The 549,659-nt window shown below is 39.7% G+C and overlaps 6 protein-coding genes, 4 long non-coding RNA genes and 1 pseudogene across 27 annotated transcripts; 6 read left to right on the top strand and 5 right to left on the bottom strand.

Annotated features, from left to right (window-relative positions):
* The first annotated feature begins 32,516 nt into the window (after positions 1 to 32,516).
* LOC101671074 lies at positions 32,517 to 32,803 on the top strand (annotated as a pseudogene).
* Positions 32,804 to 67,327: 34,524 nt separating this feature from the next.
* Positions 67,328 to 150,838, bottom strand: LOC101670773. 3 transcript variants are annotated; one of them, XR_001177890.2, is made up of 6 exons: positions 150,255 to 150,838; positions 97,917 to 97,965; positions 97,230 to 97,486; positions 78,901 to 78,968; positions 78,483 to 78,583; positions 67,328 to 69,253 (listed from the first exon to the last, which is right to left on the bottom strand). XR_001177890.2 is itself a non-coding variant. In XM_004742719.3 (3 exons), exons 1-3 carry the CDS (start codon positions 97,260 to 97,262, stop codon positions 68,734 to 68,736), a joined length of 621 nt encoding a protein of 206 aa, XP_004742776.1. In that variant the 5' UTR covers positions 97,263 to 97,417; the 3' UTR covers positions 67,328 to 68,733. The 3 variants fall into 3 exon arrangements, 1 of the variants encoding a protein (XP_004742776.1); XM_004742719.3 differs by lacking the exons at positions 78,483 to 78,583; positions 97,917 to 97,965; positions 150,255 to 150,838 and having other exon boundaries at positions 97,230 to 97,417; XR_006602048.1 differs by lacking the exons at positions 67,328 to 69,253; positions 78,483 to 78,583; positions 78,901 to 78,968; positions 97,230 to 97,486; positions 97,917 to 97,965 and adding an exon at positions 145,765 to 150,037.
* Positions 150,839 to 174,906: 24,068 nt separating this feature from the next.
* LOC123387619 lies at positions 174,907 to 178,227 on the bottom strand. The gene is made up of 2 exons (XM_045065380.1): positions 176,810 to 178,227; positions 174,907 to 176,430 (listed from the first exon to the last, which is right to left on the bottom strand). Exons 1-2 carry the CDS (start codon positions 176,915 to 176,917, stop codon positions 175,891 to 175,893), a joined length of 648 nt encoding a protein of 215 aa, XP_044921315.1. The 5' UTR covers positions 176,918 to 178,227; the 3' UTR covers positions 174,907 to 175,890.
* On the top strand, positions 175,773 to 210,838 carry NDUFV2 (NADH:ubiquinone oxidoreductase core subunit V2). 2 transcript variants are annotated; one of them, XM_004742714.3, is made up of 8 exons: positions 175,773 to 175,904; positions 193,846 to 193,911; positions 195,500 to 195,562; positions 195,650 to 195,766; positions 199,747 to 199,915; positions 201,226 to 201,335; positions 205,194 to 205,270; positions 210,683 to 210,838. In XM_004742714.3, exons 1-8 carry the CDS (start codon positions 175,851 to 175,853, stop codon positions 210,774 to 210,776), a joined length of 750 nt encoding a protein of 249 aa, XP_004742771.1. In that variant the 5' UTR covers positions 175,773 to 175,850; the 3' UTR covers positions 210,777 to 210,838. The 2 variants fall into 2 exon arrangements, with proteins under 2 accessions (XP_004742771.1, XP_044921314.1); XM_045065379.1 differs by lacking the exon at positions 193,846 to 193,911 and having other exon boundaries at positions 175,812 to 175,904.
* A 4,713-nt stretch (positions 210,839 to 215,551) lies between these two features.
* ANKRD12 (ankyrin repeat domain 12) lies at positions 215,552 to 337,989 on the top strand. 9 transcript variants are annotated; one of them, XM_013051384.2, is made up of 14 exons: positions 216,277 to 216,294; positions 236,180 to 236,268; positions 244,483 to 244,620; positions 256,489 to 256,636; positions 264,639 to 264,707; positions 268,786 to 268,932; positions 272,955 to 273,155; positions 276,463 to 276,605; positions 289,115 to 289,262; positions 315,119 to 319,839; positions 326,044 to 326,142; positions 329,961 to 330,104; positions 332,818 to 332,913; positions 333,527 to 337,989. In XM_013051384.2, the coding sequence occupies exons 3-14, from the start codon at positions 244,534 to 244,536 to the stop codon at positions 333,710 to 333,712; spliced, it is 6,189 nt and encodes a 2,062-aa protein (XP_012906838.1). In that variant the 5' UTR covers positions 216,277 to 216,294; positions 236,180 to 236,268; positions 244,483 to 244,533; the 3' UTR covers positions 333,713 to 337,989. The 9 variants fall into 9 exon arrangements, with proteins under 9 accessions (XP_004742773.1, XP_012906837.1, XP_004742772.1 ...); XM_004742716.3 differs by lacking the exons at positions 216,277 to 216,294; positions 236,180 to 236,268 and adding an exon at positions 215,552 to 215,681; XM_013051383.2 differs by lacking the exons at positions 216,277 to 216,294; positions 236,180 to 236,268 and adding an exon at positions 215,679 to 215,812.
* Positions 337,990 to 348,224: 10,235 nt separating this feature from the next.
* TWSG1 (twisted gastrulation BMP signaling modulator 1) lies at positions 348,225 to 414,399 on the top strand. 4 transcript variants are annotated; one of them, XM_045065374.1, is made up of 6 exons: positions 348,225 to 348,352; positions 350,893 to 351,046; positions 368,094 to 368,144; positions 383,040 to 383,139; positions 407,697 to 407,963; positions 411,300 to 414,399. In XM_045065374.1, the coding sequence occupies exons 2-6, from the start codon at positions 350,924 to 350,926 to the stop codon at positions 411,479 to 411,481; spliced, it is 723 nt and encodes a 240-aa protein (XP_044921309.1). In that variant the 5' UTR covers positions 348,225 to 348,352; positions 350,893 to 350,923; the 3' UTR covers positions 411,482 to 414,399. The 4 variants fall into 4 exon arrangements, with proteins under 4 accessions (XP_044921309.1, XP_044921307.1, XP_004742767.1 ...); XM_045065372.1 differs by lacking the exon at positions 348,225 to 348,352 and adding an exon at positions 348,794 to 348,932; XM_045065373.1 differs by lacking the exon at positions 348,225 to 348,352 and adding an exon at positions 349,042 to 349,180.
* Positions 414,400 to 428,743: 14,344 nt separating this feature from the next.
* Positions 428,744 to 436,502, bottom strand: LOC106004842. The gene is made up of 2 exons (XR_001177889.2): positions 436,111 to 436,502; positions 428,744 to 430,508 (listed from the first exon to the last, which is right to left on the bottom strand). It is a non-coding gene; the product is annotated as an uncharacterized LOC106004842 (long non-coding RNA).
* Positions 436,503 to 451,689: 15,187 nt separating this feature from the next.
* Positions 451,690 to 454,079, bottom strand: LOC123387618. Its single transcript, XR_006602047.1, has 3 exons — positions 453,765 to 454,079; positions 452,526 to 452,888; positions 451,690 to 452,268 (listed from the first exon to the last, which is right to left on the bottom strand). It is a non-coding gene; the product is annotated as an uncharacterized LOC123387618 (long non-coding RNA).
* Positions 454,080 to 461,931: 7,852 nt separating this feature from the next.
* On the bottom strand, positions 461,932 to 465,847 carry LOC123387617. The gene is made up of 2 exons (XR_006602046.1): positions 465,807 to 465,847; positions 461,932 to 461,982 (listed from the first exon to the last, which is right to left on the bottom strand). It is a non-coding gene; the product is annotated as an uncharacterized LOC123387617 (long non-coding RNA).
* A 3,203-nt stretch (positions 465,848 to 469,050) lies between these two features.
* LOC106004841 lies at positions 469,051 to 488,028 on the top strand. Its single transcript, XR_001177888.2, has 3 exons — positions 469,051 to 469,891; positions 486,676 to 486,756; positions 487,983 to 488,028. It is a non-coding gene; the product is annotated as an uncharacterized LOC106004841 (long non-coding RNA).
* A 2,468-nt stretch (positions 488,029 to 490,496) lies between these two features.
* On the top strand, positions 490,497 to 548,658 carry RALBP1 (ralA binding protein 1). 4 transcript variants are annotated; one of them, XM_004742706.3, is made up of 10 exons: positions 490,497 to 490,668; positions 522,119 to 522,417; positions 524,485 to 524,943; positions 528,822 to 529,171; positions 530,629 to 530,790; positions 531,786 to 531,917; positions 538,212 to 538,319; positions 544,120 to 544,241; positions 544,902 to 545,025; positions 546,752 to 548,658. In XM_004742706.3, exons 2-10 carry the CDS (start codon positions 522,174 to 522,176, stop codon positions 547,016 to 547,018), a joined length of 1,968 nt encoding a protein of 655 aa, XP_004742763.1. In that variant the 5' UTR covers positions 490,497 to 490,668; positions 522,119 to 522,173; the 3' UTR covers positions 547,019 to 548,658. The 4 variants fall into 4 exon arrangements, with proteins under 4 accessions (XP_004742763.1, XP_004742762.1, XP_004742766.1 ...); XM_004742705.3 differs by lacking the exon at positions 490,497 to 490,668 and adding an exon at positions 491,055 to 491,185; XM_004742709.3 differs by lacking the exon at positions 490,497 to 490,668 and adding an exon at positions 499,429 to 499,527.
* The last annotated feature ends 1,001 nt before the right edge of the window (positions 548,659 to 549,659 follow it).

Genomic DNA, 549,659 nt, shown 5'->3' with positions numbered 1-549,659 from the left:
CCCTCAGGACCCTGGTCTCAAGAGTCGGCTACAGTGGCCCCCAGCAACTCCTCTTTGTTGCTCAACTCCTAGAGAAAAAAGATCTCTTATGGGTGGCACCAGCCAAAGCCCCAGGAGTCCTAAATCTCATGGGTTTCCTGTAACTCACACATCGCTCCCTGAGCCAACTGCTGACACATTTGCCCAGCAGAGGACAACTAGGGGGCTGGCAGAATAGAGGCGAAGGTGTATGGCAGGCAGTGAAGGCGGTGTGCGACGGCAGGGCACCCCAGAGTTAACAAGGAAAGGTCTGGTCATCAGAGAGAGAAGGTACAGTCTGGTTGGAGGAGATAAGATTCCCAAGCACTAAAGCAAAATGTAGAAATGCTGTGGTATAAATCCTAAGGACACTAGGGCTTGAGTTGGACCTTGAGGAAGAATGGATTTCAGTGTGGAGACAGGGAGGGGTCGTGGGGTTGGGAGACCAGGAGGAGCAGAGTGTGAGGTGGTGGCAGTAAGTACATCAGACAGGAGCAGTGACAGGCTCACGGGGCTGGAAGCAGACCCTGGGGTGAGCAGAACCACCTGACACAGTGCCAGTACCTTGAAAGCAGGTTTGGAACGTCTCCAACCATCCAATTTTCTTTCTTTATTTTCTTTTTAAGATTTTATTTATTTGACACAAAGAGGTTGCAAGTAGACAGAGAGGTAGGCGGTGGGGTGGGGGAAAGCAGGATCCCCACCAAGCAGAGAGCCCAATGAGGGACCCGATCCCAGGACTCTGGGATCATGACCTGAGCCACCCAGGTGCCCCTCCATCCAATTTTCTAATAGTTGGGCATAGATATTCTTGAGTCTCTTTGTTGTGGAACTACTCCAACACCTGCAAAAGCAAGACTGTAAGTCAGATGGAATCATGTTCTAGACTCCTGCCCAAATGAACGACTTAGGCAGCTAAGTGGATTATTCTGGGCTCTGAAGGGGAGCAGGTGCACCAGGGCCTGGCCTGCAGGGAGTGTGTGTTAATGTCTTCAGGAGCTGTCCTCAATGTGCCACTTGCTTTTATGTTCTGAAGAAAGAGGCAGAAGAAAATTTCTGGAGCCCAGCTAGCACCCCTCACACACGGGGCGTGCCCTGCCCACTGGGTCAGGACCAGCACCAGCAGCCCAGAGACAGATCTCATCAAACTATACTCAACCTGGGCTTTTTTCTTTTTCATTATCTGTACACTCCATGATTCTAATTTTTATTTAGTACATTTGTGTTTCATTCTCTCTCTTTTTATTTTAAAGATTTTATTCATTTATTTGAGGGAGAGAGCACAAGTAGGGGGAGAGGGAGAAGAAAACTTCCTACTGAGCAGGGAGCCTCAGGCAGGGTCCCCATCCCAGGACCCCGGGATCATGACCTGAGCTGAAGGCAGACACTTAACTGACTGAGCCACCCAGGTGCTCCTCATCCTCTTTTAAAATTAAACTTGCCAGAATTAAGCATATTTCTTTCGTTCAAAAAGTAACTGAGAAGTACAATTATTATTTTCTATTTTCTAACTCACTGGTCTTTTTAAATTATAAAATACACATAACATAAAATTTACCATTTTAACCACTTTAGAGTGTACAATTCAGTGGCCTTTAGAGCATTCACAATGTTGTGCAGCAATCCACATTGCCTAAACCCAGAATGTTGTTCTGGCCTACCCCTCTTCCCCAGCGCCCCTCCCCCCCCTACCCTACCCCACCACTCCCAGGGTCGCAAGTAGGCATTTGGCAGTCGGTCACCCCAGTCCTTGGCACCCATGAATCTGTTTTCAGTCTCTGTGGATTTGCCTATTCAGGATATTTCACATAAATGGAATCACACAATATGCGGCCCTTTTTGTCTGGCTTCTTTCACTTAGCATAGCCTTTTCGAGGCTCAGCCATACTATAGCACGCATGCGTCAGAGCTTCGGGTTTTTTTATTATTTTTTTAAAGATTTATTTATTTGATGGAGAGAATAAATAAAATCTTATTTATTTGATGGAGAGAAAGATCACAAGGAGACAGGCAGGCAGAGAGAGAGGGGAAAGCAGGCTCCCCGCTGAGCAGAAAGCCGGATTCAGGGCTCCATCCCAGGACCCTGAGACCGTGACCTGAGCTGAAGGCAGAGGCTTAACCCACTGAGCCACCCAGGTGCCCCACATTCCTTTTAGAGTTGGACGCTATTACATTGTATGGATGCCCTTACATGTTGTTTGTTTATTCATCAGTTGATGGTAATGTGTCTATTTTTAAACCAAAAGGACATGCTTTGGTTATTTTAATCAACCTTCTGCATTCCCCAGTTGCCAAAAAGGAGGCAATTCATGAATAATTAAGACATTTATCAGTGAACTTAAAGCACTGAGGCACTTCAGAGTCTTTAACTTTTAGGCATAGTTGTTTTCATGAGGCCCCCAGTATGTCTTCTGCTCAGGTTGCTTGTCTTTGGTTTGCATTTAGTCCTTTGCACATCTTTCTTTGAATGCAGTGTGCCCTGGAAACCGGTATAGCAAGAAATCAGGCTGAGTCATGAGCGAGCTGGCTGTTTGAATGGATCTGATGACACCCGGTCTTTAATACACCCTGGGTCACTAGAATCAGTGTGGCACCTCGAGTGGAAAAATCTGGATTTGAATTTTGGTTTGAACACTTCCAGGAGTGTGACCTTGGACCATCTCTTGAAGATTCATTTGAAAAACAGCAACAATAATGTCTACTTCCCAAGCGTGTTAAGGATCCAGGTTTATTGTGTGCAAGATACTCTGCTAGGGGGGTGCGAACACCAAACATGAACAGAAAACTCGAGCTCCTGCTTTTGCAGAGCTTCCGTTGTAGTGGTGAGAACCCCAGGCACACAGGTGGGAGTGCGGTGGAGAGGTCCTGAAAGGCTTTCCTGGGGAGCTACCGTTTGAGCAGAGGCCTGAGCAAGGAGCAGCCGTGGAGCTGTGGGCCGGCAGAGAGACTCGCAGGTGTAAGGCTGGGAGGAGGAGTGCGCATGCACCTGGGATGTTCCAGGTAGCGGAAGGCGGCCGTAGTGGCCTGGGCGAGAGGGAGACACCGGGGGGCTTGGGAGAGGCCACATGGCCCCCAGGAAAGGGTTCGGATTTTCAGCTAGGTGGGCGGAGAAATCCGTTGGAAGATGTTAAAGCAGGGGGATTACTTTTTAGAAGATTTCTATGATATAAGGATAAGAACGGGGCAAGGCTGGAAGGCATCCTGGTCCAAGACATTTGTGTTGACGCGTAGAAGCCACGATGGCGACTCGGACCGCTTTTCCGCTCCTGTTATTATTAGCCGCGTCGCCAGCAGGATCGCCACGTGCTGCTCGTCAAGAACCAGCCATTAGCAGCCGCTGCTGAGGATTCCGCAGGCCCCGACTCCAAACTCCAGAATCTGCCGCCGTGGTTCGGATAAAAAGTGAAGGAAGCCCTTATTTATTCTGCGGCCTCTGAGGCCCCGGGCCCGGGCCGGCTGTCCTGCCCACGGCCGCGCGCCCTGAAGAACCGGTCTTCCCTCTTCGCTCCCATCCTTTCAGGGCCAGAAAAAGCACACAGCATGGTTTGTATTCCTTTCCCGTCTGGTTGCATTTTGTTTTGTTTTTAAGGTCTGATCCTTCCCAAGGAAGTTGGCACTTGTGCGCTATTCATCCTTCCGTGGGTAACTTAATAGAAGTGGCTTGTCTCTGTAGGGGGCGACTAAGACTCCAGGCACCGGGGTGGTTGGGGAGGCTGGGGAGGTACTGATAGGGCCTGAGCAACCTAATCTCAAAGAACGGGATGGGAACACAAAGCAAGCCAGCCGTTGTTTTTCGTAAGCCAAATTCCATCCGTTAGATTGAACAAACCCACTCCATTCCAATGGAGCTTCTGTAACTTCCCAGTGAGCTAATAAACTTCGGCAGGTCTCCAGGACTCCAAAGTTCATCATTCCCATGGTGATCCTGGAGCAATTCATCATTCGTCAACCCACGGCCTGCATTGCGGCCCCCCCTAAATTCACTTCTAACCGATTAAAATAAAAACAAAGTCCTGAAGATACTCTGATGAAATAGGCACACCTAAAAACAGCTTGTGGAATTGTAAATTCTAAATCCCAAATTTCTGGGGCATGATTAAGCAATTATCTGTAAAACTGTTTATACTTTCTGAATCATTTCACCTAGGGGAATTTACCCCCAAATAACCCCAATGACATCAAGGTAATTTGTATAACAGGTTTTATGACAGCACAAATTATACAGAGAAATTTGAAAATAGGCTAATAAGTTAGAGCCCATCAACAGATTTGAATACTGTGCTCATTCGTTTAAAAATCAGTCTTAGCGACAGAGACTGGGCTAGCCTGTGGAAATGTAAACATAAATGTTACCTCTCTGCCCCCAAGAGGCTCATGACCAGGGCAAGGGCGTCCAATTTCTTTGGTTCAAATTCTGCTGCATTGCTCTCTAACCAGACACCCTTGGGAAAGTTACCTATGCCCTCTGAGCCTATTTCCTCCTATGAAAAATAAGAATAGTAGTAATCACATAATAGGTAAGCTATGCTGATAATGCTTCTTAAGCACCTAGAATAGTGGCTGGTGCTATGTTTTGTTAAATGAAATAATTCTATAAATGCCACATTATCATACAATATAACAAGTCATAATACTATATGTAAATGTAGAATGAGCACATAAAAGGGATTAGTTCTGCCTGGGGTGATGGTCTAGGAGGACAGCAGGCTGACTGTTTGGTAAGAGTCTTCAAGAATGTGGGAGGTTTCACCAGGTGGAAATAGTGATGGAAGAAAGAGCATGAGAAAAAATTTAAGAGGTACTATCAAAGTTATGCATGTAATGCTCCTTTCAGATTTTCCAAGATAGTTTCACAATTATTTTCAAAGAGTATTGTATATTGAACTGGTAGGTTTATCTAAGCCCTTTCCCCCAACTGCATCTATGTGACGCCATGCTAAATGGAAAGAAAACCAGATGGAGAAAAGCTGTTCATCCATCTCGACCTTCAGGATGCTGCCATCCATCCCGACATAGTCTTCCCAGAATAAGGACTGCCCTAGCAGGAATGCCAGTTACTCCTTCCTGAGTATACCATCCTCTATGGCATTTTGGAGAAGGAGTCACTTTTACTCTTGTCCACTAGAAGACTCTCAGTCGTGGCATTCCTCATGAAGCCAGCAACCTCATCTACTCTTTTTATCATGGGTTCATGCCTGTGGACATGCGAGTTAGACTCTGGGCAGTACTAGTGTTCTCAAGGTAGTGCTAATAAAAAGGGAGCTTGTGTTAGTCGTGAGAGTTCTTCATGAATATTCCATGTACTCCTGAGCACATAATAAAATGGCTCCTCCCACCCCCTTGGAAGTTGGGTGTGGCTGTCGGCCAATGAATTGTGAATAAAAAGCAACAGGTGTCACTTCCTGCTTAAAATTTTAAGAGCCAGTAAGCACACCACCTACCTTGTGCCTTGACAGTTATGGTAGCAGGTGTCCATCCAGCTGGGCCCCCAAAGGACTGTCATACACAAGCCCACTTTAAATATGTAGCATGAGGGGCAAAGAAGTCTTTGTTGTGTTAAGCCACTGAGATTTGGGAATTGCTTATTAAAACAGCATGTCTTCGCCCATCCTGACTCCAGTAATAGTCCCCCAAAATTGTAAATGTGTGTATGAATAATACAAAGAAATCCAAGCAGGAGATCAAATTTTCACAGCATAAGGAAATGCTAACAAAGACATAAGAGAATTTAAAGTTAAGCAAATGGTTATTATTTTTCTTAATTCATTTTCTTAATTCATTGAATTCAGAATAAAAGAAATAAAAAGAATAAAAGAAATTTCCAGTTCTTTTAGCCAAGAGGGTAGATGAAGGCAGAACTGTGCTTAATACAGAACTAATTGACCACCTGTATGCAACAGAACCAGATGCGCCAAATATCCCAGCCATGCTCCTTCCTGCTCCTTTGCTTCTTCCTACCTTCACTTGCTGTTGGAGAAGTATAGTTTGAGCTCTGCTCTTGAGCTAGCCAGCTGAGACGAAGTTGAGTAATGATTGTCCAGGGAATTACAAGTACAGGTTAGAAGAGACCTTAAGAGCATCTTGGCCAAGCCCTAACCTTATCTGATGTGTTAAGTAACTGAGATCGCAACCATTTTCTGGGGCGGCTTTCTCTGTAACTTAGCACAACCATCTCTACTGAGCTGTGTTTGAGAATCACCCAGAGTAACTTAAGCCCCTTCCCCCAACTGCGTAAGTCAGACTTCTGTGGGTGTGGCCATCCATATATTTTAGATGTCTCCCTGGTTGTTCTGTGCAGCTGGAATTCGAGAACCATCAGAAGAGAATTTCTTAACCTCGTGGTTCCCAAATGTCATTGCACACTGGCATCACCCGGGGCTTAAAAATAAATAAATAAAATAAAGCCTGTCTCTCCCAGTCTTACTGATAGACTTGCTCTCGTGAGACCTGGGTGTCAGAAATTTTTAAAGACAAAAAAAAATAAAAATAAATAAAAATTTAAAAAGAAAATTTCAAAGAATGAATCCCCATCAGAATTAATTCTGTTTTACAGCACACAGTTGGGCTGCCATAGTCTTAACCAAATTTAAGAGCTTCGGGTCTATTCAGTCTGACGTGGGCACAAATCCTGACTCTCCCACAGTGTGTGCTGCGGGCATGGTCCTTACTTTCCATGGAGTTCAGATTTCCTGTTCTGTAAAATGGAAATAACCACAGCTGCTGCCTAAGGTGGTCGTGAGGACTGAAACAGTGGGTCAGCACTGTGTCCGGCAAAAACTGCTCAAGAAACACAAGTGAGTATCATCTCATTTCATTCTCTCGCCTATTCTGTAAATGATGTCCTAACCTCATAGCTAAAGGAACTGAGGATCAGAAAAGTCGTTGGTTGCCTCAAGGTAACATGGTGATGATTATCAAAGCCTGGGTCATCCCAGGGCTTTACTGTACAGATACTTGCAGCTGCCTCAAGCACACCCCATTCCCCAGCCCGCCCGGGCTAACCACATGGGGCCAGGCCGCCATGTTGAAAGGACCCCACTATGGAGCACATTTAGGTGGTCCAGTGGACCTTGGCCCAACTCAGCTCACCTGCTTCTGCCCTGGAGCTTGAGACTAAGTCATGTCTTAAATCTCGTTGACGTCATCTCTTTTCAAGATTGTAACATAGCCTCAGTTGACTTATTTACCAGAATCCTTTTCTCGGTGTGATCACAAAACGTAATGGTTACTCACAACTGTTTCTTATATTAATATGGTACACTTTCCAAAGGTATCATGGCCTGTTAAACCCTCACATCACTCCTTGCACAGAAGGATGAACTCGGGCACTCGGGACACATTATTTATATTTGCTTCATAGATTCCGGAGAAGGCAGGGAAATTGCCCAAGGCATTTACTCCTATATCACAGAATGTGATCTTTTGAAGGAAAAGTATAGAACCACAGAATTAGATGGGGCCCCCAGCACCCTTGGAGATGACCCACAGGTTTACTTTGTTTACTTAAAATATGTGTTTATCATGGGGAGGGGAGGGGCCAGGGCCCTGCTGCAGATGCCCTCCAACCTCACACCTGCTGTGTGAGCAAAACTGTGACATTGGTGGGGGCAGCACCAGGGCTGGCTGGGGCAGACGTGGGAGGGGGAGACAGAGCTGTTTAGCCCACCTCCTCTCAACTCTATTATCCCCTCGCTGCTTTACTTAGATAGGAACAATTGACTTCTCACTGCTATTGGGCAGTTTCAAGAATTTTCCCAGTCCCCATTCAACCAGAATGAAGCCCAATTCTTCATTTTGGGCTCTCCAGGAATTCTGGAGCAGCTGCAGCTTGGCTAAGATGGGATTTATCCCTATGGATTCTCAGGCTGCAGGGTGTAGGGTCACTTGTGCTGGCGATTTTGATGCCCTGAGAAAGCAGAGAGGATTTCTGGGTATGAAAAGCCACCCTTCTCTCAGCCGCAAGGGGATCTCTCCAATCACTTGTTGCCTTGTTGGCTACACCTCAGTGAAGGAGGTCATTTCCAGGCCAAACTGGTTAAAGCAAAACCCCAAAATAACAAAGCAGGAACATCTTCCCCCTGAGAACACTGTGTCCTCAAAGGTCAAGTTCAAATTGAATTGAATTCTCAGAGACACTCAAGATCTTGTCTAAATTTACCCTGACCCACTTAGGGAAGGAGCCAGAACCAAGCGGACTTTTTTTTTTTTTTCTTTTTTTTTTAATGAAATTTGGGACACCATACTCAAGGCACTGATGCCCCATAAAGCAGCCAGTGGCCGCTTTGGAGGTTGGATCCAACATCAACTCGCCGCCTGGGAGACCAGATGGGCAGCAAACTGCTTCTGGTGGTGGTCAAGGCGAGGGCTGGGGCCACACCTGTGCGCAGTGGCGCCAGCAGGGCTGCTGGCAGGATGGTGACGCGCTTGCGAGAGCGGCTGGGGGATGCGCGGGGCGCCGCCTGGTTGCCTAGTGACACCTCGCAGACGTCACTCATGAGCATCAGTAGCGACATCTGGTGAGCAGAGGACTCTGGCATTTCGACAAAATGGGTTGAAATGGTAAAATGGATTTTAAGTCACTGCTGCAGGTGGGAGATAGAGTGGATGGGGCTTTGGAGGCCAGAAACCTGCCTCCTCTTCTCATTTAGAATGACCTGTTTTGCTTCCCCCTGGTCAGGAGCACACCCCATGTGTGCCCAGGCAGGTGGCGCAGCCTAGCAGGTGGCTGTGCGCTTGCCAAGGAAGGCTGGTTTATACTTCCAGCTTCCTGCAGACTAATTTTGCTCTGCCACTTGCAATGAGATGAAAGCCAAAGGGACCTATTCCTGACCTCCTTGGAACCTGAATTAAGGCAGTGTGGCTTCTCAGGCGCACCGGGCTGTGAGCCACATGAAGGCAGGGATTCTCTTCCTTGTAACTTCACAGTGCCCTCAAGAAATTTGCAGACCCTCAAGAAATGCTTGTTGGATCCAGCACTCTCATTTCCACTTTGGGCGGGGGGAGACAATTAAGGAATAATAAATATTAAATAAATATAAATAAAAGCATTAACATTTAAGGAATAGAGCCTAACCCAGGTAACCTGAAAGACCTACTGCCTAGCATAAACACACACACACACACACACACACACACACACACACGGCACGGTAATAAGCACATTGTAATTCTAATAGCTATGGTTTATGGACAGATCCGTGGTTTCACAAAGTGCTCTGATACACATCATTCCTTTAATACATTTATGATCTGGGGGCCTGAATATAGTGCCTGTTTCCCATTAGTCATTCTTTCTCAGTCCTTTCTCAAACTTTCCCTCATGCAAGTCTTCCAGTCACTTGGCCATTACCTGCTCCAGGGGCACCTCTCAGAGAACCCTGCCCACTATGGGCCAAGCAGATCCTGAGCTGTTTCAAGAGAAGACCACCATGGGTAACTGGAACAAGGAGGTATCAGAAGCCTCACATCTCCCTTTGCCTCCAATAACCTGGCCAGTTTGTGTTCGTCCTCTGCCTGAGCCCCACAATTATTGGCTGGGCCTAATACATCCAGAAATTATAACTAATCACTAACACAGTAGTGGTCATTTATTGAGCACTCGACTGTGTACTAGGTATTATCACATTTAATAAACAATTTTATAGATGCATCTTAAAGATGAGGAAACCGAGTCTCAGAGGGGTTAGGCCATTTATGGCCAATAAATGTGGAAGCAGCAGCTCAGATCCTGGTTCAGCTGACCCAAAGCCTGTGCTCACAGCCAGCAGCCGGCAGGTGTTCCTTCTGCACCATTTACCCTGTCCCAGCTCAGCGCAGAAACCTTCCAGTAGCATTTCTAAATGTGTGCGAGACACATCATTAGTAATCTGTTTCCTACCCATGCACCATTTGGGGTGATGAGAAGCTCCACCCTCCGTGGTCACCTTCAAGTAAGACTGATTAAGCCCCACAGGTGGCATATGAGGAGTCAGGACCTGAAAAGACATGTCCCACCCCAGTCTCCTCATGGTGGTGCCTTTGTTCAGTAGTTCAGCAAACACCTGACCTCTACCAAGTTCTGGGCGCTCTGCTGGACCTGGGCACGTGGTGGAAGCTGGAATTGACTGGGTTCCTGCCTGCAAGTTGCCGACAGCTTTGCCACCAGACCTATCACGGAGAAAAACTGTCCAGCCCAGCATTTGCTACAGTATCAACACATATTGAGATTTATTGTGGTTCCATTTGAAAATGTTGGCAAACATGCAGTGGCAAACAAAGCTGGTTTCCATCCAAGCCCTTGCACCAGACACCAGGGGCAATTGAGGACAGAGGCACACCGGTATCTGGGGTGGCCTGAGGCCAGGAGCATTCGTGAGCTGACGTTTGTCAAGTACTGTGCTTCTGTAAGATGATATTTTGTCAAAAATAGGTGACTCCCATGAATAAGCCATTTTTCAAAATCTTCTAGGAAATATACACGCATTTCTTTCCTCCCCCAATCACCGCTCTTCCAGTGTCCATTGTTGTCTTAATTGTGCAGGTTATGCCATCATGAAGCATTTACAAGCACCAGGTAGCAAATGAGAAGGGCTTAGATGAGAGCGTGCTTCAAATCCCGGTTCTGTTTGAGGCTACTGTTGGACTTCAATAACTAGGTCCCTATCCGCCAGGAAACGAGATGACACAAAGGTGTTCTATGCCTCTGCCTTAATTCCTGGTTTAACCTCTTATTATCATCAATTTCTTCCTGTTTGTTCAGTTGTCTCCCTGTCCACCTGCCCATCCAGCCACCCATCTGTCCCTTCTCCATTCGCTTCATGCTCTTGTTCATGCTGAGACACTGGCTATTCAGAGATCCCCAGGACAGTCTCCCAGATCAGAAGAAGGGATGGTTTTATAGGAAAATAAAGGAGAAAATGGTAGTGGGGAAGCTGTATGAGTAATAAGAGACCTTTGGTGGAGTTTGTGAGATGATGTTTTCTGGAAAGTCCTAATTGTAAACAGATCCATGGCTCCCACAAGGAAGAGCCACTTGGTAACCTCCATCTGGGCATTAACAGCCATCCCCTACCTAAGATGTCCCCCAAGGGTTGTGTCACCCCAAAACCACAATTCCCCCTGAGTGGGCCAGCCCGTCTCTCAAGGAACCATAGCTCTAGGCTAACTGGCTACCCTACACTAAGCAGCTAGGACACACCTTCCTCCTCCTTCCAGAGCATCTCCTATTATGGGCTATATGCCAGGATCTCCTGGGATAAGGAACCACACTGTTTTGTACCACTTGTTCTTTCTCATACACATGAGTGCAAGAGATGATTGTGAACATAGATCCTCTGGGCCTACTGTGCCATTCTATTCATCATAACATAATTCTACATGGACCACAAGGGCAACCATAATACAACTTTCCTTCCGACTTCTGATCACGTGCCATCACTAAATCACCCCAGGGATTATATTTATCTTACAGACCTTAAGATGAGTGGAAGTGCATTCATCTTACAGGGCCTGTGGATAATCTTTCCTTTCAATAAATCCATTCATCTGAGTTATTATGTGATTATGTGTTCAAGATAAGGTCTAATTACATATCCCTACCACCCAGATTCTTTCACTTGGACAATCAACAAATAATCATTAACCATCTCCTACATTGCAGCCTTGGTTGCAGGGATATGGAGATGAGTCAGTAGAAACCTGTGTCAAGGGACTCCGGAGTCCAGTGGAAGAGAAAGGCATAATTGCACTTCACTGCCATGCAGGGTACCCCAGCATTAATCATGTAGGAGGCTGGGCCTCATTCTGGGAGTGCCAGGCGAACAGAGGTGAACCCCACGAAGACGTCATTATCTCAGTTTATCCGATGTGGGGATGAGATTCTTGACTCAGATGGAGCCCTTCTAATCCTACTTTCCATATAAAATATATCTAACTAGGTTTTTAAATTCAGAGCTCACGAGGATAACAAAATGGTTTACTGCAACTGACTGAGCTCACATCTACGTTAAGAAAGATTCCAACATAGCATCCATATCAGAGTCATAAACACTGACTGCAGATCACACTCTCTTTCTCATTAAGGAGGTGGCGGTGCCTCCTAACCCATGTGACGGGGGCAGGGTCCAGTCCCCCCTCATTCTCTGCAGTGCTTCGCTGTCTGGGCTGCAGCTCTCAGACCCCTGAGTCTTCTGCTGAGGCAACAGCCAAAAGAACCTTTGATATCTACTGGTCTCCTTAAATGAGCATGCATCCTTTTTCAGGCTCAGCCCAACGCCATCTATAAAGCACCACAGAGCCCAGAGCTGTGTTTGGTGCCTTTGCTTTCTTTGCGGGATCAGTGGTCTTAATAAAATTGTCATCCCCTGGGCTGTAGCTACAGCCACGAGAGAAGCAGGCTTTCCTTCAGAAGCTGATCTACGAACACACCCCACTGCATGGCCACGAGGATGGCGGATCAATTTCTTTAGGCCCTGAGGACTAATAGGTCGCCATAGGACTCTGAGGCATAGTATGAGGTATTTTGCATGGGCTGGAAAGAGAGTATGGATAGTGAAGGAAATAATATCAAGAGAGAATCTGGAATAAAGAGGATGGAGGTCTTGATCAGGTTGCGATGCAAACATAATGGTGAAAAAGAGAGCTATAAATAAACAAGGATCGAGGTTGGCTGTGAGGGACACAAGACCAAAAGAGCAGTACTAGAAACAAAACAGGCTTGTTTCCCTGTCATGAAAACATAGGCAAAGCAGGGCTGGTGTCCACAATCATAAGGAGGCAAACTGCTTCTATAAGGTAGCTCTGTCACCCTCAACCTCAATGATAGCTCCTATCTCAGGGTCCAAAATGGCTGCTCATGCCCCAATCATCACAGCCTTATTCCATTCAGTGCAAAGAAAGAAGGAGTAAAAAACGAATTGCCCCCTTTTTATGAGGACACTTTTCAGGAACTGCATACACAGCTTCTTCTTACATCCCATCAAACGAGTGCTACTGAGTCACATCGCCACACCTAGTTGGAAGGGAGACTAGAAAATGCAGGCTTCGTTCTGAACAGTGACCACTGAAGGCTTTGTTGCAGTCTCTGCAAATGGCCTGAGCAAAATACTGAAGGTTAAGGGTCTCGAAGATGGAACCCTTCCGGGTGATAGCAGAAGTTGAGTGGACAAACCCCAAACACTCACCAGATCCCAGTAGATGCCCGAATCCATCCTCTCCCCCCAGAGCCCTTGCTGACTCAGCATTAGGAAAACGACAAACAGTCTTTCAGCTTTGGAGCAGCATTTTGGTAAACTGCCCAGCTTAACGGACAACTCCTTTATTCTCTGAAGATTGAGAATAGTTTAGGAAAAAATATCTAATAGAAAAAAGAATAAGGGCAGTTTTGTGTCCATTGTGTTGCTACGATCGCCCGAGAATAGGCCCGAGAGTTACAGCGCTGTGTCTGCTGCTGACATAGCCTCGGTTCCTCTAGTCTTTACTAAATGACAGCAAGATCTGCTGATTTGGAAAGAGAAAGAGCCACTTTCTCCTTCCCGTGAAGACGAAAAGCAACCTCCTGGCCTCCAGAGGAACCAGGTACTTAAAAGGCAACCTTCTGAGCAGCTGGGAGGTACGCAGGGACCGGGCTCTGTTCCTAGCTGCCTCGTGGGCTCCAAAGGCCTCGCCTTGGCTGGTGCTCCCGGCAGGGGCCCGGTTCTGGCCGGCTTCTGTCTTCCTCCAGCCCCTTTGTCCCCTCTCACCGTGCAGCTTCTGTCAGCTCTGGTCTTTGGTTTAGAAAAGACCAACAGGTGAGGTGTGGCCAACCATGGTGGATCAGAATGCCTTGGAGGCCTCATGGAAATCAGAACACAGATCCTACAGCGAGTGAAGCGTGCATGGGTCCCATCGGAGACCGATGCAAAGGTTGAGAACAAGCCTGGATGTTTGTGTGGCGCTAAAGATGACTTCACTGGGCTTCTCCCTTGAAATCCTTGATTAAGAAGCCCTGGACCTCTCATTACATTATTTAATGTAAGAATTGTATGTGTATGTATCAAGCTAGTATCAGTTAACAGGAAAGAAAAATTTTTTAATTATCCCGTGTTTATACTCCAAATCGTTTTTCTTTTTGAACAAAATACAAATAATAACAAAGAATGATAGAACAGTACTTGTGGATCCAGTATTCAAAACAAGTAGCTGGGGGCACCTGGGTGGCTCAGTGGGTTAAGCCTCTGCCTTCGGCTCGGGTCATGATCTCGGGGTTCTGGGATCGAGCCCCGCGTCAGGCTCTCTGCTCACCGGGGAGCCTGCTTCCTCCTCTCTCTCTGCCTGCCTCTCTGCCTACTTGTGATCTCTATCTGTCAAATAAATAAATAAAATCTTTTTAAAAAAAAAAAACGAGTAGCTGACATTTGCTGATGTTTATGTATTACTTAAATTACACTGATTCTCATTACCGATGGTCGTTACATTCTACAGCGTTGCCATGAGCGCTTAATTAGCCAATTATTCTCAGGGGAAATGTGGTGAGGTTCTCATTGAGAGCCTCTGGTGTGTGCATCCATAAACAGGACACAGTGTGGTTCTGTAGGATTTATACAATTTTTACATAAATGATATTATTCTGTTCCAATGTTCCACAACTTGCTTTATCCACTTCATTGTATGTTTCCAGGATCTCTTTATTTGGAAATATATTCATTCATTGAAACCTCAGTATAGTAATTGTGGACTCCGTAAGTAGACAGTATCAGTCATCAACGGTTTTAGGTACTTCCAATAACAAGCTATTATTCGTCTTGCTCTGGAACAGTTGTCTGAAAAAACATATCTGCCCATATGATACTTCTGTGTAAAACTCTCTTAGCATATGATATAGGGTATCATCAAAACCCCTGAGACATGAAGGTCATCCTCAATTTGACCCCAGGATTCTTTCTCCAGTGTCATCCCCCATCACTCATCCCAATCAATCAGTGCCATCATACACCTCATTTTCACATCTTTGGCCTTTACAAATGCTAATAACTTCGCGAGGTGGGTTATTGCCTTCTTTCCTTATCTGGCAAACTCCTACACAGCCTTCAAAACCCACCTCAGGGAGGTCTGGGTGGCTCAGTCACTAAGCGTGTGCCTTTGACTCAGGTCATGATCCCGGGGTCCTGGGATGGAGCCCACATGAGGCTCTCTGCTCTGCGGGAAGCCTGCTTCTCCCTCTCCCATTTCCCTTGCTTGTGTTCCCTTTCTTGCTGTCTCTCTCTCTCTGCATCAAGTAAATAAACAAATAAAATCTTAAAAAAAAAAAAAAAATTCAAACATCATCTCCAGTGACAGATTTACTATGAAGCCAGTGAAATGTAAGCTTCAGGACTTGCATTCACATGGGCCTCTACTACCACAACATGGGAGGGTGGAGCCATGTGTTTACATGGATATTTCGTGTTTGTATAAAAGAATAGAAGATATTTTTGGTTAAAAGTCCATCCAAACTGAATGAGCTTCAGAGCCCTCCAAGCCTGAGCCCCCTCCCCATCTGCCCCAGATCACCACTCTTGTTATGCTTTCCACGAGCTCCCAGAAGGGCAGCCCTCTGGGGTCACACAGCGCTTTCACCTTGTGTCTAATACATCATATCACCTATGATTTGACAAGACATATGAGGATTTCTGTTCCTGTGCCTGTCTCCATAGTAGGTATTCACCAAACATTTGCTAAGGGGATATTCGTGAGGAAAATATAAACAGAGCTTGGTGCAAATATTTGCTGATCTCTCCAGACTCGGTCATGTTCATCTTCAGAAGGAGATGGCCAACTGCCGCCTCGTTGCACGCCAGCAGACAGAAGGGAACAGGGGAGGTCGCGGGACCCAAGAGGGGGAAAGAGGACCTCAGGAGTGCTGTGGGAAGGGTGTGAAGCCAAATCACAAAAGCAAGGAGAGTCAAACAGAAATGGGATGGAGAGATTAAATAAGGCAGGGACAGCAAGGTGAACAGATCATCCAGAAAGAGCTCATGTTAATTTAGGTAGTGGGATGGTTTCACTGAAAAACAAAGGTAAAAATAAACCATATGTAAAACGGGGGAGATGAGGAAAATAAGTATTTCGTTCCTATTGCATAGATTGACTCTGAGACCACAGCTAACGCATTGCCTGCCACCTGCTGTCTCTCATCTGGGAGATCATCCCCGAGGAGCACTGACCCAGCCTTCAAGAACCAGCCTCGCCCTGACTTCCTGGAGCCATGGCTCCACTTTCCCTTCCTACTGCCGGGATTTCATTCCTGCCTCGGCTCGGTCCCCAAAGCTGTGACTATGAGGACAACTGCAGTGGCCCGCTGCTTTACTTATTTTAAACATCTGCGTAATTACTGAACAGCGCATGTAGAGAAACTATCCTTTACATTGCCTCCCGTGACCCCGAGTCTTCCAAAATTCACTGCTAGTTAGACAATTTTTCATGTTTTATATTTCAAGACATCATTTCATCCCACGTACCCAACCAAGAATGAGCTGTGTTCTGGAAAAAAAAATATGACATTGTTCTGTTAGGAAGAGGCAAAGAGGCAAAAGCAAAAGACAGGAGTGAAACACCCGGGCAAGCATTTCCCATGGGAAAGAATGTCACAGCTGCAAACAGATGCCTTGTGTCCCCGGACCAAGTGTCACTTACTCTGTAGAAGTACAGTTGGGACAAGTGTTTGCAGAGCAAGCAATTCCTTCCCCTCCTCTTGCCGTTAATCGCTATGCCGAGACCGGTGCAAGGAGAATCTGAGATCATTCAAAATTTAAACAGTGAATGCAGCAATCAAAATGTCACTGGGTTAGAGGAATGAATGAATAATTTAGCTCATGAAAAGTTAACATTTAGAAAAGACCAGACTTGCAAATTCCAAGAGGAAGATACAGCCTGAAATAAGATGGTCCCCTCTCTTCAATTAGAAATAAATAAACTGACTCCAGAATCTATATGTTCATCTCCCAGAGGAGGATTTTGGCAGGAGTACCATTCAGACCTGAGAGCCAGAGAGTGGGCTGGCCCCTGACAGGGTGGATTGGACCATTAGTTGATTTTAGCTCATACAGCACTCTCAGAGCTCGGACCAAGCCAGCTACAACCGGATGCCCGGCAGGGAGAGATGCAAAGACCACCGCTGCCCTTGAGGTCTGGTGGAGTCCGTGAGAAAGGCACAGGGATTGCATAGCACGAGAGTGTGTAACAGAGCTCAGACAGAACAGTGGGAGACTATTTGCCCAGGCTTGTAATCGTGTTGGTTGATGTCTGATAGAAAATCAAGGTGACAGGTGGTATCAAAGAGATGCCTGGGCTTGGAGACATGACTGTCAGGGAGCTCCAGCAGCCGGCAGCAAATTTGGAAATCAAGGTTGGAACCCTGCTGGGGACAACCATGCTCTTATGTCTTACATGACTATAGGTATGGTGATTCTCTGCCCACAATGTCCTCATCTCCTCTGTCCAACCGAAAGTCATTGCTCTTCCATGTAATAGGACATCAGCACCAGCTGAACTCTCCAGGGCAGCCCCAACAGGCCTGGGTGCTGGCTGCTCTCCATTTCCAGCACTTTCCAAGCATACCAGCAGTGAACACATCCTTTTGTGATGTTGCTAGCCTAGTGCATGAGCTGTTCAACCAGCAGCCAGCAAAGACCGTGTCTTATCTCCTCTGCATGCACAGAGCCCAGCGAGCAAGGCATTCAACAAATGTGTGTTAAAGTGAATGAGGCAGAGCTCCACTTCCCTTGGTGGGAGCTCCTGGCTTCCACCCTAACAAGAAAAAACTGAACACTCTAAAAACATCATTACTTTTCTTGAGCCCATCAAAGAGACAAAGCCACTAGACAATGAAGCAAATGTAATTTGAAGAGTGATGAGCTAAGAAAAGGTGGTACACATCACTGATTTGCCTTTAAGAGAGATGGAGGAACACATGGCTGCCATGAGAAGCGAGTAGGAAGGAAATAGCTTGAAAATAAACAAATTCTGAAATGTGGCCCAAGTATCACAGTTCAGGGTGATAAGGAGCTCTGGATACAAGGGGCAGTGGTCTGCACTTGCATGCAAGCTCTTTTCATTGTGTTGCCCTGGACCCTTGGTTAAACATTAGATGAACTTTTGCTACTGGCCAAGATGGTGTGCCAGGGACAAGATTAGCCACTGAGCCATAAAACACTAGAAACCTGTGACAGAATGATTTTGACATTGGACAACCAGCAGCCCAGGAAAGTCATGGCCTCTATCAGGCATTGTGAGAAAATTTAGGGCCAGGCAGGAGACTGTGCCTAACACTGAAGAAGGACCCAAAAAACTGAGAGCCCTCATCCCCCTACACAAGCCTGACACAGAGGAACAAGCCACACAAGTCTTCTGGAGGAGGGCACAAACAGGCAGAGAGGCCCCCTCCATGGTGGACATGCAGGAACCAACGAAGGAGGTGAGAGAAAGCCTCTGACCCCACAGGCCCTGCGTGAGCGTGACAGCTGCCCACTGAGGCAGAGACTGAAAAGGCACGGTGGTGCCCTGAAGGTAACCAGAGCAACAATGGCCCCCAACCCAACCTGACCACACCTACTTGCCTCCACCCCTCACGCACAGCCTGACAGAACTGGGGTGCCCCCTTCCCCTCTCTGGCATTCTGCCTTGGAAATTCTAGCTGCCTTCTTTTCCCCGATCCCCTCCTCTGACTCCTCCACTGAGGGAGACCACCAGGCCCGATTTGGGTCCCCCTCACCGTGCTGCATCTTGGAGACTCACCAGGTGGGTCAGCCACGACCACAGTAAGATGGCCTCGTTTGTCTCCCCTCTCTCAAGAATGACCTTCCTGCGCCAACTGTTGTCCAATGTCAAAACTGTTATCTCATGGATTTTTGTCCAGGTTTCTAGTGTTTTATGACTCAGTGGTAAATCTGGTCCACATTACACCGTTTTGGCCAAAAGCAAAAGTTTGTTTGATTTTCTACAAAGGTTCCAAGGCAATTCAAAAGAGAAAGGAGAGCCCTTTCAACAAATGGTGTAAAAATAAGTGGATGTCCCAGTGGAAAAAATAAACATCAGTATCTGCTCCACCACCCCCCCAACACTGCACAGAAAATGTTACCGGAGATGGGCCATAAACCTAAACGCAAATGTTAATGACAATGTAATAAAGCTTTTAAGGGAAAACCTACATCTTTATGACTCTGAGAGTAGGAAAACATTGTTGAGGCAGGAAACAGAAAATAGTGACCATAAAAGAAAAAAAAAAAAAGAAGAAATTCGATTTCACCAAAATTAAGATCTTTTGGTCATCGAGTGACCATTAAGAAAATGAATAGGTCACCCATAGGCTTAGATAAAATAGTCAAAAAACTAAATGCTAGTATCTGGGACAAATCAAGAACTCTTACAACTCAGTAGTAAAAAGACAACCCGATTTTAGAAAGGTCAAAGGATGTGAATAGATACTTTGCAAAGAAGGTTCACAAATGCCCAGTAAACACAAGAAAAATTGCTGGATCCCATTAGTCCACAGGGAGATAGAGATGATTAAAACCACAAGACAGCACTACTCAGCCACTGGAACAGATGAAATTAAAAACACAAGCCCCTGGGGTGCCTGGGTGGCTCAGTGGGTTAAAGCCTCTGCCTTCAGCTCAGGTCATGATCTCAGGGTCCTGGGATTGAACCCCGCATCGGGCTCTCTGCTCAGTGGAGAGCCTGTTTCCCCCTCTTTCTCTGCCTGCCTCTCTGCCTACTTGTGATCTCTGTCTGTTAAATAAATAAACTCTTTAAAAAAATACATTTTAAAAACACCAGCCCCAACAGTGAAGCAGCCGGAACTCGTATATTGTTGGCGGCTGTATTGTGGTATCTGGCAGTTTTGTAGACTAAAACATACACCTGCCCTTTGGTTCAGCAGTTCCATTCTAGGCGTTTCTCCAAGTGAAATGAAACATATACCCACAAGGCTTATAAAAGAATGGATATTAATAATATCCCAAACTGGGGACTCGCGAGTGTCCACCCATACAGAGACGGACGTACAAACTGAGGTATATTCACACAGCGTGACACTTCTCAGCAAGAAAAAGGAACAAATGACCAATATACAACACAATGCAGCTGAATCTCAAAAACATCACACTTGGGAAAGAAGCCAGACAGAAAAGAGCAGGTACCTGTACCTACCATAGGATTCCATTTCTTTGACATTCTAAAATAGACAAAATGAACATATGCAAAAAAGGAAAGTATCTACTAAAAAAAAAAGATACCTTATGATAGAAAAAAGCTCAGCTCAGGGGTGTGTCTGGTGAGGGAGGAGCTGCAAACCAGTGGGGAAAGGGCATGAAGGTAGAGGAATGTGCTGTCACTTGGGAGGTGGGCACTTATGCTACACAGATTTAGGCAATGACCAAAACTCAAGAAGTGAAAACCTTCAAGCTGTGAGCCTTGCTTTGATCGTAAATTTTACCTCAAAAGAAAAAAAAATCGAAATGCATCTGAAAACGTAAACATATTGATGGTTGGAGAGAGGGATAGATGAATAAATACGGAATAAAACAAGGATAGTAGGTATTAATAGCAAAGTCTAGGTGGTTGGGTAGATGAGTGAGTACTATAAAATTCCTTCAACTTTTCTTTGTGTCTGAACATTTCATGATATACATTGATGGGGAAATTTTTGTTCCATGAGCCAGGCAAGTTGCTAGCCTCACCTAGGCCAGGGGGCAAGGACAGGGACCAAAGCACCTGGGTTATAGGACAGGACAAGTGAGATAAACACTGGGGATCCCGGCAACCGTAGCCTTCACTGACCAGACACCCACGGTGCTCAGTACCAAACAGAGCCCTGCTCAAAAGTCAGTTCTTTTAAACAGGAAAATTCACTGTGGACAAAATAGTTTTAAAAAAAAGTCCTAGAATTATCTTGACACAGTCTGGCAGCTGGAGCTGGCCTGAAAGGACAGACAAAAAAAGATAAAAAGGGACCATGACCTTTTCAAGAACTCAGTGGTTGGCAAGTCTTCAATTCCTTATGTTGGGGGATGATAAATAATTCAAATGAAGTACACTCCTGGCTTCCACTCTCTGTAGTTGAGAGTATTGATTCTACCATTACTCACCCATGGAGGACTTTGCTGGAGGATGCCAATGAGAAATGGAGGAGTGACAGCAGTCCTGCCTTGGATATTTTGCCCCAGCCTTATACTGAGTTTCATTTGCTCTTCTGCAGGCACCGAAAATGAACCATTCTTGAAGCCCCGCCAAGATCCAGCATCTACATACCTTCCTCCATTGGGCTCGGGACTTCAGGCAACAAAGGATGGATTCAGAATCCCCCATCCGTTCTCACACAAGACCATCATTCCATGATCTGATCTGCGGACAGTACTTTTTAAACTTTGATGTGCACAAGGACACCCTGGGGATCTTGCCAAAATGCAGATTCTGATTCCCTTGGGGGACTCGACCGGGCAGTTCGCCTTTCCAAGAAGCTCCCAGGTGATGCTGGTGCTGCTGGTGATGGGTCGCTCTTTGGGTAGCAGACACTGCATGACTATAAACCAAGCTTCACCCTGAAGCCTCCTTCTTCCAAGTCTAACCTGTACATCACACCAGTATCACATCCCCTCCTGAAGATCCTCCACCGCCTGCTAGTCAAACCAGAATTTTCCATCTGACATTCAAGACCCTTGTGCAGATGGATCCCACCTGCTTTCTAACCTTTTCTTCCACTGCTCTCGTCTCGTGATCTGCACCTCCACCAAATGGAACCTTGTGCTGTTTCCTAGACTTCCTCTCACTCTGCCTTCATTCAGCTATTTCTTCTGCCTGGGAGGTTCTTGCCCAACTCCTTGAGGGTCCCAGCACAAATGCCACCTCCACTATGAAGCCCAACACCTTTCTTGCAACTAGAAATCATCCTCCTTCCTCTAGCCTCTGGTGTCCTTTTGTACCTTCCTGTCTAAGGACATTATCACCAGGTTTCTTTTTCTATGACTTTTGACCATGTCTTTTGTCTAATCTATACAACTGTCTGCTCCACGCTTCCTTAGGGCAGATTCTCATCGGATTAATGCCCACAGACATCTAGCACAAAACTTTGTATACTTGGACTGTCAGGGTCACGCTCCCCAAGATGGCGCCGGTCGCGCCCCTAAGATGGCGCCGGAGCAGTATGGACAGCCTAAAAAATATCCACCCTGGCCACACGTGACTTCGTACTCATCACATGAGCACCATGTGCCGCCACTGCCTGCGAGCCCCAGATACCTCCACGTGAACAGCCCTGTGATTGGCTGTATACTCCCTGTTCACGTGAACACCCCTGTGATTGGCTGTTATGCCCTATATAAGGCAAGGGAACTTCCCAGCAGGGGAAGGAGAAAGAAGGGGAGAAGAAAGATCGTCCAGGGAATAAACAAGAGCTTGTGCATCGACCTGTGTGTGTGTTGCGTCATCTCTGAGGGCAAGGAGAGTGCCACATTGGACATAATCGTGTGTGTTTATTATTAATTTTATTGGGGTGTAATATAAGTCAGTAAACTGCATAGTAAAGTAAGTTGAGTAAACTCAACTCTTCATTGAGTTTTATACCTGGTATCAACTACCCAGTGGAGATAGAGAGCCATCACCCCAGAATAGTCCCTACTTCCCTTTCCCCATCCACAGTGCCATCCCTAGCCAGAATATAACTGCTCACATATCCACCGCTCTAGATTTGTTTGTGCCTTTGAATTTCATGTAAATGGAATCATACTACATGCACTCTTCTGTCTAGCTTCTTCAGTCCAACATCACATTTTGTAGCCTCCTCTGTGTTGTTGAATGTTGGAAACAGCATCTCAAAGATGCCACCACTGGTGGGAATGGAAGCCCCAATTCCCTTCACTCACCTGTGTGTTTTGGACATTCGGGGCTTGTCTCCTACCTGCTTTCAGGTTGTTCACAAAGTCACTGAGCATCCCTGAAGCCCTGTCACTCTTTCTTGCTGGCCCTTCTGCCTCCTCCCATTCTATCCCATGCCTTCCGGCTGCCTTCAACAAAGAGTTCCGGACTGCTTTCCCACCACCTTCTGAGACCCCGCTGTCCAGCTCGATGGTTCTCTGCTCCAAGGGACAGTCTTATTCTGTCAGGAGATGATGTCATCTCCATTCGTTCTTTGCAAATACATTTTCCTTCCTTGGGGCTGGGGGTGGCTCATCTGTTGAGACTCAGTCAGGTCCTTGTGCCCATGTCCTGCTTTGCCAGGAAGCAAGTGTGACTGGTAAGGAAGAGGCCACTGACCCTGTTGGGCTCTCAGCCCAGCTGCCATCTGCTCACCCCCATGACCCAGCAATGACATTGATGGCCTGACAGATTCTCTCAGTCTGGGTCTTGGTGTACATTGGGTAAGAATGAGGTCCAAACTAAGCAAGTCCCACATTAGGCATGTTACCCCCCAACACAGTGACATTTGGCTAAAACATAAGTCAGGTGTCATCCCCAGTGAATTATCTTAATCTAGAAAGAACAGGAAAGGGAACCAGAGGATGAGTGCTGTGTCATTTTGCACTCTGTAAAAATTATGGTAAAAATATACTGTCTCAGTCAGCTCTGGCTGCTATAACAAATACACCATAGACTGGGTGGCTTATACAAAAAACATTTATTTCTCACCATTCTGGAGGCTGGGAAGTCTCGGGCCAAGGTCCAGGAGATCCATTACCTAGGGAGGCTCTCTTCCTGATTCCTGCAGAGGGTTCCTGACTACGGTTGTCCTCTTGCTGTGTGCTCACGTGGTGAAGAGCAGAAAGAGGGCAGTCTGTCTCCTATGTCTTCCTACTGGGCCACTAATCTCATCAAGGGGTCAACACCCTCATGACCTAATCACCTCCCAAAGGCCCCACCTCCAAACACCTTCACTTTGGGGATAGGGTTTCAACATGAGAATTTGGGGCTCTCAACTATTCAGTCCAAAATGTATACATATCAGAAAATTCATTAAAATGGTAACCACTTTAAATGTACAGTTCAACGGTGTTTTGTACTTCTTGCGATGTACAAGACATGAGAGCTCTTTCAAGACATGCATAGACGATCGTATGAAGCACTCCCTTAATCCTCACAGGCCTGAGAATAGTGCTGTTATCCCTGTTTTAAGAGACTAAGGCCCAGAGTGGGTGATGGTTGCATTGGGCAAATGGAGGATCCTGGGTGTAAACCCCATCTGTCTGCTCCAGCCTGGTCCCCTATTGCTTTATTGCCTGCCTTTCTGTCTGGCTCCTTGAAGGTGATTTCAATGTCTCTGATCTCATAGATCCCATCAAAGTGTTTACAGTGCAGACCGCAAAGTCCTTCCGTGTCCTCACAGCACTTACAGAAAGGGAGGCAGGAAGGAGATGGTGTCTCTCCCCTCCCTGCCAAGGGGCATTCAGCCTTGTGCCGTACCCTCCACCATCTGCTTTGGCCTCTGTGGTGTGACTCTTGAGATTTGCAAGATACCGACAAAGCCTATCCAAAAATGTTTTCCATTCTGGGGTTGTTATGTACCTCAAATTCCTACCAACAGTCCTCTGAGCTAGCATTTCATTAAAGTGCAAACATATAATAAAAAGGAAGACAGAGGAAGCCACTATCTCATATTAATATTGTGGCCATTTTGCATAATGTATTACCCAGCCCAGAGCTGAGCCTACTGGGATGGCCCCGGGGCCAATTATTTCAGAGTGAGGAGAAAAATTAAGAAATAAATTGTAGCTCAGGATTCCATCTGAGAGCCCAGGACGATGTGAGGTACTGTCGTGAATTATGGCCTCTCGGATGGAGCACACAGGGAGGAGGAAAAGCTGAAAGCAACAAAGATGAGATTTAGCTACTTCAGAATTTTGATGGGCCCCTTGTGTGGTGATGTGTTAAAATAAGATGTTTGGAATCAAGCAGTACAGAGTTTGCCAGTCACCAGCTGTGTGGCCCTGGGCAAGCTGCTTGAACCATCTGGATCTCCATTTCCACTGACCACAAATCAAAGATTTTTTTTTAAAGATTTTATTTCTTTATTTGACAGAGAGAGAGAGAGAGATCACAAGTAGGTAGAGAAGCCAGCAGAAGGAAGGGGGAAAGCAGGCTCCCCACCGAGCAGACAGCCCAAGGCCGGACTCTATCCCAGGACCCTGAGATCATGACCTGAGCCGAAGGCAGAGGCTTTAACCAATTGAGGGACCCAGGTGCCCCAATCAAAGGTTTTAATACCCTCCCTCCAAGGGTTGTGAAGATGAGCCATTGTCTGGACAAGTATAGTATCGTATATAGAGAAAGTATTTGGCACAGAGATGGTGCATGGAGGTGTTCAAGAAATGGCACCTCTCAGGGCACCTGGGTGGCTCAGTGGGTTAAAGCCTCTGCCTTTGGCTCAGGTCATGATCTCAGGTCCTGGGATGGAGCCCCGCCTCAGGCTCTCTGCTCGGTGGGGAAGCAGCTTCCTCCTCTCTCCCTGCCTGCCTCTCTGCCTACTTGTGATCTCTCTCTGTCAAATAAATAAATAAAATCTTTAAAAGAAAGAAAGAAAGAAAGAAATAGCACCTCTCATGCTGCTCAAAAACTCTATCAGAAAGTCTGTGAATGCTGGAGATGGGCAAGGACCACCGGTGTCCCAGTTGTGCTTGTGCAGCAGTAAGTGGGAGCCTCTCTTTCAGTTAGCTGTGTCTCTGGCCTCCACCAGCTCTGGAGGTGGACCTGTGTGGGATGGTCCCACTTCTTAGCATCGATGGAAATAGCCATGACTTCTCAGTGTGGAAAATACTGTTATGATTTGGATCGTTCAGTTTGTTTTCCTACCATAAACCAGTGGTGAGAGCACCATGGAAAATCTCCACCCCTCCCCCCACAAATTTAGCTGAGGAATAAGCCAGTTAACCCAGAGAACCTCAAGATAGTGATCAGCACTGGGAAAGGCTAATCACACTCTCAGTGTAGGAGCAAATAGCTTCCTTAAAAAGCCAGCAGTGACCTTTAACTAGGACACATCGAATTAAACACATTGAAGAAAGTCAAGAGTAAAGGGAAATTAGAATTGACAAGACATTTTTCTGAAAATCTGAGTGATGGAGGGAGGGTCCAGAGAAGAGTGACCCTGTGGCTTCAGGGTCCACAGTGACCATCTAGATTCCAGGTGGTATTTTAAGAATATGAAAGGTTTCTTTCCTTCCTCAGGAAGGTCCAGGATGTCTCAGGAAAAGAGGAGCCCAGCCCCAGGCTGGAGATTCCTAGCTGCATCTAGGGTCAGTCTGAGAAGCAGATTCCAGATTCCCTCCCTCTCTCTTTCTCTCTCTCTCTCTCTCTACTGGAGAGGGTGGGGATAAATAGGAAAAACTTTCTGTGGGCAATAGCCTGGCACACAGAGGGACAAAGGAAGGGCAGGCCCTTCAATTGTGACCCTGAGGCCCACAGTCTAGCAGTCCAAGTTGAGAAGTTAATTCAAAAGCCAACCAAGCCTCTACAAACAACAATCCAAGAACCAAAGAGTTCCGGCCATCCTAAAGCCAAATTACAGGGAGCAGTTAATCCAGGAGAGACGCCAAAGCCATCCTCAAGTCAGAAGGCCACGGTACTTCTAACCAATGGGGCCCAAAGAGGAGCAAGATGAAGGTAGACAAGGAATGCTTTTGGAACCCACAAACAAGCCAACTGCCCAGCTGCCTATGGCCTACAGTGGAGCCATGCAATAAGCCTTTTAACTTATAGGAATTAAACCTTTTGCCATCTGCAGAGAGTGAGAGAAAACACAATGCACTAGGGCCCGCAGCACACCTCACCCTGTGGACAAGTTCCTTGGAATGAGTGGTGCCATTCCCAAGGATGATCCCGGTGCCCAGGACAGTGCACCTTGTGAGCATCTAGATATCCTGGAAGTGATGTTATAGATTCATACTTTTCATTTAAAAATGGTCCCTAAATGCAGACCAATCTCTGCATCTGATGCTCAAACCCAATTCCGTCTCCACCCCCGCTGTCAAAAAGCAGTCAGGTCTAACACAGAAGAGGAAACTAGCTGTAATTGACTTACTGAGGTGCGTCACTCAATGTAATTTTAGGTTGATACAAAGATTTTCAAGGCTAATTTTGACTGTGTGCAAATTTTACCATATGTGCTAACCAGACAACCTAAATCCTAGTTAAATCTAGTCTACATTTGATTCCTGTGAATGCAGGAAGCGGATGGCAGACTCCAAAGGCGAAAAGCGTAGTCAGGCTTGTGACAGAGACACTTAAACCTACCTAGACCTACATGGAATCTGAAAAGTGTAGGGGAACAGAATCTACCAAAGTCAAAAGGGAATGGCCACTACCTTTCAACAGGGAAAAGACAGTCTTTTCAACAAATGGTGTTGGGAAAACTGGATATTTACATGCAAAAGAATGAAATTGGACCCTTGCTTTATAATATATATATATATATATATATATATATATATATAAACTCAAAATGGACCAAAGGCTTAAACAGAAGAATTAAAAGTATTAAACTTTTAGAGGAAAACATAGGGAGAAATCTTCATGACATTGGATTTGGCAATGATTTCTTAGATATGACACCAAAAGTATAAGCAAAAATAGAACTAATAGATAAATTAGACCTCATCAAAATTCTAAAACTTTGTGCATCAAAAGACATTATCAACAGAGTGAAAGGCAGCCCACAGAATGGGGGAAGATATTTTCAAATCACGTATCTGTTAAAGGATTAATATCCAGAATACGTAAAGAACTCTTACAGCTCAAAGATAAAAACAAACAAAAACCAATTTAAAAACGGGCAAAGGACTTAAATAGACACTTCTCCAAAGAAGACATACAGATGTCCAAAAGCATGTGAAAAGATGCTCAATATGATGGGTCATTAGAGAAATGCAAATCCAAACCACAATGAGATATCACTTCATACCCATTAGGATGGCTATCATTAGGGGAAAAAATGAAGAAAAAGAAAATAACAAATGCAGACAAGAATGTGAAGAAATTAGCACCCTGGTGCATTGCTACTGTGGAAAACGGTATGACCAACTCTGAAAATATTAAACATAGGATTACCATGTGATTCAGTAGTTCCACCTTTGAGTTATTGTTCCATGGGTATAAAGTTTCTGTTGGGAAGATGAAAAATTTGTAGGGATGGATGTACAGTAATGTGTATCTACTTAGTACCATTAAACTGCACACTTATAAATGGTTCAAACGGTAAATTTTAGGTTAGGTGTCATACCTAACACAAGGATTAAAAGATTTTAAAAAATCAGCACTTATGTAACCAGTAGCCACCTGCTGCCAGTACCCCAAGGAAATCTCTGGTCTCTAAATTCCCTTTAGGTGGGGTGAGGATGCTGCTGGAAGGCTCTCTGTCCAGGGAGTACTGGAGCAGAAAATGTACAGGGTTGAATGGAGGTGACAGTCAAACAGTTATCTGGAAGAAATGGGGACGGCAGAGGCCACAGAGAGGAGGAGAGATTCAGGGGGACTTTAAAACTTTACTCCTGACCTTGACTACCCCAGAGATGAGCCACTCAACCAAAACTCTGTTCTTCCAATGGTTCCCATTCCACCAGTCTAGTTCTCTTAAACTCCTCAGCTGTTTTTCCCAGTATGCATCAGACGGGCACTGATGACAAACTGTTAGCCTCAAATTTCTCCCGGGCTTTTATAATTCTTTAGCCTCTGGGGTCTTTGCTGTTGATTAAAGGCTTGCATTGAAAGAATGCTAGCGCCGCCTGGACCACATCTTGAGAAGACAGTCCATCGGTGCCCCCTGTCTCAGCACCAAGATCATAAATCATCCAGAGAGGAACTGGGGCTGTATCCTGGCCAGCGATCGATGGTGCTAATGGCTTCTGGTCCATTAGGGACGGAAGGGGTTTAGCCTGGGCAAGGCAGCAGCAAATTGCTTATCAGCCCTGCCAGGCAAAGATGCTGGGAATGTTGTTGGTAGTTCCCTGAGCACTCAGGGCAGGACACAGCAAAAAGAAAAAAACTTCTCTCTGGGTCATTTGACCTCTCTGTCCTATGCCAGATTCCTTGCCCTTCCTAGTCCTAAGGAGACAACTACTCATAGAAAATCAGCCCGTGAAGCAGCTTTCTTACCTGTTCCTTTAGCAGAACTGTTTAAACCATTGTCCTACCAAGACTGCAGGCCACTCCTGTGAATTATCTTTACAGAGCCCTTTCCATGGACCCCTTTGAGCCTCAGACCTCAGAAGCAGTATAGTGCAAGATACAGCCTATGCTGAGCCACACATGAAGTTGTCCCAGTGTGGTCCAGGAAAGTAGCTCTTAGGAATCCCAGTAAGGATGTCTTACTCTGGAAAGCAAGCTTAATGGTTAGTAAAAATGACTATTTTCTCCTTGTTACTGAGCACCACGAGAAAATAAGGCATCTCTGGACATCCTCAGTGCATTGTTTCGTTAATGATGCTCCAACACCGTACAGTTACGTCAGTTTCTCTCCTGAGCACCTCATGTTATCTACGGCACCAAGATCCTATTTACCAAGTCATAGTCACTTAGCCGGTCTTCTAGCAGCTGGGGTTTATGCAAATCTTTATCTGTAGTGCTATCAAAACCCAAAATCTCCAAAGCAAATGAGGGCAATGGCTGGAATTTCTCTATCCTCTGGGGAAAACCTTTGGAGAACAATAACAGAATAAAATAAGAAAGGGGCTGGATTCTATTTGCATCGTAAAGTCAACAGTTGAACAAAGCCCCGATTTCCCATTTTGATGTGTTCCTGGGTCTGAATCATGCTGGCACATGCCCCATCTGTCAGGTATAATGATGGCATTTTGAATGGCCTGATTGTAGCCCCAGGATTAAAGCCCAGCTGAGTAATGTGGTGTTGAGTTAAGACATGCCCACTATAAAGAGACTGTTCTTCTCCTTCACAACCAAAGCGTAGACAGAGCTCTTTCTGTTCATGACGTGACCTGTCTTCAGATCTGCTGCTAAAAGGGAAACAAGCCCTTCTTCTGTTTGTTCTTTAATAGCCTCATCTCCGACCTTCCCATCTTCAGATACTCAGCATTAAAGTGACTTCACTGAAATTTGCCATAAATATTGCAAATAGTTTGTTCTGTTCTCTCTCTTTTTTTTTCCCTCAAAATGGTCATGATTATGAGTAGGTTAATAGAACAACAACACCCCTCCTAAAACCAACTGAAAATATTTCAAACAGCTTTCTCAGTCTTCCGTCCCAGGAAGACTATCTGAAATGGAAAGCAGAATTTTTAAGACTTTGAACTCCATGATTCAGACATACCTGGAGTCATACCCCGGCTCTAGAAATTACCATAGGGTGTAGCAATCATAAAACATGTCATCAAAATTTTAACACACTTCCCATCAAGAGTTGAGGTCAATATCTCCAACTCTTGAATCTAGGCTCTGTGAATGCTCAACTGATAAAATGGAACAGAAGTAATGGTGACAGTTTCTAGACCCAGGCCCCAGGAAACCAGCAGATTCTGCTTCCTGCCTCTTGGGATGCCCCTTCTTCTTCATGGAACTCGGTCACCGTGACATGAAGAAGGAGAACAGCCCATGGAGGAGCTCATGAAGCGAGGACCCAAGTTCTCAGGACCCCAGACTCAGTTGAGCTGTCAGCCTGTAGCCTGTCCTGTGACAAAGCCATCTTGGAAGTGGTCACCTAGCCCCAAGCTACCACATTCATGTACAGGTTGTTGTGTAGACCTTTGTTTTCATTTCTCTTGGGTATAGACCAAGTACTAGAATTGGGATGTTATATGGGAACTCTATATTTGACCATTTGAGAAATTGCCAACCTATTTTTTACATCAGCTGCATTATTTCACGTTCCCACTAGCAAGGCTGGAGGGTTCTAATACTCCATATCTTTGCCAATACTTTTTATTATCGGTCTTGGTGATTATAGCTATCTTAGTGTGTGTGAAGTGTATCTCATGTAATTTTGAGCTGCACTTCCCTGATGTCTAATGGTGTTGAACATCTTTCCATGTGTTTCTTGGTCATCTGCAGATCTTATTTGGAGAATGTCTACTCTGATTCTCCACCTGTTTTTTTTCGTTTTTTGGTTTTTTAAAAGATTTTTATTTATCTATTTGACAGAGAGAGATCACAAGTAGGCAGAGAGGCAGGCAGAGAGAGGAAGGGAAGCAGGCTCCCTGCTGAGCAGAGAGCCCAATGTAGGGCTCGAACCCAGGACCCTGAGATCATGACATGAGCTGAAGGCAGAGGCTTTAACCCACTGAGCCACCCAAGCGCCCCCTCTCCACCTGTTTTTAAATTGGGTTATATGTTGTTGTTGGTTTGTTTGTTTGTTTGTTTCACTTCTCTTGATGGTGTCTTTGAGCCACTAAAGTTTTTATTTTGATGAAGTTCAATTTGTCAGTGTTTTCTTTGGTTACTTACACTTTTAGGTGTTCTATCTAAGAAACCAATACCTAATCCAAATCACAAAGATTTACACCTATTTTTTTTCTCTTTAAGGGTGTTATAGTTTTAGATTAGGTTTTTTTTTTGTTTTTTGTTTGTTTGTTTGTTTGTTTTTACACATTTGGGGTTAATTTCTGTATATGGTGTTTGGTAGATCATCTAATTTCATTCTTTTACAAGTGGCTATTCGGTTTTCCAAGAATAACATATTGAAAAAGCTCTTCTTTTCCTCATGGCCTTGGACCCATTGAAAATCAATTAACTGCAAATGTATCTATTCCCATTGACCTATATGTCTGTCTGCATGCTAGTAACACACTGTCTTGATTCCTGTAGATTTAAAACCAGTTTTTGTTTCCAGAAATGAGTTCTCTAATTTTGTTCTTCTTTTTCAAGAATGTTTGGCTCTTCTAAGTCTCCTGTGTTTCCCTGTGAATTTTAGGATCCTCTTGTGAATGTCTGCGAAGAACCCAGCTAGAATTTTGATGGGGATGTCAGTGAATGACTTTGCCATGAATCACTACAGGGAACACTGACATCTTGACAACATCTTGAGTCTTCTGATCCTCCAACACAAGATATCTTCTCATTTAGAGAGATCTAAATGATCTCTCATTTAGAGAGATCTAAATTAAGGAGATCTTCTCAGATCTTCCTTAATTTCTTTCAACAATGTTTTATAGTTTTCTGAGTAGACATTTTGTTTTGTTAAATTCATTCCCAAGTCTTTTATTCTTTTTTGACATAAAAAGAGCAGTTCTTGCTCTTTGGCTGTATTGGGAAGCCTTTCCCTGCTAAGAGTTTTATCTTACATAAGTATTTCAGTTACCTGGGAGTTTCAGACTTCTCTGGCTAAGTGTCAGCTCTTTTGCAATTAATTCAATTAGAAATAAACCCCATGATAAAGATCTTCTCCTGCCCTGGTCTGGTAGGTTTTAAATAAATTCTAGTAAGTTCTAAAGACTTATCTTTTATTTCAGAAAATGCTTTTTGAGCACTGCCACCCTCCATCTGCTCCTCTTGGGGGGCTGCTTTGTGCTTGTTCAGTGCCAACCTGATCCTTTCTTTGTGAAGCTGCAGCCGAAGAGACCTCAGGACTTACCATGGCCAATGAAGAGCCCAAGGAATAAGTCAGAACTGAGAACTACAATCATAATAACTTGAAGGTAGGGGGCAGGATGGTTCTGTAGTGCTGTTTAGGATTAAGAGGCATATGCCACTTAGTAAATGATGACAACCTATTGTGCATGGCAAGGGTTGTCAATGAGGCAGATCAGATTCTGATTTGACGGGCAACCAATCCATGAAACAGACAGACCTGCACAGTTGGAAGTGGATGAGGAAGATAACAATTGATGTGTTCCAGGAGGGGGTGGGAGGTGTCTACTAAAAAGGGAATCTGCTACTTCTTTCCAGAACTCTGTTCCTCCAGACTAAGAAGAAAGTAGAACTGCAATTAGGTTCTACCATATCCTCACTAGGATCATATTGTGTAATACAGTTTTCTCTATTCTTTCATTTCCCCCCTCCTGATTTTTTTGTTGTATGTAAAGTATTTGGAGCATGTGCATAAGCATACTGGCTTTTGTTGTTGTTGTTTAATAAATGGCCAATGATGTGTTTTGATCAACATCAGATGGAGACAGAATGGAGAAAAATACTGCTTCTGTGGGAATAGCCCCTTTCTCCATTCGTGGTACACTCATTCAGCTCTTATCTTTGTATTCCAGTAAGTTATTTTGCTTTCAGTCTTTAATACACACAAAAAAGAACAACATAAAAAATTATTCTACATTGTTTAATTGGAGAATTTTAATGTTTTTTACTTATCATTGTAAAACTAAGATAATTTTTACAACTTTTTTATATGTAGCTGTTATATGTAGGGCAAACTGACTTTTAGTAGAGATAAATTATTCTAAAAGAAACGGTAGCCTCAGGTATCACTTCCCTTCAAGCCATGCATCTTATTGTTTGAATAAACTTCTTGTTAAAAAAAAAGGAAAATGCTTTCTTATTTCTGTATCTCAGCTCAAATGTAATTAACAAGAAAATGGAATGCGGTTCCCTATGTGTCTTCTGAGACTGGTGCTAAATAACCTTGTGTTAAAGAAAACTAAGGCAGAAATCTTTCCCCAGATGCTTTCCTTGCCAGAGATTCTGCTCTTTGGGCTATTTCCGTATGCCCTTTCAGCAACAAGATGTTCGGCAGAAGCATATGTGAATTTCAAGTTGCTCTTTGTTGGGAATAATTAGGGAAAGCATGAAATGGAGTTCAGAAATAGAAAAGAGAGATGATACAAAAGAAGAGAAGTAGGAATTCTGCCAAGAAGCCTTGAGAGGAATGAAGGGAGCTAGAGAAAGGCTGTACCTGGAATAGCTCCTGCTCAGCCAAGGTAGCACTCCCCCCCGCCCAGGACCCCTGCACCCAGGAGGGCGTGGACTATCTGTGACGTCGGTCATCAAAACCAGAATGGGACCAAAGTGGGCTTCATACTCTCTTTAATGAAAAGTTTCAAATACACAGAATAAAAAAGAGTATGTATTTTGTCATAATGAACATATATAATGAACATCCATATGCCTGTCATCCCAAATTCAACACGTCAACTCATGACCAAATGTGTCTCTGCTCTGAACTTAGTCCCCAGCCACACACTTGAATATTTGGAAGCAAATCCCAGACATTATATTATTTCATCCATAAATCTTTCATTATGAGTGGTTATATTCTTGCATGTATATATCCATTATCACACCTTTGAAAATGAACAATAGTTTTTCTTAACATTATACACTATTCAACCAGGGTTCAAATTTCCCCATTATCTCATAAGTTTTTCTTTAAAGTTTATTTGAATCAGGATCCATATAAAGTCCCTATGTTGCCGTTGGTAGGTGTTTCTCTAAAAGTCTTTGAAGATTCTAGCACAGGGAGGAATGTTTCTTAGCATGTGAATAGCCTGCAACAGTGTAAGAAAAATGTATCATTGTCCTGTGGAACTGACAGGGTAAGCAAAATCTTAACCACTTTTAACAACCAAACACAAATCACAGTAAGTATAAATTTCACCTATCATAGACTCAGAAGGGTAAAGATGGAACTTCATTTTACTAATTATTATTATTTTATTTATTATTGAAATATAGTATAGTTGACAATGTTTTATTAGTTTGAGGTGTGCAACACAGTGATCTGGTAATTCTGCACGTTTCTTAGTGCTCACTCTTTAAATGCAGTCACCACCTGTCACCCTATAGTTAATTACAATTTTATTGGCTATATTCACTAGGCTGTACTTTTCATCTCCATGACTTATTTATTTCGTAACTGGAAGTTTGTGCCTCTTACTCCCCTTAGTCTATTTGACCCACTCCCCACTCCCTCACCAGAGCAACCACCAGTTTGTTCTCTGTATAAAGAGTCTGTTTGGTTTTTTGTTTGTTTCTTCATTTGTTTTGGTTTTTTGTTGTTGTTGTTGTTTTGTTTTGTTTTACATGTAAATAAAATCATATGGTATTTGTCTTTCTCTCTCTGACTTATTTCACTCAGCCTAAGACCCGCTAGGCTGATTTGAATGTTGCCCATCAACAACATTCATGTTGTTGCAAATGGCAAGAACTTGTGCTTTTTTATGGGTGAATAATATTCAATTATGTATATACCACACCTTCTTTATCCCTTTATCAGTGGACACTTGCGTGGTTACCATATCTTGGTTGTTGTAAATAATGTTGCAATAAACATAGGGGTGCATATAGCTTTCAAGTTAGTTTTCTCCTTTTCTTCGGATAGATAGCCAGTAGTGATATTATTAGATCATATCCTATTTCTAATTTCTTGAATAACCTCCATGCTGTTTTCCACAATGGCTGCCCCAACTTATATTCCTACCAGTAAGGCACAAGGACTCCCTTTCTCCGCATCCTCACCAACAGTTATTATCTATTGCCTTTTTGATACTAGCCTTTCTGAGAGGGGTAAGGTGATATCCTGGTTTTGATTTGCATTTCCCTAATGATGAGTGATGCTGAACATCTTTTCATGTGTCTGTTGGCCATCTGGATGTCTTCTTGGGAAAATGTCTATTCAGGTCCTTTGCCCATTTTTAAATCAGATTGTTTGTTCTTTTGGCCTTTAATTGCATAAATTCTTTATATAATTTGGTTATTAACTCCTTATCAGATATATCATTTGCAAACGATCAACCCATTCTGTAGGTTGCCTTTGTGTTTTGTTGGTGATTTCCTTTGCTGTGCTAAATCTTTTTATTTTGGTGTAGTTCCACTAGTTTAATTTTACTTTTGTTCTGTTTGCTTGAGAAGGGAGATCCATAAATACACGTTGCTAAGGCTAATGTCCAAGAGACTACCGCCTATGTTTTCTTTTAGTTTTCTGGTTTTAGATCTCACACTAATTTTTAACTTGAGTCCTTACTCTGTCTCTTTTTGCAAACTTGATCTAGTCTCAGATAAATTTAATCAGACCCAGTGAGGTTTTGTTTTCTTTGTTTTGTTTTTCCAAAGTTCATTAAGACCTCCTGGTCCCTTTTTTCTTGGATGCAGGTCTAGTCACATTCAGAGGACCTACCCCCTTTTTCCCAGAAGATGATGTTATCAAATTGGACCGACTTAAGTGCAGTTTGCTGTAATGGGTAGGAGCTTATCCTGAGACCCTCCCATTGTATTGTCCCCCCGTATTAGCTTTCTACTGCTGCATAAATAACAAAGTGCCACAAACTTAGTGGTTTAAGGCAATGCTCACTTGTTAGCTCACAGTTCTACATGTTAGAAGTCTGTCCTTTCCAGAGATGTTTCTCCATCTTCAAGCCAGCAAGAGCACACCAGTCCTTCATAGGCTTTGAATTTCTGACTTCCTCTTCTGTAACCAGATGGAAAAAACTCTCTGCTTTTAAAGGGCTCATGTGATTAGATACCATGTTTGCCTTCAGAGACTCTCTCTATCTTGATGCCAGCTGATCCAGAAACTTAATTTTATCTGAAAAACATCCATACAGCAGTTCTGAGACCAGTGTTTGAAGACATGTGTCCACCAGGGCTAGGAATGGAGAGCAGCAATTTCAGAACTCTGCCTACCACACCTTCCAAGGTAAATTTCCATGAACCACAGCTGGGTCAACAACTGTGCATATCATACTTTCTGATATTGGATCTCCCGGTCCTGCAGTGAGCCCTGGGCAGTTCCTTGGCATAGGCTCTTTCTCCCTGTTCTAATTTCCAAAAGTGAGGAAGGCAAGAGTAGGGGCTAGAAAAGAAGCTGACCCCCAGTGCATTGGAAACTGCAGCTTGAGCCCGTCTCAAAGGGAGCTGGGACAGTCCTTCAGAGCCCAGACCAAAACAAGAAGATGGGCTTGTATATGCCCCACATCAGCCTATCACTGACCAGGAGCCACCTTCTGGGGACGGGAATGAGGCATAAGCTCAGGGTAGACAGTCTGTGGCAGAGGGCAGTCTCCAGGGAGGGACCCATTGGTGGATGAGGCAGTTGTTTCCAGGTGCTAGAAGACCAGTCCTGGTTCCAAAAGTGAGACCCCAAGCTACCCTACGAGAACATCCACTCCATCCAACTTTTCTTCTTTCCACTTGTTCTACATCAGACCTTTTGAATTTATAAGTCAAAAACTTGGGTACATTTGTTATCTGTCTTTGCTGTGCCTGAGCTAATAAAATGGTTTCATATTTTATGAATCATTCTGCCAAGGGAAAGTTTTTTGCTTTACAAAAATCACATTATGGGTGCCTGGGTGGCTCAGTCCGTTAAGCATCGGCCGTTAGCTCAGGTCGTGATACCAGGGTTCTGGGATCGAGTCCTGCATTGGGCTCCCTGCTCAGTGGGGTACCTGCTTCTCCCTTCCCTGCTCCCCCTGCTTGTGTGTGCTCTCTCTCTCACTCGCTCTATCAAATAAGTAAATAAAATCTTTTTAAAAATTTCACATTATGCCACTTGGCTTTAAAAAAGGGTGTACAGTAGTACCTGTTTCGCTAACTAAAAAAAACCCAAAGAGATTTTTTTGCTCTTACCCAAAAAGCAAAAATAGCATTCAGCATTTGTTTTGCAATGAGCCCAGCAGGTACAGACGCAGCACAAATGCCAAGCAGCAAGACTGGCCCTGCCCAGCTCCTTCCCCAGGAGCTACACTCAGCATCTCAGCATCCCACATCATAGCTCTGAACAGTCCATGAGCATGTGCTTTACCTACATTTATCTGCTTCACTCCTTAGCAAGATGTGTGCTAAGGAATCAGAAAAGCCCAACAGAGGTCTAGAAACATTCAAATTTTTCTCTGTATAAATTAATGGTAATTGCTTCTTTGCTGTGTACCATTTTGGCTTTGGAAATGTTTCATAGGAATGTTTTACTTTCAGACCGCAGGGTGAAATCTGTGTTCAAATGTATAATATCCTTTATTGCTAATTTTATGAATAATAACATTTTATTAATTTTTATATTTGTGAATATAGTATTCTACTGTTTTTTTTTTCCTTATGTTAATAAAAACTTAAACCAGCACCAATCCTTTCTGGACAGAATGAGAAAGAAAATATGAAGTGTTTGTCTATGGGTTCTCATGGGTTCACTTTACAACCTAGGTTCTGAGTTCTAACTCAGTTTTTCCCATGAAAACTGTAGGCTAAATGCTTCGCTCCCATGTGCCTACCCTCATCAATCACAGGCTTTTTGAAGCCTGTCTCCCCCTCTATCTCCAGCACACAGTGCTCCACGGATGATGGATCTCACCCTCTGATATAAATAAATACATAAATAAGACTCTCATAGTTTTCTATTGAAGAATACATCCCATGCCTTTAAACCCTGATGGATACAAAAATTAAATTAGATGGAAAAATGGGATAGGCCAGGCATTTGGACACATTTATTGGGAACTCTGGAAGCTCCTGCTGTTAACTCGGGCTACAGATACAGGCTATGAAATTCATGCACTGTTCATAGACAAACTCACAAACCTGCATTTTTACCTATAGGAGCCACGAGCATGTTGGGTTGCTTGGTGTCCAGTGTGCATGTCCTTTCGGGCATCCAGGAACAAAGGCCAGTATTCAGGTAACCTCCAGAAGTCACTCTTTGGGACGCCTGGGTGGCTCAGTTGGTTGGAAGACTGCTTTCGGCTCAGGTCATGATCCCAGAGTCCCAGGATCGAGTCCCGCATTGGGCTCCCAGCTCCACGGGGAGTTTGCTTCTCTCTCTGACCTTCTCCTCGCTCATGCTCTCTCTCACGGTCTCTCTCTCAAATAAATAAATAAAATCTTAAAAAAAAGAAGTCACTCATGCCCTGGAGCCAGGGGTCTTGCTGAGTCAGGGGTCTTGGAAAATACTCATGATGACCCCACCCAGTCGCTCCTCAGCTGTTATCTCCTGGGCTGAAACACTCCAAACAAATCAGGAACTCCTTGACCTTTACAAGGAGGCCATTCATTATCTGTTCTGTAAGGTGTATGTAAGGGAGGAGCTGTAGGTCCTAGCCAGAAAAGCAGTCTTTCATGGAGTCCTTTCAGGTTTTTTTTTTTTTAATCTCAGTACCACTTCTAGAAATCGATTGTATGGATACACTTGTCCATGTATGAAAATATTTATGTACAAAATTATCTATCCATCTATAGTGCTTTTTTTTTTTCTTTTTGACATAGAGATAGAGATCACAAGTAGGCAGAGCAGCAGGCAGAGAGAGAGGGAGAAGCAGGCTCCCTAATGAGCAGGGAGCCTGATGTGGGGCCCGATCCCAGGACTCTGGGACCATGACCTGAGCCGAAGGCAGTTACTTAACCAACTGAGCCACCCAGGCAAAATATTAGAAATAACCTAAGTGTTCATCAGTGGGAAAGTGGCCAGATAAATTATGCTAAATCTGTCCAATAAAAAGAATCCATATTCTTACACTGTAAAATGAAACAGGAAGCTTTAAGGTACTTCTTTACCATAAAGTAAGTGAAGAGGAAGACACAGCAAAGTGGGCATTGTGTGCTAACAGGTTTGTAAAAGGAGGGGGAGCGTGGGTTTGCAACCTCTGTAAGGAACACCACACCTGGGTGATTAAAACAGGAACTTTTTTCACAGTTCTGGAGGCTAGAAATTTGAGATCAAAGTATTGGCAGGACTGTTTTTTTTTTCTGAACCTGTTTCCTTGGCTTGTAGCTCTCCCTCAGTCTTCATATGGTCTTCCCTCTCTGTGTGTCTGGGTCCTATTTCCTCCTCCTATAAGGACAAACTTCGTTGAGAATTAGGGATCACCCACAGGACCTTGTTTTAGCCTAATCACCTCTTTAAAGGGCTTATCTACAAATAGAGTCTCATTCTGAGGTACAAATAAAATGCGGGTGGGGGTGGGGAGACAATTCAGGGGAGAAAAGAAAGAGAGAGATACATGCTAGTGTATGCATAAAATACCTATGGAGTACACACAAGAAAGGAAATCAATATTATTTGTCTTCAAGGAAGGGCCTGGGATGGCTATGGGGTTGGGAAGCAGGGGGATGTTTCATGTTATTCCCTCTAGAACCTTCTGAATTTTGTATTATTGCTTTTGCTATATATCAAAAGAATATACAAATTTTAAAAAGTTTAAATCAAGAAGCTGAGTTGGCATTTAGGACTTCAGACTATATCTGGCATGTAACAGGATGACTGTTTCTGTGCTGATGAAGTAACCAGTCCTTACATTCTTCAAGGACAATAATTGCCTGTCTGGCACTTCCATAATGGAAATAAAGCTACTGTAAACCAATGTTGTCACAAGATAAATGCTTCCTATTTCAAAAGGAAGCATCTGAACATTTATCTATTTTCAGAGTCCAATTTTCTGTGACAACAGCATTTTCCCATGGCTAACTTCAATGTACAGGCTAATGCGTTTGTAACTGATGACTCTTTTACAAATTGTGTGTGTATAACATAATGATGTATGTTCACTTAGGCTAAGATATGTGTAATTGAACAACATTTTTATGTTAGCCGTAGTTGAAATAATATGTCCTGTAGTGTTGTAAGATGGGGAAATAAAGCTCTGTCTTAATAAATCTCAGTGTTGAGAATAAATTTCCTGACACTGAGAAGTTGAAAAGATCTAGAGTATAGACAATAGGACTGGTAATACTACACCCCAGGATATTTTGAGGGATAATCATAGTAAGTAGTACAGTGGTGCAATTGTTCAATGTTACATATTTGCCAAGTGTTTTTGTGCATTGTTCACTTAATGTTAATGCCTTCCTACTACTCTTTGAAGCCTAGATTTTCAGTCCAATCTTATAGATGAAAAATGTGAAGCAGTGTAGCAAGAAAATGGTCAGCATCAATCCTGAGTCTTTGAGCAATTCAAAGGCTGTTTGTTATATGTATTTAGAAATATTGTCAATTTTTTACAGAAATTGGTACAACCTCAATTTGGCCAATGGATCTCCCCAAGTGCCGAGAAAATGTCATTCAGAGACCAAAACACGGTGTAGAAAGCACACAAGTAAAAACAAAATCTATACAGTGTGTGGTCACTTATTTATTGAGTGATTATTAGTGATAATTATGGCATGCAAAGTATTTTCACATACCTTGTCTCATTTTATTACCATGGAAAATGTGTAGGACAGTTCTTATCACAAATCCGCGAAGAAACATTATATTAATATTAAAAGGTCTTTAATAATATGAAGCCTGTCTTATTTTCTGTGTATGCTCCTGAATGCTCCAATACATACCCACAGATGACTCTAAATCCCTACAGACCACAAAACCCAAGTATGTGATAGAACTTTAATGACAGAGCAGTAACTGAACATGAAACACTTTTCTTATCCCAAGGAATTTTAAATATTAAACAATCGGGGCGCCTGGGTGGCTCAGTGGGTTAAGCCACTGCCTTCGGCTCAGGTCATGATCTCAGGGTCCTGGGATTGAGTCCCATATCGGGCTCTCTGCTCAGCAGGGAGCCTGCTTCCCTCTATCTCTCTCTCAGTCTGCCTCTCCGTCTACTTGTGATCTCTCTCTGTCAAATAAATAAATAAAATCTTAAAAAAAAAACATATTAAACAATCAACACTATAATGCGTTGCAAGGCAGGTCTAGCCTCTCTCCAAGGTCCTGAGGAGGGTCCCTGCCCACAGTCACTGCGTGTCATAATGGACTGATTTGCATTTGAGAATACGCATCCCTTAGCCTCTGTTAGCAGTTTAAAGATCTGACTTGCAATTGTGACAGCAGGAATTCGCTTGAGTTGCCTATGGACTAACCAGCTCAGTCATGGCTCTGGTTGACTACAGACCCAGCTGACATGGTTAGGAGCAGAAGGACCACCCAACTAAGCAGGCAGGATCGAGAAAGATAATAAAACAATTGTTTTAAGCCACTGAGTTGGAGTGGCAGTGGTGGGGAGCATTGTTGGCCAGCAAAACATAACTGAGACACTGACCCAGACAAATTCCATCAGAAGACACTGCCTATGTCCATTTATTTAGTAAATTCTGATTATCTACTCAGAGGTAACCGTCTCCCCTACCACCTCCAGTCTCCTGTGCTCTTCCTAGCAAACACTGCACCACCGTCTATGGGGTGCCCAACCCAGCAGCCCCACGGCTGGGGAGAGGAAAGTAGTGCCCGCTCAGAAACCACTTACAGAATGAGTGAATAAATGAATCTATGCAGTTCCACAGACTGCTGTGTGCTCCCACATTCCATTCCCCCAGCTGCCTCGTTTATCCCTAACACTATGCACCACTCATAACTGATGAGCCGAACCCTTGATCTTCAAGACTTAAGCTGGAAGTCACCTTTTCTAAAGCATGCTTCGGCTACCCGCACCCCCATCCCAGTATTAAGGCCCTTTCTTAAGCCCATCCTTAGAGAAGGATGAAGAAAAGAGCCCAGATAAAAGGAGTTGAACTTCAAATTATTGTTTTAAACGGAGAGGGCTGGGAGAGGGGGAGAGACATTCTTAAGTGTGTGTTACAACCAGCGGGAATCTCATCCAGTACTGGAAGAGCTCAGTCACAGATGAGAGGGTAGCATTGGTTTTGTGCATCTGATATAGTGGGTAAATTTTGATTCCAACTACATAGAGCCAGCCCGGGTGACCTTGGCCAGGTGGTTAACCTCTCCATTAACGTGAGGATAACGCACCCACGCTGTAGCCACGTGGTGAGGACGAAAGAACCTAAGACCTTTTAGGAATGGTGCTAGAACAGGAGTCAGCCCTGCAAATGGGACAGGTGCCACCTTGCCCTCTGGGATAACACCACTACATTCCCACACCTGATTGTCTGCCCTGTGCTGCTATCTAGGCATCTAGCTCACTAGTCCCTGGGCAACTCAAAGACAAGAACTCTCTTACTCACTTACGTGTGCTTGGCACTGAGCACAGCGCTGGGCATGTTTGTTGAATGAAGTTATCCCGAAAGATAACGATAAGCAGGCTTAAACCTGGGGCCTCCAGAAGGACTGGCAAGCAGCTGAGAGGGTAAGGCACCAGGGACCCGTGCTGGCTCCCTGCCTTCTGGAGCCTGCCTCCGTCCCTGGGGAGCGAGGCTGGACCGCCCCTATGGGGCTGGGGACTGCCGATGGAAACTAGGAGTCTGGTACTGAGGGTCACGCCGGTCAAGCCACTTCTGTTCACAAAGACTGTCAGATGTTAATGGCATGAGGACGCTGGCCATCTGCCCTTGGAACCCGAACAGCTGCCAGGCAGAGAGAGATGTACCGTCTATTTACCGAGAGCCTGAAGGGGAAGCTTAAGGTCTAAGAAATGAGTGAGTAAAGAGCCGGGCAGGAAGGGGCAGTGGGGATGAGCTTGACTAATGAGAATAACTAATGAAACTGTGCGTTTACTCTAGCTGGGCAGTACGCCCAGACCGGCTCTGCGGTATCTCCTCCAATCTCGACAGCAACCCTCCAAAGAAGGTATTCTTAATCCTAATTTACAATTGCACAAACGAAAGTCACAGAGTTCAGATAATTTTCCCAGGGACACAGCGAGGGGTGGGCAGTCTGAGCCCCCAGGGGGGAACATCCCACAATCTCACACTCGTCTCCCACAGCCCTGGGACATCCCCAGCTGGGGCCTAATCGCGCATCTCATCTTTCTAACTAGACCAGAAATTGCAACATCTCTTTGTAACTTCCCTTCCACCGTACCGGTGCAAACAACTCTCATGCAATTAGGCTACAGAGGGAGAGGGGTGCCGGACCCCAGGCCCAGCTCCATAGCTCTCTGACCTGAGTGTGCCTTTCTGCCAAGTGTGATTAGTTGACTCCTAAGAGACTCCAGCTCCAACAGTCTACAATTCAGAACTGCTGGTCAAATGATCGCCTTCACAGGACCGTACCTAGCCTATGCAGAGCTTATCTGTTTAAAAAGGTCACACTAGGGGTGCCTGACTGGCTCAGTGGGTTAAGCCTCTGCCTTTGGCTCAGGTCATGATCTCAGGGTCCTGGGATTGAGGCCCACATCATCGGGCTCTCTGCTCAGCGGGGAGCCTGCTTCCCCCTCTCTCTCTGCCTGCCTCTATGCCTACTTGTGATCTCTCTCTCTGTGTCAAATAAATAAATAAAATATTTAAAAAATTTTTTTAAATAAATAAAAAGTTCAAGCTAGAAATGTGTCCTTAGAACTAAGTATGCAGGATGAATGGCAGAGTCTGTCGCTGGCAGAAAAATATGAAAATAAACATGGATGCATCAAGTTCAGTAACCTTGAAGCTGGCTATGACCATCACAAAAACTCAGCAAGGAGGGAACCAGCGGTCTAACTGACAGAGCCCGAGGCTGAGATTCACATGGAGGACAGGTGCACCGTGAAAGTGTGTCCCTTGTTAGCAGTCTCTCCTTCTGATGGCTCAGCCTCCACGCTGAATTCTCGGGAAATCTCTTCACTAAGCAGCCCTCATCAATGGCATCAGCTCTCTCTGTTTCATGCACACTCTAGTCCATGGGGCAACATAATATGGGGGAGATTTATTAAGGGAATAAAACATCCAAAACCTACAGATCTAATGACCAGGAAACCATAGCCTCGGCCAAGTTTAACACACATCTCTCCTGAGCGTGTCACGTATCCTCTGAGATTCAAGTGCCTGGTAGAGAAGTGATCTCCGAAGCAGCTGGCTTTCTTTGCAGCGCCTGGGGCCCCTGTGGACATCAGCACACAATATTGGTGCTCAAATCAATGTCTTTAACACCCTGCTCCAAAATGAACGAGACCCTAAGGAAAATAAGCAGCCCAATTTCTACTTGACAATCTACTTTACACTCTGGAGCGAATCAGACTTCCTGGCCAAATTCTTTGATTTTTAGCAGAGCAACAAAAGTTTGGGAGACTTCGCAGTTTCTCAAGAACCTGTGGAGGGGTGCCTGGGTGGCTCAGTGGGTTAAAGCCTCTGCCTTCAACTCAGGTCATGATCCCAGGGTCCTGGGATCGAGCCCCACATCGGACTCTCTGCTCAGCAGGGAGCCTGCTTCCTCATCTCTCTCTGCCTGCCTCTCTGTCTACTTGTGATCTCTGTCAAATAAATAAATAAAATCTTAAAAAAAAAAAAAAAAGAACCCCTTGAAATGACACGGCCACCTAGAAGTAGAAGGTGAGTATGAAGGATGTCTCGGTAACTCAAAGATCTGGGTGCCAGGCCTCCTCCTCTCCTCTTGACAGGTTAACAACCTGCTTGAACCAAGGCCAGTTCTCCTGTATCAGCGCCCAGGCACTGCGGGCTGTCAGTGAGTTCTGAGCCCCTGGCAGCACCTGTCTGGTGAGCTGGGCTGGTGTGCCAGCTGCTCTCTTGTCCCTCCTGCTGAGCACAGGGGACAGGCTTCCCCACCCCCATGTCTTCCAATCCACATCCTCCTTCCCACAACACACACACACACACACACACACACACGCTACTGTGGGGTGACAAATGAGCAATCAACTTAATTTCACTGCACTCAACAAGGACACGCACCAGATGGAAGGCCACAGAAAGTGCTGAGCGCCCTGAAAGGGGAGGGGTGGGCTGTTTGGGGGGGCTGTCACCATAACAACAGGAAAAGCACTGCTGAAGTTTCTATTCTGGGGCAGCCACTAATTACTATGAATGTTTCATTCGGCCCTGTGATCCGCTGTCCCCAAAGCAGCCTGTTACACCAGATGGCTTGTTTTCTTCTCTCTAGAAAGTTAGCCAAAGACCACAATTATGTTTGGTTGTTTTATTCTTTTTTAAAACACTGATGGGCTTAAGAAAGCTTTGTTTTTACATTGTATTCTTAGAGTTCAGATGCTTCAAGATTCTCTGCAAACAAACAGCGATCTGTGGGAAAGGAAGGCAGACCCAGGAGCGTTAAACTAATTCGGTGTTAGAACTTGTTTGAGGCGGGGAGCAGAGTCCACTTCGGCACCTAAACGACTAGAAATACTTACTATACTTAATAAGTCTCTCTTTTGACCCCTCTGACAAGTAGACCAATTATGAGATTATTTTTCAAAGTTAGGCTTTCCCCATTTATACATTAAAAATTTTGCTAAGATTCATCCCACAAAGGCTTAGCGTTGACATGAGGCCACCCTTCAAACCAATACAGGACTGGATGCGTTGGGTCCCACTCTGGGGGCAAGCATGAGGCCAAGTTCATTGAAGGTTCATTGAACCAAGTTTATTGAAGGCCAACTTCAATCTATTTTTGAAGACTTATTGACATGAACTGTGTTCCATAAAGGTTTGAGGCTGCTGACCAAAAAAAAAAAAAAAAAAAGGAAAAAAAAAGAAAAAAAAAACTTATGACATTTAGAGATTAGTAAATATTTAAGGGAACAGAGCTCAGAAAAACAGTGGGCATGAAAATAGTAAAACCAGAAGGGGAGTAACACAAAGAAACACACGCCATCTTGCTCTGCATGCCTGGTACAGGGAAAAAATGCTATTGCAAGATAGTGATTTCTTCCAGAAGTTAAAGCAAACCAGACATTCATAAGAAGCAAACGTCTCCTGATACCGAGACCAGAGGGAGATGCGTCCCTCATCTCCTCATGAAGAGGCACTATTGAAGAAGAAATTATTCCAGGCGCTTGTTAGAGAATGGCCGGGCAGACTTTGTTCAGGGAACTCTAGTGACAGATGTAAGGACACTGTAGTGGGGGGTTGTAGTTCAGGGAGAGGTTGGGCTCAACTCCAAGTACAAGGGAAAGGGAGGATTGATAGGCAAGGAGCAGGGCGGGGACAGGGGAGCAGAGTTGGTGGATGGAAGTTATGAGAGGAAACCTCAGGGATATGGGGGGGTTCTGGCTGAACAGGCCAGGCCGATCAGCCATCACTAGGGAGACGTTGTGCGAGAGGAACCTGTCAGATAGGAAGGGTGATCAAATATCAAAGGGAGGGGATTCTTCCTAAACGTATCAGGACTCATGTGGATTTGTCAGACTTACCGGGATTCTTGCTAAAACTGGTTGTTATGGAGACAAACACAGAAGCCCAAAAAGTTGAGGTCTGGCTGAGAAAGAGCTCAGAGGAGTCTGATCAGTTTGTCAAGGAGGGAATGTCTGTGGAAGCTCATGATGGCCCTTCTCTCGGAGTGGTCTCTCTGCAGGTTACACATGTCTCAGAAAGTACCTCAGAGCTAGCTCTTATCTGAGGCAGCCAGACTCTCCGAATCAAGAGCCCAGCCCTTAGATCTTCTGAAAGGAACCATTATCCACACCGGGGTCTGTCTCGTCCCCACAGGTCAGTAGTTCTGAACGGGGGAGGGGCAGAGAATCATTGCCTCAAGAGTCAGGACCAAGGGAGTGTCTTTTTAAAAGCATATTCATTATCATCATATAATGTTCTAGTTAAAGTCAGCAAAAAATATTGTTAAGATAAGAATAAAAGAAATGAGTGGACAATAATCTTCTAGGCTCCGGAAATACCCAGAAGACAGTAATTCTCAGTCAGGGGGACATGATAGCATCTTCAGGATATGTGAAAGTTCTCTGTTAATCACAAGGATGGGAAGTCAAAAGCAATGAGATTGACTGTTGATTAGATAATTTAGTAGAGGAAGTACAGCACATCGAACAGAAGCTACACTTTTCAATGCTAGACAGTGCTCTGGCAAGTGTGCCGTTGAATCTTGCAGGGCCGTGTGCTCTAAAATTCATAGGGAATTGCAAGGGAGCTTGAATGGCCGAGATAGTCTTGAAAAAGAAGAACAAAGTTGGAGGACTCACACCTCCTGATTTGAAAACTTACTGCAAAGCTATAGTCATCTAAAATAGGTGTGGCACCAGGCTTAAGGACAGCCATATAGACCAAAGGGATAGAACAGAGAGCCCAGAAATAAACCTTGGCATTTAGGGCCAAATGATTTTGACAAGGGTGCTATCATAACTCATTCCTACCTCCAAGGGTTATTATGAACGCTGTATAAAAGGAAGTCCACAATGAGAACACAGCCTTCTATATAGAGAAGTTACCCTCGAGGGTATGAGACCACATCGTCGTTCTGCCTGTGAACTGAATGCTCCCAAGACAGAGAGAAAGAATCTGGGCATCCCTACCTCTCTCCTCTCAGTCAGGATGCACAGCTGCGGGCCGTGATGGAGGCCAGTGAATGAGTGAATGAGCAAGTGAGTGAACATAGGACTGTTAAAATGACCTATTGTCCAAGGGGTCATCCTCAGGTAAGAACAGCTCTGCAGCAATCTATACTTTCAAAGCCATCCCGATCAAAATACCAATGGCATTTTCCAAAGTGCTGGAACAATCCTAAAATTTGTATGGAAGCAGAAAAGACCCCAAATCACCAAGGAAATATTGAAAAGAAAAACAAAGCTGGGGACATCACGTTGCCTGACTTCAAGCTATACTACAAAGCTGTGATCACCAAGACAGCATGGTACTGGCTCAAAAACAGACATGTAGACCAGTGGAACAGAACAAAGAGTCCAGATATGGACTCTCAACTCTATGGTCAAACAATCTTCAACAAATAATATCCAATGGAAAAAAAAAACCAGTCTCTTCAATAAGAAGGTAATAGTCTCCAATAAGAATGGTGATGGGAGAATTGGGCAGCTACATACAGAAGAATGAAACTCTGGATCATTCTCTACACTATACACAAAGATAAACTCAAAATGGATGAAAGACAGGAATCCATCAAAATCCTAGAGGAAAACATAGGCAGTAACCACTTCGACATCAGCCACAGCAATTTCTTTCAAGACATGTCTCCAAAGGCAAGGGAAAAAAAGCAAAAATGAACTTTTGGGACTTCATCAAGATAAAACTTCAGCATAACAAAGGAAACAGTCAACAAAACAAAGTGGCAACCCACGGAATGGGAGAAGATATTCGCAAATGACACTACAGACAAAGGGCTGATAACCAAGATCTGTAAAGAACTTCTCAAACTCAATACCCAAAAAACAAATAAGTCAAAAAACAGGCAGAAGACATGAATAGACACTTCTCAAAAGAAGACAAACAAATGGCTAACAGACACATGAAAAAATGTTCATCATCATTAGCCATCAGGGAAATTCTAATCAAAACCAGTTAGAAGGGGAAAAAATTGACAACGCAAGAAACAACAAATGTTGGAGGGGTTGTGGAGAAAAGGGAACCCTCTTTACACTATTAGTGGGAATACAAACTGGTGCAGCCACTTTGGAAAGCAGTGTGGAGTTTCCTCAAAAAGTTAAAAATAGAGGGGCATCTGGGTGGCTCAGTGGGTTAAAACCTCTGCCTTCGGCTCAGGTCGTGATCCAGGGTGCTGGGATCGAGCCCCACATCGGGGTCTCTGCTCAGTGGGGAGCCTGCTTCTTCCTCTCTCTCTGCCTGCCTCTCTGCCTACCTGTGCTATCTGTCAACTAAATAAATAAAATATTTTTTAAAAAATTTTTTTAAAGTTAAAAATAGAGCTACCCTATGACCCAGCATTTGCGCTACCGGGTGTTTACCCCAAAGTTACAGATGTAGTGAAAAGAAGGGCCATCCATACCCCCATGTTCATTGCAGCAATGGCCACAATTGCCAAACTGTGGAAAGAGCTAAGATGTCCTTCAACAGACTAATGGATAAAGAAGATGTGGTCCATATATACAGTAGAATATTACTCAACCCTCAGAAAGGCTGAATACCCAACTTTTGCATCAACATGGACAGGACTGGAGGAGGTTATGCTGAGTGAAATAAGTCAAGCAGAGAAAGTCAATTATCATATGGTTTCACTTATTTGTGCAACATAAAGAATAGCATGGAGGACATTAGAAGAAGGAAGGGAAAAATGAAGATGGGGAAATCAGAGGGGGAGACAAACCATGAGAGACTACAGACTCTCATAGAGAAACAAACTGAGGGTTTTAGAGGGGAGGAGAGTGGGGGGATGGGTGAGCCCGGTGGTAGGTATTAAGGAGGGCACCTTTTCATGGAGCACTGGGTGTTATACGTACACAATGGATCATGGAACACTGCATCAAAAATTAATGATGTACTATATGATGACTAACATTACAAACAAAACAGCTCCGTAACCCATCACCAACCTCAGGCATGGGGTCTCTAACTCCACAGAATCCCAAAGCAAACTTACCCCTCTCTTGGCAGCTGGTGGGCTCCCCCAGCCAGCTCTTCAGGATCTCAGGGCACTGAAACCAAGTCTCTTATGAGAGGAAAAAAAAAAAACCTCTTGGCCTCTTGACTTCCGTTTTGAATTTCAGCATTGTTTGTTTTTCCCAAAGCTCTCATGACCTTTCATAATTTCTGAAATATGATATTCCCAGCAGATTTCCTCGTCTCTCTTACAGTTTAGGAAAACGTCGAGAGAATATCTGTCAGTTTAATAGTTGTAAGATTCATAGTCTTGTTTATTCACTGTAAACCAGTGGTTCACAGTTTGGGGGAGGGGGAGCAAATAGGGGAGGGTTGCCCCATCAGGGACATTTAACAATGTCAGGAGATAGTTTCAGCTGCCCTGACTCGGGGTGGGGGCGTGCATTGCATGTCTGGTGGGTAGAGGCCAAGGGCTCTGCTAAACATCCTATGAACGGTGTAGAATAGCCCCTTGGCAAGGAATGACCCAGCTCAAAATGTCAATACTGCCAAGGTTGAGAACCCCTACCGTAAATTAGAACGAGAGAAGAAAAGTAGTTGCCGTTAAAAGATTATTTTCAAAAAGGAGAAAATCATGACTCTCATTCAGATTTTTAAAAAAGATTTTATTTAACTCATGAGGGAAGCAAATCATATAGCTGGTTCAAAAGAGTATCTGAAGAACAGATTTATAGATCAGGTATATGGATAGTAATATGCAAACTGAAGGACACTTTGATGGCTGAGTCGGTTAGGCCTCTGCCTTCGCTCAGGTCATGATCCCAGGGTCATAGGATCAAAAATAAAAAAATAAAAATCTTCAAGAAATATGCAAGTTGAGGCAACCAGTTTTCCCACAGTGGGTGGGGTAAATTAAGCCTTCTAGGCAGGGCATCCGTCACTGTCACTGCACAGAATATTGCAGAATAGCTGTCTGGGAACCAGGATCACCTGAAAGGTGTACTGTGGACAAAGTGAGGGCCAGACACGGGTGCTTGTCCGAATTAAATGTTTGCTACGTCAAGGTCAGTTTTAGAGTCATTTGGGGATTACGAACCAATCTAAAAAAAAGTTTCAGCATGAGAGCCCTGAAGTCTGTTCTCATCCATCTGACAAACCCACACCCCCAAAACTGGGCCTGGGTCCCTAAGACCCTAAAGTCCACAGCTGCACTATTTCACTTGCCGAAGGGCTGTTCCAAGTCAGTGATGCGGGGGAAAGACAGTTTCTTTAAAAGCTGCAGGTGTGGGAGTTCTGTCTGCTCCATCATCAAGACAGGGCCATCCCTGGTTATTCAGAGTGGAGGTCCTCGAGCTTCAGGGTACTTACGAATCACCAAAAACACCAGGTGCTCTGCTGAGGTAGTTCTGGGCTGGAGTTTGACACTGGGCATTTCCAACAAGCTCCAACGTTAGCCAGAACTGCTCCTTTGTGGACACACTTGGAGGAGCAGGGGTTAGAGGGAAGAAACTTCTTTATGACATGCTGAGAAAACCAAACACACAATCTCCACGAATAGGTGTGGTTACAGATCTCACCAGCCTCCTGAGCTGAGAAACACACCTGTAAGATTCTGCAGAATTTGCAAGAATTAAAGAATTTACAAGACGAAGGACCTGTCCAGGCTTCTGGGATTTCCTCGCAGGGAGGGGGAAGACTCAGACGCACAGGGAAGGGGGTGCGAGTACTGGTAAAGCAAAGGAGTGAGAGGGGGAGCATGCAGCCTGGGAAGCCTTGCTCCTTGGCAGAGTGAAGGAAGGAGGGTGGGAGATGGGACCAGGGAAGGGAGCCACCTGCCGCAGGCACAGCTGTGGGACAACCATCTGACTTTTCGAGAAGGAAGCGTCCGGACTTTGGGGAACAACATACATAGGAAGTGAGCCAGCTATGCTCAGACCCAGTGGGAGGAAGGGAGGAATTTCACTCTGAGCCATTTGGAAGCTTTGTTTGTAGCCAAGTAGGTGTGCAAAAGGGAGGTGCGGGAGGTTCAAATGACAAGCACTCAGCCAGAGAAAGAGGCGGCGGATTCTGCATCAACCTTTCTCCTTGCAACTCTCTTCATCCTGGAAGTTTGAGGTACAGCAGAGAGACTCCCTTACTGGGATTGCAGCTCGGGCCAGGGATGGGAGCCTGAGGCTCCCTGAGGAGCTCTCCGAGCCGGTGGCTGGGGCTGCGCTCTCGGTCAGATACTCCGGAAATCAAACGCCAAGCTGCAAACTACACAATGTTAGATTCATCAAACAAGGAGGCCATGAGACTGAGGTGGCTGGAACGCCATGGTGGTGGCCTTATGGGAAGCAAATGAAAATCAAAGCCTGTAAATGCCTCAAGGTTACAAAATCAAAATGCTAAAGACAACCAAACACAAAGAGCCAGGGAGGCTTTAAGCTTTTAGCCGGTCCATAATTCCCTTACTTTGCTTGTGCACTTTCTCTCTGTGTAAAGAAGTCTTTCCAGGGTTTGCTAACCACTTCCGGTTTGGCTCTGCCCTATGCCAATACATTTCTGTTCAAATAAATTCTAAAAATGTCTAGTATGCCTCTGTTGATTTTTAATAACACAAACCAGAGAATCCACGCTTCTTCCGGCGTGTTTTACTTGGAGACATAGTATGCGGTCTGTGTTCGCTCTATCCTTTTTCTTTCTTTCTTTCTCTCTTCAAAGAAATGCAGGCTTATCATTTTCGAGTACGAACAGGAACTTGCACTTGGCTAACGAAATGCCGCTTAAGTTTCTACATGAAGCGATTTATAGTTAGCACACTCGTGGGTAAGAGAGGGTTTCCGTGATGCATGAAAATAGCTTCTCTTACAGAGACATCGTGTTCCACAATCATCCCCTTTCCCCAAAGGGAATTCAAATACAAACTTTACCTCATTCCCCCTGGATCACAATATACATCAGACTAGAGAAATACGAAGTAAGGGTTTTCACCACATTTCTATATATGTGGGATTGGCAACAGCCTTTTGCAAGCTGAGCATTTCCAGCAAGGTGCTGGATCTTAATTAGTGAAATACGTCTGTTCACAATGTGAATATAAGGGTACCAAAAAACTGAGTTTATATGACTTCAATTAATAACTTGCTGGGTTTAAATATGCAAAAAGACACCTTTGTTTGCCTGCATTCAGGAACGGTACAAGTAGCTGGGTTCTCCAGGCTGCAGTAAGTAAGTGGATTTATGCTGGTCAGAATGTAACAATAACATTGGGCAGCCGACTGTTCTTGCAAGGGCTGAGAAAGACTGGAAACACATTGAATCTCGACAGGAAAACACCATTTTCTGCTGAGCCTGATCATTCAGCATGATTAGGCTGATGGCAGCGACTCAAAGACAGTCCAGTAACCCATTTGGGGATTTACTTTGGAAAAACTCACTTTCCTGGAGCAGGCACAGGGAAACTCTGACCAGAAACACTGCTGAAAGATGACAAGTGTGCATGTCTATATTGTTTTCCATTTTCACCAGCTGCCAGCATTTTCACTCAGAAGCTCTCCCTTAAATATCTGAATTTCTAGCTTCTCTAGAAGACCAGGAAGAGGGGGCCACTCAGAGCCAGCCATAGTGATGGCGTTGGCCATGCCGTGAATACAGCTGCCCCCTTAGTTGCTCTCCTCTCTGTCACACAGATGGTCCAAACATCCAGGGTCTCCCCAGACAGGCAAAAACCAATTATCAGTTATCTTACGGTCATAGTGGAGATTTAATTATTCATAGAGCTACCAGGAAAATGAGCTAATTGTTGTGCCCACATCTCTATCAAAAGCAAAAATAGGGGCACCTGGATGGCTCAGTGGGTTAAGCCGCTGCCTTCGGCTCAGGTCATGGTCTCGGGGTCCTGGGATCGAGTCCCACATCCGGCTCTCTGCTCAGCAGGGAGCCTGCTTCCTCCTCTCTCTCTCTGCCTGCCTCTCTGCCTACTTGTAATCTCTCTGTGTCAAATAAATAAATAAAATCTTTAAAAAAAAAAAAAAAAAAAAGCAAAAATAGACCCATGTAGGGGAGGGAAAAGAAAAGTTTTCTCAGCCATCTTACGGTCCCTGGGCTGGTTCTGATAATCAAACTGACAAAGATAGATTAGCAAGAAAAAAGCATATAAGTATATTTAATATAAATTTTACCTGACTAGAGAACTTTTTTTTTTTTTGCAGACTAGTTTTTTTTTTTTTTTGAAGATTTTATTTATTTATTTGACAGACAGAGATCACAAGTAGGCAGAGAGGCAGGCAGAGAGAGAGAGAGAGAGAGCCCAATGCGATGCAGGGCTCTATCCCAGGACCCTGAGATCATGACCTGAGCTGAAGGCAGAGGCTTTAACGCACCGAGCCACCCAGGCATCCCTGACTAGAGAGCTTTTTTAAGGCTATGAATACCAAGGGCGCAGTCCTTACAACCTGCAACTCTCAATCTCAGGGATGTGAGTTTGAGCCCCACATTCGGTGTAGGGATTATTTAAAAATAAATTAAAAAAAAAAAAAGAAAGAAAGGAAAGAAGGACCAGAAGAAATAATTAGATGTGTGTGTTTTTCTGCTGGAATTGATTAAGGACAGGCAGTTGTGCAGAAATAGGATAGGTTATAGAGGATGAGAATGTAGGGAACTGTTGGAAACTTACAAGACTTGTTGGTTAGGATTCAAGTGCCTCTGTCTTCAGAGATAAGATGCTCCTTTCCTCTGGGTATGGGGAGGGCACCCCTCACATGAGGGCTGGCCTATTTCCGAGGAGAAGCACTAGGGGAAGGTCAGAATGACGTTGTTTCTGCTGTTTACTCAAACTCCTTCCCCTTCAAACACTCACAGTGCCAGTGTGCCATATTTGGGAGTAGAACTCCTGAACCCCATCACCAAGCAGGGTGGGGAGGTGAAAGGGGGGGGGTTTGTATGTCTTTGGAAGTGAAGTTCATTCCTAGATGTTTAATATTCAAAGAGTATCTGTAATGAAATGTAATGAATGTATGTGTGTGTGTGTGTGTGTGTGTGTGTGTGTGTGTGTGTGTTTTAAATCCATTTCACCCATTTAGAGTGACCTGCCTGACTCATAGGAATTTGGTTTTCCTTCCCTGGCGTCAACCAACCGTAAGAAAATGTGTTCCTTCATTCAAAAGCGCCTGCTGGCTTGTCAACTAAAGGCAATATTTAGATCTTGTTGAGTTCATGATTTAAACAAACCAACCTTAATAATGACAGTTTTGAGACAATCTAAGGTTTAAACATAGACTGAGGTTTAGATGGTATTAAGGAATTGTTGATTTTTTCAGTGTACTCGTGGTCCTTTTTTGTTGTCAAAGTTTTCATCTGGTAAAGAGGCACGATGAATTATTTACAAGTGAGAAGACACAATTTCTGAGATTTGGCATAAAATATTGCAAAGAATGTACTCTTTTGAACATTTTCCAAAATAAATGGTTTTTCAAAACAGGCCCCCACCTGTTTAGGAGTCCCGTGAGCCTGTTATCATGCAAAGTAGCACTGGATTCTTTTTATCCTTTGTTCTCTTTGTTACCCTGCAAAATGGCTTCAGATTAACCCTTCTGCAGTATTATTAAGTTCTTCCTTTGAGCTGGAAAACTCCTTTTTAACTAGCATAGTTCCTTTAGATATATGAGCAGCTGATTTGACAGTAATTTTATTTTTATTTATTATCACTATTATAACTATTACAACTTTATATTTATAATTGTGTATTTATAGTATTTGTACATAGCAAACTAAATTATAATTTAAAATACAATTGTAAAGGATATTTATTTCTTAAATGAAGATATTTCGAGTTTGGAAAGAGTTTTTTTTTTCCATTTGGCCTGAGTACAAGCCACACCAGGCTAAAGTCAGCAGTGGCCTGACCATTGTCTCTGACAGGCTCTTGAAGAGAGAGCTCCATGGGTCCTGTGGTGGGCCTCTTCCCAGCATGCCTTTCTGCTGCGCAGTGAGCTCAACAACCAGATGCAGATAAATCCAGCAATCCGGCTCCCACAGGGCCCTGCTCCACAGGGCTACTGAGCAGCCGCTTGTATTCTGATGATAATCACAGGGACTGAGATTTTTGATAAACTCATCTTTCAGTCAACCTAATTCCAGACAAGAGCTTCCTTGAGAAATTCCCTGAAGCTAAAAGCGATCCTTTCCTAGGTCCACAAATTATGGTTCTGTCTTCCCATGCCTGACACAATTATCTTCCTCAGAGGCGTACTTGCCCAGTGCTGCCCTGTGTGTCAGTCAACTCAAGTCTTAAATGCTTAAAGAGGACTGCACTTAAATGAATCAGTCTGCATTCTCCTTACCACACCGGGGGGAAATGGAAGCTAACTCACCTTTCAAGGGAAGATGTGCAGATTTTTATAACAGTAGGACTAAATGCCATTTCATCACCCTCAGCTTAACATTTCTTATTTTATCGTCTCTCCTCAATCTCCTTAACAATATTGTAAAGGACTCTTCCTTTGAGTCATACATTACAGGACATTACATACAAGACATATTTGCATCACAGGCATAGACAGCCTTCTGCATGAGTGGGATGAGGTGGCAGAGTTAGGTATACATTACTAGTTAGAACATTACTTGTTCTTTACAAGCTGGGTGAACTTGGACAAGTCTCTTAACACCCCTAGGTCCCCTTTTTCGGATATATGAGTGAGAGACAGAGTATACAAATGGACAATGGCCAGACCATATACAAAAATAGAGTTCTGACCCACATCTGGAAAAAGAACCCATTATCTATAATAACCAGTCTACAAAACCAACATATTATCTATAAGTCAGATTTATAGGAAATCAGACCACTATCTCCAGCAAACAGTCTAGGAAGCTAATAATTGAGATAATTGGCCAAAATTGTCAGGACTGTTTAGAGGTCTTCATTCATTTCAGCATTAGGAAAGGGTAAACCAGATGATTGATCATCAGCCATGAGGTTTTTGGATTCTGTAAAAATTTATATTTAATCAACCAATATTTACAGAGCATCTAGTTCATGCCGTGTGCTGTGCTAGATGCTAGAGCTATTTGGTGAACTTCCAGTATAGTGAGGAAGAATGTCATAAATCAAATAATGACACAAAATAAAAAATTGCAACTGTGACTAGAAGCTGGGCACCATACTGTGAGTACATAAGGAGAAGGGGGATTTCTGTGAGGAAGTGGCACTTACATGGAGATCTGAAGAAGATGAGAACTTACCAGATGGAGAGGAAAGAGAAGTAAAATCCAAAGTTCTCAGGGTGAGAGGAAAAACAGAGGAATACAAAGATCGAGAAAAGGTGAGCCTGGATGGAGCGTGGAGAGCAATAGGGACCACTGTCAGATAACGTTTGGGAGACAGGGAGGGTCCCAACTACATAGGGTCTCACAGGCATTGTTAAGGGATTTTGTCTCTATCCAGAACCAACAACAGCAGCAATAGAGTAGCTAACCCTTATTGAATGCTGTGTGTCTTATACACTTTTCAGTGTTTTAGAGATGTGTTACTCTTATAGACACATCTATTACTTGTTAAAAGTCAAAAACACTAGCTAAAAGTAGATAAGATTGGTGGAATTGGAGAAAGTGGACAGATAATAAATATGTGTGAAATTTGGAAAGGAAAAATCAGAAAACTTGGCATAGGACATATGCCAGAGAGTAGGGCATGACAAAGTCAGAAAGGGGAAGATTTCAATAATGACTTTGAACTCTGGCTTTTGAGATGGATAGATGGTATAATTCACCAGGATAATGAACACTAGAAGAGGCTATATTGTGGACATGTTGAATCAGAAGGGCTTGAAAAACCTAGAAACAGTTGTCAAGGCACTGGCTGTTATCGGCAGAATGATCCTCCAAAGATGTCCTTATCCTGATCCCGGGATTCTGTGAATATGTTATCTTATGTGGCAAAAGGGACTTTGCAGATGTGATTAAGGTTAGGAGGCTTAAAGGATATTCCTGGATTATCTATGTGAGTCCAATATAATTACGTTAGCCCTAAAAGCAAAGAAATTTTCTTAAATATGGCACCCAAAACACAAGCAATCAAAGAAAAAAATCAGATGTAGTGGATTTAATCTAAGTGAAAAACCTCTGTGCACCATAGGTTCTATCAATCAAGTGAAAAGAGGGGGAGAAAATATTTGCACGTCATAAATCTGACAAGGGTCTAGTATACTGAATATATAAAGAACTCTTACAATTCAATAATAAAAGGCCAAAATCCAATTAAAAATGTGGCAAAGGTCTTGAATAGATATCTCTCCGAAGAAGATAGACAAATATTCAATAAGCTCCTGAAAACATGGTCAATAGTATTAGTCTTCAGGGAAATGCAAGTTAACTGTACAATAAGATACCACTAGAATGACTGTAATAAGGTAGGAAGAAAAGGAAAATAGCAGATGTTGACAAGGATGTGGAAAAGCTGGAATTTCTGCTCAATGATGCTAAGAGCATAAGATGGTACAACTTCTGTGGAAAACATTTTGGCTGTTCCTCAAAGGTTAAACATGGAGTTACCTACCATCTGACCCAGGATTCCACTCCTTGGCACATACTCAACAGAAATGAAAACCTATGTTTATACCAGAACTTGTACATGAGTGTTCACAGCAGCGTTAGTCACAACAGCGAAGGGTATAAGCAACTGAAAAACCTAGCAATTCTCAATGGATGAACAAAATGTGGTACACCCATGCAATGGGATATTATTTTTCCATAAAAAAAGGAATAAAGCATTGATATGTGATACAATATTGGGTGAATTTTAAAGACATTCTGAGTGAATGAAGCCAGGCACAAAAAACTCACGTATTATGTGATTCTGTTTATATGAAATGCCCAAATAGGCAAATTCATAGAGACCGAAAATATTAGTGGGTGTCAGGGAACAGGGAGGAGAAAGTGGGGTGACCTCTAAGAGGCACCTGGTTCCCTTTTAGGGTGATGGAAATTAGATAATGGTGATGGTTACATAAGATTGGGACTATACTAAAAACCACTGAATTAGATACTTTAAATGGTGAATTTCATGTTATATGGATTGTACCTCAATAAAAAAATTGTTTAAAAAAAGGAAAAGTTTGGGGTGCCTGGTGGCTCAGTGGGTTAAGCCTCTGCTTTCAGCTCGGGTTATGATCTCGGGGTCCTGGGATGGAGCTCCACATTGGGCTCTCTGCTCAGCAAGGAGCCTGCTTCCTCCTCTCTTTCTGCCTGCCTCTCTGCCTACTTGTGATCTCTCTCTCTGTCAAATAAATAAATAAAATCTTTAAAAAAAAAAAAAAGGAAAATTTTAAAAGCCAAGAATTTTCTTCAAGAGCAATCAGAAAAAATGAGGCTACAGGAGAAGCCAGAGGGATTCAAGGCATGAGGATTCAATATGTCCTCCCTGGTTTGAAGAGGGAGGGGCAGCATGGTGAATGCAGGTGGCCTTGAACTGAGAGAGGCTCCCAGGAAGGGAACAGGGGCCTCAGCCCTCTCAGCACAAGGAACTGAATCCTGTCAACACCTGAATAAGACTGGAGGTGGATTCGCCCCTAGATCTTCCAAAGGGGACACTATCCCACTGCTACCATGATTCTGACCTTGTGGGACCCTAAGCAGAAGATACCCCTGAGCCTCACTGCACCAGCACTTTTAGCCCATGGAACTGTGAGATAATAAACGGATATTGTCTTAAGCCACTAGGTTGATGCTCATTTGTTATGGTAGCAATATAAAAACTAACAATACCTGACAACTTTTATGGAAACAGATGGTAGCTAGATTTATCTCAGTGATCACCTCATAATATATGTCAATGTTGCATCACTATGTCATACACCTGAAACTACTATACTATTGCATACTAACCACACATCAATTAAAAAAAAAAAAAAAAAGAAACCATCTCTCTGGTTATGTATAGAAAAGGGTTTACCTATACATACCACCCATGCATCATTTTATATAGGGACCGACTACAGCCATGAACATGGACCAGAGAGTCCATGGGGGCAGAAGGGTGAGACGATGTAGGGACCTAGGACCCAACCCTGTGGGGGTGTGACAGAAACAGAAGGAGGAAGAGCCTCGAGACACAGGGAAGATTAGGACAGTGATTAGCCCTCTTCACTGGCAGGGGACATCCCAACATGGAAGTGAAGAGTGGCAGTACCCCAAAAAGGGATAGACCTTCTGTCCCTATCAAATTTCCAAGAGAACCCTGTTAGTGCTGGTGAAGCAGTTGCTTTTAAAGTTTAAGGACAAAGCGCACCTGGGTGGTTCATTCGGTTAATCAGTTAATCGTCTGCCTTCGGCTCAGGTCAAGAACTCACGGTCCTAGGATCAAGCCCCCCGGTGGACTCCCTACACAGAGTGGAATCTGATTCTCCCTCTTCCTCTGCTCCCCGAGCAGCACTCGTGCTCTTTCTCTCTCCCCACCAATTAATTAATTAATTAATCAAGGATGAGCCATTCCAGTAGTTCATAGAGCAATCAGAATTCATGCAAAAGATAAACATCAAAATTTTGTCTAAAGGAGATAATAACACAGTTGGCCACATAGAGGCTTGTACAAAGAAGACCAGAACTGACTCAAAAAGCAGGACATGGTGAGCAAGAGGACTTTTTTTTTTTTTTAAACTATAGTTTGGGATGGTCACGGTAATAATGAATGACTACCCCAGTTTCAAATATGCTCTTGTGGATGTAACTGGTGCATATGTGTTACTAAAATATGAATCCTAAAATGAGAAGCAGTTCCTGGGACCAGATGGAAATGAATTCTGTTGAAAAAGAGAAAAAAACACCTAATATATTTGAAATGTCCCAGTTTCTATATAAAAAGAAATAAGGTAGACACATTTTTGTTTTGTCCAAATAAATGATTCATCAGTTAAAAAAAAAAAAGTCACTGTTTCAGTCAATGTTCTTAGTCTCAGACAACAGAATCCATGCTAGCTCATTTAAATAAAAGAGATTTATTAAAACTCATAGGCAACTTAGAGAATTGTTGGGAAAGGCAAGAAAACAGACTCTGGGCTGAGGTTCCAGGAATAAATCCGCAAACTGCACTGCGGAGACAGTCATTTAAAAGGAGCTCCAGCCTGCGTCGTCAGGGAGATACTGGTCTGGAAACTTCCTCCCGCTGGCCATCCTGCCCCTGTGAGGACCTGTCTGAGGCACACCTGCGCAATGGACACCTCAAGCCCCACCTCCCTACAATGTCACTGTGTCTAATGGCAGTCCTCTGAGAGGGTGTCTCATTGCTGGAGACTGACTCATCAGCACCGTCACAGCTCGCCTGGAGCGGGTGCCATGACGAGGGAAACCCAGGGACCATGGGTTAGCTAAGTAAGATGGAGCCAGTGCAGTCACAGAATTGAAGCGGTGGGCAAGGGAAGGAATTGCAGCCAGTAAGTATAATCAAGAATTTTGAGAGACTGAGCTGCAGAGAGGTGGGCAGAGAAAGGGTAGCAGTAGGTTCGGGGCAGGGGGAAAGGGAGGGTTTCCTTTCTTTTCTTCTGACTTGGATTGGCTTGGTTTGCAGATTTAAAAACAGATGAGGAAGAGCCCTTGGGAGGGAGGAGTTGAATATAAAGGAGAAAAGGGATAATGCAAAGAAAAAAGAAGAATGGCCCAGAATGTGAGCTTTCCGAGAAGTCAGGAGGCATGATACAGGCGGCATCCTGAGCTCAGGAGGGAATGGCACCTCGACTCAGAGGAAGGTCCGTTTCTCTCTGGACCAAGATTGGAATGGCAAAGGTGGAAGGAAGTTTGCAGAGATGGTCACAGAGAGGCAGGGCATCTCCATCTGGTGGCTTCTATCTTCTCTGAGTGGTGGGATGCTCAGTCATCTGCTGAAGGGGAGGAGGAGGCGTGGGTGTCCAGGAGAGAGGAGAGGTGATACTTGAATGATCATCTGGAAAGAGAGAGAGCCAGTGGCCAGGGAGACCTAAAGCAGCATGAGGCAGCAGGGTAGAACATGGTGTTCCTGAGGTACGGTGGGGATAGGAGAGTAGGGGAACCAAGGGCTCGTGCATAATTCCTGCAGCCCAGAGAGAAAGTGTATATGTACTTTCTGTCTTATCTAAGATTAGGGCTTCTGCCAGGTGGGTTCCACAGGGCTCCCCCTAAGGCCCTGGGAGATGCCCAGGTTTGTTAGTTTGCAACTCTTCATAAGTTTCAGAGCTCAATAAACTTTGACTACCCCCACCCCCACCCCAGACCCCAGGTCCCTCCCAAAGCATAGAAGAAGCTGTGCAAATGAGGAAAATCAAAGTAACTACATCCCTTCATATCACCCAAATATAATGAAATAAATGAATACAGTCTAGTGTCAAGAAGATGGCTGTTAGGTTCAATTAGCTAGAACATGGTTAGAAGTCTGGCATCTACTTTGGAAAACAGTATGGAGATTCCTTAAGAAATTAAAACTGGAGGGGTGCCTGAGTGCCTCTGGTAACTTCTGCCTTCGGCTCGGTTCATGATCTCAGGGTCCTGGGGTCCAGCCCCGAGAGCCTGCTTCCCCCTCTCTCTCTGCCTGCCTCTCTGCCTACTTGTGATTTCTCTCTCTGCCAAGTAAATAAATAAAATCTTAAAAAAAAAAAAAAGAAATTAAAGCTGGAGCTACCCTATGACTCTGCAATTGCACTACTGGGTATTTACCCCAAAGACAGATGTAGTAAAAAGAAGGGCCATCTGTACCCCAATGTTCAAAGCAGCAATGGCCACGGTCACCAAACTGTGGAAAGAGCCAAGATGCCCTTCAACAGATGAATGGATAAAGAAAATGTGGTCCATATATACAATGCAGTATTATGCCTCCATCAGAAAGGATGAAAACCCAACTTTTGTATCGACATGGATGGGACTGGAAGAGATAATGCGGAGTGAAATAAGTCAAGGAGAGAGAGTCAATTATCATATGGTTTCACTTATTTGTGGAGCATACGGAATAACACAGAGGACATTGGGAGATGGAGAGAAGTGAATTGGGGGAAATTGGAAGGGGAGACAAACCATGAGAGACTGTGGGATCTGAGAAAAAAACTGAGGGTTTTGGAAGGGAGGGGGTGGGGGTTAGGTGAGCCTGGTGGTGAGTATTATGGAGGGCATGTATTGCATGGAGCACTGGGTGAGGTGCATAAACAATGAATCTTGGAACACTGAAAAAATAAAAAATTTAAAAATAAAAAAAACAAAAAGAAGTCTGGCATCTGCCTCTTGCTAGTTAGCATATTACCTGATCTGGTTGAGTTTGAGTTTCCACACGTGTGTGCAGATAGAACTTAAGGGCAGTCACCATGACCCCAATGAGTTACCCCAGCCCACAGAATAGGACAAAGGTGGTGGGATGCCACCCCCAGGTTCTGTTACGTGAGACTCCATCTTGTTAGATATGTTCTAGAGTCTTGCTCTCCCTGAAAGTTATGAAGAAGCAAGCTACCATAACTTCTATGTCCACCAGGAAAAGAATCCTTCCAATACCGTGCATGAGCTTGGAAGCAGACCCTTCTCCTTTCGAGCCTCCAGATGAGAACCCAGCCCTGACAAGACCCCAAAAGCAGTTTTGCTAAAGTCCCAATGAAGTTTTGCCAGGTGGGACTTCTGCCCCACAGACACTGAGAGGATGAACGCATGTTGTCTTAAGCCATTAAATCTATGCCAGTTTGTTACATAGCATAAAAGACTAATACAATGTATAGACATAAGGATAATAGCATTTGCTTTGCTGGGTTGACTAAAGAGAACCTGAATAGTTAGCAAGATGTTGCTTTGTGAAGAATGAAAGGAAAAGGAGCACTAGATAAGACGGGATGCAAAGCCAAAGTAGACTCATACAGGCGAACGACGTGGGCAGTGACGCCAAGGAAGATCACGTGGCCTGAGTCCAGATTTGCGTCAAAGAGCTGGAGACTCGGTCATGGGATCCTTGAAATGTTAAGCTCAGGAAATGCTCACATTTTAAATGAATCACATGCATTTTATTTTTTTTCCAAATTGAAATTGAAACCAAGAGATTGAGTCAGATGTCAATTCTAATCTAGCAATTATAGAGTACATTACCATCAAAACTTAACTCTTCTGCTTTTTACTCAGTTAAAATTGATATTTGGATGACTGCAAGAAGGCAAAAGGAGCGCTTTCTTCCACATCTATCCATCGTGCGTCTGTGTGCGTGTGGCAGCTGTGTCTCTCCTCTGCCTGGAGGGTGACAAGGGACCCAGGTGCCCAACTCTGAAACTCACTACTGATCTTACACCAAGATCTGCTGCCTGGCCATGACCCTGCGCAGCAGGACAGTAAGGCAGGCCCTTCCTGAGGGTCTGAGGGGAACCTCCCTGAGAACGTCAAAGCCGTTTGGAAGCTTCCATCTAGACTTCCCTCCCCTCCTCCTACTGTCACTGTGCCCAGCCTTGTTTGGTGGTCTGGCCACTCCTCTATTGTCCCCAAATGCTCTCCCCATTTTCTCTTCCCCCTAACCAATTTCTTGCACAATTAATCCTGTCATGGCATCTGCTGTTGAAGGATCCAGAATAACACAAGGAGGGGGGGACAGGAATGCTCTGAGGAAATGGGCAATTTGATGGGGATGCAGAACTGGGCCGCCCACCTCTCAGCAGGTGAAGAGTCTGCCCTTCTGGTCAGCAGATGGGGCATTGAGAGTCCCCAGTGTAAGGTATTGGCTCAGTTGCTCAAGATTTCACCAATGGTGACCTGGAGAATGTTTTGGTGGAGGAGAATGCTGTGACAGGTGCAAGCAGGCATTTAAAAACATGGGTGACATATGTCTGCAGAAACAGCACCAGGGGCTGGATGCCGCTAGGCTGGGTCGGTGGCCGGCAGAAGAAGAATGAGCTACTGAGGCCTGCTGACATAGGGTCTCTGTGAGAGCTTTCAAAGGGGCCTTTATCTCCTGCGGAGGAATAACAGGCACAGCCGACGTGCAGGCTGAAGAGCTCATTGTGAGGGTCCTGGAGCTCCAAGGAGGTGGCAGTGCTCGCCAAGGCAGCTCTATTATCCAAAGGCCTGGGCCCTGGTGGGGAAAACCTGGCATCTTGAAGTGTGGGACAGAAACATCTCAAATGATGGCCTGAAGATGTGGATTCAACAGAGGCCCCTGGACCCTCTGGGCCCAAGAGCTGGCCCACCCTTCCCTAGTGAGGTCCAGTCCTTTTGTTGTGCTGGCAAATTCTGCAGAGGCCCCTCCCCATACGACAACAGGAACCCCTTGAGGGGCTATTGCACCTCTCCTCCCAGCTTCGGCTTTGGGATGCATATATATATGAAAGAAGCCATATATATATGCATCCCAAAGCCGAAGCTGTATATATATATATGTGTATGTGTACATATGTGTATACACACACACACACACACACACACACGTGTGTGTGTGTGTATATATATATATATTTTTTTTTAAGATTTTATTTATTTATTTGACAGAGAGAGAGAGAGAGATCACAAGTAGGCAGAGAGGCAAGCAGGCACAGAGAGAGGGGGAAACAGGTTCCCTGCCGAGCAGAGAGCCAATGTGGGGCTCGATCCCAGGACCCTGAGATCATGACCTGAGCTGAAGGCAGAGTCTTAACCCACTGAGCCACCAAGCCACCCTTCGGGATGTTTATTAACTGGTGGGAAAGAAGCTGGAGAAGTGGGCAGTGATGGTGAGAACTGCCTCTGCATCAAACAGCACCATTGGCAGATAAAAGATTTTGTATTTGCTCTGTGCGATGCTTGCTCCTGGGGCTAAAACTGTGACCCAGTTAAAGTAACTGACTTATCAAACTAACGGCTTGCTCCTCGAGGTTGACTTCAAGATCCCTGCCTCCTAGGTTCACCAAATTCAAAACTATGCTGTCTCAAACTAACCAATCTATCCCATTCATTGCCTCGCAAGACACCCCTTAAAGTCACTCAATCCAAGCCCAAACAACCTCCCTATGCCTTACCCTAATTTCTCCATGTCTCTGAAGTTTCAGCACTCTGAAACTAACAGTGTTGTGGCTTCCTGGGTGGCTCAGTCAGTGAAGTGTCTGCCTTCGTCTCTGGTCATAATCCCATAATCCCAGGGTCTTGACGCATTGGGTTTTCTGCTCAGTGGGGAGACTGCTTCACCCTCTTCTCTTTCCCCCGACTCATTCTCTCAATCTCTGTCTCTCTCTCAAATAAATAAATAAAATCTTTAAAAAAAAAAAAAAGAAAAGAAAAGAAAGGGGCACCTGGATGGCTCAGTGGGTTAAGCCTGTGCCTTCAGCTCAGGTCATGATCTCGGGGTCCTGGGATCAAGCCCCACATTGGGCTCTCTGCTCAGCAGGGAACCTGTTCCCCCCCACCTCTCTGCCTGCCTCTCTGCCTACTTGTGATCTCTGTCTGTCAAATAAATAAATAAAATCTTTTTAAAAAATTGTTTTAATTAAAAAAATGAAAGAAAGAAAGAAAACTAACAATGCCATGTTCTCCTATCCTGCTATAGATCTAACACGATCTGCTTTGCTTGATCAACAAGGGCTTCTGGTGGTTTCTTTGGGAAGACCACCACCAACACAAAACAGAGATGGCTAATAGTAATCCAGAATAAATTCAACACATCCAACCTTTCTCACTTTGGTGCTCGCCTGTTTTCTTTTCTTTTTTTAACTTTATTCAATGTGTCAACTGAATGAGTTTTAACCCACCCCTTCTCTCAACAGAGCAAACGTAGCGAACATTTAAGAAACAAATCAGGAAATGTATCAATGAACACACTTCATATTTGACAATCAAGGAAATAATTGTTGCCTCACCTGAGAGAGGAAATAACAACTGTTATCAATGACTTTCTTACTCCTATAAGAGCTCCTTGATGACCCTCCCTTCTTTATTTTACTTAGAAAATTATTTACTTTGTCTGTATCTATTCAGTTGAATAAGAATTCTCTTGGTGAGTTAATGGCTAACTTTTGGCTGGCCTTTCCACATTCTGAAGTAATTGCCAAGTTTGTAAGGCATGCACTGAAGAAGATATGAAGAACAATATTTAGTACACCTGGGCTGTTTAGAGGAAAAACCAAATTTGGATAGGAATGTCCCTTTTAATGAATTTAGACATTGGCCTCTTAAAAAGGGCCAATGTACTGTCCACATTTGTCATTTGAGAACCACTGTGATCCCTCCAGCAAATGGAGGAGGTAAACCCACCAGGAGAAGTAGGAATTTGTTGTTGTTACTCATGAACATATTTTTAAATCTATTTTTATGGATTTAAAAATATATTCATAGGGGCGCCTGGGTGGCTCAGTGGGTTAAGCCGCTGCCTTCGGCTCAGGTCATGATCTCGGGGTCCTGGGATCGAGTCCCGCATCGGGCTCTCTGCTCAGCGGGGAGCCTGCTTCCTCCTCTCTCTCTCTCTGCCTGCCTCTCTGCCTACTTGTGATCTCTCTCTGTCAAATAAATAAATAAATAAATCTTTAAAAAATATATATATATTCATAATGTCATGGGTGTTAAAAGAAGCCAACATAACTCTTCACATAGACTTCTTATGTCTCAAATACAAATTCTATTCCCTGAGCAACAGATCCTCCCCTAAAGTCAAGTGCAAATCAAGGGTTCACAAATTTTGTTCTTTTCCCACTGGTTTCCAGTATAACTTCCTGTCTTGTCATCATTTCTAATAAGAAACATGTCGTGAGCTATTACTATGCATTATTCCCTGACTCTTCCAGTGGATTCGTGATCTAGTTACCCGGTCATAGCTCAGCACACAGGAATGGTAATTGTAGTTCCAGAGAGTAGGGGATAAGGCCAAATGAGAGGGCGGTCAGTAAGGGTCATGGCAATGGTTGCTAACTTAGTTTTGAATTTCTGCTTCATCCCTACGGAATCAAGATTTTCTGCCTGGTAGTTTCTCTGTAAATAAATTCTCAAATACAGGCAGGGTGTTCCTATTATTAAAGCATTATTTTGATCCTATTACTCCCCTGATCAAAACATTCCACTGACTACTGATAAAAGTCCAAAGTCCTCAGGCTGAAATTTCAGGTTTTCTAAAATCAGATCCCTTCCTATTCTTCTTGGTTTATTTTCTATTATTCGCTTCCACAAACCAGAGTCCTCCACCCAGCTGACCTAGTCAACATTCCCAGCACAGCACTGGCATTTTTTGGCCCTGCCCTCCCCTCTCAGGACTCTGCTTATCTCTTTCATCATTTCAGGACCGCAGAGGTTCAGCCAGGTGTACCATAAGGGAGGAACCCACCAGAAGTAAGGCAACCATAGAGAGAGGGGTGGACCCTGCACTTCATGAGGGTGTGGGATAGTTAACATAAACATGCATCACCCTTGAGACCTCCTTGTCTGCTTGTCTCATCCTTCTGCCTTCTTACCCCTTCCCGTTAACATCTGTGTATCGTGATTTTAATAGAGGTCATTTAAGCATGCCTTACAAACTGTGTAAACATGTTCTTGGAGAGTTGATTGTCCATCTTGTTTCCCAATCCCGGACACCATATAGTTGTGTTCAGTCTGCTCTATATTTGCCCATTGATAGCTCCCTTCAACCAGCCCCAGCGCTTTCCCTTTCCCCTACCAACACCCCCCCCACACCCCACAACTGGATTCCCCTGGGCTTTCTTTCTTTGAGGGCTGGAATTCTGCCTCCTAGACATCTTTGTGCCCACACCTCCTAATAGAGGACTTTGCGTATAGCACATTGCATTGACTTGATCGCAGAAAAGTGACAAAAGAGCAAAATACTTTTGCAATCCAAAGAATACATTTGTAACGAGAACCCTCAACCACAGTTGTCTGCAGTGGGTGTCAGAGTCTGCTGAAGCAGAGCTCCATGTGTGCACCACCAGCCTGCGTTCCTGTCTGCTCACACCCTCTTAATTCTTGCCTACAGTTGGAAGAAGGCAAGCGTCCCCTTTGGGCCCATCTCATCGAGGGAAAGGTAGAAGTGGTCTGTAATTCATGAGACAGGTTGTTTTGTCTTCGTGGTGCCAAACAATTGCTTGGACTTGGTTTTTCAGTCAGTTTGGGTTTCTCAATACAGCCTGAAATGACCAAAGAGAAAGTGTCATAGAAAAGCAAGGAAATGTCACGTAACATGTGGGGTTTTCTCTTTGAACGGGAAGGTGTCCAAGGTTTCAAGGGAAAAACACTAATTTGTAGGTATAGAAAAACCCTTATCTTTATTTTAATCCTGAAGTTCTTAGACCTTCGTGAAAGTTCTTTGTTGAGCTGCTTCTCTTCCAAGGAAGTTGCTAGCAGGTCACCTTCTTGTGACTCCTTTAACCTCAAAAGGATGCTTTGGTAGGCCACATAATGATGATCAAATCTATCCAAAGAAAAGGTCATGACAACATTAAATGGTTTATTTGTTTCCTGCACCTGTTTTTGTTAGTTTCCAAGCCCCTGGAGAACCAAAGGCAGCCTTTCTGCTGCTCTGAGAAATTATTCTGTCTAGAATATTTGATCCCACACCGGAACAGCTGCCAAATGGAAAATAATATGCCCACCCAGACAGCAGGAAGTTGGCCAGAATGTGGCATCTCCTAATTTAAATGACACAAAACCTCACATTCATCCAGAACTGGTCTTCTCAGAGATCCCAGCTGTTTGTAGATCCTAGAATCCCAGAGGGCTGAGCCCACTTAGAAATCCTATAGTTCATCACATTCATTTCTCAGGCTGAGATTCAGACTGTCTGAGACTCAGACAGGTTGAATGATATCCCCTTAATTAATCACTAACTAGAGGCAGATCCAGCTCTAGAAGGAACCCAGGTGAACCCAGGTGTCCTACCTCCAAATTAACAAGGAAAACTGACCCCTATCCATTTCTTTTTTATTTTTTAAGTAAGCTCTACACTTAACATGGGACTTGAACTCACAGCCTTGAGACCAAGATTTGCATGCTCTACCAACTGATCCAGCCAGGCCCTCCGGTCCCTATTCATCTTAATACTCTGATTATTTCAGAACCTAGGATGAAGACATTTCATTCCAAAAACCATGACCGACTCCCAGACAATTTCAACAGATAACATGGAGAAGACTTAGACTAGTTAAATCAATCATAGAGAAGTATAAGTGCACAAAAGGTGAGGGTTGGGATCCTCATTAAGTCAGACTCTGAATTTTTCACACCAAGAAGTTAGTTAAGGATAATCACACTTTTGACAGTCATCCATCCATCCCAGAACTATTAAAATAACATTTAAACCCTACTTGGCGATTTTTAAGGGAGTTAATTATTTAAGCAGTCTCCATAATCTGTGTATTTCCCCCCCTCCTAATGCATTTGTAAGCAAGCAACTTGGAGCTCGGTGTGCCTTTTGCTGTAAGAAAAGTATCAGCTAAAAAAGGAGTCTCTGAGCTGGCCCATGGAGGTCTATTTGACTACCATATCAGAGGACTCTGGTCCTTCCAGGCCTGACCTGAGTCCTGTCCGGACACCAGGAGATCAGTACTGTAAGAGTGAGGAAGAGGTCAGTGACAGGAAGGAAAATGGCATCAGGGAAATGGCCTGGATCTTTCAATTCCTTCTCTGGCCTTTGCCAGCCCTTTGAACAAATCCCTTACTGTCTTTGAACCTTGGTTGTTCTCCTATAAAGTGGAGCCAACAGCTAACCCACAGAGCTCTTGGGAGGAGACAATGAGATGAATGTATGTGAAGGTCCCAGCTCTGTGCTGACACTGAACAGGTGTCAGCAAGTTACTCTCCCTAACCTCCCACTGTCCAAGGTGCAGTCACCCCCAAAGGTCTGAACACCACCTCCTTCCCTAGATTAGCATGTTTCTTTCTCCAAGCCCCCATTTTACTAGTGGTGCCCAAGCCCTTCACCCCTACTAGCCCTGTTATCCCTGGCTCTCAATCAAATCCCTCTCCCCAAGTTCAACTAGGTCTTCGAAAGGAAAAGTATCTGATTGAAGAGGGTCACACTTGAAAGCCATCAGCTTCAAAATCCTCTGGGCAGTAGGTATATTTTTGAACAAAGCTGTTCAATAACCAAAGTGAATCTCAAATCCATTTGTCAGGCATGATGACAAAATGAAAAGAAATTTTGAGACAGTGTTAAGAGAAGCAGTCATGACTGGGAGATCCAGCCCTGCCTCAAAGCCCACTCTAAATCATCAGCCAGGGTATTCTTGCTTTTAACATCTAGCATTCCTATGAACACTACCTCTTCCACTCAATTTTGGTTACCAGGGCCCAGAAGTGTAGTTCCAGCAGAGATGGTGAGAGGCTGGTTGGTTGCTATGTCCTTGATGGTAAGGGTCATTTGTAATTCCTGCATTTTCTTGTCAGGGGCTGCCTGATCTCCCTTTTTTTGGGCAATCCTTCTCCATATTTTGGGAAAGAGAGATTCCAAATGACATAATCATTTAAGTGTGGGTGGTCAAAGTCTCCAACCACCCCTCTGCCAGCCTGAAACATGGTGTCTCCTGATTTTGAGGGCAAGTGTACTTTATATGTGCCTTTATCATCCATGAGGCCTAGAATTGCATTTAGCACAGGCTCATTTGATGGATGAATGAATGAGTGAACAAATGAATGAAATTCTAAAATCTAATTTACATTATTAGTGCTCATTTCCAAGTCTCATCTCCCCCAAGCACATGAAAAACTACAGGTCAAAATTCCCTGCCATCAAATGGGGCCATGTGACTGCAAGTAGAAATGACAGGTGTCACTTCTGATCTAAACTGAAGATAGGAGATAGAGCAGGATTTCCCTCGTAGGCCACCAGCCACATTAGAGACAACAAAGCCTCTGTTAGCCTGAGTTCCTGAGTCACAACAGATCACTCCTCTACACCTGCTGACCTGTGTTGGACATATGACATGAACAAGAAATATATCTTTGTTGAAGGATTTTTGTTCTGTGGCATACCCAGCCTATCCTGACCAATACAGCCAATGACCACTTAAAGGTAAAGGCAAAGAGGCTGTATATTTTGTCAAATTCATAAGGGCTCCTGAGAATATTTTCTTGCCTGGATTTTGATTGTTGTATGGTATCAATCTTATTAGGCATCACCTAAAAGTTAAGAGCCACTGGAGGATGTCTACTCAGTCTGCAGTTTCACTGGCATCAGAGCAGAAAGCCAGGATGCCTTTCAGTTATAGTGAGTCGGTTCCCCTGGCACCCTGCAGGTCAGAACAAGGCAGATTATCAGGGGAATATGCAAGGCACAGTATGAAAACAGCTTCATACATCAAACTCACATCCATGGAAACATATTCTCGATTGATCTGTGCATAAATGTTTAAAATGCACTTTATTTCATTTTTAGGTTTTGAAATGAGGGGTTGACATTTGCAGGAATGAGCACCATATGTGCCTTGTCAAGTCTGCGGCATACTCAGTGGGGCAAACCCAGCTCCCCCACATGGCGTCATCCACTTAGCAACCTCCTGGGATACCTTGTTTTTCATCTATGGGCAACATTTGGCCAGAGGCTACAGGCAGCAGGGACAGGGACAGGAAGAGCCCACTTTTTGGCAGCATCTCCCAATTCACCTCACCCAAAACTCCTATTGTTGTTGATTCCTGTGTTGGCAGTGAATTTCACTAGGATGGGTACCATATGTTCTAGCATTTCTAAAACCAGCTCAGTTTTGAATATATTCTTTGTCTTCATAATCCATCAAAATGCCCCAGAAATTCCAACATTTTAGAATACAAACTACATCTATCGGACAACCTCTCGCACAAAGATGCAATACAAAAATTAATTTTGACAGCCTGTGCCTAGTTTCTGGTTGAAATTCATTCACTTCACCCTCATATACCTGCAAACCATATGAGGATAAGTTTTATGCTGACCCCCAGGAGTTCCGGCCAAAAAAGCTTCATATCAAATTGCCTTAGTCTCAAGTGTTTGTTTCAGAATGGGATCTCACTGAGTCACTTAGTCGTATGGGTCTGCTTTGCTGACTGTTAATTACCATATCTCAGGGGTTTTGTGAGTTGAACATTTCAATCATGGAAATGTCACTTTGCCTCTGAGAAGTTTGGTCAGAAATGTGTGCTACCTCCCTTTTTCCGACCAATATGGTTCAGTTTTTCGGTCTAATTATTCCGTCTACCCCAACACTGTTTTAGGCCAGGGAGAGCACACAGTGTGGTCTTCAGTAGGATCTAAGCTACGTAGTAGAGGTTGACCGTCCCATCACTACCTTTTACGTTTCCATCCCAAGTGTCTGAAATATTGTTAGGACACATCCTTTGGTTGCAAGATCAAACTCTGTTAAAAACAAACAAACAAACAAACAAAAACAAAAAACAGGTGCCCCAGAGAGGACATGCTTTAAATTATGGACTACTAAGCCCTTGGCAGGAGCATGTTAACAACTCCTTTCCAAATGGGATCTGCAGAGAGGGAGGCTTGGAAAGAATGGAGATGGGCCAACAAAGACAAGTGTTCTAAGCAGAGTAGAGCAGAAGAACAGACTTTGTGGGGCACAGAGGGTGGACTCAAGTGGAGAAGGTGTGGCCATGAAATGCAAAGGATGAAGGGGGTTGATCTTCAATTGAGCCTTTACTCTATGCCGGGCATTACACAAAATGTTTCCTGTGTGTTTACTCCCCTTCATGACCTTGGGGAATAAAGCATATGCTCACTTCACAGATGTGGAAACCACCAGTCAAGGTGGTAGATGATTTCCCCAGAATCACACAGCTGGGATGGGATGCCACCCCCCGAACCTATCTCCTTCTAAAGAATTAACTGTCTCACTTTCTAAATTGGCCTGGACCTCAACACCAATTATTTTTAAAAAATGGACAGTCACTTTTTTAGTTCCAGAGGCTGAGAAGTCCAGGATTAAAATGCCGGCAGAGTCTGGCGAGGGCCCTCTTCCTGGTTGGCAGACAGAAGCCAGTTCTAATAGCAACCTAATAACCCCATGACCAAATCTTGTTGCTGCAAACTCTGAGGTGACAGACTTTAAAAATTAGGAGCTAGGAAGACAGTTTGGCAGCTTTCCCCAAATTAAACATAGGCTATCATATGCTCCAGCAAGTCTACCCCTAGGTATACACCTAAAAGAATTGAAAGCAGAGACTCGAACAGATGTTTGAGTGTACCATTGTTCATAGCAGGAGTAATCACCACAGCCAAAAGTAGAAACAACCCAAGGACCCATTAAAGGATGAATGGATAAACAAAATTGTTACATCCATACTACCATGGAATATTATTCAGCCTTAAAAAAAAAAAAAAGAAATCTTGACACATGCTATAACAAGGGTGAAACTTGCGGCTCTTACACTAAGTGAAAAAGCCAGTCAAAAAAGGACAAATATTCTATGATTTCACTTATCTGAGGTATTTTGAATAGTTAAATGCATAGAGGCAGAAAGTAAAATGGCAGTTGCCAGGGGCCACAGGAAAGAGAGAATGCCAAGTGATTTAATGGGGACCAAGTTTCTGTTTAGGATGATGAAAAAGTGCTGTGGATGGATGGTGGGGTTGGTTGCATAGCACTATTGCATACATTTAAAGATGCTTAAAATGGAAAGTTCCTTGGTGTATAGATTTTACCACAATTTAAAAAAAAACTGACAAGGACAGGAATTCAGAATTTGACCTTAAATATCATCTTTTATGCATGAGCACAGAGCATTTTCCTCACATTATGTTATTCTGCTATATGGTCATGAGATGGTAGAAGCTGGTAGAAGCAGACAGCCCGACGTGATAAAGATAAAGCTTCTGATGGTGTATCAGCTGGTCCTACCAACTAATTTTGCAGAAGGGGAAACTGAGAGCTGAGATGACTTGCCTGAGACCACACAACAAGGGAAGTCAGCCTTCAGTGGCCCACAGGCACCTAAAGCCTTGGGTTGCCTGCCAGGCTTTCTCCTCTAGAGTCAACTTAAAAAATCCAGAGAACAAAGCAGATGGATCAGTGTGCTCACGTGCATGCTTGCTTGCCCAAAGGTGAAGGCACGGAAATGATGTGAACATGAGATTCTAGTACAATTAAATTATTTAAGCCACTTTGCCAAAAGTTTCCCAAACCCAATGCTTAGTTCTTCCCTCAATTACTGTACCTTGATTTTTTTCATCCCTGTGTATGTGCAAGGAATGAGTCCAAGTCCTAGCTATGAACTGTCAAACAAATTCCTGATGAACAGGTGGGGAAAAGATTCAGTGGAAATAAAACTCATTCCATTTTTCATGCATCAAGTATTTCCTGAGCACCTATTTTATGCTGGAGACTATGTTATCTCAGGGAGTGTAGCCAAGAACAAGCAATGCTTCTTCTTTGCTCTCATGAAGTACTGGCCTCAGGGAAGGGCATGGGATGCCACAGTAAGGGAAGCCTGAATAGCTTGGTGATACTTGGAACCCAGTGTTGTAAAGGCTATGATGTGAAGTCTGGGTATTGAAGGAGAGGTTGGCATGGTCTATCAGGGTTCAGATGGGGGGAATGCACATGTTTCCAAGCAGAAACGTAGCTTCCCAGATCTCAGGTCTTGCTCCCAGTCATGAGGTAGCAAATCCTTGGTTCCCCAGTAGATCAGGGGTCCCCAAGACCACACTCAGATTCTGGGATTCACAGAAATCGGAAAAGCTGATCTACCCATGTTTATGGCTTATGACAGTGAAAGGATATAGATTAAAATCTGCCTGGGTGACTCAGTCAGTTAAGTGTCTCCCTTAGGCTCAGGTCACCATCCCAGGGTTCTGGGATCAAGCCCCACACTGGGCTCCTTGTTCAGCAGAGAGTCTGCTTCTCCTCCCTCTGCCCCTTCCCCAGCTGATTCTCTCCCCTTCTCTCTCTCTCTCAAATAAATAAAATCTTTAAAAAATAAATAAGTACATAAAATAAAATCAGCCAAGGGAAAAGTCTCAGAGGCCCAGGAGAGTTCCAGGAGTAAGTTTCTGGTCTTCTGTCCCCACCAGAGCCCTGTGGACAGCACCTCCTTCTCCCAGGAACAAAGTGTGAGAATATGAGCCAAATATTGCCAATTGGCGACACTTACATGAGCCTTGGTGCCCAGGGATTTTACTAGGGTCAGTCACATAGGCGTGGGGTACCCTCATGATTGACCTTAGCTATTTAGAATCTAGCATCTCCAAACTGGGGCAGAATGGCCAAAGCCCCCATCATAAATCGCAGTACGATCACAGATTACCTGGCATGGCCTAGTGCCCCAGGTAAATAAAGACCCTCTTGTCAGGCAAGATATTCCAAGGACTTAAATTTCTCTCTCAGGAGCCAATCAAGAACTAGAGCTTTCAGAATGTGCTGAGTTTGGACAACCAAGCCTACTGGGTCAACCAAGTACTGTTCATCCACACATTTTGTTCACATTTTGTTCTGAGAGGGAGGTACCGTGGTCCTGCGTGACCAACACTAGTCAGAAGGCTTCCTGCCACTAACCCACTGGTAACCTCAGGTTAAGACCCATAGAATCTCCTTGCCTTTGTTTACTCGTCTATGAGGTGATAGTAGTAACATCCACTCCAAATTTCCTGAAAGGTGCCATGAGAGTCAAATGACACAGTGGACGAAATAAGTACTAAGCCTCCTGTACTCACTAACGTCAGGGTTAACAAGGTGTCCAAGTCAAATGGCACTCTAGGGATTTCCGTCTATTTTGCAGCCATTTTGTTTTTCCCCCTACCAGTTATAAAGTGCTTACTATGTGCCAGGTACTAGGCTTATGGGGATTATCTTATTTAATCCTCAAATAATTCTCTGAGGATAGTTCTATTTTTATCCTCATCTGAGAGGACCGAGTTTCGGTAAGGTTACCCAAGGGCACTTCTCTTCTTAAATAGCAGAAACAGCTTTGAAACTGAACAAAGATAACCAGAGACAGAAAAACCAAGCTAAGTTGGTTGCTAGCCAGACAAGGGAGAGCAGCTTTGCTCATCCAAAGGTGGGTCCAGTGGCACTCTCTCCATTAAAAGGGAAGAGACTGGATCAGGATACAAAGAAAAGGCTTTGGCTCTCAGAAGGTGGAATTCTGAAGGGTGTCATTTGATGGCTAGAGGAGAAAACTGTGAAATATTTGGAACTGTTCCTCGCTCTGGTCCAAATGGGTTGTGCAATTAAGACTGAGCGGGCTCAGGTCACAGCCACTGAGTTTGTGGGCACCTAAGAATTGGGGACATCCTTCTCCTCACAACTGAGGCTATCTGTCTCCAGGGCTGGAGATCGGACATCCCCGTATCTGGCCACCCTTGCTCTGTGTCAGCGGTCTCCCCACCAGCTCCCAGCTGCCCCAGCCAAATGTGTCAGGGACCTCGGACCACCTGGAGAGAGCTCATTTTGTCAGTTTTTAACAGGATCATTGTTTTTAAGGAAAACCTCATTTTTATTAGAGAACTGCTGAAGTAAATACTCCCGATTTCTTCTTCTACCATAGGCTCATCTGCTGTTCCTTGTCCTCCAAGATAAATCTAGAAGAGAAGACAGCTGTTCAGTTGCTACAAATCATAGGAACACTCTGGTGCAGAAATCTCCATAAAAGACTTCAGAGAAGATTTATGTCTTAAGGCAGAATTTAGAAGAAAGGCAAAAAAATCTTGGCAAGAAGCAGCAGAAGGCTTTTACACAGAGGCACATCTGAAACTCTGAAGAAAAAGAGAGAGAGAAAAGGATACCTACCATGGGGAGAAGGGTGAGCGTCCAGTGTCGCCCTGTGCTGACCTGGACCGAGGCCTGTGAACAGGGAGAGCTGGGGCAAGGCCTCTAAATGGAGCCTGGACCAGGAAATCCATACAAACGAGGAATATTTGGAAGGCATCCAGGATGTGGAGACTGCCATTAAGAGAATTTGCTTTGGAGATGAGAGAGCTTAGAAGGGCCCCAAATGTCCAGGAAAAGGAAGGGTGGTTCAAAACAGCCAGTTTTCAATAAGCCACTTTGGAAGCTACCTGGAATGTTTAGTAGTAGTAGTAGCAGTAGTAGTTGTAGTAGTAGTAGTAGTAGTAATAGTAATAGTAGCGGCACTATTTTAATTCCAGAAATAATTAATGTGTCCTCAGAATAAGTAAGCATTACTTACGAACAAATTGGGATAGGATTCTAACTCTGTTACTCCAGAGGCCCCCCGCCCCGCAAACCTCTGCTCCACACTCCCACCTCCCTTCCTGGAAATCCACAAAGACACACTCTTTCATAGCCCAGAGAAGACCTAAATGCTAAGAAACTTGAGTTTCTGACTGAACATGGTCTATTTTCCTGCCCCCATGACCTAGAACCTGGCCTTCTGGGAGGTGTTTCCTTTTCTGGGACAGGAGATGCCTGATCCAATGAGAACAGTGTGCAACATGGTGGTCACGTCTGCCTCTCACCCCTCTGGGTTAGCACAGACTCCACAGGTGAAGGGCACGTGCTCCATCCATGTTGCCTCACTTCAGACACCAGCTGCTAGTTTGGGGGTCCCCAGGCCACCTCTACATCTGACAAACTGGCTATGAATTTGGGGTTCCCGTGACCCCCTCAAGTTCAATGATTCACTAGAATGATTCCTAGAACTCAGAAAGTGCTATCTTTATGATTATAGCTTTATTATAAAAGATACAAATCAGGGGGTACCTGGTGGCTCAGTCAGTTAAGCATCCGACTCTTGATCTCAGCTCAGGTATTGGTCTGAGGGTCTCAGAGTTCAAGTCCTACTCTGGGTTTCATACCAAGAGCTTTAGAAAAAAAAAAAAGTTAAGTAACAAATCAGGAATCACCACATGAAGAGATACATAGGGCAAAGTTTGGAACAGTCCTGAGCGAGCTGCTTCCACTCCCTGTCCCTGTGGAATCAAGACATGTCACCCTCCCAATACAGCAGTATGCTCACTAACCTTGGGGCAGCTTTGGGTATCCAGGGTTTCACTGGAATTTTATTACAGAGGCATGATTGACCGAATCATTGGCCCTGTGATTGAACTCGAACTCCGTCTTCCCTCCCCAGAGGTGGGGAGGTCAGGCTGACACCACAACTGGCCCCATCCCGAGTTACCTTGTTAGCTTTAACTCAGGTGTGGTCCATGGGCTCCTAGCGCTCAGGAAATTCCAGGAGTCTAGAACCTGAGACAAAGAACAGACAAATGTTTTATTATACAGCATGATGACAACAACTAATATTTAATGAGGGTTTTCCTGGTGCTGGGCTCTGTGTTGAGTACTTGACATACATCTCCCTTGATTTTTAAAACAATTCTATGCGCCAGATTTATTATTATCTCCATTTTACAGATCACAAACTGAGGCACAGAGACGGGAAGAAACTTGCTTAAATTCACACAGCTGGTGAATGATAGAGCTGGGTTTGAACTCGTATTTGTCATGTGGGCCACTGGGTGCCTCTAGGGCTCTTTATAAAAAGGGAGAAGCCAAGAGGGCAGCCATTGTCACTAGAGAAGAACTTAGATATAATGCAAGAAACCAGACGGACTTCAGAATCTTGGAGGAAAAATAATCTAGGTTTCACACTTTAAAAAATTCAGTCTTTAGAGTCAGAAAAGCTGCTTAAAATTCCAGCTCTCCCAACTGAGAAAAAAGCAGTAAACTCTCTGGTCTGCAATCCCTTCCTCAATTAAATGGAAATTTTAATAACATCTCCCTATGAGTTTAGTCTGAGGAATAAAGGAGATCATTTATTTGAAAGTGAAGAACACAAGACCCATGGAAGGCTTTCTTTTTCCTTTTCCCTCAGTCTGTCCCTGGTCTTTCACCCACAGACTGTATCTTCTGTCCCTCCAAGCTATTTACTTCTTGTGCCTCACATGATAACCCGTCAGCCTCTCTCATTCCCTTGGATCACATTTTGGTTCCCTTAGCTCAATTATTTATACACTGTTCACATGGACTATTACTTTAGCTGCAGAGAACACCAGCCTTAAAAATATGTTTTAATCCCATAATTATACACGGCACAACACTTGAAATGAGGCCAACAGGGGTCCAGGCCCAGTAGCACAGTGGGAAAGGCCAGGGCATGTCCTCCGAAGTCCTCTGGTCCCACTTCTGCTTCCTCCTACCTTGTTGCCTTGAAAAAGACACTTAGCCTCTCTGAGCATCAAACTACTCATTTATAAAATATCACCAATAATTATGCCTGTCTTGCTAACCTCACAGGCCAGGCACAGGGAGGGTTGGATGAGAAATGTATGTGAAGTCTTTGGAAACGAACAAACCTTTATATGAATAGAGAGAATAATTATGTAAGACAGCAACTAAAGCAGACATTGAAGCCCACATAAAAAGATCTACGAAAATCCTAGAACATTCCCATATAAGGAGCATATGGGGAAAAATGGCACAAGACAGACATACACATAAACATGTGTTCAAGTCAGAGTTGGGTTCATTTTTGGAAGGCAGTTGGCAGGGAGAGCTGGGGAAGAGGTTGAGAGATGTCAGTGTTTACAAATGCTACTGTCTGGGAGTAGAAACACATGCGAAGCTGGAAGCCATATGGAAAAATCTAATGAGGAAAAACATGAATACCCGTTAAGTGAGTCTTGAACATGACACTGATGTGAGTCCCGAGGTAGCTCTAATGCGTTCCACACTGGTGTTCAAAGAGCTCAGCTCTTACAATGGATATGGATTTCTGGGGCGACCAGCGACTAAATACACCTCCTGGTCAGGTGTCAATAAAAAGACACCCAAAGCTGCCCCAGGACGTGGTTCAGATGAAAGACACAGAGCTTGCTTCATCTACATGAATTTTCCAAACACTATTTCTTCACAGGATACAAAAGAGATGAATGGTCTATATTAAAAAAAAAAAAAAAAAAAAAGACACTTTGGGTGACACCTAAGTTGGGTGCTAAAGTTGGGGTAAAACTCGTCATTAGAAATCTTGCTTTAGCTACTTTTATCCATTCATTTTTTAAAAATGTTTATTTAGGGTGCCTAAGTAGCTCAGTCAGTGAAGCATCTGATCCTAGGTCATGATCTCAGGGTCCTGAGATCTGAGACCTGCCTCAGGCTCCACGCTCAGCGGGGAGAATGCTGGGATTCTCTCTCCCTCTCCCTCTGCCAGGACCTCATCCCACCCCACCCCATGTAAGCACTCTCGCTCTCTCTCTCTCTCAAATAAATTAATTAATTAAATCTTCTTAAAAAGTTATTTATTCATTGTCATTGGGAAGCAGGCCCCCTTCTAAGCCACCAGGATCTCCTAGCAAATATAACTGACAAAAGCCCCAGCCTTCATAGGGCAGGTGGCCTCCCACTGGGGCCTGGGGAAGAGGCAGGGAGATAGATCACATGCAATAGACCCAATGAACAAGGAAGCTACAGAAGAAATGAGGAATTGGTCCCCACCACAGAGAAAAGGAAAGAAGAACCTGAAGGGGATTAGAAGGGCCGGATGGGGCAGTTGCCATTTCCAGTCCTGGGGCCATCTTGAGCATGTGACTTAACCTCCCCGGGCCTCCCTGCCTTTCCCAGGAAGTGGGACTACTACAGACCCCCGCCCCCCCAGCCATGGTCAATGCTCACATACTTGGGACACAGGAGCCCCCACAAAGACATCATGGGCAATATTACTCACTTGAGTTTTGCACACGGTAAGGAGAAACTGGTACACACCGGAAGAGGAAGTTCATGACCAGGGCGTGTATGGAGCTTATGTTCTCTGTCCCCCCCTGGTACCACTGAGCCTAGATCTACTTCGAGTAGAAGCAAGGGCATTTTGATCCACGGTAATAGAAAAGGTTTTGAAAGGAGATGCACTTGAGATGGAGAACCCTAGAGACCGAACTCCATTCTTTGACTCCTGTGCCTTGGAGAAGGGGAAATGAGGAGCGAAGAGAGCACAGGAGCCCGAGGGCAAGAGCAGAGGAGAATACTGAGAGCAGATGAAGGGTGGGAGGCACCAGGCCCGAGTGTCAGCAGGCTTCTGGACTTTATTTCCAAGTGTTCTGCCCAAAGAGATGCTTGGCAACAGTTTGTTTCATGAAATGCCAAGTCTCCCCCACAAACCGAGACTCTGTTCCTGCATGTTCAGATCCATAAACCCAGGGTCTGCAGGCAATGCCCATGGAGATGGACCCTGTAGCAGAAGGGAGAGGTTTATAAACCTCGGGGTTTCAGGGGCACCAGGGTGGCTCAGTCGGTTAAGCATCTGCCTTTAGCTCAGGTCACGATCCCGGGGTCCTGGGACCAAGTCCTGCATCGGGCTCCTTACTCAGTGGGAATCCTGCTTCTCCCTTTCCTGCTCCCACTATTTGTGCACGCGCTCTCTCTGTCAAATAAATAAACTCTTTTTAAAAAAATTAAAAATAGGAAGGAGTCAAGATGGCGGAGAAGTAGCAAGCTGAGACTGCTTCAGCTAGCCGGAGATCAGCTAGATAGCTTATCTAAAGATTGCAAACACCTGAAAATCCATCGGCAGATCGAAGAGAAGAAGAACAGCAATTCTGGAAACAGAAAAACAACCACTTTCTGAAAGGTAGGACTGGCGGAGAAGTGAATCCAAAGCGACGGGAAGATAGACCCCGGGGGGAGGGGCCGGCTCCCGGCAAGCAGCGGAGCAACCGCGCACAAAATCAGGACTTTTAAAAGTCTGTTCCGCTGAGGGACATCGCTCCAGAGGCTAAACCGGGGCGAAGCCCACGCGGGGTCAGCGTGGCCTCAGGTCCCGCAGGGTCACAGAAGGATCGGGGGTGTCTGAGTGTCGCAGAGCTTGCGGGTATTGGAACGGGAAAGCCGGCTACAGAGACAGAGCTGACAGTAAGCTCGCAGCTCGGGGTTACCTTGAACCGGTCGCAGGCTCGGTGAGCTCGGAGCGCGGCCGGAGGTCAGGCAGACGGGAGTAACTGGGCGCGGTTCTCTGAGCGCGCACTGAGGAGTGCGGCCCTGGGCTCTCGGCTCCTCCAGGCCGGAGACCAGGAGGCCGCCATTTGTATTCCCGTCCTCCGGAACTCTACGGAAAGCGCTCAGGGAACAAAAGCTCCTGAAAGCAAACCCGAGCGGATTACTCACCCCGGCCCGGGTAAGGGCGGTGTAATTCCGCCTGGGGCAAAGACACTTGAGAATCACTACAACAGGCCCCTCCCCCAGAAGATCAACAAGAAATCCAGCCGAGACCAAGTTCACCTACCAAGGAGTGCGGTTTCAATACCAAGGAGAGCAGCAGAATTCCAGAGGAGGAGAAAGCCAAGCACGGAACTCATGGCTTTTTTCCTGTGATTTTTTTTAGTCTTGCAGTTAATTTAATTTTTTCTTTTTAATTTTTTTTTTTTTTCTCGCCTTCGGGTAAAATTTTTTTTAACTGTGTTACCTTTTTTCTTTTTTAACGATTTTTTACTAGTTTATCTAATATATATATATATATTTACATTTTTCTTAGGTGTTTTCTTTTTTTAAAAAATTCTTTTTTCTTTTCTTTTCTTTTTTTTTCTTTTTTTTTTTTTTTTTTTTTTTTTTTTTTTTTTTTTTTTTTTTTTTTTCTTCCTTTTTGAACCTCTTTTTATCCCCTTTCTCCCCCCACTCACGATTTTGGATCTCTTCTAATTTGGTTAAAGCATATTTTCCTGGGGTTGTTGCCACCCTTTTAGTATTTTACTTGCCACTTCATTTACTCTTATCTGGACAAAATGACAAGACGGAAAAATTCAACACAAAAAAAAAGAACAAGAGGCAGTACCGAAGGCTAGGGACCTAATCAATACAGACATCGGTAATATGTCAGATCTAGAGTTCAGAATGACAATTCTCAAGGTTCTAGCTGGGCTCGAAAAAGGCATGGAAGATATTAGAGAAACCCTCTCGAGAGATATAAAAGCCCTTTCTGGAGAAATAAAAGAACTAAAATCTAACCAAGGTGAAATCAAAAAAGCTATTAATGAGGTGCAATCAAAAATGGAGGCTCTCACTGCTAGGATAAATGAGGCAGAAGAAAGAATTAGTGATATAGAAGACCAAATGACAGAGAATAAAGAAGCTGAGCAAAAGAGGGACAAACAGCTACTGGACCATGAGGGGAGAATTCGAGAGATAAGTGACACCATAAGACGAAACAACATTAGAATAATTGGGATTCCAGAAGAAGAAGAAAGTGAGAGGGGAGCAGAAGGTATACTGGAGAGAATTATTGGGGAGAATTTCCCCAATATGGCAAAGGGAACGAGCATAAAAATTCAGGAAGTTCAGAGAATGCCCCTCAAAATCAATAAGAATAGGCCCACACCCCCCCACCACCTAATAGTAAAATTTACAAGTCTCAATGACAAAGAGAAAATCCTGAAAGCAGCCCGGGAAAAGAAGTCTGTAACATACAATGGTAAAAATATTAGATTGGCAGCTGACTTATCCACAGAGACCTGGCAGGCCAGAAAGAGCTGGCATGATATTTTCAGAGCACTAAACGAGAAAACATGCAGCCAAGAATACTATATCCAGCTAGGCTATCATTGAAAATAGAAGGAGAGATTAAAAGCTTCCAGGACAAACAACAACTGAAAGAATTTGCAAATACCAAACCAGCTCTACAGGAAATCTTGAAAGGGGTCCTCTAAGCAAAGAGAGAGCCTACAAGTGGTAGATCAGAAAGGAACAGAGACCATATACAGTAACAGTCACCTTACAGGCAATACAATGGCACTAAATTCATATCTCTCAATAGTTACCCTGAATGTGAATGGGCTAAATGCCCCTGTCAAAAGACACAGGGTATCAGAATGGATAAAAAAACAAAACCCATCTATATGTTGCCTCCAAGAAACACATTTTAAGCCCGAAGACACCTCCAGATTTAAAGTGAGGGGGTGGAAAAGAATTTACCATGCTAATGGACATCAGAAGAAAGCAGGAGTGGCAATCCTTATATCAGATCAATTAGATTTTAAGCCAAAGACTATAATAAGAGATGAGGAAGGACACTATATCATACTCAAAGGGTCTGTCCAACAAGAAGATTTAACAATTTTAAATATCTATGCCCCCAATATGGGAGCAGCCAACTATATAAACCAATTAATAACAAAATCAAAGAAACACATCAACAATAATACAATGATAGTAGGGGACTTTAATACTCCCCTCACTGAAATGGACAGGTCATCCAAGCAAAAGATCAGCAAGGAAATAAAGGCCTTAAATGACACACTGGACCAGATGGACATCACAGATATATTCAGAATATTTCATCCCAAAGTAACAGAATACACATTCTTCTCTAGTGCACATGGAACATTCTCCAGAATAGATCACATCCTCGGTCCTAAATCAGGACTCAACCGGTATCAAAAGATTGGGATCATTCCCTGCATATTTTCAGACCACAATGCTCTAAAGCTAGAACTCAACCACAAAAGGAAGTTTGGAAAGAACCCAAATACATGGAGACTAAACAGCATCCTTCTAAAGAATGAATGGGTCAACCGGGAAATTAAAGAAGAATTGAAAAAAATCATGGAAACAAATGATAATGAAAATACAACGGTTCAAAATCTGTGGGACACAACAAAGGCAGTCCTGAGAGGAAAATATATAGCGGTACAAGCCTTTCTCAAGAAACAAGAAAGGTCTCAGGTACACAACCTAACCCTACACCTAAAGGAGCTGGAGAAAGAACAAGAAAGAAACCCTAAGCCCAGCAGGAGAAGAGAAATCATAAAGATCAGAGCAGAAATCAATGAAATAGAAACCAAAAAAACAAATAGAACAAATCAACGAAACTAGGAGCTGGTTCTTTGAAAGAATTAATAAAATTGATAAACCCCTGGCCCGACTTATCAAAAAGAAAAGAGAAAGGACCCAAATAAATAAAATCATGAATGAAAGAGGAGAGATCACAACTAACACCAAAGAAATACAAACTATTATAAGAACATACTATGAGCAACTCTACGGCAATAAATTTGACAATCTGGAAGAAATGGATGCATTCCTAGAAACATATAAACTACCACAACTGAACCAGGAAGAAATAGAAAGCCTGAACAGACCCATAACCAGTAAGGAGATTTAAACAGTCATTAAAAATCTCCAAACAAACAAAAGCCCAGGGCCAGACGGCTTCCCGGGGGAATTCTACCAAACATTTAAAGAAGAACTAATTCCTATTCTCCTGAAACTGTTCCAAAAAATAGAAATGGAAGGAAAACTTCCAAACTCATTTTATGAGGCCAGCATCACCTTGATCCCAAAACCAGACAAGGATCCCACCAAAAAAGAGAGCTATAGACCGATATCTTTGATGAACACAGATGCGAAAATACTCAACAAAATACTAGCCAATAGGATTCAACAGTACATTAAAAAGATTATTCACCACGACCAAGTGGGATTTATTCCAGGGCTGCAAGGTTGGTTCAACATCCGCAAATCAGTCAATGTGATACAACACATCAATAAAAGAAAGAACAAGAACCATATGATACTCTCAATAGATGCTGAAAAAGCATTTGACAAAGTACAGCATCCCTTCCTGATCAAAACTCTTCAAAGTGTAGGGATAGAGGGCACATACCTCAATATCATCAAAGCCATCTATGAAAAACCCACCGCAAATATCATTCTCAATGGAGAAAAACTGAAAGCTTTTCCGCTAAGGTCAGGAACACGGCAGGGATGTCCATTATCACCACTGCTATTCAACATAGTACTAGAGGTCCTAGCCTCAGCAATCAGACAACAAAAGGAAATTAAAGGCATCCAAATCGGCAAAGAAGAAGTCAAATTATCACTCTTTGCAGATGATATGATACTATATGTGGAAAACCCAAAAGACTCCACTCCAAAACTGCTAGAACTTATACAGGAATTCAGTAAAGTGTCAGGATATAAAATCAATGCACAGAAATCAGTTGCATTTCTCTACACCAACAGCAAGACAGAAGAAAGAGATATTAAGGAGTCAATCCCATTTACAATTGCATCCAAAACCATAAGATACCTAGGAATAAACCTAACCAAAGAGACACAGAATCTATACTCAGAAAACTATAAAGTACTCATGAAAGAAATTGAGGAAGACACAAAGAAATGGAAAAATGTTCCATGCTCCTGGATTGGAAGAATAAATATTGTGAAAATGTCTATGCTACCTAAAGCAATCTACACATTTAATGCAATTCCTATCAAAGTACCATCCATCTTTTTCAAAGAAATGGAACAAATAATTCTAAAATTTATATGGAACCAGAAAAGACCTCGAATAGCCAAAGGGATATTGAAAACGAAAGCCAACGTTGGTGGCATCACAATTCCGGACTTCAAGCTCTATTACAAAGCTGTCATCATCAAGACAGCATGGTACTGGCACAAAAACAGACACATAGATCAATGGAACAGAATAGAGAGCCCAGAAATAGACCCTCAAATCTATGGTCAACTAATCTTCGACAAAGCAGGAAAGAATGTCCAATGGAAAAAAGACAGCCTTTTCAATAAATGGTGCTGGGAAAATTGGGCAGCCACATGCAGAAAAATGAAATTGGACCATTTCCTTACACCACACACAAAAATAGACTCAAAATGGATGAAGGACCTCAATGTACGAAAGGAATCCATCAAAATCCTTGAGGAGAACACGGGCAGCAACCTCTTCGACCTCTGCCGCAGCAACATCTTCCTAGGAACAACGCAAAAGGCAAGGGAAGCAAGGGAAAAAATGAACTACTGGGATTTCATCAAGATCAAAAGCTTTTGCACAGCAAAGGAAACAGTTAACAAAATCAAAAGACAACTGACAGAATGGGAGAAGATATTTGCAAACGACATATCAGATAAAGGACTAGTGTCCAGAATCTATAAAGAACTTAGCAAACTCAACACCCAAAGAACAAATAATCCAATCAAGAAATGGGCAGAAGACATGAACCTACATTTCTGCAAAGAAGACATCCAGATGGCGAACAGACACATGAAAAAGTGCTCCATATCACTCGGCATCAGGGAAATACAAATCAAAACCACAATGAGATATCACCTCACACCAGTCAGAATGGCTAAAATCAACAAGTCAGGAAATGACAGATGCTGGCGAGGATGCGGAGAAAGGGGAACCCTCCTACACTGTTGGTGGGAATGCAAGCTGGTGCAGCCACTCTGGAAAACAGCATGGAGGTTCCTCAAAATGTTGAAAATAGAACTGCCCTATGACCCAGCAATTGCACTATTGGGTATTTACCCTAAAGATACAAATGTAGTGGTCCAAAGGGACACATGCACCCGAATGTTTATAGCAGCAATGTCCACAGTAGCCAAACTATGGAAAGAACCTAGATGTCCATCAACAGATGAATGGATCAAGAAGATGTGGTATATATACACAATGGAATACTATGCAGCCATCAAAAGAAATGAAATCTTGCCATTTGCAACAACATGGATGGAACTAGAGCGTATCATGCTTAGCGAAATAAGTCAAGCAGAGAAAGACAACTATCATATGATCTCCCTGATATGAGGAAGTGGTGATGCAACATGGAGGCTTAAGTGGGTAGAAGAAGAATAAATGAAACAAGATGGGATTGGGAGGGAGACAAACCATAAGTGACTCTTGATCTCACAAAACAAACTGAGGTCGCCGGGGGGAGGGGGTTTGGGAGAAGGGGGTGGGATTATGGACATTGGGGAGGGTATGTGCTTTTGTGAGTGCTGTGAAGTGTGTAAGCCTGGTGATTCACAGACCTGTACCCCAGGGGATAAAAATATATGTTTATAAAAAATAAAAAATTATAAAAAAAAAAAAAGAAGATTTTAAATTTAAACCTTAAAAAAAAAAAAAAAAAAAAAATTAAAAATAAATAAATATACGGCAGGGCTTTAGACTTCGTGCTGTCCAGAAGATTCCCCTCCATCTTCGATGGTCTTCCCCATGGGGTTCGTTTCCGGGTCTCACTACAAATACAGGAGGCATGAAGAAACACCTGTCGCTGCTCATGAGCTTACCCCAGCCACGGAGCCAGAGCCTGGTCACCTCCTGCAGGCTGCCCTCCTTACAGGTGTGTGGCAGGCTCAGCCCTGGATAGACAGGGTCATTAGTGAGAAATGCGGGGTTCCACCCCCAGGATCTAGGCTCCTGTCGGTATCTGACCAAGTTTCTGAAATGTCTGCTGAGGAAAAAGAAGAATTCTGCTGAGAAGGGACTAAAAAACCAGGAGAGCCATTTCAACATTTCCTCCTCCCTCATTGTCCGTGCTGGGAGCTTTTGTGCTGTCAGTCCTGGGGACCCGAGCCTGAACACCACCCCAGATCCAGCAGAGCCCCAGTGACAGGGCTGAAGGCAGAAGGGGGTTGGTTCTCTACTTGTCCGATTCATTATTACTATTTGGCCAAAATCTCAAATCCTTCTTACCAGTTGTTTGGCCTTGCAAACCCCTGAACCTCTTTTTTCTTTTCTCACTAGTTTGAGACACAGTGTTTTATTATCTATTTTTGTATTGAAGTATAATTAAAATACAATATTACATTTGTTTCAAGCATATAATATATTAATGCGTCAATTCTATTCGTTACTTCGGTTAAGTGTCGTCACCATCCGTCAGCAGACAATGACATGACAATATTATTGACTATGTTCCCTGTGCTGTACTTTTCATCTCTGTGACTTAGTCATCATTTACCTGGAAGCCTGTGCCTCTCTGTCCATTTCACCCAGCCCCTTAGCCCCCTCCTCTCTGGCAACCACCCCTTGAACCTCTTTATTTCTCAATGTCTTCACCTATAAAACGGTCATCACAGGGACGCCTGGGTGCCTCAGTGGGTTAAAGCCTCTGCCTTCGGCTTAGGTCATGATCCCAGGGTCCTAGGATCAAGCCCCACATCGGGCTCTCTGCTCAGCAGGGAGCCTGCTTCCACCTTTCTCTCTCTTCCCCTGCCTCTCTGCCTACTTGTGATCTCTGCCTATCAAATAAATAAATAAATAATCTTAAAAAAAATTAATTAAAATAAATGGTCGTCTCCGCAGCTACTTAGAGGGTCATTATGGCAAATAATCTAACAAGGAACTTGGGGTATAATTTTAGTGTGACTTGGGACTCCAGGTTAACAAACTTGATTCCAAATATAGCACACAGCAGGCTCTCAATAAGGATTAATTCAATGAATTAAGATCAATAACAAATCTTTGGGAGTGGTAGCTGGAAATGAACGTTCACAACTGACATGCAAGGTGACTTTTGCAAGGGAATGCTGACAATTTTTGAGTTGAAATGTGAGTTGCTCTGTGTCTTAAATAGAAGGACATTTTCAGAAAAGAAATAAATATGTGATTCTGTAGGAATGACCTTGGTGTCAACATAACTGAATTCTATTCCTGATTCCTTTATTAATTTGCTTTGTGACATTAAAAACACCTGCTTCATATTCAAGGTGTTTTGGTAAACTGAAGAAGTCGGACCAGATTATGTCTAAGGTTCATGGCTATCTGTGGACAGTAACGGTAATGGTAATAGTCTCTGGTACTTTTGCCAGAAGAGCTAATTAGCTGAAGTGGTTTTAAGGGGGAAGAAGAGATCTGTGTTTTATTGAGAAATAGACCTAATTCTCACCAGGATGAAAGCCACCATGACTGTGAGTCAGGATGGTCATTATCGCCATCATCAGTGCCATCCCGTACTGTTTACTGAGGCCGCCGTCTGCAGACACTACACTAGGAGTGTGGTACACACAACATTTCCCTTGGTCCTCTCAATATTTCTTAGCACCTCGCCAGATCCATTCCAAAAGTGGAGATTTATGTTCCCTAAAAAACAGTGGGATATTACCCATTACCGGTCTAAAAGCTATCATTAATTAGTGGTCTCCTACATGCCGGGTGCCTTGCACACCTCTTTCCTAATCCCCACAACAGCCCTGTAAAGTAGGTAATATGAGTTCTAAGTTCATTTTTTTTTTTTTTTTTTTTTTTTTTTTTGCTGAGGAACAAATCACCATAAATTTCGAAGCTTAAATGGACACTTTTGCATAATGAAGAGTTCAGTGTGGCTTCATGGGTCCTCTGCTCAGGGTCTCACAAAGCTGTAGTCAAGACGTCAGCTGGGCTGTGATCTCATCTCATCAAACCCACTGCTTGTGGTCTTCCAAGACAGACTTTCCTGAAATGAGAGCCAAAGTTCCCTACAGAGGCTGCACATGGTCCTTACATTTTTGTTGACCTTCCATTGGAGTCATCCTCTGACATGTGGTCTTGTTCACAACCTGGCAGTCTGCTTCTTCAAAGCCATCAGAAAATCCTCCTGACTTCTGTCTCTGACCTCTGGACCCTCTTTTCAAGAGCATGCCTGATTAGGTCAGGCCCACCCTAATCTCCCTTTTAGTAACTCAACATTAACAGACATGGTACCTCGATTACTTCAGCAAAATCTCCTCACCTTTGTCATACCATGTAAGAAAATCATGGGCATGATATTCCACCATACTCAAAAGTCTCACCACATTTGGGGGAGGGAATTATCTAGGATGTGAGTCCCAGAGACAGGAATTGGAGGGACCACCCTGGAACTTGGCAACAAGCTCTGTCTTAGAAGTCATCAGGTGCATGTCTAACAACCCATGAATAATAAGGAGCAAAATTAGAGTCGCAGTCAAGTGTGAGAGTCCTGAACCCAAGACCCTTCTCACAAGCCCCATTCTAACAGCAAACTTCCTATCCTCAAAAATAAACATTTTCTGAGGTCATCCAGGACACCTGCATATGAACCTGCAGTTCATAAAATACTTTATGACATGTAAAATTCATTGTGACTAAATCAAGTTCAAGATTTCCCCCCACAGCCCCTCTCAGCACACATGTCAATCAAATCCAGGCTGAGCTATCAAACCCAATTACCCAGAAACCAGCTGACATAAGCTATTAATAAAGCCACATGAAGCCGGGGAGCAGACGTCCTCACTCTGGCTCACACTCTCTGCCCAGGTGTCACACCATTGCTCCCGAAGCTTCTGCACTTGGCCAGATTCCCACCTCATCTTGTCTCGGTCTTCCCATCCCTGACCCCTGCCGCGCATCATTGGAGCCCTCAAGACATGTCTGTTGGGCTAAACACTTCTCCTCGCCTTGTAATAAGCATATTTCAGACTATCTGGATTCCCTCCCCTCTGATTTCAAGTGTTTTGGAGCATTTGAACTAACTGATGTTCCCTGTGTATGCCTATGGAGACAATGCCTTTTGGGCAGTGGCTGTGTCCCCAGCCAAGCACATGGAGTACGTGGCTCCTCACTTGCCTCCTTTCTCTTCCTCCTAGAGAGCAGAATCTCGGGAATGAACACCTGCTGATCACCTCCTGAATGCCGCACACTGCATGCATACAACCATGCATGAGAGCTGCAGCACTGCAGCTCAGAGACATTAAATAGCTCATCTGAGCTCAGGCCACAGCTGAACCGAGACTCTAGGATGGCAAAGCCAGTCTCTATCCAGACTTCACTGCTCAGTTGGGCCTCTTTTCCTCAAACTGAGTGCAGACCCCAAAACTTTGAATGGTATTTAGACAGGTACAAGTTTTAAAAGAGCCTTGAAGTGTGCAAATGACACCTCATCTTAACACGTGCATTTTTCAGATGTGACAACCTAACAGATCAATGCCACATTTAAGACTTAGTACTCAAGGGGTGCCCGGGTGGCTCAGTGGGTGGTTAAAGCCTCTGCCTTCAACTCAGGTCATGATCTCAGGGTCCTGGGACTGAGCCCCATATCAGGCTCTCTGCTCAGCAGGGATCCTGCTTCCCCCCATCCCCCTCTCTCTGCCTGCCTCTCTGCCTATTTGTGATCTCTGTCTGTTAAATAAAGAAATAAAAATCTTAAAAAAAAAAAGAAAGAAAGAAAGAAAAAAAAAGAAAAATCTTTAAAAAAAAACAAAAAAGACTCAGTATTCAACATCTATAGAGTTTTCCATACATTTCTGCTCCTTGGTACCTATGCAAGCCTGAGACATACTAGTCTTTCAGGAAATATTTGGAGAGTGAAGGATGAAAGGGTGGGCATGTGGGGTGTTTGGTGTGGGAGTGGGGGTGGATGCTCTTTTCAGGTAAGCAAAGTAGGGCCCAGGGCCGACCTGCCGGTTGCACAGTTAACACTGTGTGCGAACATCTCCCTGTTTTGTGGGCTTCCATCGCCCCCTAGCCACCATGGGGAGAAATACCCAACTCAGGCAAAATCCTTTGAGCCCTTTGACAGTCTTAGCTACTACAGTGTACACCTTCGTGCTTTGTCTTTTCTATAGCAGCTTTCTTTAGTCGCTATTATTAAACACCGGTGTCTGTAAGGGTTGGCATCACTTATCTTACCAGCGCAAAAGAATGGGATTTGTCAGTTCTTTAGAAGCCCTTTCCTAGTAAGAACCGTGCCTTGCTTGTCTCTGAGTCCCCGGCTCTACCATGAAAACTCCTGGGCATCTGTCCGCGTGTGTCCTGGCTTTAGCACCAGGCCAGGTCCTATCTCCTCCATGAAGCTCACACAGCGACAGCTTCTACTAATTCCTCACTGGCCACGAGCAAGGGGCCTGATGAGCACCATCTCACGTAATTCTCCTGATGACCCTATCTCACAAGCAGGGAAACTGAGGTATGGTGGTCGCACACACCTTGGCAAAGCCACGATTCAAACCCAGCTGCCTCCTCCTCAGGTCTAGGACCCTCCTCTCAACATGGGCCGTGGGAGTCCCCCCAACCAGAGTGGTATCTCATCTTCTGCCGCCATTCCTTTCTGACTCCTTCCTGTCATTTTTCATTCCATCTCCCTGTAAGTTGTATTTCTTCTTTCTCTCAACCAGAAACTCAAGCCCCAAGAAGGACGTTGTCCTTCAACATGTCATCTTTGTGCACAGCAAATCTCACACGTGGTGGGTACTCAGGAAAGGCGTGTGGCCATCCACGTAATTTGTGAAACTGCGGCTTCTTCAATGACTACGAGGTTGTTAGTTCTGAGTTCAGGTTTCCCTGAACCTGGAGAACCTGAGGAGAACCAGAAGAGACATGGGGATGCTTGGCATCAGAATGACTCAGAGACCTTTAGCTGGTTGTCTGCTTACAACAATGCTCTCATGGGAAGGAGGAGAGTGAGTGGGGGTATTGCCTGGGACAAATGCAAAGTAGGGTTTATAACTGAGAGACCACAGAGGGGAAGAGGGAGCTGCAGACTGTCTGAAAGCAGGCTCTTCTGGGAACAGTGAGGCTTGGTTTACATTTTTTCCATAAACTGATTAGCAGACAGGAAGCAAAGAGGTCAGCCTGGAGGCTCTACCTTGAGCTGGCTGAATAGAGGCATTCAAGAAGATGATTCCCAAAAACCTAGGGAGTCTGGCTGTGGTGTAAGTGACAGGCTGCCTGTGTGATGTGTCCAGAGCCCTCCCCCTTCCCTGATCAGATTCCTCTGGGGGAGGTGATCACTGTCCAACCATCGCTTGCCAGGACCAAAGCAGAGGAAAGTGAGCCATTCTTCATCATGGGAAAGGAGAACCAGCCCACTGTTCTGGAAGGAAGAGGACTGGCCTGTAGGTTTGAGGGAGCACAGAATAGGGGGTGGGCAAAAGCAGAATTTGGGATTCTAGGTAGGAAATTAAGGGTCGGAGGAGAAAGAAAAAGAAAGAACAGGTGCACGCACGGGTTCAGTTCACAACACTGAACAACCATGCCAGATGGATGCAGGCCAATCCACAGACATTGTTGGACTCCTGAAGGACAACCTATGCTGGGCATGAGCCCTTCACCCCTCAGAATCTGGGAAGGGTCAAGGGGAACCTGGAGAAGTCCCCAGGGGTAAGTGTGGGGCTATGGTACTGGCTGCTGACCACTACAAAGAAATACATACAGCATTTTATCCACCACTGCTCTCATCAGAGATGTGCTGATTGAGTATCTTGCACTGAAACAAGAGAAGAGGGAGGAGAATGTGGCTCTCCAGGATCATTAACAGACATGGAAGCCAGTAAAAGGGAAACTGGCAGGGGCATGGCGGAGCTGCCCTTCCAGTCAGATCAGGTTCCCTGTTGTCCAGCATGGCGGGTCCCGAGGCCCCTGTGGTCATAGCTGTTGACCCGCCCCACCCGGGGAGGCAGCCCTGGCAGCAGCACCCATCCAGCTGGCTGAGCGGCAGCCCCAATTTCCAAGGCAGGGAAACCGGCTGGTCAGTTGGGCCAAAGCCCAGAGTGATGCTGATCTTGGCAGGCTCTCGTGCCCTCTTGTCGCTGCCCATGGCCCACAGGTGGCTCTTCTCCACACGCCCGAGTCAAAAACAAAATCCCTCCCCCGAGAAACAGCAATAGAGCCGTTTGCCTCTGGGCTTCAAGAAATGTGCAATTCAGACCACACTCCCCTCCATAGAATCTGTGTTAGAAGATCTGGAATTTCTGACTTTCCAAGAAGGAGCCCAGCCCCCATGCGTTTGTGAAAAAAAATAACAGGAATAAATATTTTCAGTCAGTTCCTCAATGTCCACAGGCTCCAAGAGGTTGCAAGGCCATAATCACCTCCCTCAGCATTCGCTAACTATTCCCACAGCGTCCTGAGTACATTTTCGGGGCTGTTTCTAATTACCCCCTGCCCTTGGGGAGTTCATTTTGCATCACAGTTTTGCTCTGGGCCATCGAAAACTATTTCCATCTTCCCATATGTGTTTGGCTACCACTAATTGGGGAAAGTTATTTTTAGCATTTCCTCATCCTTCTGTCTTTGCAGATCTGCCCTATTTAGGGAAAAAAATCTAGAAAAGAGTAATTTTCCCCCCTAAGGAATACCAGAGATGCTTTTAAAGTTCTACAAGCAATTTTTTTCATGTTCACTGTAGAAATCAGTAAAGAGGAGCAAAAAATCCCAAATCCTGGATTTTCTTCTCTACCATGTGTGCTGGCATAGAAAGAAAAGGAAGGATTCTTTTCCTCCTTCAAAACTCAGGTCGGTGTCACAACCTCTAACAGATCCTACAGCTCCCCCATCCCACTCCAGCTTTGGGCAGACCCACCATCACCGGAATTCAACAATCGCACTAGAACTATACCTTGCTATACTTTTTATATGTCAGATACCACTTGCACCCTCAAAGAATTCTGTCAAATTTAAGGTATCTTTTAAAAACTAAATATGAAGGGTTTTAAACTACTTTCACCTAATCTGTACTTTCTTTTTATCAATTAGCAATTTGACAAGCAGCTTTAGAATTATTTTAGTACTTGAATTTAAAAGAATGGCAGCATACAAATATTTGTGTATTGCTGCCAAAATTAAGAAATGGTATTTTCTTATCATTTGGTTTAGTATTTTGTTTTTAATTATCACTTATCAAACATAACAAAAAAGCAGTATTTCAACCACAAAGAAACATGAACCTTTGACTAATTTTGGTCAAAGATAGACCTATCACTGTTACTCAGAAATGGGTTCTACTGAAGGGCGCCTGGGTGGCTCAGTGGGTTAAGCCTCTGCCTTCGGCTCAGGTCATGATCTCAGGGTCTTGGGATCAAGCCCCGCATCGGGGCTCCCTACCCAGCAGAGAGCCTGCTTCCCCACTTTCTCTCTCTGCCTACCTCTCTGGCTACTTGTGATCTCTGTCTGTCAATAAATAAATAAATAAATAAATAAATAAAATTTTTTTTTTAAAAAAGGGTTCTGTTGAAACAGTTTCATTTCTTCTGTTCTTCATTACTCAAAGACTCATAATTAGGATTTCGTTCAAATATGTGAACTGAGGGCACCTGGGTGGCTCAGTTGGTTGTGCGACTGCCTTGGGCTCAGGTCATGATCCCGGACGTGCAGGATCGAGTCCCGCATTAGGCTCCCAGCTCGTTGGGGAGTGTGCTTCTCCCTCTGACCTCCTCTCTCATGCTCTCTCACTCATTCTCTCTCAAGTAAAAAAATAAAATCTTTTTTTTAAAAATGTGAACTGAGTGCTTCATAAAAAATTAATTTGAAATTAGCTAACCTATCACACATGTATTAGAATAGCTCAGATCTTGGCCACTGACAAGGGCAAATGTTGGTGAGGATATGGAACAACCGGAATTCTCCTTCAAGGCTGGTGGGAAACCAAAATGACACAGGGACCTTGGAAAACAGTTTGGGATTTCTTACAAAACTAAACAGACTCTTTCCCTATGATTCAGCAAAAGTGATCCTTGATGTCTACTCAAGGAGTTAAAAACTTATGTCTACACAAAAACCTGTACATGGATGTTTATAGCGACTTAATTCATAATTATCCAGACTTGGTAACTTTTTGCCTGTTACTATGTTATGAATCTCTCTCCCATTTGGCCCACAAGTCTATACACTTCTTTCTGTGGTGGACATGGAGAGGCAGTGCCTGCAACCCTTTCAAGGAAAGACTTGTGCCAGCTGTTGGAGGACAAGCTCCAGCTGCTTCTTGCCTCAGTAGCAGAGAGCTGACTCACCCAAGAACTTGGGTCTTCCTGGGGGACCCACATCCATTGACTGGTTGTTGTAGGAGACAAAGGCCCAGCCGTTTCAGCCCAACAAGGGATCACTCTGATAGGCTGCTTCTGCTCCAGAGCTGTCCAAAGGGTTCCTATTGTTGGCCCGTTTTGTACTAGGATCTTTCCCACGAAGAAATCCCACTTCCTTCACCTTCTTTCCACAGATGATCTCTAATAAATACCATACACATCAAACTCCATCTTGGTGTCTATTTCTGGAAAAAAAAAAAAAACCTGTGACAATTTGGAAGTTAATTGCTTAATTAATAACTAACATAACATATACCTTTACATATAAATACGCTATCCTAGAAAATAGTGTGTGTTTTTTTAATTATAGAAGAAACTGATTCTTTCATTGAATGATTATTGGAATGAAAGATTCAAAAGTTGAGCACCACACCTAAAACTAATATGACACTGTATGTTAATCTTACTGGATTTTTTTTTTTTTAATCTTAGTTAGCTTACATGAGAAAAACTAGTGTGATATAGTTGAGACAGTCATTATATTGCTTTTCAAACCTTGGTCCTAGACATGAAATCAGAATATCATTTCATTGTTGAGTTTTAATGATCTCAAATAGGATAATAATACATTATAATTTGATTTGTAAGCCTACTTTGGAAGGATATACAAATTACCTTTGTGGAATTGTGTAGAACCAAAATGTAATAAATGATGTAAGTCAATCTAAAACAAAACAAAATGAAATGAAACACTTTAGTATCAAAAAAACACAGTATTTTTCTAACAAATGCAAATCTTTTATTTACATTATTTTCCTCTAAATAAAAATCACCCCTTTAGTTGGGGTGAGAGTCCCTGTTATTTGCTGCCCCCTTTACCTTGCTTTATTTTTCTTTCTACCATTTTTTTTTTTAGTATCTTTTATATCAATATCTGTCTCCCTAGCACCTAGAATGGAGCATGACATACAGTAAGTGTTCCATAAATATTGGATGGAGAAGTAATGAATATATGAATAAATGGTAACGAATAAATGAATAAATGACTTAGGACCAAAGGAGATAAAACATATCCAGACCAATAATACATTTGGCCTCCCTCTTCAGGAAAAAGAAGCACAGTATTAACTTGCTTCATATAAAATTGCCCAAAGTACTCATTGTATATGCACAGATGTATCTAAGCCTTTTTCTTTGCTCCCTGCTTCCTCCCAGCCCCACCCCTTTGATGCAGGCTGCCTGATTGCATAGCTTTGGGGGAGCTCATGAGAAGGTTGTATTCAGAGGATCAAGAATGGTAACAGATGGCTGGATGCCCTCATTCTGCAGATGCCTCTGTATCTGTGCTGCTTAAAAGCATTTTAACTAGTATAGGGTGAGACGGGTATTATCTGGTTGCAGCCCAAGTTTCGAATCCCAGATTAGTGCCCAGTCCCCTCAGCCTCATAGCTGCTAATCCTCTGTGACAGTTCTTGTGCACCTGTGGATGCTGAATGCTTTCAGACTTCAGGGAATTCTGTTTCATTATAACTTGTTTGGGGTTGGATTTTGCCCTACATGAGCTCTTTGGCTAATGTCGCTGGCTCATATTTTTGTTAGACTATTTAAAGACAAGTGAATAAATTTGGAGAGAGTAATGAAAGGTGTTACAGGAGACTTGAGATTGAGCTAGAACTTTGGCCATCCATCCTAGTCATCAAAAGCAGTCCTTAACCTTATTGTTGTTCTGACAAGATGGCGGAGAAGCACAGGTCGATTTAGAGATTCAGTCCAAGGGGAACAGCGACTCTCACATTCTTTCATGGAGAGACCTGACCGAAGAATGTAACAGAAGACACAGAACCTCATAAAAAAGCACAGTCTGTATTCATAGTTAAGCAGTTAAGTTCGTAGTTAAGTTTACCTACAGCGTTTTTGTCGCTTCTGTCTACAATCAGAAAGACTCTAGGGGCTCCTGGGTGGCTCAGTGGGTTAAAGCCTCTGCTTTAGGCTCAGGTCATGATTTCAGGGTCCTGGAATCAAGCCCAGCAATGGGCTCTCTCCTCAGCAGGGAGCCTGCTTCCTCCTCTCTCTCTGCCTGTCTTTCTGCCTACTTGTGATCTCTGTCTGTCAAATGAATAAATAAAACCTTTATATATATATATTTTAAAAATTAAAAAAGAAAAAAAGACTAACACCATAATCTTCCAATAGCTTTTCATGTGACTGCAATGGATGTTTGTTATGCTAAGTCTGTAGTAGACTCTTAGTTTCTAAATGAACCTTTTCCAGTTTAAGTAATTTGCACAGAGGAAAATGTCAACTTTTCCTCTTTTCTCCCTAAGAGAGAGCTGATTAGAAAAATACAGGAGACGCCAAATGTTGAAATCAGCAGACCTTTAAATTGCATGGAAACAGATTTCTTAAAATGTAATTCTACCTGGGTTGCTGAAAATGGAGTTAAGAAATCCATTAGCTCTTGGCCCTTTTCCCATTTTTGTAATTATTGTCATATCTTCCTCTGTTGTGAAGTGTCTATTATGTAAATTCCATGAGGAGTGGCTTTTCCATCGTGATCGGCTCATTGCTGCTGTCAGTACAGAACCTCCTGGGGACTTCACTGAGAGTCTACCCAGAAAGGAAAGGAAATATGAGTTTGAGGAGTTTTGTTAGCATGAGATGGGGCAGTCTCCATTGTAGCCATGCTTTGCCAAAACATTTCAGGATGCTTTTGGCCTGTGAAATCACCTCAGAGAAAATATACAAGGTTTGGTATATTGTTCCCTCCTTTTTTAGGAAAACATGACCAGACACATTTTTATTGTCACAGAGGGAATAAACTCCTTTCCTCTGGTGGCAATTATTTTTATTGGGTTTGTAATTTTAAGGTCACTGATGGGAGGAGGGGGAGGTGTCCATTTCCCATAGGAGGCAAGTAGAGTGAAGAAGCTGATAGATCTTCTCAAAGAGGGTTAAAATGTAAAATTATAATCATGAAGAATGTGGCCATCCATCCATCAATAGTCTTTTATAAGCTTCAATTTAAAGATGTCTCTCAATTAGGAAAATAAGGTAGTACGGTATAATACAGTGAACATAAACTTTGAAATTTAAGAATGGTTACTGGCCATTAAAGGGAACTAGTGAAGATAGGCCTTCCAGAATTATGATTTGGGGTCAATATCACAGACTAGGTGGGCATGGAAGAAATTCTCTGCCCTCTTCCACCAACTTTTTCTAAACATCTGTAACTCCTATAGATATGAACAGACTTAAATGGGTAGGTGGCCCAGTTCACAAGATTTAGAAAACTGGTCCAATATCTAAAGGACACCAAAGCCAGAATGAAGAGAAGAAGCAGCATGGCCTGAGGTTATCACACCCAAATAGAGGTCTTATCAGCTGGGAGTTGAGGTTTTCTTTAAGATTTTGTTTATTTATTTGAGAGAGAGACAGTGAGAGAGAGCATGAGAGGAAAGAAGGTCAGAGGGAGAAACAGACTCCCCGTGGAGCTGGGAGCCCGAGGCAGGACTTGATCCTTGGACTCCAGGATCATGACCTGAGCCAAAGGCAGCCGGTCAACCTACTGAGCCACCCAGATGCCTGGGAGCTGAAGTTTTAACACACTTAGAGTTAGTTCCCCAACCTCGGGGAAAGGATGGTTATGAGTAATGTCAGTATTTTCTTTCATGAACTTAATGAGTAGAAAATCTCTTCCTATGTTCCTGGAGAAGAAACAAGAAGATAACCACCTACTTTGATCCTTGGACCAAAAGAGCCACCCACAATATATCAAAATAAACGTGTGAGGTTCTGCATTTACAATTTGGATATGGTGAGAAAACCCTCATGCAAAGAAATTAATATAAAAATTCTGAAATGGGTGAAACCACTAGAAACATGGAGGAGGCCCTGTAAATCTGTTCTTGGAGACATTTTTTTACCCCCGTGATGAACGGAATTATACCCCCCACAATTCATATGTTGACGCTCGAGCCCCTATGGTGATTGTAATTAAAGACAAGGTCTTTAAAGAGGTAGTTAGGGGTCAATGAGGTCATAAAGATGGAGCCCCAATCCAGTAGGACTAGCATCTCTCTGAGAGGAGGAAGAGACACAAGAAAGACCATGTGAGGTTGGGATGAAAAGGGCCAGCTTCAGGCCAAGAACAGAGACCTCAGGAGACACTAAACCTGCTGGCAGCTCCTTGACCTTGGACCTCTAACCTCCACAACTGTGAGAAAATAATTTCTATGTGCAAGCTACCCAGGCTGACTATGACACTCCTGATTACATGGCCATCTGGATACACTCACTGAAGATAAATTCACAAGAAAAATGTATAGACTGCACAGAGAGGAAGTCACAAGGAACATCAAACAGGAGAATTTGCACCCCCCAAAACTAAAGGTAATAGGTTAAGCTAAACGAGATTATAAAATAAGCTTGTTTTTGTTTAAAATATTTAGAGAGTCAAGAAGGTATACAAACTGTAAGTCAAGTGCAGAGTAATATGGGAAGAACCTGTTTTTTGAGAGGAAACTATATAGGCATTGTAGAAATAAAAGTTATAACTATTGAGAGGGGCCTGGGTGGCTCAGTCAGTTGAGCATCAGACTCTTGATCTCAGTTCAGGTCTTGATCTCAGGGTCATGAGTTTGGGCCCCACGTTAGGCTCCATGCTGGGCGTAGAGCCTACTTAAATTAGGCGGGGAGGAGTGCCTGGGTGGCTCAGTGGGTTAAAGCCTCTGCCTTCAGCTCAGGTCATGATCTCAGGGTCCTGGGATCGAGCCCCAGGTCAGGTTCTCTGATCAGCAGGGAACCTGCTTCCCCCTCTCTCTCTGCCTGCCTCTCTGACTACTTGTGATCTCTGTCTGTCAAATAAATAAATAAAATCTTAAAAAAAAAAAAGACGGGGTATAATTATTGAAATTAAAAGTATACTACGGGGTGCCTGGTTGGCTCAGTCAATAAAATATCCCACTCTTGATCTTCTAGTCATGAGTTAGAGACCCAGGCTGGGTGTAGGGATCACTTTTTTTTTTTAAAGTGTTGTAGGTGGAAAAACAGCATATTAGACCCAGGCAAATAGAAAATTAGTGAATTGAAATATAAATCTTAAAACAACAACAACAAAAAAAAAACCTTGTGGCATAGGATGAAAATAGAAAGGAGAGGTGAGATGCCTCGGTGGCTCACTCGGTTAAGCGTCTGCCTTCAGCTCAGGTCATGATCCCAGAGTCCTGGGATGGAGTTCCACATCTGGCTCCCTGCTCAGTGGGGAGCTGGCTTCTCCCTCTGCCTGCTGCTCCTTCTGCTTGTGCACGCTCTCTCTCTCTCTCTCTGACAAATAAATAAATAAATAAAATCTTCAAAAGAAAAGAGAGGCAAAGACACACAAAGGACAGAATGAGAAATCCCAAAATATGTCTGGTAAAAATTACCCAAAAAAATCAACAGGGGAAAAAAAAAAAAAAAAGCGGAGGAGGTGGTGGTATTTAAAAAGCTAAAGGCTGAAAATTCCCTGAATTATAAAAGGAATCTCTCTCTGGTGGAAAGGAAAGTATCAGTGATGTGGAAAATAAAGGCACAATGTAGCTTAAATTAAAATCTCTTTATAGCTCACAGCCCACTGATAGATACCTGAAACATGCAGGGCATGACCTTCCTTGAGGAACTCGTGGCTGCCTTAGGCCTTAACCTTTAAAAAGGAACCTTATCTTGGCAGTAGCTGGTCCCTCAAGGTCCTGAAAACCTTGCTTCTAGATTCCTTGGAGACTCGTGCTATGCCTAACCCCCACTAGTTCAAAAGTACACAGTCAGTCACTCCTCACAATCCCAGTATAGCTCTTTCTGCCCACGGGTCCTGTCCTGTGAGAGAGAAGGGGTTGAGGTAGAGGCAAGAGAGATAGGAGGCCCTTAACTCCCCTGACTGGGTTTGGAAACTGCCCCTGGCAGGTGGAGAGGCTAAGACAGAGAAGAACAAGACATAAGGGAACAAAACATAAGGGAAAAAACCAAGAAGACACAAGAATCTCAAAGCCACAGGCTTCCCAGTCAGTTGTCTGTAAAGACTTCCACTGTAAGTCCTCAGCAGCAACGCATTCGGGACCCCTCTCTCTCTGGAGCGCTTTTTTCTTCCCTTTCTGCTCTCACCTTCACTTAATAAACTTTCACTTCACCTTTCCATGTCCACAAGAGTCATTCCTCGACTCTGTGAGACAAGAACCTTGCAAGCCTGCAACATCAGGACCTAAGCAGATAAAAGAAAAGCATAATTCCAACTCAACATATCGTAATGAAACAGCACATATCCAAAACAAAGGGGGAAAAAAGCCTTAAGAGCCACCAGATTGGGGCAACTGGGTGGCTCCGTCGGTTAAGTGTCTGCCTTTGTTCAGCTCAGGTCAGCTCAGGTGATTTCAGGGTCCTGGAATGGAGCCCCGCATCAGGTTCCCTGCTTCTCCCTCTCTCTGCTTTTCCCCTTGCTTGTACTCTCTCTGTGTCAAATAAATACATAATATCTTTAAAAAAAAAAAGCCATCAGATTATGTATCAAAGAATGGCAATCATACTGGAGAAGACTTAACAGAAGTCAAATGACAATGGAGTGATATTTCAAAGTTCTAATGAGGAAAAAGACTGTCTCCCCAGAATTCTATCCTAGTGATACCGTCACTCAAGACTGAGAGCAAAATAAAGATGCTTTCAGACAAGCAAATGTACTACTTACAGACTTGCCTGAAGTAACTGGCTAAAATGTACCAGAGAAAGACTTGGATCTGAGTGGTATGCAAGCAGCAGTGCTAAGTACACTGGTTGTCTTCATCAGCATTTACTGTAAGTCATAATGATAGCACTAAGACGGGCGAAGGAGGTGGAGGTCAGGGAGAGGGGAGAGACCACAGTAAATGGAAAACACAGAATACGATAATAGGAAAAAAAAAAACAATGTATCGGTACACAACATAAATGTAAATGGATCACATTCGTCTATTAGATTCTGACTCCATTTACAAAATCCAGCTGGAGGTTGCTCTCGTCTTTGTGGCTTGCTTTCTTACTGATGGGAAGTGAGTCTGCTGTCATTCTTATGTTTGTTACTCTGTAGTGCATCTTTCTCTCTGGCTGCTTATGAGATTTGTTTTTTTAATTGTTGGTTTTAAGTAATTTGCTCATGAAATTACAGTGACACTTATCCCCAGTAGATCTATAGAGTTAACAAAATCACAACAAACTTTTTATAAGAATTTTTTGTCTAGAGATTGATAAGTGTATTGCAAAATTTACAAGAATATGAAAACGATCTAAAATGGCCAAAACAACTTTTTAAAAAAGGCTGGAGGCCTTATAGTACCTGATTTATGCTACTTGATCTCAAATCTTATTATAAATATTATTGTAAATTATTATTATAAAGCAATAATAAATAAGACAGTTTAATCAAGACAAATATATCAATGGAACAGAACAGAGTCTAGAAAAAAAATCCACGTAATATGATAGATTGATATTTTGACAAAAGTATAAAGGCAATTCAGTAGACCAAAAACTAGTCCTTTCAGCAAAGGGTGTTGCAACAGCTGGATATGGATTCATGGTAAAAAAAAAAAATTAAAAAAGAACTCCAATCTATATCTTACACCGTAGGCATAAGTTAAATGGATCAGAGACCCAAATGAAAGACCCTAAAATGACAAAACTTGTAGGAGAAAACACAGGAGAAAATTTTAGTGGGTTTGTTTTGGGAAAGAGTTCTCAAATAAGTCACTGCAGCATGAACTATAAAAGCAATTCTACATTCTGCCCTCCACATCCCTCTACCTGCTTCAGAGAACCACTGATCTGCTTTCTGTCTATGCAAGAGTTTTTTGTTTTGTTTTGTTTTTTAGAAATTTCATATACATGGAAACAAATCGATAGGCTCTTGTGTCTGGGTTCTTTTGCTTAGGATCTTTTGTTTTGCTTAAAGATGTATGTGTTTGAAAGAGAAAGAGCATGAGGACATACACGCAGGAGTAGAGTGAGGGGCAGAGGCAGAGAATCTTCAAGCAGACTCCCTGTGGAGCACAGAGCCTGTTGCAGGGCTCGGCCTCACAATGAGACCATGACCTGACCCAAAACCAATAGCCAGACGCTTCACCAACTGAGCCACACAGGTGCCCCTGTGGAATGATTCTGAGCTTCATTCTTGTTGCATGAATCAGTAGCTCTGTTTGTTTGTTTAATCCCAAGTGCTATTCCATTGTAGGGATATTTTCCACTTTCTGTTTATTCATTCCCCAGCTAACGGACTTCTGGGTTCTTTCCACTTTGGGGCCAGTATGAATAATGCTGCTATGATTAGTCACAAGTGAGGGACTACAACTCTTTCTGTGCACGTTAGGTTTTCAGGATTCTTGGAGTTTTTCACTTCCTGAGGAGTAGATTTGCAAGATTGTGTGGTAAGTGTATCTTCATTTAAGCAACTTAAAAAATGATTTACAAGGAGGTTGCTTTTCTTTACATTCCACCAGAAATGTAATAGTATTTCAGTTTCTCCAAATCCTCCTTAACACCTGCTATTGTCTGTTTTATCAAGTAGAGCCAGGATAGTGGGTGTAGAGTAGCACCCTATTTTGATTTTAATTGCATTTCCCTAATGATGTTGAATACCTTTTTATGTACTTATAATCATTCAGATATCATTATTCAAATATTTTGTCTTTTTAAAAAATTGGGTTTCTTTTTTTTTCTTCTAAATATTTTATTTATGCATTTGACTGATAGAGATCACAAGTAGGCAGAGAAGCAGGCAGAGAGAGAGGGGGAAGCAGGCTCCCTGCTGAACAGAGAGTCCAATGCGGGGCTCGATCCCAGGATCCGGGGATCATGGCCTGAGCCAAAGGCAGAGGTTTAACCCACTGAACCACCCAGGTGCCCCCAAAATTGGGTTTCTTGTATTAGTACTAATATAAGAGTTCTTTCTATATTCTGCATATGAGTCCTTTGTCTGATCTATAATTTGCAAATATTAACTCCTAGTCTATGCTTTGTGGTCTTTTTTTTTTTTTTTCACTTTTAAAGTGTCTTTTGAAGAATAAAAGTTTTTTTTTATTTTGATAATTTTTGTGTACCAAATTTTTCTTTAACATATCTTACTTTTGGTCTCATATATAATGAATCTTTATCTTTTCTAAGAAGACTATACATAATGTCTCCTATACTTATTTTTAGAAGTTTTATAGCTTTAGTTCTTACATTTAGATCTATGATTCATTTTGAATTCTTTTTTGTGTGTGTATTGACTGAGGTTTTTTTCTTTTATTTGTTTTTGAGCACATGTATAGTCAATTGTTTCTAGATGTTGGACAATAAATACAAGAAAGAAGAAGACCGAACAGAGAAGGAAAGGGGGAGAAGAGATGATCTTTATGTATAAAACAGATTGAACAGTCTTATATAAACATAATTATAGTCTGGAAGACTTTATACTGTCTCAGGACCTTTAGTAAGAAAGGGGAAGCATTTTTTGCCCTCTCATGTTGGTAAAAGGTTTGCCCTTTGGGCACTAAACCCTCATACTTTCAGGTTGCATATATGTGGACACTGAACATTTCTGAGTTCTCATGGGGTCCACAGGGAGGTCTCAGGACAAGAAGCAAGAGACTACAGCCTGTGCCTGAAGCAAGATGTTTGCAGGCTTCTCCCCCATTAAACTAATTAAAGCCAGGAGAAGTGGTCACAGTGGCTGGAACGGAGGTCAGCTAAACCAAGGGTTCTTGCAGTGACACATAAGAAATGTCCAATACCATGTCTTTTCTCTCCAAAAAAGAGCATCTGTAGTTGCAGGAATATTTTTCTGGACCACAAAGTGACAGAATGCAAAGATGACATGGCTGTAATCTGATTACACAGCAACGATCTTGTGAAGCAAATTCTCTGTGTCATTGCAGGCTGTGTCATTGCAAGGGAGACAGTTGCATTAGCTCGAGGAAGTAGAGATTAACCTCAGCAAGGGAGGCTAAGGGGAGATTAAGGGCAAGACCGAAGGGCGGTATCAGCAGCAGTGATGCCTCTGAGTCCCCTGGCACAAATCAGTGTCTGCCCAAGGCTCCCTGGCAAGTGCCGTGGGAACCAGCAACAGTTGGGTCAAGTACAAAGCATGGGCAACTAATATGGCAAAATCTCCACTTTCAAAATCACTGTGGATTAAGGGGCATTGGGGAATTTCATTACTTAAACACATCAGGCAGGCAGTATCTCTCATTTTAGGTGTTGCGGGAATGAGAATGACCCCCACTTGCGGAAAAGTGCCTTGGGGAGGAGGTTACAGTGCAAGCAGGAAAAGGGCTTCCTGGCACTGGGAAGGCTAGATGGTTCCTCCTCAATCAGACCCCGGGGGGAATCAGAGAAACCCGGATCCCCCAAGGGAAGAGTGAAACAGAGGTTGGGGGATGAGAATGTGTGACAATGATTGTCTGATCCCAGGGCTATACTCAAAATACTTAACCTCAGGCATGGCATGGGCACTAATTAGTGAGAACAGATGCTAGCCGTAAACAATCAGTAGGTCATAAAGCTGATGAACACTGGCCCTGACCCAGGCTTTGTCTTGCGTCAGCTAATACAGCTTACAGAAAGGGTAACATTAGATGACAGATTTCCTCCTGTGTGCCAATCTTGAACTATTCATAGCTACTGCACAGAGTGCTGTGTTGAGACAAATTCTAATGGTTATGTCCCAGCTTAGTGGAAAAGATCATTGTGATCAGTGACCAACTAGTGATGTCTGCTGTGGTCACAGGGCTAGGAATGTCAGCAGTGGGCTGTGTGGTAGACTAACTGCCCCTGGGTTAAATGTTTACATTCAGTTCATCTCACAAATATTTATTGGTCATACACTGTGACCAATATACTGTATTTTTTAAATACAAAGTTGATACAAACATGAAAAAGGCTCAATTCCTATGCTAAGGACGATCTCAATCTAGTTAGGAAGGTAGATGTGTAGACAGAGAATTTTCACAAAAATGATCATTACATCACCAGAGATATACACAAGGTTTCATTATAAAAACATAAAGGAACACAATGTTAATAGAATTGTCCAGGTATATTAATTGAGATAGGGGTCATAAATGATTAAAATCATAGAGTTCATATTTTTAAAAAAGAGAGAAGAATTAAGGCATAAAATACCCAATTTCTAAACTTCCCTGCAGGGAGCCTGGGTGGCTCAGTCAGTTAGGCATCTTCGTTCAGCTCAGGTCATGGTCCCAGGGTCCTAGGATCAAATCCAGCATCAGGCTCTCTGCTCAGCAGGAAGCCAGTTTCTCTCTCTCCCCTGCCACTCCCCCTGCTTGTGCTTTCTCTCATGCCCTCTCTCTCTCTCAAATAAATCAAATCTTTAAAGTAATTAAATCAAATCCAATAAGATTTCTTCAAATGAATTAAATAAAGAAACTTCCTGGCATAAAGTACAGAAGGCAGGGAACCCTTGGAGCTCTCCCCATATTCATTATCCAAGCCTGTCTACATTCTGGGGTATCGATAGCTTAGGTCTAAGGCAAGGTGGTAGCCAACTAGTAAGCTTTCTGTTCTCACACAAGTACATTTTCTGCAAATTGGTCCACGCATACCCAAGGTTTTGTGGATTCTGGGGCAGACGGCACCACCATCACACTGGTGTGCACACCTCCGGGGGAGCTGTCTATCCCTGGAGGAGAGAGTTGGACAGCAGAGGAACAGGCTTATTAAAACTTCTTTAATTCTCAACTCCCTTAAAAAGAGAAATACAGAGATGGAAAGATATCACTAAATCTACTTACTCTTTCACTGAAGGCCTTGGAAAGCAGTATTTTTTTAAAAGCACATGAGATGAGAACTAAAGACAGTAAATTCCACCAAATGGAGAGAGGGGGAAAAAATGCATGTTCTCTTCAGTAAAGCCAAATGTGACTACATTCAGTTATCCCTTTTTTTCCACTCTGGGTATGGAGAGAAGCCAATGTTCTGACTCTGCTTTTACTGGCACATCCCAGCTGAACAACAGGCTCCATGAACCATCTGTGCCAAACTTCACCTTGAGCTGAAGGCAGAAGCGTGAAGGAACTGAAGCCTGGAGACATCAAATGACTTGCCCCCAAATCATTCATTCATTCATTCATTCATTTCACAGATACTTGTGAGCATTCCTCTAGGCTGGGTTCATACCATCCCTGCGAGACCCCATGACAGAGGCAGATTCCAGAGTAGAATCTATAAATACCTAGATCAGAGGTTTTTCCTAGCTCCTCGATCTGCCCTGATAGTCCTATTTGTGGGTATTGAAGGCAAAGGAGAATTTGATTCCAAGAGACCTGGGCTCTCAGGGCTGTGGGGTAGAAATAAGCAATAGAGTCTCCGTCTCAGGTGAGGGAGAGGCTCTGACATTGCTTGGATACTGAAGGGAATAGAAGTGAGCAAAGCTTTGAACATTCTCATAGTTTTGGAAGAGAGTGAAGAGTGTGCCCAAAAGGAGAGGGAACTCCTGTATTTCAGAGCCCCACCGCGGGGCAGAACCTTAGGGGCTTGGGCTGGATGGTAGCTCAGTAGGGGTTGTGCCTGGAGTCCTCGGGTCCTGGCCTCAGCAAGCCTTTTCTGGGCTGACTTGTCATGGCAGTCCTGGCCTCACCCAGGCTTTAAGGGCTGTAAGAGCTCAGACCCAAGACCCAAAGGCCCTCCCCCAACACTGGCCTGCATAAGACTGGACGACTTTGCAAGACCCTGAGAGTGTCAAGCGAAAGAACCACAATCACAACCAAGACTAAATTTTTAACAATCTCTTGAGAATGAGAGCTTAAGAATTTGCTTTTTAAAAAAATGAAATAATCTGTTGTCTCTTGGTCTGAGGCACGACTCATATTTATAGAACCGGACTATTTATTTAGACTAGGGTTTTCAAGTTTTATGGTGAGGCCCACTAATAGGTCATGAAATCAATGTAGTGACTCTTGACCAGCCATTTTTCATTAACTGGAAGAAAAGGAAAAGAAAATATCCCAGTGCTGGTTCAGGATTTTTTTTTTTCCCTAGTTACAGGTCAGTATGAGTATATAGGGTAGTAAGGTAAATGCTTTTTATATTCTGAGTCACAGTCAAAAAGTTTGAGAGACATTAAAGTAGACCAAACCACTATGAGTGGATCACTCCCAGCCACCCACTCACACTCTCTCTCTTGTTTCTACAATAAGGAATAGGTTGACCCTTCCCAATCTTGGATCTTTAAGTATCAGGGATATTAAAAGCTGTTTTCAGTGATCATAACCAGCCCTTATGAAATATGTCCTGGACAAGGGACACCCATAATACTTCATCTCCATTTTCTAGTTAAGGTCATTCATGCTTACATATTCAGTTAAAGAACTGGACATTAAATCCGGGTTCTTCTGACTCCAACACAATGCCTTTCCCAATATACCACACTGCATTCCCCACCCTTCAAACATTCATAAAGCTTATTGAAATATAGAAGAACCTACAATAAGGCTGCTCAGCCCAAACAAAACAGGCTTGAGAATATTTTTTCAAGTTGGCAGATTCATGTAAAAAGTCAAGTAGCAGAGGATGTGTGTGAAGAATTCTATAAATTGCATGGCAAAATTAAAAGAGCAAGTGGTATCAAGGTCAGACAAGACTGTTCTGGTGTCTTTTCCTTGGAGTCTCAGATGCAGGAAGTCATTCACTACCATAACAGGCCACTTTGGACTGGCCCAAGCATGCCAACTGGTGGCTTCTTTCTGGAAATTTCCAGGGGCACAGGGGCCTATGTTTTGCCGTCTCCAGCTTTTTCCTGTCCTGCTGAGGCTCTCTCCACTAGCTCGCCCCTAGTGCCCCATCTCTTCACATCAGAAGTCCTTCCTTTTCCCCCTGAGCATCTGTCCCTCTCACTCTGGACCCAGGTTTATCAACTTATCACGTTTCTCTCTTCTGGCAGAAAAAGAAGAGCTAAGAGTCAAATTTATGGCTCGTCAGAGTGCATTTTTGTATTAACCTCAGGCTTCGTTTCCTACATTATCCTTGTTTTTATTTTTATTTTTGCTCTCCTGCTTCAGGGCTCTGTCTTCTTGCTATAGTCTTTGTGTCTCTGGAAGCCACCCTAAAGCTTTTTGGAACAAGATAAGGACAGAAATAAATTTTTAAAACCTACAAATAGAGACAGTTTCATGCCCTAGTTTTTCTGAGTCAGTAATGCCTTTCTTCCTGTGTTTCATGTGGGTTTGGTGGAACAGGTCTCCGGCATGGAAAATTACTGAGTCACCTCGTCTTATCTACAGTCTTGGATCCATTAGGAATCTGTTTTATTTTGACAACTTGGCACATCTTTTTTCTCTGGACCCAGAACAGTTATGTCCAGGGTCGCCCAAGAATTGAATAGACATTCCCAGCCCAAGAGCTAATGCTCACCTGCTTGATTCTAAAACAGCTTCATCCTCAGGTTTTGTCCTTGTTGTTATTTTAATAAAGTACCTTCAAAAGGACACTGATGAGACTCGTCATAGTACTTTTGTCCTTAGCTTTGAGCCAGAGGATGTTTATTAAAGGAAGAAGGATATCCACGACATGATTAAAAAGAAGTCACCAGAGAGCAGTTCCTCAGAGTCTGTCGACTCACTGTACACTCAGCGGGGGGAATCTAGCCTCCTGCGCATGTGCCTTCCGCATGATCACCTCAGAGCCACCCCGGTGTGGTGCTGGTTTGCTCACACAGCCCTGAGCCATGTAGTAAGCAACCAGTGTTTACCGAGTTCCTGCTGTGTGCTAGAAAAAACAATGCTTAAGTTCATATTTCAAAGCGGGGGAATCTTTTTAAAAAATTGAAACATTACAGCTAATTTCAATAAATAAAGGGGAGCTTGTTGGAGTGAAGTGAGGAAAATGATGGGGGTGGAGAGTGGGAAGGAGAAAGCCTTTCTGTGACTGGACTATTCCATTCATTCATTCATTCACTTACTCATTCCTATGGCATTTATTCCCACTTAGAGAGTCTCCCTCCAGAATCTTTCAGCGAACTTGTGTTCAGTGTCAACAAATCAACATTCCCATGTAATGTGTGAAAGGACTTTATAAAGGCCTTCCTGTGCCAGCCTGCTCTTCATCATGAGACTAGTTCAAGGCCATGGACAATTACACATGTTGTATACTGCACAAGCACCTTTCATGAACTTATTTATCCTGACACTCTTCAGGCAGATGGAAGTACAGAACTTTTACCAAAAAAATTAAATGTAACATCCCAATTTTCCCAACAAATAGAAATACAATTGCTTGAGGCAGATGTACCTTTTCTTATTAGCATAAAGGCGCTGTGCCCCTCCCAGCTGGTGTGCCTCCCCAGATTTGCTTATCTTGACCCCAGTTCCCCAAGTCCTTGCTCCAGGAACAACCACAGTTCCTCACCACCACCCAGCATTGCCTCCTGCCTTGCCTCTCTTGGCCAGCGGAGGCCACTGTAACATCTGCCATGGTTAAGGGCCACAGCCCAGCACCCCAGTGTGACCCAAACAGACTCCAGAGGCTCTCACTGTCTTGGTGGCTGCCCACAGGGGCTGAGTAACACACACACAAACACGGGAAGTTAATGCCCCATAGACTGAGCATTGGCAATGAGAGCAGATAGAAGGAGCTGACAGATACACTGCTTCCTCTTGTTCCCACTCCAGTGGCGGTCCACGGTCCCCAGAGCAATGATTTCATGCAGTCTCTACAGAATGTCCTATGTGCAACTGCTCTCTTCCTTGTGAGACCGGGGCTGACTCTGAATTACACACCCTTTCATTTGTTTTCCCTCCTTTCCTGACCCCAGCCCCATTCTTGCTCTGCATCCCCAAACCCTCGGATTCCCCACCTGCCCCCCCACCCCACCACCACCACCCCATACAGAATGGCGGCCCTGTTGTCTCGGGAACCTGAGTGGAGGCTGGCACTCCAGGTCTAGTAGCCTCCCTGGACCAGTCTGCACTTAAAAATACACATAGAAACACATATCGGATTCCAACACACTGAAAAGCAGTTTGGGTCTCCACAGAAGCATTTTTCTTTACGGCTTTATTTATTTATCTTTTAGAGAGAGACAGATAGTGACAGAGATAGCAAGAGAGAGCACAAGCAGGGAGGAAAGGGAGAAACGGGGTCCCACCAAGCAGGGAGCCCGACGTGCGGCTTGATCCCAGGACCTTGGGATCATGACCTGAGCCGAAAGCAGACATTTAACCAAATGAGCCACCCAGGTGCCCCTCCCCAGAAGTATTTTTAAAGATACTTAATGAGAAGGGAACTTGCACCATATTCCACGTGGAAACTCTCCCCAAGGTCCCATTTCAACATCACTTCTTCCCCTAAAGTCCCATTCCCAGTCCAGCTGCTCAAATTTCCCTGCAGTACCTCCAGTCCCTTAAAACCCTGTTAGCCTCTCTCCCACTGAGTTAGAAATCTTCTCTTAACTTTCTTCTCCCTTGTCTCACCAAACCTGTATTATACCAATTTCTCATTTGAATTATCCCCTTCCCCACTGGCCGCCACGGAACATCCGATATATAACTTTATGCAGGAAGGCTTCTCCATAGGAGGGTAACAGAGGGCTATAATTGATAAGAGTTATAATCCAGGTATAAATCACTTAACGCTATTATTATTTTTATTGTTACTCTCTGTCCACATTTGACCTTGAGACCAGAGGCGTGTGTTGAGAAGACGGCTGGCAAGGTCGAAGGGAGCAGTGTGTGGTGGTGACAGTGTACACCCAACTGGCACACACAAGGGGTAAATCAAGGCAGACCCAGTTCTCCAGGCAGCCCAGCCTCTGAGCCCAAGGGGTCCTGCTCCCAATCCAGAGCTCCTCACCTGCACGCAAGGATGTCTGGTCCCCTCCACCACCCTCTGGGTCACCTTCAGCCCAGAAAGGAAGGAAGTGACAGGAGGAACCCGTGGACAGGAGGCAGTGTCCCCACCCAGATGACGGACACAGCCAGGAAGCAGCCAGCCCCCGTCACACTGAGCTGGCCGTGACTCAGCCAGAGGAAGCAGGTCCCTTGCAGAAACCCTTTAAGTCTCTCCCTGGGCTGATTTGTTACTCAGCAGAGAATTGCCCTGCTTGTTATCTGCGGAAGACAGGGCCATCTCCTGTTAGACTGCCCCTTTTGAACAATAAGCAATCTTCTCCCTCAAAGTGCAGTTTCCTTCTGATGCAACCAGAGATAAAAGCAAAGAGGCGCTTCAGCCCCCAGGCGCGGGGGGTGGGGGTGGTGGTTCAGAGGCTCTGGGGCGCCCAGCATGTCTGCTTCTCCTCTCTGTCTGTGGGGATGAACCAGCCAGGAAGGTAGAAAAACCTTCCAGATCAACCCAGCACAGCACAATGATTCTGGCACTCCGGATTTCCCCCCACCACCACCTGCCTTCTCTCGCGGGTGGAACTGAAATGTGAGCCCCTGAGTGGGACACGTCTGGAGTCTGGGGCACATTGCCTTGGCGGGTGGTCCCAGGCGGAAGTTTTCTCTTCTTGGTTTGGTGAGTCAGGGCTGGCTCATGCACAAACACCAAGCAGCAGCCCCAGGGACAGGACGAACCATCCGGCCCCGCTTTTTCCCGCCTCCGTGGGGCCCACAGTCCCTGCAGCCTGCGTCAGTGCATTTGGTTTCAGGGTGAGACAGGAGGCTTTAAAGGCAAACTGTCTACCGCAGGTGAGCGCTCAAGCAAACACCGAGAACTGGCTGACACTTGTCATAAAATCCGTGAGACTAGAAACCACGGTGCCCACGGAGAATGAGGCCCCAGGCTGGACCAGAGCTAGTCCTTGCACCACGGTGCTTCTCGCCATTTCACTAGAAAGAATTAGCCAGAGACGGATTTCACAGCGTGCTGCGTAAGCAGTGTACGTGAACTCATCCTATTCTGACTTTATCGAGTCAGTTCATCCACTTCAGAAGGATTATGCTGTTATCTCCATAAGTCCAGAATTTGCAAATGTCTAGGTACCTCACAGGGGATACCTGATAATCAGCAAGCCCTACTTTTTAAACAGTTATTATTATTTTGAGTAGATAATACATTCGTGTATTCAGATACCAAATTCATATACAATAATACACATTAAAAATTCTTCCACCCTGGGGAGGGGGGTCGGGAGAGGGGTGTGGGGTTATGGACATTGGGGAGTGTATGGGCTATGGTGAGTGCTGTGAAGTGTGTAAACCTGGCGATTCACAGACCTGTACCCCTGGGGATAAAAATACATTATATGTTTAAAAATAAATAAATAAATAAATATTTAAAAAATATATTTCTTCCACCCTGGAGCACCTGAGTGACTCAGTCTGTTAAGCATGGATTCTGGATTTCAGCTCAGGTCATGATCTCAGGGTCCTGGGATGGAAGCCTGTATCTGGCTCTGCTCAGCCAGGAGTCTGCTCCAGATTCTGTCTCTCCCTCTCCCTCTGCCCCACCCCCGTCTCTTTCTCTCTCTCAAAGAAATAAATAAAATCTTTAAAAAAAAATTCTTCCCCCGTCCACACTCCTCACTGTCCCCATAAGTCACTATTTTTATTACTTTCTTTCTTACCTATCCATTCAATGTTTCTTTATGCAAATACAAACAAAAATAAAGATAAGAACATGATAGTCAGAGTAAATGGCCACCCAAAGATGTCTTGGAGCTTCTGGAACCTGTGACTCTGCTACTTTATGTGGCAAAGGAGCTTTGAAGCTGTGATTAAGTGAAGGATCTTTAGATGTGGAATGATCCAGGCGGACCCAGTATCATCCTTACACGAGGAAGGCAGGAGGCCAGAAATGAGAAAAGACAACAGAGTCACTGGAAAGTACCACACTGCTGGCCATGAAGATGGAGGAAGGCAGCCCCTACAAGCTGGAAAAGGCGAGGACACAGATTCTCTCCTGGAACCTCCAGAAGGAATGCAGTCCTGCAGATCCATTTTATTTTATTTTTTGCTTAAAGATTTTATTTATGTATTTGTCAGAGAGAGAGCGAGCATGAGCACAAGCAGGGGAAGCTACAGGCACAGAGAGAAGCAGGCTTACCACTAGCAAGGAGCCTGGTGCGGGCCTCAATCTCAGCACTCTGGGATCATGACCTGAGCTTAACGCAGCCCCTTAACCGACTAAGCCACCCAAGCATCCCCTGCAGAACCATTTTAGACCTCTGACCTCCAAAACTAGCAGAAAATAAGTTTGTGGTAATCTGCTACAGAAACAACAGGAAACGGACATGACTTATCTTCACCCCTTGCTTAAAAAAAAATTAGCACTCACTAGGTTGGGCATTCCCAAGTCTTAGGGCAGTTTTAGGCATTAGTAACTTCAGAAGTACAAATGCAATAAACCTGCAAACAACATCATTTGTAAGTTTATTATTTGAATCTCTTATACTCTTGTTCAGTTATGTGAATTTTATATAATATATATATATTTTTTAATTTTTTATTTTTATAAACATATATTTTTATCCCCAGGGGTACAGGTCTGTGAATCACCAGGTTTACACACTTCACAGCACTCACCAAAGCACATACCCTCCCCAATGTCCATAATCCCACCCCCTTCTCCCAACCCCCCTCCCCCCAACAACCCTCAGTTTGTTTTGTGAGATTGAGAGTCACTTATGGTTTGTCTCCCTCCCAATTCCATCTTGTTTCATTGATTCTTCTTCTACCCACTTAAGCCCCCATGTTGCATCACCATTTCCTCATATCAGGGAGATCATATGATAGTTGTCTTTCTCCACTTGACTTATTTCGCTAAGCATGATACGCTCTAGTTCCATCCATGTTGTCGCAAATGGCAAGATTTCATTTCTTTTGATGGCTGCATAGTATTCCATTGTGTATATATACCACATCTTCTTGATCCATTCATCTGTTGATGGACATCTAGGTTCTTTCCATAGTTTGGCTATTGTGGACATTGCTGCTATAAACATTCGGGTGCACGTACCCCTTTGGATCACTACGTTTGTATCTTTAGGGTAAATACCCAATAGTGCAATTGCTGGGTCATATGGCAGTTCTATTTTCAACATTTTGAGGAACCTCCATGCTCTTTCCAGAGTGGCTGCACCAGCTTGCATTCCCACCAACAGTGTAGGAGAGTTCCCCTTTCTCCGCATCCTTGCCTATAATATATATTTTTATATTTTGTTTGATTTGTCTGATTGAAGATAACAAACACTGACTGAAACAAAAGCATTAATATTAAAATTTATTATTCTAAATTCACAGGACTAAATAAGTGAATAAGAAATGTGTATAACTAAGGGATGCCTGGGTGGCTCAATGGGTTAAGCATCTACCTTGGGCTCAGGTCATGATCACAGGGTCATGGGATCCAGTCCCGCATCGGGCTCCTTGCTCAGATGAGAATCCGTTTCTCCCTCTGCCCCTCTCCCTCTTGCTCATACTCTCTCTCTCTCTCTCTCCCTCTCTCTCAAATAATGGTTTAATGGTCACAGAGTTTCATTTAGGGGTAATGGAAAATGTCTAGAGATGGATGGTGGTAATGGGTACACAATAGCGTGAATGCAGTTAATGCCACAGAACTGTATACTTAAAAATTGCTAAAATGGTAAATTGTCTATTATGCCTATTTTACTATAATAAAATATAACTACAATAAAATGAAACAGAACAGAATAAAACATAGGTTACTTAGATGTGTTCACTGTGAAAATTCATCAAATTCTTCTCTTACCATCATGTATGTTTCCATGTATTTGCTATGCTTCAATAAAAGAATTATTAAAAACTGGAATAAAGGGGCGCCTGGGTGGCTCATTCGGTTAAGTCTCTGCCTTTGGCTCAGGTCATGATCTCAGGGTCCTGGGACTGAGCCCCGCATAGGGCTCTCTGCATGGCAGGGAGCCTGGTTCTCTCTCTCTGCCTGTCTCTCTGCCTGCTTGTGATCTCTCTCTTTAACAAATAAATAAAATCTTTTAAAAAAATGTAACAAAATAGAAAATGTCTGAGTGCATTGCTCTTAATGAGGATAAGTGTTGTTTTGCGAAATTTTGTTATAGTTAGGGGTATGTGCGTGTAGTGACTCACGATGTAAAATGTATTTCTGATTGTGGTTTTAAAAAATTCTGAAAAAAAAATTGTGCTCTGGGCCAGTCTCCATTTCTTCTTGTGGCTCCTTCCTTTTTGGATTTGATGTGCTTTTCCCAGTGGAAGTGATTTAATTTTATTTATTCAAGCAGAAAAATCCCTTCCCTGGGGTCTTCTCTTCATCATGATCATTTTTCTCCATCTGACTGCTCATGGTAACTAGATCTCATATGGTAGATTAGGCAGTGAAGTCAAGTACAGACATTCTATCATCTTGCTCCCTGGGCTGTTCACAGAAGCATTAGCATCCATTGTGATGAGAGATGATGATGCGGGCTTTATGCTTCAACTCAGAAAAACTAGAGTGTCCTTAAGTCACAGTGTGTTTGAATTTAAAAAACCCTTGGTGGTTATGGCTTCTAATCCCTTTTCCACTCACAGGAATGCTTTCTGTAACATCCAAAACAGTGGGTTGTTCATTTATGTCTAAACACGGCCAATGACCGTAGGGCACCTCAATTCATTATGGGGTAGCTTCCATGGCAGAAAGTGTGTAAGAGCAGTTTCCTGGCAGAATTGGGTAGCAAACCTCTCTGGAGCCTATAGACACATCTGCAGTCATCTAACAAGCAAGTTCCTGGACATGATTAGTACACGCATTTCAAAGGCATCCTTCAGGGAAAGTATGTAGTGGTTTCAGAGTGTACTTTATTATTTTCTTTGCCCATACAGTTATTCTAAAAGCATTTATTGAAGAAACTGTCTTTTTCCCCTTATATGTTCTTGCATCCCTTGTTATAAATCAATTGATCATATGTGCATGGGTTTATTTCTGGGCTCTCTATTCTGTTTTGTTGATCTGAATGTCTGGCATTCTGTCCACTTGTTTGTGTGGGTGTTTGTTTCAAGTGGGCTCCATGCCCAGGTTGGAGCCCAACACGGGACTTGAACTCACAATCCTGAGATCAAGACCTGAGTTGAGATCAAGAGTTAGAAGCATAACTGACTAAGTCAGTCAGGAGCCCCTTTTTTAAAAATTTTTTAATTACTCTCCACACCCAATGAGGGGCTCAAACTCACAACCTTGAGATCCAGATTTGCATGCTCCTCTAATTGAGCCAACCAGGCACTCCCACTTATCGGTCTGTTTTTATGCTGGTTTCATATTGTTTTGATTACTATAGTTTTGTAATACAGTTTGAAATCAGGAAGTGTAATGCCTCCAGCTTTGCTCTTCTCTCTCAAGATTCTACCTCATAGTATTGCCCTAAAATTATACAAACTGCCCTAAAATTATATAAACAGCACCAATAGTACCCCAACTCTCAAATTTACTAATCATGGTTCGGACATATAGTATTTGCCCAAATTTCTTCTCCTTGAACATTTTAAATCTCTCGATAAGGACCATGTTTTAAGTATATTTCCATATCATTCCCTGGGTTGGAGCTTACCACGGTGAATGCATAATTCATGTCCAGCTTTGGATATCTGGGTTAAAACTCAGAATCTAAGTAAAGAAACGATAACCACCAACCCAGTAACAGATTGCTGTTTTTATGAAGTTGACACACAAGCACAAACTTGGGGAATTTGGGGAACTTTTAAAGTTTGTTGTTTTTTGTTTTGTTTCTAATTCTTCAAGACCAAGTACTGTTCCTTGAGTACTTAGAACTCTGCTAAAGGATAACTGTGCTAGATCTTGGCCATTTCCCATTTTATAAAAATCAGTACTTCCTGTTTCTTGGTAACATATTAATTTTCAAGGAGTGATTAAAAATCTTAATGAAATTATTTCTCATGTGGGGAATATAGTAGTGATAGGTATATTAGATATAATTGAAGGACTCACTTGCCTTGCATAAATGAAAATCTCTTAAAATCCCTCTAATGGACACTAGATTTTAAAACACATGTCTACCAATAAGTTAACTGTGTCAAGTCCTATGTGCTCTAAGTACACTGAAATAGTTTGGAAAAGTGGAGACTTTGGAGCAGTGGACCTATTGTCTTTTCCCTCAAATTCAGGCTAACAAGAGAGAGGGTCAGCCTATGAATCAGGACACAAAGCAAGAGTAGGTATGGACCAGGTTAGGCAGCGTGAAAAGACAGTAGTAGAAGTTTCCCATTGGCCGTCACAAGGGACCATAAAAATGAGAACTGGAAAGAAGCAAGTCAGGCCAGGAGTAGCAATCAGGAGTGTTGGGAGCTACTTGGCCCTTTGATAGTTGATTCTAAAGTACAGACTGAGGCTGATGACCGGGCTGGACCTGAGGAGTGGATGGAAACAGAAGATGAAGTGTCGTGCTATACTCCCCATCATAACACATCACTAGAAGAGTTTGGACAGACACTGAATCACCCAGTGTGAGTCCACAGGTGGCTCGACATTATTTTCATGCTTCTCACCCCTATTTCAGTAGTAGACAATTTTTCAGGAGACAAAATATTGACCTCCAACATACCAAAGATAAAATTGATTTTCCAGTGATTCCTGTAATACACTTTAAAAAAAAAAAAAAGATTTTATTTATTTATTTGACAGACACAGATAACAAGTAGGCAGAGAGGCAGGCAGAGAGAGGAGGAAGCAGCCTCCCCTCCCATCAGAGAGACCAACGCGGGGCTCAATCCCAGGACCCTGGAATAATTACCTGAGCCAAAGGCAAAGGCTTTAACCCACTGAGCCACCCAGGCGCCCCGTCCCTGTAATATACTTAAACAAGATTTGTGAGGAGACGATACACACCACTCTAGATACTGCTGTTGACCAGTATTTGCTGGAGTTTTAGGTTTACCAAGAATCCAAGAAATTGAAACACTTAAATGTAGGATGAGAAAGAAGTTCAAGACAAGTATGAGACAGAAGTTAGTCACATTGGGGATTATTCACCTATCCCTGGGAATGTAAAATGTAGACAGGAAGAAAACACGATCTGTTTCATACATTTCATCTGCTTCATACATTTCAAATGTTCACCTCCATCCGTGAATCCATGGGACTGCTACCACCCGATACTCCTCTGTTAGGGAGACAATGTTAGACTTACATTACTCTTGCCCACCCTCCCCCCCAATTTCAGTGTGTTGCTCCTGCAATTTATGCAGATAACACACATTTGTTATAAATCCAAGTTGATGTGTTTTGCAGGTGACCTATGGCAATACTAGTGGCAGGGATAACCTGCCTAACCTATTACCTACCAGAAAGAGGGCAGCTTCTGCCGCAGTACTATGTGGGGAAGCTTTAATTCCATCCTTGTTCTCTACTTCATCATTTCATAAAGCAATGAACATTGAATTGGGGAAACCTGACTATAAGAAAGGTATCTGGCCAGGAACATTCTATAGATACAAAGAATTTTCCCTCTTCTAACTTATCTCTCCAACCTAGGCACCTCAGAGACTTGGGTTTAGGAAGTAGAGCAAGTATTAAAAGTAGAAAAGACAGGTGAGGGGCGCTGGGGTGGCTCCGTTGGTTAAGAGTCCAACTTTTGATTTTGACTCAAGTCATGATCGCAGGGTTGTGAGACGAGCCGTGCATGAGTCTCTGCACTCCACGGAGAGTCTGCTTGAGATTCTCTCCCTCTGCCCTTCCCCCCATTCTCTCTCACTCTCTCTCTCAAATAAATAAATAAATCTTTAAAAAAATGTTTTATTTTGGGGGCACCTGGGTGGCTCAGTCATCTTCCATACTGTATGTACTGCCTTTGGCTCAGGTCATGATCCAGGGTGCTGGGACGGAGCCCCATATCAGGCTCCCCACTCAGCAGGGGGAGTCTGCTTCTCCCTCTCCCTCTGCCCCTCCTCCCTGCTCTCTCTCTCTCACTTTTTTGTCTATAAGATCTTTAGTTCTTTTTTTTTTTTTAATCTTATTAGGAAGATAGCCTTTGGAATTCAGAGGCAGCTATGATTGTGTTTTAAAGCATAAGCTGTTCTGCTTTGAAAATGTGAGGAAATAATGGTGAAAAATTGGAAAGTTTTCCTTCCTAAGATGAGGAACAAGATAGGGATACCTGCTTTTGCTACTTCTACTCAGTATTGTATTGGAAATGATAGTGTAGTGAGGCAAGAAAGAGAAATAATAGGCATCCAGATTGGTAAGGAAGAAGGGAGCCAATTGTACAACCAAGCCTCTTTGCTGTACACAAATGTTTGCTGCCATTGGTCACAACACATCCTATCATATTCCACTTTAGGTTATGCTGACTTAGAACTTTCTCAACTTTAAAAACATTATTATCTATAGATGTGTCATGCAGACTAGTCAAGAGCTAATTCTTCAGGCACTTTACTGTTACTTTATTTTATTTTTTTTTTAGTGTTTTTATTTTTTTTTAATTTTTTAAATGAAATTTTTAAAAAAGATTTTATTTATTTATTTGACAGAGAGAGATCACAAGCAGGCAGAGAAGCAGGTAGAAGCAGGCTCCCTGCTGAGCAGAAAGACTGATGTGGGGCTCAATCCCAGGACCCTGAGATCATGACCCAAAGGCAGAGGCCCAACCCACTGAGTCACCCAGGAGCCCCTAAATTTTTTTTTTATTAACATATAATGTATTATTTGCCCCAGTAGTACAGGTCTGTAGAATCTATGCCCAATGTGGAGCTGGAACACACAACCCCAAGATCAAAAGTTGCTTGCTCAGGGTTCTTGGATGGCTCCATTGGTAAAGCGTCAGACTCTTGATTTCAGCTCAGGCCATGATCTCAGTCTCCTGGGATGGAGTCCCACATGGGGCTCCTTGCTCAGTGGGGAGCCTGCTTGAGGATTCTCTCTCCCTCTCTTCCTGTGCACCCGCCCGCCCTACCTGCTACCCTGTCTAATAAATAAATAAATATATCTTAAAAAAAAAAAAAAAGTTGTGTGCTGTACTGATTGAGCCAGCTGAGCACCCCTCTTTAGTCACTTTAAATTTGCCATTAACTCCTCAAACAAACAAAAACAACATTTTCAATCCTATCTGTTGTCAAGGAAAACCACTTGGAATCATTTTCCTTTTGTAAAAAATTGATGTTTTTCCCAGTATCCTCTGTTCCTTAAGCAAGTGTTCACACCAAAAGGATTATAATCCTAAATGGGTTTATTTTCTCTGTACTCATTTTGGCTAGTACTACAATCAATAGTGATTTCATTAACCTGCCACCAGGCAATGGCTTTCCTTGCTTGGTTAACAAATGAATCACTCTGGGGCACCTGGGTAGCTCAGTGGGTTAAGGCCCTCTGCCTTCAGCTCAGGTCATGATCCCAGGGTCCTGGAATTGAGCCCCACATCGGGCTCTCTACTTGGCAAGGAGCCTGCTTCCTCCCCTCTCTCTCTCTGCCTGCCTCTCTGCCTACTTGTGATCTCTCTGTCAAATAAATAAATAAAATCTTTAAAAAACAAAACAAAAAAAACAAATGAATCACTCAGAAACTTACTTGACTTTGGCCTTGTTTCCATTTTAATTTTTTTGAAGAAATTCATCTGTGATGAGATATCCCACTTAAAGTTTTCTGGTATTTCTGACTGTTGTTTTCCTGTGAATTGAGACTATCATGATGAGTGTTTATTTTGGTGCTGTTGATGTATACTGTATTTTTTTAAAGATTGTATTTATTTATTTGACAGACAGAGATCACAAGTAGGCAGAGAGGCAGGCAGAGAGAGAGGAAGAGAAGCAGGCTCCCTGCTGAGCAGAGAGCCCGATGTGGGGCTTGATCCCAGGACCCTGGGATCATGACCTGAGCTGAAGGCAGAGGGCCTTAACCCACTGAGCCACCCAGGCGCCCCTACATTGTATTTTTTAAGCAGAGACTACAGTGTCGTATAATAAACATGAACCTATCATCAGTTCCATAACATTTTTTCAGAAATAGATTAATATCTTGATTTGCATTACTCTACAGCAGTTTGATGACTTAGAGGTGGTAAGATTTTATTGCAATTTTTGAGTTTAGGATGTAGACAGAAATTTTTCTGAATCAGGAGAACCACATTCAACCACTATTATCAAGCTCTGAATGGTTTTAGAGATTAGCTTTGCTGCAGATTTTTCCACATTATGGAAATGTGTTCTCTGTCTTCTTACGTAAGTATTATATAACATCCTCAGTTTTTCCTCTTGGTCTGCAAAGCCTAAAATACTGACTATCCAGCCCTTCACAGAAAATTTCTTGATACCTGATTAAAGACATTGGAATAAAAGAATTCTGTGTATTTTTACCAAGCAGTATTTCACACTTAACTACAAATGTTTTAAAATTTTTTTAAGAGTGCTTCATCTTAAATAGGAAGTCAGTGGATTTAGTTTATAATCTTGAATTTGAAATTTTGGGGGCCAAAGCATTTATTTACTGCAGTGATTTTTTAAAAATAAATAAATCAGCTGAAAACCTTAAAGAAGGCATGTGGGGGGCGCCTGGGTGGCTCAGTGGGTTAAGCCGCTGCCTTCAGCTCAGGTCATGATCTCAGGGCCCTGGGATCGAGTCCCGCATCGGGCTCTCTGCTCAGCAGGGAGCCTGCTTCCTCCTTCTCTCTGCCTGCCTCTCTGCCTACTTGTGATCTCTCTCTGTCAAATAAATAAATAAAATCTTTAAAAAAAAAAAAAAAGGCATGTGGGCAGCTGAGATATGCACAGTAAAAGTGGTAACAAATAAGTACTTAAAAATGTTTAGTATATCACTTTATAGTGTTTTATTTACCCTATTAGAATTCCAGGAATTTTTCATATTTCTTTTTAATAACTTAGCAGCATTTTGCTATGACTACTCAAAGTAAATGAGCAGATACAGTTGTTATCAAATTGTAATTACAGACAGTATAATTATCCCTTTTTGATATTAGAAAGTAACAAAAGAAAGTGCATTCAATTTATCATTTTTGTGATGTTTTGGAGGATTAGCAAATAACTTGATAAATATATTACTGCTTTAAAAACTAGTGTCCCTGAAAACCTATATAAAAATAGAATTTTGTACCTCCCCAAATTTTCATTTTAGGTCTTGCTCTTATGCTTCGAGTTAATGTATAAAACTGCACTCCTTTTAGCTTCTTTATCTTATAGAATGGCCCATTATTTTGTCCTTTAGAGGCCAAAGGGCCAAAGTACCATTTCTCACAGATTCTTAAAACTGCAATAGAAAGACTTAATTTTCTTTAACTTAACTCTTTGGGTAAGAGTCTCTAGCAGTCCTGATCTTTATTTGTAAAAGCAGTAAGATCTGTTTAATAACCTTAAAATATTGAAAGAGGCATTAGAGATTGTGTAGTTCAAGTCTATCATTTCACAAGTGAAAACATTTCTTTATCCCAAAAGTATCACTTTAAAATATTCTTATAATTTAAAAAAAAATCCCACCTTTTAACTTTAAGATTGAAGTCTACTTTCCAGACCAAGAACCAACGTAGAAAATTCCAGTACATAGAATATAGTCTAATATATATTGCCATGTTCATGAAACAGATTATCAGTATTATTAGGATGCCAATTCCCCCCCAAACTGGTCTATGTATTCAACATAATTCCAACCAAAATACCAGTATTTATTTTTAAGAAATTCACAAGCAATCTTAGGGAAATCCATAATATCTCCAATAACCAGAATATTTTTTAAATATAATACAGAGGTAGAAGACTTACCTTACCTGATTTCAAGACTTGAAACTATAGTAATTAAGACAGTGTGGTATTATTACCATTGGATGGAAATAGGGATCAAAGGACAGACATAGAGATCAATGGAAGAGACTATACAGTCCAGAAATAGATGCATATATATATGGTAAATCATTTTTTTTTTAAATATATCAAGGGGGAGCCTGGGTGGCCCAGTGTGTTGAGCCTCTGTCTTTGGCTCAGGTCATGGTCTCAGGGTCCTGGGATCAAGCCCCGCATCAGGCTCTCTGCTCAGCAGGGAGCCTGCTTCCCCTGCTCTTTCTGCCTACCTAGGATCTCTCTCTCTCCGTCAAAAAAATAAATAAAATCTTTAAAAAAAAAAAAAAAAAAAAAAGAAGGGCGCCTGGGTGGCTCAGTGGGTTGAGCCACTGCCTTCAGCTCAGGTCATGATCCCAGGGTCCTGGGATCGAGTCCCGCATCGGGCTCTCTGCTCAGCAGGGAGCCTGCTTCCTCCTCTCTCTCTTTGCCTGCCTCTCTGCCTACTTGTGATCTCTCTCTCTGTCAAATAAATAAATAAATTCTTAAAAAAAAAAAGAGAGAGAGAGAGAGATCAAGGTAATCCAAAGGGAAAAGGATAAATTTTTCAACAAATGTGGCTGGCTATCCATTCAGATAAAAATTAACCTTGACCCTTACCTCATACCATTCGTTAAAGTGAACTCAAAATGAATGATAGACCTAAATCTAAAATTCAAACCTATAATACTTCCAGAAAAAAAAATATATACCTTGGGCAGGCAGAGATTTCTTAACACACCAAACACATAGGTCACGAAAGAAAAAGTGATAAATTAGACTTCAAAATTAAAATTTTCTGTTCTTCAAAAAACACAAATAAGAAAATGCAAAGACAAGCCACAGACTGGGAAGAAATATTTACAGGATCTGACAAGGGACTTGTACTCAGAATATGTAAATAATTTTTACAACTCAGTAATAAGACAAATAATCCAATTTAAACCAGGTAAGGGATTTAAATGAAGCTACACCAAAGAAGGTACGCAGATGTAAAGTGAGCACAGGAGGTGGTCCTCAAGGTCATCAGTCCTTAGGGAATACAGATTAAAACCACAGGAACACCTCTACACACCCACAGGTATGTCTTAATTAGAAGCTTAAAAATACCAAGTGTTGAGGAGGTCATGAGGCAACTGAAACTCTCCTCCATTGCTGGTGAATATGTAAATTAGTATAACCTTTGTAAAACAGCTTGGCAATTGTTTTATAAAGTCAAACATACCATTACCATAGGACCTAGCTACTCGACTTCTGAGCATTCTCTCCAAGAGAAATGAAAACCTATGTCCAAAAACCTTTGGACATAGTCATAGCAGTAATAGTAATAGTATTACATTAGTAATATCAGTATTACAATAGTAATACTATATACAACAGTAATATTAGTATTACAATAGTAATAGCATTACATCACAGTAATAGTCATAGCAGCTTTACCTGTAATAGCCCTAAAAAGAATACCATTCAAATGTTCACCAACAGCTAAATAAACATATTGTGTACATCCATGCACTAGAACATAACTCAATAATAAAAAGAACCAAATTCCTGATACATAGATGAATCTCAAAATATGTGCTATGCAAAAAAATCCACACAAGAAAATACATATTGATTAATTCTATTAACGTAAAACTCTAGAAGAGACAAGCCTAATCTTCAGTGACAGAAAGCAGCTAGGGCAGAAGATTTTCGGGAGCGATGGCCATGTTGTATTAAACGTGGTCACACTGGTAGTTATGGGGCCACACATGATTGCGAAGACGGATTAAACAAGACACTTACTATGGATGCATTGTAGTGTATTTAAAAATTACTTCAATGAAGTTTATTTAAAGATACACTCTTTTCTCTGGGTTTCCCTTCTTCCCAAATCAGCTGACTTAAGTTTTCTCCCTTACTCCTGTCTCCTCTTATACACAATTCCTTTTTGAGGAATATTATATCTGTTTCCTTCCAATATAAATTGATATTGATGGCTTTCAGCAACATCAGCTTTTCAAAGCTCCACCCTTTTGCTGGGTGTGGAGAATAAAGGACCCTTCCTCCTTGCAAGGTAAGGCCTGAAAACTATAGATATTTATAAGTTGACATGTTCTTCTCATCTATATTTACATAAGATGCCCAATGGCAGTGATAGAGTCATAACTACAACCCAAATTGCCCTATTTACCCAGCTTAGGGTCCTTCCACTGCACATGTAAGCTGCCTCAGTCAAGACAAATCGCATGGCTGCCGGACAAGGATTATTATGGAACAGAGAATTTGCAAGGGTAAAATAGAAGAGCATTTTCTGTCAAAATGAACATGCTTCTGGTGCCAGCTACAGCTTAGCATGCAAAAATCCGTGTTTTGTCTTCTAGTTTAACACACGGTATTTCAGTACACATCAGAAAAATCCTGTATTTTCTCCAGCCAAAGAAGATGGGGAGGTTGGGGGATGTTGTTTGCAATCGTGGCAGATGTCATGTCACCCAGGCATACTGCTTTACAGAGAAACCTAGGTAGTTATCACGAGCAAAGAGCACACACAAATCAAAGGTCATTTGAACTGAAGTTATCTGATTTAGGAATTTGATGATGTTCTTTTTGTTGCTGTTGCTTTTTTGTTTTACTTAAAAAAAAAAAAAAAGCAACCAAATGAACAAATTTAAGATATTTTAAGTGTGCCTGGCTGGTTCAATCGGTTAAAAGTCCAACTCTCGATTTTGGTTCAAGTCATGATCTCAGAGTCCTGGGATCAAGCCCCGTAAGAGGCTCCTCCTCCCCATAAGAGTTCTCCTCCAGAACACAGATTCTGCTTGCCTCCCTCTCCCTCCACCCCTCCCCCTGCTTGTACTCTCTCTCTCTCAAAATAAATAAATAAATAAATAAGTCTTAAAAAAAAAAAAAAGATATTTGGGGCCCCCTGGGTGGCTCAGTTGGTTAAGCATCTGCCTTCAGCTCGGGTCATGATCCCAAAGTCCTGGGATCGAGTCCTACATCGGGCTCTCAAATCAGCAGGGAGACTACTTCTTTCTCTCTCCTTCTGCGTGCTGCTTCCCCTGTTTATGTTATCTCTCTGTCAAATAAGGAAACAAAATCTTTAAAAAAAAAAAAAAAAGAAATTTTAATCACAAGTTTTCTGAAGAGCAATCCATTTACTGTCTTCCTAGTTTTGCAAGCTACATTCATTTCTCTCTTACATCTTGTCCCCATGTCAACAGTACTCAGCTGCCATTTTTACAGGTTTTACTTAGTAAATTTCAGCATCAATATAATTTTTGCATTTTTGCTGTTGTGGTTTATACCAAATTAGAAAGGTTAGTAACAAAATATTACAAACAGGGGCGCCTGGGTGGCTCAGTGGGTTAAGCCTCTGCTTTCGGCTCAGGTCATGATCCCAGGATTCTGGGATCGAGCCCCGCATCGGGCTCTTTGTTCAGCAGGAGCCTGCTTTCCTTCCTCTCTCTCTGCCTGCCTCTCTGCCTACTTGTGATCTCTGTCTGTCAAGTAAATTAAAAAAAAAAAAAAAAACAAAAAACAAAATATTACAAACAGAAAATAGGAGCAAAATTTACATACATCCAAGTGTTCTTGGCTTTTTGTTCCAAATTACATAGGAAAGAATCTCAGTACTAAATTTTGAGTAGGAAAACACTCAGAATAAAATATGTATATTAATTAATTAACTGATTAATTAATTCTATTCAGGCACTAAATCTGATAGGACAGCTACTGGTAATAGTAATAAAATTGGATAGTGCATGGTCATAAATATTTTTCCAACAGGTATTTTTTTCCTCGTAATCATTGGAAGGGTTGAGGACACACCATCCCCAAAAATGGTATCTTGGCATATATAAAATCTCAAGCTGAAGGGATTTGAGAAATAACAGGTACAGGAAAGACTTTCTGACCTTTCCCTGAAGCAGGTCAAAGACCTTTATGTGGAAAGTTCCTTCCCTGGGACACCTGGGTGGTTCAGTAGGTTAAGTAAGCATTTGCTTTTGGCCCAGGTCATGATCCTAAGTCCCAGGTCAGGCTCCTTGCTCAGTGGGGAGGCTGCTTCTCCCTCTGCCTGTCACTCCCCCTAATTGTGCACTCTCATTCTCTCTCTCCCTTTCTGATAAATAAATAAATAAATAAATAAAATCTTAAATAAAAAAAGGAAAAAGGTGCTTTCCCTATTCTCAGAGAAGAGGGACATTCTTATTTCCAAAACAGAGGGGCTTTGAGAGAAATCTGAAAGAATGCCCTACTAAGTTCCCCCTCCCACCCACTGCCCCGTTCACTACCCTTAGCTCAGATCCTTCATATTTTCCCTTGATGTCCCCCTCTTCATCAAACCTAGCATAAAAATACTCAAGTACAACAGGTTCTTTGAGGTCTTCATTTCTTTCTGAAGATTTCTAGGTCTCATAAACTTATATTAAATAAATCTGTAAGCTTTTCTCTTACTAATCTGTCTTTTGTTACAGAGACCCAACTGAAAACGTAAGCTGGGAAGAGGAATGATATTTTTCCTTCCCTCTGTTACCAACTAAGATAGATTTTAGACTCCCACAGTTTGGATGTTTAATAATCGTTTCACAGTCTGGAGGTTTTGTGTTCAAATATTCTATTCAATTTAAAAATTATTCTAAGGATCAAGATTAATGAACAGATCCTAGCAATCTCTCCCCAATCTTTCTGAGTTCTCTCAGCTACAGGATTAAAGAAGAAAACAACTCAGACCTAATCGTTTCTGAAAATGGGACTGGATAAATTTTTTTTTTTTAATCAAAAACATTAAATCCAGGGACACCTGGGTGGCTCAGTTGGTTAAGAGACTGCCTTTGACTCAGGTCATGATCCCAGAGTCCCAGAATCAAGTCCCACATCTGGCTCCCAGCTCCATGGGGAGTCCATTTCTCTCTCTGACCTTCTCCCCTTTCAATGCTCTTTCTCACTCTCTCTCTCAAGTAAATAAATAAAATCTTAAAAAAAAAAAAAAAAAGACGGGAGCCTGGGTGGCTCAGTGGGTTAAAGCCACTGCCTTCGGCTCAGGTCATGATCCTGGGGTCCTGGGATCAAGCCTGCTTCCTCCCCTCTTTCTCTGCCTGCCTCTCTGCCTACTTGTGATCTCTCGCTCTCTCTGTCAAATAAATTTTAAAAATCTTAAAAAAAAAAAAAAAAAGAACTATTAAATCCCAAGAAAAAAAAATCAGCTATAGGTCACCTCCTTTTGCTTTTCTGCTTTTTAAAAAGTAATTTTATTTTTAAGAGAAAGATATAAAATCTCCTGCTTATCTGCTTTGTATATGACTAAGAAGAGCTATAAACCTTGTATATGAGTTAAATTATATTTTGTTTTTCTACTAAGCCAGTTACAGCAGAAAAATAAGAGCAGGGCAGGAAAGTAAGATGAGAAGAGAGAGAGGCAAAGATTCACAAGGACCACACAGAGAGAAAACATGACCCAGAACACAGCAGGGAGTTTAGATTTTCATGGAGCAATAGTCCTTTTACCCCCACGACTGCTCCCAATCTGATATTTCTCTCAAGACTTCCAAAATCCTTGTTGCAGTACAGACCTCAGCATAAATAACAATATCACCAGGGTCCAAAAACACTTGGGTGTGAATGTGGGTCTGCTCACTGGCGCTATGAAATTTCCATCCGGGAAACTGTTCACTCCAACTCCCCAAAGGCCTTTATTAAATTATCTTTAAACCTCGTCTTTCAGGATTCAGTAAATGAGGAAGTCCAAAAGCAGCCAAGACTTCAGACCAACTCCTAGACAGCACTGTAAGGGGGACAAGGAAAGTCTTGGGTCTTTTGATGCATGGCTAGGAGGAATGGAGGGCCCAGCACCTTCCACTGCTCGTTAGACAGCCAAGAAAAATAAGAATGAGAACTTGTGTGTGAGTGTTTAGAACAGCTTTCTTCATTATATCCAAAAGATGCAAACAACCCAAATGTCCAACCATGGAAGAATGGATGAAACAAAGGTTGAATATGCATATTATTGGCATAAAAAGGAGAGAGATCCTGACACACACTACACAATGGACGAAACTTGAAGACGTCATGCAAAGTGAAGGAAACCAGTCAGAAAAGACCACTTATTATACAATTCCATTTATGTGAAATGGTCAGATCAGGCAAATCTATAGAGACAGAAAGTGTATTTATGGTTGCTTCCAGCCAGAGGTAGATGGGTTGATAGAAGGGTGATAGCTAAAGGGTATAAGATTTCTTTTTGAGGTGATAAAAGTGTTCAAAATTGACTGTGGTGATGGTTGCCACATCTCTGAATATGCTAAAAAAAATCAATTACACACTTCAGATGGATGAATTGTATGGTATGTGAGTTTATAGTTCAATAAAGCTGTGAAGAAGAAGGAGGAGGAGGAGGAATGGGGGATGACAAGGGGAGGAGGGGAGGGGGAGACGAGGAAGATCTCTCTTACTCGCTCTCTCTCAAATAAACACAATCTTATATTTAAAAAAAGATTTATTTATTTGTTTGACAGAGAGAGAGAGCACAAGCAGAAGGAACAGCAGGCAGAGTGAGAGGGAGAAGCAGGCCCCTCACTGAGCAAGGATCCCCATGCAGGACTCTGATCCCAGGACTCTGAGATCATGACTTGAGCCAAAGGCAGATGCTTAACTGACGGAGCCACCCAGGCACCCAATAAATAAAACCCTTCAAAAAAATTACTTTCTCTGGATTGTGCAAAAAGAAATCCAATTCTACAATTTATCTAGACAGCTAAGGAGCTATTGAGGATCTGTGGCATCTTCATGTTCACCTCATTGTGTGGCCACAGCTACATGAAAACCTCCTTTGAAAATTCTATGAAAGGGTGCCTGACTGGCTCAGTGGGAAGAACACGTAGTTCTTGATCTCAGGGTTGTGAGTTCAAGCCCCACGTTGGGTGTAGAGATTAAATAAATAAACTTTAAAATCCATATATACATACATACATACATGCATGCATTTCTACACAAATTGCAAGTATTAAAGTATTGGTTTTATATACACAGAAAGGATACAAGAAGGAAAGGGCTTTGCCTTACTGCATACCAAAGGAAGGCCATCAGCCCTGAATATTTTACTTCAAAAGCATATTTCAAAATGTTAAAAAAAAAAAAAAGAATGAAAGAGAAGTATTTTTTATGTGGAGCCTGCAGCAGAGTATTACTATTGCTACTATAGCAACCAGATCACTAGATGGTTTTGCAAAAGAAGTGTCTCCCCAGAGCAGCTGCCAATGTGAAGGATAGGGACTGCATTGCTACTCTGTTCCCTTTGCACCTCCCCCACTTTACTTTTCCCAAAAGGTTTCCAGAACATTGATTGCAATTTCTTGGACCCTCAGTTAGGACCCTGACCCCATTGGGATTTTATTTTTGCAAAAACCGGTAGAATTTTCCCTAAATACAGGTATGTTATAAAAAGGGAAGTTGTTTGCGTGCTGACTCAAACTGTTCTGTATACAAATATGGTTAAAAAATACAGCAGAGTTATCCTAGTGCCTGGTTTGTTAGGGTTTTTTTTAAGTGTTAAGCCAAATCCTTTACAAAGATCATAACAGTAAAAAGTAGTGCACTTCTTAAAAAATGCTGCATATAAAGTGTTTGAGAAATTTAATTTTATTTCACATGTGCAGATACAAAATTTGTATCTGAATATAGCAATCAGAACTAATTGTTATACAACTTCTTTACTCTGTTTTAATGATGCCGTTGTGCATTCTACAGAAGAAAATGGTTTCATAAGTTAGTTAGCTTAAAAGTAAGTGCCAACGTTTTTATTTTAAAAATTAATTTTATATCATGAAATATTTCTTAAAAAAAATGTTGCTTCTAATGTGGCAAGTTGGCCTGGGCCTCCTTGAAGGATGTTAATTTTCGGGTTCTTTTTCCATTGCCATAGAACAAATTACCACACCTAGTTGCTTAAAACAACACCCATTTATTAGCTCCCTGATCCGTAGATCAGCAGGTTGGGTGAGCTTGGCTAAGTCCTTTGCGTAGGGTTTCCCATGGCTGAATTCAAGACAACAGTCAGACTGGACTCTTATCTCATGTTTGTTCAGTTGTAGGACAAAAGTCTTCATTTGCTTGCAGGCTGTTGGCCAGAGGTCGCTCTCTGTCCTGAAGCCAATCTCCAACCCTTGTACCTCTTCCATGTTCAAGGCCAGCAAATGGCCTTCTCCTGCTTCTTTTCTTTCTGACTTCCTCTTCTTCTACCAACTGATGAAAACTGAGGGCTTTTAAGGGCTTACGTGAGGTGAGGTGTACCCAGATCATCTCCCAGAGTTAAATGAAAGTGACTGTTAACCTTAATTACATGCAAAATCTTTGCCATATAACGTAACATAATGGCAGGAGTAAAACCTGGAGAAAGTCATGGGCCATCTTAAAACTCTGCCTGCCACAGCCAAAGGACCAAACAGACGGCCAGAGTACTGACATGTACTGTCTCCAACACACTGGCCTCCTTTTTGGTGCCCGGAGGCTGATGGATAGCAATGTTTCCTTGATCACTGGAAGGATGGATCATTGTACATCTACTCACATAGTCCTAAGAAAGCTTTGTGGAGGAAGCAGAATATTGTTGGGTTTTATCAGACACTCCCGCAGAGAGAGGTGTGATAATGCGGAAGTCTGGGTCACTAAGACAGACTGCTGACTTGTCACAAGAGGATATCATCTCTTTAGTGAACATCAGAGGATAGAGGCACTAAGTAAATCCTGACTCACTCACTAGTGCCAAACAGAAGGGAATTTTGCCTCGCCAGCACTTCTACCCCAATGGCTCGTCCAGATCAGGAGGGTCCCCTATGGCACTTACGGGATAGGGAAGTACAAGTCTCTAACACCCTAGTTCCTCCTATACATTCAAAGGTCCATGTAACAACCGTGTGCTGACTTGCCCCAAAGTCCCCACCCACAAGTTCATGTTAGCTTCCTTTTCCCAGTGAGATGCTTCCTTAAATCCCATCGGTCAAATCCGAGTGCCCTTCTCCCTGAAGATATGGTGATCACTTGGGTGTCTATATTCAAGATAGCCCTAGGAGTTTGAGGCCCTCTCCAATCCATCACCAAAGTTCCCCCAGAATACTGTTCTGAACTTAGCCCTGCCTGTGATCATTTTTTTTTTTCCTTAAAGCAGCTGAAAGCCAGGGTGAAGATGAAGGAATCAGAGTACAGGAGAGAGCTGCCCTAGCCATTAAGCAAGGCACACTTCTTTTAATTTTTTTTAAGATTTTATTTATTTATTTATTTATTTGAGAGAAAGAGTATGAGAAGGGAAAGGATCAGAGGGAAAAGCAGACTCCCCCGCTAAGCAGGGAGTCCCATGTGGAACTCAATCCTGGGACTCCAGGATCATGACCTGAGCCAAAGGCAATCACTTAACCACCTGAGCCACCCAGACGCCCCGTCTTTTCATTTGCGATGGCTACCTGCTCAGGCTCAGCTGAACAACTCTCATGGGGGGCCCACCCAAAATTCTATGTCCTCGTTGTTGACACTACTTATTTTAGTGCTAGGGACCCTTTGACTCAGCAGCCAGCCACATTGCCGTTGGGCTGGGATTACAGAGTATGAAAATATCCCTGCTGCCGCATTACATCTGTCAGGGCGGGTACTACCAAAAGACAGACAATAAATTTTGGTGAAGATGTGGAAAAACTGAGAGCCTCGTATGCTGCTGGGGGTGAAGCAAAATGGTGTAGCCACTACGGAAAACAATAGGGAGGTTCCTCAAAAAAACTAATGTAGAAAGACCATCTGATCTAGTCATCCTATTTCTGGATCTTTCTTTAAAGGAATAAAATCAGGAGCTTGAACAGACATTAGCACTCTTGTGTTTATTGAAGCACTCTTCACAACAGTCAAGGTGTGTAAACAACTTAAATATCCATCCATGGATGAACAAAGAGAATATAGTATAGTCATACAATGGAATAGTATTCAGCCTTGAAAAATAAATTCTGCAGTGTGTGACAATACGATGAACCCTGAGGACATAAAGCTAAGTGAAATAAGCCAGTCACAGAAAAACAGATATTACATGATTCCACTTACATAGGGATCTAGAATTGTCAAATTCATTGTCTCATTAGAGTAAAATGGTGGTTTCCAGGGCTGGAGGAAAGGAAAAATGGGGAGTTATTCATCAACGGGCACAAAGTTTTGACTGAGTGAGATGAGAAAGTTCTAGAGATCTGCTATACAACATTGTACCTGGAGATAACAATACTGTATCATACAATTAAACATTTGTTAAGCGGGTAGATCTCATCTCAAGTGTTCTCGCCACAGTGAAATCATTTTTTTTTTAAAGAACAGAAGAAGAGAAGGAGGAGGAGAAAAAGAAGAAGACTCCCTTTCAAACCAGGGTAAATAGAGATGTGGAATAGCATAATGGTTAGGAACCTAGATTCTAGAGACACACTTCCTGGGTTTGCATGCTGGGGTTTCCATCTTATTAGCTGTGGGGCCTTGGACAAGTTACTTAACAGCTCTTAACTCCATTTCTCCAGCTATGAAATGCAGATGATGGTATCTTGTCACAGGAGCAATGAGAATTAAAGGAGTCAATCCATACAACCCTTAGGAAGACCCTGCACTCAGTAAATGATATTTACAACCAAAGGAATTACTGAATGAGTGATTTAAACAATAATTCCTATGGAATGTGAAAATCAATTAAGCATTTCTTCTCAAAGGGATAGAACCTTTGTACAAGTATAGTCCTCTTCTTTATTTTCCCTTACTGGCCATCTAACAATAATGATGGATGTAAGTGTGTGTTTACTTAATAGGAAAGAAGGCTTAGGTTGACTGACCCCTGTTTCCCAGGCACAAGGTAGCTAGTTCCACGTATACTGATTATTTCACCTTATTCTCACAACAGGCACGCAAATTGGGTATTTCATCACCATTTTTCCATAGGATCAAACTTGCCCAAAGTTGAGTAACTTGTTTCCAATCACAGTGCCTAGCAAGGTCTGTGAGTTCAGGCCTGTCTACAACGCACAGTCTATCAACACAGATATCCACAAATTTGCCCTGCATGTAGCCACCCAATTCATCAATAAATAGGATGAGTTGAAATCATTATTTTTGGAGGAATTCAGTGCCAGTAGAATTAAATTTTTTGTTGGCTCTGCCAGACTGTATGGTTTCCTATTTAAATGCACTTTGTCAGGCGCCTGGGTGGCTCAGTGGGTTAAGCCACTGCCTTCGGCTCAGGTCATGATCTTAGGGTCCTGGGATCGAGTCCCGCATTGGGCTCTCTGCTCAGCAGGGAGCCTGCTTCCTCCTCTCTCTCTGCCTGCCTCTCTGCCTACTTGTGATCTCTCTCTGTCAAGTAAATAAATAAAATATTTTAAAAATAAATAAATAAATGCACCTTGTCTAGGTATAATACTCTAAATGACCCAATCTTTGGTCTAATTGTTAAGAGACACATCTTACAAGGAAGTAATGTTAGAAAAGAAAAAAAATTGCTGGGATTTGAAGGATAAATTGATGCCTAAGAAAAGATAGGATGGGGTTAATGCGGCAATAATTTGGAAAAATGTAACAACCAAGAAATGCACTATCACTATTACCGAATTTTATTTTAGTCAATATTCCCTTGGCACATATAGACACGAACTACCAGCTACCAGTGAAATCTACCTTTTCTCTGTCTTTTGGAAGGTAGCTTGGAGGTTCGCTGGAGACAGTGCTTTAAATATTTAGAAATAGAAGCAACGATCCAGTATCAGAAAAGTAAATCAAGTAAATAAAAGAAAATGTCTTATATTCTTGTTGCCATGGAATTATCCTTCGCAGATTATTAGTGTTGTACTAAAGAGGCTCGGGATAGATTTCACTTATTTGCTTATGTAACTTTTACTCACGATTTTCCCTTTGTGTTGAGTAAAGGAAAAATGGAAGTAAGAACACGATGACCTTTCCATTTTGTCCTAACACAGAAAACAGGAAGAGTGAGCACTGCCATCTTTTGGTTACACAATATAATAATTGAAATCATTGCTTTTAACAGCCAGAAGAATGCTGTTAGTCATCACCAAGTGAACTGAGATACACTTACTTACCCTGCATGAGTCAATTCCTTGCATGATTTCCTCATAACATCTTTCCTCTGGAAAGTAATCACAAAGGTTCCAAAATCTTAATTTTCTTTGAATAGCAGATACAGAGAGAAAGGACTGGTGGGTTGTGTCAATTTTCTTAAAGACTACCGACAGTTCTAGTTATATTTGATAACTCTAAAGCATTCTGAGTGGATGAAGAGAAGTGGAGAACTCTCTCGTGTAATCACTGAGGCCAGTTCCACTGAGGCCAATTCCCTGGGGAATTCCATAATTCCCCAGGGGCCAAGAACTTCAATGAAAGGCTAGACTTTCTCTGATGAGGAAATGCCACGGCAGAGGCTTCCCGAGAGATACCACTCCAGTGTCATGAACACCCAGGGAGGGGAAAGGTATAGGAAGTCTGGACGGGTCACAGGCATATTCCGGGGGTGTTTTATGTTGGAGGGAAACACTGTGCTACTACGGAAGGAAGCTCTGAGAAGTTTATCAGAGAGTACTGTCTGGGGCCAGCCTCTCAGTTAGCTGCCTTAGCATCAGAGAAACCATAAGACATGGTTGATACATGGAGTTTGTTTTTACTGACAGTAATCTTAAAGACAAGACATGGAGCAGGTAAAGGGTATATATATACATTTACATATATATATATATTTCTTAAGATTTTATTTATTTATTTGACAGACAGAGATCACAAGTAGGCCGAGAGGCAGGTGGGGGGGGGTGGGGAAGGAGACTCCCTGCTGAGCAGAGAGCCCGATGCCGGGCTCCATCCCAGGACTCTGAGATCATGACCTGAGCCGAAGGCAGAGGCTTAACTCACTGAGCCACCCAGATGCCCCCAGGGTATATATTTTGAAGAGGAAACTTCTGAGTTTGAAGAAGAGAGGAATCTGCAAAGGAAATATAATCTCCTCAGATCATGTGTGGATCCAGAGAGAAAGATATCAAAATAAGTTTTTTAAAAGCCTCATCGGGGTGCCAGAAAATAGAATATAAAATCCAAATGAGGATTTTAGGAATACTGGGGATAGAAAAGGGAGATGGAAATAGAGCAGCTGAGTGAAAGGAAGTGACCTGAATTTGACCTTTTTTTAGATACCCTCAAGTCTATCCTGACATACTCTCCTTTTGCTATAGAGACATATCTCACTTTTCCATGTATACTGACATATTGTTGGAGATAAAAGAGTGGAATTTACTGCTTGTTAAAAAACAAACATTCCTATAGGGTACCAGAGAGTAGACTGGGCAGGGGGAGCTGGTTTCCAATATTGGGTCTTCACTGCCCTGAAGTCACCTAGTCTCCCTGAACCTTGGTTTCCTAAATCTACAAAATAGGTTTCCTGATTCTATCATTGCTTCTCAAGGGGGGTCTGCAGACTCCTCTGCAATTATAGATTACATTCAAAGATACCTAAGATCTCAAATTTGAGAAATACCAGATTCGATCATTTCTAATGGCCTTAGCTCTAAAATTCTTAGAAAGAAAAAAAAAAACTTTTTCCTTCACTAAATTCCTCAAGACCTAGAGGAAGACGGAAAGCCAAAACATTTTTCTTTTTCCCTCTGTGTTCCTTCTCCTTTTCAGACATGCAGTTAATCTATTGTTCTAAATTTCTAGAGCAGTGCTTTCCCAAGGAAACACATCTAACTTAAAATTTTAGAGTGATTGGGGAGCCTGAGTGGCTCAGCTGGTTAAAGCCTCTGCCTTCGGCTCAGGTCGTGATCCTAGGGTCCTGGGATGGAGCCCCACATGGGGCTCTCTGCTCAGCAGGGAGCCTGCTTCCCCACCCCACCCCCACTCTTTCTCTGCCTGCCTTTCTGCCTACTTGTGATCTCTGTCTGTCAAATAAATAAATAAAATCTTTAAAAAAATTTTTTTAGAGTGATCACATTTTTAAGTGAAAAAAAAAGAGACAGATGGAGCCAATTATAATATTCTATTTTATTAAGTCCAATGTATCCAAAATATTATCACTTTGAGTGTCAGCATTGTAAAAATTAATGCGATGGTTCAGTCTGTTTTTGTCATACTAAGTCTTCAGGATCTGATGTGTCTTTCATATTTACAACACAGCCCAATTCATGCTGGCCCCACTGAGAGTTTACAATAATCACATGTGGCTGGTGTTGGAGGATCCTATGTTCCAAGAGTGGACAACAGATGAATAGAGGCCTCCAAGTGGAAAGCTAATGTTCTGCTGTCCATGATATCATATTTTTTTTAAAAAATAGCCCTTTCAGTCTACCCAACTCCAGAATCTGGAGGAGGTTTAGAACCCATTAAAAAAGGGCTCAGAATCTGAAAGAACACGTCTCTACTCAAAACTCCCTAACACAAATGCTTCCGTCCTCAGACATCAGTCCATCCTTTCCAGAACACTTGAAAAGTGCTGTTTTTTTCCTTTCTAACCCTAATGTTACTTCCCCACAACAAAACTGAAAGTATTTTTCTCAACAGACCATTCCCCAGGGAAGCAAGTAATTACCTCTCTATCTCTGGATTCCAGTAGCTAGTGATTGCCCACAAAATCCCTGCCATAGACACAGTAAGCATTTGTGTTCGTGTTCTTCATTCTTTAAATGATGCAGAAACTTCCATTAATTCACCAACTATATTGCAGGAGAACTAATTCTGAGACTGTTCACAATTAATGTGTTTTTTGTTGGATGACATGATGGCAAAAGAGGGCGGAAATGACTAGAATCTAATTTGGGTATCAGTGATCTGGATTTCAGGTTGAGACATGATGTCTGTCATTTTATATAAAGACCTGGAATACTGAGTAAAAGAGGTAAACAAGAAATTTTGCAAATTGAGAGGAGGTAGACTATATTGCATGAGAAAAGACAATGGGATGTTTTTTGCATTCGGCCAACATACCACATAAAACAAAATGACCACACGTGGATAGGAGTCAGAGGTCCCTACTTCTTACCAAAATGGTTTCTAGCCTCTCTAAATTCCATCATCTTCCTGCATCCTCGTCTATTTGGGATGGCAGCGTAGTTCAGAAGGGCAAAAGCAAGCAATGGATTCAAGGATTTCTTACTGTCTTGGGGCAAAAACATGAGCTAAATTAAGTAAGTAGATTGGGATGAACTTATCTGTGTATCTTTTGTCACAGTGCGCCTTTCTAATCCTCTCCTTCAACCCTCTAAGAACAGCCTGTGGCCAGCCAGAAGGACTGGGGTAGCCAGAGGGGAACACCAAGGAAATCACTGGAGGGAATATGAAATTTCACTGTACCTCACTCAAACCTATTGCTACAATGATCGATTCATCTATTGCTACAATGATCGATTCATCTATGTGCTCTTTGTGTTGATGGTTCCAGATGGTCTGGTTCCAGACCATCTTAATTTCCCTCCCTTTTTCATCACTGATGTTAACTCTCAAAAGATGAGTCTCCATAGAAGGAAGAGGGATTGCACGGCACATAGTATAAAGATGAGATTTGTCATACTGCGTAAAGTTGGGACATTACTAAATTAGTACTATACATTTCTGAAAAGCTGACACTTAAGGAAATGGTGTCCCCTTCCTACTGTTCCTTTAGACAATCAGGGACTCTTCTAGGTCTTTGTACCTGCTCCCCCACCCCAGCACAACATTTGCTATGGGTATCTGCTGGCTGGTTCAATTCCATAAGGGAGGGAGGTGGTCTCAAGGGCATTGAGCGTGAATGGAGAGGGTTCAGCATCCCAGGGGCCTAGTCAGTCTCTGAGTTTCTTAAAAATATATCCAAATGGATTCTCTTTGTAAAAATAAAGGTGCTGAATTTTTTTGTGGCCTGACTCCCCGCCCATCCTTAGGCACAAGTGGACCAGGATTTCCTTTATTTTCAGCAGCCATGATCTGCTGTCTTTACCCTAAAAATGACATTTCTACCCGCCCCCATCCTGTATCGAATCCTAAGGAATTGCAGAAATGACTCCCTTTTACTATATGGTGAGTGAAGGAGTATAAACACACTGAAAACTAGCCTAAGGTCTTCAGCTCAGTGTTCTTCATTCTTGTCCCATCAAGTACTTCATCCAGAAGCATAGTCAACAGGAGGAAATAGAGTCCGTCCCTGGGTCTGGGCCAACTGCCCTGACCTTTTGTGTGTTTCACTCAAGCTACCTTTCTATCCCAGCATGGGCTTCGGACAACTCCTTTGAGGGAGATGTGGCCCATCAAGGGATGTGAAGGATCTGAAATTTTTTTTTTTTTAAAGATTTTATTTATTTATTTGACAGAGAGAAATCACAAGTAGACGGAGAGGCAGGCAAAGAGAGAGACAGGGAAGCAGGCTCCCTGCTGAGCAGAGAGCCCGATGCGGGACTCGATCCCAGGACCCTGAGATCATGACCTGAGCCGAAGGCAGCGGCTTAACCCACTGAGCCACCCAGGCGCCCAGGATCTGAAATTTTACACAACTTATACTCTAACCGTTACTCTGTTCCTGTTTCCTGGGTGCTGGCAGACATGAGATTCCTGGGTCAGAGACAAAGGACTTCGTTACTAACAACAGAGCAAGCAACACTTGCACCTTTGTTTTAGTTCCCTTGCCCAGATATAACACAGGGATTACAACATGAGCCCACAGTGACATCTGAACATGCAGCGGGTTGCCTTGAAGGAGAAGGACACGGGGTCAAGGCCCCAGCCCTTAAGCTGGCAACAGACAAGCCATTCCTCCTCTGCCACGACCTACTTTAACTAACTAGGGAAACTGCTCTGTATCAGGACAAGCATGAACCTAACCGTCAGGCGCACTGAGCAGGAGAACTTGGGGATGTTCAGGGCCCAAGGCAACGTGCCTCTCCAGAGCCCCACATGCATTTTCGAATTCCAAACTTTCCCTCAGAACTACCTTAATCCAAAAACCCACAACACGGAGCACTAATAGCCCTGCGCCAGCTGTTGAAGACTGCCTCAAATGTTGTGTTCATCACTAAAGAACAATGGGATTGTGATTGCAAATCTGTCTCTCTCTCTCTCTCTTTTTTTTTTTAATTTTAAGTATACATAGGGCTCGAACTCATGACCTCAAGATCAAGAGTCACTATGCTCTTCCAACCGAGCCAGGCAGGTGCCCCTGTCTCCTCCTATTTAAACAAAAACACTCAAACCCTCCCCTCTCCTCCCCTCCACCATGGTTTCAGTTCCTGCCAGACTGTTATGAAAACTTTCAGTTCCTGATAGACTGTCATACTGAAAAAGAAACACCACCAGCTCTCCAATCTGGATGCAGAATTCAACATAAAAAAGAAAGACGTGCCTAATAAGGAACTCAAACTTAGTACACCCATGACCAAACTCCTGGGCTTCCCACACAGTGCACCTGCTCCCCATGTGCCCCTTAGAACACTGTGACTCCATCTTCCAGCCACACAGACCAATGGCCTTGGGGTCGTGCTCATCTCCCTCGCTCTCCCAGTTCACAGCCTGCTCAGTGAATCCAGAAGCTGACGTGAACACTCTCTCTATGGGGGAAGCTGCCACGGTTTCTTGTCTGGATGGCTACAATAGCCTGACCACTGTCTTTGCTACTTTAGTCTTTGCTTTCTCCTGCTGATTCTCAGTCGAGCAGCCAGAAGGAGCCTTTTAACTTGAAAATCCAGATCATATTACCGTCTGCTCGAAACCCTCCATGGACTCCCAGCTCATTCAGAATAAAAGGCCAGTTTCTTACAGTGACCTTCCGGGTCCTACCCAATCTGCAAGCCCCATTTTAACCTCTCTAACCAAGATCCTTCTCTGCTCTAACCGCCTCCCTCTAATCACTCTAATCACTCCACACTACCCACCCATACCTGCTCCTGAAACATGCCCAGCCTTTTCGGTCGTGGGCACCTGCTCTGCTATTCCCTCTGCTGGTGCGCCTCCCCAAAGGGCTTGCCCCCTCTCCTCCTACAGATCTTTGCTCTAAGTCAACAACTATTCACCATCTGCCCTTTCAGTTTGGAGTCCGAGGGGGAGAGAAACAAATCAACAGGTGCTTAAAATACACGTGGGTTTCAGGCCACATCTGGAGAAGTGCAGGGCAGGGCATTCAAAAACAAGGACTAGACTGGATGGAAATTCTTTTAAAAATAAGGACCCTGTGGCACATGTCCCGGTAGTGTGACATACCCAGCATCCTATCCTACCTAAGGAGTTTTTTGTGGGTTTTTTTGAGATTTATTTACTTATTTCAAAGGGAGAATACAGGGCAAGGGTAGAGGGAGAGTGAAAAAATCTCCAACACACTCCCCGCTGAGTGTGGAGCCTGATGCAGGGCTCGATCTCACGACCCTGAGATCACGACATGAGCCAAAATCAAGAGTTGGACCCCTAAATGAATGAGTCACCCAAGCACCCCACCACCCAAGGAGTTCCTGTGTTTTTGCTTTAATTGTGATTATATATAAATGTGTCAGTCACTGCCTTGGAGGTACCAGCAAAATGAGGGAGGATTTACTTATCAAAAGCAATAGCCCAGGAATCAACTAAAACAACGATAAAACAATTAAAACAATTTTTAAATAATTGTATTTTGTAATGTTTTGTATACTTGTCAAACTGAATTTAAGTATCTTCGGAACTTGACCAAACAATATGTTGACATTATGCCAGTTGTCTTCTATTTATTGTCAAGGTGAGTATAAAGTTTGATGAAATTATAACTGGGTACATCTACATACTTTTAAAAATCTATCCTTTTTCAGGCACTACCCCTTTATTTGCACATACCCCTCCATGCCACGGGCTGTGCGGCTTCCCCGCTCGCCTTCGTTCTTCCTATTTTTCTGTTTTTGCCTGCGGAGTTTTCTTCCTTCAAACAGCCTTGGTTCAAGTAGGCCGTCACGTGGAAACCTTCCCCGTAGGCCCCGGGTCACAAAATCAGATTCTCTCACTAGTTTCCCTCAGTCTCTTCCTCCTCCTCCTCCTTCTTCCTTTTGCCTTCAGTTCCTAGAGGTTTGCTGTTTCTGCTGATTTTTTTTGTTGTTCTTATTGTTTCTTTTTTGTTCCCTTTCCTATTTTTCTTTTTAAACGGGGAATATAGACGACATAAGCCAACTAACCGTTTATTTTCCCGAAGACAGTGGAGCTTTGCCCGTGTGCCCTCTCCCTGGCCCCCCTCTTCTCCAGACCACCTTCCTCTCCCGCCAGGCCCACGGGAAGCAGGAATCCCCATACAAAACCCCTCTTCAGATTCATAAAAAACAATAGCTACCAGCTAATATGTATTAAGTCTTGATAATGTCCCAAGCCTTCTGCATATACTCTGTCACTTGGTCTTCATTAACACCACCAGGACACGGCACAAACATGAAAACACCAGGCTCTGGGTGGGTATCGACTTGTGTATGGTGACTGGTACTGAGGGGCCGAACAATTTCTTTTCTTTCAAGGGTAATAATTTTCTTTTTGCTCAAGCATCTTTATAAGTGTCCTCTTGTGGATGCTGTTCCACAAGCATCATTGGTTACCCGTCTGCCCTGGGCTCAGGTCATGATCCCAGGGTCCTGAGATGGAGCCCTGTTTCAGGCCTCCTGCTCAGCAGAGTGTCTGATTCTCCCTCTCCCTCCATCCCTCTCACCTGCTCATGCTCTCTTTTGTGTTCTCTCTCTCTCTTTCTCTCTCTCTCAAATAAATAAATAAAATCTTCAAAAAAAGTTTTTTTAATTTCTTTTGAAGGAATATGATACTGCATTTTTCAAAGAAAGTCACATAAAAAAACAATAATGGTATCATCCTTCATCCTAAAAATAAATAAGAAGGGCATGAAATTTCCTTTTAAATTTTGACACTTGGAAGTTTAGCACCAATATCAAAAACGAACAGAAAAGAGGGAGGAAACTTTTATTATATGTTTTAGATTTCTTGGGTTGCGATTCTCCCCACGTATTAACTGATATTCTTTCTTCCAGCTCATGTTACCCAAACAGGAAAAAAACAGGCAAAAATATAAGCCTAGGGGCTCTCTCTTGTCTTCCACACAGAGACATTCCCGGGATCTCGACTGGCTGGAAAAATCTGCGGACATTTTCCTTCTCTAGTTGTTTTCTCTTAAGGAATAATAGTAAATATTCAAATGTCCACATTTTGGTGAGTCTTCCACTTCTTAGATTCCCCCCCCCCTTTTTTTTTTTTTTTTTTTTTTTTTTTTTTTTTTTGTGTGCTGGTAAGGCCAGGGTCTGCTTTTTGCTTTATTTTTGAGTTGTTGTTAATCTTTTAGGTTACTTGTTACTGGTGAAGTTTCCTAGGGAGTCTGGTGTTACTAAAACCATACTCCAGCCACGACGCAACACTGGTCAGGGGAGCTGATGGGGTAACAAAGCAGTGAGTAAAACTACAGCCACCACACAAATTCATTAGGAATTTCTGATTTCCAGAATACTGGCAGTATTTGGCCCATGTCTTGGAGAAAAGGTAATACGGTTGCTTTCAGGATGGTTCCTTTCCCAGTCGTCTTGTACGGTAAGCCCCATCCACTTTGGTTTGAGAAGAATGTTCTGCGAAGCTCTCAGATTTAAGTCTCAGGATGATTCAAGTCGTGTCACTGATGAACCCAGGGATGAGATTCTCAGCAACATAAAGGAGCTGCTTCCTTGTGCCAGCTCCTTTCCCACCCCCATCACTCCCCTGACCCAGGACCACACTTTGTCTTATCTGAGCAGCCACCTGAGGACAGCAGACCCTCCAGGATTCTTCCCTCGTCTTTGGGCTTTCTACCTAAAAAAGGCCCTTCTCTATCTGGTCCCCAAATTTCCTCTCCTTAAATTCACACTGACTTTGGCCTGAATTGCGTGGGATTTGCCCTCTTTCCCCTTCACCAGCCCCACCACAGAAGTTGTTATGGCTCTGGCTTCTAGAAGACCAGGAGCTGCCCTTGCCTCTTCCTCGATCCTTTTCAGTTCGTCAAAAATATCCAGCCAGGGCATTCTGGTTGGTTTGTCCTTCCCTGAGTCTCAGCACCTTTTTGCTACACCAGGCAGTCGGCATCTGGGTGGCCACAATGGCAGGTGCTACTGTTGGGGACTACATCTGTCTTACGTAGGCTCTTCCAACAGCAGCTGCTACTTCCTGTTTGAAAGCTCAAGCCCCAAGTAGACCCACCAGTAAGTCAGAGTTTCCAGATGGGGGGACTTTTCTATTTCTCAGTTCATTTGCACAACAGAGAAGACACCAAAGCCCTGGTGCACGGGGCCCCTCCCAGGCCACACAATTGACTCTGCCAATCTCCTGATTCCTCCCATGGTTCTCTCTGATGATTCAACTATGAGTTCCAACCTTCCCCATAATAGATTGTCCTCCAGTCTAGCAGGACAATCTCTCCACCAGGACAGTCTCCCAGTACTGAACAGTGTTTCTCACACCTCAGTCTTTCATATACTATACTGTTTTTGTCAGGGTTGAGTATTACCTACACCATTGTCTTTCTTTAATCAACTCAGCTTTTTATCTTTAAACTTAATTTACTTCTGTGTTGTCCTAAATAATATCATTTTCAAGATCAATGGTTTGAGGCACAGTTATATAATATAACATCAAATACACATTAACTAAACACAGAATGATGAGAACCGAGTCCATCTGTGTTAACATAAAATAGCCATTTGTTCCAGGAAATCCTTGTCTAGGAAAATAAGATCGTACACCAATAAATAACTTCACTGTTTGCTTCAGGAAATTTCTGCAAATGACTTTATTCAGGAAAAAGGTGTGCCTACCTGAGAAAACATTAGATAGCAGTTTACTGCTGCATACCTTCACCTTGCTGTGTCCTGCCACCCTGAGCCTAGCCCTGGTGCTTTCTCTGCCTCAACAGACCCATCTTCCACCGCTTGAGCCCTTGCTTCCCCCGTCCATTTTCCCCACAACTCATAGGTGTTCTAAAATTTTAACTTTAAGGATGAATTTTCTGTGTCCTTCGAGATCACAAAATCTGGGAAGACAGAACAATAACAAGCGCCAATATTTACTGATCACTGTCTTTGTTCTAGCTCTATAATGAAGGTAGCACAGTCTGGGGGGCTTAAACAACAGCCACTGGCCCTTGAAGTCTGAGACCAAGGTGCTGCAGAATTGTCTGGTGAGGACTCTCTCCCTGGTTTTCTGACGGCCACCTTCTCCCGGTTTGCTGGGGAGAGAGAAAGAGCGCAATCTCCCTTCTCTGCTCATAAAGGCACTAACCCTATTCACGAGTGTTCCACCATTGTGATTTCATCACCTCCCCAAAGCTCCACCTCCAAAGGTCATCACAGTAGGGATTAGGTTTCAATGTATGAACTTTTGGGAATATAAACATTCAGTCTGAGGCAATCATTTACTATGGCCAAGACCTATTTCGGGGGTCTCTGTGCACTACCTGTTCTAAAAGAGTCCTGTGAATGGGCAGGGGTAGGCACTATTCTCTATGATTTAGAGATGAGGAAACTGAGGCTTAACAGGCTGGACAACTTGCCCAAGGTCACACAGACCCAGAGACCTTTATCACGTTACGGCTTCACCGACATTACCATGAATGGATTCACAGTACCTGAACACAACACTTGACGTTGGTGTGCCCGCCATTGTTCTCACAGCTTGCACATTCATTTTCTTATTTCCTCACCGGGACCCCCTCTTGAGGAAGCACGATAGGTGTTATTTTGAGCAGGAGTTTGTCAGGTCAGTTTCTTCTGAGATAAGGTTCTGCAGGTTGCAGAAGGAAGGAGGAAGAAGCAGAAAGGGACTGAGGAGACACCGGGCTGAAGGGAAGGACCACAAAATAGAGCCGACCCCATAGACAGAACGGATTGGTGGTTGCTAGAGGCGGGAAGTGGGGGTGGGCAAAATGGGGGCAGGCAGTCAAAAGGTCCAAACTCCCAGTTATAAAATAAATAGATTCTGGGGATGTAATGTACAGCACGGTAGCTCTGGTTAACAATTCTGTACTGTTCATGAGATAGTTGCTAAGAGAATACATCTTCAAAGTTCTCATCACAAGAAAAAAAAGTAACTATGTGCGGTGATGGTTGTTAACTAGAATTATTGTGGTAACCGTGTTGTAATATATACAAATATTGAATCATTACGTGATACTCCTGAAACTAGAATAATGTTCTATGTTGACGATATCTCTGTAAAGGGAATGGAACTGGGTCCTCGCTCTCCTCCCAGGACCTGCTCTGCTCACACAAAACACCATTGTTATGTTTGGGTAGTAAGGCCTTCAGGATGGCATGCGCCACTTGGAGAAGGAAAAACCAAGCGAGATCCATGTTCTCTGTAAAATAGAGAAGGCACTACAGAAGCCAGGAACACGCTTCCACTGAGAGTTCTAATAAATTAAACTGGGTGGCTCAGTTGTTAAGCATCTGCCTTCAGCTCAGGTCATGATTCCAGGGTCCTAGGATGGAGCCCCGCATCAGGCTCCCTGCTCGACAGGAATCCTGCTTCTCCCTCTCCCACTCCCCCTGCTTGTGTTTCCCTGTCCCTCTGTCTCTCTCTCTCTGTCAAATAAATAAATCTATAATTAACTAATTAATTAATTGAACATATTCATAAGCTGAATAAGAGATGAGAGTATTAAGCTTTCACCGGACTTCCCTGAAGAAGAAAAAAATCCTTAGTGGGGTTCCAGTTTGAGAGTAGATTTTAAATTGACTTAGGGATATTTACAATGCTAAGATATAGACCTTTAGGGCAATAAAGAAAGTATTTAACAGTGAGTTGGTGATTCATTGCTACATTACCATTAGACTCTCACCAGAGCTTCATGTGGTCAGAATCATTGGCTTCATCTTCAGGTTAGGACGCTGACACTCACAAAGGCTAAAATGCATCTAGAAGTTTCTGGAGCAGAATTCAAAACCAGCTTTGTCCTGCTTCAAAGGCTGTGCTCAGCAGGATGAAGCTCCCAGATCGGTCCTACCTTATCTTTCCATGGAAGAGAAAGCGCAGATCAGCAATTTATGTGCCTCTAAGTTATGCCATGTGCTGCCTCCAGGAATTTCAAACTGCCTTGTATAGGGATAGAGAAGCATGTTTACATACAAGGAAACCTAATTCACTTGACATACAACATGGATTTTAGCTTAGTTTAATTTTTTTTTTTTGAGAACAATAGAGCAGAGGCTTTTGAACTTGACCCACAGAATGAAAAGCCCTTTACATCCCACCGCCCTAGTACACACAAACACCCATGTGTGTCACAGAAGTTTCACAGAATAATACTCACTTATACATGTGAGAAGCACTCTGACATTTCGGATTCTAGTTTAGTCCTTCTTTTCTCTCTTATTTCTTTCTTTTGTTCACCATCTTCCTTAATGATTCCTTTTTTTTTTTTTCAAATTCTGGTAGAAAAGTTTAACATGAGATCTACTCTCTAAACAAATTGATTGTACAATACAGTGTTGTTAACTCTAGACACAATGTTGCTCAACCGGTTACCAGAATGTATCCGTCTTGTGTAACTGAGGCTTTATACTCCTTAACTTCCTCCCCACTTCTCCTTCCACTCACAGCCCCTGCAACTACCATTCTACTCCTGCTTCTCTGAGTTTAACTATTTTAGATACTCAGACAAATGGAGTCCTGCAATGGAAAACAGTACAGAGATGGCTCAAAAAATGACAAATAGATCTTTTCTTTTTTTTTGGTGCTGGTCATGACCCATTATATTGATGTCAGGATCCACTAATGTGTTGCTTACCCATTGGTAATACAATGCAAGAACACTTGAATTATTTTTTTGTTTTATATTACACAGAAGACTTGTGAAGTTGTTAGGAAGAGGTTGGGGGAGAAGAGTAAAAGAATATTTTTAAAAATTAATTATTGAGGGACGCCTGGGTGGTTCAGTTGGTTAACCGACGGCCTTTAACTCAGGTCATGATCCCGGCGTCCTGGGATCGAGTCCCACATAGGGCTCCTTACTCGGCAGGGAGCCTGCTTCTCCCTCTGCCTCTGCCTACCACTCTGTCTGCCTGTTCTTGCTCTCTCTCTCTCTCTAACAAATAAATAAATAAAATCTTTAAAAAAATTAATTATTGATAGCAACTTAATGGAAATATTAACACATACATTTTTAATTCTTGAAAAAAGGAAGACATGGTGTTTATAAATGCTGATCATTGTTCCTCCAAGTTGGCCAAAGATGATGAAATACTAGATTTATTTCACTAGACAGACATTTTAAAGTCTAAAGGAAACCAAAACCCAAAGGCTAGTTCATCTTCAGTGTATCCAATAATATTCATCAGCTAGCTTGCTAACTAGGGCGAGTCTCCCTCCCAGCAGATACACCTCAGAGCATGGACATCACTATCCGCTAGATGGCGATATAGAACAGCCGTAGCCCCTTCCTTAACCTTGTTGACACTGACCAGGTTCACCTATGCTGCAAAAGAACTTAGAAACCCATGGTTACCCAGTAATTCACACGAATTTAGCCTGAAAGTTTACTCAACGCTCCTGGCGTATTTCTGCCTTTTCTTGGAACATCCCAGGAGGTGAGCCTCATTCTTGATGACAGGCTAGCATTTAAAATTTGCAATATCCTTGGCTGTTCCCTTGTGCAAATACAGATGAACTGCTGCTATATAAAGTCAAAGCCAGTATAATGTCTGTATTTATTAATAATCTGCAATGGCATTTGCCATGAAGCTTGCATTTCTTGCCTCTTCTATGTGACATTTAAGAAATACCATAGATCCTCACATTATTTGCCTTGCTAACAATTTCTATATCTCTTAGTTATGCTATCTATAGCAAAGTCACTGGGAATAGTTAATGGACATTTTGGTTCTTATTGTTCAACTGAAAAGGATGGGCTTCTCAAGTACACATTTACCTTGAAAAAAACTAATAGCCAATAGGTTGAAAATGTATCATAAACAAAAATGCAAGGTAGAAGCAGTCTTTTGAAATAATCCCATGTATGAGAGGTTTTTAAAATTATCATCAAATGACGCCTGTTTATAAGACTTGTTTATATTTACTTGGAGGTCTTACTTATTATTAGAATATTTGGTGTAAGACAAGATATTTATGAGTGATTTTCTTTTGCTACTTAATCTATTTATACATCATTTAGATTTTTATGAATACATATTACTTTTACAAATGGGAAAGTAAAGAATATATTATTATATGTAACTGTGCAGGAAACAGAGATTTTAGTATGGTATTGCACAGAAAGCTACTACCAGTAGATCAACTGAAGGCTCAAATAAGTTAAGTGCTGTGTAGGTGAATCCTGACAATGGACTGCTGATTTAGAAAATGGTATTTCTGAATTTAGGTCACATCTACTATGCTCCTGTCTAGTATTAAGTATCCTTGTTAAAGTGGAAAGAATATCAAGTTGTTCATTATTCTAAATATAAAACAATTAGTAAGGAACTGGTAGTAGTGTGGTCAGTTGTTAAAATCAGCAAAATCATTGTATCTAGTATTTTACTGTCCTTCAAGCTCTGCAGTAAGCCACATGGATGCTGTGGTCCAAGCTTTAGAGCAGGAGAAGCACTTCCATTTACATTAGCCCATTTTGTGCTCCTTGCAGGACAAAGATAGGGCATATCAAGGCTCTAAGCTAGGGCGCCTGGGTGGCTCAGTGGGTTGAGCCGCTGCCTTCGGCTCGGGTCATGATCTCAGGGTCCTGGGATCGATCGGGCTCTCTGCTCAGCGGGGAGCCTGCTTCCCTCTCTCTCTCTGCCTGCCTCTCCATCTACTTGTGATTTCTCTCTGTCAAATAAATAAAATCTTTAAAAAAAAAAAAAAAAGGCTCTAAGATATAAAACTCTGCACGAAGTTCCTATGTCTAATAACTTACTGAGCCAGGAACGGCCGACCATGTGATTCGGAGTTGAAAAGCACTTGTTTTTCATTTTTGTGGGCTTGAAGGCCATGCCTGCAAATCCTCCCCGCATGAGGAAAAGGAAGTCATTTTTATTCATTTATTTTAGGATTTTACTTATTTGTCAGAGAGAGAGTGAGCACAAGCAGGGGGAGCAGCAGGCAGAGGGAGAAACAGGCTCCCCACCCAGCAAGGAGCCTAATGTGAGACTCCATCCCAGGACCCTGGGTCCATGACCTGAGCTGAAGGCAGATGCACAACGGACTGAGCCACCCAGGTGTCCCAGGAAGTTGTTTTTAGCAGGCATTTAAAGCATTGCTCTTTCTGGCTTTTCCTTTATCTGCATGTAGGGAGTGAGCCAGGAGGCAGGACTGGAATGATTCAGAAGAGGCTGCACATGCAGCCCAACACCCCTCACACCCAGTGTGGAATGGGTTCTTGGTGACACCTGGGGCAGACTGCACAGGTTCTAATGATGCTGAATCCTGATGCCACACTGATAATTGTGACATTACACACCACCTTTCAAACTGCTTCCTCCCTAAGGCACAGCGATGTATTTATTCATGGAACTAATAAGTGTGTGCTGATCACTTCCCGAGTGCCCACGACTCATGGTCGGGTCAGGAACACAGAACTGGGCGTGCCAGGCAGGCTCCCTGCCCACAGGGAGCTTGAAGTCTAGCAGGGGAGAGAGACATTAACAAATAAGCACACGGACAGATAACCAAATCACTAATTCTACTGTGAGACAAAAAGTGAAAGCTTTATGATGGACAACAACAGAATACGGCGTGATTAGCTGGGATGAGGGGTGTGTCCGGAAGTTTCTCTCAAGGGGCATTATTTCAGCTGAGACCTAAACAATGAGTAGGGATTTATCAGGAAAGATTGTAGGAAGCGTTCCAAGAAGAAAGACTGCCCTATTCAAAGGCCCCGAGGCAGGAAAATGCTCTGCTTGTTGGAGGACCCTAAGCTCATGGGGCCCCAGTCCAGTGAGCGAAGGGAAGATGACGGGAGATAGGACAGAGAGGCAGGCAGGGGCTCCAGCATTGGAAACTTGCTATCCATATGAGGAACGGTGTACTTTATCCTAACAACAGTGGCAAGCCATTAATGAGTTTTAAGTAGAGAGGAGACATAATCAGATTTGTTTTTATGTTTTTATTTTATTTTTTTAAGGATTTCTTTACTTGAGAGAGAGAGAGCATGGGGGAAGGGGCAGAGGGAGGAGAGAGAGTCTTAAGCAGACACCAAGCTGAGATCAGAGCCTGACATGGGGCTTGATTCCACAACCCTGAGATCATGACCTGAGCCGAGATCAAGAGTTGGATGCTTGACTGACTACACCATCCAGGCGACTCCAGAATTATGTTTCCATAAGATGTCACTGGTGGCTCTGATTCAATGAGGGGAAAGAAAAGAGAAACACCCCAGCAGGGGATCAAATAGTGTGGAAGGGATGTATACTTGTTAGGGAAGAGCTCATGGGGGACGTTCAAGCGGAGATGTCAAGGAGACATGTGGCTTTAAGAGTCCCTTGTCAAAAGAAGATTAGACCAGAGTTATGGCTTTGAGAGATGTCATCCCTGAGATGGGACCCAAACCCAATGAGACCCTCGGTAAGGGAAAGAGCTCAAGTAAAATAAAGGAAGGCCCTGAACTCAGCCCAAAGAGACATGTACGTTAAAAAGTAGTTAAAAGAGCTTGAGAAGGGGCCAGTAGGGAAGTGGGAGACAAACCAGGAGAGCGTTGTGAGGAGGAAGTGGCCAATGTTGCCAAATGCTGTGGAAAAGCCACCAAAGCGAGGACTGTGACCTATGTCTTAGAAATGCAAGCAACAGTAGTTCAGAGAGGAGAGCAATATGTTCTAGAATGTAATTTCAGCTAGAACGAGCTGCTATCTTTCTTTACTTTCAAGGAGGTCCTTTTACCCACATAGCCAAAAACTAGCCTGATGGGAATATTTTATTTCCAGGCACTCAGATTTCTGCGCTTTCTGTAGGAGCCAGACTGAGATGAGCTGTGGGTACCATCTTTTTGTGCCCCCCCTAACATTTAATTATGAAAAATGTCAGGCATACAGAGAAATTGAAAGAATGATACAATGAACTCTCATGTATCTCTCAGCTAGATTCTACAATGACTGTTTTGCTCTACCCCCTTTATCACACATCAAATCATCCCTCCATCCACCTTCCAATCTGTCTTATTTTTTGAATATACTTCAAGGCAAGTTTTAGGCATCAGCACATTTCAAAACCAAACACTCTAGCCTCTATATCATGAATAAGGGTTCAATATCTGTTTATGGCTCAATTTCCTTACAACTTTTAAAAGAAACTTTAAATCATATTTGTTTATTTGAGAGAGAGAGGGTGCACATGCATGCACGTGTGCCCAAGTTGGGGGGAAGGGCAGAGGGACAAGGAAACAACTTGCTGAGCAGAGAGCCAGGCACTGGGCTTGATCCCAGGACCCTGAGATCGTGACCTGAGAGGAAGGCGAATGCTTAACTGACTGAGCCACCCAGGCACCCTTGAAACTTTAAAATCTTAAGTGTCCCAGTGGAGGCCTTTTGACAAATACATAATCTTGTCTGTCCAAGCAATTAAGTTAGAGAATACCACATCATCTCAGAACACTTGTCCCTACGACTTCATCTTTCAGAAAGTGCAGGTGACGTAGGTAAGGAATCCCAATGCTGGGCTCATAGTAAGAACACATCAAGCGCTTGAACTCCCTTCTCCCTTCTGCCAAGGGACTCTGCCATCGCTTATATACATTCAGCCACATTTTCACCAAGATAGGAATACACACTGACCTCTTCCTAAAAGTGCTTTTGTAAACATTTCACAATAAACCCTTTGTAGGGAAGGACAATGGTGTCCAGTGAACCAAGCCCAACCCAGGAAATCATAATTCCTCACTCCGAAGCCTGCTCTGTTGGTGCTGAGCAAGCTCGTGTCATAGGCCCCCTATTTGTAAAACAGGCACAATAGCCATCTATATCATACATGTGTGAAAATTACCTCGATATTTTAGTATAAGAACTAACCTAGCCCTGGGAGAACAGGAATGAAGGCTCCAATGCCAGTTTGTAAGCATTATGACTCATCCGCCATATTTTCACAGTTGGTTCCATCGGCGCCTTGTGCTCACCTCATTGCTAGAGTGAGAAGCGGCTGAATCAGGGTCATTCTGGGGACGGGGTCGCACCTGCTTGGCAAACTGTCTTACCTACCCATTCAAATATCCATCGTTAACAAACCCTGAAAGAGACCATGGGGTGACTTTAATTGTTTATTTTATTGATAACTCCAGGTTTCAGGGAGGTCGTACATGAGACTGATCTCTTGGAATGAGTAGAGGATTTCCCAGTTGCTAGTTCGAAGGACTACAGAGACGTAAGTTGAGGTGACAACAGTTTTTAAGATTTAATTGAAATTTGCTTGAATCTTGTTCCCAAGCTCTGTGCAAAGTCAAACGATCTCCCCAGATTTACCCATTAGTTAGTGAGAATATACAGGTTTGTGTTTACTTCTAGTTCCCAAGTCCCGCTCCTCTTGAATTCACCCCTCTCTTGGGGTCCACTTCCACTTCCGCCATCTTTTTTCCTTTTCTGGGCCAACCCAGATGTGGAATTCAGCCTCTTTTCTTTAATTTCCCCCATGAAGACTTTCCAAAGCAAAGCCCTGTGGAATCCCATTCTCTTTCTTTAATCTCTCCCTTCTACTCTCTCAACTCCCAAATTCCTCTGGATGGTTAGGTCCAGATTGGTTTAGCTGTGACTTGACTTCCACATATTCTTCCATTCATAGCCCTAGGGCATTACTTTCCACCCATAAGTGGGCAACCACAACATCTTTCCAAACAAAGGGAGTTCTCTAAGCAGATCTCTGGTGCAAATTCTTTAATGTACGTACAGCTGACCCTTGAACAACACAGGGGTTAGGGGTGCTGACCCCTGGCTCAGTCAAAAAATCCGCATAACTTTTGACTCCCCCAGAACTTAACTACTAGCAGTCTCCTGCTGAATGGAAGGCTTACCAACAACATAAACAGTTGATTAACACAGATTTTGTATGTTGTATGTACTATGTACCGTATCCATACAATAAAGAAAGCTAGAGAAAAGGAAGTGTTATAAGAAAAATCATAAAGAGGGGTGCCTGGGTGGCTCAGTGGATTGAGCCTCTGTCTTCGGCTTGGGTCATGATCTCAGGGTCCTGGGATCGAGCCCTGCATTGGGCTTCCTGCTCAGCAGGGAGCCTGCTTCCCCCTCTCTCCCTCTGCCTGCCTCTCTGCCTACTTGTGATCTCTATAAAATAAATAAATAAAATCTTTTCTTAAAAAAGGGAAAAAAAGAAAAAGCTGATTGTTTAAAAAAAAGAAAAATCATAAAGGCAGTGCTTTACTGTCTTTATCAAAAGATAAAGTGTGAATGTGTGTACAAAAGGAATCATGCAGTTGAAACTGGTGTTGTTCAAGGGCCAACTGTATACACACACACATGCATAATACACATGTGTTTATATGTAAGTCGCACAGATGTACAGAACTTACAACACAGAGAAATACATAGATCATTACTTGAATGGGCATAACTAAATATATGATACATATCACATGTACACACACATGAACACCTGATTATAGCCCATGACTTCCATCCACAGAGTTCTAAATCACGTTCACCACAGAGCTGGCGAACTCTTCAGCTCCTGCCCGTGCTCTTGGACTCTCATCTTTTTTTTTTTTTTTTTTAAGATTCCACCTATTTATTTGACAGAGATAGAGGTTACAAGCAGGGAGAGAAGCAGGCAGAGAGAGGGAGGAGGAAGCAGCCTTCCTGCTGAGCAGAGAGCCCAATGCAGGGTTCCATCCCAGGACCCCAAGACCATGCCCTGAGCCAAAGGCAGAGGCTTTAACCCATTGAGCCACCCAGGGGCCCCTTGGACTCTCATCTTAATTCTTCCTTGCCACCAATCCTCCTCTGGGACTGAAATGGATCCCATCCAGTTTGCATGGCTTAGTTTAGAAAATGAGAGACTGGAAACATCTGTTTGGTTACTCATTTGTTCAATCCCACATTCTCTCCACCTCTGATAGCCAAGCACCTACAATGGAGTCCCCTATTGGGTCCTATAGAGGAGAGGAGCTGAGCAAAGAAAGGAGGGGTCCGTGTCCGCAAAACTTAGAATCCAGCTGGGTGTGCAACACTTAGCACACACGAAACAAAAACATCCTCAAACGCACAATTCTCATCAGAAGAACAGCAAATTAGAGCAGAATGCTGAAGCCTGGCAGGGTAGCCCAACGCTGCTGTTTCAGCAGAACAAGCAGGAGGGAAAAACCACTGTGGTCAAAAGAAACTGCTGGCTTATGGATTTTTTTAAAATTACAATTTGCATGCTCTCCTAACAGTGTTAGTTCTGCTTAGATGGCAGAGTGGCTTTCATGAAAGTATGAGCTCAGCCTTGTCTTACGCTGGTTAAAAAAAAAAAAAAAAAAAAGAGGTCAGGTAAAATGACTGTAGTAACAGCACCAAGCTAGTTGAAAACCACAGTGTCTTTCAGATGAGACAAAAAACCACACACTGGAAATTTTTTTTTTTTGCTCGCTAAAAACCCCTTGAAGTTGTCTGAGAAGCACGCACATACGCGATTTCCTCTTTTCTTCTTAGGAGGGTCCTCAAGGAAAACAGCTTTCGAAATCTGAAGCATCAGAGCAGTAGAATGGTGGAGAAGCCTGGGTTAACTCTGATTAAGCGGCAAGGGCCCCCTGAGTTTTAAGGAAGCACGTTGTCAGGAAGAAGCTGGAGCTGGTCATTGTTGGCATAAATCACATGTGCTTGAGGAGAAGTCAGTCTGATTCACCCAGGTCTGTGCAAACTCAGAAATCACCAGTACTGGCAATCCAGTTCCGCTAACACACTGGCTGTACTTTGGGCTATTGTTTTCTTTATTGCCAATTTGGTTTTAGATTGAGGCCAAAGGAGAGGCTGGAGAACTGACCCAGGGTAAAATAAGAGCAGATATATCTCCCTGGCTTATCTAGGGAGAGGCACTTCATGTAGCTCTTCCAAATCTCTTCCTATAGCATGGCATTTTATAACTGAACTCTATGCTGAATATTATCATTGAAAACATTTTAAACCATTTTGGAACAGGAATGAGTAATGTCTGAATACGTTTTTGAAAACCCATGCCATATACACTGGAGGATATCTACATACAAGCTAAATAACGTCATCAGCATTCATGAGACATCAAAGCAGACCCAAGGTCAGAAAACAGAAGGGCTCTCATCCTACATGCGGATAAACATGGCCTATATGTGGTTTTGATTATTTTTTAAATTCAAAAACCAAGTGTACTTCTAATGTGTGCATGGAGGAATTTGCATATGAATTTCATGAAGAATAGGAAATATTAAGATAGTGAAGGGTGATATTTGTGTATGCAGAGGAAAGAGATCATCACCTATTTCTCGGTAGTAGTGAAACATGATAAATAACTCTTCCTTGTCAACTAACAAAAGAGGCAGAGCTAAAATAAAACAAAAGCACATCTTTGGGGGCCCAGAATTGCAACTTGGGGAACACAGACTTGGGCAGCAACCCAAATAGTGTCCTTCCAGGGAACAAACGTCAAGGGTTTTGAAAGAGGAAAAAGAATGTTTACATAAGTTGTTTACAAAGAATTTTGATTGGTGTTGGTCATAGAAAACAAATCTTCCCTAAATATCATTGGTCCCTAAAGCTACCACTAAGGGAAAGTCTGTTACTGTACATAGTTGCGAGTGTTTGTGCTGAGTTCTTGGAATTTTTTTGGTTCGATCCAGTGCAAAAGTTCAAAAGTTCCACCAGTGAGGACATGGGTAAGGCCCACCACATTTATGGCCAACTGGCTCCGTCTGAAAACCCCTGAACACAAGAGACCCCACTTCTGTTCACCTTCCATTATCATAGAGTCTCGAAAATGGACTAATCGATACAAGTTTTCACCTTCTACCCAAGTTAGGCGGTGCTTTTCTAGGAACTGGCTCTGTTTTTCCTTGTATACCTCTGTGACAAAATTTAAGATTATTTATTAGAGGAAACACAAATGGTCCAAACTCGAAGACATTCAGCAAGATGAACCTACCATGCTGGGCATGATACTAAGAGAAACTGTATCCTTGTTTCATAATCTGTAGTCTTTGTTCTCTCGCTTCCTCAAACCAAGGAAGAACCGGCTGTTCCTGGGCAATCCTTACTTCTCACATGATGCTCCTACTTATTCTTTTTACTTATTTATACACTTAATGAAATCAGGCAATCACATGATGTACTTGAACTTGAAAACCCTTTATGTTGATACTTCAAATTCTATAAATTATATCCAGTTCTAGAGTTAATTCTCTAAGTTTGCCTGAGTTCTAGAAAGTCCTCTTCCACAGAGGTGGTTCCATAAACAAGTGGGAAAAGGACAGGCGGTCAGCCAATGATGTTGAAAATATCAATGGTGACTATCTTAGGGCAACAAGCTCTTAGGTATCTTTTAATGTATTTCTTCATATGTTAAATAATTATTTGAATTTTAACAGTGATTACGAGTTGTTTATATCATCAGAAAGCTATTTCCATTGTAAAAAATTACAGAATTGGAAAAATTCGCTTCGAGATATGTATAAGTAAAATTAGAATTTTAGTACCTAACACCCTATGCACAGATAAGTTACAGAAAGAATCAAAATACACGAAGCACAACTTTTATAATATTAGAATGAAATACATAGTTCATGTCTTCATGAACTTGAGTTAGGTAGAATTTCTTAAAACAGGACAGAAAGAGCATGAATCATACAGAAAAACAATTTATAAATTTGCTTGTAATTTTTAAATGACGCCAAAATTACAGCTTAGCTTAAAAATCTGGTTTAAAAACAAGCACAAGCCATATGAGGTGCCTGGGTGGCTCAGCTGAGCAACTGACTTGATTTCCGCTCAGGTCATGATCTCGGGATCATGAGATCAGCTGTGCTGAGCTCTACGCTGGATGTGAAGCCTGCTTGGAATTCTCTCTCTCCTTCTGCCCTCCCCCAACCCATGCACGTGAGTATACATTGTCCAATTAAAAAAAAAGAAAAAGGGACACCTGAGTGGCTCAGGCAGTTAAGTGTCTGTCTTCCTCTCAGGTCATGATCCCAGGGTCCTGGAATCGAGCCCCACGCCGGGCTCATTGCTCAGCAGGGAGCCTGCTTCTCCCTCTGCCTGCCTCTCCTCCTGTTTGTGCTTGCTCTCTCTTTCTGACAAATAAATAAATAAAATCTTTAAAAAGCAAACAAACAAACAAAAAAAACCTCTTAAAAAAAAAGAAAAAAAAAACAGGCCATAGACTAGGAGAATATATTTATAACAGCTATTACAAAGTATCTAAGATATACAAGGGCATAAGACCAATATGCAATAAAACAAAACCCCCAATTTTTGAAAATGGGCAAAAAATATGCACAAGAAACAGAAAAAGAAAACAAAGTGACCAAAATATACAAAAATATGCTCCTCCTTGCTATACTGAGAGAAATACAAATTAAATTAGATCCTTTTTATATATATATCTGATTGTCTACAAAATGTTTAATTGTACAATATGAAACATTGGAAATATGAAAATAGAAACTTGCAAAAGTGGGAGTGAAAATAAATAAAGCTATTTTTTTAAAGATTTTATTTATGTGAGAGTGAGAAAGGGAGAGAGAGCATGAGTGGGAGGTGGGGAGCAGGAGGAGAGGGATAAGCATACTCCACATTGAATGTGGAGCCCAACTTGGGCTTGATTACATGAGCCTGAGATCACGAACTGAGCCAAAACCAAAACACAACTATTTTTTTTTTTAAGATTTTATCTACTTATTTGACAGAGAGAGAGATAACAAGCAGGCAGAGAGGCAGGCAGAGACAGAAAGAGGTGGAAGCAGACTCCCCGCTGAGCAGAGAGCCCGATTCGGGGCTCGATCCTGGGACCCTGGGACCATGACCCGAGCCGAAGGCAGAGGCTCTAACCCTCTGAGCCACTCAGGCACCCCCAAAATACAAATATTTTGACATCAAATTAACAATATCCAGTAAAAGGGCACCTGGCTGGCTCAGTCATTGGAGTTTGTGACTTTTGAGGTGCAGCTCTCACGGTTGTGGGTTCAAGCCCCAAGTTGAGCACAGCATTAACTTAAAAAATAAAAAATAAATAAAAAGTTAACTCCAAAAAATTAAATAAATAAATAAACGAAACCCTCAATATCCAGGAAAGCTAAAAATTTACATTTCTTATGACCTAAAAGGTCCTCCTGCAGAGAAACTTGCAAGTATGTGCATAGGAGACAGCTATAAGAAACTGGGGACATCTGAAACCCATCAGATGGGAAATGAAAAATCAAGTTTCTATTCCCAAGAACATTCAAATAGCAATTTAAAAAAATGAACTAAGTCTCTATATATTAATGTTGTAACTAGATCACAAAAACATACCATTAAGAGGGAATAAACCAGGTTGCAGAAATAGACAATATGATATAAACTAATTTAAAATAAAAAACATTGTATATATTGATGATGGATGCACACATACATGATAACTAGAGTCATGGACTGGAGTTACTCCCAGGGATATTCCCTGGGAGCACTTGAGAAGGAAAGTAAAGAAAGGTAATTGCGGAATTTTATCTGAATATTATATTACTTTTGTTAAAATATTTATAAAGCGTATTACAAGACATAAAAGTAATGACTTAGACTCTCATTCCCACTTGACCCTGACCTGATGAGCAGAATCGCAGTGTCTAGGCTATAGGAAGAGAACCTACAGGGTGCCTGTGTGGAGCCACACTTTAGTATTAAGGGCACTGAGCAGTGGTCAACCACAATTGCTATTTACAATCATGGCATGGATAGAACACTACTGAATGTGCAGCATGAATCTAGATGATGCCCTTCGAAGAGTGCCCACTGTGAAGAGCCATCTCACTCACAGATACCACAAGGTACTAATAGTTTCTGAAATACACACACAAAGCACTGCGGGATGAAAACAGCTCTCAGCCGGAAGAAGATTACACTGGAAGAAGAAATCAAAGCATTTTTGAAGAAAGCTCAGATCGGACATGGAGTTGGTCAAATCAGTCTGAAAACTCCCTCCAAAAAATTGTCTTTTTCTTTTTTTTAAGATTTCTATTTACTTATTTGAAAGAGATTGCTCACATGAGTGGGGGGGTCAGAGGGAGAGGGAGAGAGAGAGTCCCAAGCAGACTCCCTGCTAAGCCTAGAGCCCAACACAAGGCTTGATCCCATGATCCTGGGATTCTGATGTGAGTCGAAATCAAGAGTGGGTTGCTTGACTGACTGAGCCACTCAGGTGCCCCCAAAAGTCTTCCTTTAAACATGGAAAGCACACGGCCTCTCTTGACATGAGGAAGGAACACATATTTTATGAAGATAAAGGGCATTTTCTCAGTGAAATTTCCGAAGTTTTTCTTCTATCTCATCTGCTCTCACATCTGCTGGGCATAGGATGGGGATCTCTGTCAGAATATCTGACAACTTCTATCAGCCCCGTTGGATAAACACTTAGGATGTGACCGTGTTGTCTACTAAAGACTGCACTGAACCATGCTCTTTATTCTTGGAGAAGTACGAACTAGAAAGCCAAGTAGCAAATGCAAGCTCCACAGCAGAGTTCATACACTAAAATGCTTGTGCTTTCACTTATAAGGACCGAAGCTTCCAACTGTGACTTAGTTAAGTAACTGTTAAGTGTCAGTATTCTGTCGGAGGCACCTACCCAGTCCGGTTTCAGACTCTTCCTCAGTGTATGTAGTTGGTGTATTTAACTGTATCCTTTGTGCTGGATTGATGGGGGTGGCAGCTCTTAGAATCAGTGTTAATCTGTGTGTACATTTAAAAACTGGAAATAGAAAGGCAAATAATCTTTGCCAAATTCTTCAGAGATGAGTATATTTGCATATGGTTTAAAACCAAACTTTATGAAAGCTTTTGATTAAACCAGAGGAAAAGTAATTTATTTAAAAATAAACATTCGTAATTCCTCAGTGCTACTAGGGACCTTCCAGGCTTGTTTTGGGTGATTATAACTAGAGCCAGGCACAGCAATGGAAATGACCTTATTTTGGGCCTTTGCCATTCAACAGCTGGGAGGGCTTAGGATGTCAAAAGACCAAAGTAGGAACATAACCACCTCTAGGACCTTCTGGACCTTGCTTGGAGCAGAGGTTGGGCTTGATGAGTTGACTTAAACCTTCTCCCAGCTTTGCTGAAGGAAACCAAGGTCTGGGTTGATTGATAGCTATTAGCGACTATTTTATTTGTCAATATTCTAAAAATTCTAGGAAGTCTGTATCATGAAAAAAATCCTCTCTCAACCCAGGCCCTGGTGTTCACCTCACCCCAGTGAGAAAGTCAGCTTCTAAGTCATGCCCTCCCCACCCATGCTTCCCATTGGGTCACACTTCACCAAGTTAGGGCTCTTTCTTTCCTGAGATGCTTGAGCAAAACAGCTTCGACAGGACCAGCTCAACAAGATTCAGACTTAAACCTCCTATTTAAGTTATTTCATTCACCAGTTTTCTCCAGAAACCAACTCTGAGACAAAGATTTGAGTCCAAGTAGTTTATTTTGGGGTGAAGCAAGAACGTGTTATTGAGTAGGTTACCCCTGTCAATATGTGGGGTGGGAGGGTGGTCAGTACCGCTGGGGAACTATGGATAATAGCAGAGAACACAACTCAGAGTCATCCCACCAAAGGGGGGCAAGGAAGTTCAGGGAGTTTTCCTCCCATTCACATGTCAGTAGCTGAGAGCTGCACCGGCACTCCTGGCTGAAACCCCCAAATGGAAACTTGTGGGTGCTTGCAGAAGGTTGCCCTGGTGTACTTGGTGATGGCCAGTACCTACAGGTTACAGGCAGACCACAGGCAGTATCTGCTATCATCAGTACAAATAACATGTAGGGCTCTTGTTTTAGTGATGCTGGAAAGCTTCTGGGGGAAGTATTCAGTGTCACAGGGAATATTCCCTGTAGAAGTCTTCCAAGGTTTCTTATGCTTGGCTTATGAACTAACTGTGCATCAGAGCCCTGTAGAAGACTGAGTTGGCAGTCCCCCACCCCGCCCTATTTCTAGTACATGCACTGGAATTCTCAGGTCTTTCAGGAAATTCAGAGGTCTTTCATGTGTTTTTTCCTCTTTTATTAACTGTAAGGATATAGCTCATTATTCATATTTAGTGAGCCCTCCCTTCAGTGTGAAAAAGCACACAGTATAAATTGTAATACTCTTCCTACCCTCAAGGACCATGTAGTCTAGTTGGTCAATTACAATGTGTATCATTCCTCTTTTCAGGTGAAATACGGAGTAAGGACTAAAGGCTCAAAAGCCTTTCCAGCTGGAAAACCTATAAAAACAGAAATCAAGTTAGCTTGGGATTAGCACTGAAATACCAGAATTGCAGAATTCTGTCCCTGATTGAAACGACCTCGGCAGAGTTACTGAAGATGATTCCACTTTTAACATTGTGTTATAGTTAGTGTTTTGTCTCACTGTAGCTATACTGTCAACTCCTTAAGAACAAGGATAATTTCCATATTAGTTCTCTCTTGCTGCAAAACAAATAATCCCCAAATTTAGCAGTTTAAAACAAGACAGATTTATTATCCCACAGGTTCTATGAATCAGGAATATGGGCAGAGTTTATCTGGATCCTCATTCTCAGGGGCTTCCAAGCTGACATGATTGTTGACAGAATTAAGCTCTTCATGGACTGATAAACCGTGGGGGCCTGCATCAGGCTCTCTGCTAAGCGGGGAGCCTGCTTCCTTCTCTCTCTCTCTCTCTGCCTGCCTCTCTGCCTACTTGTGATCTCTGTCTGTCAAATAAATAAAATGAAATAAAATATTTTTTTTAAAAAAAGCACCAAAAACCCTGTGGGGCCTGGTTCCTAGATTGTAGTTGCCTGGAGGCTACCCCCAGCCTCCTTGCCAGGGGGGCCTCTCCAATATTGGTTTCACCAGAGCATGCCAACCATGAAAGCAATAGAAACAGAAGTCATAGTCTTTTCTAACCTAATTATAGAAGTGACAGCCCATCACCTTTGCCATATTCTATTGGTGAGAAGAAAGTCACTCAGCCCAGCCATACTTAAGAGAAGGAGATTACGTTAAGAACAAGAATACAAGGAAGCAGGAATCACCGGGGGTCATCTTATGGGTCAGCCTGCCTTACTACCCAGTATAGTAGGTGCTCAATAGTGTTTATTATTTTGAACATTTACTGTTCCTAAAACAACAGAACAAGTTGCAAAACCGCATCACAGCAAAAGAACGCCCAATTTCAGAGGGAGCAGATCACCTAATAGGACAGTTTGCTGTCGTACATTCTCCTTAGTGGACAAATCCACTTAAGACCTTGATCGCGTACTAATAGCAACACTTTGAGCTCCTTGGGGTGCGTGAGACTGTGTCCTTTATCTCAACATCTTCAACAATTCCTGCCCTTTCCCTAACACATGAAAGGAACTTGGCAAACATTGAATGGATTGAAGAATGATTTGGTGAATGACAATGTCTGTCTCTCTTAGGATTTCCCCCCCCCCAGGCTACACATTTAATAAAATGTTATGCCAATTTAGAAAGGAGTCATGGGGCCATGGGGAAGTTTATTATTGCAAAGCCCCTAAACAAATATTTGATTAGATGAATGTCAACAAGGTATTCCCTCTGATGGTTCTAGTACTTTTATATTATAATACCTTTCAAAATACGAATCAGAGAAAACCTATAATGTGGAAAAATAGAAACCATGTGCAGTAAAATCTGCACTTGCTTATACAGTCAGATTGAGTCTTTGTAGCATAGGCATTAGAAAGATAGAACTGACAATCGAGTTTTATCTAGAGGTTGACTAGCAAGGATTTGGATGCTAGATGTACTCTGGGGAGTAGCGTCTCACAGATTTTTAAGTTAGAGTTCAGCAGAAGTGTGAATCCACGCGAAAATTAGTGCAAACCCTTTTCTACAGAAGGTCAGCTGTAAATTTTTGCAAGGCCTTAGAAGATTAAGATTCAGTGGGTTTTAAGAATGTATCACATGAAATGCTGGTTAGAAAAGGAAGTGCTTTTTTTTTTTTAAGATTTTATTTATTTATTTGACAGAGAGAAATCACAAGTAGATGGAGAGGCAGGCAGAGAGAGAGAGAGAGGGAAGCAGGCTCCCTGCCGAGCAGAGAGCCCGATGCGGAACTCGATCCCAGGACCCTGAGATCATGACCTGAGCCGAAGGCAGCAGCTTAACCCAGAAGTGCTTTTATTCAGAGCAATTAATCCTTAGTCTTGGAGCTGATAGACATTCTCTCATCCCTTTCTCTCTCTCTCTTTCCTTCACTGCCCCCCCATCTCTATAGCTCTATCTCTATCATTTCCTCTATTCAAGGAAGAGTCATTTCCCGATTCTATACACATAAGATATTTATAGAAAGTCACGAACATCACTGGCCAATTCAGCCTTCTTATTCTGTTTTGGATGACTCAAACCATGCATATTAATACCAACATTCCTTGGATGTTGATAGATGAGTAAGAATCAGATTGTGTACTTCGTAAGAATGACAAGGGGGTTCCCAAGAGCTACAAATTCTGCAAAACAAATCCCTTAAGTAAATAATGGAAAATGGGAGTTTATTTTAAGCCCTTTGAAAAGTTGAAAAATGATGCAAAAGGAAAGGACTCTTCTGTTCTTAGTCAGCTTTTGACCTTTGACTATGTAAACACAAGACACACAAGAGCTAGAGCTAGGAAACAGAACATTATTTCCCTACTATGTGGATGGACAAAATGAAACCTCCCATTAACTTTTACAGAGATATACTACAGCACTATTACACAGAACATTACATTTAATCATTTATTTTCAAAGAAGGCAGTAGGTGATATTTTTAGCAATCTCAGTAAATTTTTTTTTAATCTGTACGGTGAGGAGATTGCACCAGATCTTTTCCAGTCTTTTCTGCTCTAAACTGTTAATACCAGGACTCACTGAGTCAGGCTATCTCAGAATCCATACATTAGTTTCTTTCTTTCTTTTTTGTTTTTTAAGATTTTATTTATTTATTTGACAGACAGAGATCACAAGTAGGCAGAAAGACAGGCAGAGAGAGAGGAGAAAGCAGGCTCCCTGCTGAGCTCATGACCTGAGCCGAAGGCAGAAGCTTTAACCCACTGAGCCACCCAGGCACCCCTCTTTTTTTTTTTTAAGAATTTATTTGTTTGGGTACCTGGGTGGCTCAGTGGGTTAATCCACAGCCTTCAGCTCAGGTTGTGATCCCAGGGTCCTGGGATCAAGTCCCGCATCGGGCTCTCTGCTTTGGCGGGGAGCCTGCCTCCCCCCCGCCTTTCTACCTGCCTCTCTGCCTACTTAAAATCTCTGTCTGTCAAATAAATAAATAAATTGTTTAAAAAAATTTAAAAAAAGAATTTATTTGTTTGTCAGAGAGAGAGAAAGAGCACAAGCGGGGGGAACAGCAGGCAGAGGGAAAAGCAGGCTCCCTGGTGAGCAGGGTGCCCCATGTGGGACTCAATCCCAGGACCCTGGGATCATGACCTGAGCCAAAGGCAGACACTTAACTGACTGAGCCACCCAGGCATCCCCTCATACAATAATTCTTGTCTTTCCACCACCCTAATACTGCAGCCCCTTCTAATTCTAATTCTATCACATGCCCATCTTGACATTAACACATAACTATTAACACACAGTAGCACACCAGCCCCTGCCAGAAGCATCTGGCTTCCAGAAAGGACAACGAAGACCCCAGCATCAACATCAAGTACCCTTGTTACCATGCATTGAAATTACCTGGTGGTTAAGTGGGCTGCAGAAGAAGCAGGGAAATGTCTCCTCTAAGCATTTTTTGTTTTGTTTTGTTTTTTGTTTTTTGTTTTTTTTTTACCAGCAGGAAGGATCAGTTTAGAAGATTAGTTATTTGCCACCTTGAACTTTCAGCTGCTTTCTAACAAAACATCTCTTTCACTTCCTTCAAGTAGAAAACTCATTCCCAGGAAACCCTATTTATGCAATTCCTATGGAGACTTCCAGTCTTAACCCCAAATGAACTCCCCCAAGAAGGCTTTGGCACTCCTACTTCTAAGTTCTCATTTCGTCTTGCACATATACTCTGTATTACAATCATTTCCTTGCAGTGTGCGAGGTCTTCCCAAGAAGGGCTATGGTCTTCCATCTTTGTATCTTCAGTGCCCTAGTGCCTAGTGTATAATTAGGGCTGAAAATATATTTGTATAGCCCATGAATCAATGAAAAGACTTTTCTGACCAATTTTACCCTGCTCTGATTATTCTTTCATTACAGAGCTTAGGCTGCTTACACCATGCCACCCAACTACTTAGCAGCAGTATAATATTTCTTAGTCAAGGAATATTTTATATGAACTAGGACTATTTAAACAAATTTTATATAAATCTTTTTGTAACTGGTCAAGGAAGACATGATTTCAGATTTGCACAGGAATTTTTAAGGAGCAGCCTTGTGGGAGACAGTCCGGAGCTGTTTCTTCTGCCTAAAATTAAAACTGTCCAAGGAGCCTAAGAACTGGCTCATTTTCCTTTTCCCAGCCCACACTCACTGATGCCCTAAATTAAAACTTGAATTAATAGCAGAAAAAGGAAATATACTCTGAAGAGGTTTTCATCCCCTGAAAGGAAGTGAGTATGAAAGAAAGTTATCAACTTTTTCACTTTTATATTTCCTATATTACACTGTTTCTCAACATGAACACGGTTTTATTTTCTTGTGATTAAAAATAATACATGTTTATTGAAATAAATTCAGACAATACAAAAAGCGTAAAAAAAAATAAAGATTATTGGGGTGCCTGGGTGGCTTAGTCGGTTAAACGGCTGCCTTCAGCTCAGGTCATGATCCTGGAGATCCTGGAATCCCAGGATGGAGTCCCGCATTGGGATCCCTGCTCAGCAGGGAACCTGCTTCTCCCCCTTACCTTTCCCCTCTCATACTCTCTCTCTCAAATAAAAAAAGTGCAAAAAAAGTTGTCTTATATCCAATCACCCAGAGAGAACACTTACTAACATTCTGATGTGTACCTTTCCTTATGTTATTCTCTGCACATACAAAGTGTGGTCATGTTACACACGACGTTTTATAAAATATTATTTTATTTATTAAAAAGATTTTATTTATTTATTTGACAGAGATCACAAGTAGGCAGAGAGGCCGGCAGAGAGAGAGGAGGAGTAAGCAGGCTCCCCACTGAGCAGAGAGCCCAATGCTCCCCAGGAGCTTGGGATCACGACCTGAATCAAAGGCAGAGGCTTTAACCCACTGAGCCACCCAGGCGCCCCTGTTTTATAAAATTTTAAAAGTTCAACTTAACACCTCATGGGCATCTTTCCTTTAAAAATAAATACTGATTTTTGTTACTGTTTTTAAACCTGCAGAGCAACATCCCATTGTATGGTTGTACTGTGATTTGTTTAATCAACTCTCTGTTGATGATAATCATTTACATGGCTTCCAGGATTTCAGTATTATGAATAGCACTGTGATGAACATACCTATTAGTACAACTTTGTAGATTTTTCCAGTTATTTCCTTAGGATAAATTCACAGACATAAAACTGCTGGATAAAAGGGTTTGCATATAAAGAAACTCAATGTATATTGCCAAATCGCCCTCTGGAGAGGCCGATTTTATCTGCATTGCTATCACTGCATGAGATCCTGCAGCTGCACACATTACCAACACCAGTAGTTAGCAATCTTAAACTTTTACCTATCTATGGAGCAAAAATTATATCATTGTTTCATTACGTTGATTACTTGATAGGGAAACATTGATCAAATTCTTTTTTTATTTTAATTTTTTATTTTTTATAAACATATATTTTTATCCCCAGGGGTACAGGTCTGTGAATCACCAGGTTTACACACTTCACAGCACTCACCAAAGCACATACCCTCCCCAATGTCCATAATCCCACCCCCTTCTCCCAAACCCCCTCCCCCCAGCAACCCTCAGTTTGTTTTGTGAGATTAAGAGTCACTTATGGTTTGTCTCCCTCCCAATCCCATCTTGTTTCATTTTTTAAAAGATGTATTTATTTTAGAGAGAGAGACTGAGAGAGCGACACGAGCATGCAAGTGGGGGAGGGGGAGAGGGAGAGAATCTCAAACAGACTTCCTACTGGGTGGAGAGCACAACACTGATTTAGATCCCAGGACCCCAAGATCATGATGCCAGCCAAAACCAAGAGTCCGATCCTTAACCAACTGAGCCACCCAGGCATCCCTCATTGATTAAATTCTTAGAGGAAATTTCACTTAAGTCTTAGAGGCTACTAATATTCAGTCCCACATTAGGGAAGTAACAAGCGACCTGAATCTGCTAATGGTTCAGGTGACATTCTGCCTATTACTTTTTTAGACAGTCTGTTCTTGAGGTCTGTAATTACTGACTGTTTTGACTTTCAGTTTCCCTTTTGGTCCCACATATCCAAGATTACCTTGAGAAGAGTTTGGAAAGATCACGAAGTTATTTATTACCCTTCTACCTCCCCTCACTTCAGAGTGAAACAGCATGAAACAGGTCTAACTCCTCGGTGTACCACTGTGACCACATCATGCTTCTTTGTATCCTCAAATTTCCTACTTGAAAGACCTTTATTCCCTTCTCTCTCTAACATTCTTACTCATCCAGCAATAACTTTGTCTCCTTTGACCCCTTCCTTTGAAATTGACTCAGTTCCTCTTCTTCCCTCAAAGCCAGACTTAATCTGCATTTCATGTTATTCATTAGGAAACCTGATGAGGTTGGTCAGTATTGTTAAAGCTGGCACGTGAGAGGCAGAGCACATTATGCCATGCCTGAGACTGCTTTAATAAGTATGATGTGATCTAGGAGGATGATTTAATGTTCTAATTATACTTGCAGAAATTGAGGATCAAAGCTTCACAGAATCTAGTAAGAGATGAGGTCAGAATTGCAATCCAAGTCCCTCTGATTAGAAAGCTCATGGTTTTCATTATACCATGTCCTCACTAGTGCCTGTTTGTGATGGTTTGAATGGAGAAGACATCATAGAAATGGCAGAACCCAAGTTCCTCCATTTTTCACTCCCCTCGACTTTTTTACAGTTCTCCTAACTCCTACTCCCCCATTCCTCCCTGCCCCCACAAACCCCACACACATTCTTTAATTAAAGGGTTGACCACTATAGTTAGGGTCAACTTCCCTGGGCTTATGGTAGTAGCTCTAACTTCGAATCATGGGATGTCTAACCAGGCAGCCATGATATTCATTACAGTGTATAATCAAGCCACTTTAATCAAGACTATATGGTTAGGGCGCCTGGGTGGCTCAGTAGGTTAAGCCGCTGCCTTCGGCTCAGGTCATGATCTCAGGGTCCTGGGATCGAGTCCCGCATCGGGCTCTCTGCTCAGCAGGGAGCCTGCTTCCCCCTCTCTCTCTCTGCCTGCCTCTATGCCTACTTGTGATCTCTCTCTGTCAAATAAATAAATAAAATCTTTAAAAAAAAAAAAGACTATATGGTTAGATCACTGACATTGAACTCACTGGCATGTGTTGGTTTGTGACTAGAAACAATGGCTTTGAGAGTGGAGGGAAGAACAGGGATTTTTCACACATCCCCCACAATTCCTTCACCTAGATTCTGCAAAGAATAATTGATCATGTTTTAGGTTACTTTATATGTGGAGTGGCTCTAGAAATGAACTCATGTTATCAGGTGTGAGGAAGATTAATCCTAATGTTTTCACTTGAGAATTATGGTCAGTTAAGGATAAGCCAAAATCATGCTGGACATGAACAGATGTTTTGAACTGGGAAATGAAGTGGTATGTTACACTTACTGGCATTGAATGACTACTGAAAGCATTTACTTTCTGTAACTTCTTCAAGGGAGGGTTAACAGGCTAGACACTCCTTTAGATCTGATTCTTACTTTTTGAACATTACTCTTTGCACTCTTTGGTTTTGCTCCTAGGTAACAGAAATTAGGGACACCTGCTAAGTCCTGGCTTGGATGTCAGAAACCAATGAGATAAATACGTTCTTCATGGACTGTGAATCCACAAGACACTATCCTACTATAGAAGACTCCCAAGCTAACATTTACCAAGCACTTACTCTATGCTCAGCACTTTTTTTGGGGAAGATTTTATTTATTCATTTGAGAGAGAGAGAGAGTGATAGCAAGAGAGAGAGAGAACAAGCACAAGCAGGGGGAGTGGGAGAGGGGGAAGCAGGCTTCCCACTGAGCAGGGAGCCCGATGTGGGGCTCGATCCCAAGACTCTGAGATCATGACCTGAGAGGAAGGTAGATGCTTACCTGACTGAGCCACCCAGGCATGCCTATGTTCAGTACTTTTTAAAGAACTTTACAGGCATTAACTCATTTTATTCCCATAATAAAGCAATGAGGAGGGCACTTGGGTGGCTCAGTGGGTTAAAGCCTCTGCCTTTGGCTCAGGTCATGATCCCAGAGTCCTGGGATCCAGGCCTGCATTGGGCTCTCTGCTCAGCGGGGAGCCTGCTTCCCCCTCTCTCTCTGCCTGCCTCTTTGTCTACTTGTGATCTCTCTCTGTCAAATAAATAAATAAAATCTTAAAAAAAAAAAAAAAAGCAATGAGGAGGGTACTATTACTAGATAGAAGTCTTGAGAGACCAAGTTGCCTAAAGTCACACAGCTACAAAGCAATAGATACAGGATCTGAACCAGCAATCTCCTTCTAGAGCCTGTTCTGTTAGCCACCATGACAGGTATGCCACTGAGATAGAGAAGTCTGCTGGAGGAATAGCTGAGACCCCTGAAAGGTAAGAGTTCTTTGTCTTCCCAGGGAATGTGGTAATCCACATATGATACTTGGAATTGCTGCAGCATCCTGTGACCATAACAGGATTACAGCTCTAGTTCGGTGGAGCAGAAAGATGGAAGGTTCTCAAGTTTTTAAGGACATCCTTGAGTAACTGAATTATCTAATCTTGGAACTGCTTTACCTTTGGAACTCTTTTCATGTGATATAATGAACTCAAAACTGTTGAATTTCCTTCCATCTGGTTTTCTGTTACTTGTATGGAAAAGCACTCTCACTGATACTCATGTACATATGCATAATCCAACCAGAGACGTACAACTCTTTGAGAGAGTCCACCATGTGCAAGATTTTCATTCAGTTAGATGTCTTCCATATACCAGGCACAGTACAAAATGTTGAATCAAACAAGTTGGGAAGGGTAGGTTCCTACACCTATAAAGAATAATAATGTGGTGGTAAATATGGTACTGAATGTGGAGGCCGACTTGTATAAGGAAGGCGTCAAGAGAACTAACCTAGACCAAGAGGTCAGAAGACCAAGGTAGAACCAGGTGACGGCATGTGTATCAGATTCAAAGAATCCATGCCATATTGGTATCATCTACTTGTAAGTTTGTTATATATTTAATTTGCTACATACTTTAGTTTTAGTTGTATAAGACACAGTGATATGTGTATAATAGTGTTGGGTGTATATATATTTAGGTGAATTTATAATACAATAATTATTTATTTTTAAACAATTTTTTTGATTTTTAAAAATTTATTTTCTAGTAATCTCTACACCCAACATGGGGCTTGAACTCATGTTCCTGAGATCAAGAGTCACATGCTCCTATGACTGAGCCAGTCAGCTACCCTTATAATACAATAATTTAAATCGGCATGGAGACCCAGAATATTTTACCCTTTTAAATGTAAATAGTGAAACCAATTTAGGAGAAGCAGACTAATATAAGGGATAAGCAAAGAAATGGGAATGGAGGCATTTGGTGTCTATTTGTAGCTCACTGGCTGGGAGCCTTCTTGTAACTTGAATCTCATACTTCGTAAAATATGATTCATATGTGGTTGCAATGGAATACTTCAGAGTTTTTAAATTAATGAAGAATAAAATTTTTAAATCCCTATACTGCTGTGAAAGTTCCAGAAATCTTTCATAAGTTCAGCAAAGAAAATGGGCAAAAGGAAGGGGTGGTACAGGACATGACACACAAGAAAGGAAGGCAGAGAAGGGAAAAATCAAAAGGCAGTAAAGTGCTTGGTAAACTCTACACAGCAGGAAACAGCACTGTGCATATTACAGCTGTTACTGAGTAAATACTTGTTGGAATTTCCAGAGGTGATCAAACAAACATCAAGAAGGTGTTTTTTTTTCTTGCTTTATTATGGAAAATTTCTAACATGTACAAAAGTACTGAAAATAGTCATGAGAACTACCGCATCTTCGACAGTCATTAATCATGGCCAATCTTGTTTCATTTCCATTATTCTGAAGCAAATTCCAGATATATTATATCGCCCCTAAATATGTCAGCACACATCTCTAAAGCAAAAGGCATTTAGTGTCTACCTCACTCGGTGACAGTCTTCTACATCTTCATATAACTTCATATAACTTCATATAACTTGTAATACATGATTTACAAGAGGTTACAACGGAATTTTTTTTTAAGTAACCACGATTAAAAAAAAAAAAAAAAAGTAGGTGGTTAAATCCCCAAAAGGCTCTCCAGGGGGGGAAGCTCACCTCATAAATCCAGATCGGCGTTACATTCCCTAAAAGCCCAAAGAACAGCTCACTGTCTCTTCCTTTCAAGGTTGAGACCCCAGCCACAGTCTGTGCAACCCAGCCTTTTACGGACCTCGCGGGCCTTCGCCCTGCCCCGGCCGAGGAAGTCCCCGCCCATTGGGCCCCAGCAGCCCTCGCGAGCCTCCGCGCGTCCCCGCCGCCCCAGACTCCCTAGGCCTGGGGTCGGGAGCGCGCACGCCGTGCGTCCCAAGGCTCGCTCAGGATTCTCGCCTGGTGCCGCAGGGAAAGGCCAACGGTTTGGTCCGCCATGTTCTTCTCCGCGGCGCTCCGGGCCAAGGCGGCTGGTCTCACGGCCCAGTGGGTAAGGAGGTTCGGAATGAGCCCCGGCACTGCCGCCGCCCTTTCATCTTTCTCGGTGTCTCTTTTTGTGGTGGGCAACGAGAGCGCTGGGCCCTGGACGGCTTGCAGGCGGTGGCAAGGACACTGCGGCCTTCGCCCTTTCCCAGGGAGGCCGCCACAGCTTCACGGCGAGCCAGGAGCTCCGAGGGAGGGTCGCAGACGTAGCTGCGGCGGGTGCGTGGCCTCCCCCACAGGTTTGGGAAGTTAACGCCTAATGTGGTCAAGGAGAGGAAGAAGGAGGGGCCGCCCGGTGGTCTGTTTGTTGCCGTTTCGCCGCAGCGCAGAACAGAGGCCTGGCCTGCGTGGGCCAGATAGGTTTCTAAGACCACCCCCCCCTCCGCCGCCCCCTGCCGCCCCCCGCCCACCGAGGAGGCACCTTGAGGATCAAGCCTGGCGACCTTGTTGCTGTCAGGTTGCAGCGCACTGGAGAGGACTCTGAAATTGTTGGCTCCGGCTTGCGTGTTGAAAGCTTGGAGAGCGAGCGTTTCCTTAGGCGAAAGGGGTTTGATTTAGTGAAGATCGTATTCTGCGTATTTATTAACTCTGAAAGGACACCCCCACAAATCCTTCTGCATCCAGAAGGATTTTAAGAGCTTGAATGGGCTTCCGAGGTCCAAGTACATGTCCTTATTTTAGGTAAGGAGATTGAATCTCAGGTCGAAACACTCATTCAAGTTAACTTAGAAATGGTGACTCCATTAATGACGATTATAGCAACATTTACTGGAAAGAAGCCCCCTTTTCCCCCCTAGCAGTAAAATAGAAAGGTTGAGTCAGTTCTTAGAAGACAAGGAGAGAATGCATAGTAGTGTATATAGTTCAGGGCTTTATAGAGTTAGACCTGAATTTGGCTGGTGGTTTCGCTACCTTTTCTTGATTTGTGACGTTGGGCTGTGATAATCTCTCACTTAGTTTTCTTGGTCGTAAAATGGGAGGAATATTCCAATTTGCAGAGTTTAGTCTTTCAATAAACATTTGAGGTCCTAATGCGCGGCTGGGCTACCTAGTAATGATAGGTAACATTTGGTGAATACTTTCCATGTGCCAAGCACAGTGTTACGTGTTTACATTCTAAATCTCATTTATGAGGTCGGTACTGTTATTTCTCCATATTACAGATAAACAGATTTAGACAATCCCTTTTCTTGTGGATTTGATAGTCTCATGTAAAAGAAACTTTGAGGTAAATATACAGTGTAAGAGTACAGTGTTAAAGAGTTAGGAATAACGTCAGTTTGGTTTGAAAGTGCAAGATTTTTCCTGGAGGCTATACTAATTGGTGATAACGTTACATATATGGGAGAGAATATAATAGGTGGAAAGGACAACAGAAGAAAAGGCTGTTGATAGTTGACAGGGAAAAGCGTGGTGCATATAAGAAGCCTCAAGCAGTGTTGGTGGACTCCACTGTTGGTAGTAAGATAAATCCAGAGATGAATTAAGAGAGGTGGACAGGGCCCAGATGTTGGAGCAAGGTCCTTCCTTGCACGCCTTGCGGAAGAATTTGGCATTATCTTAGAGGCAGTGCTGAGCCAGTGAGGGATTTTTAAAGGAGCAGAAGGTCAGTATTCTCTGTATTGAATAGATGGCTGGGTGGGAGTGAGGGAATAACATTTCATCAGAGCCAGAGGCTGGGAGACTAAATAGATGAGACTCTTGGAAACCCAGGTGAGAGGTGATGAGAATAAGATCTTATCTACTAGTAGAAAGGATAAAAATCAGAGTACAGATAGATTTTAACTTCTTCAGTTTCTGAGGCAGAGGCTTATTAGAGGTATATATCGAAAAGCAGTTTAAATAATAGAAAAGAATATTTTCAGGTAGTGGAAGAAAATTTCAGTAAGTCTTTATGTTGGTTTCTGCAGCTGTACAGATATTACCTGATATGTAGTATGTACCCAGTAAATATGCAGAATTGATGAATAAGTCTAAGTTTTTGTTCTTTTTTTTTCTTACTGAACAATAAGGCAGATCTCTGTAGTTTAAGGTGTACAGCATGATGGTTTGATTTAGAAGTTTGATTTTATTACACAAGTAATGGATTATAGGAAAAACACAATATTAGGAACAGCAAACAGAATAAGCTGAAGAAAAATTACCAAAATGTTAACATTTTTGTGTTTCCAATTAACAGGACTTACGGAGTTGTTTTTTTTTGTTTGTTTGTTTTGTTTTTTGTAAAATTGGATGGTATTGTTCACATTGTTTTGTAGCCTCTTTCTCACAAAACTTTTTTTTAAAGAATTTTATTTATTTATTTGACACAGAGAGAGGTAAGCAGAGTGGCAGGCAGAGGGAGAGGGAGGAAGCAGACTCCCTGCTGAGCAGAGAGCCTGATGCGGGGCTCAATCCCAGGACCCTGGGATCATGACCTGAGCCGAAGGCAGACGTTTAACTGACTGAGTCACCCAGGCTCCCCTCACAAAACATTTTTGGTCTTTTTTCCTCAACAGTGAACATTTCTGTAATGGCATTTTTAATGCTATGTGGCATGCCATTGTGAGGATGTTCTATAACTTATATAACCAGGCCCTTCTGCCCTTTTTCAAATAGAATATCAGAATGACCTAGCGAAAATCAGGAAAAGTGTAAGAGGTCCCACTAATAAAGTTCCTTTCCTCATAGAGAAACCATTAAGGAAACAATTTTCATTTTTAGAGAAATCGCTTATTTTGTTATAATTTCTGTTGTATTAACTGCCAAGTTCTTTAGCTACAGACTTCAGTTTATCATTGCTTTAAAAATACCCATAACGTAGTACTGTTTAAAAGTCCCTACAAGACAATAGTTGCATGACCTGGAACCATATTTCTTAATCTCTTGGAGTCTCATTTTTCTTTTCTGTAAAGTACAGTAATACCTTATTTAGTGATTATCAAGAATTGCCTAAAAAGTAAATTATCGAGCATTTAGATACTCAGAATAGGCTTTTTCTCTTCCTCAGTAATTTTCCATGGCTTTCTGTAATGTTGACATCACTTTGCAGCTCATCACTGCCTCATTCCCAAGCCACTGCTTAGTTCAATAGGAGTGAAGGAGTTGTGGCATTTTCAAACATTGTATTTTCAGCTTCAGAATTTGGGTTCTTCTTTGTAGTTGCGGTTTCATTTTTTTGTTTTTTGGAGATACATTTTTTTAAACGCCCTTAAGCATGGGTTTAGCAGTTTTGAAATTGTTCTTTAGTAATCTCCATTGATTGTCTTTTTTCCTTGAAAATGGGCTGTTTTGTTGTTGTTTTATGTTGAGTAATTTTGATTGTATCCTGGACATTGTGAATGGTATGTCATAGAAACTCTAGATTTTGTTAATTCCTCTGTTAGTGTTTTTTTTTGTTGTTGTTGTGGCGGGCTCTTAACTCAATTGAACTCAAACTATAACCTAGCTCCCTTCTGAGCAGAATCTCAAATATTGGTTCACTTCTTTTAGCTGGGCTGCTTGGAGTTGGCCACATGTGTATGCATGGTTTGGGGTCAGCCACAGAATTTGGGGCTACTCTCTGGCTCTTCTTATTTTTGGATTTCCCACTTTCCCATGCTTGTGGTTGTCCCAAATGTCCTGTGGTTTTTCAAGCCATTAAGGCTACAGGTTTTCTCTTGAGGTTTTAGCTGCAAAGTGCAGGACTGACAGGGGTCTGCATTCAAGCTAAGAGATGTAAAGTATAAAAAAAAAAAAACAAAACCTTCATTGGCTTTATCTAAGTATAGACTCCCCTTCTGTGTCTGTCAGCATTTGGTTGACCTCCAGTGCCTTCAGAAAGTGTTTTGGGTTTTTGATTTTGTAAAAAATAGTTTGTCCAGAGTTCATAGTTGCTGGCGGTTTGGCCTGGTAATATCTACTCCCCTGCTCTACAAGTGGAACTTCCTGTGGTGGCATTTTTCTTTCTAAATGTTAAGTTTTGTAGAATGAAGTGTTTTCTCATTCCATTAGGCGTTCTTAAACCCGATTTTGCAGTGTCCCAGGGTATCTCCATTTTGGCTCAAGGACTCTAAAGGAGTTTTGTTTTTTGTTTTTTTTTTTTAAAGCATTTATTTTATTTTATTTTATTATTATTATTTTTTAAAGATTTTATTTATTTATTTGACAGAGAGAGATCACAAGTAGGCAGAGAGGCAGGCAGAGACAGAGGAGGAAGCAGGCTCCCTGCTGAGCAGAGAGCCCGATGCGGGGCTCTATCCCAGGACCCTGAGATTGTGACCTGAGCCGAAGGCAGCGGCTTAACCCACTGAGCCACCCAGGCGCCCCTTAAAGCATTTATTTTAGTTTTCTATTGTTACTCTTACAAATTACCACAAACTGGTGACATAACAGATACTTGTCTTATTCTGTAGGTTAAAATTTTGACATGGTTCCCCCTGGGCTAAAATCAAGGTGTTGGTGGTTCTACTGGAATACTGTAGGGGACAATCTGTTTTCTTGGCTTTTCCAGCTTCTAGAAAAAGCTGCCCTTATTTGTTGGCTCAGGGCTCCTTTCTTCCATCTTCAAAGCCAGCAAGGGCAGGTTAAGCTCTCACTGCACTGACTTTGCTTTCTTCATTTGTGACCTATCCTTTCTTTTGCTCCCTCTTCACCATTTAAAAGGCGCTCTGATTGCCTTGAACCCACCCTGAAAATACGGAATAGAAATCTCCCTATTTTAAGGTCAGCTGATTAGCAGTCTTAATTTCATCTGCAACCTTAGTTCTCTTTTGCTATGCATATTAATATGTTTACAGTTCCCCAGGATTAGGAAGTGGGTATTTTTGAGCATCATTACTCTACCTGCCATGGCCTTAAATACTTAAGGGGAAAGAGAAAATGAGCAAATTTTTAATTTATTTAGTGAGGTTCAGCAGGCCATTGCTACACATAACAAATCAGATCTTTATATTGGACATACGAACTTAGTCTCCATTTCAAACATATAAAAAGCTGAATTTCCCTTCTCTTTGGATATTGTTTAATATCAGCCCAGTACTTTGGGTGATAAATTATAGGTTCATTGACCATGTCAATATGGTTTTCCATTGAGAAACCTTGACCTACTCACCTCTGAGTCAAGGTCAGGAAGCATAGCTAGCTGTAGGGAATTTTATTTTTTTTTTTCATTCAACAAGCACTAAAGACTTAACATATTTAAACACTTTTACTTTGCCTTGTTGTTAGGGAAAGTGCCTTATATATCGGATACTTTCCTGGATGTTACCCATTTTTGTAGGTGAAACAGCTTAAGATTCCCAGACAAATATGCCCCAAATTACACAGTAGTAGGAACCTGAACTGGGTTGGTTGGTTTGTTTGTTTTCCATTTAACCACTTCCTAAGTCGCTCAAGTTTACTGAAGAAAATTGATTTTGTATGGTGAAGATTTAAATTTAATAGGTGCTATAATAGTATAAGGGTTTGTCACTGTGAGCAGAGACTAGGGAAGTGATTTCACTGTACTTAAGGAAGAGAGCACAGGGGATAAGAGGAGTAGGTTAACTCATAATGGGTACAATTTTGTTCCTAAGGGAATATCATGATAGTACCATGAAAAAAACTACACAGTTTGGAAAAGATAATTTCAGATAGCTACATTTATAGCAATATGTAGTACATATCCTTGCTATTTTGAAATATGGAGAAGGAAGTTCTTCATTATCACTCACTAAATACTCCTGTACTTCCAAAGATTCTGGATTGGAAAAGATCTCCTAGCATTTCTTGTTCTTGGCATCTTTAGGTTTTGAAGACCAAAATCTGTCACCTGCATGCTATGATAATAGATACCATATACCCTAAAGCAGTAATTCCCAAACTTGATCAAAAGAATCTCCAATGATACTTTAAACATACACATACTGAGCTCCTCCTGGTCATAGGTTTATTAAATTTTAAATAATACATGTTTATTTGAGTATTAGGCCTTAGGACTAGAAAACAAAACTGTTTACATTTATACAGCATTTGTTTGTATTTATTTGATTTTCAAGTTAAAAAAAACTGTGCTTAATCTTTACCAGTTAATTCTTTAAGTTAAAAGGTTTATTTGTCTGTTTTGTTTTTAAGATTTAATTCACTCATTTCACAGAGTGAGAGGGAGGGAGGGAACACAAGCACCAGGCATTGGGAGTGGGAGAAGTAGGCTTCTCACTGAGCAGGGAGCTTGATGCAGGGCTTGTTGCAGGGCTTGATCCCTGATGCAGAGCTTGATCCCAGGTGACCTGAGCCAAAGGCAGACACTTAACTACTGAGCAACCCAGGTACTCCTAAGTTAAAAGCTTTAAAATCACTTGAACTTGAAAATGAATGTTCACTCTTAAAATCAACTTGTAGGGGCGCCTGGGTGGCTCAGTGGGTTAAGCCGCTGCCTTCGGCTCAGATCATAATCTCAGGGTCCTTGGATCGAGTCCCGCATCGGGCTCTCTGCTCAGCAGGGAGCCTGCTTCCCTCTCTCTCTCTGCCTGCCTCTCCATCTACTTGTGATTTCTCTCTGTCAAATAAATAAATAAAATCTTTAAAAAAAAATCAACTTGTAATTATTTAGGGTCTCATCTGTTTTTGTGAGTGTTGAAGCCTACTGCCTTCATTTTAGGAGTACAAGAAGAAAAGATAATGGGCGACTGGAGTTAGCGTTCAGTTAAAGTTCCAATAATAATAATAATAATAGTGATAGTGACCAGGACAGAAGTACTTTTGCTGATACTACGCTAAATACTTTATCTCATTTAATCTCTAACAGTTTAAAATAGATACTGCTTTGATTTTATAGGTGAGCAAACCTAGGTACAAAGAGATAGAATAACTTGCCCAAGGTTACAGTACTGTAATTGGTGAAGATGAGAATGAACCTAGGTCTACTGACTGAAATGGATGTTTCATTTCTATGAAGTATTCCTATCCTTAGAACATCTGAGTATTGTTTTAATCTACATTGGATTTTACATATATAAAGAGTGCTTTGTTTAATTTGTGGTCAGGATAGACAATATTGTTGCAATTGATAACAGTCATCTTAATCTGTAATGCTCCTGTAAAACCTGGGCTTTTTACGTAACTTTTCTGTTAATGATTTGGCCAAATTTTGCTTGTTAATTCTCTTACAGTGCTAGAAAAATCAGTTAGATTTTTTAAATCTGAATTAACATTTTTAGTTAAATTATTGATGGAACTTTATTTGGAAGACATTGTAAGAGTCCGCCTAACGTATATTTGAAAATGTAACAAAACAATTTTAGTGGTTAAGGCAAAGTTAAGGTTCAAGTAAGGCAAATCGATGTTTGGCTTTTCATTTATTTAGCATTGTGATCTAGGAAATTTTTTTCCTTTGTTCTTTGAGCCTTAGTTGCCACATCTCTAAAGTGAGTTGATGATTATACCTATATGGTACAATTGCTGGGAGGAGTAAATGAGTTACAGTATTTATGAAGTTCATAGCATAGTATTTGATGTAGAGTAAGCACTTGTATCACTATCCTTGAAATAGGTATCACAGTTACTATTAGCCCAGCCATCATCTACTTCATTAAACTAAAATGCACTGAAAACTTATTTAAAATGTAGAAGTACCTACTCTGAGTGTATACAGAAAGACTCTTGGGGGAGCTTTTTGTTTTCTCTGCTTGTCTTTAGACAGCTGAAGGAAATGGGTTTTGCTTGAGTTGGCAGTGGGGGAGGCTGTAGGTAATAGGCAAGTAGGTAATTGGTGAACAATGGCAAGAAAGTAGAGAGGGAGCCAGTATCACTTTCCCTTTACCTCATGTTTCACAAGTGAGTTGTGACCCCTCTGCAGGTGCACACATGTATTACGGATTTAATCTGTAAGTGTTTGGGGGCAGTGTGGAAGGTATATTCCTTGCCTGAAACGGTTGCTATTAAAGAAAACACCAACTTTCAATTGCTTGACCTTAGTCCTGTCTTTCTGACTAATTAGGTTACTGACTCTGTCAGTTTTGTTTTTGCAGCTTCCTTATCCTTTATGAAGTTTGTCTGGCTGAATGTGGCCATTTATAGTGCAAATAACTGATAGAACTGAAAGGTGAGCAGAGTGGATACTGGTCAATGTTTGAGCAACAGAAGAAACTAAGAAAACAAACATAGGGCCTTTGAAAGATTCTGTTCTAGGGGGTGGGTGGAAGAATGAAAAATTAATTTTTGTCATTTTGATCTAGTAGTATTGGTAATGCAGATGATGATTGAAAAGAGCAGGACTGATAGAGCAGATGACTTACATACGAAAGGCCTGGGCTCAGACGTCATCTCTGTCACTAAATGTGTGGTATAGGTCAGGTTACTGTTTCTAAGCCCAAGTTTATTTAAAAGTAAAATGGAAATAACAGCAGCTAACTGTAGATTTATGAGGAGTCTGGGAAAAAAAAGGTATCTTGAAGTACATCACACAGAGCCATTCAAGTTGAATTCAAAGAAAACTGCCATTATTTGCCTGTTGTAAATTTCCTTTCTTTCTGAAACACTCTCAAAAAAGAGTAAGATGGAATTGAAGTCCACTATTAATTCTGTGCTGTATGTTAAATTATTCTTCTCTGCTTAAAATAAATTACTTGAATTTTCATTGAAGTTCACTGAATTCAAATGGAATTTGTTGATGTATGGATACTTTAGAGTCTAGTGAGAAACTAGATTCTAGTTTGGTGAAAAGAGTAGAGTTTAAGGGGGGAAAACTCCGCTTACTCTTCAAATCAGTCCAGCCCAGCCAAATTGTTTCTTTCCAGTTCAGCACCACTAATTGGTCCTGGAATGCCTCTTCAATTCCAAGGTGAAACTAAATTCAAATGGCTTATTAAGTAGTGTAAAAATGTTAATTCAGATTTTTCATATCTTACTTATTCCTTTATTGCAAGTGTCTGATGTGGATGTTATGAGGAGTGTAAAATAGGTGAAGCTCTTAAAGATGTGAAAAAACAGGGCAGCTTTGAAAATGGCCATGTGCTAACTTGATATGAATAACATGCCAGTTGAGAAACAATGAGGGCCAGTATTTATCAGTTTACCCTATTTACCTTGTTCATTGTTTTATAAACAAATTATCCGAGCCTTTTTCCTCCTATTTCTTACTATTTTGAAGTAGTTCTGGCTTCAGACATTGAAATTAAGTTGCTCAAATGCTATGCTAATGTATATATTAGGTTTTCTGTAGGAACAGAAGCATGGCAATTACTGTTTTTTTGAAAAAGTTTTAAAAAAACACAGTAAATAACTTTTGTCTTTTTCCTTTTTTTTTTTTTAAATTAAAGATTTTATTTATTTGACAGAGACACAGCGAGAGAGGGAACACAAGCAGGGGGAGTGGGAGAGGGAGAAGCAGGCTTCCTGTGGAGAAGGGAGCCCAGTGGAGGGCTCCATCCCAGAACCCTGGCATCATGACCTCAGCTGAAAGTAGACGTTTAACGACTGAGCCACCTAGGTGCCCCAGTAAATAGCTTGTTTTAAATATAGGCCATATGTACATACTCTGTAAATGGGAACATGGTGAGCCAGTGGAGGAGGCAGATCTTTTCATTTCTAATCTGTCTCACTATATATAGATGCATTCCAGGGTTTTCTTCGTTAAACTGCTTGATTTCCTAGATCTACTCTATACTTCTGGAGCTCTGATATCATCAAATAGTTCCTTTCAAATAGCTAATAATAAGGCCATAACCTTGTAAGCATTAGCCTTAAGATCTAATGTGACCTCTACCAATAATTAGTTACGTGATCTTGAGAAGTTTTCATAACTCATTTAAATCTGGAAATAATACCTATCTTTCATGAAAGTTGTGAGAACTAAATAATGTGTAAAAAGCTTAGTGACTGACAGATAGTACTTCTATAATAATAGATAATGATAGGTAACACTAATATAGTACTTACTACATGCCAGGCAGCATATTAAGCACTTTACATAGATTATCTCTTTTAATCTTTACAACAATCCTATGAAGTATGTACTGTTAGTACAGTTTTATAGATGAGGAAAGTGGCTCTGGAGCTGGGCTTTTTTAACAACCTGGCTATATTGTCTTTCTGCAAATAGTATGTTTATGGAATATTAAGTACCAGTGATAGATCTCAATTTCCCAGGTGTTAAACTGTGGAAAATGTGGCTTTTAGAAATGATGAAATTGACCTATTTGGTATTGGTCCTTTTTCACTGTCAGAAAGACAGTATTTCAACATTTAGTTTGGTGACATTAGGCAAGATGATTTGGACCAGGGAAGAGTCAGCTAGAAAGCTGTAGAGTAATGCACAAACCTGGAATAATGTCTCAAATGGAGTAGTGATGGAGAGGGAAAGGACTAAAGGGAAAGGACTAAATTTTTTAAAATTGAAATGTTGGGGCACCTGGGTGGCTCAGTCAGTTAACCGTCTGCCTTAGCTCAGGTCATGATCCCAGAGTCCTGGGATCAAGCCCCACGTCTTGCTCCCTGCTCAGCGGGGAGCCTATTTCTCCCTCTCCCACTTCCCCTGCTGATGCTCTCTTTTCTGTCAAATAAATAAATTAAATCTTTAAAAAAATTGAAATGTAATACACATGACAAAAAATTCCAACAGTATAAAAGGATATATATATATATCATAGTAAGTGTAAAATATACATTAAAGAACAGGGGTACAGAGATATATATTATGGTGACTATATTAAATATATTGCATATATTAAAGAGTAAATTTCCTTCCCACTGCACATCCCTGATCCCCTTCAGAGACATCACTGTTACTGGTTTCTTTTGTAATAACCTCTATACTCATTCTCCATTTTATAACATTTTCCTAAATGTCTATATTCATTCTCCATTTTAGAACATTTTCTGTATTTTGAAAAATAGTGGGACATGCAGACTGATATATTTGTAGATTTTTATCTTCTTGTCAAGAACTGTGAAGGCTCTGGGATTTTACCCCTTCTTGCCAGCCAACAATTTAACCTGCTTTGGTATCATGGATGCTGACTGAGACTTGCGTCGGGCTTTATTACTCAGGCCATGCAGGGTAGCACATGCTTCTTGTTTGAGTTGGTTCTCCTTTATCCTCACATCCCATGGGAGTGACATGGAACAACCTGGGTGAATTCTTGGCATCACAACTGAAGAATCCAACCCCAGCTACGAGACAACTTGTGCAACATTTGCCCAAGAGGGAGATACCCTCTACAAAAATCCTTAAAAAGACAGTCTGGAACAAAAGCTGTCAGTGACTAGTCCTCCTCTCAGGTGCAGAAACCCACACCTATGGAAAATTGTCTGCCAGCACTACTATTTTTTCCTCCCCCCCCCTTTAAGTGAAAAAAGATTTGTAGATTAATTTCAGTGATGAGAAAGGAGATAGTATTTTTCAACCATCTATAATATACTTTCACCACAAAATTTGGTGGTCTTATGTGTATATAGATAATAAAAATAATTATGTGGAAATTCAGGAAGCTGTCACTGATCTGTTCTTTGAGACAGTGTGACAGTGACTGTTAGAGTCAGCTAACAAAGTGCAGTTTTTTTTTTTAAGATTTTATTTATTTATTTGACAGACAGAGATCACAAGTAGGCAAAGAGGCAGGCAGAGAGAGAGAGAGAGGGAAGCAGGCTTCCTGCGGAGCAGGGAGCCCGATGCGGGGCTCGATCCCAGGACCCTGAGATCATGACCCGAGCCGAAGGCAGCAGCCCAAACCACTGAGCCACCCAGGCGCCCCACAAAGTGCAATTTAAAAATCTGTTCTTAAAATGCAGTTGTTCAAATCTTCCATTTTTCAGTTATTAAATGTTTTATCCTCGTATCAGCTAAGCAAATGTGATAATGCTTTAATAGGTTTTATAATACTTTCAGAGAAACTTTATTATTTGAACCTTAAAGCACTCCAGTAAGTAAACATCCCTGTTTTACAGGTACAGAAACTGAGGCTTAAAAAAATCCAAGTGGCTTTTGTAAAGTCACATGTTAAACAATTTTTTTTTTAAATCTTGAAACTCCAGCATTTTTTCTTGTGGCTTAGCTGTTGTTTTTTTTTTTTTTTTTTTTTCTGTTTTCAATCAGTAGTCTGTTTTCAGTGATTTGGACTTTAAAACACATAATTTGGGTAGAAGTGTTTGTGTGTATTAAAACTCATGTGCATATCCAGAATTATAGGTCAGCCAGAGGGTGCCTCGAAATAGATTTTCCAATACATAGCCATCTAGCCCCAGAGACCCGTTTTCAAGATTATCTCTGTATTTTTCTTTTTTTTTTTCCCTCTGTATTTTTCATTTTAAGTAGTTACGTGACAGATACTGAGCTAATGAGGAAGGGGTCAAATGTTGACCCAAAACTAAAGCTATTTTAACTTAAGAGATTAGTGGTGTTTAATTTGAATAATACGTAGGGAAGTTGGAAGGATTAATAGTAGAGGTGGCAAGTTTCATTTTCTATTTGATGAATGTTTCATTTTACTGTTTTTAAAGATTTTATTTATTTGAAAGAGAGATTGTATGTGTGCCTGCGTGGAAGGGCAGAGGAGAAGAATCCTAAAGCAGGAGTGTGGAATAACAGCTGGGGCTCTATCGCAGGACCCTGAGGCATGACTTGAGCTCAAGTTGAGTTGTGTGCTTAACTGACTGAGCCACCCAGGCACCCTAATGAATGTTTTGTTTTAAATAAGGTTTTTGTCAGTTAATCCATGCTGCATAAGAAGCATGAGAAATAGAGAAAAATATAAGAAACAGTATGGAAATAAGAATCCCTTATAATTTTGTTAACATTGTAATAACAGAGATAAGCGCTTTAAATTGTTATGGCCTTCCAGTCTTTTCATTAGTGTCTCTATTGAATATAATCAGGATGGTAGTTTATGCTTTTTTGTTTGTTTTATTTAACCCTGATATTTTCCAGTTAGGATTGTGGCATAAATACATCTTTCAGTGTCATTATTTTTAGAAAATACAGTTTTGGCAACTACATAATATGATTTTTGTTGGAACTATTATTTATGACTTTTCAATGTTGGGGGGGCTCCTGGGTGCTCAGTCAGTTAAGCCTTCAGCTCAGGTTGTTATCCCAGGATCCTGGGATCCAGCCCTGTACCAGGCATCTGCTCAGCAGGGAGCCTATTCCTCCCTCTGCTCCTCCTGCCTGCTTGTGATCTCACACACTCTCTCTCAAATACAACAAAAACCTTTCTGTGTTGGGCTTTTTTGTTGCTTGTGTTTTGCTGTAACAATACGGAGAATATATTTCTGTATAAACCTTTATCATTTTATACTGTTACTTAGGATAAAAGTCTAGAAGTAGAATTAATAAGTTAAAAGATGGAAACTTTCTTTAGTCTGTCCATAACCCTGTCAGTTTGCTCTCCTAAAAGGCAGTTTTTAACCTAATGTATAACAGTTTTTACCTAATGTATAAGCATCCCTACTTCATACATACACCAGAACTGTTATCGTTTAAAAAAAAAAAACAGCGCTAGTTTGATAACTGGAAATGTTATCTCATTTAAACATGCATGTTTTATTTTTATTTTTTTAATTTAAATTCAATTAGCCAGCATATGGTACATCATTAGTTTTTGATGTCATGTTCAGTGACTCATTATTTGCGTATTACCACCCAGTACTCATCACATCACATACCCTTCTTAATGCCCATCACCCAGTTACTCCATCCCCCCACCCACCTCACTTTCCACAACCGCCCATTTGTTTCCCAGAGTCAAGAGTCTCTCATGGTTTGTCTACCTCTCTGATTTCTTCCCATTCAGTTTTCCTTCCCTTCTCCCAATGTCCTCTGTACTATTCCTTATATTCCACATAATGATAATTCTTTTTCTGATTGACCTGTTTCACTTAGCATAATACTCTCCAGTTCCATCCATGTCAATATAAATGGTAGGGATTCATCCTTTCTGATATTTCATTGTATATATAAACCACATCATGTTTATCCATTCATCTGCTGAAGGGCATCTCAGCTCCTTCCACAGTTTGGCTGTTGTGGACATTGCTACTTTGAACATTGGGGTGCATGTGCCCCTTCTCCACACTACAGCTGTATCTTTGGGGTAGATACCCAGTAGTGCAATTACTGGATTGTAGGATAGCTCTATTTTTAACGTCTTGAGGAACCTTCATACTGTTTTCAACAGTGGCTGTACTGCCAACAGTGTAAGAGGGTTCCCCTTTCTCCACATCCTTGGCCACCATTTGTTGTTCCTTGTATTGTTAATTTTAGCCATTCTGACTGGTGTGAGGTGGTACCTCATTGTGGTTTTAATTTGTATTTCCCTGATGCTGAGTGATGTGGAGCATTTTTCCATGTGTTTTTTGGCCATTTATATGTCTTTGGAGAAGTGTCTGTTTATGTCTTCTGCCCATTTCTTGACTGAGTTATTTTTTTTATGGGTGTTGAGTTTGGTAAGTTCTTTATAGATCTTGGATACCAGCCCTTTATCTCTTATGTCATTTGCAAATATCTTCTCCCATTCTGTAGGTTGCCTTTTAGTTTTGTTGACTATCTTTTGCCATGCAGAAGCTTTTTATCTTGATGAAGTCCCAGTAGTTCATTTTTGCTTTTGATTCCCTTGCGTTCAGAGACCTTTCTTGCAGGAAGTTGTTGTGGCCAAGGTTGAAGAGGTTACTGCCTGTGTTCGCCTCTAGGATTTTGATGGATTCCTGTTTCACATTTAGGTCTTTCATCCATTTTGAGTTTATCCTTGTGTATGGTGTAAGAGAATGATCCAGTTTCATTCTTCTGCATGTGGTTGTCCAATTTTCCCAGCCTATTTATTGAAGAAACTGTTCTTTTTTCCATTGGATATTCTTCCCTGATTTCTTGAAGATTAGTTGACCTAGAATTGAGGGGCTGTTTCTAGGTTCTCTCTTCTGTTCCATTGATCTGTGTGTCTGTTTTTGTGCCAGTACCATGCTTTCTTGATGATCACATGCATGTTTTAAATTACTAGTTAGTTCATTAGCAGTTATATTGTGACTTTTTGTTCATATTAATTCATTTTTCTCATTGATTTCTATGTGTTTATGATCTCTTCAAGCTGTTAATTTTTTGTCATCAAATATGTAAAAGATCCAGGAGTCACCAGCATGTAGTTAAACATATGAGAATGAATAAGCTCTAAGGGGCAAAAAAATTCTGTGAAGAAAAGAACCTAGGACATGGCTGAGCCCTAAGGACAACCTACCCTGAAGGGTTTGGGTAAAGAGCCAGTAAAGTAAACACAATATTTGGGTTAAGAAGTTAGGAAAAGAGGACACTGAATGCATTCTGTTCTCTTAAGTTAATTTTTTATTATGAAATCTTTTGTTTCTTCTCAGAATTAGTTAAGTAATTCACTAGTGTTATTCAGTAAAAATTGTTCTTTGATTTAAAAAAATCTCAGCTAAAGTGATGGCAGGGACTATCTTCTAAATTTTAGTTTCAGTTAATTTTTCAAAGCTTTATGCTGGTGGTGGTTTTTTGTTTTTTTTTTTTTTGTTTTTTTTTTTACATTATTTGGGAACTCTGGCCTTCGTTTTATCTTTATCTCAGTTTATGTTCTGGACAGGCATATCAGGGGTATAAGTTTAATCTTGTATTTAATTCGTAGATTGACCCTGAAGCAGTTTGGGAGAATTTGAATAAAAGTATAAGGACATATGGGGCGCCTGGGTGGCTCAGTGGGTTAAGCCGCTGCCTTCGGCTCAGGTCATGATCTCAGGGTCCTGGGATCGAGTCCCGCATCGGGCTCTCTGCTCAGCAGGGAGCCTGCTTCCTCCTCTCTCTCTCTGCCTGCCTCTCTGCCTACTTGTGATCTCTCTGTCAAATAAATAAATAAAATCTTTAAAAAAAAAAAAGTATAAGGACATAAACAATCTCCTTGATGTGTTTTTTTTTCTTCTAAGTTTTTATGTGTTTTAAGATGCAAAAAAGCAAAAAATAGAATCACTGTGTTCTTTTGCTGCCCAAGAAAGAAAACCAAAACAACCAGAGTTGCAGCCCCCTGTGTACTGATCAGATTCTCCCCTCCCTGCCCCCGTTATCCTAAAACTGATGTTTACCCTGTATTTTTTTAACCTATGTCCCACATTCTTTTTTTTTTTAAGTGTTTTAAATTTAAAGTCAATTAATTAACAAATAGTGTATTTTTAGTTCCAGAGGTAGAGTTCAGTTATTCATCAGTCTTAAATAAAACCCAGTACTCATTATATCAAGTGGCCTCCTTAATGTCCATCATCTGGTTACTGTATTTCTCCAAAACCCTCCCCTCCAGCAGACCTCAGTTTATTTCCTATGATTAAGAGTCTCGTATGGTTTGTCTCTCTCTCTCTCTCTCTCTCTGTGATTTTGTCTTTTTTTTTTCATTTACTTATTTGACAGAGAGATCACAATTAGGCAAAGAGGCAGGCAGAGGGGGGGGGGGGAAGCAGGCTCCTCACTGAGCAGAGCACCCGATGTGGGGCTCGATCCCAGGACCCTGAGATCATAACCTGAGCCAAAGGCAGAGACTTAACCCACTGAGCCACCCAGGTGTCCCTGTGACTTTGTCTTGTTTTATTTTTCCCTTCCTTCCCTTATGATCTCTGTTTTGTTTCTTAAATTCCACATATGGATGAGATTATATGGTAATTGTCTTTCTCTGATTGACTTTCACTTAGTGTAGTATCTTCTGTAGAGTTCCATCCTCGTCCTTGCCAGTGTCAAGATTTCATTTTTGTTTAAGGCTGAGTAGTATTCCATTTTGTGTGTGTGTGTGTGTATGTGTGTATATATATATACACACGCACTACATCATCTTTATGCATTCATCTGTTGATGGGCATCTAAGTTCTTTCCATAGTTTGGCTACTGTGGACATTGCTGCTATAAACATTGTGGTGCAAGTACCCCTTTGGATCACTACATTTGTATTTTGGGGGTAAATACCCAGTAGTGTGATTGCTGGGTCATAGGGTAGCTTTATTTTCAACTTTTTGAGGAACCTCCATACGGTTTTCCAGAGTGGCAGCGCAAGCTTGCATTCCCACCAACAGTGTAAGTGGGCTCCTCTTTCTCTGCATCCTCGCCAACATCTATCATTTCCTGATTTGTTAATTTTAGCCATTCTGTGTGTGCCACATTCTGTATTTCGATCCTTTCTTGTTAATTAAACAAGTGTTTACATAAACTTCTTCAACTGAAATTTGGATCTAGGGAAAAGTTAAATACATGATTGTATCACTGCTTTTACTTCTCTGTTATATTTGCTTTCTCTGAAATATCCAGCTTTCGCTAGTTCCATGCTTGGTTTAATCCAGTGTTCTACCATTGTGTGATTAGTAGAACTCAGAAATCAGAGGATTTCTGAATAGTGGCTGAATTGCTTTTAGTCGTGGTAGGGAGGATGGTAAGAGTGTTGGAGGTGGGGAGCAATAGGGCAAAGAGAAATAAAATGCAACAGAAGTAATCAAATGGATTCCCTCTAAAACAACTGATGCATAGCATCATAAGCAGCTTTCTGAAACTTTATGACTGGAGTTTTTAAACTAATTCAGTAAAGAATTGAAAAGGGGGCAATCCTTGACTCATTTGTGCAGAGTATATGACTCATTTGTACAGAATGAAAACATGTTTATGAAAGCCCACATTAAATGAATGCTGGCATCCAGCTTGATTCAGAAAAAAGTGAAAGGCCACAAATTAATGGAATATCAGCTCTCCTAATGGCATGCTGACAAGAGTGTAGTAGAAAAGGGTACATGAATTGGGAGATACGGGTTGTGGACCTGGTTCTTCCATGGACTTGTGTGTTACCTTAAAACCCAGTATTACAATAAACCTTGGATTTCCATTTCCTTATACTTCTCCTGAAATAAGATGGGCAGGGTATATAGCACAGTGAGCCATATCTCCTAAGATCTTTTACTTATATAAGTTGACACAGATCTTAAGGTATTTACTCATGAAAAATTTCTTAAGGCTTACGATTTGCTAAATTTTCTTAAAATTTTAGGGGAGACATATAAGGAATTTACATAAGACAGCTGTACAAAATGGAGCTGGAGGAGCCTTATTTGTGGTAAGTAATTATTCCTATTTCTTCAGAATGGAAAGACTTGGAAATTTGGGTAAAACTGTTTTAACAATCCAAGTATCTTAAACACCAGTGTCTCATTGTGGTGATTTAAATATAGCTAATTGAACTCATTAAATTTCAAAAGATGTGTGACTCCAGTTGAACCTCTTGAGTTTAAATTGACACCAGGGTAGCCCTGAATTTAGAATATTTTTTGGTGAAATTACTATGAGCCCTAAACTGATTTCTAGTCTCACTTTGGGTTGATTTTTTTTTTTAAATTTATTTATTGACAGAGAGAAATCACAAGTAGATGGAGAGGCAGGCAGAGAGAGAGAGAGAGAGGGAAGCAGGCTCCCCGCCGAGCAGAGAGCCCGATGCGGGACTCGATCCGAAGGCAGTGGCTTAACCCACTGAGCCACCCAGGTGCCCCTCACTTTGGGTTCTTAAAAATGCTGTAATTTGGGGAATCCCAAAATGGTACTAGTTTAAAACTCCTGGATCTTAGTAATACAGTGAATACATTAGTAGTTCCTTTATATTTTCGGTTTTTAGGGTTTAACTACAGGTGGAGGTCCATGAACTCCCTAGCTTAACTGTACAATTCAAAGATAAGATAATGTATCTCCTTTCTGTGATAAGATGCAGTTACCAGGGATTCATCTGGTGTTGTTTAAAGGCAATTTAGTTGACTTGGAGGATGATTTAGAGTTAGTAATTCAGTTTTGTTAGCTGAGTTATTTCCAGGCTGAATCTTAAAAAATGAGTTAACCATACTATTGTGTAGATTCCTGCTTGATAGTTTTTCATGTTTGTCTAAAAGTGTTGAATTTGCCACATACTTGAGATCATTGTCCAAAGTTTCAATTTTCTTTTCTTCCTTTATATCTTTGAAATAGTAGAACTTTAAGAGTTAACATATTGAAGTATTCAGCTCTGTGTTCACCGAACATACTAAACATTAATTGATGTAAGTGTTAATCTCAGTGTGACTCATTTGATTTCCTGTTTACATACCATTTCTTGTCAGTTTTTGAAGAGGGCCTGTTCTTTTTGGAGAAGAAATAAAGCTTCTTGCCATTGGCTGGTTTTTGTTATGTGGTGAAGAAATGGTGTTTTTGTACCTTCCTAAAGTAGTGGGTCCTTTTGATAATTTGATACACACTCTTCTGGAACAATGCCTGTTACATGTATACTCAAAATTTTGTGTCTTAATTTTCTAAGTCTTCCAGCAATGGTTTTTTTGTTTTGTTTTGTTTGTTTGTTTTTTTTTTTTTTTTTTTTTAGTAATTACACTAGAAAATCCTGTTCTCTAATCAAGTTTTTGGATTTGGTCCTAAAGCTACTTCTCTTAGTTATTAAAGAGTGATTTCTAAAACTTTTATGAAATTTTGAATTCTGTTAACAATACTTCGTTAATCCTATTCATTAAATGTGTATTTAATAATTAGTCCTTTTTGATGCATGGATAGATTATATAATTTGGGAATTAAAGTGAAGAGATTAAGTGATCAGTAGTAGTATAGTAATATACAAAGCTGTCCTGAGGGAGTTTTGATAATTCTGGAAAACATTTTTTCCCTTCATATAGCACAGAGATACTCCTGAGAATAACCCAGATACTCCATTTGATTTCACGCCAGAAAACTATAAGGTATGACTAAATTAATGGTATAATTAATTTATGAACTGTTTAATATTTTCCAGATGTACTAAAACATGTGCTTTTTCTTTGATACAGAGGATAGAGGCAATTGTAAAAAACTATCCAGAAGGACATAAAGCAGCAGCTATACTCCCAGTCCTGGATTTAGCCCAAAGACAGAATGGATGGCTGCCCATCTCAGCTATGAACAAGGTACTAAATTCATTTTTACCTTAGTTTGAAAAGATGAGAGACTGTGTATGAATTTCTTCTTATGTAGAAATTCCTCTGATGGTTTTTAATGTCAGAATCAAGGAATTTGAGGCTTTTAATCATTTATGTTTCCTCAAATTTGTGTTTTTGTTGGTTCTCTTAATGATGTGGAGTACTGAAAAGGTAGAGCTTTTTATCCTTGCAGGAAATAGTAAAGGCATTATCGTGAAAGTCGTTTTCTCTTTTTTTTTTTCCTTTTTTTAAGATTTTCATTCATTTATTTGACAGACAGAGATCATAAGTAGGCAGAAAAGCAGGCAGAGCCTGGGAGGGGAGGGGGGAGCAGGCTCCCCGCTGAGCAGAGCCCGACCCAGTGGGCCTGATCCCAGGACCCTGAGATTGTGACCTGAGCCGAAGGCAGAGGCTTAACCCACTGAGCCATCCAGGCACTCCTCTTTTTTCCCTTTTTGAAAGAAAAGGCCATAATAAAGATAAAAGATCTTGCATGTGTATTGTTTGCTGTCAAGGTATTCTGAAAATAAATGCGCTGTTTAAACACAAATGATGGAGAAAAGGATCTGCTCACAGTTAATAGGAATCTTCATATTATTTTGCATCTTTGGCTACAGACTTTAATAAAATTTATATAATACATAGTATTTGATGGTACCCTAGACTTAATAATCAGCAACATACAGAAATGGTATGGGTGACCCATTTAAAGGTTAGTCTATTCATACATTTAAAAAAAAAACATTTATTTATTTATTTGACAGAGATTACAAGTAGGCAGAGAGGCAGACAGAGAGAGGAGGAAGCAGGCTCCCTGCTGAGCAGAGAGCCTGATGCGGGGCTCCATCCCAGGACCCTGGGATCATGACCTGAGCCGAAGGCAGAGGCTTTAACCCACTGAGCCACCCAGGCACCCTATACGTATTTTTAAGACTCATTTTTTTTCTAATTGTGGTTTTAGCAGTAATCCACATTTCACATTTATTCATGTTATATTAATATAACTATATTTTTGTGGTGTTATGTTGCAGGGTATAGTTTATGAAGTGCCATACAAAATCATGTCTTTTTTTTTTTTTTTTTACGATTTTATTTATTTGACACAGAGAGAGATCATAAGTAGGCAGAGAGGCAGGTGGGGGTGGGGGAAGCAGGTTCCCTGCTGAGCAGAGAGCCCGATGCAGGGCTCCATCCAAGGACCCTGAGATCATGTCCTGGGCCGAAGGTAGAGGCTTAACCCACTGGGCCACCCAGGTGCCCCCCAAAATCATGTGTTTCTTATGAGAATCACACAGATAATAAGCTAGTATGATATAATGGGAAATACATTTGTCTTTGAGTGAAGAGATGTGTTTTTTTCTGTGGACTTCCTCATCTGCAGTGAAGATTTTGAACTAGGATAGATCTCTTGAAATTACTATGTTATGATTCCTAAGTGATAGAGTTGGGACTGGACCATTTTCAATTCAGTGCATTTCCCACTTGGCTGACTCTTGCAGAGATTCTTCTATACTTCATTTCTCTTTTATACTTTTAAAATTTTATTTGGTCTATTAGGCTAGACCATTATCATCTTTATCTTAAAGAACAGGAATGTCTGGGTGCCTGGGTGGCTCAGCAGGTTGGGCCTCTGCCTTCAGCTCGGGTGATGGTCTCAGGGTCCTGGGATGGAGCCTGGCATCGGGCTCTCTGCTCAGGAGGCAGGGAGCCTGCTTCGCCCTCTTGCTCTCTGCCTGCCTCTATGCCTACTTGTGATCTCTGTCAAATAAATAAGTAAAATCTTTAAAAAATAAGTAAATAAATAAATAGGAATGTCTTCAGTTGATCTAATGAAATGCCATAGGAAGATTTTAAATTTTGTTCATATCTCTTAATTTGCTTTTAACATGGTTATGGACCATTATTATTATTATTATTATTATTATTTTTGGACTGAAAATGATACAAAGCAAGTTTGATTGGTACTATACTTAGTAAAACATAGTCAGCTGGGTTTTTTCCCAATAAATCACACTACCCTTTGGGTACTTTCTAAATTACTGAACATTGTTTTTTGTATTATAATAGCAAACTTTTAAAATAACAGTTTAGGTATGTTTCTATTTATAAATACTTTTTTCCTTGCAAAAATTTATGTTTTTAAATTTTTTTTTTTTAAATAATCTCTATACCCAACATGGGGCTTGAACTTACAACTCCAAAATCAAGAGTTGCACACTCTACTGAATGAGCAAGATGTGTCCCCCAAATTCATATCCTTAATAATGGCAAATGTGTTAGAAGTCTTGCTGAATGGTAAGCTAACATAATGACATAAAATAAATGACAACCAATGTGAAAATGTTTCACAAATATTGTCCTGTTCTCTTTAGAATTGAATGTATATGTGTCAGAGACAGGGAATAGTGTATAGAGAATAGAATCAAGATTCCATTTTTATATTTGAGACTTCTTATGTAACTGTTTCTGTGACTCCCCCCTCCCCAAAGGAGAACCCAACCTTAAAATCAGAACAATATCCAGAAGCTCACATATTAGTTCCTTAACCATTACTAAGGTGTAGAGAGGATACAGTAGCATCCCCAGGGGAGCTTTTTCAACTTAGCCATCAGTGGTAGAGCTCCAGCATGTGTATTTTCTGGCTCCAGCATGTGTGTTTTGAGAGGGCTCCCAGATTCAGAGGTACATGCCTGGTTTAGTATCACCAAATTAAATTTTGCACAGCCACTTACCTTTCACAAGTGAGCCATGGTTAGATGTTTTTTGAGAGTATATATCCTTTAGAATCTATTCTAATATGAGAAAGTTCAACATATTTGTCATCTGAAATGCCATTTAACAAACTCCTCTTTCATGTCAAAACATGGAAATGTGGATAATTGTTTAAGAATGCCAGACATCAGATCTTATAACCTGATAGATTAATGATGTTAGGTCACCTGGAAAGTTGTAACCAGGTTGATAGTCATGATAGACTCTATGTGGACTGTACCTAGGATACAGCTAAAAAAACCTTGTTTTCCTTAATAGACTTGGCCTGATCAAAAGAGTTGTACTCAGATGATGATTCCCTTGGTCCTGAACTCCACTCTGTCAAAAGAAATATTTACTATAAATACCTTGATGTGATGCGTAGGGAAGTACTAATCCATAAGATTTTTTTTTTTTAAGATTTTATTTATTTATTTGACAGAGAGAGATTACAAGTAGGCAGAGAGGCAGGCAGAGAGAGAGAGGAGGAAGCAGGCTCCCTGCTGAGCAGAGAGCCCGATGCGGGACTCGATCCTAGGACCCCGAGATCATGACCTGAGCCGAAGGCAGCGGCTTAACCCACTGAGCCACCCAGGCGCCCCAATCCATAAGATTTTTGTAGAGTGTTGCGATTTGAAGTAGAAGTGTTTTGGATTGTGCTGGAGAGTTACGTACATGTTGTGTATGTGATTTGTTTGCATATAAAGTGTGTAGATATGTAAATCAGTATAGGCTAATAGGTGAGCTTTGATTCTCGTCCCTTTTTTTGTGTTGCCATACCCCTTGCATGCAGCGTACATCCCAGTAACATCAAAGCTTTTTGAAAAATTGATGAAAGATTGAAAAAATACAAGTATTTAATTTATTGGGGCTTTGTCATCAAATTTTGTCATTTAGAAATTTCAGATTATAAAATATGAGAGTTGAAATGATCAAAGTAGAAATTCTTAACAGTGGAAGACTTAAAGATTTAGAGAAAAAGAAGATTGTTTTGCAGAGACCAGGCATGGGGTAAAGTAAAGGAGGTGCTGTAACCGTTAGCTTGTGGGCTCTGTGCAATTGAAGTGTAGACGGACTTAACCCTCCAAATACCAAATACAGGTATATTTCCGCCTTATGAAGTTTTACTTTTACCAAGTTGAAATTACGCTCTTTAAAACATACCTAAATCTCAATTAGTAAACATTGTAATTATTTAAAATTTCCTATTATTTTAGGTTGCAGAAGTTTTACAAGTACCTCCAATGAGAGTATATGAAGTAGCAACTTTTTATACAATGTATAATCGAAAGCCAGTTGGAAAGTATCACATTCAGGTCTGCACTACTACACCTTGCATGCTTCGAAACTCTGACAGCATACTGGAGGCCATTCAGAAAAAACTTGGTATGGGACACATTGTATTTATACCTTTTATGAAAAATAGGATTGTCTTTCTAGATTTGACCCATTTCTATCTGAGTTTTCCAATGTTTGCCATCTTACTGGATCTGATCTGTACTTCACCAGTAAATTTTTGTCTTACTATAGTTGCCCGCCTTTATTTGTTCTTATTTTGTATTTTTCCTTAGTTCTCAGCCTCAAAGCTGAATTTTCACCTTTTTTCCCCATAATCATTAGGTATGTCTGAAAAGTTTCTAGGGAGGGGTTTTAAAGTTTTCATTATTTAGAAATTAAGTTTCACTCATTGTATAATGGTAGCATGTGGTACATTAAAAAGTGAGTTTACTTACTGTCCTTGTATTCTTCCAAATGAGTCTTGAAACAAATAAGATACGAGAACAGTAGGAATGCTTCAGAAACGGAAATTTGAAATAAGATGTTATTTCAGTGCCATTTATAAAATTATAAGGGCATTTTTCCATACAAAATAGCCATTGCTTCATTTATAACTCTATAAACCAAATGAAGTAAAAGGGAGGTACACTCTAATCATGTTGCTACCGAATATAAAGTAGTTGCATGTTGTAAAAATAGTTGGGCTGTATTAAAGTATATAAAACAGAAAGCTTACTTAAGTCTGCACAAAAATTTCACCCTCACAAATTCTGATTAATAGTTGACTATAATTAGTTTTAGATTTTATGTTGTTTTGCTTATTTTCATCATAAAAACAAATATGGCTTTTTGCTTTTTGCACTTTATTTTTGCTCTAGCATATGTATGTCTGCCTTGTTTTTCTGTTTTAAGTTATTCTGCAGTTACTTTCATGCATACATATCTTATGCAAAGATATTGTCCTATTGTATTACCGAGTATTTTACAAGAACAGAATTGCTGAATCAGATTTTACTATATTTTGCCAAAATGTCTTTGCTGAAGATATGAGAGTATCTGTTTTCCTTGTAGTCTTAATGATCTTTGACATTAGCACTTTTCTGTTTTTGCCAGTCTGACGGTGTGACTGATTTTAGTAGGTTATCTATCACAATCGAAATGAAAATACTATATTCTGATACACTGCTGTTTAACAGCAAATGCTGAAGATATGAGTCCCCTGAAATCTTGTTTTTAAAGGAATAAGTCCACTTAAGAAATCCTTGAATGTTCTGGTATAATTATACAGAATTGTTTTAAGAAAGTTAATGTTCTTAAATAGTTTTTGTATACCTCTGTAATTTGTTGTTGTTGTTTTCTTAAGCTACATTGCTATTAAAATATAATCTGATCCTTACAGTGATTATTTATATTTTCAGGAATAAAAGTTGGGGAGACTACACCTGATAAACTTTTTACTCTTATAGAGGTGGAATGTTTAGGGGCCTGTGTAAATGCACCAATGGTTCAAATAAATGACAACTACTATGTGAGTATTCCATTTAATTTAAAGTTGCATGATCTCGTATTTAAAATATTTAAATATATGGTTTTCTGTCCTGTAGATACTGGTTTCTGAATACTTGTTTAAAAGAAACTGTTGGCATAAATATCCAGAAGGTTTTTTTTCCCTGTTTTCCAAAGTTTATTAAAAAACAAAGAATTGAAAAGCTTTGCATAAAAATGTCAAGTTTAGCTTCCACACTGTTGGCCACCAGGTTTTTAAAAATTATCTTTAAACATTTTTGCATTTAACTGTAGGAGATAATGAGATATTTTAAAGACTTTTAAATTGTAAAACATAGAAAGAGAAAATACCCACCGAGATTTAAAAGATACTTCACCATACATACTGTTACTAGGTATTATTTTTAATCATCATTGTTACTATTTATAGAAATAAGCCAGTGATAGAGGTAAACCACCGCTATGCCCCCGAAATCCTATTCCTTTCACTTCCAGAGATAACCACTATCATAAATTTAGTGTGTATTCTTCCTATAGGTGTTTTTAAACTGAGTATATGTATCAAGCCATACTAATATATTATATTGCTTGTTCTAAAAATTTTAGAGATGTATCATTCCTCTAAGTACCACTTTAGCTGGACTGCACAAGTTTTGATAAGTAATATTTTATGATTTCTAAAATTTTTAAATATGTATTTTTAAAAATATTTGAGAGGAAGAGAGCAAAATAGAGTGAGCATGCATGGGGTGAGGGGGAGGTGCAAAGGGAAAGGGAGAAGGGCTCAGGAGAAGGCTCGGATGCAGGGCTCAATCCCAGCACCCTGGGATCGTGACCTGAGGCGAAGGCAGACACTTAGCCGCCTGAGTCACCCAGGCACTTCTAAAATAAGCTTTTTGATTTTCCCTTTGGCTGGTGTTTTTTAGAAGTATTAGTCTCCCAAGTGTGTGGAATTTTCTAGTTCTCTTTTTAAAAGATTTCTTGCTGCCCTAATTATGTATAATGGTTGTCATCCATAATATTGTTAGTTCATACTTTTTAGAAACTTACTAGTGAAAATTAAGCCCTGCACTGAGTGTGGATTCTTCAGGAAGGTATTTGCTTTGCTTCTCTCTTGTTCCTGTAAATACTAAAGTTCCGAAAGAAAGCTCCTTTCCTTATACCCTCCCCTGTTGTTCCAGTGTATAAGGTTCTAGACTAGCAGTTCTTTTCAAGGGACAGTTTAATTTCTAGTTTATCCCTGAGGGAATAGCCTTTTAGGGTGTTTGGGATGTCTCTTGTAGCATGCAGCTTTGTCCCTTAACCCTTTAAGCTATGAAACTCTAAAACCAGATCTGCTTGGTGTTCCACTTGTTTTCCTTTTTTTTTTTTTAAGCTTTATTTATTTGACAGAGCGAGATCACAAGTAGGCAGAGAGATAGGCAAGCAGAGAGAGGGGGAAGCAGTCTCCCTGCTGAGCAGAGAGCTGGATGCCGGCCTCTATCCCAGGACCCTGAGATCATGACCTGAGCCGAAGGTTGGGTCTTAATCCACTGAGCCACCCAGGCGCTCCGTTCTTGGGTTTTCATTGAGTTTTTGGCCTCTAGGTATTTCTTTCTTGTCAGCATATTTATAAAATTTAAAGTTTTTTGTTTCTTTAAAATTTTATCCAACATTTTTAGTTTTTTATAATGGTGGGGTGTTCAGTCAGGATAGCTAGTCTGCCCTAATACCTGAAATGGAAATCTCCTTTTTTTTTTTTTTAAAATGAAGATGAAATTTGATTTCTCTGACTGTTTAGATTTCTAGGGTGGTCTCATTCCCTATAGTGACTTTCTTCATTTTACTGATCAGAGATTGAAATTTCTTATCTTCTGTATTACCCATACTTAAAAAAGAAAGTCCTTTAAAAATATGGCAAATTTTGCCTTCTCCCACATTTCTGCAGTTTACTTATAATATAGAGGTCTTGATTTAATCAGGAATTAGACAGTCAAGACTTTGTGTGAAGCATTGTAAGTTTAGGGGTGCCTGGGTGGCTCAGTGGGTTAAGCCTCTGCTTTCAGCTCACGTCATGATCTCAGGGTTCTGGGATCAAGGCCCGCATCAGGCTCTTTGCTCAATAGGGAGCTTGCTACCCCCTCTCTCTGTGCCTGCCTGCCTACTTCTGATCTCTCTCTCAAATAAATAAAATCTTAAAAAAAAAAAGCATTTTAAGTTTAAATATAATAGCTTATGGATTTATATAAGAGATAAAGATTAGTAGTGTTACGGTCTTTTTAGCAAGGCAGTTTTTGTTTTTGTCTTTTAATCCATATCCAACATGGGGCTTGAACATAGGACCCTGAGATCAAGAGCCACTGCTATACTGACTCAGCCAGCCAGGCATTCCCAAGGCAGTTAACTTTTATGGATCTCAGTTGTCTGGTGGATAAAATGAAATAGTCATGTAAACTTTGACTGCATAGGAAAAAACCTGCATAGGAAAAAAACCAGCTATGAAAAATACATTTTGAGCGTAGTTGGTAGATTTTAAATATGGACTTGACATTTGATAAAGGAATTATTTTTAGTTAATTGGGTGTGGTGGCATTATGTTATCTAAGAAAATGTTCTTATTCTTCGATGTCTGCTGAAGTATCAGGAGTGAAGTGTTATGATGTCTGCAACTTACTTTCAAAATGGTACAACCAAAAGTTGGGGTGCTTATGTGCTATATATAATGCAAATACAGAAAATCAAAAATTGTTGAATACAGGTGGTAGGAATATGAGTAAAACTATACATGTATAGTTTTAAAATTTTTATAATAGTTGGGGGAAGGTAAACTCATTAGATGACTTAAAGATTCCTTTTAGCTATGAGGTTCTGAACATTTGTTGAACCCTAAGCAGTTTGAAAGCAGTGTTTTATTTTTACATATGCTTAATCATTGAACAAATATTAAATAACTTCTGTGTGGTGAGGCACTGGAGATGCAGTGCTGAATCATGATTTCTCTGGCATAGTATCAGAGTCCTATAAAACATTTTTTTAAGTACTTAACAGTTTTAGAGAGGGAGTAGGAGTATGGTTTGGGCATTTCTCTTTTAGTTTAATCTTATCCATTCTGTTCTGACTCTTGATTAAACCTAGGGTGCAGCTAGGCACATGGGCATGTGTATCTGTGTGTTTCAATTGTATTTGTTATTTTAAATACCAGAACCCTTTCCTGAGGTAAAAATTTTATATAGGTACATAGTATATAAAATGTAGAGCTGTTGTCATTGAAATGGGGAGTGGAGGGAGGACCAGGGTCATTGAGATACTTTCCAAAAATAATTTCTTTTACCTTTTGTTCAAAAATTAAGTGAATTTGGAAACAGTGAATTTTACCTGGGAAAGAAAGACTGTATCATGAGAGTATTACATCTTTAGGTTAGAGATGGATGTTAGGCATCTACTTTTATGTTACTATGACTGCCGGTGCTAATTACTATTTGCACCTCACTGTTTCTTTAAGGACATAGCATTTGTTAAGCATGTGCCATGGCACTGTTCTTTTTTATGTATTTTCTCATTGAATCCTCAAAAACTTTCTTGAAGTAGGTTTTCTAGTAAAGAAACAAACTTGGAGGCTGAATAACTTCCTGAAGATTATTAGTTATTCAGTGGTGGAGCCAGGATTCAAATGCAGAACTCTTTCACTTTAAAGTATACCTCTGTATTGCCTCATTAGCTGCAGCTCTTCTTATATACTGCATTTAACAGTATATACTGTATATAGGAGTTAATCAGTTTCTCCTACCTTGGTGACTAACTTGGGAGCCGAGACAAATAATGAACTAACTGATACCAGGGATTTACACAGATTTCAGTAGTAGGAAGTAATTTTAATATGACTTTTAATTTTTTATCCTAGGAGGATCTGACACCTAAGGATATCGAAGAAATTATTGATGAGCTCAAAGCCGGCAAAGTTCCAAAACCTGGGCCAAGGTATGCATTTATTTCTATACAATAAATTTTAATGGCTTAACCTAATGTATAATTAATTTAAAAAATTTTATCCCTAGGGGCACCTTGGGTGGCTCAGTCAGTTAAGCATCTGCCTTCAGCTCAGGTCATGATCCCAGGGTTCTGGGTTCTGATTCTGGTTCCTCGCCCCCAATCAGACTCCTTGCTCAGTGGGGAACCTGCTTTTCCCTCTCCCTCTGACTGTAGCTCCCCCTGCTTGTGCTGTCAGATAAATAAATAAAATCTTAATTTTTTTTAAATAAAAAATTTTATCCTTTAAGGGGTACCTGGATGGCTCAGTAAATTAAGCATTGATTTCAGCTCAGGTCATGATCTCAGGATTGTGAGATTGAGCCCTCCATCCCAGTGCGGAGTTAGAATTCTCTCTTTCCCTCACTCAGGCCCTACCCATTACCCTCTCTCTCCCCTAAAAAAAAAAAAAAAGATCATTTCCTAAGTTCTTAGGAGGTGTCAGGAGCTTTGGATAGTATTGAAACCAACCTGTCATCTAAAACAACTAATTTTTTTCCCCTCTAAAATCCTATCATATAATCATCTGGCATCTAATTGAATATTTATAGAAAAGGGAATTTACTACAAATAAAATCTGTTCCATTGTTTAAACGTTCATACTTTGATTGACTCCATTGTTTAAACGTTCATACTTTGATTATTCATACTTTGTTTCACTCTAATTTCCACTTACATGTCCAGTTCTGCCCTTTGAACTGACACAAGATAACCTCTATACCTCTTCTAAATGATAGCTCTTCAGTTACTTAAAATAGGTGTCTTCTTTTCCCCAAATCATTTTCTCAGAATTAATGTCTACTCTTGTGTTGTTTTTTCTGACCTGGTTTTGGTTTTCCTCTTGGATAGCTTTTCTGGTTGGCTAGTGACTTTAACATGGTACTAACATTAATCAGGGTATTTGAGATATGTACTGAGTAGTGCAGAGCATTGTGGGACTCTCTTCTTTGTCGTAGACATTTTGCTTATAATAATGCAGCCAAATTACATCAACTTTACTTCAGGTACATTTCACCAGTAATTGCACTTACAGTCAGTTAGAATGTCTAGATCTTTTTTAGCTTCCTGCACTGTTCACCCCGGTTGTTCCCATTCTGCAGTTGTGTTATAATTACTTTGCTTTCAATTATGAACCTGAACTTTTGCTGCTAACCCCTGTTCTATATCTAAGTGCTTATATTGCTCAGAATTTTTTTCTAATACTAGCAAGTGTTTATGTAATTGTAAGCCCTGTTTTTTTTCCTGCTTATGCCATACAGTTTTCCTTATCTCAATATAATTGTAGTTTTAATGGCCATATAGTATTTTAATGTATTAAAAGAACTATGGTGTGCCCTTTATTCCTGTTTTAAATATGTTTTCCTGCTCTTTGTAATAAATAGCAGTTTTGTGTACTCTTTCAAGAGGTAGTTAGGGGCCCAGATATGTAAGTTGAGTTGAATGCTTAAATATAATACAAGTTGTTTGTTGTAGGAGTGTTTTCAGGAGGAAATGATGTGTAATCTTGTTAAAATTATTGTGCTAGTTACTGTGTAGAGAACAGTTCAAAATTTAGTGATGTTGTGGGGTAGTGGAATTATGAGTGATTTTTAGCTTTTTGGTCTGAGCACCTCAGTGGTTCCTTTAACTAAAAAGGAGATTTGGTTTGGGAAAGGAAAGTCACTTTGTTTGGGACAGGTTAAAGTTGAGATACCTCCTAGACATCCATAGTGGAATACTGAAAGATATATTTGAACCTGGAATTTAGGAACTAGATTAGGACTGGAAATAGGAATTGGGGATTCATTGATTGTTCCAGATGGTATTTAAAGCCATAAGGCTGGATGAGATTACTGGGGATGAAATTAGTTTGTTGTTGTTCTTAACATAGGATACTATAACATTATTGTATTTTAACATTAATTAAACAGTTAACTAAGTGCTACAGTTAAGCATTTTTCATATCTAATAATAGAGATGTTGCTTATCAGTAATTATACATAGTTCTTCACTGGGATTTTTTTGAGTGTTCTAGATTTGAGCCAAAAACTTCAGAATTACTGATTTCTGAACCTATTTTTTATTTCCTATGTATCACCTCTTATTTAAAAAAGAGATGGGGGATCTGGGTGGCTCAGTCAGTTGAGGGGCCTACACTTGGTTTCAGCTCAAGTCATCATCTCAGGGTCATGGGATGGAGCCCCAAGTCAGGCTTTATGCTTAGTGGAGTCTGCTTAAGGATTCTCTCTCCCCCTTGCCCACACACATGATCTCCCTCTAAAATCAAAAACTTTTGCTCTTCTTCCTCAAGCTTTTTGGTTATATAGTATAATGAAAGAGATTGCAATGATAGTAACCAAAATATAATTATAGTTAGACTTCAAATGAACCAAAGTTGGGCAATTTTTTTATTAGTGTTTTTATAATAAAGTGGGCAATCTGCCCACATATGTAAAAGTCACTCATTGTCTTTGAGTAACCAGAGATATTAAACTGGTTCAGCAGTACCTGATTTCTGAGTACCATTATCAGGTCTGTCCTGACCAAAATCAGTAAGAGAGACATGTTTCTATGTGGTTCCGAACTGCTTTTTTATGTTTTTGGTAAATGACAGGTAGAAAGGAAATACTAAACTGATGGTAAGGCATTGCTTTATTTTGATATTAAATATTTGTGCTGAGATTGTTTATTTTCTTTTTTTTTTAGTACCAAAAATAACTTCTTTTAGCCTGCTTTGAAATTGCTAATTAGGAGGTAGAAGTTGTTTTTTAGTATGGTTAACAAAAACTAATTTTAAATCCAATTCGAATTCTTCATATTTAGTTTTATAAAGATACCTTTTTGCAGAATTCTGTGATGTACAGATAATATGAGATGTAAAGAAAATAGAGGTCGTTGCTGATGGATAAGTCTAGACTATAAAGTCACTTTTTTTTATACTAAAAGTAGAGGGCAGTGGTGTGTATATATCTCAGCAATATTAAAAGAGTAAGCACTGAACTTTCATGACTAGCTTTTCTTTAAAAAGTATTTCTAAGCCATAAACAGTGTACAGAAGGCCAAGTTTTCTAGAATGCAAATGAGTTAAAATGAATGTACAAATAGTGTTGGAATGGCTAAAAAAAAACAGATTTACCTTCTGAGTTGTAACAAAAACAAGGTAATTAATAGATGGCATTTTAAACATAACACTTGAGGCGAATCATTTTTTTTTTTTTTTTTATGAAGTGAAAACCCTAATGTAAATTGTGAATGGAAGGGCTAGATCCCTGCCTCTGGTGTCTGATGCGTATTTACAGATAAAATGAGGGGAAGGCTATATGATTAATAGATGAAACACAGTCTGTGGCCTTCACACCCTTGGTAGCATTTTAATGTGCATTTTGTATAGGGTGGGAAGCAGACACAAGAGGCCATTAACACCCCCCCACCCCGGGCAAAGTAGGTCATGGGACTATAATTACATGTAACAAACTTTACAAAAATGGACCAGATCACTCTTGAAATTACTTTTTTTTTTTTTTTTTTTTTTTAAAGATTTTATTTATTTGTCAGAGAGAGAGCAAGCGAGAGCGAGCACAGGCAGACAGAGTGGAAGGCAGAGTCAGAGGGAGAAACAGGCTCCCTGCGGAGCAAGGAGCCCGATGTGGGACTCGATCCCAGGACGCTGGGATCATGACCTGAGCCGAAGGCAGCTGCTTAACCAACTGAGCCACCCAGGCGTCCCTTGAAATTACTTTTATACAAAAATCCACAATTCCTTGAAGAGTTCAGGCAGCGTGCATGATTAATTCTCCCACTTATTGTTCTCAGAACCCGTTTTTATAATCTTCCTAAAAGTAAGTTCTTCGTGTTGGTAAAGAAGGTAGGTGAGCTTAAACCATAGAGGAAACCTAGGAAAGGGAAAGAAAGATCCTCCAAAATAATTTCATTAGCAAAGAGCAGTAGGTATTACATGTATTATTAGTTAACATAAAACAATTAACAAAGCCAAATACTGGTTATTTTTTATTTATTTATTTATTTTTACTAAACTTCGATACCATTTTGCCACTTACCTACATTAATTTTAGATTCAGACAGATAGCTCATAGTTGTTTTTTGATCTGGTTTTCAATACAAATATATTAATTTCTGACTTGGTAGGCACTCTTCATTACAATACACACTTAGTTACTTCCATTGTGGAATGTAATAGCTTGAAAGATCTTAAAGAATTATCTTGTTTCCTGAATAAAAAATGATTTCCTGGAGCTCTAAAAAAAACTTTCAAGATTGATGACAGAATGTGAAGGACAAAGCAAGGAGTAAAAAGATGTAAATTGAACAATTCTTCAGCTGAAATCTGTGACAGGAGCAGGTAAATTAACAAAGCCAGGAAATTAGGAGGGGTGAAATAGTAGTAGGTGCTGAGCTGGGCTCTAGCAACAGAGGTCAGACAGAGGAAGAGGTGAGTGATTCCCTGGGAAAGTATGTGTGGGGGTGAACAAAAGACAGGTTGTTCTACCTCTGTGCTTGCCTCTCTTCATAGATTCCTACCTAAGGACCTGTTCCTGTTTTCTTTGTGGCTGTGGGTAGCCATTCTGATCTGGAACCTGTTTTGGAAACGTTAATACTACTAATATTGCTTTTAAAAATATGAATATCAGTATATACTTTGTTTCCAGTGCCTCTAAGGAAACACCCTTCTAAATCTCCAAATTCCCATTTCCTGCAATACCTCTTTTATTTCCAAATCTAATGTTTGTATTCTCTTCTGTTCACTATGATAATGGATCTCAATCTGAGTAAAATTCAAATATAAAAAGAATAAATGTAATGCTTTTATTAAAACATTATTTTTTATAAAAGATCTTAGAGGGAGGAAAGAATCTCAAGCAGACTTTGCGCTGAGCCCAATGTAGGGCTCCATCCCACAGCCCTGAGATCATGACCTGAGCCGAAAAGAAGAGTCACATGCTTAGCCAGCTGAGCCACCCAGGCACAGGATTTTTAAAAATGCCCTCTGGGTCTGCGTTAGTTTCTTATAGTTCTTAGCTCTGACCCTTGGACAGGTGGTGAAACCCCTAAGCCTTCATTTCTGATCTGTAAAGTAAGGCCAGTATTACTTGTCTCATGGCATTATTTAAATGAGCTAATACATGTACTCTGCTCAGTAAATGGGAAGTAGTAGTGTTACTTTTTTATTTTTCATATTTATGGTGAGTTTTGGTATGTCCATTTTCATATTTAACTTCTGAAAATCTTGCAGCAGTTGAAATGCTTGAATTAAATAATCCATGCAACTTTTGGATGAAAAATAGTTACTGGGCTGTGGTGAAGTAACATTTTAAATAAAGGTTTATAAAGATTCATTCATAGTTTAATGTTACTTGCTCTTTTCAGGAGTGGACGCTTCTCTTGTGAGCCAGCTGGAGGTCTTACCTCTTTGACTGAACCACCCAAAGGACCTGGCTTTGGTGTACAAGCAGGACTTTAATTTATATTCAGCTGTAAATATTGTCACTGGAGAAATAAAAAGGAATCTCCTATCTACATAAACTTTTTATATTGTTCATTTCGTTGTATATACTTATGCTATAAGTGTCATGTTGAAACTTCAGAGTACCATTTTAGTTTTTTGCTATCTCTGGCTAACTGTGAAGACACTATTTCATAATGTAGTTAACAATCACTCAGTATCATCATTTTCAACTGCCAGGTCACTTTAATCAGTAACATTAGATTATTATTGTGAAGTAAAAACTATGTCAAATTTCACATATATTTTGCTTTAACTAAACCCAAGTCTTAACATGATCCTTCTACACACCTTGTTTACATTAGTACTCCCCTCCCTTTAAACATTTTCAGATTTACAGCACGTAATTGTTACTCTATTTCCAACTAGTAAGTCATACCTCAGGTAGAGGTCTAAGGATAAAGCAGTTACCTCTAGAAGTAGTGTTCTATCATTTTTATGAAAGAGAGGCACTTTGTTTTTGTATATAGCAAGTATATAGAAACTGGGTGGAGAGACTAGAAGTACAATCTGAGTCAGAAAGAGCAGTCAGTGAACAAAATACTCTTCAGCTGAATACGTATTTCAACTCAGAACAATGGATAAAACCTGTGTATCATATACATTCAAGAAACTAGCTATGGTGCATTAGTATTGCAAGTTAGAAAAAAATTAATAGCTTTAATTCAGGGATAAATCTAAATCCAGTTATTTCAGGATTTCTCAAAAATAATTGTTTGGCCTTGTTCTTCTGGCAGACTGACCAGTCACGTAGTAATTGTGATGCTTAAAAACATGATTATTTTTAAGAGTCTCTTTAAAAATTAGTGGTTTTGTTTTTTACCTGGGAGGGTAAATAACAACAGTTAATTTCTTAAGTGGCATAGAAAGGTAACACAATGAAAATGCCTTTCTTCTATGCTAGGGCCCTCCTAACCTGTTGACTTTTATTTAAAAAAGTAAGCTTTTTATACTTTTACTAAAAAAGTAAGCTTTGATGTAATTTTTTTTTTTTTTAAACAAGAAGAAAAATTAGAGGTGGGAAGCTTCAAATACTGGGTGAAAAAACCAAAGACATGTATTAAGGATGTGCACTGATTATCAATTTTTATGTAATATTTTAGAAACAAAGTTAATTTTAGATTATTATAACTGTAGGCATACTGTTATACCATTATCAAAATATATTCTTTAGTTTTTAGATGATCACTTATATTGTATTACAGCAGTGTATATTAGAATTGAGTCTTAATTTTTTTGCCTAATTTTCTTAAAAATGCTGTCAATAATGATAGTTATCTAATTAGCTATAGAAACACCTGGCAGGTAATCCAGAATGGTTTTAAAATGTATATGAACACACGGATTAATATTTCTTTGCCCATTTTCGGAGATGGCAGCTATATCCTTGCCTATTTCTCAAAACATGTAGGAAGAGGTAGACATCATTTGTGTGTACCTCATTTCCTCTTCTCAGTTCCTAATTCTGTGCTGTTTTTTAAAAAGGGGGTATTCAAGGAGGAAATCTTACTGCTGTTTAATAATAACAAATAATTTATTCTCTCTACTGGCAATCTAATTCCAGGTTTGTTTTGTTTTGTTTTGTTTTTTTGGTAGCAACTACTAAAAACTACTGATTGCTCAGTTACTTGCTGTAATTGGATGGGGCCACTGCTCCAGAAAATCCTACAGCACATAGTAATAGTTATAACCGTATTTGCTGCAGAGGCATTACATATGTATAGACTAAGTCATATAACAAGCTATGATCTGAGATTGTATTTTTCATTTATTACAGTCACCTTCCTGAAATATAGCAGGATTTTTTAAATGACCTGACTTAACTGGACTTAATGTAGCAGTTGATTATAAAGGCTAAAGAACTAAGTAAGCTGGTAAGAAAGTAACTTTTGCAGAATGCTTTCTAATTCAGGTATCAAATATAGTTGACTCAAAGAATGCCCAGCGTTGGGGGGCGATGCAGTTAGGGACATCAACTCAGCTCTGAATTGAAAATCCTCCTGTTAACTCCCTTCAAAACGTAATAGCCTACTGTTAACTGGTAACATAAAGTTGATTAGCATGTTTTCTATGTTACATGTATTATTTATATACTGTATTCTTACAATAAAGTTACAGAAAAGAAAATGTACATCTACATTCCCGCACTTAAAAAAAGTTCATGTATGAGTAGACTCACGCAGTTCAAAGCCCATGTTCAAGAGTCAGCTGTATACAAGTTTTAAGTGTCTGCTTAACTTTGTCTAAGACTGAGGTTTAATGCTTGGGGACCTTGATCTTTTAGTACTATTATGAAAACTGGTACTTTACCCACTTGGTTAAGACTTGAGCCAACAAGAGACAGGGATATACAATTAAAAAGTCTTGGCAGCTTACTAACCAGCTAGCTTGTGGATACAAACTTTTTTTCAGACTGAGACATCTATCTGTAATAGCTATAATAATTATTTGATTTATATTTCTAGTTTCACATTGAAAAGGAAAATTAGATCCTCTTGCCTTCCTAAGTATCATGCAGACCTTTTGAATAATAAATGGTGGCTGACTTATGATTTACCCATATAATCTTAATACAAACTTCATTAATTTTTTTTTTTTTTGCAACTAGTTGTCCCATTGAGTGAAGTCAGTACAGTGCCCTGTAGCACAGCTGCCTTAAGAATCTCACATAGGGGCACCTGGGTGGCTCAGTGGGTTAAAGCCTCCGCCTTCGGTTCTGGTCATGATCCCAGCGTTCTGGAATCGAGCCCCACATCCGGCTCTCTGCTCAACGGGGAGCCTGCTTTCTCCCCACCCCCCCAGCCTCTGGCTGCCTCTCTGCCTACTTGTGATCTCTGCCTGTCAAATAAATCTTAAAAAAAAAAACCTCTCACATATTAAGTGATTTTAAGTAATAAGGTTGTACATATAGTCGTTGCCATTAATTATGGCTAATTTACTTAAGCAAATTCAAGATTACCTACATTTTAAATTTGAAGTGAGGCAGTCCTATAATTGCCATTGCCATTGATACTAATGATCATGAGTTAAATGAGAACTCAGTGATTTGAAGGGAGTTGGTTAAATTTTAGTGGGTTTCTTTGTGTTTCATGCCATAAATATCCGTACTAAATGTAACTGTAGGGGCACCTGGGTGGCTCAGTGGGTTAAGCATCTGGCTCAGGTCCTGGTTGGGACTTCCTGCTCAGCGGGAAGCCTGCTTCTTCCTTTCCCATTACCTCTCCCCCTACTCGTGCTCTGGCTCTTGCTCACGAGCAGATAAAATCGTAAAAATAAATGTAACATTATTTCACCTTTAGCGTAGTGGGTTCTCTTACTCTTCATAGTGAACCTAATGATTTACCGGTGGAAGAAACCAGGAAACTAGGAAGGGAAAAATTAGTGATCTTTAATGCAAGTTTATGTTTCATGTAATTTGTTGGGATTTAACTTAGTGTCAAGACTAAAGTGTCACATCACCGTAGACAAATCTGTTACTCCATTAAGTCATAAATAGGTGCTATAGTTGGGAGACCATCAATGATGAGGGAAGTGGTTTCCGTCCAATTATGTATCCCCTTTGGTGGTTAGATAAAGGCATGAAGAAACTGGCAGATTAACTCGATGTAAACAAAAAGCGTTCAGAAGTCAAGCCAGAATAAGATGGTTTCCCTCAGATTACGTAATCCCTTCGGTGGTTAAGTAAAGGAACGTACAAACTGTCGCCAGCTAACCCCGATGTAAATAAAAAGCGTCCAGAAATAAGAGTACCCGCTGCTGGCACGCCGAGACCATAAAATTTCCTCACGTGCTCTTCTCCAATACTTGAGTAGTTCCTCTGAAATACTATCTAGGGTGTAGAGAAACTTATTTCTCTCAAAAGGTCACTCGAAGGTGTGAATGGGAGAGCGTATTGGGGGGCTCGCGACGATGTCCCCGCGCCAGGTGCACGTTAATGTACTTTCGAACTCACACTGGGGCCCCACCTGGCACGGGTGAGGGCCAGCGCGTCGGGGCGCCGCCGAGCTCCCGGCAGGTCCGGGTCCCCGGGAATCCAGTGCAGGCACTGTACCGCCAGGGCGCAAGCGCACTACCGCGCGGACCTGGAGGCCGCGACGCGCCCCGCGTCTCGGTACAGGCCGGGCCAGCGGTTCGCAGCTGCGAATTCAGGGGACAGATACCCTGCCTCTGTCTTTAGACCTATTTTCCCGGGCTCGTCCCCACAAATTCGCCCACCCGCCCTACGAAAATAATATGTAGAATACCCTGTGTTCAGCCTCTTCGCCGCCGTCGCCGCCATTTCCAGAAGTTTCCAGTCACATCCACGGCCATGGTCGCCACAAATAGAGACTGCAGAGCCCTCTGGCCCCGCAGCGTCAGCCGAGCCAGAGCTGCTTTCTTGAGCATCTCAATTCCCCTTCTGTTTTCGGGCCGGTGACGGCTGAGGGAGACGGCGACACCTGGGTGGAGGGGAGAGAGCAAGCAACGAAAGAGGAGTTCCGGCCTGCACCCCCGCCGCCTCTCACTTGGTACCTTCCGACTCCTCCGCCCCGCGGCTCGGGAAGCTTCTCCACAGAACTGAAAGAGCGGCTCGGTAGCGGGGAGGGGCCGGCGGAAGGGGCGGGCGGGCGCTGGGGGCGGGGCGGTCACGCCGCCCGTCCCGTGCCCGCTGAGTCACGTGCTTGCGTCGCAGCCAATCGCTGGGCGGCGCTGTCCTGGGAGCGAGGAGGCTGTGGTGAGAGACGGACGGAGACCGGAGATGTTTTCAAGCCCGGCCTCCGCGGCGTTCGTGGCGGTTGCAGCGGCGACGAAGACAACGACAGCGACGGCAACACCGAGGCACTCATTCAGGGGGTAAACCCTCCTGCGCCGATCGTGCCTCGGGTCCGTGAGGGTGAGGGGGGCGTGGCGACAGGCGAGGAGGAAGGAGGGGCGCGGTTTCGAGCCCCGTCCCCGGTGCTTGGGAGGAGACCCCTCAGTTCTGCGCTGCTCCCGTCCCCCCTCCCCAGAGCAAGGTAGGGGACGCGCCCTGCCCACCCTGTCTCGTGCCGACCGGCCTGGCCAGGCGCGGCCCGCGGTGCCGCTGGCCTGACAGTGACAGGCCGTTAGTGGCCCCGGCGCGGGTCCGCCCTGCCCGCCGCCGCCCCTCCAGGAGTCCCGAGGAGCCGCGGCGCGGCCGGGAGCTGCCAGCAGGGCGGGGGTGGTGTGGGGGGACTCGGCGGGGCACCCCCCGCCGCCGCTCCCGGGGCTGGGCTGCCGCCGCCTCCCGGAACATGGCGGGGCCGGGAGGAGCGTGTGCGTGCGAGTGTGCGAGGCCCGAGAGGGCGCCGCCGGCGTGCCGCGGCTGGACCCGGCGGGGCGGAGCGGGGCGGGGCAGGGCAGGGGGGGGTGGTGGAGGCGCGCCCAGCTTGCCGCGCGCGCCCGCCTGCCCGCCGGGAGCTGGAGTGCGGGCGCGCCCGCGGGAGACGGCGGTGGCCAGCCGGAGGGAGCATCGGAGGTACCGGGGTCAGGGGGAGAGGAGGTTGAAAGGGAGAAGGGAAGTCGCCGCTTTAATAGTCTCGGGGGAAAGGAGAGCGGCACGCTGCAGCTCTGTCTTAAATGTCAGTGTAATCTGTCTTTGCCGCATTGGGTAATCGGTTCTCTTCATGGTTTCTGCAAGTGCTCACTCGAATGGTGTTCGTAGACCCTTGAAGCACGTCAGGTTCTTAGATCTCATTTTGAGGGGTAGTATGGTGTGACGCATCCTCGAGGATCCCAAAGCGTTGAATAAACGGTTGTACAAAGAGGTTACCGAAGCCCAGCTGACAGCTGTTTTTATAATAACAGAAACAGTTTGGGATGGGAAGTTAACACTGTTGCACCAGTTGAAACCGTAGGCAACATTTGAAGCAGTGTAGTCGTTGATATTGTAATTTCCACCGGACACCCGCGGCTAAACTGCGAACACGGTTGAAAGGGGTAGCAGATTCAGTGATGTGTAAAGCCTTGGAATTGTCTGTAATCCTGAAGTTGAAATGAATCTATGTTCTAAGTCATGCACTCCTTTTTTCATTTTAAAACGGTTTGCGTAAATTATGAAGGAGGGCGAACTGGTAAAATAGCTTTTTAAAAATAAATTGACTTTATTAAAAACATATGCTCAAGTAGGCTGTTAAAAATCTCGGGCACTGATGTGTTTTAGTTTCTTCAGTCATTATACAAAGGCTTTCCTGGAGATTAGCTCAGAACTGGCAGAACATATGCTCTATTGGTGCCAAGTGGCTTAAAAACAAAATGAGATAGTGTTGACTGTATAAGATCAAGTCATTATATTAACTAATCTTGTTGGGAAAAGTCTTTAATTTGGTCTAAACGCAAAAAATATTTAAGGACTCAAAATGTTTCCTCAAGAGAGGCAAGTGGAGAAAGGTTTTACTACTTAAAGATTTTTTATAGTTGACATCAAGTGCTAACTAAATTTCTTTTAAAGGAAGGTCTGCAGTCGGTTTGACTAACGTCAAGCTTAACTATCAGGGCATGTGTTCTATTTTAGAGGCAGGCAAGGTGTTAAAATGAACTAAAATCTGAATGTTAAGTGGTATTCATGGAAGGAAGAAAGTAATAAAAAAACAGGATTCCTTTAATTTTCTTCATCTCATACTTGTTAGTACGGTTTTATGAGCAAGCAGACCTGCGAAAGTGAAAATCTAGGGTTGAGTATTCCATGAGGAATATTTGAGGAAGAATAGAGAGAACTAAAGTTATTCTGATGAGGGAAGAACTTAGTAGGTGAAAAATATATTGTTCAGTCTCTGGTTTTAGTTCTTGGATATAATATCAGGAAGAAAAGAAAAATAAAGACTGAATTTTGTTTGGAGACAAGTGCCTGCTCAATGGAATGAATTTAAAATGAAGATGTTTCTGTCAAGGTGCTTATATATTCCTTTTTCTTCCTATGGAAGTTGTTGGAAAATGCTATAGTCTTCTGAGGTAGATTGTAGAAAATGGTCGTCAGTGAATATTAAAAAACTTTGTTGGAAAGAGGTCTTAATTCTAAGGAGTAGAATAAAATATTCAGTTTGTTGGCATTAGTTGACTGGTAGTTAAATTTTCTTCCTTCTCCTGTTTTAAAAGCATTAATACAGCTAGAAAAGAGAATGATCTATGAGATTATTTCCATCATAGTCCATAAGAGGTTTAGGCAGCTTTCTTTATAAAACCTTGATAAAACCTTGTATTTATAAGAAAGGCATGAAAAAATTGATAATCAGAATAGCTTTCTTAAGAGTTCACATTACTTTGTGATTTGGAACTTGTTGCTAGAATTGACATTAACATGTATTTCTAAAATGCCTGTGCTGTATAAAAGGTACAGTCATGGTGATTTTTCCTGAGAACTGGAAGGGTCCTCAAATTTTCTAGTCCGTTTCCCCCACGAGAAAATTAAGTCCTAGTAAGGTGACATGACTTACTCAAGTTAGTACAGCCTATTTAAGAAGTCTGTGGTTTGGGCCTAGAAATTTCCTTTCTGTGAAAATGCTAATGCCTCTTTCTATAAGAAGTAGCTTTATGGAATAGTGAAAAAAAAAACTGAAATGTAAGTGAGAAGACTCAGTTTAAATTGAATAAAAAAAATCTTGATTTATTATTTCCTGTGGTTCTTGACAAATCACATTAACTTTCAGAATTCTTTTAATCTACAAAAAATAATTTTCCTAAATAGTTTACAGAGGTGTTGGATGGAACAAGTGCGATTACATATGGAAAGCACCAGGTATACCGTAAGCTTTTATACATATAAAAAGTGGCAATATTTAAAAAATAAATACAGTTTTACTGTGTTACAAGGTGTCTAGATCCCTAGGTTTTTGCTTAGCCTTAGCTTTATTGTTTCCAACACCTGCTGTTTTACAGATTATAACTCCCTGTAGATACATTTCTGATCCCCACTTAGTTCTAATCTTAGTAAAGCCTCTTATGAACATTTTAAATATTGCAGTTGTTAGAGCCTGACTTCCTCTGAAGAATATGAAGTTTCTCCATATAGCATTTAGAAACATTCTCATTTACACTCATGCATGCATAATCTGTTTCTTTAACAGTGGATTTTAAAAAGTAATAGTGAAAGTATCTTAGTTGCAATGTTAATTTGTCTGTTGCTAGTTTCCACATATGGCAATAACAGGAGATAATTTCCTTTATAAACTCAGCTTTGAATAGTTTGTGTTAAGGTTATCTTGTACATCTAAATATATAGAAATGTTCAGTTTTTGTTTGTTGGCTTTCACTGTTATGTTTAAAGACCTTTTCTTCTGGTGCTTTAAATTGATACTGGAAACAAATACGTAAATTGTTTATTGTAGTTTTATGTAGAGTATTTGTAATCTTGAAGCTAAAAATTATGATTAGGGGCACCTGGGTGGCTCAGTGGGTTAAGCCTCTACCTTCTGCTCGGGTCATGATCTCAGGGTCCTGGGATCCAGCCCCACATCCGGCTCTCTGCTCAGTAGGGAGCCCCCCCCCCCCCCCGCCTACTTGTGATTTCTCTTTCTGTCAAATAAATAAATAAAATCTTTAAAAAAATAAAAATTATGATTAACATTCATTGAGCACTTGGAATATGAATGTATCTGTGTTCAAAGTTTAAAGTAAAATATTTAAGATAATTTTCAGAATAACCCTGTTAAATAGATACTATTATTCTAACATATGGCTGAGGAAAATGAGGCTTTGAACTGTTATACCATGTGTAGATATTCACAGACCTAAAAAAAAGTGACAAGACTGTATTATTCCCATTATTGTTCTTAACCATTTGTCTGTGCTCTGCCTCTAATTAAGTGTTTAGCTGATTTTGAAAAGTTTTAAGGCAGTGTTTCTTTAATTTCAGACTTTGTGAAAATGTCTAGGGGCCAGCTCTGCCTTCTACTGTGTTGGTCAAAAAACCAAAAAGAAAAGTAAACACCTTATAAAAATCTTGGAAGGTAGGCAGTAAGCCTTTTCTGAGATGTTGAGATAACTGTGGGTTTTTTTTTTTTTTTAATGTTAGTTGTCAGAAGCAACTTAATCTCATCAGCTACAGAAGGACTACGGTTGTTAACATTACAAGAAGTGATTTTAACAAACTCCATTTTGATGTTGGTGACTGGAGAAAAAAAGATCACTTAACCAAACTCATTTAGGAATTTTATAAGTAATTTACTTTTTTTTTAAGATTTTATTTATTTATTTGACAGACAGAGATCACAAGTAGGCAGAGAGGTAGGCAGAGAGAGAGAGATGGGGGGAAGCAGACTCACTTCTGAGCAGAGAGCCTGATGCGGGGCTCGATCCCACGACCCTGGGATCATGACGTGAGCTGAAGGCAGAGGCTTTAACTCACCGAGGTTCCCCTATAAGTAATTTACTTTTATAGTAAATTTGTCCAGTTTAGATAAATAGCATCCAGGACTTAGATTTTCTAATTAATGAGACCCTCCAAAATTCTAAGAAATTCAAACTCTGAGATTCTTAGAAAATTAAGTTTAAATACAGAAATGCTTCCAGATTGAGATAAGTAGAAGAGGTAAACATGAAGCTGCAAGTAATAAGGTGGAGTAACTTCTTTGGCATCTTAAGTATTGTCTCCTCTTTGGCTGATCCCTTAATATTTGCTTATTGCACTAAAATTGTTTCAAAATATGTAGTAGTTTACTTTTATGGCTTTTGGTTTGTATTTAGGCCATAACTGGAGGAAGTATCTCTAATATTAGTTATAAATACCATATTTTCTCTACTTTTTGAAAGATTTTTAAAAATTTTTCTGAATTAAATACTGTCTGTACCCAATATGGAGCTTGAATTTACAACCCCAAGATTGAGTCACATGAGTTACTTATGGAACCAGCCAGGCACTTCCACATACCATATTTTTACAACTACTTTGTTACTTGAAAGAGATGTGAGAGAATCTTATAGCTTCTCGGATTATTCTTCCTCCTACATAAGAGTTTTGTCTGACTCCTGTTTGTAATAGAGAATGAAAACCATGCATGTGTGGTTCTCACTTCCTAGAAATAGCTGTATTGACTCAGGATATAAGGTAATAAATACTATATAAGAATTATGGTGCTGTGTAGTTCATGAAGAATTTTTTTAAAAATTTATTTATTTGAGACAGTATACGCAAGCATGAAAGAGGGGAGATGGAGAGCGGGAAAGGAAATCCTCAAGCAGACTCCCTGCTGAGTGGGGAGCCCAGTGTGGGGCTGGATCCCAGGACCCTGAGATCATGATCTGAGCTGAAATCAAGATGCTTAACTGACTGAGCTACTGAGGAGCCCCAGTTCATGACGGCCCCAGTTCATGAAGTACTTTTTACATCAGATCCCTTGAATTTCACAGCTACTCTGAGATCAGCAAAACATCAGCTAACCTGATGGTGTTGAACCATGGGTAGGATCCAGGTTAAAATTCCTTGGCAAAATGGTGAACTCTTGAAATTCACTCGAGAAAGAGAAGTGTTTGCAAATCTAAAGGAAGAGAAAAACACACGCATATTTTTATCCTTTTCTACCAAAGGCACGTTGTACACAGTTTTCTTTCTGTTTTGTTATACGTCTTCTGAAACTTAAACAGAGTAGACGTAAATACTAAAAACACTCTTTATACCACTGTACTAATTAGTGGTGATTGATAATGATGTTAAAGACAGGAGAAAATTAAAATTTTACAGAATGTTTCATACGTTAATTTGCACAAAAATATTATAAGGTGGAAGAAAACCTTGTTACATTCTGTTGTTCTGGAGTCTAAAGTCTTGCAACCTCTAAGTTAAAATAAGTCCTTTTTACCAGAGTTTAATTTTAAGTATATGAAAGCTAATTGGTGATCAAGTTTAATTTTATTGAGCTTCTGTACTTAAGGTACTGTTAGATGCTTTCATTTATGTTATTTTAATCCACGATGAGAGTAGATACCTTACATATCTAATTATGAAAATACTTCAAAAAGGCATCAGTGAAATATCTCCAGCTTTAGATACTAGTATTCATGAACTAACTTGAAGTTTATAAGTGCTGTATAAATGTAAATTTGTTACTTTAAGAGATATTTTTCTTCATAGATTTATGTTGAGGTGGATCATCCAGTGGTAGTTATGTGACCTTCAGAAATTATTCCTGTCTTCCAGTGTTCATCCCAAGAATAAAGGTGAATGTTCTCTTTAAGTTGCATTGAACAGGACAAAAAAGTACCTCTTGGAGTAAGTTTCTGTTTGTCCTCGTATCATTGAAAGTAAACAGGAATGTTTGACAGCAAATTGGCTTACTCATTCTTCCTTTCTTTTGTCCTTTTTCCTCCTTGCTGGCTCCTCCTTCCCCTTCAGACATTAGTGTTCCTTTGCTTTTGCAAACACGCAGTGGAAAAAATCTATACCTATCTGTTGTTGGTTGACAGCTTAAAATCGTTTTACTAGATTTAAGTAATACTGCTTTTATTTTCTATGTCAAGGCTTTTGTCTTTAATTACAGTTTGAGTATTGATTTTAGCTACAGAAATTTGGATTATTAGCTAATATATCAGGAAATTGTCATTTGCATTTTCTATGAATTGACACTTCATATCCTTTGGTGATTTTTCCTCTCCTTAGTTCCTTATTGGAAACTTCTGGGAGTGGCAATCAAAAATTTAAACAATTTCAAAAACACTTTTATTGTGTTTTTAAATTACAGAAGTAATGTATGCTTATTATTAAAATAAAAAACTATGTAATAAAAGGGTTAACAATTCTCCAACCCCCCCAATAGTCTTCGTACATTAGAGATTGTTAATCTCCTATATATTACAATAATTTTTTCTAATTTATCGTTTGAATCAGAACTTGTATTTTACAGCTTTTTGGCAAACCCAGAAGAAACTGACTCTCTCTAAAGTTACCTTCTTGAGATGCTAACTCTTTAGGTCCTTTTATTATGTCTCCACATCCCAGTCCAAGAATTTCTCCTGCCTATAATTTTTGTGAACTCAGATGTTAGAGAAGTAGTAGCAGAAAACAGTGAGAATCCTTTGAGCATAGGGGAAAACTGGAATCTCATATTTAAGTTATGTTCATTATGAAGTGCCTGTTGACTGGTACAGGTATAATGACAAGTGTTCTATGATTGGTTATAGGCTCTCTACATAACTTTTCATTCACTTCTTTTACAGTGATCTTGTGAAGTTTACTTTATTCCCATATATATTTTTTAAAATTTTTAATCTCTCTGTTCAACATGGGGCTTGAACTCAAGATCCCGAGATCAAGAGTCACATGCTCTACCTACTGAGATAGCCAGGCACCTTTATCTTATTCCCATTTTAGACATGAGATTTCATTGAAATCTATGGCTGTATTTTTTCCTCACAAAACTACACCTTCATAGAAGTTGGAAAAAAGGATAAAATGATAGATACATGTTTACCCTTTTAGGGAAAAGTAGTTATTTTGTGTTATGGATTATGGAGTGAAAGGGCTTGAATGATCCAGTCTGATAGTGTGATAGTTTATTGAATTTGAAAGTAACTAGAATTTTTATCTTTTTACTTCTGAATCATCAAATTGAACAAATATTATGAATATAATAAAGAAGGTCTTAAATATTTCATCATTAACAAATTTTAAATAAATGTTTCTATGAAAGCATTGATCTTATTGTTGAGGCAGGTGTTTGGGAAAATATATGCAAAGACAGTATTATAGTCTGTTTTAGGTGTTTATACTCAATGAACAAAAAATAGACATGTGAAATAGGAGGACAGTGTTCTTTTTAAAAACATCTTATTTATTTGAGGGGGTTGGGCAGCACGAGAGGGGGAAGAGCAGAGAAAGAAGGACAAGCAGAAACTGCACTAAGCATAGAGTCAGATGTGGGACTTGATCCTACAACCCTGAGATCATAACCCGAGCTGAAATCAAGAGTTGGACACCTAATCGACTGAGCCACCTAGGCACTCCAGGGCAGTATTATTCTCAAACACCTAAATTACTTTCTGGTTGTTGCAGAAAGGAACGTGTAAACCCTGCAAGGACATTAGATCATATCTATCTTGTTCAGTGTTGTATACCTGAATTTCATCACATCCCATGGGGATTGGAGTTTTCACAATACTACCCTTTTCTTGTTACTTTCTTACAGTTATTTTAATATATTGAATTTACTTGTTCGGGTTCCCCCATTACCATATTTCTCCTTAACACTCTCTTCAGTATACTTTGGTAAGGAACCAGTTTATAATTCTAAATTGCTGTGGCCAAAAAAAGCTACCAGTAATATGTACATATACCTTCCTAAGCCTATTTAGAGCATGTTTTGTTTTAAATGCCCTGAAATATGCACTTACTGTGAATTCTTGTGTATACTAGAGTAAGTAGGTTATTGGTCAGTATGCAGGTTACAGAAAAAGTGGGTTAGCATATAAGTATTGAAATAAAGCCCAAACAATTCAACCCTGGTGTGGAGTCATATGAAAGCTATAAATTTTGGCTCTAGTGTGAAGCAGTGTTACAACCAATGCTATAATTGGATCTGGGTAAGAATAGTGTAGTAGATTAGAAATAATACTTCCACTGGTATTGCTCTCCCATCAGGTACTAATTTCAGCAGTTTCTCAACTGCATAAAGAGTTTACGTATAGATAAAGACGAGTTTCAGGATCATAAATTTATAATTATAGAGGCAGTGATTCTGGGAACCTTTTTTTTTTTAATGCCATGACCTTTATCCTAAATCTCTGATGACATTTTTGTGTACCAGTGTTCAAAGTATACCAGATTATCTAAACAATTAAAAATCCTTCCATTTGAAGGTAAAGTATATGCCCTGTCATTTTAAAAGAAAGCTGTTAAAGTGAGTTAGGGCATTACTTGGGATTAAACTATAAGGAGTATTTAGAATGGCACCGGATTCAGCTGCTTGTCTTTGGAGGGGCAGGAGAAGGGGGCAAAGTTAAAATACCAAAACCTTGGGCGCCTGGGTGGCTCAGTGGGTTAAAGCCTCTTCCTTTGGCTCGGGTCATGATCCCAGAGTCTTGGGATCGAGCCCAACATTGGGATCTCTGCCCGGCAGGGATCCTGCTTCCTCCCCCATCTCTCTGCTCACTTCTCTGCCTACTTGTGATCTCTGTCTGTCAAATAAATAAGTAAGATCTTTAAAAAAAAAAAATACAAAAGCCTTTTTATTTTGAAGTATTTCAAATAATATAAAAGGTACAGGAAGCAGCATAATGAACTTCCTGGGTACCTATCACCAACAAATTCAGTGGAAGCCCCTGGTGTACTTTTCCTAGATCCATTTCCTTACTCCCTGGGGGGGAATTCCTATCTCCCTTTGTACAAACTTCCCAGCTGTGGCATTTCCCTTTCTCTAGACCTATGTAATTTTGTTTCTTTTTTCAAAGTTCACTTCAGTGACCTCTTTTTATCCTAACTTTATTGCATATTGTATAATAGTAGGAGTGGTCTGAAAGGGAGTTGAAAATAATGTATACGTGAGGTAAAAATCTACCTTAAAATCTAGGCAAGGGGAAGTTAGATTTCAACACTGTACTATATGCAGAACAGAATTGGTAGAGTAGGTATAAGAATAACCTAACAATGTAACTGTTTCTAGGAAGGTTACTCTGATAGGAGCTGTGTGGAGTTGTGGGTCTAAAAGGAAGTGATGATTTGCTAATCATTTTGATTGGCTTTTTTCCTCCTAGTTACTGTATAGTGGTAAGATTTTACTTGGCCTCCAGACACTTTACCATTTTGACAGAAGAGAAAGGAGCTGGTGGCAAAAAGCTTAATAATGAGTATTTCTAGTTTTCAGGATTTGGGAAATTACTCCTGACCCCTTTTAGAATCTGTTGACAGTGAAGCGAATACATAGATTCTATTAGATTTCTACTTTAGTCATTGGTAATTTTTTCAGCTCTCAGTGCCAGCGGTGCAAGGAAAACTACGCCTAACCATTTTCTCTGAGCTGTTGCAGCCCTCTGCTGGTCTATAGAAGTCGCACAATTTAGAACCCTGTCAGGCTAGAAAGAGGTCAGTAAATCAGCAGCTTGTTTTTAGAATCTTCAAACTTTAGAAGTCATTTATGCCACCTCTCTCAGTTGCAGATAAGTATTTTATATAATACATCTTCACAATTGTGGAAATAAATGTGCATATAGATTTATTAGATACCCAGGACAAATAGATCATTGTAGACACAACTGCCTGTATTTCTTTAAAAGCCTAAATACATCGTTAGAATGTGGTCCTGTATGGTCCAGTGTTCAACAGTGTCAAGAAACATCTTTTTACCACTAATCTCTTTTGTAAATATTGTCTAATAAAGTAATGAGAATTTTGTTTTTTAAAAATTTTAGATGTTATTTAGTTGCTACTGTTTGGAGATAAATACAACAGACAAATGCTAATTGCTTCTTTTAGATTATTTTCTTTAAGGTGCCTCCTTAGCGCAGTAGGCAGCACGTCAGTCTCATAAATTATTTTCTTTTTTTAAAGATTTATTTATTTGAAGGGTGCCTGGGTGGCTCAGGGTCCTGGGATTGAGCCCTGCCCTGCATTGGGCTCCCTGCTCAGTGGGAAACTTGTTTCTCTCTCTCCCACTCCCCCTGCTTGTGTTCTCTCACTTGCTGTCTCTCTTTCTGTCAAATAAATAAATAAAATCGTTTAAAAAAAAAGATTTATTTGAAAGAGAACATACACACATGTATCGGGAGGGGGAGAGGGAGAGAATCTCAGATAGACTCCTCATTGAGCATGTTGCCCACTGCCCCAATGCGGGATGTTAGATTCCTGAAAGATAAAGTATTTTGCAGCACCAGCCCAAAAGGCTATATTTACTGGACTGAGCTTCTGTCCTGAGTCTTTTATTTCCTGTCCTATTCTGGTGGCTGGGTTAGAAAACATAAAACACATGAAAGTGCCTATACTTTCCCTCTTCCTTTGTCTGAGGCACTCGCTCACCTGTCATCTCATTATACTTTCCCCTAGAACAGTATAGTTCTCCAGAGCAAACAAAGTAGAAGTTGACCTATTTTTTTAAATTTTTATTATTTTAGATTTTATAATTAGTAAAGTTAATATAAAAGTTATTATAAAACTATAAAATAGACCATAAACTTTCCTTAAGGGCTTTTAAGAACATTGTTTTAAGGACGCTGTTGGGGAGAGTTTATTTAAAAGGTTGTGGATGTTTGTCTTCATCTTTTGCATGCTGTTGGTTAAATTTGTCATGTTTTTGATACTTATTTCTTGGCGTGGAATTCAACCGTCATATTCTTGTGGGAAAATGTTACGGAATAGCTGCCAGAAAATATTATAGTGAAAGTCAGTCATTGGTATGATAAAGAGTTCACAATCTCCTTTCATAGACTGCATTCTGTCTTGAATGGTTTAAGTAGTCAAGTGGGGGAAAGTCCAGTTAATATCTCAGAAACATGCCATTTATTGTGAGGCCTTTTCCACTTCTTTTAGAATCACTTTTCTTTTTTCTTTTATTTTTTTTTGGGTGGGGTCAGATTGAGCGCACAACAGGGAGAGCAGCAGGCAGAGGGAGAAGTGGGCTCCCCTTTGAGAAAGGAACCTGATGAGGACTCCATCTGATCCTAGGACCCTGGGATCCTGACTTGAGCTGAAGGCAGACCTTCAACTGACTGAACCACTCAGGCGTCCCTTAGAACCACTTTTGAAATGTGAGGGAATTAAGTCGTATGGTCTTTAAGTAGGAAATAACCTAGTATTTATGTGTAATGGTTTACACTTTTTTGCAAAGGGGAAAGGCAGAAATAAGGATGTCATATTTTTTTAATAATTTAAACTATCATTTTTGCATTCATAGAAAAGTAGAATTTGGAGTGCAATTATTCTAAATCTCTTATTCTGGAATCAGAAGTTTTAAACAATTTTTTTTTTAAGATTTTATTTATTTATTTGACAGAGAGAAATCACAAGTAGACGGAGAGGCAGGCAGAGAGAGAGGAAGGGAAGCAGGCTCCCTGCTGAGCAGAGAGCCTGATGTGGGACTCCATCCCAGGACTCTGGGATCATGACCTGAGCCGAAGGCAGCGGCTTAACCCACTGAGCCACCCAGGCGCCCCTGGAATCAGAAGTTTTGAAAGGATAGGAGATCTGCATTGTCATCTAGCCTAACATTACTTTCAAAAAGAAACAGAAATACTGTGAGACATGATGAAGGTCAACCAAAAAGTCAGTGATAGGTCTCAGAATAGAGTCTTGGATTTCAAGTTCCAAGATGAAATCATGGATAACGGAATTGTAAGTTTCCTAACTGAATGACTCTTAAGGATCATTTAATTCTGTTGCCATAATTTAATCCTTTACTAGATGCCTTTTTTTTTTTTTAAACAATTTTGAAGGGAACGTTTTCACCCCCAGAACAGCTGCAACTCAGGGAAAGCTGAAACAAGAAAAATGGAATTCTTATTCCATGATTATGGTCCTATCTTTTCTTTGAATGTAAAATTAGTGGTGGACTTAGAGGGCAGTATTTGAATATTTTATATGTATCAGTGACTGCTACGATATCATTTAATTACTTTCCATATCTTTATCAGTTTAGCTTTATTATTTTATAATATAGGTGAAAAATTTATGTAACTTTAATTTTGTTTTTCAGTTGTATTTAGTCTAAAGTGAATGTTTTAGGGACTTCTAGACAAAAACGTAGACTGGGGAAGCTGCCTTTTTCAAATATGTGGAAATGCTAGATAAAAATAAAACAATAAAAAGTGCACAGTGGAGTTTAAAAGCTAGAAATAGGAATCTGCAGGTGCCTGAAGTAGAAACAAGACTCATCATCATAATAGAAGACAGAAAGTGAAGCCCTTTTCTATAAAGGAAACAGATATTCCTCAACCGGTGAGCTTTAATGCAGTGGTGGAATTCAAAGGCCCAGGATTTCTGAATTCATGAGTGGGGTAAACAAACAAAGAAACAAAGTCTAACTACCTGCCTGGGTTTATTTTTCCTGTCTTTTTATTTTCAACCTTTTTAGTATCCTTTCGTGGTTTCTCTTAGAAAGTATATTGCTGAATCTATTATCTAGCTGCAGAGATTTTTATCTTTTTGATTATGGAGTTTAATCCACTTTCATTTATTATAATTACACATTGGAAAGTATGTACATTCTGTTTACTAAACTTCTAGTTATTTTGTACAGTTTTTTAATCCTGAATGTGTGTGTGTGTGTGTGTGTGTGATGTATCTTCCCTCCAAACAAGACAAGTACTTTTTTTTTAAATTTTAAGACAAGTACTTTAATTGCTTTCTCACTGTCCTCTGGTCTTCATCCCTCCTCCACCACCAGTTTCCCAGTAGCCATGTGGATGTTGTGTTGAATTTTAGTTCGGTTGCTGGGGGTTTTCTTCAAGCATCCATCCATCCTTTTTCTTACTTTTTATATAAAATATGCTTTATTAATTATTTACTCACTCTTACTCACGTATATCATGTAGTGTCCTCACAGATTTATTTCACTTCCTATTTGAGTGCCTATATGAAAGCAGTTTCAACAGGGTGTTTGTATGTAAACATTCTAAGGCTTTTTATGCCTGAAAATATCTTTAGGCAACCCTCACTTTTAAATAATAGATTAGTTTAATTATAGATATTACCGCATTATCTTTTTGCTGCTAGTGCTGCTTTTTGTAAGTTCTGATATCTCTATCCATTTGATTTCTTTTCCTTTTAACATGACCTGTACTTCCTCCCTAGAAGATTTTGAGATTTTTGTCTTTTCCAATTTATAATGTGTCTGAGTGTAATTACTTTTCTGTCTTATTTCCTTCATTCATTCAGCCAATACTTATTCAGAAATCTGTGTGCCAGGATGTATTCCAGAAACTTTAATCTGAGGTCTTTCATCTTCTCAATTCTGAAAAATTATTGGTCATTTTTTCAAATATTTTGTTTTCTCCATTTTTTCTTTCTGTGAATTTTATTATATGTATTCTGCTGCTTCTAATTTATCTCTTAATTTTAATATTTCCCCTATTTTATTTGCTTGTTTTTTAAAAATCCCCTCTTTATGCCTTCTGCAGCTATCTTCTTTCTACCTGATCTTCTGGCTCATTCTTTGGCTTATCCATTCTATTATTTGTCAAATTTGTGAAGCTCTTTATTTCAGCCATTATACTTTTCTACTCTCTATTTCTTCCTTTTTTTTTTTTTTAAGGTTTTATTTATTTATTTGACAGAGAGATCACAAGTAGGCAGAGAGGCACGCAGAGAAAGAAGGGGAAGCAGGCTCCCTGCTGAGCAGAGAGCCGGATGTGGGGCTAGATCCCAGGACCCTGAGATTGTGACCTGAGCTGAAGGCAAAGGCTTAACCCACAGAGCCACCCAGGTGCCCCTCTGTATTTCTTCTTGCTTCTATTTAATCTTACTTCATATTATCAATCTTGTCTTATCTCTGAGGATTTTGAATGCCTAAAAAATTGTTCCATAATTTTTCATACAGCGTACATAGTTTAGTTTGAGTTTAGATTTTATTCAAGTTCAGTGGAAAGTCAGTAAAAAAAAATTTAAGCAGGGCAGTGGTTTCATCCAATTTGTAGTTTTAAAGGATCCTCTGCTGCCTGTAGAAGGTATACATAGGGGTGAGAGAGCAAGAAAGAAAGAGAGGAGGAAGGAAGAAGTGGGGTAAGAGTAAAAGCAATGGAAGTTATTTGTGAAGCTTTTGCAGTTAGCCTGTTCAAATGATAATAGTAACTTGGGATGGGTAGCAATCAAGATAAAAGGACATGGATTTAATTTGGGATATGTAGTAGAGATGGAGTCAACCTTTCTGGATTTTTGACTTAAGTGATGGGTAGATGGTGATGCCATTTCTTGAAATGGAGAAGATGGATGGGAGCGTGGAGGAGAAAATTTGACAGGAAAAATCAAGAATTCTCTGTAGTCCTATTTGGTTTCATATGCCTGTTAGACATTCATATGAAGATGTCAAACAGACAGTTGGATATACAAATATAGAGTTTTAGATAAGGATTAAAGGTACAGAGTTAGACGTCCTTGGCATTTAATGATACTTAAAGCCATGAATCTAGATTAGGTCATTTAGGGAGTGTGTTAAAAGAATAGAAAAGGGTCTAGGTGCTGTGAATTGTGTAAACCTGGCGATTCACAGACCTGTACCCCTAGGGCTAATACATTATACGTTAATTAAAATTTTTAAAAAAATTTTTAAAAGAAAGAAAAAAAAAGGGTCTAGGATCTAGTCCTGAAGCATTCCCAACATTTACAAGTTCTACAGAAGAGGAAATGTCAAGAAAAAAAAGTACCCTTTTTTTAAAAAGAGCTTGTTCTATTGTTTGCACAATTTTCAGCATAAAACATATACTATACTTTGTTTAACCATATTTTTGTAAATGGCCATTTAGGACTCCCCCCACCCACCGTGTTAGGACATACAAGTAATATTTCAGTGGACGTCTTTTTTTTTTCTTTATTTAAGATTTTGTTTATTTACTTGAGAGAGGGAGAGAGCACTTGAGTGGCAGGAGAAGAGCAGAGGAAGAGGGACAAGCAGACTCTGAGCCCACTGTGGGGCTTGATCTCACTACCCTGAGATCATGATCTGAGCCTTAATCAAGAGTCAGACACTTAACTGATTGAGCCACCCAGGAGTCCCAGATGTCTTTTTTTTTTAATAACCTTTGCATATTTGTGTAGCACACATGTAGGATAAATTACTAAAAGTTGAATTATTAAGACAGAAGACTGCATTTGTATTTTAATGACTCAACCAAATTCCTTTCCGAAGAGGTTATCCCAGTTTCATCATCATCAGCAGTGTATGAGCATTCAGGTTTCCCTGAACCCTTGCCAGCACAGCTTTAGTCTTTATCAAGTCTTTTTAGTGAAAAGGGTCTCATTATTTTATAGTTTTAAAATTATGAAATGGATTTGAATACTTCTTTGTGTTTTCTTGTTCTTTAAACTGCCTCTTTGTATCTTGTTTGTTTTTTGTTTTGTTTTTTTAGGGTAAGCTGTCTGTTTTCAAGTGATTTGTTTAGAATTCTTTGATTATTAGTCCTTTTCCATTTGTGTTGGAAATGTTTTCATTTGTTGTCTGATTTTTGCATTTCTAGTTTACAGGTTTTATTTAGGATAAATGACTTTCAAAGTCAAAATGACTTTCATCTTTTATATCACATTTTAGAAAAGCTTACCTATCTTAAAGAATTTTTTCGAGTTTTTGTTTTTTTTTTTAAGATTTATTTATTTATTAGCGGAAGAGAGAGCATGAGCACAAGCAGGAGGGACAGAAGGAGAGGAAGAGATAATCTCAAGCAGACTCCACACTGAGTCTGGAACCATGTAGGTCTCCATCTTGTGACTCTCAAAACCAGGAGTCAGAGGCTTAACTGACTGTACCACCCAAGCACCCCTCTAGTATTTCTTGGCTTAATTTTTATGTTTATTTCTTTGACCCAGAAATCAACATTTTTAACTTGCCAAATTATTCTAAAATTTATTTGGTGAGAATTGGAAAGGTAATTTGACAAAAGATGATGGACCAAAATTTATTATAAAGCTATACAAAAAAGCATAAAAAATAAAATACTCAAATGCAAAAAAAAACCAAACTATAGAATATTGGTACAAGAATGGAAAGACCAAGTACTGAAAAAGACTAAAAACCCAGACTAGAAGACAGGTTTGGGTACACAAGGGAATAAGAATGCTATTAAAAATTGGCATTACAGGTAGATGGGAAGAGTTAAATGTCAAAAGAAGTTAAAGGAAATAGCACTGAGTATATTTTCTGATCTTGAAGCAGAGATAGGTTAAGCCTAAAAGAAAAGGAATGATTCATAAGGAAAATGCAAGCATAAATATGTATTTTTGGTAGTATGTTGTACAGTCTGGGCACCTGTGTTCATAGCATTATTCACAGTAGTCAAGAGGTGGAGACCACTTCAGTGTCCGTCAGTGGATAAATGGATAAACTAATTGTGGTATATACATGCAGTGGATAGAGTATTAGTTCAGCCTTTGAAAGGAAGGAAATTCTGACACATGCTGTAAGATGGGTGAACTTTGAAGACATGCTGAGTGAAATAAGCTGGTCATAAAAAAACAAATACTATAAAATTTCACTTACACATGGTATGTAGGCAGTTAAATGTATGGAGACAGTAAAGTGGTGGTTACCAGTGGCTGGGAAAAGTGGAAATGAGTTATTGTTCAGTAGGTATAGAGCTTCAGTTGAAGCATGAAAAAGTTCTGAAGATGAATGGTGGTGATGCTTGCACAACAGTGTGAATATACTTAATGCCACGGAACCATACACTTAGAAGAAATAACAAGTGATTGAGGATGTAGAGAAAAGAGAATCCTTGTGCAGTGTTGGTGGGGATGTAAACTGGTGCAGTCACTATGGGAAACACCCTAGAGAGTCCTCAAAAAATTAAAAAGAGAGCTACTGTATGATTCAGCCATTCCAGTTCTAGGTATCTTTCCAAAGAAAGTGAAAACACTAACTCAAAAAGATTTATGCACTTCCATGTTTATTGCAGCATTATTTGCAATAGCCAAGAAACAGAAACAACCTAAGTGTCCATTGAGAACTGAACTAATTGAAGATGTATGTGTGTACGATGAAATATTATTCAGCCCTTAAAAGAATGAAGTCTTGCCATTTGCGGCAACATGGTGGGCCTTGAGGGCATTGCACTGAGTGAAATAAGTCAGATAGAGAAAGACAAATATCTCATATGATCTCACATGTGAAATTTAAAACAGAACAAAAACACAGAGCTCATAGATGCATAGAAAATATTGCTGGTTGCCAGAGGTGGGAAGTGGGGTGTAGGCAAAATAGGTGGAAGGTAAGTCAGCTTGTAAACAGATGGCTTCGCTAGTGAATTTTACCAAACATCCAAATAAGTTAATATCAATTCTTCTCAAACTCTTCCACAAAATAGAACAGGAGGGAATCCATTTTTTTTTTTTTTAAGATCTTATTTATTTGTTTGACAGAGATCACAAGTAGGCAGAGAGAGAGGGGGAAGCAGGTTCCCCGCTGAGCAAAGAGCCCAGTTACAGGGCTCGATTTCAGGACCCTGGGATCACGACCTGGGCCAAAGGCAGAGACTTTAACCCACTGAGCCACCCAGGTGCCCCCAGGAGGGAATTCTTTCAAAATAATTTTATGGGGTCACCATTATCATGATTCCAAAGCCAGATAAGATAACATAAGAAAAGAAAAATTGCCACCGCTATCCCTGATGTGAATGTACATACAAAACTTCTCAATTATTAGCAAACCAAATTCAGCAGTATGCTAAAAGGATCATACATGATGATCAGATGGAGTTATTCCAGGTATATGGGGATGGATCAACATTCTCAAGTCAGCTAGTGTGTTATATAGCACATTGAAAAATGAAGGGTAAAAGTCATATCTCAATATATGCAGAAAAAGCATTTGACAAATTTCAACATCCAGTTACGAAAAAAAAAAAAACACTCAACAAAGTAGGTAGAGATGGAATGTGCCTCAACATAATAAAGGTCATCTGTGACAGGCTCAGAGCTAACATCAGAGTCAATTGTGGGAGGTTGAAACCATTTCATCTGCAATCAGGAGCAAGGCAGGGATGTCCATTCTTGCTGTTTTTTTCAACACGGTATAGGTAGTCCTAGCCAGAGCAGTTAGTCAAGGAAAAGAAATAAAAGACCTCTAAATTGGAAAGGAGAAAGTGAAACTGTCATTGCAGATGACATGATAATGTATATCGAAAACTCTACCAAAAAACTGTTAGATCTAGTAAACGAGTTCAGTAAAGTTTGGAGATATAAAATCATAAAAAATATGTTGCATTTCTATATATTAATGAACTATAAGAAAGAGAAATCAGGAAACAGTCCTATTTTACAATTGCCTCAAAAAGAAAAAATTACCTAAGGATAAATTTAACCAAAGAGGTGAGGCCCTGTATATTGAAAACTAGAAGTTGTTAATGAAAGCAGTTGAAGATGACACAAATGGAGACATATCCTGTACTGATGGATTGGAGGAATCAGTATTATTAAAATGTCCATACTAGCCAAAGCATGCTGTAGATGCATGCCCCGAGAAATTCTTCTTTTACACTTCAAGGCTTTACAGTTGGACTAAGAATTAAATTTATGTGAGACAGATTAACAGGAGAAAAAGCCCAAAACTTTGTTATGTGCTGATGGAGGCCCAATAATGAAATGAAATCCAAGAAATGGGCAAGGCAGACAGTTTTTATACTTTTTAGACAAATACAGTAAATTTGTGAGGAATTGAGAGGATAAAGAAAACATGTTTGGGAACTTTATGTAGTAGGAATTTTAAGTGAAATTTGGGCTGAGTTAGTAGATTTGTTTCTACAGCTTTTTCATTTTTGAAGTCCCTATCGCTGATGATAAGGATGCCTTTTCACTTAGTACAGGGAGGGTGCCTTTTATATGGTAGATTTTTTCCTGCTTTCAGACACACAAAAGAGTGTAAGTATCCGTCCGTGCACTTTCCCAAGTAGCTGCAATTCAAAATAATATGCTGTTGTGGTAGATTTTGGGTGGCCTTACCTTGGCCCCTACAACACATACGCGCGTGCGCGCGCACACACGAATATCATTCAGCAATAAAAAAAGAATGAATTTGTCACAACATGGGAGCTCCATAAGGACAGTTGTATAAAGTAAAATAAGTCCGACAAAAAGGCAAACACTGTATGCTCTATCTTAAATTTGGGATCTGGAAAAAAAAAACAGCAACAACAACTGACAAAAAAGTTCATGGATAAAGACAATAGTAGTTGCTAGAGGTGGGGGTAAATGGTGTAGGGGGTCACATTTAAAATAAAATTAAAAAATAAAAACAAATAAGTCATAAAGATGTAACGTACAGCATGGTGACAGCATAATTGTACAGCATGGATAATACTGTATTGCCAATTTGAAGTTCCTAAGAGTAAATCTTAAAATTTCTCATTATTAGAAAAATAATTTGCAACTGTGTATGGTGATAGGTGTTAACTAGACTTATTGTGATCATGTCACGATATATACAAATACTGAATTGTTACGTTTTATGTTTGAAACTAATGTAATGTTACATGTCATTATACCTCTATAAAAAAAAGTGGTAAATTCTATATTATGTATATATTTCACCACAGTTTAAATTTTATATATATATATTTTAAATTTAAGTTATATATAATTACATATGCATAGTTATAATGACTATAATTTAACCACAATTTAAATTATTATAATTTAAATTTAAATTACATGTAATTATGTATATAAACAGGCATACTTCATTCTCTTGTACTTTGCTTTATTGAACTTTGCAGACATTGCCTTTTTTTTTTTTTTTTAAACAAATTAGATATTATGGCAACCTTGTGTGGAGCAGGTCTGTCAGTGCCATTTTTCCAACAGCCATTTGCTCTCTCTGTGTCTTTGTATCACATTCTGGTAAGTCTTGTAGTATCTCACACTTTTCCATTATTTGTCATGGTGTTCTGTGATCAGTGATTGCAACTCCAAACTCAGATAATGGTTAACTGTTTTTAGCAAGAAAGTATATTTTTAATTAAGGTATATCCATTTTTTCAACTTAATAGACTACAGTACAGTGTAAAACAACTTTCATGTGCACTGGAAAACCACCTGGAACTTTTTAAAATTGAAATAAAAGTCACGGGTTCCTGAGTGGCTCAGTGGGTTAAAGCCTCTGCCTTCTGCTGGGGTCGTGATCTCGGGGTTCTGGGATCGAGTCCCACGTTGGGCTCTGTGCTCGGCGGGGAGCCTGCTTCCTCCTCTCTCTCTGCCTGCCTCTCTGCCTACTTGTGATCTTTCTCTGTGTGTCAAATAAATAAAATCTTAAAAAAAGAAATAAAATCACATATGATTCCTATTTTAACCATTTTAAAGTGTACCATTTCGTGGTTTTAGGTATATTCACAATGTTTTGCAACCATCACCATTACCTAATTGTAGACCATTTTTAATTACCCAAAAGGAAACCTGTTTTCCCTCTACTCCCAGCCCCTGGCAGCCACTAAAGACAGCTTTTTAAAAAGTGGTGTTTATCTCCCTTCCCAGATATTCTGATTCAGTAGTTCTAAAGATAAAGCTAGACATCTGTATCTTAAAAACAACAACAACAACAAACCATTCTGCTTTGCTTCTGGTAGTCAGGTAAGTTTGAATTACCGGGTGGCATAAGCCCAAAAGAAGAGCATATTTTGAGTAAATTGAAATGTTCTAGAAGCAGTAATGTGAATTAAAGAGGATCTCATCAAAGCTAAAAACAAATGCCAACACAGTTTGATTGTCTTTAACTTACACTTGATCTTAGCCAAAAGGCCGAGAAGCGATTGATTGTCTTTAACTTAAAAGTCAGTTTTAGGCAGGGTTGAAGTGAGGGAAATAAACCATTTTATAAAATGTCAGTTTGTTGGGCGCCTGGGTGGCTCAGTGGGTTAAGCCGCTGCCTTCGGCTCATGTCATGATCTCGGGGTCCTGGGATCGAGTCCCGCATCGGGCTCTCTGCTCAGCAGGGAGCCTGCTTCCTTCTCTCTCTCTGCCTGCCTCTCTGCCTACTTGTAATCTCTCTCTGTCAAATAAATAAATAAAATCTAAAAAAAAAAAAAAATGTCAGTTTGTTGCATCTGTGTAGTAGATTTCAGTTAACTTTTACTCCATGTGGTCTGTATTCATCCATTGCTAAGTTTTGGTTTCAGTACTTTGTTCTGCTTATTTTCTCTTGGGTGTCCCCCCCCCCTTTTTTTTAAGAACTTCTGCTTATCTTAGCACATTTAGAGGAAAGCTTCCTCTCTTCCTGCCACCATCATCATAGTAAAAATGCTTTTAAAGGATGAGTACTAATTGCCAACTAGGTATGGAGCTGTATGTACTAGTAAAGCTAAGCATATTTGATAATTGGGAAAGATTTGCTGACAGACTGAGTTTGATACCTTTTCGTTTTATAGCTAGAAGCCAAAGACAAATTCTAGTATTTTGTGATATCCCTGTGAAGAATTTTGGAGTCAAACTTATAATTTGGAAAATAGAGTGACTAGACTTATAATTGGAAGATAAAGTAACTAGAGCTAACAAAAAATAATGTTTAAAGCATTGATTCTGAGGGTCCACTGCTCACTGAATGCTATAAAACTATAAAGTGATCTCAAAATACAGAATTTTCTTTAGTTTCTTTAAAGGAATACTTCTGTGGATTTTCACTTTTACTTTATGTAATATTTTATGTCCATAGCATATAGCTTCACAGATTCCATCATCTACTTCTCTTCTCCCAAGTTCTCTTCCAGCCATACTACCAACTATGGGTGTTTTTTTTTGTTTGTTTTTTTGTCCCCCCCCCCCCTTCTTGCCAGTAGTCTACCAGTAGTATTTTTTTCTTCCTGGATTTTTTTCCTTTAACCCTCACTTGTTTTATCATATTGAGTAGCTTTTCCCTACAGACTGCTCCTAGGCTTATTTCCTTCTTGATTAGTTTTTCAAAGCATTTCCTCAATAAAGTTTGGCTTTTTTCTATGGGCGATTTTGTACTCTCTGCTAGGAAGATTTCTCCACATTGTTAGCCTTAGGATAAAGAGTAAGTCATAAATAAAAAAAAAAAGAGCAACTTACTACAGTTTCCTGAAGAATCAGTTTTGTTATTATACCAAGAAGTCTGTCAAGCAAAACTTGACATTGCAGGTACCTCAGCCTTGAAGAAGGATGCTTATCTTTATCATTATTCATGTTGAGTTAGCTGTGTTGTTTGAATCTGCCCTTCATGTTATTAAATTAAAACTTAACATTAGTTTGGTCTAGACATTGCTTCTGGCTAAATTAGTTGTACTTGCTTGGTTAAACTTTACATTGTGGGTAGTGATAAGCATTTTTATCAATAGTTCTTGGCAAATTTCCAGGAACTGGATTTTTTAGGTACGTGTGCATTGTGTCTCAAAAATGGATCAGTTGGACTCCTTTTGCTAAAGCAAATGCATATGTAATCCAAAAAAGTGTGCTTATAGAATATTTTTCTACTAGAAAGAAGGATTGAGTAAGGTAGGTGGCTACCACCTTACATAGGTCAAGAGATTAAAGATACAGTAGTTTTCTTACAGTTACATGATTCTCTTCCTCATCCCTCCCCCTACCTCCCCACCCCACATCAGAAGCAATTTCTAGAGATTCCAATGAAGAAGGCTTTGAAAAATCAGTTTGGAAAATACTGTTTAAAGTTCTACTAAAAGGTAAAGAATTGTGTAAAACTACAGTCGTTTTTTGCTTACAATCTAAAAGAAATATAATCCGTGGTTTCCAGCCTTCTTTTAAGACTATTTTAAACATAAAAATCTAGGGGCGCCTGGGTGGCTCAGTGGAGCCTCTGTCTTCAGCTCTTGTCATGTGATGGAGCCCCACATGGGGCTCTCCGCTCAGCAGGGAGCCTGCTTCCCTTCTCTCTCTGCCTGACTCTGCCTGCTTGTGACCTGTGTCTGACAATAAATAAATAAAATCTTTAAAAAAAAATAAACTTAAAAATCTACAGAAGGCAATAATTGAGGAAGCAATAAATTTTCTACCTAGAGTGGAGGGAAAAATAAACTTCCAGAGAAGCCAGTGTTAAAGGTGATAATTAAGAGGCAGTGACCAGAAACTAAGAGTTGCTGCATATACTTTTCACAAAAATGGAAACAGATTAATCAAAGAGAAGAAAGCTGTGGAGCATTTATGGCATAGTAACAATCAGTAAAATAAAATAAATATGATACTGGTGTTTGAGTGCTTTTTAGGATCAATTTTGTAAGTTAAAGTACTCTCATAAAGAGTTATCTTGTGGAGAAAGGAAATAACAGTTAAAAAAAATTTAATGATACTCTCAGGCTGCTTACTGTAGGTATTTTTTAAATTAACATGATATCTCACACACCCACATGCATGCATTTAATGTAAACATATGTATGGCTTAATATCATAGAGAAATACCTGGTCTTAGATTATGAAATGAGTCCTTATGAGAACTTTTATAATACCAGTAAAAATACTCACTAATTTGTTTTGAAATTTTCCTAATGATAAGAACCACTAGGATACTTAGTACAAAGTACAAATTCTTGGTTCTATTTCAACCTATTAAATGTGTATTTTAACAAGCGTGCCAGGAAATTTTTATTAAGTAGGGCTACATTAAACTGAAAACCTTTTGCACAGCAGAGCAAACAGTGGAAAAGGCATGCCTTTGGAATGAGAGAAAATATTTGCCATACATTAAGGGATTAATGTCCAAAATATGTACAGCTCAGTGGCAAACAAACTCTATTTGAAAATGGACAAAGGACCTGAACATTTCTCCAAAGAAGACACACAAATGGCCAAGTAAATGAAAAGGTGCTCAACATTACTAATCACAAGAGAAATGGAAATCAAAACCATGATGAGATCTCACCTTATACCTATTAGGATGGCTGTTACCAAAAAGACAAGAGATAGCAAGAGTTGGTGACCATATGGTGAGAAAGGTCCCTTATACGCTCTTGTTGGAATGTAAGTTGGTGCAGCCTCTATGGAAAAGAAATGGGGGTTCCTCAAAAAAAAAAAATGTAACTGCTATTGGATCCAGCAATCCCATTTTTAAGTATATACCTAAAGGAAATGAAATCAGTACCTCTAAGTGATATTTCTGCTCATGTGTTGCAGCATTAGTCATGATAGCCAAGTGTAGAATCGGCCTTAATGTCTGTTGATGAATGAATGGGTAAAGAAAATATGGTCTTTGTATTTACAATGGAATATTGTTCAGCCATTGAAAAAAGGAAGTCCTTCCATATGAGCCAACATGGATGAACTTGGAGGACATTACATTAAGTGAGATAAGCCAGAGACAGAAAAATAAATACTGCATGATCTCACTTACGTGTGGAATCTAAAAATGAACTCACAGAAGCAAAGAGTAGAATGGTCGTTGCTGGGGATTGGAGGCAATCGGGAGATGTACAGCATGCTGACTATAGTTAATAATGTATTATATTTGAAATTTTCTAAGAGTATAGACTTCTGTGCTCTTACTATACACACATAGATAAACGTTAATTATGTGATGTGAATGTTTTAATTAGCTTGATTGTGGTAATGGTTTTATATATATATATGTATATACACACACATATATATGTATGTATGTATGTATAGATATAGAAAGTTACACATTTTACACCTTAGATATATATGGTGTTTATCAGTTATACCTCAGTAAAGCCAGGGGGGAAAAGATGATGAGGTGTGATGAGAGTGTACATTCTTGCCTCATTGTTGATCTTAGGAGACAAAGCATTCAAGTTCTACTCTTTTCCTCCCCCCCCCCAAGATTTTATTTATTTATTTGACAGAGATCACAAGCAGGCGGAGAGCAGGCGGGTGGTAGGAGGGGTGGGGGGGCACGGGGGGGAGAGCAGGCTCCCCGCTGAGCAGAGAGCCAGATGTGGGGCTCTATCCCAGGACCCTGGGATCATGACCTGAGCCAAAGGCAGAGGCTTTAACCCACTGAGCCACCCAGGCGCCCCTCAAGTTCTACTCTTTTACTGGGAGTTGTTTGCCATTGATAAGTATTAACTTTTATCAGATGCTTTTTCTGTATCTGTTGAGACTATCTTTTTTTGTTTTTTGGGTTTTTTTTTTTTTTCCGCTTTTAGTCTGTTAACAGAGTGAATTGCATAGATTGATTTTCACACAATAAGCTGACCTTCAGTTACTGGGATAAATCCCACTTGTCATGGTGGATTGTCCTTTTTATACATTAAAGATTTTTTGGTAAATGATCATGAGCTTTTATATTGATCTGTAGTTTGTTTGTGTCTAAGTAGGCTCTGGACACATCATGGAGCCCAACATAAAGCTTGAACTCTCAACCCTAAGATTAAGACCTGAGCTGAGATCAAGAGTCCGGCAGTTAACTGACTGAGCCACCCATGCGCCCCAATTATTTTAAATTTATTAATGTTTGTTTTTGACCCATGACATGGCCTATCTTATGTGTGCCCTTGAGAATGAACATTTTCCTGTTACTGGGCATATTTTTGTACAAAGGTCAGTTAGATCCAATTGACTTGAATTGATGGCATTTTTCAGTTCTTTTTTATGCATTTTGATTTTCTGTCTTATTGAGAGTAGTTGAAGCTTTCAACTACAATTATGAATTTGTCTATTTCTCCTGTCAGTTTGGTCAGTTTTTGCTTCCTGTATTTTGAAGCTCTGTTGCTAGTTGCATACACATTTAGTGAACTGATCTTTTATCAGGGTGTAATATGTAAAATTACCCTTTGTTCTGAGATCTGTTTTGTCTAATATTAATGTAGTTACTCTAGCTTTCCTTTGATTAGTGCTTGCATGGCATATAATTTTTCCATTCTTTTACTTTTAACCCACCTGTATTATACATGTGAAGTAAGTCTCTTGTAAATAGCTTATAGTATGGCCATTTCCCCCTTTCCTTCTGATAGTCTCCTTTTTTTTTCTTTTCAATTTTCTGTCTGTCTATTTATTTAATTCTAGCTCAGTTAACATACAGTGTTACAGTAGTTTCAGGTATACAGTCTGACATTCTTTTTAAATTTGTGTGTTTAGTTCATTTGCATTTCATATCATTTTTGGTTTGTTTGGATTAGGTCTACCATTGTTTTGTTTGTTCCTTCTGTTTTTCATTCCTCAGTTTTATTTTCCTGCCTTCTTTTTGGTTATTTGTATATTTTAAGGTATTCGGTTTTTGTTTCCCTGATGTGATTTTGATTATCATTTGTGTATCATTTGTATATTCGTTGCTCCAGCAGTTACATTATATAGCATGGGCTCAGAACCTAAATGTATATTAAATGTTTAATATTTATGGATCAAAGTAATATTTTTAGAATCTAATTTTGATTTTGATTGTTCTGAGATTTTCCAAATAAAGTTATTGAAAGACAATATAAGCTTTTTCTGACATACAGTCCATTAATAGAATATTATTGCTATGTATAATTTTCTTAAAAATACTCAAGACAGTACTAAATTCACCAGTAACTTGCTTTGCTTGATCTACAAAGGAGATAATGCTTTATCTTTATAGTTTCACCTAGACTAATGCCTGTTGATACTATGCATATCCATTCTATTTTTGAGTCAGAATTTTTCTGTTTATGTATGACTCATAACCGTAACTCTGTAAGCTTTACACAAGGCTAGATTTGAGGGTGGTGCTATGTTTAAATGATTCTGTTTAAATGGTTATAGTTGAAACAGTTGAATGATCCCAAGGTAAACTGTGCATCATGTGTGTAGTATCAAAAAGATTTCTTTATTCAAGTTTATTTCTTCCTCTATAAATGAAAGATTTTAACTATTTGAATTCTGGCAGGTTTTTTTTTGTTGGAATGTATTCTAATTTGGCTGTTTTCAGATTAATTTAATCTGAAATAGTTTTGATAATTTAATAGTTGTGATAATTTACAAATAGTTTTGATAATCTAATAGTTTTGATAATTTACAAGTTAAGTCATTCATTTAAGGGATTTTGGGGTTTGTTTCGCCTATTGAAATCAAACATTTTAAAGCACTGTAGAACAATTTGAAGAATACAGAAGATGTTATTAATCCTCTGTTCAAGGTGTCTGGGTTTTAATAATTCACATAGATGCTAGAACTTAGCTTACTTAGACCTGTAATATCCATCTATAGGAAATTTATTGCATGAAATAATTAAAAATTAGACTTAACATTCTGCTTAATGTTGTGGTCTAAGTAATGCTCCTGTTGGCCAGCAACTTCAGTCTGTCCCAGTGCTGTGCAGTAGAGCTCTCTGCCATAGTAGAAATAAATATATGTCTGTATTGGACAGCAGTTACTTTAATTTTAGTTAATTTAACTTTCAGCGGCCACATGTAGCTGATGGGTCATTAGCAACACTGGTCTAGTCTCATAGCTTCCTTTTTTGTATGTAAAACTCCCTTCTTGGAATTTTTTTGCATTTCTAATGTAAGCTTGTATGTAAGCATAAACTTCTAAGAAGGCTCTTGACCTGCTGCAGAACAGGAAACAGAAGATTGATCAAATTAGAAAGAAAATGGTATATGACAAGATAATTACAGTATGATAAACATTAAGCAAATGAATAGGTTGATAAAATGACTAACTGCCTAGGAATGTCTGGGAGTTGAGTGAAGAATAAACACTCCAGGAATTTTAAGTAGGAATGGTTTCAAAATTTAAGTTAATTTAAAAAGAAATTAGATATTATAAAATTGCAATCAAACCTATCAGATTCTTCGTTGGGTCTTTAGAACTAAATTCCAGAGCAATGCAGAACTACCAGAGAATCTGCTACAACCTTCTACCTCTAGAAACAGGCTGAAATTATTAACCCTTTGTTACTGCTTTCATTTCTACTAATTGTTGTTCCTTGGAAAACTGCATATTAGATATTAGTTTAGAGAAGGTGGGAAAAAATCTAAAAGTATTTCTCTTCTTTTCAGAGACAAGCTGAGTGGACTTTAATTTGATGCTCAAATTCTTAAGTGACAACTTAATTTAGGCCAGGACTTACAGATACACAGAGTAACAAATTGCATTAATCGTGGTATATACCTTTAAGTAGGTTTCATTGTGTATATATACAAATAACTCTTATATATCCATTCTTTACAGATCCAGGATGAGAAGACTGATAAAAGAAGAAGCTAGCTGAACAGCTATAAGATGCCCAAATCTGGGTTCACAAAACCAGTTCAGAGTGAAAATTCTGACAGTGACAGCAATATGGTAGAAAAACCATACGGAAGAAAGGTATATGATTATACTAAAGATGTGTTGACTCTTTTGAAATTGGGAAAAACTCCCCATTTAGTATTTTTAGTAATTACCCATAAAATAAAAAGCAGTTGGATGCCAGATAAATCCAAACCATTTATCTAAAACCTTGAGAATTAAATTGGATTCCTAAGAAAAAGGTTGTCTTTCATTTGCTGAGATAACACAGTTACTAATGTGGCATATTTACTTAAATAATCATTGAAATAGTGTGGGAAAAAAAAAAAAATCCAAGACCTCACAATCATTTGGCATTTCTTTCTCCACCTCCTGACCCCCAGTAGCAAAAAACACATATACAGTTGCAATTCCAATTTCCATGTGTTAACCTTGGATAAATTTACGTAACTTTTCCAGCCTCGGTGTCTCTCTGTATTGGAGGACACATACTTCAGAGAACTGTTGTGACAGTGAAATGGCATTAAGTATGGTGCCTAATGTAATACTTGTTACATACTATATGCTTAGTAAATGTTAATAGTTTTTGTTGTTTATTATTAGTCATTGCCGATGACCGTGATTCTTTCTATGTCTATCCTTCTTCATTCCTATTTAATTTAGGCCCTCAAAACCTTCATTTAGATTTTGCAGTTGTCTCCTAACTGGTATTACTCTCCTTTATCTAGTTAATTTTATACATTATCTTTGGATTTTCCTTTTTGGTTTTTTGTTTTTTCTTTTAAGTCTTTTTCCCCCTAAGTCATTTTCTTATTGAAGGACGTCTGAAATGTTTCCGGTTTTTGGCAAGTATGAATACAGCTGTGATGAACATTTGTACACAAATCTTTTTTTTAATCACTTTTTTGAGGTATAATTTATATACCCTTGAAATTCAATCATTTAGTGTATAATCCAGTGATTTTTAGTAAATTTATAAAGCTGTACAGCCATCATCACAGTCCAGTTTGCTAAATGATCCTCATGCCCATTTGCGTTCAGTCCCTATTTCCACACCAACTCCCAGACAATCCCATATCTACTTTCAAAGTCAGGAATTTTAAGTATACAGACTTTGTTGTTTTCAAAAACTGTTTTGGCTATTCAGGGTCCTTTACATTTCCAGGCAAATTTTAGGATTAGCTTGTCAGTTTCTACAAAAAACCTACTGGGATTTTTATAGGGATTTTATTGAATAGATCAGTTTGGATAGTATTGACATCTTAACAGTATGCCTTCCAGTGCATCACCCCAGAATATCTCTGTTTATTAAGATCTTCAGTTTCCCTGAGCAATACTTTATAGTTTTTAGTGTATAAATCTTTCTTGTACTTCTTTTGTTAAATTATTAGTGTTTTACTCTTTTGGATGCTGTTTTAGTTAATTTCTTCATGGATTTTTCATTGCTAGTGTAAGAAATACAGTTGATTTTTATATAGTGATTTTTGTATTCTGTGACCTTATTGAATTCATTTATTGGTTCTAAAAGTTTGTGGATTCCTTAGGATTTTCTACAGATGGGATCATGTCTTCTCCATATAAAGATAATTTTATTTCTTTTCCAGTATAGATACTTTTTTTTTCTTGCCTGATTGTACTGGTAATCTCTGCCTTTGATTAAAATGATCCATTTACATTTAATATAATTATTTATAGGGTTGGTTTTATATCTGCCATTTTTCTCTGTGTTCTTTTGTTTCGTATTCTTTTCTTGTTTCTCTCTGATCTATGCTGCCTTTTTTTTATTCTAAATATTTTTCAGTGTACTATGTAAATTTCTGACTTCTTAAACTTATTAAATTTCTGATCTCTTGAATTGTAATCTTAAGAGGTTGCTCTCTGGATTATACTATGCATCTAACTGAATTAATATTGACTGACTTCTAGTAAAATATAGCAGCTTTGTTCCTGTACAGTTCCATTTCCTCCCCCTTTTTGGTGTATTTATCTGTAGATTCAACAACATTTGTTATCAACCCCAAAATAGATTGGTACAGTTTTATTCAGTCTTTTAAAGAAGTAAGATGTATGTATTCATACAGTTCTCTTTGCCTACCAATTTACCAGTTTGGTCACTCTTAATTTCTTCTTCTTTTAGATTCAAGTTACTGTCTGGTTGTTAATTCCTTCCAGTCTCTTAGAATTTCAGTATTTACTATAAGACAGATCTTTAGCCATGATTAGATTTCTCAGTCTTCATTGCTCTAGGAATATCTTGGTTTTGCTGTATTTTAAAAACAGCTTTATTGAGATAAAATTCACATAGCATATGATTTACTTATTTAAAGTGTACAATTTATAGTCTTTAGTATATTTACAGAGTTGTGCATTTATCTCTACTATTGATTTTAACACATTTTCACCCAAAAAAGAAACCCCCATCTATCCACCAGCGGTCACTCCTCATTCATCTCCCAACTAGCACAGGCCAAGGCAGTCACTAATCTACTTTCTGTCTTTGTGGAATTGCCTATTCTGGATGTTTCATACAAATTGACTTACAGAATTGTGGTCTTTGGTGACTTCTCAAAGGGCAGTTTTTTTGGATATAGATTTCTTAGTTGACTTTTTTTTTTAAAAAAAGATTTTATTTATTTATTTGGCAGACAGAGATCACAAGTAGGCAGAGAGGCAGGCAGAGAGAGAGAGGAGGAAGCAGGCTCCCTGCTGAGCAGAGAGCCCGATGTTGGGCTCCATCCCAGGACCCTGGGATCATGACCTGAGCCAAAGGCAGAGGCTTTAACCCACTGAGCCACCCAGGCACCCCATTAGTTGACTTTTTTAAAGAAAATGAATATCTCCCTACTTTCTTGCTTTAACTGTTTGTACTAAGTCAGCTATTTTGAAGATACCCTTGTGAAGATGATTTTTTTTTTTCATTGTGTCTCTCTCTTTGACTGTCACATGCTTCGGATTCCCCTGTATTTATTCTGTTTGGGGTTTCTTGAGCTACTTAGATCTGTAAATTAGTTTTCATGAAATTTGGAGTATTTAATTTACTGATTTTTTTAATTTTCAATCTCACATCTGCTTTTAAACATTTCTTTCTTTCTTTTTTTTTTTTTAAAAGATTTTATTTATTTATTTGACAGAGATCACGAGAGGCAGGCGGGGGGGGTGAGCAGGTTCCCTGAGAGCCTGATGTGGGGCTTGATCCCAGGACCCTGAGATTATGACCTGAGCCAAAGGCAGAGGCTTAATCCACTGAGCCACCCAGGCCCCCCTGCTTTTGAACATTTCTAATACATTTTCATTCACTGCTTTTCAAATCCAGTATTTCCATTTGGCCCTTCTTGTAATTTTTTTTTCATTAGCATTTTTTATTTGATAAGTCATTTTTGTCATAAATTGTTTTATTTCTTTATAGTAACTGTCAAATCTAGTATTTGGGCTTAGAGAATTTCTACTGAATACTTTCATCCTTGGTTTTTTGTATGTCTTAATTTTTATTGAAAACTGGACAATTTAGGTCATATACTGTAGCACTTCTGCAATTCTGGTTCTCATTATTTCCCACCTGAAAGTTGTAACTGTTGCTGAGTTTTTTAATTTATTTATAACAAAGTGTTAGGAATTTATCTGCAGTATTTGTCTCAACCACTGGCATCCATTTTTTTTCTTTTTCTTTTCCAGTCTTGTTTGTGTCTACACAGACACAGGGTTACCCTGTGTCTGTGTAGCTTAGTCAGCAGCAATTGATTTGTCAGAGGTTGTACTCAAATACCAGGAGCCAGTAAGACTTCCACCTTCTACTGGCAGACTTGCCTGTGTGCTAGGGAGTGCATTTATTATTCAGGCATTTTTGTTTTGTTTTGTTTTAAGATTTTATTTATTTATTTGATGGAGCACAAAGAGGCAGAGCAGCAGGCAGAAGGCAAGGGAGAAGCAGGTTCCCAACTGAGCAATGAACCCAGTGCAGGGCTCGATCCCAGGACCCTGGGATCATGACCTGAGCCAAAGGCAAACACTTAACTGATTGAGCCACATCGGTGCCCGTGTTCAGGCATCTTTGAAATCTGCCCTGGCATTTACTTCCTGTTGGGCTCATCCAGGTCTTCCCTTTGCTTGCGTGCAGTCAAGGATATGTAGAGAACTTGGGCCCTCCCATATTGCCTCTGCTTGTACACACAATCTCCCAGTCAGTGAGGGATATATAGATTACAACTTTAGGCTAATAGGATTACGTGTTGTGCCCCTTCCAGTTGTTACCTACCCTGTTTGCTATTTTTATAAACAGTGCAGCTGGGTGTGGGCTTTTGGCTTTCTATACCAATTCAAGTTACAGTCTCTTGCAGCATAGATGCTGGTTTTCATTGCCAACCCCACCCTAGTAGCACTTCATGCAAGCTAAGCATCAGCCAGGGAATGAAAGCATTCCCCAGGCAAGAATACCAGACACTCACTGTTCTTATCCATAGTTAAGCTGTTATTCTTGAGGGGAAAAATGCTTCTCAATTTGTTGCTTTTTTTTAATTTCTAGAGACTTGAAGTGGTTGTTTTTGACAATTGTCTAGATTTATAGTTGTTTCTTGGGGAGGTAAGTTGCCAGGATCTTCACTCCACCATAGATAGGTTTCCCCAAATGTATTTTAATGCACCAGATGTGACAAATCTTAAGCAGAATGATTTCATTATTAGTGTTATCTAACAAACCTTACATGGGATTCCTAGTGTGTTATGTACTCTTTTATGACCATAAGAATAAAACAAAAGGTGGTTAAGGCATGATTTAAATCTTTATGAAGACTCTTAACTGTACTCTTTCTGTTTGTCTGAAATGTTTTGCCCTCAGGACCCCTTCAGCATAATCAAAGATCCCAAAATGGGGTGCCTGGGTGGCTCAGATGATAAGCCTCTGCCTTTTGCTCAGGTCATGATCTCCAGCTCCTGTGATTGAGTCCCACATTGGGTTCCCAGCTCATGGGGGAGCCTGTTTCTCCGTCTCTCTCTGCCTCACCCCCTGCTTGTGCTCTCTCTGTCTCTTTCTCTCAAATAAATAAAATTTGGGAGGAAATAATTCCAAAAAGCTTTTTTATATGTGGGTATATCTGTTGATATTTGTAATATGAGGGGCGCCTGGGTGGCTCAGTGGGTTAAGCCTCTTGCCTTCGGCTCAGGTTATAGTTCTCAGGGTCCTGGGATCGAACCCCACATCGGGCTCTCTGTTTGGCAGGGAGCCTGCTTCCCCTTCCCTCTCTGCCTACCTTTTTGCCCACTTGTGATCTCTCTCTGTGTGTCAAATAAATAAATAAAATCTTTGAAAAAATTTTAAAAAAAGATATTTACAATATCAGAAATTTGAACTGAGAAAAAATTAAATGTATATTAACTGGTTTTAAAAAGCAGTAAAACTATTATATTTACACACATTTATTTTTATGGAAAACAACAATATATTTCAAAACAAGAAATATTAGAAGTGTCCTTTGTTTTGCACATGGCTATTAATGTCTGATTTAACAGAAGCCTACCAAATTCTCATCTGCTTCTGCATGCAATGTATTTAGATATCACTTGTCATGTAGGCTCTAGAAAACTCTAGTATGTATTCTTGAGAGAATGACCAAGGTGCAGCAACAGCTTAGAATTATTGTGAGCATATTTCTGACCTTGAAGATCCTCTGAAATGGTCTCAGGTACCATACTTTGAGAATTGGTCTACCATTATGAAGCACATTAATGGAAGTACTGAGTATACAATGATGGGACAAAATGGAAGTATTGAGTGTACAATGATGGGACAAAAAGGAGAGAAGCAGTCAGCTGTAGAGAGTTCAGGGATCGTTTCACAATAGAAAAGATAATATGCTTTCTCAAGGATGGATGAATATGTGGCCAGCAGGAACGTAGAAGCAGAGGGACAGTCCAAGATGTAAAAAAAACATGAATCTTAACATTACAGTAGTATATATAAAATTAGGATGTAGCCTGTGGATGATGGATTGTAGGAAATGAACATTAGACAGGGGCTGGTTCATTATGGCCTTATGTGTCTTGCCAAGGAACTTGAAATTTGTTCTGTAGCCATTGAGTCAAAAGGGAAGGGCCATGGTAGAGAGCAGTTAGTGTTACTTTAAAAATCCAAGCAAAGGCAGTGTGGACAGTGGCTATGGGGGTAGAAGTTGGCAGATCTAAAAGATGCTGAATAAATTAAACTTGAGTATGTAGAAGGAGTAATCTGTGTCCACCCTGAGGTTGATTGAATTATCATTCCCTGAGAAAGAATCCAAGAAAGGAAATGGCTTGTTTTGAAAATAATGTTTGGTTTGTACTTGTTGGGTTGGCCACTGGCACATCCAACTGGAAGTATTAATAGGCAGTTCGATATAAATCCAGACTCAAAACAGCTCATTGGAGATAAATATATGAGGATTGGTAGAAAAGTAACCGTATCATTATGGAGATGTCATCCAAAGAGAGTGGAGTGAAAATGGAGGAGATATACCCGGAGGAATTCAAATCCTTTAAGAGTCATCAAGAGACAGGAGATGAGGACAGAGAGAATCAGGAGAGGCTAAGCAGAGAAGAATAGCTAAGGGAGTCTGTATGCCACATTGCACAAAGGTTAACAGGAAGGGTGAGGACATTGGATTTTCAGTTGAGATACCTAAAAATGACTTTGCTTGGTAAAAGTAATTTCAGTAGAGTTGTAGGGACAGAATGCAGTGCTAGATTTGAGGAGACAGTTAGAACTTTTAATTCTATATGTTTGAATATAGTAAAGGTTGCATTTGTGAAATTGCATCCTGACTGCTTGATATCATTTTGGGGGTTGAATTTATATGGCTGAACTTGTTAAAACTTTTATTCTTCCTAGGTACTCTGTATGTATCTTTTGAAAGCTGCCACTAAATCTACAGTAATGGCTAAGCATTGTTTTCATAAAAGTGTAGAAACAGCTAGCAAAAAACACTTTTCACTAACATACTTCTATTAAAAGCATTGCTTTGGTAAGTTAAGAATTCTTATTAATCATTAGATTTATACAGTAAATGGGAAGAATAATACAGACTATTAGGTTTTTCATTTATTAATTTTTGGCTTACTCAAAGTGATATATGTAACTTCTCAATCTCTCTGTTCAGTCACTCAGTACTTTTTCAAGATCACATACTTGTTTATTTGGGGTAAGGGTCAGAAACTCTTCTGAAGCAATGTGCATGGTATTGCTCATTGCCATGTTTTAGGATTTCTGAGCAGCTTGACTTGAATTTCTGAGCAGCTTGACTTGGCAGCTTGACTTGGAAATTGAAAGTGATTTTTTTCAGTTTTAAATAGATACTTAACTTAGTGAGTGAGTGGCCTTGAAGCCAGCCTCAAGCTTCTGAATTTTTTCTTCCATACAGTTTTGGATATGAATATACAGTTGTTCTGATAGAAACCTTATTTACAGTTTAATATGACACAGACTATTGCTGTTATGAGATCCTAACTTAATAAAATAACCTGATCCAAGATTTAATTTCTTTTTTTTTTTAAAGATTTCATTTATTTATTAACAGAGGTCACAAGTAGGCAGAGAGGCAGGCAGAGAGAGAGAGAGAGAGAGGGAAGCAGGCTCCCTGCTGAGCAGAGAGCCCGATGTGGGATTTGATCCCAGGACCTGAGATCTCGACCTGAGCCGAAGGAAGTGGCTTAACCCACTGAGCCACCTAGGTGCCCCAAGATTTAATTTCTTAAATGCACTTAAGTAGAGCATAATTTAAAGTAAAATCACATTGTATAGCAATATACATTTAATTTAAGATGTTTTCATTACCTCATTAAATATCACAATAGGAGTTCTTCAGAAATGTCTGCTCATAGTTCTTCAAGTATTGTATCCATTCAGTGCTAATCTGTGGCATTTTTCCCATTGATTTAGTTTAGAAATTATTTTGTACTGTTTTCAGCTCTAAGTTAGTATTTATAATTTGTTAAAAAAATCTTTGATAAAACCTTCTATGAAAATCTAAAATTTAGGTTAAATTCATGAAGTGTGGATATTAATCATTTAATCTGCTAAATAGCTGTCTTATCTTTTTCATCAACGTAATTCAGACCTTCATTATTTTATATCTAAGTGATAATAGAGAAATTTTTATTTTACTATCAAGTAATATAATACACGTAGAAAAACTAGAAAATACGTAGAAGAATAATGAAAATAGAAATTGCCTTGTAAAAAACCATCAAGAATCTGAGATTGTATTGTACCCTATCCTAATCAGTTTCATGGATGCTGGGCTATTAAAGAAAGTTAATTTCTCATAACAATAGCAGTAGCTATCTATCAGCAGTTGTGCCTGTAACCAGAGCCCTATTTCCCACAAGGGGATGCAGAGTCAGGTGACAACTACAGATATGGGGCAGGGTGGGGGCGCAGATTGCAGATGTTTGCAGCACAGGAGAGGAGAACCTCAAATCTTTTTATAAGGGATGGTAAGTCTATCTGACTTACTCCCCCTAAAGGGAGAAATTATTTGTTATACAAAAGAGTAAACAGATCTGCCCTTTGCTGCAAGGGGAGAGACTACCTTCCAAGGCTGTTCTCCACATAGATGTTCTGAAAAGGATAATCCAGAACAAAGGGAGTTAGTGCCTCTTTGTAAGATATGCAAGAGAGCCATGGAGAATTCTAACACACAAGTAATGCCATTACCTACAGATGGCTCTTCATATTTTGGGTTGTGTCCTTCAAGAGTTTTCTGTTTTCTATTTTTTTCTTAAGCGGTAAATTTTTACCTCTTCTTTTGTCCATCTTACTGAGTTGGTAAAAGCTACCAGTATATTGTCTAACAGTGACAAAAGGTCATTCTCATGATTTTTAACCATTGATTTTTGTTGTCAGTGTTCTTTTATTAACGTATATTGGGCCCCAGATGTTTACATTGATTTCATTACTGTGTATGGTAGCTGTTGTATGTTACTGAAAGAATAGCATTAACATAAATGAAAAAGACTTAAAATATTTTAAAACAATCTAAGGCTCCTAGACTTTTCTGTGTCATGGATATGGAAGAAAAATGTGCCAGTGATTTGGTCCTGGACTGATAGAGTATTAATACCATTTGGTAATATAAAAATTTTAAGACAATTGGACATAATTATTTATTTTCGAAGTTTCTTTCCCCAGATCAGAAAACTAATTTTTAAAGTGTTGAAGAGTCTCATGAAAACCTTTGTTCAAGTAATAATTCTGAGGATTAATTTTTATTTTACATAGAACAGAACTGGTTGGTAGCAGTTACAAATATTCACACTAATCACCATATTGCAGAGGAGAGTGTGATCAGTATGTTCATGTGAACATTTTTCACTTAACATGTTATCAAATTGGTTTCTTTTAGCCTGTTCTATGGCTCGGAACAGTATCTTTACTTACATAGGTGCAAGGGAAAAGGGATATCTTCATGTTTTTCTTAGATTGTTTTATTAATAACAAAGACTCCTATTTCTAAGGCAAGTCTCTAGAATTTTTTTGGTTAATCTTTGTATTAATCATGCCTCTTTATTTCTGATGCTTTGACATCTGGGGCCTCCTGACTCAGGGGAGACTGCTACTTCCAGGGCTAGCCAATTCCCAAAGATAGTGAACAACTCTCTTATGATAAGCATTTCATATGCAAACCAACCAGAGCCCAAACCCAGCTACCATCTGTGTCCAGCTCTCCCACTCTGGGCCACTGTCCCCCTGCCCTAACAAAATAAATCTCACTGGAGCTGGGTACCAGATAGGTAAGAGAAATAGCGCCCATAGCCCAGAAATTGCTGCCATTACTCAGAATAGCCAGTCCTGAGCCACTTACTCTGCCTTGCCTTTTCTTTCCTGAGGAAACCACAATAAAAGCTTTTCCCCATGTTTCTCTTCTCTCCTCCTGCCTCCCAACCCACCTTGGTGCTACACTTTGTGGCCCTGTGTAGTGTGGCATGTCCCTTCTTCTTGAGAACTGTGATTAACAAACTGTCTTTTCAGTAGTAGTGTTCACCTTATCTGTTGGCTTCACTGTACCTGAGTGATAATAAAACCTGCATTTTAAAACAACTGTATAAACTTTCACATGCATGTGAAACTCGATATCATTGGCTGAAGTGGAAAAATAGCGCAAGAGGTTTAACTTTATAACTGAGAAATAAATAATACGAGTCTGTTATTCTTCAATAATCTTTACCAGTTAAGATATAAGGAAGTCACGTTCTCTTCGTGATTTTGCTAATAGATTTATCAAAAATGAATGTAGACTCTGTCAAAATGCTATTTTTGTCACCTGTTAAGATCATTGTATAGTTAAAATCTTCTGATACAGTAAATTGTCTTAAGTGATTCTCTAATAATGAACTATTCTTATATTCTTTGGGTGAACCCTGCTTAATTATAATCTGTTATCTTTCTAAATTCTAAGACATTAATCTGATTTGACAGTTTATTTGGGATATTTTGTGTTTGTGTTTATTTTATAATTTCTGCCTTATATTCCCTTTGGTATCAGTTTTATTTCAGACTTATAAGATGGATTGTTGCTTCTTATCATACCTTCATACTGTAGTATTATCTACATGACATGTGAAATATCTGTCCCTTGAATTTTTTAAAATCTCTCTTAAAATCTTCTGGGTTAGGTACCTTTTTTAAACTTAGAATTTTTAGCTATGGAGTTACGGTCTTCTGTGATGATTGGTCTGTTGAGGTTTTCTGTTTCTTTCATGAGCCAATATTTAGTAATGTATGTTTTCCAAGAGAATAGTCTATTTTCCAGACCTCTTGAATTTTTGGTGGTATAAAATTGAATACAGTATTTTTTTTTAAAGATTTTATTTATTTATTTGACAGAGAGAGATCACAAGTAGGCAGAGAGGCTGGCAGAGAGAGGAGGAAGCGGGCTCTCTGCTGGGGCTCGATGCGGGGCTCGATCCCAGGACCCTGAGATCATGACCTGAGCTGAAGGCAGAGGCTTTTACCCACTGAGCCACCCAGGTGCCCCAAATACAGTATTTTTTGATAACTTTTTAGTAACTCCCCTGGGGGTTTGATTTTATTGATTAAATTTGACTTTTAAAAAGAGCACTGTTAAAATTTTTATGCCTTGTCTTCCCCTTCCTCCTTCATTTTCTGTCTTGGGTTGAGAGCTGGTATCTTCTGCAATCTGAGTCTACTTGCAATTGGCTTCTGAGAGTCTCTGTTATTACTATATCATTTATTATCATATCACTAAAAAAATATTTTATTATTTGAAAGATAGAGAACAAGCAGAGGGGAGGGGTAGAGGAAGAGCTGACTCTCTGCCCGCCAAGCAGAACTTGATCCTAGGACCCCAGGATCATGACCTGAGCCGAAGGCAGATGCTTAACTGACTGAGCCACCCATATCACTATTCTTTTAAGCTCTCCTGCTAAGGTGATATGGCTTAGTTCTTAGTATCTAGCAGGTTTTTCACAAAGGAGTCATTATAGCCCAGTTTATATGTGCAGTGCCATGTCAGATATTTGGATTATAAATGTGAACTTGATAATGGTTGTAGACTGTGAAGGTAGGATACTCACCTGAATGGGTAGGCACAGGATATTAACAAAGCACAATATGTTTAATTATATCCAGAATTGCTTTTTCATATTTATGTATTTGTTCATTGATGATAACATCTATATTACACTTAGAGTTTTATTATATTCAAGGTATTTTATTATATTCAAGATATTTAGTGTTTTTTTGTTATTTTAAAATTCTGTCTTTAAGTAAAAGCAGGGGAAGTGTGAGACAAGTTAATTAATGTTGAATTTGTTGCTACTGGGTCTTGAATACCTTGAAGACAGTGGTTTATAATACATCTCTACTTTTGTATATATTTGAAAATTTTCTTCATAAATGTTTTAATACTGTATTGCTTAGCTGATATTGTTACAACATTATTCATATTTGATTTTTAATAGAGTAAAGACAAGATTGCATCATATAGTAAAACTCCAAAAATTGACCGAAGTGATGTGGGCAAGGAGATGAAAGAGAAATCATCCATGAAACGTAAACTTCCTTTTACCATTAGCCCATCAAGAAATGAAGAACGAGATTCAGACACAGGTAGAATAATTTGTTGTTCTCTGGCAAAATCTTAATCATTCTTTTCCTATGATTTTCTTCATAACATTCTTTTTGCACCCATTTTATAGAGAAATACTGATATTTCAGTATGTCAGATACACCATTTTGGGGCAGAAATTGATAAATTTCTCACCCAAACATGATTACTAATCAGATAACAACAGTTTGCTTCTTTACTTACTCTCAGCTTTGTTACAGATCTCTTACCACTTTCAGAACTTAATTTCCTGGGGAGCATTTCAGTGATGAAGATTTACTGTGATAGCATAGGATATGTTAGAGTTGCAAAAATGTTGTTGAATTTTTGTGGACACACTATTGAACCCACCAGAGAAAGCAGTGTAAGCATTTTAGCTTCAGAAGTGAATCCAAAATGTGCCTTCCCCCACCTTAAAAAAAAATCACTAAGATTTACCTCCTGAGCCCAATTCACGGTACTTTTTTTCCTCAAAACTCTCATATGTCAGGAATGATCCTTGACATTAGTCAGTCCCAGTTGTTCACAATAGATTAAAATGTCATTATCGCTATTTACTAAATTGTGTTGTACCCTGAACTAATCATTTCTTGAAACTAATATAAACTTCAGTGTTTGTTATGTATTTATCATTATTGTTTTATCCTTTGCATGAAGTACTTACAGTGAACTGTTTTTAAGAATGTTTTAGCTTCACTCACAAAAAGCGTCCTAATCTGAGTTTATGTACAAAGATTTTATTCTACTTATACTTTCCTAGCCATCTTAATCATCAGTATGGAAATGATCTTGACTCTGGAATCTGAAAATACTGTAAAGACGTTTGAAGTGCCCTATGCTAATATAGCTTTAGAAAGTCCTTAATTTTTATCATAAGCTTTTAATTAGGTAGGCCTCCTCTTGTGTATTTTGTTGTCTCTCTTAGCTTGAATTAGAAATTTTTCTTAAACATGGCATTTTTAATCCTTAAAATTGTTCTTTTTTGCAGTGATTAAGATATTTTGTGCTTTGCTCATTTTAAGTTACACTGATGTCTAGAGATTCATTCTTTTTTCCTGAAGAGTGACTCTTTATCCTTAAGCAGTATTCTCAAACAATTAGTTGATCACTTAGTTGAGAAGATGTATAATGTGCCTTTAGATAGATAGGATTTAACTTTTCTCGCATTTTCTCCCTGGGAGTCCTTTTGTCTGTCATTTTTAAAGTACTTGCATTAACCAGGTTTTGTTTTCCAGGGACAGTGATATTTCTACTAGTAATTGAAGAAGGGATTTAGATAAATTCAAAGAATGTTAATACATTTTTAGAAGTAGATAAGATTTCAAAATAATAAACTTCCCATAAGAACCTTGTTATCAGATCAGCTAGATAATTTGTCTTTTGTTTATTGGAAAATAAAGGAGAAAATGTTATTTAGGAAGGCACAAAGTTTAAGCACTGAATAAACCTAATCTAATACATCTTTTATTAACTAGATTATATACTTTTTCCCTGCTACAATTTTTCCACTACTTGAATGTAGCAAAATGTTGCAGCTCTCTCTCATTAAGGTTGTTTCGTAACAAACTCTTACATATCTTTTGGAAAAGTTGTATGCTAACACTAAACAAGATTTTAGTAGATTTAAACATATTTTTGGTAGGCTAAATTTATAACTTTTCATAAAAAGTAGATGTAGGCTTTAGATTTGCTTGCGCGCGCGCACACGCGCGCGCACACACACACACACACACACCCCTCTACCTCAGAGCATTAATAAGGATTTCCCCAGGCCCAAAGCAAAATGTCTTATTTACAATCCATCTTTCTTATTTTCATAATTAAAAAAATAATGTAGAATCCAAAGTAACCATCAAGTGGTATTTTCCATATGAAAGATAATTATAGCACTAAGCCCAGCATTTGACATTGATCTTTTTTATAAAATGTACTATATTTTTTTATTTTAAAGCTTTTTATTTTTATAGATTTTATTTATTTATTTGACAGAGAGAGAAATCACAAGTAGGCGGAGAGTCAGGCAGAGAGAGAGAGAGAAGCAGGCTCCCGCTGAGCAAAGAGCCCGATGCGGGGCTCGATCCCAGGACACTGAGATCATGACCTGAGCCGAAGGCAGTGGCTTAATCCACTGAGCCACCCAGGCGCCCCTAAAATGTACTATATTTTAAATGATTATTTTAAATTATAAAGATATAAAGGGGGAAATATTTACAACATATATGAGAATCCTTGTTTCTGAATATATATAGTATTTAAAGGTCTCTGAAATGTGAAGAGAAAACAATGAGAGAATGAAAAAAAGATAAAAGCAAGTAGTTGAAAACAACATCTTGGCAAAGAAATATGTCTCAAAAATTTATCCATAGTAAAGAAATACAATATATAACAACTGACAAAATTGTTGGCCTAAATAGTACCAGATGGTCACTGGCCAGAAATAGGAACTTACTTTAGTTGGTCTAAATAATGGGAATATTTTGTTGGAGGTAAATATGAAAACATTTATCCAAAACTAAAGTTTGCTAACATTTGACTTTTTCTCTGTTTTGGGATTTAACCTATATAAGTAATTGATGACAGTGGAAATTATCTTTGTGTGCATTTATTTCTATTTCATTTATAATGCCAAAAATAAACCCAGGAAAATAGTATTAGTAATAGTTTGTTCAATTATGGTAAATCCAGTGAAGAAATACAATTTTTACTCTTAAGAATAACCTTATACAACAATACATGAAATGGAAAGATGTTCATAGCATACAGAATTTAAAAATAAGTTATGAAATAATATGTACTGTTTGATTGCATTGAGTCATATTTTGTATATTTCTATTTGTATTTATGTATACCAGGGCATATATTAACATACATCTTGAAAGATAAGATTGTTTAAAAGACTGTGTCACTGTAGAACTAAGCCTAAATCTAGTGGGTGTATTATGAGCCCAGAACAAAAATGTAAATATTGAATATAAACCCTGACTTAGGTTAAATAAAAGAGGTAGGGAATTGGGAATAAGGAGAAAATGTTAGCAATGCTACTCATATTATCTCTTATAGCCAGAGAATAACTGATGTTGTCTAAAACTGAAATAAAATAATTACTTAAAAATTTTAATCTTTATTTAAAATTCTTTCATAAATTTATGTGTTTGTATTTTAGTATATGATATCTCTTTTAGCGGAGAAGCAGTTTCTTTAATTTCTTCCTTCCTTCCTTCCTTTTTTCTTTGTTTCCTTTTTTTAAGTGAATTCTGTGCCCAGTGTGGGGCTTGAATTCATACTCTGAGATCAAGAGCAGCCAGCTAGGTGCCCTAGTTTCTCTTGTGTTGGATTAAGATAAATCTTTCAGCTTTTTATTTTTAAATAGTACACATGTATTTTTCTGTTTGTGTGTAAATTGATCACTCCCCCCCAACCCCTGCCAGTTCCTTTTTTTTATATATATTAGAGAGATGCTTGGAATAATGCTCACTAGATGTTAATATTTTATTTCCAGGATTTGGGAGCATTTTTACTTTCTCTGTTTTTTTGTATGGCTTGAATTTTTAAAATAATTAGCATAATTATTTCTGTAAAACACATTCTTTTTAAAAGATACTCATACTATTCAAAGAAGGCTCAGTCGTTACCAAAATCAGCGATAATGCCATCAAATGGATAAGTAATTCATAGTCTTTATTTTGAGATACCCCTAGTGTTTCTTAAACTTCCTAATTCTTAATTGTTTAATATTTACTAATTTTTAAAAAGATAACTGCTGGGGCACCTGGGTAGCTCATTTGGTTAAGCCTCCAACTCTTGATTTCAGCTCAGGTCATGGTCTCAGGATCATGAGATCAAGCCCCAATTGGACTGTGCACTCAGCATGGAGTCTGCTTGTGATCCTTTCCCTCTCCCTGTCCTCCTCCCCGCTCAAGTAAATCTTATTTTTTAAAAAGTTAACACTGCAAGGGGATGGGATTATGGACATTGGGGAGGGTATGTGCTTTGGTGAGTGCTGTGAAGTGTGTAAACCTGGTGATTCACAGACCTGTACCCCTGGGGATAAAAATATATGTTTATAAAAAATAAAAAATTAAAAAAAAAATAGTAAAAAAAAAAGTTAACACTGTAAAAAAAAAAGTAATTGCTTGACTAGACAAAATTTGGGGGAAAATTAGAGCATAATTTGATGTCATGGATCCTTACAGCTGTATCATACTACTGTCATACTACTACTACTACTATTTATTTCAGCAAATCTCTAATATATCTGCTTATTGTCATTTCAGTATCTATCCCATGTTGTCCTATCTTATCAGAGAATTCCCATAAATTTTGTCCCATGAAATGTTAAGGGGCCAATATATAAAGTGACTTATTGCACCTGTGGAAGCAGCTATTTATCTAGAAGACAAAATATTCTTTATACCTACAGCTTTTTTATTACTTTTAGCTTTTGTAAGTTAATTATAGGTAAAATAGAGGTAAATTATAGCATAGTGTTTAATATCAGAGGCTTTGGAGTCTGACAGACTAGTGTTGAGTCCCTGTTCAGTTCCCTGTTAGCCCTGGCCAAAAAATTTGAGCCCTTTATAACTCTGATTTTCTCATCTATAAAGTGCATGACACACCATCTTAAGAGAACTGTGATCTTTAAGTGACATAACATATAAAATCAGTTTGTGATATGTTAATTAAAACAGAAAACTGACTAACACTGGCTTAAACAGATTGGATTTTTAAAATCTAATGTAATTAGATTACATTACCAAGCATAAGCAGTCCAGAGTTGGTATAAGTAGTTCAATAATGCCATCAGGGACTGAGATGTTTTTGTTGTTCTACTCTCTCAGCCTGAACTTGTACGTGGGCTTTTTTCTTAATATTTTGCTTTATAGTCACACAAATATTTTACTTCTTCCTGGGCAGAAAGTAGGAGAGGAAGGACCAATGAAAAAAGTATCTTTCTTCCAATGAGACTTGGCCTTTTTATTGATGAAACAACATCCCTAGGAACTCTTCTGCCTGTGTCTCATTGGTTAGGCTATCCGAGTTGCAGGGGAGTGTGGAAGGTTAACTACTTTCAGCTGGGCATATTGTCACCCTAATCAAAATTGAAGTATTTCTGTTAAGAAGGAGAGAATGAATATTGGGTAGGCATCTCATAATACTGACACTGTATGTAGTTTTTAGTATGGTAGTTAATAACTGAAAACTGTTAATCTATAATAGTTATGTTTCTACCTGAGTTACCTTTATTTCTGCATTGTCAATCAAAAAAATCATACTTCTTTTCTTTTTTAGTCTAATGGCATTCAAGGGGAAGCCACAGTCCCTTGATATGAAAATACTAAACAGTTTTCTTGAGAGTACCTGTGAGAGTCAATTTTGGCCTTCAAACTAAATTTGTGATTATTTTGTTACAAAAAGTGCCATCATGAGTGTGAGCATCTTTGCAGATTATATTTTTATTATACCCTGAATTCTTTCTTATTCATTCTCAGGAGTGGGGTTACAGGATTAAGAGTTAAATATTTCTATGATTTTTTCCAAAATAATGTATAGTGGTACAAAGCCGCCAGTGCTATATGAATATTCCTTAACCTCAAATACCATTGGGGGCACATGCTTTTCTTTAGGTTTGATAGATCCAGTGTTCTACAGAGGTAAATCAGTGGTACTTCATCATTTTAGTTTGTATGTTTAAATAAGTAGAAAGATAAAATGTCCTTCACTTTTTTATAAAAATACTTGTTCTCTCTTTGTAAGCATTACTTAATTACTTACTAATTTTTTTTCTTTCGGCATGTATAGAGAATGCAGCATGAGAAAATCCAAAGAGGCACAGAATGATCTGTTTCCAAAGTCCGTGATGGCAGTTCTGGAGCTTGTTTACATGTTGTAAACTAAATCTTCTCTGCCATCCAGTCTTAGAAGTTCTGTTTTCCTGAAGCCATTGAAGGATTTACCCTGTTTAATAGAACTCAGACAATTTTTGGAGAGAGGAACTTTTTAAAAAAGGAAACAAATATAATTTTTCTGGTAACTACGTTAAAGTAGCAAATAAAATCAGTGCTTTGCTTAATAAGGATGATCACCTTTTGATGATTTGCATGGAGATTACTTATTACAGATTTTCTCTTGTTCCTCCCCCATCTTTAAAACTTTTACTTTAAAATTTTTCAGATACACAGTGCAAACCTTTTTAATCATTCTTGATTTTTTTCTCTTACTCTCTTGCAACCTAAAACAGAATATTAAAAATACGGCTTTTAAAATACAAGTATTATTTGTCTTGCCTTGCTGCAGAGAACGTAGCAGGGAGAGAGAATTGCTCTGCTTAGCACTCAGTATTTTACAAAAACCTCATAGGGTGTACTGGTCTCAGTATAATGCAGAGGGAAAAGTGGGACAAGATACACAGAAGCTTTTACTTCAGCTCCTGAATTAAATCTTAGTAGAATAGTCATTCAGATGCACCGAATATAAGCATACTTATTTGAGTAAAAGCCAAAATATGTATGGAGTCAGAGTGGATTAATTCATTACCAAAGGAAGATTTGAATAAACTATTATACCACTATATTATGAATATAATTTAAAGTTCAGTTTAACCATTGCTTTCTTTTTTTTTTTTTTTTAAGATTTTATTTATTTATTAGAGAGAAAACAAGCAGGCAGAGTGGCAGGTAGAGGCAGAGAGAGAAGCAGGCTCCCACTGAGCAAGGAGCCTTTTGCGGGACTTGATCTGAGGATCCTAGGATCACAACCTGAGCCGAGCAGCGGCCCAACCCACTGACCCACCCAGAAGTGCCTTAACCATTGTGCTTTAATCTGTCACAGTAATATATCTGCTTTCAGTAACCCCTTTAATTTGATTTGTTGGCACAACTTACTGGTTGCTGCTTTTTCTTTTCTTTGCGGTACATGGGGGCCATTTTTGCTTGTCTTTAAAATGAAATATCAAATATTCATCATGGAATTTTTCTAGTTGCTAACTTAATGTGTTCAGTTTTGAAATAGAAGCATTTATTGAAAGGCTTGTCATTGAATCCATTTACCCACTTGGCTTAGAATTGGCCTAAATATTATTTTATCAGTCATTTCTTTCAGTTGAGTGAGCCTTCTCATTACTAAACTTGCAGGTTTATTTTTAAAAGTTTCAAATACTATGTTTTATTTCCTAAATGGTTTCTTTTTTTTTTTTTCCAACACTTGTTTCTTTATTCTTAACTGAACTCATGAATAAGATCTATAATAATGATTTCAGAAAGAAAAGTATATGTCAATAAGTTGAGTATATGAGGAGCAAAATAATATTGTGTTAAAATGGCATATTGTTTTACAAGTAAATGTATCTGCTCTGGCCATACTGCCAGAAGTCAATTGGAAATATTTTTACTTGTCATAAATTGTTAGGCAGAATTCCATATTCTTATCTTAGCTGATAAACTTTGTTCTGATATTAGGCTGCTTTCTCTCTAAGAGGTCTTATGTAGTGCTCCGTGCAGTAATTCATACCACTCAAAATGTATATAATTTATAGAAAGGTCTGTGGTCTAGAGTGATACTGCTGTCCAAAGTGTTCATTGTCTTCTGAGTAGTTTGGCATTCATAGAACAAAAAGGGTTTATTCATGTCCTTTATTCAGGTTTTCTAAAGACAAATTCTAAGCAGAAAAACAGTAATAGAATATTGCCTCTTTTATCATATTCAAAGTATGAAAAAATACATAGCCTCAAAGCAGCATCATTAATAACCTATTATTGCAAACTGCATGGTTGACTTTCTCAACTTTAATATGCCAGTTGAAAAAACTGAAATCTTAGCCAAACTGAAATCTTCAGCCAAACCTGTGTTTTAAATGTGCTTTTGGCTTTTCTTTAAAAGTTATCTTTTGGACAAACAATGATAGATCATTGATTAACTAATGATCTTTTGAAAAATGTTGGTTTGTTGAATTCTGCATTTCCCTTCGTGTGCTTTTTTTCTTTTCTCCTGTCTCTTCTCATTCTGTAGATTCAGATCCAGGACATACAAGTGAAAATTGGGGGGAGAGACTTATATCTTCTTACAGGACATACTCAGGTAATTAGATTATCAGGGGCACCTGTTTAGACAGTGTTTTTTTTTTTTTTTTCACATTTACAAGTAATTATTGTACTATAAATAACTTCTTTTCAAACCAGTATATAGATATGTTTGGTTAAATAAGTGAACTTATATGAGTGGCACTGAATTTTCCAGTTTTTGTTTGAGGTATCTAGTGCATCATATCCAACACATGCTGTGTGTGAACATTATAAGCAGGAGTACTTTGTATCACCACTCAGTAGTTGTATAGCACAACTTATGGGCCACCATTCACCTAGAAAAGAATATAAAAGTTAGCCCATTGGCAGTGTAGCAATCCCTATGGGAAGACACCCAAGGTCCTTCTTGATCTCTTTTGCTCTCAACTCTTCATAAGATATACGAAGTCTTCATAAGATATACCAAGTGTATTGGTCTTGATAAACAGTGCCATCTTAGGCTTTAATCATGCAGTAGTTTTTTGTTTTTTGTTTTTTGTTTTTTAATTTTTTGAATTTTTGGTTGAACTATCTTTAGTCTGTTGACTTCACTGCCCATGTTGAATTTAACAGTGGATTAAAACAGCAGCTTTCCTGGAGACATGCCATTACCATTAACTGTGTTGGAATAGCTTTATTTGTGGCACCAAGTATTATGCTTCATAATTGCTCCAGATAGAAGAATACAGGAGAATATATATAAATACTATCTAGTATGTGAAACTAATTAATTATTTTGATTATCCTTTTTTTTAATGGGCTTACATTTTTATCTCTTAACTTTTTTATGATGGAAAATATTATTTAGTCCCTGGGTGTCCCAAGTGTCCAGCTTTCAGCTTATGACATTTAGATATAAAAAATTGAAAGAAACCTTCTGTTTGGGTATAGTTTTTTATTATTTTATAAATTTGTGGGGTTTGGGTAAAGGTGGTATAAAACTAAATATTTATTGTTAAAATTATCCTGAAAGCTATTAATTGAGCTGATGAGTCTGTAGTATTTGATTATCAAAATTTTTAAAAAGCCTGCACTTACTGTGGAGTTAGGTATACTTTTCTAACACCAGAACTCCCCAAGGCCTGGGTGTACCTGAAAGAGCTATTTGGGATGAAACCATTCATGATTTGAGTATCAGTGCTGGAAATCAAAAGATACACACACCTCTAACTTTTAGAGATATGTGTAGTTGCTTTAGAACTGGGGAGCAAGGACAGCATTTTTTCTCAGAATTGAAATATATACATCCCTGTTGAGTTATAGCTCCATTGCCCCATTCCTTCCACAGTGACTGCTTTGTGGGGAAGTATCATATTCTTCCGTTTCTGAGACACTGGATTATGAGCCAGTTCCCCAAGAAAGAAATTGTGTCTCTTCTACTTAATGTACTCTACACTTGAGATGTGACAGTGTTGACCTTTCTGTTTATTTTGACAAGTCCTGAAAAGAAAGCATTAATTTTCACAATTATAAGACAGAGACATATCTGTATTTCTTAAGTTTCTCTGAACCCTGAAATGAAATAAAGAATTTTGGATTGTTGAAAATCCATTTCTCTGTTTTGCTTTAGTCTTAAGTAAAGCACTTGGATTTTTCTTTAAAAATCTCTTGAATGGCTCAGTGGAATCTCAAGTCTGTAGGAGACTGTGCTAAATGAGCACCTGTCAGTATTCCTGCATTTAAATTTTAAAATTCTGATCCATTATTTGGACAAATAAATACATATTTCAGTTATATTTGAGAAACACCAAACTTTGTCAGATTTATAGATTTTTATTTATGACAGATCAGAAAACAACTTCTTCACAGAATACATCCTAGATAGAGTTTCATTGAATCTTAAAACTTGAAAAACATACTTTGGGACATACTAATATAATAAAATTTTGAAGAATGGTACATAGTTATCTCTAGTGTAGCTACCAGCATCTGTTTTCTTACCTTCTTTTCCTGTCTCATGTAAAACATGAACTCAGACAAATGACTAAGAAAACTCAATTAAAGAAAGAGTTCAGATTGGATGCTAGTATCTAATTTGAATTTTTTGCTTGACTATTTGGAACATGTACAATTATATTCGTTTCCAAAATGTAATCATTATGTCTCCGATCGTTTGGCAGCTAGAATGCTAAAATGAATTTATAAGTATCTCACTTTTTCCTGTCAGCTGGCTGCGTATCACTTCAGAGCATATTCTTTTTAAAACATTGCATGAAAATGCCATAAGAAAAGTGGAAAGTCCATTATTTTGCAAATACAATATTCTCCCCCAAATTTTAGAAAATATTTTAAGGATAGATTCTATGTACATTTTCTTCATTTTGTTTCCTCCAGTTATTAAACTTTACTTCTTTCTAAAAAATTCTACTTCTTATAAAATTTTTATGTTTAAATATTTTAATTTTAGCTAAGTACATTCCTTATATTTAAGGATTTGTTATTTAGATGGAAAATCATTAAAACAGTAATTATGATTCCTCGTTAAATATGAGAGAACCAAAGCATACAGAACATTATTAGAAGAAAGTAAATGTTTCAGAAAAAAAATCAGCTTCTTTGAAATACCTGTTAGGGACTTTTAATGAACAAATTTAGTAAGTTAGGTGAAACACTGTGCTGAAACTGGATTTATACTAAGTCAGGCCATTAATGATAATGAAAAGAGGAATTGGAAAAATAAAAGAATGTATTAGAACTATTAAAGGCTGACTTAAGTAAATCAGGTTTTTTGTTTTTGTTATGTAAAATATCAATAAGTAGACATTTTGGAGCTATTGAAGTTTGACTATGATTTGTGGGCAACAGAATATTCTGATCTCTTAATTTTTCTAGACCATTAGAATACCAGCCATTGTATTCGAATTAACTAGACCATTAGCATACCAGCCATTGTATTCGAATTAACTGCAAGAATTACTATTTTAAGTTCTTATGCCCTAAATAATAATAATATTTAAATAATATCAAGCTCTTACTGGTTTCTTGAAACTTGCTAGATTAATAAATGCTTATGATCTCCTGGAGTAGTCTATTTGCTGGCCACATCTGCCTTAAAAAAATGCAATATTGACTATTGAACCTATACCCTTCTACCATTTCTGCTGTGTTTTATACTTATTTAAAAATTTTACTTATTTATTTCTGCAGCCCATCTTTGCAGGGACCTTCAAACCTAGATCAGTAAATCTCAATTATTTATATAGGATTTCCCAAGAAATAGATACCTAGACAGTTAACCAGCAGACCCTCTGCATTAACTCTCACCTGAGTTGTCTCCCAGAGAAGTCCTACAAGAGATACTTGTATCTCTTTGACTTATAGAATCCAGTTTATCTGAAATTCCTGGGACTTGATGCTGACTGTATTGGCAAAAGATTTCCCAAATAACTCAGCCTAAAAGCTGGCTTTTTTTTTTGATGGGTCAAATCTTTTTGAAAAAAGTCCTTAGACATTTTGGATCTTTGCAGAATCTCTGTTAAACACCCCCACATACCTACATACACACAGAAATCTTTAATATAATGCTCAGTTTTAGCTTTGATTAATATCATTCCATGTTCAGCTATCCTGTGTCTGGAATAAAGTGATCCTTTGCTTTTTTACAATAATTACTTCGTGTGATGAGTCTTGTCTTAAATACTCACTTTGTTAGAAGACTGTACAAATCATTAGTGGAATTCGGGAAGTAATTTGAAGGAACATTGCTGTAAGGGCTTAGCAGTAATTAAGAGTAAAATTATAATGAATGAAAGAAGTTTCAAAAATGAAATACTAAGGAATGTTTGAAATATTATTGAAAAAGTTAAATTTTAAAAGAACAGATCATTAAAATACAGATTTGACAAGGAATGAATTTCCAAATGCTCTTAATTTTCAGAAAATAGTAGAATTAATGTATTAATTTCAAGACATTCAGAAAGAAATTGTTCATATGATAAAAGTCTAGTGCTCTTTTGTCAGCATACTACTAGTCTGTATATTGCACATGTTTCTCATATACATGTATAGCATCTGGTTTTTTTTAAGTTTTTTATGTTTTGCTTTTCAAAGCTTACGTTTATTTCAAATCCTTACATGTTTATTAATAATTCCAGAGAAAGAAGGTCCAGAAAAGAAGAAAACAAAAAAGGAAGCTGGAAATAAGAAGTCCACACCAGTTAGTATTCTTTTTGGTTATCCACTCTCTGAGCGGAAGCAGATGGCACTTCTTATGCAGATGACAGCAAGAGACAACAGTCCAGGTGACACCATCTTTGAGTACATATGTATTCTTAGTTTTACTCAGACTTTCTATCCTTATTTTAACAGTTAACTACTTTAAACTTTTAATTTTAAAATCTTTTTCTTGGATTTAATAAAAATTTCTTATTAACATGTTTGTAATTTTACATTTATTTGCATGATAATTGTCTGTCATGTCCAAATAAGGATCTATACAAGAGCAGGGATCATTGCATTTAGAGAACATTCAGTAAATACTTTTCAACTAAAATGGGTCATTTAGAAATGGTCTGTCAACTTGAGAAATCCATTGTAGCACTGTGTGCTTTCACCGTACTAAAGAGTCTTAACCACAGTTTCTGTAAAGCTGCTTCTAGGTTTATAGTTTACTTTTAAGTTTGGTAGCACCCTCCTGATAAACAGATAATCTTATCACATGAGTACTATTATGCAGTAGTGTAATCCATGTTTTTTTGTTCGGGATCTGAATTATTTTAAAAGGAAAATGTCAGGGTGCCAGGTGGCTCAGTTGTTAAGTGTCTGCCTTCATCTCAGGCTATGGGTGCTGGGATCAAGCCCGGCAATGGGCTCCCTGGTGGACAGGACGCTTGCTTCTCCCTTTCCCACTCTCCTTGTGTTCCCTCTCTCACTGTCTCTCTCTGTGTCAAACAAATAAAATCTTAAAAAAAAAAGTCTGCAGCATACTGTGTAAATTTATATTGTATTGCGTTGCAGACTTCCAGTTAAGGTGATATACTACATGTATGTGTGTGTGTGTGTGTGGGGGGGTATTCCAATACTATGTCCTCCAAAAATAATTAGATGGGTTACAGCAGAACCAAAACAATAAGGGAGCAAACCACCCAACCTGCTAATTAATTAAAAGGAGCTACAAAAAGGTAGATGAAATCCAGGTCGCTGGACTGAAATGGTAATTACTATTGAGCATTGAATGCATTCTGGCAACAATACAAAAAAATTTTAAGTTGTGCAGTTCTTATTGACTGATAAAGTAAATCCATTTTGTCTAGAGAAAAAAAATTCTTTTGGCTCTGAATTCAGGAAATCTTTATATAAGATTTTGGGTCATGTGACAAGACCCTGATAAAATGCATTGAAAAGGACAGTTTCTCTAATGAAGTTTTCTCATATTGGCTCTTTAAAAAAAAAAAAAACCTGGGATAACACAGTAAAATTCTTAGTTTCTGTGTATTGTAGTTTCCATCAAATCGTGGTATATCTGATATCTTTTACTGATAAACAAGTTTTAGGGCTTCCCGCTTTTTTAAGTAAAAGAATGTTGTTTAAGGTTATTCTCCTACCTTTCCACCCCCAATTTCTGAAAGACTATAGCCAAATTAAAGATAGTATACATTGTTAAAACTTTAAATGTTTCTATAAAATGTTAACTTCGTGTCAGATTTAATAGTTAGAAGACTTATATTTTTTAAATTTTTCTGAGAGAGCAAGTATGTATGAGCCAGGGTTGGAGGTTAATGAGCAGGGCAGACAGGGAGAGTCTTTTTTTTTTTTTTTTTTTTAAGATTTTATTTATTTATTTATTTGACAGAGAGAAATCACAAGTAGATGGAGAGGCAGGCAGAGAGAGAGAGAGAGAGGGAAGCAGGCTCCCTGCTGAGCAGAGAGCTCACTGTGGGACTAGATCCCAGGACCCTGAGATCATGACCTGAGCCGAAGGCAGTGGCTTAACCCACTGAGCCACCCAGGCACCCAGGGAGAGAGAGTCTTAAGCAGGCTCCATGCCCGGTGATGGGCTCAATCTCCTTACCCTGAGATCATTACCCGAGCCAAAATCAGGAGTCAGACACTTAACCAGCTGAGCCACTTAGGTACCCCGAGAAGACTTTTATTTTTTATTTATATTTTTTAATCCTTTATTTATTTTTTAAATTTTATTTATTTATTTGTCAGAGAGAGCAGAAGCGTGGAGAGCTTCAGGGAGAACAGGCAGGGGAAGAAGCAGGCTCCCTGATGAGGCCAGGAGCCCGATGATGTGGGACTTGATGTGAGACTCGATTGCAGGACCCCAGGATCATGATCTGAGCCAAAGGCAGACGCTTAACCAACTGAGCCACCCAGGCATTGGAGATTTTTACTTTTAAAAACTGATTTTCTTAATACCAGGAACCTTTATTCTTAGGATAAATTAAAAGGCAAAAAAGTTAATCTTACCTCATCTCCAGTATTTCTTCTAGAAATTTTCTAGGCATGAACATGCAAATGCATACCTTTTGTTGTAGTTTGTATTTTTTTGTTTTGTGATTTTGTTGTTGTTGTTGTTGTTGTTGTTTTAAGTAAACTCAACCCCCAACATGGGGCTTGAACTCACAACTTGAGCCACTGATTGAGCCAGTCAGGCGCCCTGTGCTGTTTGTGTTTTAAAATATAAGTAAGATCACACTATAATGCAGTTGATTCTTTTCATTTAAGGATTTTTAGCCAACTGTATTATATGTAGAACTAGAGTGGAAAGCTTTTGAAATACAGAGCTGTTTGCCAAAATATAAACATTCTTGCAGTTTTTAGGGTTTATTATTTTATCCATTACATAATTAATTTTCCATGTTTATGTTATGTTTAACCTGATTGCCATTATGGATGATACCGTTATTTTATGTATGGGAATATTACTTTGAAATGGCTAATAAGATTTTATATGAATTAATTCCTTGCAAGTTGTATGAAATAACAAGTACATTTCATTTTTAAGAAGTTGAACAGCTAATTTTCTTAATAAATAATTTGACTGTAAAGATCATAATAAAATTCATGAGGCACCTGGGTGGCTCAGTTGGTTAAGCATCTGACTTTAGCTGAGGTCATGATCTTGAGGTCCTAGGATCAATCCCCGTGTCAGGCTCCACACTCAGCAGGGAGCCTGCTTCTCCCTCTGCCCCTCCCACTATTCATGTTCTCTCAAATAAGTAAATAACATCTTTAAAAAAAAATTATAAGAAAATTCATTTATTGTTCATTTCATATGTGCCAAGAAGTCATCTAAACAGTTGACAAACGGTAATGAATAAGATAGACAGCTATCCTTGCTCTTATGGAGTAGTACAGAGAGGAAACTGTTACTGATGCAGTATACTTTAAAATCCAAAATGTAAATTTTAAACTTTTTTCTTATTGAGGAAAGAATGATAGTACTTTAGTGCTCTAATAATGTCTGTTTGCAAGAAAATCATATATGCTGGAAATTTATTTTCCATAGAGTTTTTTTCTCTTAGAATAGTTGTTTCTTTTAAATTGTTGTAAATTTTCAGAATTAATTATTAACATGATACATATGTCTGGAATCCTTAACTGATTAAAAAACCTATTTTGTGTTTGTTTTTTTTTTTCCCAGTAGTTCTGAAATTGGGACAAGAGGGAAAACTTTGGGCATCATCTTGTTTAATATTTTGTTTTTGGTATGAACACTGGAACAGAAAATCAAAGGAAGAGAATCAAACCACAGAAATATTTTTTTCTCTTTTATCAGCCCCCTTTTTAAAGCCCTTCCCAGACTGTCCTTATTTCTTACACATCTTAAGCTTCATTTTTATGCTAAAATCATCCATGACCTCAGTTGGCATTTAATATCAGAATGGAATTCTAATACTTTGAGTTAGAAGTGTGAACTCTATCCTTCAGTGTCATTTCATCTAGGTGTTGGAATAATAGAATAACATGCCATGAAAAATACATTGTTGTTGTTTTTTTCCTGGTTTATCAAGTTAATCATTGAACAAACATTTTTAGGGCACATACTTGATACTTTATCACTTCAAGCCAATTTTATGAATTGACAGAATAAAACGTTTTTTCTAAATTTACTCATGCAATATTTGATGACCCTAAAGGAAGACCTACTCCATGTATTTGGATAAATTATTAATATATCATGTAAACCACATTTTGGAGTGTGAGAGTGAGAAGATACTCCCCCCATTCCAGGAAATTGCACATTACAAAACTTTCAATGAACATGCAAAATATTTAGCCTTAGAACTTTCATTAGTTTCCTTTTTTCTTACAGATTCCACACCAAATCATCCATCACAAACAACACCAGCCCAGAAGAAAAATCCCAGTTCCTCATCTCGACAAAAAGATAAAGTTAATAAAAGAAATGAACGTGGTGAAACTCCTTTACACATGGCAGCTATTCGAGGAGATGTGAAACAAGTCAAAGAATTAATAAGTTTAGGGGCAAATGTGAACGTGAAAGATTTTGCAGGTAAGATTAGTAATTAAGGACTAATGCTCAGGAACTAAAATTTATCAGTTAGACAGAGTCTTGTTATAATCTGTATTCCAATATTCTTGCTGAAACAAGTTTTCTAAAAGTGTACTTCATTGCAAAATTCTTTTGGACTATGTACTTAAAACCCTGATCCTCTGCTGCAATTCCAAGTCAAGAACTATTCAGATTTTTAAATATTAAACTTCTATTTTAGTTGACATACTGCCATAAAATTCTTTACCCAGTTTAGGTTCTATTCTAGATGAATTAGAGCTATATGATGTTTTCAAAGTGTTAATTCATTCGTAAGTCTTAAAAGAACATTTATTCACTTGAGCATGAGGACTTGAAGAGAGCATAGTGGTGTTTCATTTTAATTACTCAAATACCATACCAGTACATTCTTACTGTGAAGAATTCAAACAGTAAAAGCATTCAGGGACCAATATAGAGATTCCCTTGAGTTTCACATACTACAGTACAGTTTTCTTTTTTTGCCACAGAACTATTGTTAACAATTCGGAGGTTATCCTTTCTGTGCATTTTTATTATGTATACATAAAATGAACATTTATTTGTATATAGACTTTTTTAAAAAAATCAAATCATTCCATCTATATTATCAGTCTGTAGTTCTACAACCTGCCTTTTTTACTTAATCTCTTGCAGATATTTCTCTCAGTACATATAGGTAGTTCTGTTTTGTTCATTTCAACAGCTGCATACTATTCTATAATATAGATTCCGTGGACAATACTTGAGTGAACCCTCCTGTAGAAATAAGTGTATAAGGGCACCTGGTGGCTTAGATGGTTAAGTACTTGCCTTTGGCTAAGGTCATGATCTCCAGGTCCAGGGATCAAGCCCCATGTCATTGGGCTCCTGGCTCAGTGGGGAGGCTGCTTGCTTCTCCCTTTGCTTCTCCCCCCTCCCCCATTCATGTTTTCTGTCTCTCTTTCAAATGAATAAATAAAATATTTTTAAAAAGAAAGAAAGAGGGTGGGAGGTCGGGGTACCAGGTGGTAGGTATTATAGAGGGCACGGATTGCATGGAGCATGGGGTGTGGTGAAAAAATAATGAATACTGTTATGCTGAAAATAAATTAATTAATTTAAAAAAAAGAAAGAAAGAAGTGTATAGTTATAGTTATAGTTACAGAATGGAAACTGTTAAGGGGATGCATATTTAAAATTTTTGTAAATACAGTAAGGTGGTATCCCCCCAAAATCTTTTTTTTATCAATTTACACTATCATCAAGAGTATACAAAAGAACCCTTTTCATCACATCTTCACTAAAACTGGATATTATCAATTTATTAACAATCTGACAAATGAAAAAAGACTATTTGTATTTTCTTAATCTATAGTGACTGTGAATTTTTTTCTAGTGCATACCTTTAGTTTATGTGTGTGTTGTGACTTGACAGGTGGAGTCTTCTGCCCATTTGTCTTATGACAGTATTATTAATATGTAAGAGCCCTTTGTTTAGTGTAGGTTTTAATTCTCTATCAAATATGTAAAGGTTTTCACTGTCCGTGGCTATGTTTGAATTTTCACTTCAATGTTGTTTATTGTACTGAAGTTTCAATTTTTTATGTAATATCAGTTAAGTCCATCTCTGTTCCTTTATTATAAAATTATACCCCCTATTTCCTCATTTCTGAACTTTGTTTTTGTTTTGCTTTTACATAGAGCCCTATTAGAATACACCTGGAATTTATTTCTGTATTTGATGTGAGTGGACAGAAGTGCAGTGAACAAGGTCTACTTTAAAGAATGAAACTTAAAATGCATAGCATCCATTCAAGAAGAAAATTTGGTATTATATATCAGAAACCAAAAAGTACTTTGATCTAACAATTCCACTTCTGGAGACTTACCTTAAATATTTAGTAATGGCTATGCATGAATATTTAGTTGTAAGGATATTTGTTGCAGCGTTGTTTTTAATATTTTAAAAATTAGAAATAATCTGGAGTACCTAGGTGGCTCAGTTAGTTAAGCATCTGCCTATAGGTCATAATCCCATGCACGGTCCTGGAATCAGTCCCCATATCAGGCTGCCAGCTTTGTGGGGAACCTGCTTCTCCCACCCCACTAACGCCCTGCCATTACCCCCTGCTTGTGCATGCTCCGTCTCTCAAATACATAAATAAAAGCTTTTAAAAAAAAATTAGAAATAATCTAAATGCCCAGTAATAGGATCTTGCTTAAATAAATTATGGCATATCAATCAGTGTTATACTGTGTTGTAGAAAAGTATAATGACATGAGAGATTATTTTCACTGCAGTGAAAGTGTTAAACAACTTTCCCATTTTTATTTTGAAATTACAAATTTATGGGCACCTGGGTGGCTTCATTAGTTGACTGTCCAGCTTCTGATCTCTGCTTAGGTCTTGATCCTCAGGATCATGACTTCAAGCCCCGTGTTGAGCTCCACACCAGGCATGGAGCCTACCTTTCAAAAATTAATTAATTTATTACTTTTATATATTTATATATAAATTTATTTTATATGTATTTATTTTATTTATTTTTATTTATTATATGTTTATTTTTATTTATTATATATAAATATATATTTATATATAAATATATATGAGGGAGAGAATTTTATTTTATATATAATTTTTTTATTTTATGTATTTCATTTATTATATATTATATATACATATGTTTACATATATATGAGGGAGAGAAGTCAGTTTTATTTTATATATATATATATAAATATATATATGAGGGCGAGAAGGTAGGAGTTAGACAAGAGTCTTGAAATTATTGTAGCTGGGTGGTGGAATTATGGGTGATGCTTCTTTACTGCTTTGTATTTTTTGTTTTCTAGTTTTTCTTTCATGAACATGTAACTTCTTTTAAATCATCACAGTTACTGCAATGGTAAATTTATTTTAGTTAAAGTAGGTATTAAGTCTGGAAAAGATGAGAACCCTTAAACATAGGGGCTTTTGTTTGTTGAAATCCCCTAACAAGCTTATTAATATTTTTATTTTCTTATTTTTCCATAGTTCAGATGATTGTTATAAATTACAGCAAGTTTGTGGTGGGATAAACTTAAACGTTTACTATATTGGTAAAATAATTTAGCCCCAGTGGAAATATTAACATAAATGAACTTTCTGTAGAATAGGCGGTGTTCCAATAGCTTGTTCATCATTCGTTTTTCCTTCTTTACTGTGTACATTGGAATCAATATATCTCACATAGTTATGTGTATAAAACACATATTTTGAATTAGTACAAATTAACCATATGTTAAATTAATATTCTCACTTTAGGCTGGACACCATTGCATGAAGCTTGCAACGTTGGATATTATGATGTTGCTAAGATACTTATAGCAGCTGGAGCAGATGTTAACACACAAGGATTAGATGATGACACTCCACTCCATGATTCTGCTAGCAGTGGGCACAGAGATGTAAGTATGATAGAAAAATCAATACACATTTGCAAAATAGTAATTCAACCCAGAGTCACTTAGTTCATTCAGTTTTTAGTCATACTGTTTCATTTCCTATTTCCCTGAATGCCTGGTCAGCTCATCTATGTTTTATTTTCCCTTTTTTCTGCCTTCTAATTGCTAATTCCTATCATAGTCAGATATAGCATTATCTTTTCATAAAATCTGTATAACTTGACAGTTAATTAAACAGGTTGGCAAAATTTTTATTGCAGGGCTATAAGTAGAAAATTTTCTACTGTCAGATAACTAGATATAAAAAGCAGAATTTACTTAAAATAAAAACTTCACTGAGTCCCCCTGCCTGTATATATTTTTTAGGCTTATTAATATTATGGTCTTTTGCTATACAACCTTCATTCCTGAATTTTAGCAGACATTATTTATTTAATAGATTCAGATGACTTATGTGTATAGTGATAAAACATAGACATGATTATATATTTAAGCATATATATGTATATGTATATTATATATGTAAGCATATATCTGATTATATATGCTTACAAATTAATGGCATCTTTGAACACCATGTTTAATTTGTTTTGATGTAGTTTTATTAATCATGGTAGGTTTTAAGATCCATTTGCATTTTCAGTCTTTGACATCTTGTTATCAAAGCTAAACCCATCTTTGTTGTAATGAAACTCATCTTTTAAGTGTGTTTAATACTTAATTGCATTGCAGTAATCTGCTTGCAATGAGAACAAATCAACCTGGAGCACTATTAGCAGTGATTCTAAAGCAGGATTTCGTGTTTCAGATAAGTAGGTTTTCTCTTTACGTAATTTTTACTTTTGTCAAAGAATATTTGGACATAGTTTAGAAAGTTGAAGAGTACTGTTCAGCTTTTAAAGATAACCATAAAATAAATAAATAAATAAATTAGGTCCCTCCCGTTCTTTCCCATTTCCCAGTATCTTTCACCAAAAGCCACTGTTGTAGGTGTTTCTTCTAGTGGTTAACTCTATTTCTAACAAGATGAAGCTGTCTTGTTTTTTAATTTTTAGTTATTATTTATTGATCTCCTGTAAAGGATTTTATTGTTGACCAGAGATTCAATAGACTCTATACTGTCTAGTCTACACTGTACTATCTATAATTGTGTTTTATTTTTTGGATTTTTTATTACCTGGGTTAACACATTGCCTTGTTCTTTTTTTTTCTTTTTCTTTTTTTTTTTTTGTTACTTAGTTTTCCATGCATCTATTTTTGTTCTTCTTTACTCTCTCTGACATAACTCTAAAATGCTTCTAAATAAGGTAAAGCACATTGATCAACTTAACTGTTGTTTATTTTTTTCCTGGATCATGTGGTCATTTATTTTTTATTTTTGAGGAACCCCCACACCATATCTCATAGTGTCTGCACCAATTTACATTCCCACCAACAGTGCAGCAGGTTTTCCTTTCTCCACATCCTCACCAGCATGTTATTTCTTGTCTTTTTGATACTAGTCATTCTGACAGGTGTGAGAGGACACCTCATTATAGTTTTGGTAACTTAACTGTTTTTCAGAACTACCTGTAGGATTTCTCTTATCACTGTATATAAGATATCTTGTATCCTGATCTAATTGGAACTAGTTGCTTTCTAGATCTGTAGCATAGATGCTATCCTGAAATACTGCTTTACCGTTAATCCCATCTGGGATTCTCAGTCTCTCCATGAAATTTCCAGTTCTAGGTGTCCATCTTAACTCTCTGAAGATACTAATTAAATGGTTTGCTCTAATTCCAGCATAGTCACAGATTTCCCCCAAACCCTTCACATTGTTGCTCTGATTTGGTGTATTTCTCACATTAAAGATCTGGGGGCACCTGGGTGGCTCAATGGGTTAAAGCCTCTGCCTTTGGCTCAGGTCATGATCCCAGAGTCCTGGGATTGAGTCCCACATCGAGCTCCCTGCTTGGCAGGAAGCCTGCTTCCTCCTCTCTCTCTGCCTACTTGTGTCTGTCAAATAAATAAATAAAATCTTAAAAAAAAAAAAAATCTTCTGTTAACTTCTCTTCACTCATATTTGAATGAAGCTTTAAAATGCCTGCTTGACAAGACATGTAATATACAGAGCTTATTGGCTGGTGGGCTTCTCTGTAGTCTATCTGGTGAACAAGATGGCTGTTTTGTCAGAAGTCTCCTAAATGTCTGTATTTGTAGGTCCTTCTCTTGAGACAGGTAGTTCCTCCAGAAAACATATTCTACCTTCCTGTCTGGATGACATAAGAATGTTCTCTAGCATTTCAGAAAGCGAAACATAGGAGGGGTTTTTGTTCAGCTGTAGTGAGGGGAGACTGTAAACTTACTCTGTCTTAGAGAAACTTTTATTCAGTCTTCCTGACTTACAGTAAAATACCATTAAATTGTTCTCCACCGTGCTATCTAAACCCAGAAACTTACTCTTATTTTGAGAAAAACCTCTTCTTCAGGGTTGGAGAAGGTGCTTTTTCCTGGTTGTGAGAAGAGAAGAGAAGCAGTCATTACAATTAGTACTTCCCTGGGACCTCTTAAAGGCCTGAAAGCTTGAACAGTTACATGACTGCCATATGCCAGGACTGTCAGTACTCCATCTCATGGCAGCCAGCGTGCAATCCAGTTCAGAAATCCTGGTTTAGAGTTTTTAGAGTCTGCACCTAGGACCACTCTCACATATACTATAGGTTGGGTGCCCTGGGAACCTGAAACAGAAATCTGCAGGTGATTACAGAGGATGGGAGAAAAGAGGGATGTGATCTCAGGAACAACACCTGGAAGGATGTGACAGGAACAGCATAGAACAAAGGGAGAAGCTGAGCTGCAATGCAGGTGTGCCTAAGCTTTAGCTAGTTTCACAGGGAGTCCTTGATACTAGGATGCACTTCTGAGATGCTCTGATTTGAGGTAAGGGTTAGGTCTGTATGCCCACACATGGGGGGATGCAAGCTGCTGATGGCAAGGAGACACATCCCTTTAGTGCTGCCACTCCCTTTGGCCATGGCAGTTCCTGGTGAAGAACTTAGCAGTTGTTAGTGAACAGTACTCCGAGCATCTGCAGGTAGGAGTATTTCATTCTAGAAGAGGGTATCTGAGCAGTGCACAACATCCACTATAAACTTCAGATGGAAGCTTCTGCCTGGTACTGTTAACATTGCCTGGCCCTGTTGATCCATATGCAGTTGTCCCTCCACTCTAACCCAACAGTACAGGCACAACCCAGAGAAACACACACCATTTCCTACCAGTAGTGAGCACGCAGATCTGTTTCTCGGACTGCCCTCCTTCCTTGCTTATCAGAGCAAATCCAATCAACTATTCCTTCTCAGGTTTCTCTAGGCAAGAGTCAAACACTGGTCTATGTAAACCCAAACTCCTGACATTCAGGTAAAACTTTATTTTCATGGTGACCTAATCCCAAGTGAACTGCATCCAGTATAAGGTCAAGAAATGCCCTTTAAAAAAATGTCCTCATACAATGTTTTCCTACTGACTAGAGCAGGGATAGTGATAAAAGAAGAGGAGAGGATTTGGTATCTTTTTAGCAAGTCTGGCATTATATGCAGCGTTTCTTTTTTTAGCTGGATGAATACTTAGTCTTCACCACCATCATATTTAATATCTTACTGTATTCTGAATTCCATGGAGTCAGCAAATTACTCTGCTTGAAGCTGTGCCATAAATAACATTTTCTTTAAGGAATATTTGAACAGTCTACATGTAAGTGGCACCGTTTCATTACAAATGAAGATATAATCGCTTATTGATCTGAAAAATATTTGGAACTGCTGAAATTTTTCATATTAAGGAAGACTTGGTAATGGAGTGTTCACATAAATTATTTAGCTGAGGTTCCTGTAACTTTGCATTTTCAGGTGGTTGCATTTGTTTGTCTTATTTGACTCAATAGGCTTCAGTGAATATTTCCCGAAGTCAAATAATAGGAAAAACCAACTGGGTAACAAAAATGAAAATTAAATTTTATAGTAAGAAAAATCCTCAGTATTCATGTGATAAAATGACTGGGCTAAATATGAGTAACTTGCCCTCTGTGATTATTTTGTGTTACTTATGAACTCTACATTACATTAACTTCTCATGGCGGTATTTGTGTTTTTACTGTGGTACGAGAAGTGTTTTAAGTGTTTTATATGTACCGATTCTTTTAATCATCACAATAAGCAAATAAGCTTCTGGTGTGTCTTGTTAATAAGACTGTGAGGCCTGGGGCGCCTGGGTGGCTCAGTGGGTTAAACGGCTGCCTTCGGCTAGGGTCATGATCTCTGGGTCCTAGGATCGAGTCCCGCTTCAGGCTCTCTGCTCAGCGGGGAACCTGCTTCTCTCTCTCTCTCTCTCTCCCTCTCCCTGCCTCTCTCTCCCTCTCCCTGCCTCTCCATCTACTTGTGATCTCACTCTGTCAAATAAATAAATAAAATCTTTAAAAAAAAAAAAAAAGACTGTGTGGCCTATTACATTTCAATACCCTCAGCCTCTCTGTGAGCGTGGAGGAGCATTGACATAAGTCCCTCTCTTCCAAGACATTTCCAGGTTTATCAAATTAATATGACTCCAAATTAAGGGAACAAAAGGACAAATCTCAGTGTCTTTTTTTTTTTTTTTAAAGATTATTTATTTATGTGTGAGAGAAAGCACGAGTTGGAAGGAAGAGAGAATCTCAGGAAGACTCGGCACTGAGTGCATAGTCTGGTGCGGGGCTGGATCTCAGGATCATGGGATCACTACCTGAGCCAAAAGCAAGAGTCAGAAGCTTAACCAACTGTGCCACTCATGTGCCCCTTAATCTCAGTGTCTTTTTAAGACTAAGAATGAGATGATGATTCAGTAATCTGGGAGAGTTATTATTTAATACAGTCTCCACTTTCTAGTGAGAAAGATAGAACATGCTGCTTTGTAATGTCCTAGTTTGGATTTTGATATCATCTCATACTTTCTGCTGGAAAATCATTTTTTTCCTCTCTCTTTAGCAGCAAACATCCCTGTCTTACTTTCTTTTTTAACAGGCAGTAAAAATTTCAGTGTCAAGCGGCCTGTCTGAAATTTTACTCTGGTTGAGAAAAAAATGGAATTCTTTGAAGTGAAAGTAGAAATGAATTCATTTGTGGCCTGGCCAGTTTACCAGCTATGTGATTTTGAACAAGTTACTTTCCTCCTCTGAATCTCCATTTCCTCGTTTTAAAATTATGTAATAAATAATAACTATCTAAAGTGGGTATTTTGTTTTTGTTTTTGTTTTTTTTTAATTTATTTGACAGACAAAGATCACAAGTAGGCAGAGAGGCAGACAGAGAGAGAGGAAGGAAAGCAGGCTCCTCTGTGGAGCAGGGAGCTCGATGCGGGGCTCGATCCCAGGACCCTGGGATCATGACCTGAGCCGAAAGCAGAGGCTTTAACCCACTGAGCCACCCAGGCGCCCCTAAAGTGGGTATTTTGAAGGAAAAAAGACACTGTGCTTGTAAACAACTCCTTGAAATCTAAAATGGTATAGAAACATCAGAGGTGGGGCGCCTGGGTGGCTCAGTGGGTTAAGCCGCTGCCTTCGGCTCAGGTCATGATCTCAGAGTCCTGGGATCGAGTCCCGCATCGGGCTCTCTGCTCGGCAGAGAGCCTGCTTCCCTCTCTCTCTCTCTCTGGCTGCCTCTCTGTCTACTTGTGATTTCTCTCTGTCAAATTAATAAATAAAATCTTAAAAAAAAAAAAAAAAAAAAAAAAAAAAAAAAAAGAAACATCAGAGGTAAAAGATTGTTGTATTATACTACTGTTTTTCAAATATACCCAAATATTTTAGATACTAAAATTTGGAAACAGAAAATGCTGTTTTTCTTTTTTACTTTTTTCTCTAAGATACTTTTCATGATTCTCAAAGTTCTAATTTTGAAGAAAAATGCAGCCTATAAATGTTATTTTTCCTAAACTGGTTTTTGCTTAACCGTTGGACGAGTCTCTTCTCCCTTGGCAATTTGTATATGCCTACATGATAGCACTTACTACAACTTTTTTTTTTTTTTTTTTAACTGATAGACTTGTATGTGTTCTGCACTGCACTGTAAGTACCATGCATACAGGCTTTTTGTATTGATTTGTGTTAGTGACCTCTGGAACTTTTTATCACTTAAGACTTAATAAACACATAATAATAAGTCTCTTTGGGTGCACGTGTAGGTAGATGGATGAATACCTAAGGATCAAAGATAAACAGGATACCAAGGACTTAATTTTTAAGGCCTGACAATATATAGGGTACATTTCCTTTCTCACTGCATTTATTAGAAAATGACTTATTTTCTATGTGGTTTTTTTTGTTTGTTTTTTGTTTTTTAAGAGAGAGCGAGAACACTCGTGTGTGAGCAGGGGGAGGGGCAAAGAGGGAGAGGATCTCAGGCCGACTCCATCCTGAGCATGGAGCCTGATGCAGGGCTTGATCTCAAGACCCTGCGGTTATGACCTGAGCCAAAACCAAGAGTAGGACATTTAAAATCATCAGAGCCACCCAGGCACGCCAGCTGTGATATTTTAAATATTGTACTTTTTGCTCTTTTTATTGAGCAAAAAGAGCTCAATTATTGATATTGATAGTTTTATCAAAGATGAATTTTTTCTCTTTAATCAGCATTTCCTAATTTCTAAATATAATGTTAAAGAGTTATGCCTTGTTGGACATGTTCCTATGAATACAAGTTTCTAAATGTGCACAGAACTGCAAATATTTTCAGAGGCTGACCTTTGAGCTCCTATACTTACAGAAACTCAAACACTATATCCAGTCTTTTTTCAGAGGGAGACTGGCATACTGTTTTCAAGAGACCTTTGCTTTTCCTCCTACCAACATGCCTAGGATAGTAGGAGTCACAATTCAGAGCTATTGAGAGCTGTTTTCTCCTTGTTCTTTTAGTTATGCCTAAGGAGGAGGAGGGAAATGAGAGCCAACAAACTGTAATGTATATGTATCTGTACCATTATGAATTTCTAATAATTGGATTTCTTTCACTCAGTAATACTTTTGACAGCTTCATCCATCCATAAAACATTTCTAAGGCAGAAAGATAGCTGTTTTGTGTCCTTTTCTAAATTATTTAGAGTAAGAGGACTAACATAGCTTACTAATCTTTAGTGTACCATTCACAAGTGTATATAGTACTTAATGATATATATTTTCGTAATCCTTTCTTCCTAGTTCTGTTTTAGATACGTGTCTCTAAGTTCATCGTTTTTACCTATTTCAAATTTGTTGTCTCTTGTGTGTTAAGCAACTTTGAGTTACTTTATGAATCATTTTTAGAAAAATAATTAGTTGCATATAGGGATAATCTGTAAAGGATTGTCTAGGTTGGAGTTTTTGTAACATGTTTGAAATAACCAGCTGTCCCTGACTCATCACAGACATGTAATAAATATTTGCTGATTATTTCCTCACGGGTATTGAAAGTTTTCAGTAATATCAAATCCTGCATTCTATTTTCATATCCTAGGGCTTTAACCTAAGGAAATAAGCCTAAAAATGTAATATTTTCTACTTATAAAGATGTATGCTACAGCCTTATTTATAATAATGAAAAGTTGGGGCACCTTGGGTAGCTCAGTTGGTTAAGCAACTGCTTTCAGCTCAGGTCATGATCCTGGAGTCCCGGGATCGAGTCCCACATTGGCTCCCTCTCAGCAGGGAGTCTTTTTCTCCCACTGACCTCTCTCCTCTCATGCTCTCTCTCTCTCCTATTTTCTCTTCTTCTCTCTCAAATAAATAAATAAAATCTTTAAAAAGTTTTTATTTCAGTTACCTTCTCAGACTCCTAAAATGACAGTAAGAGGAGATGCTAAGTGACAGATGCAAAGGACAAAACAGAAGAAACAAGAAAACCAGTATTTTGGGTGATGGAAACTAGACGAATGAGTGGTTACTGATCTAGAACAGGGTTTGGCAAAATTTTTCTGTAAAGGGCCAGGTAGTAAATATTTTGGATTTTGCTGGCCACCTGTAGCCTCCAGCATTCCTTCCTTTCTCCTTCCTCTTTTCTTCCCTTCTCTTCCTCTGAACTAATTCTTCTTTTTGAATCCTTTTAAAGTAGTAGAGAGAGAGGGAGAGAAAGAGAATCTAGCAAGCTCCAAGCTCTGCGTGGATCCCAACTCGGGACTTGATCTCACAACCTGAGATCATGACCTGAGCCAGAAACAAGAGTCGGAAGCTTAACTGACTGAGCCACCAGGTGCCCCTAAGGTATTTTATTTTATTTTTTTTTTAATATTTTTTAAATAAGCAACCCCTAAAGTATTTTAAAAGAATGTAAAAAACTGTTCTTCATTGGCAGGCCAGACTTGGTCTATGGACCAAATTTTGCCAACTCCTGGTTTAGAAAATCAGAGAAAATTGAAACCAAAGCCATTCCAGCACAGAATCCTAGAAAGACTCAGGAATTGGTGGTACCTGGAAGTGTACCACTTTCTATTGATATTTCCAGAAATGCCTGTTAAGATAGAACTGAAAACAAGAGAAATGAATATGTCTTTTTGACCCTTAAATCCCCTTCCTAACCTTACATAGCCAGATGACTGCACCTCTCTGACCCTGGCAGGTGAATGGAGGTTGATTTCCTGGCAAGTATGAACCACATATTCTGAACTGACCTACCACAAGCATAGATGAGAGTAAGGATTAAGCGTAAGTTAATTAAGTGAGACATACTGAATGTTAAGACCCCAGGCTCCTTTTAGCAACCAGAATGCTGACAGTAAGGCTTAGAGTTTGAGGCATGAGTTGGAAGGTTTCTGCGTAGGAAATTAAACTAGGCAAGAGAGGAGTCTGATGAAATGGTCCTGTCATATCACACTGGCATGAAGTTCGTCTGTCAGCAAGTCCTGGCCATGCCAACAAAACTTTGAGTAAGTCTTTTAGTACCTTGCTCTTACATGTGGACAGCCAGTGATCCTCCTGCATTTGAAAAAATTCTCTAACATAGATGTCCTGATTGGAGGACAGGAAAATGCCATGAGGAACTTCCTCAAAATTCATCAATTTCAAAAAAAAAATCATCAATTTCCCCAAAGAGATAAGAAGCTGTTGTAGCTCTGAAATAAGACCTGAATGCATTAAACAAGGAACAATCAATGAAGGAAAAAACTTCTTGGAAATTAATAATATGGTTGTAAAATGAAAGATGGATTACAGTTGACCCTTGAACAATACAGATTTCAACTGCATGGGGCCACTTACATGCGGACTTTTTTTTTTTTTTTAAATAAATGCAGTACAGTACTGTATATGTATTTTCTCTTTCTTGTCTTTTTTTTTTTAAATTTTATTTATTTATTTGACAGACCACAAGTAGGCAGAGAAGCAGGTAGGGAGTGGGGGGAGTGGGGAGCAGGCTTCCTGCTGAGGAGAGAGCCCGACGCGGGGCTCAATCCCAGAACCCTGAGATCATGACCTGAGTCGAAGGCAGGGCTTCACCCGCTGAGCCACGCAGGCACCCCTTTCTTGTCATTTTCTTAACATTTTCTTTCCTCTAGCTTACTTTATTGTAAGCATATAGCATATGATACATAATAACATGTAAAATATGTGTTAACTATTGATGTAATTGCTAAGACGTCCAGTTAGTAATAGTAGTACTAATAAGTAATTAAGCTTTTGGGGAGTCGTTATACATGGATTTTTCAACTACACAGGTGTAGTGTTCCTAATGCCCATATTGTTAAGGGTGATTTGTGTTGAGGAGTAAAGATAAAGTTGAGGAGGTCTCCCAGAAACCAGGAAGCAAAGAGATAAAGGTGAAGGAACAGAAATGAGAAAAAAGATGATTACTTTAGGAGATCTAGTATCTTAGTAAGAGTTCTTTGAAGACAGAACAGTGAAAACTTAGATTATCAAGTAAAACTAGAAACTTTCCTAGAACTGAAGGAACATAGCTCTTCAGACTGAGAGATTGAAAAGGCACTTGAATGCTCAGCACACAATGCTCAGTAACTTCTTCATCCAAGATCAAGATGCATTTATCTGGGATGGGGGGCACCTTGGGGGCTCAGTTGGTTGAGGGTCCTACTCTTGGTTTCCTTTCAGGGTCCTGGGATTGAGCCCTGTGTCAGGCTCCCCACTCAGCAGGAAGCCTGCTTCCTCTATCCCTCTGTCCTTTTCCTACGCGCGTTCTCTCTCTCTCTCTCTCCCTCTCTCCCTCTCTCTCCCTCTCTCTCTCTCTCACACACACATACACACACACACACACACACACACACACACACTTTCTCTCAAATAAATAAATAAATCTTCAAAAAACAGATACATTATCCTGGAATTTCAAAACCATAGGGGCAAAGAATGTCACGTTTACAGAGAGAAAAGGCAAATCAATTATATTAGGAAAAAAATCAGAATGGCATCAGACTTTGCATTAACAGCACTAGAAGCTAGAAGATAATGTAATGATGCCTTCAAAATTGGAGGGGAAATTGTTCTTTATCTAGACTAAGTGTTAATCAAGTGAAGATAGAATAAAGGTATTACCAGACATGTAAAAAATCTTAGGAATTTTCTGAAATTGGTGATTCATCAAAATGAGGGAGTAAATCAGAAAAGAAGAGAAGCTTTAAAATATCTAACACAAAATTGAGGGAAGGATGGGTGCCCAGATATCTCAGTCGGTTAAGCATCTGCCTTTGGTTCAGGTCATGATCCCAGCGTCCTGGGATCAAGCCCCTCATGGGGCTCCCTGCTCAGCAGGAAGCCTACTTCTCTCTCTCCCACTCGCCCTGCTTGTAGTCCCTCTCTCACTGTCTTTCTTTCTCTTTCTGTCAAATAAATAAATTCTTTTTAAAAATGAGGAAAGGTTATTTGTGGGATGATAGGATTGAAGGGCGGTAATGGCTGGGAAGCAAATCTAGAGGGCATCCAGTCTACTTTAGAGCCCATTAGAAGGTTTGGAGAAAGGAGTCTCTAACAAAAACAACAACAAAAAGTGATAGAGTGTTGAATCAAAGAGATCTGTACTTACAGTAGAGTGGGGGATGAATAAAAAATGATTATGTAGAAAACTGAACAAGTGAAAAATCAAGGCATTTAACTCCATGGGGAAAAATAGAGTTGTGTAACAATGGAGGTTTAGTCATGGTATACTACTTGTCTCAACATTTTTATTATTCCTGATAATGTACAAGAAATACATAACTATATTTGGTGCCAGTGACTGAGAATGGAAATAGATAAAAGGTAAGGTGCAAGTTTAATGAACTGTGTTTGGAACCTATTGGTTTCAGCTGTTGCATTAAAATGCAAATATACTCATCTAGATTTATCCAGGATGTTGTGTTTGGAGCTCAAGAGGGCTGAGAAAGAGCAAACAGAAGAATGAAAATAAATGAATGGATTGCATAATTGTCAATTACATTAAAACAGAGTGGGTGAGAGCTCCAAATAGATGATGTAGACTAGAGCATGAGAAGTGAATCAAAGGCAGAACCCTAGGGAAAACAGTCATTGTCTTAGATGTTTACAGATCTTAGGATACCCGTTTGGGCGTAATTGTAGGTATAGAAGAGTGAAGAGCCAATAAAGTCAGGGCTGCAAGGGTGAATATCTTTTCATAAACTTGACTATAAAGGAAAGAAAACAGACTTAGCTAGAGGAGGGGAATATAGGTTTCTTGTTTTATCTGTTTCATTTTTTTATTGCCATTTTTTTTTTTTAAGATGGAAGAGACATGAGCTGGAAAGACTGGTTTCTAGAAAGGAGCCAGTCAGAAAAACGTTTAAAAACATAGAAGAAAGAGGATAAAAACAACAAATGAAAGAAATGAAATGATGACTAACCAGGCACACGCCTGTTTTGTGGAGCCCAGAGTTTACTTGATGTGGTAGGGGAGGTGAGGGCTTAAGGAAAATGTCAAAGTAATGAGTACAAAATTAGATCCAGTTGGTTAAGCGGAAAGGGGGACCATGAAAGTTACAGCCTTAAAGTTTAAGATTCATTAGTTCTGAGTAAGTCCATGTCAGTTCCTGATAGTTTAAATTTCCAGAAGATAGGAAATACAAATAAGAGCACTGGTAGTTTAAAAAAAAAAAAAAAAAAAAGCACTGGTAGTGATACTAGCCTTGCAGAGAAGCATACTTCTTTTGAGACTCCCTCTGGAATACACATAAGAGGCCAAGCTTCTTGGCCTCTTATCTTGTTATCTTGTCTGTTGATTTATATGCAAAACTTGGAACAGTGCTTATTAATTAGGTCCTTAGTAAATATTTGTTGAACATATGTTGGAACAAGAAGAAAAAGGATGAGATTTAATGCCATCTTAAATTTTAAGGAGGAAATGTTTTTGTAGTAGATAAGATTGTCAAATGAAGGGTGGATGGCAATGAAAATGGAACTTGAAGAGAGCAGTCATGATTTAGAAGAGACACTGAGGAAAGGAGGCAGAAGGATATTGTGTAATCAAGAGAATGGTTGAAATGATACAATCTCCAAAGAGACTAAATCTTCCTACTGTTTAACATTGCAGATAGTGAAACTGTTACTTCGTCATGGTGGAAATCCATTTCAAGCTAATAAGCACGGGGAGCGTCCAGTGGATGTAGCAGAGACAGAGGAGTTGGAATTGCTGCTAAAAAGAGAGGTGCCTTTATCTGATGATGATGAAAGTTACACAGGTTCGTTTCAAATAATCTTTATTCGACTGTTTGACATGGTATTTAGTAGAACATTCTGATTCTGCTGTGCAATATATAAAATGTTTGTGTTCTTAGGGTAAAACTAGTCAGCTATTAAGAATGATGAATTTAGTAACTTAGGTATTTGCTGCATGTCCCCTGTGTAAGTGAAAACATAATGTCATTGCCCTGTTTTTGTGACCACCCCACGCCTCCCCCACCCAACAAACTGCTATCATATTCAAGTCTCCTGCAGGACCTTTTCCCATTAATAGCTATCAGAACTGCTATTCTAACTTCTTTCATTCTTTTATAAATTAGGTACTAACCAAACCCTTCCTGTTTTTCCCAGCATTAATGAGTCATCTTTGCATTTTTATTTCTTTGATTTAGGTGGTTGAACTCTGGTCATTGTTGCAACATAGGGGCACAGTTTTTCAAAAACAGTTTTAAAAAGGAAAGATCTAAAAGAATAGTTCAGAAAACTTTTGGCATACTCCATTTTCTTGTAAACATAAATAGTTAAAAATGTAACAAAGTTTCCTGCATTGAGGAAAGTCTTTTGCATACGGGTTTAAAGGGTTCATGCTTTCAGGCAAAAATGAATGAACAAGAATTGATTCAGAAACACAACTGACCAGGTGCCTGGATGGATTTGATTCTTGATCTCAGCTCAGGTCTTGATCTCAGGGTTGTGAGTTCAAGCTCCACATTGGGTTCCACGCTGGGTGTGGATCCCACTTAAAAAAAATAAAAATAAAAAGAATCATAACTGACCATATTCTCACAAAATTTTAAAGAATTTCTGAGAAATTAGGTAATACTACTTCTTAAATACAAGGGAATAAAAATCAAACTATACTCATTTAATCTCAGCCATCGCCAGAAGGCAGTAAAATGACACCTATAATAGTTTTGAGGCAGAAAGGTCTACCCTTTACTTTTTTTTTTTGAGGTATAATGTCATATAACATATTAGTTTATATATATATAAACTAATATTAGTTTATATATATAAACTAATATACATATATAAATATATGTATATTTTATATATATAACACATATAACATATTAGTTTCAAGTTTTAGCACTTGATTTGATATTTGTATCCATTGCAAAATGATTACTACAATGAGGCTAGTTAACATCCATCATCCTACGTAGTTAATATTTTTTCTTTTCTTTTCCTTGTGATAAGGAGTTTTAAGATCTACTGAATTAACAACTTTCAAGTATGCAGTACAGTATTATTAACTATAGATATCAGGCTGTATATTACATCCCCATGACTTAATTTATTTTATTACTGAAAGTTCATTCCTTTGACCCATTCTGCCCAGTGTTTCTCTGTTATCAATGAACTTGGCTTTTTGTTTTGTTTTGTATTGTTTTTAGATTCCACATGTAAGTGAGATCATAATGGTATTTGTCTTTCTCTTTCTGACTTAATTTCACTTAGCATAATGACTTCATGGTCCATCCATGTTATCTCAGATGACAAGATTTCATTCTTTTTTATGGCTGAGTAATATTTTGTTACATACATATACCACATTTATAGCCATTCATCCATAGATGGACACTTAGGTTGCTTCCATATCTTGGCTACTGTAAATAATGCTGTAGTGAATATAAGGATGCATATATCTTTTTGAGTTAGTAATTTTGTTCTTCAGATAAATACCCAGAAATGGAATTGCTGGATCTTGTGGTATTTCCTTTTATTTTATTTTTTTATTTATTTGTTTGTTTGTTTGTTTATTTATTTATTGAGGAGCTTTCATACTGTTTTCCATAGTGGTCACACTAAGTTACATTCCCACCAACAGTACATGAGGGTTCTGTTTTCTCTACATCTCTTTTACATCTTTGCTAATAGTTTTTATTTCTTTTTGATAATAGCCATTCTCACAGGTATGAGGGGATAGCTCCTTGTGGTTTCCATTTCCCTGATAATTAGTGATGTTGAGCATCTTTTTGTATACTGTGTGCCCAGGTATGTCATCTTTAAAAAAATGCCTGTTCATATCCTCTGCCCATTTTTTAATTGGATTGTTAGCTTTTGAGTTGTATGAGTTCTCTATATGTGTTATAATTTCTGAATATTTTCTACCATTCACTAGGTTACCTTTTCATTTTGTTGATGATTTCCTTTGTGTGCAAAAGTTAGAATCCCAGTATTTTATTATGAAAATGTTCAAATATACAGCAAAACTCAGAAATACACACTGAATACCCTTTACCCACCAACTACATTTTATAGTTATTAACTTTTTACTATATTTCCTTTATTACAGTATCACATACTATCCATGTACATACAGTCCATCTTATTTTTTTGATGCATTTCATTAACTAGCGTTCAATTTTTGCATATTATTAAACTTACAAAGTATTTATTATTTATGCTTGTGAAATTAATAATTCTTTCTTTAATGAAATATACTGAGTTTTGAGAGATGTGTAGACCTGTGTAATCCAATCTTACCAAGATATATACTGTCTCCATCACTTCAGAAAGTTCTAAAGCCCTTTCCTAGTCCATTCTCATATCTACCTGATCATTTACACCCTTTATGGTAAAAATTATTGGGCAGGAATCATTAATGGCTGATAATCTAGAGGGGATTTTTTTGATGAAGAGCAGAATCTTTACATGGCCTTTTCACATTTATAAGAGAGGAAAACAGTGATGATAGGGAAGAGAAATTTAGCATCATCTGAACTGTGTGATTAAAATTAATGTCATCAAAGGAGGGACAGATGCACATTATGTGCCTTCAGATGTGATGGTGTGAGAAGGCTATAACATTACTTTTGTAACATTCTGGCTGTGATGCATAACCATGAAGAATGTTCTGGTTTTTTTCTTTTCAAAAGCCAGTGCCATAGAAGATTAAGAAATGTCAATGTCATAAAATGATTAAAATGTTGCAGACTATGTAAAGAGATAATAATTAAAGGCAATACCTGTTCTTTGGCTGTATCCTCTACTGGAGAGGGGAAGTGACTATTGAGGACATTATTAGATCATTTAACAAGGGAAATGGATGGTAGATTAGTGTTGTATCCATGTAAATTTATGAAGTAGACAACTATATTGTGGTGACAAAGAATATGTTTATGTCTTAGGAAATACTTATTTCTTAGGAAATATTCATTGGAGTATATAGGGGTAAAGAGCCATCATATATATAGTTTGCCTTCATATAGTTCAAAGGAGGAAAATTTATATATACATACATGTATAGAGAGAATGCAAATTATACAGCAAGAGAGTGTAACAATAATAAATTTGGGTGAAGTATATATAGTATTTAGTATTTTATTCTTTCTAGCTTTTTGTGAGTTAGAAATTAATTCCAAGTGAAATCGAAAATATATATTAATACATAAAGTTTCCTTGCTTTGTCCATTGAAAGGATATAAAAGTGATGACATTAAGACAGTAAGCAATAATCATTCCTGATGTCCAGACTTTGATCTTGAAATATTTTCTACTAAAAGAAAACTAGGGATTCTTGAAAAAAAATGGATGATGCTATGTCTGGGACAGGAAATAATATAAGCTTGAAACATCTTGTCATTACAGATTCCAAGGAAACAGTCAAAACCTTGTCAAAGAACCTTAGGAGACAACTTGGAGAGCAGTTCACACTGGCCATAGATGGGATAGTTTGAGTTTCAAAAGGGTATTATAGATAATGTAAACCCATCATTTATGTTTAAATCTATGAATCTATAGAGATAAATTTTTTAATTCAGCATCATCAGAGGACTAATTTGTTATCTTAAAAATTAGGCAGAACTGGGAAAAAATTATTTATTTTGCCTTTCCTATATGAACTTTGTCATTGGGTAACCTCATTATAGGTGAGAAGTATTTTCGTTTAAGATTAATCCAGCCAAAAGAATGAGGAAAAAAGATTAACTGTTTGCAATCCCCAATTAGTTAATATATCTAAGCATTGAGGATTGATCAGTAGTTGTTAACATTAAATTTTTTAAAAAAGAAAATATTGCATGCCCCCTGATGAAGGAATACCAATTCTCAGTGCTCAGGATTCAACTGCAACATGTAGGAAATACCAGGGTAAGAGGGATATGCTGACCTGCATCCAGCAAAATCTAGACTGTGGGAACCCCAAACAGCTCCAGTTCTTCAACTGCAATCTATCTAGATTGCATAAAAATGATAAAGGATAACTCATCGGAAAAAATTAAAATGTTTAAAAGGAGTTAAGACTAAAAAATTAAACATGTATTTAATAGGTGATTTATACTTTTCGGGGGAGGGTGTGCAAAACTAGTCACAATAGATGTCACATAGAAGATCCAGGATATTAGGGTTTTTTTAATAATAAGAAATTCTTAAGATGATACGTTAGGAAAAGCCTGGTAAGTTTTCAGTAGTTTTGAGAGAGACCAGCAATAGTGATAGTTCCTTTACCTTCCACTACTCAGAGGAAAGCTGCTGCTTTGACCACTCTAACTTTGGGTTGTACTTTGCTAACAAAGGAAAGCAGCCCTTCAGAGTTGCCTGCAAATTCAAGAGAAGGATTGTTCTGAACCGAAAGAATAAATAGAACTAAATAAAACTACTAGAGGAAACAGATGACTTGAACAATAAAAATGAACACTGAAGGAAATACAGGTATAGCTAATAAAAATCACGACTACGCAAGCAGAACTCCAGTGAGAAGTGATCATTGTTGGGACTTACTAGACTAGAAAATCAAGTAAAATAAATCCTCACAACACAGCAAAAAGACAAAGGGGAAGAATCCTGAAAGAAAAGATAATAGACTTTGGGAATAGATCTAGGAGACCTAACAGATCTAACATGTGAGTAACATATGTATGGGGATTTAATAGGGAAAAAGGAAACAGGTGAAGAATAGTCCTCAGTTAAACAAATAGAAGAAAATTTTCCTGAGCTATAGATAGCCTGAATTCATCAATAATAAAGGTCAGTGAGTTCCGGATAGTTTAATGAAAATGCACACACACACACACACACCCTAGACATATATTGATCAATTTCCTTCATTCTGAATGTAACAAGTTAATCTGCAAGGAAATACTGTCACATTGGCATTGGACTTCTAACTGGTAACTGTGGAAGATAGAACCTTAAGAGAAAAGAACTGTACCATAAAAATTGTATACCTGATCAAGGTATTATTCCCCTGACAGGGTAAAAGAAAGATATTAGCAGACATGTAAGCATTTAGAAAATGCATCAATGTGTAAATTTTCTTACATTTAAAAAAAAGAAATACTGGAAAAATAAACTAACAACTTAAAAAACTGGTTGCCTAATAGGAGAAAGGATAAAAAGAGAGGTATATGAATGGTCAGTTTTTTTTGAAAAACAGTCTGACAATAGCTAACAAAATACAACAGCCTTCATCTTTTAGAGATATGTCCTGAAATATTTGTAGATGAAATGATAGGTTGAATAGGATATGCTTCAAAATGACACAGGGATTGGATTAATAGAGGTATGGATTGGCCACATTGAAGGCTATTGGAGCTGAGTGATGGGTACCTGACATGGTGGTTCAGTATAATATTGTCTACTTTTTTGTAAGTTCAAAGTTGGCCTTGATAAAAATGTTTTTTTTAAATATGTATGCTCCTTGATCTAGCAGACACACTTCTGGGAATATCTCATGTTTATTACAGCCCTGTTTTTAGTGGCAAAAGAAAAAATAAATAGTGATATAAAGGATTGATTGCATAAACTGAGGTAGATGGCCACACAGGGGACTATTTATTGTACAACCATGTGAAATAGCATGTCTTACTGCTCTTAGTTGGAGAAATTTTCATAAGATACTTTGAGTTAGAAAAATCAAGATAAATCCTCTTACTATCTCTTTTTTTGTAAAAATGAATAATGTTTTTTAAAATCTCTATGTATTGGGCGCCTGGGTGGCTCAGTGGGTTAAGCCACTGCCTTCAGCTCAGGTCATGATCTCAGGGTCCTGGGAGTCCCACATTGGGCTCTCTGCTGAGCAGGGAGCCTGCTTCCTCCTCTCTCTCTGCCTGCCTCTCTACCTGCTTGTGATCTCTCTGTCAAATAAATAAATAAAATCTTTAATAAAATAAGATAAAATAAAATTTCTATGTATGTTTGTATATGTACATATATTTGTGTAAAATCTTACAAGCATGGAGCAGAATCTGAAAGGATATAGACCTAGCTAAAAGTGTTCTGTTGAGTCTGTTTACTAACATCACACGTATTCTTCTAACGGCCAGATTCCTTAGCTGCCTTTTCAGTCTTTCTCTAGATTTTGACAGTGTTGAACCATGTTCTTTCTAAAATTCTCCTATGTTGTTTTTTGGGATGTAATTCTCTCCAGGCTTTGATCTAGCTTCCTGGAAAGTTTCTTCTTAATTTCCTTCTAGAATCTCATCTTCATTTCTTCCTCATTTCCATATACTCCTGTGTTAGTTTTTCTAAAGATTTTACTCTGGACCCTTCATGACACATATTCTCACAGGTAAATTTCATCCTCACTCACAGTTTTAATTACCATCAATGTAGCGAGGCCTTCAAATATCACTCTATCTTTCTCTTAAGCCTCAACTTGTATATTTAGCTGCCCTTTGGATATTACCACTTAGAATTACACAGAAGTCAGTAGCCCTGACTAGAACTTCTTTTTCTTCCATTTACACTCCTTTTTTCGTGCTTTTCCTGTCTGAATTGGTGATAGCATCATTCAGCTATACATATGTCACTTGTTAGATGTCCTAAGCTCTTTTTCCTTCAGTTCAGTTATCCAACAACTATTTTGAAGCATTCATTATGTGTTAGACATTGTTTAAGTACTAGGGATACAGCTCATTAAGAAAATGAAGATACTCACATAATCATCCACCTACCCCTGTCAGTTTCTACTTTTAAAATACAGTATATCCATCTACCAGTTACAAGCTCTAAGTTATTTGAACATCTTTGTGCTATATGAAATTGTCTTGATTTCATAATTTAAAAATTTCGTATTTCCATAATAGTTGAATTTACATTGGCTTTCATAAGAAAGTAAGAAAATAAGATTTGAAAATCAGAAGATTTTTTTATATGATATGTTAATTTTCCCATTTATTATGGCTACCAACTCTATAATTCTGGTCTCTTCAGAAAACAGTAGCTGTGAAAGCATATTATAAAATTTTCCATTAGAAAGAGGTATTACAGCAAATTTTTCCCATGGAAGAGGGAAGGTGTCTTATTTGAACTTAAATGTTGAACTAGAGTGAAACACATCATCTAGAACCTTTTTGATTTTTCACTGATTTTGACTATTTCATGTGTTCATCAACTATGTATTGATTTTTCAGAATATTTCTTTTCCACATGATGAATGTGCCTGAATTATTGCTTGATCAAAGTCCCTCAAGGAATGATGCAAAAACTGTCAGTAAGTATCATACAAAGATTTTGGAGTTGCTGAAAAAGACTGATGAAAATACCCAATTTATTGCTTAATTTACATGAGGTCCTTGTTAGACTTAACTTTATCAAACTTCATCCGATCTAAATTTAGAATGTATTACTATGTAATCGAGAGTTAATGTAACTGCCCATAGCTGTTTGTATGTGTAAGGCCTGATAGCATCATTATCCATCTGGTATAGCTCATGATCCATGTGACAGATACACTTTAAGTATTGCAAAGTTAGGGAATGTAACCAAGGCATTGAATTTTAGAAATTAATGAATTTGGAGGAAATAAAGGGTGTTAAATATGTAACATTTTAAATATGGTTTATTCCATTAGGCGTTGTGCTTTATGACAGTGCTACTCAGGTCAGGGTAGCTGTTCCACAAACTATTACTGGTCCTCGAGATAAGGAGCTTGTGCCAGAATGTAAATCAATGCATTCCCTCCTCTCTCAAAAAGGGGAAAAGGCTGTGAGTAAACATCAGCTGAACTAAGCAGTGTGCTAGTTGACATAATTGCTTTCCATTTTTGGTGCAGGCTCCTTATTTCTTCACAGATAAATAGTAAACAATTTACAGACTGGCCTCAGTTGAAGGACTACACTGAATAGCTTGTCATACATATCAAACATTTACGATATTGTTGCAGGAATACATGTCCTGGTTAGTACAGCTTATTTGTATACAAATGTGCGGCACTTTTAAATTTGCATAATTCTTTAGTCTTTCCCCCCTCCCTCCCTGCCACCTTCTGCCCTTTTCCCAGTCTTATTCCACATTATCTTCCTGCATAGAAATTCTTTCTAATAATGGTGTTTGCTACAAATATTTGCTTCTTGCTACCCTGCTGAGGACTCAGTCGTATTCAGAGAGTTGTATCATGCTCATGAGACATAATTATGGTCATAGAGAAGTGGGTAACTGTGTCACACAGCGCGCCCACCCAGTACTTTCTGACTTTCATTAATTGCCAAAGTGGAGATTCTGTTGCAAATATGCAGACATTGATTTTATTACTTAAAGTGGCCAGTGAACAAAGTTGAAAATACCAATCATTGTCAGAAAAGTCATGCATCTTTTTCTTGTACTTTGACCACCAGAAATCTGACCTTGTTTATTAAGCAAGCTGCTGCAAACTTTACTCACTTGCATACTTCAACTTAAGCAGGAGATGCTCCATCATAATAAATAGATGAGGTACATTTTAGCATCTGCTGTAAAACAGATTAAGAAACTTCTAAAAAGTGGTATATTGTTACCCGCTGGTGTTTACTGAGTACATTTCTGTGTCATAAAATACACAAAATGACCAGTATTTTGAAGCCTTATTTTCTTAATATTAAAATAATAAATTGTTAACTATTCTAATATATTGTCATAATTTGTGAAATTCATTTCCTCAGTTTTATATTTCAGGAGCCATGAAAATATGACTGGTTGATAGATGCATATATGGAATTATAACAGTTAATAAATCAAGAGATCAAAAAACCTAATTATTTAAGTCAAAATATACCAGAATTTTTTTTTAGTGGATTATGTGATGTTAATTGTTTAACATAGGAAGAAGCATCACCTTAGGAAGTTTTAAAGCAAGTCTTTTAATCTTAGAAGTATGAAGATATCTACAGGAAGAAATTACCCAAGATGATTTTAGAGTGTTAAAAATATTTACCAATATACTTGATCATTAGGAATTTAGAATTGATAGAGCATTTTATAGGGTAAAGGAGTTTGCATGTTAGTCTACTTAAAATTAGGATTCTTCTGTTTAAGATGTAAAGAAGATTTTATCTTCTTGCTTTCTGAATGGCATTTTTAAGTCACTTCCAATATAAATGTTAGGAAGTGGGTTAGGTCAAGTTTGGAAAATTTTAATCCATTTATAACCCAAGAATGTTATTTTAATTAGGACTGTTAGCTACCTTTGGTTAAATCTTTTTCTGACATTGTTGAGTGGTAGCAAGCACAGTGTGGGTGTTCAGCACCCTTTATTTTTCACATATCCCTATAGTACCAGTGTTCAGAGGAAGTGAAAGACACTTAGGTAACCATTATGTATGGAGGGCTGAGCATACAGCATGATAGGCAATGAAATATTCTTTGATTTAATGACCAGAAGAAATTCCCTAGTGATTTGCATAGTTTTTTGCATGCTTTGCTTTTTCTCCTCTGCTTTGTGACATATATGGTACACTTTACACACAGAGTTCTGAATTTTAATTTTTCAAACTTTCTTCTGAATATCACCAGCTGCTTCTTCCTGAATCCTAAACAAACAAAAAGCCTCTACACTTCTCTTATTTGAAACTCAGTACTTTCAAATCAATACAGATTTTACCATGTCTTAATTTTAATTATAGCAACCTAGTTCCAGAGCTTAAGAATTTTTAATTCTACACGGAGTGTTTTTTAAAGAAAAATATATATGTCAAAGTTTGTTAAGTGGAGAAAAAGGAAACAAAATGAACTAAATTACCGTTTACTATAGATACTCACTTTTTTAGCAATGTCTATAAAAATTACACAGCTCTACATTTTTACTTACTCCTGTATTAGGAAAAATAAGTGGAGAATTGTTGCAGCTGAGATTTTTTTGGATGTCTGCAAATGAATACTTTACAAGCCTTTAAATTGTATGTTACATAAAATAATAATCTGCTAAATATCCTTCTTTGAAGTTCATGTGCATATAATAGTAAAGATATTTCAAGAGTATTTGCCCAAAATATGTAAAATTATTTATCATAAATGTGAAACGAATAGGTTTTTTGTTAATATGTTAACTTGATGGTTTTTATTACAAACTGGATTTCTACCAGTGTCTAGCAACTTAAAGTGAGTCTGTCACATAATTATGGTAGTTGAGATATTACTGAATATTTAAGACAAACTCTGTAAAAGATACATTTGGGCAGAACCCTTAAAGAACTTTGACTTAAAAAAAAAAATGCTTACATTTGAATGAGTTCAGCGTTAGCTATATCATCCTGTCTGCAGAAAAATGTTTTATCTAGTCATGGTTAAAAGGACCTCCATGTAATAAACATACATCTATCTATCTATCTGTATATATATATATATATATGTATACACACAGACATACACATATAGTGTAATTGTATATTATATATATATATATATATATATATATATTCGTTATGGAATTAGCTGAGACTGGGTGATTTTGTCAGTTTCCTTTAGTGACATCAAAATTTTTGTAGTGATACTAGTCTTATTTTTAGGAGATAAATCTTGATCAATTTATACTTTATAGAAGTAGTTTCTATGTTACTGACATTTTAGTAGGAAGGCAATGTGTATAATTATAATTAAGTGAGGGAGTATACAGAGTGTTTTGGTACTTGATTTTATTTCCTATGTAGATTTTGCTTTTAGACTTAGTATTTTCAACTGTTGATTATATTCTCTTCCTTCCCCAGCTCGCCCCTAAACTCTTGACTATAATTCTCTTACCTATATCTATTACTATAGAAATACAGTGAAAATATGTCCTCATATGGCATACTTATTTCTAGATAGATGTATGACTGCTCATCTATAAAGCAGAATTAAAATACCCAAACTTTGGGGTGCCCAGCTGGCCCAAAGCATGCAACTCTTGATCTCGGGGTTGTAAGTTCAAGCCCCCACCGTTGGGTGTAGAGATGACTTAAAAATAAAATCTTTAAAATACCTAAACTTTACTTAGGAATATTGTGGCTTAGAAGTTGAGATTTACAAGAGACTATGTAAAATTACCTAATGTTTTATTTCCCGGTCTCTGAGTTACAGTTCTCAATTAGTTTAGGGATATGAAAACTGTAATGATTTGTTTACTAAAATGCAGCTGTATTTTTTTTTAGTGTTACTTCTTAAACTATATAATATAAATAACTTATATAATTAGTCCTTAAATATATTAGATGTGGTTAGTGAACTATTATAGAGCAAAGGAGCAACCCAAAATATGTATGAGAGGCATGCAGCAGTTGTGAAGTACTCCTTTATTGAAGTCCCAGAGAATCTCTGAAACTTAGAATCAGATTTTCAGGAAACAGTCTCAGCAAAAGACTGAGATTATATAGAGAGCACAGATTGTTGCAAAGTCCTCTCAGAGGAGGAGAGGCCTGTTGTAGAGATCCACCAGAAAACTGCTGAAGAAATGTTTTCCCCATTATCAGTACAAAAAGAAAAACGGATTTAAAGAAAGTCAGGTGAATGAAAGACAAGAAGGACCAAGATGCACAAACAGAACAATTGGTCTTCGAAAATATAAATAATATAGAAAGCAGGAGGATAAATTCTTCTTGGTATTCTTGGCGATCCTTGGAGGGCAATCAATCTGCTAACCATAACAACAAAAGGCTGTGGTGAAAAAGTAGACCTGGAAAGTCCTTGGAATTCAAAATACTTATCATTACTCAAAATAAATATTCTATACAAGACTGAAAAACAGACTGGGTATTGCCGAAGATCTTGAGATCAAAGAGAACAGTATATAAAACATTTTTAAAAAGACACTGAAAATACGAGGAAAAAGATAAAGACAAACAAACAAAACACATGCCCAGGATAATATAGTGTTCATCTTTAAAAAGAGCAAATGCTAAGAAGAAAATAAATTTTTTAGTTGAAGAAAATGTCCTTTAAAGAAAGATTTATATTTGTGGATCAAAGGGAAAATTTAAAGAATAGAAAGAAGGGGAAAAACAAAACCAAAAGCCCACATCCAGATACATCACAACTTCAAGGATAAAGATTTTTTTTAAATCCTATAGGCTCCCGGAATCACAGGGAAACATGTTACGTACAAAGGAAAGAGAGTGTCATCTGGTTTCTCATTCTTAAATGTTTTAGAAGACAGGTGGAGGGGCACCTGGGTGGCTCAGTCAGTTAGGCATGTGCCTTCAACTCAGGTCATGATCTCAGGGTCCTCAGATCAATCCCCGAATCGGACTCCTAACTCAGCAGGGAGACTACTTCTCCCTCTGCCTGCTGCTGTCCCTGCTTGCGCTCTCTCTCTTGTTCTCTGACAAATAAATAGGTGAAATCTTAAAGAAAAAAAAGACAGGTGTAGCTATAGTTACAGCATTCTGTGAAATACTGTTTTGAACTTAGAATTCCATTCCCACCCAATTATCATTCAAGTGTAAAGAAAAACCTTGGATATGCTTTCTTTTCTTTTTCTGAAAAAAACTACTTACATTTTTACTCTTCACAAATACAAAATACAAGTCTAAAAGGAGGATACAAAGGCTAACTCGGGATTTTGGTGAAAAATTCCAGAGTGACAGCAATGAGCAATTGGTATATTTCTAAACAAAAGGTCAGCTTTATGAGGAATGTTATCAAGAAAATAGTAGATAACAATACACATATTGTGTGAATTAGATTCTGAGAGTTCACTGTGTCTGGTATTATTGATATGAAGGCATATTGTCTTGAGCTGATGAACAAGAGAAAAGATGAAAACTTCAGGGAAAATAAAACATGAACAATTCAAGGCCTAATTATAAAGCGGGCTAAAATGTGACATGATTTTGGGGTGCTCATGGAACATGAGCATGATTTCTGAAATGGCAGTAAGAGCCATTTCAGGTAATTTAGAAGAGTCTGTTGGTCAGGTAATTTAGAAGAATCAAGGGAACAGATCTGAAGTTCAGAAATTATGTTCCCTTTATTATTTCTAAGTTAAAATCAAATGTAGTACTTTAAATAGGTTATGAAGAATAATTTTCTTGGGTGGTAGGATTTTTTATGGATTTTTTTTTTCTTTACCCATCTCAGTTTTCTATCATGAACTGTTTTCATCTTTATAATAAAAGAACGGTAAATGCCACTTGAAAATAATTGAAATGAAAACAAACTTTATAATAAATAAGATTACCAAAGAAGTATAGCTTAGAAATTTTTATGCACTAGCGCATCACTGAATAAAAATGACATGCAAGCAAACACCATTCCAAATATAAAGTTTGGTTGTTATTTTTTTAAGTAATATTCCTTGTGTTAAAAGAATACTTAGTTCTGTTTGAGTTTTGTTGAGTACATTACACACACACACACCCCATTGTAGATATTTTGGTAATGGAAATCAAGTCATAAAGCATTTTTTTCTATTCTTTTTGAAATGGCTGTTTAAATAATAAAGTTCAGATTTTAGTATTCCATACTACCTAGATTTGATCTCTCTGATTGGGGCAAATTAGTTAACCTTTATGTGCTAAGTTCCACATCTGTAAAATAGAGATTACAGTACAGACCTCATAGAGGTGTGGTAAACAAAGATTAAATGAATTAAAATATGAATACAAGTAGAGTATCAACCGGTACAGAGTACACTTGATAAATATTAGTTTTAAAAATAGTGAAATTCTGGAGTGCCTAGGTAATTCAGTCATTAACTGTCTGCCTTCGGCTCAGGTCATGATCCCAGGCCTGGGATCGAGCCCAGTATTGGGCTCCCTGCCTGGCAGGAAGCCTGCTTCTCCCTCTCCCACTCCCCCTACTTGTGTTCCCTCTCTCACTATGTCTCTCTGTCTCAAATAAATAAATAAAATCTTTAAAAAAAAAAAAAAAAGTGAAAATCTGAAACAAGGTTACCACATTAGACATATCCAGTTACTTAAAATGATATATTGAGAACCATACTTATGTAATATTGTAGTTTTCTCATCTTTAAAAATGTCATTTGTATTTACCATTATAAAGATGAAAATCTAATCAAGTTCATAGGTTTATAGTCATTTAAGGTAGGCACAGCATGGCTGTATTTCCTGTATTTTTTTATTTCTTGCTTTTTGAGATACAATAGACATAGAACATTGTGTAAGTGTACAGTGTAATGATTTGATACATGTATGTGTATACTGAAGAATTACCAAAGTAAGGTTAGAGGACACATCCGTCCCTCACACAGTTACAACTTTTTGCGTGTGTGGTGGGAACTTTTAAAATCTACTTTTAGCAACTTTCGAATGTACAATACAGTGTTAACTGTAGTCCTCATACTGTACATCATATCCTCAGAACTTGGTCGTAACTGGAAACTTGTACCCTTCAACTATCTTCACCCATCTTCTCCATCCCCTGACTTCTTTTCCTTTATAAATTGTGTTAATAGTTGTGAGTGAGGTGTGTTTAATCTCTTATTTCATGTATTTTTGGAGTATATAAATGAAGATATTGCATATCTAAGATGTGAATATCTCAAAATCACGCAGAAAATAGATAGTTCCTATTTGAAATTCAGCTTTAATCTCAGGTGGGTATGTTTAACACCACTAATTGTTACTTTATCAATTCAGATATTTTACATGTTAGATTAACAGTAAATCCCATTTAATATAGTGCTTTATTGTAGAGCCTAGGTTTTTGTGATAGTTATTTTCTTGATATACTCCATCATGAAATAAACATATAAAAGTAGAAGGTATTCATACACATGTTTATGAATTATGGCATGGATTTACTGGGTGTTCACCTGGTTGTATAGTTCATCTTGAGTGTATTTAGAGTTTTTATGTACTCAGAAGTAACAGCATGATGATTATGAGTACCAATATTAGAGTCAGAGAAATGTGTTTGAAGACCTAGCTCTGCCACTTACTAACTATATGGTCATGGACAGATTTATTCTTAACATTATTAGTATCTAGATAGATACTAGTAGTATCTACTAGTTAGATACTAGTAGTATCCTAGATATACAGGGTGGGTACAAAAGTGAATGAGGTAACTTATATACTTTCATAAATATGGTATTTTAAACTTCACCCATGGATTATTTTCAACAAAAATTCTCATCTACTTATTAAGTTGTAGAAGAAACACTTGCTTTAAATCATTCTATAATGACTTACCATTGTAGAATATCATCTTATAATGGCATTAAATAGCAATTAACAAATGAAACAATTATATAATTGTGTCTCCCCGTCTCTAGTCCCTTTCCCATTTCCCTTCCCTTCCTTGAGGAATACTAAAAAAATCTTTTACATAAGTAGTTGTCTTTTTATGACTAGTACTTTTATGTTTAAAAATATAAATTTTCACCAGACACTAATATAAGAAAATTGTTCCTAAGAAAATTGCTCCTTGGTTCACTCTGTTTCTTCTTCCCCTCACTGCCTCCATCTGTGCCTCCTCCTTACCCCAGGAAAAGTCTTGGTCTGCATATGTCCATTTTTTACTTGAAATACTGGTGGTTTCTGTTGCCTTCATTCTGAAGGACCACATACCTCCATTGTAGCCCTGTAGTAAGTGAAGTAAGTTCCTGACGTCAAGTTGAATCTTTTTGCCTTAAATTTTCTGATACTAAATTAAATACGAAAAGTTACGGGATTCAGTTTTGGCTTTTTACGTTAAAATGTGCTTTATTGAATTTGGTTTTATTTAAGTGCTTTTAACTTAATGATACATTTTTCTCTTCTTACACTAAGCGGTGAGTTAATATGTAATTACATGCATGGTATGTACCAGGATATGCTAGGCATATTATGTAAATTCATCTAATACCCAAAATAGCCCTGTGAGTTAATCCCTAATATTAGATTACTGACTGTTAAGTGGCAGAGCAAAGATTTGAACCTAGGACAGAACCCTTGTACTTTTCCATTGTACCATGCTGATTGTCACTGTGTATGAAAATTTCCGAGTCTAATGATCCTGATATCAGCATAAAGCCAAAATATGCGTTTAGTGTATGTTTGACTTAATGATAACTGTTACAAAGTGTGCTGTGATCAGTGTCATTTTATTGTGCTTGAATGTGACTACAAATGTGGCTACAAAGAGGGTTCTGAAAGTAAAATATAATTGCTGGTGTTTTTGTTTTTTGCCGTAGAGTCTGCCATTCATTAATTTAAAATCTTTAATGAAAGTTTACATTTTCATACATACAACATTCCTAAAAATGTGCTTACATTTTACCTGATTTTGTACTAAGAAAATTATTTATTAAAAAAAAAATAAAAATAAAAAACCCCCTGGGCACCTGGGGGGCTCAGTCAGTTAAGCATCTGCCTTTGACTCAAGTCATGATACAGGATCCTGGGATCGAGTCCCACATGAGGCCCTTTGCTCAGCAGGGAGTCTGCTTCTCCCTCTACCCTTCCCTGCTGCTCATGATCTCTCTCTGTCTCATGCTCATACTCTCTCTCTCAAATAAATAAATAAAATCTTAAAAAAAAAAAACAACCCTGGGGCACCTGGGTGGCTCAGTGGGTTAAGCCTCTGCTTTCAGCTCAGGTCATGATCTCGGGGTCCTGGGATTGAGCCCTGCATCAGACTCTCTGCTCAGCGGGGAGCCTGCTTCCCACTCTCTCTCTCTCTCTCCCTACTCCTCTGTCTACTTTTGATCTCTCTCTCTCAGTCCAATAAATAAATAGAAATCTTTAAAAAAAAATTCAACTACAGTATATATGTTTAGGGCTTTTTATTTTATTCTGTATATTGTATGATGTATTCATTTTTAAAAAACATTTTTAAATAGATTATAGTGTAATTGTAAACAAATTAATGGTTTTACCTTTATTATCAAATTTTTCAAATATATGCAGAAGTAGAAAGAACAGTATTATGAAACCATATGTATTTATGACCCAGTTTTACTAATTACCACCTTCTGACCAACTTGTTTTGCCTCTCTCCATTCTTTCATACCCCGTCATTTTGAAGTCATTTCACTAGAAAATGTTTCAGTAAGTATCTGTAAAAGAAAGAATCTTTTACTTTAAACATAATCACAATACCATTACCATACCTAAACTAAATGTTACTACTATTAAATATTCAGGTATTATTAAATTTTAATATTAAGTATCCAGTTCTGATTGCCTCATAAAATCAAAAGGTTTTTTTCTTTGACTTTTTTAAAGTCAGAACCCAAATAAAGTCCATGTATTGAAAATTGGGTTATATATCTCAAGTATCTTCTAATCTGTAGATAGCTTCCTTGCATTCTTACATTCTTGCAATTTTGTGTTGAAATACCCTGATCACTTGTGAGTAAATTTTCTCAAAGTCCGAATTTTGTTCATTGCATCTCCATGATTTCATTTAAGGAACATTATTTTCCCACGTATTATCTTGCCTGATTCCAAATTTTCATAGTTTATCTACAGTGAGTTTAATGGTAAACTGGCTTTAACATTGAGAAGGAAAAGTTGCTTGCAGTTATTACAAAGAAATTTTGCTGGAGGTTGAGCAGATGATTTTAATGGTTCTGATCAATTTTCTTAATTTTTGTCAAGACTGGGGTGAACATTGGACTTCTTTTGAAACTAATTTCTAGTGGTACTGGCATAAACTCCTCACATAAATTATCAAAATATTTTACATGCTAGGTGTCTGGGTGGCTCAGCTGGTTAAGTCACTACCTTTGGCTCAGGTCGTGATCACAGGTTCCTGGGATCAAGTCCCACATTGGGCTCCCCCCTCCTGTGCAGGAGAGCTTGCTTTTCCCTCTTCCTCTGCTTGCCATTCCCCCTGCATGTGCATGCTCTCTCTCTCTCTCTCTGTCAAATAAATAAATTATATATATATATAATATAAATTATAATATATATCATATATAATTTATTTGTATATATTTATATATAAATATATACAAATAAATTATATATGATATATATTATAATTTATATATAAAAATTATATATAAATATAATATATAAAATATATTTATATATAGATTATATATATATGTATACATATATATATGATGATTTTGTCCTTAGTCTTTTTTTTTTTTAAGATTTTATTTATTTATTTGACAGAGATCAGAAGTAGGCAGAGAGAGAGAGAGAAGGAAGCAGGCTCTCCACGGAGTGGACAGCCCGATGCGGGGCTCGATCCCAGGACCCTGGGATCATGACCTGAGCCGAAGGCAGAGGCTTTAACCCACTGAGCCACCCAGGAGCCTCGTCCTTAGTTTTAAAACCTTATTTTCATCACTACTTTTTAGAATATCAACACAGTGTACATATATCTAGTATTTCATATGGGTTCTCTAATTTTCCTGTTCTTTGCAGTTGAACAGTCTTCACTGAGCTGAAGGAGGGTAAAGATTTGCTATTTTTATTACATCCATTCAGTTTCTGTCTTAATTGTGGTGTTAACCAGTTTATCAGTTTTTCTGATAAATACAAACACAATACATATGTATTCAAATAACTGTATAAACACTATATAAAAATGGTGCTATTGCTTAAAAATAGTTTCGGGCTGACTAAAACAGTTCAGCAACTGATACATAAGAGCAGGAGATCAATATAGGAAGAAAGGCATTTTAGTGGATAATGTATGAAAGTACAAGCTGTATGAAAATTCAAGGTGGCTTAAAGCAAATCAAAGAACAGAGCTGTGCTCCACATGACAGGTGATATTGGAACTAATGGCATGTAGATGAAATACTTGCCACCTCTTCAAATTGCTGAGTTTAAAAGGGACATCAGCAGTGAATTACCCAGATAGTATCAGTGGCAGCATCATTTGCCTCCTGGATACTATACAAACTTGTAGAGTGAGTAAATTTGTATTTCATGTTTATATCCCTTTTTACAGTCCTCCTGTTCTACCATATGTATTCCCACTTGATTTCTGGATTTCTTAATGTAGTTCTAAAACTCCCTCTTTGTGTATTTATTCTACACTTATTAAGCACCTACCATATGTTATAGTGAAAGTTCCCAAGTGTAAGTCATGGACTTACATTTAAAATATCTGTTGAATAATGTGGAAAACAAGCAGAAAATTACAGCTACCTCATTGAAGGTTACTTTCCCACAAAGGACTCTCAAATTCCATAAGTAGGCCATTGTTTTCTTAGTAAGCACACTACCATCCCTAACGTCCTCCATCCCACAAACATAAAATACAAGTTTTTCATTCCCTGGATGCTACAGATTTAGGCAAATGCTGTTAAAAATAAAGTAATACATTACTGTAGGGTTCTAGGAAGCTGAATCTTGTGCATTTGTGTATTTAAGCACTTGCTCATCTAGAATAGGTGGAATGCATTGAGGATATGGTGAAGCAGATAGCCTTCCCTTTGCCCTTTGCCTTTTTTTGAGAAACAGTCTTTAACCTACCATTTCCCAGGTGATGAGAATAACAGATTTTTCTTAAAAATCACCTTTTGGAAGTGATGTTCCCAAAGGATATTTGAGAAATTAAATACAGCTCTTTCCAAACTATTCCAAATAAACATGTAATCTCCATAAATGCCAGTGCAAACATAGCTTCAAGACAAGTCCCCTAACCAACACCCTCCCTATAATAGGTACTACCCCAAGCCCTTCCTATTTATAAATTCTTGAAGTACTCATCCTCCTAACCTCTAATCTAAAATATCTTCTAGGTAAGTAGTTGGGAAATACTAAGAGCCACTGATCAGAATACACATAAATATGCATGTAAACTTGAGGAAGAATGAGTAGAATACACTAGTCTGGCCAATGCAAATAGGAAGAAATGAGAGGTGGGAGACAATGTAGAAAATACTGTGAAGTTGGACAAAAGCATCCTGGGCTACATTTCCTAAGGGTGAGGTAACCTTGGACAAGCTACTTAGTTGGCTCAGACTCTGTTTATATGTCTCTTAAATAGGAATATTAATTGCTGTTATGAATAAATGGTAGAAGGAGAAATCATGTTTTAGATTTTCAAAAGTCTCATACCATCTGTGGAGTTTTTATTTTATCCTCGAGTAGGGAGCCCTCAGATGAGAAGAGACATAATATATTCTGTAATGCTGGCCACATTGTGGTTAAGGTAATAACTGATCAAGGCAGAATATGATGAGAAACTGAGCTGGAACAGTGGTAGGGGGAATAGAAGATGGATTTTAAGAGATAGTCCAGAGATTGAAACTCTGAACAGTTAATTTTGGAAGTTGAGGAATTGAGAATGTTAAAAATCGCTCAGAGGTTTTCAGTTGGAGTAAGTGGGTTGATAGATGTGCTACAAAAGTGGGAAATAGTGGCTTTAAGCAGCTAAAGGAAAGCTTCGGAAGAGAAAGTAAGGAGTTGAATGTCCTCAATTTTGAGTTAGGATGGTTGGAAGGAGTCCAAGAGTGTCCAAGTTAGGCATCTGAAGCTCTAAGGAAAAGTAGAAACCTGAACTTCACTGTAAGTTCAAATTTTAGGGTCATGGTGTGTTTAGTTTTGTATCATCATTATCATCCACTCTGAGAATATATGTGACATTAGAATAATTATATGTTTCCTAAAGATTATTATAATTCAGACATTTTCAAAGTCCAGACACTCCTGAATTTCTTACTAGACTTGTGATGTAATTGGTTTGTCAAATGCATATTGGTGGTTTTGGAGAGATTTTGAAAGAGGAATTTATATATTATCATGTCTCTGCATTGGTCACATGTGCTGGTTTTGCTGCCCCTTTTTTGGATACCATACAAGAAAAGATGGAAATGTGTGGTAGCCTTAGTAGGGAAAAAGTCAAGCCTAAGGATAATATTGACCTCAGATCACATTTAACTAAGTGTCACTAGTGTTTGTTGCAAATATCTAAACATCCCTTGAGAAGTACAAGGGCAAATTTCAAATGTATTTAAGTGTTTTTAACCAATTAACCTTTCTTATATTATTTAGCTTTTTTTATGGAGAAGAAAATGCTTTAATGAAAAATTTAATGCTTGAGTGATTGCTTAACCTTTGTATTTCTCATTTTCCTTACTAGTTTCCCAAATAAAATTGTTTGAGGTGATAAACATTAATTTTTTTTTTTTTTTTAATTTAGAGAGCAAAGATCATGATCCCAGGGTCCTGGGATTGAGCCCTATGTTCTCCTGCTCCCTCCTCATCAGGGACTCTGTTTCTCCCTCTCCTACTGGTCCTACCTCTCTCAAATAGTTGCCTCTCTCTGAAATAGTGAACAAGTGAACAAGTGAATGTGAATGAGCTCAGGGGAAGGGCAGAGAGAGAGGGAGGGAGAGAATCTTAAGCAGGCTTTGCTTAGCACAGAGCCTAATGTAGGGCTCAATCTCCTAACCCCAAGATCATGACCTGCGCTGAAATCGAGAGTCAGACACCTAACTAGCTGAACTACCCAGGTGCCCCAAACATTAACAAAGGAACTTTTTGTCAGAAATAATTTGATATGTGTTTTAAATATAAATTCAAATTTACTGATTAAGTAGATAATTAAAGACTAAAAGATTGGAACAAAATGGAAAATAACAGTATAATGATAGCCATGCCATTCAACTACAAGAATTTGAGGATTTGGAGAGTCTAGGTGATTTTCTCACTGTAAGTGATCATCTCCTAAAAAAGGCAAAACCTACTTTTTTTTTTTTTTGAAAGTGACTTCCATACTGTAATTGCAAGACCAGCCCTATGTTCCTGTTAAATCAAAAGGTTTAGGGGTCACTTAGGGAAGAAAAGAGATTTTTCAGCCTGGTCTGCAAGTGAAATGGTATCATGGAGGTGTACTACTTTTGCTGAGATCACACTCCCAGCTTCGTGGGAGCAGTGCAGGGTTATTGCCACCGGTTGCTGAGGACCACCCTGCAGTGGAACAAGCTCAGTGGGTGCATGCAACTCATTGACCAGGGCCAGGTTACAGTCCTTCACTGTAGTATTGCCACACTCTCATCATGGACACTAATTAGTGTCAACCTAACTTTCTCACTTTAAAACCTACATTTTGTTGTTGTTGCTTTTAAAAATGCAGTCTTTGAAGGGTGCCTGGATGGCTCAGTGGGTTAAAGCCTCTGCCCTCGGGTCAGGTCATGATCCCAGGGCCCTGGGAGGGAGCCCTGAGTCAGGCGCTCTGCTCAGCAGGGAGCCTGCTTCCCCTCCTGCGCCCCCGCCCCCCTCTGCCTCTCTGCCTACTTGTGATCTATATCTGTCAAGTAAATAAATAATTTTTTTTTTAATGTAGTCTTTGAAAAAGAACCATAGGGAAAAAAGTATATCTGGATTGGAAAGCATTGCTTAATTACCTTCAACTGATGAATCAGGAACACAAATGACAAACCTTACATCTCTTAGGGTACACATATGTATACTCCCTTAAAGAATTTGCATTTAATCTTGAATGTATATATATTGCATATATATACTTGAATGTATATATTCAAGGTAAGCACTACGATATAATAAGCAAAACATACATGAGATTGTATGTGTGGTATGATTTAAGTAATGTATTTAATGTATTAAATAATGTATTAATACACATAGACAAAAGACCAGAGGAAAATAGGCTGAAGAAATTATAAAGTGACATTACACAGGAGGAAATACAAACATATGTCAAAATAAGCCATACCAGTAATCAAAAAAAAAGTAATGTGTTATTTATACCTATTAGTTAACTATATATATAACTATATATAACTATATAATATATAAAATATATATTATGTATATTACATATTTGTGTAATATATGTATGTATAATATATGTATATACATAAATTATATATGTATAAAATTATATATACATATATGATTTTATATATTATATTTATATATTATATATGATTTATGTATATAAATTATATATATTATGTAAAATATATATTATATAATATATATTATATATATATATATAAAATAGGCTCTACACCCAGCAAGGAGCCCAGCACAGGGCTCAGCACAGCTCATGACCCTGAGATCAAGACCTGAGCTGAGATCCAGACCTGGACACTTAACTGATTGAATGAATCACTGAGGCATACCCTCTATTAGAGAACTTTAAAAAAAAATTTTTTTTTCTGATAATGATGTTATCTGTTATTCTAGGAATTTGGAAAACAGAAAAGTTTGGGGTGCCTGGGAGGCTCAGTTGGTTAAACGTCTGCCTTCAGCTCAGGTCATGATCCCAGGGTCCTGGGATCAAGCCCCGCACAGGCCTCTCTGCTCAGCAGGGAGCCTGCTTCTCCCTCTGCCTCTGCCTGCTGCTCTGCCTACTTGCGTTCTCTCTCTCCATCAAACAAATAAATAAATAAGATCTTTAAAAAAAAAGTTTTAATAAGAAAATAAAAATCACCCATAATTCTACCAGCAAAAGTTTTAGTACAGATACTCTTTTGATGCATTTCTTGTTTCCTTTTAAATACACAAATTAATAATAATTCTATTTTTCAAGTACCATACAAAAAATTTTTTTCTACATTATTAAATATCTATAATATCAAGTAATTGGAAGCAACCTGAATGTCCCCTCAGTAAAACGATCAGTTTAAATGATTACAAATTAATTCAATGTAATATGTAGTCTGCAGAAGCAGTAATGAAGATTTAATTTCAAAAGAAAATGTGATCAGTTCAATGAAAAAAGGCCATATGTAAAATGATATATATGCTGTAATTGTATCTGCTTGTTTATGTCACAGTAATTTCATGCCCTGAAATCCCTGTACATCTTTCGTGCCTCAACTTCAGTGCCGCCACTTTAAGAATCCTGCTTTCCTTCTCTAGTTCTCCCAAGCAGACTGCTTTCCAGGGGTACCCTTTCGACCTAGTATCTGTTGCCTTTTTAGCTATTATCAGGTTGTATAACTGGTAAAGGGGCAGGGCTGTCTTTATATTTTGTCACCCCCTCACACCTAACACTATGTACCCGATGAAACAATATTTATTGAAGTCTGATTCTTAGTGTAAAACTGAGGTTTTGTGGCATATACAAAGGAAAAAATCATTCCTAATTTCCAATAAAAGTAATCACATAATGAGAGACAATATAAATAGAATAATTATACATAGATCATAAAGAAATCCTTGAAAACTACACATAGGGATAAGTTCTCAAGAGCAATTACAAAGAAAGCATTAACAATAGCAAATAACACCCATTGTATAAGTACATATTCTTGAGGTCACTTAATCGGGACCAAAATAAACACTGCTCCCAAAAATAGATGTTCCTTTTTGCAACATAAAGTTCTGTAATGTAATACTATACATTTGAATATTGATGGCTGGGGATGGGGAGCAACATCTATACAAGCAGTTTTAATTGCAAAAATATTCTTTTTTATACCATGTGTCAGTATATCTATACCACTCATTAGAATATTCTTCTCTAAAAATAAAGATTGTGACCTCGTCAGAGCTCCTATACAGTGCCCAGTACCTTACAGATGGCCCAGAATGCTTCTGGAATTTGAATTTTTATGTGAGAAGAATATTTGGGGGCTAGATCAGTTTAGAGGAAGCTTGATATATTAAATTTATAATTTTAATAAAAACTTTAATAAATACTTAGCAAATTTATCATTTTTATAGTGAGTTTGGTGTTTCCTCCTTGGTCAGAGACCTGTTTTCTTCACCTTTAGTTAGAAGCCTGGATTTTCTTTTCAGATTGAGGCCCAATGTATACAACATACATTTCAACTAAGAAAAGATGCCCACCTAGGAAGAAGAAAAAATCTTTTTTTAAAAAATGATATAAGGGGCACCTGGCTGATTCAGTCATTGAATGAAGCATGTGACTCTTGGAGTTTTAAGTTTGCACCCCATATGGGGTGTAGAGATTAATTAAAAATAATATCTTTAAAAAAAGATGATATAGTGAAATAGAATCTGGCATGTTTTAGCTACATGTATACAACTTGAATGCAATTGAACTTCCATGCAGTTAAAGTTAATTTTCATGTACTTAAAAATGTGTAGAAATTGAGCCCATTATTTCCCCCCATTGTACTAGAGTGTTAATATACTAAGTCAAGTCTGAATTATAGATATGAAAATTAAGGAACGTAGTAGCTTTTTTCAGATCACATATGTACTGAATGTATCTGTTATAATCTTGATTATATAATTGGGGGATACATGTCTTTATTTTTTTAACCAGACAGTCATGTGTCTTGTGTAGGCAAAACCATTCACCTTTATATAAGTTACTATACTTTGTGAGAATTATTCCCTGCTGATTTTATTCATAAAAATTCTGAAAATATAAGATAATATGTGACATTTACTTAATCTCCTTAAGTTAGTGGTTCTTAATCCTTTTTGCATCAGAGAATTTTATTTCAACATTCCAGGGGGGAAAAAAGTACATATATGTAAAATTTTGTATAGCCAGTGTTTCCCCTGAATCTAGTCCTGAATTTTCTGCTTTTTATATAGATGCATTTTTATATCCTGTATCTTTGATATATGAATTCTGAATTAATTATACTGTGTGCTTTTAGAAGTGTCAAGAAATCTCATTATGAAGCAGATTCTTTATAAAGGTTTTCCGTAATACTACAGCAGAGTTCTTACATGTTTTATTAAGCATTTTTTCATTGTAATTCTGAAATTTTCTTTCTGAATTGAAATAGTTACTTTATATGCTATATTTTTCTCTCAGCTTTATTTTTCTGGCTATTGTCTCTTGACCAACAACAGATTTTCTCTTTTTATTCTAGATTCTGAAGAGGCTCGGTCTGTAAATCCTTCCAGTGTTGATGAAAATATTGACTCTGAGACAGAGAAAGACTCTCTCATCTGTGAAAGTAAACAGATAATTCCCAGTAAAGCACCTCTTCCATCTGCTCTTGATGAATATGAGTTCAAAGATGATGATGATGAAGAAATAAATAAAATGATTGATGACAGACATATTCTTAGGAAAGAGATACGAAAAGAGAATGAAGCTGAAGTAGAAAAGAATAGTTTATTTACCAAACAGGAGAAAGCTTTCTATCCTAAATCATTTAAAAGTAAAAAACAAAAGCCATCGAGAGTTTTGTATTCAAGTTCTGAAAGTTCAGATGAAGAAATTCTTCAGAATAAAAAAGTTTCTGTTCCATGTTCTGTCCCTGAAACGTCAAATTCTGATACACAAACCAAAAAGGAATATGGAGTTTCAAATGAACACAAACAGAAAGGCAAAGCTAAAAGAAAATTAAAGAACCAGAACAAAAATAAAGAGAACCAAGAGCTGAAGCAAGAAAAAGAGGGGAAAGAAAATACGAGAGTAACAAACTTGACAGTTAATACTGCACTAGATTGCTCAGAAAAGACCAGAGAGGAGGGGAATTTTAGAAAATCTTTTAGCCCGAAAGATGATACTTCGTTACATTTATTTCATATCTCCACAGGTAAATCTCCCAAACATTCTTGTGGACTAAGTGAAAAGCAGTCAACACCACTAAAACAAGAACATACTAAAACATGTTTATCACCAGGAAGTTCTGAAATGTCTTTACAGCCTGATCTTGTTCGGTATGATAATACAGAATCTGAATTCTTGCCAGAAAGTTCAAGTGTAAAATCTTGTAAGCATAAGGAAAAAAATAAACATCAGAAAGATTTCCACTTAGAATTTGGTGAAAAATCAAATGCCAAAGTAAAGGATGAAGATCATAGTCCAACACTTGAAAATTCAGATTGCACACTGAAAAAAATGGATAAAGAGGGTAAAACATTAAAAAAGCATAAATTGAAACATAAAGAGAGGGAAAAAGAAAAGCATAAAAAAGAGATTGAAGGTGAAAAGGAAAAGTACAAAAATAGAGATAGTGCTAAAGAGTTGCAGCGGAGTGTAGAATTTGATAGAGAATTTTGGAAAGAGAATTTTTTTAAAAGTGATGAGACTGACGATCTGTTTTTAAATATGGAGCATGAGTCCCTAACAGAAAAAAAATCAAAATTGGAAAAAAACATAAAAGAAGATAAATCAACCAAGGAAAAACATGTTTCAAAAGAGAGGAATTTTAAGGAAGAACGAGAGAAGATTAAAAAGGAAAGTGAGAAATCTTTCAGGGAAGAAAAAACAAAAGATTTAAAAGAAGAAAGAGAGAACATACCCATAGATAAAGAAACCGAATGCAGTTCTTTAGGAACAAATGCCAGTGAAGAATCTACAGGGTTACACTCAATGGAAAAGGAAATAGAGATGGAAAAACAAGAAAAGCATATAAAAGAAAATAAGGAAAAATCCGAGAGGCGGTTTCAGACTAAAGAAAAGGATGTTGAGAAGACTGAAAGAAAAAATTCTGAAAAAGAAAAGAAGACCAAACATGAGCATAAGTCAGAGAAAGACAAGTTTGATCTTAGTGACTGTGTTGACAGAATAAAAGAAAAAGACAGGCTGTATTCACATCACTCTGAGCGTTGCCACAAAGAAGGAGAGAAGATAAAAAATATCACCACTGTGAAAAAAACTGATGATAGAGAGAAAAGTAGAGAAAAGATCGATAGAAAACATGACAAAGAAAAACCTGAAAAAGAGAGGCATTTAGCAGAAAACAAAGAAAAGCACTTGATAGAAAAAAAAAACAAACAAGCAGACAATAGTGACTATACTAAATCAGAAAAGAGCAAAAATAAAGAAAAAGACAGGGAGGTAGATAAAAAGGAAAAATCGAGAGATAAAGAAGGTGTAAATATAACTAACACCAAACACATCCAGGAGGAGAAGAAGTCAAGTATAGCAGACAGTAGTAAAGCACAACATGAGAAAACTTTATCCCTTAAAGAAAAAACAAAAGATGAACCTTTGAAAACGCCCGATGGAAAAGAAAAAGATAAAAAAGATAAAGACATAGACAGATACAAAGAAAGAGATAAGCATAAGGATAAAATTCAACTAAATAGTTTACTCAAAGTAAAGTCTGAAGCAGATAAGCCTAAACTTAAGTCATCACCAGCATCAAAAGATACTCGACCTAAAGAAAAGAGGTTAGTGAATGATGATTTAATGCAGACAAGTTTTGAACGAATGCTAAGCCTTAAAGACCTAGAAATAGAGCAGTGGCACAAAAAACACAAGGAAAAAATTAAGCAAAAAGAAAAGGAGCGGTTGAGAAATCGGAATTGTTTAGAACTTAAAGTGAAAGATAAAGAAAAAACAAAGCATTCACTAGCTGAGTCCAAAAATAAAGAACTTACTAGGTCAAAGAGTTCAGAGTTGACTGATGCTTATACCAAGGAGAAACAGTCTAAAGATGTTGTAAGTAACAGATCACAATCTGTTGATGCCAAAAATATAACAAATTTAGGGAAGTCATCTTTTGTTTCAGATAATAGCTTAAACAGATCTCCTAGATCAGAAAGTGAAAAGCCAGGTCTCAGCTCCAGATCTGTATCCATGATTTCGGTTGCTAGCTCAGAAGATTCCTGCCATACCACAGTGACAACCCCCAGGCCTCCAGTTGAATATGACTCTGACTTTATGTTAGAGGGCTCAGATTCCCAAATGTCCTTTTCCCAGTCACCATTTTTGCCAGTTGCCAAATCTCCTGCCCTTCATGAAAGGGAATTAGATAGTTTGGCTGAACTTCCAGAGCGGATTAAACCACCATATACAAGCCGACTTCCAACATCCCATCTCCGATCATCTTCTGTAGAAGATGTTAAACTAATTATAAATGAGGGGAGACCAACTGTAGAAGTTCGAAGATGTAGTATGCCAACTGTCATTTGTGAACATACAAAACAATTCCAAACAGTATCAGAAGAAAGCAGTCAAGGTGGCTTAGCTGTGCCAAGAGATACTTGTCTTTCTCCCAAATCTGAGGTGCCCTCAAATGTGCCTGAAAGAGAACTTTCAAATGTGTCTAACATTCATTCCAGTTTTGCTGCCTCTCCAACTAGATCTGTAAGCAGCAAATACATTTCAGCTGATATAAATGTTATCAAGAGTACTGCTCCAGTGGGCACTTTAATGGACAGTCCTGTGCATTTAGAGCAATCTAATCAGGTTGGTGTGATCCAAAATAAATCATGGGAGGTGCCTAATGACAGACTGGAGTCATTAAGCACTGGTGACTTGAGCTGCCCAAATTCTAGTGCACCTGATCAAGATTCTTCTGTTCAGGGTTTTTGTAATTCTGAAAACAAAATACTAAAAGAACAGAACACGGATTTTTTATCCCTTCACCAGACTGAACTACCAGGAAACTCTTGTGCTCAGGACCCAGTGTCCTTTCTGCCTTCACAGCAACCTTGTTCTTTCCACAGCCAATCACTTTCAGATGCTGAATCTGTTTCTAAACATATGTCTGTATCATATGTTGCCAATCAAGAGCTGGGTATTGCACAACAGAAAAATGCAGTTCAAATTATGAATTCTGTTTTAGATACTGATAATGAATGTACGAAAGAAATGGAAAATACTTTTGTCCTAACAGATGTCAAAAAGACAGATGCCTTTGTCCCAGTGTACTCTGAAAGCACTGTTCAAGAAGCATCGCCAAATTTTGAAAAGGCTAATACTTTGTCTGTATTACCACCAGAAAAAGACTTTAGTGGAAGTGATGCTTCTTCCCAGCTAAATACACATTACACATTTAGCAAACTAATGTATAAGTCTTCCAGTGGCCATGAGGTTGAAAGTAGCACTTCTGATATACAGGTTATTTCACATGATAAAGAAAACAAACTGGAGAGTTTGGTCTTAACTCACCTGAATGATAAATGTGATTCTGATTTATGTGAAATGAGTACAGGGATGCCAAAAGGAAACCTAAATGATCAAGATAATCCAAAACATTGCCCTGAAGGTGAAAAGTGTTTGCTTTCCATGGAGGATGAAGAATCACAACAAAGCACTTTATCAAGTCTGGAAAACCATTTACAACAACCGGCTCAACCAGAGATGCATAAATATGGTCAAATAGGTAAAGTAGAATTAGAAGAAAATGCTGATGACGATAAAACTGAAAACCAGATCCCTCAGAGGATGACTAGAAACAAAGCAAATATGGTGGCAAATCAGAGCAAACAGATTCTTGCTAGCTGTACACTATTCTCAGAAAAAGACAATGAATCTTCATCTCCTAGAGGAAGAATAAGGTTGACTGAAGAAGATGACCCCCAGATTCACCACCCACGGAAAAGGAAAGTGTCACGTGTACCACAGCCTGTGCAAGTGAGTCCCTCTTTACTGCAAGCAAAAGAGAAAACTCAGCAGTCTCTGGCAGCCATTGTAGACTCCCTGAAACTAGATGAGATTCAGCCATACAGTTCAGAGAGAGCGAATCCGTATTTTGAATACTTGCACATAAGGAAAAAAATTGAAGAAAAGCGCAAACTATTGTGTAGTGTTATTCCTCAAGCACCTCAGTATTATGATGAGTATGTGACATTTAATGGATCCTATCTCCTGGATGGAAACCCCTTAAGCAAGATTTGCATTCCCACAGTAAGTAACGTCACTTAACACGCATCTGCTGTCCAGTAGAAGTATGATGCAAGTCATTTACGTAGTTTTAATTTTTCTAGTAGCCACATTTTAAAAAGTAAAACAAAACAGGTAAAATTAATTTAAACATTTTATTTAACCCAGTATATTCAAAATAACTACTTCAAAATATATCAGTGTAGAGAAGTTGTTTATGAATGAGACATGTTATATTCCTCTTTTTTTTTTGTACTAAGTATTAGAAATCTGGTGTACATATAGTACCTCTCGGTTCAAAGTAAATGCATTCAATAGCCATGTGTGGCTAGCGGCTACCTTATCAATCAGCACTGGTCTACAGTGTTTTCTTTTTCCTTACCTGCTTTTCCTTCATCCCCAAAGAGGTATGCTTTTATTTCGCTGACTCACTTACACGTGCGTCTGGAACAGTCTTCTCTGGAATTTCCCTCTGTTGAGCCTCTTCTTGCTGGTGTATTCTTAATATTCTCTCTCAGTTGGCTTTTATCCACCCATTCCAAACATACTTGTTTTTCCTTCATCCTGGGGAGAAAAAACTTACCCTGTGACTGTGCCAGTTTGTCACGATCTCCTTGTCTCTTTCCTTTACTACCACACTCTTGAAGAGTAGTCTGTGCCTGATGTTTTCTCTTTATGACTGCCTATTTATCCCTTAAACCATATGCACAGATCACCAGTGAGCTTGTGGTGCCACATTTGTTGGCCTCTTTTTCTTTCGACTTGATCTTTGTCACATTTGACATTGTGACCATCTTGTTCATAAAACTTGCCCCTCCTTGGTTTTTTGATGGTACGCTCTTCTGGTTACCTTGCCTCAATGACATATCTTTTTCTCTCTCTTTTAATGACTCCTGTACCCACCCTTAAAGCATCAGAGTTCCCTAGGAATCATTCTTCAGTCAACTTTTTGTCGTTGTGGTCTTGGCTATTCCTGTGGTTTCAGCACTCTACCACGTGTCAGTTTAGTCCCCTAAAATTCTTACCTTAGCCATGTCATCTCTGTTGACCTCCAGAATCAGATGTACATGCCTCTTGGGCAGCATTACCTATATGATCTGCAGATACCTGTCATAGGTTTAGTTGCCCAGGAAGTAGGCCCTGAGATTCTGCACAAAGCTTATTGGTAAGTGCTGTCAGGAACAATACCTATAACCGTGTGAAGGAACCGCAATTCAGCAGAGTAGGAAGTCGAACTGAGATGTAGTTGCAGCATTCATTTCATCTGGAACTCAGGAGTGGGGTCACCCTTTTGACATGTAGCGTGCCTCTAAGGAGGGAACATGACCTTGGGCACACCAACTGTCTTCCCTTCCGGGGTTCCCATTGCCAGTTTCTTGAGAGGAACTCCAGAGAGCTTTCAGTCTCCAGCACTCCTGGGAGCTGGGGTTGAGTGCCTCATTCCTGAAGGAGGATTCTAACCATGCGCCAAGTATCCACTCCAACTTTAGATTCCCAAAGACCAAAAGAAATGATTTATCTTTCATTGTCTCAGAAGCAAATCTTTATTATTAGTGATGAGTACTGACCTTCTCAGTTACCATATTCTATCTATTCTACCTTAGAACTCTCTCCATTAACTCTACCTTCCACCACTGCCCTGTTTTAGGCCTCTCGTCATCATCTCTCACTTAGAACATGCAGCAACTTTGTCACTTCTTTTTTTCCTACTCTCTTTCTGCAGGAGCCTTCTCTTTTGTTGTGAAATACATATCCTATTTAAAACAGTAAAGGGGCTCCTGGCTGGCTCAAATCAGAAGAGCATGTGACTCTTGATCTCAGGGTTGTGAGTTCGAGTCCTGCGTTGGTTTTAGAGATTGCTTAAATAATAAAACTTTTTAAAAAAAAAACAACCCCAACAATAAAAAACTATTACCCTACTTAAGTATTTTAGCTGTGATTAGCTGTCTTCACATTACCTACAGCTTAAAATCCACATCTCGTCCTGTTGTAACCATTTATTTTATAATCTGATCCCAATCTACCCCTTCAGCTTTGTTTCCTCACAACTTCCAAACTCACCCAATAATTCAGCCATATTTCACTCACTCTTCAACAGAAATCTGTTGTTCGCTACTCTTGGTAGTTAGTGCTGTTCCTTCTGCCTGAAATATTGTTCCTGCCAGGCTTTTCTTTCTATTCTCTTCCTTACCTTTCTTCCAGCTGTGTTGTCACTTCTGTGCAAAATCTTGTCAAAGCAGAATTGTTTGTGTCTTCCTCATACTTAAACTATGATATCATAGTTAACTGCTCACATGTCTGCCTGTAATCTGATTAAGGGATAGGGCACTATTTCTCTCTTATAGAATGAGTCCCAAATTTATCTTTAGCTGTGAGTACACTGTTGATTTCCCTGTTTCTAGCTTCTTCTGAACATCACCTGAGTGTCCTGCAGTATCCATGTAATTATCAGGTCCAATACCAAACCAATTTATCCTATCTCAAAAGAGAGCACAGGTAGGCAGAGCAGCAGGCAGAGGGAGAGGGAGAAGCAGCTCTCCACTTAGCAGGGAGCCTGATGTGGGACTTGATTCCAGGACCTTGGGATCATGACCTGAGCTAAAGGCAGCCACTTAACCAACTGAGCCACTCATGCGCCCCTTTTGTTTGTTTTTAATGAGAATTATTAAAGAAACACACAGCACAGTATAGTAGAAAGAGCAGTAGTTTTCAGGTAGTATACATAAGTTTGTCTGGATTTTACTACAAACCAGCTGTGTGATCTTAAATAATTCCTTCTCTGATCCTTAATTTTCACATCCGTAAAACCATAATACCAACCCTACCTCAAAGTAGATTGAAATAGTACAGGCTCTAACCCATTAAAAATGTTAAAACATTTTATAGATTTAAGAGGTTATCATTATTTTATCCCACTCAAAATAACCTTAAGGTTCATATTTATTAGAATTAATATGCAACCCCCCACCTTTTGTTCATAAAAGGCTGTGCTTTTGAGCTTACTGGACTGAAACTCATTTGTTCAATACTTTTTTTCTAAAAAGTAATGAAAGCCAGAATAACAAAAATCACTTTTATACTACATTTTTTTAAATAGGTTCCAGTATGATTTTTTCCATTTGTCATTTTATTGAATTGATCTCTCCACATTTGTGTGATCTATTTATAGAACCTGTTAGAAATGTAGTGAAACACCTCCAAAGTCAGCTTAAGTGTTTGTCATTCTCACAAATATTTTTCTCATAATTTAGACAGAATGCTGCTGTTTTTCCAGAGAAAGTCAAAGGAAGAAAAATAAAACTATAGGTCAGGTTCCCAAAAGACAAATGAACTGGGGGAGAATAAAAGGAAAAGACTTGTCACATCCTGGTATCTACTGTGGTTATGAGTACCAGCACACAGATCCCTACAGGGAGATTCTAAGAGTGGATGTCAGGAAGGAAGACCATCCAAGGGAATCTGTCAGGAGAGTTTATATTCTGGAGACTCCTGGGAATAACAGATCCTAAAAGACAAAAGCTCCAAACATGATTTACCTAAAGATAGATGGGGAAACAGGAAAGGGGAGGTTTCCTCAGAAAGTCTCCATATATTTTGTTTTTGGTGGTTTTACCATTTCTCTGTACATGGATGCTGAAGATTTCCAAATTTTCATATTCTGCCCAAACCTCTCTTAGCTTCCTTTTTTGCTAAATAGACATAGCTCCACTTGAATGTCCATGAGCTCCACAAACTTGACATATTAGGCCTGAATTTAACCCAAAACCCTATTTCTCTTTTTTCCTGTCCCCTCTCCCCTCCTGGATTATCTCTTACCACCCATTTGGTCCTCATGCTAAAGGACTCACAAGTCCTCTGCAGCTACGCCCTCTCTTTTATCCTTAGTCACCATATTTTTGGACCCCTTCCCTTCCATTCCCTCCTCCTCATACCAGGGTCACAGTGATTTGCTTCCTTCCTTTCTTGCCTGTAGTCTTACCCTCCTAATACCTATTCTGCAGACACAGCAGTGAACTGTAAGATCTTTCAGCGGTTTTCCATTGCATACAGAATTTACCTTAATGTGTTATGCATAATATCTGTTCCACAGTGTGTAATTAAACACATGGGGATGATGGTGGGGAAGGTGAGGAGGGCTCATGGTCAGATACGTTTGGGAAATGGAACACTGTTAATATAAAGATAATAGGTTTCTTTTGTCACTGTAGAACTTCTCAAAATGAGTAAGTTTAATTTGTTAATTAGATACCTAAGCAAGCGTATATGTACAGTTTTCCCAAACTTACTCATTCTTAGAACCATTTCCTGCAAGTCATGTTTATGGGCCCAGTGTTCTGTGGAACACACTTTAAGAAAACTAGTCTAAGTGTGCCTGGGTGGCTCAGTTGGTTAAGCATCTGCCTTTGGCTCAGCTCATGATCCCAAGGTCCTGGGTTCCAGCCCCACATTGGGCTCCTTGCTCAGTGGGGAGCCTGTCTCTCCCTCTGCCTGCTTGTGTACTCATTCTTGCTCACTCTCTCTCCCTCTCTCTGTTAAATAAATAAAAATCTAAAATTAAATTAAATTAAATTAAGCTAATCTTAAAAAAAAGAAAGAAGGAAGGAAAGAAAAGCTGGTTTACAGAATTAGACTGCAACCTTTATTACTTTGCCCCTACTGATCTCCCCATCTTCATGCCCTACAGTTCTTTCCCTCAAAGTTGATGTCTCCAGAACAACTTGTAGTTTTCCAGACACCATACTCTCTTTGCGTTTTGTACACTTGATCACACTGCCCTCTCTTCTGGGAATTATCTCCCTCTCTTCTTTCTCTTCTTTTTTCCCCCACAACTGATTTCTCTCACCTTGTGATTCTGGCTCTTCCTTTAACATGTAGCCTCAGGCATTACCCTCTCCAAGAAGTTTTCTCTGATACCCCAGGCTCAAAGGAGTAGATACTCTTCCTCTGGGCTGCATAAAGGAAGCCTTTATGATTTGGGAAAACTTCAACATAGTATCACTAAACTTCACTGTTACTCTTACTAAACTTAAAGATGTTTATAAGGCACAGAAATCAAATAATTTTATTACTGTAGTTAGAGGCCTGAAAAATAATCTGCCCCAGTAAGTTACTTGTCCTGTAGAGTTTTCCGCATTGATTCAACTGAGTGAAATCATGTGATGTTATTTAACCTTTTTTTCACTCCCCCATAATTCCTGTAAACTGTTTACTGATTATAAGTATAGAGTCCCAATCAGATCCAGGCTTGATTCTTTGCCTAAAGCTTTTCATATATGGTGTATAATTCCTTAGCCCCACATCAAGACATACATAGAATCTGCTTGTCCCACCTTCTGAAGAATCAGAAAAGTCAACTATCAGAAAAGTCAAGCTATTCTGTGGTTCCTGAACATACTGAGATACTTTACTTTTCCCTAAATGCTGACAGTAGTTAGAAGCTAGAGATGAGGGTGGAGGGAGGAATATAGATATTCCAAGGGACAGAGGGAGAATATTAGGGGATCACAGATGTCTCTATATTAACTCTGTAACAATGCATAGATGGTATCTGTTTCCTTAACCTCCAGCATATACCAGAATGCAGTCCACTGTAATAATCGATTTAGAGATGAACCGACCATAAGATTTTTGGTGTATGGAAAGACAAAATGGGTTATCACCTATAATAAAGAAGTTTTAAAACTACAGATCTATTAGAGGATAACTCCATCTTTTTATAAGAGACTTCATGTATACTACACTAAGACTCAGACTGCTGTAACCTTTAGGACCGGACTGTTTGCTTTTTTTTTCCCCCCTGCTTTTGTGAACCCTCCCTCCCTGTTTATGAGCTGTCACTTACTGATGCTCTAAAATGTGTCTCTGTAAAAAGGAATTTCCTTAGTCCTTAGGCTTTTTAATTTGCTCTTTGAAATTTGCTGTGGCCTCAGAATTAAAACATCTAAGTTTCTTGTTATGTTCTGTGCTTCAGACTGTTGAAGTTGAGAATAATCGGTTGTATAATTGTTACTGTATTATCTAATTCAGAGAACATCATAATTTATGTTTTTATTAACTGATCGAGTAAGAGCTTTAGCTGGTTCAGTCAGAAGAGAGCTGACTCTTGATCTCGAGGTTGTAATTTTGAGCCCCATATTGTGTGTAGAGATTACTTAAATAAAACTTTGTTAAAAATTAGGAATAGCTCATTGTTGTATTTTTTAACTAATGTATGTTTTTGAAAATTAGATTACACCACCACCTTCACTGTCAGATCCACTTAAAGAGCTTTTTCGGCAACAGGAAGTTGTAAGAATGAAACTACGTTTGCAACACAGTATTGAAAGGGTAAGAAGTGTTTAAATTTATGCAAAAAATTATTGTATTTTAACAGTAGATCATAATGACCTACATTATATTTTATGTGTATATGTATATATTTTATATACACACACACATATAACTGCCTTAGGGGATTTTCCTTATTTAGAACCATTTTGGGAAATGGTTTAATTTTTTTATCTTGTACCTGTGTAGTTAGGGAATTTTCAAGCCTATTTCAGGGTAGCTGTCCTTATGTTACAGTTCGTGTCGAGTGTATTTTTGATGTATAAAAATCTCTTAATAATTTCTTATTATCATTTGCTGAATTTGTGGAACTAAAGCGGTGAATTCCAAGTTAGATAGTTGGATTTCCAAGTTTTCTGCTTCAGTGCTGAATACTTAGAAAAGCTGTTTTTATTGGTCCTTAGATTTCTGCTTTCGTATTCTAGTTTCTAGTGGTTAATCTTGGCATGGGATGATGTGAGAAAACCTATCTATTTATAGAAATCATAAAATTCATTTCACTTGGATTGACAAAAATGTAGCACCTTCTTAGTCTTTTGGGAGGGCCAGGGACTTCTGAAACTTGGTATGAACTGTGTTCCTTCTTTATAGAGGTATATATACTCTTACAAAAACAAAAGTATGCAGTTTCTTTGATTCTTACATAACTGATTTCCTAGGGCAGAGGTTTTTCACTTTTCTGTGCCATGAGACCCGTGTAACAATCTGGTAAATATAAAACCTTTTCTCAAAATTATGTTTTTAAATTAATAAATTTATAGCATTGCAAAGAGAACAATAAATGAAAGAAGCACTGATACAGAACTTACAACATTGTGCATGACCTATGGCAATGAATATTTTGTTCTCAATAAGAAGTCACATTATACACATCAATAGCTATTTCAACCATCAGGCATGTTTGAAGCCACCTGGTAATATATTTTCATCTGTTCCTCTCTCCAGGTAACAAAAGCCATGCTGCCTTATAGGTAGTTAAGAATTCTTATTTGTACTGTGCAATTTTCAGAACTTGAGCAGATAGTAAAAATTACTCACATGCTTTCATATATTGACCAATAGACAATTTAAAATGCCTCACCAGTGTGACAGCAAACAATGATACCATTTGGGGGCAATATCTCTAACACTTATAATATGAATTGAAAATACTTGTGATTTCTATGGATGGCAAAGTTGCAGATGCTTTTGATATTTCTGTGGTTTGTGGCCTATATTCATAATTGAAAGAAATGCCAGTTGGGGGCGCCTGGGTGGCTCAGTGGGTTAAAGCCTCTGCCTTCGGCTTGGGTCATGATCCCAGGGGGCTCTCTGCTCGTAGGGAGCCTGCTTCCCCCCTCTCTCTCTCTGCCTGCCTCTCTGCCTACTTCTGATCTCTGTCAAATAAATGAATGAATGAATGAATGAATGAATGAAAGAAAGAAAGAAAGAAAGAAAGAAAGAAAGAAAAATGAAATGCCAGTTGGAGGTTAGTAAAAAATAAAGAATTTTTTACATCCAGGTTCACAGCTGACACTTTCCCCAGTCTATGTATGGGCTTCTTGGGACTGTTAGGACCCCAAGTCAAGAACCTGTTTTAGGGTCATTTTTCCTTTGAAAGTGATGACGATACTTGAATGCGCACTGAATGAACAAACACATCTTAAAACCCACAGTTCCTGGCCCAGTTTCTTGAACTACGTCATGCCCCACTCTGCCTTCCAAGAACTAAGATGGGGAGTACTTTGGGGCATGCATAACCCATTCTCAGAAGACATTGTTTAAGAAGTGATGCACTGGAAGTGCAAAGACATAACATTAAGAATGATGACCTTAAAAAAAAAAAGGAATGATGACCAAAAGTGAAATATTTAGGCTGTCATTTAAGCAGTGTATCTCTTTTAGTTTTTTTAGGGTCGGACTTCATTTTTGGTTATTGCTCTTAATCTCTATACAATTATGGCCAATCTTTTAGAAAAACTTTTCTTCTAGTTATTTTTTTCTTAGCATCTCATCAACTTTTTGGATATATATTATCACTTAAAGTCCCACCTTAAACTTGTACTTAATGAATCATAAGTGTTAGACTTACCTCTTCTCTTTTGAGTATCATTTGTTACATAAAATTTAAAAGAGATTAAATAGGACTGTGTTTCTTTGTGTTTTCACTAAATTATAAATACAGTAGAGCTCTATAGTAATACATATTTGGATATGGTGAGGCCTCCGTCCTCCAGTAGGGGAAGAATAAAGTTCTTGTCAAGTCAAGAGAGAATAGGGAATGTGTTGAGAAGAATACCAGCCACATCTTTAATATTTTATCAGCTCAGTCTGCCAGACAGAACCAACAAAATGATGGACATCTTATAATGGAAGGATTCCTGGACTCAGGAATCCTTGAAATTCTAACCAGCCACAGGTCCTAGAGTTTGCCCCCACCGATGTTTAAACCGAAGAAGACAGTTACCACCAGATGGCACAAGTCTGCAACCAGTATCACCATGGGCTGGGATTGTAGCTATACCCTAGGATTCCTAGTCTGATAAATGCAGAGGATTTCCTGATACTTCATTAACTTTATGATAGGGTGAGTTTGCATATTACATAACTAGAAGTATTGCACCCCAGTTAACACATTTTAAGACAGGATTGTACTGTGATTGTCAGAGGTTTAATATCAGCATCAAGGTACAGTGTTTGTTTCTGTGAAAATGTTCATTATAAAACGAGCTACCACCACAATGGCACAGCATTTCACATCCATTAGAAAGGCTATAATAAAAGATAATAACAAGTGTTGGCAAGAGTGAAAAAATTGGAACCCTCATATATTGCTGATGGAAATGTAAGATGCTACAACTGCTGTTAATGACTTGGCAGTTTCTCATCAGGTTAAACATAGAACTACGATATGACCTAGTACCTCCACTCCTAGTTATTTACCTAAAAAAAGGAAATTTGCATCCAAGCAAAAACTTGAGTGTGAATGTTCATAGTAGCCTTATTCATGATAGCACAAAGCTAGGAACAACCCAAAAGACCATCAACTGATGAATGAATGAAGAAAATATGGTGTGTTTATATAGTAGAATATTATTCAGCCATAAAAAGGGATGAAGTACTAACGCATGCTGTAACACAGATGAACTTGGAAAACATGTGACATGAAAGAAGCCAGTTACAGAATACCACATGTTCCTTGAATCCATTCATAAGAAAATGTCCAGAGTAGGTAAATCCATAGAAACAAAAAGTAGAGTAGTGGTTGCCAGGGAAGAGGAGGTATATAAGGGGCATGACTGGCAATAGATACAGAGTTTCTTTTTGGGGTGATGAAAATGTTCTGAAATTAATGGTGATGGTTGAACATTTTGGTGAAGCCAAAAAAGCTTCCATTGTACACTTGCAAAGATAATTTTTTTAAAAAGCCTGCTGCTTCTGGAAAAAACATTTATTTATACTTTTAGAACAATTTGCATTCTCAAATCTCTCAAATCCCTCAATCTCTGTGAAGAAAGAACTTGTCTGAGGGGCACCAGAGTGGCTCAGTCAGTTAAGCGTCTGCCTTTGGCTTAGGTCATGATATTGGGGTCCTGGGATCGAGCCCCACATCAGGGTCCCTGCTTAGCCAGGAGTCTGCTTGTCCCTCTTCCCCTGCTCTTCCCCCTGCTTATGCACATTCTCATTCTCTCTCTAATAAATAAATAAAATCTTTAAGAAAAAAAAACTTACCTGAAATTCAGGTCCTTTAGTACATTTCAAGTAATTTTATTTGAAAAAACAGGTGATTGAAGAATTATGTTTTGTTTTGTTTTGTTTTTAATTCTTGGTTCAACTAGGAAAAGCTCATTGTATCCAATGAACAGGAAGTTCTACGAGTTCATTACAGAGCTGCAAGAACATTGGCAAATCAAACACTGCCATTTAGCGCGTGCACTGTGTTACTGGACGCAGAAGTGTACAGTGTGCCTCTGGATGCTCAGGTAAAGTGCCACTGATATACTTAAAATATTACTAAATAGAGCTTGGGTGTTTTTGTAATCTCTTCCCACAGAAGAAACTTGAATCCAGCAATCAGTAAAACTCTAAAGAGAAAAACAGTTCTTGCAGAATAAAGTACTTCTATATCACTTGATCTTTTTTCTAAAATCCTCTAAACATCAGGCTCATGTTATAAAAGCTGATATTTATAAAACCAATATGTGTTTAGAATAGTGCCCTTTTACATAATTTGTAATTTGTTTCTAAACTGGGTGTTTGTACCTTCAGGCAACTAGAAAGCAACTGTAAGCTGGAAGACACTACAGGCAGATTGAACCTCTAGATTGTGATGGTGCTAAAGTAGGGCCAGGTCTTGTTTTGGTCTTGGATATTTCTGGAATAAATAAATACAGTTGTGGAAAAAAACTGTAGCTATGTCTTGAATAGAGTTTACTGACACATAGAAATTATACGAATTCAGAACCAGACATACCAGTTGTAAGAATATCTTGTGCCTCACAAACAAGAATGAAATTCATTCGTCATAGAATATAATGATTAAAATGAAGAGTAGGCATGGACAGTGAAGGATTATCACACAAAAGTATTAAGAAATGCTGTTTTAAGTCAGACAGAAACACAAAGGATGTAGGGTATATTACAGAGAAAATTACTTAGTTCTCTCTGGGCTTTATTTTTCTCCTCTGTAAGAAAAAAAAAAGATTATGGACATTGAAGAGGGTATGTGCTATGGTGAGTACTATGAAGTGTGTAAACCTGGGCGATTCACAGACCTGTACCCTGGGGCAAATAATACATTATATGTTAATAAAAAATTAAAAATTATTAAATAAAATCTAATTATAAATTAACTATGTCATTAAAATAAATTGGGCATTAAAACTCATAAAAAAATTTTTAAAAGATTAAACTAGAACAGTGGATTTTGAACTTTAAGTCACCAACTGTTTTATCCAAATGAAAGTATTCAGAGATATTTGAAAAGGCTATTAAGAATAATAATTGTGGGAGAAGGGGGGAGCCTGGGTGGTTCACAGTCTTTTGAGGGTCTGACTCTTATTTCGGCTCAGGTCATGATCTCTCAGGGCCATGAAATCGAGCCCTGCGTAGGGCTCCACACTAGGCATGGCGCCTGCTTAAGATTCTCTCTCTCCCTCTCCCTTTACTCCTCACCTACAATTTGCATGCATTCTCTCTAAAATAATAATAAAATAGTTGGATCTTAAGAAAGAACTATTTGACTCTAAAGAAGTAAACATTGGAAAAGGCCACTGAGGGAATTTACATAATTCTCAGCTTTAAAGAATTTAAACGGAAGAATGAATGGTTTTTAATAATTGAAATGAAAAGTTTAACTATGTTACTAAAGGCTGGACTAGACAATGAAATATCTTGAGATCTTTTAAAGTTTTGTGCAATTATAGAGTAATGAAATCAACTTTAGAACAATGTAAATCAAGCTTCAAAGAAAGTCTTTTGAAGATTTCTTGTTCACAGTGGTTGAGTAAACATACCTTTTTATTTTGTCTTCCTTCCAAAACTCACTGAAATGACAAAAGATGTAAAAATAAAAAGCAATCCATAGCAGAACTGGAAATTGAGATGGAAAGCCACTGGACCACAACATGATGTTTCTGATAAATAAGAATCTGTTGCCCCAGATAGGTTATAGGAAAACATCAAAAATAAGTGAGTGTTCTCAGTAAACCCTTAGAAGGATCCCCAAATCAGAGACTAAAAGAAGATTAGGCCACGATTGGCCTAATAATTAAAGGACAGACGAACTTTATCCTTCTCTTGAGGAAAACTATGGAACTCTTACCCTTCCTTCTACTCTGGCTTTAGAGTAGATGGTCTCTCAATGAGTAGCGGGCTCCTATGAGAATAGCTGCCAAGGAATTAAAGGAAAGGAGAATAAATCTACCTTTCCTAGCTAAAGGCTTAGATCATCCGTTAGCCTGCTTTCTCATTAGACCACTTCCTTTCAAAATAAGCTTGTAATATTAAAAAGACTCAATAATAAAATCTTAAATACTAAAAACATCTTACAGAGGACCAAGGAGGAAGTGGTAACAGCTAAAACTGGGAGCCATCTACATGATGGCTGGATGTCACTTGGATAGCACCGGTGGTAATAGTAATAGTAGTAACTACAGCAGATGTTTATTGGAGTGAGTGCTGCCTGAATGCCCAAGCATTGTGATGAGGACTTCAGAGACTTAATTCTCAAAACAAGATTAGAAGAAGTATTCAGCCCTCTTTACGGAGTAGAAAATTGAGAAAGTCTATAATTAGTTCAAGATTACATAATAAGACACAAAGCTGGCATTTGAATGCAGCCGTCTTAATTCCAAAACTGTATTCTTAAGAATTGATAAAGAATTTCTTTATGATCACTCCAAAATACTGGTCCTGGAAAAAATGTTGGCCTTAAAGTGCTGTAGCTCACCTTAACACTTTTTCTCCCTACATACGGTAAACATTAACATTAAAATTAAAATGAGAAATGAAATAAATTTTACTTTAATAAGAATGTCCTAGGCATTAAAAAATTACATTTTTATCTTTTTTCAAAGTGTTTCCATCTTTCTTTTCATCATTCCATTATACTGTAAAGAGATATAATGGCATATAGGTTTTAAAGTTGGCTAGTAAATTGCATAGTATTCAACTACTTTTGATGTTCTCTTTCAGTCTGATGACAGTAAAACTTCTGTGAGGGATCGCTTTAATGCAAGACAATTCATGTCTTGGTTACAAGATGTGGATGATAAATTTGACAAATTAAAGGTATGTATATTTAAAAGTTCAGTTTAAATGGATGCTTCCCTCTTAAATGGAAAGTGTAGCTCTACTAGGCAAGGAGATAGCCATTAGTCATGCATTCTCATGCCAGCTACAGTTGGGAAATAAAGGAAAATAAAGAGCACAAGTCCATTTTTCAAGACCAGTGTAGTATGAAAGTTGAAACTATCACAGAAGTAGCAGTTTCTGATGGGGACATTTATGCTTGCTGTCCAGTATCCAAGTCTAGTGATCGCTCTGACAATGAAAGAATGGGGGAGGGCAGTCAGAGAAAGAATATATACTACAAATAATTCATAAGGAAAATTATCTGGTTGGAGATTTTAAACCATTTCAAAAATCACTTCTTAGCTGTTCATGATTCTTTTGATAATTTGAAGTCTCCTTATTTGAAAGAGCAGTTTCAAATTAAAGTCTGTGAGGTCAGAGAGTGGTGAAGTTGCAGACCCAGAAATAGTTGGCATATGGATACAGACAGGATAAAGCAGAAATGGGTGTGTAATTTAAAAACTTAATCGCTAAAGAAGCTATGGGTGAGATTAATTTTTAAAGCAAACTTGACAGAAAAATCAATTAACTCTTCTCTTCCTCTCAATAGACCTGTCTTTTAATGAGACAACAACATGAAGCTGCAGCTTTAAATGCCGTCCAGAGATTAGAATGGCAGCTCAAACTCCAGGAACTTGACCCTGCCACCTATAAATCTATCAGCATTTATGAAATCCAGGAGTTTTATGTTCCCCTTGTTGATGTTAATGATGACTTTGAATTAACTCCCATATAATAACAGCCATTCCTTCTGGTGGTGTCGTCTTAAACTCATATGGCTCAAGAGTATTAAACTGTGGAACACTGCCTTTTGAGAAAAATACTGATATTATGCCTTTACAGTTGTTAGTAAAGTTTGACTAAAGTTGGTTATGTATGTAGTAAACACTGTCATTTTATAAAGAATGAAAAGAGAATTATTTTGGATCCTAGATCCAAACAGTTTCTAACTGAAATCTATTATTTATATTGGTGAGAGGTAACTATTACATTAGAGCATGTTGGCAGACCGTGGTAGATATTTCAAAAGCTGAGAATCTGCTAACAGCACTGGAAGTTGTTAGCGCTCCTAAGTAACAAGATAACCACTAGTATTCAAATCTTAAAATATATTGGTAAGCTAAAAGGTTCAATTCCTACCAAATAGTTTCTAATGTGGAAGAAAAACTTGGCACAAAATTTCTTCAGTTTATTTTATCTGTAAATTAATTGTACAGTTTTCTTTTCAAAAGTTTTAATATTGTCTTCCTTTTTAATAACTTATTTTATACATATTGTGCAGATGTAAATCTTGTAATTAATGGTCAAAATGTATACAAAGGGATTGGTAGTCAAAACATGTACAAAGAAATAATTGTAAAGCTGTTGTGTCTAATGTTCTATTGGACCAAAGTTGTCGTTTGTATGGAGTGTAGTAGTAATGTGTTCAGGTAGCAAAGCTTTTAAATAAGGCCTGCATGTGTTTGAGTTAGCTTGTTTTCATCACCATAACTGTAAAGGTTGTGACTTAGTTGTACTGCATGCTTCCTACAGTTTAACTCTCTCCATAAGCAATGCCTAAAGTAGTGTAGGGTGTTTCATGCCAGTCTCCTGGGATAGTACTTATGACTCAATGTGTTGGACACATTATTTAGAATTAGTCATGCAAAGAAACAGCTCTTTTTTCATCTCACACAGTAGAACCCATTCCCCCTCCCAAAATGCCTTTGAATGAAAATTCTGAAATTGTAAATGTCTATTTTAATACTCAAGTATGAAAGAATCTGTGAATATATGTAAATATGTTTAATAAATTTTATTGGTCATGTTAAATCATTGTAAAACTTTTTTACATTGCTTAAATATAATGTTTTAAGCTTAATAACCTTTGCACTTTTAAAATACAAACTGAGTACTCAAATCAAAAAAAGAGTTATTCGGTAGTCAAAAGTACAAGAAACAGGCATATTCTGGTCAATCTCTTCAATATTTATGAAAAATTGATTAATATGTTATATTTTTCCTTGTATCAAGATGCAAAACATAATTTTCAGAACTTTATAATTAAAATAAGATTTGGTATGCTGTTTTTAATAAAATAATTAGCAATATACTTAGAAAAAACCCAGTTTCTCCTATAACATGAAGTAGATTAAATATTCAGGAATATTTCAGGTCTGAAATCTGCTCAACTTATTAAACATTTTTGAAAGGAAAATTAGGTTATATGTAAAATTGAACATAAATATATGAGATAAAATTTACAGAACTTTCCACAGTACTTTCTTGAATTATAAAATAATGCTGGATATTTTTTATTCTGATAGAGAAAAGTAAAAAGGATATATGAGGAATAAAGTGACTTAAACTCAGCAAGCAAGTTGGAAATCCCAGCTAATGGGAGAGAATGTAAAAACCGAAGTTTCTGAGTGCAAAGGTTTATATTAAGCTTAGGGATTTTTGAATTTTTATGTCAATTTATATTTTAATTCATACTGTACTTGGCATGCGCAATAAAGCAGCACGTGTAAAAGATACACAGTGCAAGGACTTTATTATAAAGGTTGGATGTAGTGTTCTTTAGAAATTTAGATGAGAGATTTGGGCCTTTTTTATTGGATACATGGGGCCAAGAAAGGCAGGGTAGGTTTTGAAGCACTGGTTTTGTTGAAGTTAAGTGTATTAAGGCTGGGAACATTAAAAGCTAATTTATAAAAGCAATACTTTTTAATATGAAAAACTAAATGCAAATTTTGTTTATACTTCTGCCTAAAACTAAAAAACCAGATTATTGAGCATTGAAGTCATAGAAAATAAGAGAGGAGTAAATTTATACAGCATCTTGTTCTGAGGGCCCAACTGGAAAAGGAGGGGAAATCACTGTTTGGCCAAACAGAACAAGCTGCAGAAGAGAACAAGCAAGCAGGAATCTGGCATATTTTAGTTGTCCCAGCTTTTTACATACTAACCTAGCTCTCACCCTCTTCAGTGGTACCTCCAGTTGCTGGAGCCTTGATGCCATGCTTCTGCTTCTGCAGGTTTCCTTGTAAAGTGACTCAAAGCTGATCAGATAGCTTACACGAAAAGTTGAATGCCTTCTCGGTGTAATTTATACTTAAGTAGTTAGGAGCTTTATATTCTAAAGCTCTGAAATACTAGGAAAAAACTTGGAATGGGGTATATACCTAAAAAGATTTAGGATTCTGAAAGAGAAATAAAGGATGGTTAGTTTAATCAGTGATTTTTTTTTTAACTATTCAAATATCATGAACAAGATATACTAAATTGTACCTAAGGATTTGTATTTCTTTAAATCTTGTTCTAAATCATATCTGTTTAATAAATGACTAGTTGATATTTGTGCATGTTATTTAATAAAGAGTTATATTTTTATAGAAAAAATAAGAGTGAAATGTGTGCTAAATGTTTTTTTACTTCCCACTCCCATGTGACTCTAAGCCAAACACCAGTGTTTACTTTGGGCAGTAGTAAAATTACAGAAATACTCGTTTTGGGGCAACAACCTCTGAAAAATAGCTCAACTCTCTTCAGTAATGAGATCTCAAAAATGAATTATAAATGTTAGACATGCTGCAAACTTCATAACCACAAAAATCTCAAGCAAATACCCCATGAGGCTCATGTTAACAGACTTAATAGTTATATACTCATTCTAGAAATTGAGTGCAGTGCTAAATATGTATTTTTCTTAGTTATTCAGAAAGCTAGCAATATTTTTTATTCTATTTCTGGTTTCCTGGTACATAAACCCCCAAAATTTTATATAGAGGAAATTGACTTTAAAACTCATCGGATAGTCTTATCTTCTTAAATTTTTAAAGAGAGCATTTTCATGATTTTTCCGAAAATCCCTTTCAAACATTTAAGGCAAAAAGATGGATACAAGAGATACTAGTCTTTGGAAAAACTTTGTGGAGTTTAATGGATTAAATACCTTTTAATTCATCTTCTTGGTGGCTTTCTTGACACCATAGTCTCCATTGTACCTAAAATGGGGTTAGAAAGCCTCCACAGTAGCAGTTACCCAAAGTTTTAAATCAGTAGAACCAGAGTTCATAGAACAGATGGAGGCAAATAAAGTTTAAATAATTCCCTTAATCAATATGGTGGAAAAAGCATGTAGAATTATAACTATCAACATAAAAACAGTGAAAAATAAATCTAGAATGACTTTTTCCAGTGACTAAATGTTAAATATTACACAATATCAGCAAATAATGTAAATTTCTTAGACATGTGCATATCTCCATAAGAGAAAGTAGCATATAAAAATACCTAAAGATAAACACCTTTGCTTGCATGGGGATTCAGTTTTATTAGGTGGGTTATTTACACAGAATTTAAGGTTATTTATGAAACACATTTATTTAACTCTATTGATGACTTTTTAAAATGTGTTTTAAAAAAAAAAGCTATACGCCGCATCAAAATATCTGAGTAGTCCAGATAAAAAGCTTTCAGGTAGCCACGTTTTCCCCACTTCTGAAGAAAATTCTGCTGTTAAACACAGAATGAAACAAGCTTTTGTGGCGTACCTGTGTGCCCATCACTCAGCTTAAGAGCTCATTATGAGTACCTTCTCCATTTTTTTTTAAACTGGTTTAAATCCAGTTTAAACAAAAAGAGCCAGTCCTAACAAATGTATATACTGTTAACCATTGCCTGAATTGTGATTATTTGCATCATAGAAGGAAGTTCCCTGTGCCCGTTTGCGGTTAGTACTCCCTACCCTAGAAGAGACCACTGTGATTCCCATCACTGTATGTTTCTTGTACCTGTTCTTGAGTTTCATATAAATGGAATCAAAAGAGTATATACTATTTTCTTGTGTCTGCCTTCTTTCTCTCAACATAAGGTTTTGAAATTCATCCATGTTGCATATATCAGTAATATGTTCCATTTTATTAATGAGCAGTAGTGTATTGTACAAACTTGTTTATTCATTCTCTTGTTGGTAGACATTTGGATTGTTTCCAATTTGGGGACTATTGTGAATAAAACTGTGAATCTGCACATCTTTTTTTGTGGACATATTCTTTCACTCTTGGATACCTACCTTGGAGTACTAGGTCATAGAATATTGTTGTATGTTTAACTTTATTAGAAACTGACAGTTCTCCAAAGTGGTTGTACTATTTTATATCCCTCCCTGTGAGAGACCCATTGCTCTGAATCTTCATCGTTTGGTGGTGTCAGTCTTCAGTTTCAGTGATTTTGGTGGATGTGTAGTGGTACCTTGTGCCTCTTTAATTTGCATTTCCCTGATGACTGACGAGGTTGAACATTACTTTTTATATGCATATTGACCATTTGTACATATTTTGTGAAATGTCCTCAAATGTTTTGCTCATTTTTATTGGGTTGTCTTTATTGCTGATTTGTAGGATTTCTTTATATATTCTGTGTATAAGCCCTGTGGTCAGATACGTTGTCCTGAGTGTTTTTACCTAGTCTGTGGCCTGCCTTTCCATTTTTTCTTAATGAGTAGTTTCTGGAGTCATGAAAGTACTTTGAGAGCTTTTGTTTCTGTGTTATATCAGTTGATACTAACCAGAGTAGAAATTAAAAACAATTTTTAAGTGTATTACTAAACCTATTCATGTATACTTTTATGAAAAATATATTTCCAAAAAAATTAGTAGGAAAAGTGTATTATTTTAAATTTTGCAAATTACATAATATTGGGCTTGATATCTAAAAATTTCATATCTGCTTCTGCACTCAATGCATTGTATCTATTATTTGTTTGGTTTTGGTTTGGTTTGTATGAAGAAAATATGGCTTCACACAATAGGGAAAGAGGGAGAATATGTTAATATTTTAAATATTTAATAGATTTTCAAACAAATGTGGGCATTGTTCTTTGATTCCACATCAAAATGCAACAAATAGTTTCTTTTTGTTAAAGATTTTATTCATTTATGAGGGAAAGAAAGAGTTCAAGCAGAGAGGGGCAGGGGGACAGTCTCCATGCTGAGCAGGGAGCCCAATGTGGCACTCTATCCCAGTACACTGAGATCATGACCTGAGCTGAAGTCAGACCCCTACCAGACTGAGTCACCCAGGTGCCCCAACAAATAGTTTCTAAAAGTTAGCTACCTTGTAGAATCTGAAACTATATAATCAACTTTTGCTAACTCTGTTACATTAAATCTATTTGTCTTGCACTTTGGCTCTTTTAACACTGAATGATTTTTAACATCATGTATTGATCCTTTAGAAAACGTTGGGTAACGGTGTTATATGTGTCTTCCAAATGTCGACAGAGCTCACTTTATAATACCAAAAATTCATACTTGTTAATATCACCACTGATTTCATCAAAAATGTCTTTTAAGTGATCGGAAGCTGTGAGGCTCTAAGTGACAACTACAAGTTTTCCAAAATTCTAATCTTTACTTGAAAGGTCAGACGTTATGGCAACAAACATTGTCAGTTCTTTAAAGTGACAGGCTTTTGGGGCACCTGGGTGGCCTCAGTTAGCAGTGAAGCGTCTGCCTTTAGCTCAGGTCATGATCCCAGGGTCCAAGGATTGAGCCCCACACTGGGCTCTCTGCTCAATGGGGAGCCTGCTTCTCCCTCTCTCCCTGGTGCTCCCCCTGTTGTGCTCTCTCTGCCAAATAAATAAAATCTTTTCTTAAAAAATTTAAATAAAGTGATATGCTTTTGACAAAGGTACCGTGGGATACATATATCAAATGATCTATATATCTCTCACATCATGATGTTTTTAATAGCAAATGATTTACCATTTCATTAAACATTAATCATATGGACATTCCATAAATTAACCAGATTCCTCTTAGAAACTTAGGTATTTTGCAAATTTTTTTATCCAAAAAAAAAAAAAAAAGTTCAGTGAACCTCTTAGTACTGAGATAAATTCTTGTGCTAAAACAATAATACATAAATTCTTATGCCTGCTTTCCCTTACAGAGAAATGCTCCTTTTAGACCAAGGAGCAAATATCTTCCCAGATAGTCTCCTCAACTAGCTTCATAGTCTCAGTCCAGCCCTATTATAACAAGTTGGAACTAAAAACTTACCAGGTAGATGGAATGGATGACAAAGTAAGCTTCAGAAATCTAGGCTGGACTATTTAGAATGGGCTTATGAGTCTAATTTCATTCAGAATTCCACAGCCATTAGATTTTTCTCCATGGAAAACTAAGTTATTTTGGATTATGCACAGGACTGTTCCAGCCAACAAGAAAGATCCACAGTAGCAAAATTTCCAAAGTTCTCCACCATGAGACTTCTTCATTGTTGTGAAGATCAGGCAGGGTTCACATATAGAACTCTGAACTCTGGTAAGAAGACTGCCTAGCAATCAGTCTGATAATCTAATATTACAAGATATATGATGCTAAGGATATGATTCTTCTCATTCTTAGTATTATTTTAGGTTTTTCTCAGGAACTGTACTCTATGCAGTCTTTCAAATATATAGCGTATTTCCAGTAGGTTATGATAAAGTCAACTCTCCTAATCTTGAAGCTCCTAATCATGAGTAGAAATAATTACTGAAGCAAGTTATCCCCTCTGTGTATTCATTCTGAACAATACTACGTGATGGCACCAATATTTTCCCCTGTTGATCTTGGGGAAACAGACTATAATTTTTCATGGCAGCTTGTTAATGCTCTTTATTTTTATTGTATTTTTTAAGATTTTATTTATTTGACAAAGAGAGAGAGAGAGGGAACACAAGCGAGGGAGTGGAAGAGGGAGAAGCAGACTTCCCATTGAGCAGGGAGCCTCACGCAGGGCTCGATCCCAGGACTCTGGGATCAAAACCTGAGCCGAAGGCAGATGCTTAACGATTGAGGCACCCAGGCACCTCGTGGTAATGCTTTTTAATTCGAAAGTTCATTTGTATTATAGTTCAAAGCCTTCTCCCTATTAGTCACCTCTGTAGCAGAGTAATTACATTATAACATAATTTTCTTTCAACAGAGGCACAAAAATTTATTCTTCTTACATGCTAAAAACAATTCTTAAACGTTTTCCACTTCCATTGATGTTGAAGTAGCAGAACAATCCTATGACCTCACACGAGGCTGGGCATAGTTTGTGTTCCCATCAGCCAAGGAGGAAAGATCTAATACCCAGGGCATCAAACAGTACTCAGGAGGGCATTGCCTTCGTGAAGCCAAATAAGCCCCAAATCCCCTCTGGCCAATCCTAAAAATTAGCTTCAAAAACATCAAACCAGGGACGCCTGGTGGATCCGTCAGTTAAGCATCTGCCTTGGGCTCAAGTCATGATCCCAAGGTCCTAGGATCGAGGCCCAAATCGGGCTCCCTGCTCCGTGGGGAGTCTGCTTCTTCCTATCCCTCTGCCTGCTGCTCCCCCTGCTTGTGCTCTTTCTCTGTCAGATAAATAAATAAATAAAATCTAAAAAAAAAAAAAAAAAAAAGATCAAATCAGGGGATCCTGGCTGGTTCAGTTGGTAGGAGGGCATATGACTCTTGATCTCTGGGTTGTTTGAGGTTCACGTTGGGTGTAGAGATTTCTTAAAAATAAAATCTTAAAAAATATATTTTAAAAAAATCAAACAGATTCCAGGTAGCTCGATTACATGACTGAGCCTAATCCATCACTAAAAGAACACAATAAAATGCAGTAACCAACAATGGAAAAATTACAATGTCTAGAGTGAAAAATTATCAGGCATATGGGGTGCCTGGTGGCTTTGGCTCAGGTCATGGTCCCGGGGTCCTGGGATCAAGTCCCATGTCAGGCTCCCCGCGTAGCTAGAAGCCTGCTTCTCCCTCTCCTTCCTTGCTTGTGCTCCCTCTCTTTTGGTATCTCTGTCGCTATGTCTGTCTCTCTCACCCAAATAAATAAAATCTTAAAAAAAAAAAATGATCAGGCATGTAAAGAAGTAGAAAATTATGACCCTCAACCAGAAAAAAATAGGAATTGAAGGAGAAATAAAAGCAGTAATGGAACTAGTAAATAAATATGTTAACAGAACTATTTGTCTGTATGTACAGTATAGTAGAGGAAAACATAACCACAATAAGAAAAAAATGGGAGATAAAGTTTTAAAACAGCCAATAGCCAATGTCTAGCGCAGTGCTTGGCACACAATAGATCCTCAACTTATTTGTCCAATACGTATTTCTGTTGAATCATTCAAAGCAGTTTTCCATGGGAACCCATGGGAGAACTTTCTCTCAAGCATGAATATTAAGAAAAGATTACTTCTAGTTCATTTTTATCCTACAAATACCGTGGATGTTGTGATGGGTTGTGTTTCTTTCTTTGCGTTTGCTGTGAGAATGCTTAAAATCAGTCTGTTACCTTCATCTCAACAAGTCATTTTAGTGCCATTCTGTACCCAGTGTTATTCTCTTGACCTTATTTTCCTGACTTTCAAATTCTCTGTGTGATGATTTGACCCTTCCTGCATCATTTGTATTTTTCTCAACTTCTTCCAATCCTTCCTGGAAAAAGCGAGCCATAAACATATGGAAAAAAAAAATTAGCCACTACAATGAGATACCATGCACCCTCTGGGAGGCCTATAATCAAAATTATGGAAAATATGAATGTCGTCAAGGATGTGGAGAGATTGGAGCTCTCCTACATTGCTGGTGAGAATGTAAAAGGGCACAGCTGCTATGGAAAGCTGAGGTGCAGTTTCCCAACAAGTTGGTTACCATACAACCCATTCCACTCCTAGTTATATACACAAAGGAATTAAAAGCAAGTGTTCACGGGTGCCTGGGGGGCTCAGTCTGTTAAGCGTCTGATTCTTGATTCCAGCTCAGTTCATGATCTCAGTGTCATGAGATCGAACCCTGTGCTGGGCTCCATGCTGGAGCCTGCTTAGATTTTCTCTCCCTCTCTCTCTGCTCCTCTCCACCCCACAACTCGAGTGCGTGTGCACTCTGTCTCTCCAATAGGAAAAAAAAAGTGTTCAAACAAAAATTTGTACCTGAATGCTTATAGCAATACTGTTCACTATGGCCAAAAGTAGAAACCACCCAAGTGTCCATCAGCTGATGACTAGATAAACAAAATATGGTATGTCATACAATTAAATATTACTCAGCCACAAAAAGGAATGAAGTTTTGATAGATGCTGCAACATGGATGAGCCTGGGAGACAAGATGCTGGACACCTGGGTAGCTTAGTTGGTGAAGTATCTGCTTTCTGCTCAGGTCATGATCTTGGGGTCCTGGAATCAAGCCCCATGATGGGCTCCCTGCTCAGAGGGGAGCCTATTTCTCCCTCTCCCTCGGCCCCTCCCCCTGCTTGTGTGTGCACTCTCTCTCTCAAATAAATATTTTTTAGAAAGAGAAAAGAAAATGTAATGCCAACTGAAAAAACCCAGATAGAAAGGCCACATATTCTCTGAATCCATTTATCTGAAATGTCCAGAAGAGACAAACCCATAGAGACAGAAGAGACTAGTGATTGGCAAGGTGGGGCAGGGGTTGCAGGATTGCTTAATGGGTATTGGGTTTCCTTTTAAGGTGAGAGAAATGTCCCTGAATTTGATAGTGGTGATGGTTGCTTAACATTGTGACTACTGAATGCCACCAAACTGTATACTTTTAAGTGGTTAGAATGGTCAATTTTATCTTAAATGACTTTTGACACACAGAGACAGCATTAAGTTCCTAGGTACTTGCCGTTCCTCTCTTATAAGGTGGTATGGCTCTGAGGACTGAGGGACTGAGGCTGTCCTGGGTGGTTTGCTGCTAGGACACTCCTCCTCCAAGCCAGCCCTCCTCTGCTCACTCACCTCCCTTCGCCTTCACCCCCAAGTCCCCCTCTCTGCCCCCTTCAAGTCTGAACTGCCCTTTAGACCAAGCCTAAGCCTCCAGAAGTCTGAGTATTCCAAACACCAATCTCTGTTCTTCTTTCTCCCTTCCTTCCTTTCCTCCCTCCCTTCCTTTTAAAGATCTTCTTTATTTATTTGACCAAGAGAAATACAGTGAGAGAGGCAACAGAAGAAGGGAGAGTGGGAAGGGGAGAAGCAGGCTTCCAGCTGAGCAGGGAGCCTGACGCAGGGCTCGACCCCAAGATTCCCAAGACCCTGAGGTCTTGACCTGAGCCAAATGCAGACGCTTAACAACTGAGCCACCCAGGGACCGACCTTCCCTCCTTCCTTCCTTCCTTTCTCTCTCCCTGCCTGTCTGTCTCTCTTTCTTTCTTTCTTTCTCTTTTCCTTTTTCTTTCCTTCCTTCCTTTCTTCCCTTCCTTCCCTCCTCCCTTTCTTTTTTCTCGTTCTTTTCCTTCCTCCCTCTCTCCTTCCCTCCCTCTTCCTTCCTTTTCTTTTTGTAAAGATGTATCTATTTATTTGAGGGGCGCCTGGGTGGCTCAGGGGGTTAAAGCCTCTGCCTGCAGCTCAGGTCATGATCCCAGGGTCCTGGGATCGAGCCCCGCATCGGGCTCTCTGCTCAGCAGGGAGCCTGCTTACCCCTCTCTCTCAGCTTGCCTCTCTGCCTACTTGTGATCTCTCTCTGTCAAATAAATAAATAAAATCTTAAAAAAAAATGTATCTATTTATTTGAGACAGAAAGCACGCAGGCACATGCAGGAGTGGGAGGGAAGGGCAGAAGAGGAGAAACTCAAGCAGACTCTCCCTGCTTCACGGGCCTGCGGACTCTCACCACCCATGAGATCAGGCAGGACCTGAGCCAAAACCTAGAGCCACTTTGCTTAACGTACTGAGCCACCTAGATGCCCTGCTTTTCCTTGTTTCTTAAAGTAACCATTAAGCTCTCAACTCTATGCATCCTTATCTTTTTCACTAATTGTTTTCACATCTTCGTTACTGTTGTCATTTTGGCTACTACAGGTGAGACCATTGGTTCTAGTTTTTGTGGATCTTCCAAGAGCCAGAGAATCCCTGCACACAGAGGAATGAGACATTGATGATATGATTCCTGCCCTAAAGAAGCTTCTAAAATTAGTTAAGGAAACAGAACACATATACATTAATAGGGAAATGTCAGTGCAAATAAATGCTTTGGGAGCTCAGAAGCAATTGGGGACTTTAGCCAGGGAAGTCATTCCTCTAATCAATTCATTCACCTGCTATGTGCCAGGCACTGTGTTGAGTTATGGAAGATGATTTTTGATATCTGTATAGAGTGATACTTGAACAGGCTTCCAAGAGTGGATAGGAACTGCGTAGCTAGAAAAAAAAGTAAGAATTCTGTCCTGAGCAAAAAGAAGAATGTGCAGAAATACAAGATGGGAAAAATACAAAGTGTGAAAATAGACCTGCTTAGCTTATGCAGAAGATTTGTGTGACATCAAAAAAGATCTGCATATATTGGTGTGAAAAGATGTTCTAGATAAGCTAAGTGGAAAAATGGAAATTGTAGTGAAGTATTCTTAACATAATTTCGTTTGTCGCAAATATATGTTAGTGTATGTGACTAAAAAAAGAAGAAATATACACGAAACTAGGAGCAATCACTGGGGGTTAAAATGGCAAAAGGCACTCATTATGAAGTTCCATAGTTTAAAAATTTTCCCCAGCTTGCATGTATTACATGCACGATGAGAAGGGGACAAAAGGGCAATGAAAAGAAAATAAGAAATACTTTAAATAAATAAGCTACAGAGTTTGGACCTAATTTGGTAAGCAACAATGAGCCACATGTATACACTGAATTTGGGGAAGTTTTAGGGGCTTTTGAGAATGCTTTGTAAATATCTCAATAGTCCTTCCTAGCCCTTTGCAAATCTCTCCTGAAATAGCATCTTCTCCAAGCTTCCCCAGTGGTCAGCTAGGTCTCCTGCAGCCCCTGAGCACCCCCACCCCTACCCCCCTGCTCCCCACTCCCATGCAGAGGAATACTCTTCTTTTTACTGGGTGGTTCAACAACCATTCATAACAGAGGTAATGACAACGGACTTTACTCACATATTTACTTACTTACTTATTACTATTTTTAAAGATTTTATTTCTTTCTTTATTGAGAGACCCTTGAGAGATCATGACCAGAGCAGAAATCAAGAGTCTGATGCTTAACAACGCTTAACCCAGACACCCAAGAAATCCATTTTCTTCTCATTCTTTAGATAGCTTTGCAGTAGAACCTTAGCAGAACCAGGAGGAAGGATGGCAGGGAAGAGAATGATGGAGAAAGGAGGTTTCTCTTCAAATGGACCTTCCTACTTCAGTAGATCCTCCCTCCCACAGGAGCAGTCTGGGAGGCTGATAGGCTGTGGCTCACTTTAATTCAAATCTGTAAAACCAGATTGGCTCATTTAGCTGAGTCAGCCAAGTAGAGAGGTTGAGAACGGGACTGTGGGTTCCAAACCAGAACCCCCAGCCCCTAAAGTGCTTGTCCCTAGGGAGACAGAGTAGTTTTCCCCACTGTGAAAATAACTGTGCACACAATTTTAATAGTAATCATTCTAAAAATATATACACTATTTTTTAAAAGATCTTATTTATTTATTTATTTTACAGAGCACAAGCAGGTGAGTAGCAAGTGGAGCGAGAGGGAGAAGGAGGCTCCCCACTGAGCAAGGAGCCTGATGCAGGGGTCTGATCCTAGGCCTGTGGGATCATGACTGGAGCTGAAGGCAGTCACCTAACCAAATGAGCCACCCAGGCACCCCTATATACTACTTTAAAATGTTGATCTATCATGAATATCTTTCCATGCCAACAATATTCATCTGCAGTACTAGTTCTCAAAGTGGAATCTGGGGACTCTAGGAGTCCCAAAACATTTTCAGGGGGTTCATGAGTTCCAAACTCTTTTTATTTAAATTCTAAAACATCCTTTGCCTTTTTCATCCTCCTGTCACAAGTTTAGAGTAGTTTCCTAGCGGCTACATAATACATGATACTGCAACAGTATAAATGCAGGAGCAGATATGAAAATCCCATCAAAGCCTTCTATTAATTTTGACATTAAAGAGAATAGCACAAATGTAAAATAATGCCATTTTTCTTTTTTGGGGAATATGTACTTATTTTTCATAAAATGTCATTCATGTTCCAATACAATAGAATCTATTATTTTTAAGTGAAACAATGAATACATATTTTTTAATTTCTCTTTTTAAAAAAGATTTTATTTATTTAAGAGAGAGAGCAGGCATGCACAGGGGTGGAAGGAGGGGTAGAGGAGGAAGAGTAGGGAGAAGGAAAGAATCTCACACAGAGCTGGACTCAGTGCTGAGCGAGGAGCCCGATGTGGGGCTTGATCTTACCAACCTGAGTTCATGACCTGAGCTGACACAAAGACTGGGAGACTTTAGAGACTGAGCCACCCAGGTGCCGCGCTAAATTTCTGTTTTAACATACAGAGTTTTGATAGACATAATATACATAAAAGTACGTCTCTGGTGTCCTCAGTACTTTTCAAGAATGTAAAGGGGTCCTGAGATTCAAAGTGGGAGAATCTTGGTTTTAATAGCTGATTTAGTTCATTGTACTGGAGTATCATAATTCATTAGTAAGGAATGCCAAAGAATAAGATCCTTAAAGTTAAATTTGTGTACACTCTTAATTATTTCTTTAAGATAATTTCCAGGGATGATTTTTAACATGCAGATTTATTTACTTATTTTACAAAAATGGACTAATATCATTAATGTAATCCACCCCCTCAGCCAATCAACACTTTCCATTCTTCCAAGCCACAAAGGGGAATGTAAGGCATTTAAGACTACTAGTTTAAGACTTTAGCACTAGGTCACCATTTCCAAGGGGAAAGTCCCTTGTGGATCCTCCAGCCCAATGCGCCGCAACTTAATCACCCTGAAATCTTTTTAAAATGCCAAGTTCCCAGGGTTGTGGGAAAGATCTGAGCATCTTTCTCGAACACCTTCCTCTACGTGTTTATTGCCAGTGGAATCAATTCATTTTTCTGAAGTACAGGCTGAAATGAGTGCTGCGTCATACATGCTCCTGGAGCTCTCTTCTGAGGACTGGGGAAGGTAGGTGCGCTGCAGCCATTTGTGTAGCCGTGTGTCCGTCCTCTCCGAGGACCAGTGGCCTCCTTGAACAGCACCCACGGCACCTCCTCTCTTCTATTTCCAGTACCAAGCACAGTGTCAGGCACTCACTGAGGCCGCAGCAAATTTAGTGAACTGCTGAACGAAGGCTCTACCCTAGCAGATCCTTTTTCAGTAGGTCTGAGATAGAGCCCAGAAACGTGCACTTTTAATAAATCCTGCCTCCGACATCAGATAACAGGAGTTCAAGGGTAACGGGCTCCACCCGTGAATCCTGCTCCACCACTAGGTGCCTGGGTCTTGAATCCCCATAACCGGACAGATACAGTCTGTAGGGGTTGCCGTGGGAAGTAGCCGAGCTAATGCACGTCCCGTTCTCGGCTCGGGGAAGAACACACGCTAAGGCGCAGAGAATGGGCCTCACGGAAGGTAAGCCGCAGCCCCCGGTAGGCGACAAAGAAACCTGAGATGGGGGCAGGGAAGAGGGCGGAGGCAAGACGCGCGTGGGTCCCCGGCAAGACCCCCCCCGGGTGTTTCTGGGGGGCGGGGTGTCTCTCAGTGCAGCGCTGTTGGGCGTGACCGGAGGGCGGGGCGGGGCCTTCGAGCGCGAGCGGGGCCGGGCCGCAGCTGGGGGTGGGGCCTTCGTGCGGGCCGCGCCGGGACCGGGCTGGGGGCGGGGCTGGGGGCGGGGCTGGGGGCGGGGCGGGCACGCAGGCGGGGAGGGGCGGGCCCAGGGCGTGCGCTGACAGGAGCGCCCCGGGAGTGAGAGACGCCTCCTGGCGGGAGCTGGCGGCAGCTGGGAACCGAAGGCGGGCGGAGGGACCGGGGAACTGGGGGGAGGGCGGCGGCGGGCCTGTCTCTTTAAGGTGCCCGAGGCTCGCGGGCGCTGCGCTGAGGGACGGCGCGGGGGCGCGGCCTGCCTCCCTCGCCCAGCCCCGCGGCTCGCCCAGGGCTCGGCGGACCTGCGGGGGAACGAGGGCCAGGCAGTCTCGCGGCGCCGCGGCGCACGGTGAGCGGGAGCAGGCGGGGCAGGGTCTGCGGCCGGGCAGGGTCCGGACCGAGAGCGCCGGCCTCTGGAGGCCGAGGCCGCGGCGGGCTGTCGGGGCCGGGAGAAGCGGAGCAGCTCCCGCGCGGCCTGGGCCCCGCCTACGCGCAGGACAAAGTGGGGGTGCCGCCCGGTGGGTGCTGGGCGCGGGCCCGCCGGCCGGCGGCACCTCCAAGGCCCCCTCCCCTGCCTTGCTGCTCGGCGGCGCGTCGGTGAGTTGGGGGTGAAGAGCCGCTTTGGCCTCTGCCTCCTCACCGGCAGCCAGGGGCTCGGTGCAGCGGCACAAAGGCTGCTGTCAGTGCCGTCCCCCTTGGGGACCACACACAGGTCGCCCGAGCCCGAGAAGCGGGTCCCGACGTAGGAAAACAGTTCCGGTGCGGTACCGTTCCTCACTCCGTAGAAGAAAAAAGGGAGGCCCTTTAAATAATTCTGTTACCTGCTTCGTACTTGCAATTATTTACTTGAATACTTTTTCCAGTGAGATTTTGGGAGTAGTATGAAGACAACCATAAAAGATAAAAAAAAAAAAAATCCCATTTTTAGTGAGCGTAGGATGAAAACTACTTCTCGATAAAAATCACTTTTTGAAATACCTTCTTTGGCCTCCACGAATATGCACCAGAAATCATACGACTTAGTATTAAATACATTCATTAGTCAATGCTGTTTGTCAATTAGAAAATTGGGCTACTAACGGTCTTTGGGAATACTTTGTGGGCCTCAGTATCAATCACCAGGGCTTTCTCTTTCTAAATTGAGTCATACTGGGTACAAAGCCCTTTATTCTTCCCACCTTCTTATTGTTTTGCTTTATTGTGCTTTATAATACTTAGGATAAACGTTTATAGTAATCATAAAAGGCCTATAAACTCACCTTTTATATATCCAACATCAGTAGTCATTTATTTTACTTGATTCTATCTTGGGGAGGGTTTGTTTTAATGCCAAGAAGTTGTATCTTTTTAAAAAGCTTAATAACCATGTTGGTTGTTTAACTACTATCAGGATTTTTTCAGGTCTTTTTCCTTCTTTTTTTCAAAGTGTACTATCTTATTAATAACGTTGAAGAATCTGTGGTACCTATGGTGTAGAATTCAAAGAATATCTTCACATTTTAATAAATTACTCGAGTTCTTAATGCAATTAATAATTTACTATCCCCTTTGTTATTTGCTGGGTTATTTAAGGAATGACTGCCAACTGCTTTCTCTGAGCTGCTTCATTCTGGTTAATTATGTTAAGAGATAAAATGAAATAGTCATAAATAATCATTAGAATAATTTGTGTTTTAAAAATTTGTTGAATGTTTTAAATTATGATACAGTATTAATAGTTTTAAATATGAGTTTAAAGTTGCAAAATGGGCCTAAAACTAAAGGTGAGGAGTAGTGGTGCAGTATTAAAACTAGTTATTTGCGGGCGCCTGGGTGGCTCAGTGGGTTAAGCCGCTGCCTTCGGCTCAGGTCATGATCTCAGGGTCCTGGGATCGAGGCCCGCATCGGGCTCTCTGCTCAGCAGGGAGCCTGCTTCCCTCTCTCTCTCTCTCTGCCTGCCTCTCCATCTACTTGTGATTTCTGTCAAATAAATAAATAAAATCTTTAAAAAAAAAAAAAAAAAAAAAAAACAAAAAACTAGTTATTTGCCTCAGTAACCTGGTGGTTTTTTATACATATTATATATATATATAATATGTGTGTGTATATATATATATTTGGAGTTGGCTGGCAAGACCTTACCATACAAAAATTGTAGTTTGTTTTGAATGTTTCATCATTCATTGAGAATGTCCTTTAAATGATCACTCAAAAGTCTTTTAACACAAACAATGAGTCTTGGTTTGTTTTGCTTTTCATTTCTGTATCTGTTCTTAACCTAGCCCTTGCCTTTGAATTAAAGCTTTTTTTCTTCTTGTTTGTTTGTTTAGCTTCCTGGGAGTTGATCATCCCTGAAGAAACATGAAGACACACTGTGGTGTTATGCTTACTCTAGCCATCCTGGTGTTCCTGACATGGGTCCCTGTGTCACTGAGTTGTAACAAAGCACTCTGTGCTAGTGATGTGAGCAAATGCCTCATTCAGGTAGGATTAAGTATACTTTTTATTAATATTAAAATGTAGAAGAGATAAAGAGTGCATATATACATATATAGTGGGTGTGTATATGTGTGTGTGTGTGTGTGTGTGTGTGCGCGCGCGCGCACAGACATACAGTGTAAGGCCCAAGTGTTCAGTCGGCTTCTGAGGTACTGAATCATGACACACTGGTCTGAGTTTTTACCTCCATAGTTTTCTTGCATATTCCCAAGGTCAGATTCAAGAAGTTTGGTGCTGAAAATAATATCCAGCTTCATAAATATGCCATTACAAAGTGATGAGCGCTCCATTTGGATAAAGGGTTTCCTTGTATTATCTAGTTTATATACCAAAGAAGCTCAATTAATGTATTTAGGGAAAAATTTAGCTAATCAAATAATAATCGTTCGCTTATATAAAGTAATAGTGTCTATTCTGTGCAACAGGTTATCCCAAATGTAGCAACTTAATGCCATAAACATTTATGTCATGCAGTGTCTGGGGGTTGGGAGTCTAGGAGCAGTTGAAATGGGTGGTTCCAGCGCATGGTCTTTCACAAGGTTGCAGGCACATTGTTGGCTGCAATTGTGGAGAACCTGCTTTCAAAATACTTGACAGTATCTCTCTTTCAGTCATCTGGATGAGCCTCGTGATGTAGATACCACTCTTATTTTTCTGGAGAAAAAAGTGAGGTTAAGTAATTTTGTTAGGTTCCAATAGCTAGTAAGTGACTGTAGAACAGTCTTTAACTCCATTAAAGGAGCCTGTGGCCTTCCCACTAACCATACTGGTTATTACTCCATAAAGTTGTGTTAATTAGTGGTGAACTTCACATCTTATATAGCCATTCTCTTTTTTCTCATCCTGTAAGACCATCAGCAGTCTTGTGCCTTTGTGTGTTGTCTGTATTTATTAGCCTCCCTTTTAATTTTTGGCTGTTGGCTAAGAAATCTGGTAACCACACATATTAGAATTCTGTGTAAGGTATGAGTCAGCTCTAATTCCTACATGGAGCAGTTTTATGTATGTACTACGATAATGATTTTTATAGATTTGAGGCATTTTGTATTTATTTGGAACATTTTGGTCCTTCTCATTAATAGTTGAGATCCTAGGAAGCCTGGTCTTTATCTGAGTGTAGTTTGTCATTATCTCATACTCTCTTTACCCTTGACTTTGCCTATCACACCAAAACATTGAAATAGACAAGTATGTTGGTTGGTTTGTTTTTATTTTTTTCACCGTGGACATTTTTTAGGCATAAATAGAAGGGAGGAGTATAATGAAGGGCAATCCCAGCAGTCATTAACTCAGGCCTACCTATGTTTCACCTCTGTTCCTCTACACTGCCCACCCCAGCTATGTCTTAATTTTAGGCAAATTCTTGATACTGTTTTATCATAATTCTAATATCTACATCTTTTTTTTTTAAGATTTTATTTATTTATATGACAGGCAGAGATCACAAGTAGGCAGAGAGGCAGGGAGAGAGAGAGGAGGAAGCAGGTTCCCCGCTGAGCAGAGAGCCCGATGTGGGGCTCGATCCCAGGACCCTGAGATCATGACCTGAGCCGAAGGCAGAGGATTTAACCACTGAGCCACCCAGGCGCCCCTAATATCTACATCTTAAAGATAAGAACTCTAAAACACAGCCGTTCGCAATTTAAGGGGTGCCTGGCTGTTTCCATTGGAAGACCATGAGACACTTGATCTCGGGGTTGTGAGTTTGAGTCCCACACTGGGGCTTTTTAGTAGCGATTACTAAAAAAACAAACAAAAAAAACCCCACAAAAAACAAATAATCTTAAAAAGAATTTTCAGTAATCTTAAATATCCTCTAATTTTATACCTGGAAATCTTGTTATGGCAAGTCTGCTTAGGCTCATGCTGGCAAAAAATTCTGTAGTCAGTACATGAAGTCTAGCTTTGTCCTCTGGGCTGATGGGGAAGCTGTGCCACTTCCCATGTTGCTTCAGTGTAGCTTCATTATTATTAAAAAAAAAAAAAGTATCAAAACAATTGCTACGTTCATGTTCAGGTAGAATTTCACTTAAATCCCACATTATTTTTGACTCCAAATCTATAATTTCTATTAGTTCAAGTAATTAAAAAATTGGATTTTATTAAAATAATTTGCTTGGTAAAGGAGTATTTTAAAAGATAGCTTTTGGTTAATATTGGTGAATACCCTCAAAGGTTTTCAGTTTGTTTCTTTTGCTTTTAAATTTAAAAATACGTAGGAGCACCTTGGTGGCTCAGTTGGTTAAACGTCTGCCTTCAGCTTAGGTCATGATCTCAGGGTTCTGGGATTATGCCCTGCATCCCATTCCCCACTCAGTGGGGAGTCTGCTTGTCCCTCTGCCCCTCCCCACCGACTTGTGTGCACTCCAACTTAAGTAAATAAATAGAATCTTTTATAATATTAGTTAATTTTAAAAATATGTAATATACAGTAGTTCAAAAAGTAAAGACTATTTTGAGTGTAAAAACTGGAAAATTGAGTGACCTTTACCTGTTAAATGGTGACTTTACTGAATTCATTGGAAAGAAGCTAGGACTTGTTTTCTTTACCATTAATTCAGTGATGCTAACATTTTTTAAGGTTCCTTTTGTTCCTTCAGAACCAGGAATCATCAAATATTTTTCTGGAGTGGTAGAGACAATACTTCTGGTGCATAGTGGCAGAGTATTTGAAGCTAAAATTATTGTGGGTTCAAGAATTGGGGATTTTCTTATTCATTTAGTCATAAACACTTACTGGACATTGAAGTAAAATATGATCAGTTCCATCATTTGACTGATTTTGTGGTCTCCAAAACTCCAGCAGATTATTTCACATTCAGACCTTTATTTTCCTTGAATTCCTTTTACTATGGCTATGTAATCATCCCAAAAATCAGTGGCTGAAACCAAAGTTGATTTTGCCCATGAATTTGCACTATGTAGGGCCTGGTAAGTAACCCATCTCTGCTCCACACAGCACTAGGGCAACCTGAAAGCGGAGGCTTTCTGAAGTTATCTGAAGCAGCACCATTCCCTAGAACTTTCTATAATGATAGAAACAGTCTACATCTGCCCTGTCCAGTGCAGTAGAAACTAGTCCCATAAGGCTATTGAGCACTTGAAATATGACTTGTGTGATTGAAAAATAGGTTTTTAAATTTAATTTGGTTTTAATTAATTGAAATGTAAATAGTTACATGTGACTAGTGGGTATTGTACTGGATCTCACAAATCTGATGGCTCACTGATAAGTCTAACACCTGGGCTAGAAAGATTCCTCAGCTCTCTCTCATTCTGTCCGTCTCTCTCTCACTCACTAACTTTCTCAGTCATCTCTCTAGATGACCCCTCTGGTGTCCTGGTTTAAGACTAGCTAGATGACATACATACTGGCTCAGGGCTCCCAAGATTCATGAAAGCGCTAGAGGAATATGTATTGCCTTTTATGGTCTCACCTTAGAGGTTAAATACTACTTGCACCATAGTCATAGGTCCACCTGGATTTAGGTAGAGGGAACATAGGCCTACTTCTGATGGAGGAGCATAAAAAGAGCGTGTGGCATAAAATGGCATGGACATTTTTGGAAAATACATACACATTTAGTGTAAAATAGATTGGCTGGCTAGGTGATCTCAAAGTTTCCTTCTAGTTTTATGTAGTTGTAAAGAAAGAAACCAACTATTATATGTTAAATATTCTCCTTTTTAAAAATTAGAGTAAGAAAGGCATTTCTCTTTTTTTAATTGAAGTATAATTGACATACAATGTTACATTAGTTTCAAGTTCAACAGCATGTTGATTTGACAATTCTTTTTTTTTTTTTTTAAAGATTTTATTTATTTATTTGACAGAGAGAGATTACAAGTAGGCAGAGAGAGAGAGGGGAGGAAGCAGGCTCCCTGCTGAGCAGAGAGCCCGATGCGGGACTCGATCCCAGGACCCTGAGATCATGACCTGAGCCGAAGGCAGTGGCTTAACCCACTGAGCCACCCAGGCGCCCTGATTTGACAATTCTAAACATTACTCAGTGCTCACTATGATTAAGTGTAGTTACCGTGTATTATTTTTGTATGTATACATACATATATACATAAATACATACATATATACACAAATATACATACATACATAAGTATGTATGTATAAGTGTAGTTACCAGTATTATTTTTTAAAAGATTTTATTTTATTTATTTGAGAGAGAGAGAGAGAGCATGCGCGTGCACAAGAAGAGAGGAGGGGCAGAGGGAACGGGAGAAGCAGACTCCCCACTGAGCAAGGAGTTTGACTCAGGGCTCCATCTCAGGACCCCGGGATCATGACCTGAGCCAAAGGCAGATGCTTAACCAACTGAGCCACCTAGGCACTCCTGTTATTACAGTATTATTGACTATATTCCCTACACAGTATTTTCCATCTCTGTGGCTTACTTATTTTATACCTGGAAGTTTATAAATATACCTCTTAATCTCCATTATGTATTTTCCCCATCCCTCCTCCCCCACAGCCATTAGTTCATTTTCTATATTTAAGAATGTTTGTCTTATTTTTAATATTCCACATATAAGTGAAATTGTATGGTATTTGTCTTCTTTGTTTGACTCTTTTCATATAGCATAATACCTTCTAGGTCTGTCCATGTTATCATAAATGGCAAGATGTCATTCTTTTTTATGGCCGAGTAATACTCCTTCGCGCACGCGCGCGCGTGTGTGTGTGTGTGTGTGTGTGTGTGTATGTTTGTTTTTGTGTATGTGCATGTGTGCATGTATACACTATTCTTTATCCATTCATCTATTTTGGACACTTGGGTTGCTTCTGTATCTTGGCTATTATAAGTAATGCTGCAAGAAACATAGCATGTATCTTTTCAAATTAGTGTATTCCTATTCTTTGGGTATTTGGATTATATGGTATCATATGTATTTCTATTTTTAATTTTTTGAGTTACCTCCATACTGTTTCCTACGGTGGTTGCACTAACTTACATTCCCACCAGTGCATGATGGTTCCTTTTTTTCCACATCCTTGCCAACACTTCTTATTCCTTGTCTTTTTGATGTTAGCCTTTCATACTGGTATGAAGGGATACCTCACTGTGGTTTTGATTTGTAGTTTCCTGATTAGTCATGTCGAACATCATCTCATGTGTCTGTTGGCCATCTGTATGTCTTCTTTGGAAAAATGTCTTTTCGGGTCCTCTGCCCATTTTTAATTTGATTATTTGTCTTTTTGGTGTTGAGTTGTATAAGTTCTTTATGTTTTGGATACTAACCCTTTATCAGATATATTATTTGGAAATATCTTTTCCCATTCACTAAGTTCCTTATTTTTTTTTTTTGATGTTTTCTTGCACTGTACAAAAACTTTTTATTTTGGTGTAGTCCCACTAGTTTGCTTTTGTTTCCCTTGCCTCAGGAGAAATATCTAGAAAACTATTGCTAAGACCAATGTCCAAGATGTTATTGCCTGTTTATGAGTTATGGCTTCAGGTGTAATTTTTAGACCTTTCATCCTTTTGAGTTTATTTTTATGTAGGGTATAAGAAAGTGGTCCAATTTCATTCACATGTAGCTGTCCAGTTTTTCCAACACTGTATCCAAGGAACTGTCTTTTCCCCATTGCATATTCTTGCTTTCTTTGTCATGGACAAATTGACCATATAGATGTGGGTTTCTTTCTGGGCTCTCTTCTCTTTCATTGATGCATGTGTCTGTTTTTGTGCCAACACAGTATTGTTTTGATTGCTACAGCTTTGTAATATAACATTAAGTCTGGAATTGTGGTGCCTGCCAGCTTTGCTTTCTCAAGATTGCTTTGGCTATTCAGGATCTTTTGTAGTTCTATACAGATTTTAGTATTATTTGTTCTAGTTCTGTGAAAAATGCCATGGATATTTTGATAGGGGTTGTTTTAAATATAAAATTACTTTGGGCAGTATAGACATTTTAACAATATTTGTTCCATGAGCATGGCATGTCTTTCCCTTTCTTTGTATTATCTTCAATTTCTTTCATTAGTGTATTATAGTTTTAAGAGTATAGGTTCCTCACCTGCTTGGGTTAAATTTATTCTTAGCTATCATTTTCTGCAACTGTAAGTGGGGTTATTTTCTTACTTTCTGCTACTTTATTATTGGTGTACAGAAATGCAGTAGATTTCTGTTTATTAATTTTGCCTCCTGCAACTTTATAGAATTCATTTATCAGTTTTAGAAGTTTTTTGGTGAAGTCTTTAGGGTTTCTTATATATAGTATCATGCCATCTGCAAAGGGTGTGTTTTACTTCTTCTTTACCAATTTGGATGCCTTTATTTATTTTTCTTGTCTGAATCCTGAAGGTAGGACTTCCAGTATCATGTTGAACAAAAGTAATGAGTGGACCTCCTTGTTTTGTTCCTGATCTTAGAGGAAAAGCTTTCAACTTTTCATTATTGAGTATGATGTTAGCTGTGGGATTTTTCATATGTGGCTCCTTTTACATTGGAGCATGTTCTCTCTAAACCTACTTTCTGGAGTTTTATCATGAATGTTCTTTGTCCAGTGGTTTTTCTGCATCTACTGAAGTAATCATATTGCTTTTAACCTTCCTCGTGCTGATGTGATGTATCATGTTGATTAATTTGCAAATACTGATCTACCCATGCATCCTTGGACTAAATCCCACTTGACTGTGGTAAATTAGTTTTTTAATGTACTGTTGAATTTGGTTTGCTAGTATTTTGTTGAGGATTTTTGTATCTATATTCATTAGAAATATTGGCCTGTAGTTCTCTTTTTTTGTGGTGACTTTGGTTTTGATACCAGGGTGATACTGGCCTCATAGAATAAATTTGGAAGTTTTCCTTTTTTTGTTTTTTGGAGTAGTTTGAGAAGAATAGGTATTAACACTTCTTTACTTTTTCTTTAGTTTTTTGTTTTTTTTTTTTAAATTTAAGAGGGAGTGGGTATGCAGAGGGAGAGAATCTTCAAGCGGACTCCCTGCTGAGTGGGGAGCCTGAGATCATGACCTGATCTGAAGTCAGATGATTAACTGACGGAACCATCCAGGAGCCCCAATGTTTCTTTAAATACTTGGTAAAATTCCCTTATGAAGCTGACTGGTCCTGAACCTTTGTTCATTGGGAGTTTTTTTGATTACTGTTTCAATTTCTTTTGTAGTAATAGGTCTGTTCGATTTTTCTATTTCTTTCTGATTCAGTTTTGGAAGATTGTACATTTCTAGAAAATTATCAGTTTCTTTTCAAGTTGTCCAATTTGTTGGCATACAAGTTTTCATGATACTATAATACTTTATATTTTTCTGGTGTTGGTTATTTATCCTCCTTTATTTCTGATTTTATTTGAGCCCTCCCTATTTTTTTCTCTTGATGAGTATGACTAAATGTTTATCTATTTTATCTTGAAGATATTTTTATTTTGAAGAACCACCTCTTGGTTTCATTGATGTTTTCTATTATGCTTTTTCTCTCCATTTTATTTATTTCTGCTCTAATCTTTATTGTATCCTTCCTTTTTCTAGGTTCGAGCTTTGTCTTTTTTTTTAATCTCCTTTAGTTGTAAGGTTAGGTTGTTTATTTGAGATTTTTTGGTTTCCTGTGATAGAGCTATACCACTATAAACTTCCCTTTTTGAACTGCTTTTGCTGCATCCCAAAGATTTTGGACTGTTGTATTTTCATTTCCATTTGTCTTCATGTATTTTTTTATTTCCTCTTTGATTTTTATGGTTGACCCATCTGTTGTTTGATAGCATGTTATTTAGCTCCCATGTGTTTGTGGTTTTTCCAGAATTATTTCTTATGATTGATTTCTAGTTTTCATTGTGGTTGGAAAAGATGTTTTATATGATTTCAGTCTTTTTAAATTTATTGATATTTGTCTTATGGCTTAACATGTAATCTCTTCTGGAGATTGTATACTTGGAAAGAAGGTATATTTTGCTGTTTTTGGATGGAGGGTTCTATGTATGTCTGTTAGGTCCTTCTGGTCTAATGTATTGTTCAAAGCCACTGTCCCTTGTTGATTTATTTCTTCCCTCCTTCCCTTTCTTCCTTCCTTCCTTATTTCTGCTAGATTTTATTTATTTGACAGAGATACAGTGAGAGAGGGAACACAAGCAGGGGGAGTGGGAGAGGGAGAAGCAGGCTTTGTACTGAGAAGGGAGCCTGATGTGGACCTCGATCCCAGGAATCTGGGACCATGACCTGAGCCAAAGGCAGACACTTAACTGAGCCACCCAAGCGCCCCAGCTTTCTTACTTTCAGTCAGGAGAGGGGTAGAAGGAGAAGCAGATCCCTGCTGAACAGAGAACCCAACATGGGGCTCAGTCCCAGGACACCAGGATCATGACCTGAGCTGAAGGCAGACAATTAACTGACTGAACCACCCAGGTGCCTCTCCTTATTGATTTTCTGTCTGGATGATCTACTCATTGATGTAAGTGGGATGTTAAAGTCCCTATTATTATTGTATTATATTGCCATCAGTTTCTCCCTTAATATCTGTTAATACTTGCTTCGTGCCTTAGGTACTCCTCTTCGTGTGTTAGGTGCATAGATATTTTAATTGTTATAACATCTTGTTTGATTGATCCCTTTGTCATTGTGTAGTACTCTTTGTCTCTTGCTACAGTCTTTTTAAAAAAATTAATTTATTTGAGAGAGAGAGCGTGTGAGCGCAAGCAGGGGGAGGGCGAGAGGGAGGGAGAGAGACTTTCAGGCAGACCCTGTGCTGAGCATAGAGCCCCACACAGAGCTTGATCTCACAACCCTGAGCCAAAACCACAAGTCAGGGGCTCAACTGACTGAGCCACCCAGGCACCCCTCTATAGTCTTTGTTTTAAAATCTGTTTTGTCTGATACAGGTATTGCTACTCCAGGTTTTGTTTTGTTTTCTTCATTTTCACTGGCATGGTGAATGTGTTTTTGTACCTTCGTGTTCAGTCTTTATGTGTTTTTAGGTCTGACATAAGTCTCTTATAAACAGCATGTACATGTGTCTTGTTTTTTTGTACATTCAGTCACCCTTTGTCTTTTGACTGAAGCATTTAGTCCGATTCCATTTAAAGAAATTATTGATAGGTACGTACTTATTCCCATTTTGTTATTTGTTTTCTGACTGTAGTTCTTGCAGGACTCTTTTTTAAAAAGCCAAATTGTGTGAGCCTGGATGGCTCAGTTGTTTAAGCAGCTGCCTTTGGCTCAGGTCATGAACTCAGGGTTCTGGGATCAAGCCCCACATCCCGGCTCCCAGCTCAGGGGTGAGTCTGCTTCTCCCTCTGCCCCACCCCCCACTTGTGGTCTTTAAATAAATTCAATCTTAAAAAAAAAAAAAGTCAAATTGTTGGAAAGATACATAGTGAAAAATAATCCCTTGAGTAATTCTGTCTACTCTTCATTTTGTTATTCAGGTTGAACTACTTTTAATCTTCCAAGTAATAGCTTCCACTTTTACTTCTTTTACTGTTGTTGCTTTTTTTAGCCATACGGTTAAATAATATGCTTCTACTACTGCTTTTTAACTTCCATTTCTAGATTATGTATCTAAACTGTCTTTCTGTTGTATTAGGTTAGGACATCGCTTACTTACCATTCTTTCCTCCGCATACTCCTACCCTGCTAAAAACCCTGTTTTTAGTTTCTCTCATGGGTCTCTCTCTTTTCAGTTTCTACAGTGTACTTAAACCTTTCTGTTCTATCGTATCATTTAAAAACACTATCTCTTCGGACGCCTGGGTGGCTCAGTGGGTTGAGCCTCTGCCTTCGGCTCAGGTCATGATCTCAGGGTCCTGGGATCAAGCCCCACATCGGGCTTTCTGCTCAGCAGGGAGCCTGCATCCTCCTCTCTCTCTCTGCCTGCCTCTCTGCCTACTTGAGATGTCTGTCAAATAAATAAATAAAATCTTTAAAAAACACTATCTCTTGGGGCACCTGGGTGGTCCAGTCACTTAAGTGTCTGCCTTCCACTCAGGCCCTGAACCCAGGATCCTGGGAAGGAGTCTTGGGTTGGGCTCCCGGCTTATCAGGAAGCCTACTTCTCCCTCTTCCTCTCCCATCTGCTTGTGCTCTCTCTCAAATAAATAAATGAAATATTTTTTTAAAAACCCACTATCTCTTGAGTCCTGCTATAAGAGAAGGATATCAGTAGACCTCCTTTTTTCTTTTAAAATTGTATTTATTTACTTATTTATTTAGCAGTAGACAGAGTATAATTTTTTTTTTAAAGATTTTATTTATTTATTTGTCAGAGAGAGAGCAAGCGAGAGCGAGCACAGGCAGACAGAGTGGAAGGCAGAGTCAGAGGAAGAAGCAGGCTCCCTGCGGAGCAAGGAGCCCGATGTGGGACTCGATCCCAGGACGCTGGGATCATGACCTGAGCCAAAGGCAGCTGCTCAACCAACTGAGCCACCCAGGCGTCCCGACAGAGTAAAATTTTTAAGAACTGTGCATGTGACTACCATTTATCACCACATTAAGTATTGCGGAAAGCAAGGGAATCAGTTTTGGGGTTTTTCTGCATCTGTGAATACTGCCCTCAGAATTTTCTGCTTTTGGAGTAACTTCTGATGGCTGTCTCAAAGTCTATGGGGAATGGGATGTGACCTATACTTTAACTTTTATATTGTCAAGCTTGATAACATCTATATTCTGAAGGCACTTAGTATAAGACTTAAGAGCATGAACTCTGAAACCAGACTGCCTGAATTTGAAACCAAGTTCTGTGATGTACAAGCTACCTGACCTTAGTCAAGAGAGTTAATGTTTCAGTGCCTCAAATTCCTCATCTGTGAAATAGTGATAATAACCATACCTACTGTGTAGGGATATTGTGAGGATTAGATAAAGAGTACCTAGATCAGTTGCTAGCATGTAAGTGCTAGAACCATAAATATTATTAACCTTAGTTCTTTGTTTTGTAACTACTTCGAATCTTCCATGCTTTATTTACAGATATATTCTAAAATTGACAATCAATAAGCCATGTTTATTCTGTAATGTATAATTATTATCGACTGAATGGTCACGCAGGGCACTATGATTACATTTCCTTCCTTGAATGACTTTGTTTTTCTTGAGTTTCTAATTGTCTTTCTTGATTTTTCCATCCTCAGTCATTAACATCTTGTTTTAAATTCTTAGTCTGTTTTTCCCTCACAAGGGAGCCTCCTACATTGCTGTTTCTAGACATAACTGATTCTCTCTAGGCGTGAGGCAAGCTGCCCTGTACTGCATCCACACTTACTTCCTAAGTTGGCTCCACTATTTCTTTGAATCCATATCTTGTTCTTTCTTGATTTATTCTCTTGTTATTGTAACATGCCAATGACTACCTTCTAACAGAGGCAATACTGGGAGGAAATGTTGTAGGTGCTATATCTCTTTAAAACACATTTATTCTCATTTTATTTATACCTGTTTGGTGATTTGTCTGAATATAGAATTGTTACATTATTTCCCCTGGGAACTTTGAAGACATTTCCTAATTGCCTTTATGCCACTGGCATTCTATATTGCTAATAAGAAGTCTGATGCCATTCTGTTTTTTATTCTCTGTAGATGATTTTGTTTCTTCCTTTTCTCTGGAAATCTTTAGTTTCATCTCCTGATCCTTGGTGTGGACATTGTGATGAGCACCTTATAAAACTCTTTTAGGAAACAGGAGGTTTGTTTTGAGCTCAAGATTGGGATATTCCCCTTTATTATTATGTTAATATGTAACATCCACCCCTTTTTCCTGGAACTCTTGTTAGTGTAATTTTAAGATAGAGTCTCTAAGTCTTCATTTTTTTTAAACAGCTTTTTTGAAATATAATTCTAATACTGTAAATTGCACCCATTTAAATGTGTGATTCACTGGTTTCTAATGTATTCACAGAGTTATACAACCATCACCACAATCTAATTTTAGAACATTTGATCACCCTAAAAAGAAAATTCATGCCCATTAGCAGTCACTCCCCATTCCTCTTCCCAACCCCTAGGCAACCACTAATCTACTTTCTGTCTTTCAGTATGCCTGTTTTGGACATTTAATATGAGTGGGATCATATGATATGTGTCTTTTATATCTGGCTTCTTTTACATGGATAATCATCCATGTTATAGTAAGTATCAGCACTTCATTATTTTATGGTCAAATAGTATTCCACAGTTTAGATATAACACATTTAGTTCATCTGTTAATCAGTTAATGAATATTTGGATTGTTTTTACTTTTTGGCTGTGGCGAGTAATGCTACTATGAGTTTTCATGTACAAGTTTTTAATGTGGATGTATATTTTCATTTCTTCTGGGTATATACTGAGGAGTGGAATTTTTAGGCCATATTTTCTTTGTTTAACATTTTGAGAAACTGCTAACGACTTCATACATTCCCAGCACCAGTGTGTGAGGGGTCTAGTGAACCTATGCCATTTATTTATCTATCTATCTATCTATCTATCTATTTATTTATTTATTTATCAGAGAGAGAGAGAGAGTGAGAGAGCACAAGCAGAGGAAGTCCCAGGCAGAGGGAGAAGCAGGCTTCCCACTGAGCAAGAGCCCAATGTGGGACTTAATCCCAGGGTGCATGGCTCATGACCTGAGCCAAAGGCAAATGCTTAACAGACTGAGCCACCCCGGCATCCCACATGCCCATTTTTATTTACTTATTTATTTATTTTTATTAACATATAGTGTATTATTTGTTTCAGGGGTACAGGTCTTACACAATTCATAGCACTCACCATAGTACATACCCTCCCCAATGTCCATAACCCAGCTACCCTATTATCCCTACCCTCAACTTCTCCCAGCCCTCAGTTTGTTTGCTGAGATTAAGAGTCTTTTATGGTTTATCTCTCCGCAGTCCTATCTTTTTCATTTTTTCCCTCCCTTCTTCCCATGACCCCCCCCCTCCAACCCTGCCTCTCAAATTCTTCATATCAGGGAAATTATATGATAATTGTCTTTCTCTGAATGATGTATTTTGCTTAGCATAATACCCTCTAGTTCCATCCATGTCATTGCAAATGGCAAGATTTCGTGTTTTTGATGGCTGCATAGTATTCCATTGTGTGTGTGTGTGTGTGTGTGTGTGTATACCATCTCTTCATCCATTCATCTGTTGATGGACATCTGGTTCTTTCCATAGTTTGGCTGTTGTGGACATTGCTGCTATAAACATTCGGGTGCACGTGCCCCTTCAGATCACTATGTTTGCATCTTCAGGGTAAATGCCCAGTAGTCCATATGCCCATTTTTAAATTGGCTTGTTTGTCTTTTCATTGTTGAGTTACAAACGTTCTTTATATATATTATGGGTACAAATCACCTATCAAAAATTTTAGTTGCAAATTATTTCTCTCATTCTGTGGATTATCTTTTTACTTTCCTGATGATATCATTTGCAGTACAAAAATTTTTAAATAGGTTTTAAGTTTTTAACTTTGATATAGTCTAATTTATCTGTTTTTTTCTTTTGTTGCATGTGCATTTGGTTGTTTTGGCTAGGAAACTATTAGCTTAATTCAAGGTCAGAAAGATCTACTTGTTTATTTTCCTCTATTAATTGTATGGTCTTAGTTCTTATATTTAGGCCTATGATTTTTTGAGTTAATTTTTGTGTGTCTAACTTCATTCTTTTGTGTATAGATTGCCAGTTATTTCAGGACCATTTTTTGAGGAGACTGTTTTTTCCCTATGGAATTATTTTTGGCACCCTTGTTGAAAATACTATACCAAAAGGATAAGAGTTTATTTCTGAACTTTCACATCTATTCCACTGATTTGTGTGTTTTATCTTTATGTAGGTACCATTTTGTCTTGATTACCTTAGCGTTGTGGTATAATTTGAAATCAGGAAATAAGAGTTTTCCAATTTTGTTCTATTCAAAGATTGTTTTGACTATTTTGGGTCCCATGTATTACCATATGAATTTTATTTTATTTTATTTTTAAGATTTTATTTATTTATTTGACAGAGAGAGATTACAAGGAGGCAGAGAGGCAGGCAGAGAGAGAGAGGAGGAAGCAGGCTCCCTGCTGAGCAGAGAGCCCGATGCGGGACTCGATCCCAGGACCCTGAAGGCAGCGGCTTAACCCACTGAGCCACCCAGGCGCCCCTACCATATGAATTTTAAAATCAGCTTGTTAATTTCTGCAAAAAAAACCATCCAAGGATTTTTTTTTAAATAATAGACTTTACTTTTTAGTTTTAGATTTATAGAAAAATTGAGCAGAAAGTGCAGAAAGATCTAGTATACCCTTTTCCCTAGACAAACCTACTGTTTTCCCCAATTATTAACATCCTGCATTAGTTGGTATATTCATTACAGGTGATGAACCAATACTGACACACTCTTATTAACCAACATCCTTAGGGCTTACATCAGGGTTCATTCTTTGTGTCGTATGGTTCTTTGGGTTTTGACAGATGCAAAATGTCATATATCTGCTATTATAGTATAGCAGAGTAGTTTCATTGCCCTAAAAATCCCCTGTGCTTCCACCTGATCCTCTCTTCCTTCCCCTCCCTCCTACCCCTCCCCAGCCTCTGGCAACCACTAATCTCTCTTACTATCTCTATAGTTTTGTTTCCAGTATGTTGTATAATTGGAATTATATAGTATATGGCCTTTCCAGGCTGCTTTCTTTCACTTAGCAGTATGCATTTCAGGTTTTCCCGTGTCTTTCTGTGGTTTAATAGATAATTTCTTTTTATTGCTGATTTATATTCCATTGTATAGATGTACTATAATTTGTCCATTCTACTGTTGAGAGATATCTTGATTACTACTAAGTTTTGGCAGTTAACAGTAAAGTTGCTACAAACATCCATGTGCAGATTTTTGTTTGGACATAAATTCTCAGCTTATGATAAATACCAAGAAGCACAACTGCTAGATCATATCTAAGGGTATGTTTACGTTTGTAAGGAACTGCCAAACCATCTTCCAAAGTGGCTCTACATCCTTGTCAATCCTAGTGATCTCAGCGTTTTGGAATTTTAGCCATTCTGACAGGTATATATTGGTGTCTCATTATTTTGTTTTATTTATTTTTTTAAGTAGGCTCCATGGCCAATGTGGGGCCCAACACAGGGCTTGAACTCACAACCCTGAGATCAGGACCTGAGCTGAGATCGAAAATTAGATGCTTAACCGACTGAGTCACCAAGGCACCCAGAGTCTCATTATTTTATTTTTTTAAAAGATTTTACTTATCTATTTGACAGAGATCACTAGTAGGCAGAGAGGCAGACAGAGAGAGAGAGGGAAGCAGGCCCCCTGCTGAGCAGAGAGCCCGATGCGGGACTTGATCCCTGGACTCCGGGATCATGACCTGAGCCGAAGGCAGAGGCTTAACCCACTGAGCCACCCAGGTGCCCTGAGTCTTGTTATTTTAATTTGCATTTCTCTACCAGCATGATACTGACCATCTTTTCATATGCTTTATTTGCCATCTATATATCATCTTTGGTAGATGCCTGTGTCTTTTGCCCACTTTTAAATAGAATTATCCATTTTCTTACCATTGAGTTTTAAAAGTTCTTTGTATATTTTGGATAACAATCCTTTATGTCTTTTGCAAATATCAGTCTCTGGCTTGTCTTCCCATTCTCTTGACAGTGTATTTTGCAGATCAGAAGTGTTTTTTTGTTTCTGATTTTGTTTCTTTAATTTGTTTTAAAAAATTTATTTAAGTAATCTCTACACCTCATGTGAGGCTCGAACTAATGACCCCAAGATCAAGAGTCACATGGTGTTCTGACTGAGCCAGCCAGGAGCCCGCAGAGCAGAAGGTTTTAATTTTAATGAGGTCCAACTTCTCCATTTTTTTGTTCAAGATTGTGTCTTTGGTGTTGCCAGCTGGGATTCTGAAAGGGATTGCACTGAATCTGTAGAGTCTGTAGATCAGTTTGGGAGGTCTTGCCATCTTAACAGTGTTAACTCTTCTGATTCATGAACGTGAATGTCTTTCCTTTTATTTAGATTTTTCTTTAATTTCTTTCAACAATATTTTGCAGTTGTCAGAGTATGAGTTCTTATACTTTTGTTAAATTTATTTGTAAGTATTTTATTCTTTTTGGTATTGTAAATGGAATTGTTTTCTTAATTTCATTATCAGATTGTTAATTGCTTATATATACTGTTTTAGATCTTAAGTTTGTTTTCACCATCCTGTTCTTCATTCTGCAAGATTTCTTGTGCCAGGAATTGTTAACTGGGGTCAATGGATCCTTTAAAGGCTTTAGAGGATCTTCAAAATTATATGTAAAATTGTAAGTGTACAGTTTTCATAGAAGAAATGTCCATAACTTTCAGAGGTTCTCAGAGGGATTGATGGTTCTGGAAAAGTTAAGGATTACTGAGGTTTTCTTTCCATTGCACCATACTAAGTTATCATTAAAATTCTTTGTAAATTTAGCAAAGTATAAGGCATGTTGACATTTAAGATAACAATAATAGTTTTTCTCCTTAAACTGTGGAAGAAGAACAGGAACAGAAATGAAGGTGGGAGATAAGTACTTTGAGAAGGGCAATGCTATAGAAGTTTAAAGAAAGAGATTACTTCCCTCTTATGGGGAATTTCCGATTCTCTTTTTGTTATTTTGGTTTGGTTTGAACAACATTTGTAGGGTTGAAATGATGTACTGTGAGGATAAGTTAGAACATTTGTTTATGTTGAGCGCTCTGCTACTAATGAAATAACAGAGTATAAAAAATTTTCCCTGGGAGCTCATAGTCATGTAAATATTTGTTACCCACATAGTTGCAAAGCAGCATGGTCATTCCCGCCACTCCTACAAGTTGCTATGCATAACGGTGGTCCCTGTATAAATATTTATTTTTGTTTCTGGCAGGGAAGAAATCTAACTTTAAACATCAAGGAAGTAAAATTGTCGTCTTGGTGTATTTCCTTGCTCATATAATGAATGGTTTAGCTGTTCTATTTCAGGGGGAAAAATGGTTCTACAAGATTTTGCTTTTAACTACATATTTACTAGTTTTTCTTCTTCTGTGAAAAGAACATTTAAAGTTTGTATTAATATTGTGCTTCTACCCCAGAAATCTCAAGACCTGTTTTTTATTATGAATGGAAAAACCCCTCAGTGTCTTGTGAGTACTTTTGGCAAACATTTATGGTCATATTTAGGATAATATAAATATTATATTTCATGAAAATATTCAAATTTATGTTCAGAGATCATTGGTGCCTTATTTTAGCACTTTACTTGTTATCTGAGTATTTATTTAGCACTTTCATGTACTAAATCAACAGTTTGCTTTTTTTAACTGTCAAATCTTAGATTTTCTGAAATAAGTTGGGATTTCTAAATGATTTTTTATTAATCTAGTTTCTTTTAGTGTATTTTGACCTAAGTTAAAAATATAAGTAGTTCAGGGGTGCCTGGGTGGCTCAGTGGGGTAAGCCTCTGCCTTCAGCTCAGGTCATGATTTTAAGGTCCTGGTATCAAGCCCCTTATCGGGCTCTCTGCTCAACAGGGAGTCTGCTTCCCCCCACCTCTTTGCATGCCTATCTGCCTACTTGTGCGTGCTCTCTCTCTCTCTGTCAAATAAATAAATAAAATCTTTTAAAAAACCCATATGTATGTATGTATGTGTATATATATATATATATATATATATATATATATATATATGTAGTTCAGATAATTTCAGGGCTTTTTAATTACAATAAACTAAAAAATTAACTTTTTCATCCTTTTTTTAAATTCAGTGCTAAATTTCATATTAGTCTCTTGCTACAGTTACCTTGATTTGTTATTATACTAGTAGTACTTTGGTTTACAACATACAGTGTTTCTTCTTTCCTTGAAAAACTTACCTTATTTTCCTTTAATGTTTTTTCTTCTTGATTCTACTTCACTGCTCTCAAAAGTTGTGGTTGCAACTCAATTTGTGTACTGTTTTGCTTCAGTTACCACCTCATAAAAATCTTTGAAATTAATACCCAAAAGTAATGAGTTAGGCCTGATGTAATTTAAGGAAAGAATAAGTCATTGTCTTCCTCTCAGATGTTTAATGTGGTTAGAATCAGTTGCTAAAGTAAACTAAAATTTATTTTCATTGGCTTTTTCACCTGTTGAATTATTTTTATTCTATTTTGTTTTTTAAATATTTAGAGAGAGGGGTGCCTGGGTGGTTCAGTGGGTTAAAGCCTCTGCTTTCAGCTCAGGTCATAATCCCAGGGTCCTGGGATCGCCCCCACATAAGGCTCTCTGCTCCGCAGGGAGCCTGCTTCCTCCTCTCTCTGCCTGCTTCTCTGCCTACTTATGATCTTTGTTGAATAAATAAATAAAATCTGTAAAAAAATATTTAGAGAGGAAGTGAGCATGAGTGGGAGGGGCAGAGAGCAAGGGAGAGAGAATCTCAAGTGGACTCTCCACAGTGGGTGGGAAGCCTGATGTGGGGCTTCATCTCATGACTCCTGAGATCATGATCTGAGCCAAAGCTAAGTGTGCGACACTTAACCAATGACACTTAACCAACAGCACCTCCCAGGTGTCCCTCACCTGTTGAATTATTACATGAAGACAAAGAGGAAGATTTCATTGGGGCACTTAGAAATTTTCAAATAAGCCTATAATAATAGAGAGTATAGTAAAATATGCCCATATCCAGTTTACTTATCCCTCAGCTCCACAGTGATCCACATATGGCCAGTCCAGTTTAATCCATACCCCCACTTCATCCAATTTGGATTATTTTAAAGCACCTTATTGGGCCACTTTTAAAGTAAGTAAGATTAAATTTTACGGCTATGTTTATGTAAGAAATGGGTGCCATTTGATATATTTTGATAGTTCATACATGAACTTGTATGCTGATTTATTTAACCAAAAGAATAAATTCTGTTTTCAGTAGTGTTTCACTTAAATTTAAATTATTTTTAGGGCAAAAGTTTACTAATCAGTCAGAATTTATAAAGAGCAACATGATAATAAAATTCAGTTTAGATACTTTCATTCAAAGTTTGAAAGTTTTTCTGATGGTCTTCTTAAAGAGCATTGACATCATAACAGATTTATTGTAACCTAATTATAATTATGTTCATTCTTTTGAATAAAGTCTGATTTTTTGAGGATGTCTTGTTCTGTGTTTGTTTTTAAATATCCACCTGAGGGGCTCCTGGGTGGCTCAGTGGGTTAAGCCTCTGCCTTCAGCTCAGGTCATGATCTCAGGGTCCTGGGATGGAGCCCTCCATTGGGCTCTCTGCTCAGCAGGGAGACTGCTTCCCCCCACCCCCTCCTGCCTCTCTGCCTACTTGTGATCTCTGTCAAATAAATAAATAAAATCTTTTAAAAATAAATAAATATCCATCTGAGGGGTGCCTTGGTGACTCAGTTGCTTAAATGTGACTCTTGATCTAAGTTTAGGTCACAATCTCAGGATTGTGAGATAGAGCCCTGAATCAGGCTCCATGGTAGGCATAGAGCCTGCTTAAGGTTCTCTCTCCTGCTACCCTACCCCCACCTACCCCTACTCTCTCCCTCTTAAAAAAAATCCATTTGACCTAAGTAAAGGTTGTAAAAGTACGTCAGCATAGGTATAACCTAATGCTTTGTTGATTACTGATGCTTACATGAGATTCATTTACTTAATTAGCTTTGTTCTTACAAATAATTTTTTTAATTCCTGTACAGTTAACATACAAAATTATTTAATTCCCATATAGTTAACATACAGTGTTAGCTTCAGGTGTACAATATAGTGATTCAGCAATTCTATATATAGGGTCATGTCATCTGCAAAGAGTGAAAGTTTTCCTTTTTCCTTAACCAACTTGGATGTCTTTTATTTTTTTCCTCTCTGATTGCTGTGACTAGGACTTCCAGTACTATGTTGAATAAAAGTGGTAAGAGTGGACATCCTTGTCTTGTTCCTGATCTTAGGGGAAAAGCTCTCAGTTTTTCACCAGTGAGTGTGATGTTAGCTGTGGGTTTTTCATATATGGCCTTTATTATGTTGCAGTATGTTCCCTCTAGACCTACTTTGTTGAAGCGTTTTATCATGAATGGATGTCATACTTGATCAGATACTTTTTCTCCATCTGTTGAAATGCTCATGTGGTTTTTATTCTTTCTCTTATTTTTATGATGTGTCATGTTGATTGATTTGTAAATATTGAACCAGGCTTGCATCCCTGGAATAAATCCCACTTGATCATGGTCAATAATTTTTTAAATGTATGTTTGGGTTCAGTTTGCTAATATTTTGTTGAGGATTTTGCATCTGCTTCATCAAGATACTTCCCTATATTTCTCTTATTTTGTTGTGTCTTTGGTTTTAGTGTCAGGGTAATGCTGGCCTCATAGAATGAATTTAGAAGGTTTCCTTCCTCTTTAATTTTTTGGAATAATTTGAGAAGAATTGGTATTAACTCTTCTTTAAATGTTTGGTAGAATTCCCGTGGAGATACCAGGTCCTGGACTTTTGTTTGCTAGTAATTTTTTTGTTATTTACTCAATTTCATTGCTGGTAAATGACCTGTTCAAATTTTCTATTTTTTCCTGTTTCAGTGTGGGAGGTTATGTATTTCTATGAATTTATTCATCTCTTCTAGGTTGCCCAGTTTTTAGCATAAGATTTTTCATACTCTTTTATTAAATATAAATATTTAACAGTATTTATCCTTTGTAATTGTGTGGTGCTGGCTATTTTTCATCTTTAACTTCTGATTTGATTTATATGAGTCTTCTCTCTTTCTCTCTCTTTTTTAAACGAACCTGACTAAAGGTTTGTCAACTTTGCTGAACTTTTGAAAGAATCAGATCTTGGTTTCATTGATCTGTTCTATTTTTTTTTTTTCTATTTTGTTTATTTCTGCTCTAGTCTTTATTATTTCCTTCTTTCTACTGATTTTGGGTTTTGTTTGCTCTTACACAAACAGTATATGAGAATTCCTTTTGGTGTAAACTTAGATTGTTTGAGATTTTTCTTACTTTTTGAGGTAGGCCTACATTGTTATAAACTTCCCCCTTAGAACAGCTTTTGCTACATCCCAAAGATTTTTAATCATTGTATTTTCATTTGTCTCCATATACTTTTTGATTTCCTCTTTAATTTAATGGTTGACCCATTCATTGTTTAGTAACATTTTATTCAACTTCCATGTATTTATGTTTTTTCCTGACTTTTTTTTTTATTGTACTTGATTTCTATTTTCATAGCATTTTCATCGGAAAAGATGCATAGTATAACTGCAGACTTTTTTCATTTATTGACTTATTTTGTGGCCTAGTAGATGATATGTTCTAGAGAATGTTTCATGTGCACTTGAGAAGAATCTGTATTCTGCTGTTTTAGGATGTAAAGTTCTGAATATATGTATTAGATCTGTCTGGTCCAATGTGTCATTCAAAGCCACTGTTTCCTGGTTGATTTTCTGTTCAAGTTATCTCTCCATTGATGTCAGTGTGGTGATACAGTCCCCTACTGTTATTGCATTATCATTCATTACTTCCTTTATGTTTGTTATTAGGTGCTTTATATATTTGGGTGCTCCTGTATTGGATGCATAAATATTTACAGTTGTTTTGTCTTCTTGTTGGATTGTTCCCTTTATAATTAAATAGTGTCTTTGGTCTCTTATTACAGTCTTTGTTTTAAAGTCTATTTTGTCCAATATAAGTATTGCTACCTTGGCTTTCTTTTCACTTACATTTGCATGATAGATGGTTTTCCACTCTTTCACTTCCAGTCTGCAGATGTCATTAGGTCTGAAATGAGCGTCTTGTAGACAGCATATAGATCGGTCTTACTTTTTCATCCATTCCAGCACCCTGTATCTTTTGACTAGAGCATTTAGTCCATGTACATTTATAGTATTTATTGGTAGGTATTTATTGTACCTATTTATTTATTTATTGTATTTATTGCCATTTTGTTTCTTGTTTTATGGTTGTTTTTGTAGTTCTTCTCTATTCCTTTCTTTTCCTGCTCTCTTCTCTCACAGTTTGCTGGCTTTCTTCATTAATATATTTGGATTCTCTTCTTGGTCTTTGGTATATCTGTTACTGGTTTTTTATTTGTGTTTACCATTAGTTTTATATAGGACATCTTATGCATGTAGCAGTCTGTATTAAGTTGATTGCTTAAGTTTGAACTCATTCTAAAAGCACTAAATGTCTGCCCCTCCCATGTTTTAGGTATATGGTATCATACTTTTCATCCTTTCATTTTGTGGATCCTTGGGTGATTTTTATTGCTATGCTAAACTTTACTACTGCTATACTTCCTGTATTTCTTACTCTCATTTATGGTCTTTCCACTCAGCAAGTACTCTTTAACATTTCTTGTAACGCTGGTTTCCTGGTGATTAATTCCTTTGGCTTCTGTTTGTTTGGGAAACTCTTTATCTCTCCTTGTGTTCTGAATGATAGCCTGGCTAGATAGAGTATTCTTGGTTGCAGGTTTTTCTTTTTCTTTCAACACTTTGAATATATAGCATGCCACCCTCTTCTGGCTTGTAAAGTTTCTGCTAAAAAATCAGCTTATAGCCTTACAGGGTTTCCCTTGTATGTAACTGTTTTCTTTTCTCTCTTGCTGCTTTTATAATTCTTTCTTTATATCTACTCTTTGCCATTTTATTTACTATGTGTCTTGGTGTGGAACTTCTTTGGGTTGATTGTGTTGGGAGCTCTCTGGGTCTCCTGCATCTGGATTTCTCTTTCTTTCCCCAGACTCGGGAAGTTTTCAACTATTATTTTTTGAATAAATTTTCTGTCCCCCTTTTCTCTATTTTCTCCTTCTGGATTCCTGTGAATGTTCTAACCCCTGATGGGGTCACTGCATTTCCTTACTCTATTTTCATTTTTTTTTAATTCTTTTTTTTTTAAGATTTTATTTATTTATTTGACAGACAGAGATCACAAGTAGGCAGAGACAGGCAGAGAGAGAGGGGGAAGCAGGGTCCCTGCTGAGCAGAGAGCCCGATGATGTGGGGCTCCATCCCAGGGTCCGGGATCATGACCTGAGCTGAAGACAAGGGCTTTAATCCACTGAGCCACCTAGGCACCCCATATTTTCATATTTTGTTATTATTTCTTCTCTATTCTGTTCAGCTTGATTGCTTTTCATTACTTTGACCTTCAGTTCACTGATCTGTTCTTCTGCTTCCTCTAATTTACTTTTTATTCCCTCTAGTATATTTTAAATTTCAGTTACTGAGTTCTTCATCTCTGATTGATTGGTTCTTTATGTTTGTTGTTTGCTCTTTTTTGTGTTTCTGTCTGTTGAGAATCTCACTGAGGTCTTCCACTCTTGAGTGCACTGGGTATCTTTTTGATGATTACTTTAAATTCTCTATCAACTGTATTACTTATCTCTGTTTCATTTAGCTATCTTGCTGTGATCTTTTTTCCTGTTTTTTCTCTCGAGACATATTTTTCTGTCTCCTAATTTTGATGAACTCTTGTGTCTGTTTCTGTGTTAGGAAGGTCAGCTATGTCTCCTACTCTAGAAAGTAGCAACTGTATGAAGAAGAGGTCCTGTAGTGCCCTCCAGTGTCATGTCACCTGTTTACCAGAACTTGGTGCTTCAGGGATGACTCGTATGGGTGCTGCCTCTGCTCTACTGTTGTGGCTGGGCCACTTTCCTTTCAGTTGTCTGCAGTGGCTCTCTCTGCCATTGTGGGCAGGATTTGGTCCCTGTATTGTTATGGGACCAGTCTGGGGCTGCCTTGGGCTTGAGATGAGTCACACCAGGCATTTGCTAGAGATGCAGTAGCACCGAACTGCTAGGTGTTTTCCCTGTGTTGTCCCCTGAGAAACTTTAGTTTTATTTCACTGTGGCTTCAGCCTGATGGATGTGAGGTTATCTCCCTTTTCCCTGGACTGGAATCCCTTTGGAGTGGTGCTGCCCCCTTTAGGGGGTATAGGTTCTTGCAAAGGGCATATTGGAAGGGGCAGATCTGCAAGAAATACAAGCTAGGTGGAGAGTATTATGGTCTGCGGGTGTCCTCTCAGGTGTCTGAGTATCTAGGCTGGGGGGTAGACAGGCAAATTGCACTCTCCACCTCTTTTGTTCCTGGAGAAGGCTCCTAGCATCCGAGCTCTGAGATTAGTAAACAAATCTCTTCTCTATACCCCAGGCATCTTTCACTCTGCTTTTTCTATGCTGTAACTTTAAGGGCTGGGACTCAGTTTCTTATGCCTTTTGGCTTTTCTAGAGCTGAGCCCACTGGTTTTTAAGTTCCAAGTGTTAAGCCCCACTGATTGTGAGAACTCGCAAAATTATTATGTTTTCAAAGCCAGATGTTATGAGGATTCTTCTTCCCCATGAGGGTTTCCTGTGCCTGGGGTGCTTGGCATGAGGGTCTGTTTCTGTCCCTTCTCTACACCCATGGCATCCTTGCCTCTAGCAGATAGTCTCATGGGTCTATTTAGCTCCCCACTGCATCTTCCACCCTCCCTATTCTCTTCAGTGTGGACTCTTCTCTATATTTAGCTGTGGAAAGTCTATTCTGCCAGTCTTTGGTCGTTTTCTGGGTTATTTACACTCATGTGGGTGTTATCCTTAGGATTGTATGCTTAAGTTTTATCCTTAGGATGAGGTTAACTTAGTTAAATTGAGTTAACTTAGGATCCTCCTACTCTACCATCTTCCTTGTTGGGGGGAGGGTGTTAAGATCAAGATATTTTAAATACTTGGAGTTTGCTTAATTTAATGTTTAAGAATCTTGGTTGGTGTTTTTGAGTATCGTTTTATTTTACAAACATTAAACTGGATAAAGAAGTCATAATACCTAAATAATTAAATATTTACTTGCCATTATAAAAATATTTTATACTTACAAAATGGGAATTTTTTCTGTGAGGAAATTAAAAAAATACATTGAAGTAGAAAAAGGAAAGGAATCATTCATAGTGCTATTTTCTTTTTTTTTGTTTGTTTGTTTTGTTTTTTTGTTTTTTTTTTGAAGACTTTATTTTTTTTTTTTAAGATTTTTATTTATTTATTTATTTGACAGAGAGAAATCACAAGTAGATGGAGAGGCAGGCAGAGAGAGAGGGAAGCAGGCGCTCCGCTGAGCATTGAGCCCGATGCGGGACTCGATCCCAGGACTCTGAGATCACGACCTGAGCCGAAGGCAGTGGCTTAACCCACTGAGCCACCCAGGCGCCCCATAGTGCTATTTTCTAAACATAGACTACTCTTAATACTTTGATATAGCTCTTTCTAGGTTTTTATTCTATGTTTAGGTGATTTTTTAAAAGATTTTTTCATTTTTAAGTTATCTCTGAACCCAATGTGGTGCTCAAACATACGACCTCAAGACCAAGAGTCACATGCTCTACCAGCCGAGCCAGCCAGACGCCCCTATTTAGGTGATTTTTAACAATTATATATAAGTTTTGTGTTCTGCATTTTTCACTAGTATTGTTTTAGGTTTCTTTGTAAAAAGAAAATTATGTTAGTTTAGAGAAATTTAGCTTTAGCATCAAAGTAAAATAGAGAAATACATTTTCAGAGTTAGAATAACTGTCTTCTTCATTGCTTTCTTCAGTACTGGTTTGTATATATTTTGAATTCAGGTTTATCAAAATAATAAATTTATGGGCCACAGTGTACCATACTCATCTTTCAAAGGTGAAATTAAGTATTCTCTTATCTCCCAGAGCACTTTTTTTTGGGCCAGATACATTTCGGTATGACTCACATACAATACAGTTCACTTTCTATGGTTTTGGACAAACATATTCTTCTGTGTAACCACTACCACAGTCAAGACAGGGAACAGTGTCCCTTAACAGCCCTCTTCTGTCTCTTTATAGTAAAAACTAGCCCCCTTCCCAGACTCAGCACTTGTCAACCACTGATTTGGTTTTTTTCCTTACGGTTTTGCCTTTTTCAGAATGTCTTTTGAGCAGAATTGTGCTGTTTGATGCATTTGTGTCTGCCTGGCTTCTTTCATTTTGTATAATGCTTCTGAGATTAATCCCTTGGATGTATCAGGTTATTGTTGAGTAGTATTTCATTGTGTGGATGTACGACATTTGTTTATTCATTCACTAGTGGATGGACATTGGGTTTTTGGTGATTATGAATAAAGTTGGTATTTACTTTCACTTATAGGTCTTTGTGTGGGCATATGTTTTCATATCTCTTGAGTAAATACCTAGGAGCAGGACCGCTGTGTCACCAAAGCTCCTTGATAGCTATTGCTTCACTTGGATACCTTGCTCAGCAGGGAGCCTGATACAGGACTCAATCCCAGGACCCTGAGATCATGACCTGAGCTGAAGGTAGATGCTTAACTTACTGAGCAACCCAGGCATCCCAGAAGAGAGAATCTTAAGCAGGTTCCACATCCAGCACAGAGCCTATCATAGGACTCCCTCTTATAACCCTGAGATCACGACCTGAGCCAAAATCAAGAGTCAGATGCTGACTGAGCTCAGTCAGGCAACTGAGCCACCCAGGTGTCCCAACAAATTTTAACTCTTAAAGTTAGAAGACTCCCACCCTTTCCCCTCAATTTATTTTGCAGAGGATTAAGATCTCACCAAAACTTAGTTGTATAGACAATAGATATGATGGACTCTTGATTGAATAATTATGTAAAATCTCTGTCTTCGGGCATTCAGAGATTTGAAATTCTCTGAGATATTCAAGATTTTTCTAATATAAATGTAATAATGTTTTAAATTATTAGATTCTCCCTAAAAATTTTCATCCTGCCAGATTTTCATTTCATAGAAGCTTTTAAAGCAGCTTGCCAAATTCTGAATATTCATGCTGGTCCATATTAGGAAAACCCAGATATAAAAATTTCTGTTTCTCCTTTAGTATAACGTTTTTATTTTTTCCATCATAAGTTTATTGAACAATGTGATTACTTTACAAACACCTAGCATAGTACCTCACTCAGAGAACATATGTCTTATTCCCTGTTACTCTGACTAGCATGCAAGAGCAGTGCTGGTGGAACAGCTTTGAGTCAGAAGACCTGATGTCAGAGCCCTGGTTGCAGGAACTCAGACAAATCACTAACCTACTACTTCTCAGCCTTCTCAACTGTCTCAGGAGCAACATCAACACTTTCTCTGAGACTTGAGAAGCAGATGATGTGGTCATTAACTGGCTGAAGCAACGAAAGAATTAAGTATTAAATTCCAACTCACTGGTTTTGCAACTCTTAGCCAGTGATACTTATTTTACCTTTACAAACAATGATTAAACTTGGGCAGTAGCACTTCTAATTGTATTCAGGTAGAGAGTGAAAGATATAATAATGCCTTTGACTGAACGACTTAGAGGATTGTTTAGGTTTAATTATGGGTTCATCTCTCTAAGAAAGTAATAACTGTAATTATTGAAATGCTAAATTAATAAGAAATAAGCTTTATATTTCTCATTCCAGTGTTTGAAAAACAAGAATATCTAACCAAAACTGGGGTCAGATCTCAGCCCCTTACTGAATGATGTACAAATTTTATAATCCTATTTGAAAAATGAGGCTAATAACTGCCTTGAAAGGGTCTTTATGAGAGTCAAGATAATGCATGTAAAATGCTTAGCACAGTGCTTTTTAGTGTTATATAAAACCTACTTAGGAACTTTAGGGGAGGTAATAGCAGTAAACAAGTGGAAGTATTGAATCAGTCTTTATTTTAGACTTCTGTGAACTTTGAGTTAGGCTGTGATCACATGTTCCATCCAACTTAGCAGTACTCAAGTTTGGTCATGTGAGGTTAGGAAAATATATAAATAGCCAGTCCAAACAGAAAAATTCCACATCTCAAGTCAACCATATTTTCTACTTAGGTAGAGAAAAATAACGATCAAGTTTTTGACAAAGAATAAGAAAGTGGGACACTCAGGAATTGGGGAGCCCATCGACGTTCATCTGTGTCTGCATCTTTCTGTACCCTGGAAGCATTTTCTGCAGCAACACCTCGACCTCCATGTGAGGTCATCCAAAGTATCAGGGTCTGACAAGCCGAGGCCAGGCCCCGCTGCAGCTTCCCTAGTGCTGTTCCACCAGCCTCCCCAGCTGCCGCTGCCCCGTGGTGCTAGAGGTGCTGCAGGGGGTAGAGCAGCGCCAGCGCACCCCTGTGGCGGCTGTTTAAAGAACACAATTTTAAATTAAAAAAAAAATTGAACAAGATGTGGAAAGGATCAGGATTCAAGGTCTATTTCTGAATTTTGGTACATAGAATACACTATTACGCAGTTAATAAATTATGTTGACAGATTCTTACAATAGGGAAATGCTTATCTTTTTAGATCAGGAAAGTATACAGTCAAGATTTTGTTAGAAATGTGTAGGAATTTACCAAAGGGCGTGGATTTGGGGGTGTTTTTCCTTCTACTCTAGCATATGTTTTTTAGTATTTCATAATTTTAAAAATACTTAATTTTTTTTTTTAAAGTATGCCTGTTACCTCGACTGTAACCTCTTTAGGAAAGCCTTTCTGGTTACTGAAGATTCATTTATGTCTTTGTAACTAAAACTGTTAAAGGTTTCTCTTCAAGTGAAGAAGACTGCTTTATTTATTTTTTTAAGATTTATGTATTTATTAGAGAAAGAGGTGGTATGTGCATGGAAGCTGGAGGAAGGGCAGAAAGAGAGAGAGAGAGGGGGAGAAGTAGACCCCCTGCTGAGAGCAGAGCCTGATGCGGGACTCCATCTTACCACCCTAAGATCGTGATCTGAGCCAGAAGCAGGAGTTGGAGGCTTAAATGAGTGAGCCACAGGCAGTCCTCTGCTTAATTTAAATGAGGTAGTTCTTAATGTTTTTCTGTGATTCTTGATACATTACAGAGTTACATACTGAGTTGGGTTTTTTCTTCTTTTGTATTTCCAATCCTTAGGTTCAAAGGACGTTAGAAGTACTTTTTATATTTAGAAACATTCATCCTAACCATTGTTTTCTTGCTGTCAAGAAAATTATAGTGTATATTTCCAAAGATGTTTACCACCAAACATTCAATAATGTGATTTTGGGAGACATGTAAAGTGAGCAGAAAAGAATGAATTACTTGGTGAGCCACACAGGGTTATTATTCATCATTATTTACACATGAAAATTCACTGCTTTCTATTTTTTTCTTAACAATAGTCATAAAGCAGACGCTTCCCATGTATTTTGCCCTCTTGATCTGCAGTGAGGTTTTTGAGATCCTAAACTCCATATATTAAATTTGCCTGGAATTTTTCCCTGGAAAATGAAAAGTTATGTGTCTGAAAATTGAAAAGGCACAAATCCCGACTAAAAAGTTGATTTGAGGATCTCATTTTCCTTATTTTTCCATCTCCTGGAAAGAATGCTAATATTACCTATGAAGAATAGAGATTTGATGTATTTTTAGGCTTATTTACTCTGTAAATGTCTTAATTTATGTGATTAAGTTTATTTTATTAGGACAAAGATTTTTCAGTCTTTTCTGTAGGAAGATGGAAGGAAAGAAAAATATTAGTTGGCATATTGTTACTTTGGCATTCAACCAGTTTTCATAGTAATTTTTACCAAGAAAGTCTTTGCCTGGATTTTTGTTATTTTAATAGTGTAGTAATAAAGCTCATCTTCAAGTTATTTCCCTCATATCTTGGGTTTCCTGTAGCTTCTCCTTTATGTCCTATCAGTAAATTATAAATCATTAAGCATATTACTAGGGTACATTATTCCATCGTACTGACATGTAAAAGTACAGGTGTCTATTAAGAGGGTGTGAAATAGATTTAATCTTGAGGGCTACATAATCCAGGCAAGTTGAAGCAACTGTTAAGTAGTCTTAGTTTTAACCTTCCATTAGTTCTCAGTAATCCTAAAATATCACCACCCTTTCATTCCGATTTAAAACACCTTGCAGATCCCTGATAGTAAAAAGACATAATGAATGCTTTAATGACTCAGACTAGAAGCCATTACATTGACATTCATTTTCTTTTTTTTTTAAAGATTTTATTTATTTATTTGCCAGAGAGAGAGGGAGAGAGCGCAAGCGAGCACAGGCAGACAGAGAGGCAGGCAGAGGCAGAGGGAGAAGCAGGCTCCCTGCTGAGCAAGGAGCGTGATGTGGGACTCGATCCCAGGACCCTGGGATCATGACCTGAGCTGAAGGCAGCCGCTTAACCAACTGAGCCACCCAGGCGTCCCGACATTCATTTTCAAATTATTTAATATGATATACAGTCATTCACTTAATAAGCTATTATTTGGAAGCTTCCATAGAGAGAAAAAGGAGAAATATATTCTTTGAATAAGTTTGTTACTTTCTAATTTGCTTCTCCTGAGCTAAATAGATCATGTAAATACAAGCAACTAAGAGAGTAAAAGGTTATTTTCTATGTATAATGTAAATTAAAATTTAAAAGAAGCTTTATTTCTTGTGACTAAGTGGCAGCCTTAAAACTAAAAAACAGTAAGTATCAATATCCTTAACTCTGATGGTATTTTAAAAAAACATACTAAAAAATGTTCTCTCATTCCAAAGATAGGACAGATTTTTATGGGGAAACAAGTCACAAAGTATATCTTTGGCAACTCTGATTTTCTAGGTTTCCAAGTAAATTTGAGCTTGTCTGAATTAAGCATCACCAGTTTTATGATGAAGCATCTGTACTTCTCAGTAGGTCCCTGCCCCTTTAGTCCCTCTCTTTCTAAGAGACCTAGCAAAGTTACCTAAGTTCTACAGTACATGAATTCAGCCTGACTAGACAGAGTTCCAAAGTACTAAAATATTTCTGCTTGCATATATCATTAGGATACAGGTATACGCTGACATGAAACTCATGAGTTAGTTAGAAAATAGCACAACTGTTGATTCTCAAAAATGATGTGAAATAGCTAAGGGACTTTTGGAGAAGAAGAAACAAGGAATTAAGTATCAGTGATGCAAAAAATCATGTCATACTAGAGTGATGGAATGACTCCAGTAGTCTAGAAATGTAGTAAGATAAACTTAATAGTGATAAATATTATGTACTGTGTTTAAGTTTTTAAAAATGTGTATGTTATCTCATAACCCAAGGACAGCTGAGTAAGCGATGGTGTCTACAGAATTTCTCCTTAAGTTGGCTTTGTTGAGGAATAGCTGTCTGGTGGAAGGGACTAAAGGAATTACCCTGAAGCCTCATTTAGGAAGCAAAGTTTAGTGGCTTAAAACAATAACCATTTTTTTTTTAGCTCTTATTTCTGTAGGTTGGCAGTCTGGGCCTCAATTGACTATGGTTTTTCTAGGCTCATTCTGTGTCTCTTATCAGCTGCTGGTTGGTTGGAGGCTAGATGAGATAGGATGGCTCAAGTGGGCCAAGCCCATGTGGCCTTCTCCCAGGCTTACACATGGCAACTGGGAGTTCTGAGAGGAGGGAGAGCACTCAATGCTGTGGAGACCCAGACTCAGAATTGACATGACGTCACTTCCCCCAAATTCTGCTGATTAAAGCCAGGCTGAAAATAGGCACTGTCCCTTGATCAGAAGAGCTGCAAAGTTACATTGCAAAGAGGATGGGTGGACACAGAGAGGCTATAATTGCTCTCTTCTTTTAAATCGTCTACCACACCAAGCACATTGCTTTAATATGTTGTAGGTCAATAAAAATAGCAGTTTTGGCAAGATGCATTTATTCATATTCCTCATATTGAGAAACCACAGCTCCCACTACAAGCTGGCTCTTCATTTAATTTGGACAATGAATTTAATAGCTGAAAAGCAGGTTTTGTGCTTGTTCTGAACTATTTTTCAAGGTAGTTTAGGAGGTAAAGTTACAGGTTATAAAGTTAAATGTTTTCTCTGTTTCAAAATTAGGTAAAAGCATCCAAAATAGATAACTGAGTACATCCAAAAGAAAATATAAATCTGTTTGATGTCGTAGATATTTATGTTCCTACAAACAGTTAATGATCTTTAAAAAAAAAAACAAAAACCTGTGTGAAGAATAGATTACTATAAATGCAAATATGGGAATTTTGCTGTAAAAAACTAACAATTTTAAACATAGATGTTTGAAATTTTAAGTTTGAACATCTGTCTTATTTCCAGGAGCTCTGCCAGTGCCGACCTGGAGAAGGAAATTGTTCCTGCTGCAAAGAGTGTATGTTGTGTCTTGGGACCCTTTGGGATGAGTGCTGTGATTGTGTTGGTAAGTTGACATGCAGGAAAGTTCATGTTTATCACAGAATCTTTGACTTTAAGGGACTTTAAAGAATGTAAGTATATTTTATGTGTATAGATTAGTGTCAGTATAGATGTAGTAGGTATATAGAACATTATTGCATTTGCTTGGATTGAATGATATTTACATAGATGTGCAGTTTTATTTTTATTGAAAAGCTCTGGAAGGAAATTCAAAGAGCTTATTCTTGAGGAACAATGGAAATTTTTTACTTTTCATTTTTAACATTTCATACTGTTGAACTTTTAATAAGAAGCTTATGTTATAGTTCCAAATAGAGAAAAATACTTCATATATTAAAAAATAGATTATCTTCCTTTTATCTAAGATTTCACTATGAGTTGCCTTGGTAGCTCAATCATTTAAGCTCCCAGCTCTTGATTTTTCTTGGGTCTCGGTCGTTGGGTGGTGAGATTGAGCCCTTATTGGGCTTCATGCTGGGCTGGGGCCTGCTTGGGATTCTCTCCGTCCCTCTCCTTCTGCCCCTCCCTGCCACTGAAAAAAAAAAAAAAAAAAAAGACTTAACTAAGAGATGCTTGAGAAATTAAAAGCTTTTTTTTTTTTTTTTTTTTTTTTGAGAAACTAAAAGTTATTTTTAAGTGCTTGCTGAGGAATAGTGTCCAAGATGTATTAAATAAAAAGTGGAGCACATCTGCGTGGCTCAGTTGGTTGGGCATTCAACTCTTGATTTCTGCTGGGGTCATGATCTCAGGGTGATGGGATCAAGGCCCCCTCTGGGCTCTGCTCTCAGTGGGGAGTCTGTTTGAGATTCTGTCTCCCTCTCCCTTTGCCCCTCCCTGCACTTGCACATTTTCTCTCTCTCTTAGTCTCTCTAAAATAAATAAATAAATCTTTTAAAAAAAAAAAACCAAGGTGTGCAAAAGTGCGTTCATGGAATCACTTGTGTTTTCGAAAGAAAATTTACATGTGTAGACTGCTGATGGGAGAAACACTCATCATCCTCTCTCCAACCAGTTAACCCTTTTTCATCCCCTTAAACCACAGTTCAAATGTCCCCTTATCTCCCAAACATCTTTTTTGACTGAGATAGGATCCTCTACATTATTCAGATTATCTGCTTCTGTTAGGTCATGTGCTACATGCTACTATACGTTTTTAACGTTTCTTTCAATAGACTATAAACTCCTTAGGGACAGAATGGTGTCATTTTGATCTTTTATAATTAACTACTATGTTTATCAAAGCGGGATATATGTATATACGTGAAGTTCATGCATGTTGTACTAAAACAAGCCCCTGGCATGCTTGTTCCCAACCCTTTGATCCTGTGTCACAGACAGCAACTTCTAAGTCTTTGGTATGGTCTTACTTCCCTAATTTTGAATAATATCCCTATACTGTTCTCTTGATTCTTTGATTTTAGGAACTATTCATTGACTTTTTTTATGGCAGATAATGACTTAGCTTTATCTCTTATCTTCCCAATATAGTTATCACTACTTCTAGTTAAATCAGTAATTACGTTAGCCATCCATTGAATAAATTAGTGTTGCATATTAGTTTGATATATGATGTATAAACACTAGTTTATTAAATGAATAATACTATTAGGACTTTTTATATTGGAGTATGCTTGCTGAAAGCTTTCTTAATCTTCTAGACTTTGTATTAGAGTTTAAAATTCAGGCTTTCATTTTTAATTTATAAGAGCCCTTCTCTGCTTGTCCTTTTTGGGGAGCATACTGTTCTTTTTTTTTTTTTTTTTAATTTTATTTATTTATTTATTTATTTAACAGAGAGAAAGAGGGAGAGAGCACAAGCAGAGGAATCAGCAATCAGAGGGAGAAGGAGAAACAGGCTCCCCGCTGAGCAGGGAGCCCAGTGTGGGGCTCGATCCCATAACCCTGGGATCATGACCTGACCCAAAGGCAGACACTTATTGATTGAGCCATCCAGGTGCTCAAACAGCTTTTTTTTTTTTTTTAAGATTTATTTTTTTAAGTGACCTCCACTCCAACGGGGGGGCTTGAACTCACAACCTGGAGATTGAGAGTCACGTGCTCCACAAACTAACCCAACCCCATTGACCTCTTCTTCTAGGAAAAGACTTAAATAGTTCTGTTGAGAAAGAACCACTTATCTATGGTCATATCTCTACAATTCTAGAAGCAATTGGTGTGCTTCTAGGCTAGTTTCCATTTAAAAATATATATGTATATATATTATCTACCTCTGAGGATTTAATCGCTAGTTTTAAACTTTGAGGGAATTCATAACGTAACTTTACCTCTCATTTAAAATTCAGTTAATCCTTCTGCTCTCTAGGATAAAATTTCCATGTTCCAGTTCTTTCTGGAGAGCAGTATTCTTTTTCTTGTAAACCATTCTCTTCCACACTAGGTTCTTGTAATGTCCTCTGTAAATCTGTGGCTGCTCCTCCCTTCTAAATTGAAACACTGCCCATACTTTTCACATACTTTTCATAGGTGGGGCACAGGTCTCTGAGAGGACCTAAATTAGCCTTCCCTTCCGGTCTCATTTGGTGGACTTTTAGCACATACTTGTCTAGCAGGCTCTCCTCCAGCAACCTTGCATAAGAGAATTCGTTTCTCTTTTCTGATTTTCTCTTAAGGCAGCTCATTTTTATACTTGCTGTTAAACATATTACTCAAATCCTGTAGTTTTTGGATCCTGGATCTCTAGCTACACCTTTTTTAATTTTATTTTAGTGTTTGCTTTGTTTTTACTTTTCTTGAAGTACACAAAGAGAGTACAAAGTACTCTTTGTACTCTCTTTGTGTACTTGAATGTAAACAAGTACATTTTTCTTGAATGTACACAAAGAGAATACAATGAACTTGTACACTTTTTTTGAATGTAGGCAAAGAGAGTACAATGAACTTCTGGGTACCTACTCCCCAGCTTCAGTAGCCATACCTCTTTCATCCATTCAATCATCTGTCTGTGAATCTGCACAACCCCTCTGCCACTTTCTTTTGTTGGGGTATTATAAAGTAATTTCAGTACATCTCCAAAGTCCTTTAGTTACACATCTTAAAAAAGAGAGAAAGTAAATTTTCTTACACATACAATGTTATGACCACACCTAAAATACGTAGCAGTACTTCCTTAACATTTAATATCTAGTCCATAGTCAGATTGCCCTAATCAACTAAATGTTGTTTATAGCTGTTTTAATCAAATCAAGGTCTCACAGTCCACTTACTGTATTTAGACTGTTAGGTTTCTTATGTTTCTTTTATTCTAAAACAATTCTTCCTTCCCTCACCACCTTTAAGGTTCTGTAGACTTGTTGAAGAAACTAGTGAATTGGATGGAAAATATATCGCTTTCTGGATCTGGCTGATTGCTTCCCATATTTAACTTGTTACTTTGTCCTATTTCCTATGCATTGGAGATTAGATCTTAAAACTGATCAGATTCAGATTCAGTTTTTGGGAGAGGTACATAAATTACACACTTACAATGTCTGGTTGTCCTCCTTTTAGTGGTGTTGATTGCTGGGTTCAAATGGTGAAAGTCTGATCCTTTTGTACTAAGTTTTCCACCAGTCTTTCACCTGGTAGTTTCACCCTTCATTGATGACCTTTGCCATTATCAATTTCATTAAATAACGATCTACTATTATCTTTCCTTCTGCATTTATTAGCTAGAATTATTCTGTATAGAAGAACTTTCTTACACCTACTAATAAGGGATATGTAAACAAAAAGTAAGATAAGTAATTCTCTTTGTTGAGTTTCAGAGTATTGACTTCATGCCCTAGCAAATTCCAGTAGTGTTCAATACATTTTTGCTTTGCTTTTTGGTAGGTTGGGTGTGGATGAGGGTGATGGTATTTTAAGTAACATTGTAAACTCATGGTTTTTTACATACATTTAGTGTTTTAATCAGTTGCTGCCATTGTTCTTTTTGCTCAAATTGTTTCATCTTTGGTCAGTAGGAGCTTCCTCAACTTGGTGCTTGAGTCCTTTTGACATGCTTTTTGACATCTTTTTGACATGTTCTTTCTTAGCTTTAGAGACTGTTCAAAGCTCATCTTATATATCTTACATATGTAATTAGCCATTTCCCCAGGAGACTTTGAGTCCCAACAGAAGAAAATGGTGGGCAGAGACCACAGTCGTGCCATTAGGACTACTTGTTGCTGCTACCAGCTTTCTTATAACCCTTTTTAGTGGGCAGAGCTAATAAATAGTTATAAGGGAAAATCTTTTTGAGTTTGTAGTAATATTGCCAATTCAAATTTAAGATGACAGGTCTTTATTCCTTTTGATTTTACATCTGTAGCTCTTTCATACTGAAATTTTTGTTTTCTAATAACATTAATATTACTTATATGCTTTATTTATAATACATTAGTGAGATTATTAAGTGGCAGTTAAGATTGTTCTTTGTCCTTGAACATGTATTGAAGATATAAAGCCCAAATACTGTCTTCCGAAATCAGCTGGAGTATTTTCTGCGAGTGGTTATGTGACCGACTTGATTTAAAATTGGGTTTATTTATGTTAGTTTTCAATTTTTAGGGATTGTTTATTTCCCTTTTGATTTGTGTGTTGATTATGTAAAATATTTACATAATTAGAAAGACAAATGTATGTAACAGTGGTAAAGCAGTCATCTCTGTCACTTCCACTTTGTTCCTTCTATACATCATGTGACCATATAACTTATTGTCCAAACTAAGACATTTTTGAGAGTTAAACCAGGACATGACCTGAATTGGCTAAACCTGAAATGACCTGAATTGGCTCAAGGAAATGGGTAAATGGTTTCATCCTACCTATACTCATTGTTTAAAACTTTTGTAGGCATTTATATTTTTTAAAAAACAAACAGACAAACATTAATTTATTACAGAAAACATTGTGCTTCATGCTTTTTCTTTCTTGTTTTTGTATTTTAATTTAAATAAATGCCCTGGAACTTCTTCCATATTAATTTGTGGGGGGGTACCTACATAGAAGCCCATTGTTGGCTGAAACACCTTATGTATTCATTTGTTGATAGATGGACATTTGGGTTGTTTCCAATCTTTTGTCATTACAAATAAAATTATAATGAATAATCTTGAAGAGTCAATTCCATGTGATATTGCTAGATATTATCCCATTCTCCTCCAAAAGAGTCAGAATATTTGCATTCTCACCAAGGCCCTGTTTCCCCCACACTTCCAAAAAATTATGTTGCCAAACTTTTGTTGCTGTTATTTGCCAAAGTTTTGGATTTTTGTTAATTTGATAGGGAAATGGTGTAGTTTTAAATTTTCATTTCTTTTATTACTAGTGAGGTTGAGCATCTGTTCATATGTTTTTGGACTATTTATACTTACTTTTTTTGTGAATTATTCATATCTTTGCCCATTTTTCAACTGGATTATTGGTATTTTTATTTATTATTTAGAAGTTTAAAAATATGTTAGGCATATAAGGCCAACATTTATGTTATAAATTATAATTTTGTTTCCCAGTTGCTCATTTGTATTTTAACCTTTTTTGGTTTTGTTTTTAAGATTTTGTTTATTTATGGGCGCCTGGGTGGCTCAGTGGTTAAGCCGCTGCCTTCAGCTCAGGTCATGATCTCAGGGTCCTGAGATCGAGTCCTGCATCGGGCTCTCTGCTCAGCAGGGAGCCTGCTTCCTCCTCTCTCTCTCTCTCTCTCTCTCTCTCTGCCTGCCTCTCTGCCTACTTGTGATTTCTCTCTGTCAAATAAATAAATAAAATCTTAAAAAAAAAAAAAAGATTTTGTTTATTTATTTGAGAAGGGCAGAGAGAGAGAGCACGAGCAGGAGAAGGGAGAAGCAGACTCTCCTCTGAGCAGGGAAACCGACGCAGGGCTTGATCCCAAGACCCCAAAACTATGACCTGAGCCAAAGACAGATGCAAAGACAGATGGACTGAGCCACCCAGGCGCCCTTTCTTTGCTGTTTTTTATCCTGAAAAGTTTTTTTTTTTTATTTTGTGTCAACTTTATCAGTGTTTCCTTTCATTATTTCTAGATTTTGAGTCATAGGTTTTCCCCCTACTCCCAGATAGTACTTGCATGGTTTTGTTTATTTATCTGCATATAACCCTCTAATACATTTGGAATTCATCCTGATTTATATATGAACTATGGATCCAGTTGTCTCTTTTTGACACAATTACCACTATTCATTTAAATAGTACTTATAAAGTCATAAAGCTATTTATTTAAGTCTTTCTTCCACTGATTTGAGATGCCACCAGTATCATATGTACTTTGCTTTCATTTCTGGGTTTTCTATGTTATGCCAATAGTCTCCATGTCCGTTCATGCATCAGAATCACACTTACTTATTTAAAAAAGCCTTATAAATGTTTTACTATCTAGAAAGACTAGACAACCATCCATTGCTTTTCTGGCCATAGTATATTAATTTCAAGCGTGCATACATACATACTAGAGTTAATAAGAGGATTCTTTTCTTCCCTTTAGGTTTGCACATGTTCTTTATAAAAGACTTTCCAACCAGGCTTAACTTTTGAAAACTATTTCTCCAAAAAGCTATTAAAAATTAGGCTGCTCTTATTCCCTTGAGATTTTCTGCCATAAAGTACAGAAACAGACCATTGATAATATTAAGTTTTTGTATAAATAAAATGCTCTGTTTTGTATTTTGGGCATTAGCTTGCACTTTTAGAATCATGTGCAATGAAAACAAGTGAGCCTAACAACTGAAAAGGAGCCACTGGCCAGAATAGCAACTTGGCCCACCTAAACAAAATCTAACCTAAACTAAAAGGGCTTCTTGCTTTGACTTCTCTTCTTATTTACTTGTCTGCTTTATAGTTCCTGACCCTTAATTCCTGTTTTATGGCTCTTTTTCTGACTTTATCCACTTAGATTAGTTTTTGCTTATTGTATAATTTCACATAAATGGAATCATACAGTATCACATAGTGGTTTAAAATGCATTTTAGAAAATTATGGAATGATGTATAATAAAACAGACTCTACAATTAACCATAAAAATAAAATTGTCAGTGTTTTTAATGAGCAAAAAATGGGTTTATTTAAGAATAGCAGAAAATTGCAGTTTGGGATATGAAAGCTACAGCAAAACCATAGGCAAGTCCAGAAAACAAAGGAGAGGAACACTCTTTTATAGAGGACAGGGAAGAGTTAGGAGTACTCTTGTAAATAAAAAGTATGCTGGAGTAAACTAAGAGTTGGAAGTGTAATGGCTTCTCATTGGCTTAATTCGGACAGTCTCTCATTGTCTGGGCTGTTACCAGGGGAGAAGAAAACTTCCTCTCTCCTGCTGGGGCAGCAAAGTATAGTCTTCTTCTTCCTTTTGGGAGTTCAGTGGTGTACTGTTTGGATAATGTTGATTTGGAGATACTAGATTCTTTCTGAGACTGAGGTCATGTCTAGTACTTAATGAAAATATTATAGATTCTAAATCTAGGCTAGGAAGCCTGGTAAAAAACTGCGTAGCAAGAATAACTTGAACCATTTTGCCACACCATTTCAGAGATTCCAGATCTCACCCAGGTGAGAGAAAAACCTATGAAAAGGGCAAAAGAAGGTGGGGGTGTCAGGTAAGAGGCAGTGCCTGCAAAACCCAGGAAAACAAGATGAGACAGTTATGCACTTGACACTTGGAACACAAAGTCAAATGTTGAGCCTTAAGACAAAAACTCTGCCATCCTCTTGATGGCATGTTTCTTCTGTATTCCTGGTTCTTTATCTGCTTTATGAATTCCTTGAACTCTGACTTTCAACTCATGGCTATGGTTCTAATACCAACTTGACTGGGGTGCAGCCCTTTCCTTTTAGGACATCCAGGCTTTTTATGATTTTACCTTTTATAGCTCAGATCATATCTAGGTGTATCCATTGGCTACCGCACAGAATGGATTTCTGTCTTGCTTCACACCAACACTTGTTACTCTCTAATATTAGAGAACAAATATGTGCTAAGAGTTCATCCAAATCCTAGTGTGGTAAATATTTGTTTTCTTAGTTATTTTTAGACATAATCAAATTACATTCCTAGTTCAGGAAAATATGAATAAAATTAGAGTACAGTGGAAAACACCTTTGTTGAAATAAATGACTTTGGGACTCTAACCAAACATAACGTAATTTTTTTTTTTAAGATTTTATTTGACAGAGAGAAATCACAAGTAGACGGAGAGGCAGGCAGAGAGAGAGAGGAAGGGAAGCAGGCTCCCTGCTGAGCAGAGAGCCCGATGTGGGACTCGATCCCAGGACCCTGAGATCATGACCCGAGCCGAAGGCAGCGGCTTAACCCACTGAGCCACCCAGGCGCCCACATAACATAATTTTTAAAAATTTTTTATTTATTTACATTTATTGAGGTGTAGTTGGTAGAGTATTACATTAGTTTCAGGTAGAAGTATAGTGAATTGACAACATGATGCTATGCTCACCTGTCACTATAAATGCTATTTCAGTACCATTGACTAGATTCCCTATGCTGTACCTTTCATCCTTGTGACTTATTCACTTCGTTAAATGGAATTCTGTACCTCCCATTCCCCTTCAGTCATTTGGCCCATATCCACCTCCCCCCTTCGCCTCTGGTAACCACCAGTTTGTCCTCTGTATTTATGAGTCTGTTGTTGCTTTTTTGTTTCTGTGCTTGTTTTTCAGATTCCACATAGAAGTGAAATCTTATGGTGTTTGTTTTTCTCTGACTTCTTTTACTTAACGTAATAACCTCTAGGTCGGTCCTTGTTGTTGCAAATTCTTTTTTATGACTGAGTATAATATTCCGTTAGATACATGTATGTAAGACTACTCTTCTTCCTCCATTCATCTATCAATAGATACTTGGTTGCTTCTACATCTCGGCTATTACAAATAATGCTGTAATGAACAGGGGTGTCTATATCTTTTTTAATTAGTGTTTTTGTTTTCTTTGGCCCAGTAAATAGAATAATTGGATCATATGGTATTTATAGTTGTATTTTTTTAGTAACCTCCATATTGTTTCCCACAGTGGCCACATCAGTTTACATTCCCAGCAACAGTGCATGAGAGTTCCCTTTTTTCCACATCCTTTCTAACACTTGTTATTTGTCTTTTTGTTACTAGCCATTCTAACTGATATAAAGTGATAGCTCATTGTGGTTTTGATTTGCATTTCCCTCACGACTGGTGATGTTGAGCATCTTTTCATGTGTCTATTGGCCATCTGGATGTCTTCTTTGGAAAAAAGTCTCTTCAAGTCCCTTGCCCATTTTTAATTGGATTATTATTATTTGGTGTTGAGTTGTACAGTTCTTTATATATTTTAGATATTCACCCCTTATCAGACATTTTATTTGCAAATATCTTCTCCTCTATGCTAGGTTGACTTTTTTGTTTTGTTGGTGGTTTCCTTTGTTTTGAAAAATCTTTTTATTTTGGTGTAGTCCTACCAGTTTGTTTTTAGTTTTGTATCCCTTGCCTCAGGAGACATATCTAGAAAAATGTTGCTAAGGGCGTTGTCCAAAAGGTTATTGCCTGTTTTTTCTTCTAGGACCTTTCTGGTTTCAGGTCTCACATTTAGGTCTTTCATCCATTTTGAGTTTATTTTTGTGTATGGTGTAAGAAAGCTATCCAGTTTCATTCTTTTGCATGTAGCTGCCCCATTTTCCCAGCACTATTTATTGAAGAAACTGTCTTTTTCCCATTTATATTCTTTCGTGGGGGCTTGGAGGGACAGAGGCAGAGAGTGAATCTTAAGCAGGTTTCATGCCCAATGCAGAGCCCCACGCAGGGCTCCATCTCATAACCCTGAAATTATGACATAAGACCATGCTTAAACCGACTGAGCCACCCAGGCGCCCCTCCATTTATATTCTTGCCATCTCTGTTTGTAGATTAGCTGACGATATAAGTGTGACTTTATTTCTGGGCTCTCTGTTTTGTTCCATTCATCTATGTGTCTGTTTTTGTGCCAGTATCATATTGTTTTGGTTACTGTAGCTTTGTAGTATTACTTGAAATCTGGGATTATGATACCTTCAGCTTTGTTCTTCTTTCTCAAGATTGTTTGCACTCTTGAAGGTCTTTTGTAGTTCCATGCAAATTTTAAGATTATTTGTTCTAGTTTTATGAAAAACACTATTATTATTTTGATAGGGATTGTGCTGAATATGTTTTTGCTTTGGGTAATATGAACATTTTAACAATATTAATTCTTCCGTGGTTTGTCTTTCCATTTGTGTTTGTCATTTTCAATTTCTTTCATCAGTGTTTTATAGTTTTCAGGGTATAGGTCTTTAACCCCTTTGGTTAAGTTAATTCCTTAGTATTTTATTCTTTTTGGTACAATTATAAATGGAATTGTTTTCTTAGTTTCTCTTTCTGCTATATCATTATTAGTGTATAGAAATGCAACAGATTTCTATATATTAATTTTGTATCCTGTAGTAAATATTTATTTTTAAATCCTTATTGACAAATACGATTTTCCATCTTTTCCTTTTAAAATACTGATAGTATTTAAGAAAACTAGGCATATTATTTAGATAAATTATGGTCTCCACCAAATCCAATTTTTGCATTGATTTAATACATATGCCAGAATCGATATGTCAAGAGATATAAGCTTTTTTTAATTTGGTTTTATTTTGCTAAAATTGTTTGATTGGCTCAAATGTTTATAATTGTTACCCAGCAAGTACTTAAGGACACCCAACTCTAGAGTCATATATGCCTAATTTTCTTCAAGGATAGTCATTAAATATCTTTTACTTTCAGCCCACCGTAATCTATTACATATATCAAATATGAGTCATAGCATAATATTCAGAAATAGTTTCTTTCATTCTCTCTCTTTTTTTTTTTTTTTGGATTTTATTTAATATTTGAGAGACAGACAGACATAGCACAAGCAGGGGGAGAGGCAGAGGGTGAGACATAAGCAGACTCCCTGCTGAGCTCTGAGCCTGGAGTGGGACTTAATTCTAGGAGCTGGCAATCATGACCTGAGTGAAAGGCATACACTTAATCATCTGAGCCACCCAGGCATCCCATTCAGGAGCAATTTCAATTACCAAAACAATTTGCAATTCCCAAAACTGTTATGTTGTTGTTGTTTTTCCACAAAAAGCTCTGTTAGGCAATTGTTTTTTAATTGAGGTGATTTTTTTTTTCCAAAAAGGAATACTCCTCACTTAACTCAGGTATATCTTTGAGAAACCGAATAGCTATACCTTTATTCCAAATTAACCTTTTTTTAAAAAAATTCTCTTTTGTGATACCCATTGGATCTTATTCTTAGAAATGATAATTGACCCCATGTTTCTTAAAGTAAATTGCTTGTTATTTACAAGTCCCTTAGGTTGTCATAAAAATAGTTTTGGGGGGTACCTGGGTGGCTCAGGTTGTGATCCCAGGGTTCTGGGATAGAGCCCCCCACTAGGCTCCCTGCTCTATGGGGAGTCCACTTCTCCCTCTCTATCTGCAGCTCCCCCTGTTTGTGTGCATGTGCTCTCTCTCTCTTTCTCTGTCAAATAAGTAAATAAAACCTTTACAAAAAAAATAGTTTCGGGAATTGCATTATGAAGTTATTTTGCTTTTTTATTTGTATGTGAGCCCCAGCCAAAACAAGGGTCCTGAATTGAAAGGATTTTTTAAAATTACTCTTGTACATTAGTTCCTCTTCTATATCCAAGAAAGAACTTTGAGTTTGTTTATTGTATATGTCCTATATATCTCCTGCCTTTTAAAACGACATTTTAAAAGGGGATCTTGCCCCAGTACTATGAGCACACTTTGCACTCAGATCTTGATATCTGATGTGATCTTTCTCACATCATTCTCTAATAAAAGGAGCCAGGCTTCTTAGAAGAACAGCTGGTTCTAACACTGAGGCAGGAAATATAGAAGATAAACCTGGAACATGTTAAAGTGCCAAAAGGTAAGGAAGTGCTAAAAACAACAACAGCAACAAACTCATATTGGTGTGTGTGTGTCAGCTTTACACAGAACCAACTGAAAGAGCTCCTGGTGGCAAAAGCTGGAAAAAACAACCAACAGAATAAAGTAGTAATGGATTATAACCAAGAGTATAAAATAGATATTCACGAATCTATATTGATATAAATAATTGATTAAATAAGTTAACTAGTAGAAGAAAAGAGACAGATCACGAAGACAGAATTCAAATAAACTATGTAGATATTCTGCCCTCAAGGAGGGGGAGCATAACTGCTGGTGCAGGTGTGGGCTACTCATAGTGACTTCCCTCTGGGAAGGTGGGAAGAGAGTGACTTTGCAGTGGAGAAATCTGACATACACTATTTCAGCCAGATGATTAAGGTCAATATAAGCAGTCATAAGTCTTGCTGGCAGTGTGTACCTTCGATCCGATTTGATGAAAATAGCACTTTATCTCTATGATCTTCCTCCCAGTAACCTATAACCTGAATCTTATTGTGAGAAAAACATCACACATATTCTAAAAGCAGTGCATCCTATGAAATACCTGACTAGTACTACTCAAAACTGTCAAAGCCATCAAAAATAGGAAAACTGAAAAACTGCCACAGCCATGAAAAGCCTAAAGAGATATGATGGCTAAATTTAGTGTGGCATCCTAAATGGGATCTTGGAACAGGACAAGGATATTAGGTAAATACTATAGAAATCTGAGTTATGTATGTATATTATTTAATAATATGTATCAATATGAGTCCCTTAATTATAAGAAATGTACCATATTATATAAGATGTTAAGCCTCTGCCTTCGTCCTGGGATCGAGTCCCACGTCGGGCTCTCTGCTCAGCAGGGAGCCTGCTTCCTCCTCTCTCTGCCTGCCTCTCTGCCTGCTTGTGATCTGTCTCTGTCAAAGAAATAAATAAAATCTTAAAAAAAAAAAAAAGTCTTAAGAAATAAGCTGTAGAGAGAGGTACCTGACTGGCTAAGTTGCTTAAACATCTGACTCTTGATTTTAGCTCAGATCCTTATCTCAGGGTCTTGGGATGGAGCCCTGCTCCAGGCTCTGCACTTAGTGGGGAGTCTGCTTGAGCTTCTCTCCCTCTCCCTCTGCTCCTCTTCCCCTCCTGGCTCATAAGCTCTCTCTCTCTCTCTCAAACAAATAAATAAATAAATAAAATACTTTTTCTTTTTCTTTTTTTTTTTTAAAGTAGGTTATAGGGGCGACTGGCAACTCAGTCAGTTAAGCATCTGCCTTTGGCTCAGGTTGTAATCTCAGGGTCCTGGGATCAAGGCCTGTCTTGGGTTCCCTGCTCAGCAGGGAGCTTGCTTCTCTGTCTCCCTCTGCTGCTCCCCCTGCTGACGCTCTTTAGCATGCATTGTCTCCTCTTTGTCAAACAAATAAGATCTTTTTCAAAAATAGGTTATAGAGGGAAAAAAGGTTTAGAGGAAATAAACTTTTAAAATAAATAAATAAAAATAAATCAATTAATAATAATAAAATAATTAATAAAAATAATAAATAAAATAGCATGGACAATATAATCCTATATAACAGAAATTTTATCCATGTATCTAATTGTCAAAATAAAGAGACTTATTTAAAAGAAACTTTCTTAGGATTTTTATGTTGGAAGTACACTTAATTTATAGATACATTTTTGGAGTGCTGATACAGTTTTAGTATTGAATTCTTCTACCCATAAGCATGGTGTTGCTTACTATTTAATGTCTATATGTCTTTAATATCTTTCAATAGCGATTTACCATTATCAAAACAAAAAAATTAAGTTTAAAATGTTAATCCATTCATTAAACAAAGGATAGTAGTTTTGTTTATACTGTAAAATTTGGGAAGATCAGATGAGATTCTGCTATTGAATGGATTAGTTATAGACATTTGTAACTTGATGCTTCTTTAGTTCAAGATGTCTTAATTCTTAGGCCGGGCATTCCATATCTACTAGATGACTTCCTAAAGAATTTTGTCTAGTGAAGCACTTTTTAATTCTTTAAAATGTCAGTGTACAGTATCTGGCTTTCAGGTCCCTGCTCTGTCACCTAATACATTATATGGCTTTTTGTATGTTACACATTATATGTTACTCAGCTTCTTGTAAAGATGAAGGCAAAGATAGTATCATTCTAAAATCGTATAACACAGTAGCTTTCATTTGTAGCTATTACAATTATCACTCTTAAGTTAGTAAACGATATTGGATTTAATAGTTATTTACAACTACTAATTTTTTATGATCTCTATAAAAATAATTGGGCTTGGGCACAAAGCTGTATTCTGTGAACTCTGAATTTTCTCTTGGATTTAGCCAGACCATCCATCTAAGAACTAGACTCTATTGTTAAAGCCCTTTTTAAAACTGCCTCTGCACTACTGTACTTGGCATTGTGCATTGAGTCTGCCTTGAGAGCATTGTATTGCTATGACAACTCCTGAGAGGACAGATGGTGGTGGGATTTTTATGTTTATGAAAACAGGGCATGGGTTTTAAAAGATTAAGGAAAGCTTCTCTAGACAATGACATGTCCCCATTTCTCAGTTTCAGTCATTACTTATCTCACCAATGTTGTTTTTTGTATCACTATATCTTCTGCATAGCATCAGATAAATTGTTTCCTTTTTTTGTTTTAATAATCTGTAGTTTTGAAAACAATAGGAGTTTGTTTGCAGGAAAAGATAATTATAGTATTAACTAAGTATTGGTTCTTTTTAAAACTATACCTACCCATGGGGATTCTCATTTACTTTCTGTATTCATGCTGAGGAAACTAAGAGATGAGAACTTCCAACCATTCTGATTTCCCTCTCAAAATGAGGTCTATTTGGTCATATGCTCTGAATCCCATTGCTCTTTCTGGATAACGGTAGGGCACATTCTGCCTTAGAGATCTAGCTACAATTGCCACAGTCTCTTTCCATCTGTTCTTCTAACGCAGCAGTTCCCAAACTTTTTTTTTTTTTAATCTCAGAACTCCTTTATACTCTGAAAAATTCAATCTTTTTTTAATTTCATTTTTTATTGTTAATACCCTGCTTACTTTAAAAACATATTTCAGATAGCTTTCAATACAGAAAAGACACTCCCCAAATGAAACACTCTGAAACAAAAGAAAAAATATGACTCAGAGGATGAAAACCAGAAGCTAATTACAGCAGAAACCTAAGCTGAGGGATACTTAATTTTTTTATTCCTTTTTAAAAATTTTTTAAATTTTGTAATAAACATATAATGTATTATTAGCCCCAGGGGTACAGGTCTATGAATCTCTAGGTTTACACACTTCACAGCACTCACCATAGCACATACCCTCCCCAATGTCCATAACCCCACACCCCCTCCCTACCCCCTCTTTCCCCGGCCACCCTCAGTTTGTTTTGTGAGATTAAGAGTCCCTTATGGTTTGTCTCCCTCCCAATCCCATCTTGTTTCATTTATTCTTTTCCTACCCCCCAAACCCCCCACATTGCATCTCCACTTCCTTATATCAAGGAGATCATATGTTAGCTGTCTTTCTCCGATTGACTTTTTTCGCTAAACATAATACCCTCTAGTTCCATCCACGTTGTCACAAATGGCAAGATTTCATTTCTTTTGATGGCTGCATAGTATTCCATTGTATATATATATACCACAGTTTCTTTATCCATTCATCTGTTGATGGACATCTAGGTTCTTTCCATAGTTTGGCTATTGTGGACATTGCTGCTATAAACGTTTGGGTGCACGTGCCCCTTCGGATCTTTAGGGTAAATACCCCATAGTGCAATTGCTGGGTCATAAGGTAGCTCTATTTTCAACTTTTTGAGGAATCGCCATGCTGTTTTCCAGAGTGGCAGCACCAGCTTGCATTCCCACCAACAGTGTAGGAGGATTCCCCTTTCTCCACATCCTTGCCAGCATCTTTCATTTCCTGACTTGTTAATTTTAGCCATTCTAACTGATGTGAGGTGGTATCTCATTGTGGTTTTGATTTCTATTTCCCTGATGCTGAGTGATATGGAGCACTTTTTCATGTGTCTGTTGGCCATCTGGATGTCTTCTTTGCAGAAATGTCTGTTCATGTCCTCTGCCCATTTCTTGATTGGATTATTTGTTCTTTGGGTGTTGAGTTTGATAAGCTCTTTATAGATTTTGGATATTAGCCCTTTATTTGATATGTCGTTTGCAAATATCTTCTCCCATTCTGTCAGTTGTATTTTGGTTTTGTTAACTGTTTCCTTGGCTGTGCAAAAGCTTTTGATCTTGATGAAGTCCCAATAGTTAATGAAAAATTTAATCTTTAGTCATCTCTTGCTCTGGTTGAAATTATAAAGAAAATCCAACCTCACACAACTATGAATTGGTAGAAAAAAAGTAGCTTAATAGCTTTTCCAGGGGCACCTGGGTGGCTCAGTGGGTTAAGCCTCCACCTTCGGCTCAAGTCATGATCTCAGGGTCCTGGGATCGAGCCCCACGTCGGACTCTCTGCTCAGCGGGGAGCCTGCTTCCCCTCGCTCTCTGCCTGCCTCTCTGCCTACTTGTAATCTCTCTCTCTGTCAAATAAATAAGTAAAATCTTTTTTAAAAATAGCTTTTCTAGATAATTGTGTATATTCTTCTTTGATTCTACACCAAAACTGGACAAGTGGTAATTTCCTGTCTCATGAACAGCTGTATGATTTGATACCCTGCCCCCTCTCTCATTCTGAAGTTCCAAATAAATTAGATTAAAAAAAAAAATTGGAGAATTCTCTCTAGAGAAATTGAAGGAGTTACCAGAAAGGACTAGAAGCACTGGTGTGTTGTAATGGCTATATTTTAGAAGAATTTGAGAAAATATATCTGAATTATCAAGAGCAAGAAAGCATTTGCAAATTTAGAAATTGATTAGAGGGCGCCTGGGTGGTTCAGTTGGTTAGGCAGCAGCTGCCTTCCAGTCAGGTCATGATTCTGGAGTTCTGGGATCAGTCCCGCATCAGGCTTCTTGCTCTGTAGGGAGCCTGCCTCTCCCTCTGACCCTCCCCCATCTCATGCTCCCTCTCACTCTCTCTTTCTCTCTCAAATAAATAGAATCTTTAACAATAAATAAAAATTTGTTTAGAGAAGTTTTCAGTTAAGAGAGGTTGAAAACAATACTGGAATGTCATAGAAATATAGAGCAAATTGACAGAAAATGACAGGAGAAGTGCCTGGGTAGCTTGGCTGGTTAAGCATCTGCCTTTGGCTCACGTCCTGATTCTGGGATCCTGGGATTGAACCCCACATCAGGCTTCCTGTTTTGTGGGGAGCCTGCTTCTCCCTCTGTCTCTGCTGTTCCCTCTGCTTGTGTTCTCTCTCTCACTCATTCTCTCAAATAAAATATTTTTCTATCTTTATTTTTGTTTTTCAACATTTCCTTAGCGATTCGGGGTCTCTTCTGATTCCATACAAATTTTAGGATTATTTGCTCCAGCTCTTTGAAGAATACCGGTGGAATTTTGATCGGAATGGCATTAAAAGTATATATTGCTCTAGGCAGTATAGACATTTTAACAATGTTTATTCTTCCGATCCAAGAGCATAGAATGGTCTTCCATCTTTTTGTGTCTTCTTCAATTTCTTTCATGAGTGTTCTGTAGTTCCTCGAGTACAGATCCTTTACCTCTTTGGTTAGGTTTATCCCCAGGTATCTTATGGTTCTTGGTGCTATAGTAAATGGAATCGATTCTCTAATTTCCCTTTCTGTATTTTCATTGTTAGTGTATAAGAAAGCTCCTGATTTCTGCACATTGACTTTGTATCCTGCCACGTTGCTGAATTGCTGTATGAGTTCTAGTAGTTTGGGGGTGGAGTCTTATGGGTTTTCCATATAAAGAATCATGTCATCTGCGAAGAGAGGGAGTTAAAAAATATATTTTTTTTTCTAAAAAGGAAAAAGAAAATATAACAGGAAAAATAGATACTCCAGGAAAGAATAAAAAATAGGAGGGAGGAACTTGTCAAAGTAATAATAGAAGAAAACTTTCCAAAGCTGAGAAGAAAAAAAACATGTATCCTTAGGCTGAAGAATCTACAGAATGCGAGCAAGATTAATAAAAAAGACCTACATCTAGACACAGCCTCAACAATTTTACTACTTCCAAGTCATAATACTCTGAAAGATCTCAGAAATAACTAGAATTTATGTACAAGAAATAAGAATTACACTATTGGGGCACGTGGCTGGCTCAGTCTGTAGAGCATATGACTTTTGATCTCAGGATCATGAGTTCAAGCCCCACATTGGGTGTGGAGCATACTTAAAAAAATAAAATAAATTTGGGTGCCTGGGTGGTCAGTGGGTTAAGCCTCCGTCTTCGGCTCAGATCATGATCTCAAGGTCCTGGGATTGAGCCCTGCATTGGGCTCTCAGCTCAGCAGGGGGCCTGCTTCCCCCTCTCTCTGCCTGCCTCTCTACCTACTTGTGATCTCTCTCTCTCTGTCTAATAAATAAATAAAATCTTTTTAAAAAAAAGTAAAATAAAATAAATCATGAAAAAAAAACCTGAGTTTAAAAAAGAAGAGTCACACTGCCATCAGACTTCTCATCACTGTCCCTGGACCAGTGCCTCAAGTGCACAGTTGGAAAATTACTTTGAACTGACAAATTATTGATCAAGACTATTAATGTAAAATTAAAAGCATTTTCAACAGCAAAAACTCAAAGTTACTTCTCACACACCAGATTTGATATGATATCAAGCAAACTAAGACAGAAGACCAAGAAAGAGAATATGGGTTGAGTGAAATAGCTTTAGCCAGAAGTTGATTTAAGGTCAGTTGTAAGCTGATAACTACATTGAAGACCGTTCTGTGATCAGTCAGGTGTGTGGCCTCAGAGGAGGCACAAGAAAGCCTCAAGGAACAAAGTTTATTATAAATCACAGGTCTCAGAAAGGGAGCCAGTCACTGCCTACTGGCAGGATCATGAAGAAGCACCAGGTTTTGGTCAAATGGCAAAAAGACAGGAGCAAGAGGAAAATCTGGGCCAGGATCTTCAGTGGGCTTCTACAGGAAAATCAAAGCAGGACAGAGCAAGCAGTTTCGGTGTGGCTAGTTTGAATCATTCCACGGGCCTCCCGGCTCTGCAGGTGGTCTCCAGTTGCTTCATTCTGGGCCTGGCAGGCCTGGCGTGGTTAAAAGCACAGGCCTCCTGGGTTGCTTGGGCTGGTGGAGGAAGTGTGGCCCAGGACTGGTCAGTTTGCATATACTAGGCCTACTGCTGGCTGAGCCCTTTGCTGGTTCCAGGAATTAACCACTCCAGGAAGCAGTCTCTCCCCAGCCAGAAGCTGAAACATCGTGAAATTAAGTTAAAATTAATCAAAAATTAATTTAAACAGTTAATTAAAAACATAAATAATACAGAGACTTAAGAGGATGCTAGCCTGCCTGGCAGTAAGTGAGGGCCCTGAGAAGTATCTCTCTCAAAGAAAATGAGTTCCATAGGGTATCAGCAGAATAATTTTTCAAGATTTCTTATAAGCTTGTTATTTGTGGTATAAACACACACACACACTCTCACTCTCTCTCTCTCTCTCTCTCTCTCTCCAAGAAAATTCCAAGCATAGGAATAACAAGAAAATATAAAAATTCAACAAGAAAATTAGTCCTAGGAATTAAATATGGCAGTTGGTTTGCTGTTATGAAAGTGTTCACTTATAAAGAGAAACAGAATAGCATGGTGAATTCTTATATACCCATCACTGGATTGAACAGTTATAGAAAATATGGGGTGCCTGGGTGGCTGGGGTCATGGTCCCAGGGTCCTGGGATCGAGTCCCACATCATGCTCTCTGCTCAGTGGGGAACCTGCTTCCCTTCCTCTCTCTCTGCCTGCCTCTCTGCCTACTTTTGATCTCTGTCTGTCAAATCAATGAATAAAAATCTTTTTAAACAAATGCCACAATTGTTTCATCTATCCTTTCTCCCACTTTTTTCTGACTTGGCTTAGAAATATTTAAAAGCAAATTATAGACAATAAATAATATTTACCCCTGCATCCTTCAGTTTTAATCTCTAAAAGAAAATAAAGATATTTACTTTTTAAATAATAATCCCATTAGGAAACCTACAAAATTAACAATAATTTCTTGGTACAATCTGACATTCCAGTTCATAATCAGGTTTCTCAATTTGTCTCAAAAATGTATTTGTATAGTTGATATGTTCAAATTGATCCAAACAAGGTCCTTGCATGGTATCTGGTAGTGTGTGTGTGTGTTGTTTTTTTTTTTCTCATGCCATTTGACATACTGAAGAAACAGTTTGCCTGTAGAATATCCCACATTCAGGATTTGACTTGTTTAACTTGTTCCTCTGTCTTTCTGTATTTCTAGTAATTTGAAGCTAGTTGTTAAAGTTTGATTGGATTCAGGTTTTATATTTTTTGGCAAGAAGACCTAATAGGTAATGCTGTATGAAATAGGTGATTTTCAATATTTTATGAAGTTTATGGAAAAGTTCATTTTATCTTAAAATTAGAAATATTTTCCTCTGCTAATATGGCATTGGGCAAGGAAATTCTATCATACTGTTTTTCAGTGAACAGTATTCATGGGGACATGTTAAGGTAAACTGCTGTTTCCTGGTTTTCAACTTTTAGAATCAGTGTATGGTAAGACGAGATGTTTTCATTGTATTTAGGCAACAGAACATAGTTATTAAGTTTGTCAACATGAGTTAGGAGAAGTTGGGTGGGGAAAGTGGGAAAGGCACCTGCATCCTTATCTGCAAATGAGGGAATTAAGAAATGTGGAATAAAAATCAGAAGTTTAAGTACATTTAAGATCACAAAGGAAATAAATTATGGTATTAGAATAATACAATTATTAGAAATATTGGGAGAGGGTTAATGTAAATGAACTTTAATCCTCATCTCTTATGTAAGAGGATTAATAGATAAGATCTAAAGATGTTTTTATTGCTTTTGGTAAATTCATCATTTTTATTTAAATGCTCATGGAGGTAACCACCAGAGAAACTTAAGAAAGACTTTTAAAGTGGCTGTGTCTGGAGAGTGGAGTTGAGGGTGGAAGGAACGGAAAGGAATTTTTCTTTTGATTGTACATTTTTCTGGACTCTTTGTTGCTGTTTAACCATGCACATTCACTAAGGAAAGTAATACCTTTTCTCCCCTTAGTCTTAATTTCTACCCTAAAATGTGGTTTCAACAAGTAAAGTCTACTTTAATGTAACCTTAGTTTTCAAATGTATGATGACAACAGGTCAGATATATGAAAGAATTAAGCACACATCAGAAAAACAAGTTCTGTGCACTTCAAGGATTTGAAATGCTTGTCTTTCAGTTCTTGCCATTGGTTTCCTGCTTTGGGGCCCCTCTGTCATGTGTGGAGCCAGTGTCTTTAACATTTTAGTATAATTAATTTTTAAATTTCAGCGTAGTGACAGCATGGCGCAAAGTAGCAAACTGCCTAAGAAAATGATCCTGGAAAGAAATGAGAGCTCCAAAAATAACCTCCCTAGTCAACTAAAGAAAAGCTGACAATGGTGAACTTCGAGAGGATGACAGATGCTTCCCAAAGAAGTTTAACTAATTGTTTTAAAGTCTGAGTAGTTAGTAACTCTCTACTCAGAAACTGATCCATTGTACATAATGAATATAGACAAATGAAGAATTTATGGAAATTACAGAATGTTGCTTTTTCTGAGTGGGAGAAATCCCATGTATCATTGGAAGATCCTTATTCGTAACTCACCATGCTTGGAAGAATGCAGAATTTGAAGAGTGCTTCAGGCAAGAGATGGAGGGTCAAAATCCACATTGCCCAAGAGTCTCTAATGATGATCTCTCTGAATGCAATCCTAGTTGAAAAAGAGAAAGATATATGAAAACTTTAAAACAATACCATGGAAAAATATTACCTAGCAAGCATTTACTTCATTTTAATTCAGGGTATTCAGATTTAAATTTAAGTTACAATAATAACTTGGGTCTTTGGTCCAAGTTAACTGCACAAAACTCCCCCCGCAAAACTTGTTTTTAATGTAATTTAATCTCTGGTAATGAGCCGTGAGGTTTCTTTGAAGTTTCAGTAGATGTTATGTTAGCTCTTCTGTTGAACTCTGTTGTTTGCTTTTTCATCTCAGGTTACTAATTTTCATTCATTATAAAGTCTAGCACAAGAATATATTACGTGTATTTGTATAATTCCTGTATTCTAAGTGTTACTGACTTTTCAGTGCCACCTAATGATTACTTATAGAATATGGCTATTAAAATGAGCAGTGGATATGAAATCAGAGTGAATCATAAGCTTGGCTCTAATCCTAGATTATGTAACAGTGGACAAATCATTTAATTTATCTGGGCCTATTTCCTCTTTTATGAATAAAGGAGTCCAATTTGACCCTTTATTCCATGATTCTGTTTCATAGTCAAAGTGAAAGTTCATACATAATGAAAGATTTTATGAAAAGTATGTACAAACTTATCCTCATATCTTGCCACATTCCTTATACTAATAAAGGTCATGTGGAAAACATGAGATGATTTTTCCTTTTGCCTAAATTTATAAAATGTCAGAATTTATAAATCTGGTTTAACTTTTCAATATTTTAGTTTGAGGAAAAAGATAAACTCCATATTAGGCCTAGTAAATACTAAACCAAAATGAAGTATAATTAAATTTTTAAAAGTATCATATCCACAAAAGAAAATCCAGAGGACTCTTGTCCTGTTATTATTGCTGCTAAAGAATGTACCCCAAAACACAGTGGCTTAAAACAATAATAATTTAATCAGCTCATGAACCTGTATTCTGGGTAGCTCCTTTCTGCTCCACACATCAGGTGGAATAGCCCAAAGATTGGGGCTGATTATTTTCTCAGCTCTCCCCTTTACAGCAAAACACCTCAAAAGAGTTTTCTGTTCTCACTATCTCTAATTCTCTTTGCCATTTTCCCTCTTTTTCTTTTTTAAAGATTTTATTTATTTATTTATTTATTTGAGAGAGAGACAGTGAGAGAGAGCACGAGCAAGGAGAAGGTCAGAGAAAGAAGCAAACTCCCCGTGGAGCTGGGAGCCCGATGCAGGACTCGATCCCGGGATCATGACCCGAGCCAAAGGCAGTCGTCCAACCAACTGAGCCACCCAGGTGTCCCTGCCATTTTCCCTCTTTACATTATTTTTTAAAATAATTCATTTTGAAATAACTTTCAAAATGTAGAGAAGATCTGCCAGAAGGGGGAAGACTCCTGTATCCCTTCACCCAGATGCTCCAGTTATTAACATTTTATCGAATTTGTTCTGTTGTTCATTACTCCTTCCTCTCCCTCCACACACACACACACCTCCCAAACATGTGTGATCATTCATCCTTTTTTGAACCTTTAGAAATCAAGCTTTATACATAATAGCCCATCACTCCTAAATGTTCCAGTCTGTATTTTCCAATGAGAACATTCTCTTACATAACTGGCATACACCCTCCAAATACAGAAGCCAGCATTGTCACAATACTGCCACCCAGTTCACAGACCTCATTCATATTTCACCAACTGTCTCAGCAGTATCTCTTGTGATATCTTTTCTGATCCAGGCTCCTGTCCATAATATGTGATGCATTTAGTTGTCATGTCTGTTCAGACTCATTCACTTTAAAACAGTACTGAGGTCTTTCCCTTGACAGTTTCAGTGAGTATAGACTTTACATCATGTAGGATGACCCTAAACCTTGATCCACCTGATGATGACTGATAACCATACTTAAGGTCAGACATTCTTGGCAACAATAGCACTGAAATGAAGTTATGCATTATGTGAAGTGATACACATCACTGGTCATGTTAACCTTGATTTCCTGATCACATTGACATCTGCCAGATTTTCTACATTAAAGTCACCATTAACCCTTTCGTAATTGGTCAGTATTCTGTAGAGAGTTTTCTATGAGTACTTTAATATGTTCCTCATCTTACCTCCACCCACCAGCTTTGGCATCCATTGACCGCTCCCATCTGAATGAAACACCTCTGTGATAGTTGTCAGGTGGTGATTTTCTATTCCCTTCATTCCTTCTACATTTACCAGTTGGTCCCTCTATTAAAAGGAGGAGCTTTTTCTTCATTTATTTATTTATATATTTTTAAATAACATAACTGTTGAACTCCTATTTTATTCCTATTTTATTTATGGGGGTGATCCATTGTTATCATTGTTTATTTTGACATTAAAGTTGTCTATTTGGCCAGTGGGAGCCCCTTCCGGTTGCTTCCTGTGTTTTTTGATACATCCCATCATTCACTGAGCATTTCCTTATTTTTAGACATGAACAGTATCCCAGGGTCATTTTGTACTTTCCCTGGCCCAGCCCTGGAATCAGTCTTTTCTCCAGATCTGGTTCCTCTTAGGATAGGTATTTAGAAAGCAACCTCTGGGCACTTGACGTGCTCTATGCTTCAGGGGCATCATCACTTCTAAGGGCCCTCGGCCAAAAAAAGTTAGGAAAATAGCTATATATAATGTTAGAAACAAGTTAATTTTAATATGTTAGAGCTTTGATTGTAAGGCATTAACTAAAAATATTGCATGATATTCCAATCAGTGAGAAAAATTAACTTTTATTTTCTTTGTTTCTCCTCACCTAGGTATGTGCAATCCTCGAAACTACAGTGACACACCTCCAACCTCAAAGAGCACTGTGGAAGAGCTTCATGAGCCAATCCCTTCTCTCTTCCGGGCACTCACAGAAGGAGACACACAGTTGAACTGGAACATTGTTTCCTTCCCTGTTGCAGAAGAACTCTCACATCATGAAAATCTGGTTTCATTTTTAGAAACTGTGAACCAGCCACACCATCAAAATGTGTCTGTTCCTAGCAATAATGTTCACGCACCTTATTCCAGTGACAAAGGTAACTACCCACAGTTGACTTCCCATCTTGCCCCATCATTTTCTGTGTGGTCTGTGAAACCTATATTACCTTTTAGAGCAGTTTTTGGCTTTGAGTTTGTCTAGTCTTAAATGAATTTTGGACTTTAATAACCCCAGTCCTTAAGTAGATAAGGAAGCATATCATGCATATTGTCACGACTCCTTCATAGCCTCAGTGATACAAGTTGTGATGGAACACAAATAACCTGGTTCTAATTTTGAGGTTTATTTGTGTTAGGCTTTAATTGTTCTTTCCATAAGATAGCAACAGCACTCCTTGCTTTTTTTTTTTTTTTGGCACTCCTTGCTTAATATGGCATTGCTCGTTGTCAGATAATGTTCAGAGTGTCCAGATGGTCACGTTTTTGTAATAGCATTAGTACTATAAATGATGCCAAGGTCATCAGCTAATTCTCGTTATGAGCAAGTTAGTATTCCAGACATCTAATTTCCAGGTGTAAACTAACTCCACTACTTTTGGAAGCTAAAGGGAAGAATGGCCTATATATCTTTGAGAAGCATATTAAAAAAGGCTTATTAGGGGGCACCTGGGTGGCTCAGTGGGTTAAAGGCTCTGCCTTTGGCTCAGGTCATGATCCCAGGGTCCTGGGATCAAGCTCCACATCAGGCTCTCTGCTCAGCGGGGAGCCTGCTTCCTCCTCTCTCTCTGCCTGCCTCTCTGCCTACTTGTGATCTCTGTCAAATAAATAAATAAATAAATCTTTTTTAAAAAAAAAGAATGCTTATTAGGATAAGTCACTCCTTAATTTTTGAATGTACAGGACATGTAACTTTTATAAAGTCTTTGATATATTCAAATAAAAGGCTCTGTACAATTTTACTGTGGAAAAATAATGCAATTATGAACATTGCAGTTATTTCTTAAAATATGAGATGAAATATACATAAATTATACATAAATAGATTTCATTTACTTATATGAGAGAGAGCAAGTGAGACGGAGAGCATGAGCAGGGACAGAGGGAGAGAGAAAAGCAGACTCCCTACTGAGCAGGGAATCCGATGTGGGGCTTGATCCCAGGACCCTGGGATTATGACCTGAACCAAAGGCAGACACTTAACTGACTGAGCGACCCGGGCACCCCTATTCTTTTTTAAATTGGCTTTTTGTTGTGCGCCTTATTACAATCCTGCCTATGTGAAATAGTGTGAACTTTGGACATCAGTAATAAAAGCAAAACAGCATTTGTTAATGATATTCAGATTAAGAATTCCTATTGTTTTTGGTTAAATTACTTAAAAGACAATTCTAGATTTTGGAAAATAACAAAAATACATGGAGTGTGCCTTATTCAGATATTGTACTACCATTTTCCCCACTAAAATGTAATCTATATAATAAATATTAAATAATAATTAATAAATTTTTTTCCAAATATTTAGTTTAATGAAATAATTACCAGGCAGCCACATTTCCTGGAAATACCAACTATCTTTCAAGGCAAAGTTAAAATTTTTCCCTTTGACACCTTCTCTAGGAACCCCTTGCTCCCAGATGGAATAAACTACCTCCTATTCCTGTAACTACCTTCTTCCCATATTTGTTTTTTGATTTGTCGTCTGTTTTTAACTTCTAGGTCTTTCATTTTCTACTTTGTTCCTTGGATTCTCTGATTACTCTTTGAGTCCTAGGGGTTATTATGCCATAGTAGGTATTAATACTTGTTGAATAAATAAATGAAAGAAATTTGGTAGATACTAATCACCTGAGATTCAAAGCCCCCCGCTCACTGCCAATCCCTCATTTGCTATGCTGGCCTCGCCATTTTCCCTTTTGACCTGATAACTCAGTAGCAGTTCTGCTGTTTCCTGATGCTAACCATTCACTGCAGTGGGTTTGCCTCCATTCCATTCCCCATAGCACTACACTGCTCTCCTTGTGACTTTCCTTATTTTGTTACTTGGCAACTTTGCTTTTAATTCTTCTTCCTAATACAAGTCCAGTTTTTTCCATTAAGCCTTTCTTTACCGTTCAGACCCCTGGTGACTGAACAGTTCTATAAATGGCTCTGTAAAATAACAGAGTTTAATCATACACTCCCTATTAATGGTTTTTATTGTCTTTTATTTATTTCATGTACCTTATCCTCCTAGCAGGGTCATTATATGGCATAAACGGCCAGGAGAACTAAATATTGAAACAAAATAGTTGTGTTGAAAGCAAGACTAAAAATTGCTACTGATAATAAGAGTATTTTTTAATAGCTAATGTTGAATTGTGCTAAGTGCTGCTAACCACTTTGCATCATTTGAATTAAGTTTGCTTTATCTTATTATTGTAAATTTTCAGTGTAACTTTAGAACAGTATTTTTTCTTTTTTTCTTTTCTTTTCTTTTTTTTTTTAAGAGGGAGAGGGAGCAAGAATGGTGAGGGGCAGAGAAAGGAGAGAGAGTTTTTTTTTTTTCTTTTTTGAGAGACAGAGAGAGAGTGAGAGAGAGAATATTTTTTTCTTTTTTTTTTTAATTTCTTTTCAGTGTTCCAGAATTCATTGTTTATGCACCACACCAGTGCTCCATGCAAAACATGCCCTCCATAATACCTACCACAGGCTCACCCAAGCCCCCACCCTCTCCCCTCCAAAACCATCAGGTTGTTTCTCAGAATCCACAGTGAGAGAGAGAATCTTAAGCAGGCTCCATGTCCAGCACAGAGCTGGACTGTGGGGCTTGATTTTATAAGCTGTAGTCAAGAGTTGGATACTCAACCAGTTGAGCCACCCAGGTGCCCCTAACACAGTATTTTTCAAACTCCTTTTAGTTGGAGAATTCGCTCCTCTAAGGAATTCTTATCAGAAATGCCCAATTTAAAAAAACACAGCTCTGAGGGTGCCTGGGTGGTTCAGTGGGTTAAAGCCTCTGCCTTTGACTGAGGTCATGATCCCAGGGTCCTGGGATTGAGCCCCGCATCGGGCTCTCTGCTTAGCAGGGAGCCTGCTCCCTCCTCTCTTTCTCTGCCTGCCTCTCTGCCTACTTGTGATCTCTGTCTGTCAAATAAATAAATAAAATCTTAAAAAAAAAAACACACACAGTTCTGAAGTGTAGCAAATTTTAAGCCCGATAATCTTAACTTTGAGATCAAAGTCTAGAATCTAAGGACGTCCCTCTGCCTTCTTCAGCTGGAGTGGGGGACTCTGACCTCCTTCTCAGTTTAATTAACAAATGTGATCTTTTTCCCTACACCTCATGCAGAGTAGCGGTAAGGGAACTAAGAATAACTATTGATATCTGCCAGATAATAAAGCATTTCCTGCTTTTCCTCTTTCTTGCTCTGAGCTCTTAATTTTTTGTTTTTCAGAACACATGTGTACTGTGGTTTATTTTGATGACTGCATGTCCATACATCAGTGTAAAATATCCTGTGAGTCCATGGGAGCATCCAAATATCGCTGGTTCCATAACGCCTGCTGTGAGTGCATTGGTCCAGAGTGCATCGACTATGGTAGTAAAACAGTCAAATGTATGAACTGCATGTTTTAAAGGAGAAGAATGCAAACCAAAGCATTTTAGTCAACAAGAACGATATAAAAAACTATTTGGTGAGGTTTACTGGTTGTACCAGGATGCCAGCAGGTTAAGGAAATATAAGAATTTGGACTGAGTTAAAGTATGACGAATGCATTAATGTGTTCAATTATAAGTATAACTGCTCTGGTTGGTTTTATAGCCCACTGGCAATAAGCTCTTTCCTCTCTATACATTTACAGCTTTGGTCGTATGAGAAGCAAGTACACAGAGAATTCCTTGTAAGATCTGAGGTCTCTAACATAAAGCCTGAGGTCTTTTTCTTCTAGCATTCCCAAAGCCTTTGGTTTTGAAAGTGTTCGAGGACCTTAACGTAAGTTATGGTTTCTTCATTAACTGCTCCTGAGATGCTGAGTTTTTCCAGTTGCACACTAGACATCATTCACTGTGCCTTGTCTCGTTTATCTCTTCTGTAAATAGGGTAGATACTCAAATATATCACCCGGAGAACTCCTGTAAAAATCACTGTCAAAAGCTTAATTTCAAATCTTGTAATGTTGGTTTTAGAAAGTAAATGCTTACTACATTTTACAGTTTAAAACTTTTACATAGTAGAATCCATCCTGCAATACACGTGCTGACAGAACTTTGGGGAAGATTCTCCTTCTACGCCCCCTGCCCAAAGTACTGGTGTAGGTACTGGCAAAGAATTTTCAACAGGAATTTCAAAGCACATCTATATCACTGCATTAAATATTCCACTAGGTAAATAATGAGAAAGCTACAGCATTTCTCTGACTTAAGTTACCAGCTTAAAGAGCACTAGGAGTGGGAAATGCCTGCCAAATCAGACTCTACTTAGAGCGCCAGAGAAGCAGCTTGGCCCGTTTACAGAGATGGCAAGACTGAAAGCAGAAGCGGTGCTGCTGGGGAGAGAGAATGAGCCCACTCAGCCTTAGCATGGGCAGGGCCATGTTCCCCAACGATGAATGATAGGAGGGGATAAAGAAGAAACTGATGGGTATGAGCAGGGAGGGTTGAAAATACTGACAATTCTTCCGGGAAACAAACCTTAAACTATTTGCATTAATTATTTTGTTATATTATAATCTTTAGGTTTCTGTCTGGATTGAATGTTCTTATTAAACAAGTAATCAATCGTACAGTGGGAAGTTAAGATTATGAAATGAACAAGAGATCTGTTCAAGATGATGTTAACTTCAAATACATTATAGATTATTTTGTTTTACATATTTCGATAATGATAAGCTTAAATACATGTACCCTTCATCATAATAAAATCCCAGTCATCAAGCATGAATCTAAAACATAAATATTTATATTACAGAGATTCATAACTTTACAAAATTATTAATTTCTTCAGTACCTTATGGAATTACAAGTAACATGTAGAAATATCTTTATATGTCTAAATATTTTAGTACATAGAAACAGATAAGCTTTTAGATACTTTGTATTCATTATATGAACAGTAGTTAGTTACAAGATCATATGTAATATCATGATTAGCATAAAATCTAAAGCCTTAGTACCTTTTCTGTTCTTTCAGACAACTCTAATGAATACAAGGTACTTTCCACAAACTTTTGGCCTTTTAAAAAATAGCTGAAATTTAGCTCTTGTATATTTTTTTAATAGGAAAACATTGGGATATCTTTTTCTGCCTTTTACCTAGAATGCCTCTGTTTAAAAGTGCCTTGAAGGCATTTTAGCTCCCCTTCCTCATTAATGCCTATAAAGCTAAAACTTTTCTTAAAAACTTTAAACTTAAAAAAAAAAGAGTTTTAAAAGAATCTGCATCCAGCTTCTTCATTTCCATTTTGCTATTCTTCAAAGTAATTTTATACCTATGAATAAAGAAATCTTTTTGTGTTAATGGATGGCATGTTTAATGTTGCCTTAAATATGTCAACAAATATTTTTTAACTGCATTTATCACCTTGATTAGGCTTTCATTATTAAATTCTTAAGTGTAGTATTTCTTCTGCCCCTATACTGGGAGGGTAATTTCTTGAGCCATGTTGTATTTGGCCTGGTTTTCCTTACATCTTTTTCCCCAATGGAAATTACCCCTAAATGTAATGATAATTTTTATATTCAATTTTGCATAGTTTTGGGGATTTATGATGAGGTTAAAAGATAGAGTTCACTTAAAAGATTCCATTTCCAGTTTATAATATATTTCAGGTTTTGTATAACAATGTTTTCAAATTAAAAATATAACATTTGACAAATCAGTACCCCCACTAAAATTTAGACCTTTTATTACCATTCTATGTACAATTCACTTATGTATTGAAGCTCTGGTAAAAAAAAAAAAAAAGAAAGAAAGAAAGAAATCTTTTTTTTAATTCAAAAATTAGGTTGTTAACTTTTTCTATAACTAGATTAAAAAAAAAAACTAAATCAGTAGGTATTATAAAAGCCATATGTAAAAGGTTCCTTCCTAGTTAGTTTTTTTGTCCCTCCCCAACCCACTAGCATCTAATTATTACAGAAATTGTACTCAAAATAGTGGCACCAAATCAAATGATAATTCAAGTAAAGTAAATCTTTGTTTACATAGAATGCTATAAAGAGAGGCTTTCATTTAAAAAAACTACTTCTAAAGATTCAGAAAACAAAATTGGTAAGATATTAGAATATTTGAACAATTATTTATAAAGGAGAGTAGCATCAAAGTAGAGGAAAGAAACTAAGACTTCTGAAAAATGAGGTAGATACAAATAAACCACTTATTCAAAAAATTTGTTTTTGTGAAAGCTTCTTTGAAGATTTTAAAAATCTATTCTACATTCCCCAGGGCCTTTGTTAATTGTGTTTCACGTGATCTACAACATACAAAATTATGTATTTTTTCCTTTGGTTGTCCCTATAAGCAAAAGAGTATTTTAATAAAAACTTGAAATGAGTGTGTCATGCTTTTTGTTAACTTCAGCATAGAAACACCAGAATAAGTTTGATATTTCTGTCTAATGAGGTTATAGTTTAAGGAAAGCATGTCCCCTTCTCTCTGGATGTCCCTGCAGATTGTGTTGAAACAAAGGCTCTTTAACAGTTTGTTCTCTGCTTTTTCATGTGCTTTATTCCAATAAGGGGGAAACTTTGAAATGACACACTTAACATTCTCCTTGTTCTGTAAGCCTCAGGAGAGCTATCTGATGGTTGGAAGGTCAAGGTAGGAAAATCACTCCTTGCTCTCCCATAGTGATAATAATAATATAAACATAACAGGGTTATGTTATTAGAATTGAGAGCCATAGGCTAGCCCCTTATGGTAGAATCAGTGTTATTTCACAGAATCTACATTCTGAAAGCACAATAGACAAGAGGATCTAGAGAGGGAAAAATTCAAGAGGACAGGTTGGCAGCCTCAGTGACTTAGTGGAATGAGAGAACTAAGGAATTTGGGAGGTAGAATTCATTTCAAGAAGGACTGCCCTGCTTCCCCCCTCCCTCTGCCTGCCGTGCTGCCTATTTGTCATCTCTCTGTCAAACAAATAAATAAAATCTTTAAAAAGAAGAAGAAGAAGGTCTGTACGTTTGATGAGGAAAGTTGTTCTTTTGCTGCAGGTGTCCAGTGGCAGTGAGCCACGGGGTACGGAGAAGCAGAGGGTCAATCCGGAGATGCAGAGTTGGGAGGGAGCATCCCAGCTAGAGAAATCAGCAGGCAGGCAGGCTCTGGTATGGCTGGCCCCACCTAGCACCCACACCTGACAGGTTTTGAATTCCTTAAGCTGGCAGCTAAACTGCATTAGCTTATAGATGTTATGAGTTATGATTCTTGGGCCTCTTACATTTTTCCCAACCAATTTAAAAAAATTCATCTTACTTTTTTTTTATGTTGAAGTCCATGCTAGAAGGATGGAGTCAGCAACAACTCCAAGGTCCAGGTTGTGAGGTGAGAACTCTCAGTGCAAAAGCAAAGAGAAAAGAGTTCTGCCCTTCTGGGTGGTGCTATGACCCAGAAAGGAGCCTGGGAACGTGCAGTACCCTCATCCGTCACGGTGGGGGATGTCAGAAATATCCTCATTTGATTGAAGTTAGCCACTGAATTTAGACACAGTTACCACTGAAATTCCTTTGTGGCAAAAAATGATCGCACTGTCAGCCTTCCTGACACACATCGTGCTGCAGCCAGAGGGGTCATTCTAGAAGACATGCAGGTAATTACTGCCCCAACCCCAGTTCCAGTTCCCAGCAAATTGCCTTTGAAATGCTCCTTTGCCTCAGAGGGCTCAGGTTACCTAGTAGGAAGTAGGAGCAAAGCAGACAACCTGCCTTTTGTTTTCCAGCAGTTTCACCTGCTTCAGGGGATTCTCTGGGGAAGGGGGGCAGTGCTGAATTGAGTGCCTTTGCCAGAAGAGGAGAAGAGACCTAGGTCTCCCAGACATAGGGACTGTGCCGCAGGTCTCAGTGCACCCTCAAGTGCCTGGCTCCAAAGTCTGAAGTTGCCTCTTTCTAGAGGTTTCAACTTACAGCTGTTAGCAGCCCAGCCCTCACAGTCTCGGGCCCCTAGACTTGCCTCGAGGATTCTGTGAGATTCAGGGTAGGCAATAGACCATTGCTCTTGGCAGATACTGGATGTGATAGGGCTCTGTGTCAGATTTTACTTGATTTAAAGAAAATTATGAGAAGCACCTGGGTGGCTTAGACGGTCAAGTATCTGACTCCTGATTTCAGCTCAGGGCACAATCTCAGGGTCATGAGGTCAAGCTCCGCATCCAGCTCCAGGCTCAGCTAAGAATCTGCTTAAGAGTCTCTCTATTTTGCCCTCCCGACACTGGTGCTCGCGCTCTCTCTCTTCCCCTCCCTCTCAAAAATAAATAAATAAATATCTTTTTAAAAAAAGAAGAAGAGTTAAGAAAAGAGCTAAGACATGTTGCAGGATGCCGTTCGCAGAGTGGTTTCCTTCTCTCAGCCTCGTCCTGGGGCAGGCTTACTGTCATCTCAGCCTGTCTCACCACCTCCTCCCACCCTCCCACTCCCCTCGCTGCAGGCCTTACCCTCCCTCAGCACACCAATCTATTCCGCCCTCAAGTCTGCATGAATTGTTTCCCCTGCTGCCCTCAGCTGTTGATCCAGATTGCGTTTGCTTGTTCTAATTCAGGGCTCAGCTCACATATCTCTATCACCATTTCTTTCTTTCTTTCTTTCTTTCTTTCTTTCTTTCTTTCTTTTCAGATTTTATTTATTTATTTGTCAGAGAGGCAGCGAGAGAGGGAACACAAGCAGGGAGAGTGGGAGAGGGAGAAGCAGGCTTCCCACCAAGCGAGGGGAGCCCGATGCAGGGCTCGATTCTGGGACCCTGGGATCATGACCTGAGCTGAAGGCAGACGCTTAACGACTAAGCCACCCAGGCACCCCTCTATCACCATTTCTTAAGTAGCAGCCCGTCCCCAGTCACAATCCTATTACCACTTTACTTTTTAGTATCAGCTAACTCTCTGAAAGTATTTATCCATTAGTTATCATTTGTTCTTCTCTACCAGCATGTGAAACCCACAAGGGCAGGGAATTTGTTTCTTTTTTTATCACTGCTTTTTTTTTTTTTTAAGATTTTATTTATTTATCAGAGAGAGAGAGCGAGCACAGGCAGAGGCAGACAGAGGCAGAGGGAGAAGCAGGCTCCCCGCCGAGCAAGGAGCCCGATGCGGGACTCGATCCCAGGACGCTGGGATCATGACCTGAGCCGAAGGCAGCTGCTCAACCAACTGAGCCACCCAGGCGTCCCACTGCTTTAAACACAGTACTCCAGCACCCTAAAGTGTGGGACATGTGGCAGGCACACATGTTCTCTAGATGAATGAAGGATAGCAGATCCTATCATACTTCCACTTAAAATGGTGCCTCCTCATTGAACTCAGATAAAGGCCCAAGTCTTCATCAAGCCTCCCCAGACTCTCCTCAGCCAGGCCCACCTTGGACCTCTTCATTTTGATGTGGGTTAGTTGAACACAGCAGTAAACAAAGAATTCTTGAGACCTTTACAGTTGCAGCTTATTTTATCTAAGTAGCATGGGGATAGTACCCATGGGTAGAAAGAGTTGAGCTTTTTGCTGTGAGGCTGGTGGTTAGATACTTAGTATCAAAGGGAAGGGGGTATGCAGGGAGTGTCAGATTACAGAAGTTTCTTTTAATTTCTACTTGTAAAACTACTTTTACAAGATATCTCTAGTGCCTATTATTCAGTTTGATATTAACTATAGGTGAAATATACCTTTACCCTTAAAGAGTATAACAATGGGCACATATTTCATGCTTATCAAAACTATGTAAAAAAAAAAAAAAACTATGTAGACTTCAGGTCAGCTTTCTGGACTAAGGGTAAACATTTTCCTGCTTCTGTCCCTCATCAGTTTCCCCGCTGACCAATTTTCAGTCCTTAAATGTGTAAGGTTGCTGAAGAGTAAAGGGCTCATCCTCTGTAACTTCGAGCTGATAGGGGTTATGGGGGTATCCCTACCTATGGACCAAAATTGGTCATTATCTGTTCCTATGAATAATAATCATAGAAGGCCACTGCTGCAGAGTCCAGACATGGACATGGAGGAAGGATTTTTTCAAGAAGTGAGGATCATCTGTTGACTGGGCAAAGGAGTCAGGAACTGTTTACATGTAACTCGACAATAGGAGAGAACAAAGCAAAAGAGATGACACATTAGGATTAATATGGTAAAAATAAGTGTGATAAAAAGACCTTTTAAGGTCCCCCACCCAACCAGTCATTAAGTGACAATGTAGAGTCTATAAGAGCACCCATCTGGTGAGTATTATCTGTAAGTAACTCTGTCACATTTTTGTCATGATCTGGAATGAAGACACAACATTCTATTTTAATAATGACACATGTTCTTCCTTGTGCTGCTGTTAAGACATCTGATGCCATTCTGTTTTGTAGAACTGCTTTAAACATTTGAGTTACATTAGTGTTTAATAAATAATGTAATACTGGGATGCCTGGGTGGTTCAGTCGGTTAAGCATTTGACTCTTGATTTCAGGACATGTTCTCAGGGTCGTGAAATGGAACCCCTCATTGGGCTCTGCATTGGGTGTGGAGTCTGCTTAAGATTCTCCCTCACCCTCTGCCCCTTTCCACCCTACCCCTGCTCTCTCACACTTGCTCTCTCTCTCTCTCAAAGGAAAAAAAAAAGATAATATTTTGGAAGTCATTTGGCCTTAATTGTGTAGTATGTGGTGTTACCCATCTTATAGACTGTTTTGTTTAGCAAGCAGTCAGATAATTAAGAGGCACTTTTATGGAAACAAAAGAAAAATATAAGTCAATGGCTAGAGCAAATTACAAACCCAATATCTGAGCCTCAACTGCTGCCAGTGAGTTTTTTAAATGTCAGGCTTGAAAGCATCCTCAGCTGGAGTGGGAATAGGCAGTGGGAATCAGGTGAATTTTTCTGGTTTGTAAATCAAATGTCTCTGGCGATCCTTTTGAATGGCCCGTACTTCAGCGGCACAAAGACTGTCTATACGTGAGTTTTGTGGCAGTTTCTCTGAAGCTGACCTCAGGCTGTCCCATATCAGGTTTCAGGGTTTTAGGAAAAAGGAAAGCTTTAATTTTTAATGACTTTCAGTCAAGAGAATGGAAGAAGATTGGAAACCTTAGTTAGAAAACCATAGCCAGATATTTGAGGAAACCAGAAGAACTCAGGTTCTAGTTTAGCTTATAATAAGTCGTATTAAAATTGAATATCTACAAAGATGTATTAAAACACATTTTCTCTCTATAATTACTCTCATTTTTATCAGATAGCCAAATCAAGATTAATTTGTAAAACAAGTTCAGTTTTAACAATAAAGATGGCCATAACCTCAGTAACAATTGTGATTGATCGTATAATCTTTTTAAATCTGCTTTCCTAGACCTTTTTTATTATTATTAACATATAATGTATTATTTATTTCAGGTTTGTGATTCATCAGTCTTACACACAGTACTCACCACAACACCTGCCCTCCCCAATATCCATCACCCAGCCACCCCATCCCCCACAACCCCTCCCCTCCGGCAACCCTTGATTCCTTTCTTAAGATTAAGGTATCCTGTGGTTTGTCTCCTCCTCTGGTTTCATTTTCTTTCATTTTTTCTTCTCTTGCCCTATGATACACTGCCTTGTTTCTTCAATTACACATATCAGTGAGATCATATAATTGTCTTTCTCTGATTCACTTATTTTGCTCAGCATGATACCCTGTGGTTCCATCCACCAGTTGCAAATGGCAAGATTTTTTTTTTCACAGTTGCATAAAATTCCATTGTGTGTGTGTGTGTGTGTGTGTGTGTGTGTGTATACACAGCACATCTTCTTTATCCATTCATTTGTTGATGGACATTTAGGCTTTTTCCACAGTTTGGCTATCATGGACATTGGGGCTTTAAACATTGGGGTGCACATGCCCCTTTGGATCACTACATTTGTATCCTTGGGGTAAATACCCAGTAGTGTGATTACTGGGTTAGGGTAACTCTATCTTCAACTTTTTAAGGAACCTCCATACTGTTTTCCAGAGTGGCAGCACCACCTTGCATTCCCACCAACAGTGTAGGAGGGTTCCCCTTTCTCCACATCCTCACCAACATCTGTCATTTCCTGACTTGTTAATTTTAGCCATTCTGAGTGGTGTGAGATGGTATCTCATTGTGGTTTTGAGTTATGTTTCCCTGATGCCAAGTGATGGTGAGCACTTTTTCATGTGTCTCTTGGCCACTTGGATGTCTTCTTTGCAGAAATGCCTGTTCATGTCTTCTGCCCATTTTTTATTAAATTATTTGTTCCCTGGCTGTTGAGTTTGATAAGTACTTTATAGATTTTGGATACTAGCCTTTTAACTGAGATGTCATTTGCAGATACCTTCTCCCATTCTGTCAGTTGTCTTTTGGTTTTGTTGACTAATTCCTTCACTGTGCAAAAGCTTTTTATCTTGATGAGGTCCCAGTACTTTGCTTTTGTTTCCCTTGCCTTTGGAGATGTGTCTGTCAAGAAGTCGCTGTGGCTGAGATCAAAGAGGTTGTTGCCTATGTTCTGCTCAAGGATTTTGATGGATTCCTGTCTCACATTTAGGTCTTTCATCCATTTAGAATCTATTTTTGTGTATGGTATAAGGAAATGGTCCAATTTAATCCTTCTGCTTGTGGCTGTCCAATTTTCCCAACACCATTTGTTGAAGAGACTGTCTTTTTTCCATTGCATATTCTTTTCTGCTTTGTCAAAGATTAGTTGACCATAGAGTTGAGGATCCATTTCTTTTTTTTTTAATAAACTTTTTTTTTTAAGATTCTATTTATTTGACAGAGAGAGATTACAAGTAGACAGAGGGTCAGGCAGAGAGAGAGAGAGAGAGAGAGAGGGAACAGGCTCCCCACTGAGCAGAGAGCCCTACGTGGGACTTGATCCCAGGACCCTGAGATCACGACCCAAGCTGAAGGCAGCGGCTCAACCCACCAAGCCACCCAGGCACCCCTAGGGATCCATTTCTGACTTCTCTTTTCTGTTCCATTGATTTATGTGTCTGGTTCTGTGCGAGTACCATATGTCTTGATGATTACAGCTTTGGAATAGAGCTTGAAGTCTGGCATTGTGATGCCACCAGCTGGGGTTTTCTTTTTCAGCATTCCTCTGGCTATTCAGGGTCTTTTCTGGGTCCATACAAACTTTAGGATTATTTCTTCCATTTCTATGAAAAAAAGTTGATGGTATTATGATAGGGATTGCATTAACTCTAGAGATTGCTCTACAGCGTAGACATTTTAACAATATTTCTTCTAATCCATGAGCATGGAATGTTTTTCCATTTCCTTTTGTCTTCCTCAATTTCTTTCATGAGTATTCGATAGTTTGGGAGTACAGATCCTTTGCCTCTTTGGTTGGATATATTCTTAGGTATCTTAGGGATTCAGATGCAATTGTAAATGGGATCAACTCCTTAATGTCTCTTTCTTCTGTCTCATTGTTGATGTATAGAGATGCAACTGATATCTGTGACTGACTTTGTAACCTGCCACTTTACTGAATTCCTCTATGAGTTCTAGCAATTTTGGGGTGGAGTCTTTTGGGTTTTCCCCATAAAGTATCATATCATCTGCAAAGAGTGAGAGTTTGACTTCTTCTTTGCCGATTCCAATGGCTTTTATTTCTTTTTGTTTGTCTGTCGCTGAACCTAGGATGTCTATCTAGTTCTGTGTTGAACAGCAATGGTGACAGTGGACATCCCTGCCATTTTCCTGACCTTAGGAGGAAAGCTCTCAGTTATTGCTCATTGAGAATGATATTTCTATGGGTTTTTCATAGATGGCTTTTATGATATTGAGCTATTGTACCTTCTATCCCTACACTCTGAAGAGTTTTAATCAAAAAAGGATCATATGTTTCTTGTCCTTTCTTTGATTAATGTAGTAAATCCCACTTGGTCATGATGAACAATCCTTTTAATGTATTGTTGGATCCTATTGGGTAGTATTTTGGTAAGAATTTTTTCATCAGGGATATTGGTCTGTAAGTCTCCTTTTTGGTGGGGTCTTTGTCTGCTTTAGGGATCAAGGTAATGCTGACCTCCTTAAAAGAGATTGGAAGTTTTCCTTCCGTTTCTATTTTTTTGAACAGTTTCAGAAGAATAGGTATCAATTCTTCTTTAAATGCTTGGTAGAATTCCCCTGGGCAGCCATCTGGCCCTGGGCTCTTGTTTTTTGGGAGATTTTTGAATACTGCTTCAGTTTCCTTCCTGGTTATGGGTCTGATCAGATTGATTTTCTACTTCTTCCTGGTTCAGTTTTGGTAGTTTATATGACTCTAGGAATGTATCCATTTCTTCCAGACTGTCTAATTTGTTGGCATATAGTTTCTTATAATGTTCCTATAATTGTTTGTATTTCTTCAGTGTTGGTTCTGATCTCTCCTCTTTCATTCATGATTTTATTTATTTGGCTCCTTTCTCTTTTCTTTGTGATAAGTCTGGCCAAGGGTTTATCAGTCTTATTAATTCTTTCAAAGAACCAACTCCTATTTTCGTTGATCTCGTCTACTATTCTTTTGGTTACTATTTCATTGGTTTCTGCTCTAATCTTTATTATTTCTCTTCTCCTGCTAGGTTTGGCTTTATCTGATGTTCTTTCTCCAGCTCCTTTACATTTAGGGTTAGGTTGTGTATTTGAGACCTTTCTTGTTTCTTGAGAAAGGCTTGTATTGCTATATACTTCCCTCTTAGGACCAGGTTACCTGCATCCCAAATATTTTGAACAGTTGTGTTTTCATTTTCATTTGTTTCCATGAAGTCTTAAAATTCTTTAATTTCCTTGTTGACCCATTCATTCTTTAGTAGGATGCTCTTTAGCCTCCATGTATTTGAGTTCTTTCCAACTTTCTTTTTGTGACTGAGTTCCAGTTTCAAAGCATTATGCTTTGTGATATGCTTTGGGAATGGTCCCAACCTTTTGGTATCAGTTGAGACATGATTTTTGACCCAGGAGAAGTCATTCTGGAGAATGTTCCATGTGCACTCAAGAAGAATGTGTATTCTGTTGCTTTGGAATGGGATGTTCTGACTATATTTGTGCAGTCCATCTGGTCCATTGTGTCATTCAAAGCCCTTATTTCCTTGTTGATCTTTTGTTTAGATGATCTGTCCATTGCAGTAAGTGGGGTGTTAAAGTCCTCTTCTATTACTGTATCATTGTTGATGTGTTTCTTTGATTTTGTTATTAATTATCTTATATAATTGGCTGCTCCCATGTTAGGGACGTAAATATTTAAAGTTGTTAGATGTTCTTGTTGGATAGACCCTTTAAGAGTGATACAGTATCGGGTGCCTGGGTGGCTCAGTGGGTTAAGCCGCTGCCTTCGGCTCAGGTCATGATCTCAGGGTCCTGGGATCGAGTCCCACATCAGGCTCTCTGCTCAGCAGGGAGCCTGCTTCCTCCTCTCTCTCTCTGCCTACTTGTAATCTCTCTCTATCAAATAAATAAATAAAATCTTTAAAAAAAAAGATTAAAAAAAAAAGAGTGATACAGTATCTTTCCTCATCTCATTTAAAATCTAATTTGGGGGCTCCTGGGTGGCTCATTTGTTAAGCATCTGCCATCAGCACAGGTCCTGATTCCAGAGTCCTGGAATCAAGCCCTGCATCAGACCCTGCTCAGTAGGAAGCCTACTTCTCCCTCTCCCACTCCCACTACTTGTACTCCCCTCTCACTGTGTCTCTCTTTGTCAAATAAATAAAGTCTTTTAAAAATAAAAATAAAATAAAATCTAATTTGTCTGATACAAGGATTGACACACATTTTCTTTTGATGTCCATTAGCATGATAAATGGTTCTCCACCCCCTCACTTTAGATCCGGAGGTGTCTTTGGGTCTAAAATGAGTCTGTTGCAGACAGCATATCAGTGTGTCTTACTTTTTTATGCAATGTGATACCCTTTGTCTTTTGATTGGGGCATTTAGCCCATTTGCATTCAGGGTAACTATTGCATTCAGGTAAACTATGATTTTAGTGCAATTATACTGTCTATAAGGTGACTGTTACTATATATTGTCTCTGTTCCTTTCTGGTCTGTGTTACTTTTGGTCTCTCTCTTTGTTTATAGGACCCCTTTCACTATTTCTCATAGGGCTGGTTTGGTGAACACAAATCCTTTTAGTTTCTGTTTGTCCTGGAGGCTTTGTATCACTCCTTCTATTTTGACAGCCCTGCTGGATAAAGTATTCTTGGCTGCATATTTTCTCATTTAGCACGCTGAATATATCATGCCAGTCCTTCTTGGCCTGCTGCCAGTCTAATGTTTCTACCCTTGTAGGTCACAGACCTCTAGTCCTGAGCTACTGTCAGGATTTTCTCTTTGTCCCTGAGATTTGTAAATTTTACTATTAAATGTCAGGTTATTGACCTATTTTTTTTTTTTTTTTTTTGATTTTGAGGGGAATTCTCTGGGCTTCCTGGATTTTGATGCCTGTTTCCTTCCCCAAATTAGGTAAGTTCTTCCCTATAATTTGCTCTAATATACCTTCTGCCCCTCTCTCTTTCTTCTTCTTCTGGGATCCCAATTATTCTAATATTGTTTTGCTTTATGGTTTCACTTGTCTCTTGAATTCTCCCTTTGTGATCCAGTAGCTGTTTATCTCTCTTTTTCTCAGCTCTTTTGCTCTCCGTCATTTGGTCTTATACGTCACAAATTCTCTCTTCTGCCTCTTATCCTGTTGTTAGAACCTCCATTTTTTATTGCACCTCATTAATAACCTTTTTTATTTCAACATGCTTAGATTTTATTTCTCCAGAGAGGGATTCTCTAGTGTCTTCTATACTTTTTTCAAGCCCAGCTAGTATCTTTATAATCCTTATTCTGAACTCTAGTTCTGACGTCTTACTAATGTCCATATTGATTAGGTCCCTGACAGTCAGTACTGCCTCTCATTCTCTTTTATGAGGTGAGTTTTTCTCATTTTGTCCAAAGAAGAATAGATGAGTGAGAGGACAAAATGCTAAAAGGGTAACAACAACCCCGGAGAAATATACACTAAAGAGACCAGGAAGTGAAGTTTAGCGGCGGTGGGGAAGGGGAGATAATCAGACAAGTGTTGCAGAATAGAGCAATATGCTAGATTCTGTGCGTATTTTGGTCTGTTTTTTAGAAAACTAGTTCCCAAAAGTATAAAGAAAGAAAAACTTGTATATGTACAAAAATAAAATTAAATATAATGAGAGGACAGATTGTAGCTGTAAAAATAGAAATTAAAAACAAGAAAAAACAAAAGAGAAAACAACAAAAAAGGAAGGGATATTAACAGACAGGTGAACAGAATAGAGCAATACACTATTTCCTGTGTGTGTTTGGTCAGTTTGTTAAAGGAAACCACATCTCAAAATTGTAAAGAAAGAAAAATTTATATATATAAAAATAAAATTAAATACATTGAGATGATAGAATGTAACTGCAATGATGAAATTTAAAAAGTCTTTAACAAAACAAACAAACAAACAAAAAACAAAAAGGAAGAGGGGAAGAAAAAAAAAGAGCATATGATCTGGCAGATAACTAGACCAGAGCCATACACTAGATTTTGGGTGTATTTTGGTCTGTTAGAAAAAAACAGAAAAAAAAAAACTTTAAAGAAAGAAAAACATATATATACAAACTTAAGGTTAAATACAGTGAAGGGATAGACTATGACTGTAAAAATTAAAATGAAGAAAGATTTTTTAAAAGGAATTGATTAAGAAGTTGGTTGAAAAAAGAAAGAAGAAAAAATTTGAAAAAAGAAAAATTTTAAAATTAAAGTTGAAAGACTAAAGAATCATGGAGAAGCCATGAATTCTATGTGCTGTATGCCCCTAGTGCTGGAGTTTTGCAGTTCTCATTGACCAGAAAATTTGGTCTTGGCTGGATGTTCTTGCTGACCTTCTAGGGGAGGGGCCTCTTGCCGTGATTCTCAAATGTCTCTGCCTGAGTCAGAATCGCACCACCCTTGCCAGTGACTAGGTTAAGTAATCTGCTCAGGTTCTCTCTCAGAGCTTTTGTTCCCTGAATGCTTTCCGTACAGCTTTGGAGGATGAGAACAAAAATGGTGGCCCCCCAGTCTCTGGCCCTGGAGGAGCTGAGAGCTCCGGGCTCCACTCCTCAGTGTACCCTCAGAGAAAAGTAGTCAATCCCCCCTGCCTCCCTGGTCTCCGGCTGCACTCTTTACACACCCAGCCTGTGACGGAGCGTTTCTATCTCTAGCACACAGCCCCGTTTGGAGTCTCCAAAACCAGCAATTCCTGTTGCATGTTCCCAGGCTACTCTTCTTGAGGGAGGAAGGAGAGTCTCCCCAGTTCTGCTGCTTTTTGGGCCCTGCTTTAAGAGCAATGGCCTGACTGTGCCGCAGGTCACGGTTTATGGCAACCCTGAGCTGAGAGCCCACTGCTAGGCTCCATCTTTGCAGCAGCTTCCCTGCTCTGATACCTGGGTTCTTTGCCACACTCAGACACCCCAGGTCTTCCTGTGACCCTGAGGGTCCTGAGACCACACTGTCCCAGCAAGGGTCCAACCCTGCTTAGCCACCAGAAGGATGTCCCTTAGTGGAGCAGACTTCTAAAAGTTCCAATTTTGTGATCCACTGTTCCATCACTTGCCAGTAGCCGCCTGACAGAGGCTCCTCCCCCTCCCCCCGGCCCTATCTTACCATGTATCGCCTCGGATTAACTTCTCCACGTGTCTTATGTTCCAGGAAGTGGTTGCTTTTCTGTTCATAGAGTTGCTGCTGTTCTTTTCTTAGATCTCCTTTTGAGTTTGTAAGTGTTCCAAACCATTTGATAGCTATCTAGCTGAATTCATTGGACCAGAAGAAATTAAGGTCTCTTATTCCTCTGCCATCTTGGACTCTCCTGTTTGCTTGTTTTGTTTTGTTTTTTTTTTCCTAGAACTTTTTATAAGGAATCTCTAGGTTGACCTTTTAATAGCCTCTTGAGGCCAGAGCCAAACTAAATACTTGCCATCAGACTTTGCCTGAAATACCTATATATTTGGGTGAATTTCCCTCTTCTCAAGGTCTTCAAAATATCCTGAAGTTCCTGCACCTGCCAGGAAGTGACCTTCTTTATTCACCACGTAAGGCTGCTCAGAACTCTGTAAGCAGGTGATATTTCCAAAGGGCTCTATTGGCTCCATAAAGTCAATCTGAGTTTCTTAAGGCTGTCTGGTCATGAATCTGTGCCTGTCTCTCTCAAATATGACATGCTAGTTAAAGCTTTGGTAATGTAACCAGTGTTTCCAATGGTGTCCTGTCATAAGGAGAACAGAGTTTCATTGAACTTATGCAAATGATTATATTACTATGAAAGAAAGAACACCCACTGAGAGTTTCTGAATTTCAAAGGGTTCAGGTAAGGAGAAAAGTTAAATGTTTCAATTTGGTTCCCAAAGGAATATGTTATCATAGTTTTGTAGTTATAGATATCTTAAGAGAAAAAAATGTCCTTAAATCTAGAAAAGCAAATATTAGAGAACAAATAATATTCCAAACAAGAGTCATAAAAAAATGATAATCTTCCTCAATTCATTCAGTCCCATGTTACTAATTCTTATTATGCTTCAATGCAGCTTTCCCATTAGTTCTGGAAATTCTTATCCACTTTAATTTTATGATCTTAAGGATATGAAAAGCCCTTTTCATAAATCTCCTTGAAGACAAAACTCATTCTGGAAGAGCATCAGAATGATAACCATAAATGATAAAATACTAAAATTTGGACATGGTTAAAGATCTGATGAAAGTTTGTGATAATGCAATTAACAAGGAAATCCACTTATTTCTGTGACACATAGCATTTTAATAATTTGAATGTCAAATGATGACCTTATACCAGAAGATATTTAAAACTAAAAATTTCATGTAGGTTCTAGAACAATTATAGCATTATCCAAACAACGTAACCTCAGATTTATCATCATTTGTTGGACAATGCTTCCCAAGTAACTTAACATACAAAATAAACAAGCCTAGTTAGTTGAAAAGACTTCATTTAGAATTCAAATCTTGGAAAGTTTCAAAGCACATGCCTATATAGGATCACAGATTGGTATTAAAAAACTCAATATTTAATTAAGCATGCTGGCAGTAAGAGATTCTACAGAAGGTTTTACAGTTGTTCACAAAACTTAGCTCCTTCAATATTGAGAAATTTTAACTTTCTTAAGTAATCAAAGACCTGATAAAGACAAAACATGGAATCTTTGGTTTTCTGGGCAAATAAGAAAAAAACTTTGTTTACAATTTCTTTTTTTGTTGTTGTTTGTTTGTTTGTTTACAATTTCTTATCAAGAGCAGATCAATAATCCCCCCCCCAAAAAAGCTGTCTTTTCAACAGAAAAGCAGAATTTCAATCTTACACCAGTATACTTTTAAAATCCACCTCTTTCAGTTTTACTCCTGACCACATATAAAATTTTTTCCAAAGATTTCCCTTCACAAACCTTATATGCAACTCTCTTTTTCAGATTTTTGTCCTAAGCCTTTTCTCTCTAAACAACCAGTCTGGTTTTAGGGCCCAGTTACTTTATTCCCCCCTCAATGAAATATTATCATTTCTTATACCCTCCTTAACATTTCCTACTTTGCTACATACAGACTTTCTTTCCTTATCATTTCCATCAGTCTTAATTACAATGTAGCAGGATTTTAACTTAAGAAACTTTAGTCTCCAGTGAAAATTAAGTAGTAACTGATGTGGAAATGGTTCAGAGCCAATAGCCAAGAAAGACTTCTTAAGACGTTTTTGGTGCAAACAGGTGTTTTTTATTATAGCACAAGACAGGGCGTGTGGGCAGAAAGGGCTGCACTGGGATTGTGAGGAGCAACTGATTATATACTTTGTAGATGGGAGAGGTAAGGACAATGGGAAGTTTCCAAAAGCTGAGAAAACGTACAGGATCCTGGAGGCCTAGCTGCTGTATGTTAAGGTTGCTTTTCCTCCTGGCAAGGTAGTAACATTAAAACAGTTGGGAGTTCCTGGAGGAATGTCCTACTCTGCCAATCTCAAATATTTGTCAGTGGGCTGCAGGTTAGAAGGAAATCGAATTTTATCTACATTTCCTTTTGCCTTTGTTCTCTACATCATTCCCCACTGAACAGTTCTGACCCTTAAATCTTTAAGGCTGTTGAGGGCAGAAGGTCTCAGCTTCTGTAACTTCTTCCTGCTGAATAGGGGTGTAGAGATGTCCCTACTTATGGGTGAACATTGGTCAGTTGGGGATAAATATCTATATATAGAGAGAGAAAGAGTTACCAAAGGCAGAGTCAGGCAATCCAAGGTGGGCAACATATATTAATCTCCTTGAGTAAGAAGGACCATTTGTTGGCTTGAAGTTTTGGCAATGAAGGAGTCTCAGCACCAGGCAGGGAGACATTGGAAAAGATAATAAAATAAAGTTATTATTATGAGAAAGAGAAGCCTGAATAAAAGACCTTTGATAGTTGACCAAAATCTTTATCCAGTCCAGGAGCTTAACCCATCACTGAAGAAAAGAGAGATCATCTAAAGTGCTAATTTGGGTATTTATTAGGGACCTCCTTATGCCAAATTACTTTCTAATACTACAGGTGTGGAGGAAAAATGGATCCCAAACGATCATACCAATGAAAAATAGATCATGTCCATCTTTATTTTAAATTGGGAAGATTGGCTGGAGTACTGATAGTTGAGGGAATGCAACCGTGAATCCAGGCAAAACCTAAGGTACAACGACCTATCCATCCTGGAGGAAGCCAAGGCCATAGATTAGTCCCACATAACCAGTGGGTTCCGTTTGGAGCTAGCCATCTGATTCCAGGTCGCCTTCTCCAATCAGTAGCAAACCAGTCAGTAGCCTGGAGTACAATGTTTTGAGAACATACTTCTAATGATAGCCATCCTAAATGGCGTGTGCTATTTTCCCAGGTATCATATGTATGATTTCTTTGTTCCCAGCATAAAACTGCCTTTTGAATGAGCTGTGCAGTGGTGGCTGTGAGCCATAAATATGCATCCCAAATCTGATACATGCCATCCTCAGTATAGCGATAAGTAGGGGTTTGTAATTTAGGCACTCGTTGGTGGGCATCAATTTGTGGGTTTGTAAATTCAGTTAATATTTTAATAGTTTGAGGATATGAAAAGGTCCGGTTATGTCCTGGTAAATGGCATGTCCTATTGACCATGGGCCAGGAAAAAACATTCTGATTAGTGATAGACTGGTCACGAAACAGGATATCATTATGTATTATTTCTGAAATGTAATTATACAGAGAGTGCCAATCGGTGCCTTGTATAGGGGAAACCCACCAGGGTAACCTAGATGTACTTGACAGAACTCCACAAGTTGTTCGATTTTGTAGTTTAGCGTAATGTTGTGCCCATTGTGGAAAGGAATTACGAGCTAAGATAGATGAATAGAAAACAAAAAGAAAATATACAACCTTCATTGTTGTTTGAAGAGGAGTTTGAGATCTTCTACAGGTTCACAGGAATTAGAACGCACATTAATTTGCTCATGGGTTTCCTGTGAAGGAGTTACAGGTTTTATTCTAGATATATGAGCCCAAAAGAGTGCCCCTCTAATTTTACTGCAGTTAGGAGTACATAATATGACCCAATATGGACCTTTGCATTTTGGACTTAAGTATCCTGCTGTATTTGACTTCCAGTCGTTTAAATAAACCATGTCTCCAGCACTTACATGGGGTGGACATTTATAGTTATCAGATGTTGGGAGCACATGATCAGTATACTTGTTAAGTAACTCATGAATCACACCAGACTCGAGTGAATAATTTAATAAAGCACTACACTCTTTATCTATTGATAGGTCTACAGTGAGAAAAGGCTTTTCATATACAGTTGTTAGGGGAATACATCTCATTTTCCAGTTGTATGGAATGCCCAAAGGTCTCGTTATTATCCTCACAGAATAAGAAGCAAAAAGATTGTCTATACATGTGCTATTTCTCTGAAGTTTATCTCAAGTTGTCCAGCATCAGTTTTTAAGATTTTAGGGAAAAGGGCCGTTTTAGTTTCTAATGACTTTAAGTCAAGAAAGTGGAAGAAGATTGGAAACCTTAGAGAGCCATAGCCAGATATTTGAGGAAACCAGAAGAACTCAGGATCTAGCCTAGTTAACATTTCATTCTACAAAAATGTGTTTTTGAAACATAATTTCTCAGGGTGCCTGGGTGCCTTAGTCGGCTAAGCATCTGCCTATGGCTCAGATCATGATCCCAGGGTCCTGGGATTGCATCCCACATTGTGCTCCCTGCTCAGTGGGGAGCTTGTTTCTCCCTCTCCCTTTGCCCTTCCTCGCTGCTCATGTTTTCTCTCTTTCAAATAAATAAATAAAAATCTTAAAAAAAAAAAAGAAACGTTATTTCTCTCTAATTACCTTCATTTCCAGAGATAGCCAAATCAAAACTAATTCAGTTGCAAAACAAGTCCAATCTTAACAAACTAGGCCTAATTATTTACATAAGCTCAGCAAGAACAGTGATTGATCATACAGATCTTTTAAAATTTGCTTTGCTAGAAACTTTTTTTTTTTTAATTAACATATAATGTATTATTTGCCCGAGGGTAGTTTTGCTAGAACTTTTTTTAAGGAATCTCGATTGAACTTCTAGTGGCTTCTTTAGGCCAGAAGCCAAGCCAAGTGTTTGCCATCAGACATGCCTGCGATACCTGTAGATTTGGGTGAATTCCTCTTCTCAAGGTTCCTAAAATAGCTTGAGGTTCCTGCACTTGCCAGGAAGTGACATTCTTCACTTACCTGGTAAGGCTGCCAGGAACTCTATAAGCAAGTTACCAGGCTGATATTTCTAAGGGGCTTTATTGGCTTCATGTTTCATAAAGTCAGCCTTGGTTCCTTTTTAAAAAAAAAAAAATTATTTATTTGACAGAGAGACAGCAAGAGAGGGAACACAAGCAGTGGGGGTGGGAGAGGTAGAAGCAGGCTTCCCGCGGAGCAGGGAGCCCAACATGGGGGCTCTATCCTAGGGTCCTGCAATCAGGACCCAAGCTGAAGGCAGATGCCTAATGACTAAGCCACCCAAGTGCCCCTCAACCTTAGTTCCTTGAAGCTGCGTGGTCATATCCGAGTCTATGCATGTCTCTCAAATATGACATTCCAGTCAAATCCTTGGTAAAATACCCATACTTACAATGGTGTCCTGTTACAAGTAGAACAGAGTCTTATTGAACTTGTGCCAATAACTATGATTGCTATGAAAGACCGTACACTCAATGAGAGTTTCTGAATTTCACAGGGTTCAGGTAAAGAGAAAAGGTAGGGGCACCTGCGTGGCTCAGTGGGTTAAAGCCTCTGCCTTCAGCTCGGGTCATGACCCCGGGGTCCTGGGATCGAGCCCCACATCAGACTCTGCTCAGCGAGGAGCCTACTGCTCCACCACCCTCTGTGTGCCTCTCTGCCTACTTGTGATCTCTGTCTGTCAAATAAATAAAATCTTTAAAAAAATAAAAAAGAAAAGGTAAAGTCTTCAATTTGTTCACAAATGAATATTTTATCACATTTCTGTCAGTCATGAGATATCTTAAAATACCCTTAATCTGGAAGAGCAAACATTAGAGAACCAGCAATGTTTCAAACAAGAGTCACAAAGACCATGGTCCTCTTCCTTAATTTATTTAGTCCTAAGTTACTAATTCTTTAGTTTGAATGCAACTTTTAGTTAGTTCTGGAAATTTTTACCAATTTTAGTTTTATGATTTTAAAGATATCAAAAAACCTGTATTTGTCAAAAAGCCCTATTCATGAATCTCATTGAAGATGAAACATGTTTTGGAAGAGAATAAATATAAAAGACAAAAGACTCAAAAATGGGCACGGTTAAAGATCTGATGAAAGGTTGCAATGTAGCTGGCAAGGAAATTTGGTCATTAGCATTAAGCAAAAACCTTATTGCCAAAACATATTAAAATTTCAGGAATTTTGTATATATCTGTATGTATATAATTGAACAGTTATAGCATTTACCCAAGCAATACAACCTAAGTTTCACTATTATTCGTTTGACAGGTCTTCTAGAGTAACTTAACATACCAAATAAACAAGCCTAACTGGTCAAATTGTATTTACATTTACAATGTAAAGCTGGAAAAATTTGCTTAAAAACCTCAGAAAATTATAAAGCACATGCCTAAATAGGATTTCAGATAATTATAAAATTTAATACTTAATTATTTATTTAACCAAGGTGGTAATAAGAGATTCCAAAGGCAAATATGTAGGGTTATGCAGTTATTAGCAAAATTTAACTCCTTAAATAGTGAGATTTAAGTAATCAAAGACCTGATAAAGACAAAGGATATAAACTTTGGTTTTCTGGGCAAACAAAAAAGAATAAAAAAACTTTGTTCATATTTTCTTATTAAGGGCAGACCAACAATTTAAGAAAAAAAATTTTTAGCAGAGAGAAAAGCAGAATTTCAATCTTATACTGGGGTACTTTTAAAATCCATTCATTTCAGCCTTAATCCTGATCACATATAAAATTCCTGTCCAAAGGTTTCCCTTCATAAACCTACAACTTTTTCATTCAGAGTTGCTTCCTTTATTTCCATCAGTCTTAATTACATGTAGCAGAATTTTAACTCTTAGAAACCCTAGTCTCTAGTGAAAACTAAGTAGTAGCCAATTGTGAACCGTTAAACCAGACTTCTTAGATGGCAAACTTATGAATCTATAAGCACAAAGCATGTTTTCAACAGACCCAAATATTCTTAGTTTCTGCAATAAGAAACCGAAAGTGCAAACCTATATTCAGTAATCAATGCTTCAGCACTTTATCCTATTTGGGAACGACCTAGATGTCCAACAATTTGAATACCAATTGATCATCTGAGCAAAAGTTTCAGTTACCAAAGACTTTGAAAGCTGTCTCAACAATTACCCATGAAAACTTTGAGACATACAAAATCCAGCATCGTTTTAAGTCATCTTTTTGCTAACAGAGTGCAAAAGTGATAACACGAGATACTTTGACCTTCAGGAATCCCTGGTGGAACCGAAGTTTCAAATTTAAGGCTGATAACTCTAAAGACATGTCTATTTTAATTAAACCAACAAACTTCAATTAGTTTAAATACTGAATTATGGTCCACCCGAATTCACTGTGAAAGTCAGTCCGTGTGTTTCCCCATTGTCAATTTTTGCCCGGGATACTGCTGGAGAAATCTCAAGTGCCTTGTGTAAGCACAGTGGGGCACACTGGACTCCTTGACAGTGAGGAGAGGAAGAGGAGTCTGTGATGCTGGAGGCATCCAGATGGTAAAGGAGCCAGTTCTGTAGGCTGCTCCCAAGGTGGAGCAGAACCAGGAGGAAAGGGAGGGGAAGGCAGAAAAGGTGAGATGCCTCCAGGAAGGCTGGAGGTGGATAAAAGCCAAGAGAGCAGAGAAAGGGGTTCTCAGGGGACCTGGATTTACTTGGAGGAGGCCTATTTAGATAATTTATCACCCAGTATGTCAAGAGGGAGATTAGCAACCTGGGCAAATGGACCAGTTTCCTGCAGAAGAGATCTAACCTATACAGGAGATCAGTCCTTTCTCAAATATTAAAATCTGAATTGTTTCCAGTGAGTTAAAAGGCATTCCAAGGAAGAGTCCTTGGGAACTGAAGTAGAGAGACAGTGCTTTACCAAAAATCCTCTCTAAACTCCCAGTTGGCATCGCACACAGCATATGTCAGAAGTTCCAGGCATCAAAAGGGACCGGAGGAGTCCCTCAGACGAAATCACTGTTGACCACAGTCCCACTGTAAAGGCCCTGCAGGAGGGATGCCAGCGGTCCCCACCACCACCCTTCCCCATTGCATCCTAAGCTACAAATGGGTGCTGGTGAATGTACTGAGATATTGTGTCATATCTTGCCTTGCCTTTCTGGGAAGGCTGTGCCCCGAAGGCCATGAAGAATGCTCCATTTTTAACCTACTAAAACCATCAGCTAAGTTTCACAAGGGAAAACTACCCAATTTTGTAATTTAAGCAGTCAGTAGGGCACATTGATGGAAAACAGGAAAGACAGAAATCCATAATGGTTTAAGCAACATTCCAACATATGCAGTTCTTATAGCCAACTTCTCTAGGAAGCGATCCCTATTAGGTCCTACAATAATGGGTCCGTGACCAAAGGAACTTGAGACTGATACAAAGCGAAGGTCAAGCAAAGCCTTATTTCGCGCCAAACATCGAGAATCAAACTGACTGGCCAAGGGCTGTCTCTTACAGACTAGCTTTTAAGGGTGAAGGCCATGTGGCTTTGGGCCTGGCCACGCACAGGTGGCCAATGAGATTGTAACACACAGAGAAAGCTGCATAGTCCTGCTAGCTCACACTTAAGTGACCAATTGAATTACAGTCTACCCTATAGTAGATATTTGACCTAGCCTATCACCTTGGCTAGAATTGGTGCCCAAAAGGTGCCCAAAGGGCAGGGCCCATACTCCTTGGTAGCTAGGGAGACAGTATGCGCCCCACTGACTGAATGCCTCCACCTGGCCTGACCCACCCTTGTATTTGGGCTTTGTTATCTGGGACTGGTTTCCGGGACTTGCTTTTAAGTAAGTTCCCTGGGGGGTGGGGGGGCAGGGTCAGTTTAAGTTTTACTGCATAAACAACAAAATCACTGTTTCACCGGATGGAATCGATGGAATCACTCTGGCTAAATAGGCCCTTACAATCCCCAGTTGGATTTTAATTCATTCGGGTACTGGTTTTGGCTGGCACCAGGTGGAGTTTTTGTGGCCAGAAGTGGCTAGACTAGGAGTGTGGAGAGGATCATATTAGACCAACTCGGAGGAAACCTCACACAGGTGTCCTAGGACCAGCTGTCGTCCCGGTGACTTAGGTGGTTGTTCCATGCCCCAAACAGACAACTTTGCATAAGGACAGGAAAAAAGAGAGGGCATCAAGTCTCTGGGCCTATTACCATTCCAGCCATGGTACTAACTTCCAGCCAAAAGGCCTCTGTTCCTCCCCCATAGAGTAGCCAGAGGCTAGTGGACTGCAGTCTGAGCAATTGACATGAAGTGTTTCAGTGAGACCATACTCTTGGAAAAGCCCCTGGAATGAAAATAAAGGAAGAGAAGAGGAATTACTCACCAAATTTGCACCAAGGCTTCGCAGTCCAGATGAGAACTCTCAGGCCTCAAGCTGTGATGCCAAAATGATGTGGAAATGTTGAGGTTCAGAGCCAACAGCCAAGAAAGAATTCCCGAGACGTTTTTGGTGCAAACAGGTGTTTTTTGTTATAGCTCCGGGACAGGACCTGTGAGTAGAAAGGGCTGCACTGAGATTGTGAGGAGCAACTGATTATATACTTCGGAGATGGGGGGGGTAGACAATGGGAAGATCCTGAAAGGCTTTACACATGTTAAAGAAGACTTATAGGTTCCTGAAGGCCTAGCTAACGTCAAGCAAAGCATTAACACAAGACAGTTAGGAGTTCCTGGAAGACTGTCCTACTCCGTTGTCTCCAGTATTCGTCAGTGGCATGCAAGTTAAGAGGAAGTTAAGAAGGAAATCTAATTTTACATTTCCTTTTGCCTTTGTTATTTACATCAGTAAACAATTGTGAACTGGGATGCCCGGGTGGCTCAGTCAAGCGTCTGTCTTTGGCTCAGGACCTGATCCCAGGGTCCTGGGATCGAGTTCTGCTTGGTGGGAAGCCTGCTTTTCTCTCTCCCATTACCCCCTGCTTGTGTCCCCTATCTCATTGTCTCTCTCTGTCAAATGACTAAAATTTTTAAGAAAAAAAAATTTTTTTTTAATTTTTATTTATTTATTTGACAGAGAGAGATCACAAGTAGGCAGAGAGGCAGGCAGAGTGAGAGGGGAGAAGCAGGCTCGCTGCTGAGCAGAGAGCCCGATGTGGGGCTTGATCCCAGGACCCTGGGATCATGACCCGAGCCGAAGGCAGAGGCTTTAATCCACTGAGCCACCCAGGCTCCCAGAAAAAAAAAAAAAAAATTTGGACTGTCTGTTACACTAGAATAGTTTTGATGGGCAAATTTATTAATACATTTCATAATTTCTAAAAACATATCATTTCCCATAGTACAGTCTTTCAGTGAAGCATAAAGCCTGTTTACCAACAGACTCAAGTACCATCTCAGTTTCTCCACAATAAGAAGCCAAAAGTGCAAACCTGTATCACTAATCTTTCTCTTATTTGGAAGACTTAGATAGCTAATGAATTCAATCCAGTTTATCATTTGACTTGACAAAACTTCCAAGTTTCAGGCTACCAAAAATTTTGAAAGTTTTTTAAAAGTTTTACCTATAAAGCTTTTTATTTACTTAACCTGCTCATTCCTAACAATGACCATAAAAACTCTTAAAAGACAGACAAAATTCACCATCATTTGAAGGCACCTTTTGTTGACAAATTGCAGCAAAGATAGCATGAACTTATTTGACCTTTAGTAAACCCAGGTAAAAGGTAACTCTGAAGACATGTCTATCTTAAACTAACAAACTAGAATTAGCTTTAATACAGAATATATTGCCTTTGCACCCACTGAAAGTCAATCAGTGTGTTCCCCACCATCAATGTTACTTGAGGCACCTGTGGGAAAATTTGAAGGGGTGGTTCAAGTCCAAAGGAACCCTTGGGCCCCTTCACATTGAGTTGGGAGATCCTCCAGTGTGGACCTCAAAAGTAGGTGGCCCAACAACTTGGGGTGCTCTTCAGGAGCCAATGGCGTCAGAGGCAGGGGGGATGGTGCAGGACCAGGTTCTGTCAGCCCCAGCCAAGCTGGTGCAGAAACAGGAGGAGAAGGAGGTGGAAGCAAAGAGGTGAGGAGCCACCAGCAAGGCTAGAGGCAGATAAAAGCCCAGACAGAAGAAAGAGGAACCCCTGCCCATCGTTCCTGTCAGTCAACACGAGTTTCCTTGGGAGACAGTCTCCCCTGCACTGAGATTGCATTTAATCTGCTGAACCGGTGATTTTTGTTTCCTTTTCAGGCCTTTTCCCAGGTAGATCGGAAAGAGAGAGTAGAACAGAGGGGACGTGAGTAAGCAACTCTCCAGCACAAGGAAGGAGAGAGTTGGGGGGAAACTCACGGATGAAGAGGTCATTCCAACTACTATTACCTTATCCCTTCGTGGTCTCCCCAAGATGTTGCCAGGTTAACTGGGGAGACCCCAGGGACTGGGGCCTTGACCCAGCCAGACCCAAAAGAGTGGCCAAAGGTTCTTGGTCTTGTCATGAGAAGGAATTCAAGGACAGACATGCAGCAAAGCGGATGAGTAACAGAAATGGGAAAGTTGATTAAAGCGAAAAGTACACTCTTTTAGAGATCTGAGAGGAGTCAGGCTAAAGAGAGAGCCGCCCATCCTGGGGAATGGATTTCTATCTTTTATTGACAGTTGTTCACTAGGGGGTGGAATGTTTATTATCTAGGGCAGGAAGTAGGGTTTGGCACTTTTTTAAAAAATCCAAACTGACTCCGTTGTGTTAGGAGACAGCCCAAGAGGGAATCCTTTGGGGCTGAGGAAGCTGATCCCATAGTTAAATCCAAGAAAATGAGGAAAACATATTAACCAAGAGTCCATTACCAGAATCCTCCTTGGCTTCCGAATAGTGTCCCATCAGGAATATTGCTGAAGGTTCTTGGGGTTCAGAGCGGCAAGAGGCGTCCTTCTTCCTGAGTGCTCTGACACCCTGACCTCCCTTTGCTTCCCCCTCTCAGCTACAGTAGGTGCCAGTAGATGGACTGAAATGCCACCAAGATGAAGACTGCCTCTTGGGATTTTGAGGGAGTCAATATATTTGGTGACCGAGTATAATATCCTTTGTAAGCCTCTAGATGAAGTACTAATGGATGAGGTGGCCGTCCTGGCCTTCTTTGAGAAGGGGCAGCTTTTTATACTGTACTGAGCATCCTCTATCTAAGCTAAAAGTACCTTTAATCTAAAAGCACAACCCGGGGCGCCTGGGTGGCTCAGTGGGTTAAGCCGCTGCCTTCGGCTCGGGTCATGATCTCAGGGTCCTGGGATCGAGTCCCGCATCGGGCTCTCTGCTCAGCAGGGAGCCTGCTTCCTCCTCTCTCTCTCTCTCTGCCTGCCTCTCTGCCTACTTGTGATCTCTCTCTGTCAAATAAATAAATAAAATCTTTAAAAAAAAATAAAAAAATAAAAGCACAACCCAAAACACCAAGTAGCCCATCCATGGGTAAGAAAAAGGAGAGACATGAAGAAACAAAAGTATGGGATGCCTATTTAATACAGGCGACTTTCTCATGAGCTTTTTCCATGATCTAGTCCCAAGGGAGCAGTCTCCTGTTGGGTAAATGCCCCAACTGGGTAACAGCTCCAGCCTGTCCCTTTCTAGAAGCATGTGGTCCTGTTTATCTTGGGTTTTATGCTCATCAGGAGCTCTCACCAAGTTATTGAGAAGGAAACTTTAGGAGTCTTAGGATTCACGGCTGTTCTAATGACCCATATGACTGTCCAGTGTCCGAGAAGAATATAGGTATTCAAAGAACAGGTAAAACAGGCCATTGTGATGACCAAAGTACTAGTGTTCAGCTGGGTGGCAGGCGTCTGTCTTCTCTGTAGTATAGCCACACACAGGAGGGTTTCAACTGAGCACTCAGACAAGGCACATTCTGAAGGGTCATACCATTCAGGACATCTCTGAAAAAGAACAAATAAGAGCCAAAGACGGGGGTGGGGGGAGGGGTGAGAGTAAAGACTTACCAAGGTGTACAGAAGCTCTTGGATTCTTTTTGTCGCTGTCCCTGTACTGCCCCCTCCCCAGAATGATGCAGGGTCGTCGAGGGCAGCAGTTAACAAAAGATTCTTGAGACCTTTTTGGTGCAACTAAGTAAGTTTAGCTAAGTAGCACAGGAACAGGACTCATGGACAGAAAGAGCTGTGATTTTTGCTGTGTGAGGCTTGTGGTTTATATACTTAGTAATCGAAAGGGGGCATGCAGGGAATGTCAGATTACAAAAGTTTCTTTGAATTTCCTTTACATTCCACTTGTGAAACTACTTTTGCAAGATTCCTCTGGTGCTTAACATGCAGTTTGATATTAACTATAGGTGAGATATACAGGCAGTCATGAGACCCTTAAAGAGACACATATTTGAAGCAATGGGAACATATTTGATGCTTATCAATACGGTATGCACCTTAGGTCAGCCTTTCAGGTGGAGGGTAAACATTTTCCTGCTTCTGTCCCTCATCAATTTCACAAGCCTATTGAATGGCTTTCGGGTCCCTTGTAAATGGCGTTTCATCATCCTGGGACACTTTTCCCTTTGTGCCTACCCTTCAGCCCTTTTACTGGCCCACTAACGAAGTTCTCAGGCTTAACATTTAACCCCAGGGAATTTCTCAGCAGCATCTTAACCTGAGTTATTACCCTAGTCAGGAAGTAACCAGGCACTGTGAATTGCTGCTCTTCAAGCCTGTGTCCAGGTTTTGAGTGGGTCATATGCAGGTGTTGCAAATGCATCTTTGCTGTGTGGCTCAGGGTTTTTCTAGACTGTTGGCACTCTAGGAGACTTGGAGACTAGGGGACTTCTTGAGCAACTTAGCAAGAAGATCACGTATGTTGTTGATACAGTATTTGGTATCTTTGAGGGCAATTTTTGGTGCAGAAAAGAAGAATTAGAAATTACTATGCATTTTAAAAATGAATGTTTGATTTATTTGGTTTACAAAATTATTCTTCCATAAGTTTTAAAAAATAGTAAATATTATTTCCTAAGAGTTTAACAATGTAGGTATGCATTTTAAGTTTTCAAGGCTCTCCTTCAATGTTTGCTGAGTCCTTAGACAACAATTAAAGTAAACTTATAATAAAGTGAACCTATTGAGAGTTCCAATTCTACACACAAACTAGGGAAGATGTCAACTGAAAATTAAGGCTAAATCCATTTCTCAGGTGTACACTTTGGATTTATGAGGCTGCGCTCTAATAAACAAAATCCTTTCCAACATTCAGTTAGATATGCCAATTCTTAACATAAAAACACTGATCTTATGGTTTTAATTTTCATATCCTAGATCCACTAAATCATTTCAAGGCTGAAAAACAGGTTCCTATTACACAAGACAGCTAACTGAGGTTTCTTATGACCTCAGTAAAATAGATGCCAGAGAACCTGACAGGTGACAGAGGCCAGATTAGAGGGCAAGACTGGAGCCAAGATTTAGCCAAAGATGTCTTAAGAACCATGTCCTCAAGGGGGCCTGCCCCTGAAGGATGAGGACAAAATATATGCTCTGTACAGACAACTCACTATCAAGGAGATGAGCATGCTCAGTTTTCTCCCCAAATTTGCCAGTCAAGTTATTCTTCTGCCCAAAGGCAAAATGAAGACAGGAGCAGAGAAAGGCCCAGAGGTCCACTAAATGATTTCTTACCCAGGATGGAAATATCCAGGTTGGGGAAATGTTCTCATCAAATAGTCCTATATGCAAAATCCCTCTGGTCCAAATTACATACATTACCTATGTCTTCCTACTTCTCAGAGAAGTCTGTGCTTCCTACCTGAGTCAATGACTGAGTGGGACTATACATATATTTGGTTTTATAAGATAAGTTTCTGTCTTTTTTTTTTCAAGATTTTATTTATTTATTTGACAGAGATCACAAGTGGGCAGAGATACAGGCAGAGAGGCAGGCAGAGAGAGATGGGGAAGCAAGCTCCCCGCTGAGCAGAGAGCCCAATGTGGGGCTCGATCCCAGGACCCTGAGATCATGACCCAAGCCAAAGGCAGAGGCTTAACTCACTGAGCCACCCAGGTGCCCCAGTTTCTGTCTTTTTCTGTAAGTACTCTTTAGTGAAATCTTCAAGTATGGAAATGTCTTTTGGAGTAACTCTCAAGAACGTTGAACCTGATGGTATCTTGCATCTTTTTCTATTCCAAGAATCCTATAACTCTTTTAGAATAATACTACACAGAATTTGGGGTATCTCCAATCATTTTGCCTAACTAGTGACCACAACTTTGAGGTGTTTCTATAGAAACCTATTACCATTGGGGATTTCAAGGGGAATTTTAAAAATTAACATATAACGTATTATTGGTTTCAGAGGTAGAGATCTGTGATTCATCAGTCTTATGTAATACCCAATGCTTATTATATCACATACCCTCCCCAGTGTCCATCACCCAGCCACCCCATCCCTGCCCCCAGCAACCTTCAGTTTGTTTCCTAAGATTAACAATCTCTTATGGTTTGTCTCCTTCTCTGTTCTCACTTTGTTTCATTTTACCATTAGGGTAAAAAGCCAGTAGTACAATTGCTAGGTCGTAGGGTAGCTCTATTTTCAACTTTTTAAGGAACCTCCATACTGTTTTCCAGAGTGGTTGCACCAGCTTGCATTCCCACCAACAGGGTAGGAGGGTTCTCCTTTCTCTGCATCCTCGCCAGCATCTGTCGTTTCCTGACTTGTTAATTTTAGCCATTCTGACTGGTGTGAGGTGATATCTCATTGTGGTTTTGAGTTGTGTTTCCCTGATGCCAAGTGATGTGGAACACTTTTTCAGGTGTATATTGGCCATTTGGATGTCTTCTTTGCAGAAATGTCTGTTAATGTCTTCTGCACATTCTTTTTCTTTTTTTTTTTTTTTAATATTTTATTTATTTATTTGACAGAGAGAGATCACAAGTGTGGACAGAGAGGCAGGCAGAGAAAGAGAGAGAGGGAAGCAGGCTCCCTGCCGAGCAGAGAGCCCAATGCGGGACTCGATCCCAGGACCCTGAAATCATGACCTGAGCTGAAGGCAGCAGCTTAACGCAGTGAGCCACCCAGGCACCCCTTCTGCCCATTTCTTGATTGGATTATTTGTTCCTTGGGTATTGAGCTTGATAAGTACTTTATAGATTTTGGACACTAGCCTTTTATCTGAGATGTCAGTTGCAAATATCTTCTCCCATTCTGTCAGTTGTCTTTTGGTTTTGTTGACTGTTTCCTTTGCTGTGAAAAGCTTTTTATCTTGATGAAGACCCAATACTTCATTTTGCCTTTGTTTCCCTTGCTTCTTGCTAGACAGCAAGAAGTTGCTGCAGCTGAGATCGAAGAGGTTGTTGCCTATGTTCTGCTCAAGGATTTTGATGGATTCCTGTCTCACATTTAGGTCTTTCTTCCATTTAGAATCTATTTTTGTGTGTGGTATGAGTAAATGGTCCAGTTTCATTCTTCTGCATGTAGCTGTCCAATTTTCTCAACACCATTTATTGAGGAGATTCTTTTTTCCATTGCAAATTCTTTTCCTGCTTTGTCAAAGATTAGTTGACCATAGACTTGAAGATCTACTTTTGAGTTCTTTATTCTGTTCCATTGATCCATGTGTCTGGTTTGTGCCAGTACCATACTTTCTTGATAATTACAGCTTTGGAATAGAGCTTGAAGACTGGTATTCTGATGCCACCAGCTATGGTTTTCTTTTTCAGCATTCCTCTGGCTCTTTGGGGTCTTTTCTGGGTCCATACAAAGTTTAGGATTATTTATTCCATTTCTATGAAAAAGGTTGATGGTATTCTGATAGGGTTTGCATTGAATATATAGATTGCTCTGCAGCATAGATGTTTTAACAATATTTCTTCTAATCCATGAGCATGGAATATTTTTCCATTTCCTTCTATTTTCCTCAATTTCTTTCATAAGTATTGTGGTCTGAAAATATGCAGGGAATAATCCAAATCTTTTGGTACCAGTTGAGACATGATTTGTGACCCAGGATGTGATGTATTCCGGGGAACGTTCCATGTGTATTCCGGAACAATGTGTGTTCTGTTGCTTTGGAACAGAATGTTCTGAATATATCTGTGTAGTCCAGCTGGTCCAGTGTGTCATTCAAAGCCCTTATTTCCTGTTGATCTTTTGCTTAGATGATCTGTCCATTGCAGTGAGTGGGATGTTAAAGCCCTCTGCAATAATTGTATTATTGTCAAAGTGTTTCTTTGATTTTGTTATTAATTGGCATATATAATTGGCTGCTCCCATGTTAGGATCAAAAATATTTACAATTGTTAGATCTTCTTTTTGAAAGACCCTTTAAGATGATATAGTATCCTTCCTCATCTAATATAGTCTTTGGTTTAAAATGTAATTTGTCTGATATAAGGATTGCCACCCCCACTTTCTTTTGATATCCACTAGCATGATAAATGGTTTTCCACCTTCTCACTTTAAATCTGGAGGTTCCTTTGGGTCTAAAATGAGTCTCTTGCACACAGCATATTTATGGGTCTTGCTTTTTTTCCAATCTGATACCCTGTGTCTTCTCATTGGGGCATTTAGCACATTTACATTCAGGGTAACTATTGAAAGATATGAATTTAGTGTCATCATATTGCCTGTATATTGATAGTTACTGTGTTTTGTCTCTGTTCCTTTCTGGTCTGTTACTTGGGGCTCTCTCTTCGCTCAGAGGACCCCTTTCACTATTTCTCATAGGGCTGGTGTGGTGATAGCAAATCCTTTTAGTTTCTGTTTGTCCTAGAAGATTTTTATCACTCCTTCTATTTCGACAGCCCAGCTGGATAAAGTATTCTTGGCTGCGTATTTTCTCATTTAGCACCCTGAATATATCATGCCAGTCCTTTCTGGCCTGCTGGGTCTCCATGGATTGGTCTGCTGCCAATCAAATATTTCTACCCTTGAAGGTCAACAGACCTCTTGTCCCAAGCTACTTTCAGTATTTTCTATTTGTTCCTGTGATTTGTAAATTTTACTATTAAATGTCAGGGTGTTGACCTATTTTTAATGGATTTTTTTAAATGGATTTTGAGGGGGGTTCTCTCTGTCTTCTGGATTTTGATGCCTCTTTCCTTCCCCAAATTAGAGAAGTTCTTCACTATAATTTGCTCCAATATACCTTCTTCCCCTCTCTCTTTCTTCTTCTTGGGGATCCCGATTATTCTAATATGGTTTTGCTTTATGGTATCACTTATACCTCAAATTCCCCCCTCGTGATCCAGTACATACACTGTTTATCTCTTTTTCTCAGCTTTTTTGTTCTCCATCATTTGGTCTTGTATGTCACTAGTTCTCTCTTCTGCTCCATTTATCGTAGCAGTAAGAGCCTCCATTTTTTATTGCCGCTTATTAGTAGCCATTTTGATTTTGACTGGTTAGATTTTATTTATCCAGAAAGCCAGCTGGTATCTTTATAATCCTTATTCTGAACTCTAATTCTGATATCTTACTAATGTCCATATTGATTAGGTCTCTGGCAGTCAGTACTGCCTTTTGTTCTCTTTTTTAAGGTGAGTTTTCTCTTTTTGTCCAGAGAAGAGTAGATGAATGAGAGAACAAAATGCTAAAAGGGTAACAATGACCCAAGAGAAATATACACTTAGAAAATCAGAAGAGACCTTAAACCAGGGAGAAAAGGGGAAAAAAAAAAAAAGAGAATGTGATCAGGCTGGTGAATAGAACATAGCCATACATTGGATTCTGGGTGTATTTTGTTCTGTTAGAAGAAACTGCATCCCAAAATTATTTTAAAGACTCTTTCTCTATATATATATAGTCTAAAGACTATATATATCATTTTTCTATATATACATAGAAAAACAAAGGAAGAAAAATTCAAAAAAGAAAAAAATGTGAAAAAAGCCATGAGTCCTGTGCTGTATTCCCCTAGTGCTAGCATTTTGCAGTTCTCATTGACGGGTAAACTTGGTCGTGGCTGAATGTTCTTGCTGATCTTCTGGGGGAGGGGTCTGTTGCAGTGATTCTCAAGTGTCTTTGCCCGAGAAGGAATTGTACCACCCTTGCCAGGGGCCAGGCTAAGTAATTTGCTTGGGTTTGCTCTTGGGAGCTTTTGTTCCCTGAAAGCTTTCTGTACAGCTTTGGAGGGCAGGAATGAAGATGGCAGCCTCCCAATCTCTGCCCCACAGGAGCTGAGAACTTGAGGCCCCTCTCCTCAGTGCGCCCTCAGAAAGAAGCAGTCAATCCCTCCCATCTTCCTGATCTCCGGCCGCACTCCGAGCTCATCAGGCCTGTGACTAAGCACTTTTATCACTGGCATATGACCCTGTTTGGAGTTTCCAAACCCAGGAGATCCCTGCAGTATGCTCCCACACCACTCCTCCCTAGGAAGGAAGGGGAGTCTCCCCAGATCTGCCACTTTTTGAGTCTTTGCTTGAAGAGCAATGGCCTGACTATGGCACAGATGTTGGTTTATGGCAACCCTGAGCTGAGAGCCCACTCCTGGGCTCCATCTTTGCAGTGGCTTCCCTGCTCCAATATCTGGGAGCTCCACTGTACTCAGGCACCCTCAGTTGTCCTGTGACTCTGAGAGTCCTGAGACCACACTGTCCCAGTGAGGGTTCCACCCCCCCCAACCCCCAACCCTGCTTAGCCACCAGAAGGATGTCCCTCAGTGGAGCAGACTTCTAAAAGTTCCAATTTTGTGCTCCTCTGCTCTATCACTTGCCAGTAGCCTGGTGATGGAGGTTCCCTCACCCCACAGTCTCTCTTTCCAAATATCACCTCAGATTCACTTCTCCACATGTCCTACCTTCCAGAGACAGGCCACTTTTCTGTTAATAGAGTTGCTGCTATTCTTTTCTTTGATCTCCTGTTGAGTTTGTAGGTGTTCAGAACCATTTGATAGCTAGCTGAATTCCTGGGACCAGACAAAATTTAGGTCTCCTACTCCTCTGCCATCTTGGACCACTGATCTGAACATTTACTTTTCAATATAGAAATGTATATTTAGAAAGGACTTAGAAACATGATATCAATAATTCAGATGTGTAATAGACACATTAACTGGGACAGCTTCCTTCTCACCATGACCTTTTCACTGTGGCCTCTTCTGTGTTGACCCAGCAAGACACCCCATCTCTTGCTCAAGAATTTGGAACTTGAAGATAGTGACCAAGAACCTAAGTTGCATTCATGGGACCACTTGGAGAGGAGCTCTACCAATGGAATTCTCTGGAGTTGACCTACTTCCTATACTTCCCAGATTGATTCCTTTGATTTTAAGATCTACCCTAACAACCTTCCAGTTAAAAGCTTTTCCTTGCTTAAGAATGTTTCTGTTGGGGGTGCCTGGGTGGCTCAGTTGATTAAGCATCCAACTCTTGATTTTAGTTCAAGTCATGATCTCAGAGTCATGAGATGGAGCCCTGCATTGTACTCTGCACACTAGGAGTGGAGCTGCTTAGGATTTTCCCTCTCCCTCTGCTCCTCCTGCCCCCCAGTTACATGCTCTCCCTCTCTCTCTTAAAAAAAAAAAAATCTGTTTCTTTTGCTTGCATCAAAAAACACCAATACTAAATTGCTTATAAAATGCACTTAAAATCAGGTCAGGGATATTACAACATGTTATAAATGGTATAGTAATTAAAACAGTGTGGTACTAGCATATTCTCATACATATCTATGGTATGGGTTTGCCTGAAATAGTCCTAAATGCACAAAATGTAAAGTATAAGATAAAGATGGTGTTACATACTAGTGCGAAATTGTTATTAGATAAATGTGGGAGCAACTGGGTAACTTAGCTCAGCTTGTTATAACAAATACCACAGATGGGTTGTCATAAACAATAAGCATTTATTTCTCAGGGTGCCTGGGTGGCTCAGTCGTTATGTGTCTGCCTTCGGCTCAGGTCATAATCTCAGGGTCCTGGGATCAAGACCCACAGTGGGCTCCCTGCTCAGCAGGGAGTCTGCTTCTCCCTCTCCCTCTCCTCCCCACTTGTGCCCCCCTCTATCTCAAACAAATAAATAAAATCATAAAAAAACAAAATAAAATAAACTTTTATTTCTCATCGTTCTAGAGGCTGGGAAGTCTGAAATCAGGGTGCCAGCAGGGTCAAGTTCTTGGCAAGCGCCTTCTTCCAGGTCACAACGACCCATGTTCACATGATCTTTCTTTGGTGTGTACACACAGAGAATGAGATCTCTGTCTCTTCCTTTCTTTTATAAGAACACTGATCTCATCATGGGAACTGTACTCCCAAGACCTTACCTAAACCCAACTGCTTTCCAAAGGCCCCACCTCCAATACCATCATGCTGAAGACTAGTTAGGGCTTTCACATAAACTTTGGGAAGGACACAAACTTTCCTCCCACAGTATTAGCCATCTGAGAAAGAATAAAACTGAAATCATACCTCATACCTTATACAGAAATACACTTCATATCAAAGATTTAAATACAATAAAATTAAACTACAAAATTACCCCTAAAAAGAGAATTATTTTTTAATCTTAGGGTAGGAAAGACCATTTTAATTACAATTTTAAAGTTTTACAGCTAGTAAAGAGAAGACTGATGCATTTTACTACAAAACCAAAATGTGAATATGGGGATTTAAAAAAAAATTATAAACAGCGAAAAAGACCTGATACGTTGGAAAATAATTTTTTTATATCTGTAAGAAAAAGAATTACAACCTGATAATAAAATAATTGAAGTATATAAATGGATTATTCAAAGAAAAGGAAATGCCAAAGACTATGGAAGATTCTTAACCTCTCTCAAAATGAGAGATGCAAATTAGAATACGAACACATAAAAGCATGAAAATACCGTTTGGATGTATCAAAATTGACAATGGTCAATATTTTTCAGCTACAAAATGTTCAAAGAGTTCCGCAATGTTCAAAGAATTGTATAACACCTAACACTGAAAGGTTTCAGGAAACCAATCATGGGTCATGTGGTTTTCCACGATCTTCCTGCTGGAGAGGGGCACAGCTGGCAGATCTGCATCTATCCAACCATGTGTCCTACAGATACTACTCACAAAGGCATCCACTCAACATTGTAATGCAAAGTCTTGGACCTAAGTGTTGAACAGAGGTAGGTGAGTGAACGATGGTCTGTTCTTATAATGGAATAGTGGTGCAGAATAGTGGGGACTGTGTAAGATACATTGTTAACAGACAATAGCAAAGTGTAGAATTATGTATAATATTCTACAGTTTGTGTAAAACAGAAAAATTTATGTACATATTAGCTTGTATGCAAATAAGTGCCTGAGGAAGGAATATCCAGAGAAATGAAAACATTGGCTGCCTCCAGGGAGGGGAGATGAGAGGCGGAGGGACAGGGTAGGAAGGAGACTTTCACTTTATGCCGTTTTCACCTTTTAATTGTGAGCCATGTGGATGTATTACCTTAAATAAAATTTAAATTTTAAGGGGTGCCTGGGTGGCTCAGTGGGTTAAGCCACTGCCTTCAGCTTGGGTAAAGATCTCAGGGTCCTGGGATCAAGCCCTGCATTGGGCTCTCTGCTCAGCAGGGAGCCTGCTCCCCACCTCTCTCTGCCTGCCTCTCTGCCTACTTGTGATCTCTCTCTCTCTGTCAAATAAATAAATAAAATCTTTAAAAATAAATAAATAAAATTTAAATTTTAAAAAGACATGAACAGATATTCTTCCTAAAAATGTCCATTTTGCAGAAAAAAATAATAATAAGTCTCTATGAGTAACTAGATACCCAGAGTCTCTGATAAAAATCTTAACCTAAGGAGTCTTGATTATAACTGATAGACTCCACCTGTTGATCTAGTCGTGTTTTGGATAATGACGTATTTTCAGCTCTCAAATTCTAATAAATTATTTCCAGATAGGATCCAAGATTTGAGCAGTAAGATTTTACGGCTGGTAGTCATGTGGTTCGTGCCTTTTACTATCATGGGATTTACTTCTTTGTCCTTACAGAGGCGGTCAGGAGTATAAATTCAGTCCCTAACGTGCATTTAAACAGCTATGCTCCACTTCCTTAAACTAATCAGAACCAACAAAAACACCAGCTAGAAACCACGCCTTCATTTTAAAATTCCAGGAGAAGGATCTTTAAGAAGAATGTATCTGTGGTCCCATAAAACATGCTAAGCAGTAGATCACATCTGTTGCTTCATTTATAATCTATGAGATGACTGCCTCTTCATGGCTTTTCTACAGCCCCAGCCGGTCCCTCCTGCAGGGCCTCCATCACATTCTTGACTTGGAATTTCCCTGCTATTGCCAGTTTCACAGAGAACTCGTATATTTGGCCAGACCCAGAACCCCCAGGGTGGGGAGGAGGAAACACAAGATTGTAATCATTTTAAGGTAATTGTTAATTTATTAAAGCAAAGCTTGTCAATCAGAGTGTTTACCACTCTCCCTTTTGTGAGTCGTTCTGAATAGACATACCAGATTTCCTCCAAGGGACCTTTTTAGGCAAGTACAGAGCTTCAAACAAAGAACTCCTTCCAGAAGGGCCCGAAGTACAGACTCTTAAGTGATTCTTGGGGCTAGTGGCAGGATGCCAGCCACAAAGAACACATTCTCTTATTGATTAGGAATCTTGAATGAAATTCAAGAGGTGCAGGTGTTGGGCAGTTCTGGAGACAACATTCAGACAGAAGAGCCCCCCTGCTTTTCCCTGCGGCTGCATAGGAGTCTAGTGGGCAGAATGAGGCGTGCCCACTTCGGCAAAGAAGCATGTCTCCTGCATGTGTATCACCTGACCGCCGTGGCTTTTTGTCATTTCTCCCATCCCTCTTCTGTTTTCAAGGTCTCGACAAAAAGAAAAATAAACATGCACTTTTCTTTTTAATGCTCGATTTTCCTGATGATTAAGGGCTCATAAAACAGATTGAAAAAACAACTCACAGTTCATCCTGAAATTCAGCTTTCCTGCTAGAAAACAGGGAAACTGAGCAGATAGGCCTGGCAGGCAAGGCTGGGGATTCTCCTCTGGGTGCTGCAAGCCCAGACTAGCCACGGTGGAAGACACCTGGGAGCTGCCCAAGGTCACTGCACGTTCTGCGGGACGCGTGGGGCAGACAACGTGAGTGGGCACAGAACTTGTCCACGGTGTCCTGTCACCAGTGCGGGCTGGTAACCTTCCCAATCATTCGCCTTTCAGTCCACTCAATATGTCGTGTGTCTTGTCTGATTGCACCATTGTTGCCCCACCGGCCACAGTGCTGAGGAACTAAATCAAAGTCATGCACGTTAGCTCGATCCTTGTACGGGGACCAGGAGCCCAGGTAGCCTGATGCAGGCTGGTTTCCATGGGCTGGGCACAGACAGGGTGGGCCAAAGCTCTCCTCTCCTGGGTATTAGAACCAGGAGCTGCAGACAGACTGGTGGCTAGCAGAGGGGACCTGGCTTCAAGAATCACACGAGGAGGAACAGTGCAGCCCTGATGGGTCCTTTGCAAGCCCGAATTGTGGAGAAACAGAAAATGTAAGGAGAAGGTGTGAGAAGGTGAGAAACTACAGAAGAGGGCGTGAGGAAGCTGACCAGTCCCAACTGCAGAGCAAAGCTTCCAGAGGTTCGGCTCCTGTGGCTGAGCCCTTTGGACCTGCCTTGATTCCAGAATAATCCTCACTCTTACTGTTTCCCAGCTTTGCTTATGTATAGGTGCAGGTGTTTCCTTGCAAGGAACTTGGTTTTTGTTTTTGTTCGTTTGTTTTTTGAGCAGTCTTGGTGAGTCTCTGTTCTTTATATTCCCACATCCTAAGTAATACAATGCCCTCCCAGTCCCTCTGTCCCCACAAATGGACAAAACTGAATCAGAATGAACTGTTATTTTTATTTTTTTTTTAATTAAAAGATTTTATTTATTTATTTATTTGACAGAGAGAGAGAGAGAGACACACACACACAGCGACAGAGGGAGCCCAAGCAGGGGGAGTGGGTGAGGGGGAAACAGGCTTCCCAGCAGAGCAGGAAGCCCAACGTGGGGCCCGATCCCAGGACCCTGAGATCATGACCTGAGCCAAAGGCAGATGCTTAATGATGGAGCCACCCAGGCGCCCCTGAACTGTTATTTTTAACTTGACCATGTGTTGTGAGAAGTCTTCTAAATATCACTGAAACGTCATAGAATTTCCTTGCGAGGTAACCAGACTTCTGGTCAGTTGTCATCAAAAAGCACAGTCCAACGTGTTGCTCTCCGGCCAAACAAGTATCAGCACAGAAACCCACTGTGAAGTTGAGCGGCATTGTCTCCCAGTCCGCCTTCCCTGGAGCCGCGCCAGCCCTGGCCCTTGGGCTTTTACGCCTTTCCAGCAGACCCTCAGTGAGTTCCAGCGACGGCTCTCACTTTCTCTGTCCCAAATCCATTTCTCAAGAGCACAGACATATTGGAACTGTCAAAAGGTCCTGAGAATGAGCCACAGAAAAGCAGGCAGCATCGCTTAGAGTTCTGCTTGTTCTGTGACATTTTAAAAAGAGCACATCTGTCATCAAGATAAAAAAACTGCAAAGCTGAGCTCTTCGGTCTATCTCGAGCGAAGACGACCCTGCCGTTGAACCATCTCCCAGGGCTATCAAGAAACAAGAAATGCAGGCCATTTCAACAACTTCAGTTCCCTTCTGCCTATACCTTTCATGCTCCTATGGCTTTGAACTGTTCCTGAAGGGTTTTTCCATGGCAGCTACAGCCAGAAGGGGGGTTAGCCCCACGGCAGCCGTGGACCTAAGGACCCTACCCTGGGGAGCCCCGGCATTTCAGGTCCCACGGGAAGGCACTGGCTGTATCTTGAACCCTCTGAGCCCTCCACCACCCCACGGAGTTCCTCACCTGAGCTGGATGGTGGTGGCGTCTGTTCCTGCCGTTGGGGACCTGGGCCAAGCTCCATTCCCATCTCTGCGCTTAGGGGAGGTGATGAGAGCTGTCACTGTTTCGAGGTCCTTGCCAGGAGCGCTCATGGGTGAACACTGAGAAAGGTCCATTGTGTCTGACCTCTAGCCGCTGGCTTTATCTCAGAGCACAGACAGCCTCTCGGGCACCATCTTTCCTGGGTCGTGGTTTGGTGGTCAGGCTGCTGTTGGAAGGGTGAATGCCGTGACACTTGTCACCACCCGGCATGCAGCTTCCATGGTACTCAACCGGGGTTTTCCCCTCTCCCTTCTCTCTTTGTTTTCCCTGGGGTCATCCAGAAACCTGGGGACAAGAAAGAAATCGGAAGGCTGTAATGCCGGCATCGTTCCATTGACAATGTGTCTTAGGTGTGTGGTAGGGAAACGAGAAAGAAAAACGGGGCTCTCTTCTCACACTCTCTGCAGCCGGAGTTACCTGCCAGCCGCCATGCTTGCGGCCACACAAGGGTTACTCGGTGGTCAGAACTCACTGGGCTGATCAAAAGGAACGAAATCTGGCCATTTGCAACGGCGTGGGTAGAGCTGGAGGATATGATGCTGAGCGAAATAAGTCAGTCGGGGGAAGACAAATACCATATGATCTCACTCATATGTGGAATTTAAGAAACAAAACAGATGCACAGAGGGAAAGGGAGGGAAAAATATAAAAACAGAGAGGGAGGCAAACCATGAGAGAGTCACCTCCAGGGAGAAAACTGAGGGTTGCAGGAGGGAAGGTGGGTGGGAGATTGGGGTAACTGGGTGCTGGGCATTAAGGAGAGCACTTGATGAATCACTAAATTCTACCCTGAAACTCATAATACACTATATATTAATTAAATTGAATTTGAATTAAAAAATAAAAGAAAAAACTCATTGGGCTGAACACTCAAAACCCACGCATTTTGTCATATGTTCACTATGTCTTCAGGGTTCTTTTTTTTTTTTTTTTTTTCAATAAAAGTTAAGCCCCCAGAACAGTACCACATCCTGCAATGTTAGGGTGGAAATAAATTCGCCTTTCTCATGGACTCTGTGACTTGGCCCTTGGGGCGCTGGTGTTCCTTCCCACCCCAACTTCTCACCCTGTCTCATTTGGCCAATGTGCAGCCTGCTGGCCGATTCCTCTCTCCCTGGTCCTGGCACCAACCCTTCATCTTGCTCGTGGCCACCAACTGACCTTTCAAAATGCAAATATTTCCATGTTACTCCTTGCTTAAAGTCCTCAGTGACTTCTCATCTGCTACTGAGAGGGCAAAATCCAAGGTCCGCGTGGTATATGAAGCCGTCCTCCGTGAGCTGACTCCTGCTGCCTGGCTCCCATCTCCCTGCTCCTGAAATACAAACTGCTTACAATGCCCCACACTCCCAGTTTGTCCTCTGCCGGAATTGCCCTTTCCAAAATTACTCAGTTGAAGTCGGTGCCAAGACAAACACATAACCGTGCTTCTGGGCTTCCGAAACAGTGGCCGAGTGTTGTACGTTCTCCTTCAATAAAGACATTTCCCTCATTTTGTATCCGAGCCTGTGGTGAAGGTAGAGAACTGTGCTGGGGGCCACAAGCCAACATTTAAGTGCAGGTTTTGCCCCTTGCTGATGACACGTCCTTGGGTTGGTCACTTAGGATGCCTGAACCTTCCTCTCTTTTGTGTAAAGCCAGGGTTATAATTATTGACCTTAAAGGAGGAGGAACGCATGAACTGTTAGATGTCAGGCAACTTAGGGAACTGTTCAAGGCTGCACAAACGCATTCTGATCTTTTTTTTTTTTTTTAAGATTTTATTTATTTATTTGACAGAGAGAGAGAATGGGAGACCAATAAGCAGGCAGAGAGGCAGACAGAGAGAGATGGGGAAGCAGGCTCCCTGCTGAACAGAGAGCCTGATGAGGAGCTCTATCCCAGGACCCTGAAATCATGACCTGAGCCGAAGGCAGAGGCTTAACTTACTGAGCCACCCGGCACCCCACGCATTCTGATCTTAAGGCAACCCACGTGCAGTGACCAAAAGCTGCAGAGTCTGTTGTGGGCCTTGGGCAATGTTTTGCTGCCTGGTTTCTGTTTGAGAGTGTCTTGAATCCTGGGAAGAATTTTCTGTGGCCAGCTCTGACTGTTTCATCCAACACCATGAGGACTCCTTCTCCAAGGGCAGATTTATAAGAACACAGCATCTGCCCTTCATTATGGTTAATGGTAATGGGAGCTAGATGTGCTCCAACATGGACAGGCTGGGGAAGGATTTAGGACACAGTGGACAGAGCCCTGGATGCAAGAGAATGATGTTCTAATTCTCTGCTACCAGCTTGACTTCCCTGGTCTTAATTCTCTCATCTCCCAGGGCTCAATTAAATTAGTGCTAGCGGCCCTTCTAGTTCTTATGTTCTATGTGTGGCCAAGATAGAGTGGTGCAAGATGGGTGCTTTAAAAACTGAGTTTTGGGGCTCCTGGGTGGCGCAGTTGGTTATATGTGACTCTTGGTTTTGGCTAGGTCGTGATCTCAGGGCCGTAAGATCAAGCCCCCTGTCAGGCTCCACGTTCAGTGCAGAATCGGCTTAAGATTCTCTCTCTCTCTCCCTCTGCCCCTCCCCACCACTCACTCTCTCTCTCTCTCTCAAATAAATAAGTAAATCTCAAAAAATAAATACAAACTGAATTTTTTTAAAGATTTTATTTATTTATTTAACAGAGATCACAAGTAGGCAGAGAGGCAGGCAGACAGAAAGAGAGGAGGAAGCAGGCTCCCCACTGAGCAGAGAGCCCAGATGTGGGGCTCCATCCCAGGACCCTGAGATCATGACCCGAGTTGGAGGCAGAGGCTTTAACCCACTGAGCCACCCAGGGGTCCTATGAACTGAATTTTGGATAACAACCATCATTAGCTCCAGGATCAATCAAGCCACAGATATTAATTGATCTATAATGTGTTCAGCATGTAGTCCAATCTAACTATTCTTACCATAAGTACCATCATTGAAATACACTGATAGCTCGATCTGTCTATTCAGATGCCAATTTCTCAGGAGAAATCTCCTTTTTGCAGGACCAAGTGGTGCCTCCATTTAGAAGAGCTACCATTGATGCTTGAACAACACAGACTGGGTCTACTCACTTAAATATGCAGATTTTGTTCAATAAATACCATACAGTACTGTAAATGTATTTTCCTTATGATTTTCTTTTTTTAAAAGATTTATTTACTTATTTGAGAGAGCAAGAGAGAAAGAGAGAGAGCACTTGCATGAGTGGGGGGAGGAGCAGAGGGAGAGGGAGAGAGAGAATCCTCAAGCAGCCTCCCCACTGAGCACGAAGTCCAAGTCCAACCACCCATGAGATCATGACCCAAGCCAAAATCAAGAGTCAGACTCTCAGCCTACTGAGCTACCCAGGCACCCCTCCTTATGATTTTCTTAACAACAGTTTCTCTTCTCTAGCTTACTTTATCGTAAGAGTACAGTGTGTACTACATATACACAATTTGTGTTAATTGACTATTTACGTTCTCAGAAAGGCTTCCAGTCAACAGTAGGTATTAATGGTTAGGTTCTGGTGGAATCCAAAGTTATATGTGAATCTTTGTCTGTGTGGGGGTCCAGGGCTCCAACCCCTGTGTTCATGGGTCAACTATAGTTAGAAACTAGTTATAGTCACTGCCTCTGGGAGCAGGGCTTGATGGGACAGGGACAGGAGACCACCATGACTTCCTTCTTTCCAGCTTTCCTTCCTACTTTTGAATTTTGTACTGTTTACATCAACTAAACTCTAAAATAATCACTTGAGTATTTGCTGATCTAATGATATGGTGTCTGGAATTGCTTTAAATACTCAGGGGTGATTGGGGGGGATGAAGTAGGATCAGTCATGTATTGATCATTATTAAAGCTGGGTGATCGCCACATGGCAGGGGGCACACCGTTCTTTCTATTTTCAGAGACATTTGAAAAGTTCCATTATGATAATTTTAAAATAATAAACATTTCAACTTGTTGAAAAGCACACCTAAACTTAGCCATATACTACAAAATTTTGCTTTATTTCACCTTTTCCTTGAAATTTTTGTTCCTATAAATGAAAACAAGATGAAAGTTCCCTATGATGAATCGGTTATATTATTCCAAGAGGAATTTGAGAAACCACGAATGAGACTGGAGTCAGATGTCAGGCTCCCCCAACACCAAACCAAGTCTGTGTCTCTCTGCCCAAATGTATATGTTGAAATCCTAACCCCCAAAGTGATGGTATCAGGAGATGGGACCTTAGGGAGGGGATGAGGATGATCATCACCCTCTCTAACCCCCTCATGAATATAGGATTAGTGTCCTTACAAAAGAGACCTCAAAACTCTCTTTCTGCCATGTGAGGACACAAGGAAAAGTCAGAATCTGTAACCCAGAAGAGGGTGGTCACCAGAACCTGACCACTCTAGCATCCTGATCTCGGACTTCTGGCCTCTAAGACTGCGAGAAGAAATTTCTGTTGTTTATAACAACCCCCCCGCCCACCCAGCCCAGTTTGCCGTGGTTACAGCAGCAAGAATGAACCCAGGAGACCCCCTTAATTCCTGCTGAGTGGCAAAGCCCGCTAAGACAATTACTCTGGGTCATGATCCTCTTTTTTAAGATTTTATTTATTTATTTTATTTATTCATTTGAGAGAGAGAGAGAGAGAGAGAGAGAGGGCATGTGCAATGGTGGGGGCAGAGGGAGAGGGAGAAGCAGGCTCCTCACCCAGCAGGGAGCCTGACTTGGGGCTCGATCCCAGGACCCTGGGATCATGATTGGGCTGAAGGCAGACACTTAACCATCTGAGCCAACCAGGCGCCCCTCCTCTCCTCTTCTTGACCAAGTGTCTCCACATAGACACTCTTGCCAGTTGAGAAGAATGTCATCATTACTGACTTTACTTTACATCATTACTGACTGGACAACCATCTTTGCTTCTTCTTTTCTTTGTTCACTGACTGTCCTTTAAGGAAAGGATGGACGAGGTCAGGCCATTAAGCAGACAGGGACTATAAAATGGAATCAAAGGAGCACCCACAAAGTGCATTCTCCCTTATGAATTGGGAAAATGCACTTTTACAAGTGCATAGCCAATGAAAGCTGGTGCTATTTTCCTCATTCACTTAGCAATGCGTACAGGAATGAATATGTAAACAAGGATTTCTGGTCTTTAAGAGCAACAGTCAATTTTTTTTTTAAAGATTTATTTATTTGAGAGAGCACATGAGCAAGAGGACATGTGGAGGGCCAGAAGCACGGGGAGAGAATCTTCAGCAGACTCCATACTGAGCGAGGAGCCCAGTGCCGGGCTCAATCCCAGGACCCTGAGATCAAGACCTGAGCTGAAATCAAGAGTAAGGAGTTAACCAACTGAGCCCCCCAAGTGAACCAACCGTAATAGTTTTCTTATTGCTTTTCTTAAATCACCACTATAAACTCAGTGGCTTAAAACAACATAAATTTGTTCTTAGAGTTCTGGAGGTCAGAAATTCAAAACTAATTTTATTGGGCTAATACCAAAATTTCAACAGGGCAGTTTCGTTTCGGAGGCTCAGAGGGGAAGAATCCATTTCCTCACCTCTTTCAGCTCCCAGTAGCTGCCGGCATTCCTTGGCTTGTGATCCCTCCTTTAGCTTTGAAGGGCATCACTCCAAACTCTGGCTTCTCCAATGTTCTTGACCCTCTCCTGCTTCCCTCTTATAAGAACTCTGAGGGGCACCTGGTGGCTCAGTGGGTTAAAGCCTCTGCCTTCAGCTCAGGTCATGATCCCAGGGTCTGGGATCAAGCCCCGCATCGGGCTCTCTGCTCAGCGGTGAGCCTGCTTCCTCCTCTCTCTCTCTCTCTGTCTGCTGCTCTGCCTACTTGTGATATCTGTCTGTCAAATAAATAAATAAAATCTTAAAAAAAAAAAAAAGAACTCTGAGATGACATTGGTCCACTCAGATAATCCAGAATCATCTCAAGACACTGAACTCACTCTAACGTACAAATTCTCTCTTCCACATAAGGTAATATTCACAGGGATTTAGTGGGGGGATGTCTTTAAGGGCCATTGTTCACTGACATCACCAACTGCCCAGGAGCATCTTGGGAAGCACCTGGCTGGCAGTCCGACCTGAGTCACGCTTCTCAAAGTTACATGCACCCAGGGCTGCTGGGCCAGGCCAGGCAGTTCTCTGAGCCAGAGGCAGAATGTGGAAGATGAACTTTATTTCATGAGAAGTGATTTAAGACATGACTTTGGTATTTACTTATTTATATTTTACCTTTTTTTAAAGATTTTATTATTTTATTTGAGAGAGAGAGAGAACACAAAGGGGAGGACTGGGAGAGGGAGAAGCAGCCCCCACCCCACCCCTCCACCCCACCCCACATCCCCCTCCCACCCCACAAGGAGGGAGCCTGATGCCAGGCTCCATCCATCCCAGGACCCTGGGATCACAACCTGAGCGGAAGGCAGACACGTCACCACTGAGCCACCCAGGGGCCTGGCTTTAGTATTTAAATAAACATAGATATGTTATAGAATAGGATGGAAAATTCTGTGTTTGAAAAATAAAAATGTGAGTCTTTGAAAAGAAATGTACCCTCTCATGGTATAATTCTTTGGGTTTCATCCCAAGACCCTTGGGTTGGTTGGCTCTCCTCTACCGCTGCTGAAACCAAGTCCTCTACACGGGAGGGAGTGCGGGTCCAAGGGCTAACAACTTTTTAAAAGGACGAGGGAGCTGAGCAATGGCTGGGCCTCAGGGCCCCCAGACGGCTGGGAGTTTGCTGTGTGTTTGCCCCAGAGAACCAGCTCATGGGCAGGAGACGGACACCCGAGTGGGTGAAACCAAGTTGGAGAGAGCCCAGTGTGTCTCCTTGGAGGAAGGAGCTGCGTCCCTGTGCCATCTGGAGGGCTCATCTCACGCACCGCGTGCCTCAGACCTCTCTGGGGGGGCAGGGGGATCTCAGAAAGGCAGATTTTCCTAAAGGGAATTAAATAAGAATGGAGGCCACAATTTGCCCACCGGCGAAATACCCGATTGTTTCCCTTTAAGAAGTCTCCCAAATTTCGCTTGTGAGAGCTCTAGCCCCCAGTGGGATGCTAATAGAGGGTGGGGCGTTGGGAGGGGATTAGGTTTAGATGAGGTCCTGAGGGTGGGGCCCCTGTGATGGGATTAGTTAGCCTCAGTATAGGAGGAGGAAGGGGGACAAGGGCCACCCTCAGCTCTCCTGGGCCAGGGCACAACCCAGCAGGATGGGGGCTTCTCCAAACCAGAGAGAGCCCCCCCACCCCGCCCCAATACACACACACACACACACACACAAGGAATCTGCAAACACCTTGATCTTCAACTTCCAGCCCTCAAAACCGTGAGAAATGAATGCTTGTTGTTGAAGCCACCCATTCTCTGGTGTTCTGTTACAACAGCCCGATCTGGCTCAGGTGATGAGGATTCTCACCCGGGAATGTTTACAAGCATTCGTATGAAAAAAAAAAAAAATGGTAATGCTTATTTTAAAACACTGAGTTTGACTCTAATACCAGTTTTCCTTTGGAAGACCATGTCCTTCAGGATTTGACTCATTTGAGAAAGTAAGTTGTAAAGTTTTTTCCGGCGAGATAAACACAACACCAGGCAAAGTGGGTGCAAGGCAAGATTTATTAAAAACGCTCTCCGGCGAAGTTTCAGGGCTCAGGAGAAGGGGAGCCAGGAAAGTTGCGCAGGGAGGAGGTGGGCACCCTCGGGCCGAGGTTCCGCCACTCTGGAAAGCAGAGTGGCGGAAGTCGCACCCAAGGCAGGGAGGAGGGGGCTTTTAAGGGGTCTCGGAGGAAGCTCAGGGGTCTTTTGGAAGTTTCCCTTATTTGGATATCCCGCCTGCTCATCGGGATCCCATTGGTCCACAGGAGCCTGGGGCGGGGGTCTCAGATTCCTGCTTGGGCCTTTGTTCTCCTGTCCGAGCTCAGGTCTTGTGGTGGGAACTTTCGCCATCTTTGGTAGCCCCCTTCCTGCCAGCCCAACATTCCGACCTTTTGCTTAATATAATGGTGTCAGGGGCGTCGACTCGGTTCTGGCTACTTCCTGCTGACAGGGGGCGTCATTGTAGGGGTAGTCGGAAGTGGGCAGGCAAGAGTAGGGCTGGAGGAGGAGTTGATTGACAGATACTCAGGCAAGTTCTTGTAGGCGACCCTGCAAGTACCGGAAAAGACAGGGAGCAACTGAGATTAGGAGGAGGATTATGCTTACAGGTCCCGCCAGAGGGAGCAGCCAGGTTACCCAGTTGTAGGGGTCCAGGCCCCAGGAGGATGTGTCTCACCACTGTGCTTGGATCCGATCCCTGAGTTCTTTGATCCTGGAGGTAACTATATGATTGGTTAACAAAGTAACAACATTCTTCATTTAATAATAGGCAGGTCCCCCCTTTTTCGGTGGTCAGAAGGTCTAAGGCCCGTCGGTTCTGTAGAGCTAAGGCTGCCAGGCTGGTGACTTGCGTCTGTAGGGCTGTGAGGGAGTCAGCAACCCGTTCCGTGTCATCATTCAGGGCTTGGGAGAGTTTGTAAGAAAAAGTCTATGGAGGTTCCTATCCCCGCTGTTCCAGTTGCCACCCCTGTGGCTATTCCTGCCCCTGTTATGAATGGGAGGTGGGCAGCCCTTCCTCCATGGTGTTGGGGAAATAGGATGGACAGCAGCTGGGATTCAGAGTAGATGGTGGTAGGAGATAGTAGAATGAATATACAGCCCAGGGAGTCATTAGTGGTCAGGCAGCAATAGATTCCCTGAGGGCACAAGAGAAATATTCCCAAGGGAGTACAGTACAGGAGGGAGGAATTAGTGATATGGCAGCTGCGGTGGTAAGGGAGGACACATTAATAATAGGTATGTTTCCCCCGATGGGGCCCATATGGACCGTATTATTTGTGGCCCTGAAGTTGGGGAGTGGCCAGTCAATAGGGTGGGGTATCCCTACGACAAGGAGTGAGGTAAGGTAGATAGGATAAAAGAGGTGGGGAAATGGCTGGAGGGCTGTGATTTCTAAGAAAGGGCCGGACGTATAGTAATTCAAATGGGCTTAAGCCTGAAGACCCGCGGGGCGTAGCCAGGAGTCTGATGAGAGCCATAGGCAGAAGTGTAGGCCAGGAAAGACGGGTTTCTAGAGTAGGTTTGGTGAGTTGGGCTTTGAGCAGCCCATTGGCCTTTTCTACCTTACCAATGACTGTGGGTGGTATGGGATGTGAAGTTTCCAGGTTATGTTGAGGCTCTCAGCTACCTGTTGGGTTACACTGGAGATGAAGGCAGGTCCGTTGTCCGACTGGAGGGTCTGGGGCAATCCGAACCTCGGGATGATGCGCTCGATGAGTATTGTAGCCACTACGTCTGCTGTTTCCTGGGCGATGAGGTATGCTTCGATCCAGCCTGTGAATGAATTTTATGGCAAGGCATGGGAGTGAAGTCCAGGTGTCAGTCTTCCCCCGGCTGATGACCTCGGAGCTGTTGGTTAGGCCCTGGTCTGCAGATTCCTCCTTGTGAATTCACGGCAGAACAGGTTTTGCAAGCCCTGTGGACAACTTCGATTACCTTAGATAAGGAAGGATGATAGAACAATGGCTGAAGAAATTAGTGGAGAGCCTATGGGCCACTATGGAGGGATTGGTGGATGTCAGTAATCAAGGTGTGCACCAGATTGCCTGGCAGGGCAATCCTGTCCTGGGTCCACCCCTTATCTGGCAAGGGTTTAGGCAGTAAAGTTGCAGGGTTTAAGCGGGGGGGTAGTAGAGAGAGAGAGATGCGGGTTCTCTAGGAATAGCAGATGGAATAGCTGGAGACGGGAGTCAGATGGGCCAGGGATCGGTGGCTAAGGAGCTCTGTGAGTCAGCAGGAGAGTAGACTGTGATGGGCTGCCCTAAGGTCATGTTGAGGGCCTTAGAGGGGGGTACTTGATATCCCTTGGCCCCCAGAAAGCTAAGTAGGGTGGAGGTGTCGTCTTGGGAGACCGAGAGGGAGGGGCTACAGAGGAGGAGGTCATCCACATATGTAGTAGAGTCCTGGCCTTAAGGACGCACTGCTGTTAAGTCTGTAGGCCTGGCCGAAAATGTGAGGGCTGTCCCTGAACCCCTGGGGTAGAACAGTCCAAGTTAATTGTCCAGAAGCATGCGTGTCAGGATCCTCCCAGGTGAAGGCAAAAAGAAAAAATAGGAATCAGGGTGCAAGGGGACAGTGAAAAAAGCGTCCTTTAGTTCCAGTACAGTAAAGTCATAGGTGTTTGGGGGAACGCGAGACAGTAGGGTTAGGAACGACTGGGTGGAGGGGGACCACGACCTCGTTGATAAGCCTAAGGTCTTGTACCAGTCGATAAGCCCCTGAGGGCTTGCGTACTGGGAGGATGGGGTGTTTACAGAGGGAAATGATGGGGATCAGGAGTCCCTGATGTTAAAGCCGTTCTATGATAGTTTCAGGCCCTGGCGGTGGGCTAAGGAAATAGGCAACTGAGCTTGAGGGAAACTTAGAGTTATCCTTAAGCTGTACTTGAACCGGGGTAAGGTGGGAAGCAATGATGGGTTCTGAGGTGTCCCACACCTGAGGGTCTACAGTAGGTAGGTCATCTGGAGCGGGGGTCGAGGGAGTGGAGAGGTGTAGGATGAGACGGGTTGAGGTGGATAGAGGGGAGGAAGGGGAGAGGCAGATAGTTGCCCTTAGTTTCTGGAGAATGTCCCTACCCAGTAGAGGGACCAGGCAGGAAGGAATCATAGGAACGAGTGGGGGAAGGGAAACCCATCCAGGCTACAGGTAAGGGGAAGGGTCACCCTAGGATTGGAGGAGGTCCCATCGATCCCCATAACAGTAATTGGTGAGGTTCGAGTAAGTCCCGAGTAGGAAGGCAGAACAGAGTAGGTAGCCCCCGTGTCCAGCAAAAAAGAGATGGACTTACCCGCTACCTGGAGCATAACCCTGGGCTTGGCCTGGGTGAGAGGGGTGGCTGAGTCTGGGCTTCGTCAGTCGTCCTCCAATCCAAGCAGTTGAAAGGCCAGACTTACTATCTCGGGGGGTCCCCCACGTTGAGGCGTCGAAGATACCCCGAGGTTAGGGCCGTCGGATTTCCAGTGGCCCATCAAATGGCATTGAGGGCAAGGCCGAGTTGGCGGCTTTGGATTGGGGCACTGGCGAGCCCAATGTCCCTCGGCCCTGCATTTGAAACAGGCCCCCCGACGGGGTGCAATTGGTTTCCCCTCTCTGCTGGCTCCCAGAGCCGGCCGGCCGCAGGGCTGCTACCAAGGCTTGGGTCTGCAACTGAACCTTTTGCTGGAGTCTGGCTTGTCGTTTAAGCTCAGCCGCCTCCTCACGGGAATTAAAGACCTTAAATGCCATTTTCACCAAGTCAGAAATGGGGGTCTGAGGGTCCTCCTCAGCCTTCTTTAACTTTCTCTGTATATCCGGTGCCGATTGAGAGATAAAATGAGTAGCCAGTACCGTGGCCCCCGCAGGAGAGGCAGGGTCCAAGCGAGTGTACTGGGTTAAAAGTTAGGTCAACTGGTTAAGAAACATGGTGGGGTTGTCGTAGGGGCCTGGACAATATCCCTAATCTTGTCGTAATTAACGGCCTTATTAGAGGCTGCCCTCATGCCGGCTATGAGACACTGGACCATGCGGTCGCGGTGCCAGTGGCCATCTTGGCCATCCTGATAATCCCAACCTGGTTCTACAGCTGGGACCGCCCGGGCTCCAGCATCAGTGAGCTGGACCTGATCCGCGTGCTCCTGGGCAGCAGCCTGGATGCGTTCCCTCTCCTCTATGGTGAGGGTGGTGGTCTGGACCACATGTAAATCATGCCAGGTGAGGTCATAGGCTTGGGCCAGACACTGGAATTCTTTAATGTAGTTATCAGAACTGGCCGAAAAGGAGACCAAACGTTTCTCAATTTGGGAAAGGTCCTGTAGAGAGAAGGGCGCATGAACTCAAACTTCCTCAGCTCCAGCAACCTCCCTTGGGGGTCAGACTAACTCAGCGGGGGGCTTTCGAGCCCTAGTGCGGCTGGAGCCACACAGACACATTCACGCAGTCAGGCACTCTTCAGATTCAAACAGATTGGACACCCTCCCCTTTGGGTATCCCTGGCTAATGGGAGGTGATCAGTCTCCCCTTCCATTCTTTACGAAAGCATCTAGCTCAAACAGTAGCCCTGCGGCTGTTACAACAGAATTCAATTAAGCACAAAAGGTGTTTACCAACAGATTTCAAAAGCGTAAACCTAGTTCTGGCGACCAGCGCTCGGGTATTTTATCCCATTCTGTTAAAGGTTACCAAAGACTTTGAATGCTACCTTAAGAATGACCCATTAAAACTCTGAGACACAAGTAACCAGCAGTTCTAGTCATCTCTTTGCTAGCAGATTTTAACAAATAACAAGAGCCTATTTGACCTTCAGTAAGCTTTGATTGGAGTTTCCTGTTTACTGCGGATAAATTTGTCAGGAGTTCGGATAGGAGTGGGAGGGGGAGAAGGAGGGGTAGACGAGAGCGCTGGTTCAGAAATCCTGAATTTAAGGGACCTTGGGGTGAAGGATCACGGTAAAGAGGAGGAGGAGGAGGAACCAGAGGCCCTCTTGTCAGTGGATGGGTGAAGCTCTCCGGGGGTTCAGAGAGAGGAGACGGGGAGGAGAGGTCCGAGTCTTTGGGAGCAGTGGGTGGCAGGGTAGGGGGAGGGGAGCGGGCCAAGAGGACCTGTGAGGTGGAGCAGTGAGAGCAGAGGAAGGGGCGAGAGTGCAGAGTCCAGAAAGCTGGACATAAGGGACCTTGGCCCATCTGCCTTGGTGCCTGCCGAGGTTATTTAGGTCCATGAAAGTCTGATAGTTAAACGTGCCTTCCGGAGGCCATTGGGACTGATTGTCTAATCGGTATTGTGGCCAAGCGACAGTACAGTAACGTCGTTTTCGCAGGTCCTGGTCCAGTTCCAGGGTTTTAAGATTGGCCAGCAGGCCTAAAACACCCCCGGGATGTTTTAGGGTCCAATTTGGATTGGGAGGTCCCCACGATTCGTTGCCGGGCAACCCGAGGGCTGGAGGAAGGCGTCCCCTCGTCCACCACTGGGTTGTGGAAAAACTGTGTCGACTGCCGTAGAGGTTAGGACGTCTCCCAGCCTCTCGGAGTCACGGAGGTCACCTGGTGACCGGCGGGGTCCACCCTGACGCGGCCGCGATTAGGGCAGGGCTTTCCGGAAGGAGGCGCAGAATCGGGGAAACTCACCACAGCTTCGGAAGTGGCGTTCGGAAAGGCAGGTCCGGTTCAGCCAGGGAAAGGAGAGAGCCTCCCCACTGTGTGGGGGCTCAATCTCCTTCCCGGGTTTCGGCACCAAATGTAAAGTTTTTTCCGGCGAGATAAACACAACACCAGGCAAAGTGGGTGCAAGGCAAGATTTATTAAAAACGCTCTCCGGCGAAGTTTCAGGGCTCAGGAGAAGGGGAGCCAGGAAAGTTGCGCAGGGAGGAGGTGGGCACCCTCGGGCCGAGGTTCCGCCACTCTGGAAAGCAGAGTGGCGGAAGTCGCACCCAAGGCAGGGAGGAGGGGGCTTTTAAGGGGTCTCGGAGGAAGCTCAGGGGTCTTTTGGAAGTTTCCCTTATTTGGATATCCCGCCTGCTCATCGGGATCCCATTGGTCCACAGGAGCCTGGGGCGGGGGTCTCAGATTCCTGCTTGGGCCTTTGTTCTCCTGTCCGAGCTCAGGTCTTGTGGTGGGAACTTTCGCCATCTTTGGTAGCCCCCTTCCTGCCAGCCCAACATAAGTCATCCATACTCTAGTCCTCCTCCTCCTCCTCCTCCCCTCCCTCTCCAATACCCTAGATTTTCTTTGCTGCTCCCTAAAGCAATGATCCTTAACTAGGGGGGTGAGCTTCTTCTTGGGATGAGATCTGTGACATTCCTTCAGAAGATAAATATGTAAAACTACAGACCATGTTGGGATGGTAGAAATCAGAAATGGATACAAGCCTCAGCCTGGGTGAACCACTCCCAGTGGTGCCTGATCACCTGCATGTGTTTATAGTTGGAAGGTTCTGGAATCCAACCTGCCCAGTACAGGTGGGTTAGGAATGCCGGTGAACAGTGTGTCCTGGTGGCCTGCATGCAGCAGAGGGGAGTGGTTCCCACCCTGGTGGGTGGTCGGGGTCACCCTGCAGCCCACACATGGTTGCATGGTCTGGAATGCTGCCGCTTTGTTTGAATTCAGTCAGCTCTGACTGTGACCATTTGGGGAATATTTTACTTCCTCAAAAAGAATTCTATGTGTCTCCCAGCATGACTTGTGATTTTCTGTGTGCCAAATGAAAGGCATGCACAGAACAGTAACTCTGGTTATGCTAGGTAGCCGGAGTATCAAAGTGTGGGAGTGGGGGGTATCTTATGCTTGAGAAGTGCTTGCTCAAGCATCCTTTCCAGTTGCCTATTTGTGGGTCAAGAAAAAGAAACTTCATTCAGTAGCTGGAAAATTACTTAAAACTTAGATATTGGCAAATGGCAAAAAAAAAAAAAAAAAAGTTGGAAGTAGGAGTACAAAAGAGGTTTTGACAAGCTCCCTTGTGTAACAGCATGACCCATTTCAGAATTCATGAGGTTCCCAAAACGAGGTTTGCACGATGCACAGATGCTTCAAAGCATCTGTGAAGCAGCAAATACACTGAAATCTTATTTGAAGCAAAACCACATTTGCATGACGAACGTTGGCACACGGCTCTAAACAAAGGCCAGACCCTGGAACTTGCTGAAAACCCCGGGGGGAGGCAGAGCAGGGTGGACGGTTAAAGCAAGGGGACCCAGAGGCAAGATGGTGAACGTCTCTCCGAGAAAGCTAGTCTTCCTTTTCTATCCACCTGGTATACCTTTTGCGTTATCTTAGCCCAGGTAATCTGGCAGAGACCAAAGTCCCGGGGCGTCTGGGTGGCGCTGTCCGTTGAAGCCTCCCGCTCTTGGTTTCTGCTCAGGTGGTGACCTCAGGGTCCTGGGATGGAGCCCCGCCTCGGCCTCCACTCGGGATAGAGTCTGTTTAAAATTCTCTACCTCCGCATCCCTCTGCCCGGGTCCCCACGTGCATACACACACTCTCTCTCTCTCACAATAAATGAATGAATGAATTAATTAATTAATTATTCCAAAGTCTCTTATGCCAGTCTGTAAAGCTGTGTCATCCAGTATATCTTTATTTTTTTTTAAGAATTTATTTATTTGGCAGAGAGAGATCACAAGTAGGCAGAGAGGCAGGCAGAGAGAGAGGGGGAAGCAGGCTCCCTGCTGGGCAGAGAGCCCGACGCGATGCGGGGCTCAGTCCCAGGACTCTGAGATCATGACCTGAGCCGAAGGCAGAGGCTTAACCCACTTAGCCACCCAGACACCCTCTTTTTTTATTTATTTTTTTTAAGATTTTATTTACTTGAGAGAGTGTGCCTGAGCAAGAGAGAACACAGGAAGGGGGAGGAGTCTGACCAGGGGTGGGGTCAGAGCAGGGGGAGGCGCAGACTCCCTGCCTGCTAAGCAGGGAGCGCACTGTGGGGCTGTATCCCGGGACTCCAGGATCCTGAGCCCAAGGCAGGTGCTCAACCGACTGAGCCACCCAGGTGCCCCTCCTGTGTATATTTAAAATGGCTTATTGTGTCCATCTCATTTGTCTTAACGCTCCATGTAAATGGCATATAAACTTTTTTTTTTTTTGGTCACATCGGATACAATTTATGCCAAGGTTAATAGTAGCCACATTTGCAGGTCACAGCTTCAGGCTTTTTTTGTTTTGTTTTGTTTTTACTAAATTAATTTTCTCCATGGGGAGGTCAGTTGTTTCATCTGTGTTTGATTTCATAACTCATCAGGTGCAAGCTCTATATTTACTTTCTAGGTTCCTACTCCTTAGGTAATAGTTTTCATTTTCCTATTCAAATGTTGCTAAGTCATTAACAAAGAGTAGTTAACAATATGCTGCGCAAACTGCTTTTACGGAGCTAATGGTTTCAGCAGCGAGAATAATGGTTCCATTTTTACATCCAAAGTTTCTCATTTTTCGGCTACTATGTAAAGTTTCTCATCCCTAATCCACATTAAATAAGTCAACATTTTGATCTTATAGGGGAGGCGTTTTTGTTTACTTTTTTGGAAAAATTATGATAAAATCCCACATTTTAAAAATGAACAGGGACTACAAAGATGTCTTCACATGCGATATTCGTCCGTTTCACATCAGTGATAACTTGACCCTCTTTGGCCAGATCTCAATTCTGAGCAGATTCTTCTGATGACTGCTGAACTTTGTAGGATTTCACAGCTGATGAGACTAAATTGATCTGGGTGCTTTCCTTATATATTTACATAGTCAAAGTGGTTCTGAACACAGGCTGCCTCTAAACTTAATTATCTGGGGCACAAAACACCAGAGAGTTTGAGAAAACCCTGTGCCTGTGACAGCTGTCTCACATAGCTTCCCATTATTTTACACGATGTCTTCATTTTAGAGAGTATTTCTGGTCCATGACAAGAAGGCAAATTAAAAATGTATGCAAAAACCCACAACTCATTTAACCAACCGGGCCTCTATTTTTATTTTTGTAATTACACAAGTTAAAAACGAACTCATGATCATTGCAAAAAAATGCAGCAGCACAAAACTATATGGAGTGAGAACTTCTTCACATACTCTCCTCCCCTCTTACCCCTCCCACGGATCCTTCCAGACTTTTCTTAGAGGATTCATAAATTCCATAGATAACCTCCCACTCCAGCCCCGAGAAAAACTGATCCCTCCTTCTCCGTCTCACTCGCCAAGATTACAGAACCAAAAAGAATTTGAGTCTGGAGCACTTGTTCAAGTGGGAAAGGAGGTGCAATTTCACAAAATAAAGGGGGAAATCCCAGCAGGGCCATGCACTCCGGGAGGCAGTTTGAAGAAGGGAGTCGGCGGGGCTGGAGGTGGGGTCTGAGGGAGGGGCCAGCAGAGGGAAGTGTTTGAGCAGTGATGAGAACCTGAGCAGAATCTGAGCGGAGTCTGCTTACACAAAGGGCTCGGACCACACCTTCCCAAGGAACAGCGCCCCCCACCCCCCGCCCCATTAGAATCAACCTTTTCAGGTCCAGGAGAAGGTGTAAGGGAGCAAGAATTCTTTTATGCCTTCATTTCCTTCCTGTAACTGTATCCAGCCTATGCTACCTTGGGTGCGAGGCTGTAGGAGGTTCAAAGTGACACTCAAGGCAGGCTCAAGGAGGTGGCCCCATGGCAAACTGGAGGGGGCACAGCTGAGAAGATTCCAAGCAGGGCAGGCTCAGAGGACAAGGTGTGGACCTTGGCTTTCCTTAAAGGTAGGAGGAAGCTGCTCTCTTTTTGGAGAAAGAACAAAATTCAACTGAGTGAATTTTAATGATCTTACTGGCTTTGGTCAATGACTCATGAATCAGGCAGCAGCCCATCCGGCAGATAGAAAGGAGCAGTGAGTAGCGGTACACAGCGGAAGCCTCCTAGGCAGAGCGCACTGGGAACAAGGAAGTTAACACGCAGGCCACAAATCAGATTGGTTATTGCAAGGTCACCTTCCTTTAGGGGACGGTGATGGGGTCTATCAGGCCGATGACCTCACTAGTGCCGATCAGGCGATTCCTGATTGACGGGTTTAAGATTCCATTTCTGGGAGAGCCAAAACCGTCGTTAAGTCACAGTTTGGGGATGTAGCGTTTAGCATAAAGAGGGAAATTCCAGACGTGGCCAGGCACTCCAGGGGGGCAGTTTGAAAAAGGGAGAGGGTGGGGTTGGCGGTGGGGTCTAAGGGAGGTGCCAGAAGAGGGTAGCGTTTGAGCAGGTGAGGAGAATCTGAGCAGAGTCTGCATAGACAAAGGGCATGGACCATACCTTTCCAAGGAACAGCGCCCCCTCATTAGAATGAACCTTTTCAGGTTCAGGAAAAGGACTCCCTTTGGGGGCTGCTGTTTTGTTTTAACTTTTGTTTGTTTGTTTGACCTATGTCTGTGTAATGCGTGTGTATGTGTGTGTGTGTAAGTAAGATATTCCTTTTTCTTAGATTTTATTTATTTATCTATCTGACAGAGAGAGACACAGCGAGAGAGGGAGCACAAGCAGGGGGAATGGGATAGGGAGAAGCGGGGCAGGCTTCCCACCCAGCAGGGAGCATGATGCGGGGGCTGGATCCCAGGACCCCAGGATGTGGACCTAAGGGGAAGGCAGCCGCTTAATGACCGAGCCACCCATGCAGCCCTGATTCCTTTTTTTTAAACCATGCTTGTGCACACACACATTTTTTAAACATGAATGGAATCCTTGAATCTATATTTCTGTGACTGGGTTTTTTCACTTAAGACACTACGGTATTTCATGTCCGTATATGGAGAGTCACCTCTCCTTTTAAACACATGCTGCCCATCTTTTAAAATTAAAAGATGGTTGTTTGTTCGTGCACTTGTTGATTTAGGGTTAGGAGGCTGGCCATGGGAATGACCAGGAGAGGACCCGGGAGAGAGAGGCTAGTCAGGCCACATGCCTGACTGTGTGGGGACTTGTGGGAGGGAGCCTTGCTATGGAACAAGAGATGTCAGAGGCGGGGGACACTAATGTCACTTGTCCTCAGCCTCTACATCTCTGCAGAAAAAGTTAAGGAAAATCCCCAAATTCCATCCTTTCGAAAAATGTCGCCATGTCATTTTAGGTTTCCATGGCACAAGCCTAGCAAAACTTCCGAGATGTTTTAATGATGTTAAACGCCTTTCCCTTCCTTTCTTTTTTTTTTTTTCTGAAAGAATCAAAAACAAACTTCAAATGTTTAGAATGTCAACTTCATCCCAGTTCAATGCTTTTATATGTGTTGCTGAAAAAGAAACTCCCAGAAGTAAACATGTCAAAATGATCTCTGTGAAAGGAAAAGAAAAAGCTTTTTTCAAATGTCAGTGGTCAGGAATAGCCTTGAAATAGAATCAGAGCCTTTGAAAATCCTGTTTCATAAAATTAATTGTCCCAAGATCACAGTTGGGCATTCATTTCATTGAACTTTCGAGCAGCCTCAGAGGTAATGTTAACTGGTCATTTATTTTCCGTAAGAATGGCACTGACTCTTCTTAATAGTTAGCCTGAGGAACTTAATCAAGGGGACCAACACCAGGAACTCGGGAACAGGACTCCAAGCAGATGTGTTGGTCCCCACTCCAGTCTGAACTCTTCTCCAGGACACTTCTGGTTTTTTGTTTTTTTTTTTTTGCCTTAGAATTAACTTGTTTGAACAACTGCCAAGACATCAGGGGACACCTAGGAGCCAGAGACGGAGAAACAATTTTTAATCTTCCTCACGTCAGTGCAGAGAGGATTTCACAAAAATGTCATTCTCTTGGCAAAATGCCAGTGCCTTTTTTCAATTGTAAAATGGTATTTCCAAATTCTCCTCACCAGTATGGGGTAACAGAGGACCCACAGGAATGGCTCCTCCCCTAGAGTCTGAGAGGGAGGAACTATTTGGGGAAGGGGAAGAAAATTCTAGAACAGCATTTTCTACATCCAGAGAAGGAGGCCTCTGATGAGTCCTGGATAATTTCAAAGCAGTGACTTCACAATTCAGATTTATTGCAGCAGGACAGCATTTCCCAACTGAGGGATAAAGGGATTCACTTTGTTAGAAGATGTAATGATCACTATTCTTTTTCAATTTTTAAAAATAATCCAGTAGGGACTTTAAAAAATTTTCATCCTTGGAGTGTGTGGGTGGCTCAGGCGGTTAAGCGTTTGCCTTCGGTTCAGGTCATGATCCCAGGGTCCTGGGGTCGAGCCCCATGTCAGGGTCCCTGCTTATCAGGGAGTCTGCTTCTCCCTCTCCTTCTGCTTGCTGCTCTGCCTTGTGCTCTCTCTCTCTCAAATAAATAAATAAGATCTTTAAAAAGTTTTTTCATCCTTAAAACAAAGTTGGAGTCATCCAACGCATATCCCATGAGCAGGTCAGAGGAACCAGCTCACACTTAACAGCCGCTGCTGGGGAGAGGGAGGAGTTTACCACTTGGTAGACAGAGCAGGCTCATTGTGTGGGGTGGGGTGGGGTGCACCATTATCCTTAGTTCTGCATTGTTTAATTTAGTCTGTGTAAAACTACAGTGTAGACTGGGGAAGCAGAGTGAAGAGGAAACCCACCGAATGGGAGAAAATATTTGCAAGTCATGTATCTAATAAGGAATCAAGATCCAGAACATATAAAAAACTCCAGGAACTCAATAACAAAATAAACAGCCTGATTAAAGATAGTCAGTCAGGGGCACGTGGGTGGCTCAGTGGGTTAAGCTTCTGCCTTCAGCTCGGGTCATGATCTCAGGGTCCTGGGATCGAGCCCCGCATCAGACTCTCTGCTCAGCAGTGAGACTGCTTCCTCCTCTCTGCCTGCCTCTCTGTCTACTTGGGATCTCTCTCTCTGTCAAATAAATAAATAAAATCTTAAAAAAAAAATAGTCAAGGGGCGCCTGGGTGGCTCAGTGGGTTAAGCCGCTGCCTTCGGCTCAGGTCATGATCTCAGGGTCCTGGGATCGAGTCCCGCATCGGGCTCTCTGCTCAGCGGGGAGCCTGCTTCTCTCTCTCTCTCTCTCTGCCAGCCTCTCTACCTACCTGTGATCTCTCTCTGTCAAATGAATAAATAAAATCTTTAAAAAAAAAAAAAAAAAAAAAAAGTCAATCATCCTGAGTAGTCATTTCTCTGAAGAATATATACTTATATTTGCCACGATTGATAATGTGTGTTTATCTAACCACGGTTCTTAACAGTGCACATCAGACTCTCTCTTGTTCTTCACAGATCAGTATTAAAAGAGAAAGTACAGTTTTAAAAGCCCAATTTGGCTTTTCACTGATAGAGGAAAAAAATTTTTTATTCACGATGAATGATTTTTTTTTCAAGATTTTATTTATTTATTTGACAGACAGAGATCACAAGTAGGCAGAGAGGCAGGCAGAGAAAGAGGAGGAAGCAGGCTCCCTGCTGAGCAGAGAGCCCGATGCGGGGCTCAATCCCAAGACCCTGAGATCATGATCTGGGCCGAAGAGAGAGGCTTAATCCACTGAGCCACCCAGGTGCCCCTTGATGAATGATTTTTGAACAAATAATAACAAACAGCGGTTTGAAACTTCACAGAAATTTTACAAAAATAAACCAACTGGCATTTTTCAACCAAGAACTGCAAGCATTTAAGACAGCTGCTTTGGTCTATTTTTGATGCTACAATGCTGATACATTTCAATCTAAATTTTATTCTCATTTAAACAAAATTTTATCAATGTAGTAGATGTAAATTACTTCTTGAAAAACATCACAAGATTTCAGATGGGAAGCATCACATTTCTTCCCACTCCAGGCTATTCTCCTGGGCAATTTTTTAAAAAATTTTCCATACTTATGGTAGTTACATTCATAATTCTAAATATTGTGCCCATGTCACTACTTCTTTTTTTTTTTTTTTTTAAGATTATTTATTTATTTATTTGAGAGAGAGAGCATGAGAGGGGAGAAGGTCAGAGGGAGAAGCAGACTCCCCATGGAGCTGGGAGCCCGATGTGGGACTCGATCCCGGGACTCTGGGATCATGACCTGAGCCGAAGGCAGTCGCTTAACCAACTGAGCCACCCAGGCGCCCCCCATATCACTACTTCTAAATTAGATAGATATTATCCAACATCTCCTTGCTCCAAAATGTAAAGATTTAACCTACACAACTGACCTTCTCTTTTCAATTTTTGATAGTTATTTTCAGTTTTTTTCCTAATATTTGTAACTTGAAATAATGTACACAGATCTCTATTTCTTGTTCCATTAATTTTCTACAATATTTCTTGTTTTTCCAGGATATAGAATTAGAATTCTTCTCCAGATTCTACCTCTCGACTTAGGCTCCCTACTAAGTCTTCTGTGGATTGTCTAAAGGTTCTTTTTCAAAGCTGAAAACCATTAAATGGTTTACACATTATTATAACTATGTAGGTGTTATTAACTGTAGAGATTGTTTTTTAATGCTAGGATCCCAGGGGCACCTGGATGCCTCAGATGGTTAAACACCCAATTCTGTTTCAGCTTAGGTCATGATCTTGGGGTGGTGGGATCGAGCCCCACGTTGGATTTCATGCTCAGCATGAAGTCAGCATGGATTTTTCTCCCTCGTCCCTCCCCCAGCTCATACTCTCACCCTCTCTCTGTCGAGAATACATGAATAAATCTTAAAAAAAAAAAAATGCTAGGATCCTATTTCCTTCTGTATATAGACAATGTCAGCACTCCAGGGTCACCTGAAAGAATGTTCTTAGAATTGTAAGCAAAACCTGTTCTCTTTTCTAATACTCTACCAATTGCTCAAACTTATGCCATCTTCCAGGTTGTTTCCTGTTTGAACCATGACTATTTTGTACAACTTTCCCTTGCTTTTGTTGTTGTTGTTTTTTCTGGAGCTTCTAAGTGCCTTTCTTTGATCCTGTCAAAAAAAAGAAAGGTGTCTTCTTCTCAGTAGGCTCCTAGGTCAGTTCTACTCTTTCCTGTATCCCATGTCTCCCTTTTTCTTGGCTTTCCACTCATCTCAAGGACTTTCTGAAAAGGCGTATGTGGGAGGTGACATTTAAAAAATTCTTGTATGTGTGCAAATATCCTAATTTACTTTTTGATTCAATTGATAGGTTAACCGTATATAGCATTTTAAATTGAAAATCATTTGAAATTAATGGCAGGATACCTTGACTTACCACTTGTTCCAAAATAAGTATGCCTGTTTATTTTGGTATTTTCCTGTTTGCTGCTTATGTTTTCATATATATGGGGATCCTTAATTGTTTGTACTCACTCTCTGGGCAACTACAATTCATGAAACCGCTTTTCACAAAGGGTTGCCATTTACTACCAGATGGCGGAAGAGACCTCTTGGTAGCCCAGCCAATTTTCCATTAATAAGTTTCTCTGACACAAAATATCATCCTAAACCTAATGTACTCGAAACTCTGTAGTCAAGAGGCCACAATTTCTTACCTCTGCATTTTACAACATTCTGTAAGTAGCAAAAGCAACAAACTTATTGATGTATCCAAGTCCCCAGAAAATTTTTAGACAGCAAAAAGCATTTCATGAGGATATAAGTGTTGTTCAATAAGAAGATAACTCCAATAACTGAGAAGTCTGCTATTTCAAAACATTTAGCAAATGAATTATTGTTTTCATGATGGAAATTTTAAGGTGAGCAGGGAGAAAATATACATTAGGCAACTTTTGTAAAGTAATAAATAAGAAATAGTGATTAGCCAACTTAATTGTATGTTGATATTTACTGTAGATTTTTAATATTAGTCTATTGTGTCTCTCAAGATGGATATTTTTACTGGTAAACTTTCAAGACTAAATATTGAGCTTCTGATAATTCTTCAGAGGTTTTCCATAATTTTACTTTTCTATTTTGTTTGGTAATTCTTCAGTTAGAACAAATTATTTTGTTAGAAATGTTACTTTATGGAGAAGATTCAAATATGTGTTATAATTAGGTGACCATCAACAACATAATTACTACCTTATTTGTTCTTACTTTGTTTCATGCTCACTCTAAAACATGACTATTCTAATTGGGTGAATTGAATCAGTTTAATAAGACTAATCAGAATATTTTATTTTTTTTAGATTTTATTTATTCTGTCAAAAAAAACACATCACATTGTCAGGGCTTTCTTACCTAATTAATATTAATCAAATTGCATGGCAATCTGTAACTTGTCAAATAAATATAAAATACAAGTTGCCTTATGTATATGGAACTAAAAATATAAAATAATTAAGAAAATCGTAATGCAGTTATTTATTTTTTATAATGCAGTTATTTAAATGTTTTTCCTATTATTGTACTTAAAATAACTTTTCTATTATATACCACACAAAAACTAAATATCAATCTTTCTTCCAAGAAAATTCTAAAATTTCTTTTTTTTAAAATTATTTATTTATTTGACAGAGAGAGAGATTGAAACTAGGCAGAGAGGCAGGCAGAGAGAGAGGAGGCAGCAGGCTCCCCGCTGAGCAGGGAGTCTGATGTGGGGCTGGATCCCAGTATCCTGAGACCATGACCTGAGCTGAAGGCAGAGGCTTTAACCCACTGAACCACCAGGTGCCCTGAAAATTCTTGAATTTCTATAAAAAGGCACATGACCTCGATTATCCAAAGTAATCTTAAAAAAGAAGAGCAAAATTTAAGAATTTACACTATCTGAGGGGTGTCTGGGTGGCTCAGTGGGTTAAGCCTCTGCCTTTGGCTCAGGTCATGATCTTAGGATCCTGGAATTGAGCCCCGCATCGGGCTTTCTGCTCAGCAGGGAGCCTGCTTCCCCTTCTCCCTCTGCCTGCCTCTCTGCCTACTTGTGATTTCCCTCTCTGTCGAATAAATAAATAAAATCTGGAAAAAAAACGAATTTAGACTGAGTTTACAATTACTAGTAAGGTATAGTAATCAGTGTGGTACTGGTGTAATGACAGACAAATCAACAGAACTGAATAGAGAGCCTAGAACTGACCCACATTTACACAATTTTTTGAGTTTTACTAAAGCAGTTCAACAAGGAAAGGAAAAGTTTTCATAAAATGGCACAGAGACAACTGGATATTCATTAGGGGAAAAATGAACCACCTGTACCTCATCCTTACCCAATAAATAATCCAAAATGTATCATAGACCCAGACTTAAGAGTTAAAACTATAAACCTTCCAGAAGAAAACATTAAAGAAAAAAATCTTCATGATCATGAGGTAGGCAAAGACTTCTTGGACAAGACCCAGAAGGAAGTAACTATAAAATTAAACTTAGTAAACTAGGGGTGCCTGGCTGGCTCAGTCAGTAAAGCATGTGAGTCTTGATCTCAAGGGTTGTGAATTCAAGCCCCACTCTGGGTGTAGAGACTACTTAAAAAAAAAAAAAAAAAAAAAGGTTGGTAAATTGGACTTCAGCAAAATTTTAAAATCCTATTTCCTGAAAGGCACAGTTAAGATAAACAACAAGCAAAGGGAAAATACTAGCAAAGTATACATTTAGTAAAGGATATGCTTCCATAATACATAAAGAACTCCCACAACTGAATAATAGACAGAAAAAACCTATTTTTTGGAAAGGCAAAGAGTTTGAGCAGACACTTTCCAAAGGAAAATGTTCTAGGGGGCAATAAGCAACTCAAAAAGGGCTCAACATCATTAGTTGTCAGGAAAATGCAAATTAAACAACAGTTAAGTTACTAATACAACTCACTGGAATGGCTCATATTTAAAACACTGACAACACCAACGCAGGGAAAAATGGAAAGAACAGGAACTCTTGTATGTTGTTGGTGGGCATGTGAAATGATGCAGTCACTTTAGGAAAAGTTCTGATAGTTAGACAAACATCTTACGACACAGTGATTCAGCTCTTAAGATTTTATCCAAGGGAAATTTAAAGATGTGTTCACAAAAGGACGTGTGCAAGAACATTTTGTTAGGAGACCGTTCTCCATGGGTCTCTGGTGTTCTGCTTGGCTTGTGAGCAGAAGTACGGGCTGCTTTTTGTTCTGAGCTATGTTTGTGTAGAAAACAGCCTTGGAAAATAAAGGTAAAGTCTCCCGCCTATTCAGGTTCTCTAACACATTTTGTTCTGAGCTATGTTTGTGTAGAAAACAGCCTTGGAAAATAAAGGTAAAGTCTCCCGCCTATTCAGGTTCTCTAAGCTCAGGGTTTGTCCCCTGTGTCATACATAACTCCTGTATGCAAGCGTCCCTTGGTCCTGTATGTCACTCCATGGAGATGGTCTTAGGGAAGTGGTACAGGTACTGATTGATCCTCTGGCTACCACTGTTGCTGTGAGCAAGAAAACCCTTTGTGTCTAGCTTAGAAGGCTTCTGATACACTTATGTGATGGAATAGCGCTCAGTGATAACTAGGAATGAACTACTGAAACACAGCATGAATGACTCTCAGAAACACACCAAGTGGAAGAAACCTTACACCAAGTAGTGCTAACTGAATGATTGCACATATAGGCGGTTCTAGAACAGGCACAACTAATCGATGGTGTACAAAATGAGGACAGATCTAGAGAAGGGTTGGACTGAGTATTGCATTTTTTTAAAAACTCATAGAATGGTGGTACACTTCATGTTTGTCTATTTCATAAGCAAATATTATAAGCAAATATTAAGACCTAGTTAATTACACGTGAGCTGAAATGTTTCAGTATAAAGTATACTCTTGTCCACTGTTTAGTTTGAAATACATAAAAAGAAATGGGGCGCCTGGCTGGTTCAGCCGGTGGAGCATGAAACTATTGATCTCAGGATCCTAAGTTTGAGCCCCCTGCTAGGTATAGAGATACTAAAAAAATAAATAAAATCTTAAAAAAATACATAAAGAAAGAAGATGGATTGGTCGGTGGATAGATACATAGATGGAGAAAAGAAAGATCTATGATCAAACAAATACAGCAAGATATTAATGCTTATGGAGTCCAATAGTGGGTATACATCACCGTACAATTCTGCCTGCCAACTTTTCTATGTATACAGCATTTTTCATTTAAAAAATTGGGGAAAGAGGGGCACCTGGGTGGCTCGGTGGGTTAAGCGTCTGCCTTTGGCTTGGGTCATGATCTCAGGGTCCTCGGATCAAGCCCCGCATCGGGCTCTCTGCTCAGCAGGGAGCCTGCTTCCTCCTCCCTCTCTCTGCCTGCCTCTCTACCTACTTCTGATCTCTGTCAAATAAATAAATAAAATCTTTAAAGAAAATTGGGGAAAGATAAATAAATAAAAATAAAAAATTGGGAAGTATCCATAAAAATTCTAATGGGGCTCAAGATACATTTTATCATGAAAAGAGTCTATCAATGTTGGGGAAATATTACTCAATTCCAGATATGTCTGTCTTTTCAGTTCTTGCAAACAGATCCAGCATAAACCCAGAGATGTCTCTCAGACAAGAGAGAGACAGAGGAAAAGAGAAAAATGAAGTCTGAAGTCAAGGTTTCCAGTTCAACATCAATAGATTTTTTTTTTAAGATTTTAAGGTTTTTAAGATTTTATTTATTTATTGACAGAGGAGGAAAGCGCGCGAGAGAACACAAGCAGGGGGACTGTGAGAGGGAGAAGCAGGCTTCCCACTGAGCAGGGAGCCCAACGAGGGGCTTGATTCCAGGACCCTGGGACCATGACCTGAGCCGAAGGCAGGGTCCTAATGGGTGAGCCAGCCAGGTGCCTGCCCCTCAATAGAATTTTTTAAATGTGTCCATCAGCTACATAATTTTACTAATAAGAAAGAAAGTATATTTTAAAATGATCATGGACAAGTTTATTAGCAACATGATCCATAGAAGTCATCCCAAGTCCATCAAAATTCTAATAAGCCAATCAAAATTTTATTAAATAATTAACATTTATTGTATATTAATTGTTTCAGTTTAGATCGTTCAGATTAATGACACTGCTACATTTTATATGTTGTATGTACGTCTTTTTAAACTTATGACATGGGGCGCCTGTGTGGCTCAGGTTTAATCCTCTGCTTTCAGCTCAGGTTATGATCTCAGGGTCCTAGGATTGAGCCCCGCATGGAGCTCTCTGTTCAGCAGGGAGCCTGCTTCCCCCCCTCTCTCTGCCTGCCTCTCTGCATACTTGCGATCTCTCTCTCTCTCTCTGTCAAATAAATAAATAAAAATCTTAAAAAAAAATAAACTTATGACATGATTTTGATCATCACTATAGTACTTTTAATACTGAAATAAATTTTTGTATTATGTATTTTCCTTGAAAAATATGTCATTTACTTTGTATCATAGTTCTCAGCAACACATTTTGGGGAAAAAATGCACTACTTTTTTTTGGGTTCTACTTGTATTTTTAAGTAAAGAAATTATGTTGGATGAGTTTTAAAAAGTGTCTTACTGTCTATATCCCATGTAAGGAAACCGGATCAGATGACCACAGATCTGTTCAGCTTGAGGGTCTGCTCTTTGCTCTGTCTTCTGAGCAGTGAAAATACAAGTTACAGCTGTCTTTTTCAAACAGAAAGCATCATTCTTTTCCTCCTTCATAATGCATCATTTTCATAAATAGTTCAAACAATACAGGGACAGTGAACACATTCTCATACATATTCTGTCCAGATAACTAAGTTTGCTGTTTGCTGGATATCATGGACATCTTTCATGCCAAAAAAATAAAAATACATAGTATTTTTAAAAGATACACTGTATTCTACTGCAGTGAATATATCATAATTGATCCAATCAGTTCCTGGTTGATAGGCCTTTAGGTTTCCATGCTTTCATTGCTGAAAATAACAATATTATAAATATTCTTGTACATCCCACACTTGTCCTAGTATACCATTGGAATAATTTTTTGGATCACAGTTTATATATACTTTAAATTTTGCTAGATAATCCCGAACTTCTCTCTTGGAAGTCTGTGCCAATTTACAGTTTCCCCCAACGCTGTAAGTTTTTTAGCTCCTCCTTCAGCTTCTAGAAACCTGCAGTTCCTGTCTTGCAAAGTAAAATATTTAACAAAGGAACTCTTAAATATTCACTAGCGGGACATTTCTCATCCTTTATTTGCCGGAAAGACTTCCAGCCATTTCAATCAAAGACTCTATAAAGGTTATTTCAATTGATCCTCCTTTGTTGTAATTAGACCCCACCTAAACTTCCCAGGAGATGGTAACCCACTTTATTTTGAAAAAGCCTGTCTAGTTTTAAAAGCTTTCAACAGTCACTCTAAGAAAATCCTTTTGATGGCAAACTTCAAAGCCTTGTTTTGGTTAAAGCTCTTTTCTTTTTGTTTCAGCTTCAATAAAAAGATGGAATACCTGATTCCTTTACTTGAAAACTAGATTTTCAGTCATTAAAAGTATGTCTCCACAAGCACAGAGGAATCCCACAGGATTTGAGATGCTGCCGTCATTCTACAGGGTCTGACCTTCCCCCGCCCTGTCTGGAAAGCTCTGTGCTTTCCACCAGAGGAAGGAGTAGGAGGATGGGAGGGGCCACAAGCTAAGGTCTGTTGGACACAACGACAACACAAAACTATTAAGTGCTTTGGAAAGACTGGGAACTAAAGTGAATGTTTTCGGTTGAGTCACAAATGGCATATTTGCGTGGCTGCATCCAGAACCGGAACCATATTTATATCAGTGAACCAGAAATTCTTTTTTTTTTTTTTTAAGATTTTATTTATTTATTTGACAGAGAGAGAGATCACAAGTAGATAAGTAGATGGAGAGGCAGGGAGAGAGAGGAGGAAGCAGGCTCCCTGCTGAGCAGAGAGCCCGATGCGGGACTCGATCCCAGGACCCTGAGATCATGACCTGAGCCGAAGGCAGCGGCTTAACCCACTGAGCCACACAGGCGCCCTGAACCAGAAATTCTAATTCTTCGTTAAACAGCCCTGTGCAAATTAAACTTCTCAGGCTTTGTCTGATCCAACCAGACCATAGAGCTTAAAATCAGAAACTTCCCCAGGGTCATCTGTAAGTAGTTAGCGACAAATTCCGGACTTAGCCCCAAATCTATCTGACTTTGGGGAGCATTTCCCTGCATTGGTTCATTTTTTTTCCTTCCAGCTTAAAATAAGAATTTCATTTTATTTTTATGTAGTTGACGTACAATGTTCCATTAGTTTCGGGTGTACAACATGATTAGCTATTTGAATATATTGCAGAATGATCAGTATAATAAATCTAGTTACCACCCATCACCAGATATAGTTACAGTTTTTTTTCCCCTTGTGATGAGAACTTTTAAGAGCTATCATATTATTTCATATAAGGGCCAGAGCAACTTTACAAAGTAGTTAGCATTAGGACTGTTTTTACAGATGACCTAATTGAGTGAAGAAAATATGTTCATAGGACCGAGGTCAGCCAAGTACAGCCCATGGGCCAAATGCAGTCCTTTGCTTGTTTTTCTAAATAAAGAATTTTTGGAACATAGCCACACTCACTTATGTACGTATTGTTAAGCTGCTTTTGAGTTACAATAGCAAAACCGAGTAGTTCTAACAAAGACCATACAGCCTAAGGAAATCTAACCAACTTACTATCTGGCTCTTTGAAGAAAAAAAATTGCTGACCCTGACCTACAGTAGGAATGAGAGTTAACATTCAAACTCAGTCCTGTCAGAGTCCAAATAATCTGTGCCCAATTACCTACTCTAATTAGACCTGCTTGCTGTGTGTACACATTTTTGCAACATTTTTGACGGTATTTCTCTTCTTGCGGACATCTCAGAGTGCTGTGGTCTGGCTGCTAGCACAAATTACATGTTAATTCGGTGTCCGTGGGGAAAGATTATCCCACAGTCACTCCCACTGAGCTCCTCGGAACTTACAGGTCATTATAGGAACTGCCACCTCCCAGTTGCTGGAAATGAAGTGCAGCCACCAGGCCTCTTGCTCTGGGGCCTGTCTTGCCCTTGAGCATGGATAACTTGGCTCTGCGCTTTCCTACTGTCACCCCTGACCCGCAGAGACTCTAGCTAAGCGATGCCAGTGCCCCTCAAACAAGCACATCTCTAATGGCTTTGATGACTCTTGTGTCCTGGGGCCCTCCTGGGGACCCTTATCCTCTGGTGAGTCTTCTGGTCACCCATAATATATCCATTCCAACATACTCGCTTCCCTTAACCCATTTATTCTTCCCTCTACCATGTGGCAAGGAAATGCAGACATTTCTGCTTCACTGAATGTTGGTCATGGCTTTTTGCAAGCTTCTAATTAATTGCTGCCTGAACATGAGGTTTGCCCTGTTCCTCGGGCCAGTCAATTGAAGCAGCTCTTCTGGTGGAAACTCCTTGCACCATTATCGGGCCTAGCATGTCCCCATCCCGGTGACTGGCCTGGCTTCTGGGACGGGTGTTGGGGGCAGCCCCTGAGAAGTACACCTGCTGTGTGCTCTGTAGTGATTTCTAGAATGGCGGAAGTATCAGCTTTTACTAGGGAAGGGGAAACATTGGGAAGTCATAGGGTTAAAAGGTGTCTATAGAATTAACATCTTATGGCCTACATCCATTTATCTTTATTCTGTATTTCAGAGTCCCAGGTTTTCCTAACAAGGACTTTGACCTTAGCACAGCAGACTTGCCTTTGGCTGAGAATTCAAACCTACCTGGAGCTCATCTGTGTCCGCTCTTCTACCACAAGAGATAAGGGCCTCTTTGTATGCTACCCAACAGGCCTATGACTCTTGGCCATTAACTGCTTATTAATGGTGCTCAGACTCTAATCATCCCTCTGCAGAGTATTAATATAATTTATCAGCAGCCATCTACTTCAACTATCTTGGAAGACATGGTTCTCCTCATATTTCTCAAATTGCTGAATCATTTGATCTGCAAGACTGTTCCCCTCTCCCTGGACATTTTTCCAGCTCACCACAGGGAAAGTCCCGAGCAACCGGGTCACAATCTTGTGCCAGGAGTATCTGCGCCCACCTACCACTCAGGAGAGCATTTCCAACACCTGCCAAGTGATAAGTCAATAAATCCCAAATCTCATCTTTCCATCTGTTTTCTCAGACTCTAATTTATGTACAATTTGCAATAGTCTGAGTGCTCTGAGAAGTGAATGCCAGGATGGGACAAGACATGTAAGAGATTTATTAGGGGAAACAACTATGAAAGAAAATGAGGAGACTGGAAGAGTTATCAGTCATGATACAGGTATGACCCCTGTCAAGGAAGAAATGGGGGGAGCAAGGGGGAAAGAAAGAAAGGAAGGATGAAGAAATGTCCATAACTACATGCAGTTCTAAGAAAATTTTGGCAAGACTATGGGCGTCTTCAAGTCAAATACACCCAGGAAAGGAATCTTGCATCTTGCAGGAATGGGCTTGCCTTAGTACTCCTGGCACTCTTAGTCACTGACTGGGGAGCAGCCAATGTGGGAAGTGTGGCCTTGGGAAGATTAATGTGATGCACCTGGAATACAATATCTGGGACATTCAGGCAACTAGACTCCCTACACTCAGAGATCCAAGAGTACATGTCTCTATGGCCATACCTCAGGATAATGCGGATGCCAAAGGATAATGCGGATCCTTTCTTTTTTCTTTTTTTAATGAGAATTTACTTATTTCCAATTTTATTGAGATATTATTGACCTATATGTAAGTTTAAGGTATATAACATGATGATTTCATACATGTATCCATGGCAAAATGATTACCCCAATAAGGTTAGTTAAGTCCTCTGGGGGAAACACCTTTTAGGAGAAACCAGTAGGTTGACACACTCAACAAAGTAGCCCAGCCAGACCAACCAAGAGGGAATGAGGTTACAAGTCCCAAGCCCCACCTCCACATACAAGCCTTTTAGCTTCACACTTTCAAATGTAGTTAGATAGCCAAGAGTCACTGCACACTTGAGAAAAATCTTTAACATGAAAATCAGAGGCCAAACAAACACAAACAGTGGTCACAAAACCATCAAATCACAACCCAAGAAGAATCAGAGATTAAGCAAGGAGGAGAAAACCTTAACATAAGTTTCACTGCTAGGAAGGAAAGACAGGTTATTTCATTCAAGAATAGAACAGGATGCTATATAAAGAAAATTAAGAGAAAAAAAGTTAAGAGAAATTAAAAGTATGAAACTAAATGGAAAACTTAATACATAGTTTGAAAATATAGTTGTAGAAATTTTCCCAGAAATGGAAGTAAAAGCATAAAGAGTCAAAAATAGGAGATAAAATAGGAGATAAATAGGCGATAAAAGACAAAAATAGGAGATAAAAGACCACCATAAGGATTCAAGAGCAAATTACAAGAATTACAGAAATACAGAAGAGAGAAGTGGATGGGGGGGGAGTCATCAATGAGGCAATTCATGAAAAGATCCTGCCACTGAAATGCAAATGCCTCACCCACAAAAGAATAAAACTAATCCCAGCTCAAGACATACCATTCTGAAATTTCATAAAACCATGGACAAAATAGAGAATTTGAAAGTATGTTTTTCTTAAAGAAGAAAATTTAAGGTTTTTGATGTTTTGTTTACAAAGGATCAATCGGAATAACATTGGATTTTTCCACAGCGACACTAGAAGCTAGGAGGATTGTAGTAAAGTCTTCAACACTCTGGGGTAGAGTGATTTGTAATCTGTATTTGGCCAAACCAAGTCAGTTACTTGTCAGAATAGAAAAAGGATACTTTAAAATATGTGGGGTGTGTTGGGTGGCCCATAGCTGGTCTACTAAATTAAGAATATGCAGATAATGACCCGCCAAAGTGAAGAGGCAGAAGCCACCCACACAGGGCTGGCAGGTTACTCCCTCAGCATTTGAGTTCCCACTTTAGGAAAAGGGTCCTTTTGACTGAAGGCACAGTTTATTGTTTTATTGTTGTTGTTTGTTTTTTAAAAATTTTTAGAGAGAGAGAGAGAGCACGTACACAGGTGCTCCCAGTGGTGGGGGAGGGGCAAAGGGAGGAGAGCGAGATTCTTCAGCAGACTCCCTGCTGAGCATGGAGCCCATCTCATGGGGCTGAATCTCACTACCCTGAGATCATGACCTGGGTCAAAACCAAGAGTTCACCCAGGTGCCCCTGAAGGTGCAGTTTTAACACATACAAAGAAAGTAAAACCACAAGATGTAGTACTTACAGCTCCCAGAAGCAGGGTATGGGGGAGGGGGTAGGGAGTGCAATGAATGGGGGGGTAAGGGGTAAGGTGGGGAGGGCAGTTCTCCATCCCAGGTCACAAGGAAACTGAGGAATTCTTTTAGATGTTTAGACTTATCTAGACCAAAACTATAAGCCATAAACATGATCTAAATTATTATTCTAAATAACCTCAATGTTATCACTTTAAAAACTTTTAAAAATCCGGGATGCCTGGGTGGCTCAGTTGGTTAAGCAGCTGCCTTCAGCTCAGGTCATGATCCCAGTGTCCCAGGATCGAGTCCCACATGGGGCTCCTCGCTCAGCGGGAAGCCTGCTTCTCCCTCTGCCTCTGCCTGCCACTCTGTCTGCCTGTGCTCACTCTCACTCCTCTCTCTCTGACAAATAAATAAAATCTTAAAAAAAAACTTTAAAAAAGCTAATGTTATACTTTAAATGATGACACCAGTTTTACCATTTCTCCCCCCAGAAATGAGTACATGAAGCACTGGCTTTGCAGCATATAATGGAAATGGAAAAAATTCTGCTATATCAGATGGAGGCTTGGAAGGTAAATTTTTTATCCAAATCAGCTTGATAGTTTATTGACTCCTGGAAAATCTTTTAAGATTAGAGAGGAATGGAGGGAAGACACTAGAATGCAGTTTATACTTACATTTGATTCATGACTGTTTCAATCAAAAGTTAATTCACACTAATTTACAGACGTTGGAGGTTATAAAAGCATTCTTGGAGGAGCCAAGGCGAGTCAAGAATTCTTGACATAGATTGCAAATAAACAGCCACAAATTCTTTCCTGTGTCTCTGTGTAGGTGGATTCTGTTTATCCATCCCTTGAATCTGGAACTTGACATGTGACTTGCTTTGGCCAATGAGACATGAATAAATGACAAAAATGTTTTTGTGCTGAGAATATAAACTAGCCTTTGGAAGATGAGAGATCACTGCAGAGAGAACCTCAGCCATCCCAACTGCCCACCTAATTCACCAACTGACCATAACTGGAAGAGCAGCAGAGTAGTTTAAATCCACTGAGTTGTAGGGTGAATTGTTGCAAAGAGCAAATGTGAAGTCGTATAGTTCTGACACCTGTTTTTGTCATGAGCTCAAAATATTGTAGCCTTTATATGATATGTAAAACTATAACATATATTTTATAATATACAAATAAGAAATTTCAATTATATACAGTGCTATGACCCAGTGAACCATTTAGGTGCCAGTCCCAAGGATACAGACAACAGATACTGTATTTTCACTCTGTTCATTCAAGCATGGAGTTGCTTTTAGAATATTTAATCCAGTTCTTATATCTTAAAAAAAGTAGCATTATTGAGATATAATTCATGTACCCCCAAATTGACCCTTTTAAAGTGTACAGTTCATGAAGGATTTTCTATTTTCTTGTGATGTTTTTGGTTTTTTTTACCAGGGTGATGGTGGCTTCATAAAATTAATTGAAGAGGTTTCCTTTCTCATCTGTTTTCTAAAAGAGGATTAATAGATTTGTTTTTGTTTTTGTTTTTCCCTTAAAATATTTGCTAGACTTCCACCAGTGAAGACATTTGACCTGGGTTTTTCCTTGTGGGAATATTTGTATTTACTGATATGGCTATTCACATTTTTTAGTTTTTGCTTTAGTTAGTTTTGGTGATTTGTTATTTCCAGGAATGCCTTCATTTACAGCTATTTTGAAAATTATCAGAATTATGACATTCATAATATTCCCTTATAATACTTTTCATTTTTTTCTCAAAGATTTTATTTATTTGACAGAGATCACAAGTAGGCAGAGAGGCAGCCAGAGAGAGGAGAAAGCAGGCTCCCTGCTGAGCAGAGAGCCTGATAAGGGGCTGCAGGGCTCCATCCCAGGACCCCGGGACCATGACCTCAGCGGAAGACAGAGGCTTTAACCCACTGAGCCACCCAGGTACCCCCATTTTTGTCTATAGTCAAAATGTCATTTTTGTTTATAGTGTTGTCCCTCTTCATTTCTCATTTTGGTAATTTATATCCTTTTTTTCTTAGTCCAGCTAAAGGTTTATCAGTTTGATCTTTTCAAAGAGCCAGCTCTTGGGTCCTTTTCTCTATTTCCTTTTGCTTTTGATTCATTCATTCCTATTTTTATCCTATTTCTTTATTTCTACTTAATTTAGGTTTGATTCGTTCCTCTTTTGCTACCTTCTTGAGATAGAAGCTTACATTATTGTCTTCCTTTTAATATAAGCACTTACTGCTATTAATTGCCCTCTACGTACAGTTTTTCCTGCTTCCCTTAAATTTGAAATATTTTTGTTTCCACTCAGTTCCAGATGTTTTCTTTTTTAAAAGATTTTATTTATTTGACATAGGAGAGAGAGAGAGAAACAGGTTTCCCATGGAGCAGGGAGCCTGACAAAAGGCTCCATTCCAGGACCCTGGGATCATGACTTGAGTGGAAGGCAGATCCTTAATGACTGAGCCACCCAGGTGCCCCTAGATGTTTTCTAATTTCCCTTGTAATTTCTTCTTTGGCCCATGGGTTATTTAGAAATGTGTTCATTTCCAGATATTTGGGGGTTTCTAGATTTTTGTTTTTGCCAATTTAATTCCACTATAGAAAGAGAATGTATCTTGTATGTTTTCAGTCCTTTAAAATGTATAGAGATTTGTTTTGTGGCTCACCATATGATCTGTTCTGGACAATGTTTCATTTGTTTGAAAAGAATGTGTATTCTGCTATTGTTGAAGTTTTCTGCATATGTCAAATATTTCAAGTTGATACTGTAATATCAACAGTACCCATCTTGACATTCTCTTGTTCATTGCTGAGACAGGAATCTGAAACCTCCAACCACACGTGAATCATCAATTTGTCCTTTGAGTTCTTATGATTTTTGTTTTACATGTATTAGAATTTCCTTCCTTTTTAAAGCTAATATTGAACATGCTAATAAATTGGTAATTTAAGTATTCAAAGCACTATACAAGAGCTATACAAACCTTAGTGTCTGAAACTGAAACCGGAGTCTTCATGCTGTCAGCTCTTGCTTTCTCTTCCTTCCCACCCCACCCTCCCCTCCGGTTTTGGCCTCATTTATTGGTACTGAAGAAAAGACTATGTTATGAAGAACATGGCCATCAGCAGTTACCTCAGTAAAAAGCTTTTTTCCTGCTCTCTTTTCTGTATCCATACAGCGATTGGATTCAATAATTGAGTCCCGTAATTGAGCCAATGGCTCAATAATGCCCCAGTCAGCTCAGTGCCTATCCCTTGGCACGTCTAGTGTTGCTGGAAGTAAAGTATATTATTATTATTTTTTAAAGATTTTATTTATTTATTTGACAGACAGAGATCACAAGTAGGCAGAGGCAGGCAGAGAAGGAGGAAGCAGATTCCCTGCTGAGCAGAGAGCCTGATGCGGGGCTCAATCCCAGGGCCCCGAGATCATGACCTGAGCCGAAGGCAGCGGCTTAACCCACTGAGCCACCCAGGCGCCCCAGTAAAGTGTATTATTAATTGGCATTGCGACATGCCCATCTCAGTGGTTAGAGGACACTTCTTTTGCCAGAGGGGCAAAAAGAAAGCTCCTCAAACAGTGAGAAAACAAGGGCTTGTACAGACCATGCTGGTACCTAATTGCAGGAGGCTCTTCAAAGTCAGGCTGAGGGGGCTGATTAGAAATCGGGGTGTACAAGGAGGAGCCCTACTGTCCGATCTGTCAGTTTCTCTGCGAGGTAGAGCGGCAGGACAGATTAGTAGGTTAATCGACATTATACAATGAAGTTCTAAAAAGAGGATTGCACGTAGGAATGGAAATGATTGGGAATGGCATTTATCTCAAATCGTCTCTTTCCCCTAATCATCAGCCAACTTTTATAAAACAAGAACGCTTCAAAAGACCCGATTTCCAGGCATGCGTTAGCAGAATAATTCTTCAAGTTTTGCTTAGGATTCCTGGGGGGAAATGTAGTTATTTTCAGCCTTTTCCACGATTCAGTTATTTCTCTTTGCAACCTACACGTGTGGCTAGGCTGTTTTAATTCAGGTGTTTCCTTTGCAAGTGTTGAACCAGAGAGGGCGGTGGAAGACAGCCCAGCAGGCCAGCTCGAACCGGGGGCTGGCCCTTGTCAATACCCAGTTTAGGAATTCTCAGCGGGGTCCCGACACAGAGTTCCGTGCAGTTTCCCCTCAGAGGCTCAAAGCGCTTCCTTTAAGGAAAGCCCACACTAAGAGTCCCCACCCCAAGCCAGATTCCCCACCCAGTCCAAGGCCGGGAAGATGCCCCACCCAGCGGCCGGCTAGGCCGGCCTCCTAGGCTGGTTTAACTGGTTAGGAAGACCGAAGCCTGCTAGCACAAAAGCTCTGCACTTCGGGAGCTGAGGAGCAGCCGGCCAGAACGTGGAGTGGAAAGCTCTTTGCTCTCTCTAGACCAGCGCAGGCGACGCCCTCAAGCCGTCTTCACTGATCCTCTGATACCGGGTAGGTGTTACATCCCACCCAGTCCCCTAAGACTGGGAACTGCGCAGGCGCCCGCTGAGCACTACCGCGGTGCTTTCTCTCGCGCGCTCCCTCAGTCTCCTCAGCGAGCCTTTGGGCCGAAGGGATCGCGGTCCTTCCTGGGTGTTGTAGTGTCCTTCCTCGACGAAGGGTCCTCACGTAAGCGGGGCACTGGGTGTCCGAGAACTACCCCTCCCAGCATGCTGCGCGGGAGGGCACAGGGCGTTTGCCCTTGACGGCTTAAGCCGTCAGCGCAGAGAGGAGGACCCAGGAAGCCGGCAGCGGCGGGAGGAGGGAATGCGCGTGCGCGTTGGGCCGGCTCGGCGCCTCTGTCCCAATCATTGTAAACAGGCGGAGGCTGGGGCGGGGTGGGAATGGGGCGCCCGGGGCCGGCTAGGGGCGCAGCGCAGGAGGCGCCTACGGTGGCTGCGGCTGCACCGTGAGCGCGAGGAGGCGGCGGCTGAGGCGGGGGCGGGCTGTCGCGCGGCGGCGGGCACAGGTCAGTGGCGGGCAGCGGTGGCGTGCAGGGGTCGTGGCGGTGCCCCTCGCGTGCCCGGGAAGCCCTCTCCGCACCCATCTCGCAGGCGGCGTCTGTCAGGCAGCATGCGGGGCTGGGCGCTCGCCGCGCGCGGAGCTGGAGTTGGGGGTGGGGGGCGTGGCTGCCCCGAGTGCGGGTTCATCCCGGGCAGGCTTCTCCCCAGTTCTCGCCCTGTTGCCGGCCGTTCCTCCCACTTGCCGGCCGGGCCTCCCTCGTGGCATCCGCATTTGTGATTTGGTGCCCTCGGGGTCCGGAGGAGGAGAGTCAGGAACCGGGCCCCTCCCCACCTGAGTCTCCAGGCCTTAGGGCAGCTCTTGGGCACCGGAACGGGGGAGAGAGGACTGTCTTTTATATAATCACTATTTTTTAAATCGCACCCGGAATACTGACCCGTCTCCAGGACTTGCCCAGCGGACTAGGAAAAGGCTCTTGATGTTTCCCACCGCTGGCACGGAAGCAGGAGGGGCTCCTTTGGGTGCTGCGGTCTTCCGTTCAGGTTTCAGTGCGAATGCACGGACAGATCTGGAGTTGAGAGTTCTTTTTACAACTCATTTCCAAGTATGTTTGTGATCACATGCTCTTATTGAGGTCACCTCCCCCCCTCCCTTTTTAAAAATTTCTCGTTATGAGAATGAAACAGGTTTTACAAAATATTCCACACCCCAGTCTTAACCTGGAATAATTACGGTGTTTCCAGTTTGGGGATTCTTTCCTTCAGAGCCTCCCTCTTGACCAAGCAGCTTGTTTCCTCTAAGGCCTAGTAGAGTTCTTGAAAATAATTAAAATGTTAACTCGAGATACTTGGAATGTGCGTTGTAGGAGAAATAGAGTCGTTTGGACGTGGAGTTCACACACCATCTCGCCTCATTAGAAGAGCTTTCAGTGGGTATTTTGTAGAGTGGAGTGGGCATGTTCACATGCTGCAGCACTTTCGGTAGCATTCCATCATACTTGGCAGTTAGTCATAAAGTATTTAAGTGGGGATAAGGAGCAAGCTCACTTTTGGTTTGGTGGTTATGGAGGCAGCACTTCTAAATGAAAAAAAAAATGGGTCTGTGAATAAGAAAAGTAACCTCACTTGACGCCTTCCTAGTTGTCTTGGTGATTTGGTAGTTCCTTTCTGAGTGTCTTTCTGGAAATGAGTAATTGCTGTAAACTACTGGCAGTAGGAGAGGTAGGAAGGAAGTAGAGTGGTTCTCACTTTTCAGAGTGACCCTATAGATTTAAGTGGGATAGACTTAGTTTAACAGTAACCACTGGGAAGTAATTCTTTGAACAAAGTATCTTGAAGCAGTATGACATAACTTAATTTGCTTTCTCTTCAAATAGTATCTCTCATTGTAGATCTAATTTAGAAAACCAGAAGTGTTATCAGAGAATGAATATTAACTTTAATTTGTACACTTTTATTTGCACAGCTGTTTGCTCGGAAAGGGGACATTAGGTTCGAATGTAACCCAAAAGTATGTTCTTTCTTTTTTGAAAGAAAATTCCTGATAGAAACTTAAGTTAGCATGTTTGGAAGGAATAAGGAAGAACGTGGGTCATTTAGTATAGAGGAGTTACTATGTAGCAGGTACTATATCCGCTGAAGAGGACTTGCAGATGGATAAGGCAGTGCCCCTGCTTTCTGGTGATAAGGCTTTATCTTTTACTTGAACTGTTCTCAAGTACAATATGTTTTTAAGATTACTTTGGAGAAGGTGTGGGGGCAGAGGGTGTACAAAGGAGATAGTGATCAGTTTCTTATGGGGAGAGAAGGAGAGATTGAGGAAGTTGGCAGTGGAAAGGAAAAAGTATGTGGAGGGGAAGACTACAGCAAGGATGGCCATTTAGGTAGAAGGAAGGGTGTGAGCAGAAGCACGGGAGTCTGAGGTTCCATAATGAATTTTACAATCTGGAGGTGTAGCTAGTAGGCAGGGGCCAAATTAGGAATATTCTTTTTTTTTTTCATGAATAGTCTTAAACACAGTTAAAGTAGTTTCAACTTTTATCTTGTAAGCCAGTACAAGTCACTGAGACAGGATAAAGAAAACAGAAACCTAAGCCAGCTGAGCCCATTTTAACTCCCTGCTGTGTGTTACATTAGGTATTTTATGCTTTGTGTGTTAAACTTGAAGGTTTAGGCATGACAAAGGCAGAAAATGAAGGAACGGGACACCTGGGTGGCTCAGTTGGTTAAGTGGTTAAGCAGTTAAGCGTCTGCCTTTGGCTTAGTCACGATCCTAGGATCCTGGGATCGAGTTCCCCATTGGCCTCCCTGCTGAACAGGGAGCCTGCTTCTCCCTTTGCCCCTTCCCTCACCCCACTCCGCAAGAGTGCATTCCTCCTGCTTGTGCTCTCTTGCTCAGTCTCTGTCAAATACATAAATAAAATCTTAAAATTTAAAAAAAAAAAAAAAGGAAAGAAAATGAGGGAAATGAACCAAAGGCAGAAGGGAAGCTGGACGTGATTAGAAAGAGCATGGAACACTTCGAAGAGCCGGAAGTCCTTCTCTGCAACTATAGCACTGGGTTTATGGTGGTAAGTAGCGCAAGACGAGGCTGCACAGATAGTTCTTTGAGAGTTGCTTGACATTCTAAGGTTTCTAGAATTTTTCCCCTTATAGAAGTAGTAGAGTTTATGAATTTTAATCAGGAAAAAGTCATGATAAAGTTTTCCTCTTGGGAAGATTGTTCTGGTATTGTAGAGTGCAGATTTCAGAAGGGGTGGAAGGAAGAAGATCAGGCAGGGTGCAGAAAGGTAGAAGGTAGCTCTAAACTAAGGTAGAGTCGGAGATACAAAGGAGTAGTTTGACAGAAGGTAGAATTCATAGGATTCAGGTGTGGTTGGATTTTAACTTGGGTCATTGAATAAGACAGTGGTAGAGTACAATTGGCCCTTTAACAATGGGGGGGTTAGGGGTGCTGACTCCCCTTGCAGTCTAAAATTCATGTATAACTTTTGACTCCCCCCAAACTTGACTACTAATAGCCTACTGTTGACTGGAAGCCCTACAGATAACATAAGTCAATTAACACATATTTTACATGTTACGTGTTTTATATGTATTCTTACAATAAAGCTAGAGAAAAGAAAATGTTACGAAAATCATAAGGAAGAAAAAACACGATTACAGTACAGTACTGTATCAAAAAAGGACCACATCTGAATAGCCCCACACAGCTCAAACCTATGTTGTTCAAGCATCAACTCTGTACTGAGACAGGAAGAGGAGCAAGTTTGGGGAGGGACAGTGTGTTAGATTTTGGATGTATCGAATGGGAGTTGTCTATGAAGCTTCCAAGTGGAAAGCAGCTGCAGAGTTGGGTGTGTGGATCTGGAGTCGAAGAGAGAGAGGTCTTGCTGTGAGAGTCAGCAGGCTATATTATTTACATTATAACATGTAGGAAGAGTTTACCCATGGAGAATAGTTCTGGAAATAGACAATGGAGGACATTTACAGTGAAATTGAGGAAGAAGACCTGGGAAGGGAAATTCCTAAGTTTTTAGAGATGCAGAGAAATCATGAGAAAATGTCATAGAAGCCAAAATAGAATCATTTCAAAAGGAAGCTATGCTTCACAACCAACTCTCCACAAAAACATGAAAATTTCTGAAAAAGGAAGCTGTACTCCAAAGCTCTGAGGACTTGAGTAAAACAAGGATTACTGTTCAGTCTGATAACTAAGAGCAGTTTTGTAACATTCTACCTAATGCTATCATGGGAGGAAGGAGCTCGTTTCTTTGAATTGAGGAGTTGATGGGTGATCAGAGAGTGAAGAAAGTAAATATGGTTTAGTTCAAGAATAAACAAATGTTAGCTGTGAAGGGAATAATGGAAAGAGTTGTTAGCAGATGATAAAAAGGGTTAAGAGTGATTTTTAACATGACAAAGACTTGAGCCTGCTTTTTTTCTTACGACAGTTTAATTGAAATGTAATTCGTATAATGTAAAATTCACCCTCTTAGACTGTACAATTCAGTGGTTTTTAGTATATTCTTAGATTTGTGCAACCATCTCCACAGTAAACTCTAGAACATTTTCATTACCTCAAAAAAGAAACCTTTTGCTCATTATCGGTCACATTCTTTCTCTTCCCACCCTTTAGCAGCAGTGATCTGCCTCTGTATTTGCCTATTCTGGACATTTCATATGAATGGAATCACATAGATGATCATTTGTGACTGTCTTCCTTTACTCAGTGTACTGTTTTCAGGATTTATCCATATTATAGCATATATCAGAACTTCATTTGTTTTTATTGCCAAATAATCTTCTGTTGCCTGGTTATACCATGTTTTGTTTATCCATTGATCAGTTGGTGACTATTTGAGCTGTTTCTGCTTTGTGGCTCTTGTGAATAATGCTGATATGAATATTCATGTACAAGTTTTTCCGTGGCTGTTGCTCCTAGGTGTATACCAAGGAATAGAATTGCTGGATCATAGGGCTACTCTTACGATTAACATTTTGAAGAACAGCCAAACTGTTTCCCAAAGCAATGCACCATTTCATTATGCAGTATAAGGGATCTGATATCTCCTCATCTTTACCAACACTTGTTATGTTATGGCTTTTAAAATTTTAGCTATTCTAGTGGGTGTGAATTGGTATCTCATTGTAGGTTTGATATGATGATAATGACCATCTTTTCATGTGCTTGTTGGTCATTTGTCTATATTCTTTGGAAAAATACCTATTCAAATTCTTTGCCCGTTAAAATTGGGTTTGTCTTTTTGCTGTTGAGTTTTAAGAGTTCCTTTATATAGTCTAGATGCTAGACCCTTATCAGAATATGATGTGCAAATACTTTCTTCCATTCTTTAGATTCTCTTTTTACTTTCTTGATGATAGCCTCTGATATACAAAGTTTTAAAATTTTGATGAAATACAGTTTATCCACTTTTTTCTTTTGTTACTCATGATTTTGGCATCCTATCTAAGAATCCATTGTCGAATCCAAGGATGTGAAAATTAACACTGTACTCTCTTCTGAAAGTTTTTGGTTTTAGTTTTAATATTTAGGTGTTGATTCATTTTGAGTAAAATTTTTTGTGTATGGTTTGAGATATAGGTCCATTTTCTTGCATGTGGACATTCAATACTTTATTCCCATCTGTTGAAGAAACCATTCTTTCCCCATTGAATAATCTTGACACCCTTGTTGATATATCAGTTGACCATAGATGTTTGGATTTATTTCTAGACTCTCAAATCGATTCCATAGGTCTCAATGTTTATACTAATGGCAGTACTACATTGTTTTGGTTACTCTAGTTTTGTAGTACCTTTTGAAATCAGGAAGTGTGCTTTTTTCCAACTTTGTTGTTTTTGATTATTTTTTTGTGGCTATTTAGAGCCTTTTGCAGTTCCATATTAAACTGAGGACCAGCTTTTCCATTTCTGCAAAAGAGATTGTTCTAGTGTGTGGATATGGAGTTTATTTTCTGTTTTTATCTTGTATCCTGTAATTTTGTTAAACTCATTTATTAGCTCCAGTAATTTCCTAGTAGATTTTATTGGGTTTTCTGTATAAGATCATGTCATCTGTGAATGAATAGAGACAGTTTTACTTCTTCCTGCCTTTTTTTTTTTTTTAAGATTTTCTTTATTTTTTGACAGAGATCACAAGTAGGCAGAGAGGCAGGCAGAGAGAGAGGAGGGAAAGCAGGCTCCCTGCTGAGCAGAGAGCCCTATGTGGGGCTCCATCCCAGGACCCTGACTGAGATCATGACCTGAGCCAAAGATGGAGGCTTTAACCCACTGAGCCACCCAGACGCCCCATACTTCTTCCTTTCTGATGTGAATGCATTTTATTTTATTTTTAAAGAAGATTTTAAGAGGGAGAGAGTATGCATATGAACAGGGAGGGGTGGTGGGAAAGAGAGAAGCAGACTCCCCGTTGAGTAGGGAGCCCAATGTGGGACTTGATTCCAGGACGTGGAGATCATGACCTGAGCTGAAGGCAAGTGCTTAATTGACTGAGCCATTCAGGCTCCCCTGCATGCATTTTATTTATTGATTAATTGCCATCACTTGTACTTACAGTTCGGTGTTGAACAGAAATGGCAAGGACAAACCTCTTTGTCTTGTTCCTGGTCTTAGGAGGAAAGCTTCCAGTCTTTCACCATTAAGTGTAATGTTAAATGTGGGTTTTTCACTGATTCCCTTTATCAGTTGCCGTCTGTTGTTAGTTTGTCAGATGTTCTGTTAAATGTTTGTTAATATTTTTTTTTTTTTTTGTATTTATTGATTTTCAGTGTCATTTCATTGTAGTCAGAGAACATACTTGTGTGCTTTCAGCCTTACAAACTTTGTTCAGGTTTGTTTGTGGCCTAAATTTGATCTGTTTTGAAGAATGTTCCAAGTATGCTTGAGATGAATATGTATTATGCTGTTGTTGAGTGGAGTGTCTGTTAGGTCTAGTTTCTTCAAAGTATTGTTCAAGTCTTCTCTTTCCTTATTGGTATTTTATCTAGTTGGTTTATCCATTGTTGAAAGGGGGATATTGAAGTTTTCAACTATTATTGAACTGTTTTTCCTTTCAATTTAGTCAGGTTTTGTTTTGTTTTGTTCCATGTCTTTTAGGGTTATTTTATTAGGTGCTTGTACATGTATAGTTGTTATCTTGTTGACAAGACCTACCCTTTTATCTTTCTATAATATTCTTGGTTCTTGTAATAGATTTGTCCTAACATTTATTTTGTTTGGTATTAGTATAGTCTGTCATCCCAGCTCTCTTTTGGTTACTGTTCACATGAAGTATCTTTTTCCATCATTTTCATTTCTCTTTAAATTAAATTAAATTTTAAATATTTTTTATTTATTCATTTGAGAGAGAGAGTTAGAGCATGTGCATGTGTAAGAGAGAATGAGCAGGGGGAGGGTCACATGGAGAGAGACAAGCAGACTCTGTGCTGGGCAGGGAGCCTGATAACAAGGTTTAATCCCAGGACCCTGGGATCATGACCTGAGCCGGAGGCAGATGCTCAACTGAGTCACCCAGGCACCCTCATCCTTTCAACTGTGTTTTAGAACTTGAGTCTCTTGTAGGCAACATGTAGTTGGATCTTAAAAAAAAAATCCGTTTCGTCACTATCCACCTTATAATTTTGGGAATTTAACCCATTTACCTTTAATGTAATTACTGATTAGGAGCAACTTCTGCCCTATTGGTGTTTGTCTTCTGTATATTTTATATCTTTTTTATTCTTCAGTTCTTCCATTAGTGCCTTCTGTATTTCTTTGCACTGTATTATTTTAAATCTTTATATCTTATTTACTATATATTTTGAGTTATTTCTTAGTGGTTGCCCTGGGATTACAATTAATATTTTCATTTGTAATAGTCTGGTTCAGATTAATACCAGTTTAGTTTCAGTGGTGTATAAAAACTGTACTCCTAAAAACAAACAAACAAACAAAAAATTGTACTCTTGTAGCTCTACTCCCCCTTATGGTGCTTTTGTCACAAGTTGTATCTTTTCTTTCTTTTTTTTTTTTTTTAAAGATTTTGTTTATTTATTTGACAGGCAGAGATCACAAGTAGGCAGAGAGAGGCAGAGAGAGAGGGGGAAGCAGGCTCCCCGCTGAGCAGAGGGCCCGATGTGGGGCTCTATCCCAGGACCCTGAGATCATGACCTGAGCTGAAGGCAGAGGCTTAACCTGCTGAGCCACCCAGGCGCCCCACAAGTTGTATCTTTATACATTGTATGCCCATCTGATTTAAAATTGTTGCTTTGTGCAATTGTCATTCAAATCAAAAAGGAGAAAAAGAGATACAAATAAAAAATACATTAAAAAAATTTTTTTTTAAATTTTATTTATTTGAGAGAGAGAACGCATGCGTGTACATGTGTGCGCAGGTGGGGGCAGGGGCAGAGGGAGAGGGACAAGCAGACTCCCTGCTGAGTATGGGTCCCTATGCAGAGCTTGATCCCAGGACCTTGAGATAATGACTTGAGCTGAAGTCAGACATTTAACTGGCTGAGCCACCCAGGCGCCCTGGAAGATATATTTGTACTGTGTTTTGAAATTGATATGTCTTTTATATTTTCCTGGGTCATTACCTTTTTTTTAAATGATTCTATTTATTTATTTGACAGAGAGAGACACAGGGAGAGAGGAAACACAAGCAGGCGGAGTGGAAGAGGGAGAAGCAGGCCTCCCAAGGAGCAGGGAGCCCAATGCAGGGCTTGATCCCAGGACCCTGGGATTGTGACCTGAGCTGAAGGCAGACACCCAATGACTGAACCACCCAGCTGCCCCTCCTATGTAGTTACTTTTACCAGTGTTCTTTATTTCTACATACGGATTCAAGGTACTGTCTAGTGTCCTTTCATTTCAGCATGAAGGATTCACTTTAGCATTTCTTATGGGGTAGATGCATTAGCAACGAATTCTTTCACATTTTCTTCCTCTGAGAATGTATTGTTTTTCTCGTTCAGTTGTGAAGGATAATTTTACAAGATAAAGATTCTTAGTTGACAGTGTTTTTTCCTTCCAGTACTTTGATCATGTCATCCCACTGCCTTCTGGCTTTTATGGTTTCTGATGAGAAGTCAGTTGTTAATGATATTGAGGACTCCTTGTATGTGATGATTCACTTCCTTCTTGCTTCTTTCAAGATTCTCTGTCTTTGAACTGTTTGATGAAGATATGCCTTAGTGGGAATTTCATTGAATTTCTCCTGCTTGGAGTTTGGTGAACTTTTTGGGTATATAGATTAATATATTTAGTTAAGTTTGAGAAGTTTTTAGCCACTATTTCTTCAAATATTTTTGCTCTTTTTCTCCTTTTGGGACTGCCATTATGCTTGGTGTGCCAGATGGTGTCCCACAAATTTCTTAGGCTCTCTTACATTTTCTTCTTTAGTTTTTCTGTTTGATCTCCTGGCTGACATATTTCAATTGACTTATCTTTAAGATCACTGGTTCTTTGTTTTGTCTTCTTAAATCTGCTGCTGAGCCTATATAGTGAATTTGTCATTTTAGTTGTACTTTCTAACTTGAGGATTTCTATTTGATTGTTTTAAAAATAATTTCTGTCTCTTTATTAATAGTCCTCATCTGGTGAGACAGAGTTCTTACACTCTCCATTAGTTCTTTAGACATAATTTCCTTTTGCTTTTGAACATTAATACAGATTTAAAGTCATTGTCCAGTAAGTCTAATGTCTGGGATTCCTTAGGGAGAGTTTCTAGTGACTGCTTTTTTTCTCTGTGTTTGGGCTATTCCTTCTTGTTTCTTTACATACATGTAATTTTTTGTTGAAATTAGACATTTTGAGTATTATGTGGCAGCCATGGAAATTAGGCTCTTCTTTCCCCAGAGATGTTGCTCCTTGTTGTAGCTGTCGTTAGTTTGTTTAAGAACTTTTCTGAACTAATTTTGTGAAGTATATATTCTTTGTCATGTGTGCCCTTGAATTTTGTATCTGTGTTGTGTCAGCTAATGATTGGACAGGTATTTCCTTAAACATTTGGTACCAAAAATGTCTTCCAGTATCTTCAGAAGGGTGTTGTGCTTTTCTTGGAATATTTTATTCCTTCAGCACTCAGCCACTTTACAACTCTGGTTAGCCTTAATTTCCTGTTTGTGTAGAGGTCAGAGTCATCCAGAAGGACTTATGGGGTGGGATAAACTCAGTGAGATCCATATCGAGAATCTTAATCAAACATTTGAGAAACAAAGACAGAATCTTGAAAGAAACAGGAGTGAAGTGACTCCTCATATACCAGGAATCCTCAGTATCATTTAACAGCTCCAACTTCTTAGCAGAAACCATAGAGGCCAGGAGGTGGTGGGATGACAGTCAAAGTACTAAAAGAAAAAAACTGTCAGCCAAGGGCTGGCAGAATTCCTGAGCATGTGCACAGCCCTGGGCATACATGTTGTGTCCTAGATTCCCAGGAATCTGTTGAAGCTGTTTAAGGTCCTTATTTCTCAAAATACCTCATTGCCCAGCCTTTCTTTTCAAGGCTTTTGGTCAGTTTGTTTACACCAACTGTTACTCATTGGGTCAGGCGACAAGCACAGAGAACATTGATTTGTATGTGTTTTTGACAAACATCCTTTGTGTCCCATAGTAGCTTTAGCTTGTGGGAAGTCTGAGTTAGCAGCATTAGGTGAGCTAAAGCATTAGGTGAGCTAAAGCAAGACTTTTCCTGTCTTCCAAGGAGCCATAGATTGGTCAAAACAAATGATTTCAGTTTGTTTGTAAGTGAGGTTTGTTTTGCTGTACCAGTATCAGGAATGTGAGCTGTTCTTTTCATAGCCACCACTGATCCGGGGAGCGAATGGATGAGATCGACGAGAGCAGGTTAAATGCTACAAAGCTCTATGTTCTTACCAAGATTTAGCTGTTTTTCTTGAATAAGTACCCTGGATTCCTACAAAATTTTGGTTAGTTTCTCATGTCTGGAAAAGTTGGTTCTGACAGTTTTTAGTTGTGTTTGCTGTTTCTTATGCCAGCATTTTGCCGACATTACTCTGTTTATTATACTGCACTTGTTTTTAGGCTACCTTTATTAGTATAGTTCAAGTGAGTTTCATATTTCATGTAGCATACAGTGGGTCAGTATGTTCTCATAGTACTTATTTTTCAAGGATTTTAGGTGTTTAAAGAGATGCAGTATAAATAAAGGTTTTTTGGCTATTACAAACACTATAGTAACTACCCTCTAATTACATTTTTGCTTATTTTGTGTATTTGAGGGTAAAGGTTTGATAGTGGAATTGCTAGGTAAGAATATTAATTTTTGATAGGATTTGCTAAGTTGCCCTTTTAAATGTATCAGTTTACACTTTTACCAGTAGTGTATGAGGGCGTGCGTTTCTTCATACCTTTCCATTATTGGGTATTAGATTTGTTCATCTTCAGAAAATTTATGATTAAGAAAGAGCATCTCCTGGGCATCTGGGTGGCTCAGTTGGTTGGGTGACTGCCTTCGGCTCAGGTCATGGCCCCACGGTCCTGGGACCGAGTCCCGCATCGGGCTCCCGGCTCAATGGGGAGCCTCTGACCTCCCCTCTCGTGCGCTCTCTCACTCTGTCTGTCTCTCTCTCAAAATAAGTAAGTAAAAATCTTAAAAAAGAAAAACCCAACTTACTGTTCAAAAACAAAATAAAAAGAAAGAGCACCTCTTTAATTTTTTATTCTTTCATTTTTAAAATAGCCTTTTAAAAAAGATTTATCTTAGAGAGAGAGAGAGTGTGTGTGTGTGTGTGTGTGTTTGTGTGTAATGGGGAGGGACGGAGGGTGAGAAAGTGAGAGAGAATCTCAGGCAGACTCTCTGAGCATGGAGCCCTACGATGAACTTGATCTTACAACCCTGAGATCATGACCTCAGCCAAAGGTCAAGAGTTGGATGCTTAATTGACTGAGCCACCCAGGCACCTCCATTTTTAAAATGTATTTTTTATGTCTTTTGTGTTTATACTTTCTATCATGTTTTTGTTTTTCTTTTTTAAGAAAATTCTATAAATATTTGTCATGTTCTTCTGGGTGGCTTAGTTGATTTGGTGTCTGACTCTTGATTGCAGCTCAGGTGATCTCAGGGTTGTGAAATGGAGCCCTGTGTTGGGCTCTGTGCTCAGCAGGGAGCCTGCTGGATATTCCCCCCTCCCCCAATTTGTGCAGTCTCTTAAGTAAATAAATCAGTAAAAATATTTGCTGTGTCTAGTGCCAGTATTTTTTTCCAAGTTTCTTCTTGCCTTTTTAAATTTGTTTATGATGGGGCACGTGGATGGCTCAGTCAGTTAAATGTCCGACTCTTGCTTTCAGCTCAGGTCATGATCTTAGGGTCATGAGCTCAAGTTCTGTGTTGGACTTGGTGTTTAATGGGGAGTCTGCTTGAGATACCCTCTCCCTTTCCCTTCCCCTGCCTCCTGCTTGTATATGTATGCTCGCTGTCTCAATATCTTTTAAATGATTGTAGTAAAAGTATTAACGAATTTGTTTTAAAAATGTACTTAAGATTTTTTGAAGGGTTTTGAAATGGATCATCAAAGAGGAAAGGCAGGAAAAGCTTCCTTTTTCATAGTCTTAGAAGGGGGAGAAATACAGTTTAGACAAATCTCAAGTTTTTTTTTTTTTTTTTTTTTTTTTTTTTTAAAGATTTTATTTATTAATTTGACAGAGAGAAATCACAAGTAGACGGAGAGGCAGCCAGAGAGAGAGAGAGGGAAGCAGGCTCTCTGCTGAGCAGAGAGCCCGATGCGGGACTCGATCCCAGGACCCTGAGATCATGACCTGAGCCGAAGGCAGTGGCTTAACCCACTGAGCCACCCAGGCGCCCCGACAAATCTCAAGTTTTGTCCAGACATCTTTATGCCCTTGCTTTTTTATAGTTAAATAGCACAACTAAATATTGGCTAATATTACTGCTTCCTAAGTACCTACTGTATATGAGAAATTTTCATTTTTTAAAAATCTTGGCAACAGGTTGCAAGATGTCAACATTCTTTTGTACAGATAAGGAAATTTGTTCCTTAAAAGGTGATGGCATTCAGTCAAGATGCATAGCTCTGTTCCATACGATTTGAATCCAGATCATCTCTCAGACTCCAGAGCCCATGTGCTTCCTATTTATCAAATTATCTATCAGGGTATTTCCCAGTTTCCTTACAGAGAAAAGGGGGCCTGGGTGAGACAAATAATACAGTTGTGTTTTTCTCAGCCATTAAAGATACTACCAAAGAAATAACGTTTCATGTATGTTCTTGCAGAGATGTTTTATACACATACAAAGAAAGCTGTATGTAGAAGTATGTATACTTTTAAAAAAGACTTACTTATTTGAAAGAGAGAGTGTGCACATGTGAGCAGGAGGAGGGGCAGAAGGAGAGAGAGAATCTCAAAAGACTCGGCACTGAATATGGAGCCTGACTCAGGGCTTGATTCCATGAACCTGAGATCACAAACAGAGCTGAGATCATAGGTTGGTCACCCAGCTGACTGAGCTACCCAGGTGTCCCTAAATATGTACACATTCTATTCTAAACAGTTTCTTGGATTTTTTTAGTGTGTGGGTATTTTTATTTTTATTTATTTTTTTTATTTTAGAGAGAGAATGTGTAATGATGAGGGGCAGAGGGAGAGAAAGAATCCCAAGCAGACTCCCCGCTAATGGAGGAGACTGATGCAGGGCCCAGTCATATGACCCTGGGATCATGACCTGAGCCAAAATCAAGAACTGGCTGCCCAACCAACTGAGACTTGCAAGCACCCTACTGTTCTAAACAGCTGTAATACATGGAGTGAGGGAATCTTTATTTTTTGAGCCTTGCTGGGTGCCAGGTACTGGGTCTGTTTATATTTGAGAGGAGTCCTTAAAATGGTTGCCTTGAAAAGTTGTACAAATATTTAAAAATGAAGCTTTACATAAAAGGTGATTGAGTTCAGGTCATGATCCCGGGGTCCTGGGATCGAGCCCCGCATTGGGCTCTCTGCTCAGCAGGGAGCCTGCTTCCTCCTCTCTCTCTGCCTACCTCTCTGCCTACTTGTGATCTCTCTCTGTCAAATAAAAATAAATAAAAAATTAAAAAAAAAGGTTATTGAAAACAAAAATACTAGTAAAACTCACTTTGGAATTGTGAGGAAGTGTGGCAGTTCATTATGAATTGAATGTTAAATTAATTCAAAACCACTACAAATCAAGAGGCAGATCTTGTGACAGGTTGAGGATAAAGCTGCATACTATTGCCATTATTTAAAAATGGGGTGTGTTTGTCAGTTATAGAAACAGTGGTTTTCTGTGACCAGGACTTTCTTTCTTCCCAGTGCCCCACTCCCCAGGACTTTCTTCCAAACCTTTTCATAAATAGGAATCTTTCACCAACCTTCCAGCGATGGGTGCCTTTAGATAAATATAGTTGGATAAGAAGCTACTAAAGAAAATAAAGAGAACTGGGAAAGAGGAGGAAAGAAAGCTCCCCTTCCCTGTACTGGGAAGAAGACTTTGTAAGGAAGATTTGTAAATTATAACTGTAGTTTTAAGATGTTGATAGTTTTAAGTAGTTTTTTTCTGAAGTTGAAATAGTGAATCAAGAACTTTTGAATTTCTTCTTAGGAAAATTACAGGAAACAAAAGTGGGACTATAAAACTGGAGAAAAGACTCATTGAAGTCCATTTTGTTATCCTACTAGTATGGTAACAACCAATTGAAAAGCAGCAGATACCAACTAAGTTCTTCAACTTAAGTTTAGCATTTTTTTTTTTAAAGATTTTTATTTATTTATCAGAGAGAGAGGGAGAAAGCGAGCACAGGCAGACAGAGTGGCAGGCAGAGGCAGAGGGAGAAGCAGGCTCCCTGCTGAGCAAGGAGCCCGATTTAAGTTTAGCATTTTAAGAAAATGTATATTATGAGGGGTGCTTGGGTGGCTCAGTGGGTTAAAGCCTCTGTCTTCAGCTCAGGTCATGATCCCAGGGTCCTGAGATCAAGCCCCACATCGGGCTCTCTGCTCAGCAGGGCCTCTCTGCCTGCTTGTGATCTCTGTCTGCCAAATGGATAAGTAAATTAAAAAAATTAAAAAAAGAAAATGTATGAGTATATATATTTAATATATTTATTTTTAATATATTTAATATATAAACATATAAATATATAGAATTCTTATTTGGTATTTGTCAAATTTAAATAATACTCTTATTTGGTATTTCAGTATTAATATACGTTTAAGTGTATATTAAAGAATGTATTATGACATTAAATTTAGCCTTCTCCTGTTTTCCTTATGTTACTTTTTTTAAATTAAAGGATTATTTTTAAAGCAGCTTTAGGTTCAGAGCAAAATTGAGCAGAATACAGAAAGATTTCTCATAAACCCCCTATCCCCACACATGGATAGCCTCCCCAGTTATCAGCATTCCCCCTCCCCCCACCAGAGTGGTGCATGTTATGCTTGGTGACCCTACATTGACGCATCATAATCACCCATTCCATAGTTTACATTTAATCTCACTCTTGGTATTGTTCATTCCGTGGGTTTGGACAAACATATAATGACCTGTATCTGTCATTATGGTATCATACAGTGTTTTCACTGCCCTAAAAGTCCTTTGTGCCATTCCTGTTCTTCCTTCTCTGCATCCTTCTCTCCCCCAGCCACAGCAACTATTGATCTTTTAGCAGTTTCCATAGCTTTACCTTTTCCAGAATGTCGTGTAATAGGAATCAGTACAGTAAGTAGCCTTCTTAGGTTGGCTTCTTTCACTTAGTTAATAGGAACTTAAAATTATTTGTCCATTTAAGATTTCACTCATTTATTTTTAGCCCCGAGTTCTATTGTCTAGATGTACCACAGTTTATTGTTCACTTACCAAAGGACATCTTGGTTGCTTTTAAGTTTTGACAATTATGAATAAATGTAATTCTCTTAAGCTAGCTGCCATAAACATCTTTTTTTTTTTTTTTTTGAGAGAGAGAAGGCAAGGGAAAGAAAGCTAGAGTGTGTGTGTGTGTGTGTGTGTGTGTGCACAAATGGGGTGGGAGGGTAGAGGGTGAGGGGAGCGTGGGAGGGACAAGGGCAGGGGAGAGAATCCCAAGCAGACTCCCAGCACTGAATAAGAATTCCTTTTGCTCCATATCCTTACCAGCATTAAAAAAAAAAAAAAACAAAACTTTATTTACTTATTTGACAGACAGATTACAAGTAGGCAGAGAGGCAGGCAGAGAGAGAGGGGGAAGCAGGCTCCCCGCTGAGCAGAAAGCTCCATGCGGGGCTCAAGCTCAGGACCCTGAGACCATGACCTGAGCCTAAGGCAGAGACTTAACCCACTTGAGCCACCCAGGCACCTCCAGCATTTGGTTTTGTCAGTGTTTTGGATTTTGGGCGTTCTAATAGGTATGGTTCTTTTCTTTATTTCTTTTTTTTTTTTTTGGTATTTTTTTTAAGTTGAGGTATAAGTGACATATAACATTGTGTTTATCTCAGGTGTACAATGTAATGATTCCATATTTGTATACATTGCAAAATGATCATAAGCCTAGTCAATATCCATCACCATACATAGTTACAAGAACATTTTTTAAAGAAAAATAATTTTTTAAAAGATTTTATTTATATGAGAGAGAGACAGGCTATGAACAGGGAGGGGGCAGAGGGAGGCAAACTCCTCCCTAAGCAGGGAGCCTGATGTGGAGCTCCATCTCAGGACCCTGAGATCATGACCTGAATCAAAGGCAGACATTTAACTGACTGAGCCACTCAGGCATTCCTAAGGAAAAATAATTTTTAAAAAGTCTAAATTTGTTTTATCAGGTTCATCGATTTATAATTCCCTAATGTCATGATATGGAGCATTTTTCATGTTTTTCATTTATATATCATCTTTGGTGTAATCTGGTCTTTTGTCCATTTTTAAATTGGTTTGTTTTCATATTGCTGAGTTTCAAGAGTTCTTTGTACATAACAGCCCTTCATTATATTGAAGTCCTTTATGGCTGTTTTCATTTTTGGTCTTAAGTCTCTTAATTTTTATGTTCACACTCCCACTCTCCCTCCTTTCCTTCTCTTTTGCTTGTAAAGTATTAACTAAAGAAACTAAATTTTATGCCCTATAAATTTTGAGTCTTAATGATTGATTAAGGTTTTATTTGCTTATTTTTGCAAGGCTGGTGTGTGAGTCCATCAGAGAGCACATTAAGGTGTGGTTTCTTTTTTTTGTGTGAGATCTTAGCAGCCATTGAAAATCATTGCTAGTATCCATTTTTAAATTGCTGATTAAGTGGTCATTGTCCTTCATTTCTTTGTTTATTAGGTGGAAAGTTTTGATCAAAAGAAACTTGTTGCATCAGCACTTGTTGTATAGGAAATTCAGAATAAATTTTCCCCCTTGTTTACCAGCTACTCTAAACGATGAGATGGTTCTCTACCATCCTTCAAAGTGACCAGTGAGTTTTATTTATGAGTATAATTATGAACTCATAGATTTAAATATACTTGATATATTTTAGTTCATTGCAATTATTTTATTAATTTTTGGCTAGTGGAAGCATTTTCTGGTTGGCTTCTGAGTCCTTTCTTTTGACTTGATTCCAGGCATCTTTCCTAACTTTTTACTTTCTTTTATGACATATTTCCACCTCATGGTGTATATGTATCCTGTTCTTAGATGTGGTGTCAGCCTAATGGGAATACCTAATAGTTCCATGTATTATGTTGTTAGGTTTACACAACTTAAAAAAATGTGTATTTATGTCATGACAATTTAGTAGACATTTAAAAAAAATCATATAAATTGAAAGAGAAAATAATATTTTTATTTCACTCTTAACTAAAATTAATGGTTTGCTTGTGCCTGCTGGATACTGTACATATTAGTACTTTATAATCAGATTGGACATTACCACTCTCATTTCTTGTCTTGTGTTGATTTTCTCATGGTACTTAAAAAAAAAATTGTGGCAGCTATTCCCTAAAATCCCACTTCACAAAGATATGTCATTGAAAAGAATGTCGCTCAACCTAATGTTGAAATTGAACATCTTTTAGCTGGTAGTTTGTATAGTGTCTGACATGTTGGGTGCTACTGTTTGTCTCGAATTGAAAATACCCCATGGCTCCTCTATGACTTGGCTTATAATGCTCGGGGTGCCTCAGTGCATGGTTTGGGACCCATAGGCTAGCTACTTCTGCCCAGTTTCTGTTGTAACCAGTGGTGTGCTTTTTAAGTTTATTGTTTTGTTTTATTTCTGTTTTTGTTTTGTTTTTTTAGTGATCTCTACACCCAAAATGGGGCTTGAACTCACAACCTCCAGATCAAGAGTTGCATGCTCTTTTGGCTGACTGAGCCAACCCTGTGGCCCCCATAGTGTGTGTTTTTAGTTATTGTTAAGTAAAGTTTGTTGGTCCTTCCACTCTCCAGTTGAGTTCTCATTTAAGATTTACTTGTGAGTAGATTATGTGATTATGAAATGTGGTAGGAAAGAGGCCTGTCTCCCCACGTCCCTTTAAAAATTCTTTTAAATATATTCTGTTTCTCTGTAAGTACCAAGTGATATTTATTACGATTTTTTAAATAAGAGAACTTCCTTGTCTTCTGTATTAGAGTTACAGGTAGTGATAGCACTTTTGATTTTGTTTAAAGACAATAATCTAGTGTGGGTTTTCCCCTGATACTTAATAAACATACATACTCTTTGATTTGGACAGCTGTATGTAGGACTGAATTGTGTCCTTCCCAGTCTTTCACCTTGGAGGCAGAGGGTGGAATTATTTCCTGTATATTTTGGCTACTCATTTGCTAACACCTGACATTCTAGTTTAGTCTATTCTATTCTATTCTTTTCTCTTTCTTTCTTTCTTTCTCTTTCTCTCTCTTTCTCTCTTTCCTCTTTCTTTCTCCCTCTCTCTCTTTCTTTCTTTTTTAAGATTTATTTATTTTTAGAGAGTGCACGAGTGGTGGAAGCGGCAAGGTGGGGGGAGCAGACTCACCACTGAGCGGGGAGTCTGATGCTGGACTCTGTCTCAGGACCTTGAGATCATGGTCTGAGCTGAAACTAAGAGTTGGACACTTAACCGACTGTGCCACCTGGGCAGCTTAAGGGCACCTGACATTCTAATCCTCAGAGTCTGAACTTGCACTTTCACTTTCAAACTGTGCTCTTTATTTTATTATTATTTTTGATATTGAAGTCTAGTTGGCACAAATGTTGTATTAGTTTCATCAGTATAGTGATTCTGCAAGTCTGTATGTTACACTGTGCTCACCACAAGTGTGGCTACCATCTGTCACCACACAATGCTATTACAGTACCTTCCACTTTGTTCCCCGTGCTATACCTTTCATCCCTGTGGTTTATTCACTCCATAACTGTACCTCCTACTCCTCTTTACTTGTTTGCTCATCCGCCCACTCCCCTCCCCTCTGGCAGCCATTAGTTTTGTTCTCTGTAGTTATGAATCTGTTTCTTATGTTCTTCAGATTTTGGTCTTATGTGGAGGTTGAGTTTACAGATTGCATTATGTCAATTTCCTGAATTAACTTTAGTTTTTTTTGTTTTTGTTTTCTTGTCATTAGTTGTATGTTAGATGTCCGCATTGAAATGGCATTCATACTTCCATTTTCACTGTAGGGAACTTCGGAATTTTACATTTTAAAATTTTCTTTTACATATATATCTTGGCTTAAGTATATTTTTATTTATTTATTTATTTTTTTGTCTTAATGTTTTAGTCAGTGACACTGAGAATGTTGGGAATCTGAGTGGAAGACATGAAATCATTATGTCATTCAGTGAATTTTTGTGAGTGGCACATGCAACTCTAATTAAATTTATTGGTTTGGATAAGCTCCTGGGGTTAGGGGAGAAACTAAAGATTAAACCTGATAATATATAAGATGGGTACAGAAAAGAAACAACTCACATAAAGAGTAAAGTCTCTATTAAAGTACAGCCCTAAACAAATGTTAGTAGATTTGAAAGGACTAATTATATAACAACTGAATTGCATGGCAGTTGCTCTTTGGGGATATGCATGAGAAATTGTTGTCAAGCCTGTAAATGTGAATACTAGTTTGCATTTTGTGGCCATAGGTCATAAACCTCAAACATACTGTCATGCAAGGAATTTCACTGATGATGATATGAGCACCTCTAAACTTTATCTGCTTCATCTGAAGGATTATATCTGTCCCATTTTGTTTATAAAATTTTTTTCTTGGACAACAATATTCATATTTTAAGAGAAGTCCCTTTTTCTTTTATTTCTTTTTAATCTTTTAAAGATTTATTTCTTAGAGTATGTGTGTATGTGTGTATGCACGTGTGCGTGTGCATGCATGCAAGTTGGGGGAGAGACAGAAGGTGAGAATCTCAAGCAGACTGGCTGCTGAGCATGGAGCCCGATGTGGGGCTGTCTCAGGACCCTGGGATCATGACCTGAGCTGAAGGCAGAGGCTTTAATCCACTGAGCCACCCAGGCGCCCCTCAAGTATTTTTTTTTTTTTTTTAAGATTTTATTTATTTATTTGAGAGAGAGAGAGTGAGCATGACGGGGGAAGGGTAGAGGGAGAAGTAGACTCCTCGCTCAGCAGGGACCCTGATGCAGGACTCATCTAAGGACCCTGGGATCAAGACCTGAGGCAAAGACATGGGACGCCTGGGTGGCTCAGTTGGTTGGACGACTGCCTTCGGCTCAGGTCATGATCCTGGAGTCCCGGGATCGAGTCCCGCATCGGGCTCCCAGCTCCACGGGGAGTCTGCTCCTCTCTCTGACCTTCTTCTCGCTCATGCTCTCTCTCACTGTCTCTCTCAAATAAATAAATAAAATCTTGAAAAAAAAAAAAAAAAAAGACCTGAGGCAAAGACAGATGCTTAACTGACTGAGCCACCCAGGCGCCTGAGTTTTTTTGTTTTAAGATTATATCAGAAAAATTTATAAGGTAGTTTAAGATATCAAATAGTACTTGGTGTAGAGTTACTACAGGAGGCTGAGACTTTTGGCTGTAGAAGACCTACCTACAAAGTCTGCCCTTGGCTGGCATTGGAGAACTTGACTGTTAAGTTTCCTACAGCATGTAAAACTTTTCCTAAATGAGAATAGTGGCATACTGTGTCTCAACTGTTGGTAAAAGCAGTGCGGTTTCCGCTGAATACCTGCTTTCTTTCTGGGAGTCTGGAATTCTGATACACGGTAGGCTCCACAGAGACCATGGGCTCAGTCTAAGGAGCTGCTGGCAGACAGTACTTCACATGTTACTGTTGCTGGAAGGGAGCATTTAGCTGGTTTCTGGGACAGCACTGCAGGAGGATTCTTGGAAGCTTAAGCCTGGTGTCCTATGGACTTCTCTCTGCTTGCCTTTTCCTTTGCTGTTTTTGCTTTTTATCCTTTCATGTCATAAATCTCAGCCACAAGTATGACTCTGTGCCAAGTTATGTGGGTTGTGGGGTGATCTTGGAGGCCCCCCAATACAGTACTGAAAGACTTACAGTGTAAAACCCTGTCCCATTCTGGTACACCCTCCCCAACCCCCGCAGTCTTAATTTTTTCCTTTTAGCTATTTTTTTTGGTATTTCCTTCTTTGTTTCTTTGTTTCTTTCTTTTTTTTTTTTTTTTTTAAGATTTTATTTATTTATTTGACAGAGAGATAGAGAGTACAAGTAGGCAGAGCAGCAGAGGAAGAGGGAGAAGCAGACTCCCTGCTGAGCTGGGAGCCTGATGCTGGGCTCCATCCCAGAACCCTGGGATCATGACCCGAGCCGAAGGCAGCCAAGGCAGCCGTTTAACCGACTGAGCCACCCAGGTGCCCCGGTATTTCCTTATTTCTAAATGATATACTAAAACTCCTTTTTTTTTTTAGATACCAGTTTTCGGGGTGGTGTATTAACTGGGTTTTACTGTAGATGACAGTTTAGGTCTCATAGCCTTTCCTGAATTCTTTCCCTTTAGCACTCTGATACAGTCATGCCTATCACAGTGTTTGATTGAATCAGTGTTCATTGTTTTCATTATGATGACTGGATAAATACTGTATAATGCCAAGCCAGGCAATAGGCTATTCTATAGTTTCATTTTCTCACCTACTTTTTTCTTTTCCTAACAGTTAATGGTTATCTCTTATTTTCAGTTTGCGTTTCTGTTCTGTTCCTGTGACAGATTTATTCCAAAAGCTCCAGCAGCTCTTTACCAGATCTTACTGTTCTTTTCCACTTGGGCAGAGGTCTGTAAATCCCATTGTCCCCGGGAGCTCTTCTTCTTCCTGTGTCACTGTGAACCGTGTCACTAGTTGGTCACAGGCCTGCTTTTCCTGGGGCTGCCTTTGCTGCTTTCCAGGGTTGCACTCAAGACATTGGGGTTCTTGAGAAAGTGTATGGGAAGTACCTTCTTTGAGACTGTGTGTCTGAAAATGTTCTTTATTCTATCTATATGCTTGAATGGTTGTTGGAACTAATTTTCTTTCAGAGTTTAGAAGCTGTTTTCTTTGTCTTTAAATTCCCAGTGTTCTGTTAGCAAATTGTCCCCTATCCTTTGTAATTGCTCTTTCTGGAGGAATCTATTTTAGTATACCCTTTATATCCCATTGTGCTCTGAAACTTCCTAATGTGCCTTGGTGTGGGTCTCTTCATTTATTGTGTGGGGTGCTTAGTGGTCTCTTGTGGTCTGAATACTCTTGTCCTTTAATTCTGAGAAAATTTCTTCATTTGAAGAACAAAATGTATTGTGGGTGCAAATTTTGTTCACAAAATTTGGCATTTTCAAATAATAGGTTAATACTGGGTAGAGGTTCAGTATGTAATACATTAATGAGCCAGTATTTGGATTCTCTTATTACAGATTTAGGTTGGAGAGTCTTAGTTGACAGCTTATTTTTAAAAACTGTAAAAACAAGGAAAAACTGCTTCTGCTGAATTTTAGCTTGGTATTTATTAATAAGGAATATTTATAAAATGCTGAATTTGTTTGTCTTGTAAACTAGTTCAGCAGGTTATTAGTTTTCTGGACTGGGTCTTTTTCTGTGTTGATATTATCAAATTTAATAAACCATTAAACCATTATTGGAGTTATTCTTCAAAGTTCATTTCGGGAGAGTTTAGCAATCTTTCTTTCTTCTCTATTTATATTACTTTGTCCTTTTGCATGGGTGAGTGATTCTTATTACATGTACTGATTAATACTGGTACCTGAGCAGAAAAGACTTTTTAAAGAATAATGAATATCCTAGTTCTTGGAGAAAAACTGAATGTTTTTATGCCACTTAGTTAGGTTTGAGTCTAGTTTTGTGAAACCTTTTTTTTTTTGCTTTATCTCAATTATAACTGTGAAAGTGCTTTTTACACTTTTAACGTAGTGCTTTTTGTCAGATACTGCTGAAGTAACATCTTTTACCTTTAGTATAGTGCAACTCATGCATCTGTACTGTATTTTATATGCCACATACATACTTTAATATTTTAATGTTTGTGCATTGTTGTGCACTTCCAGTTACTCATTATTGTGCATTATTGTGTATTTTCAATTTGTTTAACCACTTTACTACTAAGATTTTGCCTTCCCATGCCCATTTTTCCCTTCACAGATTTAAACAAATTTCTTCATTAAAAACTATGGTGATGAAAAAACCCATTTTTTTTTTTTACCTGCAGTTCTCTTTGGAGAGAAATTTCTCTTATACAGGAACCAGCACAGGCTTTCATTTAGGAAAGATTAAAAGAGACATTTTTATTGTAGTGATGTGGGGCATCGGGGTGGTGGGATGTTTATGATAGAGGTGGGAGGAGCAACATTCTCAAAAAGGAAGATCTGTATTTTTTTAATGGCTTGTGATCACAGTCATCTCTATGTATAGCATCCATGGCTTGCTCCCTTCTGAGAGATTTTATTGAGATATAATTGATATTCAATGAAATACGTAGTTTATTGCGTTTTAACAAATGTGTACATACATATAGCCCATATGCCTGTTAAGATATAGCACATAGTTGTCAATCGAGAAGATTCCCTCCTGCTCTTTTGTCCTCAGTGCTTGCTTCTGCCCCATAACCCCACAACCACAGTTTTTTTTTTTTTTTTAAAATTTATTATTTATTTGACAGACAGAGATCACAAGTAGGCAGAGAGGCAGGCAGAGAGAGAGGAAGGGAAGCAGGCTCACTGCCGAGCAGAGAGCCTGATGTGGGGCTCAATCCCAAGACCCTGGGACCATGACCCGAGCTGAAGGCAGAGGCTTTAACCCACTGAGCCACCCAGGTGCCCCCACAACCGCAGTTTTAAATTCTTTTGACAGAGGTAAGTTTCCTTGTTTCAGAACTTTACATGAACAGAATCATACATTATGTGATCCTTTGTGTCTAGGTGTGCGGACTTGAAATTCATGTTTTGTTGTGTGTGTGAGTAGTTTGTTCCTTCTAAAAAATGCTAATGTTTAAAAAAATGCTAACCTGAGTATATTGTAGTTGATTTAGTCTTTTGTTGATAAAAATGTAGATGTTTCTAGTTTTTATGAATAAAGTTACTCTGATCATAAGCTTTTGTGGATATATTTCCATTTCTTTTGGGTAAATAGGCAGTAGTGGAATATAGTAGGATTTAACAAGAGTTACTGCCAAACACTTCCAAAGAGGTAAAATTTTACATTCCCACCAGCAATGTATTAAAACTTCCTGGTGTCTCACATCTTCACCAGCATTAGGAATGATCTCATTCCATTTAAATTTTAGCCTTTCTAGATCGCGTTTTTTGATAGTTTACTGTGGTTTTAATTTGCATTTCTTTGGTGTTTAATGAGTTGGAGCTTTTTGCATGGGCTTCTTGACCAGTCATATATTTTTATTTGTTAATTGTTTTCTCAACTGTTTTGCCCATTGTTTTCCCTGGATTGTTTACCTTTTTATTATTGAATTGTAAGAAGTTCTTTATATATTATGGATATAAATTTTTTGTCAGGTATATATTCTGTAAATGTCTTTTCCAAGATTGGCTTGACTTCATTTTCCTAATAGTGTTTTTTAATGAACAGAAGGTTTTACTTTTCACAAGGTCCAATTTTTCCATCTTTAATATTATAGTTAATGTTTTCTGGTTGTGACTGGGAAATTCTTAGCCTGACATCTCAAAAATCTGTTTTTCTTTAGAAGTTTTATAGTTATTAACTTTGAAATTTTATGTGTATGATTTACCATGAATTACATTTTATGTATGAAATGTGACAGAGTGGCTTGAGTTTCTCTTTTTTCCCCATATGGTTATCCAACATTATGTGTTGAAGACTTTCCTTTCCTGCATGAATGCCTTTGGAACCTTTATTGAGAATCAATTGACTGCATACATGTGGGTCTTATTCAGAATTTTGTTTGGTTCCACCAACCTATTTGTCTTTCCGTACTCCAATACCATGCCATCTTGATTACTTTAGCTTTAATAACTGCACTTTTCCAAGGTGGTTGTGGCTGTTCTGTTTTGTGCATTTCTAAAAATTTGAGGATCAGGTCAGTTTCTTTCGAAAAGTTTTGTTTTGTTTTGTTTTCTTTTTTTTCCCTTATATATAACTTACATGTTATAAGATGCACCCAGTTGGAAGTGTACAGTTCTTTGTAGTTTGGCAGTTGTGAATACCTGTGAAACCATCACCACAATCATGATGTAGAACACTTTATCATCCCCAAATTCTCTTGTACTTCTTTGCATTCACTTTCCTGGCTGACCACGTCTGTCCCAGGAGCACCTTTGATTGGGGTTCCGTCACTACAGATTAATTTTGCTTGTATTAGAATTCCATTATACATGGACTAATGCAGTGTGTGTTCTTTTGTATCTGGTTCTTTGGTTCATTGTTTTTGATACTCATCTATGTTGTGTTTATCAGTAATTCATTCCTTTTTATTGCTGAATAATATTTCATCAGGATGTATGATGATTTGTTAATTTTCGTTTGATAGATATTTGGGTCATCTCCAGTTTTTGTCTGTCATAAATAAAGGTACTGTGAGCTTTCATTGACAAGTCTTTGTGTGTGCTTACATTTTCATTTCTCTTGAATAAATACCTGAAAGTGGAATTGTTAGGTGATAAAAGTGTATATTGGGATACCCAGGTGGCTCAGTCATTGTCTGCCTTCAGCTCAGGTCATGATCCCAGGGTCCTGGGATTGAGCCCTGCATCGGGCTCCTTGCTCAGTTGGGAGCCTGCTTCTCCCTCTGCCTGCTGCTCCCCCTGCTTGTGCTCTCTCTCTCTCTGACAAACAAATAAATAATTTTTAAAAAAGTGTATGTTAATTTTATAGGAAACTATTAAATACTTTTCCAAAGTGACTGTGCAGTTTTACCTTACTGTCAGTAACTGATGAGAATACCAGTTGCTCCACATTCATGTCAACCCTTGGTACTGCCAGTCCTTTTAATGTTAGTGGTTGTGTAGTAGATTTGTAGGAGATAATGTGGTTTTAATGTTCTTTTTAAAAAAGATTTATTTATTTATTTATTTATTTATTTAACAAATAGAGAGAGAGACAGCCAGAGAGGGAACACAAGCAAGGGAAGTGGGAGAGGGAGAAGCTGGCTTCCCACTGAGCAGGGAGCCCAATGCAGGGCTCTATCCCAGGACCTCTGGATCATGCATGACCTGAGCTGCGGTAGGTCATGATGCTTAATGCCTGAGCCAACCAGGCACCCCTACTTTGCATTTTCTTAAAGAATGTAATGATATTGAGCATTGTTTCATGTGCTTTTTGATTGTGTATTTTCTTTGGTGAAGTATCTGTATCTTTTGCTTGCTGTTATTCTTTGCTCATTATTTTGTGATTGGTTTGTCTTACTGATTTGTAAGATAATATGTACCTTCTAGGTTATATGTATACACATTCATTTTTTTTTCTAAAGAAATGAGTTCGTTGTCAGATTTATGTATTACAAATATTTTCATCCAGTACATGGATTGTTGTTTAATTTTCCTAATTTAATTTTCTTTCAGTGTGTAGATGGTTTAGCTTTTGATGAAATCTCATTTATCAATTTGTTCTTTTATGGTTTGTGCTTTGTGCTTTTTGTGTTCCACCTGAGATATTTTTGCCTATATTTACTTGTTTTGTCATTTACTGAGAGTTCTGAGATAAATGGGTATTTGTCTATTTCTCTCTTTGTACTTCTGTCAGTTTTGCTTCATGTATTTGGAGTTCTGTTATGAGGCATGTACGTGTGTAGAATTGCATCGTTTATGATTGTGGGGACATCCTTTTCTTCTAGCAGTGTTTCTTGTATTGCAGTTTATTGTCTGGTATTACAGTCATTCCATTTTTCTGACGTTATGGGTTTGTATGGTGTATCTTTACCATTCGTTTGCTTTTAACCTCTCTGTATAATAATTGTCTTTAAAGTAGATCTCTTATAAACAGTGTATCACTGAATCTTGCTTTTTTGTGCAGTCTGATTATCTCTGCCTTTTTTATTGGAATGCTTAGTTCATTGCCTATAGTGTAATTACTGGTTTTAGTTCTATATTGCAATTTGTTTTCTGTGTAATTAATCTTTTCTTTGGAGGTTTTCTTTTCCTCTTTTGCTTCTGGCTTCCATGTGGTCTCCATTGACACTGAGGTGGGGTGGCCTCATTACCACTGGGTGATGCTGAAAATTCTGATTCTTTTCTAGGCCTCTTCTGAGACTACCCAGCAGGAGTGGAATGGGGCTCTTAGTTACTTAAGTTTGGGATGGAAGTCCAGATCCTTCACATGGTCTCCATTGACACACTTGCAAGAGCAAGTACTCTTAGCAGCTGGCAGGTGTGGAAGGCCCAGCTCCCCACCTGGGGCACCCCTTGAGGGTGCAACTCTCATCTCCTTCTTACTGGTGCTGTTGTGGGTAGGGCTACAGATTTTTCTGGTGTTTGCCTGGAGCTCTTTACTAACTCCACTATTATCTTAAAAGTTTTCTGGGATGTAGAGGCAAAAACAAAACCCTGGAAACTCCCAACTCTGTTCTTAGAATCCTGAGGCACCTGGGTGGCTCAGTGGGTTAAAGCCTTTACCTTCGGCTCAGGTCATGATCCCAGGGTCCTGGGATCGAGTCCCGCATCCGGCTCTCTGCTCAGCGGGGAGCCTGCTTCCCTCTCTCTCTCTGCCTGCCTCTCTGCCTACTTGTGATCTCTGTCAAATAAATAAGTAAAATCTTAAAAAAGAAAAAAAAAATCCTGAGGTCTCTAACCACCAGCCTTCTTCTCTGTCAGTCTTATTGTCTTTTTTTTTTTTTTTTTAACTAATATTCAGGATTTTTAGTTGTACTTACCAAGAGGAATGGGGATAAGTGTTCTTTTTTTCAAATCTTTCAAATTTACATCAGTTCTTCTGTTGCCTTAGAAGTTGGAATTTCTAATATTTGTTTTATTTTCTTACATTAGGCTACTTATACTCAGATTTACCAGGGACCTTCTAAGCTGCTTCTGCCCATTTATTTGGTGAAGTGGCTCCTCCAGTGCTCCCGTGTGTCCCAGTGGAAGCATATTAATGCTTTTAAATCATTGTGCATTCAGACCTTCACCCTTCATGTATGCTGTTAGCTGCTGCCCTTCCTTCTACTCATTCCCAACTCTTGGGGAGGCAAGTCAACAAATACTTGTCTCAAGTAGTTTTTTTTGCAAGATAATCTGTTGAACGCTTTATGGGGAAACCTGTCTTCTCCACTAGTCTAGGATGGAAACTGAGTAATGATAACAAATGAACTGGGAGAACGTGTGTGTTTGTAGACATAGGTTACAAAATTCTGTAGGACAGGAGAGAACAACCCAAATCTGTGTGGCATTTGGTTGTATATATTCCTGCCCTTACTCCTCTTCCTGCCAGTTTTGTCACTTGCTGGCTTTGGAATTAGTGATGACTTGGCTACATCAAGGCTGACGTCTTCAGCTGGGCCCTGAGTTGGAATTCAGTTAGAACCCACCTCGTCTTTCCATGCCTTTCCTGCCCTTCCCAGGAACTGCTCCCATCAGACCAGGCTTGCTGCCATCCTACAAATAAGCTCTGTGTTCCTGCTTGTGTCTGTACGGTGCCATTCCTCCGGCATGCATGTTCTCTCCTCTGCATGGTCGACACGAAGGGCAGTGTAATGGGAAGAATGGATGCTTTCAGGGTAGATCCCAGTTTTCCTTCTTCCTGTGTGACTTAGGGTAAGTCACTGTGACCCACTCCTGTTTGTGAACATGAAAAGTACTTCTTTTCTCCCAGGATGTACTAAAGTTAGTTAATGTATGTGAATGTTGCTGAAGCCGCAGGAATTAAAATAAAATTTGGGTTCCATTGCTTTGTTTCCTTAATTAAAATGTAAGGCAAAGGGTTCACTTCTTCTAGTCTTTGTCTCATCGGCAGTACACAGTATGTTAAGAGCATGGAAAAAACTAATTAGTTCATTAAGGAAATGTTTGAGTACCTCCTGTAATGCCTGTGTTGTGTTAAATGCCGGAACTTAAAAATTTGCTGGACAGGATAGATGGGTGCCCAGGCAAGTAAAACAGCACAGGGCTTGCAGTGCCGGAGGTGTGTTTCGGAGATTTTGGGAGCATGGAAAAGGAGTGATGAGGGAGGATTCCTGGATAAAATGTTGCTGGTAATTGTTCCTTTTTTTTTTTTTTTTTTTAAAGAACAGCTTTTTTTTTTTTTTTAAGATTTTATTTATTTATTTGACAGAGAGAGATCACAAGCAGGCAGAGAGGCAGGCAGAGAGAGAGGAAGAAGCAGGCTCCCTGCTGAGCAGAGAGCCCGACTCGAGGCTCGATCCTAGGACCCTGAGATCATGACCCAAGCCGAAGGCAGCGGCTTAACCCACTGAGCCACCCAGGTGCCCCTAAAGAACAGCTTTATTTAGGTATAATTTACGTATCATAAGATCTGCCCACTTTAAGTGTGTAATTCAGTGATTTTTAGTAAATCGACCAGTTTGTTGTAACCGTCACCACCATCCAAATCTAGGCTGTTTCCATCACTTCAAAAAGATTCTTCATACCCATTTTTAGGCATCATGGTGAAGGATAAGTGTGCATTGGCCATGCAGAAGTGCGGGAAGGAGGGCTGGCTTCTCTGGAATGAAGACAGCGTGCACAAAGCCAGGGGAGCATAGGACAAAATGGCTCAGTGTGGAAGGAATGCCTATCAGCGGGTTTATTTCTGTAGTTTACAGCTATGCTCCTTCCTGGCAGCTGTGTTCTGGCTTCCCCTTTCTTTGGAGCTCTGGGGGGCCTCGATGGCTTAGTGTCAGCTCAGGTCGTGGTCTGAGAGTCTTGGGATGGAGCTCTACATCAGGCTCTCTGCTCATCAGGGAATCTGCTTCTGCCCCCCCCCCCCGCCTACTTGTGATCGATCGATCTCTCTCTCTCTCTCTCTCTCTGTCAAATAAATAAATAAATAATCTTTTAAAAAATTAGAATTGTACTTGAACATTATTTTCATATGGATATTAGTCATTTTTCTATGAATTACATCATATCCTTTGTGTGGTTATCTTGATTTGTTCATATTTTTATTGATTTGTAAGAACTCTTTGCAGTTCAAAGAACTTAAGCTGTTGCAAATTGCAATTAAAAAAATTTTTTTTTTTTTTTTATATTTGCTTGTCTTACCTGTGTTCATGTTCAGAAAAGGTCTTGTCATTTAGGGCTTATGGATTTTTTAAATTGCAAAATAACCTTAAAAGTAAGCACAAAGAGAAACAAGTGATCCTAATAGTTTTCCAAATGAATATCATAAGTATATTAATGAGGAATAAGAACTAATCCAAGTAACTTTAGAACACTGTATGTGGACTGTAACCTCTAAGGAAGAAAAAGTGAACAAATCTTGAGTTCTTACTGTGTCCTTTGCAGTGTCCGTTCCAGTTAATCTATTTTGTTTGTATTTTAGGATTGAGCAAATAAGGGCTCCCTTGTTTCTTTCAACAGAATTTCAGTACAAAATAAAATAGTTATTATCAACACAAATGACTTAATATCATGCAATATAGAATTTAAGCATCTATAATTGCGTGAATCATCAAATATAGCACTACAGCTATTGTAAATTTTAATTATGATTCTGAACTATTCATGCATAGCTATATAAGTTGTTTTTATAATTTATTATTTATAGTTGTTTGTTCATAACCTTAAAGAAAATAGTAAGATTTATGTAGCCACCAAAATGAAACCCCTTACAATGGGGGACTTCTTTGTAAAAGAAACTCTGTATACTAATTTGAGAACTCTGATTTTCATTTGGTTTATTTTTCTAGGACTTAAGGTAGCTGGTGCTTTCTACAGAAGCTCTTTGAGGATTGAAATGTGTGATGAATGGAATATAACTTGAGATGATAAAATGAATGAGTATTTCTAAAGAGGGGTCGTGAAGAGAAATGTTTTTGATTTGTAAATGCAAGATTACTCACTATGTTTTGTGTGTGTTTGGTGCTTTTGTGTTTTGGTTGGTGTTGATGACCTTTTTCCCTTATGTGCAGGTGTAATGGATAGGTAACAGAGAAACCCTCTTCACTGTCTCATCAGGGAGGCAGAATGACTGAGTGCTTCCTGCCCCCCACCAGCAGCCCCAGTGAACACCGCAGGGTGGAGCATGGCAGTGGTCTTACCCGAACCCCCAGCTCTGAGGAGATCAGCCCTACTAAGTTCCCTGGATTGTACCGCACCGGCGAGCCCTCGCCTCCCCATGACAGCCTCCATGAACCTCCTGACATAGTGTCTGATGATGAGAAAGACCATGGGAAGAAAAAAGGAAAATTTAAGAAAAAAGAAAAAAGGAGTAAGTGCCATTTTTCTCTATGCTTTTGATATGTTTTAGATAAACTCTTACTCTGCTCCCTTACCTGCTGTCTTCTGGAATATGTCCAAAGACTCTTGTTTGACATTCTCTGTTCTTTACTTTTCTGGGTCTCAATTTTTGTATACTAGAGTTGTATTTTAGGGTCCTATTCTTGTGAATAAAAATACCAAGTTCCAGAAATGGTAAAGTTTTTTGGTAGAAGTTTCTTATATTGGTTATTTTAAATAATGTATAAGAAGTAGATACTGGAATTTTACTTATATAGAATATTACTTTCTTGGCTAGGTTGTGTAAGCCATTTAGGGTACTCCACTTTATTGGAACTGAAAAAGTTGTTATTTGTTTGTCTTAAGCAAATACCATAATGTATTCTATTTATAGTTCCTATTCAGTAGGAAAGGTGAGTTGTTTAAGTTTAATATGTTAAAGCAGATCAGTTGAGTTATTTCAAGTATTGCTTTATTTTGAATTTTATGATATTTTTAAGTTAATTTGCTTTTTGAAGCTTAACACTGAGGTAGGATGGACACATTGTGTATAACTTGAATGAGATATCACAAAATGGATATATGTCCTTGTAATTAGAAGCATCTGGAAATAGAGTGTTATCAACACCCTTGAAATTCCCTTCCATTATCCCTTCAAAGTGAATCCCCCACCCTTCCCAGAGGTAAAGCTTCTTTCAATATAGCTTGAAGCTGCCTAGTTTTGAATTTATAAAAATTAAGCATATTTCCTTTTGCATCTAGTTTCTTCCGCCCAAAGTTAAATTTGTTAGATTCATCCATGTTGTTTAACGTGACAGTAATTAGTTCATTTTTATTGCCGGATTTTGTTTCGTTGCATTAATATACTAGAATTTACTCTGCTGTTATTGGTCATTTGGGTTGTTTGCCTTCTTTGGCTCATGAATAGGGCTTCTAGTACTTAAGGTAGCTGGTGCTTTCTACAAAAGCTCTTTGAGGATTGAAATGTGTGATGAATGGAATATAACTTGAGATGATAAAATGAATGAGTATTTCTACTCATTCTGTGAGTGTCGCAGGTGTTTATCCATTTCCGTTGTGTATGCCTGCGATTGGAGTTCCTCTATTATAGGCCATGCTCATTTTAGCAGTAGTAGATCTTGCAAAACAATTTTCCAAAGTGGTTGTACCAGTTTACACTCACACCAGCATTGTCTGAGAACTGCATTGGCTTTTTATATCATGGTATCATGCCCTTCGTGTTCCCGCCCTTCTGGTTGTAGTATTTTAAATAGAGGGTGATTTGTGAAATAGTTTTTTATCTTTGTTATAAAATAGCTTTTAAGGCAGCTGGCTAAAGAAAAAGAATAGGAGAATTATATTTGGAGGCAACAAAACCAAGCTAGGATAGTTCTAATATGATACAAAGCAAGTGTCAGTGTGGAAACCAGGGCTCGAGATGCTGGGAAATGGGTGGATGTGTCAGCGATCACCCAGAGGCGAGGGAATCTCCTGGCTCTGTCCTCCATCCACCTGAGTCTTCAGTCCCTGCTCCAGTCTCCAGAAGGAACTTAACAGATAGTGACAGGAGGGCGGGTGTGATAGGGGAAGTACGGGAGCCTCCAAACACCAGTGCCATTTGTGTCATGGTGTCAGACTGCTTCAAATTACAGGGACCAAATGTGTGGAAAAAATCTAAAGTAAGTAAGAGCACCTTGTCAGATGATGAGAAAAAGCTCTTTTATAGAAGGACCCTTTCCATTAGCCCTCCCTGTAGATCCCTTTGTTGTGTATTCATAATACTTGGTTTGCCAAAACTCCACCTAAAACCAGTCGTAAAGGTAACTAGTCCTTTGCATTTCCCTCTCTTGTGGTCAGGAGATGTCACTGCCTCATCTCCTTTGAACCGAGAAGAAACCCCTTTCATTACTGGCAGTACCCAGGAGGCATTGACCAGGAGTGAAAAGCGAGGTAGCCAGTGCCCGGTAGCACTTTTTTTTGGGTCCTGTTTTTAGGAAGTTTATGGCCGGGTTGACATTAAACAGATAGATGACTTCTATTTCCTGTACTTCTTTGGCAGCTGAAGGCTATGCTGCCTTTCAGGAAGATAGCTCTGGAGATGAAGCTGAAAGTCCTTCCAAAATGAAAAGGTCCAAGGGAATCCATGTTTTTAAGAAGCCCAGCTTTTCTAAAAAGAAAGAGAAGGATTTTAAAATAAAAGAGAAACCCAAAGAGGAAAAACATAAAGAAGAAAAGCACAAAGAAGAGAAACATAAAGAGAAGAAGTCGAAAGACTTGACAGCAGCTGATGTTGTTAAACAGTGGAAGGAAAAGAAGAAAAAGAAGAAGCCAATTCAGGAGCCAGAGGTGCCTCAGATGGACGTCCCCAATCTCAAGCCCATTTTCGGAGTTCCCCTGACTGATGCAGCTGAGCGGACCATGATGTACGATGGCATCCGGCTGCCGGCGGTGTTCCGCGAGTGTGTGGATTACGTGGAGAAGTACGGCATGAAGTGCGAAGGCATTTACAGAGTGTCAGGTACTGGAGACACGCGCTCCTCTTGGGTGGTCTGAAAATTCACTTCCGTTTTTCACAGGAAGGAAAATGATTGGCTTGTGAGGAAAATTATTGCATGGGTCCTAAGTCTTGTCCATTTCCTCCATCCTTCTAGTTGAGCAGAAATCCCCACCCGGCGTGCGCGCACACGCGCGTGTGTCTCCCTCCACAGTTTGCTTTTCCCTTCCCTTAGGAGGCTTTCCACACTAGTTTTCACTTTGGGGAGCAGCCCCCTGAGTCTAAGTGAAGTAGCTGAGTAGCATCCCTTCCCTCTGGTGCGCTCAGACTGTGCTTTATTCTTCCCGCCTCCTTTCTCTCTGAGCAGGGCTCAGCGTTGTGAGGGAGATGAGCAGGGCAAGGAAGGGTATCTGGGTGAACAATGCGTCTTGGCCGCGAGACACTTTTTTTTTTAAGATTTTATTTATTTATTTATTTGACAAATAGAGATCACAAGTAGGCAGAGCAGTAGGCAGAGAGAGGAAGGGAAGCAGGTTCCCTGCTGAGCAGAGAGCCCAATGCGGGGCTCTATCCCAGAACCCTGAGATCATGACCTGAGCTGAAGGCAGAGGCTTTAACCCACTGAGCCACCCAGGCGCCCCCCACGAGACACTTATTGACATAATCCTCTTCCCTGAGTTCGGCTAAGGGACATACAAATGTTACTTGCTAAATGTTTAGGCCCAAATGTGAATGCTTTTGTCAGCTGCGTGCAGCTGTTCCATAGATGAGTAAAATTGATTTTCCATCTCTGGATGGAAAATCCATCTATGTATGTTCCCTATCTGTGAAAATTAAAATTTCATGTTTGGCAAGAATAGAATACATTCAGGTGTCTAAAATCAAGCATAATGTATACTATTGTACTATTTAAAGGAAAAAGATTGTTTCTTACAAAGTAGTAGGACTTTTGAACTATATAGGGTGGAAGTCTGTCCTGCCTGTGGCAACATCTGTGCTCCAGATCATTGCCTTCCTGTGATTCAGTTTCTTAATACTGGAGATCTGTTTTATAAAAACTTGTTGGTCACACGTTTTCATTATGAATCAAATCATACAAATTTAGAATATATAGAGAGACTCCTTGAGTTTTTCCATTTATTTGGCTCATAAACATTTTTAGAGGGCAGGTTTGTTTTTTTTCTTTTTTTGGGAAGGGACAGGCACCTTTGGTATTTGGGGAACCCTTTACCTAGTCCGCTAGATAGCATGTCATTGTTTAAGAGTATTCTAGCTAACATGTTAACCATTTTCTAGAAAATAAAATCCACAAGTTAGGCATTGAATTTGAATTTATAACTCTCTAGTAACATGGAGATAAACACATTTAAATGAATTTGAAAATTTGGCTTTTATTTTTTGTTTTTTTAAGGATTTTATTTATTTATTTGACAGAGAGAGAGAGAGAGCGCACAGGTAGGCAGAGCAGTAAGCAGAGGGAGAGGGAGAAGCAGGTTCTCCACTGAGCAGGGAGCCTGATGTGGTGCTCGATCTCAGGACTTTGGGATCATGACCTGAACTGAAGGCAGCTGCTTAATGGGCTGAGTCCCCCAGGAACCCCCCAGGATTTGACTTTTAAAGCTAAGTAAGATGAAAAAACCCCTAACTAATGATTAATTGATTTGTAAAGATTTAAACAGTACTGACTGAGATAGCTGCTTCTCTCACATGTTTGATAGGCAGGAAGGAATTTTGTTGGAGGTGAAAGTTTCTCTGAAGAGTTTCTACAGCTTTGTTCAAAGGATTCTTTTGTTTTTGACCTATTTTTGATGTTTGCATTCTTTTGGAGAGTCAGAGTTGCAGAACTCCTCTCTTTGTGTGTCAGAGCGTTCAAATGAAGCTGTTCCCCTGATCACTGACTCCTGGAGGCTGAGCTTCTGCTTTGATCAATTTTTTATTATTTTTTAAGCTCTGACAGTATGCTGCATTCTGGATTAAAGTTTATGGCTGTGACTTTTCTTTCTTTGAATGCCCATAACAATACTGTTTTCTGCTGGAGATTTTTGGCTCTTACTTATTTGTATGTAAATTCCAGTTTTAGAACAAATATATGTCATTTTGGACATGCTCTTTCTTTACGTAGGATGTTCTATTTGAAGTGTCCAATTCTTTTTTTTTTTTTTTTTTAAAGATTTTATTTATTTATTTGACAGAGAGAGATCACAGTAGACAGAGAGTCAGGCAGAGAGAGAGAGAGAGAGAGAGGGAAGCAGGCTCCCTGCTGAGCAGAGAGCCCTACGTGGGACTCGATCCCAGGACCCCGAGATCATGACCCGAGCCGAAGGCAGCGGCCCAATCCACCGAGCCACCCAGGCGCCCCTGAAGTGTCCAATTCTTAAAAAGAAAACATTTTGATAATTTCAGAGTAACAGCAAACCAGACACATATTTTAATTATTTACTTGAGCAGTTTTCTGGATAGGCAGATGGGGGAGAAAAATTAGATACATATAAATAGAGAGAGTAGGTCTTTGCTAAGAATTTTACTTGAAGTTGTCACTCAAGAAAAAGGGATTTATTGAGGCACAGAGGTGGCTTAGGCAGTTAAGCATCCACCTCTCGATTTCGGTTCAGGTTGTGATCTCAGGGTTATGGGATTGACCCCCACGTCAGGCTTCACACTCGTCACCAAGTCTGCTTATCCCTCTCCCTCTGCTCCTCCCCTCCTCAAATAAATAAATAAATAAGATCTTTTTTTAAAAAAATGAGAATTATTTTCTTTATCAAAATGACCATTATATAAAAATAAGCTTTGTTTTCTTACTTTAATACTTTCAATTGATAAAATTTCTTATACTCATATTTTCAATGGATAAAATTGAGTTATCAATTTTGTCAGTGCTGGATAAATTACAGACTTATTGTAATGGAAGGTTTTCACATAAGGAAGGCCAAATTCTGGATGTAAGCACTATTGATTATAAAATGCTGTTCAGATTAGATGACGCTGGAGTATTTGCATCAACCATTACAGTCTCTTGGCCTTAATCTGTGGCTTGTTTCAAATAATTGGCCTAAAGTTTTGAGTAATAAACACAACAGAAAGCTACCTTGTACTTTTATGAATCCATATCACTTAACTGCAGATTGGCCTAAGGACTTAAAAACTTACAAAATGTTTGAAAAACAGTCATTTTGTGTGTCAGCATTTCTTTCTGTCCTGTAAGAAAAGCAAAACAATTTGATTTTAGAAACCCAAGTTTCACTCTTTTTGGTTCCAGCTGCGTTTCAGATTAAGAAAATAACAATTGAAACTTAAAAATAGAAATCAGATGGGGTTTATTTAATGGATAAGATTTTTCAAAGAGTGTGTTTTGACAGCAAACCCACCTTTTGCATTTATCATATGTTATAGAAAAGTAATTATTCACAACTTTTTGGACACATTTATAAATGCTGAGTTGTGTTTTATGTTGTCAGTCTTGTGACTTGTTAGAAAAGGCAGTTGGCCACTCATGTGGAGCAAGATTTATGCTTGGATTGTAGTTGAATGTCTGCCTGAATTTTTACCTACCTAGATTTAAACTTAAAAAAAAAAAAAAATTGTCCCCCAAGTCACTTGGCATGTTTTGAAACTTAAGATATTCTGTGATTGCTCTGATGTTTTTTTTCTAAGTATTGAGTTTCCATTATTTAGCTTTTGGTTGAATTCACCCACACAGTGTGGTTTTTCATATTACTTTCTTCATAGAGGAATTGTGCACACCTTGAGCGGATAAATACTTCCTAACTAGAGGTTTGTTATTGTCAGATTGGCTCTCCCCAGATCTCCCCCAAGGAGTGGGTGCTGTGCTAAAAAAAAAAGCTGTTTGATTATTTATATTTGCTTGGTACTCTTTTTCTTTGGAATTTGAATGTTTTTAGGAATTAAATCAAAGGTGGATGAGCTGAAAGCGGCCTATGACAGAGAGGAGTCTCCCAATTTGGAAGAGTATGAACCTAACACTGTAGCCAGTTTGTTGAAGCAGTATTTGCGAGACCTTCCGGAGAATCTGCTTACCAAAGAGCTGATGCCTCGCTTTGAGGAGGCATGTGGGAGGAGCACAGAGAGCGAGAAGGTGCAGGAATTCCAGCGCTTGCTCAAAGAACTGCCAGAATGTAACTATCTTCTGATTTCTTGGCTGATCGTGCACATGGACCATGTTATCGCAAAGGAACTGGAAACAAAAATGAATATACAGAACATTTCTATAGTGCTCAGCCCAACGGTTCAGGTACATGGCCTTTCTGCGCACGCGCCCTCTGACGCTGACCCTGGGGAGTGTCAGAGACATTTTCTGTTGCTGGGTCGCATACAGAAACAGTTAACCAGCAAATGTAGACGGTAGATTAGCCTGAATATCGGTCTTTTTCTTTCAGGATATGGACAGTGTCATCATATGACCAGCGTGTAGCTTTGTAATTTGAGTATTGTACAGTCTTTGGTGTGGGTTTCTAAACCCATTTCTGATGACAGTGATCCGTCATGAGTAGAGGGGAAGCCCATGGTACCCACGATTATGGAGTTCATCTGTAGAATTTCAAAGATTTATTTTTTCAAATAGCACTGTTGCCTCATTATATCATGTCCACATATCAGACTCAGGCACAAGGGGGCCTAATGTCATTTGTTTGGTCAGGGACTTAACCTGGTGATTTCATTCATAAAGATAGATCCTAGGGAAGAATGTTACAGAAATTTAATCTGAGGGGGCATTTCAGGGAACTGGGTAGTATGTTAATTGGTGTCTCTTTACAACATAAATATTTGGCATTTGTTTATTGCTCCTCACTTGGTCCTGGCGCAGAGCATATATTTTCCTTTAATTAGAATTATTGATATTTTATTGAAGCCAGACACAAAAGACAAAAAAATGGAGTGATGGTTGTATTTTTATTTTAAGCTCGCTCTTTGGCCAGTATACTAGGTTATTATCAGCCACTGTTATAATGCACAGTTGTAAGAGGGTATTTTCTTACACTTTCTTTGTTCATTGATTGTGTTTAGGAGGTAAAATGTTTCTCAGATTTCAGTTTGATCATTCAGACTAGTCAGGCTTTCAGAATTTGGTAAATATTACATTGTTACTTGATATTACTATATTGGGGACAATTATTTCATAGAAGGTTCGAGTGTATTGTAAGTGTTAGGTAGAAAATAATTAATGTCCTGATCTCCCTGCATATGAGCATCATATTTAAATGCTAGCTGTGCATATCTGCCCACAAGGCATCGTTTCTGGAGTCAGGGTTCTTGCACTCAGCCCAGCTTGATACCTGCAAGTGCTCTTACTTCCTTCGTGTTCCTCAATGGATCTACTTGTGTGAGTTAAAAGGTCTCAAAATAACTTGAGAATAATGAACATAAGATTTTTTAAATCAGTTAATATTATATTGCTAAAAAAGAGCAAATGATGGCCAGTGACTTCTGCATCCTTTCTCCTGTCCTTTCTTCCCCCCAGTTCCTTACGGTGCTGGAATACTCACTGAACTCTTGCTGCCTTTCCGTTCTTTTCTTTCAGTTGGCCATTGATTAGCAAAGCATATCTGGTCACTACTGAGGAAAATTGTCATCCCCATGTCTAGGATTAAAGGATGTACTATTCAACAGACGCACATTAAATGAAATAAAATGATAATTTGAATAGGTTTTTTTTTTTTTTTGCAAATCTTTTTATTTATTTTTTCTTAGATTAGCAATCGTGTCCTATATGTGTTTTTCACACATGTGCAAGAGCTCTTTGGAAATGTGATACTAAAGCAAGTGACAAAACCTCTTCGATGGTCTAACATGGCCACTATGCCCACACTGCCAGAGACCCAGGAGAACATCAAGGAGGAGATCAGAAGACAGGTGTGTGTGCTCAGCCCCACGCTTCAGCCCCAAAGAGCCTACCTTTGCTCTGACCGTTTTGGATGGTAACGATGATTGGTAGTAATGATTAGTAGGAGCAGTTCTTGTTCACTGAGCATTTATGTGTGCCTGGAACTATGTTAGACACATTGTTCATGGCACATGGAAGGCAGAAATTTCTGTCTGGCACTTTCATGCCAGTGAAGTGAGAATATTGTAGAAAGAACACAGTTTTGAAATCAAAAGACCTGGCCTTAAGTTCTCCCTAGGTTTTCTTAGCGGACTGATTTTTAGGCAGATTGGTCAAACTCTGTAAGCCATGGTGATCCCATTTTAAAATGGGTCATTTTGTGTTTTGATGTGAAGCTTATTACCATAAATGAGATAATGCTGCCAGGTATGTTGTAAGGAGTCCAAAAATGTTAGCTTATCTGGACAAGGTTGCTGTGACCAGCCATATTTTACAGATACAAAGAAATTTGGGGAAACGAAATATCTGACCCTGTGCCACGTAGTTACTGAACTATAGAACTGGGATTTGACCCAAATCCTGTGCTTTTCCACTGTGCTACTTTGGTAGAAGACATCGTTCATCTGATTGTGTGTGTGTTTAGAAAAACTGATTAAGAAATTCAAGACTGAGAAATCTACTTATATTTGATGATTATTATGTCTTTTATTTGCATACACATTATCAAATTCCTATTTGATTTTCTTTCCTTTATCTACTTTGAACTCCCATTATTAGTTGTTGATAGGAAGGGTTAGGAATGAACTGTTAGTCAACCGGTGTAAATTAATGATGAGAACCCAATGTCCAGGCAAAAAAGGATTTTGCAGTCATATGCTTGAAAAAATAATTTATGCCATTATTTCGTTCCCTTAGTGATAAATGAAAGATAGTTGGTTATACATCTTGAGAAATTGCATGTGGATGTGGTTTTAAGATGATAAGATATGGGACACTACTCATTGTGTGGCATGTTGTCTTCTAGGAGTTTCTTTTGAATTGTTTACATCGAGATCTGCAGGCTGGGGTAAAGGATTTATCTAAAGAAGAAAGATTATGGGAAGTACAAAGAATTTTGACAGCCCTCAAAAGGAAACTGAGAGAAGCTAAAAGACAGGTGAGTAAATTTGTCATTTTGGTATATCATGTTTATAATGGAATATAAACTGAATGTGCTGGAATTTTCTTTATATATTATTTTAAGTTAGTTCCTTTTAAAGATTTATTTATTTGACAGAGACAGACACAGCAAGAGAGGGAACACAAGCAGAGGGAGTGAGAGAGGGAGAAGCAGGCTTCCCACTGAACAGGGATCCAGATTTGGGGCTTGATCCCAAGATTCCCGGATCATGACTTGAGCCAAAGGCAGACACTTAACAGCTGAGCCACCCAGGCGCCCCAGTTAGTTTCTTTTAAAAACACAATATATACATGTTTCCTGAAGTGAAGTTCCTGATGGGAAATTTATTTGCTTAAATGTTCCAGTTAATGATTACATACAGTTTGATACCAGGAAAATGTTTAATTTAGAAAGTTGCTTTTTTTTTAACCTTTTTAATTTATTTATTGATACTTCGTGTGATATTGTAATCAATACTTTTATAATCTAATTGATAAATATTTGGCCAGTAAGAACCGCTCGAGTGGCTCCAGTGTTCTGACATGCACTCATCAGTTTTTGAGGTTTCCTTTCTTTCTGGCACAACAGAATGTTCGAGGTTTATCTTGTATTTTCTCTAGCCCAGCCCTGCAGTTGGCTCTTTGTCCAAGGAGCCATGGTTCCTTTCAGTATTTAGAAATCAAGATCTGGATGCTAAGGTGTGTTCACGGCTACTGTCATAGCACGGGTTTCAGGTGCTCAGTGAACACAGCTGGAGAATAAAACACACATACACACACACACACACAATATGAAAGTCGTGAAAGACGAAGGGTGAGGAACTATTCCACAGACCACACAGACACAACAAAGTACAATAAGTGGACCTTGTGTTGGATCCTGGGCAGTTTGATGAAGTGTTATGAAAGACACTTGGGATAACTGCTGAAACAGGCTGTACTAGTAAATTGGGTCAATCTTAAAATGTTCTGATTTTGATAATTATACCATATTAATATGAGTGTGTTTGTTGTTTAAAAAATCTACACTGAAATATTTAGGTGCATGTGCCCCTGAGTGGCTCAGTTGGTTGTGTCTGACTCTTGATTCTGGCTCAGTTTACCATCTCAGGGTTGTAAGATCAAGTTCCCTGTCAGGCTCTGCACTGGACATGGAGCCTGCTTAAGATTCTCTCTCTCCTTCCCTCCCCCTCTCTCTGCGCACCCCTGTTCTTTGTTAAAAACACAAAAAAACAAAAAACAAAAAACCCAAAAATGTTCAAGTGCATGCTTAAAGAGAAGATGTACAAACAATAATGGGGCAAAGCATCAACAACTTTTGAATCTGTGAAGTGTAATAGGGAATCACTCTTCTATTCTTGTAATTTAAGTAAACTCTGTGCCCAGCATGAGGCTTGAACTCACGACATTAAATTCCAGAGTGGCATGCTCTACCAACCAAGCTGGCCAGGTACCCCTTGGATGTTACCAAAGTAACAAAATATAAAAAGCACCTTGTGGACTGACTAGCCGACAACGTAGGCCATTTCTACAGGCACTGACTCAGTTCACTGAGATGACCCAGTGTTGGCCTTGTTAATGTTTGACCCATGATATTCAGTAGATAAATGTGCAAGTCATGGTTTTATTAATGAAGAGGGACAAACATTTTCTTAAGAATAAAGCTAAAACAATCTGTATAACTGTCTTAAAGCTTTACTCCTAGTGTGGGGTTTAAATGCACAGTCTGGATGGAGAGCCAGCCAGGTGCCCCTGTAGTAACATCGTTAGTGGCATCAAAGAAGGGGCGCCTGGGTGGTGCAGTCGGTTAAGCATCTGACTCTTGGTTTTGCCTCAGGTCCTGATTTCAGGGTTGTGAGATCTAGCCACGCATCAGGCTCCAAGCTCAGCCACAGTCTGCTTAAACTCTCTCTCTTCTTTGACCCTCCTTCCCACTCTGTCTAAAATAAATAAATCTTTAATAGCATCAAAGAAAATGTATGTATAAATACCTACATTTTGCTATAGGCAAAGGTAGTTTTGGGGGGCTAGTAACTGAAAGTAGTTTCATATAGCTGGTAAATTTCATCCTAATAGGGAATCTCTCCAGAAAGTTGTTTTTTTTTGTTTTGTTTTCTTTTTTTAATTAAATAGATGATTTTACTGATAGGTGTTTTGTCATTTCCTGCTTGGTTGTACTTGTAAACAGAGCAGTTGGATAGTGAGACATTTCAGAGACTGCTGGGGAATTGGAGGCCTTTGAGTCAGCTCTTTGGAAACACAAAGAGGTACTGAAGATCAGGAGGAGTTTTATTCACCTAATAATAGGAAGACTAGCATGTGACTCCTGATAAGGTTGGGGTGCACGAGTCAGACTTTTGATCTCCTCGGGCTCAGTGTGTGGTGCTTGGCTCTGAGCCTGGAAGTTGCTCAGCCACACTGAGGCTCAGATCTCAGATCTCTAAACCGTCTTACAGTCCATGTGCAAATTCAGTGACAGGCCCCAGTGTTACTTCTAGGGAACATTAGCATTCATCAGACTGGGCGAGTGTACATTTATGTGGAGTTAGCGTCATCAGAAAGGAAGCATTCATGGGGTTTTTTACATATGTACTCCAGGACTGGCAGACTAGCAAAAGCCTTTGTGTATTTTTCTTCCTTATTTTCTCCTGCTTACCAGATTATCTATCTTTTGTTTCCTGTGCCTGTTGTCATTATTGTCCCCTTCATGCTTCAGCCTGGAATCAATGACTGACTGACTGACCTCATGGTTGTAATTATGATCCATGTCCCTTTGCCCACCAGACTCCAAATGAAGGGTCTCAGACCTGTGACAGGGATAATGTGTGTTTGATTTTCATTACTCTTACTTCTCCTTCTCTCCTGAAAAAAGGAGTTGTAACAGCGCATTGAAAAGGATAGATTACCTTTGTCAGTTTTCTTCATGCTGTCTTTTTATACGTGCTAATTCATTCATAAATTTTCATGAGATTCTGTCAAGTTGATTTCAACTTTGAGGGATAAATTATTTCTATTTTTTTATTCCCTCCCCATGCCCATCCAGGAATAAATTACTTCTAAAGATAAAATAAATTTATTTTTAAAATAATAAACTTATTTTTAAAAATTATTTTTCAAAAAATAAATTTAAAGATAGAAGTAATTTAATTCATTATGGTAAGAAGTAAGAAAAACTACAAGATCATATCAGTAAATGCAGAAAAGCATTTAGCAGAATTCAGCACTTATTCATGATAAAAGCTTTCAGCAAATGTCATTCTCAGCCTGATATAGCCTGAAAAAAATCTGTGGTTAATTTTGTACACAGTAGTGAAAGTCTGAATGCTTTCTCCTAAGATTGGGTATATAAGGCAAGGATTTCTGCTTTCACCATTCTGTTCAGCGTTTTACTGGAGGTTCAATTCTAGCTAGTACAATAAAGAGAAAAAGGTATACAGATTGAAAGAGAGTCTTTATATGTAGACTACATGACTGTTTACATACAAAATCCTAAGGAATCTATAAAAAACCTAATTGAATTTAGCAGGGTTCTGGGTTACAAGATTAGATGCACAGTACTCTGTTATATTTCTTGAGATTAGCAAATGAGCAGTTGGATATTGGACCTAAAAAGAAAAATAAAGACCTAAAATAAATAGAGTGATGCATCTCGATATTTTTAAGATGTTAGATATTCTCAAATTGATCTGTGGAGTCAGTCCCAGTCAAAATCTCAACAGGGTTTTTTTTTTGTGGAAATTAACAGGCTTTTCTAAAATTTATATGGAAATACAAATGTTCTAAATGACTGTGGAAAAAGAACAATGTTGGAGGATTCACATTACCTGATTTTAAGATTTACTATTAAGCTATAGTAACCAAGACAGTGGATATTTGATAAAAGTAGACGTAGAATAGGAAGTCCAGAAATAGACCACACTCATATGGACAATTAATTTTCAGCAAAGAGGATAAAAGTTCTGTGGGGAGGAGCACCTTGGTGGCTCAGTCATTAAGTGTCTGCCTTTGGCTCAGGTCATGATCCCAGGGTCTTGCGATTGAGCCCTGCATCAGGCTCCCTGCTTGGTGGGAGGCCTACTTCTCCCTCTCCTACTCTAGCTGTTTTTGTTCCCTCTCTCCCTGTCTCTATCAAATTAATAAATAAAATCTTTTTTTTAAAAAAAAAGTTCTGTGGGGAAGGATTTTCTTTTCAATAAATGGTATTGGGACAGTTGGATATCTATATACCAAAAAAGAATAACCAAACAAAACCTTGACTCTTTCCACACTGCATATACAGAAATTAAGTTAAAATGAGTCATACATTAAGACCTAAAAACAAACAAACAAGCAAAAAAAAACAACAAAAAACAAAAAAGCAAACTTCCAGAAGAAAACATAGATTTCTTTTTCTTTTTTTTAAACGTAGATGATCTTAATGACTTTGGCTTAGGCAGTGATTTCTTAAATAGGACACAGTACCCATGAATTGTAAAAGAAAAATTTGTTAGGGCACCTGGGTGGCTCAATTGGTTAAGTGTTTGCCTTCGGCTCAGGTCATGATCCCAGGGTCCTGGGATGGGAGCCCCGCATCCGGTTCTCTGCTCATCGGGGAGTCTGCTTCTCCCTCTCTCTTGTGCCACCTGCCTTTCCACCCCCCTGCCCCACACTCTTGCTCATATGTGCTTTTTGTCCCTCCTCTCTCAAAAATTTGTTAGATTACACTTTATCGGCATGCTAAAACATGCTCTTCAAAAGACACCATTAAGAAAATGAATATACAAATCAGAGGCTGTGACAAAATATTCTGCAAAAACACATACCTGATAAAGGGCTAGAATATATTAAAAAACTCATAAGACAAACAATTCAGGGTTTTTTTAGACTTTATTTTTTTGGAATCAGATTTAGGTTCACAGCAAAATTGAGAGGAAGGTACAGAGATTTCCTGTATATATTCTGCTCTCCCACCAGAGTACGGTACATTTGTTAAAATTAATAATTCAGTTTTAAAAAGGCTAAAAATTTTAAAAATTTTAAAAAAAGGCAAAAAAGTTGAAAAAGCACTTTACCAAAGATCATGTACAAATGGCAAATAAGCACATGCAAAGATGCTCAATATCATTAGTCATTAAAGAAATAAAAATTGAGGTCACAATGAGGTACTACCACACGCCAACAAGAATGACTAAAATTGAAAATACCAGGTATTGGGGCGCCTGGATGGTTCCGTCAGTTAAACATCTTCCTCTTGATTTTTGGCTCAGGTCATGATTTCAGGGTCATGAGATTGAGCCCTGTATCGGGCTTCTAGCCTGCTTGGGATTTTCTCTCTTTCCCTCTCTGTCTGCCCCTCCCCTCTGCTCTCTTCCCCTCTTTCTCCCTCTCTAGAAAAACAAGTAAAAAGAAAAACAAAAACAAAAACCGGGTGTTGACAAGTACATGGGGCAACTGGACCTCTCATTGTTGCTCTTGGTAATGTAAAATGGTATAGTAATTTTGGAAAACAGTTTGGCAGTTTCTTTCAAAGTTAAACATATGGTTACCATATGACCAAGCAATCTCACTTTTAAGTATTTAAAAGAAGAAAGCACATACCCACACAAAACATATACGTATGAAATATTCATAACAGCTCTAGTTAGAATAGCTCAAAATTAGGAAGGACCCAAATGTCCATCAGCTGGTGAATGGATGAACAGATTGGTGTATCATGGCATATTATTCAGCAGACTACTAATACAAACAGCGAAGTAGATGAATAGTTTAAAAAAAACATTATTCTGTGTGAAGGAAGCCACATATAAAATATTTCTTATGGATCGACTCAATTTATATGAAACTCAAGAAAAGGGAAAACTATAGCAATGAAAAATAAGTCAGTGGTTGTCAGGTGCCAGCAGATGGTGAAAGGTACTTTGTGTGGTGATGGGAATGTTTATATTGTGATTGTGGTGATGGTGACTTGGCTGTATTCATTTGTCAAAATTAATTGAATTGCATACTTAAAATTGACACCCTTTCTCTAAAAAAGTATCACAGGATATAATTTTATATGGATGGGTTCCAGAAATGGTGAACACATTAACCAGAATTGACCATTTTCATGGTGCAGCCACAAACCAAGATCCGCATGTTATTTTCCAAGCCCAGTTAACAAATCCTCCTCTAGCCAGATAGTTCGCCTGGCTATAACTGTTACCTTTTCAGCTGTAGGAAATGAGAAGGAAACTTCTAAATGGTGATGGTGTGAAATTGTTGAATATGTGTTACATTTGGGCTGACCAGTTCTTCGTTTGTCTTATTTGAACAGGAGTGTGAAACCAAGATTGCACAAGAGATTGCCAGTCTTTCAAAAGAGGATGTTTCCAAAGAAGAAATGAATGAAAATGAGGAAGTTATAAATATTCTCCTTGCCCAGGTAAGCTAACCTTTTTCTTCTGTTTTTCAAAATCCTTTAAAAAAAAAAATTTGTACATATTTAAAGTGTATATAGCATGATGATTTGATAGACCTATAACATAGAGAAATGATTACAATAAAGCTTGTTAACATTGTCTTCTCATCTACCTTTTCCTTTTGTGATGGGAGCACCTGAAATCCATTCCTTTAGTGTATTTCCAGAGATCTAGATACTCTAGATCTCTAGACTTACTCGTCCTTTGTAATTGCAACTTTGTATCTTTTGACCAATATCCCCTCATCTTCTCTCTCCCCCAGCCTCTGGTAATCACTGTTTTGCTCTCTACTATTATGAGTTCTACTTTTTTTTTTTTTTTTTTTTAATTCCACCTAAAAGTGAGATCATACAGTCTGCCTTTCTCTGGCTTTTTTCATTTAGCATCATGTCCTCCAGGTTTATCCATGTTATCCTAAAATGGCAGGGTTTCCTTCGCTCAGTGCTGAGTGCTGAATAATACTCCAGTGTATGTGCCTGTGCACACCGACATCTTTATCCATTTGTGCATTGACCACTGAGTTGTTTTCATCTTTTGACTATTGTGAATAATGCTGCGGTGAACATGGCAGTGCAGGTATCTTTTCAGTATCCTTTTCATTTTCTTAGGGTTTAAACCCAGAGATGGAAATGCTGGATCATATGGTACTTCCTCCATTCTATTTGCCGTAATGGCTGCCTTCCGTTTACATTCCCATAACAGTGTATGAGTTCCATGCCAATGGTTGTTTGTTTTGTTTTGTTTTTTTAAATAATAGTCATCCTAACAGTTGTGAGGTAATATCTCATTGCGGTTTTGATTTTCATTTTCCTGATAATAAGTTATGTTGAGCATCTATCTACTGGTGATTTGTAGGTCTTCTGTTTAGAAATGTCTGTTCAGGTCCTTTGCCATTTTTGAAATGGGTTGGTTGTGTTCTACCTGTTGTATTGGTTGCATTCCTTAGAAACTTAGGAATATTCACCCCTTACCTGATATGTGGTTTACAAATAATTTCACCTATTCCATAGGTTATCTCCTTACTCTTTTGACTTTTTCCTTTGCTTTTTAGTTTGATGCCATCCCATTTGTCTATTTTTTGCTTTAGTTGCCTGCTTTGGGGGGTCATATCTAAAAATTCATTGCCTAGACCAGTGTTTTTCCTGAAAAACCTGTTTTTTCCTAATAGTTACATAGTTTAGGTCTTATATTTAAATCTTTAATTCATTATGAATTGACTTATATATATGGAATGAGGTTAAGTGTCCAGTTTTATTCTTTTGCATGTGGAAGACAAGTTTCCCTACACCACTTATTGAAGGGATGGTCCTTTCCCTGTACGTGTTCTTGGCACTTTGCAAAGATGAGTTGGCCGTAAATGGGTGGATTTATTTTTGGCTCTCTGTTCCACTCTGTTGGTATTTCACCAGTAACATACTGTTTTATTAAATAAAGCTTTTGAAATCAGTATACTTTGAAATCAGGTAGTGTGATGCCTCCAACTTTGTTCCTTTTGTTCAGGATTGCTTTGATACTAACAGACTGTTTTGGTTCTATATAAATTTTAGGATTGTTTTTTCCTATTTCTGTGAAAAACACCATTGGAATTTTGAATTTCTAGATCTCTCTGGGTAGTATGAACATTTTAACAATATTACTTCTTCTGATCTGTGAACATGGGTATTTTTCCATGTATTTGTGTCTTCAGTTTTTTCATCAATGTTTTAGTTTTTAATAGATCTTTTACTTCCTTGGTTAAATTTATTCAAAATATTTTATTTTCTGATGCTATTGTAAATAGGATTTTTAAAATTTTTTTTTCAGATAGTTTGCTAGTATACAAAAATATAACGGATTTTTGTATGTTGATTTTATATTCTGCAACTTTACAGAATGGGTTTAACAGGTTTTTTGTTTTCTGTTGTTTTGGTAGCATCTTTAGGGTTTTCTATATATGGAATATATAGTCTGCAAACAGAGACAATTTTACTTCTTTCCAATTTGGATACCTTTCATTTCTTTTCCTTGTCTAGTTACTCTAATTAGGACTTCCAGTAGTAAATAGTAAATAGAAGTGAGAGTGGGCATAATTGTGTTGTTCCTGATCTTAGAGGAAATGCTTTTAACCTTTAACTGTTGAGTATGATGTTACCTGTGGGCTTGCCAAATGTGGCCTTTATTACGATGATCTGTGTTCCTTCTATACCCACTTTGTTAAGACTTTTTATAATGAGAGGAAAAACTTTAATTTTGTCTAATGCTTTTTGGCATCTACTGAGATTATGATCATAGGATTTTTTATCTTTCATTCTGTCAGTGTGGTGTATCACATTTATTGATTTGCATGTGTTGAACTATCCTTGCTCTCCAGAGATAAATCCCATTTGATCATGTTGTGTGGTCTTTTTAATGTATTGTTGAATTTGGTTTGCTGGTATGTGTTGAGGATTTTTGCATCTATGTTCATCAGGGGTGCCAGCCTGTTACTTTCGTGTAATGTCTTTGGCTCTGGGACGAGGGTAATGCTGGCCTTGTAAAAAGAGGTTTGGGAGCATTTTTAAGTTTTCTTGGAAGAGTTTGAAAAGGATTGGAATTACTTCTTTAGATATTTGGTAGATTTCACTTGTGAAGCCATCTGGTCCTTGTTTTTGTTTGGTTAGGCAATTTTTGATTTTTTTTTTTTTTTAAATTTTATTTATTTGACAGAGAGAGATCACAAGTAGGCAGAGAGGCAGGCAGAGAGAGAGAGAGAGGAGGAAGCAGGCTCCCTGCTGAGCAGAGAGCCCGATGCGGGACTCGATCCCAGGACCCTGAGATCATGACCTGAGCCGAAGGCAGCGGTTTAACCCACTGAGCCACCCAGGCGCCCCGGCAATTTTTGATTATTGAGTCAATCTTTGTATTGCTCTGTTCAGATACTCAGTCTTTTTGATTCAGTCTTTGTAGGTAATATGTTTCTCAGAACATTTCCTTCTCTTCTAGGTTATCCAGTTTGTTGGTGTATAAATGCTTATAGTAATCTCTTACAATGTTCTATATTTCCGTGGTATCAATTGTAATGTTTCCTCTTTGATTTATGGTTTTGAGTTCTTTTAGTCTAGCTACAGGTGTGCTATTTTTTTTGAAAAACCAACTCTTAGTTTTATTGATCTTTTATATTGATTTTCTAGTCTCTATTTCATTTATTTCTGCTCTGATCTGTATCATTTCCTCCCTTCCACTAATTTTAGGGTTAGTTTGGTCTATTTCTAGTTCTTTGAGGTGTAGAGATAGGTTGTTTCAGGACTTTTTTCTTAGTGAGGGCATTTGTACCATAAACTTCCCTTTTCGAGTTGGTTTTGCTGGATCCCATACTTTGGACATGTTGTGTTTCCACTTTGATTCATTACTAGATAATTAGATTTCATCTTTGACCTGTTGCTTGCTCAGGAGTGTGTTGCAAGACTCTTAATGATCGTCATATATTAAATTTGAGAAGCTCAACTACAGATGTGTGAATCTTTTAAAAAAAGTTGTAAGATGATTTGGTAGCCTGAGAGGGATCATGCCTGTTGTATTTGTTCTTACCTTTATGTGGCATTTCCTTAAGTGTTCTGCTGGAGAAAGAAACTACCTTCTGCTGATTACTTTTTACTGGACACTGTTCTAAGTGCTTAATCTTTTTTTTTTTTTTTTATATTTTATTTACTTGACAGAGATCACAAGTAGACAGAGAGGCAGGCAGAGAGAGAGGAGGAGGAAGCAGGCTCCCTGCTGAGCAGAGAGCCTGATGAGGGGCTCCGTCCCAGGATCCTGGGATCATGACCTGAGCTGAAGGCAGAGGCTTTAACCTACTGAGCCACCCAGGTGCCCCCTAGGTGCTTAATCTTATCTTATTCATACACAGGTCTGAGTTTTATGTGTTTTCCCCAACTTACAGATTAGTTGTACTTCTTCCATATTAATGAGATTGGACTTTAATAGTTCTTCCTGACCACAAAATTTGGGATTCTTAAAATGTAATAGTACAGATTTAAAAAAAAAAAGATTTTATTTATTTGACACAGAGAGAGGGGGGGGGAAAGAGAGCATAAGCAGTGGGAGAGACAGAGGGAGGGGAGGGGGTGGCTCCCTGCAGAGCAAGGGAAGTCTGACATGGGACTTGATCCTAGGACTCCCGGGATCATGACCCAAGCCTAAGGTAGTGCCTTAACCAACTGAGCCACCCAGGCGCCCCATCACAGTACAGATTTTATCTGATTGTTGTTGCTGATAATATTTATTTTGATTTTATTCTTTGTGGTTGAAAGTTGTTGGAGATAACTTGTTTTATTTTTCATTGATTTGACAAATAGTTCTTTAGTATCTATTGTTCTAGGTGTAGAGCTGAAGGTAAGCTCCTTTCTTTCCCTCTGAACTTCTTAAGTCAACCTTAACTCTGTTCTGGAATATTCTAGAGTTTAACCAGAAATGAATGAAATTCTGACAGCAATCAGTCTGTACTCCCAGAAATCCATGAAAGTGGGATACCTAAAGCCATACAAGTTCCAGGCCTTTTCTGTCACTTGAGAAAGACCATGTTTTGCTTGACAGGGACACATAGCTCTTCCCCTGAAGGTGAGATGAGGATCCAGATTATGTCTTTATTTCAGACTTTTCCAGTCTGATATTTCTCAGCACATTAGTTTTACTAGGTGCACTGTGGTAAAGGAAAGGCATCTGTGTTTAGAAGCCTGTGGGGAAGGAACACCGCATATTCCATCTCCAAGAGCTCATTCATGCTTGCCAGAAGCTTTGGATGGTTCCCTTTAGAACCTGACCACAGTGTCTTTCAGGTTTGATCAAAGGTGCTTATCCTCTGGATACCTAGGAGTTGGGAAGGAAATGCTGTAGACCTTTGCCTACAACTCCTTGTTCTCATAGCCATACATTTCTGCCTCTGACATTCTGGTTTGGTTCTTTTTTCTAGGTTGGAGGGGTTGGGTAGATCTTCCTTCCCCCCACTTTGGTGATTCAGTTTTAGAAATGCATATTCTGGGGGCATCTGGGTGGCTCAGTGGGTAAAAGCCTCTGCCTTCAGCTCAGGTCATGATCCCAGGGTCCTGGGATCAAGCCCTGCATTGGGCTCTCTGCTCCCTGGAGAGCCTGCTTCCTCTTCTCTCTACCTGCCTCTCTGCCTACTTGTGATCTTTGTCTATCAAATAAATAAAGAAAATCTTTAAAAAAAAAAAAAAGAAATGCATATTCTGTGAAAGCACAGTATTTGCTCTTTATCATCTCTGGGGACATGCGTTGAAGAGGATGGTAGCTTTTGGTGAGGAGAAAAGATTTCTGGGAACATCTTGCCTTTACTAGATCTGCTTTGAGATGATACTGACATCAGCTCTGTATTTCCTGGGTCTTTATCACAGTGCATGGTCAAGGGCCATTTTGACAGACACTCCCTTTACTGAGAGGTGAGAAGGCGTTCAGAAGGGACTGAGAATCAAAAACAGACATAGTCACTTGACCTTTGGCTTTGTGCCCAGTGTGATGGCCTCATAGGGAACTTTTGCAAATTGAGGACATGGGATTCCTAGGTGGCATTTTTTGTCTTGAGAAAAATCTAGACATTTCTCCCAGAGAACCTTTTCTCAGAGAGCCTTAACATTAAGGAAACAGGATACAAGCTTTGCAGTCCAAGCTTTCCCATAACTTGTGTTATGCATGTATAGGGCTAAAGAAGTCAAGGGAACAATGTCCCAGAAAAGTGACTTGTCCTAGACTCATACTTCCAAAGGTGTTCACCAGTGGTCTTTATTTCAGGAGAATGAGATCCTGACTGAACAGGAGGAGCTTCTAGCTATGGAGCAGTTTCTGCGCCGACAGATTGCCTCAGAAAAAGAAGAGATTGAACGCCTCAGAGCCGAGATTGCTGAAATTCAGAGGTAAAGGAAAGCAGAGAGTTTTAAGTATACAAGAATGTTTAGTTAAATATAAACATAAAATTGTTTTAGCTCTCAGATTTCATACAAAAGAACTAGGAATCCAAATCAGTCATCTTTTTCTTTCTCTTTGTTTTTAAAATTTGAGAGAGACAGTGTGTACACAATTGGGGGTGAGAGGGAGAGGGAGAGAGACTCTAAAGTAGACTCTGCAGAGCATGGAGCGCAAGCAGGGTCGAGTCCATGACCCTAGGATCATGACCTGAGCTGAAACCAAGAGTCGGCGCTCCACTGACTGACCACCCACGCACCCCTAAGTTTCTTCTTCTTCTTTTTTTAAAGATTTTATTTATTTATTTGACAGAGATCACAAGTAGGCAGGGGTGGGGGGGAAGCAAGCTCCCTGCTGAGCAGGGACACCCCCCCGCTCCCCCACCATGCGGGGCTTGATCCCAGGACCCTGAGATCATGACCTGAGCTGAAGGCAGAGGCTCAACCCACTGAGCCACCCAGGCGCCCTCGCTGTTTCATCTTGATTAAGCCTTAAGAATGGTGCTATATTAAGTGTGTCATGAAAACCTGGTGAATCTAAAAGAAGGGTGGGAAGGAGGCAGCACTCCTTCCTCTGCTCACTGTCCTTTTCTCTCGATCTCCCGCCCACAGCCGTCAGCAGCATGGCCGCAGTGAGACTGAGGAGTACTCCTCGGACAGTGAGAGTGAGAGTGAGGACGAAGAGGAGCTTCAGATCATCCTGGAGGACTTACAGAGGCAGAATGAAGAACTAGAAGTGAGCACCAGCTTCCCAAAACTTGTAGAGGCTACCTCTTTCCCTTAGAAGTCGTCTTTTCCTTGGGAAACAGCGGGGGGCTGAGTAGAGAGGAGTTTAGGGGACATCTCACCAGTGTGTGCAGGGTGTGAGCTGGTCCTGGCCGAGCACACAGCACAGGTGTGACCTCACGAGGCATCCCTGGGTGTGGTGACTCCCACTTACGGGGAAGCCTCTCCTGACTGTCCTTGAACGGTTGTGGAAGATCTGGGCTAACTTCCCAGAGATGAACAGAAAGAGAAATGCTGGTGGAAGAAGGAAGAGTCGCCTGACTCACCTGTGGGTAAAATGGGGACAAAGTTTTCTCTCGTCCCTCAATCCTTGAAGCAGCCAGTGTGAATAAATTTGGCACTGGGGATCTGGGAGGCAAGCGCATGGTGAAATGAAAGCAAGAGATTTACATGATCATGATCAGAATTTCCCTTCTTACCCCAGATTAATCATTGTCTCTGGATGTTTTACCTGAGGGTTGAGAGAAAGTCATTCTTAGAGTTCAAGAATGGTGGGATGACTTTCTCTCATCCCGGTACATTCAGCAGCTGGGGCAGATCAGAGCCACCCACTGCATAGAAAACTAGAATTCCACAGAAAAGAGTAAGTCGTACAGACAGAGTTGAGACGGGGCAGCCCACCGAGGCTCAAGGCTCAGAACACTTGCCATAGCCAGGGCTGTGTTGTGGGAAAAGCAGAGCCACAGTTGGGACCTGGGCCTCTAGGTAGCTTCCCTTCCTTAGAAGGTCCTCGTGTTGGCACTTTATTTAACGTTTTACAGATCATATGAAAATCCTAAGTAGGAAAACGTTCCAGAATTGTAGGACTTAGGGTACAGGCTTAGCTGCTTTAATGAAGAGAATACTCTTCTGTTTTGGAACAAGACAGTTCTGTGCCTTGCCTGGCAGACGTCTAGGTCTCCCACCCTCCACACGAGTGGAAGACACGTGGGGTCCAGAGTAGGCACTTAGGTTTTATCCACTCTTAGCAGGAACAGGGAAGGAACCCAAGAGCGCCTGGTGGTTAAGGGCAAGCAGTGCAAGTAGAAGCCAGCGCTTATGCCCGATCCTGTCAGAGGCGCACAGTGCCCAGCTATGGCTGGCTGCAGGGGAGGCTGGGACACATGTACTGCGGGTGAAGGCCACTGCTGAGCCACAGGCGCTAGCCCGCCGCCTCCGGAGCTCAGCAGAGTTTGGGATTAGCTCCCTCGGCTTTGCTGAAGGAGTGAAGCGCTGTAGAACCGATAGCGCTTGTTTGCCCAAGTACTACAGGACATGTGTGAAGTGATGCCGTTCACAACAGACAAGGACATCTGCTTTTGAGACAACTCTGGGATTTCCTCTTGTCTCTGACTTGTCATTTCTGATGGCTGGTAAAGTCACTTCTATCTTCCACTTACCTAAGGGGTGGTCAGGAGCCAGTTTAAAACAAACCATTTTAAACACTAAAATATTTAATATCATTGAGCAAATTGTTTTCTGTTGTTGCATGTATCTTTTCCAGATGTGTTTACTCTTCTGTAAGGAGGATTTTGTGCATTCCGGGTCAAGGTGTTTATGTGTCTCATTTGCATATTCATGTTCTCTCCTGTTTTCACAAGTTGCCTAAAACAGAAATAGATTCTTGTGTAGGATACTCTTGTTCCTCATTGTCCCTCTCCCCTTCTTAAGTGACAACTGTTCCTTTGTCATTCAAGATAAAGAACAATCATTTGAATCAAGCGATTCACGAAGAACGGGAGGCTATCATCGAACTGCGGGTGCAGCTGCGCCTGCTCCAGCTGCAGCGAGCCAAGCCCGAACCGCAGGTGCAGGACGAGGACGAGCCTGAGAGGCGTGGGGGCGCCGGACAGCCGCCCAGAGACAGCGCCCCAGAGACGAAAGCAGCTAAGGAGCAGCCAAAGGCAGGCAAGGAGCAGGCCAAGCCGTCCCCGAGCAGAGACAGGAAGGAGACGCCCATCTGAGCAGCCCGAGCGTCACAGAATCCCCAGACCCAACGAGACCTGTGCATCTTACTGTAACCCTGAGAGTCGGAGTGGACAACTCTCTGCTGTACATTCTGTAAAGATGTCTTTTCTTCTCAGACTCTTCTTTCTTTTCACACGTATGACTTCTCCGCGTCAGGCTCAGGTTACACGGGAGGACAAAGCAGTGCACGCAGTGTGGGCTTGTAGGGGACAGATGAGTTTTCCAGATAGTGTCAGCTTATTTGAAGATTAATTTTCTTTGTTAACTTAAAACTATTTTAACCCTTGAGTGGCTTCTTTTTAAACCAAAAATCGTCTTTCTTTGCTTTTTTATTACAGCAGAATCAGGATCTCTTTCTGTCGTTCAAGGGGGGGGAACCAAACAAGGTGAACACTGTTCCTGCCTTGTGGATTGCCCCACAGTCTCACCCTCCGGGATCTCTGCTTACTAGTCACTCTTGCTCGTGCCTTTTACACCTTTTTGGTGCAGATTATATAATGGGGAGCTGCCTCATATCTCCTGATGGGCCAGAACGGCTCTTACTGAGGTTAACCTTTACCCACCCTTGTCACTCTCTCCTTTGACAGTCCTAAACCCCAGTCCACGAGCCTGAGTCACAGGATGGCCTAGCCAGTCCCAGACAGAGCTGCCGGTGGAGCCTGCCTACTGGCCCCGGGGCAGCTGCCTCGCTCCTGTGGGCTCCTCGCTGCTGGTGATCAGCGCATGTTTTCACTGGGTTGGTCGCAGGTAGCTGCCTGGCCTGAGGCATCCACACCGAGGATCTGTTTCTGAACCCAGAAATAATCTGTGTGACTGATCTGCCGTTAAACAGAGAATGAGATTGCTTGCTTGGGCTAGAATGTAAAAGTCTCTTTGCCTGAATAAGCCATATATGCTCTTAGACAAAGGTTTTCAGTGACCCGTTTCATCTCAGTGAACCTGCTGATGGACTCCCAATTGACAAGATTGAGCAATAGAAAAAGAAAACTTTTCCTTTAAATGATAGCTGTGATCCCCGACCCTGTTTTCTTGCTTCTGCAACTTCTCTGGTGACTGAGGCATCTGGGAGGTCCGCCCTCAGGCACCCGTGTCCAGTCACGCTCTGTCGGAATCAGTGGCACCCATGAGGTAGGTCAGCTTTCACGGCTGTGAAGACAGACCCCACACACTCAAGGTGATGGAAACAAACCCCCCACGAGGGCTCTGTCCTCTCCTAGTTACTATTTATTTTCAGCACCTGTTTGATGCGGTTTTTTATTCTCTACCTATTGCACTGTTGTGACTTGTTGGCCATTGTTTGATTTTTGTACGAAAAAAAGCTTTGTTATAGAAATCAGCATACTATTTTTTTAAATCTGGAGAGAAGATATTATGGTGACTGAAAATATGGTCAGGTGTCAAATATAAACGTATAAAAGCCTTCTTGCTGTCCCGTCGGTCATATTACATTCATTTCATTTGCTGGCAATATTGAAGGTTCCTTTTTATGTTTGTGTAAACTTTAATTTCTATCAAGGTGTCATGGATTTTTAAAATTAGTATTTCATTACAGTTGTCTCAGAGTTGGTTAACTAATTTTTGCCAGGACCATTATTGATCAAGGAAATAAATTCAACAGCCATTTGAGGAAAAAAAACAAACTACCAAACCCAGCGTCTTTTTTTTTTTTTTTTTTTTTTTGTATACGTTCTTTCTTGAAGTAGTTAGCATCCTGTGGCTAACCCGGAGTTGGTCTGATATTTACGGTCCCAGAGTGCCCTAAACTTTTTACTCGCTGTCTGTTCCTCACCTCGGTGGACTTTATGCCCTTTGCTGGTGGCGAGGTTTGCTGTCCTCCTTCCCCACGTAGGTGCTTGCTGCTGAGGGAGCATGTGATCGTGCGGCCCAGCTGCCTGCGATCGGGGCTGCGGCTTCTTCTGTGAGTGATGGCCTGCTTCAGTGCAAAGTGCCCTTCGAAATGAAGCACAGGTCAGTCAGCCCAACTTGGCAAAAGAAGAGGTCGGTTATTACCAAGTCACTTACTTTAGGGGCTGACAGGGTTCTGTCAGGCAGATTAACTAGCGTGGATTGGGCGAGTCCTGATGAAGATTCCATTGCTTGGAGCCTCGAAGCTATAACTACGTTGTGGTTGCTGACATGGGGCTTAACATAAGTGACCCTGAGTTGGGCCTCTTGTTTCTAACACTAACCCCCACTTTTGATGAGACTCTCAGCCTTGAGAGATGGGATCAAAACTTAAGGCATTCACGCTCCTCTCTGCTCCCATTCTGGTGTTCTTGCAGTTTTCACCCAGTGTTGGGTTCACATTCTTTAATTTGGTCATTCTGTTCCTTTTCTGATGCTGTATTCTTAGGGAGATCATTTGCATCCTGCTAAGTGGCAGCATACATGGATTTAAAGCTTCTGAGAGATTCAGACCAGGGAGTTATTAGGCCTATAAGCAGGATAAATCCCAGTGTCTGGAGTATGCTCCAGAGCCATGGTTCCCAAGACCCACATCAGTCAACAGAGACCCTGTTTGAAGGAGTTGCTTACGCCAACTGGTGTGTTCACAGATCAGTGCAGCAAGTGGCACCGGCCACAGCACAGACACCTCCTTGCTCAGGTAACCAAGGGCCTTCCTGGTATCCGGAATCT

The sequence above is a fragment of the Mustela putorius genome, unplaced genomic scaffold (assembly GCF_011764305.1).
Source record: "Mustela putorius furo isolate JIRA1106 unplaced genomic scaffold, ASM1176430v1.1 tig00003858_pilon_pilon_pilon, whole genome shotgun sequence".
Classification (NCBI taxonomy): Eukaryota; Metazoa; Chordata; class Mammalia; order Carnivora; family Mustelidae; genus Mustela; species Mustela putorius.
Note: the sequence above shows the minus strand (reverse complement) of the source record. Positions and strands in the feature narration are given on the sequence as shown.

Bases quoted from the DNA above. Each gene is read 5' to 3' on its own strand.
- LOC101670773 (XM_004742719.3), bottom strand. From the start codon at position 97,262: ATGTGGGTCCCCCAGGAAGACCCAAGTTCTTGG. The intron at 78,969-97,229 runs GTGAGTCAGCTC...TCTTTGTCTCAG, and splicing joins AGGAAGACCCAAGTTCTTGG to GTTCTAGACTCCTGGAATTT. The intron at 69,254-78,900 runs GTAACTCGGGAT...TTCTTTGGATAG, and splicing joins CCTGAGTTAAAGCTAACAAG to ATTTGATCATCATTATGTGG.
- NDUFV2 (XM_004742714.3), top strand. From the start codon at position 175,851: ATGTTCTTCTCCGCGGCGCTCCGGGCCAAGGCGGCTGGTCTCACGGCC. The intron at 175,905-193,845 runs GTAAGGAGGTTC...TTAAAATTTTAG, and splicing joins CTGGTCTCACGGCCCAGTGG to GGGAGACATATAAGGAATTT. The intron at 201,336-205,193 runs GTGAGTATTCCA...TTTTTATCCTAG, and splicing joins AAATAAATGACAACTACTAT to GAGGATCTGACACCTAAGGA.
- LOC123387619 (XM_045065380.1), bottom strand. From the start codon at position 176,917: ATGTTTATTGAAAGACTAAACTCTGCAAATTGGAATATTCCTCCCATT. The intron at 176,431-176,809 runs GTAGCGAAACCA...CTTTCGCCTAAG, and splicing joins ACGTCACAAATCAAGAAAAG to GAAACGCTCGCTCTCCAAGC.
- ANKRD12 (XM_004742716.3), top strand. From the start codon at position 244,534: ATGCCCAAATCTGGGTTCACAAAACCAGTTCAGAGTGAAAATTCTGAC. The intron at 268,933-272,954 runs GTGACACCATCT...TTTTTCTTACAG, and splicing joins AGCAAGAGACAACAGTCCAG to ATTCCACACCAAATCATCCA. The intron at 273,156-276,462 runs GTAAGATTAGTA...TTCTCACTTTAG, and splicing joins GAACGTGAAAGATTTTGCAG to GCTGGACACCATTGCATGAA.
- TWSG1 (XM_045065374.1), top strand. From the start codon at position 350,924: ATGAAGACACACTGTGGTGTTATGCTTACTCTAGCCATCCTGGTGTTC. The intron at 383,140-407,696 runs GTAAGTTGACAT...CTCCTCACCTAG, and splicing joins TGAGTGCTGTGATTGTGTTG to GTATGTGCAATCCTCGAAAC. The intron at 407,964-411,299 runs GTAACTACCCAC...TTTGTTTTTCAG, and splicing joins ACCTTATTCCAGTGACAAAG to AACACATGTGTACTGTGGTT.
- RALBP1 (XM_004742706.3), top strand. From the start codon at position 522,174: ATGACTGAGTGCTTCCTGCCCCCCACCAGCAGCCCCAGTGAACACCGC. The intron at 529,172-530,628 runs GTACATGGCCTT...ATTTTTTCTTAG, and splicing joins TGCTCAGCCCAACGGTTCAG to ATTAGCAATCGTGTCCTATA. The intron at 530,791-531,785 runs GTGTGTGTGCTC...GTTGTCTTCTAG, and splicing joins AGGAGGAGATCAGAAGACAG to GAGTTTCTTTTGAATTGTTT.